Consider the following 576,363-nt stretch of genomic DNA (forward strand, 5'->3'; position numbering starts at 1 on the left):
TTTTTGCAGTTTTATGAATGTTTGAGGGGACTATGGGCCAAATTTATTGCAGAATCAGATCAAGCAGATTAAATAACATGAAAATCTTCCTCAATCCGGGTCCACAAAATTTTTTGTACCAAGATGATCCCAATTTTTAACGATTTTTGCAATTTTTAAGGATATTTTACAATTTTTTTAGAATTAAAAAAGTTTATGATTAAAGTACGATCGAAATTAGTTTTTAACAGATCAAAATACATGAAAATTATGCTTGCCTTAGATCTCAAAATTTCTTTTCTTGCCAAAACATCGAATTTTCGCTATTTTTTGGGGTTTTTTGCAATTTACTCGAAATTGAAGGCTGAGGGGCCTAAACTGACTTGAAATTCGTATTCAGCGGGTCGAAAAAAATGCCCGTAGATAGGTGGCGCCCGGTGTACAGACAATTTTTTTTTTGTGTGCCGGTGTAATTAATATAAAACGTTATTTATTCGTTATTATAAATTAATTTATTATATACATAAATCGAATAAGTGGTAAATTTTTTTAATTTTTCTATGGTTATTTGAATAGTAATAAATAACTGTAGATAGCAATTTATCGATTCTTTTTCATATCAATTTTAATATACGAAATTACAAATTTTGCTCTTCTATGTGTATCAAATTTTAATATAAATAATAACCATTTTGTAATATATATAATGATCCTGGTTTGATATTAGTATACAAATATACTAATTTTATATCAAAAATAAACTACAAACTATTTAAATTTTGACCATCATTTTTTTCCGTGTATTTATGTAATTTTATAAATACATATATTTTTTTCCCTTCTAAAGGAATGATAAGGGCAATGGCTGGAATGATAAGTGTACATATGGTCTAAAAATAAATGAATAAAATGAAGAATGTGAAATAAGAAGAAAGATGGTCCATAGCCAGTTAAACAGGATTTTAGTTGTTACTTTCTTTGTGAATTGAGGGTGAGGTGTGATCTACTGGGCTAATGCCACAAGCACCACCCAAGCACGCGATAAAAACCGATTACTTTAAAGTAGCCCCAGGCATAAAGCCCCCAGTGAGTTGAATCACTCTGTGGAGGAGTTAAAGATCCCAGGGGCGCCTCCTTCTTCTCCTCATTCTCTGCCTCTTCTTCTTTTCCCCCACCCCCTTGTTTTCTGTACCACCAGCTCTTTAAACCGTCTCACTAACTTTTATATTCTCTTTTAAAAATAACAGACCGCGTATATATCGGAATTTGGCCAGTGAACGCGATAAACCAAGAGTAAGAGAGAATGAAGAAAAAAATAATACACTGAAGATTGCGCACCGCGGTGGGTATAATACACTTGAAAAAGAGAGTGAATAAGAATAAAAAAAAAGTAAATAAATAAATAATAATAATAAAAAAGTAACTGAGAGAGTGAGAGAGAGAGAGAAAGAGGGAGAGATAAAAAGAAAGCACCAGAGAGTTATTACCCGGGCGAACGAAAACAAATTTTCTTTTTACATCCCTTTCCACTTTGCCCGCGAGACGCCGAGAACAAAACTTACATCGCGGCCATGTCATTAGAGGTTTTTAAACAAATTCTCTTTTAAATATTTCACGATTGTGTGTAACAACGAGCTAAGAATGTCGGCAATATTTATTGTTATTGATATATCTTTCTTTAGTTTTGTTACTGATTAAAATTTCTTTCTGTTACGTATTTGGTTATTTTATTTTATTTTTTCGTTGTAATTGATTAATTGATTTTATTTAACTGCTGGAGTTGTTAAATAAATTGAATAATATATTTTGAGAGTTATTAATGTTTATTGTGATTGTAAATGACTTTCTAAAATAAAAAGTATAATAAATAAATATGGGCCGAGTTTTTCATTGTGAAATTTAGATGATGCATTGAATGAAAAATATTTTTTTTTTCTTTATGAAATTATTATTGTTGTTATGCTCATTTTTATCACGAGTACTTGGATCTACCGGTGGTTCATATTTTTTTTTTAATTTTCATTATTTCCTAAATTTTTTTAATTGTGGATAGTGGTTCAAATGACTGGAGAATTTTTCGATACAATGTAAAAAATCGGGAGTAAATTCGGAGGGATTATGGATTTTATTTAAATCCGAATTCACTCCGTCACTCAGAATTTCGGAGTTTTTTCAAAAATTTATTCCGTATGCGGAGTAATTGGGAGTTTGTCTTTTCAGCAGAGTGACTTCGGAGAGATCTGGATTTTATTTGAACCGCATTCACTCCGATTCGGAGTAAATTTTACTCCGAGGGGATTAAATGAAGCAGTCATCCGCTCCGCATTGACTCCGGATTTAATCCGCGTTCACTACACACAAAAAAAAAAAATTCTCGACTGAAGGTAAATATTCTTGATTCAAGAAAATTTTTTTGGAGACCTAAATTTTCTCAGATAAAGTAGAAATCTTCTCCAACCAAGACGAATTCTCTTGGCTCAAGAAAATCTCGACTTGGTTCCCGAAAACGTTTGTCTTCAAAAATATTTTCTTGACTCAAGATATCTGTTTTTTCTGTGTACGCAAATTTTTTACAGTGCATAGTTTGGGTTCTTGAAAATAATTTAATTTTTCAGGAGGATCTAATATTTCTTCAAGAAATTCCAATGGTTGAAAGAAAATTCAGGAATTCCCTAAATAATTTAAAAATTCAAATAGAATTTGAGATTTACGATTTGCGAATTCCGACGTCAGAAAGCGAAAAATAATCATGGAAATGGATAGGAAAATCCATGATTATCCTTACCCATTTTCCCCCATCTACACCCATCTTCATTTATTCTCATACATTCTCAGTATATGGTTTTGTACTTGAAAGTAGTAAATTTCTTATTCATTGTTTCAAATATTAATTTTTTTTTATACCTAAGAAGTTTTAAACTTCGTAAAATATTTCAGAGTTTTAGAAATTTTGCTAAAAGTAAAAATTTTGATGAAAGTAATATTCAAACACAGTAAAATTATCATATATAATATATATGATAAAATTATTAATTAAATATTTATCTAGTGAAAAATGAATAAAATAATAGAATAGTAAAAAATAAAGTAAATTATTTATCGTAAGAGTAAATATCTGAGTCAGTTAGTCGATTGCGATAAGATCGGTTTACTTTCCGAAGTAAAATGCAGACGTGGCTCTTTAAAGACATTAGAATGGAGCAAAACAGCGTACTCCTGTCAATGTGCTAAACCAATCTCTTCCCTCTACCTTACTACTCTTTACTACAACTATTTTTTAGTTCTTCACTATGTCTTTACACGACATTTATTCCATACCATTTAAACATACACACAATACGTAAGAAAAAAAAAACATAGATACATACAGGGGGAGGTGGGCAAAACGGTACCGCTATGAAAATAATGGATTTTTTTTCCTTCTATTTTTAGTAATGAAACCAAATTTCCAGTTGCCATAGAAAATAAATTTTTTTTCCAAGTGGGCAAATCGGACCAGTCCCAAAAAAAAAGTAAAAATTTTTTTTTTCTTTTATTGAGAAAAATGAATGTAAGAAATTTTTTTGTATCTAATCTGAGTAAAAAAAGAGATTTGCAATACTGTGAAAAAATAAATATGACGAGAAAACAAAAAATTATTAAAGATAAATAACTTTATGTAAAATTTAAATATAGCGAACAAGACGCCGTATATATTTTTTATGGCCAGTAATACTTTGAATCTACTGAATAATTCCTGAAAAAAAATTTTTTGATGAAAAAATTTTAGAATAAAAATTTGGGACACTCGAAATCGTACACAAATAAATATAAGAAAAATAAATGACAATTAAAACCAATTTTGAAAAAATAAATTATTATTTACCGAATTTTTAGGGTGGTCCATTTTTCCCACCCTTCATATATATAGATGAATAATAATAATGAAATACAAAATAAAGCAAAGAATAAAAAAATAATTTTCAAACTTTGATTCATTTAAATACCTAAAGAAAGTACATAAAGGAAATGTTTTACGTACGTCATAAATGTTTTAAATATTTACTGTACCATCATAATGCTTAATGCTTCCATTACTCTGACATCATATGTATTAATAAATTTTTTGTCTTAACATTCAGTATCTTCGTATCCAAAATTACGTTATTACTCTACTTAAAAGAAAAAAAAAAAAAATTTTGAATTCAACAATTTTATTTAAGAAAAAATTTTTTCTCCCTAAAAAAAATTTCTCTATTTTTTAAAATTTTTTAAAATCCAATTTTCATATTTTACAAATTTTTTTTGCTAAATAATTATTTTATAATGTAATGAAAATCTAAAATTGGGAAAATTATTAAAAAAAAAAAATAAATATATAATAATAATATTTGGAAATAAATAATTATAGGTGTTATATAATTTAATAGGTGATTTTAATAATTGAATAATTATTTTATTGAATTGATATTTATCACTTGTTATTTGTTATTATTATTATATATGTTTATTTATTTAAGTTAAGCCATCTACAATAATACACTCGTGATGCTATTTGCGGCAAAAGTAACTTAAAATAGATGAACTAAAATGAATGTGCGGCTAAATAAAGTATCATCATTCACACTATTAAACGTTTTATATCGCATATAAATGCATTCACTGGAAACTGTTAACTGTTAACTTTCATGGTATGGCATTAAAAAAAAAAAAATTATAAAAAATTATTAGTATTATTTATAAATTTTTTAAAAGCGCGGCAATTTAACCGTCTAGCCTATTCTTTATATTTATTTTTATTTATACTCCATTCAAATTAATTTATATTCGACTTTTACGGCTTATAAATTAAGTTAACCAAAAAATAGCTCTGTCCAAAATCATGCTAAGCAAATAATAGCCAAGATAAATAATTTATATAAATAAACAAAATTTAATTATAAGTCGCAAATTTATTTAGATAAATGAGATAAAAAAATTTTTAGTTCACCTTGAATTTAGTGACCTCTATTTTTTTTTTTATAATTTATAGATCATAGTTACCACGGAAATAAATAGAGGTAAGAAGTAATTACTAATAATAACAATAATAATAATAATAATAATAATAATAATAATAATAATAATAATAATAATAATAATAAATTTTAAAAAATAATAATGATGAGGGGAAGTCAGGAAAATTGTAATTTTTAATAAAAAATTACTCAAAAAGTATGACAATTATTGATATAAATTTATCAAAGTAGACTATTGTTATTGAAAAATTACTCTCTGTACTTACAAATTTTAATTTATAAGTGAAAAAATAAAATTTTCTTTGTTGACTTCTACACCGAAAAAAAGGATTTCTTGGCGCCAAAATTTTTTGTGTTATAAATTAGAACCAAAAATTTTTTTTGGGCGCGAAAGACTTTTCTTGGAACAAGGAAAAATATTTTGGGGTGAAAACAAATTTCTTGCGCCAAAAAATTTCTTCTATTTCTGGGTATCAATAGAAAGAAATATGGCGCGAAATAAGAAACCATTTTTGAGAAAAAAAAATTTTATTTGCAATCTATTATTTGTTATTTGAATTAGTTTTTTTTTTATTTCAAAAAAATGGCATTGAGGTAAAATGGGGCAGTATTTAAGTTTTGCTGATTGATTAATTAATTTAATTATGACAATGAGCTTTCATTGTCATATATCAAGTACCAAACATACTGATTTTTTTTTTCAGTGGTAAAGTAAAAGACCCAGTACCCGATCACTCATGTATTTGTATATCATCTATATTTACTAAATTTTACTGAATATATCTTTACAAATACATGGATTGGGTACTAGTTCCCTGATCGTGTACTAGGTCTTTGACATTAGCCCATTTTACCTCAACTTCCGATTTTACCAGTTTTTAATAGCTTTCTAAAAATTTTCGATTGGCCAAATTGGTCAATTTATCCCTTGTTTTTTTTACCCATACCTAAATATTTATAAACAAAAAAAAAAAAATTTGTCGTCTTAAAAATGGTATTAGAAGCCTGCAGAGGAAATAAAATGAACCGATTGTATATTTAATTATTTAATTAATGGCCACAAGTAAAAAAAAAATTATATCGAATTTTTAGTGAAAATAAAAAAAAAATTGACAGTAAACTATTTAGTAAAATTATTTAGATATAAATCTGTATTGTAGAATAAATACTAATAGTATATTTATAATTTTATTATTTAAATTAAGCAGCAAGTTTATTTTCTGTTTGATCTATTGAAACATTAAATGCATCACGTGCATCACGTTTAAACTGAATCTTATGAAAAAAATAATAAATCTCAAGAGGAAAGTTCTGCACGAGATAAATTTGTCAATGAGTTCTAAATTTAATTATGATGGTCTTTGAAGATTTATTATCTTCCCAAAAACTATTAACTATTAATACCCGTTAAATTTCCTTTATGGAATTTTTACTCACTATTTTTCATTATAAAAATTTTAAAGGCATTTATTTATTTTTGTAAAGCAAAAAAAAAAATTAATAATAATAATTATAATAACAATTTTTAAAAAATACTCATATGTTGACATGTTTTCTTTTCTCATAAATGTCTTCTCTGTCCTCAAATCAATTCAGTCACGATGACTTGCAACCCGGATGCAATTTTTCCCTCGACCTTATGATAGTTATTCTCTTTACTTGTTAAATTATAAAAATAATAGATAATGAAAGTATTTAAATAAAATAAATATAATAATAATAAATAATATTGTTGATTATAATTTCTCATTATTTACTTTTTCGATTAATCATTCATCGACAAACATCATTGTTCTCTTTTATGCACATACACATTTTTAAATATAACATGAAAAAATAAAAAATGTCATGTTAATAGTATAATTTTTTTTCAATTAATTAATTAAAATTTTTTTTCAAAATCCCACTAAATCTTTTTTTTTTAAATCTAATTATTAAAAATAATAATTAAATACATTTTTTTGTCTCTTTTTCTCATCTTACGGTAGTTAGTAATTCTCCACATTACTTAAGTAATTAGTTTTTATTTTTAATTAATTAGTAAATTCAAAATTTTGTAGCCTTTTGAAATTACGCTAATAATTTTATTTCTGATAAAATGAAAACAAACATTTTTTTGGGGTGAAAAAAAATCTTTTGCACCTCGAAAATTTTTTTCATCCATACCTGCGCCAAAAGTTTGAATTCCCGACCTGTTTAGAGGGAAGAAACAAGAAAGTCGTTCTTTTCTTTAACGAGAAAACGAGTGATAAAAATTAGCGCATGCGCCATTGTTCCTACAGAGGCAATAATTCAAATTTTCATGTGCAGATCTGGTAAAAAATACTATACACACCATGGAAGAAGGTAGAATATTCTAATTTACATGTTTGCTACCCTCGCTTTCGGCTTGCGGGTTGCAATGTCCAACTTTACTCCCTTGGTGTGTAATTTACTATTTTTTTTATGAGGTAAATTTTTTAACAGAAGTATTTTTCCTAAAAATTTTATTTTGTCCGACTATGATTACCCCCCCCCCCCCCCCCCATTTTTCTGGGAATTTAAATATCAATTGACCGATGGATTAATAAAAATAATTCACGATCCTGAAGTTAGCAGACACTTAAATTTGATTAAAAAAAAAAACTAAAAATATGCACATGTAGAAAATTTAAAGGACTACAAGTGCAATTTTTTTAAATATTTTGTTTTTCATAATTTATCGTTTTTTGAAAAATTAAAAAATTATTTGACATCGACTAATTCCAGTATCATAAATAATTCTCGTGTGTATACTATTTTTTTTGTGCAGTAATTTTTCTAAAAGAAATATTCTTATGGAAAATTCTATTGTTCCCGACTATTATTACCCCCCCCCCCTCATTTTTCTGGAAATTTAAATATCAATTGATAAATGAATTAAGAAATAATTTTGGTGTATAATTAACTATTTTTTTTTGCGTGGTAATTTTTCAAACGAAATATTTTTCCTAAAAATTCTATTGTTCCCGACTATTATTACCCTCCCCCTCCATTTTTCTTGGAATTTAAATATCAATTGATAAATGGATTAATAAAAATAATTTTATTAGGCGGATAAAATGCAAATGTGAGGGTGTACAATACCAAAAAAAAATAATAAAAATAAAAATAGTATGGGCGTGCCGCGTCAGTAGGTCTTACCGTGTGCAATATATCGCGATAATGTGTTTCTAGGTCGTTTCAATAGATCGTCTATATGCACCATGCAGAACGCATTCCTTTCTCCTAAACTTTGTTGTGTCTCCCATACTCACAAGACATTTGTACACAACAATCTCATACATATATATATACATATATACATTCAATGTTCACAAGTAATAAATTATTAACTATTAAAATTTTTTATCATCACCTTTCAATATTAAAATTATCCCATATATATTTTATCTATGGGATATTTTGTTAGTGATTACGTATCTAATTAATTTTAATTGTTAATTAAAATATAAATGTAATCAAAGGTTATTTACAACTGGTAATAAATGTTAACAATAGATAAATAGATAAATTAAATAATAGTTAAATAAATAAATAGTTTTCTTAAAAGGCATCATTAAGTACCCAATAGTTGTTAACAAATGAGATGCCGATGGTTCTAGTCATTGATGATAAGCCTAGACTACATTACTCGAGTTTATTCCTAAAGACAACACAAGACAACCCTATAGAGCAGTTTGCTGATCGACTAATGGGCGAATACAAGATAACGTTTGTTAGAGTGAAAAGTGATCTAGGTAAAGACTAAAAAAAATATATAAAGAACTAAACGTTGAATGAAAAAAAAATTTAAGTTAATTACCATCACGTGCTCGAGTTAGTGGCTGCTGTTAAACTAAACGAATCTGCACTATATATATGTTCAAGTGTGTCGATGTATGGCTGCTATAGTAATGGGCAACAAGAAAAGCTAAAGCTCATGAAACCGAGTGAAAGTAATTAAAAGATACACGATTTATTCTTAGTATCTCCATTGTCACGAGGGCGTCTGTTTGCTTTTATGAAAGATGCTTAACCATTTTGCTCCTACAAGTACCTTTGATTATCGATATAATAACATAAACTTTCTCTAGTTAGTGTCAAAGTTAATATTATTATATATATACTCTATCATTTTTTATAATCGCTTGGGTTTAGATTGAGGTTAAAAATAATTTAGTTAATTATTATAATGTCATTTGAGATTTTTTAGATCATTTGAATTATTTTATGACTAATGTTTTATGGATGTGCATTTTGAAGTATAAACAATAATATAATGGAGTGTTTCAAAAAATTAGGCGGTTGAAAAAACCGTGTAAAAAAATTCGTTCCAAAAAATTCCAAAAAAGTTCCGCATGTGGAACTTCTAAAAATGAGACAGATCAGAACTTCGAATGGAACTTTTTTGGAATTTTTTATGGACGTTTTTTTCTTGTTCTGTAAAAATTCAAAAGTAGTGATTTTTGAACTGCTTTGGCATGTTTCTAGAACGTCTTTAGTTTCCAAAAGATGCAAAAGTAGTGATTTAGGAAAGTTTTTGGAACGCCTTTTTTAGTCCATAAAAAAGTCAGAGTGGTGATTCTGTAACTTTTTTGGAATGTCTATATAAAATTCCAAAAAGTCCTTTTTTGACTCTAAATTTGCTCATAAAAACTTTTTTTTTACCATCAAAATTACTAACGTTCCAAAAAAGTCCCATTTGAAGGTCTAATCTGTCTCATGTTTAGAAGTTCCACATGCGAAACTTTTTTGGAATCTTTTTGGAAATAATTTTTTTTATACGAGAATTCAAAAGTGCGATTTTCATACATTTTTAATACGGAAAATAGAGTACCCGTGTAAAAAAAATTCGTTCCGAAAAAGTTAGACATGTGGAACTTTTGAACTTGAGACAGATTAGAATTTTGAGTGGAACTTTTTTTGAACTTTTTTAATTTTGATAGTAAAATTAAAAGTTTATCTAGGACTTTATATGACCGAATTTTAAACGAAAAAACGGATGTTTTTGAAACACATTTCTCAAAACGGATATATTCTACATTTTACCCTTGTTCCGAAAAAATTCAAAAACTTCTAATTTGTACATTTTATGAACGTTTTTTGATTCTTATGGGGTTATTGGTTTTTAATATGAACTTTTTTCGGAACGAGGATAAAATGTAGTAGAAATACATTTTGAAAAATGTGGTCCTAGAAAAACCTTGTTTTTTACTATCAAAATTACTCAAGTTCAAAAAAAGTTCCATTGGAAGTTCCAATCTGGCTCAAATTCAGAAGTTCCACATGTCAAACTATTTAGGAATTTTTTTTACACGGGTAATTAAGAATTTTTAAATGTCATTTAAAATTTAAAATTTGAAAGAAATTTCCGAAGCTTTTTTAAAAAAAAAGTCGACCTAAAAATTCTGAACTCCATTTACTCTAGAGAATTTTGAATTTTGCTATAATAAGTTTATTTTTTTTTTTGACATCAATTACGAATATATTAATTTTTTATATCACAAATAAGGTCGAGACTTTTTCTAAAATTAGTCTAATTCATGCCCAGCAATAGATTACAGGTTTTATTTTTAATCAACTGAGAAATAATGAAATAAATTTTTGTAAGCGAACATACTTATTTTATTTTTGTACCACTCCAAGTGTGGAAGGATTTTACTTGTTAGCCCTCTAGTGGCGGTTCAACTCACTACCCACGAAATAATAAAATATTATTGACTAAGTACTCATATATAAATTTTCTCATTACTTAGTTTGTAAAACCACCCCTAGATGGCCAATCCTGAAATATTTTTCCGTACGCGCAAACACAATTTCCAAATTATTAGTAACGTGAGAAAGAAAATTATTAAATAATTTCTACCAAAGGAGAATTGACCCCAAGATGCAATAAAAATTTCTTTTTATTATTTAAAGTTGTGATCTTGCATCTTTTTTTTCAATATCAACTTTGTTTAAAAATTATTATCATTATATATTTTTTAGATTCTCCTAATTTATACCTTTGAATGTAATGTAATTCATATCCATCAATCTTATCACTTCCGCAAGAATATATTTAAAAAAAGGAAACTACACATAACAAGCGATGAAATTGATAGTATTGTTATCAGTTAATTTCAGGATCACGAGCCTAACATCACGTTAACCAGAATAGAAATATATCTCAAGTCCAGTATCTAGTCGAGATGGAGCAGCATCATCGGTTAGGATCATAGAGAGTGGAGTAAAATGATAAAAATTAAGGCAGACTAGATCCAGGAAACTGAAAATGAATGGGTTCATAGCGCGAAGACCAAGACCACCAACGTGTGTTCGTCCATTCGCATCTCTACTCAGTATTAACTTCACCACACTCCATATTCTACACTCTTTACACTAGACATACGTACGAGTTTCAAGACCAGCGACTCGTGATTTTATGTTTCCTGGACATACGCCCGACATTTCTCTCTTTCTCTATCCCAAGATTGCAAATACAAATATACATATATCCATATATTCATATATATATATTCTCAGTCCTACACTTAGTTTAGAGTACTGAGCACAGAGCACAGAAACGAGAATAAGAGAACAGAAAATCTAGAGTCTCTCGCACGCCCATAGTCGTTACCACGAGCGACGTAATAAATGGCGCTGTACCTCTGGCCATACAACTTCCTGTGTAAAGACAATACATCTCTATTTTATTCGTTCTTTGCCAGCGTAATGGATAGAGAGCTCCATATATTACCCACCGCAATAGTCGATCCAACCATCGATATAATCGTGATTCCCTTCAAACTTAAACACGCTTTCAATTTTTAAATTAACCCTCAGAGCCTTAAACTATTTTTAGTTACAAATGTATGAGAAGCCGGGTAAAATGAGATACGTTTGGTAACTCAGTTATGAGCCCGGGCACTGGCCATTTGAAATTTTCCGTTAAATTTTTTTTCCTATTCAAAATTTATCTGAATTATTTTATTAAAACGTAGAAAAGCGGAATCTGAATCTGAGGTAAAATGGGCAAAGTTTTAATAGCCGCACACTTTACCTCAGTCAGCTTTTTCCAGTTCTCAATAACTCAGATAAAAAACACGAAAAAAAAATTTTTAGACTGATCACCCCCATGAAAAAAATTTATAAAAAAAATATATGTTAAAATATAAAAAAAATATATTTTTTATATAAAAAAAATACATAAAAAATATATAAATATATAAAAAATATATTAAAAGTATATCTTAGAGTACATAAAAAATATAATTATGGAAATATATAAAACATAGGGTAGAGGTACAGTTTTGGTCACTTTAGGGCCAGTTTTGGACACTTGAAAAATTAAAATAAAATAATTTGTAAAAGACCCAATAACATAATCAATTTTTGAAATATGCTTAACGATACTTCTATCCCACTACTAAAATGAAAATTTTATTTTCCACTTTTTTATTAATTAAAATAAAGGATTAAATGTCCAAAAATGGAGCAGTGGCCACAAATGGTACCTCTACCCTATATATAAAATATATTTTTAATCTAAATTTTATATATTTTTTTCCTAGCTTGTTAGTTAAGATAAAATTATATTTTTTGTATAATTGAAATATATTGCTAATATATTTTTTTAATGTTTTTATACATGTATTTTTTATATGTTCTAAGATATATTTTTAATATATAAAATATATACGAAAATCGGCCAAAAGTTAACTATTTAAAATATTTTTTTTATACATATTTTATATATATTTATATATTTTTTTTATAAATTTTTTTCATGAGGGCAACTTGCCCTAATCTTTCTACAAACTGAAACCAAAGATTTCTTAACAAAAAAAAATTTTTTCAGTCTTAAGTGGTGTCGCACTTTGCATTGGACTCCCCTATAAACTTAAAACGAAATTTATCCCATCAAATCTAAGCTCTAATAGGGAATAGAGTGTAATAATCCATTAAATAGATGAACTAAAAGTATCCAACACTCGGAACAACATAGCTACGATGACTTTCTTATCTTACAATTCCTTTAAAATGCATAAAGTAGCCAAGCCGGAGTAGAGAACCGAGTCGGTCGAGGATCGCGCATTTTAGTTTACTGTATACATATATCGCTGGCAATGCCAACGCAGTGGGAATACTGGTATTGTAATTGGTATGGTGTTGGGTACAATACAGGTAAAGATGGTTTTAACGGCATGATACCTTAGTCAAGTCACTGAATTGTTCCTTTACTTGAGTACTATACGCTAACTGAGGACTCACCAGTGCTAACTCATGCCAGTATATAAAGACCGCGTACACCAGATACATAGCGGGAACCAAAGGCCCTCTAGCAGCGATATCTAACATTGTATCTTGGTTCCGCACACTCAAGTATCCGAGTTAATAGACCCCACGGATTAGCTCTGAGGACAGTACTATACAGAGCAATGCTCATTTGTACCGGCTCTTTCATTCCCAATGTCACTTATTTTATTTTTGTCTGGTAATCTATCGGTCTTTATGTTATCGCAGCTCTTTGTTTTTATTTTATTCTCCACCACTTCCACTTAACACTATCTTTGATATGTCTTTGATAAGTGCTTTGTTGATAACGACAGCTGCATTGCTATTGTGATAATTAACGGGTCGTTAATTATGATCTACTCAATTAATCAAATTTTTAATGCTACCCCGATACTTAATGACCGAAAATATGGTCATTTATAATAAGGGCATAGTGGACAGATTTAAAAAAAAATTGTTAATGAGAGGCAAAATGAACCATGTAACAAAATTTTTTAATTAATGAAAGTTATGAAATTTAATTTTTTTGGCCAATTTTTTGTATTAGAATTTAACGTATTCCAAAAAATTTATATATATATATATGACTTTTGAATATTTAAAAAAAAATAGTCTCAATAATTGGGTCTATTTTAAAAATATTTTTTGCTAAAAAAAATTTAAATAAAAAGTCAACAAAATAAACTTTAATAATTTTATTTTTAATTTAATTAAATTGTTTAATTAAAAATTTTTTAAACTGATTTAAGATTTTTAATTTTTTTGAGAAAAAGACGGGCCTAATTTGCCCCATTTCCATGTTTTCCTGTTGTACAGTTTAAGAAAATAATTTAAAAGCTAAATTTGAATATGATCAAAAATAATGACTTTTAAAAAAAAAGGGAAAAAGGCGGGCAAATTGGATCACTTCTAAAATTTGTTAGAAAACTTCTTTTTCATTGACTTTGACGACTTTTTCATTATTTGAAGATTTTACGGTTTTCGTGGCTGAATGACTGCAAATTCTTATAGAACTCGACGAAATAAGACTTTTTTAAAGAATAAAATTTTTCGATATCTCGCTTAGTTTTTGAGAAAAATGGATTTCGAGAAAAATGCGATTTTTTCAAAAAAGTGAAATATTTCATAGATTGTAAAATCTTTAATTTTTTTGTATTTTTTTCCGGAAAGTAAATTTAAAGATGAAAATTTTGAAAAAAAAAACGTCTGAATTAGTCCATTTTTGAAGAAGTTATAGCTATTTTAAAAAAGTCTTATTTCGTCGAGTTCTACAAGAATTCGCGATCATTTGGTAGCGCCACGGAAACTGTAGACTTCCCCGGGGAAAAAAAATTTTGTTGATAGCAACTAGAAATTTGGTTTAATTACTTCAAATGAAAGTAAAAAAAAAAAAGATTTTTCGTATAATTAAATAAAAAAAAATCCATTAATTTCTCAGCGGTCCCGTGGTTCCCGCCCTCCCCCTATTATCCATCAGAAAAAAATTTTTTACCATTTTAGGAAATGTTGCCTTGTTCCCAAACTCCGCAAATAATTTATATAATTATTCTGTTGACACAGTAAATAAAAAATATAATTACATCCGGTTGAGGCGTCAGGGTGTTGGTGATTGATAAATAAAAGCTTTTGGTAAATATAAACTACACATGACCTCGTGGTTAATCCAATTGGCAAAGATTGACGGATTTCTGGGAACCAGAACAGAACCGAAAATTTGATATGCTAGTTTATAATAAGAATCGGAGAATCAAAACAGTATAATTTAATAATATAATAACTGCTACTTGTATTGCTTATTGCCTTGATACAGCTCATTCATGCCATTTAATTTTTAATCTGAATTATGACGCTTATTGTTTAGACGTAAACATATATCACGATTACCTCATTCTTTAAGACAATGTAGACCGATGACGTAAAAGTTTTTTATTATTAAATTACTACACCTACATTATTGTGACTCAATAAATCATAACTGGTCCAATTAAATAAATTACTCATTTTTTTTATTTATTTCCTGCATTGACAATGAAAAAAAATAATTAAGTCAACTGCAGTGTGAAAATTAAAAAATGAACTATTTTTTTAATTTTAGTCGAATGAAAATAATTAAATTTAATTGGTACTGAAATACTTTATACTTATTTTTAAAGATCATAAAAATGTCAATGTCTTGTAAGAAAAAAAAAAAAAAAGAGTAAAATGGATTATCGTGAAAATGTGAAAAAAATTTTTTTTTTTCATATTTTTGATAAAATTTATGATACAAAATATGTAGATAAGTGGAAAAAAATTAACATGAGGGAGATGTCGACGGTTTCTGTGGAGCCGTCGAATGACCGCGAATTCTTGTAGAACGACGAAATAAGACTTTTTTTCAAATAGCTGTAACTTTTTCAACAATGGACTAATTCAGACGTTGTTTTTTTTCAAAATTTAAATCTTTAAATGTAGTTTTCAGAAAAAAATACAAAAAAAAATAAAGATATTAAAATCTATGAAATTTTTCACTTTTTTTTTTAAATCACATTTTCCCAAAAATCCATTTTTCTCGAAAACTAAGCGAGATATCGAAAAATTTTATTCTTTAAAAATCTTATTTTGTTGAATTCTACAAGAATTCGTGGTCATTTGGCGGCACCACGGAAACCGTAGAATTCCCTGTCGTTCAATTTTTTTTTTATTTATTCAATTAAAAGAAAACTAATGTGTACATATTTTAAAGATATGATATATATGTATATATATATTGAAAATGAAGAAATCGTTTTTTGGTTTCGTCGTACTTTTTTTTTCTGTGCTCATAAACAGTAATAATTTTGAAAAAAAAAATTATGTTGAAGTTAACTATTTTTTTTTTTTTTTTTTTTTTTATTACTTTTTTTTTTAATTGCTAAAAAAAATTTTTTAAAATAATAATTACGCTTCTTTACGAGTCTCTGGCGTATATTGCAACACTAATATCAATTAATTTATCGATTTAATTTTTCTTATTGATTGACACTCCAAAAATTTATTAAACCAAATTTTCACTAGGTCTCATCCCACATGACTAATTTAAAAACATTTCAACATTTATTCCGACTGAAATATCTCACTAACATATCGCTCATGAACATTCCCAACAAAAATATTAGGTTACCGTGATTTTATTTAAAAATCTCTTGTGTTCGACCGTCATGATAATAACCAGCCAGTTGATATTTAAAAAGTAAGAAGTTGAACTTCACTTGGCATTTAAAATAAAAAATAAAAAAACAAACAAAGCCTTGAAATTCCATCAAGTGCCTTAGGGCTAAGTCTCTTTATGCAGGCAAGTAGTATAGGGCTTACATAGGATCTACTAGCGCCTAGTAGTAGTGAAGTAAATTTAAAAAGGTAAGAAAAGAGACCAGCGCACGAGTCGCCAGGCATCCCCCGCTGGAAGTCTTAAGCTCCCTGTGTAAAAACACAAGAGCATATTTATATACATATACACGGACATATATCTATATATATTTGTAGTCTTCCAAGTCCCTAACAGGTAAATAAAAGTTAGAGTCTCTCAAGTCTATGGAGCAGAGTAGGTTGTACTGTAGGTTGTATTGCTATATCTCAGTAAAGAGACTTTAGCTTTGCTCGCTTAGGGAGTTATGCGCATGTATTAAATTTCAACTCTCGCCCGAGGCCAGACACGCTTGCCCAGCATTTCTGTGCCCAGCTAAGCTGGAGGTGCAAGGTGCAGCACAACTACGACCTACGACCTTGGATAAGTCACGACTAAGATGCACTGGAGTGCACCCTCTACACATATATAGATATATATATATATATATAAGGACCATACCACCATGAGTTTGTGTTGTGTTATATTATTCCTATACTCATGCTCAATGTACCCCATCACAAGAGTAACAGAAAACAGTAGAGGAACCTATGAGTTCATGATCGCCATCTTTGTGCCCTTATGTTTTTTTTTTTTTTTATAAATATCTATATATGTTTTTTTTTTATTTATTTTAGTAAGTACCGTTTCGCTGTTCTATGTCTACTGTGATTTATATGTGATAGATAAAATAAATTTTTTTTTTTTTCTTTGAATTGTCGAGAAACCGGAAGTCAGAAATATTGAAATTTAAAAAAATAATTGATTTTGTTTTACGTAAGTGAAAATTTACTGAAGACAAATACGGATGTTAGATTGTCAAATAATTTTTCATTTTTAAAACGTGGGGTCGAACGGGATTATTTTCAAAATTTGCAGAAATTTTTGTTAATTTTGCTATTTGTTAAAATTTTTCTTTCTTGGGGAAGAATGAGAGTTTGGACCAATCATACATGTAAATTTAATCAGGAAATTTAAAAAAAAAATTTCGTAGGAAGAATTATTAATTTTTGAAAAAAATTTTATAAAATTTCATGTTGGATATCAAATTTTAATTTTAATTGATGAATTATTTTAATGATTAAGAAATTAAATGAAGTTTAAAAAATCATTAATTTTCAAAATGAGACAAAAAATTTAATGAAAAATCAGAATTTTTCTGTAGTGTAAAAAAAATTATTTGTGGAGATTTAAATTTGAATTTTTGAAATGAATGTCAGCTGAAGGGGATTAAATTGTTTTCAAAATAATTGATTTTGTGTTTCACATAAGCGACAAATTACTTTTAAAACGTGGGATTTAACTGGATTATTTTCAAAATTCTGTCAATTTTGATATTTGTTAAAATTTTTCTTTTTAATGGAAAATAGAAATTTGGACCAATCACAAATTTACGGTAAAATCTAATCGGAAGATTTAAAAAAAATTTATGATACTAAAGTCAGCCGTCGTCTGATAATTTTAGAATTTTTTTTTTTAACGACAAATTAAAAAAAAATATATTTTAAAAAATTGCACCTGTAGTTTTTAAAATTTTCTACACGTGCAAATATTATATTTAATAATAATTAATATTATATTATATAAAATATTTTTATTTTTTATTTTTTTTGTACTCGATTTGTTGAAAAAAAATCCAAAAACTGTTAATTGTCTAATAACCAGGATCATAAAAATTTTTCATATGAAGAAATATAAATTTTTGAAATAAATTTTATCAAAATTTCATGTTGGATATAAATTAAAATTTGAATTGATAAATTATTTGAATGATTAAGAAATTGAACAAAGTTTAAAAAATCACTTATTTTCAAAACAGGAGGCAAAAAATTTAACAAAAAATCCTGATTTTTACTGTATCATTAGAAAAATTATTTGTAGTTTTAAATTTAAATTTAAAAAAAATTTTTCAATTAATGTCAGCTCCAGGGGATTAAAAAAAATTTAGTGGACAGAAGATAAAAAATTTCTTCTCAGCTTAAAATATTGATAGGGCATAAGAATAAGTACGAGTACAATAAATTTTCAAAAACCTGACTAAAGTAAATTTATAATTGGTGTAAATATAAAAATAAAATGAACACCTAACACGTATACTCGAGCGTATCACCTCCCATCTAACGGGTTTTTTATTAATAAATTTGTAAAATAAAAACGTAGTTAATTAAAATTGTAAAATACCCAAACTCATAAATTAGTTTCATTAGCTGTGAATTCTTAATTTAAACCTCCAAAAAAAAAAAAAAAATAAATACCAACGAATGCGTGCACGATAGGATGGATCGTGTAAAAAAATAGAGTTTAGGATTTCCAGGTGTTTCAGGACACGCAAGAGTGTACTATATATATAAGAATCGTGTCGTAGCTCTTTCTTATGTACATATATATATAAATACAACATATAAGACAACACAAGAAAGGCCAGGGCACATAGACATTCCACGTAGACAGGTTGAGGTGTCGTATTACCAACTGTTGCCCGGTCTCCTGGTCGTTTTCCTCCACGACGACGACTACTACGACGACGACGTTTCAAGAGAACTTCTCTCTTTACTCCACTCTGCAAGATAAACGTCGCTATTGCGTCGATAAACCTACGTTAATTTATTATTACCTTTATATACTACTCAACTATATACATATATATATATATATACTATATAGTTGAATACAAAGTATATACTACAGAGTTTAAAATAAAGATCGTAAATTCCCGAAACAATGTCCCTTCGAAATGTGTCGAGTGTCGAGTCAAATGTCTTGTGAGTTGAGTTTGAAATATATACATATATATATATACATAAACATTTATATAAATTTATTGAATGCATGCGAAAGGCGAAAGCTCAGTGGTGAAACTTTGTCGATTCAATTCGACACGCTTTGGTGTGTTAATCTTTGTCTTTATATATATTTATATATATATATATTATTTTATTTTATTCCTATTCTAAGACTTTAAGATTTGAGATGAAATGATGATGATGATGATGAGGAGAAGCCTGGAGGGTGACGATAGATATCGAATATATATGTATATATATATTGTATTATATATATTGCAAGAGGTCATATGCATTAGTTTATATTTATAGTTTTATAGTTAAGTTATTGAGTTATAGGTTTATAGTATATATGTTGGGAAGTAAACGTGTTCGAGATATATCAATAGCTTGGCATTTGAGAATAATGAAATAAAAAATAATATGAAATAATCAATACGTTATGAGTTATGATAAATCTTTTGAAAGCTGTAATGCAGTATAAATAAATTTTATTTATGAATTTTTATTATTATATTCATCAGAGCCGTCAACACCTGTTAACATTATAATGCCAGCAGTCAATTTCCTATCAACATCTGAATGATTTTAATTTTTTATTGGGAAAACACTTTCTATTTCATGTAAATAGATTTTTTCTTGACAATAGACTGATAGATAGAGATAAATTTGGTGATAAATGTTTTTGGTATCGGTCATATCGGGAGTTAGTTAGACAGTATTCGGGTTTTCAGGTCCCGAATTGTTGTAAAATTTATTTTTACTGTAAAGTTAAAATAAGTTAAGTTGCATTTTTATAATATTGTTGAAAAATTATGTTACTTCATTGCAGAGCAAATATTTGATAGCAAAATTACACGGTCATAAAAAAAATTTACGGACCATATGGAGCTGAGCTAAACATGAGCCTCCTTTAAATAAATTAAATTTTTTACAAATAAATTAATTTTCTTCATATATTCGGAGACACTGCAGTGTCTCGCGCCAAGTTCAAATAATCTTACCATCGAATTACTATTAAATTATATAAATAAAAATTTTCAAAACTGATTTTCATATGAAATATATTGAGTTTTCGCCTTGGTTTAGACTTAACTGGCTTATTTAGTCACGATTTAAGACGAAAAAGTTGAAATTAAGTCGAAATTGACTTGGTTTAGACTTATTCGACTTAAATTATAAGGCGAAAAAGTCAAAACTAAGGTGAAATCATTTTTATATATTAAGGCGAACGTAAGACGAATAAATAATGACAGTAAAGTTGGCAGACATCTGACAATTTTTAAAATTTTTAAATAATGAAGTAAAATTTTTTTAACAAAAAAATTAAAAAATGGACTTTTAGAAAATTCTAAAATCAGTTCATGCATTTTTTTTATTTTATCAATTTAATTGTGTAATTTTTTTACATGTAATTTAAAAATTGTCTTATGTCTGCTACATTTACACTCATATAAGTTCACACTAAGATAAAAAAATACGAATAAGTTGAAAAAAGTTCAAAAAGTTGAAAAAAATTTAATCTAAGTCGAAAAAGTCGAGATCTTATCGAAAAATCGTCGGCAAATCGATAACTTCAAAAGGAAATGAAGTGAAGCGAGCCTGAATCAAGTTTTATTTTTGACCCGGGCTTCGAGGAAACAAAAAAAAAATTTCAGTTTTGAGAATAAAAATTAAACATTTAAGTGACTTATTTTTCCACTCACTTAATTTTTAAATAACAGGAACCAATTGAAAACCTAAACACTCAAGTCCAACAAGAGTATCTATTCAAATAGTATAATTGTAATGAAGAATAATTTAAGCTTTTATTTAAATTAAAACCTTGGCCCAAATAACCCGGGTAGTATCACAATTATTTAGACCGTAACTACACGGCGACTTCTTCCATGTCAACAGTTTGACGTTTGTTGACATTACATATGTATTACACGTGTATACATCATATATTTATATACATATATATAACAAATTGTTTACGTACTCTAACTTACGTCAATTAGTCATAAGTCATGATATATAACATCGTCAACGAACCGTGTTGTACTTACACATATATATAATAAATAAACTCTCAGCTATTTTCAACATGACCGATTTGTTTCTTATAAACTGACACTAGTCTAACACCACTTAGTGTAAACAATAAACATTATCTTAAGACCTAACATTGACCTGAATTTTCAAAATTTCAAATTTTTATAATTACCACTTACCTCAGACACTTGTTTTGTTTTCAACTTTTGCTGGCCAATTGGTTCTCTTCATTTTTTTTTCAAGGAGTAGAGCGATCATGAATTTTTGTCACTAGTTAATATTAAATGTAATTTTTAAAAGAGTGCGGATGTGGCTGACAAAAAGCAATTTTTTGAATTTTTGAATAAATAAATAAAATTTAAGTAAAATAAAAATTTAAAAATGCGGATTTGGGTGATGGAAAAATCATGATTTTGAAGTTAATAGACAATTACGAATTTTCGAATTTGTTTTTTAATGAATCAATTACGAAAAAAAAAAACTAAAAATATGCACATGTAGAAAATTAAAAAATCTACAGGTGCAATTTTTTCGAATATTTTTTTTTTCATAATTTATCATTTAAAAAAAATCAAAAATGATTAGACCTCGGCTAACTTCGGTATCATAAAATCTACAGGTGCAATTATTTAAAATATTTTGTTTACGAGTGTGAATGTAGCAGACATCAGACAAATTTAAAATATGATCCTGAAGTTAGCAGACAATTGACAATTTTTAGGTTTTTTTTTTAACAATTAAATTTGGAGAAAAAAAAAAACTAAAAATATGCACATGTAGAAAATTTCAAAGACTACAAGTGCAATTTTTTTAAATATTTTTTTTTTTATAATCTACCGTCTAAAAAAAAGTCCAAAAATTATTAGACGTCGGCTAACTTCAGTATCATTTTAAAATGATAAATAAATATAGTAAATAATTTCAAAAATGATATTTACAAAAAATGTACATCAATTTTTAAATTTTCTAAATGCGCATTTTGAAAAATTTTACTTTATTAATTATTTACTCTATTTATTTATAATTTCAAATTTGTCTGATGTCTGCTACATTCACACTCATTTTTTTTTTTAATTTATGGTTTTAAAAAAAATTCGAAAATTATTAGACGCCGGCTAACTTCAGTATCATGAAAAATCAGTATGCAAATTTTTTTTAATTTCTCAATTTTAATTAATTTTTTTAATTATATAAATTTAAAAAATTGTCTCATACCTGCTACACTCACGCTCATATTTTTAGACTACTTTTTTTGTTTTTGTTTTTGTGCCGGGCAAAATTTTATTTTTAATGCAATTTTTAAAAATATATTTTAAAATTTATTTTAAGTCACCAAGGTCTTTTTTCACGTTCACTTTGCCAGGTAAGTTTGGCCGGAAATCGATTAAGAATTTTTTTTTTATTTTTAAAATTAATTACGGGCCATTTATTGAATTACTTTTTTCTTTACGACTTAAATAATTTTTTAAATTCGTTTTGATTAAAAATATCACTAACACTCGAGTTTACTTTGTACACTACATTTATTACGACTATCACTATAAAAATTTCACACAAAACTGTTCCGGATCCTACTGATTCTTTTATTTCTTTGTAATAAAAAAAAACTGTAGCGTCAGACTGAAGTTAGTCAACGGTAACAAAGAAAATTAATTTGACTCCTTATTGGTAATTTTGAAATCCGAGGCTCGGTATTGGTCAGAGGAAAACTCGAAAATATTTTAATATCGATAAAAAAATATTATAAAATAGTCGATTATTAAATTATTGATGCGCATGCGTAAGCGCGCCGTAAACTTCAAGTCGAACATTAAATTTAAAATTTAATTCTATTTAGTGATCGATAGAATTTATCAATCTATAGTTTTTTTTAAATATATTCTTTATATTTCCTGTACTAAAGTTACGAGTTTTGATGCCTGGATCATCTGTCAATTTCAAATAAATAATTTAGTGACGGCGCGATTTCTAACCTAGAGAAGAAAATGACGTTTTATCCAAGTTAGTATAATTTTGTTAATTTTTTAATTAATTTTGTAGTAAATTACAGAAAATTAAATACATTTTGACATAAAATCAATGAAACAGTTTAAATTTACAAAAAAAATATTTATTTTATTAAATAAATTATGATCCTGAAGTTACCAGATAATTAATAATTTATGAGTGTGAATGTAGCGGATATAAGACAAATTTTTAATTACAAATAAACAAATTAAACAATTCAAATTATGAAAATTAAAAAAAATGCACATACTGATTTTCAAATTCCATAGATGCGCATTTTTTAATTTTATTCGATTTACATTTAATTCACTTATTTCAAAATTTAAAAAATGTGAGTGTGAATGGAGCAGATAATTGTCAATTTAAAAAATTTTGAAATAAGCGAATTAAATGTAAATCAAATAAAATTCAAAAAATGCACATTAATAGAATTTAAAAATCAGTATGTGCATTTTTTTAATTTTTATATTTTTCATTGTTTACTTGCATTAATTCGTTTATTTGCAATTTAAAATTTGTCTGATATCCGCTACATTCACACTCATGAATTTTTGAATTTTTTTTTCAGCAAATCAATTGGAAAAGAAAAGAAAATTGAAAATATGCACATGTAGAAAATTAAAAAAGCTACAGGTGCAATTTTTTAAATATTTTGTTGTTTTATAATTTATCATTTTAAAAAAAAATTCAAAAATTATTAGATGTCGGCTAACTTCAGTATAAATAAATTTCAAAATTTTCCATCGGAAATTTAAAAACTATGATACTAAACTCAAATGTCATAAAAAAAAGTTTTTGACCTTTTTGTCAAATTTAGTTCCGCAATTCATTATGATGCAACCAATCTTTGACTTAAATTCAACAAAAAGTCAACTATTTTTTTTTCTGTGCCGCTCGAGGAGTGAGTCGACGTCTAATAATTTATGATACTGAAGTTAGCCGACGTCTAATAGTTTTTAGACTGTTTTTTAAGCAATAAATTTAAAAAAAAAAAAATATTTGAAAAATTTACACCTGTAGTTTTTTAAATTTCCTACATACGTATATTTTTAGTTTTTTTTTTTCTTCAAATTCAAGGATTGAAAAAAAAATCCAAAAAATTTTAATTGGTTGCTAACTTTAAGATCATAATAATTTATGGATTTTCTTTCCAAACAATCAATTATAAAGAAACATAATTTAAAAAATTGCACCTGCAGTTTTTTAAATTTTATACGTGTGCATATTTTTGGTTTTTTTTTTTTTCATAACTGATTTGCGGAAAAAAAAATACAAAAACTATTGATTGTCAATTTCAGGATCATTAAAAATTATAAAAAAAAGTCCGATTGGTTTTTTAAAAATATCTATGTAAATATTGAATTTTTCAAAAAAATGAATCAAACTTTTTTTGTAGAACCTTAAATTCTCTACAAAAAAGATGTCTTGTACTTTTTTTTAAAAATGAGTCACCACTGAGATATTTGAAGTTGAAAATTACCAGAGGCCTTTTGGATCCATATGACAGCTAAGGCCTAATTTGAATTAAACTAAAAAATTTAAAGGCTGGCAGATTTCTCTCTTATTATGTAATAAAAAAAATATCAGGATGTAGGATAGAAAAAAGTCATAATTTAACAAAAAAAAATTTATTTCTTCAAATTATGAGAAGTGACTAGCACTTAAATTACAATCGATATAACATTTTCCGTAAACAAGGAACTCGATTGTTCGCCACACATTACCGTTGGAATGTATCAATATTCAATTAGATGCTTCATCATTGTTTGAAGTTAATTAACAATCATCAACATCATCATTTAAATCCTCATCCTCTATTTACAAAATTAATTACAGTCATCTATATAATAATCTAGCGTAAAAAATAAAGCACATTCATTTTACAATAAATTTTTTTCATACTTATAAAAAAAAAATCTCTACATCTTTCCTGTAAGTCTAAGTACAATAATAATAAAATTATTTAAATCATTCATAAATATTTACTAAAATAATAATAAGACATGACTTGAATGAAAACTTCAACGTAAAGTATAAATTAATAGAGTAATTATTTATTTATAAGACACTAAATAAATCACAATTTTTTCCCTTCTATACAATTTAAATAAAATTTCGACATAGACAATATTTATTATAATAATTATATTAATAGTAATAATAATAATATTAAAAATAATAATAATAATAATAATAATAATAATAATAATAATAATAATAATAAAATCCTACACAATACAATGAAGTTTGCATTGAAGTCTCTTTCTCTCTTTTACTCTCGGTCTCTTGACGAGTAAATTTTTTTTTTTTTTACTAATTTTTTTTTTTATTACACTGTAAAAAAACCGGGGTAGTTCTAGGCGGTGTAGGTGTTAAAATATTTTTCGTCGTTTAAAATATTTAAAGTTGCGAATATTTTTACTTTCTCGATCACGAAAGTTAAATAGTATTTTTATTAATTAATTAAATTATTGGTGATTGAAATATGATACTGAAGTTAGCAGACGTCTAATAATTTTTGGATTTTTTTTTAGACAACACACTGTAAGAAAAAAAATATTTCAAAAAATTGCACCTGTAGTTTTTTAAATTTTTTATATGTGCATATTTTTTTTTTTTTTTTTTTTTTTTGTAATTGATTTGGTGAAAAAAAACCGAAAATTACTAATTGTCTGCTAACTTCAGGATCATTTTGAAATGGTGGCCGTAAAAATGTGTAATTTTTAAATAAATTTCGTATAACATAATTAAGTACATAGCAAAATTTAAATTTCCTCCAGATAATATTCATTAAGTTTTCATATGTAATACATTTTTTTTCTAATTTCTATACGTGGAATTTTTTTTCACACCGATTTAACACCGCCTACGCCGGTGTTATTTCATTTTAACCGCGCGGTGTTAAATTGAGTCAATTTTAAACACCGCTCTTTTTACAGTGTATTAATCATTTTCGCTTGGATCTGTTACATACGATCATTACTTTCACACACGTGACACAGTATAATACACACCGAGGTCACTCCTCAGTCGGTGAGCTTTTATTGCATTGACCGGATAATTATACGTTATCATTAAGCCTGCCCTGATATAGTAAACACTAGGTATCAGTGTCCAGTAGCCACTAGACAGTGGGTGGGCAAGAAGAAAAACTTTTTATTTATAATATAATTTTTTTTTTCTTGTTGTCATTAAAAAATAATTGAGAAAACATGTTGGTAATAAGTCTAGTGTAATAGGCGACACATTTAAATGTAGAAATTTAAATTCGTATACATAATAATTCATTTGATTTTTTAAATCTTTTAAGACCTTGGGCTTGTCTACTAGTAATTGAGACGGGAGATAAATCAGTTTTTGATTATTCAAATAATTAAATAAATTTTATTTTGTAAAAACTTTTGATTTGTGGTTTTGAGTAAAATTTTTTTTTTTTTTTTTTAATTTTAAATTAAATAAATATTTGTAGGTAAAAAATAAGTCTAATGTATAATTTAAAGGGTGACTTTTTTATACTTTTTAATAAAAAAGTAAACAGTAAGGGCTTAGTTTTTTTTTTTAATGCAATAGTTGAGTAAAATTTTAAATTCAAAATGAAGAGTTGTCATATAGCAGAGCTAGAGCTAGAGCATTTCCAAATGCACCCTAAATTTCCGCTGGCATTTAAATTTACGTACGAAATTTTAGTGAACACAAAAACTAAAAATGAGTTTTAAAAATAATTCATACACTGCAAAAAATCAGGAGTGAATTTGAAGTGATTACGGGTTTTATTTAAATTTGAATTCGATTCAGTTTCAATATTAAAACCAACTCCCCTTCAAAGTGAATTTCACTCCAAAGGGATTCAATAAATACTCAGTCGTCCTCCGCATTCACTCCGGATTTAATCCACGTTCACTCCGCAAATTTTTTACAGTGCAGTGGATAGTTTTTAAAATTATTTCTTATCTTTGACAAAAAATTATTCTACATAAATCCAAAAATTGATGGTCACTCAATGGCGGTAATTTTTAAAAATGAGTGACCATTCTAGCGCATTTACAATCTATCCAGTTGTCTTTCTTTCAAAAAAATGAAAATTTAACATCATAAATTCTATTTTTCGTTGTAATGTCAAATCTCCTTTATTAGAAAAATTGATAATTTTTTTGGACTTAAAAATTTTTAATTGTTTTCGCCTCGAGATTAATTTTCACAATTTTATTTTATCGATTTGTTGGATTTTTTAAATATTAACTCTATTCAGATCCATATTCATATTTTTTTCTTTTTAAATTTACAAAAAAAAATTTCTTTATTTAAATCATCAATTATCCAGTTTCATGCCTGACAATTTCACCCAAAAATTAAAATTACAGACAACACAAATAAATTTTTCCATAAAATTTTTAAAAACTAAAATAATTTCTACTGTCCTAAGCCCTTTCATAAAATAAAACTAATCGCATTCTTGTTAAATTAAAAACAAGCCCATTTTAATAAATAAAATTTTCCGTCTTAATTTAAAGATAAATTTGAATTAATAATTAAAAAAAAAAGTAAACAATAATTATAGAAAATTAAAATTCAGGTCCCAGTAGTCTTGGCTTGACTCAAAACACCCAATAGCATGTGCGTGCGACCTCCGGTTACTCTGTTACCGAGTCCAAGTATCAGAGATAACCATAACTTTTAACAGTCGATCGATTTATTTAAATCGATAGCTCAATGACGAAATAATAATTCGTCATTAAATAACGCGATAAATGAGAATTTTCCATTCTCACTACACGTCCGAAGAATATAATCAACGATTTACGTAAACATTACTTGTAAGTACGATAACGTCACTGTTACCTTCGGGCTCGTAGTCACGTTCTCCAATCAGGAGGGCGCACAAAAGGCGTCATATACTTAGTGACGGTCTTTTTTTTCTATCTTTTGTTGTATTTTTACCGAATATTGTACCCAAGACTCTGGAGACTGAATGTACACCTAATTTACGTCTTATTGGTAATGCACGTAGTAATTGTACTGATCTAGCTTCCCTGAGAAGTCCTTGAAATGCTAATGCTGCTCCTGCAGCACTTTCTGCTGCACTGACCTCGTAAAATTGACACCCGTGTGTTAATGATAGCTGTTGACCTTCATCTACACACACTTCTCTGAAAAATAAATAAATAAATATATATATTAGGGGTGTGCGGATAGTTTGAACTTACGAACCGATTGAATTGAATTTCGAATTTTGCAAATTATTCGTAAATTTTAGAAATTCAAAAACTTACGAATAATTAGAAAATTGTATTTCGAAGAACTTAAAATTTTAATATTTTTTTTTTAATAATTCAAATTTTTGCCGGAAATAAATACACAGAAAAAAATGAATTTTTTGGCGCGAAAAATTTTCACTCACTCCAAGTAAATCTTTACTTACTCTAAGAAATTTTTTTTATTATGAATTGAAAACGAAAATTTTCTTGGGGTGAGAAAAAATTTTCCTGAGTTAATAAAAATTTTTTTGGAACAAGAAAATTTTTTTTCAGCCTAAGAAGATTTTTATATTCATTTCCAATGTGAAATTTCTTGCGCCAAAAAATCTTTTTTTTCGGTGTAAAACTCAAACATGAATCTACGAGATAATTTATATTACTATTGATAACTTTAAAAAAACTAAACCAACTATTAAATAAAAATTGAGTATTTGAATACTGATCCGAATTATCGAATTTAAATCGAATAATTTCAAGTCACAAATAATTTGAATTTATCGAATTATACGAAAATTCGATAAATTCGAACTAGAATATGTTTTATTTAAAATTTCAATTAAAAAATGATTGTAAATATTTATAACACTCGAAAAATTTAAATTCCCACTAAAAATAATTTAAATTGTTCTATAAATTTTATAAATTTAACTAAAAATTCCACAAGATTAAACTTAAAATTTTTTCACAAACTAATAAATTGTCGCGATCACTTTAAATCTATAATTAAAAAATCATAAATAATGTTTGGTTTAGTTCAACAACTTCTGTGCGCTTAGAAGTTTAGATCTGATAAAAAATATAAATCCTCTTGTCGTATTAATATCAACGTTTCAAATTTATTATAAACATCTGTTGAATTTAACCAGCTAATTTTATTCAGTTCTCTAGTATTTATAATAAAAAATTTTTCTATAAATTTAAATTTCTTCAGAATTCCGGAATTTTTTACTAATTTTCAGTGCAATTTCATTTAATTATAATCAAAAGTTTTTCAAATTTCCCTCCCAAAAATCTCAATAATTTTTTTATTAAAACAAATAATAAAATTCTTTTAAAATTCATGATTCAAAAAAATTTTTTGTTTCTAAAATTACTGAAATTCTCAAAAAATAAAATAAAAAAAAATTCCACTTTGTAATTATTCCGTTTACGAAATAGATTTTTTCAGTAGAAAGTAACTGACACAATTTTTGTACATCATAATTATCATAACTTTTTCTTTTTGATAAAAAAATATAAAAAAAGATGAATAAATTTAAAAAAAACCCATGTACTAATAAATGACTACCAGAAAAATTAATAATAATAAATGTAAAGCTTAATGACACATTTAATAATGAAAGAAAAATTTATATTTCCTCGTCTCTTAGCGTTTTTTCATCAGACTTGATAAATTGATAAAAATAAATATCGTGAAATAACATACGGTATTTTAAGGTTCCAGGACATGTAAATACAGAGGTAAGAGGCTTGTATTGCCATCACTACTAGCCAAATATATATATATATACGCAGAATGTTATTTATGAGTGCAATTAAATTCGCCGGAACAACGTGCGGTGGATATTCGAAGGCTTAAAGCGTAGGAGGCCACATGTTCTCTCTTGTGTTACCCGGATCCACGGGTATCCCGTTAATCCATTCCCTCCTTTATTCATCTTTTATAGAGGGATGATTTCTCCTCCTCCTTCTACGCTTCTCTCCACCCCTTTTTATTTCCCGTCATATATCTACTCATAATTATCTCTACTCTATTTTAATCCCATAATGCAATCATCCCTAATAGCATTCCGGTTCACGGACGGTCGGATACTGAGCTTCCGGTGAGTAATTCCCGCCTAATGTCTTTCTTTATTTTAACTTCATTATAAATTATTTATATCAATTTAATTTCTTTTCTTATACTAAATGTCCTTCTTAACTTCCGTTAATTATAAATGTAAATTTAAATTGTATTTCAAAAATTTTTTTTACACAAAAAGGAGTAAAAAAATTTGGAAAACGGTTGACCCTGTGGGTCAACTCCAAAACTTCCCGCTGTGTTTGAGCTCAGGAAGATCGAAAATGTTACCACTTGGAAATTTTTGGGCTCTTCGAAGTCAAAAAATGTTTGTTTTGTTGTTTAACCAAAAAAAATACATTTGGCTAAAAAAAAATTAATTTTTGTGGTACGGGATCTTTGGAACGAATCAACTGATTTGAACGCACGTGGCGGCAATCGCAAGGGCTCATCAAGATTAAAAACTGGATAAATTCGTTCCAAAAGGATTCCGAAAAGGTTCCGCTTGTGGAACTTCTAAACATGAGACAAATTAGAACTTCGAATAGAACTTTTTTGGAACGTTAGTAATTTGATGGCAAAAAAAAAGTTTTTATGAGCAAATTTAGAGTCAAAAAAGGATGTTCTTGGAACTTTTTTGAAATTTTTTATGGACGTTTTTTTTTGTTCTATAAAAAATTCAAAAGTAGTGATTTTTGAACTATTGTGGCATGTTTCTGGAAAGTCTTCAGTCTACAAAAGATGCAAAAGTAGTGATTTTGGAATGTTTTGGAATGCCTGTTTTAGGCCATCAAAAAGTCAAAAGTAGTGATTCTGGAACTTTTTTGGAATGTCTATATAAAATTCCAAAAAGTCCTTTTTTGACTCTAAATTTGCTCATAAAAACTTTTTTTACCATCAAATTACTAACGTTCCAAAAAAGTTCCATTCGAAGTTCTAATCTGTCTCATGTTTAGAAGTTCCACATGCGGAACTTTTTTGGAATCTTTTTGGAACGAATTTTTTTTACACGGGGGGCAAGTAGTTTATGAGTTATATGAAAAAAGACTTGAAAACAAAAAATTTGCAATTTTTATTTTTCACATAACTCGTAAACTCCCCGATGGATCAACTTCAAAATCGATCTAGATCTAAGTATTGATGAGCTCTTTCGATTGCCGCCAAAAATTTCAAAATTGGTGGATTTGCTCCGAAAATATCGTACCACAAAAATTAGTTAACACCCACATTTTTTTGAAAATTTTAAATTTTCATGGCGGGAAGTTAAAAAATCGTAATTAAAATTGACAAAAAAAATTTTCAATTAAAAAAATGACTGATTCAAGTAAAAAAATTATCATTCCCATTGAAAAATAGTTTAAAAAATTTTCGCTATGAAAAGTATTTTCTTATTAATTTTGTGCCATAAAAAATAAAAAAAATTTGAATTTATTAAACTAAAATTTTTTATCACGGCTCATTTTGCCCAGATTCTTAATTAAATTTTTTTGTAGTCTGGATCAAAACCAAAAAAAATTACACTAGAAATTTTCCCCCTCCCTCTAATACTAATTTTCGCTCAACTTTTTACCGCGCGCCAAATAAAAAAATTCAAAAGATAATTTTTACACTGGAATTTCAATCGCAATTGCATTCCTCGGTTTATTACAGATAAATGTCAAGAACCCAAGGTCACAACTTTAATGACAACAAATAGAAAAAAAAAATCAGTTAGTTAACTTTATATAATTATATTTCTATCATAAATTTCTTGTCATAATTTATTAATATTTTTTTAGTAACTTATAAAAAATGGTTTTCTGTATAACTGAGGGATAAATACGGACTAGTACTCGCATTCCATTGAGCATGTCCATGTCCAGTTCCAGTTCCAGCATCAACATACACCCAGTTCTTATATTTTCTCATAGTCGCCGGTAGTTCCTCAGTACTTTTCTCGCCGTCTTAATGGAGTTCATAAAGATTAGAGAGAAGAATCCACTCTCTACAAGTCATCAACTAACGTAAGTCCTGAGTAAGTAAGTCCGAGTAGATATTTATAATAAATAAATAAATAAAAAAAAATATATATATGCAAATAAATGAATAAAATGGAGTTGTATTGGAGACTGTTTAAAATATCCGGCGCTAAATCGCATATTAATATCGTTATCAGGCGTCGGTGATCTTTAAATTTCAACGGTCGCCAATGAGAGCACGGGAAATCGGTTGGTTTTATCGACCGGAAACTGGTTACCAGACTCACTTGCTCTTCTTTCTGTTATTTTTTTGTCTTATTCTTTTGGATTTTATTTTCTCAGACTGTCTGTTAAATTTGTCGTTATATTTTTATTTTATTTTTATTATATCTCTTGGTTTTTTATATCTACACGAATCTGTCGTTAACGTCGAACCGAAGATGTCGAATTATAAAGTGTGACTCGAGGAACTTAAACATCTTGTTTTATTTTTAAATTTAAATTCATTTATTTTTTATGTCAAAAATGATTTTTTTCATTGAGATTAAAATTTTGATTTGTTGGGGGTTTTAATTTTTAATTAAAGTAAAAAACCCTAAGCCCGATCGGGACCATTAGTCGCTCACGTCAAGTAAAAAAATAATAATTTGTGTATGGAAATAAATCAGAATATGTATCAAAGTATTTTATCTTTTATTAAAAATTTGAATTAAGTCTGTTTTCAAAATCGCGCAGAGCCGAGCATTTTTTACTCTAACGTTCGTTGGTTAGATCAAATTTAGGTTACGTTAATTTCTTTACTTATTATTATAATTATATGAAATTCAATATATGTATTAAATTTGTGAAAATTAAATAAAGTCATACATTTTATAAATTATTCTCCAAATCAATAAACTTATCAAATCAATAAATTAACAGTAATTAATTGCCAACTCTCTTAAATTTGAAATAGTGAAAATAGTGACTATTCACTGTTTACTAGTGAAAATTATATCACTATTTGAATTAGTGATATGCTTTTCACTGACAATAAGTGACTATTCACTGCTAAATAGTGATTGTCACGTAATTTTCACTAATTCGTTTTTAGAGAGAACATTATTCTTGAAATTTAAATTTCATTCTAATATTTGAAGCTAAAAAAATAGACTATTATTTGTCATCATACCCGCGCCAAAAATTTAAATTCCTACCCTGTTTAGAGGTTAGAAAGTTGTTCTTTTCTTTTATACGGTGCCATTTCATGCTGACGCTCGACGCTGGTTTTGAGCGTCAAAGTCGGTCACGTGATACCGTTTCGACAAAACTGCCATCTAGAAAAATTCTAGCGTCAAAACTAAACATTGTTTCAAAACATTTGAAGCTATATTTATTTACAACAATTGAAAAAGATGATTTTGATTACTTTTTTCGACACTTATCTTAACTAGGAGCATCGTTGACGCTAGAATTTTTCTAGATGGCAGTTTTGTCGAAACTGTACCACGTGACCAACTTTGACGCTCAAAAACAGCGTCGAGCGTCAGCATGAAATGGCACCTTTTTATGAGAAAAGAATTAATAAAAATTAGCACATGCCCCATCTCCTTACAAACAAAGGCAGAAATTCAAACTTTCAGGTACAGATCTAGTGAAAAATCATTTACACACTAAGGGAGGTAATTATACACGTGGGTCAAAATGTCCTACTTTTAGTGTTTTGTATTTAATTAAAAAGTTTTTAAAAAAATGATCATTATTGCAAGTAAATAAAGTCTCTAATTAATGTTCATATTGTATGTGAATAAAAAAAAAATTAATTTAATTCAATATTTAAAAAATAAAATTGTCAGTTAAATAATTACTTAAAAAAATAATATAATTGACAGGTGTAAAATAATATTTAGTAATTATATTATCTGACGGTTAAAATATAAAAACAAAATGATTTTATCGTGTATTAAACCCATGATTAATAACCTGATGACGTGGCGTCAGATTTCGCGCGTGAAATTGACTTAAAATGAGACTAAAGATTGCCGCAATTTAATTTATATAAAACAAATAAAATAACAATATTATAAAAATAATGATAACAACAAAAATAAAAATTAAAATGATCGCGTGAATGGTTTCTAGGTGAAATTACTCGAGTATCGACCACTGCCGGGTGTGTCATTCGATTGGATATCTGTAAGATCGTGTGGTAAATAATATTTTTTTTACTTTATTTAAATTTTTTTATTTAAACTCCGGCTCTGTGCTTCTCGTTCGTGTGTCTGCTATTTACTACGACTATCTTCTTTTTTAATGCTGCTGCTTGATAATATTTTTTATTTTACTTTTAAGTTTAAAAGATACATTTATCATTATTATCATTATTATTATTATTTACTCAGGTTAATTGAGGGTGAGAATTATAGAGAAAAAGACGTCGCGTGCAATACAACAGCCGCTTTTCGAAATCGTTAAGGAAATAAAACACGAAATAAAACTAAAGATCTTATTACTTGGGTTTTAGTTTATGTTTGACTATCGCAAGGTGGAAAGTAAACACTATAAACTTTGTGCTACTACTTATTAAACTTCATATCTACTAGAGTTATTATTTAAATGAAATTGAAGATGCTCCTTTCACTTTTTATTCATTTGTATTGTAGGCAAGTGGGTCAGTATCATTTTTTTTTATTTAAATATATAAATATTACTAATAAACTTTCTTGGTAATTTAATTGGGGACTAGAGTAAAGTGAGGCTTCATTTATTTTTAAATCTCTTTTTGAGTTACAAGAGTGGAAAAGTAGAAAAAATTATTAATTGCCTCGATATTTTAAGATCAAGTCTAGCGATTTTTATGATACTGAAATTAGCTGACGTTCAATAATTTTTGGATTTTTTTTTAAACAGTAAATTATAAAAAAAAAAATATTTGAAAAACTTGCACCTATAGTTTGTTAAATTTTCTACATGTGCATATTTTTATTTTTTTTTTTTTTTGTAAATTTATTTGTTTAAAAAAAAATCCGAAAATCAGAATCATACGATTTTTAGATTTTTAACTCGACTGTCATCCAGACATTAAAATTTTGTGATACTTAATTTTTTATTAAAATATTTTACTTGGGAATTTATTATTTATAATTACAAAATTTAATTTTTTTTTTTTTAATATAAAACTTTTCTCGCTTTTGTAATGAAATTTTTTGAAAATTGAAAATTTTATTTTTAAAATCAAACCTCTGCTCACATTTTGTGTAATAAAAAATTTTACCATAGAAAATATGACATCTGAGGTAAAATGGTCATTCCAAAATTTCTAATAAAAATTTTGCTTTTGGCGGTAATTTGAATTATTGTTTTTTTTTATGATCCTGAAGTTAGCAGGCAGTTAAAAATTTTAGAATTTTTGATTCAACGACTTAATTTAAAAAAAAAATAAAAATAAAAATATGCACATGTAGAAAATTTAATAAACTATAGGTGCAATTTTTTCAAATATTTTTTTTTTAAATTTATTGTTTAAAAAAAAATCCAAAAATTATTAGACGTCGGCTAACTTCAGTATCATTTTTTTTGAGTAATTTGATTACTTTCAGTTAAAAAAAACTTGTTAATTAAAAAAAAAAATTTTTGATCCAATCTTATAAATTATTAAAAATAAAAAAAAAATTCTTACCGAGCATGATCGAGATCACGTTTATTTCCAAGTAAAAGTGCTGTAAAATAAGAAGGAAGTCTGAGATCAGCGAGTTGTTTAAGCAATCCCCGTGCTTCTTGAAAGCTCCGTTTGCACGTAACGCTGTAAACAATGACAAAGGCCTCCCCCCATCGTATATGCGTGTACAAACACCCGTTTTCCTGAAACAATAAAATTACATGTATTTTTAGCATTCATTCTGTTCTGCAATTACAAATTACACATGTCCCAAAATAAAAATAAAAAAGTAACATACTTTTGCATAACAAATAAACCGCATTTTTTTTAAAATCCATAAATTTTCGTTTGTTTTTTCTCGAAAAATTAACAATTCATACAGAAAATTTATTACTCTACAAATTTGCAATTTTATTTAAAAAATAAAAAAAAATTTATATGATCCGTCAATGAATTGGCAAAAAAATTTTCAAAATTTTTACCAAAGCCAAAAATTTTTATTTAAAAATTTTCAACTTTAAAATAAGTCTACAATATGATTGCGAATTAAAAAAAAAATTATACGCCATTTTGGTTTTAGACTTAGTGACCAAAACCAAAAGTGCATATAAAAATATGAGTCCTTTTGGAATCAGTGACGCGATATATCGATATAATATTTTACAGACAAGTAAAAAAATTAAATCAATAACAATTTAAAAAAAAACAATCATCTCATTTAGCCCGAGGTAGTTTTCACATATCATCCGACCACATCCTTTTTATTCCTCTATCCATTATTTTATTTAAACGCTTGTCCTTTTAATGATGATACTTTTCAGTTACGTTCTTTTAATCATTTTGTTGTTTCACACATGGACATACTAAACTGTTATGTGTGTTCACAGGTCCAAATTACCTACAATCCATTATTCCAACGGGTCATTCGTGGGCGTCACGAATCGCACGAGTCTCGGTCTTGTCTCTCCTCTCTCCTCCATATTCGTACAGATAAAATAAAAATAAATAAAATAACAAAAACCTAAACGATTAAAGTCCCATATAAGTGTGTTGGTTATTGAGTAGGTGCAGGCACACAAGGGTTGCCCCGAATTTAAACCATTTCTCACTACATACTCTTGCCTCATTCTCTTTCATCCAGACATATATTTGCCTACTTCATATAAATTTTTTTAAATTTATTTTTTAATCATTTTTATTTATTTCCGTTCTCGCTCTCCCTGTCTCTCCCCTCTTTTATTCTCAGTACACAAAACTTATTCACTCTTATTCTTCATATATGTATACATATATATCGTACCTAATGTTACCTCCCGGCGGCGATCTTGCGCGACTGATCGTTATTCACTGGTAGGCCCCCAAGTCGAATTAAACATCGCGTGTAACACGGCGATAAATGGGAAAGAAAGAATGAGGATGAATCGTACATGGACCATGCACATTAAACTTGTTATTCTCTTTTACTTTTATTTTTAAACCTCAACTATAAAGGAAGGAGTCCTGGAGTTTTTTTAACTCCTATAGTTTTGTTTAACAATAAATATTTTTTCTAATAAATAATTTTCATCTAAAAAAAGATTTTTTTGTTTTAGATATTTATATAAATTTTATTGTCATATATTTTAATAATATTTATTTGCACACTTTATTTTATTATTTCTTAAGAATTTTTCTTTATTTTTATTTTTATTTTATTTTATTCTATTATTCGATTCTATTTTGCGACACGTGGGCGTATATGGAGAATGCCATCAGTGCAAGTGCACCCACGCAAATCGATTCTCAATACTCGATACTACATTACGATATGTGCAAATCTTTAAGCTATGCTATGACGATACATATATATTTATATTTTTATTTACATCGGTATAGATTTGTATAGCTATTGAGTTTAATGTCATATCGATGGACAATGTCCGATTAACGGTTCGATATGTAAGACCACTATTTTTAAAATTCTAAAAATAAATAAAAAAAGTGTTATTGTATGACTTGCGATGTTGGTTTAAGAATAATTTTTATTTTTTTTTCTATTTAAAATATTTTTATTTTAAGAAATTTAATGATTTTTTTTATTTATAATTTTTTTGCGATCAAAAAAATCATTTCTTACTTATTATGGTGACACGATCGTTGAACCGAAGACAATTGATCCGCGACAATTCATTCAAGCGATAATTGATCCGCCGAAAATTTCTTCGAGCGATAATTGATTTGAGACGCAATTGATCTGAGGGTAATTATTTGGAAGTGGGGTCGACAGGTATTTCAAAAAGCAAAAATCCAAAAATAGACAAATTGCCAAGAGATCATTTTCATCCTCTGACATTTGTCAGCGAATTGAAGATATAATTGCTTATTGCACACCTCGAACGCGAAGCTCTACTGTCACCAAATTTTAAAACTGAGTTTCGGTCAACTTCTATTATCTCCACTAATTTTATATAGTACTTAATAAAAAAAAAAAAAAAATTACTCATAGCAAAAAAAGCTCTAATAAATAATTCTAACATAGTTATAATTTTTTTTATTTAGACTAATAAAAAAAAAGTTAATTGAAAAAAATTTTACTTGGAAGTCAGTTGGTCTGTACGTATGTGAGCACGATATCTCTCGACAAGCTTGATAAATCACTTTAATTTTTTTTTTTTATTAGCTCCGGATTTTATTTCTTAGGTCCTCTTTCGAATATCACTGTTTTAAACCGTCACGTTCATTAATAATTAATGAAAAACTCAAAACTTATGGTTTTAACTAATAACGAATTCGCCATTTTTTCTCCACAAATAGATATATAGAATTTTTAGTTCATCTGAATTCCACGCTTCGCAAGCGCTATTTCTTTTTTTTTTAAATAAGTTAACTATTATTTTTTTAGCAAGTAAAGACAAATCGCCGGTAACGTACCGTTAAAAAATATTTCGTATCTTATTACAAGTTAGACCTTTCTATCGCCACCGTCCTTTTTACGGTATTATATACAATTACTTATATTTATCAGAAAAATTTTATGTTATTTTTATCAATTTTGTACACTTTAGTTACTAGGTCCGGATAGATATCTAGTTAGAGACATAAACACATACAGAAAATTTAATCCGCCGTGTAGCTGAACACGGAAAAAATTTAATTATAGATATTTAAGGTGTAAGCACTTAGAACTTTGAAAAATGTGTGCAGCCCTACTTCTATACAAATACCTTTATTTTTTTTTTTTTAATTATTAATTGATTTTTTTCATTTTCATATTTTTTTTATCGAATTTTATTTTTTATTTTTATCTTACAAAACAATCTCATGATACCATGCATATATATACATATGTATATTATATATATATATATATATATATTGAAGCTGCTGAATAACTAAAAAGTGGCTTGTGCCTCCCCAAACTCTCACAATTGCTCATAAATATTTATTGATCGATCAGTATCGTTGCAATTGGACTGCTATATATATATATAGCAGTCCAATATATCTTATACATATATATATAAAATATATAAAAGTATATTGTTGTCTACTCGACATTCAAAGAGCCTTGTCTATATATATATATAAATTTATATTATACATTGGCATGTTGTGTAAGCTAATATATATATACATAAATGTATACAAAGTAAGCAAGCTCATACATCGTTCCTTGTCATCATCGTTTAATTTCCACGATGCAAACATACCATTTTCATTTTTAATACACACACCACATATATTTATGTTTACATTTATATAAACCTTACGAAACGTATTATTCAATTGGCATTCGTTATTCATAGAATATTACCGAAATTATACCTCCCTTACATTTAATTATCCCGCGTGGTGCAATTATTCAAACTCAAAACTCTAAATTTATGCAATAGATGCCTTGCTTTAATCGGACCAATCAATTTTGAATAAGCGGTTAAGTAATGAGTACTCAAAGTAACCATTCAATTTGTTAATTTCCTCCTCTCTTAATTATGTAACTACGTTTACTTTTTTAATAACGAGGAAATCAATTATCATAAATCAAACTTCTGACTTTAATTTTATTATTTTTTAGTACTCGCGTAATGAAATACTTGAATAGTTTTTATTTAACTGACAGTAGATAAATATTTTCTTTCAAGTACTGAGAGGGTTTTAATTTTTTTGATAATTTTGAGATTTATTTCAAATAAAAATTTCATTTAAAAAAAAATTTAATTACACGTCAGGTTTGAAATTTAAAAACGCATTTTATTTTTCGTTATCAGCTCATGTATTTTATCAATTAAAAAAAATGTTTTTTATGTCAAATTTTCTTGAAAAAAAAAACTTTGTAATTGAATAATTTTGTCTTTAATTAATCTGACAAGACTAATAAATAAAAATGTCATTGACAATAAATAAATACGCGGTAATTTATAAATAATTCAAAAAAAATTTAATTAAGCAAATAAATGAAATATTATAATTTATTTTGCAACATCGTTTGTAAGTCTATTGAATGAAATCAATAAGTATTGAAAAATAAACATGTTAAGCATTGGATTAAAAAAGGTATTTGTAAATTAATAGATAATAATGATGTAAAAGCTTATTTACAATTTAAAATAAAATCAATTTAAATAAATAAATAAAAAAAAGTATATAAATTTATGATGGATTACATTAGATAGATATCTTGACATAATTCTCAGCTAATTATAACATCGATTGAAATTACTACAAGCCTACACTATTAAGATCTTGATATTATTATTTAACTGTTACAATAGATCTAGGCTACTCATATTACCTCAGCATAATCACTGGGTTTAAATGAAATTATGTTGAAGGTAAACATAACATAAATTATTATTGTTCATATAATAATAACAATAATAGTAATAATAATAATAATAATAATAACGAGTGACCTGCATACACTACGTGACTGCCTAAATATCACTACTAAATTTATAAAATACTCAGAAAAAAAGGATTTCTTGCCGCAACAAAATTTTAATTTGCACCAAGAAATTTTATGCATTATCAATTAAATACAAAAATTGTCTTGGGGCGAGAAAAGATTTTTTTGGTCAAGAAATAATTCCTTGCCCCGAGTAATTTTTTCTAGTTCTAAATAAATTTTTGTTTTCAATTCACAATGCAAAAAATTTATTGGGGTAAGTAAAAATTTTCTTTAGGCGAGTAAAGATTTTTTGTGTCAATGAATCCTTTTTTTTTCGATGCACACTTTTTTGGCTTTGAGAAGCTTCCTAAAACCAAAAGGGAGCATAAAAATCTGTCATTTTGAAATAAGTAACGCGATATAAATAATATAGCTATATATTCAGTGACATTCAGTCATATTTAGTGACAGAATAATTAAAGTATTAATTTATTTAAAGAAAATAAATACGATCGTCTTTTTTCCCGCGTAATTTAAATGTAATTCGAATGATATAGATAAATCTATTTATCTCAATACTTGGCAATTAAAAAGAGTTTAAAGTATGAAAAGGCACAAGTTCAAGTCAAGACCTATCTAATGACACTACTAAATTTTCCTTATTCTCTTAATAATATAGATAATAATAATAATAATAATAATAATAATAACATCTTTGATAATAAGATTCTATTCTATTAATGTATAGTATTACAATGCGCATATAAAATAATGCGATATTTGCATTATTAATCCTTATAAAATCACTCATGCGAAAGAATAGAATCTAGAAAATTCTCTGTCAATTAAGCAGATCAAAAAAACCATAATTTCTCTAATAACAAATATAAAAAATCCTGATCGTCCATTAAATTCACCTTTAAATAATGATAATAATAATAATAATAATAATAATAATAATAATAATAATAAGCGGAAAGAAGAATTGAGGAAGAGAATTTGTTATCGTACATCGGCCAGTTAAACCAGAGTCCATGTCATGGTTATACAGTCTCCACTATACTATGACGATACTTATATTCTTGTTTGACTTTTCAGTCTTTTTAACTCATGTCTCATCTTATTCCTGTATCCCGACTATGCTAGACTTACTAGACTTAACTACTAAGTTTTAAATTTTTAACTCTTTTTAAAATACAGCTTCAAGTTTCTCTTTATTTGTGGTAGTTCATAATTTATATATATATATATATAATATGTAATAACATAGTATTTAGTCTCTTACAGAATTGCCATAACATCGGCACTACTGTGACGATGGGGTTATGCAACAATTGTCTGTAACGAGCAAGTACAGTAAATATATATAGAGGCCAAATAAAATGCGGACGTAATAATGCGCGGGATGATTCAAGTGATTCTATTCAGTACTTATATATATATATTGTATGCTTGACTTTTATGTATTTACTGTACTACTGTACTTGTACTATTTATGTATGTTGTGTGGATGTAAGAGAAAGAAGAAGATGAAAGACATGAGACACGTGGAGGAGGAAACGCTCCGCTATCTGTGGACGGTAACGAGGGCGTTCACGAGCCTTCACGCCGCGGGATGTCCGCAACCATTTACCGGGTTCCTACTGTTCTGATTTTTCTTAGACATCTAAAAATTACTACTCTTTTTTTATGTTATTCGCTTGCTTTACTTCCTGACCATCCGTTTTATTCAAGTTTCTGATAGTAACATACAGAAGATAACAAACGGTACTTTGCTATTTTAAATTAAAACGTTTATATATAAATATATTTATGGACTAATTAATTTTATTTTATAAATTTACTATTTTAATCATAGTCTCAATTCAAAGTACGGAATTTTTACTCAACTATATATGAGCATTTATTTACGATAAGAAAATTTCTGTTCAATTCATAATGGAAAAAATTTTCGCGCCAAAAAATCTTTTTTTCTGTGTGAGTTTCATTTAAATTCAAATTCACTCCGTGAAGTTCCGAAATTTTTTTTAAAAATCACGTGCGCATAAACAAGAAATTTTTTTTTTTTACCAAAGTACTGATGTAAATTTGATTTGAAACCGCATTCACTTCGGACTTAATCCGCAAATTTTTTATACAAATTTTCCCGCCAAAAAAAAATTTAAACGATTTAAAAAAATTTATTTTCCACGGACGTAATCAGCAGAGTTTGTAATTTAAATAAATAGGGAGGGAAAATAATTCCGATCATAATTGAATTTATTGGCACACAAATTGATAATTTGAATAAATAAATAAAAAATTGATAAAATAAAATATGTTATCATAAAATAAATGAATGAATAGCCACAAGGTATTTAAATGAATTGAATTATTTGAATAAATTAATTAATCGAGTAATTTAAATCAGTGGTATTTGAGTTATTATGACGGTGTTAAATTCTTAAACATCCGGCGGTTTTGAACTATGTTTACGAGCAATAAAAAGAGATATAAATTATAATAAATAAAAATAATTATATTTTTTCATTTTTTTTCACTTAATGATATAGGTGAATAATTTGCGTCTGTCTGAATGCATTCGTAGGTACAGTTATTGAATTACGTTCTGGCAATATGTTTGACCTACTACCGTGTACTTGGTCGTTTAATTTTTTTTTTAACTTTTATTTCGTTCCTTTCTTTCTTTTCATTACTTTTTTTTCACTGCCGGGGTTTGGCTGCTGCTCTTACTCGCCTTTTTATTGCGCTTCAATGGCCCTAATTACTCCCAGGTCAAGATTACAATCTCTTTTATTAATTGTTCTATATTTTTAAATATTAAAATATTTTATTTTTTACCGAAAAAAAAGTTTAAAAAATTCATTTTTTGTTATTGTGATAAATACGCAAGGAAATAAAATACTAGATTTGCGTAAGTCAGTACTTGATGTCGAGGGGATAAAACTCTTGTCCTCGAACTCAGGAACTGACCAGGCATAGGTTCGAATCCCACAGTGAGCAAATGAGTTATTGTTCGCAAGTTGATATAATATGTGTCCTTTAAGGTTAATTTTTTACTGGCACGATTTTTATATCTATAAATTTTCTTAGACAGTGACAAGTGTCCTGCTCTCTAAACATGAATTAGTGAAATAAGTGAATTCACTAATTCTGAGTGCCAACCGAACCACTTTTTAAAATTAGTGGTTCGGTTTGCACTTGGAATTAGTGAATATTTACTTATTTTCACTAATTCATGTTTAGAGAGTGGTTCTCTATAGATTTTCTTAGACAGTGACAACTGTCTGTTATTCTAAAGATTTTCTTAGACAGTGACAACTGTCTGTTATTCTATAGATTTTCTTAGACAGTGACAACTGTCTGATTTTTTATAGAATTTCTTAGACCACTGTCCGATTTTCTATGGATTTTCTTAGACAATGACAAGTGTCCCGGTTCTCTATAGATTTTCTTAGACCACTGTCTGATTTTCTATAGAATTTCTTAGACCACTATCTGATTTTCTATAGATTTTCTTAGACAGTGACAACTGTCTGATTTTTTATAGAATTTCTTAGACCACTGTCCGATTTTCTATAGATTTTCTTAGACAATGACAAGTGTCCCAGTTTTCTACAGATTTTCTTAGACGGTGACAAGAAGCTCAAGGAGCTCAAAAACAGCGGGAAGTTTTGGGGCTGGCCCACAGGGCCAACACATTTTTTTTTCTAATTTCTATACGCGGAATTTTTGTTAAACCGATTTAACGCCGCCTACACCAGTGTTATTTCATTTCAACACCACGCGGTGTTAAATTGAGTCCATTTTTAACACCGCTCTTTTTACAGTGTATTACCTAAATATTTACCCTACAAAAAAGGGACTCGAGTTTCTTGCAATATAACCTAGAGACTTCGTAATGTAAATATGTACAGTGTAAAAAAAACCTCAGAAAACGGAAGTAACAGTTAAGATCCCAACAAAATGATTTTTTTTACCAGATTTGCGTATAATAGAATTTGAATACAACACAGCACTAAACAGTTAAAAAAAAATTCTAAATGGTCTTATATATTCACCGGTATTTTTTAAGAAAAATAAATAAAATAAAATGTAGACGAAGCAACCGGGGCGTAGACGATCACGAGGATCGATTGTTATTGAAGTATAGATTCGACGGTCTACTGTAATGTCCGCACGTACAGATTATCAAACAGCACGATGAAGTATATATATAGTATATATGTATATAGTAAATAGTAAATAGTAATGTAATGTAATGTACTGGTAATGTAATGTAAGAGTGGTAGGTACCGATTGCATTTGCCAACTAAATGTATCGACGACCTACCAAGTAGATGTTGATCTAACAACTACTAGTTCCACTGATGTTTAACTTTACTCTTACTTAAACAAACCACACCAACCCATTGTCTTACATTATTAAAATACAATAACCTTTTCAAATATTTAATAACACACTTTTCCCATTTTTTTTTTCTACTTATTTATTTTTTTAACTATTGCTTATAATTCAGCATTCGCTGTCCCGTAATAAATTAAAATAATTATGTATTAAAAAAAAAGTGCGACATATATTTAACCGGAAATCACGTTTAGAAACTGTTAAATACGTGATTAAAATAAATAAATATACTAATTGATATTGTTTTTTATTATTAATAACACATTATATAAATTAATTGTAATTCTTAATAAGTTTGACATATAAATCAGTGGATTTTAAATTTCTAAACGTAATTCAAAGTTCAAGTGGTTGTAAACTATTAATTTTAATTATTAGGTCGTTACATAGTTTTTATGATCAATTTTATTCGCGTGCATAAGCCGGTTTTTTTTTTTAATTTTAATTGTGACGGTGTTAGAGCTGGTATTTAAAATTAGTAGGAAAGTAGATTAAGAAATAGTTTTTTATGAGACACAAAAGTATGGGGTAGCAATTACTGAATCAAAAAACAAATTCTAGTTTAGTACTCAAAATCCTCAATGAGAACTATGAGGTCTAAATTTGAGTAATTTATCGATTTCAAATTATAACTAAGACCTCAAAATCATCAACGAATGAAAAGTTGTACTTCGGACTTTGGAAAACTTTAGATAGAAAAGGGAAGGGAGAGAATACGTCGAATGAGACTTTTGAGGTTCAAATGTGGATTAAATTATTCCTGTAAGTTTTGAGTATTTTGAGGCTCTCTAATCCAGATTAAGTTATTCCAGTTTAGTCCTCAAAGTGGTAAATTTGGTCATAACTACTACTCTGAGGACTAGAACTAGGATAACTTTCAATACTGTTGTCAATCTCAAAATTCTAAATCAATCCTCAAAAACCGTATTGAGAACTTTGAGACTTAAATCTAGATTGGTTTTTTAACTCGGGAATTATTTGAGACTTAGTAATTTTATTCAGCAATTTTTGATTTTGATTTTGGTGATTAATTTCTTTAATTACAATTATTTGATAATTGAATTTAATATTGACGTCAAGTATTAATGTAGCAGTGATACGAAATTAACGTCATTTTTATGTTCAGTCAGATCACGAGAAATTGACTGAGAAATTATGTCAAGAAATTTGCGGTCATCTTTTCAGTGAATTTTTTATAAAATAATTTTTTGGACAGAATCAAATTGGCGCGAAACTGACATTAAATTCAAAAAATTACCGATAGTCAATTTTTCGCTGATTAATTTACGTGGATTTCTGACAATTATGCAGACAATTTTCCTGCTTCACATCACTGGTGTAGAGGAACCCGAAATAAAATGAAACATTTTTTTTTGAGTGAGACTGCGATAAAAAATATCTTTTAGAAAAATTGTATTTTTTTCTTACAATAAATTATGCTTTCGAAAATTTTTAATCTTATATATTTTTAGTGCAAAAATTTCTATCAAAATTATTTTCTTGATTGAAAAAATCTGAGTTCAAGATATGCTGATTTTTTTTTTTGGTTCTGTAAACAAATTACAATTTTCTTACATCAATAAAATTATTCTTCAATTTTTTGATTGTTAACCGTCAAAAATTTTTTGTAATATTTAAAGATAATTATCTGTAAATTTAATTAATTTTACGATCGATTTGCTCACATGACTAAAAAAATAAAGCATAATATTTAAAATATGTTATTAGTCTTGTTAAATAATTCATAAAATATGTTAATTGTGTATTGATAATACGAAATATTTAAAGTTTAAAGAGTAATGCAAATATTTAATAAATGATTTATGAGTTTAACATTTAAAAAAGTTTAAAAAAACAACCGATAACATCTATAAGCAAATTAAACTCATTATACATTTGGTATTGGTAAACCGAGAGATTAAATATGTAAACAATGGATAGATGGTAAATCTGGCGAGGAATACGCGTAAGGTATGCACCGTTACATACGCGAGATCCAATAAATAAACGGCCTCTGTACAGTCAGGAAGCCGGTGCTACACTCCATACACAAATATATATATATATATATAAATGACAATATACCTTACTCGCCTTCTTATATCTACTACGTAACGATTCTCTAACGATTTGTACGTACGTGTGTACAAACTTGTGTTTGAAAATTGCCGACGCCAAGTCGCGGACAAAATACCGCATGAATAGTACGCGAATTTATCCCTTTTGATTCATCTCTATATCCAAACAAAGTCATTCCTTATATATCTTTACATTATATTTATATATGAATATATTTATATATAGAAAAAAAAAAGAATTTCTTGGCTCAAAAAAAAATTTTCATTTTAAAATGAAGACCAAATTTTCTTAGGACTAGAAAATTTTCATTTTCAAATCAAGATGCAAAAAAATTCACTGAGAAAAAAAAAATAACTTTTGTAAAGACGATATTTTTATGAGTAATAAATCGATATAAATTATTGCATTACTAATTTCATATTTGGCGCGAAAAATCAAAATCATTTTCTTGACAGAAGATATTCAAAATTTATTTACACTACGGCAAAAAAAAGATCAAAATATTTTGAAATAAATTTTGATTTCTTCTTAAAAAAATTATTTTGAAAAAAATCCTCAAATTTTCGCATAAAAAATATATCAGTAAAATTATTAATAGCATAATTACTTGTGAAAATATTTTGTTCATATTTTATTTTATAATATCAATTATTAACGAGCAACCTACAGTCACTACGCGACTGTCCAAATATCACTACTAAATTTATAAAATACGCAGAAAAAAAGGATTTCTTGCCGCAACAAAATTTTAATTTGCACCAAGAAATTTTATGCATTATCAATTAAATACAAAAATTGTCTTGGAGCGAGAAAAGATTTTTTTGGTCAAGAAATAATTCCTTGCACCGAGTAATTTTTTCTAGTTCTAAATAAATTTTTGTTTTCAATTCACAATGCAAAAAATTTATTGGGGTAAGTGAAAATTTTCTTTAGGCGAGTAAAGATTTTTTGTGTCACTGAATCCTTTTTTTTTCTATGCACACTTTTTTGGCTTTGAGAAGCTTCCTAAAACCAAAAGGGAGCATAAAAATCTGTCATTTTGGAATAAGTAACGCGATATAAATAATATAGGTATATATTCAGTGACATTCAGTCATATTTAGTGACAGAATAATTAAAATATTAATTTATTTAAAGAAAATAAATACGATCGTCTTTTTTCCCGCGTAATTTAAATGTAATTCGAATGATGTAGATAAATCTATTTATCTCAATACTTGGCAATTAAAAAGAGTTTAAACTATGAAAGGCACAAATTCAAGTCAAGACCTATCTAATGACACCAATTTCAATAACATTAACTAATTCTATCACATAGATATGGCGGGAACAAAATTTTCCTTATTCTCTTAATAATATAGATAATATAATACACCTATTTTTAGTATAAAAAAAATTAAAATTCCGTGTTACGGTGTAATTAATGTATGCTCATTGCTTAACACGAATTGATAATAAGGACAGTAATCAGACACGGAATGTAAGTGAAATAATAATTAATGCACAGACAGTAAAGCGGACAAGTTAAAAATAAATATACGAAACAAAAAATAAAAATTTTAGACAGGAGCACAAAAATAACTCGTTGAGTCTCGTGTCTACCTGCCTTCTATCTTCATAATACAATATATGAATATATATATTGGATATATGTAATGTATGAATGTGTGGGCTCGCACGAGACCAATGTTATATATATACATATATATATTATGCTCCTGTAGATTCGGTAGCCCGCGAACTTTCCTCCGATTGGCGGGTTGTCTTTAGCAAACAGGTTTTCTACCACTTCTTATTTCGCCCTTCTGCATGGACCGTCTTCTCACGTCGTCGTGAGACTTCTGTCTCCTTCCGCTTGTATTTTTCGATTCATTTTACCTCTCATTTTTTATTTTTATTGTTGTTGTTGCTGATGGTTTATTTTGGGTGACGTTTTTTTTACTTTATTTTCAAATGCTTCTCTCTTATTTCTTATTCTCATACTTTTTGTCTTTTTTTATTTTATTCCCTTTTTATTCTTGGCGTCTCGTCGCGCTCCAAATGTTTGCACCTGTCTCTCACATGCGCGTGGAGACTAAAAGAGACGATGTGAAAAATATGTATATATAAATATATAAATATGCAGACTTCCGATGGTTAAAAATAACTCTGAAGATGATGGTAAGAAAAAAAAAAGAAATTTTTGAAATTTTTATATTTAATTAACTGTCTCTGGTTTGTCTCTTATATATTTTATAAGTTAATCCGTCGCGTTTCTGGGGTTTTAATTTTAGTTACATGTAAAATCTCACATTCTTTTCATTAAATATAAAAATATTCAAATTTTTTACACAGTAATTAATTACAAAGTTAATTATTAAATTTAATGTTCATTATAATTAAAAAAATTCACTCAACATTTCACATTATTAATTAATTTCGTAAATTTTAATTATTACTCTCGTTTTTTTACTGGTAATAATAAAAATTTATTTGCAAATTAATAAAAAAATATCATAATTATTTTCCTCAAAGTGGTTTTTTAAATATTTATATTTATTTTGAACGGAAAAAAATGATGCTCAAAATTGAAATAGTTGGTAGTTTATTTTTGACTTAAAATTAGTATATTTGTATACAAATATCAAACCAGGATCATTATATATTACAAAATGGCTATTATTTAGATTAAAATTTGATACATATAGAAGAGCAAAATTTGTAATTTCGTATATTTAAATTAATATGAAAAAGAATCGATAAATTGGTATCTAAAGTTATTTATTACTATTCAAATAAACATAGAAAATTTTAAAAAATTTACCACTTATTCGATTTCTGTATATAATAAATTAATTTATAATAACGAATAAATAACATTTTATATTAATTACACCGGCACACAAAAAAAAAATTGTCTGTACACTGGGCGCCACCTATCTACGGGCATGTTTTTCGACCCGCTGAATACGAATTTTAAGTCAGTTTAGGCCGTCCAGCCTTCAATTTCGAGTAAATTGCAAAAAACCTCAAAAAATAGCGAAAATTCGATGTTTTGGCAAGAAAAAAAATTTTGAGATCTAAGGCAAGCATAATTTTCATGTTTTTTGATCTGTTAAATACTAATTTCGATCGTACTTTAATCATAAACTTTTTTAATTCTAAAAAAATTGTAAAATATCCTTAAAAATTGCAAAAATCGTGAAAAATTGGGATTTTCTTGGTACAAAAAATTTTGTGGACCCGGATTGACGAAGATTTTCATGTAATTTAATCTGCTTGATCTGATTCTGCAATAAATTTGGCCCATAGTCCCCTCAAACATTCATAAAACTGCAAAAAACCGATAGAATAGCAGAAAATTGCTGCTGAAAATGACTAATAATTATTAGTCAATGGGATAGAATTTATAAAATAAGAGTTTAAAGTTTTCGGTATGTTCATGAGCAAAAAATCAGTATCTAGTATACTAATTTTTCATTTTATTATTCACCACTTATTCGATTTATGTGTATTGTAAATTAATTTATAATGATGAATAAATGATATTTTAAGCTAACAATTGATCAGAGATATCGAATTTATAAAATAAAAGTTAGTAACTTTTTCAATTTTTCGGCTGGAAAAATCAGTATCTAAGATAGCAATTGTTAATTTGACCAATCATTACTATTCAATAGATGTATGCCATAAATTAATTAATTTTCACTAATAAGTCACGTATTTATATACCTAAAAGTAATAATATTTAGTTACTTTTTGAAATAATTGATAGTAGTTTTTAGGAATCTACAAAAATTAGTAAACTACTTTGCATTAAGTACATAATAGTACTAATTATTGATAACAGATTCCACTTTTTACTATCATTTATTAATTTTTAATATTATGTTTTTTTCGTGAAAGTATTGTGATACTTTTATATTTAAAGACAATAAAAATCAACGTCATGTCGCTGTCATTTAAATGCAGTAATACCATTGATGGGGTTGACATTCGTGTACTCTATATTTGGGCACACCCTGTCCACCTTGGACTACCGAGCGTGTCCATGTGATATGGAATGGTGAATAAGCAGCTTGATTGACAGGTTAAAACGGTAGTTTGATTCTCGGTCATCATTTACATAGAACATGCCACGCCTCTTACACACATCATATACCCTCATTTATTCCCTTACACCCTCTCATCCTTAACGCCAGTAGCTCCCATTTAAAAACGTCACATCAACCTTGTGTATATATATATATATATATATATATATATATATATATATATATATTAGGGTGCTCCGTTTGAAACGAAGATTTTTTTTTTTTCGTTCCCCATCGAAAATCTTGTTCTACATGTAAAAATAAAAATTCAGTAAAATTTTGAGCTCTTAATAACAAATTTAAGAACTGGAACAACGTCGTTGAAGTTTTCCCATGCTAAAAGCATGTAAATTTTGATTCTTTTCTTTTTATTGAATAAAACTCAGCCCCATATTCACGTATCTTATCGGTTCAAAGTTTTCTTGGAAGAGAATTGTATGCTCTCTGAAAAAGCCTGTATGTGCTTAGCAGTACCTTCAACTACAGCCCTCATGGAAGCCTTGAAAGTCTAATTTCCTACGAAATTAGTGGTTTTTTGTTGTTAACTTGTAAACGGTTGACTTTTGGGAAAAAAAGTACATGATATTTTTTGTAGGAAATTCAGTCTTCTACAAAAAAGTTCTCATAAGTCAAATCTCTAAAATCAATATTTAAAAAGATATATGAACTTTAACTAAGTAAAATTCGAAATTTTAGCTAAATGTCAATGTTCAATACTATACAATATATTCAGTTATTAACTTACGGTAAGTATCAATTAATATATATTTATATAAAATATAAAATGCCCGTAATTATTCATCGAAATTGTTCTTAAGTACTAACCTCATTTGTAATTCTTTTGAAATATTGAATGATTAAAACACAGGATTGAAGAATCTCGTTCGAATTTTCGATGTCCTCGGGACCTAACAGATGGATTATGTTAAAAAAAACATGGTTTATGTAATGGTTTTGAATTATAAAACCGTTAATCTTGACATTTAGCTAAAATTTCGAATTTTACTTAGTTAAAGTTCACATATCTTTTCAAATATTGATTTCAGAGATTTGACTTTGAAGAACTTTTTTGTAGAAGACTAAATTTCCTACAAAAAATGTCATGTACTTTTTTTCCCAAAAGTCAACCGTTTACAAGTTAACAACAAAAAACCACTAATTTCGTAGGAAATTAGACTTTCAAGGCTTCCACGAGGGCTGTAGTTGGAGGTACTGCTAAGCACATACAGGCTTTTTCAAAGAGCATTCAATTCTCTTCCAAGAAAACTTTGAACCGATAAGATACGTGAATATGGGGCTGAGTTTTATTCGATAAAATGAAAAAAATCAAAATTTACATGCTTTTAGCATGGGAAAACTTCAACGACGTTGTTCCAGTTCTTAAAATTTTTATTAAGAGCTCGAAATTTCACTGAATTTTTATTTTTACATGTAGAACAAGATTTTCGATGGGGAACGAAAAAAAAAAAATCTTCGTTTCAAACGGAGCACCCTAATATATATATATATAATACAAATAAATAATTACTCTGTATCAATGACCTGTAGCATGTAAATGAATCCATACATGATCCCTTTCCACGTAAAAATTATTAAATCATTAAATCATATATAATTTTATATAATGAACACGTCAAATCTATGTAAATATATGTTACGTCATTTAATAATTTAAACCTCTTTCTATTAATAAAATTGAATATGTAACTTTTTTTTCTGAGGAAAGATTTTTTGAAAAAAATTTTAATTGAATAATTTATTTAACAATTTTATTAGTATTACACCATAAAAAGGCGGTGGTAAAATTAAATAACACCAGTGTAGGCGGTGTTAAAATACCGGTGTTAAATCAGTGTAAAAAAAATTCCACGTATACAAATTAGAAAAAAAAATGTATGGCATCGAAAAAAATATAAAAATTTAATGAATATTATGACTGAATATATATAACTATTATATATATAGTTAAAAAAAAATAAGAAAAATTTAGTCTATGCCATGTCTTCTACGCTCAGAAAATTAAATGATAGGAATTGTCATCTAGTGATGGTAAAATTTTTGCTATCAATCCGATAGTAGTGAATATTATCTAGATGATTGTATGAATCATCTAGATCGTAATGCTTACCATATGGATGATAATTGTTACGATCATGTATGTTAACCAGAGTTAATTACTATTACTATTCTAAATAGTTATATTTATAATTTCTGATGGTTACAGTTACCATCAGAAATTATAATAGTTACAATGTAAAAAATCGGGAGTGAATCCGGATTTAATTTAAATTCGAATTCACTCCGCATTCACTCCGGTTTCTCTACGATTCAAAGAAGTCTCTAGGAAAAACGCTAACACATAAAAGTTAAGGAAGAACATTTTTCTACACTCAGAAAATTAAATGATAGGAATTATCATCTAGTGATGGTAAAATTTTTGCTATCAATCCAATAGTAGTGAATATTATCTAGACGATTGTATAAATCATCTAGATCGTAATAATATTAATTACAATCCCTGATAGTAACTGTTATCATCCTGATGGTAATTTTTACCATCCTGATATTATTATCTCTATTAAAAAAAATTATAACACTACCTTTCTTTGCATTTAAAAATTTTCAAATCATTCTAGATGATTGGAATTAAAAATTTAGGATAATAAACACAATTACTTAATTTTCTGAGTGTATGATAATAAAAATTAAATTAATTTAATTTGGCGTTAGTGAAAAAAAATATTATCGTGTGTAGATTTTTTTTCAAAAATCCCTCGATTACACAATCAACGAAATCAATTTTGCGAGTCAATGATGTCTGATGAAATTCAAATGATAATAAAAATAAACAAAAGATTCTAGAGTTAATTTAAAAGTAGAAATTTTACTAAACAGTTAAGTTCAAATCATATTTTGTAAATTTGGTCGTAATACTCGAGCATGTCATTATTATATTTGAATTTTTATAAAAAGGTCAGACATGGACACGACGGGATATTAAACGCACAATGGGACGTCCCAAAAATTTGATTAAAAAAAAATTTTTTCAATTTCAAACTTTCATAAATTTTATATAAATTACAAATCAAATCGATACCACAAACCCGGGGTACAGCGGGACACCTAAAAATTTTTTTAATCCTACTCCAAAAAAAAAAAAAAATTCACCTATTCTGTCTTGAAAAATTAATCAATAAAATAAAAAATTAATAACACGCTTATATATCCCTTGTATAAATATATAATAATATTATTATCTGTCAATTATATTTCAAAATTGTTACGACTCTCGACCTTAGACACTCGTCGTCATCTCTTATCTTCTAGCAATTAAGATCCGTACATCCCACAAATAAAATAAACCTAAGTATAATTATCCTTTACATCAAAAGTGAGATATAAAAAAAATATAAAAAAAAACAAAGTACATTTAAAAGACGGTAAAAATTCGTTTACAACCCAACTAAGCAATAAAAAGGTGTTGATGGCACGTACGAAAGATGCAGAGGCGGACAACAGAACAATCTTTTATCCTTTCTCGTCTTATGTATCCTTTTAACTCTATACTCTATACTCAGTCCTTCTCTTATACGTATAATGTAGATATGTGTTGTTGAAGCAAACATGAACCTCAAGTACATGTACGTAATGTTTAAGTAAACGCGCGCATTCGGATGCAACCGATGCCGCTATCTCAAAGTTACCGCGATATCGCCAAAGAAGCGCGTGCTTCTTGTTCTGCGATACAAAACCCATCAATTTATCAATCATTATTTTTATTTTTATTTTATATACTTGTGTTCTTTGTCGCTATTGTCTACACAGTCTCATTACACGACTAAATAATTATTTTCAAAATTATTTTGCCATTTAAAAATGCCGGTAAACTTCTACCGTGTCCTTGTCTTTGTTCATTTCGTATCGTGTATTATATGGTTTGTGTAAGACTAATGTAAGAGTCATATCTATATGAGTCGTAATATATATACAGATATATATAAGGTGTAGTATTGAGTATGTAATATAAGTTGTGACTTGGTAAGAATAATAGCCAAGGTACGTTAAACGTAGGTGGCACGTGTCGGCTCATTACTTCGACATGCCACATATATGAGTAAATATATATGTATATATATAAATATATATGTGTCTATGACCAAGACTCGACCCTTGGCAATGCGACGTAACTCATTCGCGAGCCCACTCAACCACTCAAAACTCCCTTGTTATACGGCTAAGATCTTTGACTAATTTTTTTTTTATATATTTTTTTTTATGTCAAATATATATACGTTACTTTATCGGTGTAACAATAAAGATAAGTTGACTTGTGGAAAAAAAGAATTTTTTTTTTAATTAATTAATTTTGTTTTTTAACGGCAGGTAAAATGGACCAAGGGAAGTAATGTTTGAATTTGTAAATAATTTTTTAATTTTGAAAAAAAATATATCACTCACCTCGCACCTCGAAGTATCGAGAATTTCAACTTCAGTCATGACATTGTCTATGGTTACATTGTGTCTATAGAGAAAATCTGTAATGAAAATAAATATAATTAGTTTTTATGTGCAAAGTAATTAATTAATTTTTTGGGATACTAAAGTTAGTCGAAGGCTGATAATTTATGGATTTTTTTAAAAGTGATAAATTATTCAAAAAAATTGCACCTATAGATTTTTCAATTTTCTACATGTGCATATTTTTTTTTTTTTTTTAAATTACTGTTGAAAAAAAAATCGAAAATTATTGATTGTCTGCTAACTTCAAGATCATTAATTTTTTATGATACTGATGTTAGCAGACGTCTAATAATTTTTGCATTTTTTTTTAGACGATAAACCATAAAAAAAAAATATTTGAAAAAATTGCACCTGTAGTTTTTTTAATTTTCTGCATGTGCATTTTTTTATTTTTCGTTTTTTTGTAATTGATTTGTTGAAAAAAAAATCTAAAAATTGCTAATTGTCTGCTAACTTCAGGATCATTAATTTTTTATCTATTTTAAAATTATTGCCGTTTTTAGTCGATTCGAGAAATTTTTTTTTTTTAATTCTCAATGCAAAAAAATTTCTTGGGGCGAGTAAAAATTTTTTGCACAACGAAATTATTTACTCTGTGCACTTTTTTGCGGTCATAAGAAATGGAAAATTCAAATTTTTATTTTTCCCGCGAATTATGAAAAAAAAACCGCTATTATAAAAATTAAATTTTCAGTTGAAAAATTTAAAAAAATTTTTTTTTTAATCATAAAATTTTTTTTTAATTAATTTGCTGTCCAGTAGATTACAAAAAAAAATTTATTTCATTGTTGGATTTTTCCAAGTGAAATCGAGTGAGATCATAATTGCGCACGTAAAAAATCATTAAAAATATTTACTGTCAATGTTTATGAACTAAAATTACTGGATATATACTGAAATAAATATTAATTGTTTGTCAATAAATAAATAATGGAGTTTTAAAGACAATATTTTATGGGCATTTAGTAAACTGTAATAAATAAATCACGAGATGACCAATAAATAAGTAATAAAAAAAACCCATGTAGAGCTTAAAGAAGATATAAAAAAATACGAGATATAAAGATGGGTTTTATACATATACATATATATATAATACAGCACTTTTGTATATTATGACGTCAAAGACATCCTGTTGATTTTACAAAAATAATCTTGATAACGGTTTAAATTCCCTGATGGGAACAATGAAGTTAAGAATGACGGTTCTTATTTTTCATTTTATCTTAACTTATTATTCTTATTCTTCGTCTCATCTTAATTCTTTCATGACTGAAATTGAATTTTAAGGAGGACAACCATGGTGGTAAACGTCCATCGCCTCAATTCATTGCTAAATTTAGGTCATCGAAAAATTTACTCCCTCTTTTTCACCACCTCCTCAACTTACTTTTCCTCTTTCTTAATATCCGATAACATTTGACACAATTTTTATCGACATTAATGTCTCTCTTGCAATTAATCACTTTATATTTCCTTCCTCACCAATAATTAACAACTAACATTAAAATTCTTAATTTACTACAGTACTCAACTCAAATTTATCTGCAGTGATTGCTAAATTTATTACATCTTTTGTTACCCATAATAATAATTTTTTTTTAATTTTTCCTCTCAGTTCAATTTCTTTTTATTTAATAAAGAAATTTTATAAATTGTCCAGATATTGAATTTTTTTTAAAATAATTATTTGCCCAAAATAATCATATCCAAATTTTTAAAAAATTTTTTTAATTTCTTGAAATTCTAAAGAGTGAAACTTTTAACCTCCGTTAGTTTTTCTAATCCATCAAATTATCGGAAATGTCATGAGAGAAATTTATCTAACCCGAGTTTTAATTTTATACCCGGCATGTAATTTTGATAAGAAGAAAAAAAAAATTTTTTTCTATTAGTAATAATATATTGCCTATACCTAAGGAGGAAAATAGTACACATCCCGAGTCAAAAAGCAAATTCTAGTTTAGTCCTCAAAAGCCTCAATTCCTTTGATGTTTTATTTGCCGCCCAGAAAGTAACTCTACTTTAGTACTCAAAATCCTCAATGAGATCTATGAGGTCTAAATGCGAATAATTTATCGATTTTGAATTATAACTAAGACCTTAAAATCCTCAACGAATGAAAAGTTATACTTCGGACTTTTAAAAATTTTAGATAGAAAAGGGAAGGGAGAGAATACGTCGAATGAGACTTTTGAGGTTCAAATGTGGATTAAATTATTCCTGTAAGATTTGAGTATTTTGAGGCTCTAATCCAGATTATGTTATGCCAGTGTAGTCCTCAAAGTGGTAAAATTGGTCATAACTACTACTCTGAGGACTAAACTAGGATAACTTTCTGTACTGTTGTCAATCTTAAAATTATAAGTTGATTCTCAAAAATCTCATCGAGAATTTTGAGACTTAAATCCGAATTCGTTTTTTGACTCGGGATATTGCTCCACATATGTAATAAAAACATATGGGTAATCATGTCCTTTAGCACGGAAAAAAATTTTTTGTGACCAAGCAATGGTTTGTAACTGTAACAAAACTGTTGTGTTCCAATAAAAAAACTGATTTGTTAAAGTAACAGAATGAATTTGTAGCATTAACAACAAATTTTGTAATCATAAGCTAAGATTACTTACGGTAGCAAATGCCGGCTTTAAAATACGACGATATTATTATAATAAACATCGTGTGTTCTCATAACAAATCGACTTCTTAATTACGACACAAATTCATTTGTTACTATAACAAATTGATTTATTACCGTAAGTTAATCATGTTTGTCATTATAACAAAATCTTTCGTTAACCCGTCTTTTGTTATCAGGACGAAATTCGTTTTTTCCGTGAGTACATACAATTTTTCAATAAATTCGCAACCAAAAATTTGAATTTTTGTATTGTTCCCGCGAAAACTAGCGCATGCGCACTTTAACAGAATAATGCTTTCTTCCCTCTATATAGGGCGTAAATTCCAACTTTTCGCACGGACATAATAAAAACTTCGTTTTATTTCTATGCTACATTTCACAGCCAGATAAATATTTAAAAAAAGAAACTTTTATTCGAAATGAGACCCGGACATCTAAGCGATCTAATGTGTGTCCATTATTCACACATGCCCGTAAATAAAAGTGTAAAAGATAAAATTACAAAATTACTTAAATTCACCATAGAAAATTCAATTGCATAGAGAGTTTGTAATTGCGATAGTTTGTCTTTAGATATATATCACACAATAACTGTTTAAAGTGTGAAAGTATGTGAGAAACTCTCCATTACATTTAGTATATATATGTATATATATAAGTGTATACATATACCGAGTAGTTTATTATGCATATTAACTATTTAACATTGTATATTACATTACATTATTAGATTATAAAACGACAACAATTTCAACAAGTTATAACTGAATAGAAATATATATTTTAAAGTTACTATTCAAAATAACACATTTATCTTATACTATATACCATACACCGCTCTATCATTATACTCAATTGAGATACCAACAATGACGACAATGACGACTTTCCCTGACAACATCTTTATATTGTACATATATGTCTATTCACATATCTACATTTATCCTAATATCAAAGGCAGATATAATAAATTTCACGTTCTGTTAAATTTTCTCGCCACTATTTTTAAAGAAAAACATTCACTTTCATTTATTTCATTTATCTTTTTGTAAATTCAATATAATCTTTTTGCGACCACATGTGCGCATGACTGCTCTTAATTCGGTAATTTTAAAATATATTATTCTGAGTCCCTAAAATGGTCAAGTTCAATTTCATTTATAAAATAATATTATTAACATAAATAAATAAATTAATAAATAAATATATGCATATATAAGATGTAAATATATATATGTATCCATTAAGGTAATTTAAAGAAATTTTAGCTTTTACCCTTTCAGAAATTAACGTATGCAACGAAAAAATTATTATCGAGTTTGAGCTCAAAAGTTTAAGAGGCCGCTCATGAATTTTTGAAATCTTAGGAATGAAAAAAAAATTAAGATTCTTTTTTTTCAAATTTTTTACTTCTTGTTTTTCTTTCGAATATGAATTTTATGAAAATACTTAAGAATTTTGAAATTTTCAATATTTTGGAGTGATCTGAAAATATTAATATATATTAGCGTGACTCAAAGAAATTTTCACTCTCACCCAAAAATAATGTATGGGAAAAAAAAATTATGACCAAGTTTGAGCTCAAAAGTTAAGAGGCCGTTTAAAAATTTTTAAAATGTATAAAAAAGTCGTTTTATTTTTTCAAATTTTTTTTCTCGCTACAAGTAGAAAATATAGAGTAGAGGTACCATTTGTGGCTAGTGCTCTATTTTTGGGCATTCAACACTTTATTTTAATAAATGAAAAAGTATTTAAAAAAACATGACCGTAAAGTTAGCAGATCCCTGGTGGAAATTTTTAGGAATTTTCTCCGAAAAAATCAGTTCCAAAGTTCTAAAGACTTTTTCAAAGTTCTAAAGGCTTTTCAGAGTTTTTCAGAGAAAAGTCCGAAAAATTTCCACCAGGGATATTTGAAATTTATATAAATTTTTTTAACTGATAAATAATCATAAGAAAAAAAATATTTCTAAAAAAATTCACATATAGAAAATTTGATAAACTATACGTGCAATTTTTTAAAATATTTTTTTCAATATTTATTTTTTTGTTAAAAAAAATCTAAATAGAGTCAAATGTCTGCTAACTTTATTGTCATAAAAAAACTTGCAGTCATAGTATAAAAATAAGTATTTTTGAACACAGTTAAAAAATTAGTTGTCTCTGCGTATTTCATAAACTATTTTATTAAATTTTTCAAGTGTCCAAAACTGGTCCTCAAGTCACCAAAAACGGTACCTCTACCCTATGACTAAAAATTTCACTTTCAAATGAGAAGACTCGAATTTTGAAATTTTTCTAATTTCCAATATTTTTGAGTCTTGGCGCGAAAAATTTTTTTTCGCTCCAAGAAAATTTTTACTTGATCTAAGAAATTTTTCGTATTATAAATTGAAAACTAAAATTTTCTTGTGGTGACAAAGAATTTTTTGAGGTAAGAAAAAATTTTCTTGAGCCAAAAAATTATTTCTAATCCTACGAAAAATTTTGTTTTCATTTTTTAATGCAAAATGTTTCTTGCGCCAAGAAATTCTTTTTTTCTGTGTACGAGAATTTTGAAATTTTCCTAATATCCAATATTTTTGAGTGATCTTAAAAACTGAATATTCATATATACTCATATATGAGCGTATTAATAGTGTTTATATAAATATATAAAGTCTTAATTCATTTATTTTATTAAATTATCATAACGATAAATAAACAATTTATATCATTACTCTTACAACTGAGGTCGTTATCTTAAATGGCACAAACCCGATTCTCTTGTTTTGTTACTAATAAAAGTTTACCAACCGTAACGCACTAATAACGAGGCCTTATTCGCTTCATTCGAGTTAATATAATTTTTAAAACCGCGATCAATACAACTAAACCCCAAGCAAACCCGCGATTTAAACGAGATCCTTTAAACTGCTCTGTACTGAATACTGTAATGCTACTGCCGGTTGCTCACTTAAATAAAACGATCGTCGATTATAGACACGATTCGAACGAGGTGTTTATGGATTTATTTATCGTTTTACTCAAGACTACACTTACTGGACATTGACTTCCGTATCTCTCACATATATTCCATACAATTTTATTTTTTCATTTATTTCGTTCTAATTAAACTATTTATCTCTCAAAGTGTCATTTTATAAGATTCTAAATTATTAAAATATATTTTTATGATGCATTTTATTGATAGCCCAATAAATACGATTTATTATAATTTTAATTGGCGGCATTTTAAATTTTAATTGCATCTATAAATTATTATTAATAATAAAATATGTCTCTAGTTGGTAAAAATTTATCATTTTTTAAAATTAACATACAAACAATAAAAATTTTCGACTAAAATATTTTAACAGACGAAAGTTTAACTTTCACTTTTAAATTCAATATTGTGGTTAAAAAGAAAAGTGATAAGTTGAGATAAAAAAAAAAATATTTAAGTGTTTTAATTTAAAATTTACATAAAAAAAAATTTATAAAAGCTTTTATTTAAATGAAATTTTTTTTACAAGATTTGAAAATCAAACTGTTAGTGATAGATGTACCCATTACCACGTTATTTAGAAAAAAGGAACACAGAAAACAGCATTTTTCATTCATTAGAAAATTTCAAATTGCCGCCATTTCTATAATGCTTAACCGATTTTTGTAAATTTTTAAACTTCCCGCGTCGAAATATTAGACACAAGTTGAACGTTCTTAACGTTTTAAACATAAATTAAACATTCTTAACGTTTTAAACGGGAATTGAACATTATTAACGTTTTGAAAGTAAATTGAACGAATTTTTTGTATTTTGGTTCGTAAGAAATTGGTAATTTCATGAGTTATGATATTAGTTTAATGATAACATTAATTAATTTATTTCAATATTAATCACAATTTTCATAATATATGAAAAGATATAATAGTGTTAAAGATAGAAGTATGAAACTGAAAAAAAACTTTTTTCAAAATACGAATTTTTTATTCAAGAGCCAGAAAGGCGGACGACAAAATTTTAGGAAATGGACGTGATTATAATCCAGAAGTACAAAATCGATAAAAATAATTTTTTTGTATGCTTATGTTTTCTTATTGTAAGTCTAAATAGGTTTTAGTTACGTTTTCGATTTATGATACTCCAATCTACGTTTTGAATAAGTTGAAAGCTGTCGAATTGAGTTTTTAATGTCCAAAACATTGAATTTACGTTCAAAACGTTCAATCTACGTCTAATATTTCGACTCGGGTTGATCGAGATAATTACCTAAAGAATAAGTATATATAATTTAATAATCACTCATCAAAAATTTCAAAGATATAAGCAATGGCATCACCATAACACATGAGTCAATTATGTGACTTTGAGCCCTTATTAAAAGTGGAACAATTATCGTAAAACCAAAAATAAAAATAGGAAAACATTTTTTTATCAGCTATCAATTTCTTTTTACATAATAAGGATAGATATACCCGTTGAAAAATTATTTACGAAAAAAGCCAAAGTAGGTTTTTCGTTATTTTTTGAATTTCAAATGTCCGGCTATTCTAAACTAGTTGACCGATTTTGCTCATCTTCGAACTTAACTGTGATTGTCGTTCATAGAATAAGTGTGCCAAATTTCATTAAGATCCGTTAAAAATTGTGGCCGCTATCGTCGCAACATGGCGCGTTATATATATATACGTATATAAACTTTTGAACCATTAGTATTTTTGGAACCTACTCGATGAATTATGACAGATTATGGCAAAATTCTTTGAAAATTCCACCATAAGGACAAATGCAAAAGATAGATTTCTATGAAATCTAGTAAAAAGTGATTAATTTTCTTTGTAAACATCAATAAACTATTTGAATAATTTTTTTTTAATTATCTAAAATGGTTTTTAAATCACGAAGCATTAGCTTTCTAATGATAAATTAGAAATTTATCGGGGAGAATTATTTGACGAGATGAGGTTGAGAAGGGACTGGAGCTGGAGAAAATTTGCATTGTTAATCGGGATCGCGAAATAATCGCGACAGACATTATATGCCGAGACCTCAAAGCTGTAGCATCTACTCAACAGGAAACTGTATACACTCTACATATATATATTAATGTATTATATCTACATATATATAAATAGACCTCTGTGTCTAAACTCTAAAGACACAGAATACCCTGTAGTGAGCTCTTATATACAGACTACCAGATAGATAGATAGATAAATAGATAGATGGATAGATAAAAAGAGCTGATTTCAGTGTGTACTCTCAAGGTAATCATTCTTCACAAGAATCATCGTGATGTTCTCTCTAATACTCTGGTCCATACTATATATAAAATCAACCATTTATACTTTTTATAATTTACTTTTCTTTTTCATCTTCATCTTCATCTCCTTTTCTTTATAATCCTCTTTCATTTTTCCAACTGGGAAATTTAAGCGTTTACTTTCACGACCTCCAAGATACTCACGACCGATTTATCGATACAAATGTATTCACGTCCATAATAATCATGTTCCCATTCTCTCAAATACTTCGACATCAATAGATATATATACATATATATGTGTTATAAATCTATGAAAAAAATTGTGGAAAAAGAGTTGACTTGAAAATTTCAAAACGTGACACAGTCAATTTTTTTAAACGGTTTTTGAACTGAAAATACAAAAAATAAATAACGATTGTCTTAATAATTGAAATTAACGTTTTTGGACTCTCTTGTAAACTGTTTTTGACTCTTAATTGAAAGTGATAAATTTTATCATTGTTTTTCAGTGCAAAATATGCAGAGAAAAAACTGTTTTTGAACTATTTCTTAATTTTTTTTTTACGGTATTTTAATAGAATTAAGTCAATCATTGATTTTTCTTTTGAATTTTCAAAAAAAATTCGTCGTGTCACGTTTTGAACTTTAGAATGCACAGAAAAAAAAATCTTGACTAAAGGTAAGTATTTTTGATTCAAGAAAATTTTTTTGAAAACCTCAATTTTCTCGGATAAAATAGAAATTTCCTGACGAAATCAAATTCTCTTGGCTCAAAAAAATCTTGATATGGTTCCCAAAAACGTTTGTCTTCCCAGATATTTTCTTGACTCGATAACTTTTTTTCTGTGATGTAATCAGCGGTTTTTCAATCTTTTCACAACAACTTTTGCTTTTTACGGATAAAAACAATAAAGTTGGAAATTTCAAAACTGCATAGCCCGTTTGCTTATTCAAAAAATTAAAAAAAAATATTGTTAACAATAATAATCTATGAGTATAATAAAGAAGAAAAACTTCCATACATTCGTCAATAATAATAATAATAAAATAGAAAAAAAATTTGAATGTGAAAAAGTGATCAAAAGGGTTCTTCTATTTAAGAACTCAAGTGTAAAAAAAATAGATCAACCATACTGAAGTTATTGTGTTTACCCACATTTGTACACATTGACAACCATCACAGGTTTTTTTCAACCATTATCATTAAAATCTGACTTGAAATTGTGTTCGTTTGATTCATTAATGAATTATCTTTCAAATAATACGAATTATGTTCTACTCGAGTATATTTGAACGAGTGCAAATACGTTTCTTACATTAGTGAATCAACCGGGACATAATAAGGGTTAGTAGAACACATCTCATTGCTTCGCGATTGTTGTGCAATTAATATTGCATTTAAAAAATTTACCCTACGATTGGTAAATTAAAATCGACCTAAAAAACACATGTTCATATTAAACCATTTTTTTTTTATTAGTTATAAATTTTTAAACGTTCGTGTAATTGTAACGGACCTATCAACTTTTTTTATCGTCCTGTATGGCTATAAATAAATACATACATACATATATGTATGTATGTTTGTAAATATATATATATATATATATATATATATATATATATATATATATATATATATATATATATATATATATATATATATATATATATATATATATATACAAAGTTAAAAAGTAAGTTACTCTTAACGCGTAATAATCGACGTCTAGCTTTCACCGTTTGAGGGCGTCTGTTGTGTAGAATGCGTCCAGGTGATAAATGTTTAAGTACTCACTCTTAATGTTCTCTTGTCATATATAAATATAACACATATATTTTTTTTTACGACCGAGACCATGGGAGACTTATCTAAAATAATGGCTATCAAAAGTTAAAAAAATTCTTGACCCAAAAATTTAAAAAACATCAAAAAAAAATCAATTGGTATTTTTCGATCGTAATCGTTAATAAATTTTTATCTCTGCTGGATAAAAACCAATTTTTGTTGTATCTTAAAATATAAACCATTAAAATTTTTTACATGCAGAGAATTCGATGGTAAAAATTATCAAAAAGTTTAAGGTAACGGTGGGACAGTTTAATATTTTACAGAAGCTTACTACTTATTTCCGTAATTTTAAATAAAATACAACTAAAAAAATTACGCAGAATATTCCCGTATGAAAACAACATATGGTCAAAATATATGATAAATATCAGAAAATATATGTAGCCAATTTAACTACATTTTCTGATATATTTTTTTTTATACTAAAAAATATAATATTCATCATATACGAGTCCGTATATGTTTAGCATATATAAAATATATATGTCAATCATATACAAAAAATATATTTTTATCATATATGAAAATATATATTCTTGTCATAAACGAAAACTATATTTTTATCATACATAAAAATAAATATTTCTATCATATTCGAAAAATATATTCTGATCATATATACAAACATATATTTATATTGTGTGTGGAAAAAAAAGTTTCTTATTCGTATGACCAACTCCAATTAAATTAGATCTAAATTTTAATATACTCTTTAAATTGCAGTTAAAATTTTCAAAATTAGTTAATTTCATGCGAATATATATACCCATATACATATTCATACACCGAATAAAATATATGCTTAAATATAACAAAGAAAATATATGATGCCATATATAATATAAATTATATGCTACCATATATTTCATTTCATATAAAAATTATATATTTTTTGAATATAAAAGGAAATATATCAATACATTATATTATAAGGTAAATGTAAATGTATATAGCTTAATATAAAAAACATATAAGTTACATATATGGAATACATATATTTACTACTGTATATAATTTTATATTAAATCGGCCAAAATCTCTATATGATTTTTTATAATATACAATATAATATATCATATATTTTTTTGTTGCAAATATATATGATTTGATATATTTTAACCATATATTTTTTCATACGGGTTGCTGTAAATTTTTTGTGTAAAAAAAATTTGAAAATTGTCTCTTATTGAGCTGACGGTGATTTAAATTTTAGGCGCCAAATTTAAATGATGAGAGGCTTGAAGTATAATTTGAATAAATTATCAAAAATATTAAGACCGACTAGTGAAATAATCAAAATAAATGGTCAAAAAAATTATAATAATAATAAAATAAATGATAAATACAACTTGAATTACTTAAGAAAAAAAAAATCATCGCGTGATTACTCTTACTATCCAATTTTCTTAACCCATTGTTACTTTGCGTGATTCGCGTTCATTTATTTAGGTCTCAAGTTTCGCACGTTTTATGTCCGAAAAAAGACTTGAAATTATCCACTTAGTACCGGTTATTTTTAGAGATCGTTAAATCGAAAATATTTAAAATAAGATACGATATATTCATAAGATCGTATTTCAAATTAAATTAAATAATAAATTTTATTTTTAGTTAATTACTTGATAAGTGCCTTAGTAAATTACCAATGTCTTAATTTTAAAAAATATATACACATATTTATATTTTTTAAATTAGTTAAAATAATTGAATAATTAATTAAAAAAAAAAAAGTCAAAGTGAAATTAAAGAAAGCAGCATTACGAAGAAATTAAACGCGAGAACAAATCCATCTCACTGATGTACGAGTTTTCCATCTGTTAATCATCATTAGTATCAATCATTCATTTTATGCTTTTTTAAATCATTAAAATTCATTTAAATCGACCTATAACTCAACTAAATTACTAATCCCAAATAAACTAGTTCAATTTCTACCATCTCAATTAATAAACTCTTCAGACTTTTATTAAAAATAAGTAAATTAAGGAGTAAATAATAAATAAATCGATTGAAATCACCTGTTTCCTTACAAGTAGGAAGGAAGGAAATTGGTCCTTAGTTCTTGGGGTTTATATCCACAGGGTAGCAATTATTACGGGCGAGGTAGCTGAGTATGAGTTATGGGAGAGATCTGCATTCTACGTTATTTTGAACGGGGATAAATAAAAAATAAGAAGTTAAAGCTAAACCTCAAGAAGAAGAAGAAGAAGTTGAATTTAACACGAATCACGAAGCAGTAGTATAAGTCTCAAACGAATAAAAATAATAAAACACTAAGTATAATACGAAGAAAGAGTAGTGTATATATATATACATATATATATAAAAAAGAAAATATATAAATAAAAAGAGAGTATAGAAGTTAAGGCCCCCAAGCTTCGGGCCCTATTTCATATCGAGTCTTTAAATCTCAGCTGCCTCCTCACTGGCTATATATATATATGTATATGTATGTATATATATAGCTTCTCTTACATTATATTACTCTCTTACTCCAAATAAACCTCCAAGGCAAATATATATATATATAAATATTACACGTGTATTATATTCTTGTAGGATAGAAAGCTTTAGCGAGAGGACGCTTCGCTTGACTTCCTACAACCTGTCGATAGCCTCCATAATTTTAAAACCTCACTTCAGTCATATTTTTCACTCTCACTAATCTCTTATTAATTTAATTTTCTTTAATTAATATTTATTGATTAATAAATATCAATTAATTAGTTACTCGTACTCATATATTTCCGATTAACTAATTGATATGTATTTATATTAGGGTGGTCGTTAAAAATTAAAATTTCTCAGGCGCCCCATAAAAAGCTTGTTTTTAGTGAAAAAATACCTGGGGAATTTGGTTTTTTCTTTTTAAGTAAAAAGAACACGTGTCGCAGGACGATCAAAGTTCATTTTTTGATACAATCGCGGTTTTTTTTAAATATCTCATGAAATATGCAGGTTAAAGAAAAAAATCATAGGAACAATTTTGTAGGAAATTAAATTCTTGACAAAAAAGGTCATGTTCATTTTTTTTATAAAATGTGTTTTTATGAAGATATTTTAAAAAAACTTTTTTTTAGATCTGATGAATAAAGCATTTTTCGATGCGATCGCGGTTTTTTTAAAATATCTCATGAAATATGCAGATTAAAGGAAAAAATCATAGGAACAATTTCGTAGGAAATTAAATTCTTGACAAAAAAGGTCATGTTCATTTTTTTTATAGAATGTGTATTTATGAAGATATTTTAAAAAAACTTTTTTTAGATCTGAATTGAGCGTTTTAAGGATTACAAATTTTGAAAATAACATTTTTATAAGTATATAGAAACTACAACAAGCATTAATGGTTGATATGTGACGAGTTACGAAGTTGTCTATATTTAAGAAAAAACGTTATTTTTAACATTCGTAATCCTTAAAATGCTCAATTGATAAGATGTAAAAAAGTTTTTTTAAAATATCTTCATAAATACACATTTTATAAAAAAAATGAACATGACCTTTTTTGTCAAGAATTTAATTTCCTGCAAAATTGTTCTTATGATTTTTTCCTTTAATCTGCATATTTCATGGGATATTTAAAAAAAACATCTGTAATCCTTAAAATGCTTAATTCATCAGATCTAAAAAAAGTTTTTTAAAAATATCTTCATAAATACACATTTTATAAAAAAAATGAACACGACCTTTTTTGTCAAGAATTTAATTTCCTACAAAATTGTTCCTATGATTTTTTCCTTTAGTCTGCATATTTCATAAGATATTTAAAAAAAACCGCGATTGTATCGAAAAATGAACTTTGATCGTCCTGCGGCACGTGTTCTTTTTACTTAAAAAGAATAAACCAAATTCCCCAGGTATTTTTTCACTAAAAACAAGCTTTTTATGGGGCGCCTGAGAAAATTTAATTTTTAACGACCACCCTAATGTGTGTATATGAGGAATAATAATGTATGATTATACAGTGATTCGGTTACTGGGAAGTTGAATAAATGGATCGGTTTTAAAAGAGACGATTGCCTAGAAAGCGTTTTAAAAGTAATATAAGATCGTCTAGAGTCTAGACCGCCTGGAAGGATATGTCTGAGGTATATCCTCTGGGCTTGTTGTTCTCGATATGGCTACTGATATCACCGATACCACTAGAAGAGACTACATTCAATATTTTAAATGTGTGTTGTCTATATACTGAGGTATTACATCCCGATTCAGAAGCCTGGAAGGCTAAACTGGAACTCTCGTTTAAGAAAGATGAGAAAGACTTGTAAACCGACCAGATAAACTCTTTTATAAGGCAACGCGGTAATTTTCTTAGAATTTAACTCGTATCGAGCTTTTTTCTTTATCTCTTAACTGGGGTTTGTAGATTCGTTTTATGGATTGCGATTCATTTTTATTTGTATATTTTAATGACAATTAACATTCGTTTAATAAATGGAAATATTCAAGTGCTAATGAAGCAATTTCTGCACCATATCTTTATAAGGAATCCGGTATGTTGATAATTGTATGTAACTTTGAGAATTTGTTGTAAAGTAGAATCAACCGGATGTTTTTTTTTAAGATAATCGAGATTTGTTTTTCTTTAGGTCAGTCAGCGAATTAGGTCAGGGGAAGTGGCGATTAATTTAGGCAGCTACACAGTTAGAAATTCTGTGTAGTTGTGTTAGAAAATTATTTGCTTAAATTTTTGTGATTTTCAACGCAGAAATTGACAGATGTTAATTCGACAGGAGCCGTTCGTGTTATTTTACTGTAACAGATTTGTTAAATGATCAGAAACTTCGGAACGTAACGTATTTACTGGGTTATTCGAAAATTAACACAAAATTTGAGTTGTTTAGCTAAACATTTCCTCCCGGTCAAATTACTGACTTAAAAATGACTTTTTTGACTTAAATTTAAGTCAGCTAAGCCGAAATTAGGTGAAATTTGAGTTTTTTGACTTTAATAGATACTAAGAAGGTCAAGTTAGCCACACAGGGAGAATTATCTAATTAATTTTACTCGTCAATTGAGAGTAAAACTGGATCTGCATGAATAATTACTTTTCCGTTTGTAGATAGTGTTCTATTATGGGATAAAAAAACCCAATTTCGAGTAATTTTTGAACAAAAAAGAGTAAAAAATAAAACAAAAGGAATCAGTTTTTATTGTTTCCGTATTTATTTTGTTTTTGGCCCAAGTTTATCCTAAATTGAGGGTAAATTTTATCGAAAAATTCGCTGGGTACAAAAGCTAGTCAAAAATGAATGAAAAACACGTTCGATTTTGACTTGCTTGTGGCTAACGTGACCTACCTAGTAGCCATTTGAGACAAAAAAATCAAATTTGACTTGGTTTTGGGTCAGTGACCTCAATTCAAAACAGAAAAGTTAAATTTGAATTATTTTTTTAACTCGGGCAGTGACTTCCGCGCGTTTTTTCATTACTGTAATCAAGCAGAGAATATTGTTGACAGGAAACTTAGATTATTATTGATTTGTATATTATATAATTATATCTACTTTTTATATTTCTATGATCTGGTTCAATAATATTTTAATTTTCATTTCACGTGAGGGCAATTCATAGCTTTGGTTTTTTAGAAAAGTCACATAAAATCGAACTACTTGTTTGCTAAATGTTCATAAGTTTTATTATGATTAGACCAATATACTTGTCAAAAAATGTCAAAATAACAGATTCTATATACAAGTGTTAAATTTAACACAACAATTTCTGTGTATAAAAATCATGAAATACTTTTTTTTCAATAATTATTCAATAAATTATTGTATGTTCCCTTAAAAACAGAAAAATTATCTTGTAATTTTAAAAATCAAGTCTATAAATTTGAGTTGTAAAAAAATGATCAAAATTTTGTATTTCCAATAAGTAGAAATTTTTACTAAAATTGAAATATTATTTTTTTTTTATTATTACGACCAATGTATTTTTATTTATTTATTTAAGTATTTATAAATATATCATTATTCAAATAACATATTCGTAACGTAAGATATTTTTATCAACTTGCGTATTGCTTTATTACATATTTTATGTCCCGACAAAATCCCTGTGACAGCCGAGTAAAAAATAAAAGCTTAAATTTATCTTACCAACAATCGTTGTTTATTATCACTTATTTTTTTTTTTTAAATTATCATCCATTTAAAGTTAAATTGCCATTATTGTCATATATTTCCATATATAAATCAGCAATATATCCATATAAAATAATATTTTAAATCCGACTTACCACTCGTTGAACTGTACTCTCCGATATACCGCCTCGTTAGATACCGCACCACCACAGCTGAAAAAGAAAAATAAATAAATAGTAAAAAATATTAAATCAGAGTAAATAAAAAATTTAAATCCATTAGTTACAACAGTCATGTGTATTAAGTGAGGATGAAAAATAAATAATATAAAATTGATTTTATATTATGAAATATTAGCATTTTAATACCCAGTAAATAGGTCCGTAAACGATTGATCCGGATTTTGCGGGGATTATAATCACGGTAGGGCTGTCTACACTCTTATGATATTAGTCTGAGTACATTACATACATACATACATACATACATACATACATACATACATAACATACATACATACATACATACATAACATACATCCATCTATCTATACATACATACATACACACGTACGTCTATACATACATACATTACATACATACATACATACGTACGTACATACATACATTACATTCATACATTCGTACGTACGTACATTACATACATACATACATACATACATACATACATACATACATACATACATACATACATACATACATACATACATACATTACATACATACGTACATACATACATCCATCCATACATACATACATACATACATACATACGTACATACATTACATTCGTACGTACGTACACACCTACATTACATACATACGTACGTACATACATACATTAAATACATACATACATACATACATACATACATACATACATACGTACGTACATACATGCATACATACATGCGTACATACATACGTACGTACATACATACGTACGTACATACATTCGTACGTACATACATTCGTACGTACATCCGTACATCACATACATACGTACATGCATACATACATTTATATATATATATACATTCATATATATATATTGAGAGTTGTTTCTTTGCAAGTTGCAAGCAAGCAAAGTGGACATCTTGGCGACACGCAAAGAACCTGAGTATACACAAGTGTTATAGATAGATCACGTAAGGAATAATTAACTTCACATATATATATCTATAGATATACAAGTATATAAATCGATCTTTTGCTTTACATGCAGCACTAATTGCCATCGATAAATTTGACATCTCCTTGTCTAACTCTAGCCATGGGCTTGTTAGAAAGTAAACTATAAACTCTCTTTAGTTTCATATATATGTATATATGAGCTAGTAAAATATTTGTAAAATATGAACACATATATATATTTAGTACACGCGTCATATGTTTGCCACCTCGTTACGCGTGACTGAAAGGAGACGGAGAGCAATAATAAATTTAAATATAAATTTGTTATTTTCAGTATATTATACATCACATATAATCTAAAAATTTTCTCACGTTTCATCGTCGCTCGTATCACTTTCCATATTATACATTAATATTATATATGTATGTATATATTATATATAGTTAAGTATTATGCGGTTTTGAGAGAAAAAATAATAAATTTAAAAACAATATTATATTTTTCTCACCTCCGGGCGGAAAGCGTCAACTTTCGTCCCGCTGTGCAAAACGAAGTTGTCGCTTTCCGCCTCCGTCGAGGAGAAAAATAGTATACACTCCTCGGGAAGTAAATAAGAAAGCCTCAGATCACATGTTTGTTGACCTCGGCTTCGCCTCGGCCAACAATTACATGTGATCTGAGACATTTCTTACTTTACTTCCCTAGGTGTGTAATATACTATTACGGCTGCGGTTTTTCTGCGAATTAATTAGACGTCTGACAATTGGATAATTAAAATAATAATGAGCTATTTATCCAATTAATTAATTTTTTAAACTATAATTTATGTGATTGGTTTATTTGTAATTAATAATTTTATTTAAACTCAATAATCCATAATGTAATTGAATCTTTTTTTTTATTAATAAATAGAGCGTCAGCAAGTTTATGGTTAAAAACTAAACTGTAATAACCGATCCGCGTACTTGACATCGAGTGCAAGGATATGACGTTGTCTCGTCTCAAAGCTGTCGCCTAAGGGTATTTAAAACTTTCAATTACTCATCTCATCTTCCACGATCTCTTCCTCACCACAAAAAAAAAAAAACGTTATATAAAAAACCCAAATGCATATCCTTGATATAATAAACATACTCTCACACGCAAGCTCATGTATATATAGATATATATATATCACTGCCATCCGGGACATAGGGATCAACTCCTTTCACCATGGGAAAAATTTAGACTTCATTAAACAATAAAAAGATGGAAAATCCAAACGTTCACGAGTCACTTGATCATTCAAAACATAAAAAAAATTGGAGTTAAAAAAAAGTGGTCAATAAAAGGGAGTTCCTGTATACAAGAAATAATAACAATAATAATTTTAAAAAATGGTAGTTAAATTTTTTTCATGAATTGACAGTTTTTACTTCAATTCATTTAATCCCATCTAGTCCTTTTGCCGCTATTCTTATGGCTGTATGCAAAATCAGGTCGATAACGTTTTTCAACGAGTATTTATGTAATTTGATGCGAGGAAACCGATTTTGATAATTAAAAAGTTCTACCGTGGTCCAGGTTTTTGTTACAAATAATTTAATTGTTTAAACTTAAATTACAAGAAAACTATAGTTGATAGCTCTTAAATATTGGCAAAATTAGCTTTTTTGCATCAAAGTACACAAACAATGCCTGAATCATCTTTCGTCTATCTCTATTATTTATTAAGATATAGCGTCTTAAAAAATACAAACTTTTTGCCAGGTCCGTTTAGCTGTGGATGCGCGCGCAATTTTTAGCCAAACGTTACTGTAAAGTAATTTTTGTTATATTCGTTCCAAAATTTCAACTTTTGAGCGCTGGGTGGCGTCCGTAAAGGGTCTCTTTTTCGGCTACGCCTCGGACGTCAAAATTACGCCCGTTTCAAATCTTCCCGCCACAAACCTTAAGCTCATATCGAAATATCGTCGCTGTCAGAAAACCGCCACTTCACGGCCTTATGACGTAAATATCTATTGTGATATAATTGCCGTCAATTTTACTACGGCCATAGTAATTTTTCCATGGATTTATTTAAATTTCCGCCAGATGGCCAACATGGTCTGGCTTTAATATGACACCATAGAGGGGCAATTTATGCAATTGCGAAATTTATTAATAGTATTGATAAAAGAATTTAAATTTTGAACACTTATTTACTTATTTATAATTTAATTATAGTCTTTGATTAACTGATTTAGCTGTTGGCATGTAGTTTTCGACGTGCCTTTTTTATCAAATAGTGAGTAAGCACAAAGATCTCAACTTTGTTTTGAGTAAATAGATATTGAAGGGTAACCAAGATATAAGTTTCTAATTAAGAATCTATTATATGTGCAATTATAGTTAAGATTTCGCGCCTTATATATCATAGGTTAAGTTTCCATTGTAAGTGCCTTATTAAGCTAGTTTACATTAAGATACGTATATAATTTTGTAACCTTAAACAAGCTCATGTACATGTGTTAGGCTAAATGGACTGTAGTCCACAGCCTGTATTTTTTTTTATTAATAAAAAAAAAAAAAAAAAAATGACACCATAGCATCTCAAACAATAACAATTTCTCCATGGACTGATTTTCAAAAGAATTCTTATATTTTTACATTCAAGTGTAAAAAAAATAGATCAATCTGTTGTATATTTTTAAAGTTATCGTGTTTGCCAACATTCGTTTACATAAACGGCGATCACAGGTTTCTTTCACAATTTTTTTTTTAATTCCTACAATTCAAAATTGACTTAAAATTGTGTGTTTTTGAACGAATGTCATACGTTTTTTACATGAGAGAACACATCTCATTGCTTCGCAATTGAGTTGTGCAAAAATATATAAATGATTAATTACCATTAATCAGTTTCTCTAATATCTAAACTCGCGGACCTAGTTTATTAATCTAATAATATTTATCTCCATAAAAATAAAACCCGTTGGTCCATATATTTATTACCGACAAACACCAATGTAAACACTACTAGAACTGTTTAATAAACGTTTAACTTTGGTAATAATTTACTATCGACCTCTCGGTTGACTCGGTTAAATCCGTTTAATCCTCGCTGACTACAACTACGACACTCTCCCTGTTCTCATAAACTTCATCTTTCTCCTCCTCATCATATTATTCTCATTATAATTTTTCTTCTCCGTCTTCTCGTTACATTTGCTGGCACACGTGAAAGGTAACGAACAGTTTATGCTCCAGCTTCATTGGCAACACACCACTAGCAAGTAAATCTATTGATGTGATGGTATAGTATACCTCCAACGACACTTGTTTTATTTAGTACCCATATCCAAAGGATGCTGCTGATACTCAGCTTCTTTATCTTCTTGGCAGGCGACGTGGTGCCGCGACTTAACTGAACTTCTCTCCTCTTCTCTACATACTTTTTTTTATTTTTAAAGATCAGTACATCTTTTTGTCATATAATTCTCTCTCAGTCTCTCATCTTCTCTTGTCTCTTTGCTCAGAATAAGTCAAGAGTGTGGAGCCTGTCTTTGAAACTCTGGCTTTTAATCCTGAGCATTGCACGTTAACTCCTTTTTATACCTATACCTATACTCATATATGTATATATGTATATATATAAATGTATAATAGTGTGTTTATATATAGTTGTGTAGCGGGGAAACGAGTTTCGCCGCAAGTGCATCAGTCGAGAATATTTATTAACTGGCACGCGCGACTCTCGGCCACGATGTCGTCCTCTCTTCCTACTCTTTGATCCCTCAGGGCACTCTGTAGCTCTACCTCTCAAGTAAAGCCAGAGACCGTCGATTTACACGAGAATACTCTCCCTTTTTCTTTATTTTTATTATTATTTTATTCTTTTATATAAAGGAATAAAAAGAAAATTTTTTTTCTTATGCATCCCAGACTTTGAACTTGATTGTGATTAAATCAGATTGAGCAGACATTGTTTAATAAATACAAACAACGGGTTATCAGCTGTGAAAACATCGTTACAGGCATTTTGAACTCTCGCCAGTATTGAGACCGGCCTTCCTTGCGTCATTGTGACGTTGTACGAGAAAGTAAACCAAAATTTTACTTTGCATGCAGTGTAGTTTAAAAAAAAAAAAAACTACAAACTTTTATTTATAAACTTAATTTTTCTTTACTTAATTTTATACTCCAATTTAGTAATTATAAACCCATTAAATTAAAATGTCGTTTAATTTAATTCCTTATGATTTTATTAAAATTTAAAATGTTTTTTTTTTTAAGGGGGGACGGGTCTGAGATACAAAAAAAAAAGAGGATTTTTTTGTGATTTTTTTTTCAGAGTTCGTTATCAAAATTCTCAAAATTTGTGACATTATTGAGCATCATTTCAAGAATTTTCTGATAAATTTTCGGGAAAAAATATTTAAAAATAAGCCAGTGGTATACCACTATAGTGGGGAGAGACGAGTCACCTCAAAAAGTCTCTATGCCGTAGGCAAGATAACTCATGACTGCCTCATCTGAAATCAAAAAACCTAAAAGATATCATTAGTACATAAGTTTATCTTGGATCTGAACGAAGGATTTTTTTTTTTCAATTACTTGTTTTTTAATTAAACAAAAAGAGCAATTTTTGGCAAAAATCAGAGTTTTTTGATTGCACCTTTACCAAAAATTCAAAAATGAATATTTTGTTCATTCTTTCGCTCAAATCCAAGATAAACTTATGTACTAAAGAAATCTTTTTGGTTCTTTGATTTCAGATGAGGCAGTCATGAGTTATCGTACCTACGGCATGCAGACTTTTATTAAAGTGACTCGTCTCTCCCCACTACCACTGGCTTATTTTTCAATATTTTTTTATGAAAATTTAGGAGAATATTCTTGGAATGATGCTTAATAATGTCACAAATTTTGAAAATTTTAATAACGAAGACTGAAAAAAAAATCACAAAAATTTTCTCTTTTTTTTTGTATCTCAGACCCGTTCCCCCTTAATGTAACATTTAATATTCACATAAATAATTGCAAATTAAAATTTCAAATAAATAATTACTGTAATAATTTAAAAAAATATACATATATTTTAATTGTAACTACTCAATTAAACCGTAAGTATATTTACAATAATTAAAGTTGTCTTGTTATCTCAGCACACGTAACATCTTTATAAAGACATAAAAATAATTATTGCGCAAATAGGGAACCTTTCTAAATGCCTTAATTAGTCGAAAAAAAGAAATATATATTTATATATATATCGCACGAAGAGTTAAGAATGAAAGCGATGCTTTTCACCGAGTTGATTAACCTCCTTGTATAGCTATAGAGTCTACCAGACTTTAAACTCGTCGATGGCATGCGAGGTAATAGATGCAGGCATAAAAGGAGGATAAGGATGAGGATGAGGACGAGGATGATGAGGATGAAAGAGAGAAAGAATATACGAGAGAAGAGAAAAGGGAATTAAAAGAGGTAAGGCATTGCTGCATTGATCGTCCTCTTCCTGTCGATCGATATATATACGAGTTTACTGAGCGAACCAACGACTCTTAGACACTCGAGATTTAAGTCTTTAAAACTACTAGTCAAAGGTATATATTAAATAAATATAAGTAGGTAGATCTTACATAATTGCTCGATTGTCTTCTAAACAGATTCAAGTTGAGAGGAGTCGGCTCTTTGCTCTCTCACTTATATCAAGTCGACGAACGAGACTATCCGAAGCACTTGCAGTAAATGGAAATTCTGTTCACTTTTTTATTTTAATCGAATGAACGTTTTTGAAAAATGAAAATGTACACAAAGCCGGACCATAGTAAAATTTACAACACAAATTACTGTAACTATTGGGAATTTTACTATGGCCATTAGGGTGAGCCAAAAAAACCAACCTATCGAATTTACGTCTTAAAAAGGACCTATATATCGAGAAAAAAATTCTCCCATTGGGCAAAATTTTTAGCTCAATTTTAAAAGGTGTCGGTAGCTATTTGAAATTTCCCATTTAAATAAGATGCAAAAAAATTTTTTTTGATTAAAAATATTATAACTTTCGAACCGTGTGAGATAAAAATTCGGCTCTAGAATATTCTTGTATGGCATTAAATTTTTTTAAAAAAAGTCCTGGAAGTCGAATTTGTAAACTTGATATTTCGTATACTAACAGGCCATCAAAGTCTAGAGTAAACAGAATCATACAAATTTAAGGCTTTGATATTAAAAATATCAATACTACGAAAAAATTTGTTCTACATGTAGTGCAATGAAATCACCAACAATATCCACGTTGTAACAAATAATATTTTTTTTATCGATCACAATAACAGAAAAGTATTTGGAAAATCCAAATAAAGCTTTAAATTTGTATGATTCTGTTTAAATAATTTCTCTGTGTACACAGAAAAAAAATTCTGGACTGAAAGTAAATATTTTTGATTCAAGAAATTTTTTTGAAAACCTCAATTTTCGGGAATCAAGTAGAAATTTTCCTGAGCAAGAGAAATTCTCTTGGTTCAAAAAAATCTTGACTTAGTTCCCGAAAACGTTTGTCGCCCAAAATATTTTCTTGACTCAAAATAACTTTGTTTTCTGTGCTCTCTAAAAATTAATTAGTGAATATGCACTGGGAACCAGCTATAAATATACCACTGGTCGAATTAGTGGTATACTTATAGCTGGAGGAGTAGTGACTATCAACTGATTCGCGGAGAATTTCACTAATTAATTTTTAGAGAGTAGAATAATGCATCGAGCCTCGTTCTTAATTTTGCATTTAGAGGCTTTGTTTGAAAAAAAATTACTACACAGAAAATGATTTCTTGGTGCAAGAGATATTTTTCATTATGAAATGAAAACAAAAATTTTTTTCTCGCTCCAAGAAAATTTTTGTTTTCAATTCATGATACAAAAAAATTTTTGAGACAAGTAAAAATTTTCTTGAGACAAGTAAAAATTTTTTGTGTTAAGAAATCCTTTTTTTTGTGTAGTTTAGAAAATTTTAAAATTACACTACAATTTTTTTTGTTAATAAAATTTTTTAATAATCATTTGTTTATCGTAATTATTGAAAATGCTGTTTAACAAATAACTTTCATTGCATAAACAGTTTTAAATAAAAATAAAAAAAAACTCAAAGTGAAATTAAAGAAAGCAGTATTACGAACAAATTAAACATGATAAAAAAATATCAACAGACCGATACAAGTTTTCCATTTATTATTAATAATTAATATCAATGATTCGACATAATTTATAAATATCATACCCCAATTATTAAATAACAATAAAATTATTTAAAATATAAATAACAATAAATTAAATAATTAATTTTATCGCGTTAAATAAAAAAGTAATTATTTATTATTTGTCTTTAATAAAAAAATTATTATAAATGAATTTACTAATAAAATGATTTAGTAAGAGGGTACAAGTATCGTGTGTCTTACAGTACGTAAATTAAAATTTTATAACCACACCAAACCCACAATTATATAAAGGACATTGCACTTCAATACTTTAATTACGCCAATAAAACATCAACTGAGATAAATGGACCCAGGCTTATATACTTGGATATTTATACTCTCGTCAAAGGTCAAAATCTTTGTTTATTCTCATGATAGCAATTATAGTTTGAATAATAATGCTGATATCATACAATTTTTTTAGATATATATATCCGACGAGCTATAAGATATTTAAATATTTTGAAGGAGGGTCTACACAGAAAAAAAGAATTTCTTGGCACGAAAAATTTTTATTCACCCCAAGAAAATTTTAACCTGACAAGAAATTTTTCGTATTATGAATTGAAAGCAAAAATTTTCTTCAGGCGGGAAAAAATTTTGTTTAAACCAAGAAATTTTTTCTAGTCTTAAAAAAATTTTTGACCCAATAAAAAAAAATATATATATATTTCTTAATCCATTTCTAACGTAATATTTATACTATCATCATCATTAAATTACACAACATTAATTAATGCTCATTAACAATAAAAATATTTAAAAGTAAAAAATAACTTCCGTGATTTCGTGTAACTTAACTTTTACAACCACACAAACATATATTATGTATTTAAAATCTATATAGCAACTACCACATTTTAAATTCTCATGTGCACTATAACTATCGTCTCAATTAATCGGAATTAATCAGAGAAATTAATCAAGGAAGTGTCGTTGGTAATTAACATACGAACTACTAATTGACTTATCAGATTTAAAATTTTAATTTAAAAAATATAAACAACCCATAAATATATATACATATTATTAATTAATTATTCTATATATTTTGGATTGTCATTTTAATTAATTACCGTTACGGTTCTGAATAAACATAAAAAAAAAACAACGCGAGTGTTATCGCATTAAAATCAAACTCTGGTATGAAACAGTTCAGGATTTAGCGCATGGAAGTGACTCAGCTACTCCGGATCTGGTTGCGGTTAAAAGTGAACAGTAGACCCAAAGAGTAGACTGGATAACCGATAATGTCCAAGGAGGTCCTTATTACCGCGGCAGTAGGAGACGATAGAAGTTAAACTTTTACGGATTCCTGTCGTCCTTTTCCTTAAGGAGTCTGGTTTAAGAAATCGGCATTAAAGGAAGCCGCGTGAGAATAAATTACAAATCCTACCGGTTCTCTTCTTTATTCACTCGACTTATACTTTATTTCTTATTCTTCGTCTTCTTTTTAGTCTACAGAATCTTCTTTGGTGCTTCTCTTGGCGCCTTTTTTTATATTTTTATGCTACAACCAATCTGCTTTGGGTTCTTTTACACTACACTACTCGACGTAACGAGAAGACCTTAGGATAAGAACACTTGTGGTGTGCTTTAACCGAGAAAATAATTTACCCTGATCAACATGTTGATAACAAAACTCAACAGTACCGTTGGATTTACATTTCGCGGTAACTATTTTTTCAAATACTTTTTTTTACGCTAAAAATATCCTCGAGGAATTAATTGTTGGCAATTAATAGACGACAATTTATATTATTTATTAATAAATTAAATTTTTTATGTCACTCATGCCGAAGGATTCGCCGCTGACTAGCTAAAGAGCCTCTAAAATTTTATATTAAAATACAGTTCTCTCTGATTGGTCGAAAGAGTGGTGTATTATATATTAAAACACTCGTTTTTATATTAAGCCAATGAATTTTAGTGAAGTGGGCGGAGTATATCCCTACTCAATGATTCAAGCCAATGACGTCTATCACTTTTCTCTTATGACGTCACTGGGAATTTAGCTGCCTTCTTAACGTGACAAAAATCTCTAGACTGCACATGCGCGCCCGTATGAAAATAACATCTATGGTAAAAATATATGATAAATATCAGAAAATATATGTGGCCAATTTAAATATATTTTCTGATATATTTTTTTTTATATTAAAAAATATAATATTCATCATATATGACTCCGTATATGTTTAGCATATATGAAATATATATGTCAATCATATACAAAATATATTTTTATCATATACGAAAAATATATTCTGATCATATATATCTAGTGACATTGAGTATTTCACCGATTCCACATGATGTATAAGATACTATTAACTTCCGGCTATGAAAATTAAAAATTTTCAAAAATAGGGAAGGTATTGGTTCCGGTTCGATTTTTGAAAATCGAGTTTTTATCAGATTTCGATGTTTTGAGGTCCTAGAAATTATTAAACTCGGCTGCGCAATTTCAAAACACGGTAACTGACAAAAATAAAATTTTGGAAATATGAATTGAATCTCATTCACACTATTGAGACTTCACTGGAACTAAAAATACTAAGGAGTCGATTTTGAAAAATTTGTCCCTTACTGTGCTCCGGATGAACGTCTGCGTGTGTGGGTGTAAAATAAATTTGCCGTACGATATTTTTGGAACGAATCAGTAAATTTGAATATATTTGGCGGCAATCAAAAGAGCTCGTTAAGACTTAGATTTGAAGTCAATTGGTCGAGTAGTTTTGATGTTTTTTTCGTATAACTCATAAACCACTTGCCCAATTTGTCTCAAAATGTAATCGGTTTTAAATCCTGAAGCCGTTTCCGTTGATAAAACTATTTTTTTTAGCTAAATGTATTTTTTTACTCCAAAAGAAAAAAATCTACTGGAACTCACAAATTATTAATAATTTCGAACTCTTCAAACTCAAAAACCGCAGGAAGTTTTGGAGTTAGCCCGCAAAGTCAACCGGTTTTAACATTTTTTCTTTTAAAAAAATTTTTCGCTCCCAGTTAATGGCCGCAAATTAAATCAGACAATTATAACCCGATAAAATATATTTTAAAATTCAAATTAACAATTTAAAAATTAAAAAATTTAAATAATTGATTGAAAAAAAAAGTAATCTCCATTTGAAATAACACAAGACTCATTAAAAAAGCCATAATAAAAAATAATGAATAAACTCACCAGATTTGCCGACTCTGGGGCCGCCGAGGACGACCACCCGGATCCTGTTGACGTTGGTCATCCCAGATCTTCTTCAGGTATCATCAGACCCACTCTGGCACATAATAATAAATCCATCAATAAAAATCACTTGTCACAACAAACTAAATTTAAAAAAAAATCACTTGTCCACACGTTTAAATTTAAATTTAAAAACCACCGTCACAGTTCACAGTGAATATTTAAAACACAAAACAAAAGTTTGTTTATTTAATACGGAATGCGGCAATCGTATCTACTAAAATACCGCTTTGTAATTATCTCTACCGCACCAACACCAAGCTCATCATCATCATCATCATCATCATGATCCTCGTGTCGCTGAAGTTAAATTACAACTTCCTCATCCTTCACTATTTTACCCTCCCACCGTTTTAAAGTTATTTTTCTTATCACATTTATTTTTATTTACTCCCTACTATTTTAATATTTTATAAATACCAGCTCGAGCGTGAATCAAGATGACGTGTTCCTCGGTTGAACCTCACTGTAATACATTATTTTATCTATCTCGAGGTTTAAGTTATTTAAAACCCAGTGCTGTACACCAGAATCCACAATGTAAAGCTACACAGCGCACAAGTAAACCAGCATCAGCATCAGCAGGAGCAGTCTTTCTTAAAGAGCAATCACCTGGAGCTCTGATGAACCTGCGGTCGAGTAAGAACTATCTTTTAAACTTAAAATATTTTTATATTATAACTTTTTCCTTATACTCTTACTCTCAAGCTTCTCTCACTTGTATGTACGCCAGTAAAGAGAATAATCCAAGAGCTCGACCACAAAAGGTCTTACGTTAATTCTCAGTCTCCGATGTGACAGGAATTATTTAAAACCCGAATAATTTAAATTAACTTCAGTTGTTCAGTATCAAGTTCAATGACACGCGTGTTCGTGTATGTTATCAAATATATGAGTATGTATTGATATATTTATACTGGTATGTAATTCTCTGTAATGTAATAAATATAAAATAATAATTTTTCTAGGCGATGACGGTAATAAATTTAAAAAAAAGTATTACGTGTAAAAAAAAATTTTGTTATGCAGACTCGGATGTTGCTGGTGGAGTTTGAATTTAAAATTGAAGCGCGAAGATAAATGAGACTGGTCGTTTCTCACGATAAAGGTGTAAAACACCCATGGAATCTCGTAATAGACAGTGAATCCTCGTTCGTCACGTTGTCCGAGTGTAACTTCTGAGGCGCCACCACGACCTCGGTATCCTACTTACTCTCTCGTACTGTTATTCTCTTGCTTTTACTTGCACACGATTATTTATATATGTATACATGTACAGCAAGTATAAGTACAAGTACAGGAACGGTGGTAGTGGATTATATGAATGTAGTTGTGGAGTATTAAGTACTGAGGAGTAGATGAGAGTAGAGTAGTACGAGGAGTTGGCGTTCGTTGCCGCGGCTTCTTTCACTTTCTCTGGATCCTTCACTCGCGCTTCAGGCTCTGCTGCTTACACTTTTAAGACCAGGATTATTTTTAAATGGAACGTGATTATCGCCGCCCAAAATATGTTTCTAAGAGTATTCACTGCTGATGGAAAATTAACGCGGAACCTTGACCATCAATTTTTTTCACTGATTGTTGATCTGAAAAAAATATTTTTATTTTAGTTGTTTATTTTAATTTTGAATTATTTTGGAGCGAAAAATTTATGACACTGAAGTCAACTGAGGTTTAATAATTTTTTGATTATTTTTCTCGAGAAAAGATTTGAAAAAAAAAATATTTGAAAAAATGCACTCATAGATTTTTAAATTTTCGACATGTGTATTTTTTTTTTTTTTTTTTTTATAATTAATTTGTTTAAAAAAAATCCAAAATTTTTTATTGTCTGTCAGTTTATGATACTGAAGTCAGCTGACGTTTAATAATTTTTGGATTTGTTTTTTCAAGATAAATTATAAAAAAAAAAATATTTGAAAAAAATGCACTCATAGATTTTTTAATTTTCTACATGTGTATTTTTTTAATTTTTTGTTTATGTCATTAATTTGTTTAAAAAAAAAATCTAAAAATTTTTGATTGTCAATTCATGATACTGAAGTCAGCTGACGTTTCATAATTTTTAGATTCTTTTTCTCAAAATAAGTTTTGAAAAAAAAAAATATTTGAAAAAATGCACTGATAGATTTTTGAATTTTCTACATGTGTATTTTTTTAGTTTTTTTTTTTGTCATTAATTTGTTTAAATAAAAGTCCAAAAATTTTTGATCTGTCAATTTCAGGATCAAAATTTTTAATTCAAAATATTTATTATTATTATTTTTTTTGTAAAATAAACATAAACATTTAGTTTGTAACATTCGTCGAGTGTAAACACAAAACATTATTCAAAAATTTAAATATTTACTGAAAAATCGCGCGTTTTTATTTTAAAATAAAACTTTTAAATTATGGAAAGTTTGTAATTCATGGCACGTGCGTAATATTTAAAAATGAGTAATCTGTTTTTTTTTACAATCTAGATTTTTATATACTCTACTTATCAATGTAAACTGTACAAACATTTTTATCGTTCGTCACCTAAGAAATAATTTATGAATAACAAAAAAACAATGAAATGATTAATCATTAACTTGCTGCGTATCTAAAACTAATTATAATAATTTCCGATTATTTTATTCGACAAAAAAAAAATGTGACTATTTCTTGTCATAAATTAATTAAATTATTGAATAATAAATTTATATCAAGATCAAGTTAAAATATATATGTATATAATTATTATAAAACAGTTTATAATAAATACAGTAAAATGCGTAGTCGATTAGACAGGAGCGATAATCAATCGAAGGTGACTGTCGTCTCGATATATCGACAGATTTAACAGTTCGAGTTAACACATGTCGCAATTTTAATTTTACGCTTCAATTACTAAATATTTATTATCAGTATAAAAACTTTCAAATTTACGCGCGCAAAAATTCAAAATTCCGCCCGTAAAAATAATAATAATAAATTTTAAAAACAGGGAAAAAAAGTAATGCTTTGATAAAACTACGCGTTATCAAGAGTATAATTACACTATTTACCTCAAAAAATATATAATCGTCTTATCACTTCACTTGATAAAAAATAATACACAATTTAAAAATCACTTCACTCACAATTTTAAATAAATTATTTTTGCTGAAATAAATACGAAATTTACGGATGTAACTTTTTATTTATTTTGTTTTGTTGATTACCCGAAAAATTTTAAGTAATTAGGAAATATACGCGATAGTAAAAGTTACTTTATATATATAATATATCAACATACCACTCACGGCGAGCTCTCGCCCGCGAATGCGAGCATTCGTCCCGGCGCACCGTCTAATATGCACTACCGGCTACACACGTTTTACTTGGCGCATCGAGAGCGCCGCCGCAACACCTACATACTTTTATATATGTATATATAAATATATATATATATATATATATATATATATATATATATATATATATATATATATATAGACAGAAAAAAAAATTTCTTGGAGCAAAAAGTATGATCCTGAAGTTAGCAAACAAAAATTTTCATGAGTGTGAATGTAGCAGACAGACAAATTTAAAATTATAAATAATTTTAAAAATAATATTTGAAAAAAATGCAATTATTAATTTTTTAATTTTTTAAATGCGCATTTTTTCAAAATTTTGTTTCATTAATTATTTACTCTGTTTATTAATAATTTTAAATTCGTCTGTCTACTACATTCACACTCATAAATTTTTGGAGTTTTTTTTTTCAACAAATAAATTATGGAAAAAAAAACTGAAAATATGCGCATGTAGAAAATTTCAAAATCTATAAGTGCAATTATTTAAAATATTTTTTTTTTTATTGTTTATCATTTTTAAAAAAATTCAAAAATTATGGGCTCGGCTAACTTTAGTAGCGTAAAATATGATCCTGATGTTAGCAGACAGTTAACAATTTTTGAATTTTTTTTTTCAAAAAATAGATTATGAAAAAAAAAACTAAAAATATGCGCTTGTAGAAAATTAAAAAAGCTACAGGTGTAATTTTTAAATATTTTTATAATTTAGTTTTTAAAAAAATTCAAAAGTTATTAGACCGCGGCAAACTTCAGTATTTTCAAAAAAAATTTATTTGACCCAAGAAATTTTTTGCATTGTAAATTGAAAACAAAAATTTTTTGAGGCGAAAAAAAATTCTTGCGCCAAGAAATCTTTTTTTTCTACATATATGTATACTTATTAATTAAATATCTCATTACATTAATTAATTATAATTATGAGTGTGAATGTCCGACAATTGTGAATTTTTTAAAATTTTTGAATAAATAAATAAAATGTAAGTAGAATAAAAATAAAAAAATGCGTATTTAGATCAACTTCAAATTACGCGCACTTTTTCAAATTTAATTATTTTAATTAATTAATATTCATTTAAAATTTGTAAATTGTCTCATATTCTACATTCACCCTCATTTATAATTAAATAATTGACAAATCTTATTAATGGTCCGATAATGAGAAATAATGAGACAAAACTAAACACATATATGTCTAATAATATGTATTTATATATATAGAGAGCAATAAAACATTTTATATTCATACATTATTCGTATTGTTAGACATATATATGTTTAGTTTTGTCTCATTATTTCTCATTATCGGACAATTAATAAAATTTGTCAATGATTATATATAATCATAATGAATAAATATAATATGACATTTAATTAATAGTAATTAATAATCAGTAGTGATAAAAAAGAAATCATTTTAATAATTGATAACAAATATAACAAGTGGGATTTAAAATAGCAGAGGTTTGTTAATTAATAATTTAATTTGATATATAATTGTCAATTGTTGATTATTAAATTTAAAAAATAAGTAAATGCGTAAATTTACTTTTATAAAATGTGAGTAAGAGGAATGATGCAAGTTATATTTATGGTAATGTATGTTAAAAAAAATTTAACGGTTTAAAAAAAGTTGCGGACGGAAAACGTATTTAAAACAATAATTGGAATTTTAAAAAATTTGTTTGTTTTAACTCGCTGTCATAATAACAATAAATTCCGGTTTTTATTTTTAAACTTATAAATTCTTGGGCTTCAATAAACAATTTGTTTTGTAATGTTTTATTGATGTTTATAGTAGAGAGATGTTATTTCGTTCAAGAAATTTCGATCGTGGTACGACAGAAATTTAAATATTTGTTTAGCATAACTGCATTATCGGTTAATATTTTCTAGATTACTGACTACTGCTATATTAGTTCGCGTTATTTGAATATCATTTTTGATACCTAGACTAAAAATTTTATAATCCCTGATAGCCAGAGTTTCCGATCAGAAAGTTGGTGTACCTGCCCTGATAGCCAAGTTGCCCGCAACCTGTCGCCAAGTTGGCCGCAAAAATCAGCATTTCCATAAGTTGACGGCAACTTTCCGAGCAACTTGTCGACAACTTGTCGTCAAGTTGGTCGCAACTCCCCTGATAGCCAGAGTTTCCGATCAGAAAGTTGGTGTACCTGAGTTGCGACCAACTTGACGACAAGTTGTCGACAACTTTCAGCTTGTGTAACTGTTGCCGACAACTTGGCTACAAGTTGCTCAGCAACTTGGCGACAATCTACTGCCGCAACCTGTCACCAAGTTTCTGAGCAAATTGTAGCCAAGTTGTCGGCAACAGTTACACGAACTGAAAGTTGTCGACAACTTGTCGTCAAGTTGGTCGCAACTCAGGTACACCAACTTTCTGATCGGAAACTCTGGCTATCAGGGGAGTTGCGATCAACTTGACGACAAGTTGTCGACAAGTTGCTCGGAAAGTTGCCGTCAACTTATGGAAATGCTGATTTTTGCGGCCAACTTGGCGACAGGTTGCGGGCAACTTGACTATCAGGAATTCGTCATTCTGAATTATGCACCATCTTTATTTTTTACATTCGTAACTGTGATTTTCTAAAGTTGGTATACTTCTTAAATTTTTACTTTTGAAGGTTTGCCTGCAAGCCTAAAATAAAATTACATGGAAACTGACAATAAACCGGGAATTTTTAAAAATTGTTACTATGACAACACAACAAATAAAATAAAATAAATCATCGTATCTTAAGTATTCATAAGTCTAATTGATAATAATAATAATTTATAATTATTTAATTAAAATATAAAAGCAGTGAAAAAAATTTTAAGAAAATGGATAAAGCGGAAATGGAATTCAGTAGAAAATCAACTTCCGAAAAGAGGTCATTGTTGAGCAGGTATAATATCCCAATTGAACACCTGTCGTATGAATACATAACCGAGTGTAATGACAAAAAAGAAATAGAGAAAATCATTTTAATATTACGGTAAGTAAATATTTTTTTAAATTAATTATCTATCAGTGATTTTGAATATTAACTTTTTTATAATACGATAATATAATTAAATTTGTAGTTCTGGTGAAGAAGGCTACTATCCAAAGTTAACAAAACATGCAGAAACAAAACTAGCCTCAATATTTCCTGATAGTATGGTTTTGCACGAACCCCAGCCAGTAATAAAACAGAAAATGTTGGGGAAAGATAAACAAGAGGAGCTTGATAATGACATGGATCATTGGATGAAACGAATGCACTTGAGAGAAAAAGATCTGGAGGAGGGTAAAAATTTAAAAGACAATGAAATAATTTCTGAGCCGATACGTAAAATAGTAAATAAATCAAAATCAACGATCGTGGATTCAACAAATGGAAATAAAATTACTAATAGAATTAAGTCTTATGATTACGCAGCTTGGGATAAATATGATGCGGATACGGAGTTGAATAAAATTGACTTGCAAGAGGAGCAGCAGCAAGTAAAATACAAAAAATTACAGCAGGAAAAAGAAAAAATAGGGGATACTAAATCACTGTCACGAGAGGAAATTGTTAATAAATGTAAATATTTTTTTGGATTTAAAATAGCAGGCCTAAAAATTTTTTTGTTTTTTAAATAAATAATTTAAATGTAAAAAATGCACATGGAAATTTTAAGTCTGTGCATTTTTTATAGAAATGTTTAATTTGTTTATTTTGTAAATGAAAAATTTTGAAGAGTGTGAATGTAGCAGACAGACAAATTTTAAATTTTAAATAAATAGAGTAAAAAATTTAAAAAATAATATTTATAAAAAATGCACTTTCTAATTTCAAATTTTTTTAAATGCACATTTTTAAAAAATTTTATTTTATCAATTGTTTACTCTATTTATTTATAATTTTGAATTTGTCTGATGTCTGCTACATTCACACTCATTAAATTTTAAGGTGTCTGTTGAATTCATTGTCATATTTATTTTATTGCCATCTAAGATTTTACACAAGCGAATTTTGAGTGAAAAAAAGAACGTTTTTAAAACATATTTTTACTATATTTTACCCTCACTCCGAAAAATTCTCAGTAGAAACCAATAGAATAAAAAAAAGTTCATAAAAAATTCCAAGTTTGAAGTTTTTGATCTTTTTTAGAACGAGGGTAAAATGGAGTAAAACGTTTTAAGAAATATGTTTTAAAAACGTTTTTTTTTTACTCAAATTTTGCTCATATAAAGTCTTAAAACTTTTTTTTTTTACTATAAAAATTACAAAAGTTTAAAAAAAGTTCCACTCAAAATTCTAATCTGTCTCAACTTCAAAAGTTCCATATGTCAAACTTTTTTGGAGCGAATTTTTTATGTGATCCTAAAGTTAATAGACAATTAACAATTTGCTATTTTTTTTTTTTCAACACATCTATTGCAATTAAAAAAACTTCAAGTGCAATTTTTTAAAATGTTTTTCTTGCACAATCGTTTTGAATAAATTCTAAAAATCATCAGACCTCCGCTTAACTTCAGTATCGCTTTTTGTTTACACAGAATATTAATTCATTATTTTTTACAGTAACTCTGACTGGAACTGAATTAAATATTATGGCAGAGCGTGAACGAGAAAAAGGAAACGAGGCATTTCGTGCTGGTGATTATAAAGAAGCATTGCTGTGTTATAATTCTAGTCTGGCGATTGATTCATCCATAAATGGGTACAATAATCGAGCTATCACTTGTAAGTTTCATTAAAAAAAAAAAAATATTCAAATAAACCAAATTTAATTATCAATAAAATTAATTAATATTTCAGATATTAAATTAAAGAGATTTAAGGAAGCAATCGATGACTGCAATATGGTATTGGAAATAGAACCGACAAATATAAAAGCTCTGTTGAGAAGAGCTTCTGCTTGTGAACAAACGGATAATAAATATCAGGTAATTAAATTAATAAAATTTTAATTATCAAAATTTTAATTAATAATTTAGAGGGACAAGATTTTTGCCTTAATTTTGAAATTAATGGTTCAAATGTTTGATATTCCGGCGAAAATATTGGTCTTATAAAAAAAAGTTTTGAACAAAAGTTGTAGGAAATTTAATTTTCTAAAAAAATGTCTCTCATGATTTTTTTATACGACCAATATTTTCACTGTAATTCCAAAATTAAGATTCATAATGAATAGTTCAAATTTTTGTTAATTATGAAAATCTTAATTTTAAAATTACGGCTTCCTTATTAATCCTAAGGGAAAATTATAAGAGACATTTTTTTTAGAAAATTGAATTTTGAACAACTTTTACTTAAAAAATTTTTCTATACGACCGATATTTTTGCCGTAATATCAAAAATCCTGATCTTAATAATTTATTATTTTACAGGCATTGAAAGATTACGAAATGATTTTGAAATTGGAGCCGATGAATAAATTGGCTATGGCTGCTGTTAAAAAATTACGCGGTTCTGCTACAGCTAAGAAAGTCCGCATTAAAATAGAAGATGAAAACGAGAATGTAAGGAATATTAATCGAGAGATAAATATCGGTGAGGATGAAAGATTCGATATAATGTCAAAAATGGAGCAAAGATATTTAGAGAGACAGGGAATTTGTTTCTGCGATCGTGCTCCAAGTACTTCACAGTACACTAAGCCACTGCCACACAGAAAAGCCAGTTACTGTTATGAAAATATTACAGCTAAATCACAGAGTCATAAATATCCCAGCGCATCATCATCAGCGTCATCAATGTTTAGCGGCAGACAGTCAGTTTCTTCAAAAAATTCTGGAGTTTTTATTGAGGAAATAATTGACGAGCCGATTGCCAAAAAATCCGAGCCTAATCTTAACCAGAAGCCAGGAGCTAAAAACGCTCAGCTCAATTCTTCTAAATCAGAGTCTGATATTAATTATAAATATAACGAGATAATATCTAAGGGTAAAAATAACACAAATAATTTAGATACTGATGGTGATGCAGAATTATTTGGAGTCATTGAGTCTCCATTTGAATTCAATTACGCATGGCAGTCAGTAAAAAACAAATCTACTAAATCACGGGCTCAATTACTTAGAGCTGTTGGTCCAAATAATATAGAACGAGGTATGACTTGATTGACAAAACAAATTTACTCAGCTGGTTAATTATCAATTTTTTTTTTTTAAACAGTTATAGGCAATAAATTAGACGGACCAATGTTTAGCTTAATTATCAAAACTTTAGAAGAAAATTTCTGCACCAACAAGGATGCCATTCTTCTGAAAAATTTTTTGGAAGCCTTTAGTAAATTAAGTCGTTTTTCAATAGTCTTGTTATTCACTGACCAAAATGATCAACAAGGTATTTAATTAATATCTCTCTCATTTCATTTAATTTAAGCCTAGAGGTGGTCGTCCACGTGAGTGTAAATGTAGTTGACAATTAGCAATTTTTTAAATTTTTGAATAAATAAATAAAGGGAAAGACCTAGTACCCGATCAGGGAACTAGTAACTGATCACTCCATATATTTATTTATCTATATTTATTAAAATTTAGTAAATATAAATTTACAAATATATGAGTGATCGGGTATCAGTTCCCTGATCGGGTATTTGGTCTCTTACCTTAGAATAAAAATTAAAAAAGGCCATTCGGCAGCTAAAATGGAAGTAGATTTTATGATAAATATATATATATATGTAAAAAGTGTACAGCCAAAATCGAAGGCGTTGCAAAAATCACAAAAAAGTTTATTTTAAACATCATTAAAAACGAATGCAATAGCAAAATTTCATTTAATCAGTGGTAAGATAAGTAATTTCTTTGCTCTAGGCATATGTATATGCAAGAAAATTAAAGCTTATTTAAAGAGCTTTCAGATGCATTTTATAGAAATTTTATAAGTTGTCACATTCAAAAGTTATTGAAGAAAGAATCAGTAAAAATATGAATTTTTGAAATGTAATTTCTAAACTAATTGGCCGATTTTGCTCATCTTCGAACTTGATCTCGAAAATCGTCAGCAGAAAATGTATACTGAGTTTAATTAAGATCGTCGTGGCAAGATTCAGTACGCGCATTTGTTTAAATTTCGTTACTTTAATTTATTTATTTATTTGTAATTTAAAAATTTCCTCATATCTACAACATTCACACTCATGTCGCCCACTTATTTTAAAATTTAAATGACCCTAAATATCAACCGCATTTATATTTGGTTGGTTTAAAAAAATAGACAAATTCAAAAATTCCAGTTTCTTTTTAAAGTAATTTTTATGTCAGCAAAAGTGTGACCTGCATTTCCCTTTTTTTAATTAATGGTTTAATTTTTTTCATCAGTCGACAAAATAATGAACCTAAAGTTAACAGACAGTTGACAATTTTTGATTTTTTTTCTTTTTCAATAAATCAATTACAAAAAACTAAAAATATGCACATGTAGAAAATTTAAAAATCTACAAGTGCAATTTTTTACAGTTCATCGTTTTGAAAAAAAATTCAAAAAAAATTATTAGACATCGGCTAACTTTTGAGTGTAAATGTAGCAGACATCAGACAAATTTAAAATTATAAATAAATAGGGTAAATAATTAAGAAAATAAAATTTAATAAAATGCACTTATTATTTTCTAAATTTTTTAAATGCTTTTTTTAAAATTTTATTTTATTAATTAACTACTCGATTTATTAATAATTTTAAATTTGTCTGATGTCTGCTACATTCATACTTATACATTTACACTCAGCTAACTTTAGTATCACGACAAAATCTAAATACGCTTGATATTTTTAAGTAATTTAATTTTTTTCTGGAGTATTTTGCTCAAAATTAATAAACAATTTTTAAAATTTCAGCATTATCAAAAATATTTGAATTTCTCCACCAACAGCAAGTGCCTGGTCTAGAACTTCTGTCCAATTCATACCGTATTTCAAAATAAAAAATTGTATAAAATAAACGAATAAATTATAAATAAATAAATAAATAAATAAATTCAAATCTACAAAAATTATAATAAATTAAAACTCTCTCACTTTTCCTCCAAAATTAAAAGTACCCGGCGTTTAGTTTCCACCTGATAAAATTCCAACACCAGCGCTGTCATCGTCCCCACTTCCGCCATATTAATTTCCATCCTTATTTCCCGCGCTTAAAAAAAACGAAACTTTCAAAACATTCAAATAAATTTTAAAACCCATGTGTCATTTATCCCAAAAAATTACCACTAGCTCACCCCTAATTAATTTATTTTCTCAAAATTTTTGAATAACAACTCAAATAATATAAAAATCCCCCATTTTTTCTCTCTTACACTAATTGACTTACAAAATGGCCGGCAACTTATGGCCGTTCTTCAGTGCTGGCATCTATTACCCACCGTGACTTTAGAAATTTAAACCGAGGCTCTTCTCTTTCTCTCCGGGGAAGTAGATGCTTGTGACATTTTTTTACGTTGCCTGCAAGATGTTTACTCGGTTTAACAGTGAAAAATTTACCATGGCGCCCGGACAAAATTGGATACAAAACCTCAATGGTATCATTATTTAAATAAATAAAATCACGAAGGTACGTTTGGTGTTTTAGTAACCAAGTGATTTAAATAATAAATATTTAAAAGTTAAACTTTTGATGTATGAATGTTGCCTTGAACTCTCGCGGCTCGTGAGCGCCCAGACGGGGTACCAAGTGTTTTATGTATGCGTTACATACATTCACACATACATCCATATATTAATGTATGTGTTTATAGCCTACAAACCCTGACATAGCAATGGCGTTTACTGTTGATTGCATTATCTAACAATAATGTTAATATTTAAAAAAACCTCGAGCAAGGTATAGATTTATTTAAATTTAAATTTTCAAATATTTATTATTTTAAATCTAATTTAAAAAGCGCGGGTGGATTTAATTTTTTTTTAACCCGGGAGTCGACGCCCTCGGTTTCCGTCACTAAAACTTCTGAGTGTGCCCACGTCGGTGGTTTGTCCCTGTGTGTGTAAGTGTGTGTGTTAGTACGAGTGTGTATTACTCGTGCTGTGCCTCTTCTGCCCCCGAGTAACTTGGAACGGAACGAGCGGCACGCCATCCTGCCCGCGACTTCACCAAGTCGACTCTCTTTTACTGTATGTACCTGAATCCTAGATAACAATTTTCCTACACTACAAGTTCAAGTGTTTTAATATTTTATATTTTATTATTTAGATTTAAATTTAAATTTGTGGTGTGCGCAGTGCCGGTAATGCTTTTCGCTAAAGTTAGATAATTTTTTTTTTCCCGTAATTTTTGATCCCCGTCTCCTGGAGATTTTACTTGTTGATGGCGGAAAAATCGTGACTGGTGATTTTTTTTTGTCACGCGATTATTTTAGAGGGGATGTTTAAAACAATTAAACTAAATGTCTTTGTTGAGTGTATGTATTAATGTATATGTATATATATATATGTACATATGTATGTTGAATGTATTTGTCCGCGCTTTGTTGTAGTCTGCTGGATAATTGTAAGTGCAATTGTCTTTTTTCCGAAACATTATTGTGAATGGAGTAATTAATTGGAAAAGATTTAATTTTAGGTTCTGATGATGGTGATGATGATGATGATGATTGATTGATAATAATAAATTTATTTTGTGTAATTAGAATATCTAAGAGCAATTACGGGCCATGGATGATGAGGAACGTCTTGAAGGTGAGGAGGAAATGGAACTGGACGATCCATCTGATGGTGATGATGATGATGAAGAGACATCGGGGATTCCTGTATCACCAGCAAACTTAGAACAATTACTTGGAGTCCCACCAACTTCTGGCAATGGTGAGTATTAATTATTATTATTAATTAGTTTGTTTAAAAATAATTAATGGATGATTGATGTTTCAGTGACCCCCGATGAAGCCTTTCATGACCCACTGCGTTATCAAAAGTTTCCATTTCCTGGCGGGAAACCTCTGACGAATATCAGACGAGGTCCCGGTAGACCGAGAAAAGAAAGACCTCCTGGATCCATGCGTGGTGGGGGTTCTCGTAGACATTTTAGTAGAGGTTCAACTAGAGGCAAAGGGTCAGTGATAAATTACTTAACTTTTTTTATTATTTTTTTTACTCAGGAAACTAATTTATATTTAAATTTAAGTTTTTCATTAGTGAGTAATTACTGTAATTTATATTTTTTGGTGCTGATAATTAATATTAATTTTTAGGTTGGGTTATGCAAGGGGAATGCCACGCAGAACAAAAAGTAAAGATGACGATACTCATTCGGAGTCACAGAGTCCGTTAAGGCTTAACGATGATTCTGGTATGGATGGTGAGTCTTCGGGAGCTGGAGTTATGCCAGCACCTGAAGAGCCGCCGTATTTTCCAGAGCAATGGTAAATAATTTTCTGGTAATTTATGAGTGTCAATGCAGCTGACAATTTTAGGTTTTTAAATTTTTAAGAAAGAATTAAATCGACGTTCTAATTAGCAAATTGTCTAACGTAATATTTTTTAGTTGGTGATTCTGTGAAATTTTCTGATAGGAATAGTGAGGAAAAATATTATTTGAGTAGCCTAGATAAAAATATTGATGTATCTGAAGATCGGAACGTTTTTCGAAACGAAAGTAAAAGAAATCTACTGGATCTAGATTTTTGAAATTTTTTGTGTACACGATAGTATATCAGGTAAAATGCAGGCCCCCAACTACTTAAGCAGTTAAATTGCACAAATTTTTCACTTTGGTTGAGCAAAAACGTTCCAATTTTTAGGTACATAAATATTGTACATATACTAGATATGGAATTAATTTTAATTGTCCACGTTTTTCTCTCAAACTAAACCTCAAAATGCAAAACTAAGAACGAGGCTCGATGCATTACTCTATAAACTAGCAGTCTACGTTTTGACTTTTTAAAAATATTCATTTGTTTAAGAGAAAAACGTGGACAAAATTTCCATTTACTGCACAAGTGCAACAAGGATAGTCCGTTTGTTGACTTGAGTGTGATAGAGAAAAAAGTTCAGACCCCTCTTAGGATGAAAAAAAAATTTCATTACTTTTTTTTCGCATAAATGGAAGATTTTCTTAAATGGAGTCAGACAATTTGCTTGTTAGAATTTGAAAATCAGTGTACATTTATTTGTTTTTAATTGTTGAGTTTATTTGTAATTTAAAATTAATCTGATATCTGGTACATTGACACTCATGTTAATTTATTTAAATGACAAAAAAATAAACAGATTTAAATATTTAAATAAAATATTTTAGGCCGCGGAAAGTATGTGCATTTTGCAATTTAGGAGAAAGAAGTCAGCTAGGACAGGGTGAGTTGGTAAGGCTGTCGTGTCCCGAAGATTTCACACCAGAGAAAGCTGTAAATCGTGGGGAAGTAGATCTTATGGACGTGTCTTCCACGGGTGATAAAAGCCCACGTGGTACCATGGGCGGGGGAGCAGTGACTTGTCGTCGTCAAAAAAGTCTAGCTAAATGCCGAAATCCTAGTCTTACTAATTTTACAGAGCCAGTTGAGGAGCTGTCAATTGTCGGTTACTCCGAGGAACCCGAGCTGGCGGCATTGTTTGAAACAACTGGTCATTATTACGTCCACACTTTTTGCGCCATGTGGTCGAGCAGCACTCAAGAGCTGATAACAGAGCGCATAAGTCCAGCAATAGTACAATCGTCATCACGTCGCTGTTCTTACTGTACCCATTACGGAGCAAGTATTCAATGCAAAGTGTTAACGTGCAATCGTATATTTCATTTGCCATGCGCTGCAGCGTCAAGTTGTTTTCAGGACATGAAAACACTGTCGTTATTTTGCAACCAACATCTAGCCCAAGTGTCTATTTTACTAGAAAACACCGACGCGATTTGTATTTCCTGTTACAAAATGGATGATGTCGGTAATCTGGTGATGTGTTCAGTCTGCGGGTCTCACTATCACGGGCGTTGCATTGGCTTGGCACTCCACCCTGATGTAAGAGCCGGCTGGCAGTGTACTGGCTGCCGCGTGTGCCAAGTCTGCCGGCAACCCGAGACGGAAATGTCCAAGGTCATGGGATGCGAGCACTGCAATAAAGCCTATCATCCAAGCTGCCTACGTCCCATTGTCACTTCGGTACCACGTTGGGGATGGAAGTGCAAGTGCTGTCGCGTGTGTTCCGACTGCGGCTCGCGTACACCTGGTGCCGGTTTGTCATCGCGTTGGCACAATAACTACACAGTGTGCGACTCGTGTTATCAGCAGCGCAACAAAGGTTACTCATGTCCCATTTGCAGAAAAGCGTATCGTGCTGCTGGTTATCGTGAGATGGTACAGTGTACTGTCTGCAAAAGATTTGTCCACGGTACCTGTGACGCCGAAGCCGACCCAGGAGTTCATCAGCAACGCAAAGACAGTAAACCAGATTATGAATACGTTTGTTTTCACTGCAAGAACATGACGATGGTCAAACGTAAAGATTACTTCGATGATTACGCCGGGGATTCGAGTATGACTGCGTCACAAGAAAGTTTGTATAACGACGGCGACTCTTCGGAGTTCGATTACCAGGGTGACGAAGCGCTTTTTTCTATCGGGCTTGGCAAGGGCAAGCCATTTTGCGCATCAAAGGTCGCCAAGAAACGTCTAGGCTTGCAGGGTGTAATTGGCCGGCCCAAGGGTGTTGGGAAATTCGGTTATCAAAAACGACAGAAGATGAATGAGTTCGGTCGCAAACGCGGTCCTAAAGCTAAAATGCGGGGTATCTTTGGCGCGCCGGGTGTCGGTCTCCAACGTCCGATATCAGACTCGTATTCAAAGGAAGAGGAACCGGGTGTGGAAAATAGACTTGTTTTGTGTTCAGCTAAAGATAAATTTGTTTTAACTCAAGACATTTGTGTTATGTGCGGTGCAATTGGTACTGATACCGAGGGTTGTTTGATTGCCTGTGCACAGTGCGGGCAGTGTTATCATCCCTACTGTGTTAATGTTAAAGTAACAAAGGTAATATTGCAACGTGGATGGCGTTGTTTAGACTGTACTGTCTGTGAAAAATGTGGATTACGAGATCGTGAAGATAAATTGATATTATGCGATGACTGTGACATCAGTTATCACACTGATTGTCTCGATCCCCCGATGGAAAATGTGCCTTACGGTACGTGGAAGTGCAAATCTTGTGCCGTCTGTCAAATATGCGGCTCCGGTGACCCAGGTTTCAACAGCAATTGGCAAAAAAACTTCACTCAATGCGGACCATGTGCTTCGCACACATCCTGCGCCTCGTGTCAAGAAACTTACACCGAGGGTGATTTAATTATTCAGTGCGGAGTCTGCTCCAGGTGGCTTCACTGCTCCTGCGACCACATAATGACTGAAGCTGACGCTGAAAAATGCGCCCAGGCTGGCTATCACTGTATTATATGTCGGCCACGTGATGAACCACCGCCTCACCAATTGTGCAATCAGCCGAAAGTGCAACCGAACAAATACCATCAAAGATCATCACCACCAATAGTCCGTAGTCCAGAGCACTACAAATCATCGCCGATGTGTCATTTGATAGACGGCGTTTATTTATCTGAAACTGGCCTGCATCACATCAAGTCGCTTACTATGGAGCAGCAGCAGACGCGTAAAAAACGACGGAAAGTTCTGCCAGTCCTGGACAAAGATGCCGACATTATGGCGACTATCGAGTCCGTTGTCGCTGGCGGTAGTCTTGATAATTCACTTGAGGACAACAGAGACACTAAAATAGAGCTTTTGGACATCAAAGACGAACCAGGTGAAGTATTAAAAGACGGCATGACTTGGACACTGCGTGACCAACCACCGCCAGAGGGTTACACCATATACACTACTGAAAGTGGTGTGTCCATTTTAAAACGCAAACGTCAGCGTAATTTACAAAAACTTGGTATCGGTGGTTTTGTAACTCGCATTCGCGGTACGCGTAAAGATAAAGACGGAGAAGACGCCGATGATAAACAAATAACTGGGGATGGTAAATTGACATCCTCATTTAATGGTAATAGTGTTGGTATTGGTGTTGGTGTTGGTGTTGGTGGCAGTAGTAGTAGTGTGAGTGTCAGTGGTGTTGATGGTAAACCACGCAAAAAAACATTTCGTAAAAAACCAAAGACTAAATTGTCAGAATCGTTTCCTCCTTATTTACAGGAGGCATTTTTTGGCAAAAATCTTATGGATCTCACCAAAGACAAAGACTTGAAAAGCAGCAGTGATTCGGACAGTGAAAAAAATACATCCGGTAATGCTGATACTATTCAATTGTCTCAAGATGAGATCAAGGCTATTGAACAAGTTAATAATGTTAATAAACATGATAATAGTAATGATAAGAATGATATTAATAATGAGGAACAAAAGTTACCGGTAAATAATAATAATACTTCTGCAACAGCAGCAGCAATAACAACAACAGCAACACAGAATATTATAAAACGTGAGGATGATGGTGGCAGTCGTGGTATTGATGATGACAATGCCAGTGATACTGATGCGTTGGGTGATATACTGCCCATGTCATCAGATTTTGTTGATAATGAATTAGTTAATACGATAATGAATGAACCGGATGAGGAACTTGTCAAGGCAAGTGTTGCATTAAATGAACTTGAAGATGCACCAGGTCCTAGTGAATTTAATGACATACTTGGTAGTCCACATTTTAATTTAGTCGAGTCAATGGTACCAGGTGATACCAACTTACCCAACATGGCTAGCAAAGATGTCGAGGATATGCTGAAAAGTGTTTTGACTGACGAATCCCAAGAGTCACAAGAATCTTCAGTATTTCCGCTGCAAAATCAAACAGCTCATACGCCTTCCACGCCAACACCTCTGGTGTCACCCTCGCCACATCCTGGTAAGGATTTGTTTATTTATTTATTTATTATTTGTTGTTTTATCTAGAGTAGATTGTTTATTTTTTTGATTCTATTTGATTATTATTTTTTTTAGTTACTGTGTTTTATTTAATTTAATTTCATTGATGTTTTACAGGCATGCAAACTGGGTTACCACTTGCAAGACCTCAAGTACCACCTGTGTCACTTCCAACTGTTGGACAGACGACCTTAAATTCACCGCTGAGTTTCCCTCCACCGTCACCTTATCATTCTGAGTACAGCAAGTACGTTAAAAAAAAATTATCTAAGCTCGGAAAAAGTTGGGTACCTGGAGATCGGAACGTTTTTCGCGCGAGGAAAATAGAAATTTATGTAATTTGACTGCCAAAGGGCGACAAGGGTCAGTTCCGGAAGACGGGGTGGAAGATTTTCGGCTGATACCAGCATGTGAATGCGAAATATTTTTTAAATCTAGTCAACGAGTAGACTTTTTACTTGGAGATTTTTTTTAATAGTCGCGTGAAAAACGTTCCGATCTTCGAGAACATTAAAAGTTATCTGTGAGGTAAAAGACCTTACCTACTAGTACCAGTAGTCGCTTACTTTAACTGATAAATGCGTTTTTAAAATTTTTATAGAAAAAAATGATCATTGATAAATGATTATTTGGGAATTTTAATATATGAGAACATGAAGTACCAGAGTATTTTATAATCTATATTTTTGAGAGAATAAGGAAAATTTTGTTCCCGCCATATCTATGTGATAGAATTAGTTAATGTTATTGAAATTGGTATCATTAGATAGGTCTTGATTTGAACTTGTGCCTTTTCATAGTTTAAACTCTTTTTGATTGCCAAGTATTGAGATAAATAGATTTATCTATATCATTCGAATTACATTTAAATTACGCGGGAAAAAAGACGATCGTATTTATTTTCTTTAAATAAATTAATACTTTAATTATTCTGTCACTAAATATGACTGAATGTCACTGAATATATAGCTATATTATTTATATCGCGTTACTTATTCCAAAATGACAGATTTTTCTACTCTCTTATGGTTTTAGGAAGCTTCTCAAAGCCAAAAAAGTGTGCATAGAAAAAAAAAGGATTCATTGACACAAAAAATCTTTACTCGCCTAAAGAAAATTTTTATTTACCCCAATAAATTTTTTGCATTGTGAATTGAAAACAAAAATTTATTTAGAACTAGAAAAAATTACTTGGTGCAAGGAATTATTTCTTGACCAAAAAAATCTTTTTTCGCCCCAAGACAATTTTTGTATTTAATTGATAATGCATAAAATTTCTTGGTGCAAATTAAAATTTTGTTGCGGCAAGAAATCCTTTTTTTCTGCGTATTTTATAAATTTAGTAGTGATATTTGGGCAGTCGCGTAGTGACCGCAGGTTGCTCGTATAAATTATTCTCCAAATCAATAAACTTATCATAGTTCAATTGATATTGTCTTCGAACGAGTATAGGGCCATGTGTTGGTCAAGTAATGGGACCACAATTTTTAGTGAGCGACTATGGGTACACTCAAGTTATTCTTAAAAATAAAATTATTTTTCAATATTTAAAATCCAATGAAAAGTGAGCGAGTAGTCTTTTACCTGACTCGATTAATTAATCAATTAATTAAGAAAAAATATTAAGCTAATATAAATTTTACAGCAGTCCTCAATTCAGTCCAGCATTTTCTGAACCACCGAGTCCGTGGGTAAATCCCGAGGAAGAAGGCCCCAGTTGCTCGACAAATGCGGCTATTCCTCACAATCAGCGCAATAGTCAAAAACTTGAAAGAGACGAATTATTGGGTACTGGTTCAACAAGTTCTGCTATTCTTTACGCTAACATCAATCATCCAGAGTGGAAAGTTGAATATCCAGGTTATTATATTTTTTTAAATAATATCTGTAATCATTATTACTCATATATATTTATTATTATTATTATTCTGTCACAGTTTGGTCAGAAAGATTGAAACAAATACTAAAAAAATGGCGCTCGTTGCCAAACGAAACTAGACAGCCGTATTTGACGCAAGCTCGTGATAACAGAGCGACTATTCGTATGAGAAAAACGCAACAGGTGAGTCTGCTTGATAATATAAACAAATACTTAGACTATCATACAGGTTCAATTATTAAATTTTTTATTCATTCATTTTATTAATTTTCATAAATCTTAATTATTTTTTTTTAATTATTTTACAAACCTGCATTTTTTTTTTTTTTTTTTTTTTAAATAAATAATAACGTTTAATCATTTAAAAAGTTTTCTTGTGCTAATCCATGAGTTAAATTAACAGCTCGAGCATAAAAATATTTATTTTTTTTTAAATTTCCATTAATTTTTTGTGTTACGTCTAGTATTACTCGTCATACTGAGTAACTGGTATTTTAATTAGCGTCGTAATAAATATACGTACATGTATACTTTGATGACGAAAACAAAAAAAAATAAATTATCATGTCAATTATAATTCAATTAAAACTCGACCTTCATATTTAATTATTTAAAAACAATAACAAAAATCATTTTTAAATTTTAATATTTTTCCCGCGAATTTTTTAAATTTAATTTTATCCAAAATCCCTCTGAGTTTAATTTAAAATATTTATTTATTTTTCTATTCCTGTAGTTGTTTATTAAAAAAAAAATGTACCAGTTACTAGTAAACGATTTGTGTGTCCCCATTAATAAGATGTTTGGACCACTAGACTTGTTATTCGCAATAAGCATTGAGCCTGTTAGCCTAATCCTCTGTCATCCCTTGCAGTATCTAACTTACCCTGTAATGTTAACCATTATTTTAAAATATATATTTTAAAAATAAAGACAGAGATAGTCCATAGCAAAGCCATTAATTATAAATTTAAAAAAAAAAAAAAAAAAAATTAGTAAGCAAATTTCCTTAAGAAAAAAATAAAAATTGAAAGCTACTCTAGTAAAATTAGTAATGTAAAACAAAAATAAAAAAAGTGTGTGAACGTGTGGCACCCGTTGAACCGACAGATACCAAGCACGACCCCAGTCACTGCAACAAGCGCACCTAGCAACACCAACACCACCAAACCCGTCACCACGACGATGACATCAGTCCAAGTATCTCCAGTAGTAGGAATCTGCGGTGCCGGTCAAAAGCAAATCGGTCTTTTGACATCAGTGATAAATAATGACAAGTCACAGCAAGACAAGTCATCATCGGTGTCTGTTGGAGGAGTACTAGCCGCTGGATCAACATCATCACCATCAATATTATCAACAAGTGTGACGGGTACTGCTGGAATCATCGTGGCAACATCATCAACAGCATCAGCAGTATCAGGATCAAATTCATCAGTTACTGCTGGTGTGGTCGTTGGTCATCTAGCGGAGGTGTGTGCGGTACAGGGACAGGGACCAACGCCACCGAGACAGCTAACATCTACCTCACCCAGTCCATCCCCAACCTCAACCAGTTCATCCTCATCACCACGGCCCAGCTCTGTCAATTCATTAAATAATTATATTAGCAATTTAACGCACCAAGAGTCCAATAATTGTTCAACTAAATCTTTCACACAGTCGCCTGCCACCACGGCTATTATTTGCACAACACCAACTGTTTCTTTCTGCAACACGATCATCGGTGATGGACAGCAGCTGTCTTCAGTGGCTTTACAGCAACAGCAGCAGCAGCAACGTTCTTCTGCATCATCAACTCACACTACGACTATTAATAATACTAGCATTAATAATAGTAATACTAGTAATAATAATAGTAGTAGTAGTAGTAGTAATATTACTACTATTGTTAATAGTCAAAGTGTTGTTGTTCCTCAGTCCCCGAGTGGAACTGCTGGTGCAATCGTGGTGGCTGGCACTGTACGACAATTATCCTCGGTAGATCATCAGATTAGAGTGCTCACCCCGTCTGAAATAATGCGCACCCTCCCTTCCCTCAGCCAGGAGCACTACGATCCGCCACCCACTGCAATTATTCACACTGTACCTGTACAGACCCCGGTCATGGTGAGCCTAAAATGTGCCTATAGTGTCTTGCCTTGTACAATATATTTGTATATCAAATCGTCTTTTTTAGTTGTCTATATATACATACATATCCGTGTAAAAAAAAAATTCGTTCGAAAAATGTTCATGTGAACGTAGAATTTGATGAGTGTGAATGTACGGACATCAGACAAATTTTAAATTATACATAAATAGAGTAAATAATTGAAAAAAAAATGCACTTATTAATTTTTAAATTTTTTAAATGCGCATTTTTTAAAATTTTATTTTATCAAATATTTACTCTATTTATTTATAATTTTAAATTTGTCTAATGTATGCGACATTCACACTCATAAAATTTGAGAAATTCGGAACTGAGATGATGATTTTTAGAACTGGGAAAATTAGAGAGTAAATAAATTTTTGATCGCGAGCTAATTTTTAAAAAATTCTGATAAATGTAAAAAATTTCTAAATATTTTGCTTAACAGCAAAAATCAGAAATCGAATTATTTTTTTGAAAAATGACTCAGCTAAAAGTTTCAAAGTTCAAAGTTCGGAATCATCTCGAATTTAAAAGTTCTCTGTTATGAACTTTTTTATAACGAAATTATTTTTTTACACGGAAACATATTTTTTTTTATCTGTTATTAGTATTGTTAAAGTCTTCAGTATCAGTTATTAAATCTTTTCTCAATTGTTGTTGTTGATAATCTTCTGTGGACAAGAAAAAAATTACAACCGATTAATTTTTTATTATTCTTACATTTTAAATAATTTTTTTTATTTATTTTAGATTCACTATAAGGTATAAGACCTAGTACCCGATCACTCCATGTATTTTTATATCTATATTTAGTCAAATTTAGTAAATATAGACATACAAATACATGAGTGATCGGGTACTAGCTCCCTGATCGGGCATCGGGTCTCTTACCTTAATTATTTCGTAAAAAATTTTTTTTTCCATTCGTAAAAATTAGTCTTATTACTGAACTTTTATCAAACTATCTGAGATAATTAAATTATTTTTTTAGACTTTTTATTTTTATGATTCATTAAAACAAATATAATTTTGCATAACTACCGTTTTTAAAAGATGATACTGAAATTAGCCGACGTCTAATAATTTTTGGATTTAAAAAAAATGATAAATTATAAGAAAAAAAATATTTTAAAAAATTGCACCTATAGTTTTTTAGATTTTCTACAAGTGCATATTTTTAGTTTTTTTTTTTTGTAATTGATTTGTTGAAAAAAAAATCAGAAAATTTCTGACTGTCTGCTAACTTCAGGATCATTTTTAAAAGTTAGGTATTTATGATCCTGAAGTTAGCCGACAGTTCAAAATTTTCGGATTTTTTTTGCAACAAATAAATTACAAAAAAAAAAAATCTAAAAATATGCACATGTAGAAAATGTAAAAAACTACAAGTGCAATTTTTTCAAATATTTTTTTTTTTTTTATTTATCGTTTCAAATAAATTTAAAAAATTATTAGACGTCGGCTAACTTCAGTATCATAGATATTTTCAAACAAACATTAAAATAGTAAAATAAAAAAATTTAATCGGTTGTAAAAATATTCTTACTATTTTTAAATATTCTAGTAAATGATTATTTATTTTATTTACACAAAAATTATTATTCATTTGGAATGAACTAGGGGTGTGCGAATCAAAGTAAATCAAATAATTCAAATTTTTGAATAATTCGATAAAATCAAACGATTCAAAAATTTTCAAATTATTCGTAACTTTTTGAATTATTTGTAACTTTTAAAATTATTCGATTCGAATTTTAAAAATTCTAATCAACTCTCAATTTATTAATTTTTATTTAATGGAGAAAAATCTGATTTAAAAAAATTTTACAATTTTAAGTCAATCAAAAAAAAAATTCCGAATTATTTGAAAACTTACGAATAATTCGTAAAATTTTGAATATTTAAAAATTTACAAATAATTTGAAAAATTTGAATTATTCGATACGAAACTATTCGCACACCTCTAGAATGAATGATTCAGTCGTATAGTATTCGATGGAATTGAACTGCATCTCTAATTGGCCCATTCGATTTATGTGATAGACAAAGCTCTTGGTATTTATTTTTGTTGACCGTTTCAATTTATTTTTTTGTATCTAATTGTTTACTGAGTCGTATGTATAGATATTTTTTTACCCCCGTAAATTACCATGACGTGTATCGTAAATATGGAAAATTGTGGCATGATGACACCCATTAGCACTTTATCCATTGTCCTGATTCCTGAATTTAAATCCACGTCTCATTAAAAAATTTCCAATCTCCACAACCCTTACTGTTGTTCATATGACTACTAATAATTATTTTTGCTTACTGTATTTTTGTTGATTGGGTTTCAAGTAGAATTGTATCTTATTGTCAGTATGAACGTCGATAATTAGATAACCTACGCTTTTTTTTTAATTCTTTATTTTATTCTTTTCTATTAGACTATTAGTTGCTTCATATTATTACTAGTAAAGTGCAAAAAAAAATTTGTTTAAAAAATTTTTAAAGATTTCGTTACATAAAATTTATTAATTGAAGCCAGTGCATAATTTTTTGAATTTCAAAAATTTTAAAAGTAAAATATTTAATTAGAATTAATTACAACTTTTCCATTAACAAGTTTTGACTTTTTAGAAAAATATCAAAATTTATTTCTATAAAAGTCAAATTTTTAAATTTTCTCGTACGAGTAAAATTCAAAAAAAAAATTTTGAAAATAATTTACATAAAAATCAAAATTACAATAAATTCTAAATTAAATATTTTTAATTTTCAAAATTTAAAAAAAATTATCTGTCTTAAATTAATAAAATGCGTGTAAAAAAAAATTTATTTCAAAAATTTTACACACGAACTTTCAAATTTATGACAATAAAATTTGAAATAAATTTTTACCTTTTAAAAATTTTGAACTCGAAATTAAATTGAATATTTTTTAAACTTCATTTTAAATTTCGAGCTTTGAATTTTTGAGTCACTAAAAAATTTAATTTAAAATTCAAATTTGTCTCAAATTTCCAAGTTCTTCATGTGATCCTTTTTTGGAACAGATTTATTTTTATACTAGACAGCAAACATTTAAAAAATTTTTTTACACTGACTATCAAACGATATAATAATTCTTATTAATCAAAAGTAATATCAATGATATTATTTTATTTAATTAAAATTTTTCCTTAACTTGATAAAACAAAAACTCTACACAATTATCTTGCACGTATTGTATAAAATTAAAACGAAAACAAATAGATCTTTAGTCTCAACGTTTCTAAAAATGTAAAAAAAAGAACAAAAAAAACATGAGTTAAATGTAAGCGTGTATGTGCTGGGTGTTTTAATTATTTTTTTAAAAAGTTAATTATTATTATTTAATAATCTAATTCTGAATGGTGGCTGGATATTTTCTGTCGTATAAAATTGCACACAAAACATATTTCTAAAACTATTTTTATTTAGACGTATGTAATAATTAATTTAATCAAACGATTAATTTAATAACACGTTGTATCTATTGTTACATATTATTGTTATTATTTATTTTCTTTTAATTAAACTTGTGAATGCTCCGGTTATTGGTGTATATATAATTTTGGCTGATTGTAATTGACGCCTTCATATAAATTTATTTAATTATTTAAATCTATTAATCATTACACCGAAACTTGAAATTTTAATTATCAATTATTTATTATTTATTATTTAAATAATAAATAAAGGTGTGATGATAATAGAGTAATAAATATATATGTGGTTATAATGTTAATATTTTTAACAGGAGCAAGATCGACTTGCTAATAGAGATCGAACAACCAAAGAGGCTGAACAAGAACGCGCCTGGAAACAGTTGCAACAATACAGACAACAGCAGCATCAACTTCAGCAGCAAGTTATCCATGACCAGCGTATAAATGGTAAGAAAGTTTTTCATTACCATTTAATTATTTGCAATACGGAGAGAAAATTGGTAATGATTACCGTACTCGAGGAATAGTTCCCATAATCTCAGGAATAAATCCCATACTTACAATGTAATAGTTACTTGGTGTATAATAGGGTGGTCGTTAAAAATTAAATTTTCTCAGGTGTCCCATAAAAAGCTTGTTTTTAGTGAAAAAATACCTGGGGAATTCGGTTTTTTCTTTTTAAGTAAAAAGAACACGTGCCGCAGGACGATCAAAGTTCATTTTTCGATACAATCGCGGTTTTTTTAAAATATCTCATGAAATATGCAGATTAAAGGAAAAAATCATAGGAACAATTTTGTAGGAAATTAAATTCTTGACAAAAAAGGTCATATTCATTTTTTTTATAAAATGTGTATTTATGAAGATATTTTAAAAAAACTTTTTTTAGATCTGAATTGAGCGTTTTAAGGATTACAAATTTTGAAAATAACATTTTTCTAAGTATATAGAAACTACAACAAGCATTAATGATTGATATGTTACGAGTTACGAAGTTGTCTATATTTAAGAAAAAACGTTATTTTAAACATTCGTTATCCTTAAAATGCTCAATTGATAAGATCTAAAAAAGTTTTTTAAAAATATCTTCATAAATACACATTTTATAAAAAAAATGAACTTGACCTTTTTTGTCAAGAATTTAATTTCCTACAAAATTGTTCCTATGGTTTTTTCCTTTAATCTGCATATTTCATGAGATATTTAAAAAAAACCGCGATTGTATCGAAAAATAAACTTTGATCGTCCTGCGGCACGTGTTCTTTTTACTCAAAAAGAAAAAATCAAATTCCCCACTGTATATGGGAATAACGTAACATTATAATTATCGTTCCCATACTACCATGGTAATCGTTCCCATACTATTATGGTAAACGTTACTATATACTATGGTAACGATTTCCATAATGTATAGGAATTATAACCGTTATATATGTCAAGGTTACCATAAATTACGGTAATAATTACCACAATGTATGAAAACAATTATCATAATATTAGGTTACGGATACCATAATAGCATGGGAACGCTTTCTATAATTTGTATGGGTGCCGTTCCTATAATCGATATTTTTAAAAAACCGGTCACCGTTATGGCAATCATTCCCATAATATATTGTAAATGTTACCATAAATTTCTCTCCGTATATAATTTATATAATTATTTATTTATTAAACAATTTTTTTTTTTAATATTAGCAATGGCACGAGTACAGCGACAAATAAGTGATGATGGAGTTCAATTGAATACAGACAATAACACAGGACTTACAACTCAGCTACAAGTAACCACAACGCAGGTAATTATAATTAATTTTATAAAAAAATAAAATAAGTCCACGTGGTAACTGATAGGTCAGGAACTGGTTCAATTCTTAAATAATTAAAATTATTTACAGGATGGAAATCATCTTGGACCGATGGCATCACCATCACCTGGGTCTCGTGGAACATTTGCCACCCCACCGATGAAAGTTATTCGTGGCAATGCCCCTCAGAGTCCGCATCAAGCGATGCCACGGTTACAAAATCAACAGTGCGCGCCACCAGCACGTCCAGTTTCAGTGGCAGTGCGTCCAGGAATGACAGCAAATTTCCCCCAACCACCGTCGCCATTTTCACCTCAGGCACCTCAGTCACCTCACGATTTCCCTCAGTCACCAGCCTCGACTCATATCACAGCAGTCGCAGTAGCCACCAGTGGGGGGCCCGAGCACTTCCAGCGTTTTGACAATTCATCAGAAGGATTTGCCCCAGGAAATCAGACACCACGTCCACTAATGCCAGGTACTCCCACGTACGCGACATCACCTCGAAACGACGTATTTTCACAGCCACCTGGCACAAATCGCGCCCTCTTTAATCCTCCCACTCCCCGTTCTTCCACCCACGTCTATGCTCCATCACGTACTCCCGATCCTTATAGCAATCAACCTCCTACACCTTCTCCGGCGCCGAGTTACACCTCGCCACGACCAGAGTCACGTCAACAAGAGGTAGTGCCGACATCTGAAGTCTTCAACCAGCAGTCAGAGGTCAATCAGCAGCTGAGAGATTTACTTCAGCGGTCGCAGTTTCGTAAAAAAATTGACGGTATCCCCGGCAATGCCTGGACCCAGGATCCGAATTCAGCTCCAGTTGACTCACAGCAGCAGCAACAACAGCAGCAGCAGCAACAATTTGAATCTTCTCACGTACAAATTCCTCAGCATTCACAGCCAGCTGCCAATACTGTCGAGGGCACCTTCAGACATCCTTTGCCTCCGGGTATCAGGCCTCGAATGCCCATTCAATTGAATGTATTCATAAGAAATTCACCTGGTAAGTTAATTATTTTACTTTAATTTAATTAGTAAATTAATTGATACTCAATTTCAAATTTTTTTTCTTACAAAAACAGATGCTAGACTACAGAGCATAGATCCGCGCACGCGAATGCTTCTGCAGCGACCCCAAGTGCCTGGTGGAATTCCTCAGCAACACTTTCAACAGCAGCAACAACAGCAGCAGCAACAGCAGCAAGTGCTTCAGCAGCGGATGGCAGTGCCGAGAAATCCACTGGTAGATCAGTATGATATTCTTCAGCAGTCTCAGCCTCCACAGCAGCAGCAATCACCGCAACAGCAGCAGCAGCAACAACAGCAGCAGCAACAGCAACAAGGGCCACCAAGATTTCCTGATCCTAATCATGTACATAACCAGCAAATGGTACAGCGTGTGGTTCGAGCTGGACAGGATATTAATGCGAGTGTCAGAATGATGAACGCTCAGACGATGTCGCGACCGGGTTTGATGCAAACGACAGTCAATGACAACACTGGGACGTCGTCTGAGGCTTCGGAAATTCCCGATAATGTCACTGCAGAGCTTGAAAAACTCGAGCAAGAAGGAGCTCCCATGGGAGAGGTCGAGGGCGTAGGTGCAATACTAGGAGATTTAGCTGACGATGATGATGAACTTCTTGGTAAATTATTTTTATATTTAAAAATAATAATTTATAAAAATGAATTTAATAATAAAATTGATAATTTTTTTTTTTAGCTGAAATGGGAGCAGATTTTAATATCCTCGAGTATGCAGATCCTGAACTGGACAACATAACTGGTGGAGAGAAGACAAATATTCTTGACATGGATTTAGAACAAGTGGAAGTAGAGACTAAAGAAGAGAAACTAAAGAAAGAATCAAAAGAAGAAGAACAAAAATCTGAAGTTTTGACAGCTGCTACAACAGCACATCAGAACATTACCAATGACCCACCTAATCAGGCAGGAGTATCAGCAGCCGTTGAGTCAACAGTTCCAAGTGTTCCTCAGATTCCTCCGGCAGCGGCGATGCAACCGATTCCCGCGGCTCAGTCGCAGATTCCGATTGTCCAGCAGCAGCAACAACCTGGAACGATTATGACACAAAATCATCCCCAAGCGATGGTTGTTCAGCAGCAAATGCACCAACATGTCCAACAAGCCGCTGCTATGGGCCGTCCTATGCCTCCAGGAACTCGTTTGCTCTCTTCAGAAGGCGTTATCGGAGTCGTTACGTCGACCAATACCGTCACTGTTAGCTATCCTTCAACGTTTCCTGGACATCCTCAACGGATTCCTCAATCCCACATGCAGCGTAAGTTTCCCGTCAATTGATACCAGATTTTTGTTGATAAAACGTGACTCTAATTGTGTATTTTTATTTTTTAGTCCAACAACAACAGCAACAGCAGCAGCAACAACAACAACAGCAACAACAACAACAACAACAGCAGCAGCAGCAGCAACAACAGCAACAACAACAGCAGCAGCAACAGCAGAGATTAGGGATGAGAGTTACAGGAGTTCAAGGAGTACCGGGACGAGTGGTGTCAGTTGGACACATGATTGGACCTCGTATGCCTTTAGCACCACCACCACCACCTCCGCCACCGTATCCTGGCCCACCGCCACCTTATCCAGGACCTGTACAGGTTAGTAATTTGTTTTTAAATTAAAAAATAAATTATCCTTGGAATTGATGCATCGCTTCTCAATTCAGTATATTCACTAAATTTATTTTAAATATTAATTACAAACTTGTATATCAATTTCACATTTATTACTGCCGTATTAATTTTATTCGCGGCAACTAATTCGCTTTAATAGTTAAATTATAAATTAACTTTTTTTTTAAATTAAATTATTTATGTAACATTTTATTATTATTATAAACGTGTCCTGGTGTTGGTATGAATCTAACTTAATTTAATTTTAATCACGGCATGTGGTGTTTTACTTTCATTTATTTTATTTAATATAAAAAAGTAATTAAAATTATTTATTAAACCACAAATGTCCCAGATAAAGGATCACATCAATGAAGTTGGTGATTAGATAATAATGTAAATTAATAGATTCGCGGTAGGATTGTAGTATGAGTTAATTTAAAAAAAAAATTTAATTTAAAGTATGACACCCAGTACCCGATCAGAGAACTAGTACCCGATCACTGCATGTATTTGTATATCTATTAGGGTGCTTCAGAAAAATCGAAAAAAAAATCCGTCAAAGTTTGAGTCCTTGATATTAATTTTGAGTCCTTCCTTTTTCGTTTAAAATTTTTCCCGTTTAAAAATCCTGTGAATCGAATAACTTTTTTTCAAAATTGTTGTAACTTAGCTGGATTTTGAGCTATCGTTTTGAAACCAGTTTACATTTGTAGAGTATTTGGTACTTTTTGAAAGCCTGTAAAACGATTTTGCCCTAACTCGATCCATTTCGATTGTATCAGCTGCGAAACTCAATTTTTTAACTTTTTTCATATATTTTTATTAATAGTGAGAAAACGGCTCATTTTACGAAAAATATGCATAGGTCAAATCTTTTAGGAAATTTTGTCCTCTACAAAATTGTTTATTACACTTATACTGCTAAAGTGCACCGTTTATAAGATACAAGCAGTTGATCATTTGACAGTAAAAAAAATTGCATTATATTAAATTTAACGCACCTTGAATTTAATTTTTTAGAATGATTTTGCTTGTATCTTATAAACAGTGCACTTTAGCAGTATAAGTGTAATAAACAATTTTGTAGAGGACAAAATTTCCTAAAAGATTCGTCTTATGCATATTTCTCGTAAGATGAGCCGTTTTCTCACTATCAATAAAAATATATGAAAAAAGTTAAAAAATTGAGATTCGTAGCTGATACAGTCGACATGGATCGAGTTAGGGCAAAATCGTTTTACAGACTTTCAAAAAGTACCAAATACTCTACAAATGTAAACTGGTTTCAAAACGACAGCTCAAAATCCAGCTAAGTTATAGCAATTTTAAAAAAAAGTTATTCGATTTACAGGTTTTTTAAATGGGAAAAATTTTAAACGAAAAAGGAAGTACTCAAAATTAATATCAAGGGCTCAAACTTTGACGGATTTTTTTTTCGATGTGTATCACAGTATTTAGGTGTATCAGCAAAAAAAAAACCGATTTTTCTGAAGCACCCTAATAGATATACAAATACATGCAGTGATCGGGTACTAGTTCTCTGATCGGGTACTAGGTCTTTTAACTTATACTGCTATTATTATTATTATTATAAAAGTAATGGTTGGTAAAACATAAAAATGGTGTTTTGGCCTGGGTGTGTTGCAATTGCATTGGTGTTGGTGCATGTCTAGATGGGGCTGTGCCCAGGTGGACGGGGTGTTATGCCGCCGCGAGCCCCAGTTCATATTGGGCACCAAGTGCCTGGTGTTGTTCCGGGTTCACCGATGGCCCCAATTGTTCACACGGGTGCAACTCCTCCTTCAATAACGCCGCATCCACATCGGAGACCCTTGCTTCTCCAGGTGAGCAAGTCTTGGGGCATTTAAATTTATAAATTTTTATAACCATCGATCATTTTTATTCCTCATCATTTTTTTTCCTTTAATTTAAATAATTCATGGTGGCCACATTTCTGGAAAACCTGGAAATGTCAGGAAATTATAAACATACTGGAAAAGTCAGGGAAATGTCAGGGAATTTCGTCATAAAGCTGGAAAAATTTTCACTTTTTTTCTTTTGACTGAAAAAATCCGACAAATTTAGTTTTCTGTCAAAACTGATCAAAAAGTGACGCGGCGCGAATGCGGTTTAAAACCATCTTGAAAAAAAATTAGTAGAAATTGATTCCAATAGCGAAAAAATGAAGCAGTTAGAATTATCAAGGCTGTTAGAAAAAAAAAGTCTTAGTAGAAACCAATCGCCAGGATCTTCAAGCTATTAACATCCATATTGACAAGTTAAAAAACTAAAAACATTAAATGTATACATAAGTAATGAACTAATAAGTTTCACTATATTTATTATTCGCGTACTTCATTAATACTTTATTAATATTCTATGAAATATTCTTATTTATGAAATTTATTCTAGTGAAAATGAAAAATTTATTTATATTTTATTATAGAGTAAGTTATATAAAAACATGGATTTCAAATCAAAAATAAAAAATTATTCATTTAATAAATAAAAAAAAAAACAATGGACATTGACAAATAATAAAAAAAAGTTTCATTTAACGACAATGGTTAATTATTGATTAAACTGACGTACCATTTTATTTTAAATTAAATAAATAATTCCAATGATTTAATATTACTACACATAGTCAGGGAATTTTTGAATTGTTTGACTGGAATACCTGGAAAAGTCAGGGAATTTCAATCCCAAAAATCTGTGGCCACCATGTAATTGAAACAAAAAAAAAACATCATTAATTAATTCACTTGATTATTAAGCATTTAAATAATTAAAATAATTATAATTTACACAGTAATTGAAAGAAAAAAAAAATTTTTATTCTAAATACTTAAAAGTCACAGCATTAGTTACTGGCTGCAGCAAAAATGTGTGCATGACAATGTGTTTATTTTTAAAATTAAACGTGTGCGAAGGCTAAGATTTGAAACTAATGACCAAAAATGAATAAGAAGTTTTTTTATTTTTTTAATTATATTTAATTATTAAGCGTGAACTGACTTTAACTGTCAGCAGTCGTGTTCGCAGGAGCAACCGTTGCTGCTGGAGGATCTGTTGGAGCAGGAGAAGCGTGAGCAGGAGAAGCAACAGCAACAGCAACAACAGCAGCAGCAGCAAGTAGAACCAACTCCGACTGGTGCATTACTGAGTGACAGTGAGTTTGAGAGACTGAGAGCTGATGTACTGGGATCTTCTACACTGGGTTCACCGCCTCAAGGAATTGTCAGTGGTCCAGCGACCAGTGGTCCTGTTATCAGACCGCCAGGTAAGCCGAGACCACCCTCAGCGCCTGGTACTCCCTGGCCACAGGCTACTGATCCTGGAAAAATAGTACAGCCTAGACAGCCGATCGCTACTCAGACACCTCCTGAAGGTGTGTAATTTTTTTATTTTTTATTTTATAAATTTATAGGATTATTATAAAAATGTTTATTTATTTACAGCTCGAGTTGCGACATTCAACATTCCTCAAGTGCCGGCACCGCCGCTTCCACCAGAAGTTATCGTAACTGACCAAGATCGTCAACTACTTGCCCAATACGAACACTGGCTCCAACAACATCAGCAAATGCTTCTGCAGCAACAAAAATATTACGAGACTGAGGTACAAAAATTACGCAAAGTCCGTAAATCATTGAACAGCAAACAGCGACAATTACGTAAATCCGGTAATGAATTGACGGAGAATGATGCAGCTGAGCTCCAGCGAATATCAAGTGAACAAGCGGTGCTACAGAAACAACTTGACGCCAGTAGGAAACAAACCCGTCAGCATGGGATGCTGATACAAGAGTACAATAACAAACAACAGCAAAGGCAGACACAACCTCAGACAAGTGAACCCTGTTCGCCCCTGATGTCTCCATCCCAGCATTCATCACCAATGCACAGTCCCGCTGGACTAGTGTCGCACAGTCCCGGTCCTGGTAGTGTTCCAAGTATGATCCAGCATTCGCCGGCTACAATTATCCAGCACAGTCCGAATCCGCCCATGCTGCAGCACAGTCCGGGTACTCAGCAACAAAATCCTGGTACTATTTCGCCTCACAATATGCAGCCGTCTCCACGAATTGGAACTCCACACTCACAAAGTGAAGAGAGTCCTTTTAGTCCAGGTGCGATGCCCTCTCCAGGATTATGCGGACCTACTCCACGCATGACATCTCCTCAGCATCGTGCTGTGATAAGTGGAAGACTCACTACCAGTCCCGGTGCGTTCCCACAAGAAGTACGAACAAACCAACAAATAATCAGCGAACAAGGAATAAGACTGCAGAATACACACCAGAGATTCGTAAGACCGTCAGCAGTTGGTGACATAAACCAGCGACCGCGTATGCAAATGCAGGGAGGAATTATTTACAATCAACGCTCTCCTCTGGGTAGTCCTCAGCCAGCTCAGCAGCCCATGCTGACTCAGCATCAGCATCAGCAAATGCTTCAGCGACAGCAGATGATTCAGCAGCAGCATGAAGTCAGTGGTATAAATCAAGAAACTCAAAATGCTATCAACCAGCGTAATTTACAAATTGCGCGCCAACAAATTTTGCAACAACAGCAATTAGCTCAGCAGCAACAGCGGCAACAATTTTTGCAGATGCAACAACAGCAGCAGCAAACACAACAGCAACAAATCCAGCAGCAACAAATTCAGCAGCAACAAATTCAACAGCAACAAATTCAACAGCAACAAATTCAGCAGCAACAACAAATACAACAGCAACAAATTCAACAACAACAAATCCAACAACAACAACAACAACACGTAATGCAAAAACCTCCAAGTTCACCGATGGTTTCTCAGCCAGCAAATTCTCCTAGTCCGCAACTTCACCAACAAATTCAACAAAATTACGGGCAGCCTCCGAGCTCGCCTATGCCTCGTAGCCCGATGTTACCGCAAACAATGGGCTCACCGATGCTCCAACAGCAACTGAGTCAAAATTCTCAACCGCCTAGTCCAATGGGCACTCGCATTCATCCACAACCGCCTTCACCAATGGTCTCACAGTACCAGCCGCCGAGTCCCATGGCTCGGAGCCATCCCTCGACCTCACCGATGCTTCAGCACCAGCTCAACAATCAACATCACCCACCTCCGCCGCAAACTCCAAGTTCGCCCATGCCACGGAGTCCCATGGGGCCGTCTCCGATGCAAATGCAACGGCGGCAGTCGAATGGCAACAGTCCGGCTATGCCTGATCGTCCGCAAAGTGTAGAAAATCCTGGTACTCCTCGTACTCCACACACTTATACTTATAGTTCTGTACAAAATTCTGGTCATGTTAACGATCAACAGCAGCAGCAGCAACAACAGATGCAACAAATGAATCAAGAGCAGGCAAATCAATCAGATCTAAATCAAAACCGCGGTGGTGGAAATCCTCATCATCCACTCAATCCTATCCCTATAAAATCACTCTTTGGACGCTACGGATACTTCAAACCAGGTCTGAGAGGAGGATCTCCCATGTGGTCAACAAAACCCGAGTGCAGTAAAGGAAAAACAGCAGAGCCGCGTATTACAACAACGACTTCCGCTTCAATAAATGAAGACAAACCCAACACATCTAGTGTCGTTCATCGTAAAACCGGAATATCACAGTCTAAAATAAACAGTCTCGTGTGCGCTGACTACAATGACTTCGACGATGACTCTCACACTCCACCACAAACCCCACCAACGACTGAGTCCAAAACCAGCACGACTTCAAGTCTTGCTGTTGAAAAACCGGCGACTCTTGCTATCGGCAGTCCCGACAAATTGGAGTCAATGCCCGACACGACGGATTACGATGACGACAAGACAATTGTCAATGAAGAAGTTACGTTGAGTTCAACTGCGCAGCGTGACAGCGACGATACTGTCATTGAAGAGCTAGTTGACGTTGCACTTGGTCCAGTTGATCCCGACGAAATGCAAGAGTCATTTTTTCTATTCGAACCCGTCGATCTCTCAAATGACAGCAATGACATTTTAAGTCACGCTTTGGTAAACAACACAAATCAAAACCACGAGCTCGGTCAAATTTTACAAATGGATCCACCTCAAGTCGACGATTCGATTCTCAGCGATGACGAACTTGTGCCTACACAGAATAGAAACAAAAAAAGTCTGCGGCTTGACATCGTGCGCACTCTGCAAAGTGGAAAGAGACTCGTCACCGTAACTGACACTCCCGAGTCTCCAGATCAGGAAGAAATGAACGAAGATCCCTCACCCGAGGCTTCACTTTTCATGGACCACACATCTGACCACGACCTCATGGCTCTCGGTGACATGGTCAGTGCATCCGAAGTCGTGATCATCGACCCCAGCACTAAATCCCCCGAGGACAATTTATCCAAAGAGTCCTGCGTCGAAGACGAAGCCGAAAAAATCGACACCTCCTTCGAGACTTCGCTCAAATCAGCAGAATCCGCCAAACCCACAGACGTAAATTCCGCTGACGTAAATTTGTCAGATAAAAAAAACAGTCCATTCAATTTAACTGATAAATCCTCGCCCTGTTCGATGCCCGTCGATCAAGTCGACGCTGCCGAGCGAACAGCCCCCGGGAATTCAACTCCAGACTCCGCGGCAGATTCTAAAATAACCAGTGAATTAAATACAGTTACGCTTTCAGAGTCTATATCTATACCTAAGCCAGCAGCAACACCAATGACAGCTGATCCAACGACAGTTGTCTGTACAAAAGATATTTCGTCGAGCGATAATCAAAACCAGTCATTGCCTTCCGTGACAACAAACGTATCAGACGTTAAAATCACGGGTGAATCAACCAGCGAATCAGTAGAAATTTCCAGTACAACCATAAGTACTAATAGTAGTAACAGTAACAGTATAAATATCAGTAGCAGCATCACCAGCAGTAGTAATAATAATTTAATAAAACAGAAAATAAATTCCATTGATAATATTGAGCCTGACTCAGTAGCGTCGAAAATTTTAGCCCAACTTACTGACAATAAAGACAGATCTGAAATATGTTTTAGCGTCGCCAATGAAAATGTATCACTTTTTCCTGTCACTATTGAAAATGACGTCATCAGTTCGACCAAGTTGGCTATTGCTGTGCAGCCTACGTCAGTGACGTTGTTAAAACCAAAGTTATCGACGGAAATAAATAAAAACAATGCTATTGTTACAAGTGATGCGATAAGTGAAGAAAAAAAACTGATGATTGTCAATGAAAAAGAAGAGAGTAATATTCTGGGTGATAATTTAAATCCTGTTGCTAATTGTATTGCTGGTAATGAATCGTCTTCGTCGTCATCATCTCTTTCTTCTGTTGAAATGTCGTCAGTTACGGAAGAAAAAAAATCTGACCCACTGAATACCACAGATGAGTTGGAGAGTATGCTGGAGGCGATTCATAATCCTGCTGAAAATCCAAGTGACCGTGATAATAAAAAAATTGATTGTGATAATAAACCAGATATTTCATCGTTCAAACGGATGTCGCCAGTTGCTGATGAAATGTCGCTGGTTAATATTTTAGAAAATGATTCTGAACCGATTATAGACCGCAAAGAAGAAGTTGATGCTGATAAAATTGCAGTGAATGCAACTGATGATCAGTCTAAAGAATCAAATCTTTCAGACAAAATAAATCCTATTGAAATGTCGAGCAAATTTTCTGACACTAATGAAGTTGAAGAATCCTCGGACGTTATTCTAGACATGCTGCAGAATATAATATCATCAAAACCGGAAATGGCCAATACAAATATCCTAGATGATCAACGGAAGTCAACCAGCATGATTTATCATCAGATGCCAATGCCCTTGGACACTTTGCCTTTCAATATTTTGCAAGACTCGCTGATGGATCTGGACCAGCCGATCCAAGAAGACCAGCAAGAGCCTGAGGAAAAACCGAAACAAAAATCAGCCTTGGAAATTCCTGTAACCAAAACAACTTTAACTCCAAGTTTAATTCCAACTTCAACTCCAACTCCAGCTCCAGCTGCAACTTCAGCTCCGACTTCAGGTCCAACTTTGACCCCAAGTTCAACTCAAACTCCAGCAGTCCAACCGACAGTTGCCGTAAGTAACGTGACCCAGCTACAAAAAACAACGGCAGTACCTCACTTGTCTCCACTATCAAAACCCACTGAATTGACATCCAATATGGTGGCAGCGTCCCAACAACTCCGCACACTTTTATCATCAATTCAGACAAATCACGCGTCTCAAAATTACACGACAACTCAAACCGCGATCGTCACCGTGGTCTCATCAGCGATGACCGGCAGTAAAATCGGCTCAGTTGTGACATCACCGGCATCAATGATTCCCAATTCTCTGGGTAACCCACAGAGTCTCAGCTTCAGACTTCAAACAGTTCCCAGTCCAGCAACCTCAGGAACCGCGAGTGTCAAATCATCAGCAGACACCACGACATTCGCGCTTCAGTTGAAAGACAATTTGTCTGGAAAAACAACTTCCTCAGAATTCACGCGGATGCTAACAAATACCATCCAATCACAATCGATTGTTAATTTGCCGCTGGCAACTACGGTCGCGCGGTCAACAAACTCGGGTATCTCGATAACGTCAAATGCGATGCTCAATGCCATGCTCTCGGGAACAACCAGCGTCAAGCCTTCAATAGCAGGCCATCGTGCCAACACTATCTTGACTCAAACGAGTAATCTTCTGAGTTCAGTTCTACCAACTCCGTCAGTTCAACGCAACCAGAATCTCCAAGCGTCATCTCCATCAGCATCACGTGTCGTTGTCAATACGTCTGCTGTTTCAACATCTGGGATGTCAATTAAAACCGCAGTACCTCCACTGGTGAGCAGCCCAGCGACGATAAATGTAACGACGTCAATTCTCCAGTCGACTTTATCCCAAACTCCAACTCTGTTGCATTCTCAGCTGACATCTGGATCAAATCAATACAAATCAACTGGAGTGTTGCCTATCGACAAGACCAACGAAGCTGAAAATATTCCAACGTCATCAGCCAAAGACGATGATAAGAAATCAGTACCGACACGCAGCGAGCCAGAGATTCCTAAACCAAATCATCGCATTGAAGATTCAAATGTTCTATTGAAACAATTATTACAAAACACCGGATGCGCGACGACAAGTTTAGCACCAAATTCATCGTCAGCAACGAGCTTGCCAGCAGTGCCGTCATTAGAAGCTCAGTTGGCTCGACCTGTGCCTCCGACACCGTCCGCATTATTGCCGCCGCTGTTGAATAAAACACCGACGACAAAACCCTCTGTCACTAAACAACTACTGGCACGTGAAACGTCATTTGTATCACAGCAGGCAACTCCGCATAAGACTCAGAGCCCGCCGATAAAAGAAGAACCTCCGAGAGTTACGACCCCTACTGCTACTGTTCCACTTACTGTTCAATCGTCATCCCGGACAATCGTTGACTCGGCAGTTAAACAGATTCAAATTAATCAGTCTGCAAAATTACCAACTACTTTACTAACTACTGCCACTTCAACATCATCATCTCCATCATCATCATCATCATTAGCTGGAGCAGTTACAGCATCAGCTAAGCCACTGACTCAAGTTAAATTAGAAACGGTAATAAATCAGGAAATAGCAACAAATCAGTCGTCGCCGTCACTAAAAACCTCGCCTACAAGTGACTCATCATCGTCTTCATCACAATCGTCGTCGTCCTCCTCGCCGTTGATCAACAATCAAAGTCAATCGCAGCAAATTCGCGTAACTCAAGTCCCAACTTCATTTACACGATTGGTATCACCGTTGAATAAACCTGCGATGACATTAGCGGCAACTTCGAAGACTATTCAAGCTGCTACACCACAAGTGCCCAGTAACGTCCAACAATCATCTCAGCCTTCAACGCCTGTTGCAACTACACCACCGCAAACTCCATTGTCCACGACACCAACACTAATTTCTGCCCAAAAACCGGTGCCTGTTACTGTTCAACAGCAAACACAGCAGCAGCAGCAGCATATTCATCAACAGTTACAACAGCAACAGCAACAGCAAAAGCAAACGCATCAACAAATACAACCGTCAGTGCCTCACACGATGACCCATAACCTGAGTCATCAAGTTCACCTACCACAGGGTGCAATTACGCAACACACAGTGCCTTTAGTGGAAGTTAAAAAAGAAATTCTCGATGAAGTATTGTCTGGCAGTAATTCTACGACTCAATTATCTGATACCAAAGACTTTCTTACTGCCAAAGAGGAGCTCATGGATGGTTCCATTGACGATAAGACCGGTAAATATTTATTCTTATTATTTTTATGATACCAGCATTGAAACTTGAAGTTTCAGGTCCCCTATAGTACACGGAAAAAAATGATTGACAATAATTGTAGTTCAACTTCTAATTATTTATGTTATGTTCAATAGCTAATGTCTTTTCAATCAGTAAAATTATGATTTTAATGTTTAAACTGCTATAATTAACAGTTAATCGTTGAAATATACTGCTTGACTATTTAAAATTACTACTCAAACCTTAAAAAAGTACAAGACACTTGTCAAAAAAATGCATCTGTTATTAATTTCTTACGTTCTACTCAGTAAAATTTACTGAGATTCAGTCTAGGCGTGCTGTTGACGAGAATCTCATTAATATTTACTAATATTTTTTTTCCGTGTACAGTTTGCTTAGCAAAAGTTAACTGTACGAAAGTTTCCTTTAATTTTTTTCAAATGTCCGTCAACTTTGGACTTTTCCGTTTTCGACGTCAATTTGTATGCTTGCTATACAATTTGACGTAAATTTACTTCGAAACTTGTATACAAACTGCCGTCAAAAACGGAAAAGCCCGAAGTTGACGGACATTTGATGGAAAATTCAAGGAAACTTATTATGATCCTGAAGTTAGCAGGCAGTTAAAAATTTTCGAATTTTTATTTCAACGACTTAATTTAAAAAAAAAATAAAAATAAAAATATGCGCATGTAGAAAATTTAATAAATTATAGGTGCAATTTTTTCAAATATTTTTTTTTTAATAATTTGTTGTTTAAAAAAAAATCCAATTATTGGACGTCGGCTAACTGCAGCATAACTTATTATGGTTTTTTTCTAGTAAAAAAAGTTACCTCTGAATTGAGGAAAAATGAACCGAAAATTTTTCTTTCCAACTTTAGCTGTCAAATTGTCAGCAAGTTTCGGTAATTTCAATTGTCAAATTACTGTCACTTTCAAGCTAAAGTGGCTATTAGGGAATATATAAATATACCAGCAGTGATAATTTAAGCCCGGTTTGAAAAACTGGCCCTTAAAATTTCAGTGTCTCTACAGTCAGTCAAAAAACTTGAGTCTAATGCCGCGAATTAATATTAGCGAGGGAATCCTCGCGATTTCACGATTTCTTCGCATTAAATCAACTTCTTTCTGACTGGCTGCTGACAATGAAACTTTAAGTCCCAATGCAGGGTAATCATGAAAAATATTGTGTGCGAAACTGAATGAAACACGATTTCACCTACCGGTGATCAGCCAACTTCACTCTGGTCTGAAATCGTTTTATGTCATCCCTATTTTTTTAAAATCTCTAACCTGGCAAAATTACAACCACGTTTCCCTTTTTTCACTCAATTTCTTAATTTAATTTATAAAATTTAAAATCATTGTAACAAATATTAAATATTTTACATAAACTTTTATATTATAATTAATAAATAATGTATTTATTTATTTACACAGATCTTAAAAAATTAAAAAGACGTCAGTATCAGCAAAAACGTCGCCAGAGTCAGGGTAAAGATGCATCGACACCTCCGCAAAAGAAACGATCACGCAAAGTATCACGACTTGACGAAGACTACGACACATTTATTGAAAATCTTATGATTCAATTGCGTCAATTGCAAGCGATACCAGTTTTAGAGCCTTATCTAGGCCGCAATTATGGTGTCTGTCCAATATACGGTTCCGGAGACTTATCAAAAATTTGCACTCAAAAAGATTACAATCCACGCACCGGAGATTTGCTGGGTGCCTACGGCGCCGCGCGACTTCCCGGTGTATCAGATCATTACAACACCCAACCATTTGGCGAACTAGAACCTCTACCACCTCCTCAACCAGTGTCGACTCAACGTCTGTTTTATGATCAAGAATTTCCCCCATTGAAATTAGACGACGCAAGTGATAAAAAGGACAGTTTATCAATGACCCGTGACGTGGATACTCCCGACACTATCGTCAGTTCATCGTCGCCCGAGTGCGTGATACCCGAAATGGTCCATCATTTTCCCGGTCTGCGGTTAATTGAAGATGACTCTGATGAAGAATCTGATTGGCTGAAACGCGTGTCTCCAGTTATTCCAATTATATCACCGATTCCCATAAGATTAAAACCTCCAGCGACAACAGCAGCTGCTGCAGTTACACCAGTTCCCGCACCACCAACAGTCGCGACTGCTGTTATAAAAGATACTGCCAAGCAGGACAAAGAAAATGTTGGTACTGCAACGCGAGTTGGCAAATCACCACCTGCATTACGTGAAAATGGAAACGTTACGGTAACACTGACGTTGAATAGTCAAGCAGCTGATGACATTATGGGAGTTCTTAAAGATTTAGCAAATATATTAAACATATCACCACCAAATGGTTATCAAGTTGTTGAGCGGACTACAACACCGCCAAGTCAAAAATTAGGTTTATATCGTACAAAGGGTAAAGATGGCAAAGAAGGAGCTCCTATTGATATTCAGAGTATACTTAATGGTGCAGCTAAATTTTGCCGTCATTGTGATGTTGTTATATTAAATAGTTTAATTCGTAAAAAAGTATCCGAACTACCGTTTGTGAGTAAGGATGAAGCTGAACCTGGTGATGAATTATGTTTTTGTTCTGTTAGTTGTTATACCCAGTTTGCTGTTACGCATCGAACACCGATAAATACTCAAGGAAAAGTAAGTTTATTTATATTACTATCGATAACGGACGTCTAGTTTTTAAACCAGCAATAAATTTTTAAAATAGTAGAATTTTATTCAGGTCTTGGATTAAGGAAATAAAATATTTTTGCTTATGATATTTTTTTTATCGTCTGTTTATAATTAAGGTAAAAGCTCGTATACCCGCTCACTTTTCATTGGAGTGAAATTAAATCACTTAATATAAATTAATAAAAATTGATAAAAATTGCGGGAATTATTAAACTGCTCACCTCCCTGAAGAATTTAATGCAAAACGACACTTAATTTTCAATAACTAATTTTAAAATTCGCGGTTTTTTTCAAAACCGAACTAATGCATTAAACAGGCTTCGAATCCCGATGAAAAAAAAAATTTCTCACTAAATAATTGAAAAATTATTATTTATTTATTTACTTTGAATTATTTATTGAAATTTTTTAATTCAAAATTTACCGGTAGTTTAAAAAAAAAGTTTCTGGTTTTTAAACTAGACGTCATATTTCTTATAAATTTATCAATAATTATTAATTAAAATAATAAATTTAATTACAGGCTGCTACGATAGTTGATCACTTGTGTCAGAAAACCGACAAATTACTTGACAGCGCGTTGAAGAAAAAACTCCACGAGAAAAAGATTTTAGAGAAACAAGTTCTAACTCTAGCGGAAATGAACATCGAGTCTATGGACATCTGCAACGACATAAAAGTTAAAACAGAGAAAGACGATCTAGATCTCCACCGTGACATCAAGCAAGAGCACATATCTGACAAAAGACCAAAGAAACATCCGGCGTCAGATGATCTATCGAACGAACTATCAGAGCTAGAGCCTCCCCAAAAATTATTACGCGGCAATAAATACAAAATCTGGAGTATGGGAGTTATCCAGCCAACTAAAAAGTACAAAAAACCTTCAGACAAAGACATAACCGATCTACTATTCCGCATGGCCGTGACTGTTAATCCCGCAAAGAACGAAGACAGCCGCCGCTGTATGTTCTGTCAAAATCAAGGTGACGGTGCAGCGGACGGACCTGCACGTCTGCTCAACTTTGACGTCGACAAATGGGTTCATTTAAATTGCGCGCTCTGGTCCGAGGACGTCTACGAGACTGTAAATGGCGCACTGATGAATTTAGACACCGCATTGCAGCACAGTCTCGCGTTAAATTGCATCGTATGTGAAAAACCCGGCGCTACTGTAAAGTGTTTCAAGATGCGCTGCACCAACGTCTACCATCTAGGCTGTGCCGAAAAAGCTGGCTGTGTTTTCTACAAAAACAAAAGCACTTACTGTTCCCAGCATGTCCAGAAAAATGAGAAAGACAATGAATTAACAACTCTGTCAGTTTACCGCCGGGTTTATGTAAATCGGGACGAAAATCGTCAGGTAGCTGCGGTAATGCATCACACAGAACGCAATCATTTGTTGCGCGTTGGCAGTTTAATATTTTTGAATGTCGGACAATTGCTACCACATCAATTAGCAAATTTTCACACCCCTCATTATATTTATCCGGTTGGCTACAAGATTGTGAGATTCTATTGGAGTATGAGGCGACCCAACAAACGTTGCCGGTATGTCTGTTCAATTCACGACAAAGAAGGATCACCAGAGTTTCGTATCCTTGTACAGGAACCATCGCACGAAGATTCCGAGTATGCTGGTAAAACACCACGTGCTGCTTGGGAGCACATATTGGAGCCGCTGTCAAAATTGAGAGAGTCAACAAATAGTATTAAATTATTTCCTCTTTATGTGTCGGGTGAAGATCTTTTTGGTTTGACAGAACCGGCGATAGTACGCGTGCTTGAAAATTTACCGGGTGTTGATACATTGACTGATTATAATTTTAAGTATGGGAGAAATCCGTTGTTAGAATTGCCGTTGGCGGTTAATCCAAGTGGTAGTGCTAGAACAGAAGCAAGACTGAGAAATCAATTGCCGTGGAAGAGACCGCATACGCAGAGAACTGGATCATCTGCTAGAGCAACTTATTCACCAACGAATACCGTTGCCGGGGAAACTACGTGTCCTTATTCAAAACAATTCGTACACTCTAAAAGCTCACAGTATAAAAAAATGAAACAAGATTGGAGGAATAACGTTTACTTGGCGAGGTCGAAAATTCAAGGGTTGGGTCTGTATGCTGCGAGAGATTTGGAAAAACATCAGATGGTTATTGAGTATATCGGGGAAATTATAAGAACTGAATTGGCTGAGACGAGGGAAAAACAGTATGAAGATAGAGTAAGTATTTGTTTATTTATTTTGGAGTTTGGAGCTCTGGTTGGTTGATTGATTAATTAATTTGTTTGTTTGTTTGTTTTTTTGATAACAGAACCGAGGGATTTACATGTTTCGTCTGGACGAAGAACGAGTTGTTGATGCGACGCTGTGTGGTGGATTAGCACGTTACATAAATCATTCTTGTAATCCGAATTGTATTGCTGAAATAGTTGAAGTTGAACGTGACCTTAGAATTATTATTTTTGCTAAAAGAAGAATCTCACGTGGTGAAGAGGTAATTTTATTTTATTTATTTTTTCGTAACATTTCCTCTGAATTTTAAATACTTGGGTGTGTTCAGAAAAACACTCTGGATATTGATAAATATTAGGGGTATGCGAAAAGGGTTCGATTCGGAATTCGAATCCAGGGTGGCCACGAACCGGAAATATCAGGAATTATCAGGGATTTAATGTAACTGGGAAATATCATGGAAATGTCAGGGAATTTTGAAAAGTATCCGAATTAAAAAATTATTAGACGTCGGATAATTTCATTAGTGTAAATATGATCCTGAAGATAACAGAATAATTTTCGGATTTTTTTTTTAAATCAATTGCGAAAAAAAAAATCTAAAAATATGCACATGTAGAAAATTTAAAAAACCACAGGTGCAATTTTTTCAAATAATTTTTTTTTTTTATAATTTACCACTTTGAAAAAATTCCAAAATTATTAAACGTCGGCTAACTTCAGTATCTTAAATGAATAATTAGGGTGGGCCGAAAATCCGCTTTTTTAAAATTTTCATTATTAATACCAAAAATATTTTTCCTTGTACAAAAAAAAAATTTTTCGGAAATCAAAAAAAAATTTAGGTCGATATTTTAGTCTCGCCAAATCCCGCTAAAGTTAGAAGTTTAAAATTTTTTTTCCAACTTATTTTGATCGGAAATTTAATTTTCTACAAAAAAGGTCCTATGAGAAAATTACGTAAAGTTGATAGTTACTGAGATAATTGCAATTTTGCTCTAAAAAATGAAATTTCTCAAGATATTATTACTTTTTCAAGGTAAAAAATAAATTTTATCATAAAAATTTCATAGAAAATTCAATTCTCTACAAAACAGACCTAATAAAAATTTATTCAAAGTTGATTGTTACAAAGGTAATAGCGATTCTTGGTGAAAGCCACCAAACAACGAGAAATGTGACTATCTAAACATAAAACTGCCAGTTTCTGATTAACTATAAATTTCAAGTTTTTACCAGAAGGCCAATTATGTAAGAAATTTGATTTTCCATGAAATTTATATGATAAAATTCATATTTTACCCTGAAGAAGTGATAATATCTTGAAAAATTATATTTTTTACAAAAAAATCGCAATTATCTCAGTAACTATCAACTTTACGTAATTTTATTATAGGACCTTTTTTGTAGAGAATTAAATTTCCGATCAAAATGTGTTGGAAAAAAAATTTTTAAACTTCTAACTTTAGCGGGATTTGGCGAGCCTAAGAAATTGACCTAAAATTTTTTTTGTTTTTCGAAAAATTTTTTTTTTGTGCAAAGAAAAATATTTTTGGTATTAATAATGAAAATTCAAAAAAAGCGGATTTTCGGCCCACCCTAATGAATAATCTCTTGTCATTAAATTTATTATCAATTTACTAATTATTGATTATTGATCATCATTAATAATAATTTATTAATTTTTTTATTTTCAGTTGGCATATGATTATAAATTTGATATTGAAGACGATCAACACAAAATAGCATGCGCGTGTGGGGCGCCGAACTGCCGCAAGTGGATGAACTAAATAAACAATAAACTAAAAAAAAAATAAAATAATAAAAAAAGTGTTTCGATATCCACGTTGTTAATGTTGCAAAGTTATTGGGTAAATTTTTTAAATTTAAATATTACTAAATAAATTTAAAATAAAAATAAGTAATAATTAAAAATTTTAAAGAGTAAAGATATTAAAAAAAAAAATAAAAGAATATATATAAATTCTATATATATATATATAAATAAATATATAAATATATAAATAAAAAAGTATAAAATAATAGACACATTATTTAATTTGTAAAGTGCCATTGCGGTTTTTGAATAATCAATTTATATAGTAAAGTTGGTGCTACGCCATCACAACATTCCTCCAAAGTTGTATAAATGATGTTAGTTTTTACTTAAAAAAAAAAAAAACAAAAGAAGATGATGATAAATAAATAAAGAGGATACGAAATGAATGAACGTTTTTAAATAAAATTATAAATAAAATGATAAATTGAATTGTAATTGAATTACTTGTACATTGTAATTGTGAAGAATTTTTGTGTGACGAAATAATAATTATGATAATTAATTAATTAGTTAACAAAGTTATTAAAAATTTTTTTAGCTGAAGTTAATAATAAATACTATTAATAATTATAATTATAATTATAGTAATAAAAATATAACTGTGACTAATGAGGTCGCAATTAAGAGAATTTAAGTGAATAATTAAATGATAAACGTGAATCGTGTATGTAAAACAAGTGGAAAAAAACTATTTGTATCTTTGTATGTGAAAGAATTATGTGGTAATCAGTGATTAGAAATGATTAGATGATTATTTCCATTTGAATAATGGCGATGATTGTTATTGATAAATAAAATTAATTAATCATATGATTATCCACGTTTGTAATATATATATAACATTTATCAATTATTGCATAGATTTGCACTATTTCTGTACATATATAAGTAGAATACATATTATTTCTGATTGAATCACCAGAAAGTTATGTAAAATAACAGTACCTAATGTAATATGTAGAATTATATACAATTATAATTATAACTATTTGATTATATAATAATAAATCGATTAAAAATTTTAAGTGCAGTTTTACTTTTTATTAAATTTGATTTTTTATTTGTAATTGAGGAGGACCAGTAGGGTGACCGCCTGGAAAAACGATTTTTGGGAATTTTTTTAAAGAAAACTAGTGCATGGAATGTTTTGATGATTTAAGGATAAATTTGTGGATATATAGTGAGTAGAAGATAAAATTTTTGGACGAAAAAATTCAAAATTCGGCGAGTTATTCACAATCGTTTATTAAACTAGAAGGTATTTTTTGTAACAAGACCCTCGGGGTAAGAAAAAAATTGAAATTTAAAAAAATGGCGGAGTTTTTAAAAAAAATTTCAAATTTCGCGCGAAAATTTGATGATTTTTATCCCGCCAAGATTACATTTTTGATTCGATCGAAAAACTGGAGATTCATGGTACGTATAAACATATAAAAGAAACTGCAATTCAAATCAAATATATCGGATGATTTGTCTTCGAGTTATAGATGCAGCAAATTTGAAAAATGGATTTTTGAAAACCGATAAGCGGCTGTTCTTCAGGTGGCTGTAACTCAAAAAAACTATTCGAGATATGAACTTGAAATTTTAGTATGTTATTTTTGAAGGTATAAACTATCGAAATATGCAAAAAAAAATTTAATTTCTCAAAATTTCACACTAGTGGTTCCCCTTAAGGGCATTCTCAGACAGTACTCCACTTTTTCAAAATTTTCAATTACTTTCATCTGTCATAAGAGTATCAAAATTTTATCCTTTTAAAATTTGAATTCGATGCATATCGATTTATTTATTTCTACATAAATTTAAATTTTATAATCCATTCAAATTCAATAAAATTTTTTTAAATTCGTCGTGTCATAGAAATACATGAGTGTGAATGTAGCAGACATCAGACAAATTTAAAATTATAAATAGATAAAGTAAATAATTTAAAAAATGCACTTATTAATTTTCAAATTTTTCAAATACGCATTTTTTTTTAATTTAATTTTATTAAATATTTACTCTATTTATTTATAATTTCAAACTTTTCTGATGTCTGCTGCATTCACACCCTCATTAGAAATGGACTTTTTAATGCATTTCAAATTGAGTTGTTCTGGCGCTCTTGTACTCGCATGAGCACGACAGTAAAAACCACATGTTCAAGATTGTTATTTAAGGTTATGTGTAATTGTTCTAAAAGATTTATCAACACTTGGGTTATTTTATTCAAATTATAAAATACTTTCACTATCAAATTTTAATAATTTAAAAAATGGGTGAACAATCAGAAGAAGAATCAACTGAAATTACTGGAACTACTGAAATTGAAAAAGATGAAATTACTACTGATGAAATTGTAACGTGGAAAGATTTGGTAAGACAAAAAAAAGTTTTTAGAATTAATAAGATCCTTCACATATTTAATTGATAGATTATGATCCTGAAGTTAACCGACAATTCAAAATTTACGGATTTTTTTTTCCAACAATTCAATTTTAATAAAAACAACTAAAAATATACACATGTAGAAAATCGAAAAAACTACAGGTGCAATTTTTAAAAATGTGTTTTATTTTTTTTATAATCTATTGTTTTGAAGAAATCAAAAAATTATTAAACGTCAGCTAACTTCAGTATCATAATAAATTTAAATACTCATTATTTAAATACTTATTTATTAATTTTTATTTAGGGAATTGTTGACTCATTATGCAAAGCTTGTGAAGAATTAAAATGGCCTGCTCCAACAAAAATTCAACGGGAAGCTATTCCACTGACACTTCAAGGTACATTTTTGTAACAGTCTGACAAAATGTTAATTCATTTAATTTATTAGTTAATTAATTAAATGGGAATTAAATATTGCCCTGGAAGACATAATTTGAAAGTCGACAAACCTGTGATGTCCCTATCCAAAAATTCCCATAGAATCCACTCAAATGCGACAAAAAAACTTCTAATAAATTTTAGATTTTTACTCGAAATGATAAATTATAAAAAAAAAATATTAAAAAAAATTGCACTTATAGTTTTTTTATGATACTGAAGTTAGTGGACGTCTAAAAATTTTTGGTTTTTTTTTAGACAATGAATTATAAAAAAACAAATATTTGAGAAAATTGCACCTGTAGTTTTTTAAATTTTCTACATGTGCAATTTTTAGTTTTTGTTTTTTTTGTAATTGGTTTGGTGGAAAAAAATCCAAAAATTACTTATTGTCTGCTAACTTCAGGATCATGTTTTTTTAATTTTCTACATGTGCATTTGTTTTTTGTAATTTATGTATTGAAAAAAAATCCGAAAGCTGTTAATGGTCCGTTAACTTTCGGATTATAATTTATTTATTTATGATACTGAAAGTAGCAGACTTTAAAAAATTTTATTTTATTTTAATACACAAAATAAATAGTAGGCAGAATTTTTGAAAAATGCATGTGAAGAATTTAAAAAAAATTTCCTGTGTATTTTTTTTTAATTTTTATGATAACAAATAACTTTGCAATTAAAAACAATCAACTTTTCTATTGGATACTTTCAGTATCGTATTTATTTGATGATACTGCAGTCAACCGACGTCTGGATTTTTTAAAAACCATTAAATTATAAAAAAAAAAATATTTCAACAATTGCGCCTCTAGCTTTTATGATTTTCTACATGCGCACATTTCTTAATTTTTTTTGCGCATTTGATTTGTAAAAAAATCCGAAAATTGTTAATTGTCTACTCAAGATCATAATTTATTGACAGTAATTTTTTTTTATTCAGGAAAAGATGTAATTGGTTTGGCGGAAACAGGATCAGGAAAAACGGCAGCGTTTGCACTTCCAATTCTCCAAGGACTATTAGAAAATCCCCAAAGATTTTTCGCCCTAGTTCTCACTCCAACTAGAGAACTGGCTTATCAAATATCAGAGCAATTCCAAGCTTTAGGTTCAGGGATCGGTGTAAAAAGTGTTGTGATAGTCGGTGGTATGGAAATGGTTTCGCAGGCTCTGATGTTGATGAAAAAGCCGCACATTATTATCGCCACACCTGGTCGGTTACTCGATCATCTAAAGAACACCAAAGGTTTTAATTTACGCTCGCTAAAGTACTTGGTAATGGACGAGGCAGACCGAATATTAAATCAAGATTTTGAAAAAGAATTGGATGAAATTCTTCGCGCCATTCCTCGTGAAAGACGTACGCTTTTATTTTCAGCGACGATGACTAAAAAAGTAAAAAAACTTCAGCGTGCGTCACTTAATAATCCAGTTAAAGTTGAAGTATCGACAAAGTATCAAACTGTTGAAAAACTCGATCAATATTATTTGTTTGTTCCCGCGAAATTCAAAGACGTTTATCTTGTTCATATTTTAAATGAACTAGCAGGCAATAGTTTCATGATTTTCTGCGCGACATGTAACAATACTGTACGTACTGCGTTATTACTCCGCAATTTAGGATTAATGGCAGTCCCACTTCATGGTCAGATGTCACAAAATAAACGATTAGCAGCATTGACTAAATTCCAATCTAAAAGCCGATCGATCCTCATATCAACAGACGTCGCTAGCAGGTAAAAATAGATATTAATTTTTTTTTATCATTTAATTTAATTTTATTTTAAATAATTATCTGGTGGTTTTTATTTTTCAGAGGTCTGGATATTCCTCATGTTGATGTTGTGATTAACTTCGACATACCGACTCACAGTAAAGATTACATTCATCGTGTGGGTAGAACAGCTCGTGCTGGACGTTCTGGACGATCGATTACTTTTGTAACTCAATATGATGTCGAATTGTATCAGAGAATAGAAGAGCTTATAGAAAAAAAACTTCCGGAATATAAAACAGAACAAAATGAAGTCATGGTTCTTCAAGAACGTGTTGCTGAAGCTGAAAGACAAGTCAAGAAGGTAATAAATTTATTAATTGAGGGCATTCTCAGTGTCAACCACTTTTTTAAAATGTTCGATGATCTTGAAATATCATCAGAGTCAGAAAAAATGTGATATTGAAGTTAGCCGACGTCTGATAATTTTTGGATTTTTTTAAAAACGACAAATTATAAAAAAAAAAATTGCACCTGTAGCTTTTTTAATTTTCTACATGCCCATATTTTTTTTTTTTTTTTTTTAGTAATTGATTTGTTGAAAAAAAAATCTGAAAATTTTTAATTGTCTGTTAACTTCAGGATCATAAAAAAATTACTTACAGTTGATATTTAATTATTATTATTATTTATTTCCAATGTATAGAAAACATTCGTAACGTTTTTCATTTTTTTCCTTTAATTAAAATCTAGAATAAATAAACTCTGCATTATTTTAATCTAAACGTCTCTTAGTTCTTTAACTGTTCTGCTTTTATACTTTGAATTATGAACTATCATATATCACTTTTATTGCCTCTAGTAATCACATTCACATCACCCCTGTTTTTATTTACTTACAGTTAATATTAATTGGGAATTAAACAAAATTTGGAAAATAAATTCCAGTAAAATCTTCATGTTAATTTTACAATTCGAATTTTCAAATTTTAAAAGCTAAAATTTATTCAATAAATTTCCTAATTAATAACTCAGTAATTTTTTTTTTCAATTTATACTTCAGCGAAATTGTTCTCTTTTTAATTAACGCTTTTATTTTTTTTTAATTAATTGATAAAATTTTAATACCCTTATGACAGTTCGATCATTGAATATTTTTAAAAAGTGGCGGGAAGTATTGTCTAAGAAAACCCTTAATTATAACAATAATAATTATAAAAATAATTAATGAATATATTTTTTGTTACAGTCGTTGAGAGAAATGGATAACAATAAATCTGGGAAACGTAAAAAACGTTCAAATGATGAAAACGACGACGATGACGACACCGAGCAAGCCTCTGGTGTTCGTAATCGATTTAAAGGAAAAAAGTTCAATGGCAAACGTAAAAAAAATTAAATCATCACAAATAATATTTAAATAATAATGTAAAAATTGTCGTGTATTATCAATATATGTTACTTTTATATTTTTTAATAGCTAAAGATTTTTTTAGCTAATAGATTAATTTTTATTGATATAAATAAATAATTTAAATATTTGAAAAATTTTTTTTATCAAATATGATTTATTTTGTCGGGAAATGCCGAAAAATACATTCGGTTCAAAAATTTGTATATATACATATGTAACGGGGATATAATTTTCTCAGTTGACGTAGTGGTTTCGATGAAATGAAAATATTAGAAAAAAATTAACACATTAATTATTATTTTTAAAAAATTGTAAAATTAATTTGAAATTTAATTACTGTATTAGTGTAAAAAATACAGTATAAAAATTCCTGTCTGATTAAGAAGAGTGATTTGGAAAGATTATAAAAAATTTTTTTCAATACTTAAAAATTTTTCCATCAACTTTAGATCCTCATTATTTTTAAGCATTAAGTCGACTCGAGAAGTTCTTAATCACCCGTTATTAAATAGTTTGGGGAAATTTTATGTTATTCAATTTTTTAAATACTCCACAACAATTTTTAATCACTAAATAATATGACAGTAAAGTTGGTGGGCATCTGAAAATTTATAAAATTTGAAAATAATAAAATAAAATTTTTTTAACAAAAAAATTTAAAAAAGGACTTTTAGAAAAATCTATTCAGTATATGCATTTTTTTATTTTATTAATTTGATTGTTTAATTTTTTTATGTAATTTAAAAAATGATCCTGAAGTTAGCAGACATTTAAAAATTTTTGAATTTTCGTATTTCAACAAATCAATTGTAAAAAAAAAACTAAAAATATGCACATGTAGAAAATTTTAAAAACTACAGGTGCAATTTTTTCAAATATTTTTTTTTTTATTTTTTTTCGTCTAAAAAAAATCAAAAAATTATTAGACGTCTGCTAACTTCAGTATCATTTTAAAAATTGTATATCTGCTACATTTACACTCATAAAAATAATTGAATTCCATTTGATACCAAGATTCAGAAAAATTCAAAAACGTCACATTTTTCTAATACTTAAAATTTTTTTTTAATAACCAAAACTGAACTTTTGATTCATGGAGAGATTTTGGGAAATTCAAAAATACTCAATTTTTTTGAATACTTTTTAAACACTAATACTTTTTAATTTTGATTGAGAATTCAGAAAATTAAAAAAAAATTCGAACTTTTTTAAAAATATTTTCTAATAATTTTTCTTAATCAGGATGAAATTTCCCAAAAAATTAAATTTTTTTATTTACTGAATCAATCAATATAATTTTATATTCCCGGTATGACCAGATGCCACTTTTTAATCAAAAATAAATTAAATTTTATCATAATAATTTTTATCTTATAAATATTTAAATGGGAGTGATTTGACAATTTTATTTTGAATTTAAAAAAAAAAAATTTATAGATCGCAGCACTTGTCAGAAAAGTGCCATGTGTACTACACGTACCACAAATAAAAAAAATCATGACATGTAGTTATATGGATGATATAAATGTACAAATGTTTGTATAACAAAGACAGAACAAGTGGTCGTCGTCATCCATAAATCAACTTTAGGTTAATAGTTAACAATAATTTAAAAAAATTTGAATTAAAATGTCACCATCAAAGTCTGATAAAATTTCAAATGGAAGCAAATGTACTCAGAGTGTTTGGAGCCGAGCAATAACTGCTAATTCTGAGTGGCCGGACAAGGTAAATTTAACCCTTATATGCTCAAAAATTATTTAAATATAAATAAATTAACCAGGATATTATTCACAGGATGAATTTCTAGATGTCATCTACTGGAGTCGTCAAATTATTGGTATAATTTTAGGAATAGCTTGGGGACTTATTCCCCTCAGAGGTTTTGTAGCTCTAGTATTGTAAGTATGAGTTAAAATTTTTAATTTATTTTCTTTTAATTATTTTATTCAAATTTTAGATTTGCTTTATTTAACGCGGGTTCAACGTACTTGTATATGAGTAGTTACCAACAAATTGATGAAGAAGAATTCGGAGGTGTGTGGGAATTAACCAAAGAAGGATTCATGACATCCTTCGCTGGATTTTTAGTGAGTCCATTATTTAATTAGTTAAAAATTCAATCGATTTTTGAAGATAATTGTCATGGAAATTTAATAAAATTTATGACTGAAAGTAGCAGACATCAGATAATTTTTCTACACAAGTTATTTGTAGAAAAATAAGATTTTTTTAAAGTTTTTGGAGCGCAATTTTTAAAAGTATTTTATTTGTTGATTCAAAATAAATAAATTATTTAGTGTCTGCTACTCTCAGTATCATTAGAATTTACTAATTGATTTTTTCACATGATTAAAAAATTCAAGTATAATTTTTAATGAAAATATAACGGGAATATTTAAAAATATGTTTCATATGTAAATTAATCAAGATATTGACGGATTTTAATTCAAAAAATTTTTAAAATACAGTACTAACTTTTTTATTTAAAACTTTGATTAGTTTTTGATAATTGTGAGTTTATTAAAGTCTTGCTATGAAATTTCTTGCATTCAAAACTAATTATCTATGAAAAAAATTTTTTAAATGAAAATTCAGGTTTTTAAAATAACCATCACCTTTAAAATTTATTCTTGTAGACTAAAAAGTCAATTATTGATATGAAATAAAATAAAATCATTGTGATTTTGATTTTTATGACATTTATGACTTGGAAATTTAAAGTTATGTAAAACTAAAGTTTATAAATAAGTTAATTTATAATGACGGGGTAGAGGTACTATTTTTGGACCAGTTTTAGACACTCGAAAAATTTAAATAAATTCATTTGTAGAAGACCCAATGGCATAATTAATTTTTAAAATGTATACAAAAATACTTTTTATCACACTAGTATGATAGAATTTTTTTTTTATACTTTTTATTACCGAAGTTACTTTAAGATGTCATAAAAATGTCTTTTAAAACAACGACAGATTTTATTTGGTCTTAAAGCCAAGTTTTTCTATATATATATAAGACATAGATCTTGGTCCTAGGAGACATGGAAAATTTGTGTTCTTTTTCTCGTCCTAAAAAAGTCTTTTTAATTTAAAAAATCATTTAGATGATTTGTAATTTCGTGTCGTCACTTGTGTCAAGTCTTAAGCAGATATTTTTCGGTGATATAAATTTCTGATTCGTCTGCAAGACTTTTAAGAATTAATTTTTGAAAAATTGTTTATTAACTCATAGAAATTTATTGTTTATTCACTTTCTATTATTCATTAATTAAAATGAACTAATTCGTTTAATTTATTAAGTATTAAATGTTAAAAAATAGAGCAGTGGCCACAAATACTACCACCCTATCTAATTTGAACTTGTTAATAACTTCAAGTAATTTGCTTTAAATTTCAAGTAAATTTTATAACAGTATATTATTTATTTTTTTATTAAAGTAAAAGCCTCTATACCCGCTCAGTACCATTAGTCGCTCACTTTAACTGTTTAAGGCGTTTTTTTATAATTTTTATTAAAAAAAATTACAACTAAAAATATTATTATTGATAAATAATTATTTGTGAATCTAAATATATTAAAATATCACGTATCAAATTATTTTATAATAGATTATAAATTTAAATTAAATGACTGTTTTCAAAATCGCGCAAAGCCGGGCATTTTTTACTTTAACGTTCATTCGTTAGATTAAATTTAGGGTACGTCAAATTTTTTTCGAATTGTTATAACTATATCTTATTAAATACATTTTTAAAATTCATGACAATTTTATATTATGAAAGAATAAAGTAGTATAATTTATAAATTATTTGTCCAAATCAATAAACTTATCATAGTTTAATTGATATTGTCTTTGAGCGACTATAGGGCCATGTGTTGGTCGAGTAATGGTACATGACAACTTTTAGTGAGCGAATATGGGTACACTCAAGGAGCTTATTTAAAAAATTAATAATAATTAATTATCAAGATTATTCTTCAAACTTAAATTTTACTCTAATACTCGAAACTTCAAAAAATAACTATAAAAAAAAAATTTGGTTTTTCATTTTATTTATTAATTTATATTGAGTGATTTAATCTCACTCCAATGAAAAGTGAGCGGGTATAGGGGCTTTTACCTTACTCTTATTAAATTCATTATTCTTAATTTTTTCTTTCTTTCCACAGGTTACTTGGATAATTATTTACTCTGGTTTGCATTTCGACTGAAGAAATAAATTTAAATATAATCAAGAATCAATGAACAAATTGAGTATTCACTAACAATAATGCTCAATTACTTTAATAATTAATTAAATTACACTACAATGTAAATAAATTATATAAAATCATTGTTAATGTGCCTACTATTAACTACTGTAATATATCTACACATGTGTCGACTGATCACGCAGTTTGATTTATGTAAGAAAATAATTTCAAATCATTGAATCATGTTTTTTTCTTTTTTATTAAAAAGACTTCATAAAAATATACATATACATTAGAAAAAATTAATAACTGGTTTAAAATTTATTGAACTTAACCAATCATGAGACGCTTTCTTCCGCGAGCTCTCACTTGCTGGTACTTCGATATAATTTCTCGTCGTTGTTTTTTATCCGCTATGCCAACTTGATAATTAGTCATAATATTTGAAAATAAATCAGGCACTTGAGAGTGAGAGCTCAGTAATGACCGCTCAAGTACATATAAGTCAACAGCTTTATCTTCAGCCGTTGAATCAACACGTGCCAATCCGAAATCAATTACCACTAAATCATCATGTATATTTTCTTTTTGAAAATCATTACTGTCATCAAATACCACATTCTTTATAAGTATATTCGATGTTGTTAAGTCACCGTGGATTATATTTTTAGAATGTAGTTTAGCTAATAGTAAACCCAGAGCTTTACCAATTTTTCCAATCCATATTTTTTCATCCTCGTCTTGCTCGATCATTTTTTCTATATAAATTTTAAGTGTTATAGCATTTTCTATATATTCCATATAAATACTACGCCTTGTTAAGTCAACAAGATAAATTGCTGGAGTAGCAACACCTTAAAAAAAAAATATATATAATTATTAGTACTGCTAATATATAATTAGTATTTTCAAAATTTCGAGATTTGAGCACACTACTCCATATTATAAAGAATGAGGCTGGTTAAAACTTAGTGCGAGAAGAGATTATTTCATGGCTTGATTATTTTACAAAGAAATCAAACTAAATTATGATCAAAATTAGAATTTCTGCAGATTGCATGAAGGAGAGGCGATGTCAGACATGACTATCTGCGTTTACCAAGAAGTAATTCTGCTATTTATGAAAATTATTTCCTAATTCATGGTATTAAAATTTGGAATTCATAACCGGCTGATATTACAATAATTATGTACCTGAAGATCGCAACGTTTTTCGCGTAATGAAAATGGAAAAATTTATGTAATTCGACTGCTTAAGGTGTAGCTCCGGAGGTTGGAGGTGACCTAAAATTTTCAACTGACATACCGGTATCTATATGCGAAACATTTCAGAAATTTAGTCATGCAACCAGTAGATTTTTTACTTTCCAATTTTTTTTCCGTTGCGCGGGAAACGTTTCGATCTTCAAAAACATCAATAATTGACAACTTCGATAATTTTAAATAAGCTTGTTTTAACTTCTTCTTGCAATCAATGTAATTACGATTAATCTTGTGGTTAAAAATGTTTGTGTTATTAATTAGAATCGGTCTTTCAAATTGTCTTACACACACTGTATCAAATGTGTACCTGTAAATTATTAACTTTCTGTCTGCTAATTTTACTGTCATAAATTTAAAAATAATTGATTATTTTGAGAATAAAGTACAGAATTAATTACCAGCAGTTTTAGCACGAACAATAGCACGTACTTCACTTTTAATACGATCTTTAGTCAAACTGTCATCGAGATCTGGATGTCTGTAATTTTTTTTAAAACGTTCTTTTTTCAATGTCGTCTTTCCTAAATATGTACCTCTGTACAGTCTGGCCTCAGCTCCTTGGCAAATTAATTCGAAATTACCTTCCCCCATTTTTTTTGTTTATTAAAATTAAAAAATAATTTTAATTCATCAGATGATGATTCGCATGGATCTTAGTTATGGTTATGTTTACAAATTATCATAAGAAAAATCAGCCGGATGTAATATTCAAAGTTACCACCTCGATCGCCAGCGCTAGTGTAGTTAACAATGAAATGATAAAATAAAAAAAAAAATTCCATCAAGCTCTCAATTTCACTCATCAGAGGTATCAAATTTTCGTATTTTTCTTTTAAATTTGGAAAATTTTATGAAACTTTGATACCTAGTGATTACTGAAAACTTTTGCTTTATTAAGGGGGACCACTAGTATATGGATTATAAAATTTAAATTTATGTAGAAATAAATAAATCGATGTATGCAGACTTGGAATAAATTATGCATCGAATTCAAATTTTGAAAGGATAACATTTTGATACTCTCATGACAGATGAAAGTAATTAAAAATTTTGAAAAAGTGGAGTACTGTCTGAGAATGCCCTTAAGGGGAACCACTAGTGTGAAATTTTGAAAAATTCAATTTTTTTTTTGCATATTTCGATAGTTTATACCTTCAAAAATAACATACTAAAACTTGTAGTTAAAAATGTTGAATAGTTTCAACGATTAACGCTCTTGTAGAAACCTCTTCAATTATTGGTTCAAATAACATGACTTGAGTTGAATATTATTTGAATTTCAGGAGTTTTCGCGGTTAGCACGTCCATAAAAATCGTCTCCTCCTTTATTAATATAAATTGCCGCTATAATAAGTATAATTAAAGTATCCTTCGTATAATAGAAACCTTAACAAAATTTTCAGTGTCCAAAACAAGTACTCAGTGCCTAGAACCGGTAGTTCTCTTAAGGGGGACCACTGGTGTGAAATTTTGAAAAATCAATTCATTTTTTTTTGCATACTTCGATAGTCTATAGCTTCAAAAATAACATACTAAAATTTCAAGTCCATATCTCGAATAGTTTTTTTGAGTTACAGCCACCTGAAGAGCAGCCGCTTATCAGTTTTCAAAAATACATTTTTCAAATTTGCTGCATCTATAACTCGAAGACAAATCATCCGATATATTTGATTTGAATTGCAGTTTCTTTTATATGTTTATACGTACCATGAACCTCCAGTTTTTCAATCGAATCAAAAATGTAATTTTGGCGGGATAAAAATCATCAAATTTTCGCGCAAAATTTGAAATTTTTTTTAAAAACTCCGCCATTTTTTTTAATTTCAATTTTTTTCTCAGCCCGAGGGTCATGGTACGTAAATACCTTCTAGTTTAATAAACTTTTTGATTTTTTTGATTCAATGAACTGCGAAGGTCGCTATCACTGCAGCAGTGGGGGAACTTTTTTTTTTAGCGTTGGGAGATTGTGATTAACTCGCTGAAATTTGAATTTTTTCATCCAAAAATTTTATCTTCTATTCACTATATATCCACAAGTTTATCCTTAAAATATTAAAACATTCCATGCAGTAGTTTTCTTTAAGAAAATTCCTACAAATCACCTTTTTTTCAGGCGGTCACACTAGGGGTCCCCCTCAATCAGCAAAAAACGATATTAAAAAAAAATCTGCTGCCACAATTTGATGACAAATTTACAGCAAACGTTGAAAATAAATATTTTCGGTTAATTTTTCGACAATTTGTACAGTATTTTACTTTCATACTGTAGTCAAAAAACAGATTTATAAAAATTGACGAATACTTGCTGTCAAATTGAATGGCAATTTTTTCAGCAATTTGGAATTTAATTTGCTTGAAACTTACTTCCGAAATTTGACGGAAAATTGAAAACTTTTGCTAAGCAACCCGGGCTATTAGGGATAGTTTTTAAAAAAATTTTTAATATCAACTTTTAGTTCTATAGGAAACTACGAAAAAAAGTTCTGTCGTTTATTAATATATATTTTTTTATAATGAATATATAAATAAATAAATAAATAAATGGCATCGCAATTAACGCCATACATCATTGGACAATAAAGTATATTATTTAAGTTTATAGAAATAAATAACGCAGTTTATGTAGATAGCGCGGCAATTCAAAAAAATTTGAATAATTATATAAATTAAAAAATTTTTCGATCGTAAAGCACATCTCAGATGCTTCGCATCATGAGTCGTGCAATAATATAAGTTTGTCTACTTTGATAAAATCTTAGGATGTTCAAAAAAAATTTTGTGAGACTGAGGTCTCGGTGTGTAGTGGAATCAGCACAACGCCGTGCTGTTCCTTCTTTCATAGCTACACATCTATATAGCGTTTGCAATGTGTGTGAGACTGAACTTAAGTATTGGCAGGGAGCGCGACGAAAACGACATCTGATGGTTACAAAAAATCATGCTCGAGAATTATTAAAGATATTTAAAATATCTTTAATAATTCAAGTATATAAAATTTAAGTATATAAAATCAGTGTAAAAAATAAAAATTCGTTATAAAATCAAAATATAAAAATTTATAATGATATAAATAAAAAAGTGTAATTGTATTTTTGATAGAGAAAATTAAATTAAATATATATTGATAAAAAAATTAAGTATAAAAAATTTTAATAAATAATAAACACTATTATTTTAGAATAGAATAAGGTTAACCGATAAAATCAAAACAAATAATATATGACAACTACAATGATAATGGTTTAAAAAATAGTAGAATAGTCAATTGAGTTTTTTAACAAAATTGAAGAAAATAATTTTATTTTAATTCATGATAATTTGCTTGTAAATCTTAACTAAAAAAATATAATGTTTTTTTAACCTTCCGTTACACGCGCTTTCTCTAGTGTCTCACTCATATTCACACCAACTCTATTAGCTTAAGTAGTGTTGTACAGGGAATCACCGTATAGCGCGAGTAACGAAGGGTTAAAAAATAATTTTTAGGCAATGATAAAAATCATTATCCAAACCGGATTTGAATCAATAAATTATAAAATATTGTTTTAACCTCAAACGATGAGCAAAAGCAAACATTAACGACACAATAACTATTATGAACTATTTTTAAACTTAATTTTCACGTGTTTATATTCAAAGAGAGCATGATTTAACGAAATTGTATCCACAGCGAGCGCTGCGATCGTTTCAGTTGTCCCCACCATATACTAGGCTCCCTGCCAATATGCCATGCGGCGAGAGATTAAATAAAGAACTTTTATATATACTCTTTAACCTTGAGAAGGGGTACCTGCGAGAAAACGAAATTTTGGCCATCTAGTGTTGGTTCCTTAAAAATTTATCGTTTTTCAATTTCCATTTATTTTCCGAAATTTGGATTTCTTAATCAATATTAACATTTTATTTCATATGTGAATAAACAAATCATAAATTATATAAATATTTTTTTAAGATAAAAAATGGAATATATTTTTCTTCATGAAAAATAATTAATTAATTAAATTTTTATTTTTATTAAATCGAGGATACATTAAATTTAATATCGATTTCAGTATGAAAATAAATAAACTTTTTATAAATTTATAGAAAATTAAGTACATTTGAAATTAAGAAAATTGTCTCGTTGTCATAAGCGTATCAAAATTTTATCAATTGATTAAAAAAAAAATTAAAACCATAATTGGAAACAGGACAACTTAGTAGTAATTTCGCCGAGGTATAGATTTAAAAAAAAATTACTTACAATTGATATCAATTGGGATTTAAACGAAATTTGAAAAATAAATTTCAGTAAAATTCCCATACGAAAAAAATATATATCCGGATATATCCGGGCCAATCTGCATATAAACGACATATATAAAAATGTATGTCTCATATATGCAGATTGGCCCGGATATATCCGGATATATATTTTTTTCGTATGGGTTTTCATGTCAATTTTATAATTCGAATTTTCAAATTTTATAGGCTAAAATTTATTCAACAAATTTTGTTTAACTTCTACCCAGATAGCAAAATGACGTCTTGATAAGTTCTGAATGAGTTCCTATTTATGATTTGGACTTCTCATCAACATCTTAAAGAAGTCTTTAAGAAGTTCTCAAGATGTCGAATGAGCCACCTAGCGAACTCAGTAAGACGTCTTTAAAAAGAGTTCTTATTTCTGACTTCGCAAATAAGACTTCAGTACAAATTTACCATGACGTCTTAAGGAGCTCCTAATTTTGACTTTATAAAGAAGTTTAAAAAAGAATACATTTAGACGTCACAAAACTGACGTCTTATTTATGGAGTCTTCAAGAACTCTCAATTAAAATTCTTAAAAATGACACCTTTAAGAAGTCATTATGAGACTTCTTGAAGACGCCTTTAAAAAGAACAAGTTAAGCATTCATTCCGACTTGAATGCTGTCTGGGTTTGTTTTTAATCGGTAAAAAAATCGGTGTCGAAAACCGAAATAATCGGTAGCTGCTACCGATTGTTTTTTCCGTGTATTCAAATATTAAAATTCGAAGCACAACCATTAAAATTAATAAAAAATTTATTTAAACTTTCGTATTCTTATTCAAAACCAATATTATTAAATTTTGCACACCTCAAGCGCGAAAGCGCTGAGGGTGCTTTATGAACGGTTTTTTTTATTCGACTATTTTACTCACATAAAAATCTTTCTACACTATTTTTATTAGACCAAAATAGGTAAAATTGTATACTAGCATATAGAAAATTTATTAAGGAACAATTTTAACCCAAAATTAAGTCGATTCATTATTTTATTCGTTTAAAATAAATTAGTTTAACTCAAGAAACCAGTGCTGTCAATTGTTACGTATGAAACTTCGTAAACACGATAACTCTCGATAGACACCATTAATCGGCCTAACTTTTTTTTTATTGTCTTTGTATTTTTTATCACAAGAACCCTTATGAAAATTACTATCTGAATTCTTTTAGTTTAATTGTAATTAATTAACGACGTAAAACTGATTATTAGTGAAAAATTTAGCCATTTTTACTGTTGTTATTTTTTTTTTCATTGTTTCTCTCTATCAACTACTGGTAGCACTAGCGTATCAATATGTTTGAAAAAAAAGCGACATCTAAGACGAAAGGCGGGATATTTAAAAAAAAATGTTAGTAAAAAAACATTAAACTGAAAATAAGAAATAAAAAAAATCAAATTGTTAATTTGTAAGTTGAATAAAAGTTCATAATAAAAAAAAATACATTATTATTATATAATAAAAGTAATGATTAAAAATAACATGAGCGATTGAGGTGTGCACTTTTGGATTTTTCAACATTTTTTTTATTTTTTCCTCAGAATAATTATTTGTATTTGAACATGTTTAAATGTGTGAAGAAATAAAAAAAAAATTGAGAAATATTCACCAAATAAAATAAATACATTTCGCAATGTTTTTTAGCTGTAATTTTGTGCAAAATATTATTGTTAATTGTTTATACAGTTTGTCAGTCATCGGTTGGTTAATTATATCCGTGTTATTTTTAATAAAAGCCGTGATCGTCATGCGCTAATATTAAAGTTCGATTCATTTTTATTAATAATTTAAAAATACGTTAGCATATCTTTAATTAAATGAATTTATTCTGCAGATAATTTGTACATAAGAGATAATATTATGTACAATTCAATAAAATTTCTTAACAATTATATAGATTGGTAATCTTTATTAATTTTTAAAAATTATTCACCTGCACAATGTATTTAGTTATAAAAAATGGAAGTTGGGATAAAATACCCGATGAAAAAAGTTTTTGTCTAATTATATATGATTATATATGATCATATATATAATTATATATAATTATATAGAATTATACATGAAATTATACATAACTATACATGATTATACATGGGATTATATATAAGCCTATACATAATTAGATCTGATCACACCTGGCTGTTATAACCCCATATATAAGTCTATATATGGTCAGATCTGATCATATATGAGTCTATATATAATTAGATATGATCATACTTAGCTGTTATAACTCCATTTATAACCATATATAAGTCTATATATGGTCAGATCTGATCATATATGAGTCTACATATAATTAGATATGATCATACTTAGCTGTTATAACTCCATTTATAACCATATATAAGTCTATATATGGTCAGATCTGATCATATATGAGTCTATATATAATTAGATATAATCATACCTGGCTGTTATAACCCTATATATAATCATATATAAGTCTATCCATGATTAGACTTGATCAGACATGGCTAATATAAATTCATGTATAGTCGTGCATAAGTTTATATATGATTGGATCTGATCAGACATGACTGATATAAACTTATATGTAGTTATATATGTCTATGCATGATTAAATCTGATCAGACTTTATTGATATGCAACCTATAAATAGTTAATTATGTGTATAGTTCCAATATATATATATATATATAGATATATTAAATAATATGACAATTTTTTAATATCAAAGTTATTAAATTTTTATTCTGTCAACTATCAATCAAACTAAAATCCCCAATACTTAAAAAATGTTCAAAGGTTTCGGCAGAAATTTAAAAGTATAAAGTATCAATTTGATTATTTGAGTTAAGTAATGCCATAAATTTATCTTAATTATAAGTGTAGAACAGACTAGAGGATCAGACTACAATCCATCGATAACCAAATTTAAGCAGCATCGGCGTGGGACATTAATTGGACGGGTGACCTCGTAGTAAAATAGTAGTCAACGGATAATAATTTTTTTTTTTTATTATTTAATTTTAACCGACATTTATATTGATGAAAACAATAAATCCTAATTAAATTCCTTGATTAATAATTTACAGATATTCTAAATGAGATTCTAAAAATGACTATATTCGTTCATGCATGATTATATATAATCATATATATGATCATGTATAAACATATCTGATTGTATATAATTTGACCTGGCCAATTTTTGGATCCAATCATATATAGATGATTATGCATAATTATATATGATTAGACAAAATCTTTTTTCATCGGGTAGAACACTATATTTTTATTAGATAGGAGAGTATAGCAACCGGGTACCTTATACACTGCTTTGGTATCATTTCGATAAATAAAAAACTTATTTTTAATGAAAAGAGGTCTGTAAAAATAAATTTTTTAAGTTCACTGTAAACTAGTGGATACCCATGAATAAAATTTTACATAGTTTTCATCGAGATCCCCAAGAGTTATTGATATGAAATTTTATAAAGTTTTATGAAATTTCGTAAAATTACGTCAAAGGCCAAAACTTCAATTTTGTTAAATTCCATGAAGTTTTATAAAATTTTATATTTCATAAAATTTTATACAATCATGGTGGCCACAATTCTGGAAAACCTGGAAATGTCAGGGAATTATAAATATACTGGAAAACTCAGGGAAATGTCAGGGAATTTCGTCACAAAGCTGGAAAAATTTTAACTTTCTTTCATTTGACTGAAAAAGTCCGACAAATTTAGTTTTCTGTCAAAACTGTTCAAAAAATGACGCGGCGCGAATGCGGTTGTCAAACCACCTTGAAAAAAAATTAGTAGAAATTGATTCCAATAGCGAAAAAATGAAGCAGTTTGAATTATCAAGGCTGTTAGAAAAAAAAAGTCTTAGTAGAAACCAATCGCCAGGATCTTCAAGCTGTTAACATCCATATTGACAAGTTAAAAAACTAAAAGCATTAAATGTATACATAAGTAATGAACTAATAAGTTTCACTATATTTATTATTCGCGTACTTCATTAATAATTTATTAATATTCTATGAAATATTCTTATTTATAAAATTTATTCTAGTGAAAATTAAAAATTTATTTATATTTTATTATAGAGTAAGTTATATAAAAACATGGATTTCAAATAAAAAATAAAAAATTATTCATTTAATAAATAAAAAAAAAAAACAATGAACGTTGACAAATAATAAAAAAAAGTTTCATTTAACGACAATGGTTAATTATTGATTAAACTGACGTACCATTTTATTTTAAATTAAATAAATATTTCCAATGATTTAATATTACTACACATAGTCAGGGAATTTTTGAATTGTTTGACTGGAATACCTGGAAAAGTCAGGGAATTTCAATCTCAAAAATCTGTGGCGACCATGACAATTGTTGTCAAGATCTCAAGGAGTTATTGGTATGAAGTTTTATTAAATTTTATACAAGTTTGTAAAAGGCCAAAACTTTAATTTTGTAAAATTCCACAAAATTTTATAAAAATTTTACAAAATTGTTATCAAGATCCCAACGATTAAAATTTGCATTTCAATAGCCATCACGCGTCTTACATATTTTTACGTTATCTCGAGCACAAATATAAGATATATCTGTATATATATTTTCATCTTTTATCTCAAATTTGGTATATAAATACAGCTTGCGAGCTATCAGTCGATATCCAGTAGAATCGTGAGTACAAGCGGTTTTAAAAAAAAATGTAAGTAACTCATACATTTTCAATTACTGAATTGGGTAAAACTTATAATAATCATTAAATTAAAGCTTGTAGAAATCATAATAACAACACACGAAAAAAAATTCATCGTGAATGCAACATGATGCAGTCTTGGTAAATAAACATGATGAAATCATGTTGCATTCACATGATTTGTCATGTTTCGGCTACATGATAATCATGGTGCGGTAACATGAGAAAATCATGTTGCATTCACAGGATTTGTCATGTTTCGGCTACATGATAATCATGTTGCGGTAACATGAGAAAATCATGTTGCATTCACATGATTTGTCATGTTTCGGCTACATGATAATCATGTTGCGGTAACATGAGAAAATCATGTTGCATTCACATGATTTGTCATGTTTCGGCTACATGATAATCGTGTTGCGGTAACATGAGAAGATCATGTTGCATTCACATGATTTGTCATGTTTCGGTTACATGATAGTCATGTTGCGGTAACATGAGAAAATCATGTTGCATTTACAGGATTTGTCATGTTTCGGCTACATGATAATCATGTTGCGGTAACATGAGAAAATCATGTTGCATTCACATGATTTGTCATGTTTCGGCTACATGATAATCATGTTGCGGTAACATGAGAAGATCATGTTGCATTCACATGATTTGTCATGTTTCGGTTACATGATAGTCATGTTGCGGTAACATGAGAAAAATCATGTTGCATTCACATGATTTGTCATGTTTCTGCTACATGACAATATGTGGCAGCAACATGATTATAATGTAGCCGAAACATGACAAATCATGTGAATGCAACATGATTTTCTCATGTTACCGCAACATGACTATCATGTAACCGAAACATGACAAATCATGTGAATGCAACATGATTTCATCATGTTTATTTACCAAGACTGCATCATGTTGCATTCACGATTAATTTTTTTCCGTGCAGTATTAAGTAAAGTTACTTTGCAAAATTTATTATAATTCGTATCAGTAATTACGCGGCATAATGATTTTAAGAGATATTTATTTTCGTCGAGTCCTAGTACTGCTTATCGTTAATTCGCAGATAAAAAAAAGATGTCTTAGTAATTAAGGGTGGGCAGTACTAACCGAATTTTCAAATTTTACTTTTCGAATTTCGTCTTGAATAATTATGTCACTCGAATAGTGAAAATCTTCCGAAAAAGTTTGTCTTACACATTTTTTCCGAAGCTATAAAAATGACTGTAACAATAACCGATTATCAAATTAAAAGAAAAGTAAATTCAAAAATTCTATTAGTACAGCCCAGCCTAAAAAATTATAAAAAGCTTAAAAATATCTCGGGAATTAACTGCGCGCATGTTGTTGGTATTTAGTATGAAATAATTAAAGAGCGTAAGATTCGAAGCTTATACTGTTGTTAACCCTTAGTTTGCTATCTACATAATTATTTACTGATAATTGGCATTGAAAATTATACGAACATGTCAGTTTTATTATTATTTATTATTTTTTTTTTTTCTATTTAGAAATCCAGAAAATGAAATCAATCGTTTTATTACTGGCATTTGCCGGTGTCGCAGTTAGTAAAGATATTTTTGCAGCTGTAAAGGTAATCTCAGACAACCCTACTGTCCATGTCAATGGAGTCCTTAGACTTGAACAAAGGGGTTATGGGCCCGTAAGGTTGACTGGAACAATTACTGGACTCACTCCGGGAAAACATGGGTTCCATGTTCATGAGACAGGAAATATTACCTATGGTTGCATGAGCGCTGGTGGACACTACAATCCTACAAATGTAATATATTATTAATATTATTATTATTATTATTATTATTATTATTATTATTATTATTATTATTATTATTATTATTATTATTATTATTATTATTATTATTATTATTATTATTATTATTATTATTATTATTATTATTATTATTATTAAAATTATAATTTTAGCGAAGACATGGAGCACCAACAGATTTTGAAAGACATGTTGGGGATCTTGGAAATATTGTAGCTAACGCTTATGGTGTTGCTAAAATATATATTGTTGATAGAGTGATTTCTCTAACTGGACCATATAGTATCCTTGGACGTGCTATTGTTGTTCATTCGGGTGAAGATGATCTCGGCAGAGGAGGAAACGAGGGATCATTAATAAACGGAAATTCTGGAAAACCTGTAGGCTGTGGAGTTATTGGAATTGCAGCAGGCCCTTAAGCAAAAAAATCATTTACAAAAATTATTTTTCGTAAAATTTTTGTGGAATGAAATCCCATTGATAAATAAATCTATCAATCAACAAATAGTGAAGGAAGTTAACTTATTTTAGTTGTAATAATAGTAAAAATTGTATTGAAGACTTTCACAGTTTTTACAGTCGCCTTTCCTATCTTGTCCCTTTCTATTTACCAATTATTATTATTGAGTTTATGACCGACTTCTGATTACTGAATTTGCATAGTATACATGCATGATATATGGGAAACCATAGAAAACTAACTTAGTGCTTCGAATTTGAGGCGTGCAAAAAAAGTACGAGAAAGAGTAGCAGATATGAGACAACTCATGAATTTTAAATATGATCCTGGAGTTTGCAGACAATCAGCAATTTTCGGATATTTTTCTTTAACAAGTCGATTACAAAAACAAAAAATCAAAAATATGCACATGTAGAAAATTTTAAAAACTATAAGCGCAATTTTTTTAAATATTTTTTTTTTATGATTTACCGATTTTAAAAAAATTTTTAAATTGTCAGATGTCGGCTAACTTCAGTATCATATTTAAAATAAATAAATTAATTAATTAATAAAAATAATCAAATTTAAAAAAATGCGCGAACTTTGTCGATTTAAATCTATTTAAAACAATTTAAAAAATTGAATTCTTTCGAATTGTTTTAAATCGCCGTGGCGAGCCAGAAATTTAACTATTATTTGTCGATTCAAAAGTATTTGAAAAATTAAATCGTTTTCAATCTTTTTTTATACGTCGATTTAAAACGATTCATTTTTATTTCCTATTCAAAAACGATGTCGATTAAGTCGATTAAAAGTATTCAAAAAGATTAAAAAAAAATTTTTTTGAATCGTTTCTTTTATCACGATTGTGATCAAAAATACAAAGACAATAAAAAAAAAAACTAGGGGCTTCGGACTAAATCAACTTTTTACAATTAATCTCATTATGAATCAACTAAACATTAGATTGAAAAATGTTCCTTAATAAATTTCCTTTAAAATGGTATATACTTTTAACAACTTTGGTCCAGTATAAAAAAGGTAGAAAGGATTTAAAGTCAGTAAAAGGACCGCGAGTGAGAGTCTCACGCTTCGGCGCATGCGTAATCGCGCGAAAATTTAAAACTTTTAATAGAAAAACAATTTTATGCACTTGCTCTGTAATGACGCAATTAAAATTTATTTGAATATTTCTACAAAATTTTTCAAACTCGAATGTCACCTACTTGTTTTTATTTTAAAATTTTGTAAACAATTACAGAAGTAACGGCGGAAAAAAATGGCGGCAATTGCCGGGAAGATTCGGAGAAACCCGAACTTGACCGAACCGTGTTAATTTTTACGCCCACTACTCGCGTGATGAGAAAAGTGATGGCTTTTTTAAAATAAATATTTTCAAAGTATTTTGACAGCTCGAAATAATTTTTAAATTTCATAAACATAAAGCATAAAATTTTATAAAAATATAATAAATTTTACTTGGTCATTCCATTTGAAATTATTTAGAAAAAAACTCAGCGCAGGTGCTGAGAGGTTAAAATTTTTAGTATATTTATTATAACTATAATTTATCAGTACATAAATATATGGTAATAATGATGGGAGACATTAATCTGGATGCTGATCGGTTGATAGATGAAGTATACAAACGACCGGCATTGTGGAATAATAAAGACCTTTTATATCACAGTCGCGATTTGACAAATCGTATGTGGATGGAGATATCGACTATTTTTAAATGTCCAAGTATGTTCACGTCACAATAAAACCCTTATTTTTATTTCTATATGATCCTGAAATTAAGACAATTAAAAATTTTTGGACTTTTTTTTTTCAATAAACCAACGAGAAAAAAAAAACTAAAAATACGCACATGTAGAAAATTTAAAAAACCACAGGTGCAATTTTTTCAAATATTTTTTTTTTATATTATCGTTAAAAAAAATCAAAAAATTATATATATATCACATATAAAAAAATTAAATAATTTAATATAACAAAATTTTAAAAAATGCATGTACTGATTTTTGAATTTTCTAACAGTGCATTTTTTTATTTTTATTATATAAACATTTTATTTTATTATTTCCAAGTTTTAAAAGTTGTAACTTCAGTATCATGATCCTGAAGATATCAGACAATAATTTTCGGTTTTTTTTTTTTAAATCAATTGCGAAAAAAAAAATCTAAAAATATGCACACGTAGAAAATTTTAAAAACCACAGGTGCAATTTTTATAAATATATTTTTTTTTAATAATTGATTGTTTAAAAAAAAATCCAAAATTAATGGACGTCTGCTAACTTTAGTATCATTCATATCAATAGAATGTAAAACATTATATATTTACAGGGTGGCCACGAACCGGGAATTATCAGGGAATTTCGAAAAGTATCCGGGAATCAAATTGTAATAGTTCAAAATTAAAAAAATTTTAAATTATACACTAGTTATAAAAATTAAGGGAAATTAAAAAAATTTCAAATTTTAAAGTGATTTTCAACAGGTTGTAACTCGAAGGAAAATGGTCATACGACAAAAACAAAAAAGGCAAATCGTAGCTTCAAGTGTCTAGTTTTCTGATCTGGTCTTTAAATTTTTTTATTATGTGCGGTTCCGGAGTAATCCTAAGAAAACTATCGAAAAAGAAATTTACCAAATTTTTGCTCGTCTTAAAAACGGTCTTCGAGCTTCAATAAATTTTTTTCGATAATTATCATTGATTTTTGATTGCTCCGGAACCATGCATAATAAAAAAATTTAAAGACCCAGATCAGAAAACTAGACACTTGAAGCTGCAGTTTGACTTTTTGTTTTTATTGTACGACCATTTGCCTTCGAGTTACAAACTGTTGAAAATTACTAAAAAATTTGAAATTTTTTTAATATCCCTTAATTTTTGTAACCAGTGTATTTTGAATTTATTTAAATTATTAAATTTCTTATTAAATATTTTAATTTATACATTTTTAACATCGAATAATCAAAAGTAGGCAACATTAATTTATTTTATTGGCATTTTTTGGTTTCTCTTATGATTTAATTATCAAATTTAATTATTAAAAATGAAAATATAATAAAAACTTTGAATATCTAAATGATACGAATAAAATTTCAAAATCAGGGAAAAATGTGAAAAACAACCGGAAAACCGGGAAATATCAGGGAATTTTGAAATCATTTCTTTGTGGCCACCCTGATTTATTATGTATGATAATTGATAACTATTCTCATCATAATACAAGTATTTATGTAGTTTGTAATATAATTAATTATCGTAAGTACACAGTAAGTGTACATGCAATGTCTACATTATATATAATAATAACAATAATTATTATTCTATGGGAATTTAATTAAAGACGAATTAAAATATAAAGAATCTAAATTGTTATTCATATGTATCTGGATGATGCGGATCTTGAATCGCTTTCTCAAGCTATTATCATTCGCGCGCACGCATGAACATACCAAACGTTCTATAAATATACATATATATCTATATATATATTTTCAAACCTTGCTTTCAAAATATCTTAAATAATTTATATTTTTTTAATTTATTTTTATAGTTAATTTTATTTATATATTTATTTTGTCGTCTCGTTTTTAGAACCAGTACTAAAATCCAAGTGGAAGGGATTGAGAGATACATTTCGTGGTGAAATAAAAAAAGAACAGAATCATCGTCAAAGTAAATATACAAGAAGAAATCGATGGGTTCACTATAAAAAGTTGCAGTTTTTAAAAGAACAAATGCTGCCGAGACCGCCAATTTGGGAACGTAGTGATGATAAAAATGATCGATTACAAAGTAATAATAATGACGATGATAATAATTTGATAGAACAAAAATTAAATAACGGGCGTAATAATTCTGAAGTAAATGATGAAAATAATAGTAATCAGCAGGAGAAATTCAGCGGAGCGATAATTAAAAATCAACTTAAAAAACCAGTTAAATTAAAATTAATAACTGCGGCGCGAAGGATTGAAATGTCGAGTAATGGCAATAAAACGGCGATACATTCTCCCGTTATTTATAAACCGGATAGTTTACAGGAAAATGAATTTCTTGAAGCGATATCGGTTAAAGATGAACCTGTTGATAGTATTGATAATTGTATGGGCTATCAAGTTGATAGTGATAACAGTAATGGAGCAGCAAATGAAGAAGTTTGTAATAGCGATGAATTATCAATGGATCCGCTTGATGAAAATCGCTTAGATGATAATTATTATTTTTTAATGAGTCTTCTGCCTCACATAAGAACATTACCAGCTGAACGCGTCATGTCATTACGAATGCAGATGCAAGAACTCGTTTATAAAGAAGTATACAAGAAGAGTATAAACCCAGATAGTTAATATCTGTAATATAATACACCAAATAATAATAATATATGTAAATAATATCTTTAGAACTTTTGTTTTTTGTTTTTACAATTAACTGAAGAAACTTTTTATCACTGTAGAAAAAATTCGTTCCGAAAATGTTCCTGACAATAAATTGCCAAAATTGAGACAATTTTGAACTATGAGTTGAATATTTTTGTAATTTAGAAGTGTGGAAAATTTTCTACTAGTGTGGACTTTTCTTGTGGGTTTGAAGTTTTTTGAAATTTTTTATGCAAAAATGATTTGAATTGACTTTGTGTTCAGAATTAGTTCCGATCATTCATTTTTTGGACTATTTTTGAACGACTACGAAAAGTGAAAAAAAAAAAACTGACCTTCAAAAAGGTCTAATAAAGGTAAAAAAAATAATAGACCTGAAGTTGACAGACATTTTTATTTATTTATTTATAAACGATGCCCCTTGGTAATTATATATATGAATATATAACAAAATTAATATAAAATGTGAATAATTGACCTCGATCCTGACGCCTCATATAGGGAACAGTTTTGCCAGGATTAGCAGCTAGCAGCTGTTTGCTCAACCATAAAAATAATTATTGCTGCAGCTTTAAAATAGATGGCTTTAAAAATTATAAATCAGAGAAGATGTAAAATGTTTTTTTTGCGTCTTAAAAGGTCTATAAGTATACTTTTCTATATTATTAAGAGAATAAGGAAAATTTTGATCCCGCCATATCTATATGATAGAATTAGTTAATGTTATTGAAATTGGTATCATTAGATAGGTCTTGACTTGTATTTGTGCCTTTTCATACTTTAAACTCTTTTTAACTGCCACGTATTGAGATAAATAGATTTATCTATATCATTCGAATTACATTTAAATTACGCGGGAAAAAAGACGATCGTATTTATTTTCTTTAAATAAATTAATACTTTAATTACTCTGTCACTAAATATGACTGAATGTCACTGAATATATAGCTATATTATTTATATCGCGTTACTTATTCCAAAATGACAGATTTTTATACTCCCTTTTGGTTTTAGGAAGCTTCTCAAAGCCAAAAAAGTGTGCATAGAAAAAAAAAGGATTCATTGACACAAAAAATCTTTACTCGCCTAAAGAAAATTTTTACTTACCCCAATAAATTTTTTGCATTGTGAATTGAAAACAAAAATTTATTTAGAACTAGAAAAAATTACTTGGTGCAAGGAATTATTTCTTGACCAAAAAAATCTTTTCTCGCCCCAAGACAATTTTTGTATTTAATTGATAATGCATAAAATTTCTTGGTGCAAATTAAAATTTTGTTGCGGCAAGAAATCCTTTTTTTCTGAGTATTTTATAAATTTAGTAGTGATATTTGGGCAGTCACGTACTGACTGCAGGTTGCTTGTAAAAAATTATTGAAATAGCAAAGAAAATGATGCCTCCGGACTGAGGAGGTTATCATCAACATAACTATAACAATAGTAATAACGAAAACAAAAACCATTCCCAGAATTCTCAGTTTAAAATTGCCCTCCTAGTTTTTTTTTTGCAACTGTTCGATGATGCTCCAAAAAAATCTACTTCTGTGGCATCTTCATTGATAATTTTGGAAATTCTGTACTGTGGAGAGCGTCTCGAAAAACGCGATCTTACTAAAGGAAGTTTCATTATCTTATTAGATCTCAGGTTCATATTTTTGAATTTTTTTCCCAACAAATCATTTACCCGAAAAAAAAAACTAAAAATATGCACATATAGAAAATTAAAAAAACTATAGACGCAATTTTTTCAAATCTTTTTTTTATAATTTATCATTTCGAAAAAAAATCAAAATAATTAGATATCGGCAGACTTCAGTATCCAAAATTTTCGGTCAAAAAATAAAAAACGCGCGGAAAAAGTCTACAGTAGTTTAAAATTTTTCACTTCATAATTTTTTGTTCCAAAAATGTTCATAATTGATGAGCTCGAATGTAACTGACAGGTGGGAATTTAAAAATTTTGAAATTATAAATGAAATGTAAGCAGAACAAAAATAAAAAAATTCATATTTAGATAAATGAAAAATCTACGCGCATTTTTTTAAATTTTACTATCTTTTCAATTTATTTATTTATCACTTAAAATTTTCAAATTGTCTCATATCTGCCACATTCACTCATTCAAAATTGTCTCAATTTTGAAATTTCCGTCATATTTTTGTAACTCATTTTTTTCACGAGTTCCGTAAAATCCAGTCAAATTTAACTAATAAAAGTAAAAATCCAATGTACCTGATTACTATCTTTCATTTAATTTGATTTTTACTAAATAAAAAAATTTTAAAAAATCATGGCAATAATTACCAAAAAATTGATGATCCTGAAGTTAGCAATTTGAAAATTTTTGAATTTTTGTTTCTCAACAAATCAATTGCCAAAAATAAAATAAAAATACGCACATGTAGAAAATTTAAAAAATTACAGGTGCAATTTTTTCAAATATTTTTTTTTTATAGTTTATCATCTAAAAAAATAACCCAAAATTATTAGACGTCTGCTAACTTCAGTATCATAAAAATTGAAAAGAATAATTTGTAGTTACCGTAGCAGGTAGAAAAAGTGATGGAGGTAAAAAAGTGAGTAGGTGTCCATGCTACAGGTATGTCAGTCCTGTTACTCACGCATGCGCACATACTTTAGTGTTTCGCTTACTTGCTTTCGCCCGTTCAATTCGTTTTTATCTCCCACTCTACTAATAGCTCTATCTTTTTCCCACGTCTATTGTTAGTTTTGGAATTTGTCTCTGTACTTTATTATTACTGTATACGTTGGCTCGGTCGACGATCGTATCGTCATCGAGTTGGAGTAAAGCGGTACCAAGGTGTACGACTTGGACTACCACTCAGTCGAGTTTTCTGTAGGATAAGTAACGCGTGATTCATCACGAGACGTTCCCACGACTGCTGTGATTTTTTTTTCTTTTTATTGTTAATTACCAGTGTTGATATCTACCTGTTTGCGCTCAACTCAGTTGTTATTTTAAAATTTTAAAAGTGATATTTAAATTTTTAAATATTTATTACCTGCAAATAAATATACTGATGTATATTTATATATATTTATGAATACTTGACAGTATTATTTTATTTATGACGTATATTTTATTGTAATTAATAATATTTAAATTTTTAAATATTTATAATAAATATATAATATATATAAACGTAAAATGTGTCAAAGCGGACAGTATGGCGACGTGTGTTCATTGATGATACGTCAGGTGAGTCGAGGGCAATTACACTGAGTATATTTTTATATTTATGACATTTTTATATTATCGATTAGTTTTTATTTCAAATATATATGACTACTCTATAGATCATTCATAAAATCTATTAATAGAATACGATATCGTGATGTCTTATGACAATTATATGTCATATATATATATACATATATATATATAACTATATGTATATGTTTATGTCAAATGGGCGCAATCATTTGAATATATATATAAATATATGATGAAATAAAATGTATTTATATTTTTCAGATTTAAAACGTAATTCGCGGGTAAATTTAAAACGGCAATGAAAACGTCGGAGACAAGGGATTAAAAATATATTTAAATACGTATATATACATGCATATATATATTTGTATATATAATATATATTAAATAAATAAACGGGTAAATAATAGAATGGTAAGCTCTCACTTCTCAACGGAACCGTATTCAGTTTCGAGTGCCTACGAGAGAAACGAAGAAAACGTCAGTGGTAGTCAAGTACCATCGACATCAACAATTATTTCAAATACTAGTGACACTAGATCCGTAGACAACAATAGGAATGATACAGGAGACAGTAATTCGTCAGCAACACTCCTTAAAACGCCTGTGCAGGTCAACAATATTGACATCACGACGTTGACAGGATGCATCAGAAGTCAAAGTGGTCCACCATCACTTTCGATATCGTTAGACGATCAGGATTTGAGGAGCACGTCGTCATCGTCAACAAAAACTCGTTCAGTAAATTCACCAAACATTACGACTGGTTCATATAATTTTAAACAAACTTCGGAGTATGGTGAGGAAAGTTACGAAGGTTTTGGTTATGGCCGTGATGTTGAACTTGATGTTGAAGTAGAATCTCCTGGTGGCGGTAATAGTTCGGCTCCATCTCCTACCACTGGCCTTCATTCTCTAGGGTAAAATATATAATATATATTATTAAGATAATGAGGACAATTTTTTTTCTAGTCATATCTATAGATGTGTAAAATAATTCATTCAAAAATAGGCCATTCGCCAGCCGAAATTGAAGTAGATTTTTCATTCTTTATTTAATTATTTATATCCGTAAGATGGACGTGGAACTTGTAAACTTGAGGCATTGAAATTTCGAGTGAAACTTTTTTTTGAGTGTTTGTAATTTTTATAGTAAAAAAAAAGTTCAGCTAGAACTTTATACAGGCGAATTTTGAGTAAAAAAAAGAACTTTTTTGAAACGTATTTTTATTATATACATTTTACCCTCGTTTCGAAAAAGTTCAAAAACCTCTAATTTGAAATTTTTTACGAGTGTCAATGTAGCAGACATCAGACAAATTTAAAATATAAATAAAAATAGGAAACAAAAAAATAATATTTATAAAAAATGCACTTAATAATTTAAAAATTTTTTAAATGCGCATTTATTTATAATTTTAAATTTATCTGATGTCTGCTACATTCACACTCACCTTTTTTTATTTTTATGGGACTATTGGTTTCTGATGGGAAGTTTTTCGGAACGAGGGTAAAATGTAGTAAAAATTCATTTTGAAAAATATGACATGTTTTAAAAACTTTCTTATATTATTCAAAATTCGCTCATATAAGATCTTATGATCCTGAGATTAGCAGACAATTGCAAATTTTTGAATTTTTTTTTTTCAGCCAATCAATTGCAAAAAAAAAAAAAGAAAAATATGCACATGTACAAAATTACAAAATCTACAGGTGCAATTTTTAAAATATTTTTTTCTTTATAATTTATCATTTTTTAAAAAATTCAAAAATTATAAAATGTCGGCTAACTTCAGTATCATAAAATCTTTAGTAAACTTTTTTTTTTACTATCAAAATTATAAAGGTTCTAAAAAAATTCCACTCGGTTCTGATCTGTCTCATGTTTAGCATTTCCACATGTTGAACTTTTTGGAATTTTTTTACACGGGTATATGATAGAATTAGTTGTTATTAAATTTGGTATCAATGAAAAAATTTTGACTAAATTTTGTACCGTTTCATAATTTAAACTCTTTTTTATTGCCCAGTATCGAAACAAATAAATTTATCATATCATTTGAATTACATTTAAATTACGCGGGAAAAAATACAATCGTATTTATTTTCATTAAATAAATTTAATTTGTTATCCGTGAAAAAAAATATATTAGGCGACTAATAAAAAAGAGTTTGATCGCGTAGATTTTTTTCCATCCCATGATTGTACAATCAACGAAATCAATTTTGCGAGTTAATGATGTCTTATTAAATTTCAATGATAAAAATAATCAAAAGATTCTAGAGTTAATTTTGGAGTATAAATTTTAATAAAAAATTAAATTCAAATCATATTTAATTTGGCGGTAATACTCCGGTAGTCATGTAGTGACTGTAAGTTGCTCGTGTCATTATTTATTTATAATTATTATTATTATGTACTATCGTTAACGCCCTTTATAGATAATTAAATTTATATTATTTATCTTATATATATATTTAGAAAAACTAGTACAGCCAGTCCTTGTTCAACGCTTGGTAGACACACGTGGCTGCGGACTTCCTTGAAACGGACTCCACCCGGGTAAGTTTTATTTATGACAGGCCAGAATTTTTACCTTAATTAAAAAATATGAGAATTAATAATTAATGATGTCAAATTTTTGATATTACGGGAAAAATATTGGTCGTGTTGAAAAGTTTTTCAAGCAAAAGTTGTTCTAAATTCAATTTTCTAAAAAAAATGTCTCTTATAATTTTTACTTAAGATTAATAAGGAAGCCGTAATTTCAAAATTAAGATTTTCATAATTAACAAAAATTTGAATCATTCATTATGAATCTTAATTTTGGAATTACGGTGAAAATATTGGTCGTATGGAAAAATTTTTCAAGTAAAAGTTGTTCAAAATTCAATTTTCCAAAAAAAATGTCTCTTATAATTTTTCCTTAGGATTAATAAGGAAGCCGTAATTTCAAAATTAAGATTTTGATAATTAACAAAAATTTGATTCATTCATTATAAATCTTAATTTTTGAATTACGGTGAAAATATTGGTCGTATAAAAAAGTCATAAGAGACATTTTTTTATAAAATTAAATTTCCGACAACTTTTGTTCAAAAACTTTTTTTAGAAGACCAATATTTTCGCCGGAATATTAAACATTTGTGACAGAGTATTTAGAATTTTTTTTTTTAAATAAATAAATATGTTTTATTTTATTTCAGTAGTGCGAGACCGACAAGGCAACTGGGATCCAATGCACTAGCGAGGTATGATAATTACATATTATTTTAATTTTCATTTATTTTTTTATTTTATTTTTTCGTTATTTTTTGTTCTTTTTTTTTATTATTTATTTAGTCAGCTTTATAGAAGTGGAAGTTTTAATAGTTCAGGTAGAGGTTCAACCTGTGACGCTACCGACGATATGTACAGTGACGTTTCTTTGGAGGACGACGTTATAGATCTCAATCACCGAGTATGTAAAAAAAAAAAAATAATTATAGAGACAGTTATTACATAAGAGTGTAGACTATAATAGTATTGTGTTGTTGTTTTTATTATCGCAGGTAAAATTAATACAAGAACGAATGGACGCACTTGCAGATACTCAGTCAGTTAGCGGGGAACGTTACGCGAGAGTTAAGCAAGAGAATGCAACATTGCAAGCGAGAATTATAATGCTAGAAGAAGCAGCTAAAGATGCTGAGGCTAGAGCTGAAGAAAAATTACAGAGTGAACAGCGACGACATCGTGAATGGGTGGGTCGTTTGGAACGAGAAAAAGAATTGCAGCTGGAAAATTACGCTATGAAAGTTCAAGCGATCGAAGTTGAGTGTTCGGGTTTAAGAGAACAAGTAGCACGACTACGCGAGCAACTAGACAGTGCTAAGGAAGAGCGTTTAAGATTAGAAAATTTATTGGATGACGCTAACTCTGCCACGAATAGCGCACGTGAAGCGGAGAGACAGGCTGTGCTACGTGCCAATGAAACACGTGTTCTTCTTGATGCTGCCAAAGAAGAGTTGGCTAATCGAGCTAAAGATCGTCAGAGAATTGAAGATCTGCTGCTTGAAGTTGCAAGACTTGGGGCAACTAACAAAAGTTTACAGGAATCACAGGATGAGCTACAGGCTGCGATAGCAGTCCATGCAGGACGTGAACTTTTGATGTTGAATTCTAATAGTTTGTATGATGACTTTGATAAAAATCCTCAAAGTTTAGCTGCTGAGCTGTCAGCTAATCAAAATCAAGACCAGGTACTTTATTTTTTTTTATTTCTTCGTTCGTCGCGCCGCGACGTTCCGCTGCCATGTATTTGACATTTCGGTGTTGCCAAGTATCATGATTATGATTTTTAAAAATTCAAACTACACAAATTTATACTAGACAATTGTAATTTTTTTACTAAAATAAAAATTTATGTCGCTCATGGTCACCTACACCGCCTGGACTTATCCCGTTTTTTTTTATAGTGTAGAAGAACTCATAAAATTTCAAAAGACCAGGAAATTAATTTTCTTTTTAAATAATCTTTCAATAAAAATTACCGCGCTGCGTTGATAGCGCGACGGACGAAGGGTTAATTGATTTACAGTGATGCTGATAATGTTTACTAATCATAAATAATTATTTTACAGTTGGATGGTCACGAAAATGGTAACATTGCCGAAGATAAACCCCGCACAAAGGCCGAAGTAATATTTCAAATATTTTTATTTACCCAACTGACTAAACAACTCATTTTTTGACTTATTTATTTTTTTTCTTGCAGGTATTACAAGCTTTGAAAGAGCAGAAAGAAGTGAATGCACAATTACGGTCATACATTGATGGCATATTATTAAATATTGTTGAAAACAATCCACAATTACTGGAAGTTAAGAAGCAGCATTGACTTAATTTATAATAGTGATAAAATTAATTTTTTTTTCTTAGGAAATTATACTATTGAAATAGACGTAATTTGTTATTAGATTTTTTTAAGTATATAATTAAGTAAAAATAAATAAAAAAATATCAATCCGTCCGTGCATTGAATAACGTAATGTTATTTATATAATTAATGCAATAATAATGATATTAATTATAGAATATGTTTAAAGATAATTGATCGTGTCTCAAATTTTGAGTTTCATTTTATTTTGTTTACGTAATTTAAATTTATTATTTGACCTCTGCACACGGTGTTGGTAAATTTTTTACTTGTTATTTATTTAAATTATGATGCTGAAAATTGCAGACTTGAGAATTTTATTATTCTTAAAAAAAAAAATACTGATTATTAATAAATTTATTAAAGGTCCGTATATTAATTTCAAATTTTATTATTTTGTTTTTTATTTTATTTATTTAAGGCCATTCTCAGTCAGTGCCCCTGCTCCCACTTTTTAAAAATTTTCAATGACCCAACTGTCATAAGCGTATCAAATTTTTATCAATTAATTAAAAAAAAATTAAAGCGTTAAGGAAAAAACGGGTCTGAGATACAAAAAAAGGAGCAGATTTTTGTAATTTTTTTCAGAGTCCCTTTGTTTCTAAAATTCTTAAAATTTGTGACCTTATTCAGCGACATTCCAAGAATATTCTGATAAATTTTCAAAAAAAAATATTGAAAAATAAGCCAGTGGTAGAGGGGAGAGACGAGTCACTAAAAAAAGTCTCCATAGACAAGATAACTCATGACTGCCTCATCTGGAATCAAAAAACCAAAAAGATTTCTTTAGTACATAAGTTTATTTTGGATTTGAACGAAGGAATAAACAAAATAGTCATTTTTGAATTTTTGGTAAAGGTGCAGTCAAAAAACTCTGATTTTTCCCAAAAATTCTTCTTTTTGTTTATTTAAAAAATAAGTAGTTATTGAAAAAAAAATCCTGCGTTCAAATCTAAGATAAAATTATGTACTAAAGAAATTTTTTTGGTTTTTTGATTTCAGATGCAGTCATGAGTTATCCTGCCCATGGAGACTTTTTTTAAAGTGACTCGTCTCTCCCCACTACCACTGGCTTATTTTTCAATATTTTTTTATTAAAATTTTACAGAATATTCTTGGAATGATGCTCAATAATGTCACAAATTTTGAGAATTTTAATAACGAAGGTACTCTGAAAAAAAAATCACAAAAACATACTCTTTTTTTTTGCATCTCAGACGCGTTTCCTCCCTCAATTGTAGAAAGAACAATTTCTTTGAGATGTAGATTTGAAAAAAAATGCAGTTGATATCAATTGGGAGTTAAACGAAATTTCATTAAAATTTTCATGATTCAATTGATAAAATTTTAATACATTTTTGACAATTTAGTCATTGCATATTTTTAAAAAGTGGCAGGAATTGTCTAAGAGTGTCCTTAAATTTAAAAAAAAATTTCAATTGTCTGCTGCTCTTACGATTATTTAAAATTTATGACATCGATGATAAATATAAAAATAGTGATGATTAAAATAATTCATTAGGACGATTTAAATATAACGATAGTAATAAATAATTATTATTTGATAGCAATTTTTAATTTTAATTTTAAATACCCTAGTAATTTTTGTTATCAATTGTCATTTAATAAAATACAATATGATATATTTTTCAATAAAAAAAAAAAATTAATCTCGTTTTTTATTTCCAATTTGAATCCGAATCCTAATTTACAAGTGCGCTAAGAGGGAGCTAGTGTATTTTTTATATTATAGATATATGGCATATATGTGTAGTATTTATTATTTATCTGTCATATGGTGACAGTCAAGTAGTTTTTTATTATAAAATAATTACTTTTAATTAACAAGAGCAATATGATTAACAATTAAAATTTATAATTTATTGAATTAACTATTTTATTAAAATTGCAATTAATTAACAGGTAAAAATAAATATATATAATTAGGTTATATTTTATATTTATTGCAGTACTCAATTATTAATATATGACATTACAGTAATTACTTTGTTACAGATATTTTTATAATTTATATTGATAGTAAAAAAAAAATGATTTCGGAAAGAGATTACGCACCTTTAAGTGCAGCGTGTGTACGTTCATTGAATGATAAAGTTTATGACAAAAGAAAACCAGCAGCTACTGAAATTGAAAAGTATGATTTTTTAAAATTATTTATTACTTTAGTTCGCAAGATTTTATGAGAAAATTTACGCTAAAGGAATAAATTATTATTTTTAACTGTAGATACTTAGTCAGTATGTTTTAATTAAATGAATGTTATTAAACTATTTTTTAAAAAAATGGTTTAATTACTAGAAATTATTATGACCCTGAAGTTTGCAGCCAATTCAAAATTTTTGAATTTTTTTCTCAACAAATCAATTGCAAAGAAAATTAACTAAAAATATGCACATGTAAAAAATGAAAAAAACTAGAGGTGCAATTTTTTTTAATATTTTTTTTTTCTTATAATTTATCGTTTTGAAAAAAAATTCAACAATTATTAGACGTCGGCTAACTTCAGTATCATAAATTATTCAATACAAATTAAATTTTTATACCACCTGCATTAAAACTGAGTTTCAATGTCTGTTTTGACAGCCAATTTCTGACCAATGCATTTCAAAAGGCAGAACTTTATTATTTTACTTTTTAAGGAAAAATTAGCATCCGTTAACTCGGAAATTCTAAGAATTTTTCCCTTCGTTGACTAACTGTCCGAGTTAATGGAGTTCGACTGTATTTAAAATACAAAATTATTTTTTTGCCGTGCAATTAATCAGAAATTAGTCTGTTGTAACTGACTCCAGACATTAAAACTCTCAGTATCACCCGATGAAAAAAGATTTTATACAATTTTTTATAGACTATATATAATTGGATAGAAAAAATGGCCCGATCCAATTGTATACAATTTGTATAGAAATTGTATACAATTCTATATGATCCTGAAGTTGACAGACGATTATTATTATTAATTACTGAATTTATTTTTCTACTAACTAATTACAAAAAAAAAATCTAAAAAAATGCACATGTAGGAAATTAAAAAATCTATAAGTGCAATTATTAAAAATTTTTTTTTTTTATTATTTAGTTCTTAAAAAAATCCAAAGACTGTTAGACGTCGGCCAAATTCAGTATCATAATTCTATACAAATCGTATACAATTCTATATAATTATATACAAATCTATATATTGCAATTATATAGAATTGTATACAATTTTTATACAGTTGTATACAATTGGATCGGGCCATTTTTTGTATATAATTTTATACAATTGTATAAAATCTTTTTTCATCGGGCATCATCAATGCAGGTAATTTAAAAAATGTAGTCCATGGCACCAGATAAAACACGACATCAGATTTCGGATGATGTCAGCTCTCGTCTTCGGTTCTAAAAGTCACCCACCTTCGTCTGAAATTTTATTTCATCCCTTGTCCCCAATAAAAATTATAAAATCACCAACAACTATAATTTTATTGCTTGTATTTTTTCATATTGATTTAATATCATATATATATTGCAGAATGGTAAAAGAATTTTCAGCGCGCAATAATACAGTTCAAATAAAAAAACTGTTGAAAGTATTAGGGCAAGATTTCGCAACGTCACAAAACTCTCACACAAGAAAAGGAGGATTGATTGGTTTGGCAGCAATAGCCGTCGGTCTCGGAAAAGACACCGGGCAATACACCGAAGAATTAATACGTCCAATCTTGGCATGTTTTTCTGACCCAGACATTCACGTCCGATATTACGCCTGCGAAAGTCTTTACAATGTCGTGAAAATAGCAAGGAGCGCCGTACTGCCTCTTTTTACCGACATCTTCGGCGCACTGAGTAAATTAGCCTGCGATCCTGAACAAAACGTAAAAAATGCGACTGAGTTACTCGACAGATTGATGAAAGACATCGTCACGGAAAGCGGGATGTTCGACTTAGTCGGATTCATGCCGATATTAAGAGAAAGAATTTACATCAAGAGTCCATTTGGCAGACAATTCATGATCTCATGGGTGTCCGTATTGGACGCTGTACCAGACATGGATTTTGTTATAATTCTCCCCGAAATATTAGACGGCTTGTTTATTATTCTCGAAGATCCAACTCCTGAGATTAAAAAAATAACTGATACTGTCCTCGGCGAGTTTCTACGCAGCATCAAAGCCAATCCTTCGAGAGTCGATTTCCCAGGGATGATAAACATTCTTATCGTTCATGCCCAGAGTGCTGATGAGCTGCTTCAGCTGACAGCTATCTCTTGGATCCGTGAATTTGTGCAGCTGTCAGGTCCTTCAATGCTGCCTTTCGCATCGGGAATTCTGTCAGCTATTTTACCCTGTCTTGCTTACGACAGCGATAACCGTAAGAATATTAAAGAAACAGCAGCAAAAGTTAATTCATGTCTGATGGAACTCATTACAACCAAAGATTTACTGATTACCTGCGCGGCAGATAGAAAAGACAAAAAGTCGATGGCTGATGATGGGATTGAGTCGAAAGAAATTAAAAGTTTGGGTATCAGTGACAGCAGTGAAGCTGACAGTGATAAGAAAAAACCAGAGGGTCTTAATTTGTCTAAAATTGTTGAAGTTCTAACGAAACATTTGAAACAAACATCAGTTCAAACAAAAATTGCCGCGCTAAAATGGATTTATCATCTATTTATTCATATTCCAGATAAAATGTATAATCATATTGATGAATTATTTCCGGTGTTGATGCGCACACTTGGTGACAACTCTGACGAAGTTGTACAGCAAAATTTAGTCGTCATTGCGGAAATCATCAGTCCCCAGATAACAGTCACCGCAAAGGAAAAAAATAAATCGGGATTGACGTCAAGTCCGATGGGTAATAAATATTTTACTAAATTTATCGTTAATTTGTTGAGATTGTTCTCGACAGATCGACATTTATTGGAAGACAAGGGCGCGTTTATAATACGTGAATTATGTGTGTTATTGAGCGCTGAAGAAATTTATAAAATATTGGCTAAGATATTATTGGAAGAACAGAATTTAAGATTTGCTGGTATTATGATACAAACATTGAATGTCATATTGCTCACTAGCTCAGAGTTATTTGAATTGCGCAATAAATTGAAGGATTTAAAAAATGAGGTTTGTTAAAAAAATAATTATATATTTATTTTCTTATATTTTTTATACATATAACAAATTAATATATTATTTTTATATGAATTGCAGGAAAGTCGTAAATTATTTGTTTGCTTGTATGAATCGTGGTGTCATAATCCAGTTGCGACAATGGCTCTTTGTTTACTTGGACAAAATTACGCACACGCGTGTGATCTTGTTAAATCATTGTATCCTTTTTTTAAACTTTCATTTTTTAACACTAACAATATATCTGTAACGAACAATTTCAGACGAGGGTGAAGTTGGCTGATCACCCGCAGTCGTAATCGGGTTTCATTCTGGCTCACAGACAATATTTTTCGTAATTATTTGCATTTGAACTTACGACAGTTTTTAAAACCGAGTTTGTTTTTATCCAGGTTTAAATTAATATTGCTAGTATATCTATCAGGGTGGTCGTTAAAAATTAAATTTTCTCAGGCGCCCCATAAAAAGCTTCTTTTTAGTGAAAAAATACCTGGGGAATTTGGTTTTTTCTTTTTAAGTAAAAAGAACACGTGCCGCAGGACGATCCAAGTTCATTTTTTGATACAATCGCGGTTTTTTTTAAATATCTCATGAAATATGCAGATTAAAGGAAAAAATCATAGGAACAATTTTGTAGGAAATTAAATTCTTGACAAAAAAGGCCATGTTCATTTTTTTAATAAAATGTGTATTTATGAAAATATTTTAAAAAAACTTTTTTAGGTCTTATCAATTGAGCATTTTAAGGATTACGAATGTTTAAAATAACGTTTTTTCTTAAATATAGACAACTTCGTAACTCGTAACATATCAATCATCAATGCTTGTTGTAGTTTCTATATACTTAGAAAAATGTTATTTTCAAAATTTGTAATCCTTAAAACGCTCAATTCAGATCTAAAAAAAGTTTTTTTAAAATATCTTCATAAATACACATTTTATAAAAAAAATGAAAATGACCTTTTTTGTCAAGAATTTAATTTCCTACAAAATTGTTCCTATGATTTTTTCCTTCAATCTGCATATTTTATGAGATATTTAAAAAAAACCGCGATTGTATCGAAAAATGAACTTTGATCTTCCTGCGGCACGTGTTCTTTTTACTTAAAAAGAAAAAACCAAATTCCCCAGGTATTTTTTCATTAAAAAGAAGCTTTTTATAGGGCGTCTGAGAAAGTTTAATTTTTAACGACCACCTTAATAGATATACTAGCAATATTAATTTAAACCTGGATAAAAATAAACCCGGTTTGAAAAACTGGCTCTGAAAGTTTCAGTGTCAGCAGTCAATCAGAAACAATTTAATTTAAGACCAATGGTGCGATCAACTATTAGCGTACGCGTAATTTGTCATTTGCAATTCATGATTAAGCAGAAACTGTAAATACTATTTATTATTCACACAAATTTTTATGAAACTTAACCACAGTCAGAACTGTCATTTGCGTAAATAAAATTAATGCTCTGAAATTACTGTTAAACAAATGCCAAGTATCGGAGATTAAATTGCGAATGCCTTCAGCCAGTGGACAGAATTAGTAAATTACATACCTAGGGAGGAAAATACAAACACGAAGATTGAGACGTCCTCCTCTTCTTGATGTGTGTACGACTTTTCACCAGATCTGCACCTGAAAGTTTAAATTTTTGGCTCTGTTCGTAGGAAGAATGGCGCTTTTGCTAATTTTTATAATTTTCTCATAGAAAAGAACGACTTTTTTCCCTCTAAACAGAGAAGGAATTTAAACTTTCGTTGCAGGTATGGTTAAAATTGTGTCAACTGACAGAGCATTCCCAATTTACGCATATACGCTAATATCCCTAATTAAAAACTCCAATTAAAACCAATTGAAGTTATTGAAACTCAATCGGAAACAAACATTTAATCAGAATTACTTGGGAATGTTCCAAGAATCCGATTGAAATTTTGTAATCAGATTTAATAGGAAAATTAATTTTTTTTCCGATTGACTTTCCGATTTCTGATTAATTTCCAATCGGATTCAATCGGAGTTTTTAATCAGGGATTAGTCCGCGGCTTTGGACTAAAATTATCTCATTTCTACCGGCTGCAGAGACACTGAAACTAAAAATTCCAATGCAGGTAATCATGAAAATTACGTATTCATAAAAATAATCCTTAACAAATCAACTGCTAATTATTAAAGCGCCAACATCGAAGTAACCGTTGAATTTCTCACTGAAATTGATAAATTAGTCCAACTAATTGAGTCTCCAATATTTACTTGTACGTATTTAATCTGCTACCACTATAATTAGTAATTACCCTGCCTTAATTATCATTTAAAATCAACAGATTTGAGACTCGAGTTACTGGAGCCAGAAAGGAATGAGTCCTTGGTGAGAACTTTGTATGGTCTTTTGATGATTTTACCCCAGAGTGAAGCATTCGGAACTTTACAACGTCGATTAACGGCAATACCACCAGCAAGTTCAGTCATAGTGGCCAGTAAATCCAGTGAGTCCACTAACAAGAACAAACACACGGACGGAAATCACGTAGGGATTGATTTTGCGCGGCTTTTAAAACACTTTGAGAGTGTCCAGGAGAAACATAAAGAGCAGAAACATCGTCAGCGTCTCAATATGCTTGTGGATCGTGATTCAACGCCACCCAATCACGGTTTTGATACGTGATAAAATTTATAACTTATAAAAAAAAAATTACGATAATATGAACTGTTGATTATTTTTATAATTTATCTCTTCATCAGTATCTTCATCTGTTAAATTTTTATCTGAGTCATTAAATTCTTTGATGGCATTGTAATTATCATTATTAATTGTCAAATTATTAATTTTATCAACCAACAAATCATTTTCGCAAAGTATCAGTGCGATTTTATGCTGCGTATCACAAATATTTCGCCACATTTTTGTTCCTTCTTCACGAATAGAACCCGGAAGATTTGACGTCTGGCTGGTGGATTGTTTTGCTGGCAATGTATTTAGAAATGATGACAATGCCTCGTAATGTTCATTACCCTCTTGGCTCATGCGGCAGGCAAATGACTCCAGTGAATTACTGTAACTTTTTAAATCCTTGTCTAATATTTGGCTTTGGAGGTAAATTGTCTGGACCATTTTGTACCAGTCTGCTAAAGACTCAGAACGTTGGACTATTGCGGGTGTACATTCTGTTTCTAAAAGCATTTTAAGTCTGCGACCGGTTTCTGTCACCTGAAAATAATAATTGTAATTATTATTGATATAAAATTATGCTGTGGGGAGTAAGTAAAAAGATTATTTTTGTACTTTGATCCTTTCTAATACGTGGAACTGTTCGTCATTATAAGTGAGTGTCCGGGTAGCGCGATCTCTGAGAAGATGTTGCCAGCCATCTCGGAGTCGGTCTACGAGAGTTGACGCTCTTTGACTTGCTTTCGTTTTCCATGGACATGTTAATTGTCGGGTTGCTGATTCCCATTCAGCTTTTAAAACTTCGTCTTTGACGTATCTAGATTAATTTTATATTATTTTTAAATTATAGACACTGGTGAAAATTTTACATGAAATTTAATGCAAACGAGCGACCTGCTGTCACTACGAGACTGCTCAAATATCACTACTAAATTTATAAAATACGCAGAAAAAATGGATTTGCCGCAAAAAATTTTAATTTGCACCAAGAAATTTTATGCATTATCAATTAAATACAAAAATTGTCTTGGGGCGAGAAAAGATTTTTTTGGTCAAGAAATAATTCCTTGCACCGAGTAATTTTTTCTAGTTCTAAATAAATTTTTGTTTTCAATTCACAATGCAAAAAATTTATTGGGGTAAGTAAAAATTTTCTTTAGGCGAGTAAAGATTTTTTGTGTCACTGAATCCTTTTTTTTTCTATGCACACTTTTTTGGCTTTGAGAAGCTTCCTAAAACCAAAAGGGAGTATAAAAATCTGTCATTTTGGAATAAGTAACGCGATATAAATAATATAGCTATATATTCAGTGACATTCAGTCATATTTAGTGACAGAATAATTAAAGTATTAATTTATTTAAAGAAAATAAATACGATCGTCTTTTTTCTCGCGTAATTTAAATATAATTCGAATGATATAGATAAATCTATTTATCTCAATACTTGGCAATCAAAAAGAGTTTAAAGTATGAAAAGGCACAAGTTCAAGTCAAGACCTATCTAATGATACCAATTTCAATAACATTAACTAATTCTATCATGTAGATATGGCGGGAACAAAATTTTCCTTATTCTCTTAATAATATAGACGAGCAACCTGCAGTCAGTACGTGACTGCCCAAATATCACTACTCAATTTATAAAATACTCAGAAAAAAAGGATTTCTTTCCGCAACAAAATTTTAATTTGCACCAAGAAATTTTATGCATCATCAATTAAATACAAAAATTGTCTTGGGGCGAGAAAATGTTTTTTTGGTCAAGAAATAATTCCTTGCACCGAGTAATTTTTTCTAGTTCTAAATAAATTTTTGTTTTCAATTCACAATGCAAAAAATTTATTAGGGTAAGTAAAAATTTTCTTTAGGCGAGTAAAGATTTTTTGTGTCAATGAATCCTTTTTTTTTCTATGCACACTTTTTTGGCTTTGAGCAGCTTCCTAAAACCAAAAGGGAGTATAAAAATCTGTCATTTTGGAATATGTAAGTAACCCTGATGAGAAGAGACAATACGGGCAGACTCATGACGGGTAGTCGACTTCTCCTTAAAAATCGAAGATTTTCCCCAGTAAAATTTAGAAAATTCAATTATATTTACCTTTGGTAAAGTTGAGCAATTGCAGGAGCAAGTTCAGAAAACAATTGTTTATTTTTAGATTGTAATTCCATCCGCCATTCATTAGTTTTCCTCTCATTATCCAATAAAATATGCGGCATTGACGATGGGTTCGATAATTTTTTAATCGCCTGGATCCCAATGAATTCCCCGTGCTCAGTCGCAGTGAAAATTTTCTCAATAGCTTTCGTTAATTCTCTCAGACGATCGACTTCACCAGTTAGTCTAGTCAATTCAGATGACAAGAGATTGACAAAAGCATTGACTGAATCCTGTGACAACTTGCTAGAAATAGACAATCTATCAACAGTACGTTTGCACGAGTGTCCAACAGAACAGGCCAGTTTCGCTTGACTCGCATCATTTTCCACCGACACAAGATTCGCAAAAGTCGGAAAGACAATCGATTCGCTGTTGCATGATTTACTTTTTTCTCTATTCGACGAAGATGTTGATGTCGAAGAAACCGCATCCAATCCACCAGATGTTGAATTATTTATCACAGTCGTTCCCGTTGTCGTGGTAGCCGACGATGACGAAGAAACAATTGACGACGATGGTAACAAATTACCGAACCCACTGATCACCGCAGCTACGACGTTATTATTTTCCCGGGAAAATACAGCAAATGGTTTTTCCATTGTCGTGATTGGATACCCTTGTGCCACAGTATTTTCGTCAACTATTTTAGACAAAACCGTTTCGTCAAATAAAATAATTTGAGCATGAGGTTGAATTTCTGTCTGCTCTTGAATGTGAGCCTTCAGTGACTGAATTTTATCATCAGGATGAAGATAAATTTTCAATGACTGCATTGTGTGAAAATTAAATATATGAATAGGAGTACGACATAAAATATCAGTGACTTGATTAAAAAAACGATCGAAACTCCAGATGTACTGTTTGTTAACTTCAAGTAGACCAGCCAGAAGTGGAGTTACTATTTTTTTTAAACCATAGCTGAGTCTACAATTGCTGGGCAATTCTTTGCTCCATTCAATGGGACCATTTTCTGAAGTCTGAGTTCCCGATATCACTCCGGAGTCTTTTCTTGTCGTGATAAAGTACATGGTTTCTTTGTTACGTCGCCCGCCGAAGGGACGAAATGGTAAATTACCCGTAGCCACATGATACAGAGTGACCCCGATAGACCATAAATCAACAGTTGCCCCGAATGTTTTGTTCACTGGCTTACGAAGAACCGCGCGTTCGTACATATCAGGGTGCAAATACTCTTCAGTACCGTAGAGTGAGAAAAATTGCTGGTCTTCATTCAATTCTCTCGCGGCACCGAAGTCTGTTAGTTTATAAATTGTGCTGCCGTCGTCAGCGATGTACTTCATTATGTTACCGGGTTTGAGATCGCGATGCACGAGATTATTGTCGCGCAGATGCTTCATTCCGGCGCAAAGATGTTCGAGTACGAGCAGAAATTCGTTCTCTGCAAGTCCATATGTGTTTTCAGGATCGTCAAGGATATTGAAGAGACTTCCACCTGTGCAAAGTTCCATCACGATAACTTTGCCACGACCGTCTTGCTCGTCCTCGATGGCTAGTAGTTTTACGATATTTTCATGTTTTACTTTTTTTAGAACCTGGAATTCGCGCATCTGAACTTCCATAGGCCGCATGTGACTTAATTGGTTGAATGTTTTTACGGCGACTGGCTCTCCGTTATTTTTATCGACTCCTTGGAAAACGGCACCTGTTGCTCCTTTACCCAGGACACTTGTCGTACACCAAACATAGTTTTCAGACCCACGTAAATACGACATTCTTGTAGATTTTATTAATATTATTATTATAATTGTACGGTCATCTGTAATAAATATGATCCAGAAGTTAGCAGACAATCAACAATTTTTGAATTTTTTTTTTCAAAACGTCAAATGATTTTTAAAATAATTTAAAAATATGCACATGTAGGAATTTAAAAAAAATACAAGTGCAATTTTTCAATACATTTTTTTTTAATAATTTATCGTTTCGAAAAAAATCCAAAAATTATAAGACGTCGGCTAACTTCAGTATCTTTAACAAATACAGTTGCGTTAAATTTTTTTAGTAATTTTTGGATTTTATTTAAACGTTAAAGTGTAGAAAAAAAATATTTAAAAAAATTGCACCTATAGAATCTTTCATTTTCTACATGTGTATTTTTTTTTTTTTTTTTTTTTTAACTTCCCGCTAAGAAAATTGTAAATTTTCAAAAATTCGGGAAGTTATTGGTTTCGGTCCGATTTACGAAAATCGAATTTCCATCAGATGTCGACGTTTCGAGGTCCTAGGAAGCTATCCTGACTAATTTCACGATGATGTCCGAGTGTATGTATGTGTGTACGTACGTACGTACGTACGTACGTACGTACGTACGTATGTATGTATGTAAATATTCATAACTCTTGAACGGATGAACCGATTTTGATCGTTGAGGTGTCATTCGACGCGGCTTGTTAATGTCTTGAGGCCGTAGAAATTTGAACTTAATCGGTAGGGTGCGTTCAGAGATATTTCAAAAATAAAATTTTTTCAAAAATGTTTTATTTGGATAACTTCCAATTTGCTCGATGGATTGATTCCAAAATCTAATCAGCTCTAAAACTCTATAAGCCGCGTCGAATGCCACCTCAACCATCAAAATCGGTTCATTCGTTCAAGAGAAACCGTTGACGAAAGAATTCAAAAAAAATTTTTTCCTTGGTTTTTTTGAAATTTCTCAAAAACGGCTGAGTAAATCAATTTCAAAATTCGACCAGCTTTAGAACTTGATAAAACGCGTCGATTGCCACCTCAACCATCAAAATCGGTTGATTCGTTCGCGAGATATCGTGGAAGAAAGAAATGCTAAAAAATGGTTTTTTACAAAACAATGGCATACAAAAGTATTTGCGAGCTCGAAGAGCTCGAAAATATATTCACAATAATGTTTTCGAGCTCAGCGAGCTCGAAAACAGCGGGAAGTTTTGGGGCTGGCCCGCAGGGTCAACTGACAGACCGATTTTTTTAATTGATTTGCTGAAAACAAAATCTGAACATTAATTTTCTGTCAATGTCAGGATCATATTTTAATGAAACTGAAATTAGTGGTCTAATATTTTTGGGTTTTTTTTAAAACGATAAATCAGAAAAAAATATTTTAAAAAATTGCACCTAGAGATTTTTTAATTTTTTACGTGAGCATATTTTTAGTTTTTTTTTTTTTTTCGGCAATTAATTTGTTAAAAAAAAAACAAATCTAAAACTTATGTAGCAGACATAAGACAATTTTTTAATTACATATAAAAAAATTAAATAATTAAAATATAAAAATTCAAAAAATGCATGTGCTGAATTTTAAATTGTCTAAACGTGCATTTTTTTATTTTTATTTTATAAATATTTTCCTTCATTATTTCAGTTTTAAAAACTGTCAAATGTCCGCCAACTTTACTGTCAATTTTTCTGTCAATTTTAGGATCATAAATTTTATGGGTGAATCTAGTAGACATTAATTAGTTTTAAAAATTCAAAAAACAGCTGGTGAAATATTAATAAATTAAAAACAAAAAAATTGACATTTAGAGAATTAAAAAATTAGTGCGTTTTTTTCAATAACAATTTTTTAATTGTTGCTGTGTCAACTTTTAATCGAAATGATTTTTTGTCTTCTACAGATACTCACTCATTAAATTTTATTCTTATTTTATTATTTAAAAAAAATAAATATTTACATTACTTACTTCTTTGTTTTATTTACACATAAAAACAACCTACGTATTTTTGTTCACATAATAAATGATAATTTTCATTTGGGCGACATTTAATGTAAACCCGTGTCAGTAAAATCGGCGGGAAAATTTTTGTTTAAAAGAAACTGTAAGAAAACAAAAATTTCTTGTATTAATAAAAAATAAACACAGATTATTTTAATTAATTAGTTAATAATTAAATGTCAGTAAATTTTCGAAAAATAATTAATGAAAATTAAATATTTTTGCGCTTTTAGTTTTAATGAATTTTTTATTTAGTTGGTAGCAGCGCGCTGATGTCTAGCCAACTTCTGTCATCTTTTTCTCATTTTTCTCAGTTTAGTAAAATTTTATCATTTATCTTTATCTACTTTTCCACTCTCACCGGCGCAAGAGTTTTCATTGATAACAAATAAAATAACATGTAATTATAATTATTTTTATTAATCATAATATTTAAAATACATATTTTTATTTATAACAATTATAAATATGATGAATTTAATCAGTGTCACTGATTTCAAAAAATTTCATCATCAATTTAAAATCATAACCTCTAATTTTGTCTATTAATATAACAAATGAAATTTCAAATTTTATAATTAATTAGTGTAATTAAAAATTTTGATTTTTGATCTACTAATTAAAGTTTCAGATGATGCAGGATCAAAATTTCATGTTTTAGTAAATTATTTATCACGACATTGCGTCTTTTTATTGGGAGATTATCAGGTTCTTAATTTTATACAAACACATGTCGATTATTAGAACACTGACTACTTTTAAAAAACTTTTTTTTTATCTGTTTTCAAAAAGTGTAAAATTTTATGAGTGTGAATGCAGCAGACAGACAAATTAAAAAATTTTAATAAATAGAGTAAATAATTAATAAAATAAAATTTAAAAAAAATGCGCATTTAAAAAATTTTTCTCACCTCCGGGCGGAAAGCGTCAACTTTCGTCCCGCTGTGCAAAACGAAGTTGCCGCTTTCCGCCTCCGTCGAGGAGAAAAATAGTATACACTCCTCGGGAAGTAAATAAGAAAGCCTCAGATCACATGTTTGTTGACCTCGGCTTCGCCTCGGCCAACAATTACATGTGATCTGAGACATTTCTTACTTTACTTCCCTAGGTGTGTAAAATACTATGAAAATTAATTAGTGCATTTTTTAAAAATATTTTTTTAAAAATTATTTACTCTATTTATTTATAATTTTTAAATTGTCTGATGTCTGCTACATTAACACTCATAAAATTTTATGATCCTGAAGTTGGTGGACAATTAAAAATTTTTGAATTTTTTTTTTCAACAAATCAATTACAAAAAAAAAAAATTACAAATATGCACATGTAGAAAATTAAAAAAACTATAGGTGCAATTTTTTGAATTATTTTTTATTATAATTCCTCGTATCTAAAAAATCCAAAAATTATTAGACATCGGTAAACTTCGGTGTAAAATTTTACTTATTAAAATACTTTAAGTTTCTGTTCATAAGGAAATATTTTCATTCTGCTTAAAAAAAAACGATAGATTCTCATAGCTGTATGTATATGGTCCATAAAACCTCATAGAACCTTCACTCTTTTAAATCTCTACGAGAATTTATGAAAATCTATTGGATTTTATGAGATCTTTTCTTGCCGTACAATAAGCAGACAAGTTTTGAGTAATATTTCATTTCTTGAATCAATAATTATTTTAATTAATTAGATATTTCACTTAAAAAAATTAATATCTTGATAAAAGATTCTTAAATTTCGTATTATTATTTTAATTTTTCAAATACAACTGTCAGTTTTTTTGGTTATTAGAATGACATAAATATTTAGAAGCTTATAAACCAATAGGATTCTCACAGGGATGAAAAATAGTCAGAAACTGAGCAGTTTTTGCGCGAAAAATCGCATTAGTTTGAAATTGTCTTGTCGACTGACAAAACAGGCATTAAAATTCGCAGTTTCAATGCAGGTGATATGAAATAGTATATTGTGTGCCGAGGGATGAAACAAAACGATTTCCGACCAGGGTGATTGGCTGATCACCCGCAGTCTGAAATCGTGTTTCATTCTAAGTCACACACAATTTCATGATTACCTGCATTGGAACTTAAAGTTTCATTGTCAGCAGTCAGTCAGAAACGTTAATTTAAAACCAACTATCAGCGTAAGCGTAAATTGTAATTTGAATTAACAATTAAACAGAAACTAGAAATACTCTTTATCATTTACACAAATTTTTATAAAACTTAATCACAGTCAAAACTGTCATTTACGTAAACAAAATTAATGGTCTGAAATTACCATTAAAAAATGAAAAGTATCAGAGTTTAAATTTCGAAATCCTTCTGTCAGCGGGCAGAAACATTATTCGTTTCTTCCCAAGGGACGAAACACAAATATTTCTGCCCGCTGTCTAAAGGCATTCGCACTTTACGCATACGCTAATATTAATTCGCGTAATTGAACTGATAGTATATTACATACCTAGGCCAGTAAAATAAAAAAAGTCTCAGAGCACATGTAGGCCAAGGTGCGTATACTATTTTTCTGCTCGACGAACCCAAAAAGTTGCAACTTCGTTCAGACCAGCGGCCCGAAAGTTTCCACTTTTCGACCGGAGGGCAGAAAAATTATTTTGTTTCGACTGACTGTAGAGACACTGAAACTTTAAGTTTCAATGCATGAAAAACTATATTGATAACAATGCATTATATAATTGACTTGTATCGAGTGATATGACGAACTAGAATTTCGTCCCAGTAGAGAACATGTAATTTCGATCATGTATCCTCTGAAATTCAAAAAGTTTTTTATAATCGGATGTTAAGATAGAAACACATAAGCGTAACTTTAACAGTATTTAATACTTTAGATAAATCATGGCCGAGTATACAAGAGAACCCTGCCCTTGGAGAATACTCGATGATTGCGGGGGTGCCTTCACGATGGGACTCGTTGGAGGCAGTGTATTTCAATTCGTAAAGGGATATCGTAATGCACCAAGTGGAATTAACAAACGTCTTATGGGAAGTATTATGGCTATCAAACAAAGATCACCAATAATCGCTGGTGGTTTTGCTGTCTGGGGTTTCGCCTTTTCGACGATCGACTGCACGTTAGTTCACTTTAGACAGAAAGAAGATCCATGGAATTCAATAACAAGTGGGGCTGTAACTGGTGCAATTGTAGCATGTCGAAGTGGAACTCCTGCTATGGTAGGAAGTGCTATTGTTGGAGGCGTGTTATTAGCACTTATTGAAGGAGTTACTATATTCATAAATCGTGTAGGTGGTGATGCGTTTACTCCACCAACAGTAGATTTTGACGATCCGATAGAACTAAAACCTCTTGATAATATTAAAAATTAACCACAATAAAAATAAAATAACTTTGTATAATTATTTTATGAGTTTATTTAATTAAAATTTATTTAAATTGACATTCATCGGAATGTAAATTGTCAATTTATATTTCAATATCTTTAAATAGTTTTAATAGTACGTTAACATAGTAATTGTATCATAAGTTTATTTTTCTTAAGATAATAATTTACTTTTTGTTAATCGAAAAGGTATAAATATTTTTGAAATTATATCGAACACAAAATAAAACAAAATCATAAAATTAAAGTATTTTTTTTTCTCGAGCTAAGTAATGATATTTGAAAGGTTGATTTTCATATTACAAATATAATTTAAATTTATAAGGTGTACAATTATATAATCAAATATGTTTGTAAAATATATTCATTTTTATTTCATGTAGAGAGCTAATAAATAATGTGTAATAAAATATAATTATTGTTAATGATCTATATTAATTAAAATGTCAAACATTTGATAATTGATATCACGTTCAAATTTTTATTGTAATATTTATGTGAAAAAATTTTATGTGATTGTAATTGTAGTGATAGTGTTTTGGAAGTATCAGCTCTACTATCAACTGAAGCGATTACGATGTGTTGGTGCATCAATAAGATGTTCTGTAGAAACTTTTACTCAACCACGAAGATGATGTCTTGGTACACAACTTAGTCAGTAGCACTACGAAACTCTGATATTGCGTGAGAAATTATTTAATTATTGGAATCAATTTCTACTAATTTTTTTTCAAGATAGTTTTACAACCGCATTCGCGCCGCGTTACTTTTTGAACAGTTTTGACAGAAAACTAAATTTGTCGGATTTTTTCAGTCAAAAGAAAGAAAGTTAAAATTTTTCTAGCTTTGTAACGAAATTCCCTGACATTTACAGGTTTTCCAGAAATGTGGCCACCACGTTTCAACTCCAAATATTAATTTTTTTGGCGTAGACAATAAAATTTAATAATTACGTTTTAATTATAAATGAAAGGATTATCATTTGGAATTACTGGTCAATTTATCATGGTTCACTGCGTTTTGGTCCCAAAACATTTCATCCCCGATAATTCATGACAATGACAACTTACACTTAGACAAATAATACCCGATAATTTATCTGTTGGACAATTGATACTTCAATAAAAATATTAAATACAATACACCAACTATAAATATTTTTAATTATGAACATTTTATCAATATAATTTTAATACACACTTTCTCATAACCACATCATTTAGCACCATAGTACATAATCGATCGTTAAGAATTATTTACTTTATATTAATAATAAAATATTATCTCTTAATTACTTATTAACATTAATTTTTAGCGATCAATATAGTTAACTAATTAGTATCACAATTGCTTAAGGCACTTATACAAGACAACATAATATCCAGAAGCCGCGATACTTGACTACATTTAAATGATCTTTTAGATAATATCGTTATTATTATTGTAATTATTCTTATTATTATTATTATTGTTGTTGTTTAAATTAAATCATTGGGTTACTAAACTCAAAGTTACATAATATTCGGTTGATGGAAAAAAGTATAGATAATTTCTTTCATGAATTTGATGTGCTTGATAATAGTACAAATATTGATTAAAATAAAAAATGATTAGAAATAATTATCAATATAAGGTAGATTGTCATGGTTAAGATGTCATAAGATGAACAGTCGTCGGGATGATTTATCTCATAGATATATTGTCGGGGATTAATTGTCCGAGGATGATTAGTCGCGCGGATAATTTGTCGGGGATGAAATGTTTTGGGACCAAAACGCGTGACACCATTTATCATTATATTACTTGTCGTTTCTCAATTTATGTAGTTCATTTTTTTCTGCGTTCTAAAGTAATTATTTATGAATATTTAAATTTTAATTATTAAAAGTATTTACCAGATCTGAGGATTGTAAATATATTTTAACATATAATTGGTAATTAAATTTAAATGATTGTTGATATTTGAATAAAAAAATAACTTTAATTTATAATCCAAAATTATGTACACGATAAAACTATAAAATTAACAGTTTTCATTAATGTCGTATATTTTATATTTAAATTTAATCTTCCTCTTCTTCGTCTTCTTCTTCTTCTTCTTCTTCCACATTATGCTTCGAATGAATATAATTCGGCACATCAAGATTTAACTGCTTCGATCGGCTATCAGGAGATAATTTAATGTTTACATTTTGTGATGCACTTTTTTCTTTAGATTTTTCAACCATTTGGGACAGATGAAGTTTTTCAATCTGTAAATTAAAATAATTAATTAATTATATACTTTTTATTAAATTACAAGCTTATAGAAAAAAAATAGCAGCAGAGTATGAGTAATTATCTAAATGGTTTGATGTAAAAATAATAAATCAATAAATTTTAAGTAATAAATAATAGTAATACCTGAAGAAGATCAATTTGATCCTGCATTTGGGTCAACAATTTCTTGAGCCATTCTTCTTCTTCGGCAAGTTCTACACGATACTCAATTAAAGTTTTCATTTGACTTTCCATCGTTAATTATTTTTTCGTTATTTTACAGAATAATTAATTTTTTCCACTAATTACAATTTATTTAAATTAATTACTCGAATTACAGTAACTAAACTTTTTTCACAGCAATTTTTCTTTTGTGTTTATTTTTTTAAATTTAATATAACCTCCAATTTTTAATGCGACGAATAAAATTTAGTTTGTTTTTACGTACAATAGGAGTCAACTAAATAATTTTGTTATTTTATTAGGTGTCTTATTTATTTTTCTTTATTTTTTATCATAAGTTATCGCTACTTATTTGACATTTCATTTAAAAGTTAAATTATATAAATTGTAAATGTCAACAAAATTACAGAGCGATCTAGTGCTTGAGAAGGGGAACTTTTCGTCCGCGTTCTGACAGCAGTGCCCCCCCTTCAAAGAAAAACTAGAACATCCCTTTTCCCACACATTTTATAATCAAGGGGAAAAGGGGTCTGAGATAAAAAAAAAAAGAGGATATTTTTGTGGTTTTTTTTTCAGAGTCTTCGTTATTAAAATTCTCAAAATTTGTGACATTATTAAGCATCATTCCAAAAATATTCTGTTAAATTTTCATAAAAAAATAATGAAAAATAAGCCAGTGGTAGTGGGGAGAGACGAGTCACTAAAAAAAATCTCCTTAGGCAGGATAACTCATGACTGCTTCATCTGAAATCAAAAAACTAAAAAGATTTCTTTAGTACATAAGTTTATCTTAGATTTGAACGAAGGATTTTTTTTTCAATAACTACTTATTTTTTAATTAAACAAAAGGAAGAATTTTTGGGAAAAATCAGAGTTTTTTTATTGCACCTTTACCAAAAATTCAAAAATGAATATTTTGTTTATTCCTTCGTTCAAATCCAAGATAAACTTATGTACCAAAGAAATCTTTTTGGTTTTTTGATTTCAGATGCAGTCATGAGTTATCCTGTCTACGCCATGGAGACTTTTTTTAGTGACTCGTCTCTCCCCACTACCACTGGTTTATTTTTCAATACTTTTTTATGAAAATTTAGCAGAATATTCTTGGAATGATGTTTAACAATGTCACAAATTTTAAGAATTTTAATAAAGAAGGCAAGGTAAAAGCCCCTATACCCGCTCAGTACCATTAGTCTCTCACTTTAACTGTTTAAGGCGTTTTTTTATAATTTTTATAAAAAAAAATTACAACTAAAAATATTATTATTGTTAAATATTTATTTGAGAATCTAAATATATTAAAATATCATGTATCAAATTATTTCATAATAGATTACAAATTTAAATTAAATGACTGTTTTCAAAATCGCGCAAAGCCGGGCATTTTTTACTTTAACGTTCATTCGTTAGATTAAATTTAGGGTACGTCAAATTTTTTTCGAATTGTTATAACTATATCTTATTAAATACATTTTTTTAAAATTCATGAAATTTTATATTATGAAAGAATAAAGTAGTATAATTTATAAATTATTTGTCCAAATCAATAAACTTATGATAGTTTAATTGATATTGTCTTTGAGCGACTATAGGGCCATGTGTTGGTCGAGTAATGGTACATGACAACTTTTAGTGAGCGACTATGAGTACACTCAAGGAGCTTATTTAAAAAATTAATAATAATTAATTATCAAGATTATTCTTCAAACTTAAATTTTATTCTAATACTCGAAACTTCAAAAAATAACTATAAAAAAAAATCTGGTTTTTCATTTGATTTATTAATTTATATTGAGTGATTTAATCTCACTCCCATAAAAAGTGAGCGGGTATATCGGCTTTTACCTTACTCTGAAAAAAAATCACAAAAATATCCTCTTTTTTTGTATCTTATCCCTTTTCCCTCTCAATGAAAAAAGCGCGGGAAGCTCATTTCACTTTACCCGCCATCTACAGTAAATTTTCAAACTTTACTTACGAAGAATCAACAACCACCGCCATCTAGCTGTCAAAGTAAATTAAAAAAAATATCAGTCGATAATAAAATCCATTTTTAAAAAAATATCAAAAACCCCACCATTAGGTACAAGAATAATAATGAGGATGTATGTACAAACCAGTCCAAACGTTATTGGTTATTTGTATTTGTATACCTCATCCGAAAGTGTTATTTCCCCACGTACTTTTAGTTACATTTTCAATAAATACTAACACTAAATCTACCACCGACAATTTAAAATAATTAAACTAAAACTAAAACTAAACAATTCAGTTACTTAAATAAATAATAATACGGCTTCACTCAATACTCAATTGTAGTGTCAATAATGTTCATCAATCAATACAATAATATTTATTTAAAATAGTGATTACCTCCTAGTGCAATTAAATCCCCAGTAATTTTTAACTGATAAATTTAATTGTATATTTTTCCAGCTCAATTTTTAAAGCCGCAACTATTTTTACTAAAATTATAAATACTTAATTTAAAATAAGTAGCCAACAAATTGTCAGTTAACCTTTACACCAGACTGATTATTGACAAGTGTTTATTTTATATACATTTATATTTATATTAATAATAAGAATTATTAAAAAAAACAATGGCTAATTTACGGCAAACTCCGTTGACATGCAGCGGACATACGAGACCTGTAGTTCATTTGGCATTTTCTGATATCACAGATACTGGATACTATTTAATTTCAGCATGCAAAGGTCTGTAAAAATTATAAAATATTTACTAGATCATAACAATTATTATTTACTTATATATTTATTTATTTACTTTATTTGACGTCTGTTTTTTAGGAATTCCTTGATACCCGTTACATAGATTCGGTATATAAATAATAATACTCAAGTTAGCCGACGTCTAATAATTTTTATACTTTTTTTTAAGCAGTAAATTAAAAAAAAATATTTGAAAAATTTACACCTGTAGTTTTTTGAATTTTCTACGTGTATATTTTTAGTTTTTTTAAATTCAAATTTAAGTATTGAAAAAAATATGTGATCCTAAAGTTAGCAGACATTTAAAAATTTTTGAATTTTTGTTTCTCAACAAATCAATTGCAAAAAAATAAAATAAAAATATGCACATGTAGAAAATTTAAAAAACTACAGGTGCAATTTTTTCAATTTTTTTTTTTTTCATGGTTTATCGTTTAAAAAAAAGTTCAAAAATTATTAGACGACTGCTAACTTATGAGACTGAAGTTAGCTAACGTCTGATAATTTTTGAATTTTTTTTTCAACGATTTAATTTAAAAAAAAAAATATTTGGAAAATTGCACCTGTAGTTTTTTAAATTTTCTACGTGTATATTTTTATTTTTTTTATTCAAATTTGAGTATTGAAAAAAAAGTATGATCCTAAAGTTAGCAGACCTTTAAAAATTTTTGAATTTTTGTTTCTCAACAAATAAATTGTAAGAAAATAAAATAAAAATACGCACATGTAGAAAATTTAAAAAACTACAGGTGAAATTTTTTTAAATATTTTTTTTTTATGGTTTATCGGCTAAAAAAAAGTCCAAAAATTATTAGACGTCTGCTAACTTCAGTATCATTTTTTTTTTATGATACTAAAGTTAGCAGACGTCTAATAATCTTTGGATTTTCTTTTAGACGGTAAATTATAAAAAAAAAAAATTTGAAAAAATTGCACCTGTAGTTTTGTAAATTTTCTACATGTGCATTTTTTTAGTTTTTCATTTTTTCGTAATTGATTTGTTGAAAAAAAAATCCAAAAATTTTTAATGGTTTGCTAACTTTAGGATCATTAAAAAAAATCAAAAAAATTTAATTGGCTGCTAACTTCATGATCATAAATAAATAATGAACAATAAAAAAAATGAAAAAAGATTTTAATTACACTACAGATTTAAATAATCGTACCAATATTTGAATAAATAAAATTATAAACAATTTATGAGACCGTCGAATTTATATGACAATTATTATTGACAGTAATTATTTATAAAATAAATATATTAAATTGTTAGTTTATATTTGATGATATGAGAATCCTTCAAATACAAAATATCCGTATTGTTGATTGCCTTGGCCTAGTTCCGGTATTTTTCAAGGCTTCAGACTTTTATTTGCCGATACTTTAAGGTCGCTATTGTGATTTAGCATAACGATATCTTAAATTAATTAAAATTTATTCATTTATTTAGTCATTTTAGTTTTTATAAATAAATTTAAAGTTATAAATAAAATAGTCCAGTTGATTAAACGTTTAAACATAATTTATATCAACAGTATAAGGAAAAAATGTATTTTTATATTTAGATGGAAAGCCCATGTTGAGACAAGGTGACACTGGAGACTGGATCGGGACATTTGAAGGCCACAAAGGAGCTGTATGGGGAGTTGATTTAAATCGTCAAGCAACTCGTGCAGCCTCTGGTGCTGCTGATTTCAATGCTAAAGTCTGGGACGCAATCAAGGGCGAAGAAATTCATTCATTTCAACACAACCATATAGTAAAGTCGGTTGGCTTTAGCACTGACTCTAACAATCTTTGTACAGGGTCAAATGAAAAACTACTTCGTATTTTTGATCTCAATAAACCTGATTCGTCGCCTCAGGTTATTAGATTTTTTTATTATTTTTTTTATTCCTATCATTTTATTTATTATTATTATTATTTTTATTTAATAGGTTTTTTCAGGGCATACGAGTTTTATAAAGCAAGTTACATTTTTTAATGACAATAAATTAATAGTAAGTTGTGCGGATGATAAAACTCTAAGAGTATGGGATCGAAGCAACGGCCAAGAAGTCAGACGTATTGACTTTCCGGCTCTTCCCAGCTCGATGGAAGTTTCTAAAGATGGAAAAATAATTACAACGACGCATTCCAATACTGTGTCATTTTGGAATAGTTCAGAGTAATTTTTTTTTTTTTTACTTATTTATTTTTTATTTATTCATTTTATTTATTTATTTATTTATGACTGGTATAAAAAAAAATTCTAAAGAGGTGCAATTACACCTGTGCTTAGAACCAGTACGTAGTATATAACAATTATACATAAATTATTTACAGTTTTTCTTACATATTAATAATACAGTGCAACGTACAATTAGTCAACTTAAGTTGCCAAAAACATTATTATGAACTAATCATAACTTTTATTAGAGATAATAATTATTAGTTCTTATCCAATTACTACCCCTGTAAACAACTGAATTCAATCGAATTAAACAGAATTAAATTTTCAATTCTATTTAATTCAGGTAAATTCTGTTAATTCGGTACCTAACTTAAAAATGAATTCTGTCTAATTCGGCAGGAAAACCAGAATTTGTCCAAATTAAAACGAATTTAAATAATTCTATTCGGTTTAATTCTGATTAATTCGAAAATAATTCTCCGATTTCTGGTTCTTAATCCGAATTAAACTGAATTTGAAATTTTAAAATCGGTTTTATTCTGTTTAATTCAAATTCAAATTTTCAATTCAGTTGAATTCTGTTTTGCAGAATTCGACAGAATATAACAGAATTAAAATTTTTAATTCGGTCGAATTCAGTTGTTAAATCAGGGACACTTCTTTTTTAATTGCTTCTTAGTACACATTAAAGTTATCATGCTATTTAGCAATTGGTTATAGATTTTTAATGCTACATAATATGTATTTTTATAGCTTATTGATTTATTAATTTTGGGAAGGACCAGCAACTTGGAATTCGTATTAACAACCTTTTGTAAATATAGGTTTTTACACTCTTCATAATAGTAACATATATCATTTACAATTAAAGCCTCTTTTATATTTAGAGGAGTAACAGTGTTTATATTACATGAACTAATTTTATTAAGCAATTCAGTTTGGGTGGAGACTACTTTTATTTTATTTTATTATTTATTCAAGAGAACTATCGGTTCTGGACACTGAAAATTTTGTTGGTTTTTATTATACGAAAAAATGATAAGACTTTTTTTGTAGAGCGTTTAGTTCCCTATGAAATTATATCCTGAGCTTGTCTGGCGTGAGCCATTCCCGAGGTATAAAATTCAAAACTTAAAATTTTTTTCCCTTCGGCGCGCGATTCAAAACAATATAAAAAAATCATACGATTCTTGATAAAAATTTTAAAAAATTCAATGAAACTCGAACACGGAAAACAATGAAATATATAAATTTAGTAACAACAAGCAATATAATGATAAATCGATCAATAAATACTATCATACTAAATAATTATACCATAAATATTAAAATTCATTGTTTGTAATTTTAAAATTCTCTACATTGACATCCAGGTTCCGGGTTATAATTTCTACCACTAATTTTCAAAGTTTATTTTTTCCTGTGTAGCTTTTTGTTCTATTCAGGATAACGGACCGTCTCTTAAAAATATGTTTATACTTTTTTTTACTCGGAAGTCAAGTACATTGGATTTTGAACCGTCTGTTGATTACATTTATAAAAAATAAATTATTTATGACATGTATAAATATTATTTTCTGAGGCGGACAATGTTACCTTGAAGACTCAAGTTTTCCAAGTTTACTGTCGCGCTGTTTTTATTGTAGAATTTAAAATAACTGTCTTTTTGCGTATCGACCTTGATAGATATAATCTCGTTGATATCATTTAGTAATTATATCAATCAACATTTGTTCAAACTTTGTCAATGTTAATTATAATTTACCAATAACAGTATTCTACTTGTTTATTTACTTTACACGTGCGCTGGTATTTTTTAAAATTTATTTACTAGTCAAAATCAAATCGAAAGAGTTCTTTAATGAAATAACTACTCAAACATATTTTTAATACTCTTCATACATCAAAATAAAGTATGTCCACTAGGGTGGTCGTTAAAAATTTAATTTTCTCAGGCGCTTCATAAAAAGCTTCTTTTTAGTGAAAAAATACCTGGAGAATTTGGTTTTTTCTTTTTAAGTAAAAAGAACACGTGCCGCAGGACGATCAAAGTTCATTTTTCGATACAATCGCGGTTTTTTTTAAATATCTCATGAAATATGCAGATTAAAGGAAAAAATCATAGGAACAATTTTGTAGGAAATTAAATTCTTGACAAAAAAGGTCATGTTCATTTTTTTTATAAAATGTGTATTTATGAAGATATTTTTAAAAAACTTTTTTTAGATCTGAATTGAGCGTTTTAAGGATAACAAATTTTGAAAATAACATTTTTCTAAGTATATAGAAACTACAACAAGCATTAATGATTGATATGTTACGAGTTACGAAGTTGTCTATATTTAAGAAAAAACGTTATTTTAAACATTCGTTATCCTTAAAATGCTCAATTGATAAGATCTAAAAAAGTTTTTTTAAAATATCTTCATAAATACACATTTTATAAAAAAAATGAATATGACCTTTTTTGTCAAGAATTTAATTTCCTACAAAATTGTTCCTATGATTTTTTCCTTTAATCTGCATATTTCATGAGATATTTAAAAAAAAACGCGATTGTATAAAAAAATGAACTTTGATCGTCCTAAGGCATGTGTTCTTTTTACTTAAAAAGAAAAAACCAAATTCCCCAGGTATTTTTTCACTAAAAACAAGCTTTTTATAGGGCGTCTGAGAAAGTTTAATTTTTAACGACCACCCTAATGTCCACAAATGGTTTAGTGTCCAAAACCGGTGCTTCTACTTTATTTACGTTTTCTTCATTATTTATTTATTTGAATTTAACAATAAAAATAAAATCATAAAATGTTTTTTTTATAGTCCCTATAAAAATGGAGGCCTACTGCATATTTATCTTTTATTAAATATAATTTGTATTGTATTAATATTTATTTATTTTTAGCTTAACAAAAATACGTGAGTACACGATTCCTACTCAAGTAAACAGCGTCAGTTTACATCCAGATTGTTCGATATTTGTTTGTGGTGGTGAAGATTTAAAAATGTACAAATTTGATTATTCAACTGGTGTAGAAATGGGTATGAAGATATTTTTAAATAGTTCATTTTTATATCACCTGCATTGAAACTGCGAGTTCCATTGCTTGTTTTGCCAGTCGATACAAACCACTTTTAGATCAAGACAACTTACAAGCAGACACTGATTAGTTTCTTCTTTGGAGAACAAAATTATTTTCACCAAAGCTGCACCGAAAGTTTAAATTCCTGCCCTATTGAGAGGGAAGAAAGTCATTCATTTCTTTTACCCAAGTGGCACAGAGACAGCTTTAAGGTAGTTCACTCGCAAAACGACTTTTCTTAGGAATGCGATGAAATTAAAACATGAGATTAACAAAAATGTCTAATATTTAATGAAAAAAAAACGAAATTTTTTCACCGATTGTAAAACGAGATATTAACAATCAAAAAGTGCATAGTTAACATGCTGGAGATCTACCAAGTATAAAAAAAAACGTATAGTTTCCTGAATATCTTGAAAACGGTTTTTGCCATTTTTTTAAAAAACTTAGGCACTGGTGAATAAAAAAATTAGAATTTTTTGACCGATTTGTTTAAAAAATATTGATTTTTACAATATAAATAATTTCATATTTCGTTTTTAAAAGGGCAAGACAAACTTTTTTATATCAAAGCCAAGTTTTTTTATATATATACAACATGATGTTGGTCCTAGAAGTCATAGGAAATTTGTGTTCTTTTTTTTTCATCCTAAAAAAGTAATTTCAATTAAAAAATCGTTTAGATGACTTATTTGTAATTTATGTTTTGTCCTGACTTGTGTCACATCTTTTCAGTAGATGTTTTTTCTGTGATATAAATTTCTGATCACTTGGTCAACATTTTGGTGCCTTATCGATAAAAAACAGTCTCCAAATTTCTATCTTATAGATGTCATAAAGCCAAGAGCGTGTTCAGAAATACACTCTGGAGGTGAAAAATTACCTATCCAGGTGTGATTAGTACCTTTGTAATGTTAAATCGCACCTCTGGTTCGACTAGAGGATATTTCTTGAACGCAGGAGTTGAATATTTCTCTTCTAGAGTGTGTTTCTGAACACGCCCCAAGTGTGTTTTTTGGGTATGAGAAAACAAATGATTAAAATTAGCGCGTTCTCTATTTTTCCCACAAACAGAGGCAAAAATTTAAACTTTCAGATGCAGATCTGGTGAAAAATCGAATACACACCACGGAGAAAAGTAGGACGTGCTAATCCGCGTGTTCGCCACGTGTGTAGGTAATTATACACGCGGTTTGGAATCTCCTACTTTTCTCCCTTGGTGTGTAATATACTATAAATTAATTAAAAGCCTTTGGTCTCTCTGTTAAATTACTTGAATTTTCATATTTAAAAGTATTATTTTTTGCCGCGCCATCGGTCAGAAATAAGTTTGTTTCGACTGACTCCAGACATTAACTCCCAGTATCAATGCATTTAATTTAAAAAACAGAACGTGGCATGGGATAAAAAATAATGACAAACTTCGGATAATGCCAGCCCTCGCGTTCAGGCAGTCATCCTCGACTGAAATTGTCTTATTTTATCCCTTGCCACGCAATGTACTAAATAAAAATTTAAATAATTTAGCGACTGCTACAAAATTAAAATAATTATATAATTTTTTAGAATCATTTAAAGGACATTTCGGACCAGTGCATTGCGTAAGATTTTCACCAGACGGTGAATTATATGCCAGTGGATCCGAGGACGGGACTCTGAGACTTTGGCAGACGACTGTTGGAAAGACTTACGGACTTTGGCGGTGTACTGACCAAACCACTAGCATTCAAGAAAATTCGTCAACTGTCAATAATAAACATGAAGTATCTGCCAGCTAAACAAAACCGTCCCTCAGTTTATATAAACAGAATTAAATATTTTTTCTGTTGTTATATAAACTGATAATAAATAAAAACCCGGCATATATTTTATGTAAATATGGGATCTCATATAATGTGTCAATATACTTATCAACTGTCATAAATCATATTGTATGAAACAAATTTAAAATTCATTAATTATAATATGAATAAGTATCGAACATTATTAAAGTGACCGGCATATGGCCGAACGGTAGATTGCCGGTACTAAGATACGAGAAGAAAAAATAAATTATGAGAGAATAGAGTTTACAATAAATGATAATATATTTAAAATGTAAACTCTTCGACTTATGGAAAAAAAATTAATAAATAAATAAAATAAAAATCTGATTAAAATTATAATAACATATAATCAACAATACATAAAACACTTGTCAGATATAATACATTGAGTAAAAAAAGACAATAAAAATAATAATAATAAACAATTAGCACAATCATGTCAATTACACGACTTACAAAAAAATTCTGCATATTCATTACAATTAGTAATATTTTTTTTTTTTTTTTTTTATTATTAGATTAGAAAAATAATTTTAAATATTATTATATAGACTATAAAAAATTTAGTCACCGTTAATTTAATTCTAAATATACATTTTGATGTCGAATCCTTTTGTATACACTCTGGAACGTGTCATACTCAACTCATTAATACTTTTTATTTTTTTATTTTCATGGCATAACTTTTTTTTATTTGTTTTTATGTTATGATTAACCAGAAACAGGGTAACGAGACCAATAGCGGGACAGCTGAGGTCATTTTTAATTTTTTATAAATAATTTAGTGACGTTTTATTAAAAAAAATTTAGCAGCGTATAAATAAATGAGGAATTTAAAAAAAAAGGTAATGAAATAATTAAAATTTGTTAGAAATATTAAAAATTAAATAAACGGGTAATTAGTAATAAATTAATTGAGGTTTTTATAATTTTTACCGGAATTTAAATTTTGAATTGAATATCATTCGATTAGAAATTTGAATTTTTGAATGATTAAGAATAATGATCCGGAAATTTACATGATACTGAAGTTACCTGACGTCTAATAATTTTTGAATTTTTTTCAAAAGGATAAATTACAAAAAAAAATATTTTAAAAAATTGCACTTGTATTTTTTTTTATTTTCTACACGTGCATATTTTTAGTTTTTTTTTTTTTGTGATTTGTTAATAAAAAAAATGCAAAAATTTTTAATTGTTTTTTAACTTCAGGATCATAAATTGACAGACAATAAAAAATTTCAGATTTTTTTTCAACAAATTAATTACAAAAAAAAAAAAAAACTAAAAATATGCACATGTAGAAAATAAAAAAAACTAGAGGTGCAATTTTTTTAAATATTTTTTTTTGTAATTTATCCTTTTGAAAAAAATTCAAAAATTATTAGACGTCGGCTAACTTCCGTATCATTTAGAAAAAATTCAAATTTTTCGAAAATTATTAGAATTTGAAAATTTTCAAATATTTATGTCGTGTTCGACTGCTTGTTAGGCCTTGTTAGGCTTGTTAGGCCACTTAGAGCAGAGCCGATTAATACCGAAAGAACCCGATTGTCAATTTAAAAATTAAAAATTATTTTACTTTGTTCTCTTTATCAGTAATAATTTAAAAAATTTTAATTTAAAAAAAAATCCTACATTTAAGTTAAAAATTTATGATTTTTATAAATATGTCAATCGGTTTATTATTCTAGTGGCAATTATTTAAATTATATAAATATATAGTGTTCGGAAATCCGAACACGTCATTAGAAAATTAACAAATATATTGAATTATTCGATTCGATTTTATTCATACCCTTAAAGACATTCTCAGACAGTGCCCCCACTTTTTAAAAATATTCAATAACTTTAAACTGAAAAAATACCTGACACATTAATTGAAAAAAGGACAACGTAGTCGTAATTTCGCCGAAATATAGATTTTAAAAAAATTACTTACATTTGTTATCAATTACGAGTTTAAAAAATTTTTTTAAATAAATTTCAGCCTACAAAATTTGAAAATTTGAATTATAAAATTGACATGAAGATTTTACTAAAATTTATTTTCCCAATTTCGTTTGACTCCTAATTGACATCAACTCTAAATATTTTTTTTATCAAATCTATATCTCGGCGAAATTATAACTGCGTTGTCCTTTTTACAATTTAGGAAATTTTCAGATAGTACCCTCATTTTTTAAAAATATTTAATGACCGCCTTTAAATTTTACGAGCAACCTGCAGTCACTACGTGACTGCCCAAATATCACTACTAAATTTATAAAATACGCAGAAAAAAAGGATTTCTTGCCGCAACAAAATTTTAATTTGCACCAAGAAATTTTATGTATTATCAATTAAATACAAAAATTGTCTTGGGGCAAGAAAATATTTTTTTGGTCAAGAAATAATTCCTTGCACCAAGTAATTTTTTCTAGTTCTAAATAAATTTTTGTTTTCAATTCACAATGCAAAAAATTTATTGGGGTAAGTCAAAATTTTCTTTAGGCGAGTAAAAATTTTTTGTGTCAATGAATCCTTTTTTTTTATGCACACTTTTTGGCTTTGAGAAGCTTCCTAAAACCAAAAGGGAGCATAAAAATCTGTCATTTTGGAATAAGTAACGCGATATAAATAATATAGTTATATATTCAGTGACATTCAGTCATATTTAGAGACAGAATAATTAAAGTATTAATTTATTTAAAGAAAATAAATACGATCGTCTTTTTTCTCGCGTAATTTAAGGGGTTAGGGGTAGTCAGAATTTTCAAAAAATCGATTTTTTTTTTTTTGCATTTTCTTAAAGTATAATATTTTAAAAATATTGTGTGAAAATTTGAAGTGAATCCGACAAATTCTTTTCGAGTTATTTAACAATGACCAAAGGACGCTCGGGTGCTACGTGGCATTCGAGAGCAGGTAGCTAGAAACAGCTGCAAGCAACCGACCTTTCGGGTTTCATTGTCATGAATATCTCCCCATTTTAATGTATTTATTATTATATATATATATATATATATATATATATATATATATATATATATATATATATATATATATATATATATATATATATATATATATATAGGATATATAAATATATATATCCTTCTATATATATATATATCCTTCTACATATATTCACAATTTGTAGGTAGTACAAGAACTGAAAAATAATTTTTGGTTGCCAGTATACCTGTAGTCGTTGCACTGATCAGTCGATAGTTTTGTGATAAATTATTTCTCAAGTGAATTAAATTATTAACCATGGGACGTGATTCTAGAAAGGTTTCAAGAGAACTTCGGAGTTCTGAAAAAATTAATAAGTCACGTTCAGTCAAAAGAAAGAATGTTTTTAATCCGAAAACAGCCGAACGTGATGAAAGTATTCAGAGTACATCTTCTAAAAAATTAAAACAAAACACTGAAGATGATGTACCTGAAGACAGCAGTACTGAATTTCGAATAATAAATTTTATTCAGGTATTCACTGCAATTTCTGCTCTTATAAAATGTAAAAAATGTGATGGAAATGTAGTGTTTCAAACAGCAAGTACACGTGGGCTGGGATTCAAAATTGTAGTTGCATGTAATAACTGTGGAAATGAATATATTCCTTCCTGTTGAAAATATGAAATCTGCTATAATGGCAACCTTTTATCACTACGGCTCGAGTGATGAAAAACCGAATCATGATATGTGTCCAAAAGGCGAAGAATCTTGGTGCTCTTACCAGCGCGCTGAAGCAAGAGGAGAGCTTGATACCTTTTCTCACGATTATTCTCCTTTACCTTCTGATGTTTTAAAAGCTATCAAGCCTATATACGAAGATCTTAGTAATGAAAATTTACTTTCAAGATGTGTAGGTGGATTCAATCAGAATAATAATGAAAGCTTTAACCAACTAGTATGGAAAATATGCCCAAAAACGGTAAATACTAGTTTTACTATCGTACAAATAGCTGCATACGTTGCTATGTGTATATTTAATGAGGGTATAAATTCATTATTAGTCTTGATGAATACACTAGGACTTAATTGTGGGCCTAATTCTCATCGGTATGCAGAAAGAATGGATGCTGCACGTATCAAAGTAGCAGATAAGCGCGCTAATGATAACACCCGAGAAGGTCGATTGCAACGTAGGCACCAGCAAATCGATATTTTGGAAGCTGCTATGTCGGCTGAAGAGCTATTATATGGTCCAGGAATAGATGACTCAGTGTAAGTTATTAAATAATTCTTATAATTCGACATAAATCCATAGCAAAACTTTAAATGCGTTTTTCTCAAAACTATGTTTTCTGAACTGGTGATCACTGTAACTTAAAAACTGCTCGGTAGATTTCAATAAAATTTATTGTACTTTTGAAATACATTAAAAACTCGTGCCTGATCGAAGGATTTTTTTTTTTTTCAAAAATTTCGATTTTTTTTTAACAATAAACTGTCGGTTTTTTTCTCGAAAATTTGAAAAAAATTTCCTGAGGCCGCCATTTTGTTAATTTCGAAAAAAAAAAAAAAAGCTTCGATCAGGCACAAGATTATCTATTAATAAAACTAATTTTTCTTGTCCGATTGATTTTAGATGAATCTCCAAGGACTTATGATGATCACCGCAAAGGACTTCGGGAGGAACGGGCTCTACAAAAACAGCGATAACTTTTTGAATTATTAATTTTTTTTTTTGAAATTTTCGTGAAGTCAAATCGAAACGTGTTCTAATAAAGCTATGTTTTTATTTTTGTCAAATAAAGTAATTAACTACAAAAAAAAAATTATTGAAAATCATCATTTTTTCATACCCCTGAGTACCCCTAACCCCTTAAATGTAACTCGAATGATATAGATAAATCTATTTATCTCAATACTTGGCAATTAAAAAGAGTTTAAAGTATGAAAAGGCACAAATTCAAGTCAAGACCTATCTAATGATACTAATTTCAATAACATTAACTAATTCTATCATATAGTTATGGCGGGAACAAAATTTTCCTTATTCTCTTAATAATATAAATTAATTAATTTAAAAAAAAATGAAGCATTAATTTAAAAAAATAAAATTGCACTGAGAAATGAATTTAAAAAAAAATTACTTACAGTTATTATCAATTAGGAGTCAAACAAAATTTCGTAAATAAATTTTAGTCTACAAAATTTGAAAATTCAAATGAAGATTTTACTGAAATTTATTTCCCACCTTTCATTTGACTCCCAATTGATGACAACTCTAATTAATTTTTTAAAAATTCTACCTGCACCTGCGTTGCCTTTTTTTGAATTAATGCTTAAACTTCTTTTTAATTAATTAGCCAAATTAAAATGCAGTCATTAAAATCTAAAGTCCTTGAATATTTAAAAAAAGTGGGAGAAATTGTCTGAAAATGTCCTTAACTTTTTAAAATTAATTGACAAAATTTAAATGCGCTGACAGTTCAAGATCCTCGAATATTTAAAAAAAGGGTGAGGTATTGTCCGCGAATGCATTAATTATCGTGACTTCTGGCTATTAGTCTTGTTACCTTATTAAAATATATTTGGTGATAGTTTTTGTATTTAGTTTCTGTCATATCAGAGAGTCAGGGTGTATACTTAAAGTTAATATGATTCAGACTCTCTCGAATGATGTGAAAAGTACGAGTTATTAAATATATACACGTTTATAGTAAGATGATTATTAACCGAGAAATTGTGAGAGATCGGGAAGTTTGAAACCACTAAATGCATTACTCGAAGCTGTAGCAAATGATGATGAAGATGAAAATTGTCTCGCAGATTGGTTCGAAGTAGCAAGAGCGAACCCACACTGTGCTGTACAAATTTCGTCACGTAAAATGGATTCACGTGAAGCTTCACGTAATAATTGGTCACAATTCGTGACTCGTAGTGATGCGCACTGAGTCTGTAAGCAAATAAAAATATACAAAATTATTCCATCATAATTAAGCAAAAACGTACATAAGATAATTAAAATAATTATATGACAATTAACTTACGCCTTCATCAGTACATATGCAACTCGTGCAAGGAGTAGGGAAACCAGATTCGCCAATAGATACTCGTCTGCCTCCAATTTGACATCCTCCGTGTCTCACTTCGCGCCAGGGGGTAAAGTCCATCGCGGCCATTGAGCTGCAAGGAACTCGAGGGTTCAAGAAATTCGATGGTAAATCAAACGCCGCGCGTTGCATTTCCACATGCGAGTCCATATTTTCACAAATTATTTTCGACAGTGTGTTTTTTCTGATTTCATTTAGCTGAGGCTCAGTAAAACGAATATTGGGATCGTTCGTTTCGTACCAAAAACGATCGCATTTACGCAACTGTCGGAATTGTATTGCTATGATGCAACCAAATGTCGGACCAACAAGACCACCTTGAAGAGGTCGTTCGCTCATACCACCAGGGAACAGATCGATGTCATCAACATGCGCGTAAATTCTTTTGAATCTGGCGATAACTTCTGGCGCCATTTCTCGAGAAAGATCATCGAAAGTATTCGCGCGTTTTAAATTACAAAGCGCGCGATAATGATTGTATGAAGGTATCCCGTGATCTCGCGCGCGTTGAACATTAAGTGCAATGAGATCGACACCGGAAAATGGTATTTTGTTGTTTTCGAATAAATGATTTGTTACTTCTCCGGTTATAAACTGATCCATTGTTTCCATGGGTGTTGCCACCAGTCCCCGAATCATCTCGTCCACCATACTCTGCTGGTACAGCATGTCGTTGTTGAAGAATCCGTCGCGTAGAAGAATTGGCGGGTCCATAGGCCGGTAATTTTGATCCATTCGCGGCAAATGGGGGCGCAGTAACGAGTGGCCTATTCTGTAAGCCGCGGCACCGAATTCTGTAAGAATACTCGGGTTACATGTCGGCGAGTATTCTTTGTAGTGACCCTGGGGCAGAAGTTTAAGACCATAGAGACTTATTGCGTTCCATCCAAGTAGTCGAGGTAAAAATTCGTTGTAAGTCACATGTTGGATCATCGCGCTGACGATTCTTCGGGTTTCCTGATAAAGTTTCTCGCCGTCCCAATGTGGGTTCACGTTTCTCAGACCTTCCATAATTCTGTTGTGCTCACGTACCCACATTGTGTGCATTACAGTGAGTGCTGGCTGTTCAGCAGCACGTGCATCACCGCCTATAAAACAGTATCCAGATGCAGATTTACATTCCGGATGAGTTGCCGATCGCGGTAGCAAATCTTTAGCGCGATTTGGATGCGTGGTTATATTCATACGTCCGTCTTGACTAAAACCTCTCAGTACATTACCGATACAAATATTTTCTCCGTAAACAACAGATGCGTCGAGGAATGCAGTATTTTGATTTATTTGTTCCCGCGGTCCTAGATGTTGTTGTCCCGGCAATGATCTCATTGACGGAAAACATAAACGCTCGCCAGTTGTTTCATTAATTGTCGGGTAAAAATGATCACCCGGTGGTACGGGGAATGGATTGCACTCAGGATGAACAGTACGAGCTGAGTCACAAGATCTGCAGCTGGGTATTGATTCAGCAAAGCCTTTATGAATGGGTGTCATTGTCAAGTCATGATCAACAAACTGAGCAAATTGCATTACCATTAAAGTATAACGATTGTGAAGGTTTGAAATGTCGGGATGAATTGTTCGAGATATGAGTCGCGGATTCGGCAGAGGAATTCCAGTAACGGAATTTATTCGCGGCTTAGAAACGCCGTCTTCATAAACAGGCGGTAAAAGCCGGGCAAAAGTTGTCAATGATTTACCAAGACTAGGATTACGTAAATTATTGCAGTGACCTGTGAAAGTACGATACGGACTAGTTGGATCGCAGATGCCTTCCTCTGGTGGACAATCGATTTCTTCGTGATTAGTAGCACGGGAATTTGGTAAAAAGTTCGTCAAATCAACGTTTTGCAGGAGATCTGAAAGGTCGCCAGTGTTTGTAAAGTCGAATTCATTTGAGCTGCCAAACACTTGTCGCTTACGACGTTTGAGTCCTTGGGCTCCGTTTATTATTTCGTTTGTTATCAGCTCGTAAAATATTGAAGAGTTAGCAAGAATCAGAGCATCTTTATTAGCCTTTGAAAAACTAGCGGCAGTACCAGCCGGGGATTTAGGGTCCGCTGTTTTCTGCTGCAACCATGAATTGTATTCAAGTTTTTTACGAACTATCAAATCTTGCTCAGCTTTTTTCAATGCTAATCTCAGTACTTGTGGGTCAATTAGTGATTCCTTATTGGCCCATTGATTTGACTTAACTTTAAGTGGAGTCATTTCATTTTCTACTTTACTCTGTTCTTTGTTGTCTTCAAATACTGGATTTTTATTTGAACTATCAGTCTCTTCTCTCCAAGCAGTCAAGTCAAGCGGATTATATCTGTCGCAATCGATTTTAGTATTTAAATATTCATCACTTTGTATAAATGCCATTGGCTGTATACTAGATACCGCAGCATTTGCACACAGCAGACTACTTAAACTAACGCGTTTTATTGCCGCAAGTTGATTGCTCGTAAAACTCGATGGCGGTAAATCATTTTCATACCAGAAGCGATCGGAATTTTTTAGCTTAACAAGTTGATTTATAAGCAAACAAGAAAATGTTGGACCAACAGCTGCACCTTTGCTCGGAGTCTCAAGTACTCCACCAACAAGCAAATCAATATCTTCGACATTATTATAAATACTTTGAATAATTGCGACATCTTCAGGCTTCATAAATCGCGTTGGAGATCCTGCTGCTGATATGCAGTGATCTAGGAAAGCAAAATAACCAGGGATACCGTGATCACGTCCCATGTGGATCAATAGTGTGCTGGTGTTCCAAATGTGCGGCATCCCATTGTATGCATATCGGGATCTAAGTGATTCGATGATGTCAAGATTCAGTCCTCTGGCAACATAATCAAGTTTATTTTCCAAAGTTGCGTTCATATTATGCGGGTACCTCGATAGTGAAGTAAGAGCTGGAAGAACCGCTAGTGCAATAGCGTCAAAAGTACCCGGCCTATTTGCTGATGAATAATCACGATAAAATCCATTTGTCGATTCTTTTAGCTGCTTGCCAACAGCCGATTCCCCTAAAACACTGGCGGCAAATTCTTGCATAGTAATACGTTGGATTTGCGCAACGACAGCTCGTCGCGCTTCTAAAAATAGTTTTGAATCGTCCCAATTACGGTTTAACTGATGAAGAATACCAGCAATTCTGTTATGTTCATTTATTATAACTGTGTACAAAAATTTAAGCGGGTTGTCCATTTGATTGCAGGTATCACAGGATTCAATATTAACACGACCGGCTCTGTATGTTCTCAATCTATTCATTTGTCCATCGGTACTCCCATAAATATCTGAACCATCGAGATAACTCGATGCACCGTTCATCTGCTGTCGGTTTTCAAATTTACAACCGTAAGCACTACGTGCTGGTACTGCTCTCATGTATGGCGTACATTTGCCATTTAAATCGTGACTCGTGTAGCACTCGGGGTTACGATTATCGCGGCAACATCGTAATGAATCGAGACCAGGTGTAATTGGCATTGCGATGTCACGAAGAACTAGTTCGGCCCACAGGCCTGTGAGACTTGTCAATGCCTTTCGCTCTTCACGTGTTGTCACTTTATGGAGTCGAGTGATGATGTCTATTGGCGATGGTAGCGCATGACGACTCACTGATGATCTTGGCTTCGATAGACCTGTGCAATTTTAAATCATATTTGTATACTTTAATATATTTGGATGATAAAAAAATGGGGGAGGGGCAAAACGGGGTACCCCAATAATTTTATATAAAATTTTTTAAATGTTTTTCACACATTCCAGTCTTTTGTAAATATAATTGAGCATTATTTTGAATTTTTTTTGTTAAACTTTTTCAAAAATCGAGTGTGGAAAAATTTTAATGATTTTTGTTTTATGATAAAAACTATTATAAAATTTTTTTTTCTTTCTTTCTATCAATTAAATTTATTTAGTGTCCAGAATTTTTTTTTTCACCTTCTTTTTGCCCGCAAAAATGAAATTTTTTTTACTGACAACTGAACATTTTTTTCTATTTATTTTGAATATTATTAAAAAAAAAAGATTTAGAGTAAGTGAGTCCTCGAAAATTTAATATTTACTTAACTACCCCGCCCCCCTTCCTTATATGAGTAGATAAAAAAAATAGGGTGAATGCCGGTAAATGAACGGTCGTATATTTTTCAATATTTGAAAGTATAAGGATGCAATAAAATTGAAATTTAAGTTCTAAAAGTTGTCAATCAAACTGCAATCTTTTTTTTTATGAAATTGTAATTAAAATTTAAATAATGGAGGTAAAAATTAAATAACGTTCATTTACTGGCCTGATCTCTCGATAAAACTAATCAAAATAAAGAAAAAAAACATTTGATAGCTAATATTACGGTACACAAAAAAATAGGATTTTTTGGCGCAAAAAAAATTTTGTATCATGAATTAAAAACAAAAATTTTCTCCGGACTAAAAAAAATTTCTTAACGCAAGAAAAATTTTTCATTTTAAATTAAAAACACAAATTTTCTCAGAACCAGAAAAAATTTCTTAGCACAAGAAATTTACTTTCCTCAAAAATTTTTTTTTATTTCAAGAAATTTTTTTCTCGCTCTAAAAAAAAATAAGTAAAAATTTTTCGCGCCAAGAAATTTTTTTTTTTCTGTGTAATAATTTTTCGATATTGGCTAAGAATGAGGCAATCGAATTGCCAAAAAAAATTGACTAGGCAATGACGACGTCAGTCTCGCTATTCTATTAAGTGAACCATAAGCTACGTAATCAGTTGATATATACATTAAAAAATTTATGAAAACATGTACATCATATTCATCATTAATCATCCAGACAATCAATATATATATGTACTCCTGCGCAGTGACATTTCCTGTCAGTAAAGATACGCGATATTATTTATAAAAGTTATAACATATTGCCGATATAGTGCTTACGCCCGCGCATATATTTTATGATTATGTCTTATGTCTTATGCTAATACTCGTAACCTCATTATTTAAATATTATATTGTATATGTTGATTTGAGTAAACGTCTGTATAAAACGGACAGAAGCTAGCTGTTTAAATTACTTTGTAGAAATCGGGGCATGGAGCGACAAGAAGCCGGCAATAAGAAGGAGCGGTATGAACCGCGTTCCAATTTTCACTTTCCATTCTTGACCCGATATAAGAAGAGCTACGTGCCCGTGAGCAACAACCAATTGACCATCAACTTTCTTTCTTCCTCATATATACATTCAACTTGTCATCTTATTTACGCTATAATTATTTTTTTTAACATCAAACAAAGACTAGTTAAGAAGTAAACATACAATTATATATATGTGTTGTTACCCGTATGAAAAAACAATATATGGTTAAAATATATAAAATCATATATGTTTGCAACAAAAAAATATATGATATATTACACGGAACAAAATGATGCTCAAAATTTAAATAGTTTGTAGTTTATTTTTGACTTAAAATTAGTATATTTATATATACTAATATCAAACCAGGATCATTATATATTACAAAGTGGCTATTATTTATATTAAAATTTGATACACATAGAAGAGCAAAATTTGTAATTTCGTATATTAAAATTAATATGAAAAAGAATTGATAAATTTGTATCTGCAGTTATTTATTACTATTCAAATAAACATAGAAAAATTTAAAAAATTTACCACCTATTCGATTTATGTATATAATAAATTAATTTATAATAACGAATAAATAACGTTTTATATTAATTACACCGGCACACAAAAAAAAGAATTGTCTGTACACCGGGCGCCAGCTATCTACGGGCATGTTTTTCGACCCGCTGAATACGAATTCCAAGTCAGTTTAGGCCGTCCAGCCTTCAGTTTCGAGTAAATTGCAAAAAACCTCAAAAAATAGCGAAAATTCGATTTTTTGGCAAGAAAAAAAATTTTGAGATCTAAGGCAAGTATACTTTTCGTGTATTTCGATCTGTTACATACTAATTTCGATCGTACTTTAATCATAAACTTTTTTAATTCTAAAAAAATTGTAAAATATCCTTAAAAATTGCAAAAATCGTTAAAAATTGGGATTTTCTTGGTACAAAAAATTTGATGGACCCGGATTGACGATGATTTTCATGTAATTTAATCTGCTTGATCTGATTCTGCAATAAATTTGGCCCATAATCCCCTCAAACATTCATAAAACTGCAAAAAACCGATAAAATAGCAGAAAATTGCTGCTGAAAATGACTAATAATTATTAGTCAATGAGATAGAATTTATAAAATAAGAGTTAAAATTTTTCGGTATTTTTATGAGCAAAAAATCAGTATCTAGTATACTAATTTTTCATTTTATTATTTACCACTTATTCGATTTATGTATATTGTAAATTAATTTATAATGATGAATAAATGATATTTTAAGCTAATAATTGATCAGAGATATCGAATTTATAAAATAAAAGTTAGTAACTTTTGAAATTTTTCGGCTGGAAAAATCAGTATCTAAGATAGCAATTGTTAATTTGACCAATGATTACTTTTTAATAGATGTATGCCATAAATTAATTAATTTTCACTAATAAGTCACGTAATTATATACCTAAAAGTAATAATATTTAGTTACTTTTTGAAATAATTGATAGTAGTTTTAGGAATCTACAAAAATTAGTAAACTACTTTGCATTAAGTGCATAATAGTACTAATTATTGATAACAGATTCTACTTTTTACTATTACTTATTAATTTTTAATATCCTATTTTTTCCGTGTACTATGTTATGATATTTTTAGTAAATGACCAAATGTAAATTAATAAATTTATCGTCTTACCATCACTGTACGCAGGTGGGAGAAACTTGAGAAATGGTGAGCCTCGGGCGCCCCAGGATGGATGCCGTACGTTGTTACAAGTACCAGAGGGTGTCCGGTACTTGCTTGGTGGACAAGGACTTTCCCATACATCTTCACAGGCAGTTAAGTTTCCATAACTGCCTTGATTCCTGTTACATAAAATTTTAATTACATATTTATAATTATTTATTTATATATTTATATATTCATGTGTATAGATTTTTGTCCTCATTTCATAGAACCAAAACTAAAAAGTCTATCATGATAACTTGCGTCATCATTTCATACCAACGAGTTTTACTTTCACGGCCATCCTGACTGCCTGTCTATGAGTACAGTACCGGTAATGTCACAGATTGCCAAAAGAATTTAGTAACGTTGTTTTACTTTTTGTCAACGTTTCTCTTTGAGTATTGGCTTGTTTTTTACCAATACAATGTATAATTGTGTGTTTTATACGGTACTGTACTGTGTAATTACTAATTTATCATATTTTTTATTCTTTTTTACGTACCGGGAATTTATTCTGTACGCGTGTTGCTCGGTTTCTATCGATGCACGAGCTCTCGCTTGAAGATCATCGTCCACTCCATATAAATAGTCTATTATTTGAAACAAAAAAAATATATATGTGTTATTAGATCCTGATTGAAAACTCCGATTGGAAAATTCTAATCGGGTTCAACTGGAAATTTATGATTTACTTTCGATCAGTTTTTTTATCGGAAAGTTCCGAGTGAATCCCATTAAAAGTTAATCAGAAATCGGAGAAAGGAAATTATTATTTTCTAATTGAATCTGTATAAAAAACCAGGCGGAAAATAAATGAAAAATAAATTTATTATTTTCCTTAAATCTGATTAAGTCTGATTGGAAAATTTCAATTGGATTTAATCGGAAAATAAAATATATTTTTTTCTGATTCAATTGGATACTTGGCTCTTGAGAAATTTTTATTGAATGTTTTTTTCCGATTTAATCTGATAGAAATCTGATTGAGTCTCAATCGGATTTAATCGGAGTCTTTAATCAGGGATGGAAAAACAATACTGATAAAAATTATGTTGTTTTTTAAGGACACACTGTAAAAAATTTGCGGAGTGAACGTGGATTGAATCCGGAGTAAATACGGACCGGATGACTGTTGATTTACTTGATCCCCTAGGAATGAAATTTACTCCGAATCGGAGTGAATGTGGATTTAAATAAAATTCAGGCCACTCCGAAGTGACTACTGGAGAGACAAACTCCGTATTTACTCCGTATGTGGAGTGATTTTTTTTAAAAACGGAGTGACGGATCCGTAGAGCACTCGGCGCGATACCGACATGGTCTGGGTTTGAAAGAGAATTTTTGGATAGGGCGGGTAAATTCGGATTTAAAGACAATCCGTAATCACTCCGAATTCACTCCCGATTTTTTACAATGTTGTTGTCATAGAAATTTAATAAAATTTATTTATTAAAAAAAAATTATATCATGCACTCCCTGGTGAAAATTTTTCGGACTTTTGTCCGAAAAAGTCTTTAGACCTCTGAAAAAGTCTTTAGAACTCTAGAACTGGGTTTTTCAGACAGAAGTCCGAAAAATTTTCACCAGGGCTGAGAAAAAAAATAACTTTTAGAAGTGATTTTTTTTTACTCCGGAACTTCGAGTGACGAAATGAATGTGGAGCAAATGGCTGCTTATTTATTTAATCTCTTTGGAGTCAAATTAACTCCGGGGAGTTTATTTTGATATTGAAACTCCGGTTAAAAGTGAAATTCACTCCTAAAGGGAGTTTATTTTAATATTAAAATTCCAAATCGCAGTGAATGCGGATTTAAATGAAATCTACATCACTCCGAAATCACTTCGTTGGAAAACAAACTCCCAATTTACTCCGTATGTCAAGTGATTTTTTCTAAAACTTTGAAATTCCGAGTTACGGAGTAAATTTGAATTTAAATAAAATCCGTAAACTCCGAATTCACTTCCGATTTTTCACAGTAGTTACTGCTAATTTAAAGTTATGTAAAAATAAGTTTACCATTTTTGGCGACTTTTGGACACTTGAAAAATTTGAATAAAGTAATTTGTAAAAGACGTATTTAAATTTTGAAATTTATCCAGATACTTTTATTACTAACCAATAGAAATTTTTTTTATACTTTTTTATTCATTCAAAAAAATATTAAATGTCCGAAAATTGAGCAGTGGCCTTATTTATATTTTATATTTCTGACAGATTTGAATTCGTAAATAACTTCAATTAATTTCCTTTAAATTTAAAGAAAAAAAAAATTTGCATGAGTAATTGGGTAGAAAAAATGAAATTATAAAGTTTGAAAGTTATGATTATTAATAATTTGACATTTTATAAATGTATGTTATAAAAAAAAAAAAATATTTACAGGAATTTAATGGCGCGATTCAAATAAAGCGGTAAGTTGGTTTGAGTATGGGAAAGCAAGCGAAAGTTTAGATTACGTTTGTATAAGTATGTTATTGTGGGTGGACAAGGTAAGCGGTCTATAAATATATAAATAGATATAACATATATATTAATTAAAAGTTTATATGTATACCAGACGATAATGTCATTACGTGCGTGATCGTAATGTAAACGTAATACATAAGTAATTATTAATTTTAAATGAAATAATTCTATTTACAATAAATAAATAAATAAATAAATAAATAAATAATTATCAATTATTATATATTGAATATATACATAATATTACTTTACTTTTTGCTTGGATCTACAGTAATTAATATATTTAAATTCATTTAATTTTAGTATGGAGATAATTATCTTCTTATTGAAAGTTTTTAAAAAATTTCTTTATTAGGGCGGCCTGAAAAATTGTGAAACCGAAGAAATTTTAGTGTCGATAAAAAAAATTTTTTTAAGTAAAATGTGAGTTGACTCACAATCTAACTGCGTATTAATTGTTGGTTATAAATTAATTTTATTAAACCTGTTAGTTATCACGATTATGTAAAATCAATAGTTGAAATATAGGGGCGAGTGGGTCACGACTGGATAACCAAGCGAGTTATTAATTCTCGTGGATTTTTAGCAAATATAATTTAATTCAATTTATTTAGAATAAATCTGTCAGTATTTTACTATAAATTTAATAAAAAAATTTATCGATATTTTAAAATAACAAAAATTATTTTTCCGCGCATGATAAAAAATTTTTTAAATTTTTTCGCTCGTGTTTACAAAATTTTGACGGTTTCCCATCTTGCCCCGCTGGGTTTAAGAAAAATTTTGATTAACGGGTATTAAATTTTTTAAAAAGAAATTTTTTCAATGAAAATGAAAATTTTTTTCGGATTTTTCGAGTCAAACTTTCGGTGAAAACGAAAACCGACTGATTTTATGATTTTTTTAACGGATACACTAAAAAATTAAAAGCGGTATTTTGATAGCCCACTTCACCTCGTTTTCTCTTCATCATAAATTTGAAATTTATTATTTTTAATTTTTTCCGGGTTTTATAAAATATGCATCAATAAATTAAAGACAATTAAAGTCTGATTAATATCATAATAAAAAAAAAATTTCTAATAAATTAATAATACATAAAGTATAATCATAGATGTTATAATTTTAATTACGTGAAAAAATTAATAGAGGAAAAGTATTATCCAATAAATTTAATTATAAGTCAGTGAAAAGAAAATTTCTATTAAAAAATTTTTCACTCTTATCCATTTTAAATTTTTTTAAATTTCATTATTTTTGAATTTTAATTAAAATTAATTTTTTTTTTTATTAACTAAATTATTATAAAAAAAATTCATAATTCAAATTTATTACAAAAATAAATTAATTACTACGATCCAGTTAACAAACAATTAAAAATTTTCGGTTTTTTTTTTCACCAAATGAATTACAAAAATAAAAAAAAATAAAAATATGCACATGTAGAAAATTTCAAAAGCTACAGGTGCAATTTTTTCAAATATTTTTTTTTTCAATTTACTGTTTTAAAAAAAAATTCAAAAATTATTAGACGTCAGCTAACTTCAGTTTCATTAATTACTAAAAATTATTCGGTGGAAAAAATTTCTTTAATTAATTAATTTAGAAAAAAAAAAAACTCACCATTTATATCAAAGTGTTGATTTTGTGGTGGCGATATGGCATCATTGGTTACTAAAAAAGTTACTATTAAAAGTATTGAATAGTTTCTGAAAAAAAAGTATACAAAAATTATTTTTAAAATTAATATAATAAAAAAAAATAATTAACAATTAATTATAAATATATTATTGTATACTTTCTCTACAAGTACTGCTTAAAAAGAAAAGATATCAATAATAGATACGGTCTGAAAATAAAAACCTACAGACTATACGATTAAATGAATCGTAAGTATAAAAAACTAGCGGGTCTTTGAAATAAATATAAAAACAATAAATATAACATATATACAATTAATGCCCTGGAGGCTTAGTACTATATTAATATGGTACACCGATAGGCCAGGGACAGGGACACTCTCTTTTGATGACGTGCGGCATAAGTTGCGCTCTCTCTTTTATTTATTATTTTTATCCGTATTTAAAATATCATTTTTGTTCCCTTGTATATTTAAATTAAATTTAAATTTATAAATTCTTTATACGTGATATTAAAATATTTAAACGGCCTACTCACTAAAATATAAAACATAAATTAGGTATCCAATAACCGAGACAAGTTATTTTATTATTTTCAAAATTTTAATGTTAATTATTAAAATTGGATGTCAGTGGGTCAAACTTAAGAAAAGTGAAGAGAAATCGTTTTGTTTTATTTTATTTTTCACTTTTGTTCACTGGACCCTAATCATATGTTATGTTATTACAAGAACATTAACACTTGTATATTAATTTATATAACAAATATGATTTCAAATATTTTAAATGTCAGAAGAAGTTCACAATAATTTGACATCCGGAAGAAATAGTTTTCTTGTAACACTCAAGCTCCGCTTCTTTACTCTTTAGTGAAAGTGCTTTCACGTTTTTTTTTTTTTTTTTTTTTTTTTTTTACTTTTATTCACTGTTACTTTACGCGAACAAATTATTAATTTAATTAAACACTCAAGTATTCAAGGACGTATTTACAACCCGATAAATCCAATCACTAAAATAATTTATTTTTATCCCGCGCATTTTTGAATTTTAAACTTTTGAATTTAAAACAATGAGAGAACATAATGGATTGCAAGTTAATAATTAGTCGTTATGGTCAAGAAACGTAAGAATAATGAGATTGCGATGTGGTTCTCCTTGACTCAAAACCTTCCCCTGATATTAAGCGTAACTATTATGCTCACTCATCTCAATTACGATGATGAGATCTATAAAATCAATCAAAGTGTATTATAAGATGCTTTAATTTATAATATTTAAATAAAGTATCGATAATTTAACTTGTCGGTTACATAAAGTAAGCAATAAATAAATAAAATAGGATACGAAAAACGTTTAGCGGATTGTGTCATGTATTACGAAACACATAAAGGGTCACACATACTCACTAAATACCGCGAAAATATGACAGATAAATTTTAAAAATTATATCATCCGTAATAAATAATATTGTAAAAATTATGTTAGCACTAAAAATATGTAGAAAAAAAAAAACTGATTTTTAAAATTCACCGTAAGAACATGGTCCCTCGTGTTACCCTCGTGGTACAGCTCATATATATATGTATAGTTAAATTTTTTTTCACTGGTGAAATTTGAAAATTTCTTCTTCAAAATAACATATGAAGATGTAACTTTTTACAGACTGAATAAAGTAAATAAACCATGGAGACTTTTGATGGTTTCCTGGTCCGGTGATTGCTGCCCAACAAACTGAACTCGCAAAACGAGCTTCGGTGATAGAAACTCAGCCAGAAGTTGTATGTCGAATGGCTTACATATAAAAAGGAGGGAGTTAAAACTGCCTCTCTCTTTCTTTCCTCTCCTTAACTCTCGTAGTGGACTTTACATCCAAAATTTTTAAAAAAATTTTTATTACATTTTATAATTCGGTTGCGTTATTTGAGGAATTCCAATTTATCCTCGCTAGTCTTCTTTGTATTCTTCTTTACTGTATTTATCCAGTTCTTCTTGGTCCTGGTTCTTTATTTTAAAATTACGCGGCAATTTTAAATTATCAACTAAATTCAAATTTCCAATTTCATTTTAATTCATTAGTTAGTATAAAAAATATAATAAAAAAGGAGTTAGTAAAAAAAAAATAACTTTCCGTATCGTTTGAAGATACAACCGAATCTGAGAGCTGGTGAGTTGGTGAGTACTGTATTTACCTGGTTCCCCAGCTGTACCTTTCTCGATGTTTCATTACGAACTCCCTTCTCCCGCGATATCTTCTCAACTTATTTTAAATTTTATTATTTTTAAAAAGTATTTTCTTCTCATTATTGGTTAATAATATTCATATTTTACATCATTCTCATACGTTAATTAATATTATTAACTTTTTTTTTATTCTTTACTTACATACATTATTTAGTACAATAGAATTTCTTCCAATTAATAAAAAAAAAAACTATTTATCATAAAAATACATAATAGCTGTAAAATGTTAAATAAAAAATTAAAGTACATATATATACATATATATACCGGTGTAGGCTCATCGACGAAGAGGAAAAGAAGTCATGGGACTTAAAGTCACGAGGATTTTAGTCACGGGACTCAGTGAAAGTGTCGAAGAGAGATAGAGGAAGGTCGCGTCCCTCTTTGAACGAATGAGCTAAGAGTCTGTTTCTACTTATTTTATTTGTACTAAATTTTATTATATACATACCTATATATATATATACTTTCCTTACTTTGTTCTTAACAATTTAAATACCTGTAAGAATAATTAGTTTCGATTATGCAAATTTATAAACTTATTATTAATAACAACGTTGGGTTTTTTCGGATAATAATAAAAACAATAATAATAAAATTATTGAAATACAATTACATACTCGATGCCGTAATATATGCAGATGATGACTTGATATTACAATGAGAGCTTACTGTATCTTTTGTTCTTTAAAAGGGTAGATTATTATTGTTATTATTAAGAATTAATGGTAATTTATTCATTGTATGTTGATGTACGAGAGTAGGCCAGCTGAGAGGAAGAGGCAAAGACGGAGGCTGAAATGAGACCCGGACCTTTTCGTAAACTTAAGATGTTTCTAGTTTTTTTTTTTTTTTTTTAAACTTTTTAGAGCTATCAAATTTATTGTGAAACAGCCACGGATATTCACAAAAACAAGTCATAAATATCTGATAAATACTTTTGAATTAAAATCCTTGAGTAGTTTTACGCCGAATTTGGATGTGTTCTTGGAATGTTAGAATTTTTATTTAATTCGCGTGACAAATAATACGTCAATGACAAAATCTTCTAATAGAAAAATGTATGTAGATGTATATACATATGTCATGGATAAAAACATTTATCAAGTGTTGTCAAGATTACCCGGATCTTTACTATTATCTTCTATTGTCTATATTTGTGTATCCTGCGAGTATTAAATTTTTGCGCAACTTTTTGTATTTTTTTAATTTATTGATTACTCGGTTATTATTTCCGTTACTTTATTATTTTTAATATATCTTTAGTTTTTATTTATGCCCTATTTTTTGTAATAATAATAATAATGATAATAATAATTTGAGTTTATTTACCCTGATTAAAAATATTGGTTGAAAAGAACTGAAAAGCGGTCACTCTATGCAAACTGTATTTCTATATATACGAAGAAAAAAATTGAAATCAATTGAAATTATTGAAAAGAATTCGAATTTCATCACTTTTAATTCTTTTAAATCAATATTTTTAAACAGGGTAAAGATACATCCGATCCGATACCAAAAAAATTAATTAATTGTTGATTTTTTACTGATTCCATATACGAGGATCTTCAGAAAAAATTTTACAATACATAATATAAAGTGAATTTTTGAAAAATTAATGTTAATTTTTTACATAATTAGTGTTTTTATAATTGTACGAAAGCAATTAGTTTTAATAAGTTGACTGTCATAAATATTTTACTTAGAATTTTTCATTCGAAAGAAAAAAAATTTTTAATAATTTTTTAAAATCAAATAATATTTTATCCGAAATTTAAATTTGAATACAATCCAAGGAAAATTAAATGAATTATTTTAAGCATAATAATAATAATAATAATAGTAATAATAATAATAGTAATAATAATAATAATAATCTTTGATGATTAATCTACTTAACGATCAGACTTTCTTATATTTTAGATTAAAGGAATTGCGGCTTTACTGATCTGTTTAATTGACAGTGTTTTATAAAAACTATCCTACGTATGAGTGATAATATGTGGATTAATGCTAAATTGCATTCTTTTGTATGCGCACTGTAATACTGTATATGAATTGAATAGAATCTAGTAATCAATTAGATTCTAAAATTTCTAAAAAACATTTTGTCAATTAAACAGATCAGTAAAGCCGTGGTTCCTTTAATCACATAATTAATAATAATACTAGTGATATTAATAATAATAACAATTTGAGTTTAATCAGAGGTACATCTGATCTATATCGATAAAAATTAATTTATTAATAATATTTTAGTGATTCCATGGTCGATCATCTTTACACCAGCTTCTACAATATTACGGTAAAATACGGCAAATTCCGGTAATTTACTGCGATTCGTGGCATTTTACCATAATTTACAGTATTCGGACGAATGGTGGTAAAAATATGGCAGTTTACGGCAAATTACGGTATTTTACGGTAAAATACCGCAAATTTGCAGTAAAATACCGCAATTACCGTAACATCCCACAGGATTGTAGCGAATTTACGGTGGGATAACCGTATTTTTACCGCAAAATACCGCGAAATATCGTAACTTACTGCAAAATACGGCATTTTACTGTAAAATACCGTAGTTGACCGTAATTCTTCCGAATATCATACATTACGGTAATTACCGTAATCTACAGCAAACATATGGTAATTTACCGTAATTTGCGGAAGTTTACCGCATTTTGCCGCAATCTACGGTAACAAATACCGTAAATTGCGGTAAAAACACAGTAATTTGCTATCAATTACGATGAAATGCCGTAGTTAGTCGTAAATTGCCGTATTTTTGCCGTAAATTACGATAATTCTGCTGGATGCCGTAAATTAGGGTAATTAGGGTAAGTTACGGTAATTTACCCTATTCGGATCCGCTAAGGGAGTTATAAACATTCTACTTGTAGTATTTCATTCGAAATAAAAAAAAAAAATTTATTTAAATCAAAAAATAATTTATTCAAAATTTAAATTTAAATACAATCTATGAAAAATTAAATTAATTATTTTAAACATCATAATAATAATAGGAACATTTATTATACTTATAAATATTTTTTTAATAGCATGTTTTTTTTCCATAAAAATATTTTGGATATTTAAAAATTAAATGAATCCGGTTCTGAGAGTAAATATTATTCTCAGAAATAAAAATCTCATCAGTTATAATCTTTAAATACTAAACAATCTGTTGAAAGCGGATGTAGATATTTTTTTTTCCTTCTTTTACTCGTAAAATTTTTTTTTTTTTATTTATTATTAACTTAATTGTTACTTGTATATATAAATTACTTTTATCATGTGAAAAATTATTTTACGTGCCATTAAAATTTTTTTTATTACCTTAATTTATTACATCACTCAATTAAATATTGATCGAGTGTTTTTTTAATTTAAACAATATATATATATATATACATATATTTATATATGTTTGTAAAAAATATTTGTATTGCATAATAATTATCAGCAGTAGTAAATAAAGTTATTTAATATTTTAATTTTTAAATTTTGCCGCAATTTTAGTGGCGCTGGCTAACGGGTTTATTAAAAATTTTCTGATACAAGAAAAACAAGTGATAGTTTTTAGGTTATTTAATAATTGAAACACTACTCATTTCATTGTTTGTTTTTAATTGATAAGTATTACCTGGTATTTATTAATTAAAAATTTAAATAATGAATGCAATCAGTTTAAAAATTTCTCAACTACTGAGTAACAAAATTTTAAACATAAATCCTGTAGCTGCTATGGGAATAATTCGTAATTGTTCATTTAAAAATATTTATTCTCAAGAAAATTTATATCCTAATAGTAAAAGTCAACTTTTTACTCCTACTTTTGTAAGTAATTTTTTTTATGAGTGTCAATGTAACAGACATGAGACAATTTATTAATTTTAAATAAATAAGTAAAAAAATCAAGTGAATTTTAAAAATACGCGTTCTGATTGTTCATTTATCTACGCATTTTTAAATTGATGTTACATTTTATTTATTTATTCAAAAATTTAAAAAATTCCCACTTGTCAGTTACATTCACGCTCATTTTTTTTTTTTTTTTTCATTATTTAATTTTGGTGAGTGTGAGTGTAGCAAATATGAGTCTATGAATTTTACATAAAATAATTAATTAATTAATTAAAATAATGAAATTTAAAAAAAAGCGCGCAATGATTTTTCAATTATCTCCCTGATTAAACAACTGAATTCGATCGAATTAAACAGAATTAAATTTTTAATTCTATTTAATTCAGATAAATTCTGTTAATTCGGTACTTAACTTAAAAATGAATTCTGTCTAATTCGGCAAGAAAACCAGAATTTGTCCAAATTAAAACGAATTTAAATAATTCTATTCGGTTTAATTCTGATTAATTCGAAAATAATTCTCCAATTTCTGGTTCTGAATCCGAATTAAACTGAATTAAAACAAATTTGAAAGTTTTAAATCGGTTTTATTCTGTTTAATTCAAATTCAAATTTTCAATTCAGTTGAATTCTGTTTTGCAGAATTCTACAGAATATAACGGAATTAAAATTTTTAATTCGGTCGAATTCAGTTGTTTAATCAGGGCTCGATGCAAATTTTTTAATCTTCATTAAAAAAAAACGCATTACCACACTGTAAAAAGTGCGGTGTCAAAAATGGACTCGTTTTAACTCCGCCCGGTGTAAAAATGAAATTACACCGGTGTAGGAGGAGTAATACACCGGTGTTAAAAATACCAGTGTTAAATCGGAGTAACCGGTGTAAAAGCGGAGTAAAACCGGTGTAAAAACGGAGTAATACCGGTGTAAATTACGTCCGCTTGGAGTATTAACTTTAAAGATTATAAAACACAAAAAATGTCAGTTCTTTATGAAAATTAATAAAAAATATGATTTATTAACAAGTATAGTGATCGAGTGAGTAAAAATATTCACAAAGTTAAATATTTTAACACCGGTAAAGAATATCTACACCGGTGGCGGCGTTGTTTTAACACCGGTTTAGAATATTTACACCGGTGGCGGCGTTATTTCAACATCGGTCTAGAATATTTACACCGGTGGCGGCGTTATTTTAACACCGGTCTAGAATATTTACACCGATGGCGGCGTTATTTTCACACCGCTTTCGGGGGTAAATTTAACACCGATAATTTTAACACCTACACCGCTTAGACTTACCCCGGTGATTTTTTACAGTGCATACGTTATGGGAATCATTCCCATAATATATTGTAATTGTTACCACAAATTTCTTTCCATGTACTATTTATTAATTTATTCAAAAATTAAAAAAATTTCAAATTGTCAGCTATACTTACACTCATTAATTTTGAAATATTTTATACTAATAATTTTTAAGAAATCAAAAATGACAAAATTTTGAATAATTTGACTATTTATTAATTACATTTTTTTGGTTTTATTTCTAAACAGGTTCCAGATCCAAATGAAAAATTCAGCGGTTATATTCCAGTTGAAAAATTAAAAATAACTTACAGTAGAAGCAGTGGTCCAGGTGGACAAAATGTTGACAAATCAAACACTAAAGTTGATCTACGATTTAATGTCAAAGATGCTACGTGGATATCAGAAGATATAAAAGAAAAATTATTGATAAAGGTTTGATTTTTTATAATTATTAATTAACGATGAATGATTAATTACTAAAAATTTGTCTAATGGGTTTAAAATTATGCAGGAACACAATAGAATAAATAAAGATGGATATTTGGTGATAAAATCAGATTTAACGCGTTACCAAATTATGAATGTTGCTGATGCTTTAGAAAAACTCAGAGCAATGATTCGACGTACAATCACTCCTGTAAAAGTTGTTGATCCAGAGTCTGAAGAATTGCAACGTAAACGAAAAATTAAAGCCGCTCGGGAACGTATTTACGAAAAACGAATGCGATCTCAAATTAAAAAAGATCGCAATGTTAATCTGGATTAATTATAAAATACTTTATTATGTTTAATTTTAATTTTATGATTATTATAATTAATAAAATTAATCTGTGTAAATAATTTCCATGTGTTTACTGTTAAATTTTTATAATTTTCCGAAATTTTAAGTGAACTCTGCTGTAATTATTTATTTGATGCCAAGGCATTGGCCGAATGGAAAATATAAATATATATATAGTAATTACATTAAAGTACACGTAAGAGATTTGGTATTTAATTTATACCGTAATTCTAAATTTAAGAAGAAGAACAAGGAAAAGTTTATACGTGAAATATAAATTTCAAAATATAAATCAGAATATTAATAATATAAATAATATAAATTGGCTCATCCCTGATTAAACAACTGAATTCGACCGAATTAAAAATTTTAATTCTGTTATATTCAGTTGAATTCTGCAAAACAGAATTCAACTGAATTGAAAATTTGAATTTGAATTAAACAGAATAAAACCGATTTAAAAATTTCAAATTCGTTTTAATTCAGTTTAATTTGGATTAAGAACCAGAAATCGGAGAATTATTTTCGAATTAATCAGAATTAAACCGAATATAATTATTTAAATTCGTTTTAATTTTGACAAATTCTGGTTTTCCTGCCGAATTAGACAGAATTCATTTTTAAGTTAGGTACCGAATTAACAGATTTTTTCTGAATTAAATAGAATTAAAAATTTAATTCTGTTTAATTCGATCGAATTCAGTTGTTTAATCAGGGATGTTACATCTCCTTGTATAGCAAACTATTTACAGTAGTTTACATCTAATAAGTTGGTTTGATGGTCTAGGCTCAGATTCTTTATTTGAAGTTCGTAGTTCGCCTTTTCTTTCTTGATTCAGGAAGTATTTATAGGCACTAGGGATGGGCGATATCTATCGATATTTCAACTATCGATATTTTTTTTCTAAAATATCGATGTTTTCTATCGATATTTTTTGAACACGATATATCGATACTCGATATAAAATTTACAACTATCGAAAGTATCGACACTGTCATTATCACGGGGTTATTTTATTGGAGTTTAAATCGAAATTGTTCTAATTATGAATGCCGCTAATATGATTGGTGTTACAACAGTTGAACGTAAGTATTTGATTTACTTAAAGAATAATTATATAATATAATTATTAATTGAATAATTATTATATATTATTTTATTTTTAAGATAACTCAGGTTCAAGGTTATATTCATTTTATTGTGAAGAGAACAGGTGCGGCAAAAAACAACATGGACGGATTAACTTTTGAATTAAAACAGTATTTGAGTCAACCTGTCATTTCAAGAACTGAGAACCCTTTAAAACATTGGAAATTATTACAGCCTAGCTATCCAAATTTATATAAAGTTGCGACTGAGTATTTGTGCGTCGTTGGAACTTCTGTGCCGTGTGAGCGTCTCTTTTCTACTGCTGGAAATATAAAAACTGATGACCGAAACCGATTATCTACAGATCATCTTGATAAATTGTTATTTTTAGGCAGTTTAAGTCTTGAAGATTGGGGATTATAATTTTTATAAATTTTTATATTTAATTTTAATAATATCTGTATTTAATGGTAAAAATATCTGTATTTTATTTACATTTCGCTTTGTTTATTTAATTAATTAATTTAAAATTTTAAAATTACGATAAATTATATACAAATAATATTTAAATTTTAAATTTTCGCGCCTCTTTTAACACTCGATGTTGAAAATCGATATATCGATATTTTTTTATAAAATGTCGATACTCGATAATAAAAAACTAAAACTATCGATGTTACGATATCGATGTTTTCTTTCAATATCGCCCATCCCTAATAGGCACTAGTTTTAAAAGTATCATAGCTAAGCGAGTCTATTATCTCAATTGATAGTTCTTTCCAAAGTCTGATTGCAGATATCACAAAAAAGTGTTCAAATACTGAGGAGAAATTATGTTTTTTTTTTTTAATTTTGGAACTTCGACTGATTATAGATATTTTTCAGCAAATAAAATTATTAGCTCGGGCGCTTAATAAAATTTAACTATAAGTAGTAATAAATAAAAATTAACAATAGCTGCCACTGTTGAAAACTTTCTTTGAAATTAAAAGCAAATTACTTGAAGTTATTAACATTTTAAAATCACTCAGAAATATGAAATATAAATCATCTTATTTGTATACTTTATTTTTACATAACTTTGAATTTTCAAATCGTAAATTTCATTAATATTAAAATCACAATTTATTTTTATTTTATTTCATTTTAATAATCATCTTTTATTGTCCATAAGTCAATCAATTTTAAGGCCGTCCTCAGACAATGTCCCCCTCCCCACTTTTTGCAAATATTCAATTTTGATGATCGTATTTAAATTTTGATAATTAATTTCGAAAAAATTTAAGCATTAATTGAAAAAAGGACAACGCAGTTACAATTGCCACCGAGACATAGATTTTTAAAAAAATTATTTACAGTTGACATCAATTAGGAGTCAAACGAAATTTTGAAAATAAATTTCAGTAAAATTTTGTAGTTTGAATTTTCAAATTTTTCAGGTTCAAATTTATTTTCCAAATTTCGTTCCATTCCTAATTGATAACAACTGTGAGTAATTTTTTTAAAAATCTACATCTCGGTGAAATTGCAACTGCGGTCTTTTTTCAATTTATACTTAAATTTTTTCGAAATAAATTAATAAAATTTTCATACTATTTTGACAGTTCAGTCATTAATTGTAAATCTGATGATTTCTATTACAATTATCCTTGAAAATCGATTAAATTTCCAACAATGAATTTAATTTTGATCTTTCAAAATTTTTAGAAATTCTGTCACCTCGAATTTAATTATTTGCCGCTAAAATATGCGAAGGCTGTTTATTTCGAAAAAAATTACCACATTTCGGGTTGTGACCATCATACAAAAAAAAGAGGTTTCTATCGTCACCCTCTATAATAAACATATACTTACATATACTCACATATATGTACGTATGTATTGTTTTAATTTTGTTGCCACGGTAACTAAAGCATGACACTGAATTATAATAAAGTTTCAAAACATACTTTAGTATACTTATGAAATATAATAAACTCTGTATTTATTTAAAAGTAATTTAACGTTAATTTAAAATGTCCTGTCGAGATTTGAGAAGTACGTTTGATTTATTTATTAAAATTAATAAGTTATATCTCACTTATATATAAGAGTATTTTAATATATTTAAATTTAACTGATAGTGAAATAATTTTTAAAAACTTTCTATTCATTTGAATAAAAATAAGTTTTTTTAAATTCAAAAAAATAATTCTTTAATTTTTTAAAATTAATTACTTATATTTTTTTAGATTTTACAGAAACAATGAGATTTTTGGGGTATCCCAGATTAATTTCTCTGTCAAATTTTCGCGTTCCTAATTTTTCTCTAGTCGCTGAAATTTTAGTTTGGTTGATCCATCGATTTGATCCTGATTCAGATATGACTGCTGAGTATGAAACTGTTGAAGATCGTGTGTCTATTATACGACGTGCTGCTGAATTTATAGTAATATTTTATTTTTATATATATATATATTAGGGTGGTTTTTAAAAATTTAATTTTCTCAGGCGCCCCATAAAAAGCTTTTTTTTAGTGAAAAAATACCTGGGGAATTTGGTTTTTTCTTTTTAAGTGAAAAGAACACGTGCCGCAGGACGATCAAAGTTCGTTTTTCGATACAATCGCGGTTTTTTTTAAATATCTCATGAAATATGCAGATTAAAGGAAAAAATCATAGAAACACTTTCGTAGGAAATTAAATTTTTGACAAAAAAGGTCATATTCATTTTTTTTATAAAATGTGTATTTATGAAGATATTTTAAAAAAACTTTTTTAGATCTTATCAATTGAGCATTTTAAGGATTACGAATGTTTAAAATAACGTTTTTTCTTAAATATAGACAACTTCGTAACTCGTAACATATCAATCATTAATGCTTGTTGTAGTTTCTATATACTTAGAAAAATGTTATTTTCAAAATTTGTAATCCTTAAAACGCTCAATTCAGATCTAAAAAAAGTTTTTTTAAAATATCTTCATAAAAACACATTTTATAAAAAAAATGAATATCACCTTTTTTGTCAAGAATTTAATTTCCTACAAAATTGTTCCTGTGATTTTTTCCTTTAATCTGCATATTTCATGAGATATTTAAAAAAAACGCGATTGTATCGAAAAAAGAACTTTGATCGTCCTGCGGCACGTGTTCTTTTTTACTGATAAAGCAAAAACCAAATTCCCCGGGTATTTTTTCACTAAAAAGAAGCTTTTTATGGGGCGCCTGAGAAAATTTAATTTTTAACGACCACCCTAATATATATGTTAAGTTTTAAAAATTACATTTTGAAAAATGGATTTTATTAAATTCAGGCAATTAAAACAAATATTAAATTAAATACTAAAAAACTGTATCAAGCTGATGGTCACGCCGTACACGAGTTGCTTAAAATAGCAACAGCATTATATGAAGCGCAAAATAAAAATGCTGAGGATGAAATAATGTCCGGAGAAATTTTAAATCCTTTGGTGATTGATATAACTGATGAGTTATCAGAACTTAAAAGTACAAGACAAATGGCCAGTCAGTTAACAGTAAGTGGCGCCAGTTTATTTGATTTATTAGGGAGAGAAGTTCAGCTTCGTGAAATACGTAATAGTAAAGCTGCGCGTCAATTTGATACTTCGCAAATTGAAGTTGCTTTTAAAGATGTCATTGAAAGTATGAAGAAAGACATTGATGACACAAGGCGGCAAATTGATAATGTCAAGGTAAAATATATATATATATTATATAATTCTCAACGGCCATACTTTCGGCACGAATCATTAGTCAGAATATTTTTAGTTGAAATTTTATAGATTTTATTTTAAAATTTTTGTAAAAGTTAGTATCCATTTTTTCCATTAACTTTAAATTTAATTAAAAAAAAAAAACTGATGATGATATGAAAGGTAAAAGTGAATTTTTGCATAAAAATAACTGACTTTAGTAATTTTTTAAATTTGTAATTAAATCCTGAGGTAAATTATAGAGAAATAATTGAACTCTGATATAGAATTGATAAAAAAATTTATTGATTTTAAGGGGGGAAAGTAGTCTGAGAGACAAAAAAAAGGAGCAAAATTCTCAAAATTTGTGACATTATTAAGCATCATTGCAAAAATATTCTGATAAATTTTTATAAAAAAATATTGAAAAATAAGCCAGTGGTAGTGGGGAGAGACGAGTCGCTTTAAAAAAAGTTTCCGTGCCGTAGGCAGGATAACTCATGACTGCATCTGAAATCAAAAAACCAAAAAGATTTCTTTGGTACATAAGTTTATCTTGAATTTGAACGAAGAAATAAACAAAATATTCATTTTTGAATTATTGGTAAAGGAGCAGTCAAAAAACTCTGATTTTTCCCTAAAATTCTTCCTTTTGTTTAATTAAAAAATGAGTAGTTATTGAAAAAAAAAATCCTTCGTTCAAATCCAAGATAAACTTATGTACAAAAGAAATATTTTTGGTTTTTTGATTTCAGATGAGGGAATCATGAGTTATCCTGCCTAAGGCATGGAGACTTTTTTTAAAGTGACTCGTCTCTCCCCACTACCAATGGCTTATTTTTCAATATTTTTTTATGAAAATTTATCAGAATATTCTTGGAATAATGTCACAAATTTTGAGAACTATATTCTCTTTTGTTTGTATCTCAAACCAGCTTTCCCCCTTGATAAATTAAGTAAAAAAATTTCCATCGAAAATTTAAAAGTTATTAAGAAAAATATGTAATTGACTTTTTATAAATATCTCTGTAAATATTGAGTTATTTAAAAAATTGTAAGAAACCTTTTTTGTAGCACTTAAAATTCTCTATAAAAAAGGTATCTTATACTTTTTATAAAAACCGAATAGTTATTGAGATATTCGAAGTTTAAAATTACCTGAGGTCTTCTTGACCCAATACGACCATTGAGGATTTAACACTTTAGTAAAAAAAATGGCCTTATAATTTTGAGTGATTGATAGTAACAATAATTATTTTATAATTAATAGGAGACTGAACAAAATTTAGAAACAAAAATCGAAAGACGTCAAATGGAATTAGAAAGAAATAAAAAAAGATTATTAACTTTACGTAAAGTACGCCCGGCATTTATGGAAGAATTTGAAAAATTAGAAGTTGAACTTCGTATAGTTTATGAAAATTATCTTCAAAAGTGCCGTTATTTAGCATATTTAGAGCATCTTTATGAAGATATGACAAAAGTTGAGCAAGAAAAGTTTGAACAAAGACAAGCTGCTACTAAAAGACAATTGGAACAGCTTCGCGGTGAAGATGCTAGCTTTGAAAGTATAATGGAAGGCAATGATTCAATATTTACAAATAATATTCGCAGTACTTTAAATCTTGATGGAACAGAAAGAGATTTAGATAAAAATGATCAAGGACAAGTCCAAGCTGGAGGTAATTATTATTTTTTTATTTATTTAATCGCCTTGGCGGATCTCATGTTACGGTAAATCTACTATAAAATCATGATAATGTACCGCAATGCTGCAGCAAACTTACCGTAACAGTACTCAGTCAATAAGCCGTATTTCTACGGTAAATTTACCGTATAAAAGCAGGTAAAGCTGCTCCAAGTATTCCGAAAATTTAAAGGTATACTCTGATGGATCCAAATTACGGTCAATTTCCATAACTTACTGCATATTGCCGTAATTTATCGTAAAAATACAGGATTTATACGGCAAATTTTCACGGTAATGGACAGTAAGTTACAGTAATATATGTTAATTTACGGCATTTTACACCAAATTACGGTAAAATATAGCAATTTATTGTAATTTGTGGCATTTTTGCCGTAAGTAGCATATGCTTTTTTATTTTTACAGTTTCTAAAGTGCAATACTTCACCTTTTTATGTGTATTAGTGTGAAAAGTGTATTAATTTACCTTACGGTACTTTACGGTAAGTTACCGTTCTTGTACCACGAATTTACGGTTAAAATACCGTTAAATACCGTAAGCTTATCTATTTTTACCGTATAATATCGTATTTTACCGTAAAATATCGTAACATACATAAATTTACCATAAAATACTGTACTTCTTCAAAATACCGTAAATTACGGTAATGACCATAATAGACCGTAATTTTTCGAATATCATTAATTACGGTAATTACCGTAATTCGGATCCGCTAGGTTAGTCAATAGTTGTACCATATTTAAAAGTAGACTTACCATAAAGTTACGGTACACTTTCTTCTACTACTCTTAATATTACGGTAGTTTTTACCGCAATTTACGACTAATGATGATCGAACAAATACTTACCAAATTTTTATCGTAGTTCTTCCGTAAATTTACCGTATTCGTACAGTCATGCTGCGGTATATTTCCCTAGTACTGTAATATACGGCAATTTGCCGTAATACTCGTAATTATGCCGTAATATTGGATCCTTTAGGGTCAATATTAATTATAAAATAATAACAATATTAATTGTTTAAAAGAAACAACAGGTAGGGCTTCAAGAGTACAATTAAATCAAAGAAGAATTTATGGTACCATGTCAGGAAGACCACGTGGTTTACGAGAATCAAATGACAGTATTGGCTCACTAGATGACAGCGACAGTGATCTTTTGATTGATGGTGACCTCGACGATGATGAAGAAGATGATGACATTGACATCGAAAATGTACGAGGTAACTTATTGAGTACGGTGACGAGTCATGAAATAGCAGCATCATTAGATTTAAAAAGTAATACAGAAAAAAGGTCAATCAGTAAAGCGGGACATGTTGATGAAGATTTTTAATATTAATAAATAAATATAATTATTATAAAATTCTCCCAGCACGAGAATGCACCTCGGGTGTTTTCGGTTTTTACTCCCACTCTAGTTGTTTTTTGTACTAAATATTGCCCCCACTTTTCCTGCGTGTGCGCAGACTGAAAGGAATCGGCAGTGGGGGAACTCCGAAGTTCATTCTCTTACTGGGACAAGTTCACTTATGTATTAAAGTAATAAAATAATGAATGGTTATCTACAATGGCCGTCGTTTTATTAATAATAAAAGCACCAGTATCAATAAATTTAATTTCAAATTATAAATTATTATTATTTAATTATAATTTTAAATATTATAAATACCATGTTTACTTTTTACAATTTAAAATTATTAAAAAAATTTTAGCATTAGTTTAAAATTACATGTGCATTACAGTCTCGAGTGTAACTTATTTTTTTGGCTAAAAAATATTTTTTATTTTTTTTGTATACATACTTAATTAAAACAGTGATAATCAATATCATTAACGATAATTATTGGCCGTTAATAATTGAGCAATTTTAAAATTTTGATATTTACATATTAAGTTAAAATAAACAAGTAAATAAATTAGTGCCTGACTTTTTTAATTACAATTATTTTTTATATATCAACATATTGTTAAAAGTAATTAACTTATTTTGTAACCTGCAATGTTTGGCCGCATTTAAGGGCATTCTCAGACAGTACCCCCCCCCCCACTTTTTAAAAATATACAATGACTTTCAACTGTCATAGCTGTATAAAAATTTTGTTAATTAATTAAAAAAAAAATTGAAACTTTAATTGAAAAAAAGGCAGCGTACAAATCGAACTTCATTAATTCAGAAGTTCTTCTTAATCTTGACCTCCACTACGAGCTACGCTGTCTCTCACCTGATGCTATACGTTTGTTTGTGTAGTATAGTTTAAATTTAAAGGGAGAAAGGGCATCCGTTAACTCGGAAATTTTAAGAAATTCCCGCTAACTGTTCGAGTTAATGAAGTTCGACTGTAGTTCCACTGTCGCCTAGATGTAGAATTGAAAAAAAATTACTTACAGCTGTAATCAATTGGGAGTTAACCAAAATTTTTTGAATAAATTTTAACCTAGAGAATCTGGAAATTCCAATTATAAAATTGAAATGAAATTTATTTAACGAATTTCGTTTAACTTCCAATTGACATCAACGGTAAGTTAATTTTTTATTTATTTATTTATTTAGCAATAAACCCAACAGCCGCAGCCAATTACAAGGTTACTTTTACAACAAAATATAGAAAAAAAAATATATTTGTGAACATGTTTAAAAAAATTTTTTCTTAAACATGTCCATAATGATAAATTTAGCGCAGTGAAGTAATTATTTTGCCTAGTGATGCATTTGATAAGCCCGTAGGTCTTCTTAAAAATCCATATCTTGTGATGCGTCTGATCTTCCAAGCGCTTTCATGACTTTTATAAAAATTAAAATTTTTAAACCGCCATTTTCTTAAAAATATCACAAGATAAGAACACGGAGGAAAAAATAAATTTTTCAATCATTTAAAAAAAAATATTGCGTCCAATCATTTAATTGGTTGTGAGTGACAAAATTTTTGACTAAGCGTTAATTTATGATCAAAAATTTAATGACGATCACAAATGATCTTAGATCTGACTGACCAAATTTGTGCCAAATTTTTTGACGGCCCGAAACGACAGACTCTGACCAAAAAATTTGTGACGGTCATTTCGCATTTGAACAGGTCCATCATTTAGGACCATCAGACCGTCAGTGGGCTGACTTGCGACCGAAACTCAAAATGATGGTCATTCTGCATCACTATCTATATCTCAGCGAAATTGCAACTTCGTTGTCCTTTTTTCAGCAGTTTTACAATTCTACTCACAACATCTCTAATCAAGGAAAGTAGCTACAACTCTACTCACTCACAACTTTAGCCTATCGATAAAATAGCAATTCTTAGTGAGTAGAGTTGTAGTTGAGTGAAGATATAACTGAGTAGAGTTAAACCTGAGTAAAAAATTGTGAGTAGAGTCGAGTCTGAGTAAAGTTGTGAGTGAGTAGAGTTGTAGCTACTTCTCTTGAGTAGAGATGTTGTGAGTAGAATTGTAGCACTGTCCTTTTTTTAATTAATGCTTTAATTTTCTTTTTAAATTAATTAATTAATAAAATTTAAATGCGGTCATTACAATTGAAAGTCATTGCATATTTGAAAAAGTGGAGAGCACTGTCTGAGAATGGCCTTAATTTGAATTATTTTGTTAAAATATGTTTGAGCGCATGCATACATACCATCATTCTATTAATAATTTGTAATATATTTAGATATGCTTTAATGCCATTGATAATTTGTTTATTGATATTTTTATTAAAAAATATAAAATAAAATACCGTGCTTGGTATAATTGTAAAAATTATATCGACAAAGATTGTTTAGTATTATCATAGCTTTTTTTTTTTTTTTTATAAACTATAATGCTACCTCGTTTGTATATCGTCTGGACTACTTGGTACAAGAGGTGACAATGCAGGCACTGCTTCAAGCTCAGGAAGTTGACATTTGTCGTTGAGCTCGGTCCATATTTTATCCACAGCATCCGCTAATTTGTCACGATACTTGTAAGCAGTCCTGTCAATAATTGATGGCGTTTTGACACAATCGTTGCCACCAAATTCACAAACTCTGTAGTGATGAAGTATTGCCGCATCTGCGGGTACATTTAGTGTCCCATGACCAGCCAAAAATTCCCAAACAAAATGATTACCAGCTTCAATTATGTCACGTGGCTTACAAATATACTTAGAACGTTGCTTATGCGGATGTAATTTTGATTTGCGTCGTGTTTTACGGAGCGTTATTAGACCAGCTTCTGTTGGTGTTTTACTGACAGTAACCCAGGGATCATCAGGCCATTGGAGGTAAAAAAATGCATTTTGAAATGAAAATGCGCTGCTTGTTTTTGGATTCACTCGACTGGATATCCATCTAATTTTTATATTTTTAATATTATTTTTATATTTTTAATTACCCGCGTAAAAAAAAGTTCCATGTGAAGACCAGAGACCAAGTGCCCGGGATTAGTATTTTCTAATTTTATGTGAAACTTGACAATTTGTCATTTTATTGATTTCAAATTTTAGACAATTCGGAGCTGAGTTTAATTTTTAAAAATTCAAAACTAAAAATACTAGTAAATTTTTATAATTTACAATTAAATTAATCGAAGTCGGATTGAATTCGATTTACTATCAATCGGTTTCAATCGGAATTTGTAATCAGGAAGTACTAAACTAGTCACTATTTCTAATTTTCATTTCTTTAAATTTCAACTTGAACTCAAATTCAAAAGATTTTTATTTTAAGGTAAAAGTCCCTATACCCGCTCACTTTTCATTGGAGTGAGATTAAATCACTCAATATAAATTAATAAATAAAATGAAAAACCAGATTTTTTTTATAGTTATTTTTTGAAATTTTGAGTATTAGAATAAAATTTAAGTTTGAAGAATAATCTTGATAATTAATTATTATTGATTTTTTAAATAAGCTCCTTGAGTGTACCCATAGTCGCTCACTAAAAGTTGTCATGTACCATTACTCGACCAACACATGGTCCTATAGTTGCTCAAAGACAATATCAATTAAACTATGATAAGTTTATTGATTTGGACAAATAATTTATAAATTATACTACTTTATTCTTTCATAATATAAAATTTCATGAATTTTAAAAATGTATTTAATAAGATATAGTTATAACAATTCGAAAAAAATTTGACGTACCCTAAATTTAATCTAACGAATGAACGTTAAAGTAAAAAATGTCCGGCTTTGCGCGATTTTGAAAACAGTCATTTAATTTAAATTTATAATCTATTATAAAATAATTTGATACATGATATTTAAATATATTTAGATTCACAAATAATTATTTATCAATAATAATATTTTTAGTTGTAATTTTTTTTTATAAAAATTATAAAAAAACGCCTTAAATAGTTGAAGTAAGCGACTAATGGTACTGAGCGGGTATAGAGGCTTTTACTTTATACAGGATATATTTGGAACTTTTTTTTTACTCAGAGAAGTATACTTTTAGTTTAAAATTGTAGATAATTTTTAATTACCGAATCAATTGTAAAATAGTGTCATTGTGTCGTGGGACAATAAATTCATCAAGATCCAAAAGAGCGACGTACTCGTATTTATACATAGAACGGTACAAACAGTCATTAAGCGCAGCAAACAGGCCTTCAGTACGTATTTCCCGTTGTGATATCATGTCAAGATGATGCCAAGGAAGAAAACTCACTAATCCACGAGTTTCGTAATTCTTTAAAACACATCCAGCTTCTGTACCAGTAGTATCGTTGTACAGAGTTACGTGATTTACTCCAAGTATTCGATGAAGCTCGATGAATTCTATTAATTGTAAAACCTGTAATAGAAGAAATGTTTATTATTTTTCATGATACCAGCATCGAAATTTGATGTTTTAGTGTCTCTACAACCCGCCGAAACAAGCTAATTTCAAGCCGATACTGCAAACAACTGCTAGGGAATTCGTAATTCAAAAATACCTTCATACAAAGGGCAGAAATATGCGCGTTTCTTCCCTTGAGAAGAAACACAATTGTTTTTGCCGGGTGTCAGTTATATTTAATGTTAATTTGCAGCCTTGTTACTCTCCTTTGTTTACTTGTCATTTCATTTTTTAAAGACAGTTTTAATTAACCAAATAAAATTAATAAAAAATGAGTGAAAATAATATTTTTGTCTTATTTACTATTTAATAAGTGACTGTAAATCACATATTTCTCATTCTCGACACGGAAAAAACAGAATATTGAAAATTAATAAATAATAGTAAAAAGTGTAATCTGTTATCAATAATTAGTACTATTATGTACTTAATGCAAAGTAGTTTACTAATTTGTGTAGATTCCTAAAAACTACTATCAATTATTTTAAAAAATAACTAAATATTATTACTTTTAGGAATATAAATACGTGACTTATTAGTGAAAATTAATTAATTTATGGCATCCATCTATTAAAAAGTAATGATTGGTCAAATTAACAATTGCTATCTTAGATACTGATTTTTCCAGCCGAAAAATTGCAAAAGTTACTAGCTTTTATTTTATAAATTCGATATCTCTGATCAATTATTAGCTTAAAATATCATTTATTCATCATTATAAATTAATTTACAATATACATAAATCGAATAAGTGGTAAATAATAAAATGAAAAATTAGTATACTAGATACTGATTTTTTGCTCATAAAAATACCGAAAACTTTTAACTCTTATTTTATAAATTCTATCCCATTGACTAATAATTAATATAAAATGTTATTTATCCGTTATTATAAATTAATTTATTACATACATAAATCGAATAAGTGGTAAATTTTTTAATTTTTCTACGTTTATTTAAATAGTAATAAATAACTTTAGATAGCAATTTATCGATTTTTTTTCATATTAATTTTGATATACGAAATTACAAATTTTGCTCTTCTATATGTATCAAATTTTAATATAAATAATAGCCATTTTGTAATATATAATGATCCTGGTTTGATATTAGTATACAAATATACTAATTTTAAGTTAAAAATAAACTACAAGCTATTCAAATTTTGAGCATCATTTTTTTCCGTGTAACAGTTCTCCTTATCGGCTTGAAATTAACTTGTTTCTTACTGGCTGCTGACACTGAACCTTAAAGTTCCGATGCAGGTAATCATGAAAAATATGGTGTGTGACTCAGGATGAGTCTTGTTTCATCCCTTGTCACACAATATACTATTTGTCGTGATAACTTACTCGATTGTAATCATAATGAAGTGGCTTAACACAAATAGCCAAATCTTGGCGTGTTTTTGGCCGATGCTCTGGACGATTTTGTATAAGAATTCTATTCGCTGGTGATGTGCGTAGTTTTGCAACAACACTTACCGATTCAGGTAATGATATCGTTGTTGAATCTGACAACGTAGGCGCTTCATTAGGCAGTTGGCATATTACAAAACAAGCGCTGTACTTTAAGTTCCAATTTTCTCTAATAACTTTTATTTTAGCAGCCACCGTCACTGATAATGTGACATTTGTATTATTTCGTTCAAAACGATACCACAGTCTACACCAAACCCGTTCGGGAGTTCGTGTTTTCGTTGCACCGATTACTCTTATTAAGCCGGGCGATTTATTTAACGTTATTTTACCTTTTAATTTTGATGATTGCATAATATTTGAATTTGAACTGCCGCCATTACGGCCACCGACAGCTCTGTCGTCATAATACGCCGAGTAAACGAAAAATTTGAACCTTAAATAGATAAAAATAATTAGTAAAAATAAGTTTGGCAATGAAACAAATTAATTTACCTCGTGTTTGTAACTGGGAGCCACTCAGCGTGAGTAATTTGTAAATTTGGATCAAGTGGTGGCAATCTAACTTCCACACTGGGTGGTAAACTAGAGATACCACGTGGGTCTGAAGGTATTGCTTCAGCAGCTTTTGATTCTAAATTATTGTTCATTAAAAGTAAACCTATTTGTGCATCAAAACCACCTTTCAAAGTTGCATAGTCATCAGCAACAACTTCTTCATAGTCGGGGCGATCTAGGGCTGACGCTAATCGATGTCCACTTCGGTGACCACCAAATGCTCCCGTTCTACTATTACCGCTACGTTTTTCGTCGATTAAAAATATTTCTGTCAGTACTATTATTCCGAACACTGCGAAGAACATTACGACCAACATAAAAGACATGTTGGCTCGATCCTTAAGGACATTGGAATTTGAACGGCCAGTATTTGAACCGGATCCACCGGAGATTATACTGTATCCTGACCTTCGTGTCCCCATTCTCGTAACCATTATCACCACGTTACCTTAATTATTAGTAATGCATTTGTTAATTATTATCTACGGTTTAAATACTATCTAAATTTACAAATTAAAAATTACTAAAAACTAGCGCGCTATTGCCGTACTTCCGCGTTTATTTTTTAATCACTTATTTTATTAAAAAAAAATTTTTTTTATGATTTAATGCAATAATAATAAAATTATATTGTGTTAATTCTTAAAACTAAGTCAATTTATAATATATTCTATCAATGAAATTTCGGTGTGTAGGAGTTGTAATCTTGCAAAAATACAATAGAAAATTTACGAGATTCCTTAGAAAGATAATCGGTCTCGAACCTCCTTAACAGAATACAGGGTGGCCACAAAGAAATGATTTCAAAATTCCCTGATGTTTCCCGGTTTTCCAGTAAAGTTTTTCACATTTTTCCCTGATTTAGAAATTTTATTCGGATCATTTAGATATTCAAAGTTTTTATTATATTTTCATTTTTAATAATTAAATTTGATGATTAAATCATGCGAGAGACAAGAAAAAATGGCAATAAAATAAATTAGTATTGCCTACTTTTGATTATTCGATGTTAAAAATGTATAAGTTAAAATATTTAATAAGAAATTTTATGATTTAAATAAATTCAAAATACACTGGTTACAAAAATTAAGGGATATTAAAAAAATTTCAAATTTTTTATTAATTTTCAACAGTTTGTAACTCGAAGGAAAATGGTCGTACAATAAAAACAAAAAGTCAAACTGTAGCTTCAAGAGTCTAGTTTTCTGATCTGGGTCTTTAAATTTTTTTTGAAGCTCGAAGACCGTTTTTAAGACGACCAAAAATTTGGTAAATTTCTCTTTCGATAGTTTTCTTAGGATTACTCCGGAACCGCATACACTAAAAAAATTTAAAGACCAGATCAAAAAACTAAACACTTGAAGCTACAATTTGCCTTTTTTGTTTTTGTTGTATGACCATTTTCCTTCGAGTTACAATCTGTTGAAAATCACTTAAAAATTTGAAATTTTTTGAATATCCCTTAATTTTTATAGCTGGTATATAATTGAAAATTTTTTTAATTTTGAACTGTTACAATTTAATTCCCGGATACTTTTCGAAATTTCCTGACATTTCCATGATATTTCCCGGTTCGTGGTCACCCTGAGAATATAACAGAATTTAAATTTTCAATTGTTGAATTCTGTTTTGCAGAATTCGTCAGAATTGAGTAGAATTAAAATTTTTAATTCAGTCGAATTCAGCTGTTTAATCAGGCCAACGACACTCACATTTTGATAGTAAAATGCTATCTAATACAATACCTCAACATTTTAAACTAAATTCCAGTTAATTATTAACCTATCCCTGTATTTTTTATTATATATTTATATAGTTACATGGTGATAAGATAACATATTTAATTCCGGAACGTTCTTCCGTAAACTACTTACGCTATATCTAAAAATTGTATACCACAGCTACTCCCGGGTCAAAAACTTTTTTTTATAAAGATATTTTATTTTGCACACCTCCAACACGAAGCGGAAAGGTTGTGCTCTAACGGACTTGTCAAGGTCACAATTTCCTCACATTAACGAGTTTATTTTTGTTATTGCTATTAATTAGGTACAGAATGAATTTTTCAAAATTAAAACAAAATTTATTTATCTATTCGAGTCAATTTTTTTTTTAAATTTAAAATAAAGTTGAAAGTCTCAGAAACTGGGACAGTGTCAATAACCGAGCCCTTTACCTTAAGTTAATTTATATTTTATACTTCTGACTGATCAAAACTTCTTATTAACTCTCACTAATTCTTTTTAAATTTAAAATAAAAAATTTTTTGATCCAGAAGTCAGCAGACAATTAACAATTTTTCAATTTTTTTTTTCAAAACGTCAAATGATTTTTAAAAAAATCTAAAAATATGCACATGTAGGAATTTAAAAAAACTACAAGTGCAATTTTTTAATACATTTTTTTTTTAATAATTTATTGTTTTGAAAAAAATCCAAAAATTATTAGACGTCGGCTAACTTCAGTATCATAAAATTGAAACAAAGTAAATAATTAACTAAATAATTACTAATATTTAATATAAAACAAATTTAATCACACAGTACTTACTGGTACATCAAAAAACGACTGAGAATTTGCCATTGAGCATATGGATGCTCTTCATACTCTATTGTTCTGTAATTATATAATGTCATGTACAAACATACTAATCAAAAAAAATTTTTAATTCTACTTCGTTCTCATTCACTTAACACACGTGCGTACAACAAAAAATATCAGAACGTAAATTAAATTAATCAAGTAACTTAATAACAATTAAGTAATTGAGGGTTTAATTTATCAAATTAGTGTTCGTACACACGTTTTATTTTTATTTCAATTACCAACACTTTTTTTTTAACAAACAAATCACTGAAATTTAATTGATGAATTAAAAAAAAAAGTGCAATCAATAACTGTCAATATTTTTGTCATAACTCTAGAGATCTTTACTAAATATGACGTAAAACTATTTATTAATTTAAACATGTACTACTTAAATTTAATGATAGTCTATAAACCATCGATTTAATTCATTCTCTCATTGCCATAAGAATTTTTTTTTTAAATTTAAAAAGTTTTAATGATCCTGAAGGTAGCAGGCAATTAAAAATTTTTGAATTTTTTTTTCGACCAATTGCGAAAAAAAAAAATCTAAAAATATGCACATGTAGAAAATTAAAAAAACTAAAGGTGCAATTATTTAAAATATTTTTTTTTTATAATTTATTGTTTTTAAAAAAATCCAAAAATTATCAGACGTCGGCTAAATTCAGTATCATAAAATTTTAATTTATTTAAATGAGTGAATGTATCAGGCATCAGACGATAGTAAAGTTAGCAGACATTTGAAATTTAAAAAAATTTTTTTATTAGACAAATAACGAAAAAAAAAAATTTCTAAAAAAATGCACATGTCGGAAATTTCACAAACTATAAATCCAAAAATTTTTTAATGTCTGCTGACTTTATTTTCATCAGGCATCAGACAAATTTTAAATTCCAATAACTAGAGTAAATAATTAAAAAAAAATTAATTAAAAAAAATACACTTATAAATTTCAAATTTTTTTAAATGCGCATTTTTTAAAAATTTTATTTGACTAATTATTTACTCTAGTTATTAATAATTTTTAATTTGTCTGATGTCTGCTACACTCACACTCACTTAGTTAATTAATATAAATAAAGATAATTAATTGCAAATTATTCATTAATTTTCGAAATATTAATTGAAATTGTACACAGAAAAAAATGAACCATATTAATTAAGAAATGACAGGTAATTTAATGATAAATTTATCAGTAAATACGATCATTTTAAATGGTAATTTTTTTGATCTTGAACTTAACAGGCAATTGATAATTTTTTCAAAAAATAAAAAATATGCACACCCAGAAAATTAAAAAAACTAAAGGTGCAATTTTTTTAAATATTTTTTTTTTATAATTTATTGTTTTTTAAAAAATCCAAAAATTATCAGACCTCGGCTAAATTCCGTATCATAAAGTTTTATTTTTTTTAAATGAGTGTGAATGTAGCAGACATCAGACATATTTGAAATTCCTAATAACTAGAGTAAATAATTTAAAAAAATGCACTTATAAATTTCAAATTTTTTTAAATTTTATTTTACTAATTATTTACTCTAGTTATTAATAATTTTTAATTTCTCTGATGTCTGCTACACTCACACTCACTTAGTTAATTAATATCAATAAAGATAATTAATTGTAAATTATTCATTAACTTTCGAAATATAAATTGAAATTGTACACAGAAAAAAATGAACCATATTAATTAAGAAATGACAAGTAATTTTATGATAAATTTATCAGTAAATACGATCATTTTAAATGGTAATTTTTTTTTATCCTGAACTTAACAGACGATTGATAATTTTTTCAAAAAATAAAAAATATGCACACCTAGAAAATTTAAAAAACTATAGGTGCAATTTTTTAAAATATTTTATTTTTTTTTAATTTATCGTTTTTAAAAGAATCAAAAACTATTAGTCGGCTAAATATCAAAAATTTATAACGTATTGTAAAATTTTTAGTTGGGAATTTTGAAATTTTCTGAACTGACATCCAGGTTCTGGGTTTTAATTTCCATCACTAATTTTAAAAATTAATTACTCTGTGTATAAATAAACAAATAAATGTGTACATAAAAAATGATGACTAACACTCACGATTAGTGGCGGCATGTTATAGTACTTCGTTGTTCTAAATAGATAAATTATTTGCGTATCTAAATAACCAATTAAATGTCATTAGATTAATATAACGGCAGCGATAGTTTTAGTAATCATTTTTTTATAAAATAAAACTAAACACTTTTAAATAATTATTTGAATAATTCATCAATGACCTTTATTTTTAAACACTTATTCACAGAATAAATAATTGTAATAATTATTTACATTTATATTTATATTTATGTTACAGTTATTAAGTACATAAATTATTTATTTTATAAATTTATATTGAGTTCTTGATGTCACGGATCCTTTATGGATAGTAAATATATTTTATATATTACAGAGTCATCAGGAAACTCAATACGCGCACGCGTTACTGGAAAAATCGATTTTACAAATATCAAATACTTTTACTTAAATATTTTATTGTTACTGTACAATTTATTTATTTATATATTCCCGGGTAAAAAAAAACATTCGGTACAAAAATAATCATGTCAGTGAACTTCAAAAATTGAAATAGTTCTGAACTTTGAATTGAACATTTTTGGAACTAGAAAATAAATAGAAGTGAGAAAAATTTTTAACTGGTGTGGAATTTTCTTGAGGGTTTATATTTTTTTTTTGAATTTTTTAAGCAAAAATGATTTGAATTACAAATTTTGTGAGTTCATAATTAGTTCCAAATACTCATTTTTTGAACGACTACGAAAAGTGAAAAAAAACTGACCCAAAAAGTTTTAACAAAAGTCAAAAAATGTTGATAAATATTTTCAAATAATTTTTATTTTTTTTTTTACCTCATACCTGAATAATTTCGATAAGAGTCCCCGTGTAAAAAAATTCGTTTCAAAAAAATTCCGAAAAAGTTCGACATGTGGAACATGTAAACTTTAAACAGATTGGAATTTTAAGTGGAACATTTGTAATTTTTATAGTAAAAAAAAAGTTTATGGCGTAAAAATTTTTATTAAACGTATTTCTGCTTTTGAAAAGTTCAAAAAAATCTAATTTGAAATTTATTATGACCGTTTATTGATTCTTTTGAGGCCATTAATTTTTAATTCTAACTTTGTCGGAACTAGGGTAAAAGTAGTAAAAATACGTTTTGAGATATATCTCAAAAAGTTCCACTTGAAGTTCTAATCCGTCTCAAGTTTAAAAGTTCTGCATGTCGAACTTTTTTAGAATTTTTTTTACAGGGTCGTAAATGTTCATAACTCCTCATTAATTCCTTTTTTTTTTTTTAATGTTCTTTACAGAGAGAAGCTGGTCTGAGATACAAAACAAAAACATATTTTTGTGATTTTTTTTTCCAGAGTACCTTCTTTATTAAAATTTTCAAAATTTGTGACATTATTAAGCATCGTTCCAAGAATATTCTGCTAAATTTTCATAAAAAAATATTGAAAAATAAGCCAGTGGTAGTGGGGAGAGACGAGCACTAAAAAAAGTCTACGCCGTAGGCGGGATAACTCACGACTGCTTCATTGAAAATCAAAAAACCAAAAAGATTTCTTTAGTACATAAGTTTATTTTGAATTTGAACGAAGGAATAAACAAAATATTCATTTTTGAAGTTTTGGTAAAGGTGCAATAAAAAAACTCGGATTTTTCCCAAAAATTCTTCCTTTTGTTTAATTAAAAAATAAGTAGTTATTGAAAAAATAAAATCCTTCGTTCAAATCCAAGATAAACTGATGTACTAAAGAAATCTTTTTGGTTTTTTGATTTCAGATGAAGCAGTCATGAGTTATCCTGCCTATGGAGACTTTTTTTAGTGACTCGTCTCTCCCCACTACCACTGGCTTATTTCTCAATATTTTTTTCCGAAAATTTATCAGAATATTCTTGGAATGATGCTTAATAATGTCACAAATTTTAAGAATTTTAATAAAGAAACTCTTAAAAGAAAATTACAAAAATATCCTCTTTTTTTTGTATCTCAGACCAGCCTCCTTAAATCCAAAAATTTAAAAAAAAATCGCGCAGGAAAAGCCTTTACCAGTTGGAAACTGTTCACTTTCTAATTTTTTAAAAATTCCAAAAATGTTCACCTTAAAATTCTCACCTATCCCAATTTTGGAAGTTCACTGCCGTGAACGTTTTTGGAATTTTTCTTACACGTGTTTATTATAAAAAGAAATTAAATATTGTCATTAAAAATACTTGAAAAAAATGATTCATTTTTATCATCAGTATCATTCATCAAAACATCTAATGAATTTCGTTTTCTTTCTAATGGACTAACATTATAATCACAATCAATTGGCTTAAGATAATGATAATTATCATCTGTGTAAGAAAATTGTGGTCTTATGTTGTAATAAGAATCGATAAAATCATAAACAGATTGCGAGGTTTTTAAATTATTGAATATCAATCTTTCGTCATACGGTAAAATTTTTTCCAGCATAAAAACAAGATGTTGATGTAATGTAAGAAATTTAGTAGGAATTGCTGCTGTGATGTCAAGCCAGTCTTGAATGCAACTCAAAGGAGTAACTGATGATCCAGAAAATATTGATGGGTTTTTTAAAATTCCACCAGCAATCATCACACCCTGACACTTTGACTCTGCATGTAAATTTTCAGCGTCTTCTAGAGATCTGACATTCCCATTAGCGATCAAAGGAATTTGTACGCAATCGCGAATTAATTTAAGACCTTCCATATTTATTGGTTCCTTTCTCATTTGTGGAGTTCGCGCGTGAATTGTTAAAAATGACACTCCAGCATGTTCCATTGTTTTACAAAAATTTATACTCTTATTTATGTCATTCAATAAACGAATTTTAACTGATACTGTAAATGGTTTAGGAATACGATTTCTTACTTGGGAAATTAAGTCTTTAACCAGTTGGGGATTTTCAAGTAATTTAGCGCCGTAACCATCACTCATTACCCATCTTTGAGGACATCCACAATTTAAATCTACTCCACTGCAGTACCTAATTAATAAATTATATAAATATAAATAATAATTCTTAAATATAATTGAATTGTTTATTTGAGATACCCCATAAGTATGTACCTGAAAATTGGAACGTTTTCGCGCAACGAAAATGAAAAAAATTTATGCAATTTGACTGCTTAAAAGTGACTCAAGGTAATTGGAAGTGGCTACAATTTTCGGCATCAATATGCGGAAAATTTCAGAAATCTAGTCATCCATTAGATTTTTTTACTTTTCAATTTTTTTTTTTCATTCCCTGGAAAACGTTTCGATCTTCAGTTACATCCATGAGTCATGTTTTTTTCGAAATTGGGTTCTTTGGATATCCCCCCATAGAAATTAATAAAAATATGCATCAAATCAGCGTTTAAAAAAAAATTAACGGGGGTGACAAAAATTTCATTTAATTGAGAAACTCCATAAGTCAATGACTTAAATGAACATATGCAGTTTTAGTTTTACAAAAATAATTTTTTTTAAATTTAAAATTCGCGCTTTTTTTGAAAATAAATTTTAAATGTTGTTTTATTTTTGACTGTTGTATGTCTAATTAAAATGTTGAATTTAATTATTATTTTTTGTAATTTCTGGGGTTCAGAATTCAAATACATATTTTATACTTCATTTTATCAGTGTAATAAATGATTTGAGTAGAAATAAATAAATAAACAATGATTTGATAACTTTTTTCCGTTTGGTTGAGAAACTCCATAAGTCAATTAATTTTAAATAATTTTTTCAAGTAGTTTCAATTACAAAGTTAAATTTTTCTTATTTGAATCTTTTTCAGAGACGCTAACATTATTGTCTTCAATTATTTATTTATTATTTTAATGTCAAGTTTTTCCAGAAAAATGTTTTTTGTGTTTCCTGGAAAATTTTGTTTTCTTGACTTATGGGGTTTCTCAAATAAACAATTCAATTATAAATTCAAATTAATTGCATGCAGAAAATTAAAAAACTACAGGTGCAATTTTTTAAAATATTTTTTTTTCTGAATTTATCGTTTTTGAACAAATTCAAAAATTAGTAGACATCGGCTAATTTATGATCCTAAAGTTGACAGACAATTAATAATTTTCCGATTTTTTTTTCTACAATTTAATTAAAAAAAAAAAAAAAACTAAAAATATGCACTTGTATAAAATTTAAAAGACTTCATGTGCAATTTTTTTTAATATTTTTTTTTTTCTAAATTTATCGTTTTTAAAAAAATTCAAATTTATTAGACGTCGGCTACTTGCAGTATCGTCACATAACTTTAACTTTAATGTCAATGATATAAAATTTAAATTGAAAAATTGACTTTTTGTAATTAACATCCCCCTTAATATATAATACTCTCATGTCAACAATAAAAAAATAATTGCACATATATGTGTCCTCATTTCCCGTTAATTAATGAGGGTGAATGCAGCAGACATCAGACAAATTTAAAATTTTAAATGAATAGAGTAAATAATTGCGAAATAAAATTTTAAAAAAACGCGCGTTTTAAAAATTTTTAAATTAATGAGTGCATTTTCTCTAAATTTTATTTTTTGATTTATTTACTTTATTCATTTATAATTTTAAATTTGTCTGATGTCTGCTACATTCACATTAATTAATTAATTAATTAGTTATACTGAGTACGGACGTAAACAACAAAAGAATGATAATAAATTATACTTACGGAGCAACAAGTTCAGCTGCATCAGCAAAATCACAAGTATTTTTGGCAGCAAATTGAACAATCAGTGGTTTATCTCCAGCATTTGTTGAAAATTCATTGTCACGTGCTTCCTTAGATTTTACAAATGAATCAGCCAAGATCATGGGTGTAAAACAAATATCGCAATTGTAACGTCTCACTAGTGTTCGGAAAGCCAATCTAAATTAAAATTAAAATTAAAATTAAGTTTACTGTAATTACTCATTTAAATTACAAACAAATAAAATACTTACTTGCTGTATCGCACCATTGGCGCACAAACTCTTGTCATTTCGGGTGCTTGCAATAATTCTAATATGTCTACTGACATTGTGCATTATTATTATATTAATAAAATTAATTAACCAGAGATGTAATTATTTGAAAAATGAATAAAAATATTTATAGTTTGAATTTACTATTTTTATAAATTATTTTGACAGGCGGATCGAGGGATTCTAACCAAATCCAACGTGTCAGAGCTCAGAACACATAACAATCAAACCAACTCCCTCTATAATAATGAAAGTAAATGTAGCAGACATTAGACAATTTATAATTCTAAATAAATAAATTAATTTTAAAAAATTCGCACTGATTTTTAAATTATTCAAAATTATTTTTCATTTTTATTCTATTACATTTTGTTTATTTATTCAAAAATTTTTTAAATTCCTAATTGTCAGTTACGTTCACACTCATTTATAAATCACGAATGAGCTTGAAAAATTTAATGAAAAGGTGAAAATATTTTTTGGTTTTTTTTCAGTGTTCAATATAATTAATTAAACTTAATGATCCACAAATTGACTTGAGTGTGAATTTAGCGGACAGGTGGAAATTTTTTAAATTTTTGAATAAATAAATAAATTGTAAGGAATGAAAATTTAAAAATCTGTACTTAGATAATTGAAAATCCAGTACGCGCATTTTTTTCCATTTCATTATTTTAAATGATTAATTTATTTATTCAAAATTTATAAATTGTCTCATGTTTGCTACATTCACATTCATAAATTAATGAGACTGAAGTTAGCCGACGTCTGATAATTTTTGAATTTTTTTTTCAACAATTTAATTTAAAAAAAAAAATATTTGAAAAAATTGCACCCACAGTTTTTAAAATTTTTTACATGTGCATTTTTTTAGTTTTCTTTTTTTTAAATTAAATTATTAAAAAAAAAATCCAAAAATTGTTAATTGTTTTCTGACTTCAGAATCATCATAAATTAACAGACATTTAACAATTTTCGGATTTTTTTTTCAACAAATTAACGACAAAAATAACTAAAAATATGCTCGTGTAGAAAATTTAAAAAACCATAAGTGCAATTTTTTCAAATATTTTTTTTTTATGATTTATTATTATGGATGCATTCCAAAATGTGCTGCAGCTCAGCAGACCGTGCAAGTGCAGTGTAGTAGCAGCACAATTTTCGCGCCAAACATTTGCGTGTTTTTTTAAAAATATTTTAAATATTTCTATCATATTCTGCCGGCATTTTATTTTGATCCACGATTTTTAATTTTTCTCCCATTTCTAATAACTTATTTTTCAAATATTTAAATTTACCGCGCAAGTAATAAGAATAATTAATAAATTATTGATAAAAATAAAAAATTTCGAGTATACTTTTAAATTTAATTAATATAATTATTGACACAAATAAATTTCAATAAAATTATTAAATTTCAATTTTGAAATTTCGCGCCAAGATGCCGCGACTGCGTGTCACTGTAGTCAACGTTCAAATTTTTGCTAAAGTGGGGGAGGGAGAATGAATAGCAAAATCGATTGCTTTGTAGCAACTGACGGTCCAATAGCGGCAGTCAGTATCATCGACAAAGGCAGTAGTAGTCCAGATTCTTCTTTACGTTCAAATTGAAACACAGTATTGCAGTTAATTCGCGGAATTATCCATAAAATTAATTGCTCATAGTAATTGTTTAATTAAAATGTCCAGTGTTTGTAAAATTTAAATTGTGCAAAGTGTCTGTGGTGTCGTTAAGTGTTGAGTGTTCAGTGCTAGTGTAAAGTGTTGCGAATTGCTGATGCTGATGACTTCCAAGTTCCTGAGCAAAATCATCTGGCATCGTCTGGTGGGAAATAGCAGTTAAGTGACGTTTTTTAGCTGCAATACACTTGGAGCAATTTAAATTAAATCTCCAAGTGTATTAGGACACCCTTCTGCATATTATTTCCCCGCCAAGGTTTGTTCCAACACTTGCGTGTTTTTTTTTAATTTTTTAAATATTTTTCTTCCATATTCTGCCGCCATTTTATTTTGACACGATTTTTAGTTTTCTCCAATTTCTAATAATTTATTTTTCGAATATTTAAATTTACCGCGCAAGTAATAAAAATAATTAGGGAGCATTCAGAAGTTTTATTTTTATTTGTTTTAAATTAAAATTTAACCAAAGTTTAAATTTAGTGCAAAAAGTGACAGAAGACAGGCGCCAGTGTTGATTTCCATATATTTCTTGTATATCTCATAGAAACTCATCGCGAAAATCGTGATACGAAGGAATACAGTGATTAGTATACAATTTATTAAATACATAAATATAACGAGTATTTAAATAAAATGGTAAGTGATAATATAAATAAATATTCGTAATAAAATAATTGACAATAAGTAAAATAAAAAGTCAGTTAATTTTTTATTTATTGTCAAGTGTCAAAAGTTAGGTTACGTTGGATAATGCATTGTCATTCACATAACTTTAAAAATTATTTATTATTAATAATAATATTTTCGATACTGAATTTAACTGACGTCTACTAATTTTTTAATTTTTTTCAAAACGATAAATTTAAAAAAATTAAATATTTCAAATAATTGCACTTTTAACTTTAAGGGCCAGTTTTTCAAACCGGGTTTGAATTATTATGAGCAACCTGCAGTCACTACGTGACTGCCCAAATATCACTACTAAATTTATAAAATACGCAGAAAAAAAGGATTTCTTACCGCAGCAAAATTTTAATTTGCACCAAGAAATTTTATGCATTATCAATTAAATACAAAAATTGTCTTGGGGCGAGAAAAGATTTTTTTGGTCAAGAAATAATTCCTTGCACCAAGTAATTTTTTCTAGTTCTAAATAAATTTTTGTTTTCAATTCACAATGCAAAAAATTTATTGGGGTAAGTCAAAATTTTCTTTAGGCGAGTAAAGATTTTTTATGTCAATGAATCCTTTTTTTTTCTATGCACACTTTTTTGACTTTGAGAAGCTTCCTAAAACCAAAAGGGAGTAGAAAAATCTGTCATTTTGGAATAAATAACGCGATATAAATAATATAACTATATATTCAGTGACATTCAGTCATATTTAGTGACAGAATAATTAAAGTATTAATTTATTTAAAGAAAATAAATACGATCGTCTTTTTTCTCGCGTAATTTAAATGTAATTCGAATGATATAGATAAATCTATTTATCTGAATACTTGGCAATTAAAAAGAGTTTAAATTATGAAAAGGCACAAATTCAAGTCAAGACCTATCTAATGATACCAATTTCAATAACATTACCTAATTCTATCATATAGATATGGCGGGAACAAAATTTTCCTTATTCTCTTAATAATATAGATTAATTAATTTAAAAAAAAATGAAGCATTAATTGAAAAAAAGAGAAAATTGCACTGAGAAATGAATTTTAAAAAAAAATTACTTACAGTTATTATCAATTAGGAGTCAAACAAAATTTTTTAAATAAATTTTAGTCTACAAAATTTGAAAATTCAAATGAAGATTTTACTGAAATTTATTTCCCACCTTTTATTTGACTCCCAATTGATGACAACTCTAATTAATTTTTTTAAAATTCTACATGCACCTGCGTTGCCTTTTTTTGAATTAATGCTTAAACTTCTTTTTAATTAATTAACAAAATTAAAATGCAGTCATTAAAATCTAAAGTCCTTGAATATTTTAAAAAAGTGGGAGATATTGTCTGAAAATGTCCTTAACTTTTTAAAATTAATTGATAAAATTTAAATTTTTAATTTAGATATACCAGCAATAATAATTCAAACCCAGATTAATATCAAACCCCGTTTTAAAAACTGGCTCTTAAATTATTTTTGAAAATTTTCAACAACATGATTGTCAATTTTTAATATTTTTAAATTTAACCATCTGAAATTTAATAGGCTCGCCGATATGATACACGTACGACAATTTTCTCCCCTGAGGGACGTTTGTACCAAGTGGAATATGCCATGGAAGCAATTAGTCATGCTGGAACCTGTCTTGGAATTTTAGCAAACGATGGAATTCTACTGGCAGCTGAAAGACGAAACACAAATAAACTTTTGGATGAAGTGTTTTTTTCGGAAAAAATTTACAAGCTCAATGAAGATGTAGTTTGTTCAGTTGCTGGAATAACATCTGATGCAAATGTACTGACAAATGAGTTGAGATTGATCGGCCAGAGATACTTACTTCAGTATGGCGAGACAATACCTTGTGAGCAATTGGTATCATGGCTATGTGATGTAAAGCAGGCTTACACTCAATTCGGTGGTAAAAGACCTTTCGGTGTTTCAATTCTTTACATGGGATGGGACAAACATTACGGCTACCAGTTGTATCAGTCCGATCCAAGTGGTAATTATGGTGGGTGGAAAGCTACATGTATTGGCAATAACTCAGCAGCAGCTATTTCATCATTGAAACAAGAGTACAAAGAAGGAGAGACAACTTTAAAAGATGCTCAGGCATTAGCTATCAAAGTCTTGTCTAAAACTCTTGACATGACCAAACTTACCGCTGAAAAAGGTGCGATATTTATAATTACTTTGCAATTTTTGATTGTTTTATTATCTGCAATGGAACTCTGTTTTCATGTCTCTTTAGTCAGTTGAAACAAAACAATTTCAGACCGATCCAATTTACCAGATTTTAAATCATCAGCTTTTTCCGCTGAATTGAGGGGAAAAGGGTCTGAGATACAAAAGAAAGAGAATATTTTTGTGATTTTTTTTTTCAGAGTTCCTTCGTTATTAAAATTCTTAAAATTTGTAACATTATTCAGCATCATTCCGAGAATATTCTCCGAAATTTTCATAAAAAAATTTGGAAAAATAAGCCAGTGGTAGGGGGGAGAGACGAGTCACTTTAAAAAAAGTCTCCATGCCGTAGGCAGGATAACTCATGACTGCTTCATTTGAAATCAAAAAACCAAAAAGATTTATTTAGTACATAATTTTATCTTGAATTTGAATGAAGGAATAAACAAAATATTCATTTTTGAATTTTTGGAAAAGGTGCAGTCAAAAAACTCCGATTTTTCCCAAAAATTCTTCCTTTTGTTTAATTAAAAAATAAGTAGTTATTAAAAAAATAAAATCCTTCGTTCAAATCTAAGATAAACTTATGTACTAAAGAAATCTTTTTGGTTTTTTGATTTTCAATGAAGCAGTCATGAGTTATCCTGCCTACGGCATGGAGACTTTTTCTAAAGTGACTCGTCTCTCCCCACTACCACTGGCTTAGTTTTCAAGATTTTTTTATGAAAATTTATCAAAGTTTTCTTACAATGATGCCTAATAATGTCACAAATTTGAAGAATTTTAATAACGAAGACTCTGAAAAAAAAATCACAAAAATATTCTCTTTTCTTTGTATCTCAGACCCTTTTCCCTCCTTAACAGAGTGGCCACAGACTGGGATTATCGGGAATTGTCAGGAAATTTAATGCAACCGGGAAATTTCAATGATACGAATAAAATTTCCAATCAGAGAAAAATGTAAAAAACTTTACTAGGAAACCGGGAAATATCAGAAAATTTTAAAATCATTTCTTTGTAGCCACCCTGATTAATTTCTTCATTTCGACCGACTCGTCTTTTAAATTCTAATTTTCAATGCAGATAATTATAAAAAATATAGAATGCGCTCCGATAAAACACGATTTCACTTTTGTATGATGGCACCACCCGCCTATGCTCCATTCAACTTCACCCTCGTCTGAAACCGTCTCACTTAATCTCTTGTCACACATACCATTTTATCAATTGACTATTTATTTACATGTATATAATTTATTTATATTAAATTTTCAGTTGAAATGGCGACACTAACTCGTGAAAATGGTAAAACAATAACAAGAATTTTACCAGCCGCAGAAGTAACAGCTTTGATTGAAGAGCATGATCGGCTAGAAGCACTTGCCGAACAATCTAAGAAAGACAAACAAAAGCTCTGATTTTTTAAATAATGATAATAATATTAATTATAAAAACTTTGCGCTATGGTGCGATGTAAGAGTTTTTTTCACGGAGGTAATTAAATTCATTCTTTTTTCATCATTATATTAAATAAAATAATAAAATTTATTAAATAATCAAATGAATATATTTCAAGTTTAATTGTACAAAATAATTATATGTAATTACAAATCCTAACCCACATAACTAACCCGTAAATGCATGTTATTATTTTAATCGTTTAATTTTATGGCTAAATATTTAAGAATTATTCGATATTGTTTGATTAATATTATCCCCGACCATTTTACCCACTTCAATTTCATCAGTCAGCACAAATGCATGTCGAAAACCGCGTTGACAAATCTCGGCATTGATATCCTGATATTTTTCTTTCAATTGATGGTAGAAATGAGTCGGAGTCCAACCATCAGTCGCTCCGTAATAAAGCCACAGTTTATTTGAATATTTTTCAATTATATCATAGTCTAATTCCTGTACTTTTATCATTTCATCGTCAGCTAATTTAAATACTCTGTCTAGTACTGGTGGATCTAGAAGTTGTTCAACTGGTTTAAGACTTTTACTTGTAACTCCTGCGAAATACCCTCCGAAAATACGGATTAAAATTGATCGCAGTATCATTGGGAGGAATGAAAACAGCCAACATAGAAATACTATTAAAGCTGCTATTCTCAGTACCTGGAAACAGAATTATAATTAAGTAGATTTATAAAAAATACATGGTGGCCACATTTCTGGAAAACTTGGAAATGTCAGGGAATTATAAATATACTGGAAAAGTCAGGGAAATGTCAGGGAATTTCGTCACAAAGCTGGAAAAATTTTAACTTTCTTTCTTTTGACTGAAAAAATCCGACAAATTTAGTTTTCTGTCAAAACTGTTGAAAAAGTGACGTCGCGCGAATGCGGTTGTAAAACCATCTTGAAAAAAATTAGTAGAAATTTATTCCAATAGCGAAAAAATGAAGCAGTTAGAATTATCAAGGCTGTTAGAAAAAAAAAGTCTTAGTAGAAACCAATCGCCAGGATCTTCAAGCTATTAACATCCATATTGACAAGTTAAAAAACTAAAAACATTAAATGTATACATAAGTAATGAACTAATAAGTTTCACTATATTTATTATTCGCGTACTTCATTAATACTTTATTAATATTCTATGAAATATTCTTATTTATGAAATTTATTCTAGTGAAAATGGAAAATTTATTTATATTTTATTATAGAGTAAGTTATATAAAAATATGGATTTCAAATCAAAAATAAAAAATTATTCATTTAATAAATAAAAAAAAAAACAATGAACATTGACAAATAATAAAAAAAAAGTTTCATTTAACGACAATGATTAATTATTGATTAAACTGACTTGTACCATTTTATTTTAAATTAAATAAATATTTCCAATGATTTAATATTACTACACATAGTCAGGGAATTTTTGGATCATTTGACTGGAATACCTGGAAAAGTCAGGGAATTTCAATCTCAAAAATCTGTGGCCACCATAAAAAACTTATTTATTTTTAAGACCGTTCTCAGACAGTGACCCGCTTTTTAAAAATATTCAATGATTTTTAATTATAATGACCGTATTTAAAATTTTGATAATTAAAAAAAAAATTGAAACTTTAATTGAAAAAAGGGACAACGTAATAATGATTTCGCCGACATATAGAATTAAAAAAAATTACTTACAGCTGTTATCAATTAGGAGTTGATCAAAATTTTTTGAAAAAATTTTAGCCTAGGAAATTTGAAAATTCTAATTATAAAATTGACATAAGATTTTACTATAGTTTATTTTCAAAATTTCGTTCAACTCCCGATTGATATCAACTGTATTTTTCTTGCGCCAAATCTTTTTTTTTTCTGTACAGTTTTAACGTATGCAAAAATATATTCTGTCAAGAATATAATAATTAATATTTTATATTTTTAATTCTTTTAAGTAAATGGCAAAAATTTTTCTGTTAAGCGGTAGCGGAAACCGATTTTCAATCCAATTTCATTCAGACACAACTGAAACCCAAAATAGAGAGTCTTTAGCATTTTTTAAAACCTAACATAGGGCTAGAAATTTCGAATTTTCAAAAATTTTGATTCGTCTCCGAGAAAAATTGTTTCTCAAATAAATGATTTCAATGTCACTTTGTTGCGTTAACCAAGATAGTTTTGCTATGATAACAAATAGCTGCGTAATCCTGACTTTTCTGCCCTGTCATGACAAAACGACGTATCTCAAAAATTATAGTTTCGAGAAAATAGCGTTTAAAGTTTTAACAGAATTTGAGTACGATTTAACTGAAAAAATAATTTCTGTTATGACAAAACGTTGTAACTCGAGATACGTTTTTTCTATCGTAAGAAACTAATGCTTATTTTGATAAATAGATGAAATTGTTATGACAAAACGCTATAACTCGAAGAATTAAATTTCCCTTGCAAAAAAGATACGTTTTTTTAAATTTCTTTTATACGCACATTTGATCAATATTATTGGCATAATTAATTAAATTAGTAAAATTTTGATGATACTCTATTATTAAGTGACACTAAATAAACCTTTTTAGCTTTGTTATGACAAAACAGCGTATCTCGAGATACATCGTTTTGTCATAACAGGGCATTTGTTATTATATAAAATTTTTTTTTCAGTGCTTAAATCATCTTTGATGCAGAAATGATAATAAAATAATTATAAAGTTGATAAATAATTAACTTACAATACGGGTGAGAAATTTTCCATTAGGAGTCTCAGCCATACGTTCAATTGTTGGGAATAACAAATAACATTTAACAACACGTTTAGCAAACTCTTCATTTTTCAATAACTGCAGAATCATCCAACAGCCTATAGAATGTCCTACAAGATGAAGTTTCGCATCTTTAGGAATGTATTTTTCGATAAATGCAACCTGGATAAAAAAACGCCCAATTATAAAATATATCAACCCCGACGGTTTTAAATCACCGTGGAAAGAGCTTGGAAACACCCTGGGAGTGGAAACACGGTGGAATCACGGTGGATCCAGGGTGGTTACACGGTGGGTTCGTGCCATTTTACTACCGTGTTTCCACGGTGGTTACACGGTGTTTCGACGATGGTTACACGGCGTACCCACCCTGATTCCACGGTGTAGCCACGGTAATTACGCGGTGTACGTGGAATCAGGATGGATCCACCGTGATTCCACCGTGTTTCCAGGGTGATTAAAAACTGCCAGAGAACTAGTAAATTTAATAATTTTTATACCTTGTGTTCTAATTGATCTTTCAAACTGTAAACTGGTTCCTTTGAATCACCATTAGATAGATAACGCATTCGCTTAGGCGGTTGTACATGACCAGCATGGCCTATTGTCCAAACTGGAGTCTCTGGTGGCAGTCTTGACTTTAACGCCTTGATGAATCCAGCGTAAAAATCCGGTATTCCAGGATTTCCTGGTATCACAAATACTAAATCTTTAGAACCAGTTGGGGAGAGACCTTTTTCTACCCACCGGCCTTCAGTTATTACATGAGTTTGTACTCCATTACACTGGAGCATTGCCTGCTGCATTTTTAAATTTTGTTTTTCTAAAGGAACAAAAAAAATTTAAACGTCAGTTACAAAGTTGATAATAAAATAAAATTGTACATGAAATGTAGGTTATGTTTTACTAGTAAATTCAAATATTTATTTGTATTCTTAAGTTTTCATTAATATAAAAATAATTACTTTATTTGATATTGCGATTATATGAAAAAATTAATGATCGACTCAATTAAAAATATTTATTACTATGGAGTAATACTGATCTTAATTAATATCTGAATTATATATATTTTAAATTAATTAATCAATTAAATATTAGTTGAGACTGAAAGTAAACTCACCAAATATTTGTTGGTACACTAACAAATATGCGCAGTCACCAAGTATTAAATATACTTATGACTATGAGCTAAGAGTAAATGAAGGGTTCAAGGTATAAAAAAATAATGAATAATCTATTGTCAAGCAGACAGAAATTTGATAAATATGGGTAATAGTATTATTGTTTTTGTTTGGTCTGCTATCACTATCACATTATTAAGTAGATTATATTATCATGTATGACCTTGATAACGAATTATTTTTCACGTGTTAATGTGTTGTTGACGGTTACTCGAAAATTTCGTTGATTTAAAATACAAAGTCCACTTTGATAGTGATTTTATATATATATATGTCTAGGTGGGACCGGTGACCAAGGCGCCGAAATAGCTCAGATGGGAGAGCGTTAGACTGAAGATCTAAATGTCCCCGGTTCGATCCCGGGTTTCGGCAAATCTTTTTTGTTTTTTTTTAATTTTCCGAAATAGTCAAAATAAATGATACTGAAGTTAGCAGACGTCTAATAATTTTTGGGTTTTTTTTAGACGATCAATTTCGAAAAAAAAATATTTTTAAAAATTGCACATGTAATTTTTAAAATTTTCTACGTGTGCGTATTTTTAGTTTTTTTTTTTTTTAGTTAAATTATTGAAAAAAAGATTCAAAAATTTTAACTGTGCTAACTTTAGGATCATGTCAAAATAATATATATATATATATATATATATATATATATATATATATATATATATATATATTTATATATCAGCCAAAGCTTAATTTATTTCAATTATTTAATAACAACTATACTAAATAAAAATGATGAATTCGCGTTTCTACGCGTTGATATGAACGCTGACATGGTGAATAAAATTTAAATTTAAGATTTGTTCACTGAAAAAAAAAAAATACTGTTTTCAAGTATCTGCGGGTTTGAATCCTCCCAAGAAAATTATTTGTTTAATCTTAGTAATAATGTACTCCAACCAAGAATATTTTCTTAAAATAAGTATAAAAATTCTTAAATCAAGAAAATATTACTTCACAGATAAAAAAAATTCTCGACTGAAGGTAAATATTCTTGATTCAAGAAATCTTTTTTGGAGACCTAAATTTTCTCAGATAAAGTAGAAATTTTCTCCGACCAAGACGAATTTTTTTTAACCAAGACAAATTCTCTTGGCTCAAGAAAATCTTGACTTGGTTCCTGAAAACGTTCGTCTTCAAAAATATTTTCTTGATTCAAGATAACTTTTTTTTCTGTGTTGGTTGGAGTATATTTTCACTATGATTAGACAAATATTTACTCGGGAGGATTCAAACACGCAGATACTTGAAAACAGTATTTTTTTCTTTCAGTGTTCTTTAATCAAATTTGAATATCTATATAATATTAAAATTGGATCATTTTGAAATATTTTGAATCATTTCTAATGGTTTTGAATCGTTTTTTGAAGCGTTCGCGCTTGAGTGAAATTTTGTATCAATGAATTATTCAAATTCTTCATTATTTATAAATTTGTCGGCGGAATTCGTACTTTCTTTGAGTTTAATAAAGTATATGTAAAAAAAAAAATATATGGATTTTCTCAATAAATTTATTTAATAATAATAAATTTGATTAACAGACATAAAAATACAAATACAAATTTTCTATCTCGCATTTTGATACTAAACAATTACACTCAAAATAAATTTTTACGATACAGACTATTAAATAAAATTAGATTAATATATGAAATTCCCAATTATTTTTATTATTATCAATTACTTGTGTACGATCTACAATTAATTTGAAAAAAACATTTTTTTATCGAATAATAGAGCAAAAAAATCGTTAACCCGTATATATTTATACAGGTTTTACTGTAATTAAAACAACACAAGTAATTAAAGAAGATTTTATTGACCATTACCGAGTTTTTATCACATGAACATAAAACTCAAATAAAGCGTCTAAAAAAACCATTAAATGATCCACTAAATATATAATACTATCATACTTAATTTATAAAAAAATATTGATTCTTCTCAATCATATTATTCGAGTATTAAAATCATCTAATTTAATTTCAGTGGTTATTAAAACCAATAAAATAAAATTGTTTAAATAAACAAACCCGCATGAGAATACCATAGATGATACACGGACAGAAAAGAATAGTAATGCAGGGAAAGAAATGTTCTTTAAAAATTACCGTTAAAATTCACTGTAATCGTGGGACATAGGGCGGCGCTTTTATTTATTACCATTTTTGAAATAAAAATTACGAAAAAATTTATTTATTTTGTGGTAGACTTCATAAAATTTACCGAAAACCGAATAAAATTTACAGTAGACTACGGTAAAATTTGTTGAAAAAAAGTTAAAAATTCTCTCACTTACCGACAAATGATTACAGTGAATTTAACGGTAATTTTTAAAGAAAATTTCTTTCAGTTTGATTACCATTCTACATAGTAACCAGACTCATATCTTGTAAAATGGTAAATAACGCTATGTACAATGGGATTCATTAACATTTTGTGTGGTAATGATTACTATGTTACATTGAAACAAGTAAAATGGTAAAAATCGCTTTCTAGCATGGGAATCAGAGCTATGTAGAATGCTACTCAGTCCCATGCTTGAATAGCTGTCATTACAGTTTAATAAATATATATTAGACAACGAAGTAAACAAACCAAGTAAATAAATTGTTTATTACTAAATATTATAATTTTTAAAATTATTCTTTATCTTTTATCAAAAAATTATATTTCATTATGAGCAATATTTTAATTATTTCAATAGATTAATTCAATTTCTACATATATTTAAAGTAACTTGAGTTATTTATTTTGTCATAACCTTATTTACTAAATATAAAATAAATAAAAGATCGTAAATGTTGCTAGGTAACATTGTAGTCATGTCCATTTGCATAGTTCTCTCGTCAATGTAGAATGGTAATCATTCCTATGCTAGCATAGCCAACGTTACCATGTAGAATGGGGGGAATTACTCTGCCCCGTGACTCTCGACGCCAAAAAATCCTCGTTACTATGCAACATAGTAATGGTTACCATTCTATATACACGCAGAGAACAGTAAACATTACCGCGCAGAACAGTACTCCAGTCAATTGAATTTAAATAAGTATAGTAAAATATGCTTTTACTATACCAAATCTTTCACCCGAACACGCTCATTGACTGGATTACTGTTCTGCACGGCGAGAAATGTCAAGTAAATATGTCTATGCAGCATAGTAATAATTACATTACTCCATAGTTTGTGTCACGCCGCTCTTATGTGACTGCTTGTACAAACTATAGAGTAATGTAATAATTACTATGCTTTCATAGGCATATTTACTTGACATTTCTCTCCGTGTGCGCAGCAATGGTTACTGTTTTTTTTCTCCGTGCAGGAATTAGAACTAATATTCTTTTTTATCCCCGTATATTGATAATTACATATTTCAATTTGTTAGCTAGCTTGTAAGCACACTTACATATATTCTGAACACAATGTCTGCATCTTATAAGAGAGAAAGGAAGAGAGAAAAATAAATATTATTTATCCTTACATATATAGGGAGACTTATATGGTTCTATATATCGGAAAATATATAAAAATATATTAAGTTAAATACATGTTACATATATTGTACCATATATTGATGAATTATACATGTATACTTATTTATTTCCATCTATAAATACCATTTACTTATTAATATATTCAAACTTATGTTTTCAAATATATAACTAATATATTGAAGTTATACGAAAATATATGAAGTCATAAGAAAAAACATATATAGAAATATAATAAGATTCATATATACTTCTATATAAGATTTCATGTATTGTCACATATATATTTATATCTAACATATTTTTTGATATATATTTACCATATATGTTATTTTCATGTTCTAAAGCCCGCGTAAATTCAAATAAATTCAAATAAAAATTCAAAAATTTAATTTTATCAATCGGTAATTCAAAACTAAAAAATCAAAATATTTCAATAAATTGTATCACTACAATATAGACACTTGTTTATATTTACTATCCCGAATCATAAAATATAAAATAATTAATTGTTAAAACTCCACAATTAATAAGATAATTAAATAACAGGCGGAGTTAAAAATAAATGGGAAGTTACTTGAGCGATATAAAGAAATATTTAAGGTGGGATTTATCACAATCCCGCCCAAAGGGTGTGTTCAACTCCCTTACAGTTAAATTCTTACGGCAAGTGGTGGGGGTACAAGCAGCTGAGTCGACTTATTGCAGTCACAATTGAACCGTCGGACGGTAAACATGTTGCGTCCTGTCCCAAAACAGTTTAATAAATAATTAACAAGACAAAATAACATTTGTCGTGTTATTTATTATCACAAATTGTTAACAATCATTACCAAACTACAGTGATAATATTCAAATTGTTTTAGTGAGTGAAATAACATTTTTAAACTGCGGAAACATCTAGAACCGTCGGATCCGTATTGACTAAATTCTAGTTCGTTTTTTTTTTACTCTCTCGTTTTCTCAGTTTTTTTTTGTTAAAGCGCGAATTAATTATCTGAGTAATAGTAAAACAACAATGTAATTAATTCAAGTTATTTAGTGTATTAAATCAGTGATTATTATTATTATTATTATTTGAATAATAATAGTAGTGATGGAAGGCATAACCTCTCTTTAAGTTCGACCAGCCGGCGCCCACAATTAAAGGGAATATCACCGAAGCTCTGCTACGTAGTTGACGTTTTTTTATTTTCATTTATATTTTTAATTGCAATTACTTTTGTTAATTACATTAACTTGTTGAACGAGTATTAATTCAAAGTTTTATTTAATAATAATAATAAATTTAAATTTAAATTTGAATTTAAATTTTTGAATTCAAAAAAGTGTCGGTGAAAAATAGTGACGTTTAAAGTTAACACCGAAATGATATTTAAATATATGACAATAGTGTTATTAATAGGCTTTGAATAATTATAAAAACTTGAATGTTATTGACACGTGTATAATTAAATAGTGATAAAGATGTAGACCACCGACGGTTAAGTTTTGATGAGTAGCCGGGATATTGTCCCGAGTTTACGTGTCGTCTAATCAAACCAGCGGGTTAATTAGTTTTACTTTTTTTTTAATTGTTTTTGGTTTTGTTTATGTTTTTTTACTTCCGGTTGATGGTGGATTTGAATTAGTAGCGTTCTGGCTTATGGATGTAAATGCTAGTGATTTTGAGTGGGGAAGTGTAAAAATTGGTAATTAAGGAAAAGTGAAAAAAAAAAGCTGATGGTGAAACTGGAAGTTAAGTTGGAAACAACTGAGGATAATTTTGTAATTCCTCTTTAATTAAAGCGGGATGATATCCCGCATCATTAAAATATCAATCGCCTAATCATCACAGTGGAGTTCTGTTTTATTGCTGGTGAGTTTTGGAAATATTTTTAATTATTTTATTATTTTTAATAGAATAGTAGTAGTGAGCAGAAAAAAGGATTTTTTGCCGCAAAAAATTTGAATGTGGCGGACGTAAGTTTTTTAATTTTGTATAAAACAATTAAAGAATTTTAATAATTAATTTTTTAAAAATGCATCTACTGGATTTTGAATTGTCTCGATATGCATTTTTTTATTTTTATTTGAAAAACACTTATTTATTATTTAAAAATTTTAAAAATTGTCAGATGACCGCTAACTTTAAAGAGTGAATATAGCAGACAGTTATCAATTTTTTTAATTTTTGAATAAATGAATAAAATGTAAGGAGTAAAAATTAAAAAATGCATATTTACATAAACGTAAAATACGTACGCGCATTTTTTTTGAATTTACAAATTGACTCATGTATGCTACATTCACACTCATTAACTTTCTATCATCAAGTAATTTTTACTTGCTCCAAAAAAAATTTTACTTGCCCTTTAAGAAAATTTTCGCATTTTAAATTTAAAATAAAAATTTTCTTGGGTAAAGAAAAAATTTTTACATGGAATTTTTTCTAGTTCTAGGAAAATTTTTGTTTTCATTTTATAGCAAAGTATTTTGTAACGAAAGAAATTTTTACTCTTAAAAAAAATTTTCACAAGAAATCTTTTGCATTATGAATTAAAAATTAAAATTTTTTTGAGCGAAAAAAAATTCTGCAAGGGATTTTCCTAATTCTAAGAAAATTTTTGTTTTCATTTTATAATGCAAAATATTTATGACAGTAAAGTGAGCAGACATTTTAAATTTAAATAAATTTTTTTAACAGAAATAATAAAAAAAAAATTTTTCTAAAAAAATGCACATGTAGAAAATTTAATAAACTATACGTGCAATTTTTCAAAATATTTTTTTTTAATTTTTGTTTTGTTAAAAAAAATCAAAAAATCAAAATATTGTTAAATGTCTGCTAACTTTCTGATAAATTTTTCATGGCAAAAGAAAATTTTCACTTCTAAGAAATTTTTTGCATTATAAATTAAACCTGAAAATTTTCTTGAGGCAAAGAAAATTTTCCTCTTGAATTCATGATGCAAAATACCACTTGCACTTAGAAATCTTTTTTTTCTGTGTAGCAGTAGTAGTGAACTACTGAAAAATATAAAATTTACTATATAAATAAAAAATCAATTGGATTAAATAAATATTATTATTGTTGGTGGTTCGTATAAAAACGTAAAAGAAAAAATAATAGTTTATAATATTCACAAGTATAAGTATGTACTTGATAAAAATATTTAAAATAAAATAATGAATGACCAACAGATATTTGAGTAAATAAAAAGCTGAGTAAACAACATACTTTAATTTATTGTAAGAGATGAGTTGGTAATATGAGGGATAGAAGTAGGATATGCATTCATACATATTTTGAATATTATTATTTTGGAGTATTTTATTTATTTAGTGAATATCGTATATACTTTTTAATGAATTTTTTATAAATTAAATACAAATAGCATCATACTTAGAAAAAAATAATTATTTTACATGAAAACGTTTTTTAATTAAAGAATTTAATTTATTTTGCTTCTAAAATCTCGATTTTACTGGAATTTATGATACTGATAGTAGACGTCAAAAAATTTCATTTCTTTTAAATAAATAAATAAAGAAATAAAATATTTATAGAAAAAACTTTCGAAAATTGAACATCAAAAATTTTTAAAAATCTTTTTGCGTACTACAAAAATTATATTTTTTTACACGTAACTTATTTCTAAAAATTACAAAATTTTCTGTCTGCTACTTTTAGTATCATAATTTATTTAAAAAATTTTGTTAAACGCAATTTCAAAAAACTATAAGTTGTTTGGTTTTAAATCTACATCCTGGCGAAATTATAACTCGTCCTTTTTTGAACTAGTGCTTTATATAATTTTGTTTTTTTAATAAATTAACAAAGTTTTAGTACGGTAACAGCTCAAGGTCATTGGATAAATTAAGTTGTGGGGAGGGGGTCTAACATTACCCTTAAGGTGAAACGGTACCTGAGCTCTTTGTCACAACCAAAGGAATGAAAACTATCTCTGTTGCACTCATACAGTAAAGAGAATTTCAAAATATTTTTCTTGGGGATGAATTAGAATTCTTTGAAAATTCAAAATTTTGAGTCGACAAGATTCTAGAAAACGTTAAAGTTTTTCGTTTGATGTTTCCAATTTTTATTGGTGAATTTCGTGAAAAATTGTTTACCGTTACTCCTCAAATTTATTTAGGGTAGAAGTAGCATTTGTGGCCACTCTTTGGCCTTTTTTGGACACAAAACTTTATTTTATTTAATGGATAAGTATAAAATATAATTTCCATTGCAATAGTGCGATAGAAGTATTTTTTTACACATTTTAAAAACTAATCATGTCATTACGTCTTTTACGAATTACTTTATTCAAATTTTTCAAGTGTCCAAAACTGGGCTTAAGTGTCCAAAAATGGTACCCCTGCCCTATTTAATTTCGACCCGTGAAAAAATGAATATTAATTATACACGGAAAAAAATGATGCTCAAAATTTTAATAGTTTGTAGTTTATTTTTGACTTAAAATTAGTATATTTGTATAACTAATATCAAACCAGGATCATTATATATTACAAAATGGCTATTATTTATATTCAAATTTGATACACATAGAAGAGCAAAATTTGTAATTTCGTATATCAAAATTAATATGAAAAAGAATCGATAAATTGCTATCTACAGTTATTTATTACTATTCAAATAAACATAGAAAAATTTTAAAAATTTACCACTTATTCGATTTATGTACATAATAAATTAATTTATAATAATGAATAAATAACATTTTATATTAATTATTAGTCAATGGGATAGAATTTATAAAATAAGAGTTAAAAATTTTCGGTATTTTTATAAGCAAAAAATCAGTATCTAGTATACTAATTTTTCATTTTATTATTTACCACTTATTCGATTTATGTATATTGTAAATTAATTTATAATGATAAATAAATGATATTTTAAGTTAATAATTGATCAGAGATATCGAATTTATGAAATAAAAGTTAGTAACTTTTGCAATTTTTCGGCTGGAAAAATCAGTATCTAAGATAGCAATTGTTAATTTGACCAATGATTACTTTTTAATAGATGTATGCCATAAATTAATTAATTTTCACTAATAAGTCACGTATTTATATACCTAAAAGTAATAATATTTAGTTACTTTTTGAAATAATTGATAGTAGTTTTAGGAATCTACAAAAATTAGTAAACTACTTTGCATTAAGTACATAATTGTACTAATTACTGATAAGAGATTCCACTTTTTACTATTATTTATTTATTTTCAATATTCTGTTTTTTTCCGTGTAATACTGAATTTACAACGTCTAATAATTTTTGCATTTTTTTCAAAACAATAAATTATAAAAAAAAATATTTAAAAAATTGCACCTATAGCCTCTTTAATTTTCTACTTGTGCATATTTTTGGTTTTTTTTTTTTTTTTACTTAATTTGTTGGAAAAAAAAATCCAAAAACTGTTAATTGTCTTCTAATTTCCGGATCACTTTTAATTTTATTTTTCTCAAAACATTCTTGTAGAAAATATTCAGCCGACTAAAAATAATTACTGAGTAAAGAAAATCTGTTTTAACATTTATTTTGGTGTATTGTTTTTTTTTTTGTCATAAAAAAAAAAAAAAATAGTCAAATCATAGTAAATAATTGAACGTATTCGAAAGAGGGTATTTGGGAGGAGGAATTCTGGGTAAAGTTTACAAGGATAAGAGTATACCTGATGTTAGATGACAGGATAGCTAGTAACCAGCATAGGTCGGTTTAGTTTATAATTTAAAGTCTTAACTTAAAATTCAAAACTTAAAGTTTTGTTTGGGCTGTATGCTATTCTCCTTTACTTAACTCTCATCTGTAGGATCTGAAAATCGGGCTCCAGAGATGAGAATATGGTTGAGAAGGGAGTGACCGTTTCACCGGTCTTTTCCTTTGTGCCAAGGAGAACCGGTTGCAGCCAATCCTCGTCGAGTCTTGCTAAAAATCTACCAATCACCATCAGACTATTTCTTAGCTCACAATTTTACTACTTGCCTTAGGCACCCCCGCCTGTTCTATCTACTCGTAATATACTAAAACATCATTTTTTTTTTTATTACACTAGACCCGATAAAGCCGATGCGAATGCGAGTATTTTATTTATGCTAATGTATTAAAAAAAAAAAAAACTATAAATAACTATCTATTTAAACATGATGAATTTTGTGAAATTGCAGAAACACTTTCACAAACCATTCAAAAGGAAAACTCATTGTTTTTGAGAAAGTTTTATCTTTTCAATAGTAAGAAAACTACCTGGGATACTTGTATTATGTACCTCAGGTACTCTAAGTGCAATGAAAATCCTTGGGTTGACAGCTCCAACAAATGTCTAAGCTTCAGTTACAAATCCACAGATCCAAGGATTATTTGACTATTTACTTACGCGGGAGAAAAAAAAAATTTACTGTAGAAAAAAAAACCGGGGGAAGTCCAGGTGGTGGGGGTGTTAAATTTAAACACCGGAAGCGGTGTTAAAACAACACCGCCGGAGGTGTAAATATTCTTGACTGATTTTGAAAAAATTTCTCGGTGTTAAAATATTTTGCTTAGTAGTATTTTTACTTAGTCGAGCACTACACGGAGAGAAAAGAATAGTAATGATTACTATTCTACATAGTAACCAGACTCATTTCTTATAAAATGGTAAATAATGCTATGGAGAATAGGATCCATTAGCATTTTTCTGGTAATGATTACTATGTTACATTGAAACAAGTAAAATGGTAAAAATCGCTATCTAGCATGGGAATGAGGGCTATGTAGAATGCTACTCAGTCCCATGCTTGAATAGCTGTCATTACAGTTTAATAAATATATATAAGACAACGAAGTAAACAAACCAAGTACATAAATTGTTTATTACTAAATATTATAATTTTTAAAATTATTCTTTATCTTTTATCAAAAAATGATATTTCATTATGAGCAATATTTTAATTATTTCAATAGATTAATTCAATTTCTACATATATTTAAAGTAACTTGAGTTATTTATTTTGTCATAACCTTATTTACTAAATATAAAATAAATAAAAGATCGTAAATGTTGCTAGGTAACATTGTAGTCATGTCCATTTGCATAGTTCTCTCGTCAATGTAGAATGGTAATCATTCCTATGCTAGCATAGCCAACGTTGCCATGTAGAATGGGGGGAATTACTCTGCCCCGTGACTCTCGACGCTACAAAATCCTCGTTACTATGTAACATAGTAATAGTTACTATTCTACATAGGAATTACAACTATTCTTTTCTCTCCGTGTACAGTTAAACAGTATTTTTGTTAATTAATTAAATTATTGGTGATTGAAACTGTGGCCGTAAAATTATGTAATTTTTGAATAAATTACGTATAACACAAATAATTATTTAAATAAGTCCACAGCAAAATTGAAATTTTCTGCACATAATATTCATTAAATTTATATATTATTTTATATGTAATATATCTTTTTCTGATTTTTATACGTGGAATTTTTTTTACACCGATTTAACACCGTCAAATAACATCGCCTTCACCGGTGTTATTTTAATGCCGCAGTTAACACTGCGTGGTGTTAAATTGAGTCTATTTTTAACACCGTTTTTTTTACAGTATAGAAAAAATTTCGGAGAAAAAAAAGAGAATTTCGTATTGATTTTAATTGTAATTTAAATTAGTAATTTATAAATTCCCATTTTAGCGGATGATGATATGGAACTAGAGTTTGCTCTTTGTCCAGAATAAGAATTAATGTCGTACGTTATTGACCTAGACTGTGTAGGTATAGGCTACGCTATTAGTGCTGGGTAGTGATGCAATCAATGTCGATCCGATATAGAAAATCAGGTTGTGGCAGTTAAGTGTAAAATTTTAACTCGAATTATGTGTCTATATATACCTATATATGTGTGTATGTATGGATATATATAGATATATAGAATGAAGGTTTGGATGATAGTTGTTAGTTGATAGTCACTGTTGCTTGTCAAGGAATTGAGTTCGGGCTCGACCGAGCGAACACTCTGGGATCGTCGATCATTTCAGGGATGCGGTTCCTCCTCTCGGCCTCTCTGATGGTTCTTGTCCCGTCACGAGGCCGGATTAACCCTCATTTTAAATCACCGTTTCTCTAACTCTCTCTCCTTTTCTTTTTTCATTTATCGTTTACTGTCTCTTTTACTCTTAAGCCTTTTGTCTAAATACTATGTAGTTATCTACATTTTTATTCTATACAAAAATCATTTCCACGAAATATCTCATGAATTTTTTTATTTATAAATCATTTTTTTTATGTTATTTGTTTTATAATTTATTCAAAAATTACGATTAAAAATTTCTTTTGATTTTCAATTCATTGTTTTTTTTTACTTGACATTTTTGCCTCAAAAAAATTTTTCTCTTCAAATTATAATTCAAAAGTTTTCGCGGGATGAGTAAAAATTTTTGCGTCAAGAAATTCTTTTTTTCTGAGTGGAAACTGGCATTGAATTCAAAAAATTACCGGTCAATTTTCGCTTGTTAACTGACGTAATTTGTCTGACAATTACTCTGCCTTACATCATTAAAATATATATAGATATATATATTTTGAGTAAATATGCAGAGTACTGGAAATTTTGGATCAAATTTCAAAATTTTTATACACGCGATTTAAAAAATATTTTATGATATTTCAAAAGTTCACAAGTTTATTAAATTTATGATAATAAATAATATAGAAGGAAGTTTATAGAACTGCGCATGTAAGAGAGATTCGTAGGGATAACGGGAAAGATGCCTCATTACCGGTATTACGTCAACTAATTAGCAATTAAGCAGACGGGAGTTGGTGTGACTGAAAATAATCACGAAACCATCGTTTACTTTTTTTCTCCTTCTTATTTTGTACTTGTCTCGTTTAATTCACTTGTTGCCGCGAGATGAAAGGGCGTCTTATTTTCCAACAGAGTAAAAACATGTGTGACTTATTTTTGAAATTTTTTTAGATCTCAATTTTTACATTTCATTCCCCCCCCCCCCGTATGAAAAAACAATAGATGGTTAAAATATATAAAATTATATATGTTTGCAACAAAAAAATATATGATATATTATATTGTATATTTTAAAAAATCATATAGAGATTTTGGCCGATTTTATATAAAATTATATACAGTAGTAAATATATGTAATCCATATATGTAACTTATATGTTTTTTATATTAAGCTATGTATACATTTACATTTACCTTATAATATATTGTATTGATATATTTCCTTTTATATTCAGAAAATATATAATTTTTATATGAAATGAAATATATGGTAGCATATAATTTATATTATATATGGCACCATATATTTTTTTTGTTATATTTAAGCATATATTTTATTCGGTGTATGTATATGTATATTGGTATATATATATTCGCATCAAATTAACTAATTTTGAAAATTTTAACTGCAATTTAAAGAGTATATTAAAATTTACCCGTATGGAAAAACAATATATGGTTAAAATATATAAAATCATGTATGTTTGCAACAAAAAAATATATAATATATTATATTGTATATTATAAAAAATCATATAGAGATTTTCGCCGATTTAATATAAAATTATATACAGTAGTAAATATATGTAGTCCATATATGTAACTTATGTGTTTTTTATATTAAGCTATACATACATTTACATTTACCTTATAATATATTGTATTGATATATTTCCTTTGATATTCAAAAAATATATAATTTTTATATGAAATGAAATATATGGTAGCATATAATTTATATTATATATGGCATCATATATTTTCTTTGTTATATTTAAGCATATATTTTATTCGGTGTATGTATATATATATGGGTATATATATTCGCATCAAATTAACAATTTTGAAAATTTTAACTGCAATTTAAAGAGTATATTAAAATTTAGATCTAATTTAATTGGAGTTGGTCATACGAATAAGAAACTTTTTTTTCCATACACAATATAAATATATGTTTTTATATATGATCAGAATATATTTTTCGTATATGATAGAAATACATATTTTTATGTATGATAAAAAAACAGTTTTCGTATATGACAAGAATATATATTTTCATATATGATAAAAATATATTTTTTGTATATGACTGACATATATATTTTATATATACTAAACATACACGGACTCGTATATGATGAATATTATATTTTTTAATATAAAAAAAAATATATCAGAAAATATAGTTAAATTCGCCACATATATTTTTTGATATTTATCATATATTTTGACCATATATGTTATTTTCATACGGGCCGCGTTCATTATCATGAAATTTTCTATAGTTTTTGGCAAAAAATTAAAAAAAAAAAGTTATCATGTCGTTTATTTTATTCTGCCTTCTTTCGTTTATTATTAGCCAATTAAATGGAATAGCATAACGAGTGAGGAGTAACCTAGTTGTGCATTTTATCTAAGATCAAATTGTGTGGCGTGCGAACTCGTGAGTTGATCTAACATCTTACTGGCGCCGTCTCCCATAAATTTCTTTTTTTTTTATTATTCATTAATTTTTTTTTTATTTTATTTTTTTCAACAAAATTTTACTGCTGATAAAAATTATTAATTATTTATTTTTTAATCGATTTAAGTAGCAAACAAAAAAATATAAAAGAGAGCAAATAGATAAGAAAATAAAAATAGGAAAAAATATAAAAAAGTTTTCTAGATTAATGCAGTACTGTCCACTTTGCTTACACATATTATATAATTTATAATTTAAACTTGTGTGTTGGGGGGTTAAAGTGCATGCAGCTCGCATGATTATATAGTTTGCGCTGCACTTGTAGTCTTAAACTGACCGATGACCCGATAAGGTTTAACAGCCCTATAACTAAAGCTACGAATAGGGGTGATAATGCGTGAGGTAGATGCTCCTTTCGAGTTTCCCTCAAGTCGTTTTTCCGCTTCTCAGCACGCAACGGACTTGATCCTCTGAACGAATGAGCCAGAAAGGTTTAAAAAAATAAAAATAAGTAAAGAATAAAAATATAGAGAAAACGAGTCTAGAAAATATTTTAATATTTAATATATTTTAGTAAAAAATACTAATGCTAATCAATGAGTGCATTACTTTTACTATTTATTACTAAATGTATAGTAAAAATCACAGAATACTAATTATTACTACAAGTTTATATGAAAAATTGCTGTAGTATTAGTTTTAATACTTCATTCGTACTCTTTGTTGATCAAACTGCAACTTTTATAAAGAAAATGTTAAATTATTACTAGGAACAAGATTTTTGAAATGAATAGTTCAAATTTTTGATATTATGGCGAAAATATCGGTCTTATTAAAAAAGCTTTCGAACAAAAGTTGTAGGAAATTTAATTTTCTAAAAAAAATGTCTCCTATAATTTTTTCTTAGGCCTACTAAGAAAGCCGTAATTCAAAAATTAAGATTCATAATGAATGATTCAAAATGTGGGGAATTATGAAAATCTTAATTTTGAAATTACGGCTTTCTTAGTAGGCCTAAGAAAAAATTATAAGAGACATTTTTTTTAGAAAATTAAATTTCCTACAACTTTTGTTTGAAAACTTTTTTAATACGACCAATATTTTCGCAGCAATTCAAAAATTAAGATTCATAATGAATGATTCAAAATTTGGAGAATTATGAAAATCTTAATTTTGAAATTACGGCTTTCTTAGTAGTCCTAAGAAAAAATTATAAGAGACAGTTTTTTTAGAAAATTAAATTTCCTACAACTTTTGTTTGAAAAATTTTTTAATAAGACCAATATTTTTCCCGTAATATAAAAAATTTAACACTATTAATTATCAGTTATTTTAAATTAACGCAAAAATCCTGGCCCTAATTATTACTAAACGTATAGTAATACATTTCATTATACGATTTAACGATTCTTACTACGTAAAAATATCAAAAATTAACGAAAAATTTGCATTAAATACCCTACAATATACTCTCTAAATCTGAAACAGTAAAAATCGCTGAAAAATTGTGTACAGTAGCGTTCAAAAATATTTCGACAAACATATTTATTTCATTTATTAAGACAAACAAAAAATCCACAAACCTATGTTACATTTTTGATTGATATTCAATAGCGTTCTAAGATTATAATATAAATTTAGGAATTTCAACTCATATTTTTAAGTAAAGGTTGCTATATTTTTTTTCCATGTACAGCATTTTTCTTCCTGTCCAGAGTGAATAAGAAAAATTTAATAAAGATGGAATAGTATGTTACGAAACCCAAGTAAAAAGTATACGAGTAAAAACCTTATAATGTGTAATTTCATATTTATTTATTTTTGGAATTTTTAACGTTTCGCTAGAAAAAGTTTTCTTGGTGGTTAGATATTTTTTAACAAGTAATTTATGGGTTTTTTTTTATCTAGATAACTGAAAAACTAGGAGAATTATTGATTTCGCAATTTTATTAGACATTTCGCCGTAAAAAAAAAACGTTTCTAGGCTCGTAATCACAAAAATGAAAATTTTAAAGTCTATTTTTGAACAGTAAATTGTATTTTCAGTCTTTTAACTCTTACAGCTCTTTGAGCTCGCAGACAGCTTGAAGTGCTATAGGGATGGCTCAGAGACAACCGGTTTTCACGTTTTTTTTTTTTTAAGATAAGTTGAAATATTAATCTTTATTTATAACTTATTGTTTTTTTTTGTTTTTACATAAAAAAATATCTTTGTTTTTGTAATTACATATTTATTTTAATATATTTTTTTTTATTAAGGTAATAATTATAAATAAATTAGGCATTTTAGTTGTTAGAACTCATTATCATTAATAAACATTCAAATTAAAAACACTAAAGCTTCGGGATGTATGTGATGTCATATAACGATAAAATTAATTAATAATTAATTTTTATGGAAAGTAAATCTATTGTTTTTATACGCAGGGAAAAAAGAAAACTGGAAAAAATTACAGTTTCATATACTAACGTCGCTTCGAATGGAAAATTTGAAAAATCGCAATTTTTCATAAGTAAAGTTTCGTCAAAAGTAAATTTTAAACTGTAAAATATACGACTGAGAATTATATTAGATAAAATGATTATTTAAAACTGCAATTTTTACAAAATTTTGTCAAATATTCCTGTTTTCGATTTTTGGAAGCGCTGCGTTTCTGTATGAAATTCCAAAATTTTTTGTTTTATTTTTCCCATGTGGGTTTTGGAGATTTTATAAGTCACGTAGACTTTTTTTTGTCAGATGGCTGAGTAAGTGTGTTGGTGTATGTGGATAAAAATTTGTTTCGCTATCCTTTGAACGAATTGATTGATTTGGTTGAATCTTTTGCGAAAATTGAATGGGGCCATTGAACTTGGAGATGGGTTCTAAGTTCAATCAATCAAGTGGCCTTTTCAAGTTATCAATAAATTTTCAAGAAAAGGTTATTGTAATCATGATGTTCAATTTTCCAAGATTTTTCGATAAAAGTTCACCCTCTTATGACTCAAAAGATTTCTAAGTCTGCTCTTTTAAAATGGATCAGAAAAGAGTACTTCAGTCAGTAAAAATTCACTTGTTGTCACTGATAACTAATTGATATCGAAATCTAACGAAATTTGATTTTCTAATCAATTTTTCGACTGTTAAACATTCGATCAATTTTTTCGAAAAATTTCTTAAGAAATGACATTATTTGCATGCACACGCATTCTAACATCTAAGAAAAAGTGAAAAATAAATCCGCAGTCTTGAAAACGTCAGCATTCGCTGTAAAAGCAATTTTCATAAATCAGACTTGAATCAATAATTTCCTTTTTGCGGGAAATTTGAATCTTATCAAAATGAAAATGAAATATTTTTAGATTCAAGCTCGAAAATATTACAATAATGTTTTTTAAACTATAGTATATTAAAAAAATAGTGTTTTAAAACTTTTTCAACTGAAAGATAGGGGGAATTTCCCCTTTTCAATGCTTGCCCGGAGGGTTAGTCGGTTTTCACATTTATATTTTCATTTCTGATGCAAAAATATGAGCATGAAAATATTATATTTATAAAAAATTAAAAATGAATACATTAATTGTAAATGTATCATTAAAAATAAGTGAATTTATTCCATTATATTGAATTTCAACCATTTTTGTTACAAAAAAATGTATGGATTTGTTATATACATGATATTTATATTTACAATAAGAGTATCTTCATATTTATCGGGCGCCTAGTTCAAAGTGTAGTTACATATGTGAGTTGGCGATATAATACCCTGAGAAAAAAAATTACTTTTATAAAAAAAATTAATTCTTAATCCAAGAAATCTATTTATTGAAAATTTTCTCTGTAGTAATTTTTGTAAAAAAATAATATTTTTTGCGAAATAAAATATTTTTGAAAAAATTAACAAATTCTCATATCAAAACTTATGTGCATAAAAAATTTTTTGTCAACAGACATTTCATATTTTGATTTAAATAATTTTTTAAAAAATGTTTTTTTTCGTAGACTTGAATTTTTTTTACTAACGAATGTTACAAAAAATGTCATAATTTCTTCAGTTAAAAAATAATATTGAAAATTTTGAATAATCTAATTCCTTGAATTAAGAATGGATTTTTTTTAGAAAAGGGATTTTTTCTCTGAGTATTTTGTTGCCTTTTCGAAAACTTTATTTATTAACAAAAAAAAAAAATAATAATTTAGAAGATTCGATTCAAAATATTTGGTATAAATATATAAAAATTGTTCTCTTAAATTTATATAGAATTGAATTTATAGTAGTTCTAGTATTAGTAAAAAACAAGCTGTTGATTTTTTGGCTGACTCTGCACCAGCCCAAACCCTAAAACCCCGTTCTAGTCTGCCTTGGAGCTGTACGAGTTTGATGCCATCATTTATGTAAATCGATATCTCCAAGCTCCCTGAGTTGGAAGATTTTTTTTTTATATTTTTTAAATCCTACTGTATGAAAAGATTTGAAAAATGCTAATTTATTTATCACTGCACGAATAATGTACATTTTTTTTTATTCCCTTGAAAATTTTCATTTTTCAGTTTAAAAATATATACATCTACACGTGAAACTTATTTTTTCTGACCACGATGACGACAGTATCTCTTAAATAAATATATTATTGTTTGTTTTTTAGTAATACAGCTGATGCTATTATAGATTAGATTTGATAAGATTTCAGTATTGATCAGTCGGAGTTTTTTTGTAAATAATAATAAAAAAGTTAGAGCATGACAAACTATGTACTTCAAATATTTGAATCATAAGAAAAAAAAAAAACTACATGGAGAGAATTTTATAGTAAAAGTTATCGTCTAATTATAGTAAAATTTTCAAACTGAATTCGATAGTAGTGAATATCACTTAATTTATTAGAGAAACAATTGGGACTGTAGTATCTGTAAATTACATAGCAAAATCTACAATTATTGATGATAATCAGAAATTATAACTTTTATTATCTGAAGAACGGTTATCAGATAATTTTGTCCAAGCTTTTCTTTGAAATAAAAGCCTTAAGCGCAAAATAAAGACACAGATCTAACACTTTACTCTATGAACTACACTCAGAAAATTAAATAATAGGAATTACTATCTAGTTATGGTAAAATTTTTGACAATCAATCCGATAGTAGTGAATATTATCTAGATGATTGTATAAATCATCTAGATCGTAATGTTTACCATATGGATGATAATTGTTACGATCGTGTATGCTAACTAGAGTTAATTATTATTATTTATTCTAAATAGTTATATTTATAATCCAGATGATTACAGTTACCATCAGAAATAATAATTGTTACCATCCTGGTAGTAATTGTTACGAAATTTATTGCAGAAGTAAATATTGTCATCCTAATAGTGAATATTACCATCCCGATAGTAACTGTTACCATCATGTATCTGAAGATCGGAATGTTTTTCGCTAAACAAAAATGAAAAGAATCGAAATGACAAGTAAAAAATCTACTGGATCTCAATTTCTGAAATGTTTCGCACATCAGCCGAAAATTGCAGCCTACCCCATTTACTTCTTAAGTCAAAGTATATAAATTTTTTTCATTTTCGTTGTACGAAAAACGTTTCGATTTTCAGGTACACTTACCATCCTGATAGTAACTGTTACGAAATTTATTGCAGAAGTTATCATCCAATAATTATTAGTTCTATTAAAATAAATTATAACACTAACTGCTTTTGGATTGAAAAACGTTCCAATCATTCTAGATGATTGGAATTAAAAATTTAGCATAATAAACACAATTACTTAATTTTCTGAGTATAGCGAAGTGCACTACCATTTTATTATAACTTCCATTTGTTTACGAGAAAAACTTGAGAAAAGTTCCCATTTACTGTACAAGTGCAACAAAGATAGTACCGTTCATCCACTTGATTGCGAATAGAGAAACAAATCGTCCCTTTTTTGGGTAAATCTCGTAACTGTAAAATTATAATTTTTTCAGGAATCGGTCAAAACATCTATTCTGTTACATGTGTTGTAATGGTTACCACCATCAATTATTACTGTTATCATTCTCAATGGTCGAGTTAACTATTTTACCATTGAAAAATTTTCTACCATTTCAAATAGTTGAAATTAATCATTTAGTATCGTAAATAGTATGATAAAATTATTTCCGTGTATTTTAATTTCATACAGAATTCGTATAAATTTCTAGGAAATATTTCTATGAAGTATAGAAGGCAAAGTACTTTAAGTAAATTGGGAATCTAAAATTACTAGCTTAGTATTCCCTTTTGCTTCGGTCTCTTCTACTTTTTTATTTGATTGTAATTTTTGCATATATATATATATATATATATATATATATATATATAATCTTGAAGAAGAATATTTTGAAAAGATTTTACTGCTATACCTGAAAACTAAATTATACTTTGCTACCTTGGTTTTGAAAGGTCATATTCCATATTTAGAAAATTTTACTGTAGATGCTAAAAACTATTCAAAAATATATACTAGAGATAAGATCAAAGAAATATGAATGCTTAAAAAATGTATTTCTAAGTAGATTTTATTTAATATGCTGGGGCATGCTTTGAATAATTAATTTTTATAAAATAAAATATAACTTAATATAAATTATCGAAAATTTTTGGGTCAAAATCTCTGGAAATTATAAGATATTAATTATAAATTTTTTATTTTCGATTTTAATTTTTCTAACAAAGATTTCACGTTCGTTTAGTATCTGCAAATCTTGTAGGCCTATTCGATGTAGAGTTATCTAAAACTTTATCATGATTCCGCTTCGACATCGCAGTTTATAAAAGTATTATTTGAAATTTTCTAATAATTAAGCTGCTTAAATTTAATCATAGATCTTTCGACGATAGTTTGAGGTCTTCCAAAAAAAAAGACTAGAATACGAGAATTTTGTACGAAAGATTACACTGTCATTCAATATGAGCCTTAGAGATTTTAAAATTATATAAAAAATTTCCTTTATGTAGATTTGATTTGGGATTTAATTCAGACGGGTTCCAGGATAAATAGATGCAAGGCCTTAGGTAGATAGATCGTTTTACTTTATTTTCTCATCCACGTTCTCTTTGTCGGGACAATTTTCATTTTAATTTCTCAATTTGGGAGAGCATGAATACTAAAGTATATCTAGTATTTCTTTTCGTCTCAACATATTTTCTTGTCTACTTTTTTTAACGTACTGCTACAACTACTTACACTATTATACCATAGAACATATATACATTAAACATATATCCCATGAGTTATACTTAAATTTTATAACTTGATCGTATAACTTTAGTTTCAATATGTTAATTTTTCTAATATCACAGTAATTTCCTTCACAATTTTTTGAAATTTTTACCCGGGTCAAAAATAAAATTGATTCAAGCTCGCTTTTTATTTTCCTTCGATGATCTCGACTTTTTCGCCTTAAATTAAATTTTTGTCAACTTTTAGAGCTTTTTTCATCTTAGTTTCAACTTATTCATATTTTTGATCTTAGTTTGAACTTATTCGTCTTGACTTCGAGCACGACAGTCATTCGCCTTACTTTTGACTTGCAGAAGTAAATGAAAAGCAAGCAGTATTTATTAGTGTAAAATGTGTTTTTCCCGTTTCTCTTTAGTTTTGATTTTTTCGCTTCATAATTCAAGTCAAATAAGTCTAAACCAAGTCCATTTCGACTTGATTTCTACTTTTTCATCTTGAATCGTGACTAAGTAAGCTAGTTAAGTCTAAACCAAAGCGAAAACTCAGTATTTCCCATATCTCCGTAAAAAAGTCGAGTTTGTCTGGTGAAAAACGGCTCCAAATTTCGATTTAGCAACCCTGGTGGAAATTTTTCGGAATTTTCTCTGAAAAACTCAGTTCTAAAGTTCTAAAGACTTTTTCAGAGAAAAGTCTGAAAAATTTCCACCAGGGAAGTTAAACTAAAGTTTTATTTTTACGTAAGTAAGCTTTTTATTTTACTTACGCTGCGTATTTTTCGATCTGACACCAAAATAGTGATAAATATTCAAATCAAATAAAGTAGCTTTTTCTTTGATTTATTCATATACGAGCTGCAGTGATACTTTAGTGTGCAATAATATTTCAACTTTACTAGAAGTTATGAATTTAAAATTTTTGCTGTTCCCAAAAAATTGATTTCTTGGCGCAAGAAATATTTTGCACTATGAATTGAGGGCAAAAATTTTCTTAGGACTGGAAAAAATTTCTTGGCTCAAGAAATCCTTTATTCATGTGTGCGTATTTTAAATCCAAATATATTCTATAGAAATACTGAATAATGGAAATTTTTCGTTTCAAAATATAAAAAAATATCCCGGGTCTTTGGTATAATAATCATATTAATTAAAATTTTACAATGAAAGAAGTAGATTTTAAACACAATCTCAATAAATTAAATCAATAATTAAGACCGCTCAAATTGCCGTAATTACAGTTTGTCTCGGTACATAAATCCTTTTCAATTATAATCGAGATTTTTTCATAGAATGTGAAACTCCAGCCTCACCCTAATATATCTAACGGTTTCCTTATTAAATTCCATTCCGCATGACTAGGTATTTTTTAATTGTAAAAAAAAACCAAGTATGAGGAAAGACCTATGATGATTTAACACAAAGAAATATCAGTATTGTAGTACAATACCGTTGTAAGGATTATAAATGTATGTACATACATACTATTATTGATGACTCGTGTGTTGAGGCATCATTAACTGACCCGCCCTAAAGAAGTCAGAGGGTGAGTGGCGATTCGTGTTATTTTCCCGTCTCTTGTCTAACTTCCCCTTTGACGCTTGACGTTCATTTTATTCCCCTCTTTATCTTTGCAAATTCCATTGATTCCCCTACGTCAGTATAATGTACATATAGTGGTTTGTGAATCCGTGCTACTGAATTCATTTACCTATATATAGATGTATATATGATATATATATACATAACCTTCATTTTAATTACGAGTTTTATTTATTATTAAATTACTAACAGAGTAATTAAAGATTTAAGTGTAATGTCATACAGACTTCAAATTTCCCGGTTCCCTGGAAGATTCTCTAGGATCTTAGAAGTCTCCAAGGTCTTCTGAGTTTATCCGGTCCTCCAGGGTCTCCCAGTTCTTTAGGTTCTCCTCTTATCAAATGCTTACACTAAATTTCATAGCTAGAGTTTCAAATTATCAAAGCTACAAATTAATATCATTTACTTTTATACTTTAGATGTACTTTTGTTATCTCCACGATCCATCTTACGGCTTTAAATTCCCCAGGGGAACCCGGGGCGAAATGAGAAACAATTTTTTACGACGAAAAGAAATTGCTTTTTCTTTAAAAATTGTTAGTTACGATCTGCAAAAAATATGGGGCGAGTCCAGACAGTGCGGCGAATTTGAAAATTTCATTAAATTTTTCGTGTTGATTTTCAACACAGAAATCTGTTAATTCAACACAAACCGTGTGTGTTATTTTACTTTAACAGATTTTTTATGTTAAATGATTAGAAAATCTGTAATGTGAAACATTTCTTGTGTTATTTGAAAATTAAATCAAAATTTGTGTTGTTTAGCTAAACACTCCCGCGCGTTTCTTCATTACTATAACCAAGCAAAGCATTGTCTGCAAGGAAACTTGGATTATAATTGATTTGCAATCAAATATAATCATAGATAACTTCCATACTTTTATGATCAGGTTCAATGATTCTTTAAGAACCGTTTTCAGATAATTTTGTCCAAGCTTTTCTCTGAGATAAAAACCCTAAACGCTAAATAAAGACACAGACCCGATGCTTTACTCTATGAACTAGCGAAGTGCACTTCAATTTTTTGACAACTTCCATTGGTTTACGAGAAAAGCTTGGACAAAATTTCCATTTACTGTACAAGTGCAACAAAGATAGTACCGTTTATCCACTTGAGTGCGAATAGAGAAACAAATGAAAACGCGTCTTAATTCCCATTTTACGGGAGGATAAATCATAGCTCCGTTTTTTAGAAAAATCACAGAAAATCGAACTAATTGTTTGCTAAATTGACATAAGTTGTGCTAAAGTCAGATCAGTATACTTGAGTTGGTTAAGTTGTGTGCTTATATTTATTAGTTAATTTCAACACGAAAAGTCTGTTAAATTAACACAAATTTTCTGTCACAATAACAGATTTTGTGTTCAGGCTTGCTTCGCCTTATTTTATATTGAAGTTATCGATTTGCCGACGATTTCTTGATAAGATCTCGACTTTTTTGACTTAAATTTAATTTTTTTCAACTTTTTGAACTTTTTTCATCTTAATTTCAACTTATTCGTCTTTACTTTGAGCACGATAGTCATTCACATTACTTTTGACTTGCTAAACCAAGTCGAAAAAAAGTCATTTATTCACCTTACTTCCGACTTTTTCGACTTATAATTTAAGTCGAATGTCTACATCAAGTCAGTTTCGACTTGATTTAGACTTTTTCGCCTTACATTTTAAGTCGAAAAAGTCTAAACAAAGTCAGTTTCGACTTGATCTTGATTTTTTCGTCTTAAAATTTAAGTCGAATAAGTCTAAACCAAGTAAATTTCGACTTGATTTAAACTTTTTCGTCTTAAATCGTGACTAAGTAAGCCAGTTAAGTCTAAACCAAGACGAAAACTTGATATATTTCATGCCTCCGTAAAAAAAGTCGAGTTTGTCTTGTGAAAAACGGCTCCAAATTTCGATCAAAGATGTACACCAAATCTAAATCAAGTTTTATTTTTGACCCGGGTCAACACAAACGCAATGGGTTGAATTAACACAAAAATTTGTGTAGACCGTTTGCCCCACACGATTTGCGTTGAATTTAACACAAAATTTCAAACTGTAAAAATATAAAAGTAGTATTGTCCATCATAAACTCATTCGAAATTACACGCAAACGGATGTATAATCGGAAGAGGAAGAGTCTGTGGGATGATTTAAAGGAGATTGTCGTTTGTAGCTCGCAAAGTATTGTGAGACTGGGAAGAACATGAGCAGAGTGCTGCCCGAGGGAACAGTCTATCGGCTTTAAACCGAGATAGTTCTCGTTCTCGTGCCTTCTCTGTCTCTCTTTAACTCACTATACAATTTCCCCTACTGTGCCTTCACCTTCACTACTCCAGCTCCTATCATTATATCCTTTTTTATTTCTCTTAGTCGCCCTTACCCACGTATAGTGTAGCCAAGCCGTCGTACGCTCCCTGTACCTCCTGACTCCTCCTTCGTCACCTCCTTCGACTATCGCGGCGCCTCTCTTTATTTTTATTATTTCACGTTTTTTATTTCCTTCTTTCTCTTAATCTTTTTTCTTTCATTTCATTTCATTTATTTTTTTATCATTTTTTTTTTTTTTTTATTTATATTCTCCTCCTTTTTCTTCTTACATCGTCGTGCTGTTCGCAGAAGCACGCGCGAGGGGCACGCGCTTCATACCACAGGTTACACATATTCGGGGAAGCTTTTGTTATCGACATATTCCTCCTCATTATCTTTTTCTCGATAAAACTTTGTTTCTTTTATCTACTATTATCAATGTTAACAACAATGAAAAATTTTTTATTATCAATGTATTTACTAGGCTTCAAAAAATTGTTTTTCGTCCAACTTTAAATATCTCAATAGTTTATCTTTAAAAGTTATTCTCATCTCTAAGGATTCTTGTAAGACTTCTTTCAATAAAGGACCTCAATTTTTTTTTCTCTGCTATATATACATTTATAAAAGAACCCAGGCAAAACGGGACACCATTTTAATGACAAAAAATTTAACCAAATAATTTTTTAACCTAAATACACAAAATTTCTAACTGTGTATTATTTTCCTTGATCCGAAGAAATAAAATTTAAATACACAGAAAAAAATAATTTCTTGGCGCAAGAAATTTTTTGTATTATAAAATGAAAACAAAAATTTTCTTGAGACAAGAAAAAATTTCTCGGTTCAAAAAATTTTTTCTTGCTCTAAAATAATTTATTCTCGCTCTAAGAAATTTTAAGTTTTCAATTTATAATTCAAAAAATTTTTTTGGGACAAATAAAAATTTCTTGCACTAAGAAATCCTTTTTTTCTGTGTAGAGACATTTTAAGTTTAAGAAATAAATCTTCGGATTTTTAATTGCATTGAAATTTTAATTCATTATGCAAAAATAAATTGTGTAATTAAGAAATAATAACATGAATATTGCATCGGTAATATGTGTGGTGTGTAATTAGATTTTTTTAAATACACGTTATTTAACGGGTTTATTATCTCTATTTATTGGACTATACTTCAAATGAAAAGGAATCCTGTCTATAATCCTTGGATGTATTAGTAAATTTTTACTTGAATTTTTTATTTTTCATTACTCGTTGATTAAAAAGAAAAAGTGATTTAAATCCATGTGAAAATTGCTCTGAACTCAGCGAAAGTTTCTTCAAGTGCTTTCAAAAGTTTTGGCACTTGAATTCCTACTTAGGGGCTCGTTAATCGATCGGGAATAGCCTCTAATTTTTACCCTACCAAGTTTCCGTCCAACTTTTCGTTTATTATTATAGAAGTTTTTCACATGGTGATATTTAAATAAATTCCAGTATGTTTTGCAATTATCAATACAATAAACAGTAATTTGTAATGTGATTTTACAAAACAACTGTATTAATTAATTAGATCCAGTTCGCAATTATTTTCATTTTATAAAAAAAAATAAAAAAATTCATATTCATATTCACTGAGTGAAAAAAATAATTTGAAGGTGAAACGTCACCAAACCTTTTTCTCACACTCGAAGCGATGAAAGAAACTTTTTTTGTTGCACTCATACAGTAAATGAGAACTCAAAAACAATTATTCTGGGAGACGAATTAGAATTTTTAAAAACACGAGTTTTTGAACCCTCTAATGAGGTTTCAAAAAGCGCTTAATATTCACCGTTTGAACTCCAATTTTTATTGTCAACATATATATTATATATAGTTTTGAATTCTTCTAAATTTGTACAAATAATTTCGACATGCGAACGTTAAAGAATGTTTTCTAAACGAGTTTTTAAAAAAGTTTCTATTGAAAACTAATAAACCGATAGATTACGTGATAGAAATTTCGATCTATTCGGGTCCAAAAAATGACTTAAGTTTGACTTTTTTGACTTAAATTTAAGTCATCTGAGCGAAAACTGAGTCAAACTTGACTTTTTTGACTCTAATGGATACTAAGTAGGTCAAATTAGCCAAAAGTTAGTCAAAAATAGAAGAAAAACACGTTTGCACTCTTAAACCAGGTGGATTATTTTAACACACATTAGATGTGTTTGATGTTTAAAGCCATAAGTAAAATTATAGTTTTTTGTAGTCATTTAAAACACGTTTCATGGTGTGTTAAATATCGATAGACTGCTTATGGCGTTTCAATGTTATTTGGCAAGTGTGTTAATTTTGACTGCCCAGGTCAAAAATAAAACTTGATTATAGACTTGGTTTACCAAGTCGAAATTTAGAGCCGTTTTTCACCAGACGAATTTGACTTTTTTTTTACCGAGAGATAAAATATATTTCTCTTTGGTTTAGACTTAACTGGCTTACTTGGTCACGACTTGAATTAGAAGGTGCGAAAGTCAAAACTAAGGTGAAATTCAAGTCGAAAAAGTCGAGATCTTATTAGAAAATTCTCGGAAAATCGGTAACTTCAAAAGAAAATAAAGTGAAGCGATCCTGAATCAAGTTTAATTTTTGACTCGGATACATACTTAATTTTATCTGTGATTTTGATTAGTTTTTCGCTTAGTTGACTTGAATTCGTCGGAAAAGTCTAATTTGTTATTTTTTTTTTGAACCCGGTATCAATATTCAAAAGTCGTTAATCGTTTGGAAAATAAAATTCGTCTTCTATAATCAAAAACATTTTACTGTAGGTAACTATTTTTCCAAACAAAAAGTGGAAACAATTTTAGCTATCTTTTTATAGAAAATTTGTCAAGTTTGAATTAAATCTTAATTTTCTATTGACATCAATAAGTTATGAGTTCCATATATTACTATTACTGCTCAACTTTATTTATAAACAATAAGATTTGTTGGGTTTAATGCATGAACAAAAAAAATTTAACATGATTGTATGCATATAAGCAATATGTACAAGTTTAGGTATAAAAATATAAAAAGTTTACTATATATATACGTATATATACTTTATGAGTGTACATAAAAGTTTTCTCAGCTTTCATATGGCTATAAACGGTATTGCTAATCTAGCCGCACTGAGTTTACTTTACCAGGTGTCGCAGTAACGATGAAACATTTTTTTATATATAGCCACGTGAAATTTTCATCTTAAATTCCTTCATTTTTTTTTTCTTTTATTTAATTACATTTTGCAGTCAAAATTTCCAATAATTTCCCATTTTTTTAATCAAAAATAGTCAAAAATTATGTAGAGATTTTTTTATACTACAAGATTATATTTACATATTAAGTATTCGTATGCTCGATAGTTTTATATATATATATATATATATATATTGTTGTTACGTAACTTGAACTGAAATATATAGAATTTTTGTAAAAAAGTTAAATTAACTCAAAGACGGTTACTTAATTCTTTAAATCTATTAATTTAACCAAATTTTATTCATAACAAAGAAAATAGGAGGGCGAATTTAAAAACTGTATATTTAAGTAAAGTAATAAAAAGTAAACAAGACAATAAGTTAAAAAGGATTCATATATATATTTATCGGAAATTGAGAAACAAAAAAAGCAAATAAATTTATTGGCTCTAAAAGACACTGGTATAAATTACCGTGTAAATTATACAAGCTAATACTTTTATTTTATTTTTTTTTCATGTTCTTCTCTACCTCTGAGCATTTATACCGTTTTACCCTTCGTTATAATATAATCCACGTAGTACTGCTAATTAGACTAAATTGGGAGCAAGTATTCTCAAAATTTTATTCCATCTGTATGGAGTTAAACTAGATAGGATTGTATAGACTTTTAAAACGAGTATGATAACTTTGGAGCCAAACAAAAGTTATATTGAAACTAAAACTAAAACTGAAACTGAAACTGAAACGTTAATCGACGCACGACTGGACGCACTGTATTTGAAATGTATAATCCTAAGGTCTTGTACATGCCAAGGTCATAAATTATATATACCGGGTGGATCTGACGACTTTTACATTTTCTGTTTACGATTCTACACACGGAAAAGAATTATTTTATCTGCTAAAAAGTAAATAATAACAGTAGGCAATAAAAAAATACAATTTTTTTTATGAAAAATTATTTGTTTGAGTTTATTACGTTTTTTTTTAAAATTTTATTGTTGAAAAACAAATCCACGATTTTTTTACCAGAAAAAATTTCTATTTCAAAACATTCAATTTAAAAATTTGTATATGAATAATATGTATATCCGTTAAGGATTAGAACTATCGATAATTACCGATAGAAATTTCGGGAATAGAACATTTTTTGAAAAAAAATTTTTGATATAAATTTTTCACATATAAAAATCAGTTTTTTTGAATAATTTTGTCTTCCGGAAATAGTTGTGATTACACAGCCGAAAATTTTCATTCAAATTTAAAGTAAATTACCTGAAGTTATTAATGTTCAAAATATGTAGTAATGTTTGCGCCAAGAAATTCTATTTTCCTGTGTAGTCTTTTCTATTTTCATTAAAGATTATGCTTTAATTTGATTAATTATGCGAAGAAATTAATATTCGCTTGAAATTAATAAATTTTATTAAATTTCCATGACAACTATCTATAAAAATCGAAAAATTTCTTAACAGTTTTGAAACGTCATAATGTTGATAGTTCTAGTATAAAAATTACCATTCATGCATAGAAAATTTTAATTAACCGGTAAAAAAATAAAAATTTTTCTTGACCAATACTGTTGATAAAAAACTTAATAATTGATAAAAATTACAATGTTAATTAATAACACTTACTTTTAGTTTGTAATTATATTGCTCTGACATAAAACATTTCTGTCAATTATAATTTAATCCATACTTTAACCTTTTCTCAGGTAATTAATATGTGTTAAATTTAATAAGTACTGTAATTAATATGCAAGTACAACTTCTCAGTATTTGTACACGGAAAAAATGGGACTAAAAAGTTTATAGTAATCACAGTAGCCAGTAGAAAAAGTATAAAAGTAATAAAAAATTACCGGTTATCGTAAAAACATAACTATTTATAATGAATAACTATTATCTTTACTTACGAATCATTATTTATTTTTTTAAATTCAAATTTAGTAGTGAAGTTTTCCTGTTGACTTTCAATACTGACAGTGTCAATATAATTATTGATAAAAGTAACAATACAAATTTATTACTTTCATATACACACGGAAAAAAGAGCAGTTGAAAAATTGAACTCATGTCTGTATTTATTACAGTTTCGTATAGTAGTAAAGCGCTGCGACTCTGAAACTGTAAAAATTAATTTTTATACCAGGCATAACAAATATTACAGTTTCAAACTCGATATTGTCGAGCTCTCTATAGTAAACAAATTTAATAATTTTAAATTTTATTCTAAAATTTGTTAAAATTACATTTTCGATCGCTAATATTACTATTCTGTATAGTAGTGTTCTTCTTAAGATATAGAATTTAAAAATTACAGTGTGAGCTGTGATTTTTCTCAGATCATTCATTATTCTCGACAATTGATAACTCACAGTGTAATATTTATGTTATGAATAGGGACGAGATTTTAGCCTTATTTTTGAAATGAACAGTTCAAATTTTTGATATTACGGCGAAAATATTGGTCTTATAGAAAAAGTTTTGAAACAAAAGTTGTAGGAAATTTAATTTTCTAAAAAAATGTCTCTTATGATTTTTTTATACGACCAATATTTTCACTGTAATTCCAAAATTAAGATTCATAATGAATAGTTCAAATTTTTGTTAATTATGAAAATCTTAATTTTGAAATTACGGCTTCTTTTTTAATCGTAAGGAAAAATTATAAGAGACATTGTTTTTAGAAAATTGAATTTTGAACAACTTTTACTTGAAAAATTTTTCTATACGACCAATATTTTCGCAGCAATTCAAAAATTAAGATTCATAATGAATGATTCAAAATTTGGGAAATTATGAAAATCTTAATTTTAAAATTACGGCTTTCTTAGTAGTCCTAAAAAAAAATTATAGGAGACATTTTTTTTAGAAAATTAAATTTCCTATAACTTTTGTTCGAAAACATTTTTAAAACGACCAATATTTTCGCAGCAATTCAAAAATTAAGATTCATAATGAATGATTCAAAATTTGGGGAATTACGAAAATCTTAATTTTGAAAATAAGAGGTATTATTTCAGAAAGCAAAAAATACATAACCAATAAATCTTCATTTTAACAGTTTCACCTATTAACTATCAATTTTTAAATAAAGTAAGAATTCAAAATAAAAAGTAAATAAAGCTTTAAAGATTTATTTAACTAAAATCACATTTCAAACTGTTAAATTTGTTGCTCAAAATTATATTAATTTTATTACTATAACATCTTATTGTTTACGACAGTAATTTTTACTATCAATTTGGTAATTTTACATTCAAAAAAAGCGGGTCATTAGATTTTTGAATAAATTCTAGTTTGCTCGGCCATAAACTAATTTTTGTTGGTCTTTTGATTCCGCCCAAATTTTATTAATAAAAAAATAAACATCTATCTAAAGTACCATAAACTTAACGTATGCCATTAAATTACTGCCATTACAAAAGCACTCAAAATATTTTCTGTTAAAACGTCTGATTAAAACAGTTTTTAACCGCATGACGTAATTTGTTTCTTTACCGCCAAACAAGAATACAAAAAAACAAAAACAAATTTTCAATTTCTAGCTCAATTAAGTTAACTTACTTTTCATCTATTTGAAATAAAATTTTAATTTACTTTAAATCCTTTAAATTATTCATATTTATTTATAAACATGACGTCAATGGGGTTCATTATATTCTCGGATTGTAAACGAAAAAAAAAAAAAATAAAGCCCTTGAATTTGGAAGCATTGCCGTTAGTGAAGAATGAGATAAGATGTGTAAAAGTGTGGCTGTGGAATCGTAGTGTACACGCCGTATTTTTGATAAAGTAAAGTAAAGAGCCGAGTATTCGCGATTCTGTGCTCTACTCGGAAACGACCGCCGATGGGGGCGCTAGTTGCCTAGCGACGAAAACACCCCCATCAAACGTACAACCACTTGCGCGCACATACGTGAAGGATCTGGGGTTGAATATAGACAAGTATAGGTATAGCTGTTGTACAGTAATATAAAGTTGAGTCAGAGAAGGATGATACGACTGCAGGGGTCGGCTGGTATGGATGGGATAGCAGCAGTCGGTCCAGTCATATACCATGCTATGGCTTTAGTTGTCTCTTTGTTTGGATGAGACCCAAAGTACAAAGCTTTTTGCTCGCTGTTTTTTCAACGATTAATTTGACACTGCTTTCTCAACTCCTTTGCTCTCATTCTCTCTCTCTCTCTTCTATTTTATTTTCCTGCTTTCCTGCTGATTTTAGTTTACTCTCCTATCCTCTGGTGCTGGAATATGCCAAAAGACAATGTGTTATTGATGTTTTCATTAGGGTGTGGATTCTCAATTACTGGTGACGTCCATTAATTGAAGGACTTAAGTGGAAGTATTAAAAAATTTTATGATTGAGATAATCATTTTTTATTTATATTTATATTTTATCGCTGATGAAAAAAATAAAAAATAATATGATATTTTATGAAATTTCCATTACTGTTTTATAGATAATGGTGTATATAGTATAATAGATAGAGTAATGATGTGTGTGTGTGTGTGTATGAATTGTATACGGATTATAAGGGGAAAAAAAGTAAAATGACGAATAAGTGAGAGAGGCCCGGAAGTGGCCAGAATGTTGAGCGGTGTCTCGACTCGACTGATCATAAATTACTGGCGTTGGCGTATCAAGCGTCTGGCGTGTTCCGCCTGTGATGTGATGCGTACGACGATACGCTTCAACGATTCAATCCTCTACATGATGCATTACGACATGCGTAATTTGGAAAAAGGTTACTTTGCGATATCGAATATTTACGCAATCTATTGACTTTCGTTTTCATTTTTTTACTATTTTACTTTAAAGTTTTTAAATTAGATCAGATTTTATTACGTTATTGAAAAAATCTAAACCCTCTGAACTACAGAAGAAATAAAATTCTTGCTAGAAAAAATTTTTTTTCGCTCCAAGAAAATTTTCGTTTTCAATTCATACTGCAAAAAATTTTCTTGGGGTATATAAAAATTTTTTGCGCCAAGAAATCTTTTTTTTCTGTTTACTTTATTTTGATATTTCAGTCTAAAAATTTTATTTTTGCTCTAACAAAAATTTTTATCGCCCCAAAAAAATTTTGTTGTTAACTTAAGATACAAAAAATTTTTTGGGGTGAGTAAAAATTTCGCGTATTTTTTAGATTTCGGATTTGTTATAAAATTTGAATAGAAAATTTTGAATGAACTCTTCATTTTTAATTTATGAATTATTTTGAAAATTTGGAAGAAAAATTTGAATCGTTTGTAAAAACTAAGTAGTAGGAGTTGGTAAAATAATGAAAAAAATTGAAAAATGAAAAATCTGCAGGGGTTGAAATAGACTTTTATTGATAATGTATAAATTTTATTTATGTTTGAAGTCATCTTTTTATCAATGAAAATTGAATTTTTTCAGAGAAAAAAAAAGTTTTGATGTGTAATTTAAAAAAATTACATGGAGAAATTTTTTCTGCATACATACTACCAATTATGTAGCAGGAAATTAAAACCATAAAAAATTTTCTTACATTTCGAAATAATATCTGTCTTATATTATCCCAGTGAAAATTTTTTTGTGCTTCACTTTATCTTTGTCTCCATTACGGCTGTCATATTTCAAAACCCAGTGAGAGTTGATAAATTTTTAAGAGCTAAATTTTTTATATATTCGCACTATGACGTCTTTTGCAGACGTTCATCCTTTTTTTTGATTAAAAAATAATTTTGATCGATTAACTATTTTTTTTTTTACATAATTCGAACATGCAGAATTTCTATGACTCCCGTCAATTCACACATTACATTTTTCAAATTATAGTACTAACTACTGATGCGAAATGTCTTTTTTATGTTTAGTCAGATAACGAGAAATTGGCTGACAATTGACGTCAAAAATAATCTGGTCAACTTTTCGGTCAATTTTTTATTTCTGGTCAAATTCACGTTAGCGCGGGAACTGACATTGAATTCAAAAAGTAACCGATGGTCAATTTTTAGCTGATCAATTGACGTCAATTGTCTGACCACATTAATATTTTCCCAAAGAAATTTGCATTTCAGATTGAAAACAGAAATTTTCTCCGGTCGAAAAAAAAATTTCTAAGCCAATAAATTTTTTTCTAGTCCTCAGAAAATTTTAATTTTCAACTCAAAGTGCAAAATATTTCTTGCGCCAAGAAATTATTTTTTTCCTTTACTAAATATTGAGTATCTATATATTTATATAAAGACTAATATATTACAGCATGACATTTAACGTATGATAAAAACATAAACTGTAGTACAGAAAAAAAATATTTTACACTGCGTAACATGAAAATGTGGTTTATAAATAGAAAATAGATATTGCACTAGCAATAAGTTTTTAAAAGCGATAAAGTTGTATCTATTGTAATATAAAACTGTAAATAAAAAAAAAAGTATAAAGCTATAGCTACATGTGTGTTAATAGGTAAGACTAGGGGCAGTACAGTAGGAGCTTATTTATAGTACGTGCTTATTAGAATAAGAATTAAAGAAAAAACAGTTAAAGAATTTGTCATTAATTATTATTTATATTCTTATATCTGCAAATAAAAAAAATATATATTTTTTATATCTTTTAAAATTATTCGAGAATTATAGGATCAAGGATCAAGGAACCCCGCGTGAAGTTTTCTGCATAACTTTCACTGACAATCTCTAATATAAATTATATATATGTATATATAAATATATAAGGAGTGGCTTGTTTTTTAGCATCAACTTTGCATCAATAGCTTCAATACAGATTACTGCCTTCTAAGTAAACGTAAAAAAATCATAGGTACTTAAATAAATAATGAATATATTATGTAATTTATGTTGATATGAAAATTTTTGTGGAAATAATTTTTATGTTCGAAAATAATTTATTACTATTCAAATGTTAATGAATATATTGATTTTTTTTACAAAAAAAAAAAGGATTTCTTGGTACAAGAAATATTTTGCAGTATGAATTGAAGACAAAAATTTTCTTAGGACTACAAAAAATTTCTCAGCGCAAGAATTTTCTTTTTGTTTCAAGAAAATTTTTTTTCGCTTCAAGAAAATTTTTGTTTTAAATTTATAAGCAAAATATTTCTTGAGGCAAGAAAAAAAATTTTCTCGAGTCAAGTAAAAATTTTTAGCGCCAAGAGAATTTTTTTCTGTATATAAAAATATACATAGAAAAAGAAAAATGTCTTGCCCTTTTTAGACCCTTGATACTTATTTTCACTTCATTAAGCTGCGTCCATTAAAATTGAAAAATCGAAAATTAGGGGCAAAGTGGGCCCTCCAAAAAATTACGGATTTGATATTTTCTATTCTGTACACGTGTGATATTTGTAAATAACTATAAAACAATTGTATTTTAAGGTAGTTCACTCGCGACCTATAGTGTGTGTCATTGCTTACTCTTTCACTCGCTATAGCTTCCTTTTTTACTTGATATCGCTTAGTCGCTTTTTTTCATTTGAAATTGTGAGACAGATTTCTTTGAATATTTAGAACTTTTTCACTAATCGGTAGTATGATTATTTAAAAATTTTTTTAAATTCGACATTTTGCAAATCTCAAGCGCGAAAGCGCTGAGGTTTTTTATGATCGCTCTATTTTTTTTTTACACTCTGTTAGTTTTTGGAAAGATTCTAAAGCAAAATAATTCGAAATATATGTGAAAATATGACTTTCTTTTACGTTAGTCCGAGCTTCTACATGTTAATTGTGTGGTTATCAATATCTAGCCTCACAAACGATAAAAAATTCTGATTTTTTAAGAATACATGCAGGACATCTACCTTGATATCATATTTCAATTACATGAAATTCTTATAAAAATTCGGTTTGCGGGTGAACTACCTTAATAACATAAAAGTCATTTTAATAGTCTGCTGCGATGTAACTTCAAAACGTAATTTTAACATCTTTAATTTTCTTAATAACTTATATTTAATGAACAGTTTTGGTGGTCTATTTTAGCTCTCATTGTATAAGAAATTTCGATAAGCTTATTATCCGTCCGAATTTATTAGCGTACTCTCTAAACATGAATTAGTGAAGATACGTGAATATTCACTGATTCAAAGTGCATATCGAACCACTAATTCCATAAAGAGGTTCGATTGGCACTCAGAATTAGTGAACATTCACTTATTTTACTAATTCATGTTTAGAAGGTATAGAACATTTTGAGCTGCCAACTTTGCCGCCATATTTTTTGAAGTTTTGAAAATTTTAAGCAGCCTACTCTGCCCCCAGGGGCCCACTTTGCCCCCTCCTCACTTAAATTAAAGAAAAAAAATTTCTTGGTGCAATAATTTTTTTCTTAGCTCAAGAAAATTCTCTTTTTCAATTCATAGTGCAGAATAATTTCTTAGAGTATTATTTTAACAAAATACTAAAGTTAAAAATTGAATCATGATTATAATTTATGATAACAATTACTATATAAATAGCCAATGACGTTACTTTTATTACGACTGCACAGATTTTTGTTCATGTTTCCCTTCTTTTTTATGCTGACGAAAATATATTGCATGCCCTGATTGCGAGGGTTATGGGTGTGCTCTGTATACTCGCACTCAATAATGCATTTACGTTGACGTGCACTGGATCTATACTGAGTTTTGTTGTTCACACATGTTACAATAAAATGTTATAAAAATGTTGTCTTTTAACCAGAGATTTTTATACTATTTTCAAATTAGTTTAGCTTTTTTTGTTTTATTAAACAATTATATGTACTTTTGCTTTTGATTAGCACGCGTTCATTTTATCAAGTTTGTTTATCCATCGATTATCGGAGTTGTTATTCCAAATTAGGTTTAATTTTTTTTACCGCGAAATTTTGAGAAAAAATTCCGTAGACAGCTGCCTACACAGTAGAAAAATAAATAAATTTACTATATACTTTGTGATGATTACTAATCATATGAGAATTTTTTTTTGTGTGATTAAGCCAAAATTAGCTTTTGTGTATTTTGTAAAATTTACACTGTTGATGAGTTCATGGAAGTAGTCAGGGTTTATAGACACAGCTGATTAATCACGTGATGATTAAAATTTACTTCCATATTAGAAGACGAATTTTCATAACTTTATGGTATGTTACATTTTATTGACTCTTTAGAACAAAATCTCAGTATGATAAAACTTATCGAAGATTTTGACACATTTTCTGAAAATAATTATGAATATTAACCCATTTTGAAAATCAATTACTGCAATTTTCTTAAAACATTAACAATTTTACTGCTACTTTGCAAATTTCGAAAGGCCATTACTTTTTTATTTTAGTGCAAGTTACGATATTTTGCAATGCCGATACTATTTTACATAATTTCTATATATTTTTAAGCAATATCTTTATTTTGTTGGATTATTTTTTTCAAGTCACTCTCTTCGAAGCATAACAAATGTGCGGATCGATTTGAATAGCTTTAGTGACCGATTTACGTCATACTGTACTGAAATATTAGATTTTGAGATTACTGATGATCGAGTCATTTTTTAATTAGTTTGGATGAAAAGTATCTGCATAATTCATATTGAACATTGACACGGAAAATCATGTAGGCAATAGAAAAGAATACAATTTTGAATAAAAAATTACGTCAAATGTTAGTAAGATCTTACCCATGTACGACTAAGTTATTTTTACTATTTAATGGGTAATTGCTTACCCAAGAAAAAGTAGGAAGTATTCTCGAATCAAAAAACAAATTCAGATTTAAGTCATAAAGTTCTCAATGAGGTTTTTCAGGATTGATTCAGAATTTTAAAACTGACAACAGTATAGGAAGTTATCCTAGTTTAGTCCTCAAAGTGGTAAAATTGGTCGTAACTAATAGGATAATTTTCTATCCTGTTGTCAATCTCAAAATTCTAAATCAATCCTAAAAAACCTCATTGAGAACTTTGAAACTTGAATCGGGAATTTGTTTTTTGACTTGGGCTCATACTGACCTTCATTTCCTACTCAAAAACTTCATTCGACTAAACTGAACTTCATTTCCTACTCAAAAACTTCATTCGACTAAACTAGACATCATTTCCTACTCAAAAACTTCATTCGACTAAACTGAACTTCATTTCATACTTAATAACCTCATACAGACCTTCATTTCCTACTCAAAAACTTCATTCGACTAAACTGAACTTCATTTCATACTCAATAACCTCACACTGACCGTCATTTCCTACTCAAAAACTTCATTCGACTAAACTGAACTTCATTTCAAACTCAAAAACTTAATTCGACTAGACTGAACTTCATTTCACACTCAATAACTTTATACTGACCTTCATTTACTACTCAAAAACCTGATTGGACTAAACTGAACCTTTTTTCATAGTTAATAACCTCATACTGACCTTCATTTCCTACTCAAAAACTTCATTCGACTATGAACCGAACCTCATTTCAACTCATAAACCTCAGCTAGCACTGTAAATTTATTCCGTGTATATTCAGTACCAAAATATGCCAGGAGTATGAAAATTTATTGCTACTCATCCTATATAATATAATATATGTATAATGAGCTCTAAGATAAACCAAATACAGCCATAGTCGTATGTAAAAGTCCTTTTTTTTATGCACTTGAAATCTTGACTAAGGAAAGAAGAGATAATAACGCCGATCATTAGGTAATGTCGGCCAGTCCATTATTCACTGAAAAAAATGTCTATAGCCAATTTATATTGATTGTATAGTTGTATTCAGAACTTAATTTATGTTATGTCTCATTATGTGTCGAACTTAAAAGAATTTCAATCAAACATCGTTGTTCTTAGATAAAAAATCTCTGTTATATAAAAAATAACCGAGTAAATAAGAATTTTTAAATTTTCTGCGTGCCTTTTATTTCTTGTAAAATGATATGGGTTAGCAAGGCATTTAACATTAAATTTACATCTCAATTCATTGTATAAAAGATTTTCGACCTTTTTTATGGAGTTACATTTGCGAGGGTAACCCGCAGGCCCAGTTGTTAGAGTATATCGAGGCTGAGTATTTATGTATTTTTTATTTTATTTCTTTTTCTTTTTGACAAATATGCTAACATAGAACGTCAGTGCGTTAACACTTTATGAATATTATATTCTCGAAATGAACATGCTCAGTACGGATGTAAAATATTCGTTAGTGTTCCACGATTTTATGAGTTAAGATTAAAAGAGTAAATAAAAACTAAAGAAGTATAATATTTGTTTATAATGATTTTATAAAAGTTAATAACATGGTACTGAAATTTAAAACTTAGGGCTCAGGTACAGTAAAAAGTCACAATCAACAGCGATAATATAAGGTTATATGTACAGGGTATAATAATGATGAAACTACAGCTTTTTTTACAATTAGTCCTTGAGACCCATAATTTTTACTGAGCTTAATTTCTAAAAACATTTCCTCATTAAGATAAAGAAAAAATCGATTTGTTTCTGAATCTCAATTTAACAATACTCTGTTAATATTGCGAAAGGATTTTCGGCAAAGATTCAAACAATAAGTAGCTTATGGGTTTAACAGTTATGGAAGCATTACATAATTGGAGTGTTATCATTAGGCGGGTTCGATCAATAACTGTTTTCCACATTTTGATTGTGCGAATTTATATCCCCCATGAAAAAAATTTATAGAAAAAATATATGTTAAAATATAAAAAAAATATATTTTTCATATAAAAGAAATATATAAATATATATATAATATGTATAAAAAATATATTTTAAATAGCTAACTTTTGGCCGATTTACGTATATATTTTAAATATATTAAAAATATATAAAAAATACATGTATAAAAATATACGAAAAATATATTTTTTTTATATTTAAAAATATATTAGTATTATATTTTGAATCTATAAAAAATATAAAAAATATATCATTAAGTTAATTCACAACATAGAAAAAGAAATATAAAAAGTTTATATAAAAAATATATTTTTTATATAATTTTCGTATATTTTTAAATATAAAAAAAATATATTTTTTGTATATTTTTATGCATGTATTTTTTATATATTCTAAGATATATTTTAAATATATTAAAAATATATAAAAAACACATGTATGAAAATATACGAAAAATATATTTTTCTTATATTTAAAAATATATTAGTAATGTATTTTAAATCTATAAAAAATATAATTATGAAAATATAAAAAAATTATATAAAAAATATATCATTAAGTTAATTAACAACATAGAAAAAGAAATATAAAAAGTTTATATAAAAAAAAATATTTTTTATATAATTTTTGTATATTTTTAAATATAAAAAAAATATATTTTTTGTATATTTTTATACATGTGTTTTTTATATATTCTAAGATATATTTTTAATATATTTAAAATATATAAAATATATACGAAAATCGGCCAAAAGTTAGCTATTTAAAATATATTTTTTATACATATTATATATATATTTATATATTTTTTATGTATTTTTAATATATTTTTTTTATATGAAAAATATATTTTTTTTATATTTAACATATATTTTTTTATAAATTTTTTTCATGGAGGCTTATATTTCTTATTGAGATTTTCTGTGATTTTATTCGTAGAAAATAGAGAGCTAGAGCCATTAGAAGTCCACAGGGTTAATTGTTTTCAGATTTTTATGTTTTATAATATTCACAAAAACGTAACTTTATTTGAACGTATATAACTTTAAAGCGGAAATTAACTTTACTTTTATCGTCTAAGAGAAGTGTATGCAGTTTCCATTATTTTCTTTAATTTTATAACATCCTATTTGAAAAAATACATTTAGTACCTAGCATAGTAAAATGGCAATGCATTTAAAAAATAAAAGCATGCAACTATGAAACTCCAAGATAGATGCAGGTACATTTGTTCCACCTAGTGCATTTATTAATTTACTACACTGATATTTTTATTGGTATAATATAATTTCTAGCTTACATATGCTTATATATAATAGATTTTTTTTGCATATGACATAACATTTTGCAAACTATCGTGAATATTTGGATTGTTTCTTACAGTCATTACATTTTATTTCATCTCTTAGCTCAAAAAAAAGTACAGTGATATTGTTTTTATGGACAACGTATAGGTTTGATAAATATACTTGACTGAATCTGCTTGAATTCTACACCATTAATTCTTATTCTATAGATTTATATTTCTTTTCTATCAAAATCGCTAGTAAAAAATAATGCGATAATTTTTTTAGAAAAAAAGAGTCAATTTTTTTCTTTTTTGAAGGCAATATTTGCAAAAAAATATCCCGTGAAAAAAAATTGACTATTCTCAGCTTCATAACCTGACACTATGACCAATTTTTTTTAAACTTCTGAAAATACAAATAAGAAAACAATTGACTTAGACTATAAATGAACGTTTTCAGACTCTTATGTCAACTTTTTTTACTTTCCATTAACATTAATTAATTTAATTATTCTTTTCAGTGCAAAATACAGTCAAAGAAGCTGATTTTGAACTATTTCTTAACATTTTTAAATACTATCAAGTCAATCATTGACTTTTCTTTTGAATTTTCAAAAGTTTGAACAAAGATCGTTGTTCGGTCACGTTTTGAAGTTTAGAATAGTCAACCTTTTTTCAAAATTTTTAATTTCGCGGGACATCCCGAGTCAAAATATCAAAACCCCATATGAGCCTTGTAGAGCCTGAACCTTTTGAAGTGGTTATTTCCCGCCTCGATTTTAAACCTTTTTCAACCTAACTCGCCCGAAATTCGGGTAACGAGGAGTGAACTAGGGTTTAGTTCGAAGTTTAAAACTCTGTTTTATCCTAGTACACCTTAAATAAGTTCGAATGAACCAGGGTTCAATTTTTGATGTCAAACGAACGTCACAACTTATAAATTTGAAATGATCAAGAAACTTCTTAATTCAAGTTAATATTTAAATATCAAACAAAATATTGTTTACCAATAAAACAAACTTTTTCTGAGTCAAAGTATATATAATATCGAAACATCCATAGGTTAAACGAATTCGTATGAAAAAAGTTGCTTGGCCCAAATGCTCAGCGGGGGAGGAACGCAATCCGTTTTATTTTTTTTCTCCATATATATATAAATACATATACATATATATATATTCCTTTCTTCCTAAACTGTATCTCCCAGTAGAACTCTTTCTACTCCTATAGATATCTCGCTTCTTCTATCTGACTAGCGGCTTGGTTCGAACGATCAGAAGCGCACGGCCGGTTCTACGGAATGCCGTGTCTAGCATATAGCATATAGCTCCCTTCCCAATTTCATTCGTACTTCCTATCTTTCTCTTACGTCAATTTCACATTCACATCTTGCTGAAAGAATCTTCAGCTTTCCTTTTCTCCAACATTATATGTACATCCCTCTTAACTCCCACGTATCGTACATTACTCGGTTTTTTTCTACCCTACCTCCACCCCTCAAGGTTCTCATGTTTACTTTCGTAAATTATTACATATCCTTGTTGAAAAAATTAAACCATTAAATCAACTAAAATGTCATTCACATATCTATGGTATATCCTTAGTTTTTTCCTTTATATACATTTAGAATTTATTGTTATTGTAAATATCACCGGACAATTAATCATTTATATTTATTTAGCTTAAGAATGTAACAGTTGCTTATTATTTGACCTTAGAAATATTTGTCCAAGGCTATATAGACTGTTGTTGAGTAAATAGATATGTAAATTTTAAAAAAAGTACCTATCGTCTATACTAGAAATGTATGGATTATATAATCGTGAAAAAAGAATAGATAAATAATTTCGAATGAGAACCACTGAATGAGTTGGTGTTTGCGTAAGAGAGATACAGGAGGGAGAAAGGGAAAGAATAAGCGAGGATAGATGCTGTGTAAGGTTTTAAGAGTAAGGGAGAGAGATTGCGAAAATAAGAAGATGATAGGAGCTAAAGAACGAGAGGAAAGAGGTTGGCCCTGTCCGTATAAGACCTGGACGCCCTTTCCCGCCCGCACCACCTTCTCTCGATTCCCTTCTAGAACCTCGACCAAAGACTCAACCAAGAGACTGAAGAGACCCCGAATACGGGGGTCTCCATATCTTTACCAGTCGTATTCACGGCATCACGATCATCGTGGCCCGCGAATGGAGAATTATTCACGACTTACGAGTAGTGAGAAGAGACTTTATAACGAGAAATAATACATTATAGTTGATTGGATTTTTTTATTTCATTTTATTTATAATTCAACAAGTGTTAACTACAATTCAGATAGCTAATTTGTAAAAAATAATATCACCCATTAGGAAATTTTATACAGTAGGACTAGAGTTTCGATCCACTGTCCAGTGGTTCTTTTTTTTTTATAATTAATTATGAAGTTCAGAATGTTTTTGAACTTTTTGGAATATTTCTGTTTTATAATTTTATGAAATATTTCTGTAAAGTTTGTAGAATACTCTGGATTATTAGGAAATTCTTTATTCATAATTTCTGAACACGACTCAAATTTTATAAAGTAAAATATATATGTCGAACTATGTTAGTTAAGTCCAGAAATTGATGTTCTAAATTGTATATGGAAGATTAGATGAAAAATGGTGCAAAATATATTGTAAACATTTTGATAAAATGAGTCGGTGAAAAATGGGATCAATTGTCAGTTAGCTTTAGCTGATTATTGGTAGTTTTCACTGATTCATTTTTAGTGTCCTAATTTTATAAATTTTTTATGTAAAAAGAAGACCGTTCCAAAATTGTTCCGAAAAAGTTCGTAACAGTGAACTTTCAAATTTGAGAAAATTCTGTATTTTGAGTGGACGATAGATTAAATATCCACGACAAAGTATCGACGTCAAAATTATCTATGAATCTTAATGTCTACATCAAAAATATGTACGAGACACAAAATTCACACGTTTCCTGAAAAAAGGGCCAAATTCATGTATACTATTGAATTTGTCGTGGATGTTATGTCTCATCGATATTTTTGATGTGGATATTAAGATTCATAGATTATTTTGACGTCGATGTTCCCTCGTGGATATTGAGTCAGGCCTCGAGTCAAAAAAATAACTTTATTTTCACGGAAAAAACAGAATATTAAAAATTAATACATAATAGTAAAAAGTGGAATCTGTTATCAATAATTAGTACTATTATGTACTTAATGCAAAGTAGTTTACTAATTTTTGTAGATTCCTAAAAACTACTATCAATTATTTCAAAAAGTAACTAAATATTGTTACTTTTAGGTATATAAATACGTGATTTATTAGTGAAAATTAATTAATTTATGGCATACATCTATTAAAAAGTAATGATTGGTCAAATTAACAATTGCTATCTTAGATACTGATTTTTCCAGCCGAAAAATTGCAAAAGTTACCAACTTTTATTTTATAAATTCGATATCACTGATCAATTACTAGCTTTAAATATCATTTATTCATCATTATAAATTAATTTACAATATACATAAATCGAATAAGTGGTAAATAATAAAATGAAAAATTAGTATACTAGATACTGATTTTTTGCTCATAAAAATACCGAAAACTTTTAACTCTTATTTTATAAATTCTATCCCATTGACTAATAATTTATTTAAAATGTTATTTATTCGTTATTATAAATTAATTTATTATATACATAAATCGAATAAGTGGTAAATTTTTAAAATTTTTCTATGTTTATTTGAATAGTAATAAATAACTGTAGATACCAATTTTTCGATTCATTTTCATATGAATTTTAATATACGAAATTACAAATTTTGCTCTTCTATGTGTATCAAATTTTTATATAAATAATGGCCATTTTGTAATATATAATGATCCTGATTTGATATTAGTATACAAATATACTAATTTTAAGTCAAAAATAAACTACAAACTATTCAAATTTTGAGCATCATTTTTTTCCGTGTAGACTTGCTTTGTTTTCAATTTTTAAAATTACCCCAAAATAAAGTTATTTTTTTGACCCAGAGTGACTTTTTAGAACATTTTTCGAGTGAATACTTTTTTACGCGAATTGTACACAGAATTTCTCTTTAAAATTTACACTGTTAATTTAATGAAACTGGAGTAACTAACACCGAGCGGACTTTTCGCAGTCCTCTCCGTAAAATGCTAAGTCTCAAAGCGTGTTACAGACTAAATCCATTTTACAGAGAGCATTATGGAAAGTCTAGCTGATGCTACTGTCCCCAGCTTTACTGGTCTGGGACTGTAAACTTGCTCGAAAAATTATCCATGTACATGGGAAATTTAGAAAAAGTCGGCAGAAGTAAAACCTAACCTCTCTGCTTCGTGTTCGAGGTGTGCAATAGTAAGAATTTGGCGCAATATTCAAATTTCGATGATAGAAATTCCGGAAATATTGAGAAAAATGTCAGTATTAATTATTTATACTAGTCGGGATGCTCAAGGGCATAAATGTCTAGTGATGAGTTGATAAAGGTGTACATAAGATTTAAAAAAAAAATAAAAGGACTAGACTAGAGAAAAGTTTGGAGAATATCAAATAGAATAACAGGAGAAATAAAGGAACAAGGATGAGTTGAGTTTGTATAGTTTGCCTTAACGATCGGTCGGTCTGTTGACTCAAGTGGGCCGTTAGCGTGGCATCGCTAACTCCCACCGTCAACTATACACTCACATTTGTAAGGTCTTTCTATTCGTTTTACTTATTCTTTCGATCTTAACTTTTTCGCAGAACAAGAAGCAATAACATTCGAGTTCGCATCTCAATATATATATTTAAGTATACTATCTATTTCAAATATTGTATACTCAAGTATTTATTTGGTTTCGGAATTTTTCAGAACAGTGCACATCACATATTTAATATGCCTGGGAATTTTTTCCAATGGTGATATTAAATATTTATTAAAAATTTTTTAATCTTATTTATGTAAGTTTATATTTGTTTGTAAACAAACGTAACTTTCATATTTTTTCATGGTCATGGTTATTTTTAATAGGTAGTTGAAAGGTAGTCTAGAACCCGCAGTCCGAGGTCAAAAATAGTCAATTATCGTTTCAAAATTTTTTGTTCCAATACTGAGATATTATTATTCGTTATATTTAACAGGTCGAAAATTTTATGAAATTTTGAAATGGATTTCCATAAAATATATTTTTGACTAAAATTAACCTATAATATTAAAAAAAAATAATTTTATAATTACACCCGGATGAAAAAACTTTATATGTGAAAAAATATATGAATATTATAATGTGATATATTGCACAATATATAAAATATTATTTATATTTTTGCCGTATTAATATATGATAATATATTGAAAAAAAATATATTGCTACAATATATTTATCAATATAACTTTTTTTATGTATGTTTGCAGATATATCTTGGTATATTTTATTATATATTGATATATTATATTAAAAGTAGAATATTAATTAATATACGGTATGATGTATATTTTTTATATGTTTTCCAGTATATTGCAAAATATATAGTACTCCATATATTGTGCAATATATAACGTCCAATATATTGCAAAATATATGGTACTATACATATTTTTCGTACAATGGTATGTTATATAATAAAAACCATGCATTTTAGTTTGTAATTTTTATTTCTATACTATCGGGCAGCTTTTCAAAAAATATAGGTATATAAAGACTCTAATTTTCAATATATCGAGAAAAATATAATTTTTAATATATTGGAAAAATATAACTTCAATATACCGCAAACCATAGATTTAAACATATAAGTTCTTCCTTGTATGATCAATTATATACAGAAAATATATATAAATTTTGTTATATTATACTTTATAAATTACATATATACCATCCATATATGACAAAAATATATTGAGCATTATATGAGATAATATATATAGAGAAATATAAAACATTATATAAAAAGATATATATTATTAAAAATATATAATCCAATATATGTAAAAAACATATATTCATAAATATATATATTTTTGCCGCCATATATTTATCACATATTCACCATATACATTTTTATATATTTTCAACAATATATAGCTTTTCCATGCGGGCACAGTTAGAAATTTCGTGTTGAATTAAACGCAAATCGGACATACTCCTTAGATATATTATTTACTAAAATTTTTTTTCTCTGTAAAATTGGGCGATTTTTCTTACAAATCGTCGATTTCTGGTTTAAGAAGATAAGAACACCCACGAGAAAATATGTAATAATAATTAATAACAAGAAACAAATTTTCGAGGAATCCCATAAGTGATCCATCATGGACACATTACAGAAAACTACATAAAATAAATTTCAGCTAGAGAAAATAATGAAAAAATGAATTCTAATCGGATTTTGTGGTTTTCAAATTCGAGAAAATAATATGCGATCAATCAAATCGGTTGTTCGTGAATAGACGTCTGATATATATTTCAGAGAACCTAATAACATCTTAACGAGAAATCCTCAATTTATAAAGGCTCGTTCGAATGTTTGTAAGGATTTGAAAACGTCAGCCAAATTAATGGTCTGATATCTTATAATCGATATTATATACAATTATGTTCCTATAAAATTTTAGTAAATATAAAGTATATTTACACAATAATATAATATGTTAATATTTAATCATAAATGATTTATATATCTGTACTAAATCTCAGTATGTAATATTATTTGGTTTTATGATTGGCAGAAATATTCTTTTCATCATAGTATCGAATCGAAATGTATCGAATTTTAGTACAAAAACGTAACACGCGCGCTTGCGCGTGTCAATTAAATAACCCAATCTATATATATAGTATATATAGTGAATATACATTAATATAAACTTGATATTAAATTTTTCGCTAATTTAATAATTGATTGAACTCAATAAAAATAAAATCTTTCATTAATTCTAAACGGTACAAAGTTTAAATAAATTGATAAAATATTAAATTACTAAAAACTCACTAAAATTACAGTTTAAAAAAATTTTATTAGCAAAAAAGAACAAATAAATATGATTTGTTTCTTTTACACATTGAAAAATATACAAAGAATGAGCTACGATTATATGAACTAGATACGAAAACTAAAATTAATAGACTTAATTTTTCTTTATTCGCTTCGTCTTTGCCGAGAATAGAACCCTATCTATTAACGTACTATAAACAGATTCTACAAAAGCATATATACATTATTTTATTCAAGTAGTACTCATACTTACTATGAAGAGAAAAAAAAGTTTGAAAAATTGACTACCCTATTTATTAACTCTAAGCAAAGTTAAAATTAACAATCAACAGTCGGATTCAATTACTAATTACGATTTATTGTAACATTAGTTGGTAATAAAAGCCAGTTGAGTTTTATTTTATTTCACACTTCAAACGCGGAGCGATAAATAATTTTTAGTCTCTCTTAAAAATTTTAAACTGATTCGCGCACATTAAAAGTATCTATAATTTATATTATACATTAAGGAGGACCTCTAATGTGACCATCGGAAAAGAAGATGGTTTGTAGGAATTTTTTTAAAGAAAACTACTGCATAAAATGTTTCAATGTTTTAAGGATATATTTGTGTATATATAAAGAATACAAGTTAAAATTTATGGACCGAAAAATTCAAAATTCAGCGATTTATTCGCAATCTCCCAACGCTCGAAAAAAATCCCCCTACTGCTGCAGTGATAGGGAACTTCACAGAGCATGAAATCAAAAAAACCAAAAAAGTTATCAAAGTAGAAGATATTTTCCGTACCATGACCCTTGGGCTCAGAAGAAAATTGAAATTTAACAAAATGGTGGAGCTGTTAAAAAAAATTCAAATTTCGCGCGAAAATTTGATGAATTTTATCCCGCCAAAATTACATTTTTGATTCGATCGGAAAACTGAAGGTTCATGGTATGGAGAGACATTTATAAAAGAAACTGCAGTTCGAATCAAATTGATCGGATGATTTGTCTTCGAGTTATAGATGCAGCAATTTTGAAAAATGTATTTTCGAGAACCGATAAGCGATCTTCAGATGGCTGTGACTCAAAAAAACTTGCCGAGATATGGACTTTAAATTTTCGTATGTTATTTCTGAAGGTATAGCCTATCGAACTATGCAAAAAAGTACCGATTTTTTTTAAATTTCACACTAGTGGTCCCTTAAAGTGCATAAGTAATCAGCATACTTTTATAAAGATAACTTTCTAATTAATTCGGTATGTTTTCATCAAATTAATTTTGGTATTCATGTCAAAAATTTCAGTATCATTTTTGATTTGTGATTTTTGAGGTTAGTAATAAATGGCGACTTCTTAAAATATACAATTGAAGAAAATGGCGGTTGAATTTCAAATATTCTCATTGTAATAATTGATAATTTGTTAACGTAACGCGCATTTGAAGTATGGACTTTGTTTTCCAAAAATTAAATATAATTTTGTGTAGTTCAATAACTTTCCATGAATCAATATCGGTAAGTAGGATATAAAGTGAAGCTTAGACACCAAATAAATTGGCAATAATAAATAAGTGAAGAATAACGGAATAGTACCGAGAGAAAATTCCGACGTTTCCAAATGCTCAATTAGTAAACAACAATACGGAGAAGGACGAGAGAATGCTTTCAGGGTCACCGCAGCGTGCGGGCAGGATTTGGCTGACGCACACAACACGCGTGTTCAGCATGTGGCATTAACGACTAGTGTAGAGTGCAGATGAGAGACCTCTAAGCGAAAAAGAGACAGAAAGAAGGGTGAAAATGAACGTAGCTGGGAAATACGTAGGCTAAAAGTAATAAATAGGACCTCAACGGGACGTCCTTAAGCTGTTAAAAGTACCGTTGGTCCAGGCACTAAATCCGTCGGGATATTTTATCTTCTTGTACGATTTCAAAAAGGAATAGCATAAAAAAAAAATAAACTAAGCTAAAATTTGCCAATACTGTACTCTGTCGGTATCATGTATACATATACAGTTAGAAATTTTGTGTATTTGTGTTAAAAAATTATTCAGTTAAATTTTTTGTGTTGATTTTCAACACAGAAATCTGTTAATTTAACACAAACTGTGTGTGTTATTTTACTTTAACTGTTTTTCTATGTTAAATGATTAGAAAATCTGTAAGGTAACACATTTCTTGTGTTATTCGAAAATTAACACAAAATTCGTGTTGTTTAGCTAAACACTCCTGCGCGTTTCTTCATTACTATAACCAAGCAAAGAATTGTCTGCAAGGAAACTTGGATTATAATTGATTAGCAATTGAATATAATCATAGGTAACTTTCATATTTTTATGATCAGGTTCAATGATTTTTTTATTTTCATTTTACGGGAGGATAATTCATAGCTCCGTTTTTTAGAAAAATCACAGAAAATCGAACTAATTGTTTGCCAAATTGACATAGATTGTGCTAAGATCAGATCAGTAAACTTGAGTTGGTTAGATTCTGTGCTTGAAATTATTAGTTAATTTTAACACGAAAAGTCTGTTGATTTTACACGAATTTTCTGTCAAAATAACAGATTTTGTGGTCAGTTATTTAAAATAAAAATTGTGTTAAAGATCAACATAAAAGCAATGTTTTGAATTTAACACGAAATTTTTAACTGTATAAAAATTCTCAGATTGGGTCTTCTTTACTCTCCTGGTCAAAATTAAAACTTGATTTAAATATGATTCACCTTATTGTCTTAAATTCAATTATTGTCAACTTTGAGAGCTTTTTTCATCTTAGTTTTAACTTATTCGTCTTCATTTCGAGCACGACAGTCATTAGCCTTACTTTTGACTTGCAGAACCCAGTCGAAAAAAAGTTATTCATTCGTCTTGCTTTAGATTTGCTCAACCAAGTCAAAAGTAAGCAGTATTTTTTAGTGTAAAATGTGTTTTCCCGTTAGACCTTAGTTTTGACTTTTTCGCCTTATAATTTAAGGCTGGGCCGCACCTAACGAAATCTCAAATTTAAGAATTCTAATTATTCATTAAATAATTATCAAAACAGCAATTTTCTTAGCTTCAGACTGAAAGCAGAAGACGAACTTCCTCGGAAGATTTTCATCATCCGAGTCCCATAAATATTCAAAAAGTAATTAGAATTCTTAAATTCGAGATTTCGTTAGGTACGGCCGAGCCTTAAGTCGAATGTCTAAACCGAGTCAATTTCGACTTGATTTTGACTTTTTCGTCTTGAATCGTGACTAAGTAAGCCAGTTGTCTAAACCAAAATATCTCATATTTCCGTAAAAAATTCGAGTTTGTCTTATGAAAAATGGCTCCAAATTTCGATCAAAGATGTTACCCAAATCTAAATCGTTTTATTTTTGATCCGGGTCTTTACCTTCGAATATACATACTTTAAAAATCAGCTCTCGTATACTATGACTCTCATCTTCAGACTAGATATCAGCTCAACAAACTCAGTACATATATATAGCAGACTTTATAGTGTTTAGTTTTAATTCAAGTAGTGTTACAAGTTTTGTCGTTGGAATTTTAGCAAACACGTAAATAACAAAGTGATTAATGAAAGATAAAGAAGAAGAAGAAGACGATGGAGCAGAGCGGACTGAGTTGGAGTGAATATATATTATGCGCGACGAGTAGAGCGTGAGTAGTAAGAGCATGACGAAGATAATGAAGGGTTGTGGAGGTGGAAGGCGAGAGAATAGCCCGAGGCCCTCCCACGACGAGCGTCGTGTGTGTATATACCGTATGGCTTACACGTTTGATTATATTCTATACTTTAGTTTCTACGAAGTAGAGTACTTTTCATTTTTCACTAACTCTATCTCAAGTGTAGTTGACACCTTTTTTTATTCGCCGGCTTCTTTATGCTTTGGTATTAATAAATATTTTAATTGCCAAAAAGAAACTGATAATCATCTCCCCCCTTCTTATTTTAGTAATATAAACATGTAATTTAATATAAGAGTGTTCTTTATCAGCACTTGCCTCCTTTCCTGTCGATTAATTTAAAAAGAATTTTCAAATAAAATGACGGCATGCCATGATAGTCTAGTATTGGCTTTAGAAAGAGATCTGGACTTAATATATAACCTTTTAAAGTGAGTTGAAGTGCACGGTTTTAGCAGAAACTTTTTTTATGGATTAAGAAAATAAAATAAATTTATCTTTCACTTCAATTTATACTCTGAGAGACTTCTACTGAAGAACGTTTTACGAAAATATCTAAATGCTATGAGTATTGTTAAAGTCGTTGAGATAAGGAGATAGTATGGGGGTCACAATGATGTTACAAGTTTAAATATAACAAGAGTAGTCATATGATTTTATGTTAAAAATAAATCATTTTAATGACATTGGTATCATTGTAAAAAATCGGGAGTGAATTCGGAGTGATCGGGATTTTATTTAGATCCGCATTCATTCCGAGTCGAAGTTTTGATCTTGAAATGAACTCTTCGAAGTGAATTTCTTCTCCGGATTCAATCCGCGTTTACTCGGCAACTTTTTTAGTGTACTAGTAAAATTTAAAAATTTTTTTTGCATTAATTTCGTTATAAATTTTAACGAATTTTAAAGATAAACTCATTTATAGTTACGTGGAAAGCAAATTGTTTTGAGGCAACGAACACGTAATTACGCTCATGAATATATTAAGGTTTCACTGAAGTTGGGACAAAAAGTGTATTCTGTTATAGATTTAAGGTGAAGGTAATTTACTAACTTTATCTCAGACTATAAATACATATTTGACTTTTTTAACTTGTGTCTTTACACTGCAAAAAATTTGTGTACCTGAAGAACGGAACGTTTTTCACGCAATGAAAATGAAAAATTTATGTAATTTGACTGCTGAAAGGGTAGTAAGGAGTGGCCTGCAATTTCCGGCTGATATATAAGCGCGTATGCGAGACATTTCAAAAATTTAGATCCAGTAGATTTTTTGTGTTTTATTTTCGTTTCACGAAAAACGTTCCGATCTTAAGATACATAAAAATTTGTGGATTGAATGGAGAGTAAATTCATAGTGAATGTGAAGCGGAAGATTTTTTGTTCATTTGATTCCCTCGTAGTAGAATTCACTCCGAAGCTGAGTATATTTTAACATTGACTCTACGGATTGGAGTGAAAGCAGGTTGAAGTAAAATCTGCATCACTCCGAATTCACTTCCGGTTTTTCAGTATTTCAAGCAAATTATGAGCTGAACCAAAAAGCTTACTTTTGATTAATCGATTAAAATATTAGAATATTAGATCTTGAATAACACTGGGTGCCATTTTCATTTTTTTTTGATAAAAATAATATAAGATTCAGAGTTTACATGACTAAATAACTAATTCAAAATATATAATTTAAATTATCTGACGACAAAAGATCTAATGACAAAATATTTTAATCAACGATTATCGTTTTTGGTTTTAAATCAGGTTTTAATTCTATTATGGTACAAGATATTTTTGGATTAGATCTAATTTCTTAGATATTTTGATGTTAGATATTTAGGGTCAAATATTTAGTCGTAACACCAGATTCAGATTGAAGCTTCCTTGTAAAAGTAAGAAATATATTACAGAATTTATTCAAAGAAAAATTTTAAAAATTCTTGGTCACTTTTTTACGCGAAGGTAAAAATGTCACCGTATAACACCTAATTTTGATAAGTTTCTGTCATATTTATTCCAAATTTATCTCAGACAACTTAAAGTTCAAAAAGTCTCTCACGTTTCTTTACATATTGAGAGTAAACTGTGAATCTACTCAGAAATTTCATCGCTGTAAAGAAAAACTTTGTTTCCGATCACTTTTACTTCATGACCAAAATTTTAATACAAGTTCTTGATATTTTCATAACCAGCGCTGTCATAAAAAATAAATTTTCTTTAGAAAACGACTGAAAATATCTTTATTTAAGATGTTTTTATTTCATAAAAGAAATTTTTTAAATAAAATATCCGAGTAATTTCATCCGTTAACACAACACTTCATTTACCATAACGTTTATATAAATACTCATATTTATAAAAAATTAAACAACTAATATCAATAGACAGAATTTATAATGCCTTTAAGTAAATTTGATTCCTGTATGCACTGTAATTCTCCACTTGACGGAAAGTATTTTTTTTCTCAACAAGTGCATCATCGTCATAAGTATACTTGATTTAATCTCCATATTACTTCTGCCGTATTCAACCTTATAACGTATATTTAAGGCAATTCATTTCGCAAAATAAAATTTTTTTGCTTAACAATATTCTAGAGTTTTGAATAACAAAAGTAAAGGGTAAAACTTCAAGTGGAATCCGCATGTAAAATGTGTGTTTGTGCATTTTTTAAAAAAGTTTATGATGGCTGTATGTAAAAAAATGATCGTTTTTTGTTAACATCCTAATTTTATTAAAACACTTTTTTAAATAACCAATTACTGCACAAAAAAAAGAAGTTCTTGGCGCAAGAAATTTTTTTTTTACTTCAGAAACTTTTTCTTGAGTCAAGAAAATGTTTTCTCACCCTAAAAAAATTTTCGTTTTCAATTCATGATGCAAAAAATTTCTTAGGGGAAGTAAAAATTTTTCGCGCCAAAAAATCTTTTTTTTCTGTGTGAAGAAAAGACGAAATAATTATTTTGTAATGTAGTCAAGTTTATTATTCGAAATTTGGTGAACAAAATTTTTTTTTTAAGTCACGTTCTCATAAAATTTACGTAATATACTCCAAGCTTTATATTATAACACACCCCGGGGTATAACGGGTCACCTCCAAAATTTGGTAAAAAAAAAATTGGCTTTCTATCAAAATTTGATTCATTTTCCTATGAGTAAAATTTTTTTTTTATTCTCGTTTTCATAAAATTCACGTTTACTACAAATTCTAGAGTATGAAAAAACCCGGGGCATAATGAGTCACCTCAAAAATTTGGGAAAAAACAAAATTTTGTTTATTTTGCGATGATTCAAAAATTTTGGATGAATATGAGATACTGAGGGTATAATGAGTCATATATTATAATATAATATTGCATATCAATTAAAATTTTTCAGCTGTAAATTTAAAAATGTTATTAAAAACTGAATTGTAAAAAATTTCTAGTCTGTAGAAAAGCATATTTGTGGATAATTTTCCATTCAAAGCTCATGTATGACGAAATGTTTTCACTAGTTGTTAAGTTCTTTGTGAGTGGAGTTTTTAAATTAAAATTCTAGAAAACAAACTGAAGTTGAATATCACAGATGAACAACTTGGTAGCGGAAAAATTTCATTAAAAAAAAGTTTTGAGTGGCATAATGTCAATATTCTTTATGCGTGAAAAGCCTTTGAACTTCAAAATGATGTTTATTTGATAGAAGGGTAAAATAATTGATTAGCCACAATAGCTAATGTTTTTATTTATAAATCCAATAACAATTTGGTTAAACCACATAAATGTGTTATCTCAATTAATAAAATTGCGAATCAATTTTGCTTTGTAGAATTTAATGGAAATTAATTTTATTATTAAAATTATCCATTTAAATTGTATATAAAGGATGGGGTAGAGTGGGCACATTATTTTGATTTTTTTTCGTTAAACTTTTTCAAAAATCGAGTGTCGGTCAAAAAATGTTAATAATTTATGTTTTATGATAAAAACTATTAAAATTTTTTTTTTTCCTTTGTATCCAATAGTTATGTAAAACGTAAATTTTCTTTATGTAAATTACGTACACTGTAAAAAATCCGGAGTGAATCCGGATTTAAATTAAATCTGAATTCACTCCGCCACTCGGAGTTCCGAAGTTTTAAAAAAAATCACTCCGCATGCGGAGTGAATTGGGAGTTTTTTTTTAGCGGAGTGATCTCGGAGTGATGCGGATTTTATTTCACTCCCAATTCACTCCGATCCGGAGTTTTAACATTTAAATTAATTTATATTAAATTGTTAAACAGCGTGTGTGTGCGAGTGTCTGTGGATGTGTGTGCGTGCGTGAGTGCGCGTGCGAGTGTGAAAATGTGTGCGTGTGTGTGTTTGGGTGTGTGCGAATATGTGCGTGTGTGTGTATCGGTTGATCAGTAATGTAATACGCGAATTTTTATTTCGATTTTACTTAGTGGAGTTATATTTTATTAACAATATTGTTAAAACTCTCCTTCGGAGTGAAATTCACTCCGGAGAGATTAAATTAAAAAAAAATTATTCACTCCGCGAAAACTCTCCAGCGGAGTGAATTTCACTCCGAGGGGAGTGAATAATTAAAAATTCATTCATTCCGGATTTAATCCACGAATTTTTTACAGTGTACAACAAAATTTCATTTAATCAAATTTATTTAATATCCAGAAATTTTTTTTCACCTTTTTTAGGGGGGTACCCTATTTTGCCCGCCCCCCTATATTTTTTACGCGATATTCAAAATCACTATGAATTCAATACAAGCTAAATACTTTAGGTTTATTTCTAACGAATAAAGTCTTATAAATAGATATGATTTCATTGGTAGTTAGTAAAGTCTCCAAAATTATTTATTGTTCTGTAGATTTATTTTAAATGAGTCATATATTTTGTGATGCTTTAAATAAATTCGATTTTTCTTTTTTCTTTTTTTTTTAAATTAACTGATTGCAAACTTCAAACGCAGGGCGTTGTAAGTGTACACTTCACTCGCTTCAAAATTTTCGCCGATACTCTCACTTTAAATTGCTATCCCCATACCCCATGGTATAATAAATTGACGTAAAAAGCATTCTATCCCAAAGAGGGACATTTTGATAAACAACAGTGATGTAGTTTTAGATCGATTTGCTTTGATATTCATGTTAAAAAATCATGTTAAATTTGTAATTTCGGTGTTGTCAGTTGGTCTGATGTGTTTATTTTAGCTCGTATGTATGTAAGCGCAATATATAAAGTCCAAAAGATGTAATTTATTGATTCAATTTTTATTTTTTTTGTTCTGCGTTGGCTAAAGTGACTTTAGAATAGAACGCTATTAAAAATCCCGCGCTTTTTAGTTTTTTCAAAGAGCTTTAAAATTAAATTTAAAATGCCATAATTCGAAAAAAAAATTTACATAGACTGGAAAATTAGATCTCACAGTTTTATAGATGAAATATATAAAAATTAAATTTCGATGAAACCTTTTTTTTATTTTTAGTAACTAAATTAATGACACGTGCAAGCGCGCGTCCTTAATTTTTGAATAAAATTCGATCTTTTCTGGTTCTATACTTGGTCACGTGACAGCTTTTCATCATTATAATGAAAAGTGGCTTTGTTCTTTTGATGTATTGACCCAATACTTCTAATAGAATAAAGACAAACAGAAATAGATCTATGGGTCAGAAAATATATGACAATTTTATTCTGCTAAATTGAAACGAATTGAAAAAATTCTGTTTGAAATTATATCATTTTTGAAAAATTAAAATATCACTCAAATAATACTGCGTTGAATTTTTATGCTTTTGTTAGAAGTTTAAATAGTGAAAGTACATCAGCAGGTGATAGTTTTTGTGGTAAAATTTATTATCATAATAATTCTTCAGGTATCATGCCTTTCGTGTGATTGAGGTTCAGTAATTTTCAGCACGACAGAATGCATTTAGGACGATAAGTGTAACCCTGGACTTATAGGCACGCGTGTGCCGTCATATCTATAATTATATAGTATATAGTATATATATACATGTACATAAATATATATATACATGATAGATTTTCTATGTTTAAATAAATAAATATAAAAACGCAGTGAAGTAAAAGAACAAAATAAGTAACTATAAATCGTCGTTTTTAGTAGAAAACCACTTACACTAGAAAATTTCAGACCACGTGGTGTGAATGATTTGGTGTAAATTTTGGACCGTGTAAATTTGAACATTCATACGACCAATGGTGTAAATGTACAAGTTATCTATTCAAAACTCTCAATTACTTTGACACTAGGTATTTCATTTTTATAATGATACGCGCAGAGAAATTTTTAGTAAAAAATTACCCAAAAAGTTTGATACTGTGAGGACATGTACATAACTAAGTTTTTCTCATGCACATTGTAAAATATGCTACTTGATGGCATGTAAATGAAGTGCAATTTCTATTAAGAGAATAGTAAAAATTTGGTTACCGGCTAGATGTCTTAAAAGTATCAAATTTTATGGGTAATTTTTACTCAAAAATTATCTGCGTATATATATGAGAACTATAACGATATACTACTCCTGCAATCTATATATTATTTGATAGTTTTTGACTACAGATTGAGGTAATAACACCGAACGGTGTGAAAGCATTCATACTGTGTTAAAAGTACACCGCTTGATACTTTACACCAGAAAAATTTCACACCGAGCAGACTCTGGTCAAAAACAAAACATGATTTAGATTTGATTTCGACTTAACAGGCTTACTTGGCCACGATTTGAGGTGACCAAGTCTGTAAGTTTTATTTTTGACCCGGGGATCGTGTAAAATCCTGGGAACCATTTTCACCCTAAAAATTTTTTAAAGTGTACTCATTTTTGAGAAAATAAATTTTCTGTATTTCCTGTGGGCAATTGTCGTAATACACATTCTCAGTGTTTGGTTCACATTTTTTACCGAATTTTTAAGTGATAAAAGGTGTCGCACGAAAACCGTCCAACTCCAATAAAAAATGTAAAAAGGAACCGACACTTTAAAAAATTAAGATACAAAATATTTTTTGCATGCACGTTAGTAAAAGATATATCTTGAACAAAAACATCTGCATATTACGTATCTTTTTATATAATTTTTTTTGAAGTTGAAAATATGACTTTTTTTTTTACCGTTTGTTAGCTTTCCTGTATAATTTACGAAAATGGAGCAGGCGGTTTTCTACTGAGAACGAGGATATTTTTCATTATAAAAGCATCATATTTCAAAGTTCATGTATTTATTATTACACTCTATATATTTATAATCTACTCACAGATAACTGTGTTCCTTTAGGCTCCATAGGTATCTTGTATGTGATTTTAAAACTCAGATATATCGACTTGAAAGATAGTAGCTCTATCAATAGACAGCTTTATTGTATACAATCACATATCAGTGATTAAAAGTTCTCAAGGAATTTATAGATTTTTCTAGTCGGATTTAAAATATATATGAAAAGAAGTAAAAAAATTATGATTTGATGAGACAGTATACTTTTTCACACTCGAATGTGTGAATTAAATATTCGCGCTTACGTAATTATTAAAACTTATGTAGCAATGAAACAGAATAATTCAAAACAATGAATTTCATAAGTTGTAATGTAATTTTAGTTTAATTGACTAAAAGCTATCTTATTTGAAATTGTGAAACCGCGAAAATAATGTGATTTTTACTGTTTCAAGCTCGAGGCGATTTGGCGCCTTAGCAAGCGCGAGGCTACAGTTACATTCATTTTTTCTGTGACTTAATAAAATTATTTTAATGAAATCATTAAAATCAGTTATGAAGTTGTCTTAATTAGAATATTGAATTCTAAAAAGGAAGTTGGCCAAAATAAAAAAATCCAATATTCGTTTAATTGAATTCACGTTTTCTTTGTTAGGAAACCAAAGACAAGATCCAAATTTTTTACACAAAAAATTGGAACGTTTCTGGGTCAAAAATAAAACTTGTCGAAATTCAGAGCTGTTTTATAGAAGACAAATTTGACTTTTTTACGGAGATAAACGACTGGCTGACTTAGTCACGATTTCCCGAGTCAAAAAACAAATTCGGATTTAAGTCTCAAAGTTCTCAATGAGGTTTTTGAGGATCAATTTAGAATTTTAAGATTGACAACAGTATTGAAAGTTATCCTAGTTTAGTCCTCAAGGTATTAGTTGCGACCAATTTTACCACTTTGAGGACTAAACTGGAGTAACATACTCTCTAAACATGAATAAGTGAAATAAGTGAATATTCACTAATTCTGAGTGCCAATCGAACCACTTTTTGACATTAGTAATTCGGTTGGCACCTGGAATTAGTGAATATTCATTTATTTTCACTAATTCATGTTTAGAGAGTAATCTGGATGAGAGCCTCAAAATTCTCAAAACATAAAGGAATAATTATATCCACATTTGAACCTCAAAAGTCTCATTCGACGTATTCTCTCCCCTCCCTTTTCTATCTAAAATTTTTCAAAGTCCGAAGTATAACTTTTCATTCGTTGAGGATTTTGAGGTCTTAGTTATAATTTAAAATCGGTAAATTATTCGCATTTAGATCTCATAGTTCTCATTGAGAATTTTTAGTACTAAAGTAGTTACTTTCTGGGCGGCAAATAAAACATCGAAGGAATTGAGGCTTTTGAGGACTAAACTAGAATTTGTTTTTTGACTCGGGTTAAGACAAAGTCAAAATTGACTAGATTTAGACCTTTTCGGCTTAAATTATAAGGCACAAAAGTCAAAACTAAGAGCGAAACGGGAAAACACATTTAACACTAAAAAATACTGCTTGCTTTTCACTTGGTTCTGTAAGTCAATATTAAGGCGAATGACTGTCGTGCTCAAAATAAAGACGAATAAATTCAAACTAAGATCAAAAACTACAAATAAGTTGAAAGTAAGATGAAAAAAGCTCTAAAAGTTGACAAAAATTTAATTCAAGTCAAAAAAGTCAAGATCTTATGGGAAAATCGTCGGCAAATTCGTAACTTCAAATGAAAATAAGGTGAAGCTAACCTGAACCAAATTCTATTTTTGACCCGGGGGTTTCTCATAAAAATTATTAATAGCTACTTTTTTATGTAATTAAAATGAATGACATTGTATATTTGATTACTAACAAATTAACTAGGATTAATTATCTCAAATATGGGTTTAAATAGACTGATGTTAAATATGAATAATATATTGTCTTGGAGCAAAATTTTATAATGATAATGACCTTCTAATTTCAAATTTCACCATTCGGTAACCCGATGGACGAATCGGAAGATTAAAAAAAAAAATAAATAAAAAACACAGGGAAGATGAGAAGAGGAAGGTACTTCGGGAATGAGAAACAGGTTTTTCAAGCCACTGGGGATATATATGTACATATAGTACACACGAGAAGGGTCTACGAAGCGTGACTACCTGACGACGTAGTCTTACTGCCTCGGGCACACGAGTGGAAAATGATGAAACAGGTGCTCGTAAAAAATTCGACGTGATCTTAACTTTTTTCCACCCTTTTTCTTGTATCAAATATCTTAAGATACAATTGCAACCGACTGTAAAAGTACTTAAATATATATAAGGAAAAAGCATCAAAAATGAAAAGAAAGCATTTAAATTTACCACAGTAGTAATGGTAAAATGTGTCACTCGTACATAATTGAGATGAAAGAATAAAAAAAGAGAGGAAAGAAAAAAAAATGAGTAAATTAGAAAAAGGAAAAGATGAAACGCGACGAACGCGTTGGCGAATTCTATACTAAGGGGGAAGAACAGATTCCGGTAGTCGTGCGAGTTACGTAAAAACTCGTCGGATGAACTGAACGAGGATAACGACGTCGTCATCACCAAGATTACGCCTCAGTAACCCAAAATTTATTTTTCCTTTTACTTCCTATTTCGCTATTATTTTTTTACTAACTTATTATATTTGTTCATTTTCACTACCGTCTCTTTGTTAGTTTACGTTTATTAATATTGTTCAAAAAAATAGTATGTAGAACTAACGTTTCATGTTTGTTAGCTTATTAATTTATTATACTTTCGATCCTAAAGCAAAAGCTTGGTTACGAGTGTAAATTTCACAATTTCAAGTTTACTTTTAACTAAGTTGTTAATTAGAACTAAAATTTCTACTGAATTTTCCTAAATGTTCCACCAGTGGTATTACGAATATTTGCCCGCGGACATCAAATCTGCGACTTTATAATAATTTATTTACTTTATTAACTCATTTAATTTTTTTAGTAACATTGCAAGCGTGGGTGTGTTAACATACTATGGTAATTACACACACACACACACACACACACACACACACACACACACACAAACCTTTGAAAAAAGGGCACATAAACAATTGACAACGTCGCGGATGAAACATTGTAGGGAACCGTTTCCAGTTTTCTGTTCTGTGAACAAACTAATTTTCGTTGTTTTCCTTTTTCCGTGTGTAATTTCTCTAAAAATGATATACTTTAGCGAAGTCATAACTAAGTTATGTTATTTGTTCAACTATTGCGTTACTTCTTCAAAATTAATTAATAAAATTTCAATACGATGACAGTTGGAGGTCATTGAATTTTAAAATTGCGGCTGCAGCCTTTAAGAGTCGTCTTAATTTGAGATATTTTGAGCTTTAGTACCTTTAATGTCACATATACCTTCTTTTGTTCTACATCAATTGACCCTCATATTTTGAACTTGAAATGAACCTCTATGAACTTATATTACATATAGTGGTCGTCTTTGATCATGAAAGCCCTGCTATCGATGTCTCTTTTATGAAAACTTACAATGAACTTCAATACGTTTATAGTGTAATTTATTGAGAATGTAAAAGCATATACTCGAGCATAAGATAATCTAACTTGCATATAATTTTACTCAAAACTTGTTAGATTCAAAAATATATAAAGAGCTATTATTTACAGCAATGGCGGTTATCTTTCGGTTAATTTCAATGAAAGTTTCCAACTTACCTTTCAATTTAAATAATTAATCATTCGCGTCAATATATATTTACTTTTTATCTATAGCAGATGCATTTTAATTTGCATTGTCATGACTATTAATGTACACGGAGAAAAAAGAATAGTTGTAATTCCTATGTAGAATGGTAACTATTACTATGTTACATAGTAACGAGGATTTTTTAGCGTCTAGAGTCACGGGGCAGAGTAATTCCCCCCATTCTACATGGTAACGTTGGCTATGCTAGCATAGGAATGATTACCATTCTACATTGACGAGAGAACTATGCAAATGAACATGACTACAATGTTACCTAGCAACATTAACGATCTTTTATTTATTTTATATTTAGTAAATAAGGTTGTGACAAAATAAATAACTCAAGTTACTTTAAATATATGTAGAAATTGAATTAATCTATTGAAATAATTAAAATATTGCTCATAATGAAATATCATTTTTTGATAAAAGATAAAGAATAATTTTAAAAATTAGAATATTTAGTAATAAACAATTTATTTACTTGGTTTGTTTACTTCGTTGTCTTATATATATTTATTAAACTGTAATGACAGCTATTCAAGCATGGGACTGAGTAGCATTCTGCATAGCCCTGATTCCCAACCGTGTCATAAAAATTCGTTCCAAAAAGATTCCAAAAAAGTTCCACATGTGGAACTTCTAAACATGAGACAGATTAGAACTTCGAATGGAACTCTTTTGGAGCGTTAGTAATTTTAATGGTAAACAAAAGTTTGTATGAGCAAATGTAGAGTCAAAAAAGGACGTTCTTGGAACTTTTTTGGAATTTTATACAGACCTTCCAAAAAAGTTCCAGAATCACCACCTTTGGCTTTTTTATGGACTAAAAGAGGTATTCCAAAACATTGAAAAATCACTACTTTTGCATCTTTTGTAGATCAAAGACGTTCCAAAAACATAACAAAATAGTTTAAAAATCACTTATTTTGAATTTTTTATAGAACAAAAAAAACGTCCATGAAAAATTCCATATGCTAGATAGCGATTTTTATCATTTTACTTGTTTCAATGTAACATAGTAATCATTACCAGAAAAATACTAATGAATTCTATTCTCCATAACATTATGTACCGTTTTACATAAAATTAGTCTGGTTACTATGTAGAATAGTAATCATTAATATTCTTTTCTCTCCGTGTATAATAAAAATAGGTAAAAATATCTAATACATACATTACTTTCATGGTATATAATATATACTATATATGCATATTTTTATACTAAAATTTATTCTACTTAATATTTATATAATGCGCTAGCGTTCATTTGATTGAAATTTTTCAATTTCCAATACTTGGATTTCTTCAAAGTCACCCGGAAAAATCATATATCAAGAATATCTTGGAAAAATTCCAACTTTTTATAACCAGTAATGCACTTTAGCTGATTTTAGTTACACACAGAATTTTAAATTTACTTTTTTTATTCTTTTTCACGTTCATTTTATTACTAGGAGCTAAAAAAAATTTATGAAAATTGCCGATATTCATTCTCTTATTCTACGAAATGTCTCAACTCTTTTGCAAAAATTTCGATCAGGTTTTACACCCACTCATTCTTATCTTAAAAGCGAATTAATGTAACTAAATTCGTAATTTAAAATGAATTATTTCGGAATATAAATAAATGATAATGCAAAATATTCATTGAATGAATTTAAATAAAATATTAATTTATATAAAACTTTGCAACAAAATTTTTAGTTATATACGTTAAAGTTATAATTAACTAGGCCAGTGAAGCTTACAATCATGTTAATTTCTGATAGTAATAAGTTTTAATATATAATTATTCGATATAAAATATTTCTCTTGGCTGATTCAGCTACTAGAAGAGCATGAAATTTATAATTTAAATTACGCCAATTTGCTTATTTTATATCGCAATCTTAAATGTATTACTGTAATGAGATGCATGTCGAATATTTTTCGACACATCCATGTTCTGTTATTATTATTATTTTATTTTTATTCAATACATCAATAATTGTGAGATTATATTCATTAAATATAAACATAAATCGTGAAATAAATATCTTTTTAAATTATACATTCACTTGATATTTCGAAATTTGTATACAGAGAAGCGTGGGTAAAATCAGACACCATTTTTTGATGAAAAAAAATCTTAGTTATGTAAATATTTATCGATAGTCTCTAAAAAAAGGGGGTGAGTTGGTCATTCAAATAGTTTTTTTAAGTTGATTTTTCCCTCATTTCTACTTTTTTCACCGATTTGTAATAAAATTATGCAGAAAAAAAAGAATTTCTTGGGGCAAAAAATTCTTCTAACCCTAAGGAATTCTTGCGCTATGAATTGCACAGTTAGAAATTTTTGTATTTGTGTTAAAAAATTATACGGTTAAATTTTTCGTGTTGATTTTCAACACAGAAATCTGTTAATTCAACACAAACCGTGTGTGTTATTTTACTTTAACTGATTTTTTATGTTAAATGATTAGAAAATCTGTAAGGTAACAGATTTCTTGTGCTATTCGAAAATTAACACAAAATTTGTGTTGTTTAGCTAAACACTCCCACGTGTTTCTTCATTACTATAACCAAGCAAAGAATTGTCTGCAAGGAAACTTTGATTATAATTGATTTGCAATTAAATATAATCATAGATAACTTTCAAATTTTTATGATAAGGTTCAATGGTTTTTTAATCCCCATTTTACGGGAGGATAATTCATACACAGTAAAAAATATTGTGTACAATCAACACAGTTTGTGTGTTAAAAACGGTTGACACGAAATTTGTGTTGAAATTTCGACACAAATTTTGTGCAACCCCGTTTTAACAAAAATTATGCTAAAATATCGCCACAAGAGGGCGTAAAGAATTCCACGGTAACACACAAAATGTGTTAATAAAGAGTGTATAACACTTTTTTTGTGTTACAAAATAAAGTGACACAAACTTTGTGTTAGTTTAACACACTACAATTTTTAACACAAACCGTTTTCGATACAAATACACAATTTTTTTTACTGTGTAGCTCCGTTTTTTAGAAAAATCACAGAAAATCGAACTAATTGTTTGCTAAATTGACATAAGTTGTCCAAAGTTAGATCAGTGTACTTGAGTTGGTTAGGTTACGTGCCTATATTTATTAGTTAATTTTAACACAAAAAGTCTGTTAAATTAACACAAATTTTCTGTCGAAATAACAAATTTTGTGTTCAATCATTTAACATGAAATTTGTGTTAAAGATCAACACAAACGCAATGTATCGAATTAACACGTAAATTTGTGTAAACCATTTGCAACACACGATTTGTGTTGAATTTAACACAAAATTTCTAACTGTGTAAGAACAAAAATTTTTGGGGCAAAAACAAATTTCCTATGCAAAGAATTTTTTTTGCGTCAAAATTTAAAAATGGTCACACTACTCGAGGTGACCAACTTACTCCATATTTTTTTAGATACTACATATAAACATTTACAAAAACAAGTTTTTAATGGTAAGAAATGTTATGTCATTTTGCTCCATCCGCCCCTATATATACATATATATATATTGTTTGAAACTTGATTATATTTAAAAGGACCTGTTGCGACTCTCTCTGTCATCCGCTACCTTTTCTTGGTCACACATCGTCCGATAAGTAGTCGGCTCAACTTTAATGTGTGTTTTTTTTGTTACAAAAAAAGCAATTTCATATGTAAATTTAGTTACACTATTACATATTAAGTAGATGGAATGGAATTATAATTAGATTTAATTCGTGCGAAAAAATTACATATACATATATATATTTCGGTATAATTTTTTAGTGTCGTCAATTGACAGGTGTTTTTTTTTCTTTTGTATGTTACAGCCTCGGGAGGGGGTGGTCCAATGTTGGTCCCTCCCGTGGCCCAAGGGGGAACTGGCAGCCGCCAGGTTGGCGATGCCGGGGTACGGAGTGCCCATAACTCCGTCCCTGGTACAGCCACAGCTTTGTGGCCCCTTGCGCCTGCACATACTAATCTACCAGGGAGTCATCAGTCCCAAGCAACGCCACCCTTAGCTGCCACCCCTGGACCACCACACAATCAAGGTTAGATTATGTTTTTCGCTGATCCCCTTTATACTTTTTTCTTTATTTATTTTCATTTTATAAAGTAGACTTATGGACTACGGTTAAAGTTAAATATCAAATAAATATTTAAACAGATTTACTTAAATTTTTTTTTCAAATGATAATTTTTTTATACTGTTTAACTTTTTGCCTGTATATTAATGGATTAAAAATGTCTTGCCGTTTACTTCAAATTATATTTCTCCCTGTTTTATACTCATAGCACGAAAATCGATATATTAATAGTGATTTTTCGCTACAATAGTTATCGAAAACTATCAATCATACTTCAACTTTTTTTTTTTTTTATTGTCATTATTTACAAACCTAAACTTTAAATTTTATCTTCCATGTGCCAGAGAATATTTTCATTGTCATATAATTTTTATAATAACGATAATGCACATTTACATAATTTTTAATAAATACTTGAAAAAATTTAGATAATTAATTTTCAGTGCAAATTGAATGATTTATATTCTCTTCAAATGAATCAATGAAAAGTATTGCAAATCAGTAAACATACACTGCCAATCAGTCCCAAGTATTTTACTGATTGGATTACTGGTAAGCTTGGGACTATTTATGCAGTGAATATCACTGCTTGGAGTACTTTTTACTGATTCGTTTTAAGAGAGTAATATATTTTTTACTAAGAATCTGTAAATTTTTTGATAATTCATAACCGTCCATAAAAGTAAGTCAAAACTTTTTTAAAATGAATCAGTGAAAAGTAATGACGATCAGTGAAAATTTAATGCAAAAAGTCTTAAACACATCTGTGATTTAAGACTCTTTCTCAGTGAATATCACTGTCAGTCCTTTTCACTGATAAAAAAATACGTTTACTTTGCTTAAGATGAATTATCAGTACTATGTTAAGTAAATTTTTTAAAGTGAAACAGTAAAAAACACTGACAGTCAGTGAAAATCACTGAGAAATAGTACTGAGTATTTCACTGACTATTCATCAGTGGTTTACTTAAGACAATTTTTCAGTAAATTTTAACTAATCGTCAGTATCTTTTTCACTGATTCATTTTAAGAGAGTAGTATATTTTTCACTTAGAATCTGTAAATTTTTTGATAATTCATTACCGTCCATAAAAGTAAGTCAAAACTTTTTTAAAATGAATCAGTGAAAAGTAATGATGATCGGTGAAAATTTAATGCCAAAGTCTTAAATACATCACTGATTCAATCAGTGATTTAATACTCATTCTCAGTGATTTTTCACTGATTGTCAGTGTTTTTCACTAATAAAAAATTACAACATTCATTTTGCATTAGATGAGTCATCAGTACTATATTTAGTAACTTTTTTAAAACGAGTCAGTGAAAAGTCACTGAAAAATAGTCTCGTGTATTTCACTGATTACATGCATCAGTGATTTACTTGAGAAAATTTTTCAGTAGATTTTAACTGATCGTCAGTACTTTTTTCACTGATTAATTTTACGAGAGTACCATTAACAATTACGTGAAATTTTAAAAGCTTAAAAATATTAAAAGTACTAATTGCGTAGCACTTAAGAAGAGGGTGCCAAAGGCAGATTGGCTTACCCTAATATATAATAATTTGATAGCATTAAATTTAAATTACACTTTTTTTTTAACACTATTCTTATTAATGTTGCAGGCATTAATCGATACGAGCTGTATTCCTTATTTCCAGGAAGTAACGGGGGTAGTTATGTGGCAACAGCACCAGCCACCCCAGCGGCTACCCCCGGAAGAACATATCATGCGACGACACACAAAGGTAATTATTTAGTTTTATTAGGTTACTAAAATTATAATATATTTTTATGATACTAAAAAGATCACACGAATGACACCTACATATCATTGTACCCATGCACAGTTTTTTTTCTCACATACTCTAATTTAGATTTTTTCTTTTTTTTTTTTTTACTTAACGCTTGCGAATCGGTCTTTTTGACAATGCGACGTAGTGTTCACAATGCCGCAATTATGCAATTAAAATTCTGAATAAGAGCCAGGCTATATAACTCTAGAAAAAGAGGGATGTACTTTGTCCTAGCGGAATTGCCAGCTAAAATAGACCGTCTCAGAGAGGTCTTTAATAACCTCATTGTCCAGTAGGTGTAACCCAAAACGATGCCCTCATTTTAGGTTATAATCTATTGGATAATGAATCGAAAATTAAAGAATTCTGTTTTTTTTTAAATATTCAAATAAAATAAAATTTTTAAAAATCTTAACAGATTTTTTTGAAATAGTCTACTGGAGTATAATGGAAATTTCATCGTTAGACTTTAATTACCTCCATTAACTGAAACGAATACACAAATACTTTTTTTATGACATGTGTATTGTTTTTTTAATTCAACGATGCGTAAAAACAATAGTTATTAAATGGTTATAATTAAATACACATGAACTTATTTATGTTATGCTTACGCGTTTCTCAGCAGAACGGACAGGTGAGTAATATCAGATTTTGTCTGGTGTACATGAGAAATAATTTTTATTTTATTAAATTAATTCAAATTTTTTTTCCGACATAATACTATGAGTTTATTTTAATTCAAGACTGTAATGTTGGCATTTATAATGATTAATATAATGATTGTAATTCATTTTAATAAAATTACGATCGTTTTATGCATCTTATATTACACGTAGAAAATTTGCTCCAAAATTACCGCGACAATTGCAGATTTAGAAAAAAAATTATCAGATCCTATTTAATTTTCCTTGCAGTTCCAATGATAAAACCACACATTTAGTCGAAAGAAGGCGTTACTATCTGTCACGGTAATTTTTCTCACGAAATTCAAATCGAGTATAAAAGTGTAAGAGTATAAGAGTATAACCTTTTATTCTCTTCGTGTATAACATGGTTACTCCATTAAAAAATGTTTGCTCCTTCAATGTCTGAAATAAAAACAATTCCGTCTAACCCTCGAAGATTTAAAATTTAAACGATCGAGTTTTGGCTTATGTGATCCGATATTACGTTTTACGTTTACAAGCTTTTATTTAAGTGTGAATAAGAATTACACAAGTATTCTTAAATATAATTCTCTGATGATTGCGAGGTGTGAGAATGATGTGTCAGAAATACGAAACTAAATTTTAGTATATATTTATAGCGTAACGTTAGCTAAAAAAAATATTAAACAATTGTTTTTTAGAAGAGCTTTTTAGTATCACACACAGAGAAAAAAATCGGGAAAACGATTGACTCTGCAGGTCAGCCATAAAAAATATTTTCTAGCTCTCAGTGGGACCTCATAATATCAACATCTGTTGAAAACTCAATTTTCATGCTAGAAAAAAACAATCCGGAAATCGGTTAACACTGCGGGCCAGCCTCAAAACTTCCCGTCGTTTTCAAGCTCCTTGAGCTGTGTTGACATAACGAAAATTTCAACAATAACACACGGAAAAAAATTTTTTGTGACCACAACCCGCACAGAAAAATATATAAATAACATATATGTCCCATATAGCCAATACATGATGCATATATGTATATGTCACATATATATTTTTTCGTGCGGGAAGATAAGATAACTTACGGTAGCAAAATTCTGCCTTCATATACGGATAATAAAGCATTCGTTGGGATTACAATGTTTTTGTAATGCTAGCAAATTCTTCGTTGGACCAAGGAATGGTTTGTAACTGTAACAAAACTGTTTTGTTCCAATGAAAAAACTGATTTGTTAAAGTAACAGAATGAATTTGTAGCATTAACGAAAATTTTTGTATAAGCTAAGATTACTTACGGTAGCAAATGCCGGCTTTAAAATTCGACGATATTATTATAATATACATCATGTGTTCTCATAACAAATCGACTTCTTAATTACGACACAAATATATTTGTTACTATAAAAAATTGATTTGTTACCGTAAGCTAATCATGTTTGTCATTGTAACAAAATTTTTCGTTATCCCGTCATTTGTTATCAGGACGAAATTTGTTTTTTTTGAGCATGCACAGTAAAAAATATTGTGTAAAATCAACACAGTTTGTGTGTTAAAAACGGTTGACACAAACTTTGTGTAACCCCTTTTTAACACAAAGATTATGTTGAAATATCGTCACAAGAGGGCGCAAAGAATCCACAGTAACACAAAAAATGTGTAAGTAAAGAGTGTGTAACACATTTTTTATGTTACAAAATAAATTGACACAAATTTTGTGTTAGTTTAACACACTACAATTTTTAACACAAACCGTTTTCGACACAAATACACAATATTTTTTACTGTGTGGTTTTTTTTTCTATGGCTGCGTTGAAATAATTCCTTTTTTAATAGCATAATAAAATTTCCTATATCAACAGCAGAAAAATTTCTATGCGAAAACAGGAAAAATAGCCATTTTTTCTCCGTGGATTTAAAAACATATTCAAATTTTGAAGGGTCAGAACACTAAGTGCTACTCTAAGAAATTGAAACAGATTAGTTTGAAACAGATAAAAACAAATTGTGTTTGGCGTTTAAAAGTTACGAGAATTAATTACTTGCTTAGGTATCCCATCATTCCCGAATCTCCCCTAGTTTATATATAGGGTAAAGGTGAAAGAGTTGCCGCACTCTTTGTTCCCTTCTTCTCATCTCTCGTACTTACCCGTAAAATTAAAACCAAATAGTATGAAATTGGTTAAAATTTTAAAATAACAAAACTGCAACCTGATTTCTTATCGGTCGGATTTAAAACCTGTCAAAATATAGTTTACATATATAGTGATTGAAATATCATATTATTACTTAAGCATAACATTAAAAGCGACGTTAAGACTTGAAAGCTGAAAATTTTCAGTATGAAATTTTATTTAATGGGAAATTAAAACTATAAAACTTGAATAAATTCTAATTAATACTCATTATTATTTAGAGCGCACACCTCAAACGCTCATACGTTACACCAAAAATTTTAATTATCATTTGAGAAATATTCTAACACTAGTTTTCTTAATTTAATTGAACGTATTCGAATTATTACCTCCTAAAAAATAAAAATTGAAAATAAAATTCTTTATTGATTCATACTGCGAATGAATATTAACCCAAGTCTGGATGCGCGAGTCCTTTAATTTTTTATTTGAAAAAGTTGATAGTAACAAAGAAGGGCAAAAATACTTCTGAATTTAAAACTGTTAATTTTTTAATTAATCAATTCATAATTAATAAACAAAAAAAAATTAATTAGCAATTTCCAATAGGGTTTTATTCCAGAATAATTTAAAGCCAACGACAAAAAAAAATAAATCGATTTATTGCATATTTTGGGCGTAGCGCGGCATACATATATACGAATACACGAGCAGGCCGGTCGACATCGGCGAAATTAAAAATTAAATTTTATTTTCAAGCTTCGCGCTTGATATGAGCAGAGCCATAAAAAATTATGAAAATATATTTTGTTTGAGATATTATAATAAAAACGCACTTTATTATTATTGTAAGCTTTCACGGAAAGAATTTTTTGATAAAAATTACTCTGTAATTTCGAGTAATCCTGGGCCATTGCAAAAAATTGGTATTTTTTGTTTTAAATTTAATATTTTTTGTTTAAATATTAACATTGCTAGACCATGTTTTACTCTACTACTGAGTAATTTTTTAAAAGTCTTATATTCAATCGATTATTGTGAATATCTCATCTTAATCTATTCATTTTTACTCCATGCAATTAATTTTTACTCCCCAATATACCATTCTTTCAACCCATTAACTTTTTGATGAAAAACTGCCTATAACTCAAATAAATTTTCTTATCTATGGAAGTAATTTTTACTCTAAACTGCAGAGTAATATTTCAGTAGTCTCCGTTAATCTTCGGTTAATATCGGCTTCAATTAAATGTCTTTTATTTTGCTCGCGACAATTTACATAAGTTACGCACACAAACGTAGGGTTGGAAAAAAAGACGATCTCTGTATCTCTCTATAACTTAATATTTATTTCAAAATTAAAAAAAAATTTGTATCTTTTCTTTTTCAACACAATAAGTGTAATTTTTTTTTATTATTTTTCAAAATATTTATTTTAAGTCATATTCTAAGGCAATTAGATGGTTTTTAGATTTTTTATGGAAATTTCAGCCTATTAATTGTAATTTTTATTGTAATTCAATATAAATTTTATAAATTGAATCATCAACTTTTTATCATAACCTACGAGTAAAAATTGAATTAGAGAGAATTTATTTAGACAGCCGCTAGGTGTAATTTTTACTCGTAATTGTGAGTAAAAATTAATCTGATTGATTTTTACTCACTGAAAGAGTAAAATTTTGTAATTCGAAAGTAAAAAGTCGTAATGGCCCAAGATTACTCGATTTAAAGTAATTTTTAGAATAAATATCATGGCAATATCCATACGAAAATTCTTTCCGTGTTGCTATTTATAAAAAGTGTATTTCGTAAAAACTTAACTTTCACCCCAAGTGCCAGAAATATATAAGACTTAGTTTTAATCCATTTTTTTTTGTCTAAAATTTATATAAAAAATATTAAAGCATTAACAAAAAACTGTTATTAATGTCATATTATGAAAATAAATGACTCTATTTAGTTTCTATACTTTTAGCCTTCAAAACAGATTATTCACAGGAAGCTATTTATATATACGTTTTAATAGTAAAACGTTATCGTTATATTTATGTGAATCTTGCACCTGTTTACTATATAAGTAATAAAAATTATACTTTCGTTGTTATTTTTGTTAGAGGTCTTGTTGTATCAAATTACAAAATCATTCATATCATTATATATATGTACATATATTTGAACAACATATATTTCAAAAAACCATCATTTTTATCGTGAATTTTTAATCAAATTTGAAAACTCGTTTTTAAATTTATTTAAAAATCTCTTGAATTTTTACAATCTTACAAAAAAAAATATAATTATATAAAAAATTCTTTATTTAAAATCAATATGGTTGAAACACTTACAAATATATCAACAGAATTTTTTTATTCCAAATACACTTAAATTGTTTTTCAATTTCACGGGAGCAAATATTTTTTTATGATAAAACAAAAAAAAATAACAAAATATGTTATCAATATTGTGATTCTATTTACTTCGGCATAACAAGTTTTATTTTTTAAAATCATTGAACCAATTCAACGAAATCGTGTATATTTATAATTACTGATTTTTTCATGTGAAAAAAAAAAATATTTTTTTCTTTTATTCAACAATAATGTTTCTGAATGTATCTAGATTAAAAAAACTCATATATATTTTATATATTTGTTCGTCGGAAATATTGGTCTTTATATCATAGATTTATTGACAGCTAAAGAAAATCGTTTTTTAATGATTTTTATTAATTTACATTCATTCTAGGTCAAACGTCAATTGTTGCGCTTTATATAGGAGAATCCGGGGCAAAACGGTGTTTGATTTTCCCTCGGGAATCCCTATACAGTCTAACCTCGTTATAAGACTGAGGCTAAGTCGGGATGGTTGGGAAAAGAAATTTGAAAATTCGGGTTCTCCTACTATCATGCTCAGAAACGTTTTGCGTCCGAAACTCGTTATAAGACTATCGATGTTTTGATTTGTAAAAGAGCTTTGCTGTATTTTTTATAATACATAAATTTATAAGTTATTCTCTAAAAACGAAATAGTGAAATTTACTAATAAACTGTGAATAGTCACTATTTTCACTGTTTCAAATTTAAGAGAGTAGTCTTATAATGAGAATTGGACGCAATGTGTAAATAAGACGATTCATTGGGGAAGGGTTTCGGATAATTTTCAACGAATTAAGGAGAAGAATTATAACGGAGAGTCTTATAATGAGATTGGTCTTTATGAAGGATATACGAGCACAGTAGCGAGTATTAGATATGTCCAATTTATTCACAAAATGTGACTTAAGTTTGTAGGAATCAATTTTAAAAATTGGAATTTCATACAATGGTCTTATGGACTAACCTCCAAATATTGAGACATTTTCGTCTTTTTTAGTCTTAAATATAAAAGTCGAATAAAAAAAATTATGAAATTGAAAGAAAATTTATTAATAATTATTTTAGTTGAAAAAAATCATATTTAAACGAACTAATTAATAACTTATAAGTAAAATAAAAAATGCAGCCATAAGCCGGTACTAAATGTGTAACTATATATTTCTAAGTATCACGTGATTGTGGCTCTACTTTTACCGCGCGCAGCTACTGTCTATTCCCACTTTGGTACGCTGCTCATACATCCTTAAGTGTCGCTTAAAATAGTATATTGTGTATCAAGGAAGGAAAGTAAGAGATTCCAACCCGTGAGCCGAAGGCGAGGGTGGCAAACACGTGGATTGGGACGTCCTACCTTTCTTCGTGGTGTGTATACTATTTTTTACCAGATCTGTACCTGAAAGTCTAAATTTTTGCTCTGATCAAAGGTGAGAGTGTCGACATTTTCTTTAATGAGAAAACAAATGATAGAAATTAGCGCATGCGCCATACTTCTCATAGAGGCAAAAGTTAGAGCTTTCAGGTGCAGATATGGTGAAAAATCTTCTTCACACCACAGAGGAATATAAGACGTCCCAATCTCTCCTTCGGCTCAGATAGGCAATTACACACGTAGGTTAGAATATCCTAATTTCCCCTGTTGTGTAATATACTATTTTTTTTATACTAATAAAAACTATAAATATTGACTGCGTTTATGAATAATTGATTATAAAAAATATATAATATAGTTTCAGAAAGTGTATTCTCAGCAGCCGTGGGAGTTGGAGTTGGTGGGTACACTTGGGGTGCACCTACTCCACCACCAGGTTCACCCTACAGTCCTGTACCGGGAGTAACTCAGCTGGAATTGCTGGCAAAAAATCTAGCAAGTCTTGCGCCCCATCATCCCCAGCAGCCGCTTACTCTCCAGGGTGTGGGGGTCAATGTTGGAGCCAGTGTACACCATGCTCAGCATACTCAACATACTCTAAATCTCGCTGGACTTCATCATCTTCATCACGGTGAGTCGATGGTGACGAGTACATCGACGACCTCGTTTACGTCAAAATTTATTGACGAACGTATATTAACACTCGGTTAGTCATCAAAAAAGAATTATATCCATCCTTCGATGTTTCTGAATGCTCTCTGCCTTAATACACATATGTTTTTTTTTCTATTGTTCTTCGGCTTTTTTTTACTCTACATACAAAAACAACTTATTCTATATTACTCATCGTTTGGTTGTGTGCGTTTTGTATGTAGCAGAGGTCAATGGCACATAGTTTAGCACATTGCGATGAAACGAAACTCTTTGGATAATTTTTTAAGTGCGGACCAAAGTCTTTTATGAGATTCATCGTATGCTTATCGATGATGTTGAGTTATAAATTTTATTTGTAACAAACAATTGTGTGACGTAGTTGTTTTCAATAGAAACTTTTTAAATTTAAACAGGGTCTAAAGGAGTGATTGCATGATAAATATTCATCAGTATTATTTTTTTTCAGTGCGGGTCAATTTACTTATAGGATATAAATTTCAATACTTTTAAGCACATAAATTAATAACACACAGGAAAACTTCTTAGATTTTTCATCATATATATTAAAGATAAAATAATTCAAAATCGCGATTTTACTATTCATTGTACAAAAGCGGCGTGAAAATATACTCACTCCTGTGTTGCGGGTGTGTAAAAGCGGTGTTAAAATGGTGTACATGCGAAGTAAATTCTGATCAAAGTGTTTTAAGATCTGCAAGACGACAGATAATAACACCGGCACACAAAAAAAATTAAGTAGAATGTGCATTTGACCGGACCTACCTACGGGTACGTATTTTGATCCGCAGAATCCGAATTCGAGGTCAGTTTGACCCCTACACCCTCGAAATTTCGAGAAAACTTCGAAAAACCGTAAAAATGATGAAAATCGGCAGTTTTAATAATAAAAAAAATTTTTGGAATTAAACTAAGCGTGATTTTCATGTATTTCGATCCGCTGAATATGAATCGAAACTTTATTGAGACCACGAGCCATTTTAAATTTGAAAAAATCGCACAAAACTCTCGAAAATTCCAAAAAATATAGTTTTCATGATAAAAAAACTTCTTCTGGTCCAATTCAGATGAAATTTTATATCTTTTGATGTCTTCGATTCGCATCTTAATTTTTTTAGTCTATTCACCCTCTAAAGCTAAAAAAATTGTAAAAATTATCATTCATAACAGAAAAAAAATTGATTGAACATGATTTAATGCCTAAAATAAATACTCTATAACGTAGATATATCAAATAACTTGCCTACCGTCACCACGTGGAGGTGCCCTGATTACAGGCACAGGCAATTAAGTCTTCAAAAGTCAAAAACGAGAGTAAAAAAACCAAAAAAATTACTTTTTTCGGAATTTCGGAGGGTTTGTATGATTTTTTTACATTCAAAACGGCTCGTGGTCTCAATAAAGTTTCGATTCATATTCAGCGGATCGAAATACATGAAAAACACGCTTAGTTTAGTTCCAAAAAAATTTTTTATTATTAAAACTGCCGATTTTCATAATTTTTACGGTTTTTCGAAGTTTCCTCGAAATTTCGAGGGTGTAGGGGTCAAACTGACCTCGAATTCGGATTCAGCGGACCAAAGTACGTACCCAAAGAAACCATTTTTTGCATTTGAAATACAATAGGACCTGATACTTTAGAAATAAAACTACTTTTTTTAGCGCCGCTTAACACCGCTACCGGTTTGATTTTAACACCGATAACCTTAACGTCATGATGGCGTAGACTTACACCGGTTTTTAGAAAAGTATGACAGTTCTTTGACCATAAAATTGTTCGAAGCAATTGAAAGTATCCAGCTTTTAAAATTAGACGTAGTAGTCAGTGACCCGAAAAATATTATCACTAACGAACCAATTGACATTTAAATGATATTTGTATCAATACAAAAAAAAAATATCATAACTAATAACTACTTAGATACAAAAAAATTTTCGAAAAAATCGCACTCTGATGATATTGTGAATGCAAAAAACTCGGTTCCAATTAAAAAGCATGTTCAGAAAATAATTTTTTCCTCCATCTTCCACATGAATGCAAAGGGATTTTTTTCTTTGACCTGAGTTTCAGTAAGTAATGAACATGAAATAAACTGTGATCATTAAAAAAAATTTGAAAATAGTTGTTTGAACTTTTTTTTTTTCGCGGTTAAATATTCGCTTAGACTCATCTAATTTAAACTTAATTTTTTTTTTAACTAAAGGTGGTATCCATCAGGGAACTTTTTCACCCCAACTTTCCCTCGTAACTGCGGGTACACCAACGCTAACCATAAACAGTTTTTCTTCACCAAACACCCAAGCAAGCGTTGTGCCAACAAACGGTGGACTATTAGTCCAAGAGTACCAGCCCGGGGAACCGAATAATCAGATAGCTGTTTGTCCATCATCAACCAGTGGATCATCATCAATACCAACAGCTACAGCTGCCTGTACAGTCAGCACAGTAATAGTCCAAGGTGCGCAAACTGGCAGTACTTTTGTGCAGAGTACCATGAAAAAACGTGAATCATTTGTTACTGCTCAAGCTGCTGCCCAAACGTCAATAAAACTTGAGAATAAAACAACAAGGCAATCTTGTATTTGTAAAAGCACCAACGTCAACAGTAGTGGTAATAATTTGAAACCTTTATTAATTCTTATAGTGGAATATGAGCCTTTAGCTCAACTAAACTTTCCATACATGATGGTCGTTATGACTGCACGAGTAGAAGTAGATGACAGACGTGCTTACGCAACAAGTCCTCTATTCCTCTTTTCTGTTCTATATTTAAGCAGTCTCGTCGCTCGTTTTATCGTTCCGACGGTTTTAACGTCTATAGCTGGTACATGGGACGGCTTTAACTCTTTCCATTCCTTCTTCTTCTTCTTCTCCTCCTCCTCCCTCAATTTGGCCCCTTACCTCTTCCCTCTTAACCCTCCTTCTTTACTTCTTTCCATACCCAGGCTTATACTCTCCATACTAAAAACTCTCTTTATACTTTTTTTTTGTTATTTTTATTTAGTCCCCCGTTAAAAATATCAAGTGTTTTTTATTTAAGGCAAAACAAAAGTTGTCCATTCAGAGGCGGGATGCAGCCGGACTTTACCAGTTGTCTCATCCTGGAACGGTCAAGACACATCGTCCTGCACGAATACCTTCAACCAGAGTGCCGCGACTAATCTCATCAAGCGGGAACCTCTTGCTGCGGTGCCTTGTCAAGTAGCTGAAGTATCAACGTCTCTTCACGCTACGACTACGGCTGTTAAAATTGAACCGCTTCCACCTAAATCTGAGAATGGTAAATTCACTTGTTATCTATTAAGAAAGTTCGATACCAATTTTCGAAATAATACAAAAATTATGTGATTTTTTTTATCGATAGAGTTATAAAAAAAAAGGATCACTGTTAAAATTTCAAATCGATTCACTACACCGTTTTCGATAAATAAATTTTCAAAATTCGTTCTTATACACGGGCGTAAATGGGAGTTATTTTTCAAAGTGCTATAGTTTTTGCTACAATAATACCATCGCTATAAATTATTCAGTATCAAATAATTAAACATTTCTGAACACATTAGTATTTTTTTTTTGTTTAATCATGGGTTTATTAGTAAATTATTAATGAAATAAGAGGCGAATTTTAGTTAATGACGTCACGTGTCGTGAAGCTAAGGAAAGACGGCAACAGCGCAAAATGACACAACCGCGGGAAATTTGAATAACTAATATTGGTGTCGGACCTGAGCTCCAGCTAGTAATAAACCTTGTGACCATCATGATTGCAATGGTACACAAAAAAATTACTAAACACTAGCGCGCTGTTGCCGTACTTCCGCGTTTATTTTTTAATCACTTATTTTATTAAAAAAAATTTTTTACGATTCAACGAAATTATAATCTTTCCGAACTTCGAAGTCTCGATGAATCAGTGTTATGACTTAAAAACTAATAACGTGCAATGCATTAAAAAAATTACATTCATTTATTACAATATTTTACTTATATTTGTTAAAATTAACAATCTCTATATATTTACATTTATTTATTAAAAAATTTATCATATACAATGGCTAGTATATTGATGCCAACAATAATTAGTAGTTCCGGGAACATTCCGTATTGAACCTGGAACGTTTTCGGAGCGAAAAAGAACTAGTTCCTAGAATCATATCCGTGGAACTATTTAATGTTTTTAATTCTCATCAAAAATTATTCTGCTGCTTTACTGCTTGTTGGTAATGACGGCAGTGGCGGACAAAAAAGAACTAGTGAGTACTAAAGTGAATTTTGAGGAACGATCGGATACGTATCCGACAAAAGACAGTTCATGGAACTCTACAGATCCGGAATTACCCACCTCTACTTTTAACATCACGTGAAATTCACACACGAAGGTTACCCGCACTTTTGACACCAAATTGTAGTATTCCGAGATTATGAATTAATATCACTTATACTACAATAATAAGACATTGAAACTAGAAATAACACCACAATTAACAGCAGTAAAAGAAAGGCAAAGAAAGATATATTTTATTGAATTTAAGATGTACGCTGTTATGCTGTCAACTTATGACTGACTGACTCTAGTCGCGCTTCTATAAAACAAGAGAAGAAGGCATTTGTTTTCTAGTTATTCAGATATTTTAAAAGATCAGTTTCACATTCGTGACAATATTATTGCTCTGATATGAGTCAAAACTTAGTTAAATCTTTATTTAAAATGTATTCACACTAACGTTTTCGAGCTTTTTGAGCTCGAAAACAGCGGGAAGTTTTGGGGCTGGCCCGCAGCTTTTCTTTCGTGTCTTCATGTCGCTGATCAATTACCGCTGTTATGAATGAATTGGCAGGATCCTGAAAACAAACAATTACCGGTCGACACTTAATCGCTTTTGTATTTTTTTTTTTTCTTCAACAAGTGATGTTAAATACTAAGATTAGTTTCTAAGGAATTAGATGATAGCAACGAATCAGATAGTATTTAATGAACTATTTTTGTGATATTAATTATAATTATTGTTACAATACTTGATAAAGTCTAAATAAATAGACGAAACGTCGTACACTGGTATAATCTAACATCTAACGGTTTTCTTTAGTCCACATACCTACGATTCAAACCACTTAATAATATATTGTATTAATTCCTAAAAGTAAGTCAATTCATAACAGATTCTATTAATGAAATTTTGGTGTGTAGGAGTTGTAATCTTGCAAAAATACAATAGAAAATCCATGAGCTCCCTTAAAGAGATAATTGGTATCGAACCTCCTTAATTTATGATTATGATGATCAAGTTTAAAAATTGAATCTCCCTTTTTTTTTGTTTTTGTCATTCAAAGTCCAACCAATGAGAGCTTTAGTTTTACGGACCCCAAGTTTTTTCTTACGTATAATGAGAGACATATAGGGGAGAATGAAAGAGAGGCGGTGCAAGAAGATGAGGGTGAATTTTTCGCATTTTAAAAAGTCTCTATAAGAAAATTGAGTTACGTAAAATATGAAAAAGTATTTTATAAAATAAAATTATAAGGATATAGATATAGATGTGAATTTAAAAGAATTGATCTCGGTCTTCTGAAGAGTACTAGAAAAGTGGATTTTTAATATAATTTGAATGAATGTAAAGTATATAGGGAAAAAAATTAAAAGAGGGTGAATGATGTTATGAGTTAAAAAGAGAATAAGAAGGGGCTTGTTGGTTAAGTAGGAGGTGCGTGGCACGCATGGCGACGTAAATACAAGGCGTGGCTCAAAACGAGTCTTGACTACACTAGGTTGTATATATTTATGTATTTCTACCAAAGAGCAACCGCAACGCATCGAGCAAATTACGATACGTTTTCTCTACACCTACGTGCATCGTAATAAATGGCAACAGTAATTTATATACAGGTTTTTTTTATTCAATTTTTTTTTAAATGCGTTTTCAGGAATAGTTGTGTCTACTGCTGCAGCCAGTGGCATTCCTGTGGGTATCGCTGTTGCTCGCCAGAGGTTACAACATCATCAGGAAACATCGTCTACGTCCATGCGAAATGTCTCACTGAGTCATCATACTTCCCATCATGCCAGCTATCACCACTTTCAGCCGGACAATCTTGGTCAGTATAACATTTTGTCATGTATGTTGTGTAATAGAGTATGAAGAACATAATAACTGCCTTTTACGTAATCTTTTATAGTCAAACAGATTTTTATTACGCGGGATTATTTAAATTTCTATGGAGAAATTATCTTTCTTTGAAATGCTATAGTGTCATAGTAAAGTCGAAACATGTTGGCCACATAACGGAAATTAATATGGCCATAGTAGAATTTGCAGAGATTAGGTTACAAATTACTGTACCCGGGTCAAAAAAATAACGATTTTGGCGTAATTTCAAAAATTGAAAATTAAGATAATTCGCAAGACAAAAGCAGGTCGAGTTTAAGTTCCTTTTTTGGTGAATGAAAAACATATTTTAGGATATGAAAACGCATTTACTTTGACTAAGTCACGTTGTCTTGGATTTTGCTTAGTTGACTTAAATTTAAGTCATTTAAGTCAAATCCGAGTTGTGACTTTAATTTGACTTCTTTGACTTGAATTCTTAAGTTGAAAAAGTCATATTGAAGTTAAAAAAAGGGAGTGTAGCCAAAATCAAGTTGAATATAAGTTAAATGCACTGAAAGTAAAAAAAATTGAATTTAAGTAAAACGTTAATTTAACTTAACGATCCGAGTATTTCTTCCAATAATTTATTGATTTTGAATGTTTTCAAAAAGTTAAGAAAATTACTAATTACGATTTCAATCTCCGATAATATATGTGTTTCACATCATAATCTAATTCCGTCAGTTTTATTTTATAGTGAATAAAACGGTGGCGTAACAGTTCAACCAAAGACAAAATAACCGCGACAAAATAACCGACGACAAAATAACCGAATGACAAAATAACCAAATGACAAAATAACCGCCCTTTTATTATGGTTTTTGTGTGTTTTGTCGTCGGTTATTTTGTCATTCGGTTATTTTGTCGTCGGTTATTTTGTCGCGGTTATTTCGTCTGCGGTTATTTAAGCGTGACACCAATAAAACAATCTTTAAATTTCACTACTATTTTATATTTTAAAGATATATCTTTTATTACTTAAGACGTTTCAAATGCGCATGCATGTCCTATAAATATAACCAGCTTTGTCATCACGATATCGTCTACAATTATTATCTGATCTTGAAGAAATTTCCTAGGCTTATTTACTAGGTAGTTACCTTGATCAAGTTCGAAGATGGGCTAAATCGGTCAATTAGTTTAGAAGTTACGGCTATTTGAAATTCTCGCGATTTTTCGAAAAATTAATTTTTTTATTATTCACGTTCATATGACTGTAGAAGTAAGACTTATAGACGGTTTCTACAAAAAGTGTCTGAAAGCTTGTTTAAGAAGCTTTTATTTTTACCCTTAAACATTCTCAAAAATCTACTTTCTATTCTGGCTGCCAGATGGCATTTTTTTGAACTTTTGTCTGGTTGATAATTCATTGATATTCAAAAATTACTCGCTACAAATATATGTATTTACTTTTAATACATAAGCGAGTTTACGTTAAAGCTTGAAATTTTTATTCCCTGGGTATCCAATCAATTAATTTTATTTTTCAATGGGAAACATCAATACTCTACGTCTACTACCAGCTTTAGAATAAAAGCATTATAAAAAGAGTTTTTATTTCCTAGAGAAACAATAAAATGATACAATCAATGTACTTGAATATGTATATTGCTGATTTTGCATTATTCATCTTAATTCAATATCCTGGAAAATTGAAAGAGCTCTTCAATCGTAAATCTCTTTTTTTTATTTTAAATCTATAACAATAACAATAGTCGAAGAAAATTTTATCAATTTATAAGTTAAGTATTTTTGCGCATATATGTATATTAGTGATGTAAGACAGAGAAAATGTCTGGAAAATCGTCAGACAACTGACGTCATTTGGCCAGCGGAAAATAGGCCAAAGGTAATTTTTTAAATTTAATACTAGATTCCGCGCCAACTTGATTTTGCCCAGAAAATTATTTTATAAAAAATTGACCGAAAAATTCTTTACTGTTAATTCGCATCTACTCAGAAATGAAGAAAAATTTATTGTGAATTTTTAACAGTAAACAAATCAGCCGCTATGTTGAATGATAAGTTGCAATTTACATACAATTACAAGTACTTGTACATTTACTATAGTCCAGGAAATTATTTGAAAAAAAGTTGAGCGAAATGTTGATTGGAAACAAAAATTTTGTTGTACATTTTTTGATTTTTTTGCTCGTGCTTTAATTGACAATATTATTTTTTAATTAATTGGAGTTTTCTCAAAGTAGATTAATAACTGAAAACTCAGTTTGACGATTTCGCTAACTATATTTTATGGTAAAAATTTTTTATTCAATACTGAAAAAATTTAAATAAATAAATGAAAAAAAAAAAAATTCAGTAATTGGAAGCTTTTATTTGAATACTGCAGGGATAAACATTGATTCCCCACAGATATTTCAAGTGATTCCCAGTAGACTGTGAGGTTGATGATTCATTTATTTGAAAAATAAATTTATAGCTTGTGGGCTATTAAATCACTCGAATTTTACACATTTTCATAACAAAAAAATAAAAACTAAATTCATAATTGTAATATTAAAATTTATAAAAACTAAACTCGGTTAAAAGTAGAACTCGGGTTAGACTTTGTTTACCAAGTCGAAACTCAGAGTCGTTTTTCACAAGACAAACTCGACTTTTTACGGAGATATGAGATACATTGATTTCTTGCCTTGGTTTAAACTTAACTGGCTTACTTACTCACGACTCTGGTGAAAATTTTTCGAATTCTGTCTCAAAAACTCAGTTCTAGAATTCTAAAGACTTTGTCAGAGTTCTAAAGACTTTTTCGGACGAAAGTCCGAAAAATTTTCACCAGGGGATTTAAGACGAGAAAGTCTAAATCAAGTCAAAATTGACTTGGTTTAGACTCATTCGAGTTGAATTAAAAGGTGATAAAGTCAAAACTACACGGAGAAAAAAGAATAGTTCTAATTCCTATGTAGAATGGTAACCATTACTATGTTACATAGTAACGAGGATTTTTTAGCGTCGAGAATCACGGGCAGAGTAATTCCCCCCATTCTACATGGCAACGTTAGCTATGCTAGCATAGGAATGATTACCATTCTACATTGACGAGAGAACTATGCAAATGGACATGACTACAATGTTACCTAGCAACATTTACGATCTTTCATTTATTTTATATTTAGTAAATAAGGTTGTGACAAAATAAATAACTCAAGTTACTTTAAATATATGTAGAAATTGAATTAATCTATTGAAATAATTAAAATATTGCTCATAATGAAATATCATTTTTTGATAAAAGATAAAGAATAATTAAAAAAATTATAATATTTAGTAATAAACAATTTATTCACTTGGTTTGTTTACTTCGTTGTCTTATATATATTTATTAAACTGTAATGACAGCTATTCAAGCATGGGACTGAGTAGGATTCTACATAGCCCTGATTCCCATGCTAGATAGCGATTTTTACCATTTTACTTGTTTCAATGTAACATAGTAATCATTACCAGAAAAATGCCAATGAATCCCATTCTACATAACATTATTTACCATTTCACAAAAAATGACTCTGGTTACTATGTAGAATAGTAATCATTACTATTCTTTTCTTTCCGTGTAAGGTTAAACAGGAAAAGCACATTTTACACTAAAAAATACTGCTTACTTTTGACTTGGTTGAGCAAAAGTCTAAAGTAAGACGAATGATTAACTTTTTTTCGACTTGGTTCTGCAAGTCAAAATTAAGGCGAATGACTGTCGTGCTCGAAGTGAAGACAATTAAGTTCAAACTAAGATTAAAAAATACGAATAAGTTAAAACTAAGATGAAAAAAGTTCTAAAAGTTGACAAAACTTAAATTTGAGTCGAAAAAGTCGAGATCTTATCGACAAATCGATAACTTCAAAAGAAAATAAGAATCAAGCGAGCCTCTGAATAAAGTTTTGTTTTGACCCGGGTCATGAAAAATAAATTCCCATTCTTTTTAATTTACCGCCAAAGACTTATTGAAATGTCTAAGAGAATTTCCTTCTTTCTTTGGAAGTATTCAATAGGATGGTAAAAATTTTGTTATTTCGAAAATTACGATTTGTCTTTATTTACATAAATTATTTATATAAAGGTATCATTTTTGTACAGATATACTCGCAACAAAGAACGCTGCATTAAGTTATTTGAGCGTGAGAAAGATGATTGATGCGGTTTCGCTTTAATTCCAATTGTTTATTCGAATTTCATTATTCATTTTATTCTTAAAACTTATGAATATGTTATTGTTGTTGTGTACATATGCATTAAACTAATAAATTCCACAAATAATATAATTCATTGGACAAACTAACGTGCAGTTTACATACGACTATAGCTATCACCCACTCAATTATTATCCATGCATGTGCTATGAAAGGGTGACCGTTTATTCGATTGTTCGGTTGTCATGCACACAGACGTGCTTACATAAAATAAAATTTCTCTAGGAGATTCTCGATTCTTATAATAAGAGATAAATTGATATAATAAATCTCAAACTACTAAGACCTCTTGTAATTAGTCATTTAAATAACGAGATTACGGATAATATTGTGCGCAATAAACTTCCTGATAGCCACCGCTTTCTCTTAAAAAAGTTTCTAGTCAGTGATTCCGATCAATTTGACGTCAAGTTCTTGCTGCCCAACTTTTGACTACAATATGAGTATAATATGAGCCACGTTGGCGTAAATCTACGACCGTTTTATCTGGAAAAGTTAACAGAATGTGTGTTGCCTCAAAGTTGCAGGAAAAAGTCCGAGAACAAAAGTTACTTTCAAATTGACACAAAGTTAACGTCAACTATTTGTACCTAAAGTTTTCGCAGTCAACTTGACGTCAAATTTAGACCGCGGGTTTTTGATTGGCCATCAGGAAATATAATTTTTGCTTGTTAGTAATTTTAAAATCGACTGTCCAGCACACGCATAATTAAATTTTAATTAAGCGTCTAATTAACATGTGGCGTGTTCGGTAGAGATATTCAATTTTCTATCAATTTATTGCACACCTTAGGGGCGAAGCGTATGTTGAAATTCTATTTATCGATTCTCTAACGTTTAATTAAACATACGCTATATATAATACCTAAAAACAGTATTTCAAAGCATATCATTACAATGAGAGCGTATTAATAAAACGAGTCGGATAATTTTATTAAACTTCATCCCGAGATTTACGAATGCTGTTTAATTCAAGTTTAAACAAGAGGTTCTTACTTTTCTCTCTCTCGCAACCGTGGGCAAACGGTATTATCTGTGTTGCACTAATACAGTAATCAGGAGCTTTAGCCGAGTTTTTTTTTTAAACAAACGAAGTTTATCAAAGAATTGAAGCGCACTTCGGTAGATTAGACATTACACTGTTCAAAATTCGGAGTGATTATGGATTAGGGATGGAAAAGGCGCGCAAAAAGTCGATTTTTGACTTTGGAATCGACTCGAAATATTTCGATTCTTAAAGTCGATTAATCATCTCTGATAGTCGACTTTTTAAAAATTTAGCAACTCGTGCATAAATTGTTAGATATCAATATTTTATTAAATTATGAACGTATAAAAATACTTTTTAAGTCTTTAACATGTTATAGAAAATTTTTTAAGATTAAATTGCATACAGTTTGGCATTGAATAACAAAATTGCATTTTTTAAGTAAGAAAATAAAATTAAAATACGGGCGACAATACAAACATAATAATGTTATAGACCAATCAGCGAGAGGCTATTGATAAAAAAAACAAAATACATCGATTGGTACTTTGTAAAGAGGTTTTAAATAGAAAGAGACGAGAAGTAAAAATATCACGAACTATTTTACCATCAGATCCTAAAATCAGATCATCGAGTAAAAGTCGATTCTAATCGATTTCAGACAGGCTTAACTCGATCCTAAAAAGTCGATTATTTTCAGATAAAAGTCGATTTTTGACTAAAGTCAGAGTCGACTTTCCTATCCCTATTATGGATTTTATTTCAATCCGAATTTACTCTGTCACTCGGAGTCCTGAAGTTTGAAAAAAATAGTTTAGTGACTAAGATAGCGAAGTTGATATTAGACCACTACAACTCAACTGTACAATTTTGATGTTAGTTTTTTAATAGCTCACTTGATTGAATTAATTAATTAGTATATTAATTTTTGACTAATTTGTTTACCGTACTGTACTCATGAGGTATGACAAGAAATATAGTATCAAGTAGACGATGCCGGGATACTTGTATTATGGTATGAATGTTTATTTACATGTAATAATGTTTGAACTTGTCTATAAGCTGTATGATATTTTTGTTCTTACCTTAGATTGCCTGATGAAGTGCAAATATAGTGCACGAAACGTCGCAAGAAATAATTAGATTTCCTGGTGTTTTATTTAATGATCCTATAACCTCTAATTCGCAATTCATCATTTGTTTAAAAAAAATCACTCTGCCTTCGGAGTAAATAAGGAGTTTGTTTTTTCAACGGAGTTATTACGGAGTGATGTGAATTTAATTTAAATCCGCATTCACTGCGGAATTGAATAAATAGACAGTCATCTACTCAGCATTCATTCCGGATTTACTCCGCTAATTTTTTACAGTGTATAATGCATCAATTTGTAGTCTGTAGTTTGTATTTAGAGATTTTGTTTCTGAGAAAAACTCAGCCGAAAATATCTGATAACCCCTGTCAAATTCTGATTAACTATCAATGTTATCAATTTGGAGTCATTCTCTTTCTCACATTCACAGAGAAGTGAATGCTACTGTATCTTTATGACACTGAGTAAAAAAATACAAGGAAAGAAAGTATATGCTGAGGAAAAAAATACTTTTAACGAGAAAAATTTTATTGAATCAGCCGGAAGTGCTTATATATAAGATTTGGCTATGTCTGATCATATATGATGACATATGATCATAAGTGAACATATAGACTATATTTTTTTGCTGAGTGTACAGTAAATGAAAATTTTTGAAAAAAAAATTAGTCGGGGTTGAAATTTTAGGAAAGATCTCAAATTTTGCTTTTGAAGTTTTCAACTTTGGTGGCTAATTAAATTCATTTAAATCAAAAATCCTTCACTAGCACTGGTTACAAATATCATATATAATTATATCTTTGCTGCTTTATAGTGATTTGTATATTTTACAAATTACACATGTAACAACTATTGGTATCTATATAACCAGCAGTTAATTTAAACCTGCAGTTAGATTAACTGACGTTCGTGAATCTAGGCTGGAGAATAATTTTAATAATGATTATTTTCACAAAGTTTCTACTCTATAATCATCTAAAGCCAATCCAATAAGAGTTAAGTTAAATTACTTTTTATCTTTTTGGTTTTATTGTGATTTTAATATATACATACTATGTATATATCTATAGATCATCGATGTTGACAGTAATGAAATTAAAAATTTATATTGAATTGACCTAAAATTCCATCATTCTTATTTATTAACTTTTTTTTTTCGTGAAAGTATTTTTTTTACAATTTCATTAGTATTATATATATTTTTATATAAATACACAAAAAAAAAGATTTCTAGTTGTAAGAAAATTTTTGTCTTCAATTCTTAATAACAAATTTTTCTTGCACCAAGAAATCTTTTTTTTCTGTGTATAATTTCAATTAAAATCATGGATGAAAACTGTCAAATAAAAGCAGAATAATTCTTAGCATATTTGAAATATTCAATGATTTAATGAGAAAAATAATAAAAATTCGAAATGTTTAAACAAATTTATCATAAATTATTACATACACATACATACATGTATGATGTATACGCAGAGAATTTTACGGTATTTTTTTCATCAAAAATTTATAGAAAAATTACTATGTCATAGTAACATGAGGACAGTATGGAATTGTTGTACAAATTACCGATAACGTAGAAATTTTTAAAATACATAGCAACAGATGAAATTTATACCAACTGCATAGTAAAATTTATTAGGTAAACAATAATTCCATACTGTCCTCATGTTACTCTGTATAGTAATTTTTCTATAAATTTTTGATGAAAAAAATACCGTAAAATTATCTGCGTGTATAAAGAAAGTTATAGACTAATATACATATCTGTAATATCATTCGCGATATATTCTTTATCTTGAATCCTATTGTACATATAGTATGCCAGGAATATAGTGTTGCGGATAAACGGTACTCGATACTATGCTGTTTTCATTAATGCCATCGGACAGGGGAGAGTCATCGGAATTCCCGAGGCAAAACGCAACGCGCAGTAACGCAGAGACCGCTCAGGATAAATGTCGAGTCGGAATATTAACGAGGGCAAACGTAGTACTATGAAACAGAGCTGATGAGAATATATTTATAAAAACTATGATATATTTTTGTTTTTACAATAAGAGAAATAATTCATTATTCAATCAATTTTTTATTCTCAAAACAGGAAATAAAAAAAAAAGTTTTTTTTATAAATTGAGTCAAGAAAAACAATCAAATTGATTAATTGATTCCAGTGGAAATTTTATCTAATTATTAGATTTTAATAGATTTCAAGATAAAACGTAAATTTTAAATTCAATTTATCAGAAATCATATTTTTAATTAAATTCATTTAATACGAAATAATTATTCTATATAATGTTTTTTAAAATATATACTGTCCTTAGGCGGTCTGTTGATATTTGAAAATGTCCAAAATATATTTTTTTGGCCTAAGGATGTACGGGCAGGGTATCAGAGTGGGGATAGGCAGTAGCTGCGCGCAGTAAAGGGAGAGCCATAGTCACGTGATATTTAAGAATATATAGTTATACATTTAGTATAGACTTATGGCTGCATTTAATTTAATTTTACCTATAACTTATTAATTAGTTCGGTTGAATATGATTATTTTTTATCTAAAATAATCATTAATGAATTTTCTTTTAATTCCATAGTTTCTTTTTATTCATCTTTTATATTTAAGACGAAAAAATATCAAAATGAGTCAAGATTTGGAGGTTAGTTCATAAGACCAATGTATTAAATCACAATGTTTGAAGGCGAATGATTAATTGAATACTTTGATAGTCTTCCCTCAAAGTTTCATAATCGATTTATATGCATTTGGATCCAGATATAGAAATAAAATCTTTTTGAAACTACAGTGCTCAGTGCTCGTACATCCTTAAATAAAATCCGATCAGTGAACAGACTTAAACCTGATCACTGTTAATTAGTACATTGCATACCATAGAAGGCCTTTGCTGATATTTGAAACTGTGATGAATTTTGGATATACATTTAATTTTTCCACTCTTATTCTACGTGTACAGATTAGGGTGCTTCAAAAAAAACTTTAATTTTTTTTTTATTTTACCCCCTAAAACGTTAGTGGTTGCCGAGAAAAAAATCCTCCCAAAAGATGGGCTCTCTAGCTCAACTCTAGAGGTCGCTATTTTAATTTTAATTTCCCATCTGATTAATATGTAAAAATTAATTTTTTTATTCAAAGTGTAATTACTCGTACGCTGCTCAATATTTTTCAAATTTATACATAGATCTTCAAAGTTGATTTCTCAAGCTTTCCAAAACCCTATGACAAGTCATAATTATCCCTAATTGAAGCTAGCAAAAAAAAATTGAAAATTAACAATTTCATTTTGAAATACAAAATCGATACCTTTCAGATAGCTTCAATTAACATTTGAATAATTGTAATTATGACTTGTCATAGAGTTTTGGAAAGCTTGAGGACTCAGCTTTAAAGGTCTGTGTATAAATTTGAAAAATATTGAGCAGCGTACGAGTAATTACACTTTGAATGAAAAAATAAATTTTTACATGTTAATCAGATGGGAAATTAAAATTAAAATAGCGACCTCTACACCGAAAAAAAGAATTTCTTGGCGCAAGAAATATTTTGTATTATGAATTAAAGACAAAAATTTTTCTTGGCTCAAGAATTTTTTTCTCGCCTAAAAAATTTTTTTCTTGTTCCGAGAAAATTTTTTCTTATCCTAAGAAAAGTTTTGTTTTCACTTTATAATACAAAAAATTTCTTGGGTCAAGTAAAAATTTTCTTAGAACAAGAAAAAATTTTTTGCGCCAAGAAATCCTTTTTTTCTGTGTAGAGTTGAGCTAGAGAGCCCATCTTTTGGGAGGATTTTTTTCTCGGCAACCACTAACGTTTTAGGGGGTAAGAGCAAAAAAAAAAAATTAAAGTTTTTTTTTGAAGCACCCTAGAACAGATAGGACACGTTCCAATCCACGTTTTTGCCTTCTTCGTCTTCGGCTCGGGTAGGCCATTACACACTAGGGTTGTAATACCCTACTTTCCTCCCTTGGCCAAGAAATCCTTTTTTACTGAGTCCATAAAGAGACATAATTGGTTTATTTATGATGTTTAAGTAATCGCGTAGATTCGCATATATATCGTAGGAAAAAATAAAGTGTGAGGCCGCTCCTCTCTGCAGCATGACTATATCTGTAGTTTGATTTTGCGGACTCAACCATGTTTGCCTCTGCCACGGAGAAAGAAAGAGCGGCTAACATTCACTGAATGACGCGGCATGTATACAATATAGCTTAGCAATAGCACATACATATATACATATATATATGTAGAGAGAGAGAGAGAAGCGAGGCCGCACCAAGTGGCAGAAAGGAGTTAAATTGTGGAGTCAGTAGGAACATATCAAATAGTGAGGCTCGTATCGTATTGTTCATGTTTATATATTTATGTATATGTGTGTATGTATATGTATATGAATGTGGATATCTATCTATGTATGTATGTTTAGTATATTAAGTAAAGAATCAGTATAGAGCGAGAGGCAGTATATCGACGTGTGGGTGTCAGGGGAAAGTCATGGCAATTTTAGCGTATCGACTGACAGATGGGCTGGATCTTTTTACAGGTTCGACCACGGCCATGGCGATGGGCGGCGCAACTCTTGTTCATTGTGGCACTGGTGGGGAAGATCGTCCTGCCCATCTCGCCATTCCCTCGGGTGCTGCTTTGGCACCCTCTCTCAGTGCTACCCTAAATTCGGGCCTCAGCAACATTGGACCAAGTGCGCCGGGCACATGGCCTCCAACACTATGGCAATACCCCACCACAGGTAATTTTATATCTTTCTATGTGATGATATCATATTTTCAAGACTGCCTTATCTGTTAATCGTTTTTACAACTTTTTTTTTATTTTTATTTTTATTTCAATAGATCTTGTGTTCGATTCAGCTTAATGTTTTATTCAGCTTAGTCTATTTTTGGATTATGACCGAGTACAACATTTTTATAAAATTAACAATGATGTCTATTTAAGTCCTGGTTTATTTCAATTATTAATTAACGTAATGTCTTTCTGGACATAATGAGATCTTTGTGTTAAATTTAATGGATTTTTATAAATATCCATGAAATTTTTGTTTGTCTAGCAGCAATGCCTTCTTTGGAACCCGTTGGATTTCCACAGCTCGGTGTTGGTTTACAAGGTGGCCTTCAATTAGTTCGAGATCCGACGAGTGGTCATCTTTTACTCATCCATGCAGCTGGTATGATATGATTTCAAAACAATATAATATACATGAACTTGTGATGCACTTTTTAGTATGAGTACCCGAGTAGAAATTTTCACCCTTACCTCGACCTCAAATAACTAACTGGTGAGGTTGTGCAGGGCCAATTGAGGATAAAGTTACATACAAACTTTTCTCATTTGACCGTCAATGCAGTAGTTATCGGACAAAATACCATAGTGAGGGTAAAATACGGGTGCAATTTCGCATGGTTATCTAGATATTTTCAATTTAATGCCTGTTCTTTTAAAAAAAGTAGTATTCTGATCGATTTCCAAGCTTGACATTAAAATAGGAATAACTAGAAAACAATGCGGAATTAGAAAAAACTTAATCAGAAATAATTTGTAGGGAATAAAATTGTCTACAAAAAAGATTCTATGACATTTTGTGATAAGTCTGATAGTTTCGCTGGAAAAGTAAAAAGATATCAAAATTTACTATAAATTCGACTTCCAGCTCCAATAACTTTTGAACGGATGGATTTATCAAAAAATGAGAAGAGACTTTTTTTGTAGAGCATTCAATTCCCTAGAAACTATGTCTGTAGATTTTTTTTACGACGCATCATCAGCTAGTTAAAAGGAAAATAGAAAATTGCGATGCGAAACCTCTTCATGTTAATATTAAGAGCTCCAATTTTCACATGCGTACTTTCATATCTAGATGAAACTTTTGCGTGACTAGTTCCAAAAAGACATATTTTTATACATCCTTTTGGCTTTAGGAAACTAAAGCCAAAAAAGCCTACAAATTTTTTTTTCATTGCTAATCGTCTTGTGGACTTATTTTGTAGCTTAAACTATGCGCTCTTTTAGCTTTCAAAATTTTGTTTTCCAAATTTTCAGCTGTAGCTAAGTCTACAATATAATTAGCAATAAAAAAAACCATACGCTTTTTTAGTTTTAAACTTAGTGACCAAAACCAAAAAGGCCTATAAAAATATGTCTTTTTGGAATTAGTGACGCGATGTATATTCATACTATTGTTTGGTAATTTTAATTTGAAATCAACCATACATTCATTGAATTAATTATTTACTACTGTTGTAAAAAGTTTAAATCACTGAAATTGATATTTGATAAAATAATTAGCAGAACAAATGCAACAGGCAGTGGTTTGGCCAAACTATCCATCAGTTCATAGTGCTCCAAACATTGGTGCTCCACCGTTATTATTACCAGGGCCTACAACTCCACCATCACTCCAATTACTCAGTGATATCAATGGTGCTAGACTTGTATTAACAGAGAACAAACGGAAGCAGCAAAATAATGTTCCTATTGTTAAAATTGAAGCTGATTGTGCCACTCCAAATGCAACTATTATCGGTAAGATTATTTGGAATTGCATTGTAAAATTACTATATACTTTTACAGGTATAAAATAACGTAAACAAACAGCCGGACCTCGTTATAAGACAACGTATTTTGACTCTTTCCTCAATTCGTTCAAAATTTCCTGAATGTTTTCTCGACTAATTACTTTATTTAAGTCCCTAAGATTACACTTCCGGTATAAATCATGACAACCACTAGGTCTACAGAACCCTGTCACTTTTGGTTGATTTTTGTCGTAAATTTTAGTTTTGAATTATAAACAAAGTGATGACAAAAAGGGATATTTTGAATAAAAATTACTATGATTTTGTTAATTTTTAATATTTTGAACTCAATCTTGTGATAATTTATCGGGGAATAAATGTACTTTGACACAGGATCGATAAACAGATTGGATTTCACAAAAAATATATTTATTTTAGTAGATCAAGTAGAAGTAGAATCAAATTTTGAAGTTATCAAAAAAAAGTATGATTAGTTTTTCGGAAATATCGACGTAAATATTGAGTTGTACAAAAAATTACAAGGAATCTTTTTTGTAGTGCTTGAAATTCTCTACAAAAAAGGTATCTTGTACTTTTTTCAAAAATTGAATAGCTATTGAGATATTTTGAGTTTAGAAGCCAAAGGTCTTCTGGATCCCATGTAACTTTTAAGGATCAAATTTTGCGATCAGCTAAATAACAAATTCTGGTCTAATTAAATTTAAATTCGTAATTCGAGTTATTCGGTAAGACATTTAAGATGACAAACCAAAATATATGCTTTATAAATAGTGCATAAGTTGTTGGGTGGCTGTTTGCTAACTTAATGTAATGTATAATGAGAAATGTTTTGAGTAAACTACTTCTTTAAAACAAAAAAAACTCGAAGGATCTACCTTTTGGTTGTTTTACATCGTCCGTCACAAAAAATTAAGTAGCAATTTTATAATTTAATTACGTATCATTGATTATTTTTATTTAATTTAAACAAGTTGACTACAAATTACCAATTTATTTATCAATAAACAAAAACATGAACTGTCTTATAGCGGGTTTCGAGATTAAAATGTTCTTAGTGAGAAAACCTGAATTCTAAGAATCGTTTCTTCTATATACAGCTCCAACTTCATTGTATAATGAGGTAAAACTGGTACTAAATAAAATGTCCAAATTAAGTATCAAATTTTAATTATTGAAAAAATTTACGTACGTTATTATAAAATACGTATATAATTCATTATTTGTAAATTAAGACGTTCAAATAAATCGTACAAAAGAAGACTTGGAATAGCTCGAATTTTTAAGCAAAGTCAAGTTTTTTTTTCTTTTTCATGATATGAACTATCCTGAGATGAAGTTCAAAGAAATTTAATATCAAGTATCTTATATTACTTTGACTTTCTTCGGAATCTTAACTAGTCCAACGTAATAATGTTAGAAATATGAGACATTGTTCTGATACTGTATATATTATGTATTCATGTGATTTAATATTTAACTTTTTATCGAACCATAGAAGAATATTTAAAATGATAACTCAAACTAGTAGACAATAATTTATATATTCATTTGAGAAAATCCACAGAGAGAATATTTTGAGTTTGTATTTATTTTGTTTATTAAATTTTAGTTCTAGAGTAGATCCTTCCAGAATTATTAGAAGACCAAAAATAGGCTTAAAATTTTCAACCACAAGATTTAAAATTTTATAAAAAAATTTCTGATTCTTTAAAACTAAAATACAAATTGTTTCAGGATTCTTTTGAATTACAGGATAATTTTAATCAAAATTGAAATTTTAAATAGTACACGGAAAGAATTTTTTGATAAAAATTACTCTGTAATTTTGAGTAATCCTGGGCCGTTGTAAAAAATTGGTATTTTTTGTTTTAAATTTAATATTTTTTGTTTAAATATTAACGTTTCTAGACCATGTTTTACTCTACTACTGAGTAATTTTTTAAAAGTCTTATATTTAATCGATAATTTTGAATATCTCATCTTAATCTATTCATTTTTACTCCATGCGATTAATTTTTGCTCCCCAATATACCATTCTTTTAAACCGATTAACTTTTTGATGAAAAACTGCCTATAACTCAAATAAATTTTCTTATCTATGGAAGTAATTTTTACTCTAAACTGCAGAGTAATATTTCAGTAGTCTCCGTTAATCTTCGGTTAATATCGGCTTCAATTAAATGTCTTTTATTTTGCTCGCGACAACTTACATGTTACGCACACAAACGTAGGGTTGGAAAAAAAGACGATCTCTGTATCTCTCTATAACTTAATATTTATTTTAAAATTAAAAAAAAATTTGTATCTTTTCTTTTTCAACACAATAAGAGTAATTTTTTTTTTATTCTTTTTCAAAATATTTATTTTAAGTCATATTCTAAAGCAATTAGATGATTTTTAGATTTTTTATGAAAATTTCAGCCTATTAATTGTAATTTTTATTGTAATTCAATATAAATTTTATAAATTGAATCATCAACTTTTTATCATAACCTACGAGTAAAAATTGAATTAGAGAGAATTTATTTAGACAGCCGCTAGGTGTAATTTTTACTCGTAATTGTGAGTAAAAATTAATCTGATTGATTTTTACTCACTGAAAGAGTAAAATTTCGTAATTCGAAAGTAAAAAGTCGTAATGGCCCAAGATTACTCGATTTAGAGTAATTTTTAGAATAAATAACATGGCAATATTCATACGAAAATTCTTTCCGTGTAGATTTTACAAACAATTGTATAAATTCAATTTTAGAATCTACCAAATTAATAAAACAATAGTTTTTCATATTTATTTTTTTCGTATTTTTATTACCAATTTTCATCTAAAAACTTTAGTGTTATTTTGTGTTTTTACTGCATTGTGATAGATATTCAAAAATTATTTTATTTAAAATACCTTTAGTTCACACGTATATATATAGATATAAAACAATATAAAAGATCAGGGACTATATGTTTTGTATAACATATTTTTCATACGGTTATTTTATCCATATATTTATAAAAAACAAACATAAACATCTGTTATTATTTTGTTTTAAATTTTATTACAAATAAAAAAAACTGTAGGTAACCAAATATTGGAACGATTTATTTGTATAAAACTTTCAGTAATTTTTTTTTTTATATCGGATATGAGTATTGTATTTATTTTTATTTTTCGATATTCGTACGCGAGAATTTATTAAAGCAAAAAAAAAAACAATAGTAATACGGAACAAAAATAATTTTATTACAATAAAAAAAAACTGATTATTAAAAATAAAGACACAATGGTAATGATATTTTTTGTTTCAACAGCTTCCGCAGAATCGAGTAAAGCCTTACAAACGGTAACAACAATGACAGGTTCATTGGTAACAGATACTCCACTTCTAACAACATTACACTATTATCCTCATGCTCCTGCTCTTGTACAAATCAGTCAGTCCGAATCAATGCAGTGTCGAACGCAGGTTTGTATTCAATGATCTAAATATTATTTAAAACGAGATTTTTGTTCGTTTTTTTGAATAAAATAAATATAGACAGTAGGGTGGGCCGAAAATACGCTTTTTTTGAATTTTCATTATGAATACCAAAAATATTTTTCTTTGTACAAAAAAAAAGTTTTTCGGAAAACAAAAAAAATTTTAGGTCCATATCTTAGGCTCGCCAAATCCCGCTAAAGTTAGAAGTTTAAAATTTTTTTTCCAACCCATTTTGATCGGAAATTTAATTCTCTACAAAAAAGGTCCTATAATAAAATTACGTAAAGTTGATAGTTACTGAGATAGTTGCAATTTTGTTCTAAAAAATATAATTTTTCAAGATATTATCACTTTTTCAGGGTAAAATATGAATTTTATCATATAAATTTCATGGAAAATCAAATTTCTTACAAAATTGGTCTTCTGGTAAAAACTTGAAATTTATAATTAATCAAAAACTGGCAGTTTTATGTTTAGATAGTCCCATTTCTCGTTATTTGGTGGTTTTCACCAAGAATTGGTACTATCTTTGTAACTATCAACTTTGAATAAATTTTCATTAGGTCTGTTTTGTAGAAAATTGAATTTCCTACGAAATTTTGGTGATAAAATTTATTTTTTACCCTGAAAAAGTAATAATATCTTGAAAAATTTCATTTTTTAGAGCAAAATTGCAATTATCTGAGTAACTATCAATTTTACGTAATTTTATTATAGGACCTTTTTTGTAGAGAATTAAATTTCCGATCAAAATGTGTTGGAAAAAAAATTTTAAACAACTTGTAACTTTAGCGGGATTTGGCGAGCCTAAGATATCGACCTAAAATTTTTTTTGATTTCCGAAAACTTTTTTTTTTGTACGAGGAAAAATATTTTTGGTTTTAATAATAAACATTTAGAAAAAGTGGATTTTCGGCCCACCCTAATAGACAGTTTGAAATTTTGTGTGTTTGTATTAAAAAATTATTCTGTTAAACTTTTTGTGCTGATTTTCAACACAGAAATCTGTTAATTCAACACTAACCGTGTGTGTTATTTTACTTTAACTAATTTTTTATGTTAAATGATTAGAAAATCTGTAATGTAACAGATTTCTTGTGTTATTCGATAATTAACACAAAATTTGTGTTGTTTAGCGAAACACTCCCACGTGTTTCTTCATTACTATAACAAAATCACAAAATTTTATGAGATTCTTTTGTTGACAATTTTATTCTCTACAAATTATTGTCAGTAAAGTTTTTTCAAATTCCACACGAAAAGTCTGTTAAATTAACACAAATTTTCTGTCAAAATAACAGATTTTGTGTTCAGTTATTTAACAAAAAATTTGTGTTAAAGATCAACACAAACGCAGTGTTAAATTAACACAAAATTTCCAACTGTGTATCAAATAATTTATATTTAATAAATTTAATCTATAGAAAAAAAATCTCATTTTAAAAATATTACTTGATACTAAATTAATTTTAAAGAAATAATAATGAATATATAAATACTAAAAATTTGTTAATTTTAGCAACGGAATACATTCATCTCAAAGGCAACATCACCAGTGTCATGTTTAACACCCCCACCGGAAGTGATGCCAGCTCACGCGATCGAAACACTTGATAATGTGCTGAATGTCCAAGACGCTTCGAATCAAACGGACGCTCCTGAGACTGAAGACGATCATCAATCGTCAATCGAAATCGACGGGCTGCCCATCAAACAAGAGCAAGTATTTTCCTCGTGTCATCAAACGTCGGGAAATTTCACAAATTTCGATATCGTGTCTTCAAGTATCGAACGACCGCGACTCAACAGCATCACCGAGCCAGCCTCAGATGTCCACAAGAAAACAACAAAAGTCGACAAAGCCTTGATCGCACCTCTGTCCAAAGATTTACTCAAGACTGAGGCCATCAGTTCAATCGACCAGGCGATAGACAGCGTAGTCTGCAAGTCAACAGAAGAAGACGATGTATTCGACCCAGCAGCCGACGAAGCCGTAATTGAAGAACGGATACGTCGACGTCCGTCACGAGTTATCGAAATAACGGAAGAAAATTGCGACAGTTTCCATGAAAATTTGGAATTCTTTGGGCGCCGCAAAGATCCCGTTGAGTTGCATCGCAAGCCTCAATATTCTGAGGAGATGTTTAATAAAGAAAAATTGCGGTGTGAGGAATTGAGTATCGATGACAATGTCGACGTAACTGACGATGCGAATGCCGATAAAGATTATCAGCAGCCGGTATCATCGACCCTCGTAACTTCAGAGCAGACTGAGGATACTGAGGATGTAAATAAAAATAGCAAAGTAGCCAGCAGTTCTTCCATTGAATTTCTGCAGTCTTCAGACCAAGTTGACTCAAGTTGTTCGCCTTGTGAGAAAGTCATTGATGACACTTTTATCAGCGGCAAATCTCTGGACATGCCTTCAATTGACTGTGACGAGGAAGTTAATCAGCACGCTAACCTCAAAGTCAAAGAAGAATCGATAAAATCAAATAATTATGACGAATGTCCAGTAGTTAATGATAATAATAAAAGTCTTCCGGATAAATTAAATCGTAATGATAAAAAACATAACAATAATGATAAATTTCACGCGGGCATTGAAAACGTTGTGGAAAAATTGAAGAAAAATGCGGCTGCTGCTCAGCAAGACAATTCTTCATTAGCTTTTAAATCAAATGACAAAGAACAAATAGATAATAATTTTAATAATTTAACCACCGCAACAACAGCGACACCTGTCGTAAGATCAGTCGGTCGCTGCCTGCCCCGTACCCTAAACAATGGGTTAAAAAAACATATTCTGCGTTTTTACGAAACCGAGTCATTGATTTCGGAAAATGTTGATAGCAATTCAATTAAAAATGATGATATTCCTGATAAAAGTGACGATACTTTAAAAAAAGATACGATTTTATCAAATAATAATAACGATAAATTATCGCAAATTGTAAATCCCACAATATCTGAAAAAACAACTAAAAATTTGTCATCAAAAATAGATACCGATGAAGAAATGACTGATGATGACGATGCATCATGTAAATTAAATATTAAGTCATCAGGTGGTTTAAAAAATTTACAAACTCTTCAGCAGTACAAAAATAATCAAACGGGAAAAATAAAATCAAATGTTGACCTCAGTGGTCTTGAGTTATTATCAAACAGTATTGCGCAATTAGAACATTTAAAGCCAGATGCTAATGACAATACAAGTAGTTCTGACATTGAAAATTCACCGGTAAAACAAAAAGTAAAAGGATCTCAAGAAAATAATAATAATGTCGATAGTCCTCTAGGTTTACTCTGTGCGCTAGCAGAGCAACGTTTTATGGAAGAAGTAGGTGACGATGTACCAAAACAGGGGGTAAATAATGACAATGCTGAAGATATTTCTCATGCCGGTGTTCTGTTAATAAATCTTGCTAAAGTTACGGGTAATCATGATAAAGATAGCGATAAAAATGATAATAAATTAAGTTGCGAAAAACGTCGTCACTCCGTTGACGATGCGTACGCAATCAATGCAAAGAAACCGCGTAAAGATTTGTTTTATTCATTTGATAACAATGAGGATGCGAGTGACGATGTAATTAAAAATAAATATTCTGATAATTATGAGGAAGCTGACGATGCCGATGACGACTGCACTGATTCTGATAATGACGAAAATAAAATATCGGTGATTAATGACAAAGGTAACGGTAATTTAAGTCCAGTGGAGGTCAGTATGAGAGAAAGACTCGCGGATATTAAGAAGAAATATAAAGATAAACAAAATGAATTGCTGACGTCGCCTTTGGATCAAGACCTGGATGATTTTGATGGTAAATTGAAACAATACGATGACATTTCATCGCATGACAGCTCGAGGTTTAATAAAAATTTGATAAAACTAGCAGAGCCTAGAAGTCATATTAAATTATTGGACAGCATTCCCAGTATATCGATACCTGTACCAGTTGCTGAGTCATCACCGGTCAGTAAAATCCTTTCCGAACCTGAAGACGACAATAAAAACCCGGTTGATTACGACACTTCTTCTTCGTCGCCGACTGTCAGGAGCTCGAGTTCCGCGAAGAAACGCAAAGTCGGACGGCCGAAAAAATTGATGTGCTCGTCGACGAGCGCTCGTCATCTGACGGAAACGATTGTTGCTAAAAAGTCACGGAGTAAAAGTTCGCTTGTCAGTTGCCTGGTGAATTCGAAAAATCGGCATTCGAATAAATTAAATGGCAAGACCGCATGTGGGTTAAATTCTAAAGCTAAAGTAAATCAGGCGAAAGTAAAACCTATTAAACAAACGCCACTGCATAACAAAAATGTTATCTGTTCGATAATCGCTGAGAAAGCGAAGTTAAGTCAGGACAGTAAATTAGAGAAACAGGTTATCAAGTTCAAGCCGAAGTTTAAAAATCATAAAGTAAAAGAGTGGGATGATGATAAAGAATGGGATTATTCTGGTGACAAAGTATCAGAAATTGATACTGCTGCTGATAAGTGCGAGGCGGAAATAAATAACCAAGTGGCTGATAAATTTCCTCATGTTTCCAGTGAGGAACAGTCGGTAATTAAAGAGGATGTTGATGACTTAGATAAGAAAGATGAATTCGAGCATCACGAAAAATCTAAGAAGAAGAAACGTAAGTCCTCGTCTTCTTCACCGATGAGACGTAAGTCCAGCGATCATGACAAAAAAGAATCTAAACGCAGAAAATCATCGGATTGTAAGGAGTGCAAAGAATGCGCGAAAGCGGCTAAGGCTGAAAAAGTTGAAAGCATCGCAAATAAATGTAAGCTCGTGTCAGCGCACTTGGAAATCGATCAGCTGAGAGTTCTGACAGCAATGGGAGGATTATTTTACGCTGGACGTCTAAGTGCCGTCCAAGCTCCAGATATTTATGCGATTACGTTGGACGGGGAGAGAGGCAACAGACCTCATATTCATTCACGCGAGGAAATTTTGCGGGACGCAATCGTCGAAATTTGTCCGACGTCTACTAAAGAATTGCTGCCGGGTACGAGACTCTGCGCTTACTGGAGCCAACAGTACCGATGTCTCTATCCCGGAACTTCCGTTGAATCTTCAGAGCCAGACTCTGACCTGGATGATAAATTCGTAAGCGTGGAATTTGATGACGGCGACAGCGGCAGGATTGCGTTAGATGACATTAGATTACTGCTTCCTGATTATCCTGTCGTCGAGTACGATCCGAATCCGCTGCTAACGTTGGGGAAAAAACGCAGACTTACTTCGATGTCTGATGACAAACGTTCGGATCAGTCTGTGTCAGCAGTGACCTCGAGTTTGGTTGATAATGATAAGATTGAGAGTGAGAATAATACTAAAGAGTTGGATGAGAAGAGCGTTAATGAATATAGAGAGCGTAAAAAATTGAAAAAACGACGACGCGATAAGCTCAAGAGACTTGAACAAGTACAGGATGGTAAGAAAAGACACAAAAGACACAAGTGCTGCGAGGAACATCGGAAGCACAAGCATAGAAAACATCGTAAGCATAAACATAAACATGCGCATCATTCGAGTCACAATGAAAGCAGTCACTTTAGTGGCGGGGAAAGTTGTTCTGGGTTGAGGACCGATGAAGAAGAAGATGAAGAAGACAAAGATAGAGATAAAAATGGAGATGGGGATGGAGACAGAGATGGGGGTGGGGGTGCTACCAATGAAGCTGCTGGCAAAGATTTTATTAATGAAGAATCGGAGGTTGAAAATGAAGTAGTGCAAGAACAGGTGCAAGAAGTCGATGAGGAACCGGTGGTTGAAGAGAAAAGTGACAAGAAAAAGTCTGATAAGAAGACGAAAGCGAGAGAAAGACAAGAGTCTGTTGAGAGTAGAAGTAAAATGGCAGCTTTCTTGCCGGCGAGACAGCTCTGGGGGTGGGCTGGCAAAGGGTACAGAAGACCTGGAGCTAAAGGCAGAGCTAAGAAACAATTTTTCAAGGCAATACAACGGGGAACTGAGACGATACAAATTGGAGACAGTGCCGTTTTTCTGTCGACTGGTCGACCGGATCGGCCGTACATTGGAAAGATTGAGTCGATGTGGGAGACCACCAGTTCAAATATGATTGTCAAAGTCAAGTGGTTTTATCATCCAGAGGAAACTGTTGGCTGTCCTGCGAACTTGAAGTATCCGGTAAGATTGATCACCTTTTTTATTTTTTATTCGTACGAATAAATGCCGTATGGCACTCGGGGGTTTAAAGTTTTTAATCTCGGAGTAATTCCGGAAGTGAAAATTACCGCGACTATTTTTTTTGTCATACAATTTTAATTGCTTTCATAAAATTTATTTAAATGTAAAAGAAATTTTTTTTAGTCTCCTCGGTAGAAACTTAAATTTTTAAATAAACATAAAATATAATAAAAAAATTTTAGAGAAATATTTAGCTCGATTTTTAAATGAAGGGAAATTATTTATTTAAAATTTTTACTACGGAAGTATTTTAAATATTTTAATTTATTGAAGATCAATAAATATGTGCAAATAAATTACAAATTATTTTTATAATTAAAAGAAAAGAATTTTAATCATATTTTTGTCAGCTGAAAAAATTATTAAAATTAAATTTTAATTTACTGTAAGTACTAGGGCGTTTAAAAAAAAACAATTTTTTTTTCTCGGAACCAGGCTCAGAAGTTTCGTTTAGATGCAAAAATAGGCCTCTGAAAATATGAGCCCTTAATATTAATATTAAGGTTGTCCGCATCGCACTTTTCGATTTCCCATAAGAATAACACAGGAAATAAAATTTTTTTCTCTTCTGATTTTTGAAACTAATGAACCGTAAGTTACATTGTAATGTCCATCAAATATTTTTGTAGAGAATTGAACGCTCTACAAAAAAAGTATCCTATAATTTTTTGATAAATCTACCTGTTCGAAAGTTATTGGAGCTGGAAGTCAAATCTACAGTAAATTTCGAGATCTTTTTACTTTTCCAGCAAAACTATCAGACTTATCAAAAAATTTTACAGAACCTTTTTTGTAGACAATTTTATTTCCTACAAATTATATCTGATAAACTTTTTTGAAATTCCGCATTGATTTCTAGTTATTTTCATTTTAACGTCAAGTTCTAAAAATCGATTAGAAGACTATTATTTTTATGAGCTTGGCATTAAAATGAAAGTAACTAGAAAACAATGCGGAATTTGAATGAACTTCACTGAAAATAATTTGTAGGGAATAAAATTGTCTACAAAAAAGGTCCTATGAAATTTTTTGATAAGACTGATAGTTTCGCTGGAAAAGTAAAAAGAACTCGAAATTTACTATAAATTTGACTTCCAGCTCCAATAACTTTCGAACAGATCGATTTATCAAAAAATGATAAGAGGCTTTTTTTGTAGAGCCTTCAATTCTCTACGAAAATATTTGATGGGCATTGCAATGTAATTTACCTTTCATTAGTTTCAAAAATCAGAAGAAAAAAAAATTTATTTCCTGTGTTATTCTTATGGGAAATCGAAAAGTGCGATGCGGACAACCTTCATATTAATATTAAGAACTCATATTTTCAGAGGCCTATTTTTGCATCTAAACGAAACTTTTGAGCCTGGTTCCGAGAAAAAAAAAAATTGTTTTTTTTTAAACGCCCTAGTAAGTACATAAGTAGAGAAAAAAAAAATATTAAGACAAAAACTTGATATTAAAATTCGACAGTTAACAAAAAAACTCAAAAAATTAGCAATCAATTCACAAAAAATTAAATTAATATTCATAATTTTTTAAGTTTTTTGTTTGTCGTAATAAAATAAACAAAAAAAAGTTGATTGAATAATTTCTAAAGGTAGTGAACCCCCTACATAAAATAACTGTCTAGAAAATACGGTATTACATAACGTATAGTAATTTATAATAATTAAAACTGTCAATTGCAGGGCGCGTTGTTTGAATCGCCACACATGGATGAAAATGACGTCCAGACAATATCTCACAAATGTGAGGTACTTCCACTGCAAGATTACACAACCAAGTTGGGAAAAGAACCCCATCGTTATCTCACCATTTACGATAACAACGACATCTACTATCTCGCTGGATACTACGATCCCACGACATATCTACTGACACTGCAGCCTGGCGTTGCTTAAAAAAAATATAAACAATTAAACATTTACTTAATTATAATTATAACTATAATTACAATCATAATTAAAACTATTTCAATAATAACTGATAAAAAAAAAAATAATTAATCAGTACCGTAGTTAGCTCTTACGGTGACTTGCATTGATAAGTCGAGTCAATGCAATCTAAATGCAATAATTAAAAGCTATGGGCTATTTAAATTTAAAAAAATACTATTTTATTATTATTATTATTATTATTAATTATCATTAGTAATAGTAATTAACTTGTAAATAATGTATATATATTTTTTTAATACTATCCGTTGCTTATCGCACTAGGTCCATAATATTTCCATAGACTTATTAATAAATAAACTTAACAATTTACAGTAAATATATATAAAAAAATATAATAAAAAGACACCTGAAATACTAATAAGTGATATTAAGATATGCGGTGCTACGTAATCAATCACATTTAATTGCTGTTTATATTAATATATAAATATAAGAAATGCACTATCGCGTTAACAAAAAAAATTTTATTGTTTTATTTTTTTGTTATGATGCTGCGGTAAAATAATTTTCATTAATTCATTTTAGTAATTATGTGGGTCTTTAATTACACCCACAATGTGCAACATATATATTTATATATATATAGAAATAATTAGAGTAATTTTTTTATATAAATAATTTTTGTATAGTAAAATTAAAAAAAAAAATTGATGACAATTTTGGTTGTTTTTTAAAAAAAAAAAAAAAATGAGCAGATTTTTTTGAAAATAATTATATTGAGTACCGTCGATTCGATAATTGTATAGTGTAGATTAAAATAGTTATGGCTAATTGGCAAAATAACTAAAAATTTATTGAAAATACAATTTAGTACAAATTTAAAAAAAAAAAAAACACAATAATTGTATAAGTAATTTAAGAGATTGAATGATGCGTGAGTGTAATGTACATTAATTAATATTATATATATACATATATATATATAAATATTAAAAAAAAAATAATAATTAGACATTTAAAATTATGACGATACTTTAAAATAATTGATTATTATTTTTTTTTTTGTAAATAATTAAAATATATGCGACGAAAATTTATTCAGTCGTTATTAATTAATAAAAATAATAAATATACGTCACTGTGTATGTACCGTATAGTATTTTTCATAAAAAAATTTAAATCCATTGTAGAATTAAATATAATTAAAAAAAAAAAAATTAAATATTAATCGGCCTATAAAAAAAATTTCGTATACAAAAAAGAAAAAATATTTTGAAAAATTTGATAAATTTTGTGCGCGGTAATTATTAATGTAAAGAATATTTGCGTCCGAATTGGCATGAATTTTAATTAATTGATGTAATTAATTATTGAGACTATTGAGGATTTAAGTGAATTTGAATGGGATTGAGATATGAGTTCGGTAAATGGTATTTAATTTAATTAAGTAATTAATTAATTGATTAATTAATTAAGTATGGATAGTGGTACAGTAATTATTAGAGAATATAAACGATTTAAAAAGCTGGGAATTAAGATTTAATTTCCGTTATTGATAAGATTCAGAATTATCGGAAATAAAGATAATTAATATTATAAATGAGTAATTATTAATATTGAATATCTATTAATTATTAATAATAATATTCGTGTAAAAAAATTTTGGATCAAAAGATTTGAGTTGAATTTTTGAGGGAACTGGAGATTTAAAATTCATGGAAATTTGTTTTGACTTTTGTTTTATTTATTATTATGATTATTTTTTTTTTTGAAAATTTTTCCTTAAGAAAAATATAAATTGTAGACTTTTATTTTTGTTATGAATTTTTAATTTTTGTAAATTGTAATTACAAAAATTATTTGGAAAACGTTTTCTCGAAAAGTTGAAATTTTTTTTATAATTTTTAAAAGTTTCGAGGAATTTAACTCAAGATGCTCATGTAAAAAAATTTATTCCAAAAATGTTCCAAAACGTCAAGGGACAAGATTTTGGCCTTGATTTTGAAATGAATGGTTCAAATGTTTGATATTCCGGCGAAAATATTGATCTTATAAAAAAAGTTTTCAAACAAAAGTTGTAGGAAATTTAATTTTCTAAAAAAACTTTTTTTATGACTTTTTTATACGACCAATATTTTCACCGTAATTCAAAAATTAAGATTCATAATGAATGATTCAAACTTTTGTTAATTATGAAAATCTTAATTTTAAAATGACGGCTTCCTTATTAATCCTAAGGAAAAATTATAAGAGACATTTTTTTTAGAAAATTGAATTTTGAACAACTTTTACTTAAATAATTTTTCCATACGATCAATATTTTCACCGTAATTCCAAAATTAAGATTCATAATGAATGATTCAAATTTTTGTTAATTATGAAATTCTTAATTTTGAAATTACGGCTTCCTTATTAATCCTAAAGAAAAATTATAAGAGACATTTTTTTTAGAAAATTAAATTTCCTACAACTTTTGTTTGAAAACTTTTTCAATATGACCAATATTTTTGCCGTAATATCAAAAATTTGACATCATTAATCATTAATTGTCATATTTATTAATTAAGGAAAAAATTAGTCATCACACTCAAATTTAATATTTTGGATTATTAAGAACTTTTTTGTTACTCTTGAAAATTTCACTACAAAAAAAACTATTGTCGTATTTTTTTGCACATATTTACACTTTTGGATGAATTATTTTTGAGACCACTGCAAAAAATCGTTTTTTATTTCATTTTCGTTTACAAAAAACAAATTTTTTTTTTTATTATTTGACATTTTTTTAAAACGGGTCTAAATTTTTCATTCAAAAAAAACAAACTATTTTTTTTTTTAATTTTTGCTTGAGAAAAATATCAATTGTTGACTTTGATATTTACCGAAAAATTTTTACTTTTTATAAACTGAAATTATAAAAATTGCATTTAAAAGTTCAATTTTTTTTTTATAAAAAGCTGGAAAAATGTTCAATTAAAAATTGAGTACTAAAATTTTTTAATTTTTCAAAGCTTTGACAAAAGTTCTACTACTGCCGATGTAAAAAAAATTTTCCAAAACGTCACTAAAATTAAAAATTTTAGATAATTGACTTTTTTGTTACTTTTGGAAATTTCAAAACAAAAAAAAATATCGTATTTTTTTTGCACTTTTACACTTTCATTTGAATTTTTCTTGAGACCGCTCCAAAAAAATCATTTTTTCTTTTATTTTCGTTTACAAAAAACAAATTTTTTTTTATTATTTCTGACATTTTTTTATAATTTGGGTCTAAATTTTTCCCACACGAAAAACACAAAAAAATTATTTGTTTTTTTTTCCCAGTCAAAAAAGATCCTCACGCATAACATTTCCAGAATTTTTTTTTTACACGGGCGTCGAATGTGGAATTAAAAACATAAAAAATCTTAATAAAATTTTTTCACACGAATATTTACAATCGTAATAACAATAATTATAATAACAATAGTGATAATAATAATGTATAACAATAATTTGCTAGTCGGGTATTTGGTAAATTTTTTTTTATAAACAACAAAATCATAGTACAAGGCTCGAATAAAATAAAATGAAAAATGTTAAAGATTTTTTAAAAAAATAAATATTATAAAATCTTTGGCATCGCAATGTTTTATGACTGCACTTTTATTCACATTAAATATTGTACAATAATTGTGATTAATAAAAAAAAATATAAATAAAATGATATTAAATTTTTCTAATTCAAAGTTGAGAAAAATATATTCTGTATATTTACATGATATGTATATATATATAAAATAATTGATAAAAAAAAAAAAATTGCACGATAGATTTAATAAACTGGAGAACTCGTATTTTCTGACAATCGTTAAAAATCAAGTGGATATTTAATATTTATCTCATTAAATTTATCTTATTAAAAATAATGCAAATTTAATACTACAGTAAATATTTTTAAGATTAGATGTGTTCGGGCCAATGTATTTTTTGCTTCATGTATACTCTATAGGGTGGTCGTTAAAAATTAAATTTTCTCAGGCGGCCCATAAAAAGCTTCTTTTTAGTGAAAAATGACATGGGGAATTTGATTCTTTCTTTTTAAGTAAAAAGAAGACGTGCGGCAGGACGATCAAAGTTCATTTTTCGATACAATCGCGGTTTTTTTTTTAATATCTCATGAAATATGCAGATTAAATGAAAAAACCATAGGAACAATTTTGTAGGAAATTAAATTCTTGACAAAAAAGGTTATATTCATTTTTTTTATAAAATGTGTATTTATGAAGATAAATGCCCCTATACTTGCTCAGTACCATTAGTTGCTCACTTTAACTGTTTAAGGCGTTTTTTTATAATTTTTATTAAAAAAAATTACAACTAAAAATATTACTATTGATAAATAATTATTTGTGAATCTAAATATATTTAAATGTCATGTATCAAATTATTTTATAATAGATTATAAATTTAAATTAAATGACTGTTTTCAAAATCGCGCTCAGCCGGGCATTTTTTACTTTAACGTTCATTCGTTAGATTAAATTTAGGGTACGTCAAATTTTTTTCGAATTGTTATAACTATATCTTATTAAATACATTTTACATGGTACATGACAACTTTTAGTGAGCGACTATGGGTACACTCAAGGAGCTTATTTAAAAAATTAATAATAATTAATTATCAAGATTATTCTTCAAACTTAAATTTTATTCTAATACTCGAAACTTCAAAAAATAACTATAAAAAAGAATATGGTTTCTCATTTTATTTATTAATTTATATTGAGTGATTTAATCTCACTCCAATGAAAAGTGAGTAGGTATAGGGGCTTTTACCTTATATAGAAACTACAACAAGAATTAATGATTGATATGTTACGAGATATAAAGTTGTCTATATTTAAGAAAAAACGATATTTTAAACAATCGCAATCCTTGAAATGCTCAATTGATAAGATCTAAAAAAGTTTTTTTAAAATATCTTCATAAATACACATTTTATAAAAAAAATGAACATGACCTTTTTTATCAAGAATTTAATTTCCTACAAAATTGTTCCTATAATTTTTTCCTTTAATCAGCATATTTCATGAGATATTTAAAAAAAACCGCGATTGTATCGAAAAATGAACTTTGATCGTCCTGCGGTATGTGTTTCTTTTACTTAAAAAGAAAAAATCAAATTCCTGAGAAAATTTAATTTTTAACGACCACCCTAATACCCTATCAAAATAATCCATGTGGAAGTGCATGAAAACCCATAGGAATCCACACAGTGAAGTATGGATTTATGTAAAAATCCATAGGAATTAATACGTTAATATAGGAGTCTATGGATTTAAATAAGAATCCATGTAGGAAATCATGGGTATCTAGATTCCCATATAGAAAATCTACATAGAAAACTATGGGTACTTGGATTCCCATAAAAACCCATGTGAGAATCTATATCGGGATCTACGCTGAATTCCTATTATATGGGACACCACCTAAGAGTCCATCCTAAAACGCTATGTGGAAACCGACATACGAGTCTAGGCTGGAGTCCCACATGGATTTTTTATAGGGTATAAATATATTAGACTGTGCGAAATAAAATCAATTTTTTTTTGGTCCCACACGAAAATTACGTCGAATATGACAGAAAAAAATTGGGTTCCAAGTTGGGTCCTTCGACCCAATTACAAAACTTTTGAACGGTTAAATTTATCAAAAAATAAGAGATCTTTCTTGTAGATTTAATTCTCTACAAAAATATATCGGTCGTTTCAATTTATTGACCCGTTAACGAGTTATGAAATTTCAAAGTTAAGAAAATCTTCCCATGTTATTTAAATGGGGAATCTTATTTACGCGAGGGCGCGTTTTTCAATTGCGTTGGAGGACCCAACTTGGAACCCAATTTTTTTCTGTTACTGTAAAATGAGCGAATAAACTAAGAGGATCTGGTTTAGGCGTAAGGATTTTTAAACAATTAAAAATTACACAGATTTTATCAATAAATAATTTGGTTATTTATTTATACTAATTACACTTAAAATTGTAAGAACTTATTAGTTATAGCGAATGCGACTCAATTGATACGCGATAGCGAATGCAAAACTGAAAATGAATCACGTATAAAATCGACACGTGGTCGATAGCGGTTAATGACGTGATAATTAATTATGTAATTAATCATATGCAAGTAACAATCAATTTCTACTAAATAATTAGCAGCCTTATTGTACTGTCTAATTATTGAGAGACTTTAGCGTAGCGGTTCTGAATTATATCACACAAGAGATAATTTATATTGAACATAGCGAAAGTACACGAAGCTTTTCAAAATGATTAAGCTCGTGACTGAACAGTTACATTCAACGTAATTTTCGTGTGGGACCAAAAAAAAATTGATTTTATTTTGCACAGTCTAATATATACATATTTATTAGAGTGGTCCTTAAACGGGTGATTTTTTAAAATTTTTACGATAATTTCTTGAACGGTTCCAAATACTGTCAAGTAATTCCCCCAGATTTCGACACTTAATTCCAAGGGAACACGTTCTTTTTTCAAATTTTTTTTGACTTCATATCTACTGTCAAAAAAAAAAAATTCTACATCGATAGTATATCTATACAACTGTCCATTTTTGACCTGATTTTTAACTTTCTTAAATGCTGAAAATAAATTAGATTTAAAGAGGCAAAGAAAAATATAAGCAGTAAATGGGCCCCAGAGGAGTATTTCAATGATACTTCCAGGGTATGTAGGTACTAATAAAATATTTATCAGGCGAAAAGTGAATAGTTTTATCGACGAAAAAACTACGAAAAAAAACAAACATAATAGTTACAAAAAAAATGGCGGCACGTATTCCCTTCGGAATTAAGGGCTGATACCTCAGGGGACTTTTTTCCGCATTTGAAAATCGTTTAAGAGGTGATCGAAAAAAATTTCCATTTTAAGGACAGCTCTCATATATATATATATATATATATAAGAAAATAATTAAAAATCTGATCAACTAAGAAATAAATTAAGACAAAGAGTTAATATTTTATAGTAGAAAATATCTAATAATTAAAATCATTTTATTTTTTATTGAAAAAATTGTAGTTATTAAATATTTAAATTGGACATTACAGTTGGACCTCGTTATAAGACTAGTTCGGGGCTGTAGGGGAAAAAATTCTTAAAATTGAGGTTCTCCCACTAGTGTGCTTAACATTATTTGCGCCAAAACCTCGTTATAAGACTATCGCCATTTTGGGTTTTATTTAGGTTCCATACCTAATGAAATTCGAAAATTTGAACTTTGGTAAATTTGAACTTTTATAAATTTGAACTTTGGTAAATTTGAACTTTGAATAATTTAGTATTTCTTCCATCAAAAATAATTTTTTTTTATTCATTCATCATCATCATCATCATCATCATCATCATTAACATCATCATCATCATAATAAAAGTTCAAATTTACCAAAGTTCAAACTTACCATAGTTCAAATTGGTAAAGTTCATTTTTCAAAGTTCATTAGGTCGGTCCCTTTGATACAGTGAACCTATTTTACGTATAATTGTAAATAAACAGAATTTTGTCGTTCTTTTCCCTTAGTTAATTATCCGATACCACGAAATTGTAAATATTTCTTTATGAAAATATATGACTTAATCTACAATCTATATATGTACGTACATTTTATCCCGATTTTAGTCGCACTGTTCGTTAGTCTTATAGCGAGGTTTCGGCGCGAAATTTTCATTGAGTTGTTGGTGGGGGAAGCGTTCCGAGTGAGTTTTAACAAATTGAGAAGAGTCTTATAACGCGTAGTCTTATAACGAGGTCCGACTGTATTAGTTTTAAAAGTATTTAGTTTAAATATATGTATATAAGTATGATAAAGAAATTACAAATGTTAATGTAACGTAATTTGCATTTTAAAAAAAACATTTTAAATTTCAAATTTTATTAATATTTTTTTGAATACTTGACTATTATTATTATTATCATTATTATGTTATTAAAATAAGAGATAATTTACAGTGGATGTTTATATGAATTCCCGGCTCTAATGATTGAGTGGTAAAATAGTTTTTCAAATTGAAAAATAAATTTTGAATGGATTTTATAATTATGCTTTTTAGAAGAAAACAATAAGACAGCATAAATAAGTAGTACGTATTGCGTATGTCTATTCATTATCTTAAAGTTATACATTGAGGAGAGGTGAAAATAGAAAAAAAATAACAACATTAGTTTATATATAAATAATAAATTTAAATGAATTTAAAGACGCACATACTGGAAATAAATTTGAGCTGATAAATTATCTGTGAATAAAAATATTTAAATTATAAAATTATATAACATCTTTATTATTATTTATATTATTATTATTATTATTATAATTATTATTAATATTATTTGCTGAAGCATTTAAACAAATGCATTATTAGCTGATAATAAAAATACCAAGACACGATATAAATATGATCCGCAGTAGTTTACAATTGTTACTATTACTGTCAATAAAATACTTTGACCAATAATAAAATATGATAAATAAATTTGATTTGAATTTTTATTTTGTGTTTTTAACCTCCAATTATTTTTAGTCGCTTGAGGTACTTGACCATCTTCACGGAAAAAAATAATCGGTAGCAGCTACCCATCGTTAGTCGGTAGCTGTTACTGATTATTTGAGTAGCGGCTACCGAAAAATAATCGGTAGCTGCTACTAATTGCCACTTGGTAGCTGATGCCGATTATTTGTGTAGCGGCTACCAAAAAATAGTCGGTAGCTGCTACTGATAGCCAGTTGGTAGCTGCTACTGATTGCCAGTTGGTAGCTGGTACCAATTATTTGAGTAGCGGCTACCGAAAAATAGTCGGTAGCTGCTACCGATTGCCACTTGGTAGCTGATACCGATTATTTGAGTAGTAGCTACCGAAAAATAGTCGGTAGCTGCTACCAATTGCGTTGGTAGCTGGTACCAATTATTTTTTTCTGTGTTGGAAAGCTAAAAAATACAACACTTTCAATAATTTTTTTTCCAGACCCTGTTTAAGATATGATGACTATTTTTTTTTAAACTTATAAAAGTTTTAATTTCAAATAATTACAGCTTATACACGGAAAAAATTGTAGTTGCTACATCTGTAGTTGAAAGTCAACTCCAACTTGGAGTAACCTCAATCACACGTGCAGTAACTCACCCCATATTCTTCCTAGAGACTGTACTCTCTTGAAATGAATCAGTGAAAAATGCTGCAAATCAGTGAATATTCACTGCACAAATAGTTCCTAATATATAACTAATTCAATCAGTGAAATACTCGGGACTCCCTGATTACAAAAAAACGATTAATGATGATTAAAAACGTTTTAATCGTTTGAAATACTCATGAATCGTCAATGGATGATTAAGGAGTTTTAAAAACGATTGAAATTTTTAATCGTTTCTAATCCTCATACTGGACCAGAAATTTTCATATTTTACGATTAAAAACGATTCATGATGATTAAAAATTTTAAGATAGTGATTAAACATTTGCAACAAATAATATTTTTTTGTTAAAAGTGATCTCTGCCCAACTCGTCCCTATCGTATAAGATAATATAAGATTTCCTGTGTACATGGAATTGTAAAAGTTATGTATAAAAATGGTTCGTTTTCTTACTCAATAAAAATATTTTCATGGCCTAAGAAGATATTTTTTTATTGTTTATACATTATATTTCCTCAATATAAGGAAAACTTAACGCATAAAAAATGTATGAAAAAAATATTAGGTCATTAAATAAAATCAGTATCATTTGAACTTTGAGATTTTTTGTTAAAAATTCATATCTTATCATTATGATTTTTTCATACATAAACATAGTCTCATTACACTGTATAAATACAATACTTTAACTCGTTAGTAATCAGTAAGACGAAGACTACAGAACTTAAACCACAGAAGAAGTTTCAACCAATTGTTCGGTAAGTTTTTTTTTATCAATCTTTAGTTACTTTACTTTACACTTAACAGTCAAATATCTCAATAGCTATTCAGTTTTAAAAAAAAGTACAAGATACCTTTTTTGTAGATAATTCAGTGTTACAAAAAATATATCTTGCAATTTTCATGAAAATTCTGTATTTATAGAGATATTTACGAAAACCCAGACACACTTTTTTATTGATAACATTCGAATTTCCAATAGAAAATTTTTCACTTGGTTTACTAAAATAAATAGTTTTTTGTAAAATTGAACTTTTTCATCGATCCTATGTCAAAATACATTCATTTTCTAATTATTTGTCACCAGATTTTGCTTGAAATATTAAACATTACTAAAGCTATCCTACATTTAAGGAAACATTCATTTTTTTCTTTTCTTCTTACCATGACTATAATTTTCTAACTAAAAATTTAAATTTATGATAAAAATTGGACACTATTTACTATAAAAATATTTAAATACTTAAGGAAAATGAAAAAATTTTAATTATCTTAATTTTAGATATTGATAGTTACATTCGGACCTCGTTATAAGACTCTTCCTCTCAATTTCTTAAAACTCGATCGTATCGCTTCCCCCACCAACAGCTGAATGAAAATTTTGCGCGATAGTGGGGGAACCTCAATTCTAAGAATTTCTTACCCTGCAGCCCCGAGCTACACTGTTAAAAATAATTTGAAAATTACAATACAAAAGGAATTGAATTTTCATAACTAGATATTTGAATTGTATTTTCAATGAAAAAAGCTTTAAATTTAATATACGTAATTTAGTAATCAAGCTGGTATTCAAAATTAAAAAAAAATATATGAATTTTAATAAACGTACTTAAAATTTATACTTGATTTTTAAATTTTCAAAGCAAGTATTGAAAATTCTAAAACATATATTGAATTTTAAAAATTCTATTTGAAATTTTATAATACTTATTTTAAAATTCAAAAAAAAGTATTTGAAAATCCAAAGTGTTAATTTGAAAATTCAAAAACGTGTATTTTGAATTCTATATGAAATTAGTAATGAAATTTCAAGCACAAATGTATGTGTTTATTGCGTTATATACAATCTTTGAAAATTCAAACAATTTTGTTTACAGTGTAGTCTTATAACGAGGTCCGGCTGTATTATGTTTTATATTTTAAAACTATTAACTCAATTTTTTATTTTAACTACAGCTATAAAGTGCAAGAAATCTATACCATAAAGATGTCGAAAGTAATATTTGCATTAATTGCACTACTCGTTGTTATTGTGATGATGGGAAACGCTGTCGAGGCTTGCAAAGAAGATTTACGTGATGTAAATATTTATTTAAAAATGTTATTAATAAGATAAAAATTTCCAAAAGTTTAAAAATTCGAAAACAATTTTTTTTTGTTCAAGTGTCAAAACGATAGCGACTGCTGTTCAGGGTCATGTGCAACACATTTAGATTTTCTAGGAGTTCGTTTCTGCGCTGTAAGTTATGGAAAATAAAAAAAAATTCGTGTGTATACTTCTGTACACGCGTTAGAAGTTTACTTCTTTATGTAGGATAAATCCTACATAAATAATGCACTAAATAATGAATTTGTTTCTGTACTTAAATTAAAATAGAATTCATTTGATATAAATAAATGTCTTTTTATCTAAAAACATAAGCCTGTATCAAAAAAATCGCCTATTTTTTTTTTCTTAATTATATCGAAAATATTTTTGGAAATGACGAAAAAAAAATACTGTGAAAGTTTGAGCTCTTAATATGAACATTAAGAGGTTCCGCATTGCACTTTTCTATTTTCCATAAGAATAACATAGAAAAATTTTTTTTGCGTCTTCTGATTTTTATAAGTAGCTAATGATGCGTCATAGGAATAATTGGCAGGCATATTTTTGTAGGTAATTGAATGCTCTACAAAAAAAGTTTCTTATCATTTTTTGATAAATCTATTTGTTCAAAAGTTATTTGAGGTTGAAGTCGAATTCATATTAAATTTTGATATCTTTTTACTTTTCCGGCGAAACTATCAGAGCTGTTACAAAATATCATGGGACCTTTTTTGTAGACAATTTTATTCCCTACAAGTTATTTCCAATGAAGTTTTTTTTAATTCCGCATTGTTTTCTAGTTATTTTAATTTTAATGTCAAGCTCATAAAAAAAATAGTCTTTTGATCGATTCTAAGAGCTTGACATTAAAAAAATCAAGGAGAAAACTCAATTTATTTGATATCTCCGTAAAAAAAAGTCGAGTTTGTCTTGTGAAAAACGGCTCGAAATTTCCACTTAGTAAACCAAGTCTGAATCAAGTTTTATTTTCCATCGGGGTTTTTGTTAAAAAGTTATGTCGCACTTTACCCCACACACTCAAAAAATATAATGACTAATTTTCTATATATTTGAGAATTAGTCGTCGGTTAAATATTTTTCAAACAATCCCGTAAAAAAAAAAAAATTGTCAAAAAAGTGTTGGCTATTCTAAATTTTAAAACATGACACAACGATAAACTTTTTTTGAACGTTTTTCAAACTTTAGAAAATTCAAATTAAAGAAAGAAAAGAAAAAAAAGGTCAGAAATAAATAAAAATCAGTAAAAGACCGTATTTTCCACTGAAAAAAAATGATAAAATTTATCACTTTTAATAGAAAGTCAAATAAATCTACAAAATAGTCTACAAATATTAAGTCAAATGTTTTCTTCTTTGAATTTTTAGAAGTTTAAAAATCGTTCAAAAAAAGTTTGTCGTTGTGTCACGTTTTGAAGTTTCGAATAGTCAACACTTTTTCAACCTTTTTTCAATGATTTTTTTTATACAGGATAGGAACAAATGTTAAATTCTATTAAAATGAAATTCATCGGATTAAAACAGGTAAGTACGCATTAATTTAACCGTATTATAAAATAAAATAATCAATTCAATAATAATAATAATTTAAAACTAATTATTAATTTATTGTACTGATCCCATCATGCTGTTATATTGCTTAAAATATATATATCGTTTTCATATTAAGCTTAAACATTTGTATAGAATTTAATTATCTACCCGTTGCTTTATTTTTACTCATAGTAATAAATTTATTGCGAAAGACAAACTCCGGTTTCATATATTGTACAAAATCTTCAAAAGAATTTATTCTGTTTCTATGTTTATGATTAATATAATAAGCTTTTGTGTTTTAGTACAGACTTGGCAGGAAAAAAAACCTTAAATTACTTTTTTTTTTTTAATATTTCCATGACAATCAACTTGTAATGTCGTCTAACAAACTTTCATTTAAAAAAAAAATAAATTAATCTCATAATTTTTTTGTTTATTTGTAAAATTAATTAAGATTTTTTAAATTAAATTTCATTTTTTTTTCTGTTAAAATTTTTAAATTCTTTAGCTTTAAAAAAAATATTAAGTATCTGGGGCAAAATGGGCATCTGAAAAATTTTTTGAAGAAAAGAAAATGTTTAATTTTTGAATTATCAGGAATATTTTGAGCGATAAAAAATACTTTGACTAAAACGGGACTAGAAAATTAAAGAAGAGGAAAAAATTTCATCTTATTGTGGACCAAATAATGAAAAGGAAAAAAATTTTCATTATTGAATCGTCAAACAAATAAAATTAAAGTATAAAAAGTAATCGGAACCTGGACAAAAAAAAAAACATAAAACAAGAACATTAGGAAGAGATAAAAATAAATTGCGTTCGGAGCTTAAAAGTCGCAAGAATTAATTACTCGCCCGTTGTGCCTCACTCTCCTCTATATGAGTAATGAAATTTTTATTGTTTTTTAATGTATACACATACGAGATAAAACGCGTTTTGTCATCATCGTAATAACATTCATAAATCTCAAAGATTTAACTGAAATATTAGAAATACATTTTTCGGACAAATACATTAATTTAATTCAATGATGCGCACGATCAGTAAAAAATTTTTTTTGTAATTTTAAAATTTCCGTGAATTTTAAAATTACAAAAAAAATTTATTTCCGCCGATTCAACCCTTGACCCTCAATAAATTACCTAATTTCCAGTTTTTACTTTCTGCAACTCCATAATTTTTTTACATTTCAATCATATTTTAATCTATATGGGGGGGGGGGGGCAAAATGAGCCTCTGGGGCAAAATGGGCTTATATTTGTATTACATACAAGCCCTTTTTTCTTAAGAGGTCTATTTTATCCCACTCTCTAAATAAAAATAAATAAATCCAAATTAAAATTTAATTTAATTAACCCTGAAATTGTGTGGCAATATTTTACTCGAATCAAACAAAAAAATAAACAAATTTGTTAATCATTAAATTATCAAGAAAATTTACTTTTCCCTGCTGGTTGCTGTGGTTCAGAATTTTTTAATTATTTTTAATTTACTTCTATAATAGGGTAGAAGCACCATTTCTGACCATTGCTCCATTTTTGGACATTTACTACTTTATTTTAATTAATAAAAAAATATAAAAAAAATATTCATTGTAATAGTGTTATAAAAGTATCTTCGAACGCATTTAAAAAATCGATTATGTCTGCGTATTTTATTTTATTTTTTGAAATGTCCAAAATTGGTTCTACAGTGACCAAAAATTGTACCCTACCATAATCAAAATTAATTATCATTAGCGGAAATCAAATAAACCTATTACGATATTTGAATACGGCGCACGCTGATATCATTTATATTTATATATCTATATATATATATATATATATATATTTCGCAACGTTAATCATATCGGATTAGTATGTGATTTTAAGCCTTTAGTTGTTTATATACAGTTAGATAGTATATATATACATATATATTAATAGTATGAGATATAAGATAATACGGAAATTTAAAATCAAACTGACGTGAGCCCTTGAGCCTTAACAACTAATTATGTTATCAGTTAATTAAATAACGTTAATTTTTTTTTATCAACGTTTACATATGGACTAGACAAATGACTTTAAATAAATTAGATAATTATTTAAATGTATTTTAAAATAATTTTTCTTTCAAATAATTAATTTTTTTACATCGAAATAATTAAGTTCTCAAATTTAAAATAACTACCGCCAGAAAAATCAAATTTTTTTAAAAATCAAAATTAATTAATTTTAAAAGTGTACTTAGTAAAGTGAAAAAAATACTTTTAACGTCATGATATTTTTTTTATTAAATAATTCATATTTTGAGTGATTATAAAAAAAATAATATCGTTGTCTCAAGACTGTCATTAATAAAAAAAATGTATTTAAAATTTAATATCATCACTTTTGAAATTAAAATCATAATTCTTTTATTTATTTGAATTCGTGAAAATAAGAATATAACTTTAGTTTCAGTACGAAAACCTTTTTTCACGTAAACTTTATTACAGAGATTGTAGGGGTGTATAAAAAATTTTAATTTTACTGATTGATGTATTTTCAGTCTAAAAGTATTAAGAAACCAGAAAAAAATTCAAATTAAAAAAAAATTATTTTTATTTCTTTTTTCACTTCTAAACCATCGATCACTAAATACATTTTTTATTCCACTTATTATTTTCGGCTGCCTAAAAACGGATGTTGTAAAATGAAAAAGTCAGCAAATAAATTATTTAAAAAATTGATCGACTTCAAAGCGCTCCGGTTAAAAAAAATGCTAGCGCACGGAAAAAAAAGATGCTCAAAATTTTAATAGTTTGTAGTTTATTTTTGACTTAAAATTAGTATATTTGTATACTAATATCAAACCAGGATCATTATATATTACAAAATGGCTATTATTTATATTCAAATTTGATACAGATAGAAGAGCAAAATTTGTAATTTCGTATATTTAAATTAATATGAAAAAGAATCGATAAATTGCTATCTACAGTTATTTATTACTATTCAAATAAACATAGAAAAATTTAAAAAAATTACCACTTATTCGATTTATGTATATAATAAATTAATTTATAATAACGAATAAATAACATTTTATATTAATTATGAGTCAATGGGATAGAATTTATAAAATAAGAGTTAAAAGTTTTCGGTATTTTTATGAGCAAAAAATCAGTATCTAGTATTCTAATTTTTCATTTTATTATTTACCACTTATTCGATTTATGTATATTGTAAATTAATTTATAATGATGAATAAATGATATTTTAAGCTAATAATTGATCAGTGATATCGAATTTATAAAATAAAAGTTAGTAACTTTTGAAATTTTTCGGCTGGAAAAATCAGTATCTAAGATAGCAATTCTTAATTTGACCAATCATTATTTTTTAATAGATCTATGCCATAAATTAATTAATTTTCACTAATAAGTCACGTATTTATTTACCTAAAAGTAATAATATTTAGTTACTTTTTAAAATAATTGATAGTAGTTTTTAGGAATCTACAAAAATTAGTAAACTACTTTGTATTAAGTACATACACTGTAAAAAGAGCGGTGTTAAAAATGGTGTCGTTTTAACTCCGCCCGGTGTAAAAATGAAATTACACCGGTGTAAGAGGAGTAATACATCGGTGTTAAAAATACCGGTGTTAAAGCGGGGTAACCGGTGTAAAAGCGGAGTAAAACCGGTGTGAAAGCGGAGTAAAATCGGTGTAAAAGCGGGGTAACAGGAGTAAAAGTGGAGTAATGCCAGTGTAAAAGCGGGGTAAATTGCGTCTCCTTGGAGTATTAACTTTAACGATTATAAAGCACAGAAAATGTCAGTTCTTTATGAAAATTAATAAAGAATATTATTTATTAACAAGTATAGTGATCAAGTAAGTAAAAATATTCACAAAGTAAAATATTTTAACACCGGTAAAGAATATCTACACCGGCGGCGGCGTTATTTTAACACCGGTCTAGAATATTTACACCGGTGGCGGCGTTATTTTAACACCGGTACAGAATATTTACACCGGTGGCGGCGTTATTTTAACACCGGTACAGAATATTTACACCGGTGGCGGCGTTACTTTCACACCGCTTTCGGGGGTAAATTTAACACCGATAATTTTAACACCTACACCGCTTGGACTTACCCCGTGATTTTTTACAGTGTAATAGTACTAATTATTGATAACAGATCCACTTTTTACTATTATTTATTAATTTCCAATAATCTGTTTTTTCCATGTAGTAACAAATAACCATTAGGTTGATCTAATAGTAATCTACACATTAAATTGTATAACATCCGGCTGAAAATACATTTAAACTGTTAAAAAAAAAAATAATTCACAACTGTCTCATTATTTATTCAAGTTGTGCCGATCTGGGTCTGTAGTCGAAAAGATAAACGAGCAAAGTTTGGTTCTCGTAACCACTTACAAACATCATGGGTACGAATCGAGTTAGAAATAGTCTATTTCCTCAGATACCAAACAATATATCTATTTACCAGTAAAGAATGATGGAGGTTTTTTCACTTGTTAAATTCAACAAGAAGTTATTGGATAATTTATCAAGCTATCCATATTATCGCAAGAAATGCGGTTGAGTTTGCAAGTAAGCATTGCAAGCTTTAACATATCCCCAAGTACTACAACTATGAGAATAGGTATAAGGTAGACAATGATTTAACGATGCGAAAAGGATAGAAATTCTGTGTGGAAAGTAAAGAGAGATTGTACCACCAACGAATGAGCTAATATCAAAAAACTTTGTTAGCTCGTATTTCCACGTCACGGCACACTGGAGCTTGTGACAAGCATGCAACTACTAGTAGTACTACTGTCACATTCACTGAAGCTTTCCCGCGTGCCATTTGACCACACTCAAACATATTAACGTATATACATATATATATATAAATATATACATATATGTTGGGCATTACATCGTATACTCCGAGCCCATCTCGTGTGAACTCAACGGTTTTAAAAAGTTGACAAATTAGTTCGGGATTTTACAACTAAACTTGTTATTTTTTTTTTTACATCACGTTTTACATCTACATGTTACGGCTGTTGCATTACAAAAACATGAATAAAAAAAACTACACATATAACGTAAAAAAAAATTTTAATCTAAATTTATACAACTCTAGTTACTTAAATTAATATAAAAATATACAAATTGTGAGATTTATATATTTAAATTAACCTGAAATAATTATACGGAAAAAGAGAAAAGTCTTTTTGTGAAATTGAATAAGTTTAAAAAAAAAAAAATGATAATAATAATGATGATAATAAAAAAAAAATAATGTAGGACAACGACCGTCAGGCGCCGGGATTACGTCGCTAGAGGGAGAGGTCCTGACGTAAAATGACACGCATCTACAATTTTTGATGATATTTTATAGGATGAAAAAAAATTTAAGATGAAATATTGGAGTGTATATATATATATATATATATATATATATGTATAAATGGAAAAGAAATGGAGTGGTATTAATGCTAACTCGTGACTTTTATTCCATCTTTGACGTTCGACAACTCGATATCGAGTCAAACGTATTCAAATTATTGCATATCTATATTATGCATATATGTATATATATACAGTAGTCTAGACAAAGTTAATAGAATTATGATTGATTGAAAAGTTAAGTTTAGAATACAAAGTTGGAAAATTTATATAAATACACTGCTTGAAAAATTTATTAGCTGACAGTACATTTACTAGTTATTAAGCGTGTGAGAATACTTCGAACTTACGTATTATTTGTATCAAATCGAATAATTCGAATTTTTGAATTATTTGTAAGTTTTTGAATAATAAGAAAATTTGTAAAAGATTCAAAAATTTTCTTTTGAACGATTTAATATTGTAATATTTTTTCCAATAATTCAAAATTTTGTCTGAGGTAATTAAAGCTGAGACACGAATCTAAGAAAAAAATTACTTTTAATTACTTTAAAAACTATAAATCTTTCTATTGTAAAAAGTGATCAAAATTTTCTCAATTTGAATCGAGTAATTTGAAAAGTTACAAATAACTGGCAAACTTTTGGATACCCATACAAAGTCTCTAAGCTTTGAAATTTTCCCATAGATCGGCCGATGCTTGGTTTGCAATGATTGGCCAATAAATGGCTAACTATACTGGCCCGTGCATGGTAAATCATTGGCAGCCGTCTATTTGCTTATAAAAACGGCGCACAATTAACCGCCGTTTGTTGGCCAACGGTTTGATCGAGTGCTTGGCATACCGTTATGATCCGATATTTAGCCGATATTCGGCCGATGCTTGAAAATTGGCAGCCATTCACGACCCAGTAATGGACCGATTCTTTTTTTTTTGTATGGGTAATTCGAAAATTTGAATTAGTCGATTTGAACTTCGAATTGAATGCTTGTATCCAATTCGCACACCCCTCATTGATTCACTTACTTGTGATTTCTCATTATATATAATTAGTAATTATCCATAATGGAAAATTACAAACAAGTGTATAGTAAAGAAACCGTTCATAGAGCACCCTCAGCACTTTCGCGCTTGAGGTGTGCATTTAATATTAATTTTTGTTCTATACCGTTCAACAAAGTGTTATCATTAATTTGTTAGTATAAATCATTCAAAGACTTGTACTATAGTAGGTATTTAAATGTAGTAACGACGTATGTTATAAAATGTAACAGAAATCAATAGCATTATTATTATGTGCTATTTGTACTAAGCACATAATAAAAATTAAGATGCTGGCCAGGTGTCCTTATGGTACCAAACTTTATGGGTAATTTTTTACTAAAAAATTTTATACATATGTACACGGAAAAAGAGAACTGGCGCTGCAACAGGAGTAGGTCCTATAGCATCTACAGGACCTACTCCTGTTGCAGCAACACTTCTTTTTATTCCGTATAGAAGAGATTAGGATCCGATGGCAATCTAAGAAATTTAGTAAAAAAAAAAGTTCTGTTGTACCGTAAAGTATTTCATAAAATTTGCGTATAGAGGAGACTGGAGCACGGTACGGGATAACCCAACTCCAAATTTTAGCCAAAAAAAAAAATTAAGCTGAGTGAATCGCGATTTTTTTTCTGTCGTCAGTAGAGCACGATCTCTCTACTTCGAATTCGAGGTGTCCAAAACTTATTTTTTTGTCGAGAAATTAATACATTTTATACAATTTCCCGCCATAACCCGAAGGCCTCGGTATTCTCTAATAAATTTTTTCATTTTTAAATGTGACACTTCAGCTATCAGACTTTTGACGTATCAAATACAGACAAGTTAAATTTTTTAATTTCATATATTTCTGGCCTATATCACTTTCTGTATTAATTCAATTTTTCTTTTCAATTACACGTAAGTTTTTTTTTTTTTACCACCTATGTAAATATATTAGTGTCTAATAGTACAAAAATAATTTCTACTGAACTTAAAGTAATTTTTTTTTTTTCGTTAATTTTTTATTAACGCAAACGCTAATCCGTTGGAAACTCGGAGACTAGTGTGTTAAGCTCATAAAACTTTATGAGTTTCGTTTTCCTTGGTTGCACCAAGAGTACTAGTAGACGAGTAGAGTTTTTAGTTTAGCCTTGTGGCCTTAGTAAAAGCTACCATTATATTGTATCACATTTACTATTATTTGTATCATTAAATTTTTTATAGCTTTTCTCATATTTATAATCTATAGTTATCGATTCTTGTTTAAAAATAGTTTTTTTTTCTTATTTCTCTGATTCACCCATTGAATCTCATTACTACAAAGTATTAAAGATAAATATATGATTTAAAAATGATAATCAAGTTATAAGATTTAAAATCAATGGTATTATGGATGAAAGCAATTGTGAATAAAGGACGAAAAATTTGAAGCGGTTTTCGGTAGAATTGACGATAGAGCATATTCTGTGAAATAGAATAAAGTATGAAATGGTATTCCGATTTCCATACACGTAGGCAGCATTCCAAAGAGAGAGAGAGAGAGAAAGAGAGGAAAAAATATGAATCGAGAAAAAGAAAAGGAATGAGAGTGAGTAAAGAGTAACGTAGAGTTGGGAAGGGTAGAATAGAGTAAAGGGGTATGTGTTAGCACGTTGTGCCTTCATGTACATCTGTGAAAAATTTTACCGCGTTCTATATACCGTATACCCTACGAATGAGCTTTTTCCGAGGACGAGTTAACGTCACGCAAATAAGGAAAAAAAAAATAAAAAGAATATAAAAAATTGAAATGTGTGAAGAAATATACTACTGATTTTCTCTAAAGACTTGTATGTAGAGTACATTTTCCTGTATACTTTTATCGATCACTTATATTATATTTTTTCGATATATTTATATGATCAATATAATACATATTCTTTTTATATTACACTTTATTTTTATTTATTATTATTATTCGCGAAAAAAATTTTTATATAATTACATAAAATTATTTATAAATGTCTAGATAAAATTATATAAGAGTTTTGGCCAAATATAATTATATATAGTTTTATATATTACCCTGATTAAGCAAAACGATTTACTCAATGATGAATGTATATCTATATAGTATTAAAATTGAATCAATTCTTCAAATCAGGGTATACTCATAAATAAAATATAGCAAAAATAATTTTAATGCACCTCTTATATTGGATAAAATTAATTTGAAATAATTATACATAATATTATTTGTCATCTTCAATCGGAAAATCATTTTTAATTCAACTACTTGATCAACAAAATGAATTGATTTGAAATTATAATAATAAATATCATGTAACTAAGTTATTTAATTTAGATTTGGTCGCAACAATAGACCATGCTTTTAAAAAAATTGTAAGTATAAAAGTTAATTATTATAATCGATAAAGTATAATTTATAATATTTACGAAATGTTAATTCGTAGATGCGTTTGTATATCGATTATTAAACCTATAATTTTGTGTAATGACATAAAATACGGAGATGGTAATGAGATAAAATTATGTATAATTGTATAGAAATTTATATGTTTATTTATATATAATTATATAACTTTACGAAATGATATATAATTTTATATAATAATATAAAATAAGGCACTAGCAATTACATATCGATACTGCCATTCTAATAGGTCGTATCCCACAAAATTTGACATTTTCCCTTTTCTTGAAAAATGGAATCATTGTAACAATGTGCAGCTTATGTCAAAATTTTAGAGGTCAAATTGTTTATTTAGTATTTTTAAATAAATATTATAATATGTCATATCCCACACGCAGACTTTCGCACCATTCTAATATGTCGTATCCCACATTCGTATAGGTTCAGTCACGCTTAACATTTTCAATTTTAAGTTAATTTTAAGGAAGCAATTAACGACATCAGTAAGAAGGTAATTATGCATAATTTTTTACTCTTCTTACAGTATATAATTCAAAATTATTTATTCACTACAACTGCCTGTATTTGATGAAAAACATGAAAATAAATTTGTAGGTTATACCAATGTAAACATATTACAAATAATTTTTTTTACCGACCGTGAAACGGTTTTATCGTCTCCTGAAAAATTTCCTAAATGTGGGATACGACGTATTAGAATGGCAGTATCCATATGATTTTATATTTTCATATAAAATGATCTATGATTTTATAAAAAAAGTTATACATTTTCATATAAGGTTATGAGACTCAGTACTCGATCAGGGAACTAATACCCGATCACTCATGTATTTGTATACCTATCTTCAGTGAATTTTACTAAATATAGATATACAAATACATGGAGTGATTGGGTACTAGTTCCCTGATTGGGTACTAGGTCTTTCTCCTTAAAACTATATAAATTCATATAAACTTATGCATAATTTGAAATGATTATATAAATATTTTTTTCCCGGGTTATTATTATTATTATTATTATTATTATTATTATTATTATTATTGTTATTATTGTTATTATTATTATTATTATTATATGAGATGGAAGAGACGAGAATAAAATCTTCTTATCACGCGAAGAATCCGCTTAAGTATATATAACGTAGTAACTATATTATGTGAAACATTTGAAGCGTACTGCTAACAAGTACTTAGCATCAATTGAATATAATACGGATGAAGTACAAAAATTTATACTTGTATTAAATGCATTTAATAATGTATCTGAGTTAATAGAATACATTGCTATTCACAAAATATTTATCTTTCAATGATTTTTTAAAAATTTATTTATGTTAATTTTATAATTCTTGATAGGCATTATTAAAAATGAATTATTTATGCTCGTTAAATGATAACATTTTTTCTATGAGTGACAATTATTTAGAGACTTGAAAACGTTACAGAAGTGGAACTTCCATTATTTGGTGTAATATCGTTAAAAAAAGCTTATCTATATATTTTTATAATTATATCTATATCTATTATATTTATATCTATAATATTTAAAAAAATTTTTAGAACATTTAAATTTTTAATTGTGGTCACTACACTGTAAAAAATCGGGAGTGATTACGAATTTTATTTAAATCCTTATTCACTCCAATTCGGAGTTTTAATATTATAATAAACTCCCCTTCGGAGTGAATTTCACTATAAAATAAAAAAACAGTCATCCACTCCTCATTTTATTCGCTTTCACTTTGAAAATTTTTGACTTCGAAATTTTTCCATAGATCGGCCGATGCCTGGTTTGCAATGATTGGCCAATAAATGGCTAACTATACTGGCCCGTGCATGGTGAATCATTGGCAGCCGTCTTTCTGCTTATAAAAACGGTGAACAATTAACAGCCGTTCGTTGGCCAACGGTTTGATCGAGTGCTTGGCATACCGTTGTCATCCAATGTTTAGCCGATATTCGGCCGATGCTTGAAAATTGGCAGCCATTCACGACCCAATAATGGGCCGATTCTTTTTTTCTTGTATGGGATAATGATCTTTTTTTTTTTTGTTAAAAAGCGATTTTTAAATAATTAAAATAAAATGAAAACTGATAAAATAAAATTTCACAAAGATTACAAAAAAGAACATTTTTTTTTTGCTGGTTTTAATTACTGTACATACTTTTGTTCAAGTTATATATAACGAGTCTATAATGACTTACCAATATTTGTAATCAGGAAATTTTTTTTTTACAGCACAATATTTATTGTTATGTATTCCGCTCTCTTTCAACTTGAATACTTTCTATCAGTTTAAAATTTTACGATCTAAATTATACTGCGTAATAAAAAGAAGGATAATTGTCATGGAAATTCAATGAAGTTTATAAATTTTACATGAATATCAATTTGTCCACACAATTAAAAAAAATTGTAAATATTTTCAAGCCGATTATTAAAATACATCTGAAGTAATTTGACACTGGGAGTTTTTTTTTGTAAATTAATAAGAAAAAAATTGAAGTGATTTCATACTATTTTTTTCCAAAAATAAAATTTTTTTGAAAACAATGAATAAAAATTCAAAATAAAGCTCAATTGCATTTACAAGTGATTTTGGGATTTAAAAAACATTTAAAAAAAATTTTTTTTTTAATTTTGGACGTACCCCGTTTTGCCTCCTTCTTTCCTATAAATATATATATATAATATAAATTAATGATTTGCAATTAAAAAAAGGCGTTGAAATGTAGACAATAAATAGAGGAGAAGACAGTTTATACGCAAATTTACGTAAAAAACACTTATTTAACATACCAAAGGATAATGTAAATACTGAAATAAAATATGTAATACAAAAATATGAATTCATATAAAAATCGTATGGTAAAAAATATATAAAAACTGTGTGCTCATGTAATAAAAATAAATATTATTATCTATTTACCTTCCTTTATAAATAGTGTAGAGTGTAAAGTATAAAAGGTAGAAATAATACCGCTATTTGAAGTATGACTGAATTTTTTTTTAAAAAGAATATTTAACCATAGAAAAAAGAGAGATTCAATTATTCAAAAACGTGTGAAAATTTTGATACAAAATATATGGGATTAAGAATGTATCCGGTTTTCTACATGATAAGAGCCAGGAGCAACTGGATGAGTGGGGATAATATTTACTCGATAAACTGCTTACAATCTTACTTGCATTATTATTCATCTATGAGTACAAAATTTAGTAAGTGATGCAAGTTTAATAAGCGGTATCAAGATGATGGTCTACTTAGAAGAAATTGATTAGTTGGTAATCAAATTAATCGACAAATTTATTTATACGTTAAATCTGTTTTTAGTAGATTTCATAGAAATCTATTTTTTGCATTTGTCCTCATGGTGGAATTTTCAAAGAATTTTGCCATAATCTATCATAATTCATCGAGTAGGTTCCAAAAATATCATTAGTTCAAAAGTTTATATATGTATGTATGTAATATAACGCGCTTTGTTGCGACGATAGCGGCCACAATTTTTAACAGATCTTAATGAAACTTAGCACACGTATTCTATGAACGATTAACTTGGTTAAGTTCGAAGATGAGAAAAATCGGTCGACTAGTTTAGAAATGGTGGACATTTGAAATACCAAAAAAAAAACGAAAAATCCTACTTCTTTGGTTTTTTTCGTAAATAGCTTTTTAACGGGTATATCTATCCTTATTATGTAAAAAGAACTTGATAGCCGACAGAAAAAGCTATATTTTCCTTTTTTCATTCATTGTTTAACGATAATGGTTTGACTTTTAATAAGGGTTCAAAGTCACATAATTGACGGATGTGTTATGGTGATAATGCCATTGTTTATATTTTAGAAATTTTTTGATGGGTGATTATTAAGTTACATATACTTATCAAAAGTGGAACAATTATCGTAAGAAATCTACTTCCATTTCGGATGCCGAATGGCCTTTTTTTTTTTTTTAATGATATTCAAAGTGAATAGAAAGAATTTCAGCCGTCATTAAAAATAAAATTTTCATTTTTTGCGGGTAAAATGGGATACCCCCATTTTTTTCTAAGCAACTGGAAATTTGGTTCAATTACTTTGAGTGAAAACCACAAAAAGAAAATTCACCGAATTCAAATAGACAAAAATCCATTATTTTCTTAGAAGTCCTTTGCCCCCCCCCCCCGCCGAACCTTACATTTTTTTTTGTAAAATTAAATTACTCAGGTCTTTTCCTATAAACTTTTATTACGCATTTTTTTTGCATTAAAAAAATATATACATGTTTGATTATACTTATAGATATATTATGAAATAATCACAATATTTTAATCTCTTTCACACTGAAGGATAGAAAAATTTCAGTGAATACCAGTTTTTTTTTTACTGTTAGTAAATACATATAACCCATGTAGAATTTTTATTACTAAAGATGTAAGTTTTTAGTGTGGCATCTCTCTTTTTTCAGAGAAAATAGAAGTAGTACATGATTTTTTAAAATTTATGAATAATAAAATATTTTTTTGCTTGAATATTAAAAAAGAGAGTGATGCTCTCAATATAGTGATGCAAATTTATAAGAAGAAATTATGAAAATTTGAATTTTCTTCGATTGAAACTTCCGTTATAAACAATGAATTTCATGATTTAGTCATAAAAAAAAAAAAAAAATATCCAAAATATTCGAAGTGGTTGTGGTTTAAAATTAATTATTTAAAAACCCATTTTAAAAACATGAATTCTCAGTATTGTTATTCATTAAATAATAATTTTGTTCAGATCCGAGATATACTAGGTAGGAAGTTGTTTTCCTTGTAGAATCTCTTTCTTTTTCTTTAGTAGTTTACAAGTTATTTGAAGAAAATGAGAACCATGATCACTTTTTTTTTTATTTTTTGTTAACAGTAAATCTTAAATTTCCGAAGTAACTCCGAATCTAAAAACTGTTTGATCTTCAAGTTTTAACAGTTTTAGGATGCTATTAATTTTTTATTAAAAAAATTTGAATAAATTACTTCGAAATTTTGAATTTCAATCTGATAAATCGCAAAAAACTTTAAAGAGATGACTAAAACCAGAAATTTTTTTATGGTTTAGTCAAGTTAAAATATTTATATTAATATCCGAGACTAAGACACAAGGGGTCGCCTAAAAAATTTCGTAAAATTACAATTATTTTTTATTTATTTTGCGATTATTATAAATTTTGTGCAAGAAAAAGTTCTCGGGACAAAATGGCTGAAAAAATATAAGAAAATATATAGAAAAAAATTTTAATCCTGTCCAAAAAAATTTGGACGATACTCAATAGCCTTAAAAATTATTGACTTCCTTAGATTAGATGTCCCGTATGAAAAAACAATATATGGTTAAAATGTATAAAATCATATATGTTTGCAACAAAAAAATATATGATGTATTATATTGTATATTATAAAAAATCATATAGAGATTTTGGCCGATTTAATATAAAATTATATACAGTTGTAAATATATGTATTACATATATGTAACATATGTTTTTTATATTAAGCTATATATACATTTACCTTATAATATATTATATTGATATATTTCCTTTTATATTCAAAAAATATATAATTTTTATATGAAATGAAATATATGGTAGCATATAATTTATACTGTATATGGCACCATATATATTTTCTTTGTTATATTTAAGCATATATTTTATTCGGTGTATGTATATGTATATGGGTATATATATTCGCATCAAATTAACTAATTTTGAAAATTTTAACTGCAATCTAAAGAGTATATTAAAATTTAGATCTAATTTAATTGGAGTTGGTCATACGTATAAGAAACTTTTTTTTTCCATACGCAATATAAATATATGTTTTTATATATGATCAGAATATATTTTTCGTATATGATAGAAATATATATTTTTCGTATATGATAGAAATATATATTTTTATGTATGATAAAAATATAGTCTTCGTATATGACAAGAATATACATTTTCATATATGATAAAAATATATTTTTTGTATATGATTGACATGTATATTTTATATATGCTAAACACATACGGACTCGTATATGATAAATATTATATTTTTTAGTATAAAAAAAAATATATCAGAAAATATAGTGAAATTGGCCACATATATTTTCTGATATTTTTACATATATTTTGACCATATATATTATTTTCATGTCATCTTATCATATCTCGATGTCGTCTATTCGCTGAAAAAATAAACAAAACCCTCGAAATTTGTCATTTTCAAAATTAGACTCAAATTTTTAAATTTCATTTAAAATCGTTGTCACAAAAATTTTAATTTTAATTCCGTACCTAAAAATTTATGAAACTAATAAATTCAAATATTTTTACCATCTGTATATGAATTTAAAAAAATAAACAATATTTATTTAGCGAAATTTCTCTTCAATCCAAATAAAAAAATAATATTGCACAAATTCAGTATTAATTATAATTTACAAAGTAAATAAATACAAGTAAATGTTTACACTAAACATCGAAAGCTTAAAATAATGAACGTTAACGTCCGTTTTGTAAACAATTCAATTCCGTGCAGTTAAAAGTTTAAATGGCAAGTGTATATTATTGACGCATTTGTTTACGTCATCACAAAAAAACAATAATAAAAAATAAAAATTACGTCGCCAATTGTTTTGATGTTTAAACGAATGATTGAATTATCATTAATTAGCGTCATAATATCGTGTCAATAATTATTTCCGTCAAGCCCTTCTGTAAAATATTATTCGTAATAATATTTAATTATAACTTAAACGTAACAAATGTGGTAATAAATAATGGCGCCAGTAATATTAATCCTCGTTATACATTCATATATATATACATATACATATATAGTTACTAGTCTTATATATATTAAATACGTATTGAGTATAAGGAATTGAAGTGAGAGTAATATGACAGAATGAAAAGTATCAAAGAAGAATTGAAAAATAATATATGATAAAGTATATGGGAGAAAAATCTATATATATCTATATATATATATATATATATATATATATATATATATATATATATATATATATATATATATATATATATATGAAAAAAAAATAAGCGATATTGGATTGACGATTAGATCAGATCGGATGACTTAAAGATGACAAGAGCAAGTACGTTGTATACTGAGTCCTATACTACGACTTACATATATATGTATATATATATATATATATATGTAGTCTAAGATGCAAGTTAACGTGTGATGTCGAATGAGGGTATGAGAGGGGAAAAGTGAAGCATTCGATGTAATTGTAACCGAGTTCTTTGAAATTACTAGGAGAAACAGTGGCGTGAGCGTGATACGCATGCGCAAATACTATAAGGATACCTTCAAAGTAGAGAACCGCGAAAACGCGTGCTTGTGACTTGAACTACTGCGAGGAGATTCAGTCGCGTATAGCCGGCCAGTCTACACGCAGTGTTTTTTACGTCTCTTTACATCCAACACCGGCTAAAAAATATCAAACGCGTTAAATTACCGCATTAATTATTAATTTAATAATCGTATTAATTCGTCGATAAATTATTTATTTATTTAAAACAGTAGAGTATTTTTAATTTATCCAAGTTACCAGTGTTTAAAAAATTTTTTTAGTGATTTACTAAAACTATACATCAATAAATTTTATTTATTTATTTATTATAAATAAATAAATATATAAAATATGAAGAGTATTGTAGAAAAACCATTGTCATGGTTCACCATACTTTTGGCGGCATTTTATTCCCGTGAGTATAAAAAATTAAATCGCTTGAATTGAGGGAATAATTTTTTTTTATCTGTCAACTTTGAAATAAAATTTCAGAGTAAAGGTGGATGGTATAGCAATCAATAATTAATTGAGCGGAAGTAACAGTAAATATTTGACGGAGATTTAAAAAATAAAATTTTTAAAATTAACTATGCAATTATTAACTGAACGTGATGTTTATTTGAAACGTAGTGTGAATTAATTATTTGTTTACAACCTTCAGTATTCATTGAAACTATTTTTGCATCTCATTCACTATATGTCAGTATGCATATGTCATAAATACATATACATAAATTATATAAACAAAAAACAAAAACAAATTGTTTATCAACATTTTTTTTTTTATCGAAATTTATAAAAATGATGAGTAATCATCTCATTGATAAAAATAGTACTACGTATAGTAGATACTATTCCATAAATATTTAACGATACCGTCGACGTTATCAATTAAAAGAGAACTTATCACGTAACATTAATTTTTCTGTCATACTTATGACGTCTTACAGAATTTAAAAGAACATTTTATTAAATGATTATTTTTTTTTTTTCGAAATTTGAATAAATGGCTGAGAGTTGGTCTAATTATTTATAACAAATAGACGATTAATTTACGTAAAAAACTATTCTCGAACGATCTGTAAGATGCGTTAGAAGGTACTTCTCATTGCGTCTGAAAATAGCACGCGTGTCTCACTTCAGTCACCACGTGGGCACGTCTCTTCCGTTACATCGTACGAGATGACGTATAAATTCGCGATTGGCTGAACAGATGGGCGTGCATCGCTCGCGCGTTTCTCGCAAATTTTCCCCTTTCATCGTCGCCCGCGTGTCCATAAGTCTGGTTGGGTTCCCCTTCTGTTAATCGTATCGGCCAAGCAAGACAACACTCACATACTTCTTACATTCTTGTCCAACACTCTCACATGTCCTTATACCTTTTAACTTATATATGTATATATATTACATGTATATATGCATATATTCATACAAAACTTTCCCACTATAATATTACACTACTGCATTGACGGGAATCTTTAAAAACTTTTGTCTCATTCTTATCCTTATTTCTTATTTTTACTTTTATCTTCATACTTTTCACTATTAGATAACATGCTTCTGTTAAATTATATGGTCATTGCTATATATAGAAATCATAGTTTTTTTATTTTTGACATTGAACACACGGATTTACAAGTAAATGCTTGTATGTACTTTAAGTGTCAATGCACTTGTGAAATAAAAAATCGAGGCAATCTACTTGTTTCTTATATTTTTTAAGGATCAAATGAGAAAGTTTTAGTTACCGGCACTGATATTTAAGTAATCAAAGACAAAAAATTAAAGAAATTTATTGTATATGTACAGAAAAAAAAATTCTTGGCGCGAGAAAAATTTTTCATTATGAAATGGAAAGAAAAATTTTCTTAGGATTAGGAAAAGTTTTTTGACAAAAAATTTTTTTCTTGCGCTAAGAAAATTTTAGTTTTTCAATTTTTGATGCAAAAAATTTCTTAGGACAAGTAAAAGTTTTCTTAGAATTAGAAAAAAATTTTTGATGCAAGAAATTTTTTTTTTCGCCCCAAAAACTTTTTCTTGGTTCAAGAAAATTTTTTATCGCCCTAAGAAAATTTTCAATTCATGATGCAAAAAATTTCTTAGGACAAGTAAAAGTTTTCTCGGAATTAGAAAAAATTTCTTGATGCAAGAAATTTTTTTCTTGCCCCAAAAAACTTTTTCTTGGCTCAAGAAAATTTTGTATGGCCCTAAGAAAATTTTTAATTCATGATGCAAAAAATTTCTTAGGGCAAGTAAAAGTTTTTTGCGCCAAGGAATTATTTTTTTATGTGTAAGATTTATTATGAATTTTTTTACACGTTAATTTCGATCAGGGCGAGTGAAAATAAATTAGTAGAGAGACGGTTGTGTTAAGTATATAGATATATATGTATATATGTATATATACATTGACAAGTGGTGGCGTTGTCGAAGTTAATCGTGTCGTTGGTATATTGGTAAAGCAAAGGCACCGTGACCCAAAGTCACGCGACGGGCATACTGGCACGCAAGAGATGCTGAGAAGGTGTGTAAGCAGGGTCAACGTCGTTGTCGTTATCGTTGTCGTCGCTGTGATCATTATTATTCGTTGATCATATCACGATGCTCTCAAGAGATGTCGCTTTAAAGTTTATATCCGTTTTGTTAAATTGTAAATTGCGATACTTGTCTTATCTACGTCATTATTATGTCAACTACTACTTCGCTAAATGTAATGACCAATTAGTCGTAACTGCATTCGTTACGTCGTTTATTTAGACTCTGTGATTTTTTTATTTATTTCAACTCCTTATTACTTTCAAAGTACTTACGCTGAGCAAAATGAATTTTATTTAATTAAGAAAATTTATGTGATTGATGATCGTTAGTTACCCCCATGAATAAAATTTATTAAAAAAATATATGTTAAAATATATCAATATATATAAAATATGTATAGAAAGTATATTTTTAATAGCTAACTTTTGGCCGATTTTCATATAATTTTATATATTTTAAATGTAATTAAAATATATAAAAAATACATGTATGAAAATATTCAAAAAATAAAATATATATTTAATATATATGTTACATATTCTAAGATATATTTGAATTATATTTAAAATATATACGAAAATCGGCCAAAAGTTAGCTATTAAAAATATTTTTTTTATACATATGTTAAACATATGTTTTTTTTATATTTTAACATATATTGTTATTCTAAATTATTTTCATGGGGGTAAATATATTTTTGTCTTAACAATTTATTATTATAATAAAAAATATAAGTTTCTAATTTTTTCTAACGGGATTAATTTTTTTTTTTTTTTTTTTTTTTTTTTTTTTTTTTTAATTAAATATCGAATTGAGTATAATAATTCTTGCGTCAAAAAATATATACTAGTAGCCCTTTTTCTGTTCAGTAAAATTTCATACTTAAATAATAATTTTTTTTCAAGAAAAAAAAAAAAAAAAAAAAAAAAAAAAAAAAAAAAAAGTTGCATAATTGAATAAATAACAAAAAGTCTAAAATTAATTAAATATTTTATTTAATAAAAAATAATTACGTATTAATTAAAAAAATAAAAATAATAAATATAAGTTATGAGTATAAATATTAACACACAACAAACATAAATTATTTTGTTTGAACATTTAAATTAATAAGGAAGTGTGTAAAGACGTTAGAGGTATTACGTGTAAATACTTAGGTATTGTTAAAGTATATAATTGCAGGTGAGAAGAGTAGTGAATTAGCAAGCGAGAATATATATGAGTACACAGACGATGTGAGAGTGTATATTTATTTATAACACACAACGGGAGCGTCGTACGATGGAAACCTGACCAATGAAAAGCCAAGAAGTGGTCTGGCCTTGCGGCTGGTGGCCTGTTGTGTGAAGAACAGTGACGCATGTAGAATAATACGAAATTAATCGCTCGGTCTGATTGCTTTAGATGTACATTCACCGACAGTAGCAACGTTCAATTAATCCTATTCTTTTCATCTCTTTGTCGTCATACTCTACGCTGCGGTTTTTATATTTTATTATTTTTCGCTAAAGCGATACGTATTTGATTACTCGTGGTTCAGATAACAGTATCGATAAAAAAACCAACAAAAAATTATTTCCCATTAAATTGTTAGAAAAAGTTATATTGTACTTTTTTCCGTGATCGATAATACTATTATTAATATCATTACCTAGAGTATTAGTTATATTTATTTCTCCATCGTTTTATACATTATTTTCAGGTAAATTTCTGATATAAATCTATCTAGTGTAATGGATCCTTATGAGGCAGTTTTCAAAAAAATTTTTCTACAATATGTTATATTTCGTCGGTTAGCATCGAATAATACCATTGGCTCGAAATATATGTGATTGCAATGAAATTTCGTGTACTTATTACTTGGGCCAATGCCTTAATCAAGTTTAAAGATGAGCAGAATCGATCGGTTAGTTTAGATATAGCGGGCGGGAAGAATTTTTTTTTTCATTTAAAAAAAAAATGAACTTTCATTGAAATATCTTTGAAACAACTATTAAACAAAAAGTCGTAGCTCAATTTTGTTAAATGCATTTCAAAGTTCGTGCAATTAGCTTTAATTTTCGTTATTCAACTTGCTTTCACAATTGTTTCTTCAAACTTTTCGATGGGTTTTAAAATTTGAAAAATTTGAAAAATAATAAACTTCTGCAGCTTTGTCTTCTGACATCCATCGAATGACACGTCATAATTAAATTTTGTAAAGTGTATGTTGTAGCTCACAAAATAAGCTTTGGTTAAAACTATTATAACTTTATTGGAAAATTTGTCTTTTGTATTTTATGGGGTTTCAAAGGAAAAGCGCCTGTATGATTTTCGTGGTATCGGAATTATGTTCAGATGAAAATTCCTACAATTTTGAAACGATTGAAGCGTGAAATAACTCAAGAAATTTCTGAGTTAATTTTTCGATCGGTTTTTAAAATGAGAAACAGTCAATTCGTTTGGGCATGACAGCTGTCTCAAATTTTCAAAATTGACGGAAGTTTATATTAATTAATCAGCACTTAAATATCATTTGCATCGTTTTTGAAAAATATTTTGTCATACAATTTTTATATTAAAATAAAATATAATCTGATTAAAGCCAAATGTCAATTGTAAGACTAAAATTATTTTTGCATTTTAATCTGCTTTCCAATTAAAATAACAATATATCCAAATTGTTCGTTAATTATTAAAATCCACACTTTTAACTTTTATTTAACAGGCGTTTAATTAACAAAATATATATCTGCTTGTCCTATTTATTTATTCAGTTTATCAATCACTAAATTTAATTTTATGAAACAATATTTGTCAATATTATTTTTATACAACTAAATTTAATTAACTCGTACTTAAAAAATTTATAATTAGCGACTAATGAAAATAAATTATTTCAATTAAATTAAAAGATAATTAGCAACAGTTGCTGATAATTGTACTTTATTTAATTATTTAAATAAACGTATTATTTAATAGCCGAATCGTGTAGCTGAGCAATGAAATTTTTTTTAAATCTTTTTTTATAAACTTTTTTTTTTTTTCACCACGAAAATCGCTAATGCAGAAGAGACTAGTAGAATTAACTAACGACCGAGCGTAATGTCTCTGTAATTTCTATCCCCGGGGTACTATAACCCACGTAGTCCATTTTGGAAAATGTCCATAAATTTATAGAAGGTAGAAGACCATATGGAGTATACTCGGCAAGTTACTAAATTCATTTTAGTTACTAATTTATTATATTATACCTTAAATATAAATATGTATGAAGTTTAATTATTTTTTTTACTGCCGCTCCATTTATAATGTAATAAAGAATAATTTGCTGCTATAAAATACAAGTATATAGAATTATAATTAAAATATTTAATTAAAATAATATAATATTGTCATATAAATTCATTGATAATATAATATGATAAGAGAAATATTAATTTTACTATAAAATAATTAATATTGTTAATCTCAGTAATAATATATTATAAGCCGCTTTATATATATATATATATATAACAATAATTTATTATCTCTCTATAGTCGTATGAGAAATAATTTCTATTTTATCCAAAAAATCAATTTTATTTAATCAATGGCTGCGACAATTACCAGCATTTAATTTAATTCAATTTATTTTGGCTTATCTTTCAATATGTGAAACGTAAACCTATGTAATTATCACAGCTAAATACCACTAAAATATATATATATATATATATTGTAACGGATGTGAAGCATCGTATATATATATATATGATGTAATATGAGAAATAATGAATCTATATGATAAGCATTTATAGAGATTTGATTGGATTGATATCAATTTCCGTTAATATCTATATAAATATATAGATATTTGTTGTGGGATACCCCAATGTGGTATTAGATTAATTATATTTATTTTATCAGATTGATCGATTATAATTATCATAAATTTGTTTATTGAACAATCGGGATTCAATTTATTGGATGCGTTTTATTAAGAGGTTTTATTTATCGGGCTTAACGTATTATATTTATATCAAATATTAGTATAATATAAGTATATAAAAATATGTTCGATCATAGTATTATTAGTGGATGCTTTATACATAAATTGGTATAAAAATTTGATCGTGCAGTGCTGCGAAAACAATAGCCGTTATTTGATTTTGATGGTGGAGGTCAGGTATGTTGGGAAATTTTTTAAATCCTATTGAAATCATTTTTTTTAGGTAATAAATTTCTGTGGAACTTGCGAATACAAGTTTCGGAGCGGATCAAAGCTCTCGGGGTACAACGGAGCGCTTGGAAAATTAAATTGAATATTCAGGATAAATGAATATTCTATTGAAAATATGTTCAATTATTTTAGATTAGTAAAATATGTGAAATTGAAGTATGTACAGTAATTGAGGCCAGCAAAAAAAAAGTATTTAACAATAAAACTTTTTTTAAATATTTCTTTTGGGCAAATTTTTAGAATTTTCGGAATATTAGTAAAAAAATTGAAACGAATGAACGAGAATATTTTTTAGGGCGAAATTTGAATATTTTTTAAATAATTTAAAATACTATCAAACTAATTGTAGGACAGAATTATCTGAAACCATAAAAGGGCAAAAATGCAAGTTAAGTCTTTTCGACTAATACTATAATATCAATCTATTTGATGAATTTTACAATAGCTTTTTTCAAAATGCTCTGAAAAGGTTTATTACTGTAAGCTTCCGAATTTAGAACATTTCTAAACTTTGAATTGATCATTTTTGAACTTTGAAAACATGCCAAAGTAAAAAAAATTTTCAACTGAGTACTTTTTTGGACCGTTTTTCGGAATTTTTTAAGCATAAAGAATTCGATTTGAAAATCTCGCTGATTTAAAAAACATTGAAAAAAAAACTTTAAAATCAATTACGAACGTTTTTTGAATTTTTCAAAAACGAGGTTTGGAGATCGAAAATTTTCTACTCTTGAATTTTTTTAAGTTCCAAAAATAATCAACTCTAAATTCTAAAGTGTCTCAAATTCAGAAGTTCACTATTATGAACTTTTTTTGAACATGACTTGGACCAAATTTGACTGATTCTCTTTATAATAAATATAATTAAATACATGATGGTTTATTTTGTCACGAATCCAAAGCGCGAAATTTTAAGGCTGCTCTTGCGTGTTAATTTTTTTTTTATCACTCTTATCTCTTGAAAAAGTTTAACTCAAATTTTGTAACTAAACATTATTTTACAAAAAACAACAAAAATTCATTTCCTCCCCTCGTTTAACGGGGAATTTTCGTCAATATTTATAAAAAAATTTTTCACTATATCAGAATTTTGAAATATGTGATATCATAATGACCAAACTCCATTAACAAAAATATTAATTTGCTTCGTTTATAATTGCTAATTAATTAATATTCATTAATAGCATGCATCACAAACAATTTATATTCATATGATAAATGAATAGTAATATTTAAAATAAATCCTTTCTACTAAATTGCAGATAAATATTTACTGGTTTAAATTGAACAGGAAAATAATTAAATTAAACCAATGTCGTTACATTAACCGTAATTAATTAACTTAAGAAATTTATTTATCTAATTCCTTAACATCCATTACATTGGCTATCATGATTTTTATTAAATTGTAACCGACAATTCCAAGTTGTATTATTTTATTCTATTTCTATGATGTCAATGATGTAGCAAACTGACGTCTTGTGAAATATTTTATTAGAACAAACTTTAGTTTGAACATCCTGAGTAACTTTATGGTAGATTTATACCAAAAGCTCAGCGTAGAAACTTGTGGTTCGATATCCGTCCATGCTGGTAATTTCGACAAGCTGTAATTGAATTTAACAATGCTCTGAATCGGACAGGATTTCCATTGGATTTGTATATCATGATTGATCAACCGGTTAATTTGTCCATTATAGAATTGAGGTCTGTTATTTTTTCAAAATTTATCTAGAAATAACATCCAGATTCAAATATTTTTATTTTACTAAATATTAAATTTCAAAACGTTACATAGTGAAAAAATTTTGATTAAGTATTCTTGATCTCGTATAAATAAATGGTGATTTATCGAAAAGCTATTTTTAACGTTCCATTACACGGTAACAATTTTTCAGACTGGGCGCGGATTTAATATACTGAGTAAATACGAAGCGAATGACTGCGTACTCGCTTAATTTGAATCAGTGAGAAATCCACTGGTTCATTCAGTGAGTAGAAAAGTCACTGGTGAATCAGTGAGATTCAAATTTGCTTACTGGTAAACCAGTGAGTATTGGGTTCACTGATTCAAACCAGTGCGAAATTTAAGTACCTCGAGTGTCCGTTGTCAACAGCGACCTATGATTAGTTATACCGGTTATAGAAAGTTATACATAACCTGATGTTTGTTTATTACACGGAAAAAAATTAATCGTGAATGCAAAATGATGCAGTCTTGGTAAATAAACATGATGAAATCATGTTGCATTCACATGATTTGTCATGATTCGGTTACATGATAGTCACGTTGCGGTAACATGAGAAAATCATGTTGCATTCACATGATTTGTCATGTTTCGGCTACATGATAATCATGTTGCGGTAACATAAGAAAATCATGTGGCATTCATATGATAATCATGTTTCGGCTACATGATAATCATGTTGCGGTAACATGAGAAAAATCATGTTGCATTCACATGGTTTGTCATGTTTCGGCTACATGATAATCATATTGCGGTAACATGAGAAAATCATGTGAATGCAACATGATTTGTCATGTTTCGGCTACATGACAATATGTGGCAGCAACATGATTATCATGTAGCCGAAACATGATTATCATGTGAATGCCACATGATTTTCTCATGTTACCGCAACATGATTATCATGTAGCCGAAACATGACAAATCATGTGAATGCAACATGATTTCATCATGTTTATTTACCAAGACTGCATCATGTTGCATTCACGATTAATTTTTTTCCGTGTAATGTCAATTGAATTAATTAATAAATTTCAAGCCAAATTGTGACCCTATTATTTCATTTTCTATTTTACATAAATTAAATTATGTTTTTAATTTAAGCTATCTTCCAAGCCTTGATAATTGCACACCTCAAGCGCGAAAGCGCTGGTGTGTTTTATGATCGCTCTAAATTTTTTGACTCATTCACTCACATTAAATTATCTCTAGACTTTTTCGATTACACTAAAATGGGTCAAATTTTATACCAACACAAAGACAATTTATTAAAGAATAACTTCGACCCAATATTAAGTCGATTAATTATTCCATTAATTAAATATAAATTATTTTAATCCCAGTAACACGAGTTGTCAATTGTCCTGTATGAAACTTAGTAAACCAAATAACTCTCGATAGACACAATTAATCGGCCTAACTTTTTTTTTTATTATCTTTGTATTTTTGATCACAAGAACCCTATTGAAAATTACTGTCTCAATCCTTTTAGTTTAATTGTAATTAAATAAAATAATAAGACTGATTATTCACGAAAAGTTTAGCGGCCATTTTTATTTTTACTATTGTTATTATTACAAAAGTAAATTTATTTTTCTTTTTTTCTCCCCATCAACTACTGGCAGCAGCACTAGCGTAAAACAGTAGGATTGAAAAAAAAGAGCGACATCTACAACAAAAATGCGGGATATTTAGAAAAAATTTTAATAAAAAAAAAAATCAAACTGGAATTAAGAAGTAAAAAAATCAAATTAATAATTTAAAAGTTGAATAAAAAAATTCATAAAAAAAAAAATAAAAGTAATGATTAAAAATAAAATGAGCGATTGAGGTGTGCAATTTTGGATTTTCCAACATTTTTTTATAATTTAATCGACCATTATATTTGTAAAATTTCGAAGAAAGTTCCAAGTGCAGTTTCTTTCTTCCACATTGCTTTGAATAATTTTAATACAGTTGATGTAATGAAAGTTGGAGATAGTAAATTTGCGTAAATATGTTTTTAATTCATTTATTTTACGTAAGTAATCATGCCCTATATGTATAAGTTGGGTTATGACGAAAGTTATATCAGCTCACTGTTGAATCAGTGAAACTCACTGGTGAATCAGTGGAAATTCTCACTGATAAATCAGTGACTATTACGTCCGCCATTAAAATTCACTGATTTACCAGTGAAGTTCACTGAGTAATCAGTGGGATTAAATGGCCGCCAAGACCACTGGTCGAATCAGTGAGTTTTACTAGTAAATCAGTGAGGTTTCACTGACGAACCAGTGGAATTTCACTGATTCAAATGAAGAGAGTTCTTATTTAATCTCTTTGGAGTGAAATTAACTCCGAAAGAGAGTTTATTTCAATATTAAAACTCTAGGATACTTGTATCAGTAATACAAATAAACTAACGATCGAAAAAAAAAATTAATTAAGTTAATTTAAAAAAAATGTTTACTGGTTCTATATTTATAAAAGATCCAATTATTTCATCAGTTATTTTTTCCGTGTATTCACTTATATTTTTATTTTTTATTTTTAACCATCGTTAGTCACGGTAATCCTTTTGATCTAGTAAAAAGGCAAGCAACACACCGAAGTAGATAAACTCGAGATTGGTCAGACGTCTGAAATGTTCATTTAACTCTGTGTAATTCAGAGATGTTTTTAGTTTAATATCAATTTTTTTTTTTTATTTCTTATTCTTTATTCTTTTTAATTAACTTTATTATTACTCTTTTCATGACGTAATTTCGTAATTGATTAAATTTTCAAATAACTTTATTGCTATTTATTTATATTTTTAAAAAAGTAACTTATGAAATTTTTTCATCATTTATGATTCTAGTACTTGCAAGTTGTCGGGGACATGAATGTGGCCAAGAAAATCTTATAAAGTGCGCGAGGCCACTTGGAAAAATTACAGATAACAACAATCTGGGATTTGTCACTACGAAAAATGAACTGCAAGCACTTTGTCCGTGAGTATTATTTTTTTTTTTAAAACATTTTCATTTTTAGCTGTAATTGACATTAACAATGCAACATATATTGTGTATATATAAATATAAATATAGACATAAATGTATGTCTCTATATAACACTGGTATGTAGCAGTATATAAATTGTAGAGGATTGACCGTAAAATTGGAATTTGAAAATAGAGCTTTGGCAATATCCGTGTCGATTTACTTTTACAATATAGACTGTATGCGATGACAGATTACTCGATATTTGATTTATTCTGTTTATTTTTAGTGGATAGTTTGTGGCTTATATGTCTCCTTGAATTTAATTAACTCTACTGTAGATTGTACGTAAATATATTTAAAAAGATTGATCAAGTAATTAAAACAGTTTGTTTTAAATAAATAAATAAAGATATTTATTTATGTTATCGAGGAAAAATTTAATTGTCGGAAATAGAAGATAAAACTTTTTTTTTAATTGGGACAATTTTTTTTTTAATTAATTAATCTATATTATTAAGAGAATAAGGAAAATTTTATTCCGGCCATATTTATATGATAAAATTAGTTAATGTTATTGAAATTGGTATCATTAGATAGGTCTTGACTTGAATTTGTGCCTTTTCATAGTTTAAACTCTTTTTAATTGCCAAGTATTGAGGTAAATAGATTTATCTATATCATTCGAATTACATTTAAATTACGCGGGAAAAAAGACGATCGTATTTATTTTCTTTAAATAAATTAATACTTTAATTATTCTGTCACTAAATATGACTGAATGTCACTGAATATATAGCTATATTATTTATATCGCGTTACTTATTCCAAAATGACAGATTTTTATGCTCCCTTTTGGTTTTAGGAAGCTGCTCAAAGCCAAAAAAGTGTGCATAGAAAAAAAAGGATTCATTGACACAAAAAATCTTTACTCGCCTAAAGAAAATTTTTACTTACCCCAATAAATTTTTTGCATTGTGAATTGAAAACAAAAATTTATTTAGAACTAGAAAAAAATACTTGGTGCAAGGAATTATTTCTTGACCAAAAAAATCTTTTCTCGCCCCAAGACAATTTTTGTATTTAATTGATAATGTATAAAATTTCTTGGTGCAAATTAAAATTTTGTTGCGGCAAGAAATCCTTTTTTTTGCGTATTTTATAAATTTAGTAGAGATATTTAGGCAGTCACGTAGTGACTGCAGATTGCTCGTAATCTTTTATGAGAATGATATATTTATATGATAAATTGAATTTAAATATCGAAATTTGGTATTATTTGGAGAAATCAAAATTTAAATTTCAAATTGTAGGCCTAATTAAATTTAATTTCAGTCATTATTTAGATCTGTTTAGATACGTAAAGATTTACGAATCTAATCTAAAAAAAGCGAATTATTTTATTGAAAAGATTTAAAATTTTAATGAAAAAAATTTCGAGATTTTGTAAAAAAAAATTACATTCAAGATCTACGTAAATATTTATGTAGATCTAAATTTAAAAGAATAAGATCTGAGGTGATCTAGTCAGATCATGTCAAATTTAAATTATTTTTTCCCGCGCAGATAATTATTGAATTTAAACTTTTTTTTTAATGTTTTAAACCGGCCACAAATGGATCACAAAATTTGATAAAAATTTTGAGATTATGTAAAAAATAAAAATTTAAGACCTCAGGAGATCTACGTAACTACTTATGTAGATCTAAAATTTAAAAAAATAAGATCTAATCAGATCTCGTATCAAATAATTTTTTCCCGGGCAAATAATTATTGAATAAAACATTTTCTTTCTTTTTTTGATATTCGAAGCTATAAAAATTATAAACTGGCCACAAATGGATCACAAATTCTGTACTTATTAAAATGAAGTACTAAAGTTTTATAACAAACATATATATCATTAATTAAAAATGCTTGTAGAGAGTCCTTGTAAATTTCTAAAACTTTGTTCTACCTATTAATTCTTGTTAAACAAGTTTGACCATCTTCCTCCTCTATTATACAAAGATACTCAAAATATATAGCCAAGTCTACTCAAGAACCTGCTGGCCACTACTACTTGAGTTAAGATCGAGTCAACATCATAATAGAAAACAGACAACTGATGTTAAGTGGTTCACAGTCAATTTACCTATAATGCGCTTTTGTTCAAGTGTTGCAGTAATATTTAATTCTGTGTAAGGTTCCCTTAATGGACAGTAATTTATAATTGAAGTTATAATATAACCCATATAGTTCTGTTCTTCGTTAATATTCAATTTACAATAAGTAACTTCATAAATGTCTGATAATAATTATATGAACAAAGTTATTACTGTAAAATAAAACTTTATGGTAATTTTATGCTTGCAGAGATTTACAATCGAGTATGAAGTGCATAAACTCGTACACCAAGAACTGCATGCCCGATGAACAGAGACAAAATTTCTATTCTCTTTATCAGGGTGTTAATATTGCGATCAAAGAACTGTGTCAAGAAGGAAGTTATCAAGACGGTAAATATTATTACTTATACACACGCATATATATATATATATGTATATATGTACAGGAAAAAGTGGGATAAAATGGGACACCACTTTTTTTTTGTAAATATTCATCTACACCCGGGAAAAAAAATTTAGATCAAATCAGATCTGATGTTTCAGATTTTGAACAGATCTGCATTTTGGCCAGATCTGTTTGGATCAAATTAGATCTACTCTGATCAGAATAGATCTGCTTGGATCTAAACAGATCAAGGTAAATAAAAAACACTCTTAAATCTGCTCAGATCAAATTTGATCTAATTCGCTAGATTTAAATAGATTTGTTTTTAATCTCTATCCTAATAAAAATTGATATGTCTGATTAAAAATATATTTAATATATCATAATAATATAAAATATATAGGATTGAAGCCATTAAAATTAAAAGTAAACGTTTCATGTTCCATATGAGATCAGCTGTATCTTCTCCTTTGAATAATACAAATGAAATTTAACTTAATGAAGATTCATATTCAAGATCACTCTTCTCCAAACAATACGAATTGACATATAATTAAGAAGATACCAATTTAAATAAATAGCTGAATAAATAAAAAAATGTATTTATTTTAATTGGACCGATTTTTACAATAACGTCTTAACTTACAGGGTTAGTTAAGACGTTATTGCAAAAATCCGTCCAATTACGATAGACTTTTTAGAATTATCAAAATTACGGTGAATGTGTCAAAATTCAGCTAGTTAATCTTATAATTATAATATAATGTAAAGAAATATTTCTTTATAATCTGTACAGATCTAATCTGATCAAGCAGATCTGAATTTTTTTTCCCGAGAAAAAGTTATATCAGCTCAGATCTGGTTTGATCCGTACAGATCCAATTAGATCTATTTATATTTACTTCATAAATTGATCGTTTAATCAATGTTGATCTATTTTGATCTGACTAGATAAATAAGTGACTCATTTTGTCCCAATCTCTTTTCTCTCTTTCTCACTGTCTATATATCGCGTTACTAATTCCAAATTTTTATACGCCCTTTTGGCTTTTGCCACTAAGTTTAAAACCTAGTGCTTGCAATTTTTTTTTTAGCCAATCATTTAGTAGATTTATTTTAAAGCCAAAAATGCCTATGAAAATATGTCCTTTTGGAATTAGTGACGCTGTGTATACATTTAATGCTAATTAGATGCTTCCATTAATGAGCGATATTAGATTCTCGACATTGCCAAAGGATGACTGATCCTATGTCTATACTCAATTCCGTATCTATAGTAGGTAATCTCGAGAGTGCTGACTGCATTATTGAGCCGAAAAGCTCTCACTAGCCCTTACTAGTTTGCCAGTTATCTTCTCATCACTATTATACACATATTCACTGTGTAATCTTATCGATAAAATTTTCATCTGACACATTTACATTTATAAAATAATTAGAAGCCGGACATGACGGGATGGAGCGAGTAATTAATTTCTGCTGAATTTAATTACATTTGTCCCCACTTCTATTACTAGCAGACGTAAAATACGTCGTCTTACAACTCTTGTAAAATATTAAAAAAAAAAAAAATTAATGAATTTATCGTACAATTTTCAATTTAATTTTTTAATGGCATCAAAATTTTTTTTCAAATTCAATGCAATGTAAAACTGTTACAAGATTTTATTATGTCGACTAAATTATACACAAAATTAATATTAAATTTATTACGAGCATTGAAAACTTCTTTTTTTCAAAAAAAAAAAAAATTGAATTGAATTAAAATCTGATTAAATTGTAATGAAATTTATTCATCTTTTTGATGAATGAATAATAAAATAAAAAAAAAAATAAAGTTGTTCATTTGAAAATAGATATGAATGTGCGACAGAATGTACAGCCTCTCATCTTCAAGTTGAATATTTTTTAAATAGTTTACAATTGACGGAACTTTTAATGAAGCTCCCATGGATTCGAATCGAAAAATTTACTACACGAAATCGTGAAAAATTTTAACGAGAGTGACTATTAATTATTCGAGTACTCTCGTGCATTTATTTCATTCAATTTTACACGGAAATATTTATTACTATTGTTGTTGTTTTTGTTTTAGCTTTTTTAAAACACGCCCCTTGTATGCAGAAGGTTCAGACCGATTATGAATTATGTTCTAAGAGATACCAACAGTCAGTAATTGAATTGGAGTCCAAGAATAAGACAAAGTCTTCAGAAAATATCAAGTCTGTGTGTTGGTAAGTTCAAATAAATAATAAATTGCTTAGTGTTGATTAAATTTCGTCATTCATAAGACATGAATTTTTTTTTGAAACGTTTATTTCTCAAAAAATACAAAATTTTTTAATATGGGACTGTTACTATTCGATGGATTATTCAGACAAGGTCGGAAACTAACTCCGAAAGGGGTTTCAGTGGAGTCAAGACATAAACCCCCATGAAAAAATATATGATAAAATATAAAAAAAATATATAATAGCTAACTTTTGGCCGATTTTCGTATACATTTTATATATTTTTCATAAATTAGAAATATATCTTAGAATATATAAAAAATACATATATAAAAATATCTTAGTAATATATTTTAAATCTATAAAAAATCTAATTATGAAAATATAAAAAAATTATAAAAAAAAAAAAATTTTAAGTTAATCAACTACATAGAAAAAGAAATCTAAAAAGTTTATATAAAATATATATTTTTTATATAATTTTTTCATTTTCATATATTCTAAGATGTATTTTTAATAAATTAAAAATATATAAAATATATACGAAAACCGGCCAAAAGTTGGCTATTTAAAATATATTTTTAATATATTTTAACATATATTTTTTTTTATAAATTTTTTTCATGGGGGAATACTCTTGTTTTTTCATTATTGGAGTCAGTTTTCAAAAAAAATACCGATGGTGGAGGATTTGTAAGATTGTTGGGAATATTTGCGCCAACTCGCATGAAAAAAAGCTATATCCTAAAATTATACTGAATAATATAACACAGTTTATCTTATAATACAATTATTCATATATATTAAAATAACTATTTTTTTGCCGCTTTAATTATATAATTGTATATTTTCGAAATATACAAATATGATGTACAGTGCGCGTCATTGATTCGTACCGGTTGAAAATTTTATGGTAAAATAGAAAAATCGAAATTTCGACATCTGTAAGTAAAGAAATCAATAAAAGCAAAATCTTTATAAGCATCAATTTAATCAAAATTAAAAAAATAATTAACTGAAAATAAATAACTCAAAATATCAATCACAATTGAAATAGAAATTAAAAATATTAGCAATTAAAATAATTACACACTTTATAAACGAAATATAAGTAAAATTATAATATTAACATAAGAGACATCAATATAATTGGATAATTTAAAAACCTATCAAATATAAATATAGACATTGGATAAAATAAAATGAACTGAATTGAGAGAAGTCAGTAAAAAGACATTTGAATATTTATTTTTATAAAAATATTGACAGTTATTAATATATGAATTCTTAAACAATAGACATTTATAAATTTAAACCAGCAAATTTAAAAACCCGTCATTTTAGACATCTGTAAATTTTGATTTATATAAACTCATAAATTCAAATAAAAATACAATTAAATATATAATTGCTTGCAATTTACGAGCTAATAAAAAATTGAAACAAAACTTATTCTATCTCGAGAGCACTAGACCACAACCCTTTGATGTTTACGGAGTCAGTTCTCCAGAAGGCTGCGGATCAGGAAGCGGCGAAATTCCCCGCGCTCAAAAAAATAACCTAAACAATTTTAAAATAGCGAGTGTCGTGTTCATTAGAGTTAGCTACTCATCGAGGTTTATCGTCTCTGATAAATAGCTTGCAACTCTTTGAGTCTAACTCTCTTAATTGGCTTACGAGCCATCAGTAGAGTTATCACCTGCAAGGCTCGAAATATTTTTCAAAAACACCTAAATTTTTATTTCTCATCTTTTGGCTGCCAAATATGTTTTTTTGGCAACGAAATATTTCCGATATAGTTTAATTTTTGCATTGCAAGTTTTGAAAAGTTGTGTCTATGATTACGCAAGTCTTATTTACGTTTTCAACGTCTAGTGTACGATCAATCTAAGATTTAAATTTTGACTCAGACAATTATTTATAATTATTCCGTCGACAAACTTTTCATTAAAATGTCAATTGGTTTTTATGTCAAAGTCATCCCCTTTATCTGCTCTCTGTACTAATAAATGGGGAAACGTTTTTTGTCTCCTTATCAACCGCAAAAACCGCAAAATATTTCTACCCAAAACAGCTGCCATAAGATCGATAGTGTCACTCAAAAATGAATAATTTATTCAATCACTTCCTTTTCAATAACTCGTAAATGTACAGTGAGAAATTCGTAATGAAAAGTATATATTTTTAAAAAAATTTGATCGAACATCAACAAAGCGGACGAGCGCATTGCTGTTTATTCATAAAAATAACGAGTATGCTTTTATAATTTTTCCAATAATTAGTCGCAATATTTAATCAAGGATTGAAATTGAAAATATGCATATGAAAACGAGCCTTGACACTGTGTCAAGTATCGACTGCGACAGTAATTTCCATAAGTATGAATTAATATCGTTATCATTTATTCGCCAGTGGCTTTTGTGTCCAACTAATTAAAATTATTTATTGCGTCAATGCTGGGAATCCCCGCGACGTTAAATCAGATTATAGAATATGAGATTATATTAAAAAATGTTTTTTAAAAAAAGTATTTAAATATATAACAACGAATTTGGTATAACGGTTATAATACGGACTATACTCGTGTATGATTTCGCAAATTCCATGTACTTTTGTTATTTTTTTTCATTCTCTACTGGTAGTCATTCTCTTGGCTGACTACGGAGGAGCCAGTGAATGTTGGTCTTCCTCCGGGAAACGAGTTCAAAAGCTGCAGTAGACCGTAGCACAGATAGGCTAATGACGTTACATCCTCAACTGTACCATCGAGCAACGGACTCGACACATTCCCGCGGGAAAAGTGGATACGAGTGTTAGAAGTGTTCGTAATGAATATACACAAAATGAAAAGATAATATGACTCGTTGTTACCCAAGTATCTACAATTTTACTCAAAATTATATTCTACTAATTCTTCTTTTTAACTCCTCTTGTATAATTGTTTTATTTTACGTTATTTCATTCCGTCTTTATTTAGTTTTTTTATTTAATTTTATTTATTTCATTTGAAACTCTACAAAAAAAAAAATTATTCATTTTGTTCTCATATCAGTCATAATTAGTGTGAAATATTTTACTTTAGTCATATAATATATATGTATATATTTTAATTTGTAAAAGCCGATTTATGAGTAGTACACTGGGGCAAGATGGGACATTTCAAAATTTTGGAATTTTTTTATGTTGCTATCGAGATTTCATAAAATTTCTGTATTCAAATTCTGTGAGTAAAAAGAACTTGGGGTAAAGGTCACTTGAAAAAAAAAGTTTTCTGAGGAATATTTCATTTTTTTGAGGTTAATATGAATTTTGAAGCGTTACAAAGAAGGGTAAAATGGGTCACCTACGAAATTTTAGAGAATGAAAAGAAAATTCTCCGAAAAATTTATTCGAAATCGATAAAATTTGATGATCCTGAAGTTAGCAGACAATTAAAAATTTTCGGATTTTTTTTCCAGCAAATAAATTACAAAAAAATAAAAACTAAAAATATGCACTTGTAGGGAATTTAAAAAACTACAGGTGCAACTTTTTCAAATTTTTTTTTTTTTTTATAATTTACTGTCTAAAATAAAATCCAAAAAATATTAGACGTCAGCTAACTTCAGTTTCATAAAATTTGAATTTTTATCCTTTGGAAGCCATGAAAATTCAAGTAAAAAAATTTAATTCGCAGACTGAGTAGAAAGGTAAAAAAAAATTTTGCACGTGAACATTTTAGGAACTTAGAATTAATCAAAAGTTATTTAAAAAATACAAAATTCCGATATGAAACTATTTTGGAAAAAGAAAATTTTTCTGCAATAATTTTTGATAATCAATTTTTTTCGGATTTTCTCGATATAAAGAAAAAAATGAAAATAAAATATACTTTTAAATAGCCGAACATATTCGTTATGAAAAGAATTTCAATAAAGTAAAACTTCTTTCATAATTAAATATAACTACAAAAGCTCTTTGTGAAAAGAATATCTCTGCAAGGAATGTGCGAGTCGACATATTTAAATTTTCTTTATAAAAATTAACTATTCCTATGAAAACTAATAAATGTTTGTTATTTTTAAACTTTGTTACAGCGCATTTCGTGAATTTTTGGAATGTTCACACCACACAGTGCGACGGAAGTGTGGCGAAGAGACAGCCGAATTCACCAAAGACTTTCTTGACCGAATGTCGGATTCTTTAATAAAGGTGAGCTTGTTGTCTTTATTTTACACTCATAACTCTCATATTTCTTACACAAAAAAAAAAGTATACACCGCCAACAAACTTTCTTAATTCAAGTATTTACTTACTTGAATAGTGCCAATAAAAATTAATTGCCTGTTTTTATTAAAATAAGAAATATTGTACTTCAATTTAGTAAAACTTTTTTAGTATTAAGTACACACAGAAAAAAAGGATTTCTTGACGGAAACAATATGTCTCGTCCCAAGAAATTTTTTGCATTATAAATTTAAAATAAAAATTTACTGGCGAGTGTTGCCAACACACGAGTGTCGAAAGCCCTTCCTACTCAATCCGTTACAATAGTTTTTGCATCAAATGTTAAGAAAGAATGTCTCTGATTGGTAAAAAAAGTACAGTACATTAAATTTAATCTTTTAATTAATCTAAAATAATATTCAATCTTATTAATTAAATACAGTAAGATAATTTTCTATAGTGTGGGACTTTCGGTATCAGGCGTTTTGAGCACCTGACAAAATATCCCCGACAAAATATCTCCGGACAAAATATCCCCATGAAAAGAAAGCAAAAATAGTAAAAGTGGCAACTATTACATAATAATATTATGGGGGATATTTTGTCCCCATAAATATCCCCATGAAAAGAAAGTAAAAATAGTGAAAAAAGCCAAAAAAACTGACACAAAACTGGGGATATTTTGCCCAGAGATATTTTGTCGGGGATATTTTGTCAGGTGCTCAAAACGCATGGAACCGGGACTTTCCGCTGTCCTAACTCGAGACGGCGGTTGATTGGGTTTTCTGTTGGATCGTTTAATGGCTAATAAATAGTATATCTATATATACGTAGAACATGTACGTTTGTCATCCCTGATTAAAAAAAGCGATTTAAAACGATTCGAAATAAAAAATTTTAAATACTTTTTAATGCTTTTGAATACCTTGAATACTTTTGAATCCCTTTTCTTATGGGGATTTAACATTGCAAATCGTTTTAAATCGCTTTTTTTAATCAGGGATATTTTTCACAAACAAAGTGGACATTTTTCGCGATACTTATTCTTTGTAGTATCATTTTTAACCAATCAGAGACTTTCTTACCATGAGTTGCAAAAAAAATTTTTTGAGACAAAGAAAAAATTTCTTGAAGTAAAAAAAATTTTCTTGCATCACTCGATTTTTTTTAGTCTTAAAAAAATTTTTATTTTTAAATCATAAAGCAAAAAATTCTTTTTTTGGTATACACAGAAAAAAATTATTTCTTGGCCCAATAAAACTTTTTCTTGCCTCAAAAAATTTTTTCTTGGCTCAAGAAAATTTTCGTTTTCAATTCCTGATTTCCAAAAATTGCTTAGGACAAGTAAAAATTTTCTTGGGACGAGTAAAAATTTTTTGCGCCAAGAAATTTTTTCTCTGTACTATCAGTCAAGTAGACAATTTTTATTAAATTTAATTTTTTTTCTCTCAGTCTTCTGTAATTTAATTAAAATGTTTGGAATTTGTCTCTATTATGTACTCAAATTAAATTAAATCAGCTGACAACATCAACAACAACAACACAAATAGAACCATAAAGACAAATATTAAATGTCTACCCATGTGTGTTATAGGTGCACTGTTCTCCTTACACCCAAAGTGAGTGCATTGTTTCGGGGACAGCTAGCAGCAAGGTAGGAATAATAATGCAATTGACAATAGTACTTGTCCTAGCAGCTCAATATTTATTCACGTAAAGGTATCAGTCCATCACTTCTTCTAATCGTGTTGTGACGGAAGCATAAAAGTGCCTTTGCTTTCCGTTGTTTCTGTGTACGTCAGACGAAAAAAAGAGATATATCTACTCATATATAGATATAAACTACGCACACTATTCGCCATTAAACAAAATTATAACACTATTAAAGGACGTCATTCTCAATAAAATAAACGTTACGAAACAACGGTTTTGTGACTGCATAGTTAATGAAGATTGAATGACTGAGCATAATATATCTATATATATACCATCAAACTAAAAAAAAAGTTTTAAGATGTAATAAAATAAAAGCGAGACAGATGAACGATAAACTTGTGAATAATTCAAAGTAATCACAACTAACTTTATTCTCGTAAGCAAACAATTGAAATGATGTTCACTTGTCTGCCGTTAGTTGAAGCTGTTATATGACTTGTACATACTTTAAAATAATGATAATGATAATATAAATAATTTTTATTATTATAATATAAATTATAATAATTAAAAATAAATATTCATCGCGATCGACTTAACTATTAACTTATTCATAATATGTGTTCACAAACTTTGCTTTTTAATTCACTCGATGTTCACTTCATTTATATTTAATTTTAAAATAAAAAAAAAAAAAAACATATTCTCTAGACATTATAGATGTACATATATATACATACACTTAAAGTATAAAGAGGAAAAATTTCCTCGACTTTATTCATATCCGTCGAGTTAAAAGTTTTGTCATACATTTTATGTGCTACGATAATTATTATTAATTTTAAGTTATTTTTTTGCATTTCAAAATAATTTATAGTACTTGTAGAATGGTATCATTTAAAGAAATTGACTACTTGTCATTATTAAGTGTTGTCGAGAAAAATATTTAGCTTTTTACTTTTCTTAGCTTCATTGTTCTTCATAAAAATTCCGTTTGTATTTAAATCTTAGAGGTTTTTTCTATTTATATAAGAGTTTATTTGAGACAGTAGTGAATGAGTTGTTTGTTTTAAGAAGCTCGAGACTTTTACTTTTTATTTACTCCTTTTATAATTTGGCTTTTTACAAATGAGCAAATGATTCTCGCCAAAATATAAGTAATGATATTAATTACTTTTTTATTTTATTAATTTCGAATTGTTTTTTTTTTCTAATATCTGAGCACGGAGAGAAATTTATGGTAACAATTACAATATATTAGGGAATGATTTCCATAACGTATGGTAACCGATTTTTTTAAAATATCGATTATACGAACGGTACTCATCCAAATTATAGTACCTACTAGGGTGGGTTGAAAGAAAACTTTTTTTTTGTTTTTCTTAGCATGGGGGTAGAATTTGTACCTTATAAAAAAAAAGATTTTTTCAAGAAAAAAAAATTTGTTACTCAACATTTCGAGGTAGCCCACTCGTTTTTAAAATAAATAATTGATCAAACGGGGTAGTTCCAACGAGAAAAATTTTTTTTTGTCAAAAATCGTGGAAATCATCTAATAATTGTCCAATGTGATTTTTTTTTACTCCACTTTCATTTTAATTCAAAAGAAAATGCTTTTCATTTTTTGATTTTTTACTTGATACTCGTATTGTAACGAGTCCCAGAAGTATGGGGTTCTATACTATACTGTATGGTACTGGAGCTATTGTATTGCTCACACATATGTATAGTAGGCACGGCGAAACAGCATGGCCCTGAGACCCACACAGTAAAAAATATTGTGTACAATTCGTGTGTTAAAAACGGTTAACACGAAATATGTGTTGAAATTTCGACACAAACTTTGTGTAACCCCTTTTTAACACAAAGATTATGTTGAAATATCACCACAAGAGGGCGCAAAGAATTCGACAGTGACACACAAAATGTGTTAATAAAGAGTTTATAACAAATTTTTTATGTTACAAAATAAAGTGACACAAACTTTGTGTTAGTTTAACACACTACAATTTTTAACACAAACCGTTTTCGACACAAATACACAATATTTTTTACTGTGCATACTACAATGCCGAGGGCACAATGCTACTAGTTTTTCCCGCCATAATTTCTGGCGTGTCAATTAATGTATACTATCGTATTACCACCAAAACTATATAGATGTCGTTAGACTAGATTTATCGGCCAAAAGCATTGTGGATACGGCAGCGCAGCATGGGCCTGACGGCCAAACTGACATTGCGGCGTCCGCGACAACTATTGCCAATGTTACTATTCCCGCAATGGTTGAATCATCTATGCATATAATTTTATAACCTATAAAAATCTTCGATACCATACAGTATGGCGTTCACGCCCATACTGGCATAGTGATATCCGCAAAATATTTCTTACCGTGTACTAGGAATATTTACCATAATTTTCTCTCTGTGAAGATAGATAGAATTAACCGACATCCTGTGTAATATATTTATCGGGGGAATATAAAAAATAAAATTTAGGGAGAATTAAACGAGTAGAGGAAAGACAAAAAAGTGATTGATTATTGATAATATTTTTTTTATCGAGTTAATTTAAAAGTAAAAAAAGTTTATTGTTTAAATAGTCAAGTTTTTATTTGTTTTAAATAAGTGAATATTATTTTTTATAAGACTATAAAAGACTTGATTAAGAAAAACTATGCACAGATATTTATCTGATTGTTAATAAAAATTACCGTATATATATTATTGTAATAAGTAAGTAGAAAAATTATGTAGCTTTGGGCTACTGAAATAATTAAATTTTGCCTATTAGGCATAAAAAAAAATATTGAGTATTATATTGTGTAAAATATACGTATACTATTTATAAATATATGTTTATTTAATTATTTGTAATATATGGTTATTTACCGTTTACTTTAAACAACATCGATGTAAAATTTTAAGATAAATTGCGAGATGAAAGTTTCCGTGTGAAAAAAAAGGTAAAAAAAAATTCCAATAGTCGGACTTCGAAATTTAAGACAAATTCTAAATTTAGTCGAAATTTTTAGAAATTTCGTACTGGAGAAGTATCGAAAAATTTCTGAAAAACTGAAAATTTCGACTATTTGTCCAAGCGGAATCCAAGTTTTTTCTGGAAATTTGAAAATTTCGAACTTTTTTCGAACTTCCATTCAATTAGTGATACTACGAAAGTTCGTAAAATAAAAAATTTCAACCGTTTCTAATTTTCGAAACTGATTTTTTTCTATTCGAGAGAAGTTCCGAAAATTCGAAAATTTCGAACTTTCATTTCAATGAATATGAAATGAATACATCTTCTAAGAACGTTGTTATGAAATTTTGTATTTTTCCACTAAATTCTATCCCATAATTTATTTTTTAAAATTTTCTACAAATTCGAAAAAATTCGACCAAAGTTCAAAATTGTCTCAAAATTCAAAGTTCGACTAGTCGAACTTTTTTCACACGGACTGTTGATTTAGTAATTGGCCTGAAAAAAAATTGTTTAGATCTACGTAAATTTTATTTTTATTTTATAAATCAATGTATATGTGCAAAGATCTACATATATAGATTTAGGTTGATCTCTATAGAGACATAAGTAGATCTGAAAGTTTGACACATGACAAGATCTAAGTAGATTTAATTTGTTCGACCGTTGATCACCATTTACCTGTAATGTCAATTGATCTAGATCTTTTTAAACGTATTAAGATCTATGTAGTTTTTTGTAGATCTAATTAATTCTCTTTGTTATTAAACCCAAGAAAAAAAATTAGAATGTAGTAGATCTAATTTTATTAAAAATTTTTAAGATCTATGTAGATCTGTGATTTATGTAGATCAAAACCAAACCTTAGATCTAGGAGATCTATATAAATCTAAACAGATCTATTGATATCGATGTAGGTTTCAAATTAACACTCAGATCTAATCAGATCTCGTTAGATCTAAATTATTTTTGCCAAAAGATCTATAAAGATCGATGTTTATCCTTATTGATCTTGATAGATCTTTATAGATTTCAAAAGCTGATCGAACAATTTTTTCAGGTGAATGAGTAAAAAAAATTTTCAAATTAATAAATTATAAATAGCGAAATAATAAATAAAACGGTAATGTTTTTTATACATATATATAAAATGTATACAGTATTTATGCATAAGTCACCGGCATCTAAAAATAATTTATTTGTATTATAGCATGATATAAAAATAATAAGTAATTGTAAATAATTTATTTAGATATTCAAAGTGCTAATATGTCTTTCGATGTAGTACACATGAATGTAATAATAATAATAATAAATATACGTAATGATGTTTATGATTAATTACTTTGTTTTATTTACCTAAAACTTAGTCATAATTATTAACCCTATAAATAAGTCCTTAAATAATTGGTTGGTTGCAAAATAACATCCCACGACTTAAGTAGATTACTATTGATATCTCTGAATACCTAAAACTCTTGAATCCGATTCCGTAATTGGAGGTCTCATAATAAGGAGCTAAATCATTGAATTCAAAGGTAAGCTTATTTGCGATTATACATCTACATATTTTCTAAGCTAACGACTATAATTGATAGATTTATACTGTCATTAACAATAAATAATCTGAGATTTTATATGACGACTGACTTATTTTTTTTTAATTTTTAATCCGAGTTGAAGAAATATTTAAAAATAAATTAAACTGCACTTAGAGAATTTTATAGTGAAAAATTACGCAAAAATTTTAGGTGACGGTGGGATACCTCGATATTTTTAAAAATTATACAATTTATTCGGTAATTTTTTAAAACAATTTTGTTAACGTATACTGCAAAACATTTGCGAAGTGAACGCGGAGTGGATGACTTTTTATTTATTCACTCCCCTTCTCACGGAGATTTCCCTCATTCACGCAAATTCGTGTTGGTTTCAACTGAACTGGCTACTTAGTCACGATTTAAGATAACCAAGTCTAAATCAAGTTTTATTTTTGACCCGGGTATTGTTATCTAGGAGTTAACGAAAAGTGGAACAAAATTTAGTATAATCTTTATGGGTGCATTCGCGTTGGCCGCTTAGAGCGCTCTAAATACCACATCCTATAGTATTTTGAATGCCTATGTACATCTATACAAATATGCTGACAGCGCATAAACGCCCAAGACCAACGCAGCCTATGTGAATGTTACAATTCAAATTTTCCAATTTATTCACTAAATTTCGGTCAACTCCAAATTGATAAGAACTGTATTCAATTTTTTTAAAATCTGTATCTCAGCAAAATCGCAACTATGTTGTCTTTTTTTCACGTAATATACTTTAATTTTTAACTTCCCGCTAAGAAAATTTCAAATTTTCAAAAAAAGGGAAGTTATTGGTTTTTTGGAAAATCGAGTTTTCATCAGATGTCGACGTTTTGAAGTCCTAGGAAGCTGTTCTGACTATTTCCGGATGGACGTCCGCGTGTATGCGTGTGTGTGTGTGATCTTTTTTTTGTCCGACGATATCTTTGGAACGAATAAACCGATTAGAACGTTCTTGGTGGCAATCGAAAGGGCTCGCCAAAACTTAGAATTGATTAGATTTTGGGGTAGATCGGTCATGTAGTTTACAAGTTATACAAAGAATAAAAATTAAAAATTTTTCTTGTTTTTGGTTTTTCCGTATGACTTATAAACCACTTGCCCGATTCACCTCAAAATGTAACCAGTTTTAAGTCTTGTTGAACCCATTTGATTGCCAACAAGAACGTTCAAATCGGTTCATTCCATCCAAAGATATCGTCGGACAAAAATTATAATTTTTTAGTGAAGGTATGTTTTACCGGCCTACAAAATTTTTGAGCTCAAAAATTTACAAGTTATAATGTTTACGAGCTCCCTGAGCTCGAAAACAGCAGGAAGGGGCTGGCCCGCAAGGTCAGACGGTTTTTGGATTTTTTTAATTAATAAATCAAAAAATTAAACAAACGTTATAACAGTTGAAAGTCATTGAATATTTTTAAAAAGTGGGGGGAGGGCACTGCCTTCACAGAAAAACGAAAATTCTCGACTGAAGATAAATATTCTTGATTCAAGAAAATTTTTTTGGAGACCTAAATTTTCTCAGATAAAGTAGAAATCTTCTCCGACCAAGACGAATTCTCTTGGCTCAAGAAAATCTTGACTTGGTTCCCGAAAACGTTTGTCTTCAAAAATATTTTCTTGACTCAAGATAACTTTTTTTTTCTGTGTGAGAATTCCCTTAAACGCATCTAACTCATTTTATCAGCTTTCTTAATCATAATCATTTTCAATTTACGGTTTTTATTTCGTTTTTTGCGAATATTTTACCAAAGATTCTAATTTAGCATAATCAATTACGATGCAGCGAGTAAAATTTTCTAAAATAAAATTAAATCTGTTGTCTTATGAATATTACAATGCATATTGTAAATTCTGTTCGATGTATTCGTAAAAGTTTCCGGATATAAAGTGACGATAAATTTTTTAAATGAACAATTACTATTGATTTTTAAAATTAAAAGGGTATTGAGAATGAGTTAAACAAAAAGTAAAAGACACGTAAGTATGGTAAATTATAAAATAATTAAATTGATTGGAACAGGAAATTTCTCAGTATCCATCCCTCAGGCATTCGAAGGATTCGAGTTAACCAGTGGAGTAGATAGTTTGAAGAGGATACTTGGCCTCGGGTGTGGCTTTGTACAGCACTCAAGGACTGAATACGACAATCGACTGCGTACTGGGAAATCGAGTTAATCATTGGTCACGATCCTCCTATCCCTTGAGATCAAGGCATAGTGAGAACGCATACAAGTATATTAAATCAATAATATCGGCTTTCATCGTCTCGGTTATTTTTTATATTTTTTATTTCGTCAAATTTACTATCTCATGTGGGATTATAAATAACTAATGCGATCATAAATTACTGAATATTTAGGAACAACCTGCCCAGGATATGGGATACCTAAGGGAGTAATTAATTCATTTAGATTTCGAGCACAGACTATAACTTATTTTTATCTATTTCGAGTAAATCTTTCTTTGATAACTGTCAGAAATTTTTGTTTAATTTTATTAATTTTTAATGATATCGATTTTTAACTTAATTAGAAAAATTAAAATGATTTTTAACAAAAATAAAATATGACTATTTAAAAATATATGTTTCTTTTGTCTTCAATGATTTTTTTCCTGATATCCGGGTAAAAAAAAAAATCGTTCCAAAAATTTCATGACAGCGAACTTTCAAAATAGAAATAATTCTGAACTTTAAATAGAATATTTTTGGAACTTTGAAAAAATTAGAAAGTGAACAATTTTCAAGTGGTGAAGGTTTTTCCTGCGCATTTTATTTTTTTTATTTTTTGAGCAAAATAATTTGATTTTTCAATCTTTTGGATTTGAAGAACACTAAAAAAAAAAAGAATTAATTAGGAATTATGGACATTCTGACTCTTACCAGAATTATTCAGGTGTGAGGCAGAAAAAAAAATAAAAATGGTTTGAAAATATTTATGAACATTTATTGACTCTTATTAGAACTTTTTGGGAAGATCAGTTTTTTTTTTTCAATTTTCGTAGTAGTTCAAAAATAAGTCAAAAAATAAATAATTCAGCTGCCCAATTTCAAAACACACTAACTGAAAAAAATAAAATTTTTGAAATATGCATCGAATCATGTTCACAAGACGCCACTGGAACTAAAAATACTAAAAAATCGATTTGAAAAAATTTGTCACTTTCTGTGTTTTGAAATTGGACAGCCGAATTGGAACTAATTACAAACCTATTATAAACTCACAAAATTGTCAATTCAAATCATTTTTGCTTCAAAAATAAAAAAATATAGAAAACCCGCATAAAAATTTACCCTAGATCAAAATTTTTCATACTTGTAATTATTTTCCTAGATAGCAAATTGACGTCTTGATGAGTTCTGAATGAGTTCCTATTTATGATTTGGACGTCTTAAAAACATGTTAAAGAAGTCTTTAAGAAGTTCTCAAGATGTCGAATGCGCCACCTAGCGAACTCAGTAAGACGTCTTTAAAAAGAGTTCTTTTTTTTGACTCCGCAAATAAGACTTCAGAATGAACTTACCATGACGTCTTAAGGAGTTCCTAATTTTGACTTCATTTTGACTTCAAAAAAGTTAAAAAAAGAATACATTAAGACGTCACAAAACTGACGTCTTATTTATGGAGTCTTCAAGAACTCTTAATTAAGAGTTCTTAAAAATGACACCTTTAAGAAGTCATTATAAGACTTCTTGAAGACTCCTTCAAAAATACGTCGTAAAACAGTTATTCTGACTTGAATGCTGTCTGGGTTAAAGCTTCAAAAATGTTTAACTCAAAGTTGAGAATTGTCTCAATTTTTTTTAGAAGTTCACTGTCAGGAACATTTTTGGAACGAATTTTTTTTACATGGGTCTGCATATTTTTTATCAATCATCTGCTTGTCTACGGAGGAGAAAAGAGAGACTTACTTAATGTTTAATGAAGAATTCATACTACAATCATGTTTGAATCTATGACTGGTTGTAACTTTTTTTGTAAACGTCCCGAGCGTCACGTCACAGCGGTCTAAAAATTAATATAAAAAAAATTGATACTACTTTACGACTTAATCTCTACAATAAATTCTCGCAATACTATTCAAGCTTGTCACATGAAAATATATAATTTTTGAGATTGTAGGTCTGTTAGAATTTTTATTTAGTCTACATTAATCTGGGGTAAGTATATATTTGCGTGTTCTGACCATCACACTAATCAGGTATGGATTTAACACGACAGCCAAAGTAAGTTATATTGTGAGTTTGTGATATTATTCAACACTTACTCAGTCATAAATAGTATATTTAATTTTTTATATTAGTCATTAATATCCTATATATATTTTAAAGTGTCTTATAATGAGTTTTATTCACATGCTATTTATATTTACCAGACCTATAAATTTTTATTAACAATTTTTTGTTTAAAGAAAATAAAAAAAAAATTTTTGGTTTTAATTACTGTACATACTTTTGTTTCTTTCATCTCTAGTGAATTATCAGTTTTTTTAATATCAAAATTAGTTATTTGGGACATGATAAAAAAATATTTTTTTCATTGATTTTAATTACTGTACATACTTTCATTTCATTCATGTTTAACGAGCCTACAATTTTTTATCGATAATTAAAAAAATAATTATATTTTTCAAGCAAAAAAATTTTTTTTGAATTTGTAGCTGTCCCGTTTTACCCTTAATACTTCCCGTATGAAAATGACATATATGGTCAAAATATATAATAAATATCAGAAAATTATGTGGCCAATTTAACTATATTTTCTGATATATTTTTTTTATATTAAAAAATATAATATTTATCATATATGAGTCCGTATGTGTTTAGCATATATAAAATATATATGTCAATCATATACAAAAAATATATTTTTATCATATATGAAAATATATATTCTTGTCATATACGAAAACTATATTTTTATCATACATAAAAATACATATTTCTATCATATACGAAAAATATAGTCTGATCATATATAAAAACATATATTTATATTGTGTATGGAAAAAAAAGTTTCTTATTCGTATGACCAACTCCAATTAAATTTGATCTAAATTTTAATATACTCTTTAAATTGCAGTTAAAATTTTCAAAATTAGTTAATTTGATGCGAATATATATACCCATATACATATACATACACCGAATAAAATATATGCTTAAATATAACAAAGAAAATATATGGTGCCATATATAATATAAATTATATGCTACCATATATTTCATTTCATATAAAAATTAAATATTTTTTGAATATAAAAGGAAATATATCAATACAATATATTATAAGGTAAATGTAAATGTATACATAGCTTAATATAAAAATCATATAACCCGATGAAAAAAGATTTTATACAATTGTATAGAATTATATATCAATTATATATGGACTATATATAATTATATATAGACTATATATAATTGGATAGAAAAAATGGCCCGATCCAATTATATACAATTTGTATAGAAATTGTATACAATTCTATACAAATTGTATACAATTCTATATAATTATATACAATTCTACATATTGCAATTATATAGAATTGTATATAATTATATAGAATTGTATATAATTTGTATAAAATTGTATATAATTATATAGACTTGTATACAATTTGTATAGAATTGTATACAATTTCTATACAGTTGTATACAATTGGATCGGGCCATTTTTTGTATATAATTTTATACAATTGTATAAAATCTTTTTTCATCGGGAAGTTACATATATGGAATACATATATTTACTACTGTATATAATTTTATCTTAAATCGGCCAAAATCTCTATATGATTTTTTATAATATACAATATAATATATCATAAATTTTTTCTTGCAAACATATATGATTTCATATATTTTAACCATATATTGTTTTTTCATACGGGGATGCAAACATTTGCATCACTCTGAGACTAGTTCAGATAATTTTTCTCAAATTTCAAGACTAAATTTTTTTTTTTTGTCAATTTTTGGGGGATACCTTCATGCCTTGCACTCTGTTTTATTTTAATTTGTACAAGTTTATAAAAATAAAAATCTCTTTACTATGATAATTTATGAGTTCATTACATATATAGTATTGAGCAGAAGCATTTGTTTTTTAATTATATTTTTGTTACCGCAAACTCATATTATTTTTATATTTTTTTTAATGAAGGTAAATTTTTTTATTCTGCATAAAATTTAAACTCGAGGTGAATTTCGTTGGTGCTTAATGAAAATTAATGGTCGTGCACCTTTTGGAGGTAGAATGAGAAGCGAATAACAGTCATCCGGCTGGGCAGGTATGATTTAATGCGAGTCTCCTGCTTTTCTCATCCTCTTTCAAACCAAAGGTGTAAATTTAACCCGAAATTCTACATGCATATAATAATGATGAACCTGATTATAAATTAACATTATTGTTTGCACACTCCATTGTTTACTATAACGTTTTTTCTTGTGTTCTCTTAATTTAATAAAATTAATTACTGCAACAATCATTTTTAATAATTATTTTAATACCCGAGTAATTGAACTTCCAGTGAAAATAAAGAGAAAAAAAAAAAAAAAAAAAAAGTAAAGCGTCTCTATTGAAAAAGAAGTGAAGAAAATGATTATAAGTAAGAAAAATTATTTTATTGAATTACAAAGAAAAATATAAGAGGATGGATAATAAAATAACTGGGTAATAAGAATTGGAAAATAGGAAATCAAAAAAAAAAAAAAAACTGAATAATGTAAATTGAAGTAATAAGTTTATTACTTTTATATAATAGCCAACTATACGTAATTTATTTTATACAATGGAATTATTAATAATGACGTAAATTTATATTAATCTTTAAAAAAATTAATGACGATTAAAAAAAAATTTACAGTTTTGTCGAGTACTAAAAATTATCATTTACACGGAGAGAAATTTATGGTAATAATTACAATATATTATGGGAATAGTTCCCATAATCCATGGTAACCAGTTTTTTTGAAATGTCGATTATAGGAACGGCACCCATATATATTATATTAACCGTTACCATAATATATGGTAAACATTACTATAATGTATGGTAATCATTACCATAATATTATAGGAACCATAAATATGGTAACGGTTACCATGATAACTAGGGCCAAAATTTTTGCGTTAACTTAAAAATAATTAATAATTAGTGGTGTGAAATTTTTTATATTACGGGGAAAATATTGGTCTTATGAAAAAACTTTTCAAACATAAGTTGTAGGAAATTTAATTTTCTAAAAAAAATGTCTCTTATAATTTTTTCTAAGGACTAATAAGAAAGCTGTAATTTTAAAATTAAGACTTTCATAATTAACAAAATTTTGAATCATTCATTATGAATCTTAATTTGAGAATTACGGTGAAAATATTGATCGTATGGAAAAATTTTTCAAGTAAAAGTTGTTCTAAATTTAATTTTCTAAAAAAAATGTCTCTTATAATTTTTTCTAAGGACTAATAAGAAAGCCATAATTTCAGAATTAAGACTTTCATAATTAACAAAATTTTGAATCATTCATTATGAATCTTAATTTGAGAATTACGGTGAAAATATTGATCGTATGAGAAAATCATAAGAGAAAGTTTTTTAATAAAATTAAATTTCCTACAACTTTTGTTCGAAAACTTTTTTACTAAGACCGATATTTTCCCCGTAATATCACAAATTTAAACTATTCAATTCAAAATAAGGCAAAAATCTTGTCCCTAATTATAACAAAGTGATCATTACCATAATATTATGGTAACCATTACCATAATATTATAGTAACCATAATATTATGGTAATCAATACCATAATTTTTTCACATGCGATATGGGAACTGTTACCATAGATATGGGAATTGTTCCCATACTTTTGGGAACTTTTCCCAGAAAGTCTGGGTCTATATCCCATAATTCCAAGTAATCATTACCATCACGGTATGGGATGATATTTCATAAACGTACTAGAAACGGTTACCATAAATTTCTCTCCGTGTACATTTAAAGAAACTTCGACTAAAGTGAATAATTAAAGTTAAGATTTTATAAATTTAATAAGTACTGAGATTTAAGTAGTTTTATTAAATTTATACAATCCTCAAGAATGTATTCATTATTAAAATGTTTAATGTTAAGATCTTGACATATTTTAATAAAATATACCTCGAAGGATATTAAATTATTTGTATAATTGGAAGCTTAAATTTAGTCGGTAAGAATAATAATTGGAGCACTTAGTGGCGATAATTCGATCATTAGTAATTCAACAGATTTTAAAAATATTTTCACTTGGGTCGTGCTATTGAAATTAGGAACTGTTATAAATAAAATACGTCAATTAAAGTTGCTAATTATCACTTTGGGTATTTTTATAATGGAAAAATATAATCTAGATCTACGGAGATTTAAATTTCGCACTCGACCCAGATCTTTGTAGATTTAATTTTTTTTTTACTGAATTATAGTGTATTTCGAATGTTTTTTTATTCAATTAGAAACAGTTAAGACAACCCGGCACAAACTAAGACAGCATTTGAGAGTAAAAAATTTTTTTTTTTTTTGTTTTCAAATATTTTTAATTATAATGGTTATAGAAGGGAACGGCAAGTTAACTATAGTTTAAAAAAAGAAGCGACTTGTCTTTCGAACTTTCATACGGATGAAAATTATCGAAGTCTGAAAAATCGGAAGCGTTACTTTTGTAAATTCTTAATGTTAAAAAAAATACAGCAATAAATATACTATGGGATAAAATTAGACGGCGAAAAAAAAAAAAATACAATAACTTCCTAGGAAATTTATTCATTTCATATTAATTAGTTATGTTCGTAATTTCGAATTTTTGAAACTAATCTTGAATAGAAGATTTTTCAGAGATTTTTCCATAACTCCGACTATTTTGAGTCAATTTTCTATCGAAATCTAGCCATTGCATTTGTCCTATTGGTGGAATTTTCACAGAATTTAGTCATAACCTAACATAATTCGTCAAGTAGGTTCCAAAAATACTATTAGTTACAAAATGTATATATATGTGGGATATAACCTCGTTTGTGGACACGATAGCGTCTTTAATTCCAAACGGATTTGAATGAAACTCAACATACTTTTTTTGGGGTAAAAATCTAGGTCAAGTTCGAAGATGACCCTAATCGGTCGGTTAGTTCAAAAATTGTATGTGTTTAAAGTTTTTCAAATTAAAAGAAAAAATAATCGTTTTTTGTCAATTTCTCTCCAATTTCTCATCCAAAACTTTCGAATGAAAAGCGATAGCTCATTTCTGTTAAATGTATCTGAAAGATCATGAAATCAGCTTTAAATTTCGTTATTTAACTGACCATTTCGACAGTTGTTTTAAATGGATTAATGACTGTAAAAATTTTTTTACGGCTTCAACTCTCAATATCTTTTGAACAATACATTGCAGGTTAATTTCGTTGATTGCATCTTGTAGCCAATAAAATAAGCTTCAAATCGCACTACTATGACTTTATCCAAATGAAACTTGGCACCCATGTAGTTCAAGTTAATACTCAAATTTTATCAATTTATTTAAACTTATGATTCAAACTTTATATCATGAATTTTTAATGGCGCTTACTGTTACTAAAACTTTTAGGGGTTCAATAAAGAATACATTACACATCTACTTCCATTTCGGCTGCCGAATGGCCTTTTTTAGTATTGAGGAGTTACAAAATTTTGACAAAAGTTCAAAAGTGTCTCAAATTTCGAAGTTCAACAACTTTTTTTTTACACGGCTATCCTAGTCAATGCGTCGAAACTTATGTGTAGAAAAAGCAACAAATTACCTGTTAATAATTAATTGAAATTTCAAAAACTTTGAGATAATTATATATTGAAGTAATCCAACATAACTAATGTCTGATTATTGCAGTTATATCAATAATTAATTTAAATTATAGCTACTTAAACTGCACAAACTTGTTAATGGGATTCATAGCGAAATTTAGTTTAAGATAAATATAACCACTTTCTAGTGCAAATGTTATGTTAGTAGTAGTACTTGTAATAGCGAAGGGTGACCGGTTGATGTTGCTAAAAGTTGTCCATTCCAAGCGATTAACGCTGTTTGCTGCACTGCAGCAGCTGGACGTTCCTCTTGCCAAACATTTAAACAGTTTGCAAGCATATCATCAGCAGTAAACTACGTCCTTTTGTTTTCATTTTCATTTTTCATATAAATATATTTTTTTTTTATTATTTATTTATTATTATTTTTTTTTTTTATAGAAATATTAATAAAGTTTGATGAAATTTCGTCATTGAAATTCGTGAGCCTACGGCAAACAGTAAACCTATCGATAGATAGCAATTGATGAAACGGATGAATAACGCAGTTATGGTTACTCGAGCGTACATATTCCGATAGTACTAGTTATCTACGATATCTCGGCCGAGTGCATATGTGAAAATGAATTTCTTTCAACGGTCCATATGATTGCATTTCACGTATGCAAGTGCAGTAGCTTTATATATGTAAACTGAATAAACGTTAAAATACGTAACATCAAAGCTAAAAATTTTATTTTTTAAAATTACTTTTCATCCCAATACTTTTCAAGTAAATATGCTGATATATAGGGGAACGGGGGGCAAAACGGGATACTTAACGAAAAATTTAGTTTTTAGGGACATAAATATCGTAAATTGGCTTCATTTTGATTCTATTTGAAATAAATATAACGAATTTTAGACTGCCATCAAAAAAAAAATTTTTATTTTCTGCGGGCAAAATGGGATACCCCAAAAAAAAGTAAATTTTTTTTTTTTTTTTCAAGTGAATAAAATTGGTGTAATAATGTCTTTCTAAATTGATGTAAGTAATAAAATTTACGTGTTTCGGACGACGATACTAAATTTATCTGTGATTATTGTGAATAATTGTAGAGATTTATCTTTCATTAACGATGAATCAGTTATATATCGTTATCGTTATTTATTATAAATTTTAATACTTATGTTAAAAATAATGTTAGTTAGTTTTCATTCCAAAGAAATTATTTTTATAAGAGAAATAATTAAATATTGAATATTATAAAATTAACATAACTGTTAATAATGTGATATTATAGCACTAAAGTTATAAAATATTACGAAATTATGAAAGTTACAATGTAACAGTTAAAATTATGATGATTACCAATGTTACAGTTTTAGAGTTTTTATTAGTATTATTGTTGTTATTGTTCTTGAGTTAATTAAAGAAATAAATTTCTTAATTTGTGATATTTCATGAAAATAAATTTGTAGTACGATAAAATTTTTACATTTTTTTCATTTATACTTTTCGCAAAAAATATAAAAATGTTTTTTTTTAGCTTTTAATAGTGTAAAATGATACTAGATGTCATTTTTAACCCTTTTCGAAAGTTTTTCGAGAAAAAAAAATTTTGACGAAATTTTGAGGGTATCCCATTTTGCCGGACTATCCCGTTTTGCCCCCCCCCCCCTTCCCCTATATTAGTACATAAGTCCATCATATTATCAGTGATAAATTACATTTACATTTTAATAACTAGTAACGGTCTTTTAATTTATATAGTATTTCAACCTTTTTATATATAATCAATGTGTTAAATTTCATGAGTAATGTTATTAATATGCGAGTATTCTACTACGCGCTCAAAATTATATACTTATGATTATTATCAGATTGCGGTGAAATTTGAAATATTTTTACCATAGAGATAACCGGCGTAATTATTATAATTTAAATGATTTTAAATATTAATACAGTCCACGCTCGTTATAAGCAACCGCCAGGGGTTGTAGGGAAAAAAAATCTTGAGAAAATTAACAATTCAGGCTCCCCTTCATCACAGTTCTCACCGCACGTTCTACGTATGTACGAATCAAAGTTAATGGCATGCAAATGGTGTTTCATTGAAATACCATATATTCACAAAAATTTATTATTTTGAAAAATTCGTTTAAAACAGAACGTGAGTGATGCTTATACCAAGTGCCAAGACAGGAAATTTGAGCATCCGAAAAAGTGGGGGGTGGCAAAGTCGTAATGGAAAGCGCGATAGAACAAACTACATGGAGAAAAAAACTACATGGGTATTTTTTCCATTTTTGCAGAAGTAATTTTCCAGTTGCGACATTGGAATTTGTATTATGTCAACAAGGGAACTTTTTCTTTGTTACATGGGAAAATTACCTATGTTCACGTATGAATTGTAGCAATGTTAACATAGTGATTTTTCCTATTCTAACATAGTGGAACTGTGCAACAGGTTAAAATTCGAATGTTATTGTAGGAATTTATACGTCAACATTGGAACAATACCTATGTAGAGAAATGGGGTAGAACGAGGTACCTAAAAAATTTGGTAAAAATATTTTTTCTAAAATGTTTATAAATTGGTCATGGATGAACCTTAGCATCATTTTAGACCATTGAGAGCTTCAAAAAAATTTTGTTTCTCATGAATTTCTCCTTTGGAACATAGGAATTTTTAACTTCCCGCTAAGAAAATTGTAAATTTTTCTAAATTCGGGAAGTCATTGGATTCGGTCCGATTTACAAAAATCGAATTTTCATCAGATGTCGACGTTTTGAGGTCCTAGGGAGCTATTCTGACTATTTCCAGATCGACGTCCGTGTGTATGTGTGTATGTACGTACGTACGTACGTACCTGTATCTTTTGAACGGATAGACCGATTTTGAACGTTAAGGTGTCATTCGACGTGGCTTGTCAATATCTTAAAGCTGTGAAAAATTGAGTTTGGTCAGTAAGGCTCGTTCAGAGATATTACAAAAATAACATTTTTTCAAAAATGTTTATTTTGGATAACTTTTAATGTGCTCGATGGATTGATTCCAAGATCGACTGAGCTCTAGAACTTTATAAGCCGCGTCGAATGCCACCTCAACCATCAAAATCGGTTCATTCATTCGAGAGAAACCGTTGTCAAAAGAATTAAAAAATTTTTTTTTTTTTGAAATATCTCAAAATTGACTCGATAAATCGAATTGAAAATTTGATCAGCTTTAGAACTTGATAAAACGCATCGATTGCGACCTCAACCGTCTTAATCGGTTTATTCGTTTGAGAGATATCGTTGGAGAAAAAATGGTAAAAAACTACTTTTTTTTAAAACAACGGCGTACAAAAGTATTTTCGAGCTCAGAGAGCTCGGGAATGTATTCACGACAAAGGTTTCGAGCTCAAGGAGCTCGAAAACAGCAGGAAGTGTTTGGGCTGGCTCACGGGGTCAACTTATAGAAAGATTTTTGTTTGCTATGATGTCCTCTAGTGGAAGAAACCAAAAAAAATCCTACGGAAAATTTTACTTTCGAGTTCAAACCCATTCGAAAATGGGTAAACATTGGTCAACATTGGTGAACATGGGTGAACATTGGTGAACATTAATGAACATTGGTGAGCATGGGTGAACATTGGTCAACATGGGTGAACATGGATAAAAATTGGTCAACATGGGTGAACGCCAGTTAAATTCTCTGGAAATCCCAGAGACATCCCATAGAAATCCCATAGAAAATATAGACCCAGCACTCGGTAATGTGAAAAACAAATTAAATTATCGCCAGTTAAATTTTCTGGAAATCCCATAGAAATCCCATAGAAAATATAGACCCAGCACTCGGTAATGTGAAAAAAATATTAAATTATCGCGTTAAATTCTCTGAAAATCCCAGAAATATCCCATAGAAATCCCATAGAAAATACAGTGTGTGACTCAGGATGAAACACGATTTCAGACTGCGGGTGATGTCAGCCAACTTCACCCTAGTCTGAAATGGTCTCGTTTTATCCATCGTCACACAATATACTATTTCAAAATTTCACTGTTTATAAATCAAGTTGTTGCGATTCTGTGCCAGTATAAGCTTTGAGGATTAAATAAAAAAATTTCTATTCGGATTTAAATCACCACAAGTTTGGCGTACAGTTTCAATGTGCAGTGGTAACTAATTACTAACGACAATAATAAATATTGTCAGCTAACATTATAATTATCGGTATACATTTCAACTGTTATTAGAGATTGTTATTCGGTGATGATTATAGTTATCACCCGCTATCGTTGACAATAGCATTTATATCAAATGAATAATCCAAAAATAATTATACCGTATAGTAACTAAAGGTTCTCGATGACAATCATTACCAATTATCTCGCGGTGTGAATGAAATAAAAAAAAATGTGAAAAATCGAGAGATTTATTTAATCTTAATTTATCCTAGTCAGCGATAAAACTGAATATATATTTAATCCAACTGTAAATTTAAAAAAAAAAATAAATATGATAAAATCTTTGACTTTTATGATGATCAATAATAAACGGCATTCAGTGTAACAATAAAAAAACAATCGTTAGCCCGTGAATTTAGTATATTTTTTAAACAATAAAAAATAAAACTGCTGAGTTCATCAGGCAGAAAAATATAATAAAAACAATAATAGCCAATCGACCACATCACACACGAATTCAACCGGGTTAGTCACTAATTGCCGTTTTTTAAAAATTCTCTCTATTTTTTTCTCGCTTTCTATTATTTATAAATGTGCGAGTTCATCAATATATTTCTTCTTTTTTTTTTTATTTATTTATTTTCAATCCACATTCTCTATTGATTGTCTTTTAAAATGCTGAGTAATTGACTGGACAAAATTTTGATAAATATACGGGCTGCCAATCTATGACTTCAATTAATATATAATCAAATCAACTTTATTTATTTTTCATTCTATTTATAAGTATTTATAAATTGACATCAATATGTGGAAAAATGATAAATTCAAATACAATTATTTTTATGAGATAAATAATATAATATATATATGTATGTATGATTAAATATCACGCGGGAATAAATTTTTACGTTGACATCAATAAATCAAGTTTTTGTGTTTTCATTGAAAAATTTTTCAATATTTCATTTTACAAAAAAAAAAAACGTACAATGGGAAAATTAATTGAAAATATTTAAAAGTGCGTGAACAAAAAAAAAAGTTTATTGGAGTGAAAACTATTTCAAATATTTATGAGAAAAAAATATTTATTGGGATTCAAAAAAAAGATAAAATGTAGAAATATTGTTTAGGTTTATTATAAATTTATTTTAATATCTATGGTATACTATTGGTTATAATTGTTTAATAAAACCGGCACTATTGTTCTGGAATATTAAAAACCCTCGGCACAATGTATTGGAATTTTTTAATAACAAATTTGTAGCTGTCCAAAAATATTTCAATTTAGAAAATATTTATGATTTAGCGGTAAAAAAAAATTCTTTTTTTCATGACATGTTACCTAGATTTTATTATTTAATATCACTTTTTATTTTTTTATAAGCTAGTTCATCTCGTTATTATTACAGTACTAGCAATGCTCCCGCCCGCTTTGCTGATATTCGATCAAATTTTAAAAAATGTATACTTTGCATTATGAAGTTCTCACTGCATTTAAGAGTTATTGAAAAGGAAGTGATTGAATAAATTATTCACTTTTGAGTGACACTATCGATCTTACGGCAGCAGTTTTGTGCAGAAATATTTTGCAGTTTTCGCGGTTAGTAAAGACATAAAAAATTCGGTCTATCGGTTGACCCCGTGGGCCAGCCTCGAAACTTTTTGCTGTTTTCGAGCGCAAGAAGCTCGAAAAAATTGTGAATAAATTTTCGAGCTCTTCGAACTCGAAAATACTCTTTTATGCCGTTGTTTTCGAAAACTCAAACGAATTGACCGATTGAGACGGTTAAGATGGAAATCGACGCGTTTTATTGAGTTCTAAAGCTGATCAGATTTTGGAATTGATTTATCTAGTCGTTTTTGAGATATTTAAAAAAAACTGAAAGAAAATTTTTTTATTTCTTTCGACAACGGTTTCTCTTGAACGAATAAACCGATTTTGATGGTTGAGGTGGCAATCGACGCGGCTTATGAAGTTTTGAAGCCCAGTCAATTTTGGAATCAATCCATCGAGCACATTACAAGTTATCCAAAAAAAACATTTTTGAAAAAATGTATTTTTGGAATATCTCCGAACGCACCCTACCGATCAAGCTCAATTTTCTACAGCTCTTAGATATCGACAAGCCGCGTCGAATGCCACCTTGACCATCAAAATTGGTTCGTCCGTTTAAAAATTACAGATATTTACATATATGTAAGAAAAATTAAATGTGCAAGAATAAAATATGATAAGCTGTCTAAAACCCTCTGTGTACAATGCAACGAATAGTAAAAGACTCGTTTTAAAAAAAATCTTTAGTTTTTAATGATATACGTTTTAAGAAAACAATCTCTTCTTTTCATGAATATAGATTCCATGAATTTACTGTTTTTTTTTAAATATAGAAAGTATTTTCAAAGGACTGCATTGAAAAAAACTAATTCCCTCAGATGGTATTATTACAGTAGTAACTCAATATGTTTGTTCAATTAAATATTTTACATAAAAAAAAATAAAAATTACATCAATAATTGAACAATTTTTTTGTTACAAACAACGAATAATTATTCAATCTCAATATTTATTAAATACAAGAAAATTTATTTGAATAAGTTTAAGTTGACAAACAACTTAAATTGTGTTCGATGTTTTTTGTTTCATTTATTTATTTATTTTTATTGATAGCTTATAAAAGATGAAGAGATATTTTTTTATAAGACCTAGAGTGCTGAATATTTTTTCCAAGAACATCGTAATTTGCATAGAAATATACATATAATGTATGAAATAATGGCAAAAATCTCACATCTGTCAGAATAATAATGCGATAATACGAAAAAAAAAATTTTTTGCGAATGTGTCTATTAACGTCAATCGGAAACCAGTAGTCAGCTCGCAAAAAAAGAGGCTGAGTACCCATATATGCATATAGATGAATTACATTATCGTACAAAGCCATTTTATCTCTTTTACTTTATTTTTATTTTTTTAACATATTGATGGTAATGGACTAAAACAAAACTTGTATCTCTTAATAGCTATTGTCTAAAAAAAAATAGCATTTATTTTCAGAACAGTAAAAATTTTCCAAAAAGACAAATTTTTGGAAAATTTCATGTTCATCTTAACCAAAAATAAATATGTAGTATACATACACGGAGAAAAAAATAAAGTAAATTTTACTAAAAAATATGAGAATAATTACTAAATTTGGATAGTAATCTTGAAACGCTTATGATTTATATGAAAAATTCATAAACAGATTAGCATATTTTACAAGTCGTTTAGTAAATTTTACTATCCCATTAAGTAAATTTTACTATCCCGTTTAGTAAATTTTACTATAGTCATCCCGACGAAAGTTTGGGATTTTTTCCCCACCACGGTTTCTTCCCCCACCCATTAAATGTTGGTTTTGGTGGCTTTGCACATGCGCACATTTGAATGGTACATGCGTTCATTTTAATATTATGGTGGTGGGGGGAAGAAATCCCAAGCTTTTATCGGGACGACTATATATTAGAATGGAAAAAAATAAAATAAAATTTTTAATGGTTTTTCAACTTTTTATTATTATTGATTATTATTATTATTATTTATGTCATCTGTATTGGTGTTAGTGCGGATTTTAATTTTTTAAAAAATCACTTGTTCCAACCGAGATTCGAACCCTGATCTCCCGCGCGCGAGTCCTTTCCTATGTCTGACGACCTGATGTCTCCTTTGAACAAAAGTTTCAGAACTTGTAATACATATTTGTATATGCTATCCCCACGCACTGTTAATTTTATCTATACATAGTAGAATTTACTATACAGATAGTAAAAAAATATAATCGTGTTAGCAAAAAATACATTACGCATAGTAATTTTTACTATCTTATTATGTAATTATTACTAACTAGTAAATTTTACTAAACGTTTAGTAATAATTACAATACAGAATGTATTTTTTCATATCTGTCAGTAAATTTTACTATAGTATTGTAATTTTTACTATACTTTTTTTATCCGTGTGAGTAAAATGATAATAATGAGTAAAAAAATAGTGTATGAGCTCGACACACAAGTTGTCAAGCTCGTAGGTAGGTTGTGAGGGTATATAACTACATAATGGAGCTTGTAGGGCTCACGCAGTGTGAAATTACAACGTCAGCTTGGGGCACATGAACAAGGAAGGTGAGGTTGAGCTCGTTCGTCGAAACGGATCGGATGTTACGCGTCTCTACCGAGGCTGGTAGTCCGTTGTCGAGAAGTGACAGAAACGCCGAGTAGCGCTCGATTTCAACCCTCAGGGTCTACATTCACGACAAGCACATATGTATATATATATAAACTTGAAGTCTATCTCAACTAGTCGATAATCCAAGTTACCTGGTCAATACGCTATCTCTAGGTAACATACTGATTGAAATTTACTTAGCAATTAGTCAATCGACCATGTAAGCAGTCCATTAATTTCAAATAATTACTGATTAAGGCGACGGTAAAATTAAAATTTGTATGAAATAAAATAAAAAATTTTAAAAAATTTAAAAATCAAATATTTTAATGTAAAAAAAAAAAAAAAAAAAAAAAATGTATGCTGGTGCTTTAGGGAATTTTCGACAGAAACTCGGGAAGTAAGTTGAGATTTTAAAGATCCAGACAAAGGAGGATCAGAGCCAGGAATGGAACGCAACTCTTGTTTTTCTCTAGAGACACGTACAGCTTGGAAAAGAGTTTGTCTTTACTTGTTGTTCTTGTGTTGTACATGTTTTTATAGCAAACCGTAAGGAATCAGAGTGTGGATACGTGCCACTTTACTGGACAGCTGAAAAAATATTTATAGAGATATCTTTCTGAGGTTTCTCTTGGAAAGTATTTGTCTAGTGATTGTTTTTAAAATAGTAATTAATAAATTAATCAATTTTTTTTTTGTTGTATGCCACTGGATCTTGGTTTTATTAAAGTAAAGTTAAGATGTGTGGCAGATATACAGAGAGATTGGATTTAAAATGAGTATGCTTTAGTACTTGGGCTTAGGGATATATAGGGATCGATAGAAACTTGTGGTTAAACTCTATTACATCCGAGATAAATCCCTGTTAAATTACAACTATAAAAGTGTAATATTGAAAGCGAATTGGGATTGTAAATGTATCAAATGCTTTTTTATAATTTTTAAATTAAATTTAAATTTTATTAATAATTTTTGTTTGTGTTTGGTGACAATATTGTTCATAAATTATCGAGTGTTTATTGTGAAAATATTTTTAAATTTATTTTTTGTTTGCTGTACATTTTTCACTAGTATGTTATGTTTTCTATGAAATAATTATACTATTGTAATATTACACTTTATATAAAACAACCGGCAGCTGTGTACTAATATTTCAAACAACATGTGATACTTGAACACAAACGAAATATTGAAAATCAATTTTTTTTTTAAATTGTTGAAATATATTCCAGTTGAAAAATTAAGTTCGTTTATTATGTAATAAAAAGTTATTTAAATTTTTTCATACATTGAGCGCGAAAACGCTGAGTGCATTTTATTAACGCACTTATATTTTTGACAGATTCGTTTACAATAAATTGTTTCTATGAGTTTTATATCAATGATTACATCAAAGATGATATTAATAGACGATTGTGATAATAAAAGATATTGATGAGAACTACTGAATGTAAGAATAATCGCGAGCTCGTGAATTCTCGTATATATTTCAGGATGCGATCTTTATAGTCTTGAACTACTGAATATTAACTGTGAATTCGTTTAACGCTTGTCTATCAATCTAAAAATAGCAAAAAAATTATCGTTGAAATGCCATTTTAAAATTGGGTTTATTGTTTGTATTTGAATTTTTTTTCTTTTTAAACTTCCCGCGAAGAAAATTGAAACTTTACAAAAAAAAAGTTATTGATTTCGGTCCGATTTTCGAAAATCAAGTTTTCATCAGATCCTGTCTAGAAAGTACTGTGGGATTGCCCAGAGTTTACATGTGGACCTCATTGGGATCTAATAAGGCATGCCCAATAGGGAAATCCATATGAGGACCCAATGAAAACCCAACTGGGAAATCCTACTCGAAAAAAAATTAAATTATTGTAAGTTTTATCCTATTGGGGCTTGTAGGGAACCTTAGTGGGAAAACCCAATGTGGAAATAAAAAAATTATTGTCACTTGTCCTCATTGGGTTCGGTGTGGGATCAAAGTGGGAAAACCCAACGTGCAAAAGTACGTCGATTATTGCACCACGAATTTTTCATGTTTTCATCAGTAATTCTTTGGTGTCATAACAAATATACTATCAATACTCACGTGATCATATACGTGGGTCAAAGTCAACTGTCTGATGGTTTTTTTGTATTTATTATTTTTACTTTTTTTTTTACCATCATTTATATTAACTATATCAGTCATTAATTTTATTACTATAACTAAAACATTCATTTAATATTTTTACGGAGTCCTAGAGAGACGCATCAGTAGATGACCACTAGGCGCATATGCAAATTAGAGATTAAGTTGTTTATAAGGTGTTTTATTACTTATATATGTAAAAGAAAAATTTGGAAAAATAAATAACCTTTTTCAAACCAAAAAAAAAAAAAAATATACGTGGGTCAGCGCAGTGGATAGCATCAAAGACTTTGAATCAGAAGGATGTAGGTTCGAGTCCAACAGTCATCGGCATTTTTTCATTAATTAAATTCATGTATGCTTCCTCTAAATAATTTTCCTAATACGTTAAATCACATTTCGGATCAAATCGAAATTTTCTTATTTTTTTTCGCAATTTAATATTTTTAACTTCCCGCTAAGAAAATTGAAAATTTTAAAAAATTCGGAAAGTTATTGGTTTCGGTCCGATTCGCGAAAACCGAATTTCTATCAGATTTTGACGTTTTGAGGTTCTAGGAAGCTATCCTGACTAATTTCACGATGATGTCCGAGTGTATGTATGTGTGCACGTACGTACGTATGTATGTATGTAAATATTCATAACTCTTGAACGGATTAACCGATTTTGATCTTTGAGGTGTCATATTTAATTTAAATTGACTAAAATTTAATTTTGATAAATTAAATTATCTTTAGAATAAATATATATAGATGTAATATGTTTAAATGTAAAATAAAAAACAAATAAAGAACTTTTCAAGTGTTAATACTCGTGATTTGCGAGTTCGTTTTGAATATTGGATTCGCAAATGTGTAAGTTGAATTTTGCGAGATATGAATATTGACTGTAGAAACGTTGTTGGCTCATTCCTATTTCATATTTGACAATAAAACTCGATTTTAGATATATAACATCTTTTGTTTTACTTTATGTATGTATCAGCGCACACACGTAGTTTCTACTACATTAACTACTCATGCGCGAAAACTTGGTAATGATATGATTATACTTATTTTTATAACTTGTGCAAATTTGAATAATACTATTGATATAATATTCTGAGTAGAATATAGATTTTTATTTATTATTATAAGTTGCTAGATGGAGAAATTTAATTTATTACAACAAAGTAAATTTATTGATTTTGAATTATTTTTAAAAGTTTAAATAAACTTTTATATTTTACTTCAGAATAATATCTTAATAAGTTATTTAGACCAATAAGTGAATTGGAAAAGTTGTCAAAAGGTTTTCTTTTGAGGATTTGAATTATTTGAGATTTATAAAAAATTTATAATAAAATTTTCATCGAAAACGGGTCAATAGTACTAATAATAACTTTTCTTTGTTTGAAATTGTACTGCATCTTATTAAAATTTAATTTCATTTTATGGCAGGTGAAAATCTTTATTACAAATTTAATTAAATTATAAAGGAAACTCGGAAGAACTGAATATTCTATTTCGATGAAATCTGACAGCAATTTTGATAAAAATCAAAAGTTTTTTGCCGGGGCTGTATAAAATTTTTAACTTCCCGCTTAGAAAATTGAAAATTTTCAAAAATTCGAGAAGTTATTGGTTTCGGTCCAATTTTCGAAAATCGAATTTCTAAGAGATCTTAACGTTCTGAGGTTCTAGGAAGCTATTCTGACTAATTTCAAGATGATGTCCGACTGTATGTATGTATGTACGTATGTATGTAAATACTCTGTAACTTTTTGAACGGATAAACCGATTTGGCTATTTGAGGTCACGTTTTAACCGGCTTATTAATTCTAACAACTTTTGAGAAATTGAGCATAATCGGTACGGTAAGTTCGGAAATATTTAAAAAATAACATTTTTTCAAAGCTGTTTTTTTTTTGATAACTTGCAATGTACTCGAGGGATTAATTCCAATCAGCTCTAAAATTTTTTGGTTCCATGCGTTTTGAGCACCTGACAAAATATCCCCGACAAAATATCTCTGGACAAAATATCCCCAGTTTTGTGTCAGTTTTTTTGGCTTTTTTCACTATTTTTGCTTTCTTTTCATGGGGATATTTTGTCCGGAGATATTTTGTCGGAGATATTTTGTCGGAGATATTTTGTCAGGGATATTTTGTCAGGTGCTCAAAACGCCTGATACCAAATTTTTTAAGCCGCGTCGAATGCCACCTCAACGATCAAAATTGGTTCGGTTAGTATACGAAAAATCAAGTTTACAAATTCGACTCCCAGGACTTTCTTTTAAGAAATTTAATGTCATACAAGAATATTCTAGAGCCGGATTTCTATCTCACACGGTTCAAAAGTTATAATATTTTTAATAAAAAAAAAATTTTTTGCATGTTATTTAAATGGGAAATTTCAAATGGCTACCGACATTTTTTAAAATTGAGCTAAAAATTTTGCACAATGAGAGAATTTTTTTCTCGATATATAGGTCCTTTTTGAGACGTAAATTCGATATGTTGGTTTTTTTGGCTCACCCTAATATATACACTGGTCACAAAAATTAAGAGATAGAAAAAAAATTTGATATCCAGATCTGAAAACTAGAAACTTAAAGCTACAATTTCTTTTTTTGTTTTTTCTACGACCATTTTTCACCGAGTCACAGCATGTAGAAAATCACCCAAAAATTTAAAATTATTTTTCTATCCCTTATTTTTTGTGACCAGTATATATATATGTGTAATGATAGACTTATCTAATAATACTTATAAAAAAATGAAAGAAAAAAAAATAATTAAGATAAAAATAACGATAAGTGAAAAAGTTAAAACTCGTGAGCTTGTAGAAATCATGATACAGAAAGAATAAGACAAGGGATGAAACAATGAGAGTCACGTATCGCTTGTTATCTCTTGTTTATCTAAACCCAGTTGATAGTATAGAATTCCAGTCATCACAGTATCTAACTTACTTAAAATAAAAAAAAATTAGAAAATAAAATATATTTAATTTTATTTTTATACCGCACGTGTATATAAAAAAAAACTTTGTTGTTTATCTGTAATACAAGCCAATGAAAATAATGTAAACAATATGAAATTGTCGAATATCACATAATACTCGTTTATAAAATTACAATAGCCAACGCGCGCAAGTTAAATGCACTGGTTACTATCCTAAATTCATTCAGGGTTCATTCGGCTACTGTGTGTTGCTCTTAACAGATATTAACGAGCATATGCACCACGACTGTGTGGATGCTGGCGAGCAACTTTCCGTTAACGACTCTATTTTCTCCCTTTATATACCTTTTTATATATATGTATATATATTTTTTTTATCACAGAACGATTTTTCATATAAAAAAAAATATAAAATAAAAAAATAAAAATAGAAAATAGAGATGCGGAAAAAAATATTGAAACAACGTTCGGATAAACTTAACACTCGACAACTATTCATGTGTTTTTAAATTGTGATTTTAACTAAAAAATAATTTTATACGATTTTCACGTTATTTAATTTCATTATTTACTTTGTTAATAAATTGTAACTCTCGTTTAACGTTAAATCAACAAATATATATGGAGATATATACAGATAGAAATTTTAATTAAGTAATTTACGTACAGTAAACAAATCTAAAAAGTTTTTTTAAAATTCATTTTCTCATTCCAAGCCGACGATAAAGAATAATATTTGAACTTTTGAGAGGTTAAATAAATATTTATATTATTATAATTTTTAGTTTTTCCAAAAAAAATTAATTGAAAATTTTATAAAATTTAAAAGCTCTGAAATAATTTATAAAACGCATTATTAGCAGTAAAGTAAAAGAGATAAAAGCTAGTGAGTGAAAATAAATATTAAAAGTTTTAAAAAAAATTAAAGATATTTTGGTAATAATAGTAATGCTTACCTAATATAAGATTTCAAGAGCCTCGTTAAAGAAAAGTCATAGAAGTTTTTCTTATTCCGTTACTTGAACGAATGAAACAGTGGTTCTTCGGTAATAGTCTTGCATTTTCACTGCCCTACTTCTTCAGCCCGTTCTTTTCACTAGTTACTTAACTTTATTTTTTTTAATTCTTTAGTCGTAACCTTTCTACAACTCCAGCTTCCAAGGGATCATCCAAGTCTACTACAACAGCTACGACGCTAATTTAAAGTTTAACAAGAACTTGCACAAAAAATTAATTACAAGTTTTAGCTCCAAATGACACTTGAAATAGAATTACATATATAAATATGTAACGCTGCATAATTTTTCTTAATAATTAAATGAGAAAAAAAAAATTTGAAAAAATTGTCGACTCTTGACAGCGGGTCAGACCAGAAAATTTTTGCTGTCCGGATGTTAAGGGGGGGGGGGGGAAAGGGTCGGAAAGTCAATTTTAAAAAAATTTTTTTTCTGATACTACGCAACTTGTAAGAAATATTGTCGGAAAATTTGAATCTACTAGGAGCAAAACTACAATAACCGCATATCGAAAGCAAATCGCAAAACCTAGGCTGCTACTCAAAAGGAGGGAATTTGTCGTAGGTTAGAGCAAAAAGATGCTTTGGATCATGTAGCAGCTGCAGGAGAGTTGCTTTATATGGAGCTGATTGGATTGACGATTCTACGTAAGTTTAAAAAAAAAAATAAAATAAACTTCAATTGCGTTTTTCTTAGAATTTCTTTTTTAAGTCGGTAGTCAAAATTTCTCGAAAACCTTTGGACCGATTTCGCCTAAGCTTTGAACATTTTTTTGAGATACTAAGTACTCGAATCTGAACAAAAGTTTTTTTTTCCAATTACTACTTATTTTGTAATTAAACAAAAGGAGCAATTTTTGGTAAAAATCAGAGTTTTTTTATTGCACCTGTACCAAAAATTCAAAAATGAATACTAAGATAAACTTATGAACTAGAGAAATCTTTTTGGTTTTTTGGTTTCCGATGAAGCAGTCATGAGTTATCCTGCCTACCGCATGGAGGCTTTCTTTTGAGGTGACTCGGTTCTCTTTACTATCACTGGCTTACTCTCTAAACATGAATTAGTAAAATAAGTGAATATTCACTAATTCAGAGTGCAAATCGTATCACTTTTTGGAATTAGTGGTTCGATTTGCACTCTGAATTAGTGATTATTCACTTATTTCCACTATTTTCACTAATTCACTAGCTATTAAAAAGAACAATGTAAATTTCAAAATGCCATACTTTTCTACTGTGCTATATGAGCAATCATTTGTTGTATCCATTATCCGTCTTTGGTAAGAATTACCCTTAGAACTGATCCAATCAGGCAGTATTGAGATCTTTAAGAACAAGTTGTATGATTACCTACTAAATCTAGATTTTAATTAACGAAATTTGTAACGGGGTATCGTTGAACTTCACATCTCTCATTATTTTTGTATTTTTGTCCGAATGACCGATTTAAATTGATAGTATTTTTGTTGTTTGATCACTTCAAATTTTTTTTCTACTGCTGTAAGTTCATCTGTATGATTTCACTTTGCCATTTGGCTTGTACCTTGGCATGAAAATTTAGTAAATAAAAAAAAAATAATAGTAATTCATGTTTAGAGAATATTTTTCAGTATTTTTTTATGAAAATTTAGCAAAATATTCTTGGAATGATGCTTAATAATGTCACTAATTTAAAGGATTTTAATAAGGAAGGTACTTAAAAAAAAAAAATCACAAAAATATCCTCTTTTTTTTTGTATCTCAGACCCTTTTCTCCCCTTAAAGAGTCGGATATATTATATATGACATTTTCAAATTTATCGATTAATTTTTTTAGAATTATGGAAAAAAATTATTTTTCCAAAATTTTTATTATATTTTGGAAAAATTCAAAATTTACTAGACGAATTCAGTCCAATTTTCAAATTAAAGTTTCATTTAATCTTTTTCAAAGTCAGAATAACTGCCCAAGACATGAAAACATCGGAATCATTGGAAAATTGATTGATCGAAAATTAGACCGAAATCGATAAACTTTCCGCCTGATTTAAAAATTTCAAATATTCTCAGCGGAAATTTAAAAAAGTAAATATAATAATTTCAGTAAATACACGATATACAAATGATTAATGCAAAAATAAACATTATTTATTCATGAATTTCTGGAAAGCTTTTGGAGCTAAAACGGAAAGCTCGATTGAATGACGGTGGTTCAGTGAGACGTGTTACCATCTCCAAGGATTGAGAGCATCGAATCGTGAATAATCCAGCACAATGCTAGAGCGTTTCTAAGCTTCTTAGTCTGCTGGTTGAGCCTATACGATGTTCACACACTCACTTTTTATGTCTCTTTATTTACTTATTAACAAACTTTAAAGTTTAATTTGAAAGAATATTCCAACATATGTGTGCTTTTATACTATTCCATACTTTTTTAAAATAAAATTTAACATTAGTACGACGAGATAAGATAACATATACAGATAAACTTTCATAAAATTTAACATAAATATTAAAATTTTATGTTTCATTTCTGACTTGTTCTTCAGTAGATGAATCATTTATTTTTTTGAACAAACCGACTTGCTGAGCAGTAAACTTGATTTTATTTTTAACTTTTCTAGGTGAAATTGATAAAACAAATAAACAAATTGAAAAAAGTGGTACTATGGTTTCTGTTTAGTTTACAGAAAATAAAAACTCTCATTGTTTATTTTTATGAAAAATCTATTGCGATTTGAACAAAAGATAAATTATTGTGTTGGCTCTCTAGAGAAAAAGACGCAAAGCAAAAATTATACCTAGAGGGTAAAAGTATTTCAACCAATCTCGCCTTCTATTGCCCGAGAAAAACTTTGAAATTTCATAACTGGGAGCTTGAAAGTTGGCTCGATCTCTTCGCGTGGATTGCCCTTGTTCGTAGTCATGACCATCTCTATCTTTATCTTATACCTCGGAATTTCTCGTAAATCAGCCTAGAGTTGGATTAATTCTCCGTCCACAGTTCTGCCCAAGAATATCATTTAATAAACCTTTCTCTTTTAACTTTTAATTGTGTAATAAAATACATTTCAAACTTTTATAATTCATCATACAACAAACATAAGTAAATGTTGAGTTCAAAATTATTATTCTGTTTTTTTAAGGTTCTAGTGACAGTCGTCAGAAAAAGATGGAAAAGTTTCTACGTTAATTTCTGATATAAATTCATCTAGTGTAATGGATCCTTATGAGGCAGATTTGAAAAAATTTTTCTACAATATGTTATATTTCGTCGGGTCGCATCGAATAATACCATTGGCTTGAAATATATGTGATTGCAATGACATTTCGTGTACTTATTATTTGGGTCAATGCCTTAATCAAGTTTAAAGATGAGCAGAATCGATCGGTTAGTTTAGATATAGTGGGCAGGAAGAATTTTTTTTTCATTTAAAAAAAAAATGAACTTCCATTGAAATATCTTTGAAACAACTATTAAACAAAAAGTCGTAGCTCAATTTTGTTAAATGCATTTCAAAGTTCGTGCAACTAGCTTTAATTTTCGTTATTCAACTTGCTTTCACAATTGTTTCTTCAAACTTTTCGATGGGTTTTAAAATTTGAAAAATTTGAAAAATAATAAACTTCTGCAGCTTTGTCTTCTGACATCCATCGAATGACACGTCATAATTAAATTTTGTAAAGTGTATGTTGTAGCTTACAAAATAAGCTTTGGTTAAAACTATTATAACTTTATTGGAATATTTGTCTTTTGTATTTTATGGGGTTTCAAAGGAAAAGCGCCTGTATGATTTTCGTGGTATCGGAAATATGTCCAGATGAAAATTCCTACAATTTTGAAACGATTGAAGCGTGAAAAAATTTGAAAAATCCAAAAGTGCGCGACTCATAATGCTCATTTATTATGAAATAATAGAATAATCATAAAAGAATGGCGGGAAGCACGAATAAATTTAAAATATATAAAATTTTCTTTCCTTAAAAATTTTTTTTTTTTTTTTTTTTTTTTTTTAAATTATATTAGTATTTTTTATATAATTATGAAAGAACCTACTCAAAATATCTCGATTAATAACAAAAGCAAAAAAAATATATGTAAATAAAAAAAAATTGAACTGAAACAATTCAGGCTTACCAATTAGCAAAAAAAAAAAAACAGCTACACTAGGATGGTAATTCGCAAGCGCCCCTGGTGGGATAAATGTACGTATAATGTATAAGTATAGATATATCGGCATCCATGTTAATTTTACATCGATATATATAGATATAGTTATACAGCCTTTTTATTCTTTTATTAATTGTTATTAAACGACACTGAATTACCTAGCCAGTAGCAATAGGGGATCTACAAATCTTTCAAAGAATTAAAAAAAAAAAAATTTGATTCAATTACTGCATTTTTTCGTAAGTTATTGTGTCTACGGGTTTCATACTTGACGGACAGGAAATTTTTTTAGACTATTTTGATGTTTTTTCCTTTTTTATTGAACTAAATAAATTTTTGAAAAGTATGGAACAAATCTCCATTAAATTATCTTCAAAATAGTATGCAACATATCTCAATTCCGTAAACTAACAAGGGTATAATAATTGAAATAGTTGCCGAAGTGAGGCGAATTAAATTTTTCGATCATAAAGCACATCTCAGATGCTTCGCATCATGAGTCGTGCAATAGCTAATTTTCGAAAAAAATCAGAATGAAAAGACGAAGTGAAACGGCAAGACCTGAATTATTTCTATCTTTTGGGGCATTTTGATTGATTCTGACGAATCTAGGGACTGTTCAGCTAAACTACTTTCACGATCGTGTTCCTCGGGAAATTTCCGATGCGAAACTGGTGTCAAATAGCTAATTTTCGAAAAAAATCAGAATCAAAAGACGAAGTGAAACGGCAAGACCTGCATTATTTCTATCTTTTGGGGCATTTTGATTGATTCTAACGAATCTAGGGACTGTTCAGCTAAACTACTTTCACGATCGTGTTCCTCGGGAAATTTCCGATGGGAAACTAGTGTCAAATAGCTAATTTTCGAAAAAAATCAGAATCAAAAGACGAAGTGAAATGGCAAGACCTGAATTATTTCTATCTTTTGGGGCATTTTGATTGATTCTAACGAATCTAGGGACTGTTCAGCTGAACTACTTTCACGATCGTGTTCCTCGGAAAATTTCCGATGGAAAACTAGTGTCAAATAGCTAATTTTCGAAAAAAATCAGAATCAAAAGACGAAGTGAAATGGCAAGACCTGAATTATTTCTATCTTTTGGGGCATTTTGATTGATTCTAACGAATCTAGGGACTGTTCAGCTGAACTACTTTCACGATCGTGTTCCTCGGAAAATTTCCGATGGAAAACTAGTGTCAAATAGCTAATTTTCGAAAAAAATCAGAATCAAAAGACGAAGTGAAATGGCAAGACCTGAATTATTTCTATCTTTTGGGGCATTTTGATTGATTCTAACGAATCTAGGGACTGTTCAGCTAAACTACTTTCACGATCGTGTTCCTCGGGAAATTTCCGATGGGAAACTAGTGTCAAATAGCTAATTTTCGAAAAAAATCAGAATCAAAAGACGAAGTGAAATGGCAAGACCTGAATTATTTCTATCTTTTGGGGCATTTTGATTGATTCTAACGAATCTAGGGACTGTTCAGCTGAACTACTTTCACGATCGTGTTCCTCGGAAAAATTTCCGATGGAAAACTAGTGTCAAATAGCTAATTTTCGAAAAAAATCAGAATCAAAAGACGAAGTGAAATGGCAAGACCTGAATTATTTCTATCTTTTGGGGCATTTTGATTGATTCTAACGAATCTAGGGACTGTTCAGCTAAACTACTTTCACGATCGTGTTCCTCGGGAAATTTCCGATGGGAAACTAGTGTCAAATAGCTAATTTTCGAAAAAAATCAGAATCAAAAGACGAAGTGAAATGGCAAGACCTGAATTATTTCTATCTTTTGGGGCATTTTGATTGATTCTAACGAATCTAGGGACTGTTCAGCTAAACTACTTTCACGATCGTGTTCCTCGGGAAATTTCCGATGGGAAACTAGTGTCAAATAGCTAATTTTCGAAAAAAATCAGAATCAAAAGACGAAGTGAAATGGCAAGACCTGAATTATTTCTATCTTTTGGGGCATTTTGATTGATTCTAACGAATCTAGGGACTGTTCAGCTAAACTACTTTCACGATCGTGTTCCTCGGGAAATTTCCAATGGGAAACTAGTGTCAAATAGCTAATTTTCGAAAAAAATCAGAATCAAAAGACGAAGTGAAACGGCAAGACCTGAATTACTTCTATTTTCCGGGGCATTTTGATTATTTCTGACGAATCTAGCGACTGCTCAGCTAAACTACTTTCACGATCGTGTTCCTCGGGAAATTTCCGATGGGAAACTAGTGTCAAATAGCTAATTTTCGAAAAAAATCAGAATCAAAAGACGAAGTGAAATGGCAAGACCTGAATTATTTCTATCTTTTGGGGCATTTTGATTGATTCTAACGAATCTAGGGACTGTTCAGCTAAACTACTTTCACGATCGTGTTCCTCGGGAAATTTCCGATGGAAAACTAGTGTCAAATAGCTAATTTTCGAAAAAAATCAGAATCAAAAGACGAAGTGAAACGGCAAGACCTGAATTACTTCTATTTTCCGGGGCATTTTGATTATTTCTGACGAATCTAGCGACTGCTCAGCTAAACTACTTTCACGATCGTGTTCCTCGGGAAATTTCCGATGGGAAACTAGTGTCAAATAGCTAATTTTCGAAAAAAATCAGAATCAAAAGACGAAGTGAAATGGCAAGACCTGAATTATTTCTATCTTTTGGGGCATTTTGATTGATTCTAACGAATCTAGCGACTGCTCAGCTAAACTACTTTCACGATCGTGTTCCTCGGGAAATTTCCGATGGGAAACTAGTGTCAAATAGCTAATTTTCGAAAAAAATCAGAATCAAAAGACGAAGTGAAACGGCAAGACCTGAATTACTTCTATTTTCCGGGGCATTTTGATTATTTCTGACGAATCTAGCGACTGCTCAGCTAAACTACTTTCACGATCGTGTTCCTCGGGAAATTTCCGATGGGAAACTAGTGTCAAATAGCTAATTTTCGAAAAAAATCAGAATCAAAAGACGAAGTGAAATGGCAAGACCTGAATTATTTCTATCTTTTGGGGCATTTTGATTGATTCTAACGAATCTAGGGACTGTTCAGCTAAACTACTTTCACGATCGTGTTCCTCGGGAAATTTCCGATGGAAAACTAGTGTCAAATAGCTAATTTTCGAAAAAAATCAGAATCAAAAGACGAAGTGAAATGGCAAGACCTGAATTATTTCTATCTTTTGGGGCATTTTGATTGATTCTAACGAATCAAGGGACTGTTCAGCTGAACTACTTTCACGATCGTGTTCCTCGGGAAATTTCCGATGGAAAACTAGTGTCAAATAGCTAATTTTCGAAAAAAATCAGAATCAAAAGACGAAGTGAAATGGCAAGACCTGAATTATTTCTATCTTTTGGGGCATTTTGATTGATTCTAACGAATCTAGGGACTGTTCAGCTAAACTACTTTCACGATCGTGTTCCTCGGGAAATTTCCGATGGAAAACTAGTGTCAAATAGCTAATTTTCGAAAAAAATCAGAATCAAAAGACGAAGTGAAACGGCAAGACCTGAATTACTTCTATTTTCCGGGGCATTTTGATTATTTCTGACGAATCTAGCGACTGCTCAGCTAAACTACTTTCACGATCGTGTTCCTCGGGAAATTTCCGATGGGAAACTAGTGTCAAATAGCTAATTTTCGAAAAAAATCAGAATCAAAAGACGAAGTGAAATGGCAAGACCTGAATTATTTCTATCTTTTGGGGCATTTTGATTGATTCTAACGAATCTAGCGACTGCTCAGCTAAACTACTTTCACGATCGTGTTCCTCGGGAAATTTCCGATGGAAAACTAGTGTCAAATAGCTAATTTTCGAAAAAAATCAGAATCAAAAGACGAAGTGAAATGGCAAGACCTGAATTATTTCTATCTTTTGGGGCATTTTGATTGATTCTAACGAATCAAGGGACTGTTCAGCTGAACTACTTTCACGATCGTGTTCCTCGGGAAATTTCCGATGGAAAACTAGTGTCAAATAGCTAATTTTCGAAAAAAATCAGAATCAAAAGACGAAGTGAAATGGCAAGACCTGAATTATTTCTATCTTTTGGGGCATTTTGATTGATTCTAACGAATCTAGGGACTGTTCAGCTAAACTACTTTCACGATCGTGTTCCTCGGGAAATTTCCGATGGAAAACTAGTGTCAAATAGCTAATTTTCGAAAAAAATCAGAATCAAAAGACGAAGTGAAACGGCAAGACCTGAATTACTTCTATTTTCCGGGGCATTTTGATTATTTCTGACGAATCTAGCGACTGCTCAGCTAAACTACTTTCACGATCGTGTTCCTCGGGAAATTTCCGATGGGAAACTAGTGTCAAATAGCTAATTTTCGAAAAAAATCAGAATCAAAAGACGAAGTGAAATGGCAAGACCTGAATTATTTCTATCTTTTGGGGCATTTTGATTGATTCTAACGAATCTAGGGACTGTTCAGCTAAACTACTTTCACGATCGTGTTCCTCGGGAAATTTCCGATGGAAAACTAGTGTCAAATAGCTAATTTTCGAAAAAAATCAGAATCAAAAGACGAAGTGAAATGGCAAGACCTGAATTATTTCTATCTTTTGGGGCATTTTGATTGATTCTAACGAATCTAGGGACTGTTCAGCTGAACTACTTTCACGATCGTGTTCCTCGGAAAATTTCCGATGGAAAACTAGTGTCAAATAGCTAATTTTCGAAAAAAATCAGAATCAAAAGACGAAGTGAAATGGCAAGACCTGAATTATTTCTATCTTTTGGGGCATTTTGATTGATTCTAACGAATCTAGGGACTGTTCAGCTAAACTACTTTCACGATCGTGTTCCTCGGGAAATTTCCGATGGGAAACTGGTGTCAAATAGCTAATTTTCGAAAAAAATCAGAATCAAAAGACGAAGTGAAACGGCAAGACCTGAATTATTTCTATCTTTTGGGGCATTTTGATTGATTCTAACGAATCTAGGGACTGTTCAGCTAAACTACTTTCACGATCGTGTTCCTCGGGAAATTTCCGATGGGAAACTGGTGTCAAATAGCTAATTTTCGAAAAAAATCAGAATCAAAAGACGAAGTGAAACGGCAAGACCTGAATTATTTCTATCTTTTGGGGCATTTTGATTGATTCTAACGAATCTAGGGACTGTTCAGCTAAACTACTTTCACGATCGTGTTCCTCGGGAAATTTCCGATGGAAAACTAGTGTCAAATAGCTAATTTTCGAAAAAAATCAGAATCAAAAGACGAAGTGAAATGGCAAGACCTGAATTATTTCTATCTTTTGGGGCATTTTGATTGATTCTAACGAATCTAGGGACTGTTCAGCTGAACTACTTTCACGATCGTGTTCCTCGGAAAATTTCCGATGGAAAACTAGTGTCAAATAGCTAATTTTCGAAAAAAATCAGAATCAAAAGACGAAGTGAAATGGCAAGACCTGAATTATTTCTATCTTTTGGGGCATTTTGATTGATTCTAACGAATCTAGGGACTGTTCAGCTAAACTACTTTCACGATCGTGTTCCTCGGGAAATTTCCGATGGGAAACTGGTGTCAAATAGCTAATTTTCGAAAAAAATCAGAATCAAAAGACGAAGTGAAACGGCAAGACCTGAATTATTTCTATCTTTTGGGGCATTTTGATTGATTCTAACGAATCTAGGGACTGTTCAGCTAAACTACTTTCACGATCGTGTTCCTCGGGAAATTTCCGATGGGAAACTAGTGTCAAATAGCTAATTTTCGAAAAAAATCAGAATCAAAAGACGAAGTGAAATGGCAAGACCTGAATTATTTCTATCTTTTGGGGCATTTTGATTGATTCTAACGAATCTAGGGACTGTTCAGCTAAACTACTTTCACGATCGTGTTCCTCGGGAAATTTCCGATGGGAAACTAGTGTCAAATAGCTAATTTTCGAAAAAAATCAGAATCAAAAGACGAAGTGAAATGGCAAGACCTGAATTATTTCTATCTTTTGGGGCATTTTGATTGATTCTAACGAATCTAGGGACTGTTCAGCTAAACTACTTTCACGATCGTGTTCCTCGGGAAATTTCCAATGGGAAACTAGTGTCAAATAGCTAATTTTCGAAAAAAATCAGAATCAAAAGACGAAGTGAAATGGCAAGACCTGAATTATTTCTATCTTTTGGGGCATTTTGATTGATTCTAACGAATCTAGGGACTGTTCAGCTAAACTACTTTCACGATCGTGTTCCTCGGGAAATTTCCAATGGGAAACTAGTGTCAAATAGCTAATTTTCGAAAAAAATCAGAATCAAAAGACGAAGTGAAACGGCAAGACCTGAATTACTTCTATTTTCCGGGGCATTTTGATTATTTCTGACGAATCTAGCGACTGCTCAGCTAAACTACTTTCACGATCGTGTTCCTCGGGAAATTTCCGATGGGAAACTAGTGTCAAATAGCTAATTTTCGAAAAAAATCAGAATCAAAAGACGAAGTGAAATGGCAAGACCTGAATTATTTCTATCTTTTGGGGCATTTTGATTGATTCTAACGAATCTAGGGACTGTTCAGCTAAACTACTTTCACGATCGTGTTCCTCGGGAAATTTCCGATGGAAAACTAGTGTCAAATAGCTAATTTTCGAAAAAAATCAGAATCAAAAGACGAAGTGAAACGGCAAGACCTGAATTACTTCTATTTTCCGGGGCATTTTGATTATTTCTGACGAATCTAGCGACTGCTCAGCTAAACTACTTTCACGATCGTGTTCCTCGGGAAATTTCCGATGGGAAACTAGTGTCAAATAGCTAATTTTCGAAAAAAATCAGAATCAAAAGACGAAGTGAAATGGCAAGACCTGAATTATTTCTATCTTTTGGGGCATTTTGATTGATTCTAACGAATCTAGGGACTGTTCAGCTAAACTACTTTCACGATCGTGTTCCTCGGGAAATTTCCGATGGAAAACTAGTGTCAAATAGCTAATTTTCGAAAAAAATCAGAATCAAAAGACGAAGTGAAATGGCAAGACCTGAATTATTTCTATCTTTTGGGGCATTTTGATTGATTCTAACGAATCTAGGGACTGTTCAGCTGAACTACTTTCACGATCGTGTTCCTCGGAAAATTTCCGATGGAAAACTAGTGTCAAATAGCTAATTTTCGAAAAAAATCAGAATCAAAAGACGAAGTGAAATGGCAAGACCTGAATTATTTCTATCTTTTGGGGCATTTTGATTATTTCTGACGAATCTAGCGACTGCTCAGCTAAACTACTTTCACGATCGTGTTCCTCGGGAAATTTCCGATGGGAAACTAGTGTCAAATAGCTAATTTTCGAAAAAAATCAGAATCAAAAGACGAAGTGAAATGGCAAGACCTGAATTATTTCTATCTTTTGGGGCATTTTGATTGATTCCAACGAATCTAGGGACTGTTCAGCTGAACTACTTTCACGATCGTGTTCCTCGGAAAATTTCCGATGGAAAACTAGTGTCAAATAGCTAATTTTCGAAAAAAATCAGAATCAAAAGACGAAGTGAAATGGCAAGACCTGAATTATTTCTATCTTTTGGGGCATTTTGATTGATTCTAACGAATCTAGGGACTGTTCAGCTGAACTACTTTCACGATCGTGTTCCTCGGAAAATTTCCGATGGAAAACTAGTGTCAAATAGCTAATTTTCGAAAAAAATCAGAATCAAAAGACGAAGTGAAATGGCAAGACCTGAATTATTTCTATCTTTTGGGGCATTTTGATTGATTCTAACGAATCTAGGGACTGTTCAGCTAAACTACTTTCACGATCGTGTTCCTCGGGAAATTTCCGATGGAAAACTAGTGTCAAATAGCTAATTTTCGAAAAAAATCAGAATCAAAAGACGAAGTGAAATGGCAAGACCTGAATTATTTCTATCTTTTGGGGCATTTTGATTGATTCTAACGAATCTAGGGACTGTTCAGCTAAACTACTTTCACGATCGTGTTCCTCGGGAAATTTCCGATGGAAAACTAGTGTCAAATAGCTAATTTTCGAAAAAAATCAGAATCAAAAGACGAAGTGAAACGGCAAGACCTGAATTACTTCTATTTTCCGGGGCATTTTGATTATTTCTGACGAATCTAGCGACTGCTCAGCTAAACTACTTTCACGATCGTGTTCCTCGGGAAATTTCCGATGGGAAACTAGTGTCAAATAGCTAATTTTCGAAAAAAATCAGAATCAAAAGACGAAGTGAAATGGCAAGACCTGAATTATTTCTATCTTTTGGGGCATTTTGATTGATTCTAACGAATCTAGCGACTGCTCAGCTAAACTACTTTCACGATCGTGTTCCTCGGGAAATTTCCGATGGGAAACTAGTGTCAAATAGCTAATTTTCGAAAAAAATCAGAATCAAAAGACGAAGTGAAACGGCAAGACCTGAATTACTTCTATTTTCCGGGGCATTTTGATTATTTCTGACGAATCTAGCGACTGCTCAGCTAAACTACTTTCACGATCGTGTTCCTCGGGAAATTTCCGATGGGAAACTAGTGTCAAATAGCTAATTTTCGAAAAAAATCAGAATCAAAAGACGAAGTGAAATGGCAAGACCTGAATTATTTCTATCTTTTGGGGCATTTTGATTGATTCTAACGAATCTAGGGACTGTTCAGCTAAACTACTTTCACGATCGTGTTCCTCGGGAAATTTCCGATGGAAAACTAGTGTCAAATAGCTAATTTTCGAAAAAAATCAGAATCAAAAGACGAAGTGAAATGGCAAGACCTGAATTATTTCTATCTTTTGGGGCATTTTGATTGATTCTAACGAATCTAGGGACTGTTCAGCTGAACTACTTTCACGATCGTGTTCCTCGGAAAATTTCCGATGGAAAACTAGTGTCAAATAGCTAATTTTCGAAAAAAATCAGAATCAAAAGACGAAGTGAAATGGCAAGACCTGAATTATTTCTATCTTTTGGGGCATTTTGATTGATTCTAACGAATCTAGGGACTGTTCAGCTAAACTACTTTCACGATCGTGTTCCTCGGGAAATTTCCGATGGGAAACTGGTGTCAAATAGCTAATTTTCGAAAAAAATCAGAATCAAAAGACGAAGTGAAACGGCAAGACCTGAATTATTTCTATCTTTTGGGGCATTTTGATTGATTCTAACGAATCTAGGGACTGTTCAGCTAAACTACTTTCACGATCGTGTTCCTCGGGAAATTTCCGATGGGAAACTGGTGTCAAATAGCTAATTTTCGAAAAAAATCAGAATCAAAAGACGAAGTGAAATGGCAAGACCTGAATTACTTCTATTTTCCGGGGCATTTTGATTATTTCTGACGAATCTAGCGACTGCTCAGCTAAACTACTTTCACGATCGTGTTCCTCGGGAAATTTCCGATGGGAAACTAGTGTCAAATAGCTAATTTTCGAAAAAAATCAGAATCAAAAGACGAAGTGAAATGGCAAGACCTGAATTATTTCTATCTTTTGGGGCATTTTGATTGATTCTAACGAATCTAGGGACTGTTCAGCTAAACTACTTTCACGATCGTGTTCCTCGGGAAATTTCCGATGGAAAACTAGTGTCAAATAGCTAATTTTCGAAAAAAATCAGAATCAAAAGACGAAGTGAAATGGCAAGACCTGAATTATTTCTATCTTTTGGGGCATTTTGATTGATTCTAACGAATCTAGGGACTGTTCAGCTAAACTACTTTCACGATCGTGTTCCTCGGGAAATTTCCGATGGGAAACTGGTGTCAAATAGCTAATTTTCGAAAAAAATCAGAATCAAAAGACGAAGTGAAACGGCAAGACCTGAATTATTTCTATCTTTTGGGGCATTTTGATTGATTCTAACGAATCTAGGGACTGTTCAGCTAAACTACTTTCACGATCGTGTTCCTCGGGAAATTTCCGATGGGAAACTGGTGTCAAATAGCTAATTTTCGAAAAAAATCAGAATCAAAAGACGAAGTGAAACGGCAAGACCTGAATTATTTCTATCTTTTGGGGCATTTTGATTGATTCTAACGAATCTAGGGACTGTTCAGCTAAACTACTTTCACGATCGTGTTCCTCGGGAAATTTCCGATGGAAAACTAGTGTCAAATAGCTAATTTTCGAAAAAAATCAGAATCAAAAGACGAAGTGAAATGGCAAGACCTGAATTATTTCTATCTTTTGGGGCATTTTGATTGATTCTAACGAATCTAGGGACTGTTCAGCTAAACTACTTTCACGATCGTGTTCCTCGGGAAATTTCCAATGGGAAACTAGTGTCAAATAGCTAATTTTCGAAAAAAATCAGAATCAAAAGACGAAGTGAAATGGCAAGACCTGAATTATTTCTATCTTTTGGGGCATTTTGATTGATTCTAACGAATCTAGGGACTGTTCAGCTAAACTACTTTCACGATCGTGTTCCTCGGGAAATTTCCAATGGGAAACTAGTGTCAAATAGCTAATTTTCGAAAAAAATCAGAATCAAAAGACGAAGTGAAACGGCAAGACCTGAATTACTTCTATTTTCCGGGGCATTTTGATTATTTCTGACGAATCTAGCGACTGCTCAGCTAAACTACTTTCACGATCGTGTTCCTCGGGAAATTTCCGATGGGAAACTAGTGTCAAATAGCTAATTTTCGAAAAAAATCAGAATCAAAAGACGAAGTGAAATGGCAAGACCTGAATTATTTCTATCTTTTGGGGCATTTTGATTGATTCTAACGAATCTAGGGACTGTTCAGCTAAACTACTTTCACGATCGTGTTCCTCGGGAAATTTCCGATGGAAAACTAGTGTCAAATAGCTAATTTTCGAAAAAAATCAGAATCAAAAGACGAAGTGAAACGGCAAGACCTGAATTACTTCTATTTTCCGGGGCATTTTGATTATTTCTGACGAATCTAGCGACTGCTCAGCTAAACTACTTTCACGATCGTGTTCCTCGGGAAATTTCCGATGGGAAACTAGTGTCAAATAGCTAATTTTCGAAAAAAATCAGAATCAAAAGACGAAGTGAAACGGCAAGACCTGAATTACTTCTATTTTCCGGGGCATTTTGATTATTTCTGACGAATCTAGCGACTGCTCAGCTAAACTACTTTCACGATCGTGTTCCTCGGGAAATTTCCGATGGGAAACTAGTGTCAAATAGCTAATTTTCGAAAAAAATCAGAATCAAAAGACGAAGTGAAATGGCAAGACCTGAATTATTTCTATCTTTTGGGGCATTTTGATTGATTCTAACGAATCTAGGGACTGTTCAGCTAAACTACTTTCACGATCGTGTTCCTCGGGAAATTTCCGATGGAAAACTAGTGTCAAATAGCTAATTTTCGAAAAAAATCAGAATCAAAAGACGAAGTGAAATGGCAAGACCTGAATTATTTCTATCTTTTGGGGCATTTTGATTGATTCTAACGAATCTAGGGACTGTTCAGCTGAACTACTTTCACGATCGTGTTCCTCGGAAAATTTCCGATGGAAAACTAGTGTCAAATAGCTAATTTTCGAAAAAAATCAGAATCAAAAGACGAAGTGAAATGGCAAGACCTGAATTATTTCTATCTTTTGGGGCATTTTGATTATTTCTGACGAATCTAGCGACTGCTCAGCTAAACTACTTTCACGATCGTGTTCCTCGGGAAATTTCCGATGGGAAACTAGTGTCAAATAGCTAATTTTCGAAAAAAATCAGAATCAAAAGACGAAGTGAAACGGCAAGACCTGAATTATTTCTATTTTCCGGGGCATTTTGATTATTTCTGACGAATCTAGCGACTGCTCAGCTAAAGTACTTCCCTGATCGTGTTCCTCGGGAAATTTCCGATGGGAAACTAGTGTCAAATAGCTAATTTTCGAAAAATATCAGAATCAAAAGACGAAGTGAAACGGCAAGACCTGAATTATTTCTATTTTCCGGGGCATTTTGATTATTTCTGACGAATCTAGCGACTGCTCAGCTAAAGTACTTTCCTGATCGTGTTCCTCGGAAAATTTCCGATGGGAAACTAGTGTCAAATAGCTAATTTTCGAAAAATATCAGAATCAAAAGACGAAGTGAAACGGCAAGACCTGAATTATTTCTATCTTTTGGGGCATTTTGATTGATTCTAACGAATCTAGGGACTGTTCAGCTAAACTATTTTCACGATCGTGTTTCTCGGGAAATTTCCGATGGGAAACTAGTGTCAAATAGCTAATTTTCGAAAAAAATCAGAATCAAAAGACGAAGTGAAACGGCAAGACCTGAATTACTTCTATCTTCCGGAGCATTTTGATTGATTCTGACGAATCTAGCGACTGCTCAGCTAAACAACTTTCATGATCGTGTTCCTCGGGAAATTTCCGATGGGAAACTAGTGTCAAAAATTTGGAAAATCCAAAAGTGCGCGACTCATGATGCTCATTTATTATGAAATAATAAAATAATCATAAAAAAATTGCGGGAAGCACGAATCAATTTAAAATATATAAAATTTTCTTTCCTTAAAAATTTTTTTTTTTTTTTTTTTTTTTCTTAAATTATATTAGTATTTTTTATATAATTATGAAAGAACCTACTCAAAATATCTCGATTAATAACAAAAGCAAAAAAAATATATGTAAATAAAAAAAAATTGAACTGAAACAATTCAGGCTTACCAATTAGCAAAAAAAAAAAAAACAGCTACACTAGGATGGTAATTCGCAAGCGCCCCTGGTGGGATAAATGTACTTATAATGTATAGGTATAGATATATCGGCATCCATGTTAATTTTACATCGATATATATAGATATAGTTATGCAGCCTTTTTATTCTGTTATTAATTGTTATTAAACGACACTGAATTACCTAGCCAGTAGCAATAGGGGATCTACAAATCTTTCAAAGAATTAAAAAAAAAAAAATTTGATTCAATTACTGCATTTTTTCGTAAGTTATTGTGTCTACGGGTTTCATACTTGACGGACAGGAAATTTTTTTAGACTATTTTGATGTTTTTTCCTTTTTTATTGAACTAAATAAATTTTTGAAAAGTATGGAACTAATCTCCATTAAATTATCTTCAAAATAGTATGCAACATATCTCAATTCCGTAAACTAACAAGGGTATAATAATTGAAATAGTTGCCGAAGTGAGGCGAATTAAATTTTTCGATCATAAAGCACATCTCAGATGCTTCGCATCATGAGTCGTGCAATAACTCAAGAAATTTCTGGGTTAATTTTTCGATCGGTTTTTAAAATGAGAAATAGTCAATTCGTTTGGGCATGACAGCTGTTTCAAATTTTCAAAATTGACGACAATTTATAGTAATCAATCAGCACTTAAATAACATTGTAATTGCAATTTTGTCACTTGATTGACAATTTTTTTCCTTCGCATGAATTTACCAAAAATCTCTTCCCGTAATTTGAATACTGAATAACGAAATTTGTGTTCTTCCTTCGGGCATGGCTAGACAACAGTTTTTTTTTATCACGTATTTACTATATTTATTAGAAATACATTTATAGCTGAGCAAAATAGTTCACTCATAACTTGTGAAATAAAACTTTACAGTGCAATAAAACTTCGAAATTTGAAGGTAACTGAATAAGAGTCGAATCGAAAGAGGTCGCCGATTGTATTTGACCGGTGGTATTCCATTTTGAGCAACAGGTTTGACTATATCATTTTCCGAGGAAAATATCTTTATGTCAATGGATATCGGAAAGAGTAAAGTAACTTATTTAACCAACGAAATCAATAATTCCTTACATCAACTCAATTTCTAAGCAATATCATTTTTCCAACTCTCTCTCATTCACGTTTTACTTCGAGTCTCTACTTTTAATATTCCATGTGTATGTGTACTTTTAAATTAATTAAAAAATTTTCATTAAACGCCGTGTTCAAAAATTACTTAAAATCATAGTTATAAGGTCCATTTTCTTCTTTTTTCTTTTACTTCACGGTAAAAACATTAAGAGAAGAAACTAAAGTGAATAAAAAAAGAGTAAACAAGATCAGTAAAACATCTATAGCGTAGAAAGAACTATAGATAACTAAAGATCAACAAGAGAACAATGGAAATTCTACAGACTATACCATGGCGAGCATAGTTATACGCTAGTTCAAGGTATATCCGAGTTAAATTATCATAGTGAAGGATAGACTTATGACGACAAAGAGATTTCACAGCAACCGGAAGTTTCCAGATGTCGATTCTCTTCCACTCTGTCAACTTTCTGAGCAACTGTGAACATAACTATCTAACAATATTTATATATATACATATATATACTGCTAGGTAGTTAGTATGATCAATATATATATATATATATATATATATATATATATATATATATATATATATATATATATATATATATATATATTGATCATACGACTTTATCGAAAAGGTGTTAGACAGGTAATTAAATTTAACAATTATTAGTTGTCACTTCAGGTTGAAATGTATCACAAGTTCTAAATTAGTTGTGTATAACCGTAATATATAATTTAATCAGAGTACAATGAAATGCGCGAAGGAAATTAGGAGAAATGAAAATGAATGAGGCCGCGTTATCAATAGAATGTAAAAACAATACACACATGTGAATAAATGATGCTGAATAAAAAAAAAAAAGAAAGAAAGAAAATCTTTTTCTGTAGGTACGATTTAATGATCAGGCATGTCAATTATTGACGCGATACTCTCTACGTATATATGTGTATATAACGTTTCTAACGGATAACTGACGCTAATGAACGATATAATTACTGGAGATGCGTTTTTTAATTAAGCAAATAAGGAAAAAATTCATTATAATATATTGCTCTATATTTGTAATTTTGAAAAAATTTTTTAACCATTACTGGAAGTATGAGAGGGTTGTAATTGGAAAAAATTAGGCCGGTAGAAATTGTTAAATTGATATTTTAAGGAAACGAAAACATCGGGAACAGAGAAAATGGTTGAGGCTGATGGGTGTTTAAAAATGATTTTTCAAAGGGATGGATATTTTATGTGTAACGTTCCGACACTTAATTAGGAAACTTGGGATAGGAGAGAGGTTCTGAGAGAAAGAGGGAAGAGTTTCAATAGAAAGTCTATAGATGGATTGAGAAAATAAATTCGGATAGTCTGTGGCTCATCTCAAAAGATGGCTCTATAGGGAAATCAAATCCAAATTTAAAAACAATGGAATTTTTCAATTAAGAAATTTTGCGATACTTCATTGAAATGTTTTTTGGTTTTTAATTTGATTTTCTGTTTTCAATTACTGTACATACTTTTGTTTTACTTGTATTTAATAAGTCTACTCATTAATTAACATTTTTAATGAAAAAATTTTCTTATGAGAAAGTAACGAAATTATAAAATTTTTTCAATGTTCGTTTTATCTCGTATGAAAAAACAATATATGGTTAAAATATATAAAATCATACATGTTTGCAACAAAAAAATATATGATATATTATATTGTATATTATAAAAAGTCATATAGAGATTGTGGCCGATTTAATATAAAATTATATACAGTAGTAAATATATGTATTCCATATATGTTTTTTATATTAAGCTATATACACATTTAAATTTACCTTATAATATATTGTGTTGACATATTTCCTTTTATATTTAAAAAATATAAAATTTTTATATGAAATGAAATATATGGTAGCATATAATTGATATTATATATGGCACCATATATTTTCTTTGTTATATTTAAGCATATATTTTATTCGGTGTATGTATATGTATATGGGTATATATATTCGCATCAAATTAACTAATTTTGAAAAGTTTAACTGCAATTTAAAGAGTATATTAAAATTTATATCTAATTTAATTGGAGTTGGTCATACGAATAAGAAACTTTTCTTTTCCATACACAATATAAATATATGTTTTTATATATGATCAGAATATATTTTTCGTATATGATATAAATATATATTTTTATGTATGATAAAAATATAGTTTCCGTATCTGAAAAGAATATATATTTTCATATATGATAAAAATATATTTTTTGTATATGATAGGCATATATATTTTATATATGCTAAACATATACGGACTCGTATATGATAAGTATTATATTTTTTAATATAAAAAAAAATATATCAGAAAATATAGTTAAATTCGCCACATTTATTTTCTGATATTTATCATGTATTTTGACCATATATGTTATTTTCCTACGGGTAGTCAAACTACTCTTTATTACGCATGCGGTATAAGTACTATCTAAGTGCACACATTTTTGTTCGACAAAAAGCTGTTGGTGTATTCAACTGTTACTTCGACTTCTGCGCATTTTATCCATATTTTATACGAAAATTAATTATTTCCTTAGCGGTCCCGTTTTGACCTCCCTTCCGATATACCGACGTTTCCTTTCTGACGGATTTTGAAATAGGTTGATTAAGTATTTTTTGACACCTCTATTTGTGGGTATTCTGACAGAATGGTTATTTTAAAATTTATGTAATATATTTGAAAATAAATGCATAAACTATTAATATTGACTTGTCTAGGTTACGATAAGAATAATACTATGTAGAGATGTCAAGACGTAATTTCGGGAGATGTAATTAAAAGAAACAGGTTCTACTGGGTATTGTTAGCGTGACATACTTAATGTAATTTTTCATTTAATCCCATTATTCTCGATTTTACGCTTTCATAAATTTAAAATTAAATGGTGCGATCGATGGCTACTTTAATCTTAACACAATTACATCGTCTGCTTATCAAATTAAGAGCTAATGAAAAAATATAAACTCCACTAGAGTTGTATTGTTAATAGGTGTATATATACTTCATTGAATAATATATGTCTACACATTATACATTATTCCGCATTTTGTATAAAATTATTATGAAAATTCATTTGTTATCACTGACATTCGTCTCTAGCAAACACTACCCCCTGACATTATTGGTGCTTTCAGTATTGAGGTCTTTAAAACGAAATTGTTTGATTATTTAATGGAGCTAGAGACTTCTTAAATTAAATTACTTATTGCTATCGTCTGTGTTAATATTAATAACATTGTTATCATTATTGGTTTGTATATTTACAGTTATTTTATCAATTCAGCTACCCTAGTTAAATCAAATATCTTCATTGTTATCCTCATTATATTTTAAATTTTATATTATTTGTATCCACTATTGCAATAATTATTTTGTAAACTTTGAAATTTGGCAACTGCCTTGGCATTATTAAAAAAAATAAATTATCAATATACATGTATCATATATATATATATATATATATATATATATATATATATATATATATATATATATATATATATATACATATTATACCAAACAAAAAATTAAAGGATATTTGAAAAATTCCAATTTTTTAGGTGATTTTCAAAAGGCTGTAACTTAGCGAAAAGTGATCATAGAACGAAAAACCTGAAAAACGGTTGACCCTGCGGGAAAACCCCAAAACTTCTCACTGTTTTCGAACTCAGGAAGCTGAGTCTTTAATTTTTTTAGATTTTCTACAGAATTTCTCAGACGGCGATCGTGATCAAAATTATGGCGTCCAATGGATGCTTAAAGATCTCGGGGGTATTAGGAAATTCTTCTGGCAGAAAGCTAGAACATACAAGTGGAGGAAAAGAAATTTCTTCTGTTCGAGCTATAAAACTATAAGACACGACAGAACATACATTTCACTGTAAAAAAATAATTTTTTCCAAAGAGCTTCCAAGACTGAAAACTGATTCCATTTTACTACTTAACCGACCGACTTCAAAATCTAATCAGTTATAAGTTTTGGTGAGTTATTTTAATTGCGCTACGAACGCTCGAATCGATTAATTCGTTTCAAGGATATTGTCGGACAAAAAAAGTTTACACACACACACGGCCGGACATCCATCCGGAAATAGTCAAGAATAGCTTCCCATGAACTCAAAACAACGAAATCTGGTAAAAACTCGATTTTCGAAAATCGGACCTGAACCACTAGCTTCTCTTTTTTCAAAAATTTTTAATTTTCATAGCAGGACGTTAAGAAAAAAGCAAATTGAAGCTCGGAGTTTATAGTTTTTAGACACTCGGTTCAAATATTTTTATCTACCCATAGTTCTTACGTAATTATAACAAAATTAGAGGAATTAATAAATTTTCAAAAATTTTTCCTATCTTTCGGAAGGTCTAAGGCCTTCAATAAATTAAAAAAAAAAATTTGAAAAACAATTTTTGGGCACTCAAAATTGTACAAAAATCATGAATCGTAAATGACGATTAAAAACAATTTTGGAAAAAAAATATTTTTCCCAAATTTTTGGAATGGTCCATTTTGCCCACCCGGTCCCACTTTGCCAACTCTGACCCTATATGTGCTCTAGCAAATTTATATTTTTATTAATAAAACAGTAAACTGTTAGCGCGTTGTTATGTGAATTGTTATTGGGCTTTTTATTTAATTAAGCTAAAATTTTTCTTGGCAAACTATAACATTACCACGAATATGCGACTGTCGTCTTACAATCTAAGAGATAGACACCAGATGTTCTGGTGTCTTATAATTAGAGGAAGTGAAGACAAAATTATTCGGGATCAGCGCCAAGATTTTTTAATAAATTAAGAAATTAAAAATTTTTTTTAATATGAATCAATTGAAATTATGTTCAACTACAGAACTATCATAAATATATGATGATTTAAATTAAAATAGTAATCAAATTTCCAAAGTAATTAATTATTACCTTAAAGTGACAAAGTCGTAGGTGTAGAGTCCAGTATTATCTTAGTCGGCATTTTGCCCGAGACTAAATCAGCTTCGCATTTCATTCAAGCGCAAATGCTAAATGGTCACTTCTTTTCGCCTTTACTTTTTTACTTGCACGAAAGTATCCTGAGGAAATGCACCATTTAACTTTTATTTCAAACGATAAAAATTCTTGGCGTTTATGCAAAAAAAAAAATAATTACTTTTTAAAAATGTAATTATTCAACAAAAAAATGAACATCGATTTTTAAAATTACTCTTATCATTAATAATATTAATAATTTATGTAAAATGACCCGGGATTAATTCATGACAGATTTTAATGGAAAATAATTTTCAGCAAATTTGATTACCGTAATGATAATTGAAAATTAAAATTTTTTTTTTATCGAGTCTTGGAGAACTTCGCTAGCGAATAAAATGAATTTTCATAATATATAATTTTATGACAAGGTGCAAGTAGCAAAATTCTATTACTTTTCTGTCGTAAAATTAATACGTGCGTCATAAAAAAATATATGATTGCATTTTAATATTACATGACTTGTCATAAAATTATTTCGGTAAATGTAACTAATGAATTGTAAATTTTTCAAGTATATAATACACTGTAAAAAGAGCGGTGTTAAAAATGGACTCATATTAACTCCGCCCGGTGTTAAAATGAAATTACACCGGTGTAGGAAGCGTAATTCGGCGGTGTTAAAATACCGGTGTAAAAGCGGCGTAAATCGCGTCCGCTTGGAGTATTAACTTTGAAAAGCTTATAGAACAAAAAAAATGTCAGTTCTTCCCCATGAAAAAAATTTATAAAGAAAATATATGTTAAAATATAAAAAAAATATATTAAAAATACATAAAAAATATATAAATATATATAAAATATGTATAAACAATATATTTTAAATAGCTAACTTTTGGCCGATTTTCGTATATATTTTATATATTTTGAATATATTTTAAATATATAAAAAATACATGTATAATAATATACGAAAAATATATTTTTCTTATATTTCAAAATATAAAAAAAATATATTTTCAATCTATAAAAAATATAATTATGAAAATATAAAAAAATTACATACAAAATATATTATTAAGTTAATTAACAACATAGAAGAAGAAACATAAAAAGTTTATATAAAAAATATAATTTTTATATAATTTTTGTATATTTTTAAATATATAAAAAAATATATTTTTTGTGTATTTTTATACATGTATGTTTATATATTCTAAGATATAGGGGAGGGTGGGGCAGAGCGGCCCCCCTAAGCCAATTATTATTTTTTGTGGCTTTCAACCATAACATCACTTTACTTTTGTTCTATTTCGAACAAATTTATGGACATTTTGCCAAAATTCTGAAAAAAAATTTTTTTTTTTTGTGGGGCAGAGCGGCCCCCCTTCAAAAAGTGATAAAAAAAAATTTTTTTTTCGTTTTTTTTTTTTTTTTAAATTGTTTTCATCATTAAGAATGTATTTCTTTCTCGTGACAATTATTTTTGGTTTTATATTACTCGAAAAAAATTTTTTAAAGCGTAAAAAATCGTTCACTCTCGATTACCTCAATTACTAATTGTTATTTAATAAAAAAAAAATCAATTCTATAATTTTACTTTATTTCAAAAATTTATCAACTAAAAAAAAAAATTTAATTTTTATAAATTTTTAGTGACCAAATTTGCCTCTTACATTAAGAAACGGCCGAAAAATATGAAAAAATAATTTTTTCGGAAGTTTCGGCTGGTCCATTTTGCCCCAGGTGTTATGCGTAGGGCTAGAAATGTGGAGTTATAATCATTTTTTTTTAATTTGACGATAAAAATATGAAAAAATCACTTTTTCAAAATTTTGGGCTTGTCCAATTTGCCCCAAATGTCATGCGTAGGGGTAAAAATGCGCAAACATATCGGATTTATAGTAATTAGTCGAAAAACAAAAAATTTTTTTTTTGGTCAAAATTTCAGGGGGGCCGCTCTGCCCCATGGGGGCCGCTCTGCCCCACCCTCCCCTATTCTTAATATATTTAAAATATATACGAAAATCGGCCAAAAGTTAGCTATTTAAAATATATTTTTTTTATATGAAAAATATATTTTTTTTATATTTAACATATATTTTTTTTATAAATTTTTTTCATGGGGGCTTTATGAAAATTAATAAAAAATATCATTTATTAACAAGTATAGTGATCGAGTGAGTAAAAATATTCACAAAGTAAATTATTTTAACACCGGTAAAGAATATCTACACCGGCGGCGGCGTTATTCTAACCCCTTTGAATTTTTTTTAACACCGGTACAGAATATTTACACCGGTGGGGGCGTCATTTTCACACCGCTTTCGGGGTTGAAATTTAACACCGCCAATTTTAACACCTACACCGCTTGGACTTACCCCGGTGATTTTTTACAGAGTATATTTTAAAAATATAATATTAAAAGTTTTTATGTATTGTAATATCAATATTCATTTGTCGTAAATAAGATTTAAAAGTATGCACTTGTCATAAAGTTGCAATACATTTAGTTAAATATTAAAATATTCGTTATGAAATTACAATCATTTTTTATGATAACCTATATTGTAAAAAAAAGAAAAACCAATTTTAACAGTATACGAGCACATTTTAACTCAAAAATTTATCTACAGATATAAACTTTTCATATACTCTTCAAGTATTTATTTAGAACGACTGCATTCATTTTCGCCCGGTACATTTGTTGGGAGTTTATTATACTTTCATACCATACATATATTTAAATATTCCAGCTGCATGTGTTTTACATCATTTATAACCGATCCATTTTACTTCTGTTATATTGGTGTTAATAATTCTTCTTTATAATATCGATAATAGTATATTACACACCAACATGACCGCTCTACATTACCTGTTGTCTATAGTCACTCAGCCGTGTACTTTTTGAATATTAATTACAAAAACTAATGGATACATTCCGGTTCGGGTGCTAATCGTCACAACTCACGTCTTATACACGATCGTACTAGATATATGAACTCAGTAGCTACTTAATATGTACTGAGATATCTGTTCTTCCTTCATTAATCTGTACCTTTATTTTCTTTCCTGAGTTAAACTGATAAATCGAATGTTCATTTTGCCGATTAAAAAAATATTTGTATTATATACTTTTAAGTACATTATCCAATATATAATGCGATATGTTGGAAAAGTATAACGAAAATTATTTTTTTTATAATAGTTACTATACTTTAAAATATATGTCTCGATTATATTTCGTTATATTGAAATTTATTACCAGCAAATTATATTTTGAAAATATACAATGCTCTATAATAAAATATATATTTTCTTTTATAGTTTATGTTATAAGAAAAAATATACTTTCAAGTTATATGAACATTATACTCTCTTAACATGAATAAGTGAAAATTTCATTAATTACGTTAGTGAAGCTATATTCACTTCATAATTAGTGAATTTAAATAACAAATTAGTGAATTCTCACTAATAAATTTAGTACTATAATTTTCACTAGCAAATTAGTGATTTTCACTATTGATCTAGCGATATTTTCATAATTTCTACAAGTGAAACTGTTATTCACTTCTTAATTTATGAATTTCACAATTTCACTTGTAACTTTAACTAGCGAATAATTAAATATTTTCTTTGATATAAATATACCTTTAATTATGGTGCTATTTTTAAAAATTTTAATCAAAAACTTTCAAAATAAAAAAAAAATAGAAGTACAGAACAATAATATATTTATATGGAGAGTACGTCAATCATAACATCACGGATTATTTATTTCTTCATCAGTTATTGTTTGGTATCATAACGAATATACTATTTACACTCACGCGAGCACATGCGTAGGTCAGCGCAGTGGATAGCATCAAAGACTTTGAATCGGAAGGATGCAGGTTCGAGCCCAGTAGTCACCAGGATTTTTTCATCAATCAAAATCATGTATACTTCCTCTAAGTAATGATTCTAATACATTGACCACATTTCGGATCTAATTACAAATGTCATATTTTTCGTTCGCAATATAATATTTTTTTTCACTGATGAAATCAATGAATTTCCATTTTCACTTTTCAATTTACTGGATTCTCATATTCACTTATCAAATCAGTGAATTCTAATATTCACATATTCATTTAGTGAATAGTCACTAATTCTGCGTGGTACGATTGTCACATTGACAAAAAGTTAATATTCACTTAGAATTAGTAAAAAATCACTAATTCATGTTTAGAGAGTATTCAACCATACATAAATTTTTGCCCTTTTATAGAATTATATATTTTCGTATATAAATTAAAAATATACATTTTTTTCATGCGGGTAATTTAAAAAGATTTTAATAATTATTGTAGTAGTTAAAAGTAACAAAATTTCGCGAATGAAAGTATAAAAATTCAATTTTATTACTTTAAATAAAATTTTACATGTTTCGAAAGTCAATCAGCACATTGCAAGTAAAATAGGAACAAGTATGGTCAGACGTAATGACCGCGTGGTACTCGAGCCTCTATAAATCACAGGTTATCGTGGTGAAGTAATTATCGAACTCGTAAGCTCAGCATTCTCGACAGAGTGCCAGAGTACTAGTGAATTGTATGCCATGATCATTAGCACTTGGTTGACGTTTAAATAAAAAATAATTTCAAGTGATCAAACTTAAATTTATAATTTTCATTTTTAAATATTAAATAACAATAATAATTGATAACAAATTCAACTAAAAATTAATTAACTCAAAGTTGATAAACGAAAAATTTAATTTAAAAAACTGTAATGACAATACATAAATTACTTCAGCAGAGTAATGTTGAAATGTACTAAGGGTGATTTTTATAAATTACAGTAACTGCGAAATAGAGCTATGAGACTTTCGTCTTAAAAGTAAATAAATATACTCAAGTAAAAAGAATGTTAGAATCATTAACGTTGATGACTGTTAAGTAAATAACTATATTTAGTTCTAGTATTTTATAGAGTCCCGCATGAAAATACCATATATGAAAAAATATATAATCAATATGGGACCATATAAGTGGCCAAAAACGATGTATATTTTCTTATATATAATATAGTAAGTTTTAATATAAATAATAATATAGGGGAGGGTGGGGCAGAGCGGCCCCACTGAAATTTTGACCGAAAAAAAAATTTTTTTTTTTTCGGCTAATTACTATAAATCCGATATGTTTGCGCATTTTTACCCCTACGCATGACATTTGGGGCAAAATGGACAAGCCCAAAATTTTGAAAAAGTGATTTTTTCATATTTTTATCGTCAAATTAAAAAAAAATTATTATAATTCCACATTTCTAGCCCTACGCATAACACCTGGGGCAAAATGGACCAGCCGAAACTTCCGAAAAAATTATTTTTTCATATTTTTCGGCCGTTTCTCTATGTAAGAGGCAAATTTGGTCACTAAAAATTTATAAAAATTAAATTTTTTTTTTAGTTGATAAATTTTTGAAATAAAGTAAAACTATAGAATTGATTTTTTTTTTTATTAAATAACAATTAGTAATTAAGGTAATCGAGAGTGAACGATTTATTACACTTTAAAAAATTTTTTTCGAGTAATTCAAAACCAAAAATAGTTGTCAAGAGAAAGAAATACATTCTTAATGATGAAAACAATTTAAAAAAAAAAAAACGAAAAAAAAAATTTTTTTATCACTTTTTGAAGGGGGGCCGCTCTGCCCCACAAAAAAATTTTTTTTTTTCAGAATTTTGGCAAAATTTCCATAAATTTGTTCAAAATAGGACAAAAGTAAAGTGATCTTATGGTTGAAAGCCACAAAAAATAATAATTGGCTTAGGGGGGCCGCTCTGCCCCACCCTCCCCTACAGTTCTATATAAGATTTCATGTATTGTCACATATATATTTATATCTGTAACATATATTTTTTTATATATGTTTACCATATATGATATTTTCATTGCGGTATATATCATATTTGTATATTTTGAAAATATATAATTATATAATTAAAACGGCAAAAAATAGTTATTTTAATATATATGACTTCTTATATAAATAGTTATATTGTAATATAAACTGTGTTATATTATTCAGTATAATTTTAGGATATAAATTTTTTTTATGCAGATAGTTCGCTTATAATTAGCACAACCTTATTAATTCAATACTTTATTCAATTTTAATACATCGAGACAAAACTATAAAAATATATATTTCATTAAAAGGGATTGGCATCTATAATACATAAATCAATATTGCCGCAATTATAGTAATTATAACTGATATCAATTACTCACGTTGGCAGGTATAGGTTTTTATCATCAATTAAAAATAAATCCGGCTTACCAAAAAAATAGAGATGAATAAATAATATTGTTTAAATATTGAATAGACATTTTAATTCGGAGTATACGAGTCTAATACAAATATTGAACATCCCCAGTGAGCGTATTGTATGTAGTGCATTTATTTGCTGATAATTATTTGTATTCGAACGATTAGTGATCGTTATAAGTACAGAAATTGAGTTTCAAGCAATTTAACGATTATTCGCTATAATAATTCGAGAGTCCAATAATAAGTTCAGACCATTAAATAGTACTTTACAACAGACTGCTCTGAATGAAGATAAAAAGTAAAAAATTTTTAAAAAATAACACGGTACATTAAGTATTGTTTTAAAATAGATAACGCTATTAAACTCGGATTTACTCTTTCCAATTGTTTAATGTTTTCATATTTGAGGGCAGAAAATAATAAAAAATGTGATCAGATTAACTTGGTATGGTTATTTTTATAAAATTTTAAAATGTAATTGTATTGCGTATCTAGTTTCCACTCTACAGGGCGTTAAATAATTACATCTTATCACTTGTCGGTCGGATAAAAATAATATATTCATTATGAATAATTTATTTGTTACATATGCTAACGAAAATAACGATTTTTAAAATGAATTATTTTTGCATAAATAGATATAACGAAGTACTCTACAAAAATAAATTAAGATGATATTCAATTCGCTGGGTATGACATTTACATTTTAATATCATTTATAATTCAGTACGTCGATAAATATTTATTTTTTTTTAATGTGATTATTTCTGAACTTTAAAGATTTTTGTTAAAAATATATAAATTTTAAACGGAAATGATTTTCTTGATTTAAAAAATTTTTAAATTAAATTTTTGGGACGTAAGCAGAGAATAGGGGGGGGGGGGTGGACCGCAATTATTGTTCATGTTATTTGAAAGGACAATACATTGGGGAAATGAGGGCAACGAAAAATCTCAATTAGAAAATTTTTGGTTCTCAAATTTTTTTTGAGATCGATTTTATCGTATCGTTTGTCCTATTGATGATTTGTTTAATTGAATAATTTTGATATTCACTTTTTCAACTTCCCGCTAAAAAAATTTAAATTTAAAAAAAAAAGTTGTTGGTTTGGGTCCGATTTTCGAAATCCGAGTTTTGATCAGAACACTATTTTTATAGGAGCTTGGCATTAAAATGGAAATAATTAGAAAACAATGCAGATTAAAAAAAAAATATATCAGAGATAATTTGTAAGAAATAGAATTTTTTACAAAAAAGATTCTATGGCATTTTATGATAAGTCCGATAGTTTCGCCGGAAAAGTAAAAAGATTTCGAAATTTACTCTTACTCGACTTCGAGGTCCAATAACTTTTGAACAGATGGATTTATCAAAAAATGATAAGACACTTTTTTTGTAGAGCGTTCAATTCCCTACAAAAATGTATGCTGGGCTTATTCGTACAATGAGCCATTGCCGAGGTAAAAAATTCCAAACTAAAAAAAATTTTTTTTAGTTTGGAATTTAAATGGGAAATCGAATTTTTAGATGCGCTAAGCCTCTAATTGACTTAGAATTTTTTTTCAAGCGGGAATATTTTTGTTGTACTATAAATTATTAGTTTTTCAGGAAGGACAGAAAAACAAAAAATATCGCCTAAACATGAAACACCCTAATGTGTATGTGTGTAAGTATGTATGAATAATTCTATCTTTTGAACGGATTAACCGATTTAGATCATTGAAGTGGTATTCGAAGCGGCTTATTAATTCCTACAATCTGTGAAGGATCAGGCTTAATCAGTACAATATGTTCGGCAGTTGAAAAACAAAATTTAAATTTATTCCACAATCTAATCAGCTCTAAAACTTTATAAGTCGCGGTGAATGTCACCTGAATTATTAATTAAATCATTTTTTTAAGAGATATCATTAACGAAAAAATTCCCAAAAAGTGATTGTTTCGAATAAAATAAAAAACAATTAAGGACGTTCATCCATGAGACTTAATAGTAGATAAAAATTTTTATTTTTTAGTTTTGATAAGTTTAAGTATATACTAATTTTTCCTAAAAATTTGGAAGCTCATTATGGGTCATTTTGAAAAGTTATTAACGATTGAAAACTAAATCTTTAACATACAGTCTTATGGCAGATCAGATTTTTTTTTTGTTTTAAATTTTAAACTTATATTATTTAAGTAGATACCATAATAAATATTGTTTTAGAATATTATTTGGAATATATAGTTTAGAGATTTGTTATGAAAAGTTAGTGTTATCGAATGTTTTAATTAATTACTAATTTTTTAAACTGAGATACTGAAAATTATTTAGGTGAACTTTCCACCATATTGAAAACTGGCAACAGCGCACTGCACTGAAAGCTACACATACACATACACACATTAAAAGTGTCAAAATATTACATAGGTTATAATCAGAGCTGTAAGAAACAAGTATACAATCTCCAAAAAATTATTTTAATAACGTTGAATGAAATATATAGTCAACTTAGATAGTTCCGTTACTGAAAAGTTGATAATGAGTTAATTAATAATCCAAAAGAATTCTTTAATTTGTCAACAAAATGACATTAGACTCTATAGGGTAGGGGAGGGTGGGGCAGAGCGGCCCCCCTAAGCCAATTATTATTTTTTGTGGCTTTCAACCATATGATCACTTTATTTTTGTCCTATTTCGAACAAATTTATGGACATTTTGCCAAAATTCTGAAAAATTTTTTTTTTTTTTTGTGGGGCAAAGCGGCCCCCCTTCAAAAAGTGATAAAAAAAATTTTTTTTTTCGTTTTTATTTTTTTAAATTGTTTTCATCATTAAGAATGTATTTCTTTCTCTTGACAACTATTTTTGGTTTTATATTACTCGAAAAAAATTTTTTAAAGCGTAAAAAATCGTTCACTCTCGATTACCTTAATTACTAATTGTTATTTAATAAAAAAAAAAATCAATTCTATAGTTTTACTTTATTTCAAAAATTTATCAACTAAAAAAAAAAAATTTAATTTTTATAAATTTGTAGTGACCAAATTTGCCTCTTACATAAAGAAACGGCCGAAAAATATGAAAAAATAATTTTTTCGGAAGTTTCGGCTGGTCCATTTTGCCTCAGGTGTTATGCGTAGGGCTAGAAATGTGGAATTATAATCATTTTTTTTTAAATTGACAATAAAAATATGAAAAAATCACTTTTTCAAAATTTTGGGCTTGTCCATTTTGCCCCATATGTCATGCGTAGGGGTAAAAATGCGCAAACATATCGGATTTATAGTAATTAGTCGAAAAAAAAAAAATTTTTTTTTTGGTCAAAATTTCAGGGGGGCCGCTTTGCCCCATGGGGGCCGCTCTGCCCCACCCTCCCCTATATGTGTGTTTGCCAGCTGAGAGAGGCGTTGTTGCCAAATTTATTTAGCTGTTAAAATTGAGTCAAATCAGTCATCAATTTAAATTTACTGATATCTGCAAATAAATACTTGAAAAATATTTGATATACATTGATAAAATCGATAAATCATTGTTATATTTTTAATATATATTGAAAATTTTTTCGAGTGCTGTGTTTATTTCCAAAAAATTTTCCTATCATTTTCTCTCCGTGTAGACTTGATACAAACAATTTTATTATAGTCATTTTTTTGGAGAAAAACCAAAAAAAAAAAACGTTTTACTTTTTTTGGGGTCGTCCGTTTCATCCACACGGAAAAAATTTTTTTCTGTGGCAACTGGATTTTGTTTCAATTACTACAAATGGAAGTAAAAAAAAAAAGAAAATTCCCTTTATTCGACTGCACAAAACTTCACTTTATTCCTTAGAGGTTCTAATTCGCCCACACTTACTATTAACGAACTTTATCCGCAAACTTTATTTAATACTCTCGAATAATTTGCTTTAAATTTTAATTGTTACGAGAGTCAACTACTCCTGTAATAGTTGTATACTAGTATAATAATAAAATCTAAAAATAAATAAGGATTATCGGTAAAGATTTGAGCTGTCAAGTGTAACTCGCGTTTACGACGTGACAAACTTTTCTCCTTGTGACTTATAAAGTCAACCCAAGTGGCTCGTCGTCTAATTCGTTCTTGTACTAGTGTTTTTCCCCCCAAGGAAATTATAAATTGGACAGCTCACTCTCGCATGGTAGAACCACACCTAACGAATCACGAGAGCTTGAACGCTTCGTCTCAAAGTTGCTTAATTCTTCACGCTTGGAAAACTCAAGACAGATTCATTTACTACAATAACAATCCACATACTTATATTGTTAATTCAACTTTTAAATAATTATTTAGTAACTCCACATGCTTCTATTACTGTTTCTATATCTTTCATCACAAAGTTATAATTATAAAACTTTTGTTTTAATAACTTTATATACTGTCTGTAACACGAAAATTTAATAAACAAAATCATTTAAACACTTTTACACCTTTGTAAGGAAAATCGGAGCATGATGGGTGGAACCAGAACTTTATTAGCTTTTTTTTTTTTTTTACGTTTATAATTTTAGAATGAGATCAAGTACCTGGGGCACAACAGAGCAGCTCGAAAATTTTGCGAATCATAATAAAGAACAAAATTTATTCAAAATTTTACCTGAGTCAAAGAATAAATTTGGAGTCAAGTCTCAAAGTTCTCAATAAGATTTTTGAGGATTGATTTAAAATTTTAAGATTGACAACAGTATAGAAATTTATCTTAGTTTAGTCCTCAAAGTAGTAGTTACGACCCATTTTACCACTTTGAGGACTAAACTGGAATAACATAATCTGGATTAGAGCCTCAAAATACTCAAAACATCCAGGAATAATTTTATCCGCATTTGAACCTCAAAAGTCTCATTCGATGCATTCTCTCCCCTCCCTTTTCTATCTAAAATTTTTAAAAGTCCGAAATATAACTTTTCGTTCGTTGAGGATTTTGAGGTCTTAGTTACAATTTAAAATCGATAAATTATTCGCATTTAGACCTCATAGTTCTTATTTAAGATTTTGAGTACTAAAGTAGAGTTACTTTCCGAGCGGTAAATAAAACATCAAAGGAATTGAGGCTTTTAAGGACTAAACTAGAATTTGTTTTTTGACTGGATCTATTCCATCTTACCCCGAATAAAGATTAAATTTTTTTTACTAGATGATTATTGTCTTAATTGATTACATTTTTGTTGTTATGATTTTGATGAGCATTAAAATTTGAAATTTATTTAAAATATCATTTTTATAGTAAAGTAAAAAATCTACTTCCCCTTTCGGGTACGTCTACATGGTACTTTTTTCAAATGTCAATTGTATACAGTATACATAGAAACCCATTGAGATAAAAAGATGAAATTTAATAATATCGGATAATTAAACTAAAGTGTACCAAGTGGTTCCAAATTTTTGAGGTACACCCTACTTTGTCCACTTCCCTTTAATATAAAATTACAATTTTAATTAAAACACCTCTGAAGTATTTCAAAGGGAAAGAAACTAGAATAAAGCTGCAGATAATGTAAATGAACGAATATTAAAAAGGTATTATTAGACTGTCATGACAATCAATTTATTAATTATATACGGGAAGGCCGGGCAAATGGACCGGGTGGAAAAACAGAACACCCAAAAAATTTTATAGAAAGTTTTGTTTTCTAAATTTTTTTGAATCGTCATCAACGACTTTTATCATCATTTTCGTACCATTTTAGTGTCCCAGCCGTTTTTTTTTTATTTTTTTTCGGGAATTTTTCAACTGACAATGTATTGTTGGCCATAAAAAATACACAGGGTATCTTCTTTGCTATATTTAAATTTTACATAATTTATTAATCTTCCGTAATTTTGTTTTTCTGGCATTTTTATTTACTGACATTATCGCAAATCTCTTTTTTGACTTTGATTAGATATAAAAAATTTTATTGCAGTCATTGTTTTTAAATAAAAGCAAAAAAAATTTTTTTAATTATTTGGGGGAGACGGGTCGGTTTTGCCCACCCGGGAGAAAAATTTCTGTCCATGGCCATTAGAAATTTACCGAATTCAAATGCACAAAAATCTATTATTCTCTTAGCGGGCCCGTTTTATCAGCTCTTCCTCTAACCGGTTAAGAAATTTTAACGGAATTATAACCAAGCAATCTTAAAAATACATTTTAATTATTGGTTTCGGCAATTGATTTTTGATTAACAAAAATATATAAAGCTTCCATGGCAACATCATTCAGTCTACAAACTAAAATAGCCGACCACAGAGTAAATTTAAAGAAGAATTCATTAATTTTTAAAAATCCGCTAATAAAAAATGACGTTTGCAACGAAAGATTCGCAAAATAGATTTTTTAAGATGAAATATTTATATCGAGTGGAGGTATATTTATGAAATAACCACTTTAATATCTAACTGGACTGGACTTTTTGACTGGCCAAAGCAGATTTTCCGCATCAAGACTCGTGGAGTGTAATGCAAGCATAAACTTCAGATGTGTAACAAATTGTGTTCATTTGTTGGAACTTTCTGAAAGCTGTCTTCCATCCTTTTATACTCGACGGCTGATACACCAAATTTATCTTTAGATTTCGCACGGAATATATCGATTCTCGAGATGAATGATTATTCTTTTTTCGTAACATAAAAAAAAAAAAAAATAAAAAATGAATAGAGAAACTAATATATATATTTATATACATAACGAAATGAAAGACAGTAATGATTATGTTGTTTTTAATATTTTGGTAACTGCAATTCTCGTGTGCATTGAATACTTATTTATTTTTTAACGAGGCCTTTTTTAATCTTACGTACAATTGCTCATTTTTCTGAGAAAAATAAATATTGACGTGATATAGAATAACAAGTAGGTAAAATATGCCACCTCCAGGAAATCGAATGCGGATATAGCAAAGGAATGTTGGAAATTTTTTATCCTAAAGCATATATTCATGCAAGTGAACACGTACTGCTTAAACTATTTACATATATTATTGAAAATACTCTGAATTTAAATTCTTACAATTTTACAGTCTGTACAATACTGCACTAAAATATTTCCCATTAATTTTAATAAATTGTTATTATTAAAATTATATGAAAAATTTTTTTTTTGTTTAATGATTTTTTTGCTGGTTTCGATTGCTATGCATTCTTACATTTCATTTATCAGGAGTTATCAGATATTTTCGGCTGAGTTTTTTTCGGAAACTAAATCACTAAATACAAAATACAGACCGCACATTGATGCACTACTGTCTAATCTAGCGAAGTGCGCTTTAATTGTTTGACAATATTCGTTTGTTTAAGAGGAAAACTCGGCGAAAGTTTCCATTTACTGCGTAAGTGCAACAAAGATAGTACCGTTCGTGGACTTGAGTGTAGTAGAGAGAGAAGTACGAACCCCTGTTACGAATAACAACTTTGAAAAAATTTATAAGTCATTCCACGAAATAAAATTTTTTTAAAGTGCAATCTCTGCGCTAGAAGAGAATGGTATATTACACACCTAGGGACGAAATTATATAATTTGTGTAAAAAATTACCAGCAATTACATTGCTTATATTTTAATTAGAATTGTTTCTACCTTTTATCTTAATTTGAATCAGTGAGAAATCCACTGGTTCATTCAGTGAGTAAAAAAGTCACTGGTGAATCAGTGAGATTCAAAATTGCTCACTGGTAAACCAGTGAGTATTGGGTTCACTGATTCAAACCAGTGCGAAATTTAAGTACCTCGAGTGTCCGTTGCCAACAGCGACCTATGATTAGTTATACCGGTTATAGAAAGTTATACATAACCTAATGTTTGTTTATTAATGTCAATTGAATTAATTAATAAATTTCAAGCCAAATTGTGACCCTATTATTGCATTTTCTATTTTACACAAATTATATTATGTTTTTAATTTAAGCTATCGTCCAAGCCTTGATAATTTTTATAATTTAATCGACTATTATATTTGTAAAATTTCGAAGAAAGTTCCAAGTGCAGTTTCTTTCTTCCACATTGCTTTGAATAATTTTAATACAGTTAATGTAATGAAAGTTGGATATAGTAAATTTGCGTAAATATGTTTTTAATTAATTTATTTTACGTAAGTAATCATGCCCTATGTGTATAAGTTGGGTTATGACGAAAGTTATATCAGCTCACTGTTGAATCAGTGAAACTCACTAGTGAATCAGTGGAAATTCTCACTGATAAATCAGTGACTATTACGTCGTCCATTAAAATTCACTGGTTTATCAGTGAAGTTCACTGAGTAACCAGTGGGATTAAATGGCCACCAAGACCACTGGTCGAATCAGTGAGTTTTACTAGTAAATCAGTGAGGTTTCACTGGCGGACCAGTGGAATTCCACTGATTCAAATTAAGAGAGTGCTTTTAACCGAAATTTAAAGTTCCTGCCCTGTTTATTGGAAAGAAATTCATACTTTCCTGTTATAAGAACACAAATAATAAAAATAAGCACTCACACTTGTAAAGTAGGGAAAGTATAATCGACTACTGAACAGAAGTAGGGGTACAGGAATTCTTAGAAACATATTCCCCTACACCCCTGTAGGCGGACTCATAACGTGACTCGACTGTATACTATTTTCATACCACCTGCATTAGAATTGTGAGCTTCAATGCCTGTTTTGTCAGTCAAAACAAGCCAATTTCAAAGCAATGCGATTTACCCAGCAAAACCCGATCAGTTTCTTCTCTAGAGAACAAATCCGCTAAATTAGTTTCTGCCTTGATTTCATCCCTCTTGACGTTTCAACTGACTCCAGATATTAAAACTTCCAGTATCAATGCCAATATGAAAAATAAAGTGCGTGGCAAGGGATAAAACACGATTTCAGACCAGACGAAGTCAGCCCTTGCCTTCGCCTCCGGCAGTCAACTTCGCCCCTGTCTGAAATTGTCTCGTTTTTATCCCTTGCTACGCAATATACTAATAAAGATATAGCAATTATTAAAAAAAATAATTTAATGCATAATTATAACTGATATTACTAAATTTTCTTTATGGTGAAATTCCCAAAATTTTTTTTTTACGAAACAAATAATTATATTTCATTGAATTATCAAAGTTAAAACATTAACCACAATAATATATATGCATCCGCAGTAATACGCAGATTATCCCATATATATTTGCCTTCCCCCCTAGGCTTAGCGCAAGGGAATAGGGTTCTGCTCTCACAATAATATATTTCATCGATACGCTGGTTTAAACTGTCTTACAGTTTACCTATTATCGTGAAGTTACACAAAGTACAAGTTTTTGGAAAGAAAAAATTTCAATTAGTATCATTAAATTCTTGATATATTGATCAAGATAAACTTTAAACACGACTAATAATATTTAATTGATTTTGATCAAAATTTCGGTTAATCTTTGCGAAATTAGTATTGCCCTCGATGCCCTTTTTTTTTATTAAAAAAAGTTGCCTTTAATTTTTCTCTATTTATTCATAATTTTTATGCCCGGGCTCAAGTTCAAATTTTGAAAATATATGATAGATTTCATATGAGGAAAGTACTGACTTGATTTCATCATTTTTTTCAAATCTCTTCCTAATTTTTACAGCGTTTTTATTTTTGCCCCTTTATTGTTCTTCGTGTGTTGAAAAAGTATAAGTATTTTCTTTGAATGACTACAGTATTTTAAAGAACAAAGACCCATAGAAAACTACCTTTCGAATTCAATAGTTGTGTACAAATAAAATTATCGCGTGTAACAACGACGTTAAACAGTCGCTCGATTAGCGATACACAGACTAGAAATAGCGTGTTTTGTTAGCATTAGCATTGTTCAAATTATTTGTTAAAGATTTTCATTTGTCAAATGAATAACTAAACACAAATTATATTGGATAATTCATGTTTACTATTAACCAATATGTTAACATTACGAAAGCTATTTATTTATTAGCTCATATGTACTTAGCAAATATTAATTTCATGAAAAATTACCGTTTCTACCCCTTCAGCCGTAAGTCAAATGACCCTACAATTGAAAATTACACTAACTCGTTCTCCGACTTTTTCAAAATTTTTTCAAATTTATGCATGAAAAACTAAATGACCGTTACTATGAAATAAAGCCACTTTTGCTTTTCCGAAAATTTTTAATAATAGAACACTCTCAACACTCGTGTTTGAGATATGTAGTAATTAAGGTAGTTCCAGATTGAAACCACTTTTCGACAGAATCGGCTGAAATTTTTTTCATAGGTTTAGAATAGCTTCATTTATGAATTCTTATAATTTCATAATTTTTGACCGTTTAGATCACGAGATATTTGAAGACAAAGTTCGCGATTTTGAGGGTCATGCCCAATTTAAAGCATGTAAAATGTCCGGTCTCTCCAATTATTTTTTATTATATTAAAAAATTCTCTCGACAGAATTGGAAAAAAAAGTAGGAGAGTGTTGAAAAATGTTTTTAGAATAAGTTTAAAAAATTAAAGTAGCACCTCACCGTTTTGTTATCGAGACATAATAATTAAAAAAAATAATTTTCAATCCATTTCCAACCTGCTCTCTTAACAAATTATAGTGATCTGGCAACGCCGTGCGCAACGCTCTCTGAAATAGTGTAGAGTAAAAAGCGGGAAATTCAAATCTTTCACGGTTTTAGTAAAATTCAGCTGCGTAACTAAAATACTAAAATCACTATTTAAATTAGTTATAAATGAAAAAACAATTAAATAAATAAATAAATACATTACTATAATTAGAAAGCGCAATACTATTTGTATATACTGAGACCATAAACAAAAATACATAAACACTCAGAGCAACGTTGTCAAATCACTGAAACTAACAATAGGTAATTGTATGTGTGAATGTTTGTGTGCCGAAGCTTTTAAATTTTTGTCTATAGTAAATACTCTGACTGTACTATACCACGCTGGAACTACCTTAATAACTTTTCATTGTAATTATAGATAATCATAGCAGAACAATCTGTTTGTTTACATAACTTTTTTTTTAGTTTTAATTATTTTAATTGAAGTAATCTGAGTATCAAATAAATAAATTTATTCAACACTTGCACGATTATCCTGTTTTATCATGCCTGTGAAGTAAAGTCTAAGTGGCTGTTTATCGACAGGTATACTATAATGAATGAAAAAATAATACTACAGACAATAAAACAGATTTCCAAGTTTTCCACAAGCGTGGCATAATGAACTCTTAATGACACTCCATTAAAATTAAAATAGTGGAATTATTAACTACTCACTATTTACTAGTGAGAAGTATGTCATTAATTCAAATAGTGGTATACTTTTATATAGTGGAATATTTAATCTAATAAGTGAAAATTGGTACCGTATCGTTAAACGACTAATGTGACATTGTTTTACATGATTGATGAATCAGGATGTGTTGAATAAAGTATAGTACGTAACACGTGGATTAAACCATTATCTGTAAAACACATTGTCCTTAGCACTCGTCTCTAGCGTGTACTGAGCACTCACTTCCGACTCGTGTTAAAGCCATTATGCTTGACAAATAATGACTAACTTAGTCCACTCATTACGCAATGTGAAAGTAAATCATTCAAGTACACGAACATAATGAACAATATATATAATCATTTCTGATTTATTATGTTGCAGTAGACTTCCCGTCAAAAGCCTGGTCTAGGGGTCTTAGGGGAAATTTTTCTTGACATTTTGGTTTTTCCACTACCTTGCGTTTAGTCATATTCTCGACTACCCGTTATAAGCCGGTTTCATTTTATAAGACTTTAAACATCATATGTATTAGGGTGGCCCAAAAAAACCGACTATTTTTTTTTTTGAGTCTCTTATGAAAATTTGTTGATTCAAGATGTTTTAAGAAGCCTCTCCAAAAATCAGGTCAATAAAACATTTTCAAGAGGCCGCTCACGAATTTAGAAAATATCAAAAATGATCGAAATTCGGATTTTTTTGTTCTAAATTTCTTCTTTCTCGTGGCAGCTATAGTTTATATTTATGATATCATGACTACGCTGAAAATTTCAGCCCAAAATTAAAATATTTAACCGTCGCTCAAGAGTTTTTAATGTTTTCGAGTACTGTCTCTCTAGGTTGTTTTCGAGCGACCCTAGAATATTAATAATAAAGCTTCTCAGTTTTTTCACCATCAATTTGTATCATAATGAATAAAAATACAACCCGAGATATATGAATAATAAGTTATTTACATACTTTTTTATTTTTTAATTCAATTTTTAGGTTTTTTTGCTTATTCAAAACTTACCTAATTTTATTGTTTGAGACTGTCCTGTATATTTTCGGTTATGCAAAAGTTATTTTCAAATGAAATGACAATAATTGAGTTATAAAAAAATACAAAAACTAATTCAAAGTATAAGTTACATATTATCAGTTAATATTCAAAATTCTTGAGCGCCGTTTAAATATTTGAATTTTGGGCTCAAATTTTCAGCGTAGTCATGATTTCATAAATATAAACCATAGCTGCCACAAGAAAGAAGAAAATTAGAACAAAAAAATCCGAATTTCGATCATTTTTGATATTTTCAAAATTCGTGAGCGATCTCTTGAAAATTTTTCACGAGCTGATTTTTGGATTGGCTTCTTGCAACATCTTAAACCAACAAATTTTCATAAGAGACTCGAAAAAAAAAAGTCGGTTTTTTTGGGCCACCCTAATATATATGTTTTGTCAAACGCCGTTATATCGGTTCATTTAGTGCTTGCAGTGCTGAAATTCCGCGATTGAGGGTAAAAGACTTATTAGGGACAGGCTTATAACGAGTAGTCAACTGTAATTATAAAACATCATCCATAATTTTTGTAAGGTTAGAAATTGGGTCGTTTTATTTTCGAAATCATTAATAATAAGTGAATAAATTTATATAAATATTTAACATATTTTGAATATAGTGAAAACATATTTCATAATCGGATTACTTATCGTATTCTATTATTTGAAAAATTTATCAAAAGATAAAAATGATAACAGGATTATTTGAAATATAGTAAGGATCAGATCAGACAATATAGATCTGTTGAGGATAAAATCATGCGGATAAAAGTAGAAACGGAAACGGATACAGACGATATGAAGACGAGACTAAGAGAGAGTGGCGCCAAGGTATCTATTGTGGCCCGGTTATAATGGGACGCCCTGCACGGAAATGTAACGATCGTATTATATATATATACATATATACATATACATACTAGTACTACATAGTTTGTAGAGAATAATGGCATACGCTATCAAGTTAGAAACATATCGTTGACGAGCATAAAACACTCGTTTAGAATTCTACACAGCACGCTCAAGGGATTTGCTTATTCTTAATTATAGATAACTTATTATTTATCTATTTAAATTAAATGGAATATAAATTTATGAGATAAGACGTAGTTTTAAATGTCGCATGTCAATAAATACATTTATTTAATTTTTAATATCTAGTTTCTTGGAAATAAAAAAAAAAAAAAAACAAAAAAGGACTTTGAAGTATAAAATTAATATATAAATCATGAAAGTTCTAATTTATTCAACGTAAAACAAAACAAATAAAGAGCATTATATATTTTATATCTTGGGTAAATATGAGAGAAGAGTTTAATTATGGTCATAAAAAAATACATGATATAATAAAATGCTATGAATTTAAATAGTTAAATATTTTATATGAGAAAACTAGCATGAAAAATCCGCAAATTTTCCATGTTTGCATAAAAATACTGCACTATACGCGTAATGAAAGCCAATTAGAATTTCTCGCGAGAAAAAAGTTGAATTTTTTTTTTTTAAATATATGTTTAAAATAAAATTTAACTGATGCCAAATTAAGCTAGCGAAGGTATCATTGCACCGTAAAAAATATTGTGTATGTGTTAAAAACGGTCCGTGTTAAATTTTTTGTGTTGATTATTTTGTGTAAAATCAACACAATTCTCTGTGGTACTTTAAAATTTTTAATCGATCTACTATTCAACACTTTAAAAGTGTTACCTAGTACAAAAATCGATATTATCAACATTTATTAAGTGTTAGTTTAAAATCAACACAAAAAAAGTGTTGAAGCGACAGTTGAATTGTGTTAAAAAAATGTCTTTCTTCTATTTACGCGGGAAGCGACATTAAGCATCAGCTTTGCTTGGTTAGTTATTATTTTTGTGACATTGATTTTATTTATTTTCAATTAGACATAAAAAAATTAAGTTGACAAAGTTTATGATTCGTATAGTTTAAAAAAAAAAAAAAATATTTAAAAAATTGCATCTATGGCTTTTTTACTTTTCTACGTGCGCACATTTTTATTTTTTATTTTTTTTTTTCGTAATTGATTTGTTGATAAAAAAATTGAAAAATTGTTAACTGTCTGGTAACTTTAGGATCAAGTTTACTATCACAAAATAGCTCAATGTTAAATAATAATTGTTGACACTTTTGATATCCTAAAAATAATTCATGGTACAAAAATAAAATGTAAAAGTTAACATTTTTTTTGTGTCGCCATTAACATTTAAAAAGTGTTGAAGTTACTTCTCATATTACTCGAATTGTGTGTTGAAATTTTAACACAAATTTTGTGTTTAAATTCAACAGAAACAGTCTGTGTTGAAAAATAACACAAATATTGTGTGGACCGTTTCTAACATACAGATTGTGTTGATTTTGACACAATATTTTTTTACTGTGCTAAGAGTTTTTGTAAAAATAATGCATAATAATTCAAATTTTAAGAAGAAGTTAAAGTTGAATTTAAAATAAAATTGATAGTTTTTATAAAAAAAATCTATCAATATCTATTAGAAAGTAATTTGGGTAGCAGAAAGCTTTCAATCGTTGCATATATACATGGTTCTAGAAGGATCGTGTGAACACAAGAGCGATTACCTTTTGTAATTTAAGGATTAAGTAATATTCATGAGCTAGACCGGACACAAGAGTAATCATTTGACAACTCACAGTTTGAGCTTTGAGGATGACTAGATTTACATCAGAGGAAAACACAAATAACAAATTTTCTCTTGAAGTTTTTCGAGTCACTAAGATGAGTCTACTTGATAAAACAGAATTTAAAAAATTTTTACATCAAAAGAATAATAAGAAAACAGCATAGTTTTAAGAGTTTCATCAAGTGGATGTGGATAAAGGAATGCAAGTACCATTTGCCAGAGTACCATAAATTTCGTTAATAAAAATAAAGTCCCAAACAATTCAATCTTTCATAATATAATCCGTGTAAGTCGACAACTTGGCAGCAACGTTCATTTTGAGTTGGTTCAAGAGAATGGTTCTGCTTTTGCGGCGAGCATAGCTTCGAAGGTACCCGCAGAAGGAAGTAAGCGGTTTGGCTTAACTCCTCGAAAATCAGAACTGAGAACTATCTACAAACTACTAGTAAGATAGTTTGTTAGGAACTGAATTTTCATATATACCATCAAAAGATATTCGGTTAGATATGACTATAGGAAGAATAATAACATCTTCTCTGCCTCGATCCATTTATTGTTACTCGGCTATTAACTTGTCGTAGTTCATATTACTATGCTAAATTTATTCATTCAAAAAATAGTATGGTTTGTATAAAAAAAACTAATATGCTTAAAACTGACGTCAATTACAAAATTTAAGTAATCAAGAAAGATTTTACGCTGAAAAAAAACAGGGGTGAATTCGGAGCCAATATGGATTTTACTCTCTATACATGGATTAGTGAAAATAAGTGAATATTCACTAATTCAAAATACAAATCGAACCACTAATTCCGAAAAGGCGAAGTGAATTTCACTCGCAACCGGAGTTTCAGCATTAAAATAAACTCCCCTTCGGAGTGAATTTTACTCCAAGGGGATTAAATAAATACACAATCATCCGCCCGCATTCACTCCGTAAATTTTATTACAGTGTATTTGACAGTATTTTTTTAGTTATGTCAAAATCAATTAAGTCGGTTCATGTGTCGAAAATAAACTCATACGGAAATTTTAGAAAATAAATTATACACTGTATAAAAAAACGGGGTAAGTCCAGGTGGTGTAGGTGTTAAATTTCAACACCGAAAGCGGTGTTAAAATAACACCACCACCGTCGTAAATATTCTTTATCGGTGCTAAAATATTTTTCGGTGTTAAAATATTTTTCGGTGTTGGAAATATTCAACTTGTGAAGATTTTTACTTGCCTGATCTGCAGTTAAACAGTATCTTTATTAACTAATTAAATTATTGGTGATTGAAATGGTGAGCGTAAAATTGTGTAATTTGTAAATAAATTACGTGTAACATAAAAAATTATTTAAATAAGTAAATAGCAAAATTGAAATTTCCTCCAGATGATATTCATTAAATTTTTATATATTTTTAGGGAACAGGGGGGCAGAGTGGGCCCCTTAAGGAAAATAATTATAATATAATTAATTATTTTTATGCGTTTTCTTCTTTTTAGACCCTTGATACTTATTTTCACTTCATTATGCTGCGTCCATTAAAATTGAAAAATCGAAAATTAGGGGCAAAGTGGACCCTCCAAAAAATTCGGATTTGATATTTTTTATTCTTTACACGTGTGATATTGGCAAATAACTATAAAACAATTGTATTTTAATAATAAAAAAGTCATTTTAAATTACTTTAAAACAAAATTTTATTATCTTTAACTTTCTTAATAAATTATATTTAATGAACAGTTTTGGTGGTCTATTTTAGCCCTTATTATATAAGAAATTTCGATAAGCTTATTATCCGTCCGAATTTATTGGCGTATAGAAAATTTTGAGGGGCCCACTTTGCCCCCCACCTCCCCAATATGTGATCCATTTTTTTTTCCAATTTCTATACGTGGATTTTTTTTTACACCGATTTAAAACCACCAATGAAATTACACCGTCTTTACCGGTGTTATTTTAATTTAACACCGCGTGGTGTTAAATTTAGTCTCTATTTTTAACCCCACCCTTTTTACAGTGTATACCTAATTCTTGTTTCTGGAATTGAATAATTTAAAGACGAAAGAATGATTATATTCAACTATAGTTATTATAATAATGTATTCAAGACCTTTGAGCGTGAAAACGGCAGGAAGTTTCAGGATTTGCTTAAAGTGTCAACTAGTTTCCAGAAATATGACCCTAATAGTTTTATCAGTACATCATTAAATATTCATAGTATTGCAGATGTTCTTAGTATTGATTACTTTATATAAATAATTTATGAAATCACCAAAAATTAATTATGAAATTCGGATGAAGATGATTTTTAAAACCAATCCATTACCTAAATAAAACTTGGAACCAATGAGGTTGAATAAATTACATTTTGTGTTATAACCAAATTAAATATTTATGGAAACACATAAATAATTCAACGAATTTTAGTGGCATCTTGGCGCTAATGAAAAATTTACACTAAAATCTATTTGAAAGAAAATTATATTGAATAATTGCTGTCAATAAATCAATTAACTACGACATGAACTTATGAATGTTATTAATAAAATATTATGAAGATCTAGTTGATTCGATGGATTAATATTCATTGAATGATAAAATCAGTTTTATTAGTGAGAATATGCGTAAAATTATTTGAATAATGATAATAATAGTTAAGAAAAATTTAATATAGTACTTAATGCATTTAGTTTATCTACACAAACTCGTTCCATGATTTTGTTCATGTGAAAGAAGAGAAAATGTAGCACCGATTTTCTTGGCAGCAATCACGCTAAGTTTGCGAAAATTGAATAGATACGAAAACCTAGCACTCTTCGTATAAACCGTGCCAAGTTTTCTCCAAGTAAAGGGTCACCAAAACGGAGCCTAAGATCTTCAAATAAGGGGATTCTTGATTATTAGTAACGACAAGTTTTGGACATTTATTAAACTTTAAATTTACTTTTATATTTTTCCCATATTGATTAAATATCATACGTTATTTTTTTATGAAGTCTTACAATATCTAACATTTAACGTCACAGCCGTGAACAAAGATTCAAACTTTTTACAAAATGCTTATAACTTTGGCTTCTTATGCTTTGAAAAAATAACTTTAAATTTACTAACAAATTGTGTTATCGCTCTATTCAAAAAATAAAAGTGGAATTTCAAAAACATTTTTCCCTTTGAATAAATTTATCAGAGCTATTCGAACATGTATTCAAAGAATTTTTACATGATAATAATAATAATAGTTGAAATAAATGGGATTAGAATAGCGAGACACAAAGTGCGTTCTCTGAAAATTTTATAGCAAATGATTTTTTGATAACGCTCCTGTTATCATCAAAATGAAATCCCAATCAAAAAGATTGCCATTGTTACGAAAATAATAATTATTTGACAATAAGTAAAAGATGACATGTAAAAAAAAAAAATTTCTTACGGGTGAGACAAATAAAAATATAAAATTTATTATCCGTACACTTTTATATTAGATTGGACTGAAAGTGTTACAGTAACTCACCGAAAAAAAAAATATAATCAAATTTTGATCGGTTTACTAATTTTAGATTTAGCTTCTGATATTTTTGGCAAAAAGTAGACATGGAAAACTTGATTAGTCTTTCGGTAATAATATTTGATATCTGGTGGATATCTGGTGGAAGACGGATATTTCTCGAGTATATCAATTACTTGGTGAAATAATATTTTCAGAATTTAATGTGATTGAATACTTAGTAGTTTATTAATAAAATTAATCAATAGAATTGATAAAAGGCCATTCAGCAGCCAGAACAACAGGCAAATTTCTCAAAATAAGTTGGAGTGCGAATCCATATACTTATGTTTAGAAATACTGACATAAGATTTTTAGAAAAATTATCTGAACCATTTTTTTTTTAAATTTCTATATAAATTGCAATTCTTATGTTAGAAGAGATAGGGTAGAGATGTTGTTTTTGGTCACTTTAGGGTCAGTTTTGGAGACAAAAAATTTTAATAAAATACGCAATGCCATAATTAATTTGTTGAATATTTGTAAAAATACTTTTATCACACTATTACAATGTAAGTTTTTTAAATTCCTGCTATGAAAATTGAAAATTTTCAAAAAAAGGAGTTATTGGTTTCGGTCCGATTTTCAAAAATCGAGTTTTCATCAGATGTCGACGTTTTGAGGTCCTAGGAAGCTATTCTGACTATTTTCGGTTGGACGTCCGTATGTGTGTATACGCGCGTGTGTGTGGATGTGTGTGCGTATGTAAACTTTCTTGTCCGACGATATCTTTGGAAAAAATCAACCGATTTGAACGTTCTTGGTGGCAATCGAAAGGGCTCACCAAGACTTAAAACTGATCACATTTTGAGGCGATATAAAAATATTCGACTTCTAAAACTAAATGTAATATTTGAATAACTAAAGTAGGGAAATAATACACTTGAATAAGTAAATAACAACAATACAATTGCAAGAAGCGCAGAAAACAAATAAAATAAATGTTTATTGAAGTACAGAGAATGCATTTAAATGTATCCGGTTTCAATGTCAATTTAAGACCGACAATCGACCTATATATAAGAATTAAATCGCACAATTATAAAATGAGAAGAGGATATTAGTTTTTTACGTTCAGAAAAAGAATTTTAATTAAATTTTATTTTTCATAATAATGTATATAAATACATATGTATAATTTTTTTTATTCAAATTTGGAAAAGAAATTCAGAATATCAGAATCTGAATTGATTTGTTGATACTAATGATGAAACTTTAGAATTTTATCACTTAAAAAATTTTTAGAGGTAAAAAAAAAAACTCAAACATCCCTTATTAAGAAAAATAGTTTAACCCATGCTAAGTATATCTATATATTAGTCCATTCAAATTGTTTTGAATCATTTTAAATCAATTTTCCTAATCAGGGATCATTGAAGTATAGATTTTTTACGAAACATTAAGCATATCCAGGAAAATATGTAGAGTAGACTGGGCCAAAAAAAATCGACTTTTTTTATTTTTTGTTTAGTACATCGAAAATATTATTTGTGGTGACAAAAAAAAATTATTGTGAAAATTTGAGCCCTTGATGTCAATATTAAGAGGTGTATCGTCGCAATTTTTGATTTTTTTTTTTTGAGCGGGTTTTTGTCTCATAACTCTCAAACCATCGCGATAAACGAAATTGACTTAGACACATTTCTTGAAGGAAATTTGATGCTCTACAAAAAAAGTTTGATTGAAATTTTTCGTCAGATGAACCGTTTCCTTATAATCATGCTTTGAACATTAGTATGATTTTAAAATTTGATTGTTCAACTTTGGAATTTTGTAATTCATGTAAAACAAGTTTCCGCAAAAAGCCAATAATTATTCTTGAAGGAAATTGAACGTTCTACAAAAAAAGTCTCTTAACATTTTTTGCTAAATTCACTCCTTCAAAAGTTATTCGAGGTTGAAGTTAAGTAAAACGACTTCAATAATCTTGAAGGTAGCTAGTAGATTGTAGAAAAATCACTTGTTTGATTTAGGAATTATAGTAGATAACAAAATATTTTTAAAGGTTCATAATGATAATTATAGCAGCATAATTATTTTTCGTCGACTTATCTTCCCGTTTTAAGTTCAAGCATAATCAAAATTCGTACATTTTTTGTCTCCATGCAAAACGATTGGCAATGAAAAAAAAATTATAAGCCCTTTTGGTTTTAGGAATCTCTCTAAAGCCCACAGGGCGTAAAAAAATATGTCCTTTCGGAATCGGTAACGCATATGTTACTACCCGTGTAAAAAAATTTGTATTCATAATGAATTTAGATCGAAATTTCATCACGAAACTCAGATCGTGACACAAATATGACTCTGAATATGATATGAATTTGTATCAACAATTTTAAACACGACAAAATTATGACTCAGTAAAATTTAAATCCAAGTGATCCGAAGTTCATTTACTAAATTAATTTTACAATCGAAACTGATTTACGTTTATCGAGTACTTGGTAGAAGAAATTTATTGGTAATTTCTGAGTTAATAAATTTGACAAAAGGTTTAATTCACTAAAAACTTAGTCAAGTTTCTATCGAAGTCATCCCTAATCCAAAGACGTAATAATAAATTTTTAGAAGTGATACGGATTTACTAGATGAAAAATTGTGGGAGCGAATTCATGATGAAAGTCATATTTGTGTCACGATCTGAGTTTCGTCATGAAATTCATTAGGAACAAAAATTTTTTTTACACGGGTAACACATCCTAGACAAATATAAGCGTATTATTGCAAATCACTTCATTTGCGCATTTCCAATTAGTATGAAATGCCGCGTTCAATAAGTGACCAAAAAGAAAAATCAAACCAACCCATTTATCGATCCATTGTTGACTTACTAACAGATACATTTATGATTACAGGATTGTGTTTCATTAATATATAAGATCGAATAGATTGAATTGCTTGTTCTCCATGAAATTGAATGGATGTGCAATCTAAGTAATGCGATTGTAGATTAATGAAAGAACGAGTATATACATATACCTATACCTATTAAAGTATCATAAATGTCGTTGTATTCGGATTCGATAAATATATAAGACATTATTACTGATAGTGTTAAATGTATTTTATTACTCTACATATAGCATATAAATAATTCAAATTATTACAGATTATAACAATTAATGACATCCCGGGTAAGGATCGACTCGATTTGATCTCAGTAAAAATTGAATTTTTCTGTTCATGTCTTCATCGTAAAGTGATTTACATCTTTCATAATTAACTCTTCGTCTTACTTGAGTTGGTTTTTCGTAGTACCTAGTTCTTCGAAACTGATCCAAGATTCCTTCCCGACCCAATATTCTGTTCAGAAGCCGGAATGGACCTTCAATGTTGTTGTCCTTTATCAAAACGGTACGTGCGATAAAGCTAGCGTGCCTCATACTAAAAATATAATAAAATATCATTAATAATTACAGTAGTTATTAATAATCAAATAGTAATTCAGTAAAAATTAGTTACCTTCTGTTATTTTTATTTTTTTCTTACGAAACTAAAGCGAAAATCAACAAAACGTACAGGTTAGAATGAATAGTTTTTGTGATTTCTGATGAATTTCTATGTCTACGAAATATATTTTGTTTCAATGGTGCATGTGTATGCCATCTGTTGTTGATTTTTTGAATCTTTGTTCGGTTTTATTATAGATGGCAATTTTATCGTTTGATGATAACTTGTTGTCGAGAAATAATGTTCGATTGTAGATAAAAAAATTTCTTGGAAAATTTCTGCAGTACCGATTGTGGTTATAAGTTTGTTGGGAATTTTTTTATTTTCTGAAATTTACCCCCTGATAGCCATTTTGATCGCAAGCTAACGGAAATCTTCAACCGAAATAAGATATCAAGTTCCCTGATGGCCACCCTAACCGTCAGTAAACTACAAGCTACTGCCGTATTCTAAAGGTAACTTAAAGGAAAGTGTTGAAGAACAAGCAGTTACCTTTAAGTTGACAGTAAATTGTCTGTTAACGTAAATTAAATTTGACTACAAGTGTTACTGTCAGACAATGATGTTAAGATGATTGAAAGTTTCACTTCAAATTGACGGCAAGTTTTTCTGTCAAGTTACATTTAAGCTACTGCCGTATTCTGAAGCCAACTTAAGGCTGGGCCGTACTAAACGAATTTTTGAATTTTACTTTTCTTTTAATTTGTTAATCATTTTTTATTACAGAAATTGTAATAGCTTCCGAAAAAATGTGAAAGACAAACTTTTTCGGAAGGTTTTCATGATTCGAGTGACGTAATTATTCAAAACGTAATTAGAAAAGTAAAATTCGAAAATTCGTTTAGTACTGCCGACGCTTAAAGGAAAGTATTATCCAGCCAAGGTTTGCCAGAAACTTTCTCGTTGAGTTAGCCGAAAGTGTTGCTCTGCAGACCTTACTGAGTAAGATATGGCTATCAGGGTTGACTCTAGAAACTTGATGATGCTAATAGTTGACGACAACTAGCGGTCAATTTGGAAGTAAAATTTTGCTCATTCAAATTTTTTCTCTTGCAACTTTCTGTCAGACTGGAATTCTTTTATGCTCTGCAAGTTTTTTCCGCAACGTGAAGGAAACTTTTTGATTCAACTAGCATTCCTGCTACGGATGTAGATTTACATCATGTTGGACTAATATTGCAGTCAAACTTGGAACAGCAAAACTTGACGTAAATTTGACTGAAAACACTGAAGACCAAGTTTTTGAAAAGAAAGTGTCGCTATCAGGGCTGATAGACAACTGTCATAGCTATTTTGTCTGCAAAATGATGTTAATTTGCAGCTGAAATTTGCCGCCAATACTCCTAAGACAACTTCCCATATGAAAAAAATATATACCCGGGCAAAATTGGATATATGTCTCATATATGCAACATATATTAAGATTTGCCCGAATATATATTTTTTTAGTATGGGTCGTTGATCAACAATTGATGTCAACTTATCATCAAATTGAATGCAATAAATTAGGTGACTAAGAGTTTACCAACAACTTGATGGAAATTTCATACATTTTAATTTATCTATATCTAGTTTATAAGAAACTTGTAATCTAATCAAAAAAGTGAAAAAAATATCAATGTCAAAAATCGGGTTTATTGATTTACAAAAAGTTTAATCGGCGGTTTTCCTTCTTTATTAATTTAAAGTAATTTTATTAATAATTCATTAAGTCATTAAATGTTATCAGGTCGTCAGATGCAATTAGTTGCTTATCAATATTCACTGTACGTTAACTTTTCTTTTCATTTATAATTGATGCATCATATATGTCTATATTTATTGATACAGTTATCGCTGTTCGTATTCAAATAATAAATCTATTTCATTTGAATTAATTAATAATAAATATTACTTATCTCAAATTAGTTCTATAGATATAATCTCTAGCATAAAATTCCATTTGCATCATTTCATTTAATTTTCAATAGTCTATAGATTTTTGAATTCGTCACACTTGTCTACTAATGCAACGCATTTTCTGGTCTGTCATTACTTATCGTATCATCTCGTTTTATTATTAAGTAAAATTAAGTCTTCAATATTACTCAGTTATAAATTTAAGCTGGTAATTGAACAAATTTTTCTACTAGAATTTATTTCAATGTATGAAAAAAAAAATAAAAAGAAAGTTAACTTCTACATCATAAAAGTAGCAACAAATGTTTGACTTTTACGATCTGTCAAAAGTTCCCAAGAATAATTTTAAAGATATGTAAGTGTTGAAGTTTTTATTTACTTCATAATAGTACATTACGTGTCAAGGAATAAAATAAGATGATTTCAGACGGAAATTGACATCACTTGAAGTCTTAAATCATGCTGGAAGTTTTAATATTTGAAGTCGAAACGGTCAAATTTCTGACCTATATCGCGACCAAAAAAAAATTCTCTACTTCAAATATACAAATTCAAATAAATTTGATAAAGAAAACGATGCAATTTTATGAATTTCAAATTTTTCTTCATTGCACCTCATATTATTTTTAAAAATTTTCCAAATATACACGGAGAGATTATTGTTGTTTGAAATGCTATGGTGTCATAGTTAAGCCGGACGATAATAGCCATCTGACGGAAATTTGAATAAGCAAAGGCAAAAATTACTATGACTATAGCAAAATTGACAGCAATTATGTCACAAATTACTGTAACCATAGCAAATTTTTCTATGGTCATAATAATAATAATTTGCATGTGTTCATTACAATTTCCATCAGATGGCCAACATGGTTCGGCTTTACAATGACACCATAGCATTTCAAGCAAGAATAATTTCTCCGTGTAACTGCACGGAAAAAAATAAATAGTACTGGTCACTGTTCTGCGCATCTCGTAGATCTCATTAACCTCCAGAACAGTACTCAGTCCTGTTCTGACATGAACGGTTACTAACTTCATATGTATCTTTACTATTCTTGACACTTCAGACACATCTGAAGTTGGTAACCGTTCATGTCAGAACAGGACTGAATACTGTTCTAGATGTCAATGAGATCTACGAGATCTAAGTAACCATTTCTGTCAGTAAATAGTGAGTGTTCGCATTCTATACAGCAACAAGAGCTGTATTGAGAGGTTTTTGTACTCTTGAAATATGAACGAACACTATTTCAACAGTAACCAGTCATATGTTTGATGTACTGTGAAACCTGTGAAACACAGCACCAGTTACTGTTTAAAAGTAATAGTACGTGTTGAGAAATGACTTACTCCTGTTCTAATATGAATCAGTCATATTAGAATGGATTTTCCCTACACGGAAAAAAATTTCCTTTAAAAATTACCGTTATATTCACGGTAATCGTGGGACGAATGGCACGACCTAATCATTTGTCGTAAGTGAGATAATTTTTAACTTTTTTTCAACAAATTTTACCGTAGTCTACTGTAAATTTTATTCGGTTTTCGGTAAATTTTATGAAGTCTATACCACAAAATAAATAAATTTTTCGTAATATTTATTTCAAAAATGGTAATAAATAAAAGCGCCGCATTATGTCCCACGATTACAGTGAATTTAATGGTAATTTTTAAAGAAAATTTCTTTCTGAGTATACTTTTGGTCGATTACTGCGTAAAACAGTAACCAGTACTATCTATTTCTTTCCGTGCCAATGCGGTTGGTTTTTCGAATGACATAAATTTTTAAAGGTTACAATAAACGAATGCGATTCTGACAGGGATGAAATTAAGTCAGAAACTCATTTAGCGCGCAGAAATTAAATGAGTTTGTTCTCTAGGGAAGAAATTGATCAGTTTCTACCTGCTGAATCGCATTGGTCTGAAATTTGCTCGTTTTGCGTGATAAAACCGACATTTAAACTCGCAGTTTTTAAGCAGTTAAAATGAACACATACGTTTTTTTTATTTTTTTAGAGCACAAGGAAAAGTTCCAAAAATTAAAAAAAAGTATCTTGCGAATTTTTTTTCAACTAATTCTAATTACTGTATATTTTAATTGATAGTGATTTATACATATTTTTAATGAAAATTATATTTATGTCCCAATGACCCAATTTCCCTAGATTTGAACCCATATGAAAATAACATATAAGGTAAAAATATATGTAAAAATATATGATAAATATCAGAAAATATGTGTGGCCAATTCAACTATATTTTCTGATATATTTTGTTTTTATATTAAAAAGTATAATATTCATCATATACGAGTCCGTATATGTTTAGCATATATAAAATATATATGTCAATCATATACAAAAAAAATATTTTTATCATAGATGAAAATATATATTCTTGTCAGATACGAAAGCTATATTTTTTTCATACATAAAAATATATATTTCTATCATATACGAAAAATATATTCTGATCATATATAAAAACATATATTTATATTGTGTATGGAAAAAAAAAGTTTCTTATTCGTATGACCAACTTCAATTAAATTAGATATAAATTTTAATATACTCTTTAAATTGCAGTTAAAATTTTCAAAATTAGTTAATTTTATGCGAATATATATACCTATATACATATACATACACCGAATAAAATATATGCTTAAATTATAACAAAGAAAATATATGGTGCCATATATAATATAAATTATATGCTACTATATATTTCATTTCATATAAAAATTATATATTTTTTGAATATAAAAGGAAATATATCAATACAATATATTATAAGTTAAATGTAAATGTACATATAGCTTAATATAAAAAACATATAAGTTACATATATGGAATACATATATCTACTACTGTATATAATTTTATATTAAATCAGCCAAAATTTCTATATGATTTTTTATAATATACAATATAATATATCATATATTTTTTTGTTGCAAATATATATGATTTTATATATTTTAACCATATATTGTTTTTTCATACGGGTGCAAACTACCGAATTTTCCATAAAAAAACTGCTTTAATTTTTTCAATATTTTTTCAACTGACCCTTGTGCCCCGGATATTCCGTATCACTCTGTAATTATACATAAATTTTTTTCTAAATAATGATAAGAAAATTTTTTGTCATTTCATCGGGTCTTCACTTAAATAAAAATATTCCAATATTCTATAAATTAAATATTTATGCATTGATTTAAAAAAAAAAACTATTAATTATGAACGTTGTGTTGACAAAAAATCATCAGAAAAATAAATAAAATAAAATAAAATAGTGTAGCCTTGAGGGCGTCGAGCGAAAGTCATCTGCGCTTGCGATGTTTTCGTCAGCGAGAAAGCGCGAAAGGCCACGAGTTGATGGCCGAGTTTGCGCTGTGCTTTTAAAGTTCTACGTCCTGGCTCCGCAATTTCTAATAACACAAAACGTAAGTACTCGTGTCTGAGCTATCGAGAAAGACTGTGCACGGATGTAAACATTTTAAATTTAAATTAGTAGTAGGTAGAAAAAATATTATTTTCAAAAAAAACCGCTAAAAAACAGTTAAGTTGTATTTTTACGGCCTGGTGATATGACGTAATTATGATATAAACAATATCTTAAATAAGTATAGTGTTAATTATTGTGCTTTTATAAATTAAACGAAATAAAAAAATTAAAAAACGATTACGGGCACATAAGGTGAGCTCGATAAAAGCAGTTTGACGCAACGGGAAAATCCATGGCTTGAAAGAGCCAATCAAGTAGAACGAGATTGACATCCACAAAGCCGACGAACAATATATTGTTTTTTAGACTTCAAGGGTTTCTATTGAGTCAGGTAATATATATTATATATATAGATAAGTCTTATCGTTATCTTTCATATATATTTTTATCTTCTTACACCTCGTAAATTTATTTAAAATTTAATCCTGCTCTAAAACTTATCGATTTTAACCTAAGCTATTATTTTTTATATTTTGTTATTTATTGCTATCGTAGAGCAGTTTCCGGCGGATAAAGGGCGCGACCTCTGAACAATGAGTTTTTTATTTTTTTTCTTATAAGTTTAAATGTAAACAGTGAAGCGGTCAATGACTGCTGCTTTACTTTGTTATATATGACAAGATACTTTGACCGTTTTGCTCATTGCGGTTTCATACTCTCCCCTATTCATTCCAAGGACTAAGACGTTGATATATTTCGTTAGACTAGTACCGCATTGTACTATTGTAAATAACATAACTAATAGTTCCTTCACACTACATATATATATATATATATATATATATATATATATATGTATATGATTTACTATATGCTCTATACTATATTAATAAATCATTCCATACAAATACTGGGGTGTAAAGAAAAAAAATAAATATATTAACTATGCCATGGTAACAAACTATTATTAGCAAATATGTCATTAGATTATAACACTGCCGTAGTATATTTAATTTTATGTATTAAATTGGATGTATTGGATAATAGTTTCTTATAAATTACGATATTTACACAAGTAGTAAAATGAAACCACTTGAGTTACTTTATATTGATTCCTAAGTGCACTGCAATTAAGTATAATGGTAAATTTAACATTCACTTTACTATCGACGGTAATAACTTTTTTTTTTTTTTCTATATTTTAAGTATTATGCAGACATGAGAATATTCATTGAAGTGAATTCATTTTCAAATGAAAAATTTTAATTAAGGGCAAAAATAAAATCTTTTCTGATTGTTTCGGAAAAAGGAGGGATGTAATGCAGCGTAAAATGAGCTCCCCCAGCATGAAAATATCATATATGATAAACATACCCCCATAAAAAAAATTTATAATAAAAATATCAAAAAAATATATTTTTCATATAAATAAAATACATAAAAAATATGTAAATATATATAAAATATGTATAAAAAATACATTTTAAATAGTTAACTTTTGGCCGATTTTCGTAGATATTTTATATATTTTAAATATAATGTAAATATATTAAAAATATATCTTAGAGTACATAAAAAATATAATTATGGAATTATAAAAAATATAATTTTTATATATATTCTTCCTAGGTTGGCTAGTTAAAATAAAAATATATTTTTTATATATTTGAAATATATTTTTGTTATATTTTTATACCTGTATTTTTTATATGTTCTAAGATAAATTTTCAATATATTTAAAATATATAAAATATATACGAAAATCGGCCAAAATTTAGCTATTTAAAATATATTTTTTATGTATTTTTTGATATGAAAAATATATTTTTATTATATTTTAACATATATTTTTTTAGAAATTTTTTTCATGGGGGTATATTAAAAAATATATGTTACAGATATAAATATATGTGACAATACATGAAATCTTATATAGAACTATGTATAGATTTTGGCCGATTTTTATATATTTCTATATATGTTGTCTCTTATGTTATTATATATAAGAAAATATATATCGTTTTTGGCCACTTATATGGTCCCATATTGATTATATATTTTTCCATATATATTTATCATATATGGTATTTTCATGCGGGCCTAAGTAAAATCATCATGCGCAATTCGGGTCATGAAAATTTTTTTTTTGTTGGGTTTCATGGGGAGTCACGATATCGGATATTTTGGGATTTGAAAAAATTTTCAAGGCTTTTTTAGGAGACCCACTTTACCCTTTGATTTTTTTTTCATATTTCTACTTGTGATTGAGTTAATGAACTGGAACACGTAATACACTTTTTTAGGAATTGATAATAAGTTTTCACTCAATGAATCAATGGTTTGTAAGACAAAAGTTTTAAAATGCTTAATAAACAATAAGTAATTTAGTCCGTTAGGTTTTAATGCTCGTGCATAAAAAAACAAATTTTTATCCGATTACCTAGTGAACCCTTAAATGGATTTAAACTTTTTTCTACTTTAATCAATAGTTCTCATTCAAACTGAAAACTCGAATTTTTCCGAGTTGATTTATTCAAAACTATTCAAATGAAATTTTTTTCCTTGAATTCAACGGAAAAGTTAAAAATTATACGTAAACATTTTTTTTGGACGTTAATTTTTTTTTTAAACAAATACTTTGGCATCTGCTGCAACCATATGGCGAAATGTCTGATCAAACTGATTAATTCAAAAATAAATTTATATTTTATATGGAAAAAAATTTCGTGAATAATTTGTTTACTACCACAAAAAAAAGGTGGTCTGAATTTGTAGTTTTTTTTTTTTTTAAACAAAAGGACACAAGTGTCGTAAGTTTCATCGGCGATATATTACCGGACTTTGTTGTTATGCAATATATATACATATATATAGATATTTAGTGGGATTATAAATTACGTTCACAGTAAATACAGAAAAGGAAACTAGGATACTTGGGTAGTTGCCAATCTTAAAGTAATTAAAAAAACAATGACGGTTGAAATGCTTTAAAACTCCGGGAATTTATAGTACAAAACATATCTCAAGATTAGTAATTTATCAACATTCATTATCATGAGGGTACATTAGTTAATATGCTGGTATAGCTATCAGATTAATGAGATTTAGATGACTAAACATTTTTAGTTCATTTTTTTCTTTTTGATAAAAAAGTAAAGTCTCGTAAATTATATTCAGTGAAAAATTTATTCTGTGAAAATTCACTATTCGGTAAAAAAATATTAGGTTGAGTCAAGAAATTTTTCACGGTAGTTTTTTTTTGCATGTGAGATTGCGAATTTTTAATAAACAGCGTGAATAATCAAGCTAGTGAAAGCTGTGAATAATGGAGCTCTTACTGCACTTGTGCGATAAAGTTAAATTTAAAACACGGCAAGTGAAAATTGAACTTTGAAAGGCATTGCATACAATTATACACAGAAAAAAATGTACCTGAAGATTGGAACGTTTTGCGCAGAGAAAATGAAAAAATTTTTGTAATTTGACTGCTTAAAGGTGAAAGGGTAGTTGGGATCGGCTGCAATTTTCGGCTGACATACTAGCACTTATGCGAAAGATTTCCGAAATCTAGATCCAGTTAATTTTTTTTGATGATACCAGCATCAAAAGTTGAAGTTTCAGTGTCTCTACAGCCCGTCGAAACAAGTTAATTTCAAGCCGATGCTGCAAACAACTGCTAGCGAATTCGTAATTCAAAAACACTTTCATACAAAGGGCAGAAACATGCGTGTGTCTTCTCTTAGGAAGAAACACAATTGTTTTTGTCCGGTGTCAGTTATATTTAATGTTCATTTGCAGCTTTTTTACTCTCATTTGTTTACTTGTCACTTCAGTTTACTCATTTCATTTTTTAAGTGACAGTTTTTAACCAAATAAAATTAATAAAAAATGAGTGAAAATAATATTTTTGTCTTGTTTACTATTTAATAAGTGACTGTAAATCACATATTTCTCATTCTCTAACAGTTCTCCTTATCATCGGCTTGAAATTAACTTGTTTCTTACTGGCTGCTGACCTAGGTGAAAATATTTGGCCGAAAAAAGGCCGAAACATCTTAATTTGGCCGAAATCACGCCGAAACTATAAAATTTTATTGTAAATGCCGAAAATCGGCCGAAAAATATTTATTCTTTTAAACGAGGCCGAAAAATAGCCGATATTTGGCCGACAAATGAACCAACCTTTTTTCGGCCAGAATATTTTGGTTTTTCAATAAAATTATCGCAAGTAAAAATCTTTGGCCGACACTGAATCTTGAAGTTCCGATGCAGGTAATCATGAAAAACATAGTGTGTGACTCAGAATAAAACACGATTTCAAACTGCGGGTGATGTCAGTCTATTCTGAAATCGTCTTGTTTCATCCCTTGTCACACAATATACTATATTACTTTTCATTTTGTTTTTTTATTTTTGTTCCACAAGAAACGTTCCAATTTTGAGGGACATATAAAAAGGGTTTTTTGGCGCAAAATTTTTTACTCGTCTCTAGAAAATTTTTACTTGCCCTAAGAAATTTTTTGCATCATGAATTGAAAATTTTCTTGGGGGGAGAAAAAATTTCTTGCGACAAAAAATGTTTTCTATTTTTGTCTTCATTTCATAATGAAAAATTTTTCTTGCCCTATGAAATTTTTTTTTTCTGTGTAAATTAAATTTCTTTTTTCAAATTCGATTTTATAATAAAATATATTGGATAAATTTATATTTTTTGTTAAAAATTTTTAAAATTACATTCTCTTAATATGTAACTCCAGTTTACTACTAAGCAAGTGGACCTCTATTAACTCAATTTTAGTTAATTATTGAATCTCAATGAAATACTAATTTCCAGTAAACCGAGAATATAAAATTTACTATGTATTATTTTAAGAATTTTTATCGTACTTTACACACTATTCACGAATCAATATGACCTGAAGAGGAAAATGGTACTACAATAGGTCACTAAACAGGTGGTTGCTTATATAATCGATTCAAGCACCGATATTCTCGAGGCTGTAACATTAAAAAAATATAAATGATGTCCAAGAGAAAATAAATTTTCAGGTCATGTAAATATAATGGAAAAGAAAAATAATTTATTAATTCCTAGAAAAAAATAAAAAAATCGTCATGAATGGTTATGAACACCGACACCCTTAGTCACGCAATAAGCGACAGTTAAATGTAATTATTCAAAAACTATTATGATGAAAATAATTTAATAGTCTTTAAAAATTTTATTATATTTTTCAGTATATATACATTGTAAAAAAAAAATGGTGTAAGTTCACGCTACGCTAGTGATCAGGTTATCGGTGTTGAATTCAACCCCAAAAATGGTGTTAAATTTTGTTCCGTTGTTAAGTGGTGTTAAAAAAAAGTGGTCTTATTTTTGAAGTATTTTTAATCCCAAAAAAATTTTCATTATTTCAACGATTAATGATACGAAAAATTTTTCCGTAATTTTAACGAAATACTGTTATTATTTTTTTCTGTTCAGTAAATCTTAAAACATTTCTACTTACGCCCACATAGTCTGATCGGAGTTCATTTCCTCCGTATTTACACCGTTCTAACACCGGTTAAATAAGACCACTAAGTAAAACCGCGACGGCGGTGTGAGCTCATTTTAACACCGCTTTTATATAGTGTAGATATATAACAGATCTCATTTAATATTATTTCGATAAAAAGCACTTTAGCGGTAATATCTTGGGTTATTATTATTTATTGCTATATATAAATTTTGAACGGATAATATTGGATGCTAGCAAAAAATGTGTCAACTAGCAGATTTTTTTTATTTAAAAAAAAGAGGTGATTGTGCATAAGTAGGTTCACTTTATTTTGCTCTAATGGCTTTAGAGGCTCAATTTTTTCTTATTTATTCAACTCGAATTGATTATATATATAATATATATATATATAAAAGTATGAGAAAATTTTAGTCAGCTAAGACTGATATTATTCTTAGCGCGCAGATCTTAGCGATCGGTGAAATTTTTTTAGTTCAATTTTATTGGATATTTAAAAAAAAAATTTAGTAAGCTAGTGGGGTTCCTCCGATTTGAATTTCGAAATCATTTTTTCTGTTTTTTTTTTATTGGCCAAACGGGTTGAATAATAAACGAAAAACGCAAAATATAAATTTTGTAAATACGTCACGAGGTTTCGAATAGCGAAAACTGCTGAAGTATTCATGTAAAGCATCGAGTGACTTCTTTTTATATTCCAAATATCTGTAGTTTACTCAAACATCAAAATTTCATCGCTCTTTATTTTTTACTTCATCCATAAAGTTTGAAATATGGAAAAATTTAAAGCCATTGCAGAATTTTTACACTCGAAACATTGAGATAACGAGGCGTAAAATTTTAATTGCAGTATCACTTTATTTTTCAGATAAGACATTTATGCATAACAATGTCTTAACTACAGTTCTTTTGATAAGCAGTAGCAGTCTTTTGAGTTGTAAAATCAATAGTTTCTAATTTTTTTCTTGTTTAATTGAATGCACGTAAGAAAATTCATTTTTCTTCTTTTCATATTTTTTTCATAAAAAAGTATGGACTCAACACCTTGAACTTTTTTTTTTAAACACAGCTTTTTTTGCGTAATACTGTCGAATTAGATCTAGCCCGCATGAAAATGTCACATATGGTAAACATATATTAAAAAATATGTTACAGATATCAATATATATGTGACAATACATGAAATCTTATATAGAACTATATATAGATTTTGACCGATTTTATTATATTTCTATATATGTTTTCTCTTATATGATTTCATATATTTCCGTATAACTTCAATATATTATTTATATATTTGAAAACTTATAATTTTAATATATTCAAAAATAAATGTTATTTATACATGGAAACAAATAAGAATACATATATAATTAATCATTATATGGCACGATATATGTACCATGTATTTAACTTTATAAATTTTTGTATATTTTTCGATATATAGAACCATATAAGTCTCCTCATATATGTAAGAATAAATAAAATCTATTCTTTTCTGTCTTCCTCTCTCTGTTATAAGATTCAAATATTGTGTTCAGAATATATATATATATATATATATATATATATATATATATATATATATATATATATATATATATATATATATATATATATATATATATATATATATATGTTTGCTAGCTTACAAATTTACATATACAATTATCAATATATGTAATACATATATGTGCTAACTTATAAGTTTACATATATGATTATAAATATATATAATACATGTATTAACTTATAAACTTACGTATATAATTAATTATATTAAAACTTACTATATTATATATAAAAAAATATATATCGTTTTTGAACACTTATATGGTCCCATATTGATCATATATTTTTCCTCATATATTTATCATATATGGTATTTTCATGCGGGATCACCCGAAAGTAACCGAAGTAAAAAATACATTAAGATAAGAAGTATCTACTTCTTCCAAAAGACTTAATTTTTTTCTTAAGTGACGGGTATTTATTTCTTTTGAAATATAGTTTCTTGTTTATTTTTCTATAATTTTCCCTGAACACTTCAAACTTGATAAACTTTTCGCAAAGAATCATTAATTGAAATTTTAATCTTCAACATTTACGAAGATTTCGAGTATAAAAATGTATATACGTGTGAAATGTTTCTTCGATCGATTAATAATTAAAAGGAACTACGAGCGTGGGAAAATTGCAATAACTGGTTAAAGTAATGCCGTGTATTATAACTTTATTTCTAAAAAAAAACTTCAACTCATTTGAGATTAATAGCAGAGTGTAAGAAAAAGTTAATAGTTCTGAGTTTTTTCTGATAAAAACCAAAGGTTAATTCCATTTGCCCATTTTGTAGCAATCACCCTTAAGTGTTATAACACTCGCATTTACTCACTTGACCTTTGTGTCGTGATATTTTTCAAAAATTTAACAAAAACTGATACCCTCGAAAAATTGGAAGAACAAACGGGAACAAGGAGAATAATTAATTTTCAAGTATGAAAATTGAAGTGTATTCCATAAACTTTTACATACATTAACTAAATTGATTAACAAGTTTTAATGCAAAGTTACTTAAGAATACATTAGTTTGATTAATGTGAGATTTTCAAACGTACAGTCTGGGTATATTCGAAAATGCTCTAGCTCTAGCTCTCGCTACATGGCAACGCTTAGCTAGAGCTAGAGCATTTCCGAATGCACCCTCTGAGAATTGGTTATTATTATCACCGGGAATTTTCAATAATTGCACAAAAAGAATTTACAATTACACTGTCCATTTTGACTGGTAATCAGTCTCATGCCGCTACAATATAAATGTTCGTGACAGAAGAGAGAAATTTTCCTAGGTCAAAAATAGAACTTGATTTAGTCTTGGTTTACCAAGTCGAAATTTAGAGCCGTTTTTCACAACACGGAGAGAAAAGAATAGTAATGGTTACCATTCTACACAGTACTCAGACTCATTTGTTGTAAAATGGTAAATAATGATATGAAGGATAGGATTCATTAGCATTTTTGTGTTAATGATTACTATGTTACATTGAAACAAGTTAAATGGTAAAAATCGCTATCTATAGATATATAGATATGTCCTGATATGTATGTCCTAATATATCATGGGAATCAGGACTATGAAGAATGCTACTCAGTCCCATGCTTGAATAGTCGTTTTGACTAAACTTCAACCTTGAATAACTTTCGAAGGAGTGAAGTTAGCAAAAAATGTTAAGATACCTTTTTTGTACAGCATTAAATTTTCTTCAAAAATATATATCTTGACTAAGAAAAATTTTAATATTTCTAGTAGTTATAAAAATTCAAAATAGAAACAAAGAATTTAAAAAACAAATCAATGTTTAAGGCACAGTTACAAAGAAACGGCTCATTTTACGTCAATTTACTACAAGGCTTTTTTGTAGGAGATTGAATTTCCTTTTAGAATATACATTGCTCAAATTTTTCATAGAGATAATTTATGAGTTTTGGGTAAAAAATGGAATTTCTGCCAAAAAACTTATAGTCGTAACAATACACCTCTTAATATCAATATTGAGGGCTCAAACTTGCACAATAATTTTCTTGGTCATCAGGAAGAACATTTTCACAGTATCGAGAAAAAAAAAAAAATAGTCGATTTTTTTGGCCCAGTCTAAGGTACAGTTTTATTCGTAATAGAAAAAGTTCCCTTCTCAATAATAAAAAAACCGAGTGTACTTCTAATAGCGGTTTGCCAGACCGGGTTTGTCCGTAGTGTCCAAATTTTTAGGGTTACCGTTCAAAGGTTCAACAGAAAATTTTCAATAGTACAATTTCTTGTGAGAAGAAAACCCAATTTTTCTAGAGGTTATTTTTTCTAACAGTGTAGAAAAATGGAATGAAAACATTCCATTTAAAATTAAATATTTATCATAGAAAATTACACTGAAAATATGCATTAAAATGTCCTCAGTAACTTGAATTTCTAATGTAATTATTTTGAATGGTAGTAACTGTCCTCTTTTCCTTTTAAATTAAGTTAAAAGTATCAATAAAAGTACCTAGAACATACATTTAAAGCTAACTAAACAGATTAACATTGAAATCAATACAATATTTATATACATTTAAAAAAAATAACTATTGAATGAGATAAAACTTTTCGCTTACTACAATATCAAACATGAAAAGTTATAAATATTTATATATTTATTCTTCAAGTTTTTACTAAAGCTATCTTTGAAAACTTTATTTCATACATCAGCTCAATCTTTTAATTTACGATCCGTAATGACAAGCCTGACTCCGCCTAGCAATTTACAAAATTACACCTGTTTCAAATTACCTCTAATAATTCCGTCGCAGAATTACCTCAAGCTCGGAATTACGGAATATTTATACTTAAATCTTCGAGCGAGTCTATCTACCTTTACTTGACAAGATAAAAAAAATTCATATCTTTAGGGCATCTTTTTTTTCTATTTCCACGTTTAATATATTTATCATAAAATATCAATCTTTTTCATTATTTACTCATACTATATTTTTCATTCGTGGTGAACTAATAGAACTGATTTACGATAAAATATTTCATTCTGAATAAACAAAAGGTCATGACGATATAAATATAGAACAGCTTGTTTGATAATAATTGATATCTATTCTTACGTCATTGTTTACTAATGAAAGCTTCATCGCACTAGCACATAAATTATTATACAATTCCATTGTATCCAGTCAACTAAAAGCTTTTGTAGGCTTTTATACATTTATATATATACATAGTACTTTGACACTTTATCAGAGTTTACAGCTTACAGTTGGATAATCCAGCTGATCTGTTTCATAATTGGCTAATTAACTAATTAACCAATCAATTATTATGGCTATTAGCTAATAATAGGTCAATATCTTTAATAACAACTCAAAAGATTAATTATAGAATTGTATATATCTATTGACATTAAATTGGCTCAATCAGGTTCTTCTTCTTCCGACCGATAAATTTCATTAGTATAAGTGGATTGATGAACTCAAGGGGTCCTTACTGTTCATCCGGTATGTAAGAGGGTGGGTGGCAAAGTAACGTTCGATATAACGTAACATCCTGTTGGAGAAGATGTTTACCAGGACGATCCATCAATCCTATTTCCTCAATGACTTGATTAAGTACCGATGCGTCGTATTTCTTATATGTCAGATATTCGTTATAAATTTATACTTCTAAAATATATTTTTAGGATTTTATTATTGGGGAAATATTTGTGTATAATACACGGAAAAAAGTTATTGGGATTGGAAGCATCTAACGGATGGTGATACGCGTTAAGGGGGGGTCTGTTACGCTCTAGTAATGATCTGGATAGTTATCGTAACGATCCCTTCTAATCCCATTCAAGATACGATCGTTGCCATTACTATGGGTATTGCTAACCTAACTATCGTCCAAATAGCTAAATGTGTATCGTGACAGTCAGGAAATCGTATCGTGCTGATCGCAAGAATTTTTTTTACGTGAAGGAAAGGGCGAAGTAAAATGAAGGGACAGCGGTTTTGAATAAATGAAATTTTTGGTAAATGTATGACATCATTTGTCCATTTGTTTTTGAATATATAAGAAACTAAACAATAGAAATTTCTTTTTTTTATTGTTCGTATTCGAGGGAGATTTTTAAAAAAATTTAAATTTATGTAAAATATGTTTTTCACATTAGACGGCCTGTAATGATCATAAAAATTCATTTGTCACTTTACATAAGCTATATCTCAAGTTTCAAAGGAGATTCCTGTAATTTAAAAAAAAATCCTTTTCTCACTCCCAAGTTTAGAAAGAAAAAAAATATAAAATTAGAACAAATATAAAACGAATCATTAGATTTTTCGTTGTGAAAAAAATATAAGGGTGATTCTATAAGTTTTTTTGAACCCTCATCGGTTGAATATGGGTCGTTTGTGTCCAAATATTCTACTATAAACAGCCTACATGCCTCCGAATTTTGATGGAAATGTTTAGCGAAAAAGGGATTTTCGGGACTGGCAACAACTCTATCGCATTGTTAAAAGTCGAAAGAAGACCTACAAATTTATTCAGATTTTTCCTTACAGAATAACATAGTTAAATAAACGGTGGACGCTAATGACCCATGTTCAAAGTTGACGGGTGCTGAAAACAGCGACACCGGATTAGGATTTATTTTTTATTGTTCTAAGAAAACTCGAAATTTGTAGATGAATTAAGTTACATACAAGGTAATTACCCGCATGAAAATACCATATATGATAAATATATATGGAAAAATATATAATCAATATAGGACCATATAAGTGGCCAAAAACGATATATGTTTTCTTACATATAATATAGTAAGTTTTAATATAATTAATTATATACGTAAGTTTATAAGTTAATACATGTATTACATATATTGATAATGATATATGTAAATTTGTAAGCTAGCACACATATATATATATATATTCTGAACACAATGTTTGAATCTTATAACAGAGTGAGGAAGACAGAAAAGAATAGATTTGATATATTCTTACATATATGGGGAGACATATGGTTCTATATATCGAAAAATATACAAAAATTTATAAAGTTAAATACATGGTACATATATCGTGCCATATAATGATGAATTATATATGTATTCTTATTTGTTTCCATATATAAATAACATTTTTTTTTGAATATATTAAAATTATAAGTTTTCAAATATATAAATAATATATTGAAGTTATACGGAAATATATGAAATCATATAAGAGAAAACATATATAGAAATATAATAAAATCGGCCAAAATCTATGTATAGTTCTATATAAGATTTCATGTATTGTCACATATATATTTATATCTGTAGCATATATTTTTTAATATATGTCTACCATATATGATATTCTCATGCGGGTATTATCAAAGGGAAATAAATGACTTCGAGTGTTGATAATCACCATTTTTTACATTTTCAAAATGATGATACAAAATTTATATAAAAGAGACTAAAGCACGGCATTAAACCCAAGGGAGTAAAACTTGGGACTTTGAAATTATTTTTATTATTTAAAAAAAAAAACTTGAAATAAATTTAAATAGAGAAACCCAAGAATGCAGTTCTGATTTCACAAACTAAATTTTCTGTATACTTTAACTCGCTTAATCAATGGTAGTCTAATTAGAATAATTATTTTCCCAAGTTTCTTCTTTATAATTTTCTAAATTTAAATTTACGCAAAACCACGAGTAAAAAATTTTTTTAATAACTTTTAAATAAAACTAGGTTACATCTGATTAAAGATAAAAATAAAATAAACAAAAGGATATGTTTTATTTTCTCAAGAAGTTTTATACAAGATTTCATCTTATTATCTCTCATTCCTCGTTATTGTGAATTACATATAATGGTCCCTATGTGGAATATTTTCTCATGAGTATTATCAGCATGTAATTTTAACTCAGTGGTGCTTAGAAACCCAGTAATAACACTTAGCAACAACAGAAAATATGTTCGCATACATAATATTTTTTATTGCACATCTTAAGAGCAAAAGCTCTTAATGATCTCTACGATCATTACACTGAGAAAATTAAATAATAGGAATTACTATCTAGTTATGGTACAATTTTTTACCATTAATCCGATAGTAGTGAATACTATCTAGATGATTGTATAAATCATCTAGATTGTAACAATTATTATAAATATGGTGAATTTTTTTCGACTATTTACCTCACGTTAAATCGTTTCTAAACTTAACTAATTAGACTAAAATTTTTTCCTTTTGCCTTATACTTAAAGTCGAATAAATCTAAACTAAGTTAATTTCGATTTGATTTAGACTTTTTCGTCATAAATCGTGACTAAGTAAGCCAATTAAGTCTAAACCAAGCCGAAAACTCAATGTATTTCATATTTCCGCAAAAGAAGTTGAGTTTGTCTTGTGAAAAACGGCTCTAAATTTCGACTTGGTAAACCACCCAAGTAACACATGCTTGAACAAGATTCTGGTGCCAGTGCCTTGAGCAAAACCCCTAGTTACTAGTGTCTTTTTCTACGTATGGGTCTTACGCAAGATCATGCAGCAAGAAATGGTGCCAGTGTCTTGAGCAAAACCCTTAGTCACTAGTGTCTTTTTTTACGTATGGGTCTTGCGCAAGATCATGCAGCAAGAAATCATCATCAACATTTGCGTATGACTTGCTCAAGGCATTCTACACAAGAATGTTGAAGATATCTTAGATACGGTGCAATTGAAAAGTTTCTTATGCATGAATTACTCAAGATCTGCTCAAAGCTCAAGGTCAATTTTGAGCCTTGGACAGATCTTGAGCAAGCCATGCGCAACTATTTTCCACTATAGTCTTCCTCCAGAATTGAGGTATAATCTGGCACGAATTTCTTGTTGAAGGCTTGCATTAGACTTGCTATTGAAATCTAGCCAGAAGTATTTACAGCAAGACTCATACACAGAAAAAACAGATATCTTGAGTCAAGAAAATATTTTTAAAGACAAACGTTTTCAGGAACCAAGTCAAGATTTTCTTGAGCCAAGAGAATTCGTCTTGGTTGGAGAAGATTTCTACTTTATCTGAGAAAATTTAGGTCTCCAAAAAAATTTTCTTGAATCAAGAATATTTACCTTCAGTCGAGAATTTTTTTTTTGTGTGTAGGTAGGAAAAGACAATAAGGTCTATTGAACTTGAGATCAGGCTTGCTCAAGCCGTGAACAAGATTGTTATACGGCGTAGTTCTCGTTGATGCGTCATAACCTAATAGTTGTGTCGCTAATACAAACATACCGCAAACCCTCATTTTAATCCTGCGTATCTAAAGTATCTATTTATCCAAATTTTCCCTTTATGCCTTTTCAAAATCTTATAGAATTTTTTTCGAAAACCTTCATAGAGTTAGATATGTAAAGGAGCTGATCTAAATAGATCTATTGATATCATTTTAGATTTGAAATTCAAAAAAATTAGATCCTAGTTGATTCGATCTGATCTCTTTAAAGTTCTTTTTTCCCAGGCGGCTAAAAATAGAATTATAGAAAAATTTTTTTTTATGAAAAAAAGTAAAATACAAATTTATAAAATACCAGAATAAAATAAACTGCAGAAAATTCTACAAAACTTGAAAAAAAGTAACAAGTATTTAAAATTCTTAGCGTAGAAAAAAATTAATAGTTTTAACTGCTGTTTTTTTTTTTTTTTTTTTTTTTTTCTTCAGTTAAACGGTTAGTTAACAGGCAGTATTAATTATTAAAAAAATCGTGTGGTTAGTGTATTTAATAAAAAAGAGCGGTTAAATATAAATGTTTTGAATACTCCAGGGTGCATACGTTGCGTTTGCGTTCTGTCAGACACGGTAGGAAGCTTATTGATCGGTCAAACACAAACCTGGGTCTTATATATATATTATCATTGTTTCTGTACAGGTTCACAAAAGATCACAACAATGTTATTTACATGCCGCTTCTTTATGATAAAATAAATGTTAAACACTAGTATTTTTATTGTTTGTTTTTTAATAATCATAATTTGTATCAAAGAGATTTTGAAACACAAATATGCAGTATACTGATAATTTAATACCCGGAGACCGGGTTTTGTAGTTGTTTGGGAATGAGCGTGATGCAATATAGTAGGTGAATTTGTAGATTATTATATTCAGATGGGAATGCCAAGCCCTCAAACAACAAGTTCGTTTTGGTTTAAAGACAATAGACAGGACTGACTTGAAATGAGTAAGTTTGAAACAATAGTTAACTTGATATACATTCTAGCTATCATGGAATGAAATGCTAATTTTAACATTTGTGGGTTATGATTTTCTAAATTATTAGTACATTAGCAGCACTCTACTTTGTTGAACATTATTTTGAATTTTTGATAAATCATTTTTACGACAAATTTACATTGAAGTTATTGGAGAAAAATTCAAATTCCGGCTCAATGGATGCAGATACAACAAAAATGGATAGGAACAATTTTGTAGCTAATAAAATTCTCTACAAAAAAGACATGATTATATTTTTATGTACGTCTCATTATTTCGACATAATATCATCTTAAAGTAGGAAAATAAATTCAAACATTCCCGAGTCAAAATATTAACGTAAGTTGAACGTTCTTAACGTTTTAAACGTAAATTGAACGTTCTTAACGTTTTAAACGTGAATTCAACGTTTTTAACGTTTTGAAATTAAATTGAACGATTTTTTTGTATTTTGGTTCGTAAAAAATTGGTAATTTCATGAGCTGTGATTTTAGTTCAATGATAACATTAATTAATTTATTTCAATATTTGTAATCACAATTTTCATGACCTTGATATCATAATATATGAAAAGATATAATATGATATATAGGCGGGCGACAAAATTTTAGGGAATTGAAGTGATTATAATTCAGGAGTACAAAATCGATAAAAAAAATTTTTTGGTATGCTTATGTTTTCTTGTTGTAAGTCTAAATAGGTTTTAGTTACGCTTTCGATTTGTGATACTCCAATCTACGTTTTGAATAAGTTGAAAGCTGTCAAATTTAGTTTTTGATGTCCAAAACGTTCAATTTACGTTCAAAACGTTTAAAACGTTCAATTTACGTCTAATATTTCGACTCGGATAGTATTAAATAAATGACTACGTATTTATTTCATTTATAACTTGATAATTATTAGAGATATGATAATAAGCTATGAAATCTTTTTTGTAGCAAATTAAATTTCCTACAATTTTTGTTTGAAACACTTTTTTATAAAATCTGTAGTTTAGCTTAAAATAAATAATGTACGATAACTTTTTTTGATATTGAAAAATCACGATTTTTATTTACATTGGCGCGAAACAAAATGTATGTAAAAGTGAATAAATAAAAAAAAATCACCTCCGGGGCGACAATTGACATGGTTTCTGTTTGTTTTATGACTCGGGTGTGTAAAAATTTAGTTTCTCACTAGATCTTCTTATAGTATCAAACTTTATGGGTAATTTTTACTCGAAAATTCTCTGCGTGTATTTTTCCCGACACTAGAATGTCTGAAATTTTTAGGTTTTCCATATCAATCGCCACCATTTTTTGAACGACGCGACATTTAATTGTAAAACCAGATCACAAAATTTGTATTCTTATCAAAATAATGAGGTTCAAAAAATCAAATTTTTAATTTCATCAGCATAGAATCATTTAAATTAGTAATGTTAATCGTAATGAAATCATGGAAAACAATAAACGGTTCATTTCGATTGTCATACTTTGAACAATGAATCACGAAATTAGATAGTACTCTTATCAAATAATATAAAATGTATCAGTATTATACCATTGAGACAGTCTAGACGGTACTTGTATTTCATAAGCATTTTATGGTCTCTTCTCGGGATAAAAAAAAAAATTTGACCTTAATTGTAGAGAGAGTTCATTCGATAATACGCTGGAGAATTTCAAATCGTATGTGTTATAGGGGCGTATAGACTAGAGGCTTTACTTGTGAAGTAGTCAAGAGAGAAAGAGTTAAATATAAAATGTGAAGAAAATGCGTAGAGCTATGTCACCCCATTTCTTCCTTAGTTCACATACTCTACTTGTACAGCTTTCATCATATCATTTTAACCCCGGACTTATTTCCTATCGACCCACGAGACTTGGCTTTATTCCCGCATGCCATAAATGTTTTTTTTTTTTTTTTTTTTTTTTACAGAAATGCGCAGTTAATACGCGGTAATAAACTTGACATTAATTTCACCGTTAATTTTATAACAAGTTTGTTTTTCTAATTTAATTTAATTTAAATATTTTGCTAATTAATTTTCATAAAGCGGATTCTATCGACAGTTTAGTAGTTTAATGAAATTATTTGGATCTGTACATAAATTTTGTATTGTTGAAATATTGATTGAACAATAGTAGTTTTGAATGTGAATTTAAATTGTTTGAAGCCTAATTATATCCATACAAAATTAATGTACGGTTTAAAAACAATGGGATACTTGTGGTTGTATGAAAGCTTAACCCACATTTTAGAGTAAAAAAAAAGTGGATATGAAAGAGTACAATAAAACGGGTGGAAAAATACATCGACTATCGTTTATGCGCGACGTGATATTTCATGTTCTATAAGTAATTTTTTTTTTTTTTTTTTTTTTTTTTATATACTTCTATTAAAGTGAGGTTATTTTATGAAATTTGTTAGTTTCATATGTGAAAAAAAGTCGGTTGCATATGATATTAGTAAAATAATTTAAAAATCAACCTAAAGTGTATTTGATGATGAATAAAAATTGAAATTAAAAAAAAAAATGAGATCGAGTAAAAAATTAAAATTAAAAAAAAAAATGGGATCGAGTAAAAAATTTTAATTGAAACAAAAAAAAAGATTTTTTTTTTCAACCATTACTTTGGATATAAAAATTCATTTTCATTTAAATGTTTGAGCTAGGAAATTTTTTTTTTATTTATTTATTGAATGAGTTGTGGCAATGCGATATTTTTTTATTTGTTAAATTTAATTATTAATGTAGGAAATGAGGCACGACCGATTTTGATGGGTGAGGTGGCATTCGACGCGGCTTATAAAGTTTTAAAGCCCAGTCAATTTTGGAATCAATCCATCGAGCACATTACAATTTATCCAAAAGAAACATTTTTGAAAAAATTTTATTTTTGGAATATCTCTAAACGAACCCTACCGATCGAGCTTAAGATTTCGCAGCTTTTAGATATTAACAAGCTGCGTCGAATGGCACCTTGACGATCAAAATCGGTTCATCCGTTCAAAAGTTACAGATATTTACATACGTACGTACGTACATACATACATAGATACACTCGGACATCATCTTGAAATTAGTCAGAATAGCTCCCTCGGACCTCAAAACGTCAAGATCTCTCAGAAATTCGATTTTCGAAAATCGGACCAAAACCAATAACTTTCCGAATTTTTGAAAATTTCCAATTTTCCCGAATCGAAATTTAAATCGTAGATTGAACGTGCTGGTTAAAAACGTAAATTCAACCTTTGAAGACGTAAATGGCCGTGAAAACGTATTAAAGACGTAGTTGACGAACGAAAACGTAAATAAGACTTTGACTATACTGACAGCTACTTTCTTGGGCTCCTTTGGGTCTTACAGACTAGCTAAGTGGCTGTCAGTAGAATTTCTGTTGCAAGTCCCCAAAATATTTTTTTAAAGATACTGAGAATTTTTATTTGTGGTTTCCTGGCGACTAGACATGTTTTTTTGGCATGAAATGTTTTCGATACGGTTTAATTTTTTTATTTTACGTTTTGAAAGATTGTATCTACGATTTACAATTACGTAAGTCTTATTTACGTTTTCGTACGTCAACTACGTCTTTAATACGTTTTCACGGTCATTTACGTCTTCAAAGGTTGAATTTACGTTTTTAACGTCTAGTACGTTCAATCTATGATTTAAATTTCGACTCGGGTTCTTAGCGGGAAGTCAAAAACGCGCAGGATTAGCCTACACCAGTTGAAAATTATTCACTTTATAATTTTTCAAAGTTCCAAATATGTTTAACTTAAAGTTCAGAATCGTCTCAATTTTGGAAGTTCCCTGTCATGAACGTTTTTGGAACGAATTTTTTTATGAAGGATAAATCGAAAAAGTCAAGATCTTATCGGAAAATTGTCGGAAAATCGATAACTTCCAACGGAAGTATGGTAAAGCGAGCCTGATTCAAGTTTTATGTTCGACCCGGGAGTTCTTCATAATTACACAATGGAATAGCAAACTTCAACAATATACACATTTCTAATAATAATTTGTAACTTAGCTTGCGTTGAAATATTTCTCTTTAAATTATTATAGTGCTCATATTATAGAGAATTGACAATTTATTTATTATTTATACATAATTTATTTACGACCCCATCTTTTCTTATTCATAACAAAAAAATCTTGAGCAGCTACCTAGCCTAAGTTTCAAAAGTAGTTCAATAAAACATAGAGCAAAAAAACGCAGACGAAAACGATTCAATATTAAATTCATGAATCATAACTTGTAAATTCAAATGAAAAAAATTCCAGAGCATCAAGGAGAATTTGTAAAATCGTCTGTAAAAGGTAAACAATATTTTATTTTTAAAGCTATCTGTTAAAGTTAAAAAAATGTATTCCAACACGATGCATCCTGCAACGTAAATAAATATCAACTACTCAGTTCCCCGATTTAAAAAATAAAGTTGATACAAGAGTTATAAAAAATATGATGCTTGAAGTGGATTAACATAAAAAAAAATAACATATAAAAAAATATATATAAAAAAATAAAAAAAATAAAGAAGAAATAAAAAAACCAGAGTAGACATAGAAAAAAAGTATGACATGATTGGCTTACTGAGCAGCGTCTTATTTGCGGTGTTGCAGGATGCACGCGGTTGGATTGCACTCGGCACTGGCCATCAAACGTCAGAGAAAGCGTCGAGATGAACAACGGCGTGCCCGCGAACGTCGTTACAGCGCGCAATCTGGTGAAAGTGGACTGACATCACCTAGAGCATCGACAGGTTCATTGGACCGACATCATCGTCATCATCACACAGCCCAACCTCATCATGCCGCTGGTCAAGGAATGTTGGATTCAAAAGTCGTTACCTCTATTGGAATGCTTCACATTGGAGTTGTTTTTTTGGTACTGGGTGGTTTTTTACTAGGAAGTGGTTTGCTGCCTGGTGATTTAGCAAGTTGGAGTTCAAAAGGCTCAGGTGGGTGGTGGAATGAACTTGTTATCACAGGGATTTTCGCAGTTGTAGTTGGAGTATTTCTCATAATACTGAATCGCGTTATTGCTAAAAAAGAAGAGGATGACCTGGAGGAATACGTACAGAGGCAATTGACTAGATCTAGATCGGGGCATAGGCTTGAAAGAGACGTTGAAACTGGCGGTCTTACCACCAGACATGGTAGGAAAGCTAAGCAATTAAAGAAGATGACATCACTCAGCTCGATTGAACTGCAGAGTGAAAAAACAACAAGCTCGCCACCAAGAAGCCCACCCCCTGCTTATTCACCCCCGCCTGTTTCCAATGGCGACCATCCTGGTCAGTCTCCGCTATTCCTTGAGCAGATTACCGAGGAAGAAATAATAAGTGACCGACATGAGACTTCGACTACTAATAGTCTGAGTCCTGGGTCCCCGAGTGAGACCAGAGAACTACTGCGCAATAATTCGCACCATTCAAAACAAAATGGCACTCATCACTCCCAGCATAATCATAATTATCAGCATCATCGTGACGACCATCATCAACCGATTTATGTTAATCCTGCGCGAACTTAATTTTATTATTAATCAATTTTCTAATTATCTTATAATAATTATTAATTAATTAATTAATAAATAAATATGACTATTATATGCAGCAAGGATAATCTATAATTAAATCGAAGTACTATGGGTAAGATGATTTTTTTTATATGATAAACTTCTATAAATTTGTAGTTAAAAAAATATTTAAATATATATATGTCGTATTGTTGAACACCAAATATATTTATATGAGTTTAAATATTATTTTATTTGCTAATAATAATGTTAATTATTAAATTATTATAATTATTGTTAATCTTTATACTTTGATATATTAGAAAAAAAATTAAAAAATATAAAAAAAATAATGAAGAAAAATTATAATGAATTTTTCACATTTTGCACGACTAGAGTTTAGTTTTATTAATCGTGCTCGTAATTAAAATTTATAGTTCTCTTAATCATTCGAACGGATTAACTGATAATTGTGATGGAGTCCTTGATTAATGACAAATACTTTTAGTCTCTGTAATTCATTTTGAGGAGGATAATAATAATGAGCGACTTATTAAGTATAATTTATGTGGAATATTTATAGTTTTGATTTTTAAAAAAATTTTTAATGATTAAATTTAGTAGTGTTAACAAAAGGGCTAATAGTTAGTGGCTAATAAAAAAATAGATAAAATTAATTGATAATATTAAATAAAGTAAATATTATTGTAAAGAAGGCAATTTAGTTAGAGGTTCAAATCTTTTGGAATTGTTATTTGTATTAATTGGAGAGATAAAATTTAAATTGCAGAACAATAATACAAAAGAATTGCACATGAAAGCGCTCATTTAAAATTCCAAGCAGTATTTTATTTCAGTGAAGCTAAACCGCTTACTCGACTTTGAATTCTATTTAAAAATATAAGGACCATGTGATTTAATGTTATTTAAAGAAATTTGTTTATTCATTGTGATCTATTTTTTTTTTATTAAGGAGGTTATTACTTAAAAAATGCGAGATAAGAAATCGTATTTTCCGTACGATATTTTTCAAAATTTCTTAAAAATTGTCGAGTTCATTTTTTGAAATTTGCATTTTAAATTTTCAAATTATAGACGATCGTATTGAAGTTTTTTCGATTTTTTTACCATAATTTCGAGATGGAATCTGGGTTTGTGATAAAAAAATGTCTATGTATATTAAAAAAAATAAATTAACACCAGGCAAAGTGGACAAGAATACTTCTAGCATTACTGAAATTAGAAATAAAATAATTTTTGACTAAGGTAAAAGCCCCTATACCCGCTCAGTACCATTAGTCGCTCACTTCAACTGTTTAAGGCATATTTTTATAATTTTTATAAAAAAAAATTACAACTAAAAATATTATTATTGATAAATAATTATTTGTGAATCTAAATATATTAAAATATAATGTATCAAATTATTTTATAATAGATTATAAATGTAAATTAAATAACTGTTTTCAAAATCGCGCAAAGCCGGGCATTTTTTACTTTAACGTTCATTCGTTAGATTAAATTTAGGGTACGTCAAATTTTTTTCGAATTGTTATAACTATATCTTATTAAATACATTTTTAAAATTCATGAAATTTTATATTATGAAAGAATAAAGTAGTATAATTTATAAATTATTTGTCAAAATCAATAAACTTATCATAGTTTAATTGATATTGTCTTTGAGCGACTATAGGGCCATGTGTTGGTCGAGTAATGGTACATCACAACTTTTAGTCAGCGACTATGGGTACACTCAAGGAGCTTATTTAAAAAATTAATAATAATTAATTATCAAGATTATTCTTCAAACTTAAATTTTATTCTAATACTCGAAACTTCAAAAAATAACTATAAAAAAAAATATGGTTTTTCATTTTATTTAATCATTTATATTGAGTGATTTAATCTCACTCCAATAAAAAGTGAGCGGGTATAAGGGCTTTTACCTTACTGTCATTAAAAAAAAAAAAAATTCAATATAAAAATCCCTGATTGAGAAAAATTGTTTGAAATTATTCAAAACAATTTGAATCTACTAATATATAGATATACACTTAGCATGGATTTATTCATTTTTCTTAATCAGGGGTCATCAATTTTCCCCTTGTCCGTTTAAACTCATTCTTTTTCGCCATGCCTGCACCGAAAGTTTAAATTCCTGCCCTGTTCAGAGGAAAGAAAGTCGTTCTTTTCTCTTATAAGAAAGTAAATGATAAAGATTCGCGCATGCGCTATTTTTTCTCTCAGAGGCAAGAATTTGAACTTTCAAGTGAAGCTCTGATCAAAAATTGTACACGGAAAATAGAGTTGAAAAATTACAGTTTCTACAGTAAAAATAGGCCTTCCGGGTAAAAATCTTTAAACTTTAAAGATTAAACTATAGTAAAAAAATTAATATAATTTTAAGCTGCAAATTTTACAGTTTAAATCGACAATATCGAGTTTGAAACTGTAATATTTGTTATTTCTGTAAAATGTACTGACATAAAATGTAATTTTTTTCTAGTTTCAAACTTAGAGCGCTTTACTACTATACAAAACTGTAATTTTTTAACTGCTCTTTTTTCCGTGTATAAACACCACAGAGAAAGGCAGGACTTCCCAATATAGCCTTCGGCTCAGGTACGCAAATACACACCCAGGTTGGAATGTCCCGTTCTCCTCCTAGGTGTGTAATGTGCTATTAATAATCTATTTTATCACAAACTATTCCGTAAATAATTCTGATTTCAAATAATGATCACGTATGAGCCAAAAACAAGATTCTATAAATTTTAAATACTTGGTATTAATTTCGCTCAATACAAGTCTTTAACCTCCTTAATATTTTACTATTTATTAAAAATTTATCTCAATAGTAAATAGAAAGTATAATAATTACTTCTGAAGACTATTAAAAAATAATTAATTGTAACATTCACGAAAGAATATTAAAAAATAATAGAATAACATTCTCAGCTATCATGGTAAAATTTTTCTGACAGAATAATAACAAATAAGATAAATTGCAGAAAATAGAAGATGTTTTGGATATGATAAATTTTGGTACTCACCTAGAAAAGGTAAATCAATATAACTTTTTGCTTACGCGTATGGACAAAAAAATTTATATATATATTTAAGAACTCATTCATCATCACTGACATATCGTCAATACAAGTAATATACAAAATAAAAATTTGCTTCTATTTTCTGCTAGCTACGGATACGTGGATTAACTATCGAAATAGTAAAACATTTAAATACGGACAACGTGATTGACGGACCAAGGTAATAATGTTGCGCAAATTATCACGCCAGCAACATTTAAAAAAAAAAAAAAAATACTTATAAAGAAGCTATCACAAATATCACTTGCAATCGCATTTTTTAAAAATTCTTTATATAAGTATATTAAATATACAATAGATAATTATGAAATAAGCTAAAATATATACTCATTTGTCAAATTAATGTTTACACTGATTTTACATCGATATCGAAAGGATTTAAAATAATATTTGACATAACCTCTATTCGAAATTATAGAGTACTTGAAATACTGCTAAGTCTGCTCAGAAATATATATTATTTGTCGTTTATATAATAAAATTTATATTAGAATATAGAATTAAAATTAATATACATATATAATATATACTATACATTATTTACAATCTTTATTATATAAATTTAATTATATAAGTATACACAATTAAAAATATTTCATTGGATTATATATTAGATGTATTGTATTTATTGTACTGCGTTTTTTTTTAATACATTCCATTTTATAATCATCCGAGTAATTATTTTGCGCTAGCTCAAGCTTTTGAGAAATTCTCCGAAATGATATATGTTGATATATATGTGGAAGGACGGGCGAAATGGAACCGCTAAAAGAATAATCTCTTTTCAAATTCTATTTGAAGTAATCAAACCACATTTCAAGTTGCCACAAAAAAAAACTTTTTTTGGGCGGGCGAAAGGAACCACTCAAAAGAATGAATTTTTTATTTATTACTTTTTTTTTTTACTTACAACAAATAAATATAAGAGAATAGTTTATTTGAAATTGAAGTGAAAAGATGTAATTTTCAATACGACACAGAAAAAAAGAATTTCTGGATGCAAGAATTTTTTTGTATTATAAATTGAACACAAAAATTTTCTTGGGACGAGAAAAAATTTATTGACTCAAAAAGTGTTTTCTTGCTCTGAGAAAATTTGTTCTCGCCGTGAGAAAATTTCTGTTTTCAATTCATAATACAAAAAATTTCTTGGACTGGGAAAAAATTTTCATAGGGCGAGTAAAAAATTCTTGTGCCAAGAAATCTTTTTTTTCTGTGGATTAGTAAAAAAGAAGCCGAAAAAAAAATATTTAAGATAAACAACTTTTTTCAAATTTTAATTTAGTAAAGAAGACCTCGTGTATATTTTTTTGTAGCCATTGAGTAAATTATTTCAAAAACGGAAATACTCGGAACGTAATTTTGAAAATAAAAAAAAATTGAAAAAAATTTTGGATCATCTAAAAAATGATATAATGAGACATACTTGATGGCCAAGAACAATTTTGAGAAAAAAAAAATTTTTACTGAATTTTTGGGTGTCCTTCATATCGGCCTTTATTTGTAAAAAATGAACAAACCCACACGGAAAAAAATGAACTATATAAATTGAAAATGACAAATAATATAATGATAAAGTGATCAGTAAATACCATCATTCTAAATAGTAATTTTTTCATTTATGATTAAAATGTGAATAATTACAGGATAAGTATAAAAATTTATTGTCTATGTAAGAAAAATTACTATTTGAACTTTAAAAATCGTAACTGATACTTGGAAAATAGAGGACACGTATTATAAAATTTACTATTTGAATGTTAAAATTCCCCATATTGACAACCGGGTTCCGGGTTATAATTTCATATAGTAATTTTTGAAGTTTATTTTTTTCCGTGCAATGGAATATTATTATTTTATAAAAAGTTTTTTTTTCAACGCTTTTATTTTCGATTGTATTGCAAATCATATTTCTCACTTGAATTTGCACGTAAATTATCGGACTTGTTAAGTATAGCCCAAAAATGAATGGAAAATTTTATAATTTAAAATTTTGCTCATTTTTTTCAAATGTAAGTGAAAATTTCAAGATTCAGCACACTTATGACAAAAAAAAATGCATTTCTCTTTTAATGAGTCTATTTCACCAGACCCTTCCCTATATACATATATATTAGGGTGGTCGTAAAAAATTAAATTTTCTCAGGCGCCCCATAAAAAGCTTCTTTTTAGTGAAAAAATACCTGGGGAATTTGGTTTTTTCTTTTCAAGTAAAAAGAACACGTGCCGCAGGACGATCAAAGTTCATTTTTCGATACAATCGCGTTTTTTTTAAATATCTCATGAAATATGCAGATTAAAGGAAAAAATTATAGAAACAATTTTGTAGGAAATTAAATTCTTGACAAAAAAGGTCATGTTCATTTTTTTTTATAAAATGTGTATTTATGAAGATATTTAAAAAAAACTTATTTAGATCTTATCAATTGAGCATTTTAAGGATTACGAATGTTTAAAATAACGTTTTTTCTTAAATATAGACAACTTCATAACTCGTAACATATCAATCATTAATGCTTGTTGTAGTTTCTATATACTCAGAAAAATGTTATTTTCAAAATTTGTAATCCTTAAAACGCTCAATTCAGATCTAAAAAAAGTTTTTTTAAAATATCTTCATAAATACACATTTTATAAAAATAATGAATATGACCTTTTTTGTCAAGAATTGAATTTCCTACAAAATTGTTCCTACGATTTTTTCCTTTAATCTGCATATTTCATGAGATATTTTAAAAAAATCGCGATTGTATCGAAAAATGAAATTTAATCGTCCTGCGGCACGTGTTCTTTTTACCCAAAAACAAAAAACCAAATTCTCCAGGTATTTTTTCACTAAAAAGAAGCTTTTTACGTCACGCCTGAGAAAATTTAATTTTTAACGACCACTCTAATATTTATGAATATGAATAGATTGCTGATGGTTAAAATTATAACAGTAATATATGAATATATTACTGTACATATATGTACAGTATATTGAACACGGATTGAGAGAATTTTTTTCTTTCGTTTATTTTATTAAACAAAATCTATGCATGTTCTCCAAGAATATCAATTCTATTTCTCAGAATATAAACTTCTGTGAAGGAAATTTTTTATTAAGATTGGATACTAGACTCGATATTGATATACTGAGAAATTAATTTTTTTGGCTTAAAAAAAATTACATTATATTGTTTTTGAGAGTTTCTCGAAGAAATTAAATTGCCGTGCTCGGGCGCTACTATTCTGTGATCTAAAAAAAAACTAATAAGAATAAATATATAAATCGATTCACATATACAAGCAAAGTGAATTTCTTTAAACAATCTTATTCTATAGAATGTTATTAAATTACGCACATACTTATTTACATATACGTACTTACATATATATAAATATGAGCCTGCATTTAAAAATGCATCAAAAGCAAATTATATCGGAATAAAAGAGGATGTTATATTAAAACATTGTTTTATAATTATAAATTTTATTAAAAGTGCCTTTTTTATTATTTTATTTTTACGTTTAATACCTTGTATTGATTTTTGAAAATCAGTTCTGTATGTATTTGTATTTAAAATATTATTACTTTGTTTGAATAATTTAATTTAAAAATTTTATTAGTTAATTAAATATCGAAATTTAATTAAGCAGCGCATGACCTGAATTTTGGGAACATTCTGGTAATCATATATATTTAAGTATTGAAACTGCAATATAATCACTAAAAAAATATATCTGAGTTGACTAAAAAAAACATTTATTTAAAATTATAATTATTAATTTTTTTTTTTTTTTTGCAAACGACGAGTTTCATATTTAAAAAAAATATTTTTATCGAAGATATTATTGCCTATAAATTATATGTGATTTTCAATCATATACGGATATTGACTGCAGTAAATAAATGAAACAATTTAAATTATAAAATGAAATACAATCATTGCATTGTAATTAATTGGAGGCTAGTAAATAAATTATTGGTAGTAATTAATAGAATTGTAGGAATGAAATTATTCTGTAAATTGGAAATGGAGAAAAATAAGAAGAAATACAAAGCAATTTTTTTTTTATATGAATCGATGAATTTTTTTATACACTAATGCAAAAAATTAAAGGAGCAGAAAAATTTTATAAATTTTTTAGTGATTTTTGGAAGGCTGTAACTTGGTAAAAAATAATCGTATCGAAATTAAAAAAAAAAGCATTTTTTAGATTAAAATCTCTAGTTTTGGTGCATTTTTTCAAAATTTTTTAAAAGCTCCGGTTATTGCGCAAACATGAGAAATACCGCGAGACAAAAATTTTCTAAATTTTTTTTTTTTCGGAGAGCCCACGAACCGCGGAAAAATTTTTTCAACTAAACGAATGCATAGCTCGCTTAGCAAATTTATTCAGGTTCAATTTGGTTTTTTTTTAACCTCGTAGGACGATTTGTCGCAGAGATATCAGCCTTCAAACAAAAAATGATCCTATTGGCTTCGATCTTCGATATTTCAGGTACCAATGATCGCCCAGAAAGTTAAAGGGCGGCGTTAAAAACTTGAATAAATTCCCTACAAGACCCTTTCATCATTTTTTGAAAAAAAAATTTTTTTTTATTTTCAACATCCATTAGAAGTGTGTACAAAAAATGACTTTTTTTGGTTTTGTAGTAAATCAACCACTACTCTGCAAATATCGATGAAAAAAATAATGTTGCCAGGTACTTTTTTAGCTTAATGTACCCCCAAGACCCTTGTAAATTTTTAAATTGATCTACCGAACCGTTTTTTGGAAATCATCGATCAAAGTTTTGCTAAACAATTAAAGGAACAAGTTTTGTTCCCTTAATTGTGTAATCATATTCAAAATGAAAAAATTATTTTTTTTCGACTTTTCTCAAATTTTTGCGTTGGTGACTCAGCAAATGCAATGAAATGACAAAAAAAATAAAAAATTTCCAAAAAATGTCAAAGAAATCGAAGAAAAAAAAAAAATTGAAACTTTTTCTCTCGGACAATGACAAAACTACACTGTAAAAAGAGCGGTGTTAAAAATGGACTCATTTTAACTCCGCCCGGTGTTAAAATAAAATTACACCGGTGTAGGAGGAGTAATTCACCGGTGTTAAATCGGGTAACCGATGTAAAAGCGGAGTAAAATCGGTGTAAAAGCGGAATAACCGGTGTAAAAACGGAGTAATATCGGTGTAAAAGCGGGGTAATATCGGTGTAAAAGCGGGGTAACCGGTGTAAAAGCAGGATAAACTGCGTCCGCTTGGAGTATTAACTTTAAAGATTATAAAACACAAAAAATGTCAGTTCTTTATGAAAATTAATAAAATATATCATTTATTAACAAGTACAGTGATCGAGTAAGTAAAAATATTTACAAAGTAAAATATTTTAACACCGGTAAAGAATATCTACACCGGCGGCGGCGTTATTTTAACACCGGTTTAGAATATTTACACCGGTAGCGGCGTTATTTTAACACCGGAGATTTTTTTTTAACACCGGTACAGAATATTTACACCGGCGGGGGCGTTATTTTCACACCGCTTTCGGTGTTGAAATTTAACACCGCCGATTTTAACACCTACACCACTTGGACTTACCCCGGTGATTTTTTACAGTGTAATATAACATAACCATCAGTGTTTACATCCGACGGTTAGTTCAGGCATGCGCGAAAACTGATGCGCAGTTTTTTACTGTAGTTCTAGATTTTTACAGTACTTGTGATGATATTTGAATATCAGTAATGATATTATTTTAGCATCACGATTTTAGCCCAAATATCCGCTGTATCATCTGCTATTTTTAGCTGCCAACTATAGGCCCTATTGCGCACATTTTGATTATGTGTTACAAAAATTACTTTGTATTTCATAGGCTAAAATTAAAATTCGTTTTATTAGGGTATATTTCTCTAACCGTTTTTCTCCATAAAAAATGTAAAGTTTTTATTCAAATTTTTTTTAAATTTGAGAATCGTTTTTAACAAAAATTTAATAGTTAAATTTAAAGTATAATTATTGTCTTGATTAAATTTATATTACACCGAAGTTTCGAATATTATATTTATAAAGTTTGAAATTAAATTATGAATGGTTTGAATTAAATTATTTCGTTAAATTTACTCTATCATTAAAACTAGTCAGCTCAGTTATGTTTATTTGACAATGTGAGAATAAAGTGATCAACTAAAAGTTTGTCCCTGAGTGGATTATGATGATAATTTATAAAAAAAAAAATCTTGCGTGATATGTATGTATGCATAACAATATTTAATTTAAGTAATTTAAGGAAACGAGCAGATTAAGATGACGATAAATCGAAAAGTAAATTATAAGTTATAAGTAATACTATACACAAATGAAAGAAGAAATTAACATTCAAAATTACATTGGCTAATTAATTTAATTATATTATAATATTGATAAAAATCTTTATAATTATATTAAATATACTGTAATAGTAATTTATCATTAATTAATTCGAATATAAGCTTTCTTATTGTATTCAACTTTATTCTATCACTTAAATATTTGACGCACGAATTTTCGAGAATAAACTTTATTAACGCTCCTTAAAAATTTTTTTCATTATTTATTTTTTTTATACCTACTAAATGTTAATGTAGCGATAAGAAAACTTTTAGAAGTTAATATGTAGTACTAGTGCAAAGATGGTAAAATATTGAGGATAGAAATGAAAATACCATATTGTCTGGAATCAATCGATAATAGATTCTTATCTGACGATTTTACTCTTTTGCTAGGTAAGGGAACATATTACTTTTGCTAAAGAATTGATTATCTTCACTTCTGCTTGGTATTACAAACAGACAGAGAGCTTTAAGTGATTGAATCGCGTGATATCTTTACTAAGCCCAACATTTTATTATTATTATTATTATTGGCATTAGGGTTATTTTTATTATTATATAAATTCTCATCAAGGAATATTGGAACGCACAAAGTAAACAAAAATTTAAAAAAAATTGACACAAAACTGTGTGTTAGAACAATATTTTACACAAATTTTTATGTTGTTTTACAACATTATTAAAAAAATGTTAATATTCTCTGTCACCGGTTCTAAAACTTTTACACATTCAAATGTTATTTGCTACATACTCTCTAAAAATTAATTAGTGAAATTCACTGCAAATCAGGGCATACCCGGGAAAAAATGTTTTTATAAAATTTTGTAAAATTTTATAAAATTTTACAAAATTTTAGTACTAACATTTTATAAAATTTTATAAAATTTTATACTGAAAATGGCCTGGTAAAATTTTATCAAATTTTATAAAGTTTTATCAAATTTTATGAAGTTTTATAAAAATTTATAAAATTTTATAAAACTTTGTAAAATTTCATAAAATTTTACCAGGCCATTTTCAGTATAAAGTTTTATAAAATTTTGTAAAATTTTATAAAATTTTGTAAAATTTTATAAAATTTTATAAAGTTTTATAAAATGATTTTTTTTTTCCGGGACGGGTCACCCATCCAATTAATGGCCACCTTCGATGCTGCTTAACTTTTGTTATTGAAGAATCGTAGTCTGCTCCGCTCGTCTATTGGTTACTTGTAGCTAAGAAATATTCATGGCTGTATTTATGATTACTCATGAATACTTATCAGCCATATTTCATAGTTTAATTTATAATTATATATAAAAAAAAGATTTGGATAATTCAACTATCGACTGTTTAATGGACATAAAATTTTAAAATTAATTAAATTTATTGATTTTTATTTTTGAATTAATGGCGAAACCTTCGAACTTTTTCTTGAGTAACGACGATTTAATTTGAATTGCTAGTTGACAAAATAAAAATTTAAAAACATTAAATTCAAAATTATCACATTATGTAATATATTTATAAATATGTAAGAGAAAGGGGTGGCGGGGGTAGGCAAAACGAGGTACTTCAAAAATTTTATAAAAAAAAATTTTTTTTTTAAATCTATTATAACCATCCCAAAATTACTTTTGTAAATATAATTGAGCATTATTTCGAATTTTTTTCGTTAAACTTTTTCAAGAATCTAGTGCCGGTCGAAAAATGTTAAAGACTTTTGTATTATGATAAAAACTATTAAAAACTTTTTTATCTTCCTTTGCATCCAATAATTGTGTAAAATATAATTTTTCTTAATGTAAATAACTTACAAAAAATTTTAATAAAATCAAACTTATTCAATATTCAGAATTTTTTTTTTTTTTACATTTTTCTAGGGGTACCCTGCATACATTTAGGTAATCAATTATATTTTTTATAATATAATTTTCATATTTGTTTATCACCATATTTTGCCCGCAAAAATGGAATTTTTTTTTTTTTATGGCCATTGAAAATTTTATTTATTTACTTTGAATTTCTAACAATTTTTATAATAATTTGTAATAAACGTTATAAAATTGTGTGACATTTTATCAAATTTTACAAAATGCTACCCTACACTAGATGCAATAGTGGCATCAAGTTCTCTAAAGTTTTATGAAATATTATATAATTTTATAAAATTTCATACAATTATATAAAATTTTATCTAATTATTACTCCCCTTTTGAGATCTTACTTCATAAAATTGTATAAATTTGTATAAGATTTTATAAGATCGCATATAATTTTATGAAATCGTATACAACTTTATAAAATTTTATAAAATTTCATCTAAATATTACTTCTCTTCTAAGAACTTACTTCATAAAATTATATAAAATTGTATAAGATTGTATAAAATTTTATATAATTTTATGAAATCGTATAAAACTTTATAAAATTTCATACAATTATATCAAATTCCATTTAATTATTATTTCCCTCACTAAGATCTTACTTTATAAAATTTTATAAGATTGTATAAAAATTTATATAATTTTATGAAATCGTATAAAAGTTTATACAATTTCATAAAATCTTATAAAATTTCGTACAATTATATAAAATTTTATCTAATTATGACTTCCCTTTTAAGATCTTACCATATAAAATTTTATAAAATTTTATAAAATTCTATGAAATTTGATAAAATTATATAAAATTATATGAAATTCTATAAAATTTCGCTGTACAGTCTTATAAAATTATATAAAATTTTATATAATTTTATACAATTGTATAAAACTTTATAAAATTTTGTTATATTTTATACAATTTTATAAAATGTCATACAATTTTATAAAATTACATTTATTTATTACGTTCCTTACTCAGATCTTACTTTATAAAATTTTAGAAGATTATATAAAATTTTTGAAGATTTTATAAAATTGTATAAAATATTATAAAATTTTATAAAATTGTATGAATTTTTATAAAATTTTGCTGTAAAATCTTATAAAATATTACAAAATTTTATAAAATTGTATAAAATTTTATATTATTTTATAAAATTTTATAAAAACATTTTTTCCCGGGTAGTCACTATTTATACAGCTATAAGTATACCATTAATTTAACCACCATTTTTATTTATGTTACTTAGATATCTATAAAAATGTATGTATATATAAGCTTAACAAGTGACTGCACACCCTAAAACCAAGGGTGTTACAAGTGTATTATTTTAACACATACTTATTAAATGTGTTCTATGTTTAAGACCATAAACAAAACTATAGTTTTTTGTAGTCATTTAATTAACGTTTCATGGTGTGTTTAAAATCTATAGATTGCTTATGGCGATTCAATGTTATTCGGCAAGTGTGTTAATTTCGATTACACACTTGGTTTTAGAGTGTGCGGTAAATTCAACACATTCTTTGCGGCCACCTGTCGGAAGTTTAAATAAGCACATGCAAAAATTACTATGGCCATAGAAAAATTATCAATGATTATGTCAAAAATTACTGTAACCATTAAATATTTTACTATGGTCATAGCAATCTTTGCTCGAGTTTATGCCAGTTTCCGACAGGTGGCCAACATGATCCGGTACTACCATGACACCATAGCATTCCAAACAAGAACAATTTCTCCGTGTATACATTGCAGTGTACATTCTAAAAGTGTTAACACTCGTTGGGACAGTAACACTGCGTGAATGTTACTATTGTTTCAATTAACATTTTCTTGTATTCAAAATGAACTGATCAAACAACACAATAGCAGTGTGAAATTAACCTTTAACCGGTAACCCTAAAAATTTTCACGCTACGAGTAATGCCGGTCTGACAGACCGCTATTAGAAGTACACTCGGTTTTTTTACTTTTGAGAAAGGGACTATCTATTATATGAATAAAACTATATCTTCATGAAAAATACATGATCTAATAATACTATAATCTGTATTTATTCTGAAACTTCACATTAATTAATATTTTAACATGATCATATTAAAAAAAGTTTTATTGATTCTAAATTTGATTAGCGGTCCGTCAGACCGGGGTTATCGTTTAAAGGTTAACACACAAAAATGTTAAATATTTAACATAAAATTTTTAACACAGACTTTTTTCTTTAACAAATACGAAAAATTTCTAACGTGCGTGAATTTGGATACGACGGGTAAAATGTAAAAATAAATTCAACGATATTTAATTTATTAAAATGACTAGCAATACCCTCACTCGCTTCACTGGGCGTAAATTTGAATTTTTGAAAAATTTACATCTTCCTTTTTATTGTCCAGCACCTGATTTACATTTTAAGAAAATCTTTGAGATAGAAAAAAGAAAGGAATAAAATGAGATTTTTATTTCTCAATAAAATTACAGGGAAAGAAAATTAAAAGTAATGGGCCGGTTCCAATAAATTGTAGGAATTTTTTTTTTCCAACTATTGGAAATATCTTCATAAAAATGGGAACATCCAATTATTTATAAGCTTTGAGATAAAAATTTTGGAAAATGTACCGTTTTAATTTTCATAAAAAAAAATTTATTAGTATATTTACTCATAAGTTATGTAATATTTATTCTTCATTAATTTTTAATATGATTATTGATTACCATACTATGATTTAATTTAAGTTATAAATACTGAGATTTTTTTTTATTATGTATATTTTATCTCAAATAATCATTATAATGGAAGTACATTTGTAGTAGTAAACCATATACTTTATTATATTACAAGGGTATCTTATAAATAATGATTTTTCTCTAACAAAAAAGATTTATATAATTTGCGTGATCTGAGAAACATATGGAAGTCTAGGGATTATTATGCCCTTTTCAATAAGACACCTACAATCTAAACACTTTGTCTTTACGACCCAAGTCACGCAATACTTAAAGATCTGCAGTAATAAATTTTTATTATTGGAAAAAAAAAAAAAATCAATAGGAACCTTTTTTTTTAGGGGAGAGAATCAGGCGGAGTACTTCGGACACAACGGGGTTTGATGACATTTGAATCTTTAGGTACAATTTCATAAATAATTAGACTTAAGAAAAGAAAAGGCAAAACGAGGATTGTCTAGCTTTAGGGCCAGGGCTAGCAAACCGAGGCTCGGTAGACGATTGGCAAACTCTTGGGCCGAAACTGGCGAACTGAGGCTCGGTAGCCCAATATTTTGCCAAGACGAGCCCCGTCGTAAAAAATTTTTATCTTACAAGGCATGTGACAAGACAACCCGTATGAAAAAACAATATATGGTTAAAATATATAAAATCATATATGTTTGCAACAAAAAAATATATGATATATTATATTGTATATTATAAAAAATCATATAGAGATTTTCGCCGATTTAATATAAAATTATATACAGTAGTAAATATATGTATTCCATATATGTAACTTATATGTTTTTTATATCACGCTATACATACATTTACATTTACCTTATAATATATTGTATTGATAGATTTCCTTTTATATTCAAAAAATATAAAATTTTTGTATGAAATGAAATATATGGTATCATATATTTTCTTTGTTATATTTAAGCATATATTTTATTCGGTGTATGTATATGTATATGGGTATTTTCATATATGATAAAAATATATTTTTATCATAAATGAAAATGTATATTTTTGTCTTATACGAAAACTATATTTTTATCATACATAAAAATATATATTTCTATCATATACGAAAAATATATTCTGATCATATATAAAAACATATATTTATATTGTGTATGGAAAAAAAAAGTTTCTTATTCGTATGACCAACTCCAATTAAATTGGATCTAAATTTTAATATTTTCTTTAAATTGCAGTTAAAATTTTCAAAATTAGTTAATTTGATGCGAATATATATACCCATATACATATACATACACCGAATAAAATATATGCTTAAATATAACAAAGAAAATATATGGTGCCATATATAATATAAATTATGTGCTACCATATATTTCATTTCATATAACAATTATATATTTTTTGAATATAAAAGGAAATATATCAATACAATATATTATAAAGTAAATGTAAATGTATACATAGCTTAATATAAAAAACATATAAGTTACATATATGGAATACATATATTTACTACTGTATATAATTTTATATTAAATCGGCCAAAATCTCTATATGATTTTTTATAATATACAATATAATATATCATATATTTCTTTGTTGCAAACATATATGATTTTATATATTTTAACCATATATTGTTTTTTCATACGGGTAGTCTACAATACTTTCTATTGTTGGGACATTAAATTATTTCAAATGCCTAAAATAGTATCATAATTGTTCAAAGTTATAAATAGTATTAATAATAAAAGACTTATTAGTAAAATTTATACATTAAGTCAACGGTATAAAATATTTTGTTTTCAAAGTGATCCTTTATGTTAAACGAGCTATCGGTTGTTTTAGATTAAATGTAAGATAAAAGATAAATTTAAATTATAATACCGAGACTTACGAGTTTAATCTTTATGGGGCTTAAGATTGTATTCAACGTGTGTTTGCATTGTATTTAATATAGTTATTAATTATTAAAAGTTACTGTTATTATTCAGTAGAGAGGAGATAACGTAGTCTGAGATTTTAAATATATTTAAAAATAGGTAAAAAAAATGATCAAGTTTCAGCTCGAAAATTTAAAAAATCACCTAAGAATTTTGAAAATTTCAAAAATATAAAAAAAACATTTTTTTTTTCTTGTTGCCGATATTGTTGGCAAGTAAAAAATATATTATTTTCTAAAGATTCCACTTCCAAACATTAATTTATAAAGATCACTCAAAAATATCAAAAACTTGACAAATTTCAAAATTCTCGAGTGACCTCATAATATTCTTTTTTCGAGGTGGGATTTTAAGGTGAAGATTTCTTTTCTATGCAACAAAATTTGTTGTAGTAAGAGAAAAATATTCAATAAAAAAATGGATTCTTATAAATTGTAAGATTTTTTAAATTATTGAGCGACTTTTTATACTTTGTGAGCTGAAACTTTGTGATAATTTTTTTTTACCATATACTAATGTATTTAAGGGTGAGAGCGAAAAACACATTTTTTCAGCCACCCTAATATATACACCTCATAAATTTTATGATAATCTTTTTTACTGATTTTGACTCCTGTACATGCTTCCATTTCATTTATATTTAACTAATCTACTATCAGTTTTTAATTTTATTAAAAAAAACAATCCTGTAATACCTCGTATAACTTTTCCGTTACGTGAAATTTTTAAAGGCCCCACATTGCCCCGGACATCTCTATTCAAAAATCAATAGTACATTCATCATAATAATAAAATAAGTACAGAAGTCATAAAAAAAAAAATTCATCAAACTTTTGAGCTGCCACTCTTTACCCTAGATACCTCGAGTGCTTCATCCTCTTCTGTTTTTTTGTAAATTTAAAAACTCTAATTTTTTTACTCACAGAAAATTTAAATATTAAGTTAAAATAAAATTCTCTGACGTCCATTTTACCACTTACTACTATTAGTAGATTCTTGTAAATATTTAAACGTTTTCTAGCCCAGAGAAAGGATATTATGTTCTTTTGATCTCAGTAGAAGGCTTGCAATTACATCAATTTATGTAAAAAATATTTTATATAAAACTTCATACTTTACTTCTCAGAAAATCTGGGTAACGTCTACGACTAAAATACCAGTTCTGATATTTTTATTTACTTGCAAAAAAAAAAAAAGCTTCTACTAAGGTAAAAGCCCCTATACCTACTCACTTTTCATTGGAGTGAGATTAAATCACTCAATATAAATGATTAAATAAAATGAAAAACCAGATTTTTTTTTATAGTTATTTTTTGAAGTTTCGAGTATTAGAATAAAATTTAAGTTTGAAGAATAATCTTGATAATTAATTATTATTAATTTTTTAAATAAGCTCCTTGAGTGTACCCATAGTCGCTCACTAAAAGTTGTCATGTACCATTACTCGACCAACAAATGGCCCTATAGTCGCTCAAAGACAATATCAATTAAACTATGATAAGTTTATTGATTTGGGCAAATAATTTATAAATTATAGGGGAGGGTGGGGCAGAGCGGCCCCCCTGAAATTTTGACCAAAAAAAAAATTTTTTTTTTTTTCGACTAATTACTATAAATCCGATATGTTTGCGCATTTTTACCCCTACGCATGACATTTGGGGCAAAATGGACAAGCCCAAAATTTAGAAAAAGTGATTTTTTCATATTTTTATCGTCAAATTAAAAAAAAATTATCATAATTCCACATTTCTAGCCCTACGCATAACACCTGGGGCAAAATAGACCAGCCGAAACTTCCGAAAAAATTATTTTTTCATATTTTTCGGCCGTTTCTCTATGTAAGAGGCAAATTTGGTCACTAAAAATTTATAAAAATTAAATTTTTTTTTTTAGTTGATAAATTTTTGAAATAAAGTAAAACTATAGAATTGATTTTTTTTTTTATTAAATAACAATTAGTAATTAAGGTAATCGAGAGTGAACGATTTTTTACGCTTTAAAAAATTTTTTTCGAGTAATATAAAACCAAAAATAGTTGTCAAGAGAAAGAAATACATTCTTAATGATGAAAACAATTTAAAAAAAAAAAAAACGAAAAAAAAAAATATTTTTTATCACTTTTTGAAGGGAGGCCGCTCTGCCCCACAAAAAAAAAAAAAATTTTCAGAATTTTGGCAAAATGTCCATAAATTTGTTCGAAATAGGACAAAAGTAAAGTGATCTTATGGTTGAAAGCCACAAAAAATAATAATTGGCTTAGGGGGGCCGCTCTGCCCCACCCTCCCCTACTACTTTATTCTTTCATAATCTAAAATTTCATGAATTTTAAAAATGTATTTAATAAGATATAGTTATAACAATTCGAAAAAAATTTGACGTACCCTATTTAATCTAACGAATGAACGTTAAAGTAAAAAATACCCGGCTTCCCTCGCGGACTCGGGATTACTCCGAAATCATGGTGAAATTTCGGTGAAATCATAGTGGAAAGATAGTGAACCCATAGTGAAATGACAGTGAAATCACTGTAACTTTGTGCCATTTGCTTACTGTGTGATAATTATCATCCGATGGTAATTTTATGATGATTTCACCATCGATTCATAGTAGAATCACAATAGCATAACAGTCAATTTACAGTAGTATAGCTGTAAGTTGACAGTAGTCTCACTGTGTATTTACAGTGATTTCACTATCAGTTTATGCTGGATCTGCAGTGCTTCAGTCATGCTTTCTCAGTAATAATACCGTGATCATACAGTGATTTCACAGCAGTCTTACTATAGATTCTTCGTGAAATCACAATAATATCGCTGTGAATTGACAGTAATATTACTGTGATTACTTAATCATTTAATCCTGGATCTGCTTAGTTTTCATCGAGATTTAGGGGCAATATTGAGATCCTATATTTATTGATTCAAAGATAATAATAATAAAATTAATAATAATATTATAATAGCAACAATAATCCTAATCTTGGTTTTTCAATAAATAATTTTTCTTGTTTAAAAAAATTATTTATTATCCCTTTGTATGACTTCATGTAATTCCTCTGGAGAATTAAATGCTATTTTTTACCCTCGGTAAAGAAGGAATTTTATTTTTTTTTAACGTACGATGGGACTCGAACTGCCGACCCTTCGATTGAAGAGCAGCTTAAGTCATGTACTTTAGCCCACTCGGCCACCACACGCATTCGGAACTAAATATTTAATCTGTTACTTGATGCTATTCAATACTATATATACTCAAGACTAAGTTATAAGAAAAATTATTTTATTAAATACTATAAAATTAAAAGAATACGATATTCATAAAAAAAAAAATGTTTGCCTTCATTTGTAAATCATCAAGTTTTCTGAACTGAAGAATATTTTATTCTAAATTATGATAAATAATAAATATTTACTATTGAAATATTAATCTAAATGATGTTCTCTTTATTTTTTGCAGTAGTTTAAATTCAATTTATACAGTTTTAAAAAAAAAGTTATTCAATTTTTTTATTTATTTATTTTTTTTTATAATTCTGAAGAATTTTACCGTCTTAAGCTTTTATAAAATTAACTAAATTAGATAATTACAGATAAAGTTTCGCTCGGAAATTCCTAAAATAGCTAAATTTATAATAAATAAAATACATATGTGCCAAAATATTTGCTAAACTTACAAACAATTATAGGAGCATTTATGAAATAATTGATATTATTTTTTTTTTCAATTCCATTTCTATCGATTAATGACATTAAAAATTCAAATTTTGATTTTGAAATTGGATTAATGATAGATGTACCGTATCAGATCACTATCAAAGTAGAGTGAAATCATGGAGAAAACGCGAATAATTTGCTGTGAAAATATCATAGAGTCACAGTGCTAATACTACTAGGTTGTCATGGGATCACGGTAAATTCATGGTTAAACTACTATGAACTGACTGTGAAACTATTGTAAAGTCACAGAGTTAACACTATCAGATTACTATGGAATCACAGTGAATTCGTAGTGAAATCACGATAAACTGACTGTGAACCCATGATAAAGCCTCAGTGTTACCATTGTTGGGTTACCATAAATCGATAGCTGATCGACAGTAAAATTATCATGAAAGTATGGTAATTTTATTCTAAACCTACAAAAGAATCACAAGTGAAATCACTATGGAACTACCATAAAATTACTGTAAAATTACTATATAACCAGAGTGACGAAATGGCACAAAACGACTGTGAATTCACTATGAAATTACCATCAATACACAGTAAACTTACGGTAAAATTGATTTCACTGTGATTTCACTGTGATTTCACAGTAACCCCGAATCCGCGAGGGTTTGCGCGATTTTGAAAACAGTCATTTAATTTACATTTATAATCTATTATAAAATAATTTGATACATCATATTTTAATATATTTAGATTCACAAATAATTATTTATCAATAATAATATTTTTAGTTGTAATTTTTTTTTATAAAAATTATAAAAAAACGCCTTAAACAGTTTAAGTGAGCGACTAATGGTACTGAGCGGGTATAGGAACTTATACCTTAATTCTTAAACTTTTTCAATTTATAAAATCAAATGCTTTTACATTCCAGCAATTGAAAGCTCACTCAACAATAACTAAAATTACTTTTCTTATCTATCTGCTGAATATTAAATATGTAAACAGTAATTTAAAAAATTTAATCAAGTCTTCATTCACCTAAGCTTCAACGATTTCGATTTATTTGAGCTTTGAATTTAATAATCAGTGATAATGCAAAGATGTTAATGACTAAAACACTGACGTCATTAAAAAAGTCCACTTATGCAATTAAATATTTATTTTTCAAACTAAACTAATTTAAATTCAATTAATTACGGACGAAAGTTCTATTTCTCGTGTCGATAGAACAATTTTTTTTTTTTTTGTCAATTTTTATACTCAAAATAAATTCACTCAATACATCAAAGAATTTATTTAAATATTCAAATGCCGTATCCTTGAAAGAAAATTACCATATTTTCTTAATTGGAAATTTATATATCAAATCATTAAATTCAATTATCGCTATCACAGTTTTTTATAAAAAGAATCTGGATTATACTTGAAATATCTTTACGCTAAATAAACTGACTGGAACTGTTAATCAATGAAGACTTATATAAAAAGAGAAAAGTTGGGATAAAGAAAAAAAAAAATAATAATAATAATAATAACAAAAAGGCTTTATTTTATTATACGCATTGCTACAAAGTGGCGGATGAATTTACTTTGTATAATTCATTATCATATAAATAAGCGAATTAAAATTTATATTTGAAATTTATATACCCAAATTATCTAGACAAAGCTTAAAGCAAAGAAATAATTACTTCAGACAAGGATGATTAAAAATATAAACTTTCGCGATTGTATGAGTAATTATTTCAAGTTAATGAATCATTTAATTTTAGAAAGTGCTTCTGGTGACAAACATCTTGAAGATTAAGGGAACAGCTGGGAAAAATACGAACAATTGGGTACATTTTGTTTATATATGTAGGTATCAGAACTGAGGAGTTAGTGACAGAAAATTTTTATCAATTGAAAGTGGTTTTGAGCTCATAAAATTTTCGATTTAAGAAAAAGTATAGTACACGGAAAGAAAATTATAGCAGCGGTTCCCATAATTTTGTGAAATTTTTTCCTATACCATCATAGGAATTACGACCATAAATAATGGGAGCGGTTCCTATAATTATAGAAATGTTTCCCATAATTATAGGAATAGTTCCTATAATTATGGGAATGATACCCATAACACTATAGGAATGGTTCCTATAATTATAGGAATGGTTCCTATAATTATAGGAATGGTTCCTATAATTATAGGAATGGTTCCTATAATTATAGGAATGGTTCCTATAATTTATAGGAATACTTTCTATAATATTATAGGAACCATTCCCATAATATTATGGGAATGGTTCCTATAATAGTATGGAAACTATTCCCATAATATTATGGGAATGATTCCCATAATGTAATTGGAATGGTTCCCATACCATTATGGGAATGGTTCCCATATTATCATGAAAAAATCAATTTAAAGAAAAGTGTGGTAATCACTTTTACAATACACAGAAATATTATTAAATATAAAAACAAAAATTCAAACATTGAAAAAAAAATCGTATTTGGCAAAAAACATTAAAATTTTTAACAAGAATTTTTTGTCAGCACAAAACATTCAAGAAAATTCAAATTTTGGGAAATTTCTATACTATTGTGCAAAAAAAAAATTTAATGATATTATAGGGATGGTTCCCATAACATTATGGGAATAGTTCCCATAATATTATAGGAATAGTTCCTATACCAATATGGGAACCATTCCCATAATAGTATGGGAATGATTCCCATACCATTATGGGAATGGTTCCCATAATGATATGGGAACCATTCCCATAATGGTATGGGAACTATTCTCATACTATCATGGGAATGGTTCCCATAATATATGGGAACAATCCCTATAGTAGTATAGGTACTGTTCCCATACCATTATGGGAACCATTCCCATAATGCATAGGAAAACTTCCCATAATTTTCTTTCCGTGTAGAAAAAAAGTTTCCAGTATGAAAATAACATATATGGTCAAAATATAAGTAAAAATATATGATAAATATCAGAAAATATATGTGGCGAATTTATCTATATTTTCTGATATATATTTTTTTATATTAAAAAATATAATATTCATCATATACGAGTCCGTATATGTTTAGCATGTATAAAATATATATGTCAATCATATACAAAAAATATATTTTTTGAATATGATTGACATATATATTTTATATATACTAAACATATAAGAACTCGTATATGATGAATATTATGTTTTTTAGTATAAAAAAAAATATATCAGAAAATATTGTTAAATTCGCCACATATATTTTCTGATATTTATCATATATTTTATTTTCATACGGGTTAATAAACCTGCATTATAATTCATAGAAGAGAAATCTTATAATTTCTCGTCGGTGATAATAATAACAATAGAAACATTAAATCGTTTTATTTTACGAGTATAAGTATAATCTGAATTAATTAGACACTTTACTACTATGATATAACAATTATGGCTTAAATAGTATTAATTTCTTTCATTTAGATATTTGATATTTTGACTGAGCATTAAAATAAATGTAAGGAATAAAATTCTATAACTTTTCTTATTAATTTTACTTTTTTTGAAATATTGAAAATTTTAAGGGTTGGAAAATGGGGACACTTTAAAAAGATATATCGTTTGTTTGTGATCTATATTTCAAGACCATAAGCCGAAGTTTCAATTGACACTAAGAAAAAATTTTTCGAAAAAAATTTAATACCATTAAAAAAATTTAGCTAACGAAATGGCTCAAGTAAAATGAATTACGTGTAAATGGAAATCGGAACGTGATTTGAATATTATTGAGGAACAAAGGGGTTGGAGAACAATCATTTGAAATTGTCAAGTTATTGATAATGAAAGGTAAAAGTGATAGATGACAGTTTGAAATCACTTTGAAGAAAAAAATTTTACAAAAAACTTTAGTCATCATTTAACACGGGTGATATTCCAATTTCAAAAATTTACAGTAATACAAAGTTCACATTTTCGTGAAATAATTTTACTATCTATCCAGTCATATCGCGTTACTATATAATTCCAAATAGACATACCCGACTAGAAATTTTTATGTGAGACTTTTCAAATCAATTTCATAGTTTACAAAAATATAACAATACGACACAAAAAAAAATAAACCAATATAGAAGTCGAATAAGATAAGATACCATTATACGAAAAAATATATAGAATATGTGATGAAGAATAACGTTATTATTTTTACTCTCAATTGATACTAAATGTAATTACACTATTTTAATTTTAATTCGTTGATAATGGTGTCGAAATATTTTTTTAATTGATAAATGTATTATATTAACGACAACAAGAAATCGTACGCAGTGTGTCTTGAGCTGTATATATTTTTTGTCTTTTACTGATAAGCGTCGAAAATATACTAGTTAACTTAAGTTTCTACATATTATTGAAAAAAAATTTTTAAAACAACAATTATAAAAAAACAAAAAGCTGAATAATTGTCAATCATGTATGTAGCAATGATGTCTGTTATTTTTTTAACTATCGCAACTTTTAATTTAAAAGCCGAAATATTGAAAGGCAGTAAATGCTTCGATCATGGAGAGTATGTGAGTATTTTATTTTTTTGTTATGGAAAAGTTTAAATTGATAATAAAAATTAATTAACTAGTACTTGTGGTCGAGTGGATAATAATAATAATAATAATAATAATAATAATAATAATAATAATAATAATAATAATAATAATAATAATAATAATAATAATAATAATAATAATAATAATAATAATAATAATAATAATAATAATAATAATAATAATAATAATAATAATAATAATAATAATAATAATAATAATAATAATAATAATAATTATAATTATAATTATAATTATAATAATAATAACATTGTAATCAAATTTGACAGTGTAACATCGACAAGGATTGCTGTTCTGAAAAATGTTTATTTATTAAAGTAAATAATAGTAAAAGATTTGGATTGTGCATTCCTGTGATGTATAATGATAGAGACGAAAAAATCAAGAATCGGCCATTCTGTCTTAGAAATGGAATTTCAGTACGTATATAAGGGAGGAGGTGGGGTGGCAAAACGGGCACTTAAGGGGGATAGCCACTGTAAAATTTCAAAAAAAAAAATTTTTTTTTTTTTTTATTAAATCAAAGTGTATGTTCAAAAATATGTATCTAGAGTTTTACATGAAAATTCCTAATATTTTTCAAGTTATAGTCATTTTTGTGACAGCACGTCAACTGACCGTTGCATCGACTAAAAACTTTAAACGCGTTTTTCTCGAAACTACTTTTTTTGGACTGGTGGCATCTGTAATTTTCATAAATATGAACCGATTCGCAACTTTTTTTTTTTCGTATTCGTCTATTCAGTAGCTAAAGTTGCACGTAGGGGATTTTGAAAATTTTAATTTTTAAGATTTTTTAGGGCTGTTTGAATCCAAAAAAATGAGAAAAAATAACGAAAAAATTTTAAATATGTCGCCATTTTTTTTCAAATCCAAATTTTCAAAATTCCCTATGTGCAACGATAACCACATGCACACAGATTACAACGCCGTTTGGTTTTTTTGTTTCTGATAATCCGTTTTTGAGTTAGAGATGACACCGTAGTGGGGGAAATTTTTTTGGTGCTCCACAAAAATGCTTATAACTTTGTAACAACATGATATTTTTTAATAAAAATTTAGGAGAATTATCTTCAATGTATACTTTATAAAACAAAAAAAACCGATTCCCGAATTCCTTTATTATTCCAGCCAAAAAAATTCCCGAAAATCACCTATTTTTTCGACCCTCACAGTGGCTATCTCTCTTAAGGAAATACTAAGTTTTTGAGAACTTAAATACGCAAAATTTTTTTTTTAATGAAATTCAAAGTAAATAGACAAAATTTTCGGAGGCCATTAAAAAAAATGTTTCATTTTCGCGGGTAAAATGGAGTACTCGCTAAAAAAGGTGAAAAAAGAGGTGAAAAAAATTTTGGGGGTACGCCGTTTTGTCCCCGCTCTATATATATATATTTCTTATTTATATTAACTTTGTTTTTATTATCACTTTTAGTGTCTGGATCATAGTGATTGCTGTTCTCTCAAATGTGTAAATATCGGTTTAACAACAATGCGTTTGTGTACTGCTCGATAAAGAAAACATTTATTGATCACATAAAATAAGATATCATAATATTTAAGATTATGTGTACAAATATGTTAATGTTTGTGTAAACAATGCAAGAGTAAATATATATGGTACACGGAGAGAATTTGATGATACTATCTACAATACAAAATTTTTAATTTTAACTATCTAAAATGGTAGTAAAATTTTTCAGTGGTTGTAATAATTAGTTTTACCATTGAAAATGTTAACAGTAACAAATGATGGTGGTGACGATTACTATCGAAGATGCTAATTCTAACTATTAAAGATTATATTTGTTACAACCGAAGATGGTAACTGCGCGGAGAAAAATTTATGGTAACAATTACAATATATTATGGGAATGGTTCCCATAATGCATGGTAACCGGTTTTTTTGAAACGTTGATTATAGGAACGGCACCCATATATATTATGGTTATGGTTACCATACAAATGGATCCATTTGGAATTAGTAACATGATATAGTTCTAGAGTTTATTTTCTGGCAATAAAGAAAACTACAAAATATTATAAAAATTAAATTCAAATTTTCAAACATGCGCAATGTGAAAATATAAAAACTTGTTTGAGTAACATATAGAAAGTATACAAGTTTATAGAAAAAATTAATGACAATCATTTGCTGGATGAAGAGCACGGTGACTTGGCCTCCTTCGCACAGTAGAAACGGTATTAATATCAAGAAGATGTCCATAAATTCCCGTCTCTGGCCAAACTATATCTAAAAATGGATCATCTTCTCCAAGTGGCGTAGGATGCCTAATAAAAATATATAATATATAACTCATAAATATGTTAAATTATATGGCAAAGTATGAAACAAAGCGATTTCAGACGAGAGTGATAGCGTCTTAAAATCTGAAATCATGATTTTTTCGGCCATATCTTGTAGGTAACATTTCAGTGCCAGAGGTCAATCGAAACAAAAAATTTCCCATAAAAAAAACTATACATTCGAGGTAATTGTATCTATATGACATATATAAAAATATATGCCTCATATGTACAATTTTGCCCGGATCTATGTTTTTTCGTATGAATTGAACGAATACAGAACCCATATAAAGATTCAATAATCAGTTAATTAGAAAGATCTATAATTTTTCCTGATGTGGCTTACAATAAACAAATGCGACTCAAGAAAAGTGAAATGAATAGAAAATATTGCCGTGGCTGCAAACAAAACAGTTTCATCCTTGACGTAGTACTGTCGGTTTTCAAATTTTCAAATTGCTCAGAATTTAATGAAATATTCGACATATTAGTTCACGAGCAAAAAAATATCGTGATTGAAAGATCTAATGGATTGTGATGCGCGTATCGTGAAGGGAGCGATCTGGACATCGCGATCCATTCTAATCCCATTCACGATCCGAATTGGTGTCAACACTATACTTATCGCAACTCACACTAACTTCTGAATAGCTAAACGAGTATCGTGATAGTTAGATACTGTATCATGCTCCCGTGTAAAAAAAAACTCGTTCCAAAAAGATTCCAAAAAAGTTTCGCATGTGGAACTTCTAAACATGAGACAGATAAGAACTTCGAATAGAACTTTTTTGGAACGTTAGTAATTTCGATGGTAGAAAAAAAATTTTAATGAGCAAATTTAAAGTCAAAAAAGAACGTTTTTGGAACTTTTTTGGAATTTTATATGGAAATTCCTAAAAAGTTACAGAATTATCACTTTTGACTTTTTTGTGGACTAAAAAAGACATTCTAAAATCACTATTTTTGCATCTTTTGTAGACTAAAGACGTTCTAGAAACATGCCAAAATAGTTCAAAAATCACTACTTTTGAATTTTTTATAGAACTAAAAAAAACGTCCATAAAAAATTCCAAAAAAGTTCCAAGAACGTCCTTTTCTTACTCTAAATTTGCTCATAAAAATTTTTTTTTTACCATCAGAATTACTAACGTTCCAAAAAAGTTCCATTCGAAGTTCTAATCTGTCTCATTTTTAGAAGTTCCTTATGCGGAACTTTTTTAGAATCTTTTTGGAACAAATTTTTTTTACACGGGCTGGTCACGATATTTTTTTCTTTCTATAGAAAACGATTACAAAAATATCCAATGAAATTTTTTGAGAGCTACAGAGAACCAATAAAATTTGAATTTCCATTCATTTAATATTGAACCTCATGATAAATCATAGCCCTGATTAAAAAACTCCGATTGAAACCAATGAATCCAATCGGATTTCAATCGGAATCAATCGGATTAAATCGGAGCTTTCAATCAAGGAGGACTCACTTAATTTTTTCGTTCCCTGTAGCTCTTAAAAAATTTCATAAAATTTAATTTTATTTTATTAAACTCTGAACAGTAATTTCAAAACCGATAGTACTACTTTTAAGAAGATATTGATAGTTTTGAACCCGTTTGAAATGCGTTTGAAATGCAGGAGCATGATATGATAGTATATTTTCTTTACTTCTTACAAATACTTAGCAAAGTTAGTCCACATTGTCACCATTTTCAAGCGATGTTGTCCAATATCACTTGAATAATCAAGACTTTGATTTTTATTACTATACCAAAAGATGTGAGCGTTATCATCAGCATGTCCAGTTCCTTTCAAATTATTGTTTCCTTCAACTTTATGTAGAGATTGGTCATAATCAAACGAATTACGATAATAATATACTGGAGCTGATCCATAAGTAGCTAATAGTAATCGAGTTCTATCTATACCCGCAACAAAAGATAAGTCGCTCAAAATATTTACTAATCCATTAGTAATGGTCTCGCCCAAAAACTCAAGAATAGATGCCACCGCTGTAAAATATTGAAAATTTTTATTCATTGTAGGGTAATAGCGCCAGTTTTTGACCCAACACCATTTGTGGAAACTTTATACTTTATTTTGATGTACTCTCTAAACATGAATAAGTGAAATAAGTGAATATTCACTAATTTCAAGTGCCAATCAAACCACTTTTTGGAATTAGAGATTCGGTTTGCACTTTAAATTAGTCAATATTCACTTATTTTCACTAATTTATGTTTAGAGAGTACACACAAGGAAAATTATTGTGATTGGAAGCATCTAAAGTGTCGTGACACGGGTTTCGCTAAAAGCAGGTATTGAAAGTATTAAAAATCGGGAGTTTTATCTCATTTAACAAATAAAAAAAACATGATTTTGAGAAATTCGTTTGTTTTATAATAACTTATTAAGAATCATTTTTTAGATTTGAAGCTGCGTTATCTATATTATTAAGAGAATAAGGAAAATTTTGTTCCCGCCATATCTATATGATAGAATTAGTTAATGTTATTGAAATTGGTATCATTAGATAGGTCTTGACTTGAATTTGTGCCTTTTCATACTTTAAACTCTTTTTAATTGCCAAGTATTGAGATGAATAGATTTATCTATATCATTCGAATTACATTTAAATTACGCGGGAAAAAAGACGATCGTATTTATTTTCTTTAAATAAATTAATACTTTAATTATTCTGTCACTAAATATGACTGAATGTCACTGAATATATAGCTATATTATTTATATCGCTTTACTTATTCCAAAATGACAGATTTTTATGCTCCCTTTTGGTTTTAGGAAGCTTCTCAAAGCCAAAAAAGTGTGCATAGAAAAAAAAAGGATTCATTGACACAAAAAATCTTTACTCGCCTAAAGAAAATTTTTACTTACCCCAATAAATTTTTTGCATTGTGAATTGAAAAACAAAAATTTATTTAGAACTAGAAAAAATTACTTGGTGCAAGGAATTATTTCTTGATCAAAAAAATCTTTTCTCGCCCCAAGACAATTTTTGTATTTAATTGATAATGCATAAAATTTCTTGGTGCAGATTAAAATTTTTTGCGGCAAGAAATCCTTTTTTTTCTGCGTATTATAAATTTAGTAGCGATATTTGGGCAGTCACGTAGTGACTGCACGTGGTTCGTATTAATTAAAGAGTTAGTTGTAAATTTATAGAACATAAATAAGATAAAAAATTTCAAGTATCTCAATCAGCTCCGGTCATTTTTTAATTACCTTTGGCATATGACAAAGATATAAATTCGTCTTTCGTGAATCCTAAAATATGAGGATGTTGATTAAAATCTCCTGAATAGTATAGTTTTAAAGGACACTCAGTTAAAAAATTATTTCCAGGGTCTATCCAGGTCTCTACCGTTGGTTGAAATGGAAGTGTCAAATTTCCGGCCGTAATGAACTAGAAATACATAAATATAAATTTTTTTTAAAAATGTAAGTTTTTAATTTGATGAAAAAAAGGCCAGTATACAACGAGAAGTTCGAAAAATTAAAAAAAAAATAACAATTTTTAACAAGAATTAATAACTCGCTAGATATCCCATCGTACTCTGAGTTTACTTAATCAAACTTACTAAATAAAGCGCAAGAAAATTTGTTTGGTGAGCAACTTCGTAGGCATCTGCTTGATATAAGTATTCAAGTAGATAGTCTTTATCTTGACCCTCATATCCAAGACTTTTTCCTAATCTAAAAGCTCGATATTCAGCTTCTTGAGGAGTTGTGAATCCCCAAAAATTAAGTGGTGATCCACTCATTGCTATAGACGCTCTGAATAAACCTGTGACAATATTTCAATTATTTCATGAAAATTCGAGAACGAAAAAAAACTCTTAAGTCAGGTCTAATATATAGTAAAAAATTTGCAAATCCAAAAAATAACAAATTTTTTTTTTTTCTCGGAAACAGGTCCAAAAGTTTTATTTAGATAAAAAAAGACGTCTGTGAAAATTAGAGCTCTTAATATTAACATTAAGAAGTTCCTCATCGCACTTTTCTATTTTCCATAAGAATAACATGGAAAAAATTTTTTTTACGTCTTCTGATTTTTATAAGTAGCTAAAGATACGTCATAGGAATAATTGGCAGGAATATTTTTGTAGGTAATTGAATGCTTTACAAAAAAAGTTTCTTATCATTTTTTGATAAATCTATTTGTTCAAAAGTTATTTAAGGTTGAAGTCGAACTCATATTAACTTTTGAGATCTTTTTACTTTTCCGGCGAAACTACCAGACCTATTACAAAATATCATGGGACCTTTTTTGTAGACAATTTTATTCCCTAGAAGTTATTTCCAATAAAGTTTTTTCGAGTTCCGCATTGTTTTCTAGTTATTTTTATTTTAATGTCAAGCTCTTAAAATCGATCAGAAGGCTATTTTTTTTATGAGCATGACATTAAAATGAAAATAACTAGAAAACAATGCGGAATTCGAAAAAACTTTATTGGAAATAATTTGTAGGAAATAAAATTCTCTATAAAAAAGGTCCCATGATATTTTGTAATAGGTCTGATAGTTTCGCCGGAAAAGTAAAAAGATCCCAAAATTTAATATGAGTTTGACTTCAACCTTAAATAACTTTTGAACAAATAGATTTATCGATAAATGATAAGAAACTTTTTTTGTAGAGCATTCAATTATCTACAAAAATATTCCTGCCAAATATTCCTATGACGCATCGTTAGCTACTTATAAAAATCAGAAGACGTACAAAATAGTATATTACATACCTAGGCCAGTAAAATAAGAAAAGTCTCAGAGCACATGTAATTGTTGGCCGAGGCGAAGCCGAGGCTGACAAACATGTGGTCTGAGGCTTTCTTTTTTACTGGCCAAGGTGCGTATACTATTTTTCATGTTATTCTTATGGAAAATAGAAAAGTGCAATGAGGAACCTCTTAATGTTAATATTGAGAGCTCTAATTTTCACAGACGTCTTTTTTTATCTAAATAAAACTTTTGAACCTGTTTCCGAGAAAAAAAAAAATTTTTTTTTTTTTTTTGGATCACCCTATTATATATATATATATATGAAATTATAATTTAGTGAGTTACTAAGACATTTCATAAATTAAAAACATAATATTCCAAGTTCAATTATTAATATCTGAATCAATTATTTATTGAAACAATTATGTTTTTAATTAACAACTTAAATATAAATTTGTTTAATTCTGGACCGGAGTGAATGCGAATTGAAATAAAATCTGCATCACTACGCTGAATAAACAAACTCTATATTTACTCCATTTCTTTCTATTTACTCTATTGAAGTAAAATCCGTATGCACTCCCAATTTCTAACAGTGTAATATTCATTTATATTTAATTACCTCGAGAAGCTTTCGATAGTACATGGAGCTCAACCAACGCGCCACCAGCACTTTCTCCAAAAATAGTCACTTTGTCTGGATCACCACCAAAATTAATAATATTTTGTTGGACCCATTTGAGTGCTAAAACTTGATCTTTTAATCCAGCATTTCCCATTGCATCTTTATGGTTTAGTGATAGAAAACCGAAAGCTCCCAGACGGTAATTCATTGTTACTACAACGACATCTTTTTCAACTAAGAAATCAGGACCAAAATAACTACTATTAAGTGAACCGAACATAAAAGCGCCGAAATGTATCCAAACCATAACTGGACGTAAATCTAGATCCGTTGAATAGACCTTAAATTAAAAGGGTTTATTTCAATATTTTATAAATTAGTGTTTTATTTTTTTAATACTCTCTAAACACGAATTAGTGAAAATTTCATTATTTACGTTAGTGAAGCAGTATTCACTTCATAATCAGTGTATTTAAATAACAAATTAGTGATTTTCACTACTGAACTAGCGATATTTTCATAATTTCTACAAGTGAAACTGTTATTCACTTCTTAATTTATGAATTTCACAATTTCACTAGTAACTTTAACTAGCAAATAATTAAATATTTTACTAGATATAAATATAATTAATAATTATGGTGCTATTTTTAAAAATTTTAATAAAAAACTTTCAAAATAAAAAAAAATAGAAGTACAGAACAATAATATATTTATATGAAGAGTACGTCAATCATAACATCACGGATTTTTTATTTCTTTATCAGTTATTGTTTGGTATCATAACGAATATACTATTTACACTCACGCAATCACATGCGTAGGTCAGCGCAGTGGATAGCATCAAAGACTTTGAATCAGAAGGATGCAGGTTCGAGCCCAGCCGTCACCGGGATTTTTTCATCAATCAAAATCATGTATACTTCTTCTAAGTAATAATTCTAATACATTAATTATATTTCAGATCTAATTACAAGTGTCTTATATTTTTTTTCGCAATATAATATTTTTTTCACCGATGAAATCAGTGGATTCCCATATTCACTTTTCAATTTAGTGAATTCTAATATTCACTAATTCTGCGTGGTACAATTGTAGCATTGACAATTAGTGAATATTCACTTGAAATTAGTGAAAAATCACTAATTCATATTTAGAGAGTAATAATGATAATAATAATAATAACCCTTGGAGTGTAGACATTTAAATAAAGACAATCTTCACTACCGTATATGCGCAAGGAAGCATCGTGATCCCATTGTACACAAGAAGGTGGTTCTGCTTTGGTAGTACGGATTTCAATCCAAGGATCCATTTCTTCTGGAGGCTTTAAAGATTTATAAAATTGAATAATGAAATTTTTTGAAAATTCTTATTCTTATAGAGAAAAAAAAAGTTACCCACAAAAATTAAAAAAAAATTTCTTTTACCTGGAATAGACATAATCTACACTTATAACATAAAAACACAAAGTATATCTTAAAACACTGGTTTTGCGAAAAAAGATCTGATTTTGCGGAATACGTTTGTGGAAATCGAAATTTAAAATAGAAAATCTAATAGTCCAATAGTATATTACGACACTAGGCCAAAAAGTTGAATTCAAAAAATGTGTTTGGGTATTTGTCTTAATTTTGACTTTATTAATTCTCAAATAGTTTGTTTGTTATTGAAAAATCTCGGTATATTTGCTACATAACCCAGTAAACACATTGACGTAAATTTGACGTCAGAGTGACGTTACGCTATGTCATCATTTACGTAAGGTATAAGTCACGAATGAGTCAGGTGTGACTCATTATTTCCCACTTTTTTACGTAAGATTATGATGTAAAACTAATGACGTATGCATGATGTAAATGTGATGTCTGTGTGACCTTCTATGACGTCAATATGACATATGGGTGATGTCAAAATTATCAATTCGGAAAAAATATTTTGAAAAAGAAAAAAATAAATGAAATACCGAATTTTTGATTTGATTATTACCGCGCGAACGCAATGTGAATTCTGAAACAAGATTAGATAATGTTAAATGATGAAAAAATCCTGGGCGTCTGCTGGGTTCGAACACGGCTCCTCTTGGCTGGTAGTCCTAAACGTTGCTCACTTGTCCACATCACGAGAGTTCGAATCTCGTGCTTAATTGATGTATTTAGAGTGAAATGCCGAAAAAGACATAGTTAATAAGTTTTCGTGATGGATTTTTACAAAATTTAAAAAACTCCATGAACTTATATGAAATTTTATAGAAGCAATATTTGTCGACCTCGATGATAATTGTATAAAATTTCATTAAGTTTCATCAAATTTTTTAATTTTTTGTTGTGATGTGAAATTTAAAAAATCTTAAATAAAATTTTGCAAAACATTAAATAATTTCACAAAATCGTTTGAAATTCAATCGATTGAAAAATTGTAATGCTAAACTTTAAAATCATAATAGCAAAAGAGTTCAAACTGTCGTTACATTTTCTTTGTCATCCTAAATGATATTTTCGATATATCATTTAAAAAAATTAAGTTAATTTTTTTATGCTCACGCCAATGTTTTAATCTAAAACGTCTGAATGATCTATTATCGAGTTTATCGATTACTTTGACCCCAAAAATGTTCGACGTTTAGTTGTTATTTTTACACATTTACACATGTTTGAAAATTCATTCTATGATTGTTTTATTTCAATAAATAGATGATAAAAAACTATCACTCGGACATTACATCAGCATTGCGTAAAATACTGACTCGTCACTGATGTAAAGATATGATTTAAGAGTGACATCCACATTACGTATAACCGTGACTTTGCTACTGACATAAATGTATGATTTTAAAATTACGTCATTATGATATACGGATAATGACTTCATTACTACATAACAATGTGATGTAGATTCTATGTCAAACGTACGTAATACATAAGTCATAACTGTGACATAGTACAAGAGTCATGCTTACATCAATATGATGTCACAAGCTTTACATCATATTAAAGTCATGTAGAACGTCAGATTGACATCAAATTTACATCAGATGTCGTGACATTGCTATGACCTACGTATGACGTCAAAATAAGGTCATGTGTTCACTGGGAACCGAGTCATACTAAATAAGCGCACTCTAGTGACAGCTCTCTGCATTGCGAGCCGGCCGCAAAAGCGGCTCTTTCTGGAGTGTAATGCGACCAGGAAGACCGTACTTTCGGCTTGGGGAGCAAGAAAAATAAATTTCCAAATTGATAACAACCGCGACTTTTGTAAAATAGCATCATTGATAGTAACGTTCGAGCTACATGATTTTTTTTCATTGACGCATTGTTATGGTCTTTAATTTTTTTAAAACAAAGGAATCGAAAAATTGCCACGAATTTTTTTCGAAATAAACTTGTAACGATACTGTGCAGTTTAGAAAAAAAATTTTCATACAAAAATTGTTGAGAATTTAATTTTCTACAACAAAGGTTTCATAGCCTTTTGACGTATCTCTGAAATTTCGAAAGTTATAGAAAAAAAAAAACGCGGAATTAATTTATTAAATAATAATATGTTAAAATTCTTTTTTTTATTTTAAATTGCAACTGAGCCGAAATCATTAGATCGATGAGAAAATGTTATGAAAACTTTTTTGTAGAGAATTTAATAAGCTAGTGAATAATTTCTATACATTTTTGTCATATCTGTATTAGTTTTCTCAGAATCTTGATTTTTTTACCATAATTTCGAGATGGAATCTGAGTTTGTGATAAAAAAATATGTCTATATATATTTAAAAAAAAAATAAATTAACACCTAGCAAAGTGGACAAGAATACTTCTAGCATTACTGAAATTAGAAATAAAATTTTTGACTAAGGTAAAAGCCCCTATACCCGCTCAGTACCATTAGTCGCTCACTTTAACTGTTTAAGGCGTTTTTATTATAATTTTTATAAAAAAAATTACAACTAAAAATATTATTATTGATAAATAATTATTTGTGAATCTAAATATATTAAAATATGATGTATCAAATTATTTTATACTAGATTATAAATTTAAATTAAATGACTGTTTTCAAAATCGCGCAAAGCCGGGCATTTTTTACTTTAACGTTCATTCGTTAGATTAAATTTAGGGTACGTCAAATTTTTTTCGAATTGTTATAACTATATCTTATTAAATACATTTTTAAAATTCATGAAATTTTATATTATGAAAGAATAAAGTAGTATAATTTATAAATTATTTGTCCAAATCAATAAACTTATCATAGTTTAATTGATATTGTCTTTGAGCGACTATAGGGCCATGTGTTGGTCGAGTAATGGTACATGACAACTTTTAGTGAGCGACTATGGGTACACTCAAGGAGCTTATTTAAAAAATTAATAATAATTAATAATCAAGATTATTCTTCAAACTTAAATTTTATTCTAATACTCGAAACTTCAAAAAATAACTATAAAAAAAAATCTGGTTTTTCATTTTATTTATTAATTTATACTGAGTGATTTAATCTCACTCCAATGAAAAGTGAGCGGGTATAGGGGCTTTTACCTTAAATCTTAAATTTATGAATAAAAAAATTATTATCACCTTCCTTAAGCAAAATTAATATTTTTGAAAGCGTATTTTAGATATTAAAATTTTCCCTCAAAATATTTAAATGCTTTTAATGAAAAAATTTCAAGAAGCTCATCATACCCCAGTTAAATACTAATTCATGAAAAATTTTCAAGTGTCAAATTTTCCTTTTTTCTATAAAATAAAAAAAATAAATAGTTAATTAATTAAAATTCATTAATTTTACTTTGAATCTACGGCGTCCCAGCGGTGGCTTAGCATATGGTATTCCTTTGAAAGAAGCATACTCCATTTTCCATCCGACTGTTTTCAATATTTCACCACGAACGACTCCTTTGTTCGTACGAACAATTCGTACTTTTTTACATTCAATAGGGAGTAGAAAAAAAATCATAACAATAGTTAATACTAAAAAATGTAACAGCGACATAGTAAGAACTTATTTTCTTTTCTACACTTGTTAATCTGATCAAGGAAGTTTTTTGTTTGTAGTTCACTATTGGTGACCCATTTAAACTAAAGCAAATAAAAAAAACCCAATATTTCTGATATAGGAAATATATCAAAGCAATGATTACTTGTTGTTATCTATTGAGATTATTTTTCAATTATTACTTTGTTGCTAAGTGCTAAGTAATTAATCGAATTATGTTCATTGTTTATTTGACCGTGAGCTGCAATAATCACCAAAAAATCACTTTATTTCAACAAAGGCCTCAATCGTTTCTTTGATTAACTGAAACGTATTAAGCTATTAATGGTTTTATTGATTGGAAATCAATTTAATTCTAAATTAGACTACTGGCAGTCCCTTATCTGTATATTTTATTCACAAAATGATTTTAGAACGGATACACAAAAAAAAATAATTTCTTGGTGCAATAAATTTTTCCTCGTTTTAAGAAAATTTCCACTCGTACCAAGAAACTTTTTGCATTATGAATTGAAAACAAAAATATTCTAGAGGCAAGAAATTTTTTCTAGTCCTAAGAAAATTTTTGTTTTTCATTCATAACGAAAATTATTTCTTGGGGCAAGAAATTCTTTTGTCCTGGGAGTTGTATATTTTCTTAATGACTTTTCATATTTCTTGAAACCAATATTTGAATCCAATAAATTGTTATTTTTTATCAAAAATCAAAAGTTTCAGAAAACTAATATTTTACTAATAGTATATTACACACCAAGAGAGAAAAGTAGGGTATTCCAACTCGTGTGTGTAATTGCCTACCTGGGCCGAAGGCGAGATTGGGATGTCCTATTTACCTCCACACTGAAAAAAATAATCGGTAGCAGCTACCTATTGGCAATTGGTAGCCACTACCGATTATTTTTCGGTAGCCGCTACCGATTATTTCGGTGCCAGTTACCTAATTTTCGGTAAGAGCTACCGATTTTTTTTCGGTAGCTGGTACCGATTCCAATCAGTAACGGCTACCGAAATAATCGGTAGCTTTTACCGAATAATCGGTAGCTGTTACCAAAAATTAATCACTAGCAGTTACGGATTATTTCGGTAACTGGTACCGAAATAATCGGTAGCGGCTACCGAAAAATAATCGGTAGTGGCTACCAATTGCCAATCGGTAGCTACTACCAATTATTTTTTTCAGTGCATGGTGTGTATACTATTTTTCATCAGATCTGCACCTAAAAGTTTAAATTTTTGTCTCTGTTCGCGGGAAGGATGGCACATGCGCTAATTTGTATGATTTTTCACCAAACCTGCACCGAAAGTTTAAATTCCTGTCCTGTTTAGGGGAAAGAAAGTCGTTCTTTCCTTCTATGAGAAAACTTAGCCCATGCGCTGTTTTCTCACAAACAGAGTCAAAAATTTGAACTTTCAGGTACAGATCTGGTCAAAAATAATATACACACCACGGAGAAAGGAAGGACGTCCTAATCCGCGTGTTTGCCATTACACACACGGGCTACAATGTCCTACTTTCCTCCCTCGGTGTATAATATACTATATTTTCTCACAAAAGTACGACTTTCTACCTCTGAACAGGGCAGGAATTCAAACTTTCAATGAGGGTAAAGTTCACAATTCTTTGAGTTACCAAAAAATAAATTTTTTTAACTTCATTTGGACTAATAAATTGATATTTGAGAGTAAAGGGGTCAATTCCAAGAGAAATAATTCATTCTGCGACATGTTCCTTAAATTTATGTACTTGAAGTTCCGAACGTTTTTCACGCAACGAAAATGAAAATAATTCATGAAATTCATGTCAAATGGCAACTTAAGGGATAGTTGGCGGTGGCCTGTCATTTTGGGTTAACGTGCGAAACATTTACGAAATCTAGATCCAGTAGATTTTTTACTTCTCAATTATTTTTTCTTATTTTTGTTCCGCGAAAAACGTTCCGATCTTCAGGTACATTTAAATTTCACCTAGAGGATATCGTTTTTTAATATACTGTACTAATAATCATAAGTATGAAAATTAAGTTTAATTATTTTAGAATCAATAGAAAAAAAAAAAAAAATTCAAGGTTTCCAAGGAGATTGACATCTAAGTAAATTACCCTAAATAATATTACATATAATTCTTCAAATATAAAATATTATTATTATTATCATCATTAGTATCAATTATTATTATTATTATTTAATAAAAATAATTATCTTTTGGGAAATAGAGTGAAATAATGAAGATATATCTCCATATATAGGTGTATAATTGGATATAATTAATATAATTAGGTAAAGATAAAAAGTATGTGATATATATATCATCGTTGGAAAAATTAAAGCAAAGCCTACTCTTTGAAGATCCTTTTACTATTAATTCTACAAAAGCTAGTGTACTGAATACAAGTATCATAGAATCTATGGGATAGCAAGCTCGTGGCCTGAGGTACTGGGCTATACACGGGTCTGGAACCAAGCTAGAGTGGGTGGGTGGGAGTAGGATTATAGTGACGTATCGACCGCGCGGGGTCATTCGAGGTCACTAAAGTTCACCGCGTTGTGTAGTTCACGAACCGGTAGAAGCGGCATTGCATCATGTACATAAGCAGAAAGCAATGATCAGAATCCAATGACAGCTATTGATGATAACACAACAGAAAAATTTTATAAAAATAGAAAATATGAAAAATATGCGAAAGAAAAATATTTGTCAGGTGGTTGATATTGTTGGTTATATTTTTTTATTAAATTTCAGAATGATTGGAGCAATGCCAGCAGTGGCTGTGCGCCATGAACGTAGGAGACAAGAGAAAAGGTTAAAACGACCGAGCCAGCTATATCTCGGCGGGCAATGGCTGCCACCTCTTCAAGGTTCTCCACCAACTCCTAGTCCACATGGGCAAAATAGCCATCTTGACCCTCTTCCTGAACTTTATCTCTGTGGCAAGGTATTTTATCTCGACATAGAACTGCGATCTTTTACAAAAAAAAATTAAGTATAAGTACTTTGTTATCACAATATTCGAAGAACAAAATAACAAATTTTCTATAAAAAGTTTGATAAATAGGGGTAATTTGATCGGAAATATCTGAAGATTTTAAGACCATTCTCAGACAGTGCCCCCCACTTTTTAAAAATTTTCAATGACTTTCACCTGTCATAAGCGTATCAAATTTTTATTAATTAATTAAAAAAAAATTAAAGCATTAATTGAAAAAAGGATAACGTAGTCGTGATTTTGCCGACATATAGACTTAAAAAAAATTATTTCCACTTGATATCAATTAGGAGTTAAACAAAATTCGTTAAATAAATTTCAGTAAAATTTTCATGTCAATTTAATAATTCGAATTTTTAAATTTTGTTGGTTAAAATTTATTCAACAAATTTCGATTAACTCCCAACTGAAATCAATTGTAAGTAATTTTTTTTAAATTCTATATCTTAACGAAATTACGACTACGTTGTCTGTTTTTCAATTAAGGTTTTAATTTTTTTTTAATTAGTTAATAAAATTTTAATACGGTTATGACAGTTGAAAGTCATTGCATATTTCTAAAAAGTGGGGGGCACTGTCTGAGAATGCCCTTAAGTAGGCATACACGGAGAGAATTTTCGTATGAATATTGCCATGTTATTTATTCTAAAAATTACTCTAAATCGAGTAATCTTGGGCCATTACAACTTTTTACTTTCGAATTACGAAATTTTACTCTTTCAGTGAGTAAAAATCAATCAGATTCATTTTTACTCACAATGACGAGTAAAAATTACACCTGGCGGCTGTCTAAATAAATTCTCTCTAATTTAATTTTTACTCGTAGGTTATGAACTCTCTTTCTTTGACAGCCAATATTTAGTTTAATTTAAATTTTATTGAATGATATTGATAATAATGAAATAATATTTATATGAAATAAGAGGCATTCAATGAAAAATGCATATCGGTATTACTGAGGATTGTAGAAAGCAGGAATTTATTAAGAAATTTTTTCTAGGGATTTTAAATTACTGGGCTAAATATTATCTGTGATATTCATTACAATATAAAATGGACTTTCAGAGACTAGGAATTGATTAGAGGAGACCAGGTCAAATGAGACACCATATTTCTGCTGAGTATCCGGTGTAAAATGGACACTAACTTTGAGAATTTTTTATTCTTTTATGAAAAACGAAGTCTTGTTTTGACTCGGTTTCCTTTAAATCTACATTTCATATGTTTTTTAAAAGGAAAGTTCATAATTTACATAAAACTCATAAAAAATTGATTATATAGACTATAAATTTGCAAAATATAACATCAATAGTAAGTTTAGTTCTGATATATATAAAATAAATACTCTTGTTTTCTCATAAATTTGGTTTATTACTTTAAATTTAGGTTTAATTGATGATTTGGTTTATATCCGTCTAAATGATCCGAAAATCATATCATGTTCACTGCAAATTTTCAGGATAAATTCATGATAAATTATTAATTTTATGGTAAAGTTTGGATTTGGTATTATTAACAATCGCTCCAGAACCTTTTTACGCACAGGTATATAACGCTTTGACTTTTTCCTACCTAAAATATGTCTACCGTGAAACAAAATTATCCTTGAATTGAGTACTCCAAAAGATCTCACCCAGAAAAACGCTCTTCAAGATCAAAGCCCGGGTCAAAAATAAAACTTGGTTTACCAAGTCGAAATTTATAACTTTTTTTCACAAGACGATCGTCCAAAAAAGTTCCACAAGTTGACAAAAATTTAATTCAACTCGAAAAAGTCGAGATCTTATCGAACAATCGTCGGCGAATCGATGGCTTAAAATGACAATAAGATGAAGCGAGACTGAATCAAGTTTTATTTTTGACCCGGGAGTCTTCCGAATCTTATATGTATCCGAAGATCGGAACGTTTTTCGTGAAACGAAAATAAAAAAACAAAATAAAAAGTAAAAAATCAACTGGATCTCGATTTTTGAAATGTTTCGTGTACACGATAGTATGTCAGGCAAACTTGCAGGCCACCCCCAACTACTCCTTAAGCAGTTAAATTGCATAAATTTTTCACTTTGGTTGAACGAAAACGTTCCGATCTTCAGGTACATAATCTTTTCTATTCAATTACAAGACTATCCGAAATAACATTATCAATTACCGGCAACTAGAAAATTATCGGTACCAGAGAAAACGTTACACGGAAAAAATGATATTGTGATTGAAACAATCTAATGGAGCGTCAAGTGCGTATTGTAAAGGGAGAGATCTATATAAATACCATCGCGATCCATTCTAGTCCCATTCATGATCCAAATCGCTGTCAGCACTAATCTTCAAATAGCTAACGATTATCGTGACAGTTAGAAAACTGTATCGTGCTGGTCAAGTTATTTTTTTTTTTCCCTGTAATTAACATGGAAATTAGGTTCTGGAGCGACGTCATAATGCTCTCAATCAAACTTAAATCATAAACCGCAGTAATGCCCACATTTACTTTGTTCGATATATAATTTAAAAATTATTAATAAGTCACTTCATATTTTTCTCATCCAACTTTCATAAATTTATTTAATAGTAATTATAATAATGAAGTTAAAAACTAATAACTTTTTAATTATGACTACATTAATTGTAATTAAAAATAATTATAAATAATGTCTGTCAATTAAATTGTTAAATCGTTTAAGAATAAATTGAATGTAAGAAAAAATAATTAAAGGTCCTGTGTAAAAAAAATCTTACGAAACCTAACGAAAGGTTGAAAAAATGTTTACTTTTCGAAATTTCAAAACGTGACACGACTTATATTTTTTGAACGTTTTTTATGCTTTTGAAATTTCAAGGAGAAAACCATTGGTTGACTAATTACTGGGGCCAGGATTTTTGCTTTAATTTGAAAATAACAATTTATAATTAATGCTGTCAAATTTTTGATGTTACGGCGGAAATATTGGCCATATAAAAAGATTTTTCAAATAAAAGTTCTTCAAAATATAATTTTATAAAAAAAAAATGTCTCTTATAATTTTTTCATAGAACTAATAAAAAAGCCGTAATTTCAAAATTAAGATTTTCATAATTAACAAAAATTTGAACCATTCATTATGAATCGTAATTTTGGAATTGCGGTGAAAATATTGGTCGTATTAAAAAATTTTTCAAATAAAAGTTGTTCAAAATTTAATTTTATAGAAAAAATGTCTCTCATAATTTTCTCATAGAACTAATAAGAAAGCCGTAATTTCAAAACTAAGATTTTCATAATTAACAAAAATTTGAACCATTCATTATGAATCGTAATTTTGGAATTGCGGTGAAAATATTGGTCGTATTAAAAAATTTTTCAGATAAAAGTTGTTCAAAATTCAATTTTATAAAAAAAATATCTCTTATAATTTTTTCATAGAACTAATAAGAAAGCCGTAATTTCAAAACTAAGATTTTCATAACTAATAAAAATTTGAATCGTTCATTATGAAACTCAATATTGTAATAACGGTGAAAATATTGGTCGTATAAAAAAATCATAAGAGACATTTTTTTTATAAAATTAAATTTCCTACAACTTTTGTTTAAAAACTTTTTCCATATGACCAATATTTTCGCCGTAATATCAAACATTTGCACCATTCATTTCAAAATTAAGGCAAAGATCTTGTCCCCACTAATTACTATCAACATATTAAATAAAAAAATAAAACCTTCAGAAATGGTTCAAAATCAAGTTTTTCTGACGTACTTTGCCCGGAAAAAAATGGTAAAATTTAGAGCATTTGATAGAGAGTCAAAAAAAGTCACTAAACGTTCATTTATAGGCTTAAGTCAATCGTTCTTTTTGTATTTCTAGAAGTTTAAAAATCGTTCAAAAAAAGATCGTCATTGTGTCACATTTTGAAGTTTCAAATAGTCAACGCTCGTTAAACTATTTTTTTTACACGAGATTATCAACAATTTTAAAATAATAAATAATGAATTAAAACCCCAGATATCGGGATTACACGCAGTGGTAATTTGCTTGCTGTTGGGCGCAATAGTATTGGTAGTTGGTCTAGTTCAACTAGCACCCGGAGCAACGACCACAGACCACAGACTTGTACTACTGATAGCCGGTGCAGCCATACTCCTATTCGGTGAGAAACTTGATACAAATTAATTTCAATTTAATAGTAACAATAATAAACTATTAATTACTATTTAAAATAGGAATAATTCTTGCTGGCGTAAGGTGTTATGTTTTACACTGCATGCCATTGCCAGCGGATTCACCGGTAGCAACACCATTACCACCCCCAAGTGCAACAGATCAATCATCTGTTGCCAAAGGTACTCTCGATTTACTTGTAGGACACGAAAATCCACCGGAAACGGAACAAATGATTCACCATCATCATCATCCTCATCATCAGCAACAACGTCATCATGCTAACAATAAAGAAAAACGTACTTCCCAAAGTTCAGAACCTGAAAAAGCCTAAGTTACGTCATTAATTTATCTAATTTAAATAATTATTTATTACTAATTATTATTGTTGTTGTTGTTGTTATTATTTACTTGTTTTTTTTTATATAAAATAATTCCTAAAAACTGCGATGACGGGTAAAATATTAACATAAAAATTGTACTACAACTTTATAAATATACCGCCAAAGCTTGTACTTGAGCTCTTATGATATTCAAATTCTACAATTTAAAACTAATGAAATTATTTCGAGTGTTCAAAATATATAAAAAATAGAAACGAAAATAATAACGAATAACAAGATATTTAAAGGGAAGGAAATGATGAAAAAAAAATATATAGCAGACTGGATAAGTTTAAATAATATAAAACGACATCGCGTCGTTTCTTTTAACTTTTATAACTTTCTATACACCTATAATTATAAATATATATGAATATAAATATATAAACATTAAATATGTTATATATATATTTATGTATTCTCTGCAGAGTGTGGTATTATTTAATTTGCACGTATATTGTGTATATTTGTGTGTATTCTAAATATATAAATATATATATATAAATATACATATATTGATGAGAGTTCAAATATAATAATATTAAACTATATAAATAAATCATAGTCGTGATAAAAAATTATGTGCGCGTAATTCAGAAAAATAAAATTAAATTTTAAACAAATCCTAAATCAAACTTTTTTTTATACTCATTTTTTTTGTTATTCGACTCGATGTTCGATTAACGAGACAGTAATCGACAATTTTTTAACACTTTTACGATGTATAAAGATAAAATAAACTAATGCAATTGAAATAAAATAAATTTTTAAATATTTGTTTTCAATAAACATATTTTTTGAATTTGTTTATTTCAGTTAAACACGTCTGTTAAACACAAGTTTATTTATATATTTTTATTGCTATCAAGTCCTTCTATTTAAGGAGGTCCACTTGTACGTGAATCAATTGTCGTGACATAAAAAAATAAGAGCACTAAAAATTACTTTTTTGAAAAATATTTATTTATTCATTATATTTTCTATTAGAAAATAAATCATTTTTTAAAAGAAAGTAATTTTGCTTCCGGGAAAAAATACCCATATATGTTTATATTAGTTTATATATTTAGATATTGTGTAAAAAAAAAAATTGGACCAAAAAGATTCCAAAAATGTTCGACAGATTTGAACTTCAAGTTGATCTTTTTTCTTAGTTGAACTTTTAGGACAAACGTAAAAAAAATAGTGATTTAGAACCTCATGTAAACGAATGAAAAGTCAGATGAGAACGTTTTTGAAACATGATTTTTAAAACGTATTTTTATTACGTATTTCTTTCATTCGGAAAAAGTTCAAAAGTCTCTAATTTGAAATCCTTGTAGTAAAAAATAAAAAAAGTGAATATATGTTCTCAAAATTATGCTATAAAGACGGTCTTATTTGACACAAAATTCACCCACATAAAGTTCTAAACCAACTATATTTTTTTCTATTAAAATTGTAAAAGTTTGAAAAAAGTTCAATTTGAAATTCCAATCGTCTCAAATTTAAAAGTTCTAAGGTAAGAGACCTAGTACCCGATCACTCATGTATTTGAATATCTATATTTATTAAATTTTACTAAATATAGATATACAAGCATGGAGTGATCGGGTACTAGTTACCTGATCAGGTCTTTTACCTAACAGGTCAAACTTTTTTGGAATTACTTTGGAACGAATTTTGTTTTACATGGACTGATCAGATAAACGGAGAAAATGTAGTTGTTTTAACAGCAGCTGTAGTTGAGGTTACTACAAGTTAGAGTAAAGAAATGCCAACTCCAACTTGGAATAACCTCAATCACGCGTGTAGTAACACCAACTACAGTCGTCAATGATTACTACAATATTGTGGTTGGAAGAACCATATTTTTTTCCGTGTATGGTTATATGTGATCACACATAATCAGATTTATGCACATATGATCATGTATCATATAGTGGTCCCAACGAAAGCTTGGGATTTTTTTCTCACCAGTCTCTTCCCCCACCATCATTATATTAGAATAAGCGCATGCGTCATTCAATGTGCGCATGTGCCAAACCAACATTTAAAGGGTGGGGGAAGAAACCGTGGTGGGAAAAAATCCCAAGCTTTCATCGAGATGACTATACATGATAACAAGCATGATCTTATATGATATTAGTCAGCTGTACTGTTCAATTTATCGAATTAATTTTATGTTTCATAAATATTTATATTCATTTTTTCTAACCTCTAATCGCTAATTCTTCATTTTATCCAAAAGATCGCGGTATCTTGATTTTGAATAATCATAAAATTTATATTTAAAAAACACACAGAACGTTAATTGAAATTTTGTAATCTCATAATAACTACCCATAAATTTTTTCTTTTATTCAATCTACTACTTTTCTTCCAAATGTACCTGAAGATCGGAACGTTAGTCGCGCAACGAAAATGAAAAAAATTTATGTAATTTTACTGCTTAGAGATGACTTGAGGGGTAATTGGGGGTGGCTGTAATTTTCGGCTGATATATTAGCACCTATACAAAAAATTTCAAAAATAAGTCCAGTAGATTTTTGACTTTTTATTTTCGTTCGGCGAAAAACGTTCCGATCTTCAGGTACATTCTACCAACACGCACAGCGGGCTTCCTTAAATTCAATAGCCAGTTAAATAATAAAATAAAATTAACATAAATAAAATATATAACGATGAAATTAAAGTAGTACATCGATTATAAAACATAAATATAAATTTAATCTACATTATTAGTATTATATTTAAATATATGTATATTTTAATCATTAAATTTACGTATTTAACAAAAATATTTTTAAAAAATCTTCCATATATTTCTTCACCTTTGAAATACGTTCGACTACTATTTGGGTCCACTTTAACTTATATAATGATAAAAATAAAATATTAAAAAAAAAAAAATGTTATATCGATGTTAGAATTTATCGCAGTGAAAATTTATCAATTAAATTTCATTTTAATTCGTAAGAATAAGAAAAAATAAATTATGGAACCACCGTTTGCTATATTTATTGATAAAAAAATGCATCATTTAAATTAAATTTAATATAAAATAGAGATGATTTATTCAATCGAACAAAAATAAATCGTACTTACTTATATAGAGATTCTTCTCTATTGACAGTAATATTAATACGAAATAACATCACGTAGTTTCCATTGACGTAAATGACGTCAATATATTTGTATAACAATATATATATTGGATAGAAAATTTAATATACTTATTATTATAATTATGATGACGATAATAACAAAATACGCTACCGCATATGCAAATAGCAAAGGATATTAATTACTATAAATTAAAATGTCATTAAAACAAATTGTCATAAAAAATAAATTCAAATTTAATTAGTAAATTTTCACTGTTAAATTAATAATTATTTTATTGTAATAATTATAGTGAGGGGATTGAGATAAATCTTATAAAAATTATTGATCGTATTAAGCAGTGATATAAAATATAAAGACATAATTATATGCAAAAATAATTAATAAATTACTGTTAATTAAATATAAATATATAATAATTAAAAAAATAGTTAATTCTCTATAATATGAGCACCAATTAACTTTAATAATTTTGAAAAAAAATCTATCAACGCAAGCTGAATTACAGATTATTATTAAATATGTATAAATAAATAAAAATATGTATATTGTTGAAGCTTGCTACGCCATTGTGTAATTATTAAAAGTTGTTCTGAGAATCACAACTTATCTTTTTTTTACAACATTTTTAACGCTTTAAGCTCAACTGTGGATAATATTTAAATAAAAAAGACCAAGTATTATGAATGAAATTATTAAAATTCCTATATTTATTTATTTATATAAATTTAACGTTTGTTAAAATTTGATAACATGGAAAAATGTCTTAATTATTTTTTAATTCATAACGTTTGTAAAATGCAATACTTCGATTTTACGAAACTGCGTTAGAGTTTGACGATTATTAAAAAAACGTCTCTTAATTATTTATTACTTGAGATATTTTTTTTATATTGCGCTTTGTGAATTAAGTATGACATAAGATTCTTCCACTTGAAAAATGTTTTAAAATTGATAACACTAGATTATTTAAAATAGTAGGGGAGAATGGGGTACGGCGGGATCTCTAAGAGAATAATTAATTCTTGTAGCTTTCTAGCTCCAAACGCCATTTTTTTTTACTTTTTGCGAACAAATTTTTCATCCTTTTACGATAAATTAAATAAAAAAATTTTTTTTTTGTAACGTCGGACTACTTTCCCGATAAAAATTTGAGTTGATAATTATTTTCTGTCAATTTCAGTTAGTGTTCATACTTTTGTTTCATATATATTTAAGGAATCTATTAAATTTCTAAATGTTTTTCATGCCCCTGGTTTGCCTCAAGTATTTTTTATCATTTAAAAATTCATAATATTTACAAAATAGACAAAAAAAAATTTTTTATTAAATTTAAAAGTGTCCCGGGTCAAAGTAATGACTTGATGTTGAATTTTTTGACTTATTGGACTTGCTTTTGACTTAATTAACTTAATTTTGGTTTCACTTACTTATTTTTAACTTCAACATGACATCATTAACTTAAAAATTCAAGTCAGCCATCAAATTAAAGTCTCGTTGACTTGGAGTTGACTTCAAAATTTAAGTCAACTGTCAAATCAAAGTCACGTTGACTTCGGTTCGACTTAAAAATTTAAGTCAACGGTAAAATCAAAGTCACGTTGACTTGAATTTGATTTAAATGACTTAAATTTAAGTCAACTCAGTCGAATCCAAGACGACGTGACTTAGATTTGATTCAAATGAGTTAAAAATTTAAGTCAACCGTCAAATTAAAGTCACGTTGACTAGGGGTTGACTTAAAAATTTAAGTCAGCCGACAAATTAAAGTCACGTTGACTTGGGCTTGACTCAAAAATATTAGTCAGCCGACAAATTAAAGTCACGTTGACTCGGGGTTGGCTACAAAATTTAAGTCAACCGTCAAATTAAACTCACGTTGACGTGAATTTGATTTAAATGACTTAATTTTAAGTCAACTGAATCTGATCCACGACAACGTGACCTTAATTTTACTTGGTTGGCATAAATCAGTACTAAATAAGACAATTTAGTCAAAAACAAGTCAAAACCGAATGTGTTTTCATATCTTGAAATATGTAAATCAAGCTAAAATCAAGTTATTTTTTTGACCAGGGGTCCCATCATGCCGTGGTCTCCTCTATTTACTCATAAGTTTCTTAGATAAAATAATTGCAATTACTTCCATTACTGCTATATCTTCCAGAATAAATTGCGTTAAATTATAACATTATCAGTTATTTTGCTATAAATTTATTATTCTTATAATCTAGTATATGAACTAATTTAAGTTATATCTTCGTCAAATACCAATATTTTTTATATTTTATTTATTAAATAAATTATATTTTTAAAAATCTATATTGTGTAACTTACGGCGACGATTAAAAAAATATATTATTTAAAAGACTGGGCTGAAAAAGCTGTAAATTTTAATGCCAACTCTCGTTGCACAATAAAATTACTTAATTATTTTTAAAAGTACGTTATTGATATAAACGTACTACTACAAAATTAACAATTGTATTATTGTACTGTAATTATTTATTATTAATTTTGCATTAACAAATTTATATGTACAAATTACAAAATAATATTTTAATATTTTATACTCTTTATTATTTATTGTGGAAAATGTTTTTATTTAATAAATGGAATTTCAATTGTAACTCATGATATTTACATTGCATTCATTTACATAATTGAATGCATACTAAAAATTAAATTAAAGAAAAAGGCCCATTTATTGACACCATACGTATCGTAGACATCATTTATTTATTTATTATATTTTATATTAATGAATAAATGATTTTTTTGACAGATCTCATTAATTGATATTTTTATCAATTTCTTAGTCGACTATGTGATTAATTTCCCAAATTTTTTTAATAGATATAAAACATAAATCATCAGTCAGATATACTTATTATGAGCATATTCCTTAATTATATGGAATTCTTAGTTTTCGAACTGTTTTCTAAAACATGAAATTTTTTTTTTTGTCGCCCAATTGTTACTATTATGGGCTATAAATTTATTTTCTAGACAAGAAAAAAAGTAAACGTGGTATGTAAAAAATTGTTTGCAATCTAGAAGAAAAGCCAAAATTTTATTAATTAAAGAAAAAAAAATTCTTGATTTCAAATAATTTTCTTGAACGAAGAAATTTTTGACTTTTTGTCCGAATTACAAAAAATATTCTTGGGCCACAAAAATATTTCTTGAGCCAAGTTCTCGATTTTGTCTGCATAAGGTTTCTTATTAAAAAAAAAAAATTTCATACATAAACCAATTTAGTCAAAACTATTTTCAGACAATTTACTTATCACAAATAAATTTATTTGATAGAACTAAATAAATCGTTTATTTGAGAAACCCCTTAAGTCAAGTGAACAAAATTTGTCAGGAAACACAAAAAACATTTTTCTGGAAAAACTTGACATTAACATAATAATGAAATAATTGAAGACAATAATGTTAGCGTCTCTGAAAAAGATTCAAATAAGAAAAATTCAATTTTGTAATTGAAACTACTTGAAAAAATTATTTGAAATCCATTTCCAAAAAAGCGCGAATTTTAAATAAAAAAAAAAAAAAATTATTTCTGTAAAATTAAAACTGCACATGTTTATATGAGAAACCCGATAAGTCAATGACTTATGGGGTTTCTCAATTAAAAGAAATTGCTGTCACCCCGTTAATTTTTTTTTTAAACGCTGATTTGATGCATATTTTTATTGATTTCTATATGGGAACATCCAAAGAACCTAAAAATGCAAAAAACCCAATTTCGAAAAAAACATGACTTATGGGGTATCTCAAATAAACGATTCAAATGTGGTATTCAAGAAAAATATTAAACTTATTAATAAAAATTTAATTTGCTTTTGAGTTATGAAAATTGAATTGGCAACCCGGGAAAAAATTATCAAGAATGACCACATGTCGTTTCATTAATGCCCATAATCTGCACAGAAATATGGAAAAAATCCATGTAAAATTTGTAACGTTTTTATCTTTCATCTAAATATATACACACATATGATTATATATTCTGACAAATATTCCAAATACATACCATGTTATTAATGTCCAAATTTTTGAAAAGTTGACTAATTATTTATTTTTTTTTGCGTGCATATATGTACTTATATCTTATATTTATTTACTGCATGTACATATATGTCGTCACAGACTATGATCATAAAAAATTTGGGAAATGTATGTAAGAATATAATACGAACTTAGATGATCATAAATGGTCAATAATTGGGTCTGTTACCTTTAAAAATTATTTTGAAATTGAGATTCAAAATTATTGTCATATGCTTGTAATTAAATTGTATGGAAAGTGTGTTAATTAAAAAGTGGTAACAGAAATGCAAATAAAATTAGTATATGCATTCAACTTTGATAAATAAGTGTTTAGTAAATACTAAAATAATTACGATGAAATAATAAGTTGAAAATAAAAAATTGAAAGTTATTATAAAAGTGATGAACTGAAGCCTTTCCATTAATTTATTTTAAAAAATCATAAATATTTAAACGTAACTGTTTAATAATAACAATCGTCATTTTAAAATATTGTTGCTGATAAATAATAAATTAGCATTTTAGATAATAATTGTAGAAGAATGATAAATAAAATAAAAATAAGATTAAATAAAAAATATAAATAATTAAATAATGCGATCTTTTTAACATCTGAAAGTCTAATTTTTTATATGTGTAAAATTTTAAAAACTGTTCTGCAATTTTTTCTATGAAATTATAAATTTCGTCGTAAAATCAGCGGTTATTAAAATAATAATAATGATAATGATAAATTAAATTAAACTAAATTAAATGATAATAAAAGCATAAATTTTAAATATCAGCAAGACATTTTTATTAATAAAAAAAATTGTATTTATAATTTTTTATAGCGAACCAAAAACAAAGACATGCATTTAAAATCTAAATTTTAATAGTAGTTTATCTAACTAGTGCGATCGTGTTTAAGACGCGAGGTGTGAAGACACACGAGTCTTAGACTCGATTGCATTAGATAAATACATTAGTTTTTGTGACAGATATTTGAACCCTGATTGAACAACTGGATTCGACCGAATTAAAAATTTGAATTCTGTTATATTCTGTCGAATTCTGCAAAACAGAATTCAACTGAATTGAAAATTTGAATTTGAATTAAACAGAATAAAACCGATTTAAAAATTTCAAATTCGTTTTAATTCGGATTCAGAACCAGAAATTGGAGAATTATTTTCGAATTAATCAGAATTAAACCGAATATAATTATTTAAATTCGTTTTAATTTGGACAAATTATGGATTTCCTGCCGAATTAGACAGAATTCATACTTAAGTTAGCTACCGAATTAACAGAATTTATCTGAATTAAATAGAATTAAAATTTTAATTCTGTCATATTCTGTCAAATTCTGCAAAACAGAATTCAACTGAATTGAAAATTTGAATTTGAATTAAACAGAATAAAACCGATATAAAAATTTCAAATTCTTTTTAATTCAGTTCAATTCGGATTCAGAACTAGAAATTGGAGAATTATTTTCGAATTAATCAGAATTAAACCGAATAAAATTATTTAAATTCGTTTTAATTTGGACAAATTCTGGTTTTCCTGCCGAATTAGACAGAATAAATTTTTAAGTTAAGTACCGAATTAACAGAATTTATCTGAATTAAATAGAATTAAAAATTTAATTCTGTTTAATTCGATCGAATTCAGTTGTTTAATCAGGGAAATGTACTACATTTAGTGCCTATAAATGGCAGGTTATAACCCGCATTTATTTATTTGGTAAGATTGTTTTGAGTATTTGTTGAAAATAAGAGAGAAGCCGGTAAGTGTATTAATTAATATGATGATAAATTTTGTCACAAGGTGGCTCGTTAAGTTACTTCGATATTTTTTGGCCGTTTGCAATCGCACATGTAACCAAAAAATATTTTTTGATCCGTTGATGACGTCACTATTAGAACGATTAGGTATCTTTTTTACCAGCTGTATCTTATCTAATATTTTTTTTAACTGCCGGCTATAGGCGCTAAATATCGTACATTTCAAGTGTGTCACAAAAAATATATTATTATGTTATTTATTTATCATACATTATGCTGAAAAAAAACCATTCACATACGCACAGCTATTTATTAAATTTAAACACGATAAATTTTTTCATTATCTTTAATTAAAGGTGTGCGAATAGTTTTTAAATCGAATCTAATCAATATTATCATTCGATTAATAATTCGAATCGAATAATTTGAAAAATTCAAATTATTCATCAGTTTTAAAAATATTCGTGAGTTTTCAAATTCACGGTATCTGTAAATTTTTAAATTCGAACGTTCAGTTTAAATTTAAATTTTTTTATTCACACAAAATAAATCCAAAAAAAAAATTGTCAAATAATTTGGATTTGTCGTCTAATTTGAAACTCAAATAATTCAAATTTTTCAAATCATTTGATTCGACACGAATATTTCGTAAGTTCGACTTATTCTCACATTTCTATTCTTTCGTGCCCTTATGAAAATATATATACAGAAGAAAAATAAATATAACATGTGCATAGGTTTGTATCTATAAATATGTTAAATAAATAAATTAAGTACATATATATATTTATCATCTGAAATTACATAAATTCAACATCTATGTTGACATTTATATATCATATATGTAAAATATATATTTATGTGCGAAAACTTGTCACATATATATTGCATAGATTTTTTGCTTATATATATTTCCATAAGGGAATATATTTATAGTGTCATAAATATTAACAATGTGATGTTTTTATTGCTAATAAATGATGTAAAATAAATAAATTGTAGTTCTCATATGTAATTCTACATAAAAAAAAATATTATAATAAAAAAACTTTACTGCTATTGTAATTTTTAAACTGATTGATTCGATAGTTTCCGAAATATTCACGAAAAACAAAAAAAAAAACGATTTTTTTTCGTTCTTTCGTCGACGATATCTCTAACGGATTATCCGATGAAGACGGTTGAGGTGGCAATCGGCGTGTTTTATTGAGGTCTCGAGCTGATAAAATTTTGGGAATGATTGGTTTAGTCGTTTCGACGATATTTGCAAAAAACCGTTTTCTACTGTTTCTTTCGTCGACGATATCTTTTGAACGGATTACCTGATTGAGACGTTCTTGGTGGCAATCAAAAGCTTTTATCGAGTGGTAGAGCTTAGTAGATTTTGGAATTGATCGATCCAACAGTTTTCACAATATCCAAAAAAAACGAAAATAAAATTTTTTTTTTTTTTCGTATTTCTTAAATATCTAAGAGTTTATTTGACTAAATGGTCTAAAATTTTTTTGAAAATCTAAGTTCAGAAGATACCTTTCGAATGCCGCGAGAACCATCTAAATCGGTTCATTCATCAAAAAGATATGAGAGGTTTACATCCACACACACACACACACACACACACACACACACACACACACACACACACACACACACACACATACATACATCGCTCTGAAAATGTCAGAGTAGCATCCTAGCACCTTCAAATGTCGACATATGATGAAAACCCGGTTTTTGAAAATCGGGGTGAAACCAATAACTTCCCGAATTTTTTGAAAATCGTCGATTTTCTCAGCGGGAAGTTAAAAAAAAATTGAAATGTTTTTTTATAAACTCGAATTACTATGATAGATATTTTTGATTAAATTATGAAGAGATAATATAATTTTCTAATTCAGTTTTTAGTGTTAATTATTTTACGTATTTATTCATTCAACTTTATGAAATATATAATTTTTAAAGAAAAGAAAAGTTCCTTAATAAAATTGGTAGGTAGTATTTCATGAAACATATTAAACACAACATGTTCAACTTTGTCAATAATTTTTTTAAGTTGTAATGCTCTTGCTAAACGATTATTCATCATCCCCCCGTACAACGGAAATTTAGATTTAACCATTTCTTCATTAAAATTGACATTATCGTCAATGGATTTCAATCTCAAACCCAGTTTGCGCTGTGATTTATGTTCAAGCTAAAATAACTTTACAGCAGATGGATTTATTCAAAAATCATAAAGTCCGTTTTTGTAGAGCGTTGAATTACTTACAAATATATATCCCGGGCTTATTTGTAATATACGCCATTACCGAGGTATAAAATTCCAAATTTAAAATTTTTTTTCCCATGTTATTGAAATGCATCTCAATTATATTTTTGTATTATATAACATAGCTTTCTTAGCTTAAATATTTTTTTCCTTGAATGAATTGAAAAAAATATTCAGCCAAGGACAGTTTTCTCAGGTCGAGACTAATAGTCCTGTCAAATAGAACTGATAGACGGAAACAGGTTTAGCCAGGTCAGATTTTTTGAGGTAAGCTTCGGAACATGATTACAAAATATATACTAAAAAATTAAGGTAAAATTTCAATAAGACAGGTGAAAAAAAAATTAAAAACACTTTTAATTAGCGTTTTATCGACGAATTGATAAATGAAATAGTAAACTTGAGGATTTAACTTTCTCCGTTTAACGAAACACATGCTCTCGGTTCAAACAACATATTCTTAAATGAAATTGGCATTTTCTCTTTTCAAAAGAATATTCAAATACTTTGAAGAAAATATATACTCTTCTCTTAAGAAAACACTTCTATCAGTGTGGGAAATAGAAAATCGCAATAAGAAAATACTAAATACTAATATAAAGGGCTGAAATTTTAATAGATGTCTTCTTTTATCCTAGTGGAACTTTTGACTGTGTGTCCTTGAAAAAAAAAAAATAGTCGATTTTTTCGAATCGGTCTGGTGTATATAGACATATCGCTCTTAAAAATTCAACAAGGAAAAGTCATTTGATTTATCTATTTACTGCATTTTTATCTACAATGAAGAATTTTAAAGATATTTATTATTAAGTTCACTTATCTACGTTAAACAGTTTTTGAGTCACGCTTGAAAACAAAATTTTTTTCTTGAGTAAATGTGAACTTTAAATATTGCTCACTTGAGGGACTTAATGTTGATAAGTAAATAAATAATCAACAATATACAAATAAATAAATAATATAAAAGCAGCGAAATAATAAATAAATAAATGAATAATAAAGACATATGCGAACCCGAATTAAACGAAATTATAAATCACGGAAAAAAATTTTTTGTGACCACAAGATAAGATAACTTACGGTAACGAAATTCTGCCTTAATATACGGATAACGAAGCATTCGTTGGGATTACAATGTTTTTGTAATGCTAGCAAATTCTTTGTTGGGCCAAGGAATGGTTTGTAACTGTAACAAAACTGTTTTGTTCCAATAAAAAAACAGATTTGTTAAAGTAACAGAATAAATTTGTAGCATTAACAAAAATTTTTGTAATCATAAGCTAAGATTACTTACGGTAGCAAATGTCGGCTTTAAAATACGACGATATTATTGTAATAAACATCATGTATTCTCATAACAAATCGACTTCTTAATTACGACACAAATTCGTTTGTTACTATAACAAATTGATTTGTTACCGTAAGTTAATCATGTTTGTCATTATAACAAAATCTTTCGTTATCCCGTCTTTTGTTATCAGGACGAAATTTGTTTTTTTCGTGATAGTTGATTAAGATTAAAAATTTATAGCAATTACCAAATGAATAATTTTAATTTTGTACAATGAAGTTAACAAAAATAACATTCGAGAGAGGATGGGAAACGGGCCCTCTGTGACATCAGACAGGACCACATAATACACGGAAAAAAATAACTAGGTGGTGCAACATGAACCAGTCTAGGTGAGTCACCATAAAAATCATGTTGGAGCAACACTATACATGGTATTTTAATGCGAAGATGTGCACCCAAAGCATTCATACTCAAGGAACACTGGGGGAAATAGGGACCACCGGATTGGCCTATTTCTTCCTACAGAGAAAAACGCCACTTACTCCTCCCGCTTTTCTCAGGGGACAGTTTTCCATTTCTGGAGAAAAAGGATATTCAGTCCGTCACGAAGAGCTGGTACTGGTAGGTGGTTTCAAGACTTACGATAGACGTTTACCATTCATAGACTCATAGGTCTTATTCATATATTTCATTTTAATTGTATATCTATTCAGCTTTCAGTTATATATCAAATATTCGAAGACCTTTTTAATTTAAATTCAATTTTTTTTCACCAATTGATATTAAACTAATACTAATTCATTCAAGAATATCAACTTGAATACGAATCAACTACCCTACTTCAAAAAATTATATCTTTTTAATTTGATTCATCTAGACATGTAACAGGAAAACGAAAAATTCATGATTCACACTTTCAGGTCATGAAGTGCGTGGATCATCACATTTACTAATAGTGTTCTTTGTTGAGGGCATCAATTTCATTGTGAAAACAACAATCAACTAAATGGAAAACACAGGGTTCCAGTCGCACATTAATATAGACCAAACAAACGGAACGTAAGTTTTTAATTGAAATAATTAAATTTCTTGATAAAATTCTGTACGAAAACTTTCCTCATAAATTAAATATGCCGTCAATATTTTTAAAGAATAAATAGATACACTGACAGTAAAGTTCATATAGTGTAGGTAGTTAGGAATTGAATGGTATAAAAGTATGATAATTTTATCTAACGTTTTAGTAAGTAAACTAGTAGGGGAGACCGGAGCAGAGTGGCCCCCCTGAGCCGGTTATTACTTTTTGTGGCTTTCAACCATCAGATCACTTTAATTTCGTCCTATTTTGAACAAATTTATAGACATTTTGCCGAAACTCTAAAAAAAAAAAACTTTTTTTTTTGGCAAGGAGGCCCTACTCCAAAAAATGATAATTTTTTTTTTTTAGATTGTTTTCATCGTTAAAAACGTATTTTTCATGAAAATTATTTTTACTTTTAGATGACTCAAAAAAAATTTTGAAGGTGTAATAAATCGTTCCCCCACGATTAGATTAATTAATAATTATTGTTTAAAAAAATAAAATTCTACATTTCTTATTTATCATTATTTTTAACATAAAAAAAGTGTTTTTTAATTTTTTAGATAATGGATAGTTTTACTTTATTTAAAAAATTTATCAACTAAAAGAAAAATTTTTACTTCTGAATATTTTTAGTGACCAAATTT

The 576,363-nt window shown here is 28.7% G+C and overlaps 29 protein-coding genes, 1 long non-coding RNA gene and 1 other non-coding gene across 48 annotated transcripts; 21 read left to right on the forward strand and 10 right to left on the reverse strand.

The window, feature by feature from the left end:
* Nucleotides 1–25,911: 25,911 nt before the first annotated feature.
* LOC130670875 (ras-related and estrogen-regulated growth inhibitor-like) lies at nt 25,912–84,192 on the reverse strand. The gene is made up of 5 exons (XM_057474480.1): nt 83,412–84,192; nt 72,006–72,062; nt 55,960–56,036; nt 36,096–36,277; nt 25,912–28,591 (listed from the first exon to the last, which is right to left on the reverse strand). The coding sequence occupies exons 1-5, from the start codon at nt 83,470–83,472 to the stop codon at nt 28,333–28,335; spliced, it is 636 nt and encodes a 211-aa protein (XP_057330463.1). The 5' UTR covers nt 83,473–84,192; the 3' UTR covers nt 25,912–28,332.
* A 4,160-nt stretch (nt 84,193–88,352) lies between these two features.
* On the forward strand, nt 88,353–94,753 carry LOC130670874 (sperm-associated antigen 1). Its single transcript, XM_057474479.1, has 8 exons — nt 88,353–88,393; nt 89,620–89,793; nt 89,882–90,366; nt 91,351–91,512; nt 91,588–91,715; nt 92,160–92,880; nt 92,947–93,117; nt 94,614–94,753. Exons 1-8 carry the CDS (start codon nt 88,368–88,370, stop codon nt 94,697–94,699), a joined length of 1,953 nt encoding a protein of 650 aa, XP_057330462.1. The 5' UTR covers nt 88,353–88,367; the 3' UTR covers nt 94,700–94,753.
* A 419-nt stretch (nt 94,754–95,172) lies between these two features.
* Nucleotides 95,173–130,963, forward strand: LOC130670876 (histone-lysine N-methyltransferase 2C-like). The gene is made up of 22 exons (XM_057474481.1): nt 95,173–95,325; nt 96,401–96,575; nt 96,642–96,822; nt 96,962–97,132; nt 98,011–101,615; nt 101,753–101,882; nt 103,281–103,495; nt 103,573–103,697; nt 104,625–105,623; nt 109,415–109,550; nt 110,802–110,902; nt 111,002–111,923; nt 112,003–112,566; nt 112,644–113,222; nt 113,297–113,559; nt 115,251–115,421; nt 116,611–116,968; nt 117,039–123,839; nt 125,282–126,498; nt 127,058–128,758; nt 128,850–129,032; nt 130,468–130,963. Exons 2-22 carry the CDS (start codon nt 96,425–96,427, stop codon nt 130,558–130,560), a joined length of 18,666 nt encoding a protein of 6,221 aa, XP_057330464.1. The 5' UTR covers nt 95,173–95,325; nt 96,401–96,424; the 3' UTR covers nt 130,561–130,963.
* A 1,753-nt stretch (nt 130,964–132,716) lies between these two features.
* LOC130672464 (probable ATP-dependent RNA helicase DDX47) lies at nt 132,717–137,169 on the forward strand. The gene is made up of 5 exons (XM_057477071.1): nt 132,717–132,972; nt 133,291–133,384; nt 134,365–135,157; nt 135,238–135,499; nt 136,385–137,169. The coding sequence occupies exons 1-5, from the start codon at nt 132,871–132,873 to the stop codon at nt 136,532–136,534; spliced, it is 1,401 nt and encodes a 466-aa protein (XP_057333054.1). The 5' UTR covers nt 132,717–132,870; the 3' UTR covers nt 136,535–137,169.
* Nucleotides 137,170–138,024: 855 nt separating this feature from the next.
* On the forward strand, nt 138,025–141,055 carry LOC130672468 (GEL complex subunit OPTI). Its single transcript, XM_057477076.1, has 4 exons — nt 138,025–138,277; nt 138,347–138,450; nt 138,510–138,639; nt 140,723–141,055. The coding sequence occupies exons 1-4, from the start codon at nt 138,179–138,181 to the stop codon at nt 140,762–140,764; spliced, it is 375 nt and encodes a 124-aa protein (XP_057333059.1). The 5' UTR covers nt 138,025–138,178; the 3' UTR covers nt 140,765–141,055.
* On the reverse strand, nt 140,722–160,293 carry LOC130672466 (EKC/KEOPS complex subunit Tp53rkb). 2 transcript variants are annotated; one of them, XM_057477074.1, is made up of 2 exons: nt 160,160–160,293; nt 140,722–141,600 (listed from the first exon to the last, which is right to left on the reverse strand). In XM_057477074.1, the coding sequence occupies exons 1-2, from the start codon at nt 160,248–160,250 to the stop codon at nt 141,077–141,079; spliced, it is 615 nt and encodes a 204-aa protein (XP_057333057.1). In that variant the 5' UTR covers nt 160,251–160,293; the 3' UTR covers nt 140,722–141,076. The 2 variants fall into 2 exon arrangements, with proteins under 2 accessions (XP_057333057.1, XP_057333056.1); XM_057477073.1 differs by lacking the exon at nt 160,160–160,293 and adding an exon at nt 142,408–142,698.
* On the forward strand, nt 150,831–153,284 carry LOC130672467 (uncharacterized). The gene is made up of 3 exons (XM_057477075.1): nt 150,831–150,988; nt 152,500–152,771; nt 152,933–153,284. Exons 2-3 carry the CDS (start codon nt 152,511–152,513, stop codon nt 153,194–153,196), a joined length of 525 nt encoding a protein of 174 aa, XP_057333058.1. The 5' UTR covers nt 150,831–150,988; nt 152,500–152,510; the 3' UTR covers nt 153,197–153,284.
* Nucleotides 154,556–157,634, forward strand: LOC130672465 (uncharacterized). The gene is made up of 2 exons (XM_057477072.1): nt 154,556–154,965; nt 156,833–157,634. The coding sequence occupies exons 1-2, from the start codon at nt 154,806–154,808 to the stop codon at nt 157,585–157,587; spliced, it is 915 nt and encodes a 304-aa protein (XP_057333055.1). The 5' UTR covers nt 154,556–154,805; the 3' UTR covers nt 157,588–157,634.
* Nucleotides 160,294–160,481: 188 nt separating the features above from the next.
* On the forward strand, nt 160,482–166,983 carry LOC130672463 (rab11 family-interacting protein 4). 4 transcript variants are annotated; one of them, XM_057477067.1, is made up of 8 exons: nt 160,482–160,837; nt 161,114–161,772; nt 163,335–163,415; nt 164,063–164,104; nt 164,196–164,313; nt 164,405–165,094; nt 165,476–165,532; nt 165,610–166,983. In XM_057477067.1, exons 2-8 carry the CDS (start codon nt 161,264–161,266, stop codon nt 165,730–165,732), a joined length of 1,620 nt encoding a protein of 539 aa, XP_057333050.1. In that variant the 5' UTR covers nt 160,482–160,837; nt 161,114–161,263; the 3' UTR covers nt 165,733–166,983. The 4 variants fall into 4 exon arrangements, with proteins under 4 accessions (XP_057333050.1, XP_057333049.1, XP_057333051.1 ...); XM_057477066.1 differs by having other exon boundaries at nt 160,485–160,837; nt 164,060–164,104; XM_057477068.1 differs by having other exon boundaries at nt 160,485–160,837; nt 164,060–164,104; nt 164,226–164,313.
* Nucleotides 166,984–167,539: 556 nt separating this feature from the next.
* Nucleotides 167,540–173,570, forward strand: LOC130670700 (protein VAC14 homolog). Of its 2 annotated transcripts, none has more exons than XM_057474127.1 (6): nt 167,540–167,694; nt 167,788–167,926; nt 169,310–170,906; nt 170,994–171,112; nt 173,081–173,160; nt 173,230–173,570. In XM_057474127.1, exons 2-6 carry the CDS (start codon nt 167,823–167,825, stop codon nt 173,568–173,570), a joined length of 2,241 nt encoding a protein of 746 aa, XP_057330110.1. In that variant the 5' UTR covers nt 167,540–167,694; nt 167,788–167,822. The 2 variants fall into 2 exon arrangements, with proteins under 2 accessions (XP_057330110.1, XP_057330111.1); XM_057474128.1 differs by having other exon boundaries at nt 167,548–167,694; nt 167,771–167,926.
* A 27-nt stretch (nt 173,571–173,597) lies between these two features.
* Nucleotides 173,598–179,518, reverse strand: LOC130670699 (serine/threonine-protein kinase TBK1). Its single transcript, XM_057474126.1, has 4 exons — nt 179,409–179,518; nt 175,672–177,508; nt 174,189–174,390; nt 173,598–174,113 (listed from the first exon to the last, which is right to left on the reverse strand). Exons 2-4 carry the CDS (start codon nt 177,462–177,464, stop codon nt 173,598–173,600), a joined length of 2,511 nt encoding a protein of 836 aa, XP_057330109.1. The 5' UTR covers nt 177,465–177,508; nt 179,409–179,518.
* Nucleotides 179,519–179,701: 183 nt separating this feature from the next.
* Nucleotides 179,702–184,093, forward strand: LOC130670703 (mitochondrial import inner membrane translocase subunit Tim17-B). Of its 2 annotated transcripts, none has more exons than XM_057474130.1 (2): nt 179,702–179,841; nt 182,293–184,093. In XM_057474130.1, exon 2 carries the CDS (start codon nt 182,300–182,302, stop codon nt 182,786–182,788), a length of 489 nt encoding a protein of 162 aa, XP_057330113.1. In that variant the 5' UTR covers nt 179,702–179,841; nt 182,293–182,299; the 3' UTR covers nt 182,789–184,093. The 2 variants fall into 2 exon arrangements, with proteins under 2 accessions (XP_057330113.1, XP_057330114.1); XM_057474131.1 differs by lacking the exon at nt 179,702–179,841 and adding an exon at nt 180,064–180,149.
* Nucleotides 184,094–184,784: 691 nt separating this feature from the next.
* On the reverse strand, nt 184,785–185,685 carry LOC130670704 (snRNA-activating protein complex subunit 5-like). The gene is made up of 2 exons (XM_057474133.1): nt 185,206–185,685; nt 184,785–185,054 (listed from the first exon to the last, which is right to left on the reverse strand). Exons 1-2 carry the CDS (start codon nt 185,314–185,316, stop codon nt 184,866–184,868), a joined length of 300 nt encoding a protein of 99 aa, XP_057330116.1. The 5' UTR covers nt 185,317–185,685; the 3' UTR covers nt 184,785–184,865.
* Nucleotides 185,686–187,333: 1,648 nt separating this feature from the next.
* On the forward strand, nt 187,334–195,523 carry LOC130670702 (serine-threonine kinase receptor-associated protein). Its single transcript, XM_057474129.1, has 5 exons — nt 187,334–187,962; nt 189,543–189,841; nt 189,915–190,144; nt 193,053–193,189; nt 194,797–195,523. Exons 1-5 carry the CDS (start codon nt 187,848–187,850, stop codon nt 195,006–195,008), a joined length of 993 nt encoding a protein of 330 aa, XP_057330112.1. The 5' UTR covers nt 187,334–187,847; the 3' UTR covers nt 195,009–195,523.
* Nucleotides 195,524–198,167: 2,644 nt separating this feature from the next.
* On the forward strand, nt 198,168–199,856 carry LOC130672363 (uncharacterized). Of its 3 annotated transcripts, none has more exons than XM_057476907.1 (3): nt 198,168–198,975; nt 199,058–199,268; nt 199,633–199,856. In XM_057476907.1, exons 1-3 carry the CDS (start codon nt 198,954–198,956, stop codon nt 199,634–199,636), a joined length of 237 nt encoding a protein of 78 aa, XP_057332890.1. In that variant the 5' UTR covers nt 198,168–198,953; the 3' UTR covers nt 199,637–199,856. The 3 variants fall into 3 exon arrangements, with proteins under 3 accessions (XP_057332890.1, XP_057332889.1, XP_057332887.1); XM_057476906.1 differs by having other exon boundaries at nt 198,168–198,527; nt 198,595–199,268; XM_057476904.1 differs by having other exon boundaries at nt 198,168–199,268.
* Nucleotides 198,170–213,913, reverse strand: LOC130672362 (uncharacterized). Its single transcript, XM_057476903.1, has 6 exons — nt 213,556–213,913; nt 212,009–212,094; nt 208,421–208,508; nt 207,886–208,055; nt 201,041–204,738; nt 198,170–200,946 (listed from the first exon to the last, which is right to left on the reverse strand). The coding sequence occupies exons 1-6, from the start codon at nt 213,597–213,599 to the stop codon at nt 200,722–200,724; spliced, it is 4,311 nt and encodes a 1,436-aa protein (XP_057332886.1). The 5' UTR covers nt 213,600–213,913; the 3' UTR covers nt 198,170–200,721.
* A 3,913-nt stretch (nt 213,914–217,826) lies between these two features.
* LOC130672364 (peptidyl-tRNA hydrolase ICT1, mitochondrial-like) lies at nt 217,827–220,281 on the forward strand. 2 transcript variants are annotated; one of them, XM_057476909.1, is made up of 3 exons: nt 217,827–218,023; nt 219,695–219,873; nt 219,953–220,281. In XM_057476909.1, exons 1-3 carry the CDS (start codon nt 217,939–217,941, stop codon nt 220,205–220,207), a joined length of 519 nt encoding a protein of 172 aa, XP_057332892.1. In that variant the 5' UTR covers nt 217,827–217,938; the 3' UTR covers nt 220,208–220,281. The 2 variants fall into 2 exon arrangements, with proteins under 2 accessions (XP_057332892.1, XP_057332891.1); XM_057476908.1 differs by having other exon boundaries at nt 217,836–218,103; nt 219,688–219,873.
* Nucleotides 220,282–222,867: 2,586 nt separating this feature from the next.
* On the forward strand, nt 222,868–228,570 carry LOC130672366 (clusterin-associated protein 1). The gene is made up of 5 exons (XM_057476912.1): nt 222,868–223,349; nt 223,544–223,740; nt 224,607–225,005; nt 226,276–226,687; nt 227,742–228,570. Exons 1-5 carry the CDS (start codon nt 223,328–223,330, stop codon nt 228,047–228,049), a joined length of 1,338 nt encoding a protein of 445 aa, XP_057332895.1. The 5' UTR covers nt 222,868–223,327; the 3' UTR covers nt 228,050–228,570.
* A 391-nt stretch (nt 228,571–228,961) lies between these two features.
* Nucleotides 228,962–241,343, reverse strand: LOC130672365 (uncharacterized). Of its 2 annotated transcripts, none has more exons than XM_057476910.1 (6): nt 239,189–241,343; nt 237,060–237,125; nt 234,447–234,957; nt 233,886–234,387; nt 232,178–232,488; nt 228,962–231,035 (listed from the first exon to the last, which is right to left on the reverse strand). In XM_057476910.1, exons 3-6 carry the CDS (start codon nt 234,941–234,943, stop codon nt 230,528–230,530), a joined length of 1,818 nt encoding a protein of 605 aa, XP_057332893.1. In that variant the 5' UTR covers nt 234,944–234,957; nt 237,060–237,125; nt 239,189–241,343; the 3' UTR covers nt 228,962–230,527. The 2 variants fall into 2 exon arrangements, with proteins under 2 accessions (XP_057332893.1, XP_057332894.1); XM_057476911.1 differs by having other exon boundaries at nt 239,183–241,343.
* Nucleotides 239,236–244,177, reverse strand: LOC130671974 (tRNA-dihydrouridine(20a/20b) synthase [NAD(P)+]-like). Its single transcript, XM_057476154.1, has 4 exons — nt 244,101–244,177; nt 243,829–244,026; nt 241,449–242,148; nt 239,236–239,247 (listed from the first exon to the last, which is right to left on the reverse strand). Exons 1-4 carry the CDS (start codon nt 244,175–244,177, stop codon nt 239,236–239,238), a joined length of 987 nt encoding a protein of 328 aa, XP_057332137.1.
* Nucleotides 244,178–246,278: 2,101 nt separating this feature from the next.
* LOC130672369 (proteasome subunit alpha type-4) lies at nt 246,279–250,211 on the forward strand. Its single transcript, XM_057476915.1, has 3 exons — nt 246,279–246,437; nt 248,012–248,639; nt 249,926–250,211. The coding sequence occupies exons 1-3, from the start codon at nt 246,435–246,437 to the stop codon at nt 250,066–250,068; spliced, it is 774 nt and encodes a 257-aa protein (XP_057332898.1). The 5' UTR covers nt 246,279–246,434; the 3' UTR covers nt 250,069–250,211.
* LOC130672367 (lipid droplet-associated hydrolase) lies at nt 250,195–254,281 on the reverse strand. 2 transcript variants are annotated; one of them, XM_057476913.1, is made up of 4 exons: nt 253,973–254,281; nt 253,350–253,672; nt 252,820–253,011; nt 250,195–250,771 (listed from the first exon to the last, which is right to left on the reverse strand). In XM_057476913.1, the coding sequence occupies exons 2-4, from the start codon at nt 253,653–253,655 to the stop codon at nt 250,331–250,333; spliced, it is 939 nt and encodes a 312-aa protein (XP_057332896.1). In that variant the 5' UTR covers nt 253,656–253,672; nt 253,973–254,281; the 3' UTR covers nt 250,195–250,330. The 2 variants fall into 2 exon arrangements, with proteins under 2 accessions (XP_057332896.1, XP_057332897.1); XM_057476914.1 differs by lacking the exon at nt 253,973–254,281 and adding an exon at nt 253,815–253,927.
* A 51-nt stretch (nt 254,282–254,332) lies between these two features.
* Nucleotides 254,333–254,405, forward strand: Trnaf-gaa (transfer RNA phenylalanine (anticodon GAA)). Its single transcript has one exon. It is a non-coding gene; the product is annotated as a tRNA-Phe (tRNA).
* Nucleotides 254,406–258,217: 3,812 nt separating this feature from the next.
* LOC130670856 (uncharacterized) lies at nt 258,218–361,600 on the forward strand. 7 transcript variants are annotated; one of them, XM_057474438.1, is made up of 14 exons: nt 258,218–259,392; nt 320,706–320,927; nt 322,588–322,710; nt 323,384–323,395; nt 329,649–329,996; nt 332,167–332,574; nt 333,004–333,243; nt 335,886–336,056; nt 346,960–347,163; nt 347,482–347,598; nt 348,720–348,953; nt 352,268–352,422; nt 353,957–358,600; nt 360,349–361,600. In XM_057474438.1, the coding sequence occupies exons 2-14, from the start codon at nt 320,726–320,728 to the stop codon at nt 360,559–360,561; spliced, it is 7,071 nt and encodes a 2,356-aa protein (XP_057330421.1). In that variant the 5' UTR covers nt 258,218–259,392; nt 320,706–320,725; the 3' UTR covers nt 360,562–361,600. The 7 variants fall into 7 exon arrangements, with proteins under 7 accessions (XP_057330421.1, XP_057330422.1, XP_057330419.1 ...); XM_057474439.1 differs by having other exon boundaries at nt 258,219–259,392; nt 347,485–347,598; XM_057474436.1 differs by having other exon boundaries at nt 258,219–259,392; nt 348,717–348,953; nt 360,349–361,599.
* Nucleotides 361,601–370,358: 8,758 nt separating this feature from the next.
* Nucleotides 370,359–372,152, forward strand: LOC130671122 (uncharacterized). Its single transcript, XR_008990472.1, has 3 exons — nt 370,359–370,512; nt 371,711–371,834; nt 371,919–372,152. It is a non-coding gene; the product is annotated as an uncharacterized LOC130671122 (long non-coding RNA).
* A 17,502-nt stretch (nt 372,153–389,654) lies between these two features.
* Nucleotides 389,655–415,936, forward strand: LOC130671493 (uncharacterized). The gene is made up of 6 exons (XM_057475413.1): nt 389,655–390,010; nt 400,928–401,060; nt 403,404–403,546; nt 405,637–405,775; nt 409,849–409,963; nt 411,573–415,936. The coding sequence occupies exons 1-6, from the start codon at nt 389,947–389,949 to the stop codon at nt 411,693–411,695; spliced, it is 717 nt and encodes a 238-aa protein (XP_057331396.1). The 5' UTR covers nt 389,655–389,946; the 3' UTR covers nt 411,696–415,936.
* Nucleotides 415,937–458,520: 42,584 nt separating this feature from the next.
* LOC130670877 (uncharacterized) lies at nt 458,521–517,975 on the forward strand. The gene is made up of 2 exons (XM_057474482.1): nt 458,521–458,694; nt 516,814–517,975. The coding sequence occupies exon 2, from the start codon at nt 516,815–516,817 to the stop codon at nt 517,724–517,726; it is 912 nt and encodes a 303-aa protein (XP_057330465.1). The 5' UTR covers nt 458,521–458,694; nt 516,814; the 3' UTR covers nt 517,727–517,975.
* LOC130670880 (28S ribosomal protein S21, mitochondrial) lies at nt 491,159–491,707 on the reverse strand. The gene is made up of 2 exons (XM_057474486.1): nt 491,582–491,707; nt 491,159–491,503 (listed from the first exon to the last, which is right to left on the reverse strand). The coding sequence occupies exon 2, from the start codon at nt 491,500–491,502 to the stop codon at nt 491,239–491,241; it is 264 nt and encodes an 87-aa protein (XP_057330469.1). The 5' UTR covers nt 491,503; nt 491,582–491,707; the 3' UTR covers nt 491,159–491,238.
* On the forward strand, nt 496,933–572,071 carry LOC130670878 (uncharacterized). Its single transcript, XM_057474483.1, has 4 exons — nt 496,933–497,312; nt 557,381–557,573; nt 561,601–561,745; nt 561,819–572,071. The coding sequence occupies exons 2-4, from the start codon at nt 557,382–557,384 to the stop codon at nt 562,088–562,090; spliced, it is 609 nt and encodes a 202-aa protein (XP_057330466.1). The 5' UTR covers nt 496,933–497,312; nt 557,381; the 3' UTR covers nt 562,091–572,071.
* LOC130670879 (hemicalcin-like) lies at nt 541,681–543,605 on the forward strand. The gene is made up of 3 exons (XM_057474484.1): nt 541,681–541,931; nt 542,249–542,398; nt 543,415–543,605. The coding sequence occupies exons 1-3, from the start codon at nt 541,830–541,832 to the stop codon at nt 543,493–543,495; spliced, it is 333 nt and encodes a 110-aa protein (XP_057330467.1). The 5' UTR covers nt 541,681–541,829; the 3' UTR covers nt 543,496–543,605.
* On the reverse strand, nt 544,118–554,718 carry LOC130671975 (juvenile hormone esterase-like). The gene is made up of 7 exons (XM_057476155.1): nt 554,434–554,718; nt 550,847–550,972; nt 549,643–549,985; nt 547,883–548,088; nt 547,527–547,707; nt 545,959–546,295; nt 544,118–544,271 (listed from the first exon to the last, which is right to left on the reverse strand). The coding sequence occupies exons 1-7, from the start codon at nt 554,635–554,637 to the stop codon at nt 544,118–544,120; spliced, it is 1,551 nt and encodes a 516-aa protein (XP_057332138.1). The 5' UTR covers nt 554,638–554,718.
* Nucleotides 572,072–576,363: the final 4,292 nt, after the last annotated feature.

This window comes from Microplitis mediator, chromosome 7, assembly GCF_029852145.1.
Source record: "Microplitis mediator isolate UGA2020A chromosome 7, iyMicMedi2.1, whole genome shotgun sequence".
Lineage (NCBI taxonomy): Eukaryota > Metazoa > Arthropoda > Insecta > Hymenoptera > Braconidae > Microplitis > Microplitis mediator.

Bases quoted from the DNA above. Each gene is read 5' to 3' on its own strand.
- LOC130670704 (XM_057474133.1), bottom strand. From the start codon at position 185,316: ATGGAAAGTCAAATGAAAACTTTAATTGAGTATCGTGTAGAACTTGCC. The intron at 185,055-185,205 runs GTATTACTATTA...TTTAATTTACAG, and splicing joins ATCAAATTGATCTTCTTCAG to ATTGAAAAACTTCATCTGTC.
- LOC130670874 (XM_057474479.1), top strand. From the start codon at position 88,368: ATGATGCAAGTTATATTTATGGTAAT. The intron at 90,367-91,350 runs GTAAATATTTTT...TATTTTTTACAG, and splicing joins AGAGGAAATTGTTAATAAAT to TAACTCTGACTGGAACTGAA. The intron at 93,118-94,613 runs GTATTTAATTAA...TTAAAATTTCAG, and splicing joins TGACCAAAATGATCAACAAG to CATTATCAAAAATATTTGAA.
- LOC130670878 (XM_057474483.1), top strand. From the start codon at position 557,382: ATGATTGGAGCAATGCCAGCAGTGGCTGTGCGCCATGAACGTAGGAGA. The intron at 557,574-561,600 runs GTATTTTATCTC...TTAAAACCCCAG, and splicing joins AACTTTATCTCTGTGGCAAG to ATATCGGGATTACACGCAGT. The intron at 561,746-561,818 runs GTGAGAAACTTG...TATTTAAAATAG, and splicing joins TGCAGCCATACTCCTATTCG to GAATAATTCTTGCTGGCGTA.
- LOC130670877 (XM_057474482.1), top strand. From the start codon at position 516,815: ATGCACGCGGTTGGATTGCACTCGGCACTGGCCATCAAACGTCAGAGA.
- LOC130672367 (XM_057476913.1), bottom strand. From the start codon at position 253,655: ATGCAGCAGGCAATGCTCCAGTGTAATGGAGTACAAACTCATGTAATA. The intron at 253,012-253,349 runs GTATAAAAATTA...TTTTTTATCCAG, and splicing joins AAGATCAATTAGAACACAAG to GTTGCATTTATCGAAAAATA. The intron at 250,772-252,819 runs GTAAGTTAATTA...TTCTGTTTCCAG, and splicing joins GAAAATTTCTCACCCGTATT to GTACTGAGAATAGCAGCTTT.
- LOC130672467 (XM_057477075.1), top strand. From the start codon at position 152,511: ATGAAATCAATCGTTTTATTACTGGCATTTGCCGGTGTCGCAGTTAGT. The intron at 152,772-152,932 runs GTAATATATTAT...TTATAATTTTAG, and splicing joins GACACTACAATCCTACAAAT to CGAAGACATGGAGCACCAAC.
- LOC130672363 (XM_057476904.1), top strand. From the start codon at position 198,649: ATGAATATATTCCTTCCTGTTGAAAATATGAAATCTGCTATAATGGCA.
- LOC130672466 (XM_057477073.1), bottom strand. From the start codon at position 142,600: ATGGGGGAAGGTAATTTCGAATTAATTTGCCAAGGAGCTGAGGCCAGA. The intron at 141,601-142,407 runs GTAATTAATTCT...TTTTTTTTTAAG, and splicing joins TGTTCGTGCTAAAACTGCTG to GTGTTGCTACTCCAGCAATT.
- LOC130672369 (XM_057476915.1), top strand. The intron at 248,640-249,925 runs GTGCGATATTTA...TTAAATTTTCAG, and splicing joins CAAACTTACCGCTGAAAAAG to TTGAAATGGCGACACTAACT.
- LOC130670880 (XM_057474486.1), bottom strand. From the start codon at position 491,502: ATGAGGCACGCTAGCTTTATCGCACGTACCGTTTTGATAAAGGACAAC.
- LOC130670700 (XM_057474127.1), top strand. From the start codon at position 167,823: ATGATTTCGGAAAGAGATTACGCACCTTTAAGTGCAGCGTGTGTACGT. The intron at 171,113-173,080 runs GTATCCTTTTTT...TAATTATTAAAG, and splicing joins TGTGATCTTGTTAAATCATT to CGCCAACATCGAAGTAACCG. The intron at 173,161-173,229 runs GTACGTATTTAA...TAAAATCAACAG, and splicing joins TGAGTCTCCAATATTTACTT to ATTTGAGACTCGAGTTACTG.
- LOC130672464 (XM_057477071.1), top strand. From the start codon at position 132,871: ATGGGTGAACAATCAGAAGAAGAATCAACTGAAATTACTGGAACTACT. The intron at 132,973-133,290 runs GTAAGACAAAAA...ATTTTTATTTAG, and splicing joins TTGTAACGTGGAAAGATTTG to GGAATTGTTGACTCATTATG. The intron at 135,500-136,384 runs GTAATAAATTTA...TTTTTGTTACAG, and splicing joins CTGAAAGACAAGTCAAGAAG to TCGTTGAGAGAAATGGATAA.
- LOC130670699 (XM_057474126.1), bottom strand. From the start codon at position 177,464: ATGTCGTATTTACGTGGGTCTGAAAACTATGTTTGGTGTACGACAAGT. The intron at 174,391-175,671 runs GTAAATATAATT...AAATTAATCTAG, and splicing joins ATTGCTCAACTTTACCAAAG to ATACGTCAAAGACGAAGTTT. The intron at 174,114-174,188 runs GTACAAAAATAA...TATTATTTTCAG, and splicing joins ACGTATTAGAAAGGATCAAA to GTGACAGAAACCGGTCGCAG.
- LOC130670856 (XM_057474436.1), top strand. From the start codon at position 320,726: ATGTTGGTCCCTCCCGTGGCCCAAGGGGGAACTGGCAGCCGCCAGGTT. The intron at 320,928-322,587 runs GTTAGATTATGT...TTAATGTTGCAG, and splicing joins TGGACCACCACACAATCAAG to GCATTAATCGATACGAGCTG. The intron at 347,164-347,481 runs GTAATTTTATAT...TTGTTTGTCTAG, and splicing joins ATGGCAATACCCCACCACAG to CAGCAATGCCTTCTTTGGAA.
- LOC130672366 (XM_057476912.1), top strand. From the start codon at position 223,328: ATGTCCTGTCGAGATTTGAGAA. The intron at 223,741-224,606 runs GTAATATTTTAT...TATTAAATTCAG, and splicing joins GACGTGCTGCTGAATTTATA to GCAATTAAAACAAATATTAA. The intron at 226,688-227,741 runs GTAATTATTATT...ATTGTTTAAAAG, and splicing joins AGGACAAGTCCAAGCTGGAG to AAACAACAGGTAGGGCTTCA.
- LOC130670702 (XM_057474129.1), top strand. From the start codon at position 187,848: ATGGCTAATTTACGGCAAACTCCGTTGACATGCAGCGGACATACGAGA. The intron at 187,963-189,542 runs GTCTGTAAAAAT...TTTTATATTTAG, and splicing joins TTTAATTTCAGCATGCAAAG to ATGGAAAGCCCATGTTGAGA. The intron at 190,145-193,052 runs GTAATTTTTTTT...ATTTATTTTTAG, and splicing joins TCATTTTGGAATAGTTCAGA to CTTAACAAAAATACGTGAGT.
- LOC130670879 (XM_057474484.1), top strand. From the start codon at position 541,830: ATGTATGTAGCAATGATGTCTGTTATTTTTTTAACTATCGCAACTTTT. The intron at 541,932-542,248 runs GTGAGTATTTTA...CAAATTTGACAG, and splicing joins GCTTCGATCATGGAGAGTAT to TGTAACATCGACAAGGATTG. The intron at 542,399-543,414 runs GTACGTATATAA...TATCACTTTTAG, and splicing joins GTCTTAGAAATGGAATTTCA to TGTCTGGATCATAGTGATTG.
- LOC130672362 (XM_057476903.1), bottom strand. From the start codon at position 213,599: ATGAGCTGTACCACGAGGGTAACACGAGGGACCATGTTCTTACG. The intron at 208,509-212,008 runs GTGAGTTTTTTT...TTCAAATAATAG, and splicing joins TCAACACTTTGATATAAATG to ACTATTTATATGGAGTGGAC. The intron at 204,739-207,885 runs GTAAGACGATAA...AAAATTGCACAG, and splicing joins CCCACCTGCGTACAGTGATG to GTCTATCGAAGCCAAGATCA.
- LOC130672465 (XM_057477072.1), top strand. From the start codon at position 154,806: ATGGTAATAATGATGGGAGACATTAATCTGGATGCTGATCGGTTGATA. The intron at 154,966-156,832 runs GTATGTTCACGT...TCTCGTTTTTAG, and splicing joins GACTATTTTTAAATGTCCAA to AACCAGTACTAAAATCCAAG.
- LOC130671975 (XM_057476155.1), bottom strand. From the start codon at position 554,637: ATGTCGCTGTTACATTTTTTAGTATTAACTATTGTTATGATTTTTTTT. The intron at 550,973-554,433 runs GTAAAATTAATG...AAATCTTTAAAG, and splicing joins TGGGACGCCGTAGATTCAAA to CCTCCAGAAGAAATGGATCC. The intron at 544,272-545,958 runs GTAAGAAGTAAA...TATTTTTATTAG, and splicing joins ACTAACTTTGCTAAGTATTT to GCATCCTACGCCACTTGGAG.
- LOC130672364 (XM_057476908.1), top strand. From the start codon at position 217,939: ATGAATGCAATCAGTTTAAAAATTTCTCAACTACTGAGTAACAAAATT. The intron at 218,104-219,687 runs GTAAGTAATTTT...ATTTCTAAACAG, and splicing joins AACTTTTTACTCCTACTTTT to GTTCCAGATCCAAATGAAAA. The intron at 219,874-219,952 runs GTTTGATTTTTT...AAAATTATGCAG, and splicing joins AAGAAAAATTATTGATAAAG to GAACACAATAGAATAAATAA.
- LOC130670703 (XM_057474130.1), top strand. From the start codon at position 182,300: ATGGCCGAGTATACAAGAGAACCCTGCCCTTGGAGAATACTCGATGAT.
- LOC130672468 (XM_057477076.1), top strand. From the start codon at position 138,179: ATGTCACCATCAAAGTCTGATAAAATTTCAAATGGAAGCAAATGTACT. The intron at 138,278-138,346 runs GTAAATTTAACC...TATTATTCACAG, and splicing joins ATTCTGAGTGGCCGGACAAG to GATGAATTTCTAGATGTCAT. The intron at 138,640-140,722 runs GTGAGTCCATTA...TTCTTTCCACAG, and splicing joins CATCCTTCGCTGGATTTTTA to GTTACTTGGATAATTATTTA.
- LOC130672463 (XM_057477066.1), top strand. From the start codon at position 161,264: ATGGTAAGCTCTCACTTCTCAACGGAACCGTATTCAGTTTCGAGTGCC. The intron at 163,416-164,059 runs GTAAGTTTTATT...ATTTTATTTCAG, and splicing joins TTGAAACGGACTCCACCCGG to TAGTGCGAGACCGACAAGGC. The intron at 164,105-164,195 runs GTATGATAATTA...TTATTTATTTAG, and splicing joins GGATCCAATGCACTAGCGAG to TCAGCTTTATAGAAGTGGAA.
- LOC130672365 (XM_057476910.1), bottom strand. From the start codon at position 234,943: ATGGTTACGAGAATGGGGACACGAAGGTCAGGATACAGTATAATCTCC. The intron at 234,388-234,446 runs GTAAATTAATTT...TATCTATTTAAG, and splicing joins CTCCCAGTTACAAACACGAG to GTTCAAATTTTTCGTTTACT. The intron at 232,489-233,885 runs GTAAGTTATCAC...CTTCTATTACAG, and splicing joins TTCATTATGATTACAATCGA to GTTTTACAATTAATAGAATT.
- LOC130671974 (XM_057476154.1), bottom strand. From the start codon at position 244,177: ATGTCAGTAGACATATTAGAATTATTGCAAGCACCCGAAATGACAAGA. The intron at 244,027-244,100 runs GTAAGTATTTTA...ATTTTAATTTAG, and splicing joins CCAATGGTGCGATACAGCAA to ATTGGCTTTCCGAACACTAG. The intron at 242,149-243,828 runs GTAAGTATAATT...TTTATTAATTAG, and splicing joins GCAGCTGAACTTGTTGCTCC to GTACTGCAGTGGAGTAGATT.
- LOC130671493 (XM_057475413.1), top strand. From the start codon at position 389,947: ATGAAGAGTATTGTAGAAAAACCATTGTCATGGTTCACCATACTTTTG. The intron at 401,061-403,403 runs GTGAGTATTATT...TTATGCTTGCAG, and splicing joins GAACTGCAAGCACTTTGTCC to AGATTTACAATCGAGTATGA. The intron at 409,964-411,572 runs GTGAGCTTGTTG...TGTGTGTTATAG, and splicing joins TGTCGGATTCTTTAATAAAG to GTGCACTGTTCTCCTTACAC.
- LOC130670876 (XM_057474481.1), top strand. From the start codon at position 96,425: ATGGATGATGAGGAACGTCTTGAAGGTGAGGAGGAAATGGAACTGGAC. The intron at 101,616-101,752 runs GTAAGGATTTGT...GATGTTTTACAG, and splicing joins GTCACCCTCGCCACATCCTG to GCATGCAAACTGGGTTACCA. The intron at 101,883-103,280 runs GTACGTTAAAAA...TAAATTTTACAG, and splicing joins TATCATTCTGAGTACAGCAA to CAGTCCTCAATTCAGTCCAG.
- LOC130670875 (XM_057474480.1), bottom strand. From the start codon at position 83,472: ATGACCAACGTCAACAGGATCCGGGTGGTCGTCCTCGGCGGCCCCAGA. The intron at 36,278-55,959 runs GTGAGTGATATA...TTATTGTTTCAG, and splicing joins TCGATACTTCGAGGTGCGAG to GAAAACGGGTGTTTGTACAC. The intron at 28,592-36,095 runs GTAAGAATTTTT...TTTATTTTTCAG, and splicing joins CGTGATCTCGATCATGCTCG to AGAAGTGTGTGTAGATGAAG.